The sequence below is a fragment of the Diabrotica undecimpunctata genome, chromosome 1 (genome assembly GCF_040954645.1).
Source record: "Diabrotica undecimpunctata isolate CICGRU chromosome 1, icDiaUnde3, whole genome shotgun sequence".
Taxonomy (NCBI): domain Eukaryota; kingdom Metazoa; phylum Arthropoda; class Insecta; order Coleoptera; family Chrysomelidae; genus Diabrotica; species Diabrotica undecimpunctata.
Window position 1 is genome coordinate 66,914,529 of NC_092803.1, and position 576,716 is coordinate 67,491,244.

Here is a 576,716-nt window from a genome sequence, read left to right on the forward strand (position 1 = left end):
CTCCTTTTTTAACAAACAGTTACACAATACCTACATCCTATTTCATTTATTAATATCTCTCAACTAAGAACTTCCCATTGTCAAAGACTAATTGTCAAATAGTTACAATAGAACCGATGATCACCCATCACCAGCAATTAAGGATAGTTTGATCTATGTTTTACAAGTCACTAATTAATAATTCTTGTACCAGCATGTAAGTAGTATTTTTAGTTTTTTACTATTTTATTTCAATTCATTAGATTATCTTATACCATTTTATTGGTTTTACTTTTTCTGCTTTAATCAATTTTTATTCATATTAATAATCACAGACATATAATATTGGTGGATTCGACCGTTACTTGATGGAAATTCATTTTATGTAACAATAAAACACTGAAAACTTTATTTTCAAAAACTTTTCCACAAAATTTATTATAAACTCTTACCACTACAACTGTTTCGGCTGATTGCCTTTCTCAAGTGATCTGTTTTTGGTATGCGTTTACACTTTATAGTTTTTAATGAAATAAGTTGAGGAGGGGAGAACTGTTTGTCTCGAGTTGGTCATTCAGAATTAGTTGTGTTTTTTAATTTATTAATTTCCATAGATTCTAACAAAGATATCTAGATGTCTTAAGGCCTTTATTTTGAATGTGAAGAATTTTAAATTCGTCATTAAAAGAATGATTAAGATCTAGAAGGTGAAGTGCGTATATAGAATCTGTTTTTCTATTATTGAAAGCCCTTTGATGTTCTGCTATTCGTTTATTAAAATTTCTACCAGCTTGACCGATGTAAGTTTTTGGGCAGTCGCCACATTTAAGTTTGTATACACCACTGTGTAAGTGCTTTTTATTTTTTCTCTTGTTGTTTTTCATATATTTGCCTAAGTTGTTATTTGTTCTGAAAGCTGATGTTATCCCTTTCTTTTTTATGTGTTTGGTTATTTTTGTTGATATTTATTTTGCCTGTATATGTAATTGAGCAGAAGGTACTGGGTTTTTTCTCTGGTGGTGGAAATACTAATTTCAGGGCTTTCTTGTGTAGTTTTTGATTTAAAATTTTATTAATTGTTTGTTCGTTGTATCCATTGTTTACTGCTATTTGCTTAATGATATTTAATTCTGTCTCGAAGTTGTATTTTGACATCGGAATTTCTGTTAATCTATGTACCATACTACGATAGGCTGCCAGTTTATGTTGTGTGGGATGGGGTGATAAATTGTGTATACTCGTGTCAGTATGGGTATGTTTATGAAATATGAAGAGTCATGTTTGTAACGAAACAGCTGTAGTGATAAGAACTTATAACAAATTTTGTGGAAGTTTTTGTTATTTTATTGTTACATATAATTGCTGTAATTGTTTTCTTTTCTTTATAAGACAACACCATAATGTGAGGTTTTTGTAATTTTAGCATTTAATTCACCAGGTACTGTTAGACCTGAAGATGCATAGCAAATTGTAGTATACGAAACCGGTCGTTGGTGGTATAATTAAATTGATTGTAAGTAAGTCTTATTTTATTTCTTTTTACCTATTTGAAATGGACTCACATAGGCAACACATTCATGATTTTAATTTTATACGGTTCTTAAAAATTTTCTATTTTTAAAAAAGTTCTACGGCTAGTTTTAGATTTCTCATTATAACTTTTTTCTGGTATATTTAGTTATATGCATTACTAAATAAAACAGAAAGCTTAATTTTTGTACTTTAAAATAGTCGATTGTAAAATATTCTAGGATTAACGGTAAATAACATAATATTATGGTTAGTTACCGTATGGTGTGGTATAATTGTGTTCTTTCGTTTTTGCCGTTGACTTGGGAATACTATCTTCATCTTCCAATAGAGGTGCATCTAAGTCTGAATCGTAATCTAAATTCGCTCTCAGAACTTGATTTAATTGTTTTCTTTTCCATCCCTATCGGATTTTTATTGGTTTTCTTTTAAATTATTGCAGTGCTTTCTAAACGAACTCTTTCCAAAACTTCTGCGCTAGTAAGACATTCAGCAAATTTTCTTTTAACTCTATTCCGTTTCAGTGTTTCTCGTCTTTTTTCTTGCCTCTTTAATGCTGATAGTGATACGAGTTCTAAAGTAATTTTGGTGTCACATCTTTCTGTATAGTGGCTAAACGTACTGGTAGAATTTACATCATCTGACTGAAAGTTGAGATTTACCTGAAGTTCTAACTTTTCTGGAAAAATTGGAATAGCTCCTTCTTGTAGATCTGGAGTGGACGTATATGCTGATGACACTTCACATTTTTGTAATATCTTATACTCATTTAAATAATAAATATCTGACCCTACAAATCTGATATTTGCATTTGCTTTAGAGAAACATCTTGTCTCGACCAATGTTTAAAGGAATGAAGGAAAAGTAATTTTGTCTACATTTTTTACATCCCGTAGCACAAAAATAATTTTTAATACATTGCGTCACGATTGCTTCACCCTTTTAGACACTCCCATATCTAAGGGTTGCAAAGCACGAAATGTGTAAGCTGGCAAACACAAAAGTTCAATATTATTGGCACAGGTTATTTCAATCAATGGCAGAGTCAAGTGTGAATTGTGACCATCAAATATTAGAAGCTTATGGCCTTCCAATTTTGCAGTAAGTTTAATGAAAACGTTTTCAAACCAATTGGCAAACTGAACTAATGCCATCCATCCCGATGGCGAACAGTTAAATACAATATCGTCAGGGCCGTTTTGGCACCACATAGAATACAAATGTAAGCCTTTATAATTAACAAACAAAGGTAAATACTCTTCTATTGCACTACAGCAAACCAGAACAGTGTACATTGATTTTGTTAGTGTACCTACAACTTTATGTGGATTTTCGGATCCTTTTCGACATAACATTTTTTGAAATCCAATGTCTGTTTGAAAAACAGTTGAATATATTTTGTGGATAATTTCGTAAACTATTCTTTTCAATTGTGATTTTAGCTGTCGATAAAAGTTGCCTAACACTTCCGCTGAACAGGCTTCAGCGCGGTTCTTGGAAAGATTTTGAGCAATTTTACAACTTAGTAGATCCTTCCAAAGTCTCCCTGTTTTTAAGTTGCTGTTGTTAAGTTCAACTTAGGTTCTAAACAAATATGTTACCAGCAATCAAATGTTTTCCCGGAGATCTGTTTTTAAAAGTATGTAGTTATTTAGTCACTTCGTATTAGGTCATCTTGTACACAAATTTATAACTGCATTCTATCAAATCCAAATCCTCAGTCTGCTAATTTTTTTAATGCATTAATCATTTGTCCTCTTTTTCTTAGGTAAGCACAGTAGGTTTTCCAACATCTTTACATTTAAAATCATGTAAATGTTTCAATAAAGTTGTCCTATTAATGACATACATTTTAGCATCTCGTTTTACGCTTATACCATCGTTCTTAACAGCACTCACGGCAGAATCCATCCTTTGTGTAGTGTATGTTTTGTAGGATCTCATGTAAGTAAAAGTAAGTAGGTATCTAGTATCAATACTTTTGAATTGACACTATACAGTAGTGTAACATTGACATATGGCAAAGTTAAGCTTAAAACAAGTTATAGATGTTTTCTTTTAATTGAAGCAAAATATAACACAATTCACCAGGATGACGTAGAATAATAAAATTTACTTATCAGGTAAGCAGTCAAATTCTTTTGTTCAATTTTAACAACCTTCTAAAATTTAAAATGCACTATTAACCAGCTTTTGCCTATTCTTACAAGAGGCTAACACTGCAAGTGAAATTTTAAAACCGTCAAACGTCCATTTTTCTTGGGCGTACAAAACCCAAGCGGGATATTTGAAAATGTGTCAGTGTTTACTTTTTGTCAATTTTACCCGCTTTTCCCTTATATGTATGAAATATGCATAGAATTCACCCAAATTGCACCCCTTTCAATAGTAGAACTCAGCGGTTTTTTTTATATTTGGGGATCCATTGACCATATGAAACAATAAAATCCCTTAAACATTGTAGTTCGTTTCTAAACTACATATTAATTGCATAGTTACAGAGTGCCACCGAATAGTTTGTCGTTTTTTATATCTTTCATTGTCCTGTCCAACGTTTTAAGCGAACGGTTGTGTGCATTTTTCGTTATTATTAATATGTGCTCATTAGTTTTGCACTCATATGAAATAATAATTGCAATGTTTTAGCATTGTGACCATGGCCAATTGTTTTTTTGTTACACGTTGCATCTAGTTAAGTTTGAATATTCAGTGGCAGGTTAAATGCTGAATGAGCTATTCTGCCTCCATCCAATGAAGTTGCAATAAAAAATGAGTAGATTTAGTAAACATTAAAATCAAAACAGTAGGCAGGTATAAATAGGGATTATATTTATTTACAATTTGTTTTTAATTACTTTTTATTTATATTTAATAAAAGTTTTATTCGACACAATTTTCTACCAGACATCTTGTGGCTATAACATTTTTATAAAACATTGCAGATGGCCTTGCTGTTCTTGTTCTGTTTGGAGAACTAAAATCTACTTCATAAAGTCCATATTTTGGGCTACAATAAAATATAGGTTATTTTCTTATGACACGAAATTCTTTTTTACTTACATATATCCTGATATCCATTCAAAATTGTCCATAACACTCCAAACGGTATAGCCCAAAATGCTGACGTGATCCTTTTCCATGGCATCCCTAAAAGCACTTAAGTAACCCTGAAAATAAGATAAAATGTATTTAGACAGTATTACTTTTTTCTTTCTAATTATAGTAATATATAGTAATTATTCTTTATTGATGATTTAACACTGTCACTGTAGTTTTTAATGCTTGCTTTGAATTTTTACATAGTTTACCGTTGTCAGGTTTCTGGTTTTTGCTTTAATTATGTAGTAATAAATCTACATCACCATCATTTTCATCTGTGGCTCGACAATCCTCTGTATATCCTGACCTGCACTAAGATTAGTCGCCATTCTTTTCGGTTTCTGGCAACGTGTTACTATCTTCTGATCTCTAGTATCCCTAAGTCGGCCTCAAGTCCATCTAACCACCTAATTGTTCCTATCGTTAGCATTTTAGCAATCATGTTGTCAGACATTCGTATATCTGCATTAGAGTCCATGTTTCCGCCCCGTATGTGAGGACCGGCCTCAGCAATTTTTTGTATATTATCATTTTAGTTCTTTTTTTTGATATTTCTTGAGTGAAATTGTTTTAGGAGTCCATAGTATGCTCTATTTCTAAGGTATATTCGTCTTTTATTCTCTTTGCTTGTTTTATTGGTAGTAGTCACTATCGAGCTAAGGTATGTGAAGTTGTCAACACGTTCAAAGATATGACTTCCAAATGCTGTTTTCCATTCCTTATTTGCTATAGGATCATTAGTAACCAACATGTACTTGGCTTTGTCTTCGTTGATGACTAGATCGACCTGTTTCGCTCCCGTTTCCAATTCTAGAAAATATTGCTCAAAAACTCGCTTGCTACGCCCTATTATGTCAATACCATCAGGATATGCTAAGATTTCTATCGATCTATTGTAAATAGTACCGCCGTCTCTAATTCGTGTTTTTCGGACTGCCTTTGCCAAATGAATGTTTAATAGGACGAAAGCCAGGGCATCCCCTTGTCTGAGTCCATCCTTCATCTCAAAGGATCGAGAATTTTCTCCCCGTATCCTAACGATGGCTTTTAAGATAAACATTGTTATTCTCGTTAATCGGATAAGTTTTTCTGGTATACCAAACTCACGCATTGATTGGTAGCGTACTGTTCCCTTGACACTGTTGCATTCGGCCTTGAAGCCGACGAATAGGCGATAGGTTTGAATGTTAAATTCTAATGTTTTCTCGAGGATCTGTCTTGAATGAATCTGGTCAATTGTTGATTTTTCTGGAGTAAATCAGGACTGGTATTTTCCAACTATGGCAGCTGTGTAAACTTATAGCCTTTCGTAGAGAAAATTTGCTAGTATTTTGTAAACAGCGTTATACCTCTGTAGTTGTCACACTGAAGCTGATCGCCTTTTTTGTTACGGGCATATCACGCCTTAAGATCATAGCCTGTAAGGGCATGGTCTCATTTTGCCAGACAAGAAGTAAAAGTTTAGGCAGAGATTGTTGCAGTGCGTTGCCACTATTATTGTAGAGCTCACTATAAATTTAATCAGTTCCTGATGCTTTATTATTTTAAAGCTTTTTAATGGATTGGGCAACGTGTTCAGTGGTAGGTGGTCTTTCGTTTGGGTTTAATAGATTTCAATCATTTCGATCTGCTACAGTGTTATCTGTTACTTTGATATAATGGCCATTCAATTTTGCGTCGAAAAATTCAACTTATCGGTTCAAGATTGAGACCGTATCACTTAGAATATTTCTTTCTTCATCCTTACAGCTCTTTAGTTTTGTCTTCAATCCTCTACTCATTTTGTTTACATTTCTGTAGAACTTTCGAGTTTCGTTTTGATTTCTTAGCCATTCTATGTTTTCTAACTGCTTTTCTTCAAATTGCCTTTTTTTCTTTTATGTTATCTTTTTTCTTCTCTTCTTAGGGTCCGGTATTCCTCCTTTGCACTTCTTGTTTATCTAGCTTAATTATATATGCTCTATTTTTGTTATCTGTTGTTTTTTGGCACTCCTTGTCAAAGCATTCATTCTGTTTAACTGGTTTGGTTTTCGCTAATATTTCCGATACCTTCTCAGTTATTATGTTTCTACATTTAGTCCACAATTCCTCCACATTTTCACCCGCTTCCAGGCTCTCTATTTCCTCATCCATTTGTCTCCTATACTCTCTTGCAACGGTTTCAATGCGCAGATTATCAACAATGATGTTTATCGTTCTCTGTGGTTTATATTCTTCTTCTGACTTTTGCCATTACAAGAAAGTGGTCAATATCTAATTTTGGACTTCGTTAGCTTCTGACATCCATGAGGTCAGAAGAATGCTTTGCATTTATTAGGATGTGATCTATCTTGTTAACGGTTTCGTTGTCAGGTGATTTCCAGGTTCCTCTGTGTATTATTTCATGGAGAAATCTTGTTCCTACTGCATAAATCTACATAGTATTCTCATAATATTTTAAAGATCTATTAATAAATTTTAATTTTTGACTTTTAAGAACATTTAAAAAATGCTAACATATTTACCATAAATATATAGATGTATGATGAAATAAATTAAATCGATCAAAAATAAGAAATTAAAAACTTCAGGAATCAAATGGTAAAAATAATAGAAATAGATAATTTTCAAATACAGACAAAAACATAAATACTAAATAAATCTCACGATGAAAATTAGCGTAGAAAATAAAATTGGACAGATAATTAATATTATTAAATAATATTTTTTTTATGAGATTCCACATCTCTAGAGTAAGAAATAGACGTGTGTAAATTCTGCTCCATAATAATTTCAATTTTTGGTTATTGTGAGTCGATAATTTTGCTGATTTTACGTGCAGTGTGTAATAGAAGAATTAAAGTGGTAATGATAATTATAGCAAAGACATTGGAAGAGAGGTGCACAACCTCTATAAATTTAGGAAGGCGAAGGAAATTGTATTTACTTTCAATACAAAAAAATTAAAAACAAAACCAACCCAGATAATTAACGCTAATATATTAGTTTTAAAAGCTAGATAGAGACGGGCGTTGCTACATCAGACCATTCCAAAATTACTGGCAATTATTTTAATTGAAAATTAATTTATCCAGGAAGAAAACGTAAAAATAAATTACTACAAGCTACTGCTTGACAGAACCATCTTCCTTCGACGCGTTGAGTGGGGAGATTGGCTCTATCGCGAGTAGTAGCAGTAGATATATGGATTCAGATGATAATACATCCGATGACAATCGGAAAAGAAATAGAGAAGAAGAGGAACTGTTATCTGGACTAAGTAAAAAAGTACAAAGGAGCCCAGTTAAAAGTAATAGAGATGAAAACAAAATAGATCAAATACTAAATATGATTAAAAATTTAACAATAGAGTTATAAGCATTAAAAACTGATATAAAAGAAGTAAAAACGGAACAAAAACAATACAGAGAAGAAATGATGAAACGAAAAACTAAACCAGCCGAAATAAAACCAGAGAATAGTAAAATCCGGAAAGAAAATGAACAAATCAAAAAGGATCTAAATGATACAAAAGGACGCGGACGCCTTGAAAGGCTGGATAGAATAAGAGAAGAAAATAATGTGATAATACAGGGAATGATAATAGAAACCGGAGATAGAACAACTCTAAAAGAAGTAATAGGAAATTTTATGACAAAAGAACTAAATATTACCGTAAATATAGAAGAAGCAGTGAAACTAGGAGATAAAACATGTTTAGTCAGACTGCCAAAAAAACAAAAATTATGGAAAACAAAAGTAAACTTAAAGAAGTAAACTGAATATGTATATATATATATATATATATATATATATATATATATATATATATATATATATATTGTTATGATGTATTTTTTGTTTGAATGATGAGCAATGAGTATTTTTAATAATATAATATATAGGGTTTTTATCGCGGTTCTCAAAGAATTAGCTTGTAAGTACTTTTTTAAATTATCTTTATTATAACTATTATGAAACACACATATATATCTAACCTAGCCAATGTAAATTTAAAATAAACTAATTTTAAATTGATAATCTTATAAAACTAATTAAATTCTATAGACAATGTAAAATTTAAACAAACTATCTTCAAAATTGAAACTGTTATGACACCAACTAAATTACATTAACAAAATTTTGTACCTTTCTTTCACTGAATGCCTAAATGAACTGTTTTCCACTATATATATTCTAATCACCACTGAATGTCTTCGTACTTCGGTTATCCTTGTTTTTGTGAAATTACTTTTTCCAATTATCAGCTTCTACCAATTTAAGATATATTTTTCTTCACCAGCATTTATACACCACCAAGCAAACCAGCAAACACCATTTATATTTATTCTTCTTTTCAATATACCAATATCCAATTATTATAAGTTGATTTATACTAATCTCCAATCATAATATAATTTTAATTCCTTCCAATGTCCATCCAATATTCTTCTAATATACTTTTATAATCTTCAATAATTATTTGTGTATAATTATAAATGTGCATTAAATATATGCATAATTTTTAATCTTCATTTAACTCACTATATTAAACAATTTGACTATTTGTAACTGATTCACTGACTCCAACTAACTTTCATATTTCTTACTAAACTTTTCTGACTGACTTCTTGAAAATTCTGAACAATTTACTTCACTAACTAAATGTGTCTACTAACTTTCATAATAAACTGGCCTGACTTCTGACTAAAAACTGCCATCTTGAATCCAAATCACGGGTATTTATATCTTTTTGGATATTCTAGAATCATCTGGTAAGAGATCATGTTCTATTTAGTTCTATTAAATACTTGTCTGAATTTTCTGGAACAAACCATTTCGCAAACATGGCCATCTCCGGTGATCCAGAGAATTCCATTCTTTTCTATTAATAATTTTGTTTACATTTAGGCTTTTCAGATCAGAATATATAATTAAATTAGTAACTTAACATTCTAATTTAATAAACTACACATTTTAAACAACTATAACCCCACTTATATTCGTAAAATTCTTAAAATGACACTTGGAATGGAGGGTATAGTGTGTTGCCTAGTCACATGGCTCACTTAAATATATCTACAAAATCATAACTACTAAAATACAACTTTTTACAACTATTATATGCTAATTTCTTAAAATGCCCTCACATAAATATATTTTTATTAAATTCTCTAGTATTTAACTTCCTAAAATAACCAAATACTTGTTATATCTAAAATTATCTAGTATATAACTTATAAATTTATTTTTTAAACAATATCATTTCAACACCCCAAAATTAAATTTAAAATAAATAATTTACTTATTATTTTTTTAAATATTAATTTTCTTATCCACATACCTTAGTAATTATAATAAATGAAATAATTTAATTTCGTATTTTAATTGTTCTATCAAATACATCCCTGTTCGCTGTCTATGTCAAAGCAGAGAACAACGGAGCACAGTTCGGCTATTCTATGGTCAAACTGTCATGTCAAATGGAGCAATGGATATTATATCAGAGAATAAAATATAACCTTAATTAAAAATATAATCTATATTGTGTTCTGTTTATTTATAGACAAAATCTAGGAATTATTTCCATTCAACAGGCTCTCATCCATATGAATTGGTAAGTTTTACACTTTTTATAAAGACATTTACACAATCAATTCTGTATCTAACCCCAAATTATGATTTTTAGGGTACCAAACAATTTCCATATGTACAAAATTCAACAAGTATGATGTCAAATTTATTCACAACAAAGAAATCTACCATCTATCTATGAAATGGATCTATCAGTAAGTTGTTAGTATTTTTATAATTAGTGTTAAGTTTATAGTATATTACTTCTTTTTGAAAAAATGTACATTTTTCTTGATTTATTTTTAGTCCAACTTTGTCTAATCTATTTATTATAATTTTTAGGTGTTTCTCATGATCTTCAGCCGTTTTAGAAAAATTTAATATATCGTCAATGTAGTGAATTACAAAATGTTCATATTGATCCAAAATATCATGAAGACATCTACAATCTACATAGAGCACTGCAAGATGATTGGAGAAGTCCAAATGGTACTACTTTGAATTGATATACTACTCCATCTATCTGAAATCCTGTATACTGTCTACTTTTTCTTTCTAAAGGTATTAACCAAAAACTATGCTGTAAATCGATTTTAGTGAAAAATGACATTCCTGTAATTCTTCCTAGTATTCCATCTATACTCATTGGTGCTTCAAATTGCTTTTCAGTGATCTTGTTAATATTCCTTGCATCCAAACATAACCTGCTTTCACCTGATCTTTTTTGTACTACTACTATGGGGTTAACAAAACGTGTGTCTGCCTTCTCAATGATTCCATCTTCTAACATATTATTAATTGTTTTGTTTACTTCTTCTCTGTATTTATATGGTATTGGGTATGATTTTGTTTTAAAATCTTTTTCTTCTTTAACTTTTATACTATGGATATAATTTTGTGCAATTCTATTTTCTTTATTGACAAGTCCCTTGTGTTGCTGCAATATGGAAACGACTATTGATTTATATTCTTCAGGGCAATTAACTTTAATCACATCTTCTTCTTTACAAATAAAATTATTCTTCATTATGTACTCATTATTCCTTTCTTCCAATTTTACGCACTCCACCTCGTAGGCATCCATCTGCTTAAAATTTCCATTCCTTAAATATTCACTACAATAAATATTCTTTACATTCTTTTGGGACATTTCCCTATCATCAAAATACATTTCTTCTTCATAAACATCATTATTTTCTTTTAATAATATCCTATCAACTCTTATTCCTTCTTCCACCTCATCTTTCTGCATAAATTTAATTATTTGCCCTTCCAAAGTTACCATTTTTTCTTCAAAATCTATCTTTACTTTATTCTTTTCCAATTCATCATTTCCGATTAATATATCAACACATAAATCCTTGACAATAAATCCTTGCATATTAATTTCTTTATTAAGAATATTAATTTTAAAATTGGCTAGTTTATCAATTTCACCCAACTTCGTATTATTTGCACCAACAATTTTAATTTTTGGAATCTTTATTATATCTGATAGTTTTAATGTATTAAAAATAAAATTCTCCGAGACTAAAGTACTTTCTGAACCAGTATCTATCATAATTTTAATCATTTTATTTTTGGCCAAAGCATTTATATAAATTAAATTAATAGATTCAATAATTTTCTCTTCATCTAAAGAAATAAATTCTGAAGGTTTTTCATAATAGCAACGGCCTAACTTGTAATTCAGAAAGTTTACTGCACAAAATTTTGATTATTAGAATTGTCAGATTGTATCTGACCACTTGGATCTGATGTCCTATGTCTTTCCCTACTATGACTTCTACTCACATTTTCTTGCCTTGTACTATTTCGTTCCCTGTCTTCGCAGCTCCTATTCCTTTGTACACAACTTACCTGTCTGTTATAGTTAGGTCGCTCTGTATTTCTTCTATTGTTAAAATCTTGTCTATTATTATTAGTACTGTTATTAAAATGTTGTCTATTATAACTAGTATTGTTATTAAAATTCTGTCTATTTTGATTACTGTTATTATTATTAAAATTTTGTAAATTATCACCATACCTAGTGTTATTGTTATATGATTGTCTATATTGTTGATTATCATTTTTATTATATTGAAAGTTATTATTGTTTTTTCTGTTGTTATTATTACTTGTCATATTGCCTCTTTGTATTCTTTGAATAAAATTAATAAAACTATCTATTGTTTGAATATTTTGTACAGTTATTGTTTGCACAACATCAACATCAAAATGTCTAGATACATTTAAGACTGTTTCATCCTCTCTAAGTGGTGGTTCTAAATATTTTGCAACTGTTATCAGTTTTAATGCATAATCTACCATATTTGATTTTAAATTTTGATTATACTTTCCAAAATATAGAATTTCTCTAAACTTGGCTTGCTCTAATTCACCCCAATAATAATTTAAAAATTTATTTTCAAATGTTTGAAAATTATCTAAATCATTCTCAATACTAGCAAACCAAGTTGCTGCATTGTCATTTAATGTCATTCTAATATAATCTTTAATATCATTAATATTATTCACAAATCTTAATTTATGTTTTAAACTATTTATGTATACTCTAGGATGCAAATTTTTTATATTACCAGAGAATTTAATCCCAGTCTCATTTGTTAAATTTAAGTAAGGTCTCCCTATGTCTCTCATTTGTGAAATATCATCTATTCTCTGTTCCACATTTCTTATTTGATTACAATTTATTTGGATATTTTGTTGTATATCGTCTAATTTTTCTTCTGTGTTTCTCCTGTCTTCGTTAATTTTTACTTCTAAGTTACATTTCTGTAACTCTATTTTCTGTTCTATATCTATCTTGAATAATCCTCTTTACTTCTGTCCTCTCATTTTCTATCCTTTTCTTGTAGTGATTTCGTATAATTTTTATTTCATTTGCTACTTTTTTCTCTGCAGCTTCAAGTTTTTTATCCATTTGTTTTTCTATTTGTTTTACAATTTTATTATTATTATCTTCTATTTTCTTTTCTAATTTTCTATAATTCTCTTCTAATTTCTGTTCCATTTTTTTCATGTCTTCTTTGACTTCTTTTGAATTCTCTTCCAATTTTTTTATGTCTTCTTTGACTTGTTTTGAATTCTCTTCCAATTTTTTTATGTCTTCTTTGATTTCTTTTGAATTCTCTTCCATTTTTTTTGTATTCTCTTCCATTGTCTTGTTCATCTGCATCATTAATGACATCAAAGCTGCCATATTGACATTTTCCTCTCTTTCTGGATTCATTTCTGCAGTATCTTGTGGAACTTGAACTAAACTCTCCTCTTGTATAGGTTGTGTTTCTACTTCCACATCTTCTTCATTCTTTTTGCTTCTTGTACCTTTCTTTCCTTGAGACATTTTGAGACTTTACTTGTTCAAATATAATTAAAAATAAAATCTATAATTTTTCCTTTCTACTGATAATTAATTTAATTATATGAGAGCACTTATCTTCCCGAACTAATTCTTTTAAATAGAGAGCCACCGCGTTGGGTGCCAAATTGTTATGATGTATTTTTTGTTTGAATGATGAGCAATGAGTATTTTTAATAATATAATATATAGGGTTTTTATCGCGGTTCTCAAAGAATTAGCTTGTAAGTACTTTTTTAAATTATCTTTATTATTACTACAGTAAAACCTCCGTTAACCGAAATAATTGGGGGGGAGGCCGTTTCGGATAACAAGAATTTCGGTTAAAAATAACATTGTTTTTTATAATATTCTTGATCAAAGTATTGGTATTAAAAAATACTATGAGTTGATTTCGTAATGTTTTCTAATAAGTAAATCCAAAATAAAGTAATAAAATTAAGGAAAATGAAAAAGTTTAACATGCTTTTTTAAAGAAATCTGCTATTTTTTTTGCGTTTTCGTTTGACAACTATGTTTCTCTCTCCCTCCATCGTTAATTTGCAGAACGTCATAAGTTTGCTTCATTCGATTGTTCGACGAAACGTAAAGCAATCTGAAAAGGACAAAACTTTATGTAATGACAACAAAAATTAAGAATCTAGTCGTGTTCCTAACTAATTAGGCCTACTGTATAAAATTCTTTCCTCTAAAGCATTGAAAATCTCGTCGACGGTCTTGTGCTACCTGTTGCCTCTTGGGTCGTCATCTTCGTCATCTGATATGCTCAGGTTGTCTTGATAAAGAACCATATCAATGATATCCGGGCCGATAAATTCACGTTGTGAGTCATCAGCTGCTAACCAGTCACGTATCTCTTCTTAGTTAATTTCGTCATGTCCCGGCAAATTTTTAATGAAAGGTTTAATTTCTTCTGTCGTTTTCTTACCATTTTCTTCTTCAGGATCGTCAATCAAAATCTTATCAAAAAGTTTGTTTCAGCATTTTTCCAAAGTTGAAGATTTGATCTTGGCCCACGACTCAGCTCACCAATAAAAATGTTTTATTGTTAAAGATTTGAGAATTTCGGGAACACTTTTGGATTAATTCGTCTCCTGTAATAACAAATGTCTTAAGAATGCTTCTCTATAATGTCTCTTGAATGTCTCTATGACTCCCTGGTCTAACGGCTGGATTAAGCTTGTGACATTCGGTGGCAAAAATCTAACAATTGTCACCATTTTGTAGATTTTGCTCTTCAAGCAACAATGCTTTGATGAGAAGATTTTTTGATTTTAAAAAGGATTTTACACTTAAGACGAATTCATTTTCAAACCATTCTAAAAATAAAGTGGTCGACATCCATGAACTTTTTTGGCTTCTATACCTTAAAATGCTATTTCGGAAATATCTTTTAGAGCTCTTGGTTTTTCCCAACACACATAGACATCAATTGGTGAGTGAAATTAACAGAATTGTTTACGTTTTGCGACAAACATTTACTTTTTATTGACGAAATTATTGAAACTGTCAGCCGTTTCGGTTAAACGATGTTTCGGTTAAAAAGGTTTCGGTTAAGGGAGGTTTTACTGTATTATGAAACACACATATATATCTAACCTAGCCAATGTAAATTTAAAATAAACTAATTTTAAATTGATATTCTTATAAAACTAATTAAATTCTATATGTAAAATTTAAACAAACTATCTTCAAAATTGAAACTGTTATGACACTAACTAAATTATATTAACAAAATTTTGTACCTTTCTTTCACTGAATGCCTAAATGAACTGTTTTCCACTATATATATTCTAATCACCACTGAATGTCTTCGTACTTCGGTTATCCTTGTTTTTGTGAAATTACTTTTTCCAATTATCAGCTTCTACCAATTTAAGATATATTTTTCTTCACCAGCATTTATACACCACCAAGCAAACCAGCAAACACCATTTATATTTATTCTTCTTTTCAATATACCAATATCCAATTATTATAAGTTGATTTATACTAATCTCCAATCATAATATAATTTTAATTCCTTCCAATGTCCATCCAATATTCTTCTAATATACTTTTATAATCTTTAATAATTATTTGTGTATAATTATAAATGTGCATTAAATATATGCATAATTTTTAATCTTCATTTAACTCACTATATTAAACAATTTGACTATTTGTAACTGATTCACTGACTCCAACTAACTTTCATATTTCTTACTAAACTTTTCTGACTGACTTCTTGAAAATTCTGAACAATTTACTTTACTAACTAAATGTGTCTACTAACTTTCATAATAAACTGGCCTGACTTCTGACTAAAAACTGCCATCTTGAATCTAAATCTCGGGTATTTATATCTTTTTGGATATTCTAGAATCATCTGGTAAGAGATCATGTTCTATTTAGTTCTATTAAATACTTGTCTGAATTTTCTGGAACAAACCATTTCGCAAACATGGCCATCTCCGGTGATCCAGAGAATTCCATTCTTTTCTATTAATAATTTTGTTTACATTTAGGCTTTTCAGATCAGAATATTTAATTAAATTAGTAACTTAACATTCTAATTTAATAAACTACACATTTTAAACAACTATAACCCCACTTATATTCGTAAAATTCTTAAAATGACACTTGGAATGGAGGGTATAGTGTGTTGCCTAGTCACATGGCTCACTTAAATATATCTACAAAATCATAACTACTAAAATACAACTTTTTACAACTATTATATGCTAATTTCTTAAAATGCCCTCACATAAATATATTTTTATTAAATTCTCTAGTATTTAACTTCTTAAAATAACCAAATACTTGTTATATCTAAAATTATCTAGTATATAACTTATAAATTTATTTTTTAAACAATATCATTTCAATATATATATATATATATATATATATATATATATATATATATATATATATATATATATATATATATATATAAACAATGATCTAACGACAGAGGAATTAGAAATACAGAAGGAAATACGAAGAAAAGCAACTGATGAAATATAGAAAGGTAAACGTGTCCAAATTAAAGCCAACAAACTGATAATAAATGGTCTAGAAAGGAGATGAAATAGAAACACCAACCAGCTGGAGGACCATCCTGGAGGTGGTTCAAAAAACTAGCAAGGGATGAGAGGATACATTATTCGTTGACTGACGAGGCAAAGAAACAGCAAATGGCTGCAGATAAACTCAGGTACAACAAAAGTGAAATAAAGAAAGATAGACAAGAAAACAAAAATAAAAGACGAAGACAACAGGACAAAAAAAAGGGAGTTACAAATGAGCACGTGGAACATAAGAACTATGCTAGTTCCAGGAAAAATGCTAAAAATAGGAAAATAACTCAAAAAGTATAAAATAGATATTGCAGCACTGCAAGACTTACGCTGAGAGGGACAATGACAGATTAATAAACAAGACGTTACAATGTTATATTCAGGAGGAAAGTAGCAATGGCAAAAAGTTTCTTTATTTTTATTTGTGTTACTTTTAATCGTAAAAAAGAAAATAAAAATATATAAAGAATATTAACTAAAAATTTTGGAACAGATAATGGTAATTTTACAATAAAATGATTTTAAAGCAATATCAAAGAGAGTTTTTCATAAAATAATTTTCACTGCAAATTTGTTTAATTTCATTAATTTTTCTGAGTACTTGAACACTCGTCATCTTGGAGTAAGGGGTGGAAATCGTTTTCACGCTGTATCTCGTAAACTAGCTACTCCACAGAAAATTTTATTAAACATTATTTGTAGCAACTGAAATTGTCTAAAAATTTATTCCTGTTACTTTTTATAGTTATAAAAAAATAACTACAAGTTTTTGAACAAATTTTCTATTCGGTCTTAATTTTTCTTTTAGTCATTTTACAATAAAATTATGTCAGAGCAGTATTATAAAGGGTTTTTAAACGTAATACACAACAAATTTGTATATTTTCATTAATTTGTTGTGTTTTACAGCGCTCCGAATTTAACCGGGTATACGATAAAAATAAAGCATTAGACTTTTCTATCATAAATTTTTTTATTCTTCTAATTTAAAATTACTTTTATATTTTCTTAACATTGCTGTTATTATTAATTAATTATCGACCCATTTTGCTACCACAAAACTTACCAAACTTCGTGCGCTTGCGTATAATATAATTCCAAGATAAATTTCTTGGTAATGAAAAGAAAAAAACAAACTTTAGACCTTTTTAAAACTGCTTAGATCAGAAGTGGATCAGAGGACACTAACATTCTTGTCTTGCTTACGGCATTAGGAAGAAAGCAGTCCAATGTTGTATGTCCATAGTGTCCAATTTTTTTAAACCTTCAAAATGGTGTAAGTCGCTTTAATTATACTCAAGTTTTATATAATATGTCGACGTCATTGCAGAGAATTTGCAAGTTTCTTACAAGCATGCATAAATTCATCAAAATTTTACAGAAACATCCTAAGTTAGCTAGCGGAAAAGCATTATTCCTTAGTGAGAAATATCTTTGCCCACTGTCGTTGGCAAACGTTTTTTTGTCTATTTATATGGTGGAAATAAAGATGATTCTTTAACAACATAAGATACCAAACGATTCGCCGAGACAGTGACCAAAATTACATTTAACTTACCATCGCTTCCGCCAACACAAAATGCAGCTCGTTTTCACAGTGTTAGGAGTTTATCACCCGGAAAAACTGCAGGAAACACTGCGGAATCCTGACGATTGGGAGTAGAAAAAGCATGGAACAATTTGGATACCAATCAAAACTTTCAAAACTCTAGCACCCCTGAACTTTTAAAATTAATTTTTTGTAGATAAAACGGACCCTGTGAAAGAGGGTGTTGTTGCCGAAAAGTAGGCCTTAAATGCTCTGCAGTGTGCCTCAGTTGTTCTGGTGAAACCTTCAGTGACATTATGGCAATATTAAAATTAATATACGAAAATAAAAAACAATATCTGGAAAACAACTTTTTAAATATAATAATGATACTAAATATTATCTCGCCTGGAAATTGTCAGTAAATTAGGTCTAATGGGTACACCGTTTAAAAAAGGCGCCCACTTCATATGTAGATAATATCATAGGAATGTTAACAAAATAATAAATTATATGAATAAAAAAATATATGAGTAATAAAAAACTAAGCCTAATGTAATTATTCTTTTAAAGAAAATAAGCCACAATAAAAGTTAAAAATAAGTTTATTTATCTTTTAATTTCCACTTCGGAAATAATTATTCTCAAAATATAAACATTAACAAATTAAATAAATTTTGTTTTTTGTTACTTGGTGAAAAAATCTTCTAATAATTTGATTTTATCTTACTTGTTTATATTGACAATTCAGACATATATTATACATTTTAAAGTAGACGATTTTATTGATATTGCCAATATTACTGAGTAGCGTTTCTGGGACGACTTTATTGTAAGATAGTCAGTAAGTATTGTAAGACAGAAAAAATCATAGCATGTGATTCGTATTTAAAAAGACAACCACATGCCATGATAACAGTAAAAATCCTCCTGTTGGTGATTCCATAGTAAATCATGAGAAAAAAACAGGAAAAAAACCTTATAATACTAGCCCGACATGGTACGTATTTAGTTTAACATTTAGTTTAGTCTCAATAAACACCAAATTCTGATTTTATATGATGATTATATTCTGGTCAGATAAGTGATGGAGTTTAAATATCTAGGCATCACATTATCTAGCTACGGAAAGCTCGAAACTGAAGTGGAAGATCAAGCTAATAGGGCAAACAGCACTGCAGGTTGCTTGAATAAAACAAGATGGAGAAACAAAAATATCGGGAAAGAAATGAAAGGCAGAATTTACAAACCAGTCATCAGATTAATTTTGAGATACGCGGCAAAAACAAGACCTGATACAGAGAGGTCAAAATATGTTGGAGAGGTAGAGGAGAGGTAGTATGTTAAAAACAGAAGAGAAGAAAACACTCAAAACAAAAATTGAATGTACGCCAGTTGATTGTACAGGGCAAGATTGAGGGAAAGAGAGGCCCTAGTCGTAGACGTACATCCTGGCTGGCCAATCTTAGAAAGTGGATTGGTCTAACGTCAGCAGATCTATTTCGAGCTGCTGTGAAAAGAATAAGATGGTCAATGTGGTTGCCAACATCTCTAAAAGATAGGCATATTTAGAAGAAGTTTCACTGCTTAGAAGGACAATATAATTTCAGCGACTTACACCATTTTGAAGGTATAAAAAATTTAACTCTATGGACACACAACATTGGACTGCTTCCTTCCTAATGCCATAAGCAAGACAAGGATGTTAATGTCCTCTTCTATGACAGTCACGGAACCATAAGCTTGGAATGCAGCAAGCGCAGAACAGATGATGGCGGTATCTGCATCAGATTCAGCTTGGTCGACACCACTTCTGATCTGAGCAGTTTTAAAAAGGTCCAAAGTTTATTTTTTTTTCATTACCAAGAAACTTATCTTGGAATTATATTATACACGAGCGCACGAAGTGTGGTAAGTTTTGTGGTGGCAAAATGGGTCGATAATTAATTAATAATAACAGCAATGTTAACAAGGAGTTTGGGTTTAGCAGCCAAAGCGAACACACCTAATAATACAACAAATAATAAATACAAGTGATTAAAGTAAAATATAGATAATAAGTGTTTATAAAAAAGAATTTTCAATTCGTCTACATTGAAAAAAAAACGTAATTTAATTAAAATAGTGAAAGTAGCATTGATAAATAAATTAGATTTCGGCAGTGACAAAAAGATAAGAAATATTTATCGGTTGGTTTTTAAGATCATTAGCCAGATAATTAAGTAAACAATACAACAGGATATCGTAAGTAAGCAGAATATTAGTTTTAATAGTAATAATTGTAGCTTTGATACAAACAATATAAACATATAGTCAGGGCCGGCTTCTGAGTTTTAGGAATAAAAGTGTTGGAGTATTGGACGCAGCCAGCGCGGGTGTGGGCGGAAATTTGAATTGAGTAGAGTTTTCGCACAACTGCACCCGTGACGCAGTGACTAATAACCCTAGCCCAGAAAATTACTATAAATAAAGAACAATGAATTCAGATGAGGAGTTAACTGATGAAGGAAAAAGGAGGAGAGAAGATGATGAATATTACTCCAGGAGATAAAAAACACCGAGAACCCCACAAAAAAGAGAAGAAGAAAACACAAGTGGAATCGACCAAATGATGAAAATGATGAAAGAATTGGCAATGGATGTAAAAGACATAAAAAAAGAACAATATAGATCACAAGACGAAATTACGCAACTAAAGAGGGAAATTACAGAACTAAAAGATCAACAAAGCGACTACAAAGATGAAATAAGACAGATGCGAGAAACAAACGAAAAAGCTATTAAAAAAATAAGCCAATTAGAGAAAGAAATTACCGCAGCAAACGAAAAAATAGAGAAACTGGAGAGAGAAAAAAAGAGGAAAAATGTAGTAATACAAGGACTAAACATTGATACAAATGATCAAAAACTAGTGCGAGAGGCCGTAGAGGACTTTCTAGAAAAAGAACTACAAGTGTCAGTAGATGTAAATGGAGCAAGAAAAATAGGAGAAAATACTACCTTAGTAGAACTTAACAGCGTGAAGAACAAAATTGAAGTAATGAAAAATAAAAATAAACTTAAAAACAAACCAGACAAGCGAATCTACATAAATGATGATATGTCAAAGGAGGAAAGAATTATACAGAAAGAAATTAGAAGTAAGGCTATGGCAGAGAGATATAATGGAAAAAATGTAAAAATAGGATTCCAGAAGCTAATTATAGATAGAGAAACATGGACATGGAATAACAGCCAACGAAAATTAGTAAAAGATAAAAATGTAAAACCAAAAAACTAACAGCAAAATTTAAACAGGCTAAAATAACGAAGACGACTTGGCAAGATAAAGGTAAAAGAGATGATCAAAATGTAGAGATCATTACTGGAAACAAAGTAATAAACGAATGCATATTAGTAGGGACATGGAATGTAAGAGGAACGTACGAGGAAGAAAAACTAAAACACATAATCGACGAATGCAAAAAATACAAGTTCGAAATAGTAGCACTACAAGAAACAAAACAATTAGGGCAAAACTCAATGGAAATAAACGACTATTTATTTTTCAACAGCGGGGGAGAAAATAGAATGTTAGGCACAGGCTTTGTGGTAAATAAAAAGCTGAAAGATCTAATCGTTGACTTCAAACCAATTTCAGAGAGAATATGTGTATTAAGAATAAGAGGAAAATACCAAAAAATAACATTTATAAATATACCTGCACCGACTGAAGACAAAAGTATAGAAATAAAAGAAGACTTTTATAATCAAATAGATACAGTATTCGAAAATATCCCCAAATACGATGTATAAATAGTGCTAGGTGATAGTAATGCAAAAATAGGAAAAGAAGAAATATATGTACCCACCATAGGAAAATACAGCTTGCATGAAACAACGAACGAAAATGGTCACTTCCTAATTTATTTCGCGAAAGAAAGAAATATGATCATTATGAGCACATACTTCCAACACAAAAGAATACACCAAGGAACGTGGAGATCGCCGGATGGGAAAACCATAAACCAAATTGATCATGTGCTTGTCGAAAAAGATATGCAAAAATGTATAAAGAACATAAGAACATACAGAGGTCCAGATGCAGATTCAGATCACTTTATAGTTGAAATACAAATGAAACAACTTATTCCAGTGCTTAGAAACCAGCGGAAGAAAAAGTATAAAGCAACTAAACCTGTGAGACTACTGACAGAAGAGGAACAAAATAAATATGAAAGAATAGTCAGTAGAGGATTAGATAATATTGCAGAAAGTGGGGATATTGAACAAACATAGATGCAAATAAAAGTATGTATGACCAAAGCAGCTCAGGCCAGTAATAGAAATATAAAACACGAATACAAAGAATGGTTCGACGATGAATGTAAAATGGAACTAGATGAATGAAATAAATTAAGAATGAAAATGATGCAAGAAAAAACAACAGAGATAGAGAGAAAATACAATGAACAAAGGAAAAGAGCCAAAAGAATAATAAGATCTAAGAAAAGAAAATACAATGAAGATAAATTAAAATGTATAGAACAGAGCTATAAAAATAGAGAAATTAGAAACTTATATAAAGGGGTGAAAAATGAGAAAAAGGGGTACCAAGGAAAACCTGTACACTACAAAAACAACAATAGAAGAAATTTAGTAAGTGACGAAGAAATATTGAGCAGATGGAAAGAAAACTTTGAAGAACTTTTAAATGAAATTCCCACAACAGAATATGAAGAGGAAGAAGAAGTGAAGGAAAATGTCGATCAAGAACGAATAGAGGAAAGACCGCCTAACGAAAAAGAAATAAAAGAAATAATAGAGAAACGAAAGAATAATAAGAGCCCAGGAAGAGATGAAGTAACAGCTGAAATGTTTAAATATGGAGGACCAGTACTAATTAAGCATTTGGAAAAGTTGCTAAAAGACATATGGGAACAAAAAAAATTACCGAAGGAATGGACCGAAGCGACACTGTGCCCTTTTCACAAAAAAGGTGACAAAAGTTTATGCCACAATTACAGGGGAATAGCCCTACTAAATGTGGCATATAAAATACTTGCAGTATATATAAAAGATAAGCTATCTCAAAATATAGATAATGACATAGGGGAATATCAATGTGGATTCAGAAGAGGGTGCAGCACAGTGGATCAAATTTTCCTACTGCGCGAAATACAAGCAGAAAGCTACGAATATGGGAAACCTACAATGGCCCTATTTATCGACTTTAAACAAGCGTTCGATAGGATAAAGTGCAAAGAAATATACAAAGCACTACGTGAAATGAGAATTAGTAAAAAACTGATAAGAATGGTAAAAGTGACACTCCGAAAAACAGAGAATAGGGTTAAAATAAATGGCGAAGAAACAGATAAGTTTGAGGTCAGTGAGCGGGTGCGACAAGGAGACCCACTGTCATCGCTGTTGTTCAGTATCGTCCTCGAAGTTACCATCAGAGAAGCTGGAATCAACAGGTCAGGACTTATATATCAAAGAAAACACCAATGCTTAGCATTCGCTGACGACATTGTACTGATAGCCAGAAGTAAGCAAGAATTAAAAGAAATAATAAAAAGATTAGAAATGAAAGCGAGAAAGAAAGGGATGTACATAAATGAAGAAAAGACCAAATATATGGAATGGACAGAAAGAGATTACCTACAAGAACAATATCTGACAGTAATAACAGATGAAAAAACATATAAATTCGAAGAAGTAGAAATATTCCAGTATTTAGGAGCGACATTCACGAGAAGGCCAAATATGAAGGAAGAAATCCAAGCGAGAATTATGGCCTGTAACCGTTGTATTTTTGCACTAAACAATTTATTAAGAAGCAAAAACATATCTAGAAGGGCTAAGATAAGAATATATAAGACAGTAATACGACCTATTGTATTATATGCCAGTGAAACATGGACAATGAAAAAATCCGAGCAAGTCTTGCTGCAAGTCTGGGAAAGAAAAGTCCTCAGGAAAATATTTGGAGGTAAATTATGGAATGGTTTATGGATAAAAAGACCAAATATGGAATTAGAGGAGATGTATGGAGAGCCGAATATCGTAGGGATCATAAAGTCACAAAGACTGAGATGGTTGGGACACATCCAAAGGATGGAAAACACGAGACTGCCAAAAAGAATGCTAATGGGAGGAATAGGAGGGAAAAGGAAGAAAGGCAGACCGAAAACCAGGTGGAAGAAGGATGTTGAAAAAGACATAGAAAAACTTAAAATACCAAACTGGAAAAATAAAGCAACAAACAGAAAAGAATGGAAAATAATAGTAACCCAAGCCATGGGCCTTCTAGGCCTGGGGAGCTAAATTATATATATAATGTTAACAAAATATTAAATTAATTTAAAATTAAAAGAATAAAAAAATTTATGATAGAAAAGTCCAATGCTTTATTTTTATCTTATTCAAGAACCCGGTTAAATTTGGAGCGCTGTAAAACACAAAAAATTAATGAAAATATACAAATTTGTGGTGTATTACGTTTAAAAACCCTTTATAATATTGCTCTGACATAATTTTATTGTACAATGACTAGAGGAAAAGTTAAGGCCAAAAAGAAAATTTGTTCAAAAACTTGTAGTTATTTTTTTTTAAACTATAAAAAGTAATAGGAATAAATTTGTAGACTATTTAATTTGCTACAAATAATGTTTAATAAAATTTTCTGTGGAGTAGCTAGGTTACGAGATACAGCGTGAAAACGCTTTCCATCCCTTACTCCAAGCTGACGAGTATTCAAGTACCCAGAAAAATTAATGAAATTAAACAAATTTTTGCAATAAAAATCATTCTATGAAAAACCCTCTTTGGTGTTGCTTTAATACCATTTTATTGTATAATTACCTTTATCTGTTCCAAAATTTTTAGTTATTTTCTTTATAACTTACTATTTTCTTTTTTAAGATTAAAAGTGACAGAAATAAAAATAAAGACAATTTAATTTGCTAGAAAAAATGTTCGATAATTTTTTTTTAGTGTTGCTAGTTTACGAGATAGAGCGTGGAGCGTGAAAATATCTTACCCACCCTTTTTTTCAAGATGGCGGCCGGAGAACAATGGTGACGACCTCACAAACTTGAACTTATTCCCTCCTTCCCGATGTCCCGATGTGAAAAGTGCACGCTAAGGCATAAAAAATGTAACATTTCAATGGACTAACTGGTTGTAAATGCAAGAGAGCAAGACGAACTAAAATTATGGAACGCTTTACTATTTTGTTTTGCCATTATTGGGAAGGGGCTGTGCTTACCTTTTCTCTATCGTTCCATGTTTAGTGTATATATAATACCAAATAAGATCTATCTTAAATAATTTGACTAATATAGTCGTATATAATAACTTACTTTAATATAGTAGATCCTTCTATCATCTTTGTCACCTTTAGATACATATCCGTTTTCTGTAATTAAAATTCCTGGATTGTTATAGTTGTCCTTGATCCAGTTTACTAAATGCCTTCCACTCCATGGCACTACCTATAAAAAATGGTGTTAGTGAAGAACATAATAACCGATTCTAAAATAACATATATTAATAAAAAAGATACGTGTTTAAACATAGTTCTTCTTCTTAAAGTGCCCTCTTCTTTCGAAGGTATGATTATTATTATTCTTTGTATTCTCAAATATTATTTATAATTACATTACTGCGTTAATTAGTTATTATTTTTTATTATTATTTTTTATTAATTTTTATTTACTGTTTCGTTAAAAGGTTAGTTAGACGAATAATTAAATCACTGTCTTAAATTGCAAAACCACGATATACGTCTTCCTTTAACGCTACGTTTTTCTAGATAGAATCTTTTCCTGCATAACTTGCAGAAGCTGATATCTAATTTATGTCATTCCAGTTATATAAATGCGGTCATTTTTAATACTTACTTTTTTGTAAAGTCACACCTTGAAAATGCTTACCTTCCTCATCATCGCATTAAAGAGTGACAGCTTCTACGCCCTACAGGTATTCTTAAGTTTAAGTTGATTTCATGTAATCGAATGAACTATCTTACAATAAAGTTATCCCAGGAACGCAACTCAACAATATTGGCAATATCAATTGCCAATATGAGTAAGCCAGATAAAATTATTAAAAGGATGATTTTTCACCAAGTAACAAAAAACAAAATTTGTATGTTTTTAATGTTTTATATTTTGAAAATGAAAAGTGTAAATAGGAACGTCAAAAATAAGCTTATTTTAAACTTAAATTGTGGCTTATTCTCAACAGAAATAGTAAATTCATGTTATATATTTCAATAAGTCGCTTTTTTGTTAATAGCGATTCAAATTTCATTTGCATAATAAATGCAATCCTGTGACCCAAAAACACTTACATAATTAATACATTAATCAAAATAATTGTGCCGCTTCATTTTTAACTTCAAATATAACCAAAAATAATTACTTTACCGTTACTAATAAAGAGTATATTATTTACATAGAAAGTATCGGAGAATTGAAAAATTGAGCTATAATGGCAATTCCGCCAGTGGCGTATAATTTGTGAAGAGTCAACCATTCACTTTCCCTTGCTGTACGACTCTGGTAGCAACCAAAAACGTTTATTTAGCATAATTTCGTAAAGTTTATAGTAACTACACTAGTTTTAAAGTACTAGATACAAATAATTTTTATATAAACACCCTGTACCTAGATAAGGGTCGAGATTTTATTTAAGTGATTTGGTTTAAATGTTAATATTTTGAATCCAGGAATCTACAGTTAAAATATTTAGAATTATTAATGAAACACCCTGCATAGTTATAGCTAAATTTTTTGATAGACCGGTTCACGTTGAAATAGTATTAAGATGGCAATTATTGCAAAAATAACAATTTTTAATAACCTATTATTGTTGGTATTTATGTTTGGAATAATATATTCAGATGGCTATGGTTAAATAAAATCGTTTAATTTAAATTAGGTTTAATCATTTGTATCCCATATTATAACAGAATACATATGAAATCGCATAACAAGGTCTACTCATCATCATCAATCTATATGCGTCCACTGCTAGACACATAGATCTCCCTGAGCTCTTTCCATCTGTCTTTGTCTTGTGCGGTTTGCATCCAGTTACTGCTAACACGCATCAAGTCGTCAGTCCATTTAGTTGGTAGGCGTCTTCTGCTCCGTATTGCTTCTTGTCTTGGTCTTCACTCTAAAATACGTTTTGTCCATCGGTTGTCTCATAATCTGGCGACGTGTCCTGCCCCATTTTCATCTTAACGACGCGATTTTTTCGATGGCGTATATTGTTTTTGTTCTACGACGTATTTCTTCGTTTGGGATTCGGTCTCTCAGAGAGACACCCAACATCTGGCGCTCCATAGCACTCTGAGTCACCTATCAATACAATAATACCTCGACTTACGCGAACCAGTAGTTACGCGATTTTCAAATCTTATTAATTTAAACTTAACACAGATTTTGATACAAAAATTAAGTTTTCTGAATTAGCAAACAAGTTTGATCTGTCGGAATCGGCGGTCAGAACAATTATAGGACAAAGTAAAAATTCTTAAAGCCGTAAAAAGTTCACAATAATCTTTGAATTCAACCATCGTTCTTAAACGTCACGCTATTATGGCCGAGATGAAAATAATGTTAAAGTTATGGTGTAATAATTAGAGAAATAGGAAAAATTGTCCTATTGATTAGAACACAGTGTGCTCCAAAGCTAAGCTGATTTTTTAGTCACTGAAAGAGGATCCTGGGGAGACCGCCAAAAATGAAGTATTTGAAGCTAAAAACGGCTGGTGAAGCCAATTTAAAAGTCACTACAGTTAGCATAGTTAGGCAGAGAAATTAAAAGTTATGATAAATGAATGTGGCTACACTAACCAAACTGTGATGTGGAAGTCTAATCGTAAAGCTTGGGTGACAGAATTACTTTGTGAGGACTGGTTTGATCATCATTTTATACTTGACGTCGAGCTTTGTTGTCAATCTTAATAAATTGCATTTAAAGTGATGCTACTCATCGACAACGCAGCAGGTCATCCTACTGCAATCTTAAATAGTTTTGACCCTCGTATGACAGTTTGAATTTTTACTGCTTAATACAACTAGCTTACTTCCACCGATGGATTGGGGAGTCATTAATACATTCAAACCTTATTACACCAGATGATCATTTGCACACCGGTATGAAGTTATAAGAAAAACAACGAGCTCTCTATTAAAGACTTTCGGAAACAATTGAACGTTATAGATGCAGTCAAAATTTTGAAATTAAATTTTATAAAAAATGTTAAATGGTGTCTGGAAAAACCTAAGTCCTTGTTCTTCACCACTGACACTAAGGTGGAATTGACGCCAGAGCTTGATGAAGTTAGTAATACGATTAAAGAAATGGTTAATATCGCCGTGCAAATCAATATAGAAGAAGATAGTGATAATTTCAAGAACTGTTGGATTCCTACAATTAAGAGATCTGCCAATTGATGAACTCATAGAAATGCATGAGGACGAGCAAGACATTGAATAGCCTGTTAGTTCAGATACTGTTCAAACAGAGGATCAAATGACGGTTGGAAACTTGACTGAAGGCCTCAGTTTAATTGAAAAGATATTACAAATTTTAGAAAATATAGAAAACAAAGAAAAAATCTTAAGTCGTCAAATTACTTTAATACATATTATGTAGCCTTTTACAGCAAAATATCTTCGATTGCTATTTTTTTTATTTTAAACATTTTTATTTTTATACACGCGTATAAGAAATTATACTTCAATTCACCCCCAATCATGGTGCAGAAAATCTGCACTTTCTAATAAATTTTTATATCAACTGTACTTTCTATTAGTGCTGTTTTTTTTTCCTAGCGACGTTGGTAAAATAAACCAATAAAGCTTACCTTAAATAAGTCATTAAGACCACTTTCCCATTCAGCTGGCTGATAAGCATTCACTGCTTCATCTTGAAACTTACTGGGATGGTTTTCAACTGGTGGATCATAGCCCAGGTCAGCTACTAAATACGCGGTGTAAACGTTTAAGCCAAAAAAATCGTGAGTTCCATTTATATATTTAATTTCTTCCGGTGTAAACGTTGGCAGACGAGATTCTGCACGTCCTTCTAACTTACTACGTTCAGCTATTCTAGTTTTTACGATTTCTGGATAGTCTCCAACGTAAATAGGATTGGCATAGATTCCTAGCTAAAAATAATATAAAAACGTAAAAATATAGATACTTAAAATACAAGACTATAATTATAAGAAAATAATTATGATAAAACTATTGTGATGAATATTTTAAATATGGAATGTCACGAATAGTGAATCTAGTTAAGGAAGAGGATCATCAGAAAAAAGAAACTATGCCATTTAGACAAAAGCTTCATGCAGATTATTTAGGTAAATTGTTATGATTTTCATTTTATAAATATAACGGCAAAATGATTTTTCGTAACTGCATAAATTTACATTCGTTAATAAAATGTTGTTTTATAAGATTTGAGGTTAATGTTCTCAGTACATAAACCTAAAAGAAACTTAAACGAATTAATTTTAGTTCGTCGAAAAAACAAACTAATTTTAGTAAAAGCAGTCGCCCCTAAGAAAGTTATAATTAAAAAACCCAAGGATAATACGTGTTTCTAGCACGTTGCGTACGGCGTGAGACAATACGTGTCTCACACTCGATTTGATCCTTGGACGGCGTGGCACAAATTGTGTACCACATGGTATACTTTCACTAAGACGGCGTGTATTATAAAACGGTTCATGTGACTGTGCTATTTAAGCAGGAATACAAAAAGAACCGTCCTAGCGAGAGGCTGATATGCGCCGGACGTTTGTTTTGATTTTATGAACCTATTTCTGGTAAGGTGAATAAAAAATGTAAATAGTAAAAATTCTGTTTTAGTGGAAAGCTATAATAAGCATATAAAACATCGGAATATTAGTAAATTATAACAAAACATGTGAAATTACGAAAAAAATACTATTTCTCGTTCATCTTATGTTCCTGAAAAAAAAACAAGGAATACAATAATTCTTTTTACACCCATTGCATTGCCAAACTGATCGGGAACAAGTATGCGCTGCAGTGTTCCTGTCATTTGATTCTTTTAAGGCCTTATAACACACAACACAACGGTTTCGTTTATGGTGTACCAAAACGTGTTCTAGTTGTTCTATGTCATCTGCTTTTTCGTTCTTCATGTGGTCCACACGATGTTTACCGAATAATAATCTTGCAGCTAACAGCTCTCTGTATTCCGTTATTTGAATTGTTTTCTGTATTGCCTCCTTATATATTAGAAAGGAATTTACTAATGCACAGCCAAAAATCAGTTTAACTGCTAATTTTCGGTACCACTTATTACCATGTCTAAGGCAATGAGAGTAAGACTTGAGTTGATCTGATAAATCAATGTAGCTCTTGCACCTGTTGTAACTAACGACAGCAGTTGGTTTCTCTATTTCACCGCGTCTGTTCTTTATTTTGGTGGTGTCTGCTTGATGTTTTGTCGTAAGCATCATCACGTCACGTTTGTCTTTCCACTTTAGCATTACTATACCAGTAGAACTTTCTTCAGCAACAATTTCATTTTTTTTAATTTAGTATTAACCACTTTGGGAGAATTGAGTTTACGATTAGCTCTTACAGTGCCAACTAGGTGTGTATTTCTTTCTAATAACTTGGTTGCAAGACTCATACTTGTGCAATAGTTGTCGGTGTATAAAGTCCGCCCACAGTCAAGTAGATTATCCATCAAATGCAACACAACTCCTGCGGAAGCACTACCATTATCAGTCTTATCATTACCAGAATACACTTTGAAATTGTATGTGTACCCACCTATAGTACATAATTTGTACAGTTTTAGGCCAAACTTGTGCCGTTTATTCTTTATTTTTATCTATCTACACAGCCCTTGCAGTCCAATTTTGGACATAGGCCTTCCCTTCCTTCTTCCACGTCTCCACGACCATCGCATTTGTGGTCTTCCTCTTTTCCGTTTGTAATTATATGGTCTCCAGTATATAATCATCTTATTCTATCTGAATATTCTCGACATAGATTCTCGAGAAGTCGAGTAATTTTTCTTAGTCGATGATTTACTACAGATCGGTCATTATTGTCGCTAAAGTGCCACATCTTTAATAGCTCTTCAAAAAGATCTCGAGACATTATACTTTTTATCGAATTTGTATACAAAATGTCGTTACTCCAGTATGCTTTCATTCAAGGATATTTGACTAATCCCATCCACATAATAATGCCAAAAAATTTTTCCATTTCAGAAGTATTTGTAGGAACCCACTTCTTTTTGTGTTTCCTCTTATTTGATAGTGTAGTCTAATTTTGTAAAACCTGCTGTGCATAAACGTTAGTTTGTTCAACTATATAATTTATTATGTAGTCAGTAAGGAAGATCTTGAAACAATCATATGGTTCTTGATCTATATAATTCTCGTAATACGAAGATTTTATTCCGTCGTTTTCTACACTGTAATCGAATGTTTTGAGTGATGTTCCATCAACTTCCCTCCACTGAAATTGCTCGCTATGACACACTTCTTCAGTAATTGTGGCCATATCAATTACTTCTTGTATAGTTACATCAATAATATTTGTTTGTTGTTAAACAGTCCTTGTTCCTTGGATTGAAATAGTTTCATGTTAACCAGATTCCAAATCCATCTACAAAAAGGTTACCTGTTTATTGTTGACAAAAGTTCAATAACTTACGGTTGCAGAAACCACATTAGAAGTACCTTCGCCAGATTTTTCATCATTTCTACTTTTTTAGGTAGAAATAATTGCAGCAACCCATATCTTTTTTCGCTCTTCTTATGATGTGGCCGAGGTATTCGATTTTGGCTGTTTTTATTGTAGTCAACAACTATTTTATTTTTTGTATTCTTAATAAAACGCCCTGGTTAATAACGTGGTCTGTATATTAGGGATATATCTTCAGGATTCAGAACAGTATAGAAAATATATAACATCGTAGTAACCTTTTTTTTATGGGTACTGATAAATCATGCCATTTAAATAGCTTTGCCATTTTTTTAAATGCAGATCTTGCATTTTCTATCCTACATTTGATTTCTAGGGAATTAGGTGTTTTTTCTAGGGAAGTAGGTGTTTGTATGGGTATGTTTGTACTTTTTCTATTAGTTGACCATTCACAATGATTCTTCCAATTTTCTGTTTTTTTATAGTGTTTCTTAATGATTAGTAAAAGTCCATATCTCCATATCTCTGACTTAGTTCTTTGATTCTATTTATTATCTCCTGGAGGGATTTATAACTATCAGCGAATACCACCATGCCATCTGATTTTCTAATGTTATTGATACATTCTTTGTTAATTCGAATTCGGGCATCAACATCCCCTATTTTTTGTTGAAAGATTTTCTCAGAGTATATGTTAAACAGCAGGGACGATAGTATACATCCCTGTTGGATCTCACGTTTGATTCCGACATCATCGATTTCTCCTACCTCCGTACGGATAGACAACGTTTGATTCCAGTAAAGATTGCATAATTTTTATATTCCAATAATTCCAATATTCCAATATTTGTTTATATCTCGATTATATTGTTGTACTTTACTGTATCGAACGCTTTATGGTAATCAATGAAGCATGCATAAATATCGCAATTCACATCTCTACGTCGTTGAAATAGCACTTGTATGCTAAATAAAGCCTTTCTCGTACCTACTGCGTTTCGAAAACAAAACTGTATACGACTGATTTTTTCTTCACATAGTCTATATATCCTTTGATTTATAATTTTTAAAAATAACTTTAAAATGTGGCTCATTAAGCTGATGGTCCGGAAATTATTGCTGGATACGGATTTTGTTTTCTTTGATAGAACAATAAACGTTGACTTTAACCATGATCTTGGTATTACTCCGCTTAAATATATGTCATTGAATATTTTTCTAATCGTTGAGTACCATCGGTTTTAAATAGCTTTACGAGTTTAGCATATGCAATGTCGTGTGATGTAGTTGTGATATTCGTTTTTCCACTTCATCTGATGTGATTGGTAAGTGGTCATTACATGTAGGATGGAGCTGTTCTGATTATCATCAAAGAGTTCTTGTATGTATTTGGTCCATATGCATATTTCTTGATTTTTATCTGTGATGATGTTTCCCTATTGATATTGCAGTTTGATAGCTGTGTTGGATTTTTAAAGACCAGCTTATGACCAGCTTATGACCTACTAAGGCATATTAAATGTGTCGTGTTTTTGTTCCAACAATTATATCTCTTTACACTGTATTTTTAACCAATTTTCTTAGGCCTTTCGTATTTCGGCCCTTATTAGCCTCTGAATATTTTTAAACATTCGTTGTTCTTTGATTTTCTTTTTTTTATGAGTTGAAGTATATTGTTACTCATACAACTTTTCCTCTTCTGTTTCTTTTCTATTAGATATTTTTTTCTGATCTTGATAAAGGTTTCACATATATTCTGAAGTGATTCTTCTGGATTATATGTTTTCTCCATGTTACTTGGCTTTTCTGAAAGAATCCGTGCGAATGTCTCTTTTGTTTCCTTTTTTTAGTCTTCTTATATTACCTTTTTTGTTACTATTCTTTTTTGTAACCTTTTAAATCCAAACCTAAATTTACCAAAAACAGGAACATGATCTGACGATCCGTCATTGTATTCGGTATACAAAAATATATCCTGAAGTGATTAGGTTTTGACCACAACCCTGTCGTAGTGTCTTTAAAGGTAGCTCTCGCAAATCTAATAAAGTAAGTTAAGATTATAGGTTCTTACCAAACACCAGTAAAGCAGAGAAGCAGTTAAAAAACTCTTTAATGAAAAACTACAAAAAAGCAATATAATCAAACAAAATATTTAAATAACATGAAATATATGTATGCGAGGCTCAACTCAGACCAGTAAAGAAAAACTAAAGTATTAAATGTGAACTATAAGAAAATACTGAATAGCAAACGAAATCTTCGACTCTTTAGAACAAACAAGGACTTTAAACAAACCAATGAACATTATTTTCAACTCCAAAGTGAAATTTGGAAGAACATCAGAAAAACAAAATAAGATTAGTTATCAATTCAGTATAGTAAAGTCAAAAATCTAGAACCTAAACAAAATTCATTTAACAAGCATTCAAAAAGTAAAAGAAGCTGCCGGATTAGTCAAACATAATTATACTAGTTACTAAGGATTAACAAAGAAAGTTAGCCTTAATAACGGAGCAAATTTAAAGAAACATAATTATAAATAAAATCTAAATGATACGAAGAATAATCGGTAGACTTGCCAGGAGACAAATTTAATATAATCAGAAAAACTTGGAACTTGCAATTAGCCTTTCAAAAAATTTGTCTTTACGAAATGACGAAATGCATTCCGAACTGCTAATTGAACAGAACTTTACACATACTTTTTACATATATTAGATAATATAAAATATTACGTGCTTCAGCTTATTGTGCAGGATAAGACTGATAGTACAAGTACTCCAGGTTGTCAAAAACCTTTTTGGTATAAAAGCAGCCCAACATCATTGTTCAGAAACGAGGTGACCAAACTAAATGAAGCACAACTACCATTGATGATTTTCAATATTTGATGTAAGGTCACAGTCTAAGAAGAAGAAGAAGATCGTTAAAACCAAAAATACCCATAATACTCAAAGATAAAAGTCTTTAATGAAGGTGTACTTTCGCTTCACAATAATGGGTCATACATATGAACTTATACAAGATATTACCTGTCTAAGGCAAATGCTTTATATAAAATTAAATAATTAATAAAGAACTAGAAATTGGGAAGCGAAATAATTAAGCTAAAGAAAATAACAGTAGCTGATGATGAAAGATGGACTAATCTAGCGCTACAATCCAAATTAAGCCTGGTCGTCCTCCAAACTATGCCTACAACCTTGCCGGTCCCGCGCCGGTCTTCTCCAGGTTCTCACGCCTAGCAAATTTTGCGCGTCCGCTGTCATCCTCCCACCTTTTCAGTGGCCTTTCTTTTTGGTCTTACGCCCTGTATTTTACTATGTAGGGTTTTTTTTGGCAATCTTCTGGTCTCCAATCTAACTACAAGTCTACGAAGTCTACAACTATTATCAGATCAAAAGTATGCTATGGATGCGAGACCTGGGTGATTAAAGAAGACACAAAACGAAAGCTGGAAGTCTTCGAACGACAGTCATAAGAAAGATGTTTGGACCTATTAACAAAAATTGAGTATAGAGATCCAGGTACAACCATAAACTCTACCAACTGTTCAAAGAGGCACCGATCACAGAATTTGTTAAACTTGTACAATACAAACGTCTGAAAAAGAGGAAACGACAAAAAAAAATAAAGCAAAAAACAAAGAAAAATGGATGAAATAAGGGGATGCTGATGCATAATATTGCGTTAACGGAGCTTACATAGAAAGATATTTTCCAATAAGAATACTTTGCAGATCTCACTAATGGGTTTAAAAATATTTTGCTGACAATAATTTTTTGATAATTATTCCTTTGTATGTATTTAACTATTTATGTACCTACCTCATTGAAATTAGTTTATCATTAAAAATGAGTTATTTAATATCTGAAATAAAACTACGATACTGCTTGTTTTTAAGAATAAAATTATCTACTTGGTAAGTACTTACTCTAAATTGCTGCATCCTTTCAGCGGCTTCTATATCTTCTGACTTGTTAGATGCTGGCATATATGCGGATGTGTCAAGAGTGATAGAAATAATACCTTAAATAATAAATCTCTGTTTAGTTTAATAACTGCTTAAGAACCGCTTAAACTAATTAAATAGACATGTAGTATTCAGATAACACATTGTCTTAATCGGGTTAATAGCCTCAGGGTCCAAACCACATGGTTGTGATATTTGTATTTTTTTAGTAAGATAAAAACTTTTTGGTGGCCACGTCTCTCAAATATGATCGACAATTATTTTCTCTCTGTTGTTGCAGATTTGTAATATCTGCAATTGCTAATGAGATTGACTCTGGAATCGCTAGCAAGATTAACTCTGCAATTGGTAACGAGAGTGACTTTGATTCCGATGACTTTATCAAGTATCCGGATTTTGACCCTAATCCTGGAGTTATACAAAACCGATTTCATTAATCTGATAAAGAGGATAACAAAGACGCCACATATATTGAAGACGCTCTTCTAGATTTCTTGAAGGAAGAGACTTAAAAAAAAAGAGAATGACCAAAATGAAGAAGATAACGAAACGCCAGCATCTTCCACTCTTTGGACGGAATATGTTGGCCGACACAAAGATATACAATTTACGTAATTACTATTTAAATGGGAATAACCCACAATTAAAGGTTAAAGTACGTTTATTGACGTTTCAATTTCCACTTCGGAAATCGTTCCCAAAATACAAACATTAGTAAATTAAACAAATTTTGTTTTTTGTTACTTGGTGAAAAAATTCTTCTAATAATTTAATTTTATCTGACTCATCTATATTGACAATTCAGACATACATTATACATTTTAAACTAGACGATCTTAAAATAATATTGCCAATATTGTTGAGTTGCGTTCCTGGGACGACTTTACTTATAAGATAGTTCATTCGATTACATGAAATTAACTTTAACAGAATATCCGTCAGAAAAGATCATAGCATGTATTCCTCGGCAGAAGGTAGTAGGATCTGGTTACCTATATTGAAAGAGGAAGTTATTAAAAGGAAAATACCAGTATTGGTAAGTCAGTAACATATAGAGGATACATCATTTATGTTTTTAAATAAGAAACATATAAAATCAGAATTTGGTGTTTATTGAAGGTAAATTAAATGCACGACCAAATACTTACTATGTCGGGATAGTATTATGAGGATTTTTTCCTGGTTTTTCCCACATAATTTACTATGGAATGACTAACAGGAGAATTTTACTGTCATCATGACATGTGTTTGTCTTTTTAAAGACGAATTACATGCTATGATCTTTTCTGACGGATATTCTCAAGTTAAAGTTGATTTCATATAATCAAATGAACTATCTTATAAGTAAAGTCGTCCCAGGAACGCAACTCAAGAATATTGGCAATATTATTTTAAAGTCGTCTACTTTAAAATGTATAATGTATGTCTGAATTGTCAATATAAATCGGTCAGATAAAATTAAATTATTAGAAGAAGTTTTCACCAACTAACAAAAAAACAAAATTTGTTTAATTTACTAATGTTTGTATTTTGAGAACGATTTCCGAAGTGGAAATTGAAACGTCAATAAACGTACTTTAACCTTTAATTGTGACTGATTCCCATTTAAATAGTAATTACTTTAAAATGCCACAAGAAAATAGCGTCAGAACAATATTACAATTTACGGGTCAATAAAATTTTTAGCCCGATATGACTCCGCTTTAATCATGTTTCCATATAATCGATGATGAAGTCATGGACCTTATAATCAGAGATACCAACTAATTCGCGGAACAAACTTTGGCTTCTAAGGAAACAAAAAAATGTGCACGAATAAAAAAATGGAAACCAACGAATCCGGAAGAAATGAAAAAGATTCTGGGGTTAACCCTTTGGATGGAGTTGTTACGACTAGGTTACCGAAATATTGGGAGACAAAGGGGACTTATCGTCAAAATATTCCCAGGGCAACTATATCCCGGAACAAATATCAAGTGCTGCTAAGTCACCTACATTTCAGCAATAATAAAACAATTCAACAAGATTAACGTATCGGAGAAATTTAACCTCTTTTTTGAGATTCTTCAAAATAAGTTTCAATCTGTAATGTATCCTAACGAAGACATAGGCATGGACTAAACTATTGTGCCATGGAGAGGGCGCCCGTTTTTAGGCAACATATACCAAATAAGGCCCACAAGTATATTATTAAGTTATTTAAGCTATGTTCAAGCAAAGGATACACGTGAGACCTTAAAGTATATGCGGGAAAGTCAGCGACAGGGCAACGGGAAGTCGGACTAGCAACTAGAGTGTCTTTGAGATTATGGGAAAAGCTTCTCTATCAAGAACGAATTTTAAATATAATGCTTGAAAACAAGCGCATGTTGTAGGAACCCTGAGAGCAAATAAGAGAAATGTTCCAAAAGATGTTATTCAAGAAAAAATTAAAATGGGAGAGATGGTTAGGTTGCTATTAACAAAGCATGCCCCAATTATGACGCTAGTTTGCTACAGGATTGCAAAGAAACCGTCAGGTGAAACCGAAGAACCAACGATACCACAGCTAGCATCTTCGGTACTACCAATATATAAACGTCAAAAAATGGTAGCGATTTGCCTTATTCCCTGGAAAACCAGATAGAATCCAAAAATTCCGAAGATCTCCCAGAAGCAAACACTGGCAGAGGAGCTAGTTCCAGTGAAGAAAAAAAGAAAATCGCGAAAGACAAAAGAGAAGCTACTTGCAATTCTGGCTTACAATAAAGAAAAATCTGGGATTTGTCAGATAAGATAAAATTCCCTATACCTAAGTACAAAGTGTTTTGAGTTATGTCTACTTTTTTGTAAAATGTAAAGATTTAAAAGGAAACTCATTCTTAACTTAATAAAGCAATTATACCTAAATAGTTGGACATTTATTAAACGTATTCCATGATTGAGCTTTAAACGTCTCTTTACAAGGTGTTCAAAATTAACAGATTCATTATTAGACTATTTAATGTGTGATATGTAGCTTATAATAAATAGAACGCCATGTATAGTAATAAATAAGAATATAAATTGGGGAATGTTTGGAAAATTATCTGTCCTTCTAAAGTTTACGCACAAAAGTATCCTGATAGAAAAAGCCCAAAAAGGAAGCTTTTAAGAAATTGCTAAATAGATTCCCTACTACTGGTAATATTGCATATGAAAAGTTAAATAAAAATAAACCAGTTAGTGGTGTCAATGAACTTGATGTCCTGTTTTCTGTTACGGAAAACCTAAATACTAATACTAGAAAGATTTCGGGTGAATTAGAATTCAGTCAAACGAGTATATGAAAAATAGTGAAAACAAACCACTATGATCCGTGTCACACTCAACTGCACCAGCATTTGACAGAACAAGATTATGATAACCGTTTAAATTTTTGCTTATGGACTTTAGATAAATTTGGAGAAGATCCTGATTTTTTTTAATGTATTCTTTACAGGCGAATCCACTTTTCACAATAATGATCTAGTAAATAGACATAATTTTCATTATTATGATACAGTAAACAAACATTTATTTCGAACTGTTGATCGCCAACACCGATGAAGTGTTAACGTTTGGGGCGGCATTATGGGCGGGTATGTTATTGGCCCTTATTTTTTTGACGGAAATCTCAATTGAATAAATTTTTTAAATTTCTTAAAACAAGATTTTTGGATCCTTCTTGAAAACCTTCCACTTAGTGGCCGAACAAAAATGTGGCTCCATTTGCTGCTGCTCATTTTTCCCGTGGTGTTAGGAACTAGGTTAACAGAAAATTTAGAAATAAATGGATAGGTCGAGGCGGTCCATAATTGGCTACCTAGGTCACCAGGATTGACCAAGATTGATTTATTTATATGGGGTTATAACAAAAATATTGTATATACCACACCCCCTACTACTCCAGGTGATATGAAATGACTTTTGAATGCTTCTTCGTCTATAATACCAAATTTGTTAAATAATGTTAGTAAATCATTTGAAGATAGAATCGCTTGTTGCATTGCACATGATGGCAAGCATTTTAAATAGATTTTACATAATTGATCATTTTTTACTAAAAGTTGTGGTTTATTTTGTATTATTTATGTATTTGTTGTATTGAATTTCTTTCCGTTTTGTGATGTATTTAATTATTTTTAATAACAAAAAACTTTGTTATACAAATCAGCAACTAAAAGTATACATATTTATTTACAACTACACTAGGTTTGTTAATAACAAATATGCCAAGATGATGAGTTTAAAAATCGTGGGTAACTATAAATATTTTAAATCGATTAACCGTTTTGAGAAAATTGTAAATAACGCAAAAACTATGGCATCGAGGTATAGTACAACCTTATACCATTCTAAAGAGAAAAATTTGTTTAATAAAATAATTTAATTATATACATAAGGATCTATTTATAATATGCCATATATCACATATTGAATAATCCAATAATGAATCTGTAAATTTTAAACACCCTGTAAAGAAATGTTTAATGTTCAATCATGAAATACATTTGACAAATGTCCAACTATTTTGCTTATATAATTGCTTATATAATTGCTTAAATAACTTTTAAAACTTTACAGTTTAAGAAAAGTCGACATAACTCAGAACACTCTCTACTTACGTGTAGGGAATTTTTATTAAACTATACCTTATTTTTTGCGGACAATTAGAAAATGCAATAAAATACTGGGTGTCCTATGAGAAAAAATATAACTTTGATACGCCGCAATTTATTGGGACACCCTGTATAATTCAAAATAATTTTAAAATGTAGTTTTTATCAACTTACAAACTATTTATGTAAATTTTTTTCTTTTTCTTTTTTACTTCGCTCCTTATTTTGTAAACCTTGTCTTCTACGATTAGTTTGTTATATTTAATAACTGCTTTTCATTTATTATTTTTAGCCTGTTTAAGCTGTGGATACAGTACTTTTCTTTCTTTTGTTACTTCTTTTGTGTAGTTTTCGCTAATCCATATATTTGGCCGCTTAATTTATTATCTACAAGTATATCAAGTATATCAAGTTTTCTGTTTAGTGATGTTAATTTTAATATTATATATCTTATTTGTCCAATTTTATGTTAACCCATTTTTCTATCCTCATCGATATCTATTTTATTAATTTTTGTTTGCAATGTGTTCATTACTTCTATTGTTTTTACTTGTGATTGTCTTCGTTGTCTTGGTCTTCATTGGTCTTTATCACAGCGTTTTAACCTATGGTTCATCTCTCCAATTAGCTATTCTTGGGTTTTGTTCTCCTAATACATTATTCTTTGTTCTCATGGACTTTTTACAGTGTTTTAGTTAGTTGAGTTAATCTTACTTAGTGTATTGAACAGTATATTTCTTTATACATTTTTTCTATATCAGTTGCTTCCATTTTTAATGTTATATAATGTAATGTTCGATGGAAAAGAAAAGGATATTTAGATACAGTAAATGGCAACCGTTTCTATTATGCAGGCAAAGATGATGATGCCCAGTCAGGTGTAGGCAGCGACAGATTAATGATTATCAAATTAAATGGACAATTATTCGACATCAATATAATACAAATATACTCACCGATACCAGACAGCCCAGACGAAGATCTTGAGATTTTCTATTCCGATATTGAAAAGATCAAAAAACACATACAATCAGACAACATCAACATATTTATGGGAGACTGGAATGCCAAAGTAGGAGCAGAAAAAGTCGAATCGATCATCGGTCCATATGGTTTAGGAACCAGAAACGAACGAGGCACACGCTTTGTTAAATTTTGCCAAGAGAACAACCTCGTGGTTATTAACACATGGTTTAAATTACCTAAAAGACGTCTGTATATATGGAGGTCCCTCAAGATTGCGAAGCAAATATTGTGAGAAACCAAATCCACTACATTACAATTAACAAAAGGTTCCATAATGGTATTCTAAATGTAAAAACGTACCCAAGCTGTGATATAAATTCAGACCACAATCCCGTAGTCGCAACTATCCGACAAAGAGTAGACAAGGCTAAACCCAGTCAGAGACTAGCATGGAGTAGTGCTGACCAAGGACAGCAACAAAAGTATGAAGACATGGTAGACACGCAGTTAGAGTCTAAGACAATAGCTCCCACTAAGGAGAAGACAATAAAAGAAAACATTGAAGACATGTGGGAGAAAATTAAAAATACTGTGTTGGATGCAGCAGACTAATGTATACGGAAAGAAAACCGTAAATATACAAAACCAGAAAAACCATGGATGACAAACAAAACATTACAAATTATGGAGAGGAGACAGATGGTAAAATACAAAAACCTAATAAAATATAAAGAACTCAACAGGAAAATTGAGAAAACAATAAATGTAGCTAAGGAAGAGTAGATGAAAGAAAAATGTAAAGTAGAAGATTTGCAAATGAAACATAAAGATAGAGAACTACACAGAAAGGTGCTGGAATATGGAAACCCAAACACTTATCGATTGTAACAAACAAGAAAAACCAAATGGAATTAGACCCTGAAAACAGAAAGAATTATGGGAGCAATATCTTAAAGATTTGTTTGGTAATCAAAGAACAGAATAGCCCCCACAAATAGATACAGATAAAAAATTAAACATTCTAACCGAAGAAGTTTTGCAGGAAATAAAAGACGCAAAGCACAACAAGGCATCCGCCGAAGACCTAATAACAGCCGAACATTTTAAACACCTAAGTGATAATGCTATCAAGAAATTAACATACCTCTGCAACATTACATATGAACATGGCATAATACCGCATGACTGGCTAACATTCACATATATAGCTCTTCCTAAAAAATAAAAAGCAAGTAAATGTGAAGACCATCGAACTGTATCCCTAATGAGTCATGATGCTAAGATTTTTATGCGAATAATTTATAACCGAATTCACAATAAGTGTAAAGAATGCCTGAGTCGTTCTCAATATGATTTTAGAAAGGGTACAGACACTAGAGAAGCAGTTATGGGATTGACACTGATGGCAGAAAGGTATATTGAGGTTAAAAAACGGCTGTATGTGTGCTTTGTCGATTATAGAAAGGCCTTCGACAGCATCAAACACGGAAAATTGATTGAGGTGCTAAAAGGAGTAGGGTTGGATGGACACGGCATAGCTATCATAAGTAATACATACTGAAACCACACATAATGCGTTCGAACAGATAACGGAAACACCAAGTACATCAACATAGAACGAGGAGTGCGTCGAGGGTGCATTTTATCCCACCTATTATTTAATGTATATGCCGAACATATAATTAGAGCTTCTCTTGAAGATCGCCCTGAAGGTGCCAGAGCCAATGGAATCATCATTAACAATATAAGAAGTGCCGATGACACCGTAGTATTAGCAGAAACAGAATACCAACTAAAAATATTGATGAACCTATTATCAGAAGAAAGTTACAGGCTGGACTTTTCCAAAACCAAAATTCTGGTATTCCACAAAAACCCCCATGAATAAGTTACACCTAACATACAAATAAATTGTATCACCCTTCAGAGTTCCCAAAGCTTCATATACCTAAACTAGAGGGTAGAGAACTAAATAGTCAACTAGACCACTCAAAAGAAATTATAAGACGCATTGAAATAGCAAGATCTGGTTTCATAAATATGAGTAAAATGCTCTGTAACTCCAAGCTATCGGTCTCAATAAGATTGAGAATACTAAAGTTTTATGTGTGGTCTCTATTACTATATCGCTGTGAGACCTGGACATTAAAACAGTATGACGTCAATAAATTAAATTCATTTTAAATGGATGTACCGCCGAATGCTAAAAATAAGCTGGACCAGCAGAACTACGAATGAAGAAGTACTGAGAGCAATGAACACACGCCCTCATCTGGTCAATACTATCAAAATTAGAAAGACGTCATATCTAGGACACATAATGCGCCATAGTGAATTTGAAAGTAAAAGGGGCATAGGACGAAAGAAAAAATATTGGCTACGAAACATCAGAGATTGGACCCACACAAGAGGAAATGAATTAATTCATTAAGCCCAGAACAGAGAGAAATTTGCCATATTGATCGCCAAACTCAACAGAGAAGGCACTTAGGAGGAGGAGGATAATGTAACAGTTTGGAGAAATTTACTTTTATCTATCATTGAACATATTTGTTTTAGCACCGACGTGGATTTCTGTTTTTGATGTGCTTTGCTGTTTGATCTTAACTGCGATTTCTCTTTTTATTTACTTAATTTTTCTATTTGAAATTTTGTTTTTACCACCCCCAATTTTAGTTTTAATTATTTTCTTGTGTCACAGTAAATTATTTTGTTCTACAACTCTGAATATTTGAGGTCTAGGGCGGCAACAAAACAAGATACGCATTTATCGTAATGATGCTACGTTGTTACTTTTCACGAAAATGAGATAATTAATTTAAATCAAAAATAAAAACTTATTTAATTATCATTTGGCAATGTAAATTAAGATACAAGTAAGTAAAAAAGAACAATATTGGTCATTATTTCCAACTTTATAGCTTACTCGTTTTCAGATGCCTAACAAATCAAATAATATGAGTTTATGAGAGTACAAACTACTTTAGATTATAAAACAAAAAGTATTCATTTCTATTAAAAAAAAAAAACAAAAAATGTGGTCTGTTACCCTTTTGTGTTGGTCTAAATTCCTCATCGTAGATATGCCATGCTTTAGCGTGAGCCCTAACGAGATTGTGCACGCATTGGTATTCAAGCAAATCTTGAGATTGTATATTTGGAGGAAAATATCCGATTCCGTATCCCGCACCACAGATCTGCTGAGGTTCGTTGAAAGTGATCCAGTGTTTGACGTCTTCTCCGAACAATCTGAAAGCAATTCTAGAGTAGTTAGAAAACCAATCGATGATGGAACTATTAAGAAAACCGCCATAATTCTGCAAGTTTTGTGGCAAGTCCCAGTGGTAAATGGTTATCAAAGGTATAATGTTGTTTGCTTTGAGTTCTTTGATCAGAGTTCTGTAGTATATTACTCCAGCTTCATTGATATTATCATCAAAACCTAAAAAGAAACGAAACAAAATTTATTGCTTATTTTCACAAAACTAATTAGCTAATTAATTTAATTTATACTTCTTTTGGCTATTTTTGTACATCTGGTAAGATTTCAAGTATCTTTTTTGTGTTCAACAATTATTATAACTTCTATTCCGAATATATCATTATGATTCGATTATAAAATTAATTCCATATCAGGGAATATAAAAATGACAGATTATATACTTTGTAGAAATAAAAAGCTCGAAAGTTGTTATTCATCAGATGACCTTTACGATTTTTACGATTTTGATCATCGTTACGAATCGTATCTGTTAGTGACAGATATTCTTTTAACTTTAATTTAAATATGCAGTTTTTTAATTTAAGCTTGCTTAGAGTAAATATATAATAACTATAAACGAATTGATCGAGAGTAGTGAATCGATGTCAAGAACTGCTATTCTATGACCCCGTGACGAATCCGTGGCACTTGTTCCGTGACTAGTGGATTTCGTGGCACTAGTTCCGTGACGCTCGCCTCACATATAATGGAGAAAGTATAATGAAGAAATTGGAAAAGAAAGAAGCAAGAGTAAAAACCTAGGCCAAAAGTTATATGTCAGCAGAAGGAAAAATAGTTAAACAAGGCAAATACTCACCGTTGTCAAACTCCAGGAACGACTGTAAAACATTTATAGCCCTTAAAAAGGACACAAACTTGTTGGAAGAGTACTAAAGGTACCTTTAATAGTAAAGTTACTTACATAGGTTCTTTCATTGAAATATTTGTTGAAAGTGAAAAGGAGTATTTTCTGAAATCAGTAATATCCAATAAAGTTGAAAGTACTACAGGAATAGTTACTGATGACTCCAGAGGACAACATCTTCTAGTGATTAAAACACCAAAAAGTAAACTACAACTATTATCCGTTTTCTTAAGTATGAAACCCATTACACCAGAAAATTCAATAACAAGCATTTTCTTCAACCTCACTTAAATATTTCGTTAATTCATTTACTATACATTGAAAAAGGAGAAAAACTGGTTTGCAAGACTGTTTGTAAACAGGTGTTCGATTCAATGAATTTACGATTCAAGCACCGACAAACAAATACATGCCAGAAATGTGGTTTTTAAACCAAAGATTCATCCATACTACGGCTCTGCAGCTCAACTCGCGCTTTGTCTTACCTCAGCAAACCTCTCAATTCGTTAAGGTCTGTAGTCATTCTCGACCACCATCGACTGTTAAGGAGATTTCTTGCGTCTTCATTCACATCAGCTTGTGCTTGTTTAATGCGTAAAGGAATTTGTTCTGAATATTGATTAGTCTCGTTGACAAAAATTCCAAAATATTTATATCAAGAAATCTGTTCAAAGTCCTGGCTTTTAAAAACTAATCGTCCACAAGTGTTGTTAACTTGTTTTTGAACCGACCATCATTTTGGTTTTTCTGATGTTAACATGTAAACCATTTATTGTACTAACCATAGATACTTTATCAAATAGTCTATAAGCTGGTCTCTCAAATTGTTGGCTGTTATAGCTTTTTCATATCTGATGTTGTTGACAATAATTCCATTTATTGTTATCTCAACTGACTAATCGTTATATATTCAAAGGATAAATGAAATAACATTGAGGAGAGAATCCATCGCTGTCTTACACCCTTCTAAATAAATATTTTCTGTAACAGAGAGCCTTCGACTTTTATTCTTGCTGTTTGAGCCCAGTATAATCTTGGTATTTGAACATCTTGATAATCAATGTTTAGTTTTACACGAGCTTCTCGTGCTTAACAGTTTCAAAAGCCTTAGCCAATAAAGTCAATAAAGCAAATATGCATATCTTGTTTGACATCTTTACATTTACGTGCCAATACATCAAAGGCAAACAGGACTTCTCTGGTTTCCAAATCATTGCAAACTGTGTATGTGATGGTTCACTTTCACATTTATTGTAATATCTGGTATGTATAATTAGTAGAAAAACCTTTACTACATGACTTATTAGGTTTCTAAACCAAAAAATGATTAAAGTGGGTAGGACGTGTTTCACAATACAACTACCTGGGAACTATAATCAATGAGTCGTGGGACAATACCCAAGAGATTAAAAGTCGCATCGGAAAGGCAAAAAGTGGATTCTTAACTATGAGTTCTGTATTTAAGAGCCATGACCTCAGAAGATCCTGAAGATACCATGGACAGACAAAGTCACCAATGAAGAAGTACTGCGGAGAATGAACACAACTGCGGATTTGGTCAACATCGTAAAGAGCCGTAAGCTGCAGTACTTGGGACATATATTAAGAAATCAAGGCAGATAGGAGCTACTCCAATGCATTTTGCAAGGTAAAATTGAAGGAAAAAGGGCCCCAGGACGAAGAAGAATATCCTGGATTCCTAACCTAAGAGCATGGTATAGAAAGACCTCAACACATCTATTTCGTATAGCAACCAACAAAGTCATCATAGCCAGAATGATAGCCAACGTTCGGAACGGACAGGCACCCTTAGAAGAAGAAGGACGGGACTTTTTTAGAATGGTAACACACGTGCAGATGAGTCATTCCTTTGGAATTATTCCAGTTCAATATACCAACCACATACCCTGAATATTTTGTTTTTTTGAAATGGATGAGACAAAGATAATATGTTAAAAGTATGTATTATATCTCGTCATTGATGAACATCAATAATACCTATTATTCATTTCGCCATATATGACTTAGGATATAAAAGATACTTGTAATAATTTTAATAAAGATCAGTTGCATCATTACGACACTATTGGAACTACACAAAATAATCACATGTAATTTTTATCGCTGGGGATTATTGTTAGGAATCGTGACTGCTAAGGAGACTCCACTATTTATCCTATTTTAGGTATCCTCTATAACCTATTGGCAATTTTTAAAAAATTTTATTGAGTTATTCTTATTTTTGTTTTCATGTACTTTTTATCATCAATTTTTTTAGGATCTCCTCTTCCTTTAACGGTGACTGTAGACATGGTCAGGACCACGAGGAAAATATTTTTCTTCCTTTGGATTGGCCGTAGGTTTTATAGTTTTTCAAGGTTTCCCGGATAGTTTAAAATTAAAAAACTGTCTGTTTTAGATATCCTGCTTCAATATTCACATCGCAGCATACTTACTTCCTCAAGACACAAATATCATCTGTTTTTTTTCCAATTCATTAGTTAGAGTAGCCTAATTGTTAATATATTTGCACGCAAATTGATCTATGATATACTTTAAAAATATATATCCGTAATTACATTCAGTAAATTTTAACAGTTTATTGAATTTTTTTCGAAATTTTACTTATCAATCTTTAAGCGTACCCTCATTCTGTATGTTTAAATATAAAAAAATTTGTAATTTCATTTTTTTTTTCATTTATTTTACATATAATAAATATATAATAAAATTATCAGGAATAATTAAATATTGTTAATAATAATGTTTATGCTTACCTGTAGGTAAAATCCTAGTCCAAGATAGAGAAAATCTATAGTGGTTGACACCAAGTTCCTTCAAAATGGCTATGTCATCTTTCATTTTATGATAAGAGTCGCATGTAATATCTGCAGTTGAATTATCTGCCACGTAGGTTGGATCTGTGTGGACTTTATGATCCCAAATACTTTCTCCCTTACCATCTTCATTCCAGGCTCCTAATAATAAAATAAAAGTCAGTTTTAAAAAACAAACAAAGAAGAGATACAGAAGACCAGAAAATAACTACAGTAGAACCCCTCTAATCCGTCACCCTCGGGACTAGCAGTATGGTCGGAACGCAAGAAAGGTCGGATTATCAGAAAAAGTCATTGTGTATGACGTATGTATGTGTTTTTAAAAAACGACTGTATTATTCTCTACAGTGATATAATAAATAATTATATTTCAATAAAATACAAGAAAGCTTTTGTTTGTACATTATTTATTAAATATGTATGTAAATATATAATGTCAAAAAAGGTAGCATAAAAATTAGTGCCTACCTATGTAGGCCTACTTAGTAAAAAAATCAGTAATAGATTTTTGTTTACAAGATGAAATTCTGGATTTAGCTGCAATGTTCCTTCATTTTTTCATCCACACGATGTCCATCGGTGTTGATGCTGAGTTCTGCTCAATGTACTGAAGGCCAATTTCAAAAGAATTCTTGGCATCGGTGTGTGAAATCCGGACAGGAGGCTCGTCATCATCATCACTGTCGGATTCTGAGTTCACGATTCCGTCACCGTCACGTTCCATAACAGCGGCAACAATTTCGTTATCGTTCAGCACTTCACTGGTTTCGCAGTTTTTGTCACATTGTTCAATCCACTCCTCAACTTCACTAGCAGGTATATTTGCATCCAGGGTCTGAAGATTGGTAACGATTTCCTGCACGTCGTTTTGCTCATCTTCGACCTGGTCAATTTCGATCATAACTTCTGGCCAAAGCTTACGCCAAGATTTTCTTAGCGTGTCAGGATTTAGTTCTGCCCAAGACTCAGCCATTGTATAGATAGCATCTTTAATGTTGAGTGATTTCATGGCTTGAAAAATATCACATCCTTCTTCGGATTTTTCTAAAATCGAGCTTATGTATTTTCGGCGATAACGCCTTTTAAAACATTCTATCACGCCCTGGTCCATAGGCTGGATAAGTGATGTGACATTTGGTGGGAGGAAGATAGCTTTTATATCCCCTTTTACTAAATCTTCCTCAGAAGGGTGCGATGGTGCGTTGTCTAATAGCAGTAGAGCTCGAACAGGAAGATTTTTTTTCGTCAAGTCCTTCTCAACACATGGCACAAACTCGTCAAAAAATCAAGATTTGAAAAGATTGCAGTCCATCCAAGCAGATTTTTGGTTGCGATAATAAACCGGCACGGATGATAAGTTTATGTTTTTGAAAGCCCTGGGCTTCTTAGATTTGCCTATGACAAACAGCGAAAGCTTGTGTGTTCCATCAGCATTGCTACAAGGAGCAACAGTTAGCCTATCTTTCATGAGTTTCGTTCCCGCTACGGTTTCATTTGACGCACTTAAGGTTTTGTTTGGAAGCATTTTATAGTTTAGGCCTGTCTCGTCTATGTTATAGACTTGGCAAGGTAACAGTTCATTTTCTTTTACAATTTGTTGAAACTTCACAGAAAACTCCTTAGCCGCCTCGACGTCAGCAGATAATTTTTCACCACAAATTGAGACAAACCGGATACCATGACGGGTTTTCCAACGATCAATCCAGCCTTCACTGGCTTTAAATTCACTTCCGACTTCTAGTTTTTTGTGCAAAATTATTGCCTTTTCTTTTATAATTGGGCCAGATATCGGAGTTCCCTTCCTTCTTTCTTGACTGAACCACATCCATAGAGCACTATCAAGCAGTTCAAGTTTAGGCTTTTTTAATGTTTTTCGCTTTTTAAGAGTGTTTTCTCCATCTACTATCGTCATTGTATGTGATTCAATTTCTTTTCGATTTTTTCTCCAATCCTTAATAGTCGTAACGCCTACATTCAGTTCCTTTGGCAATTTTTTGTAGTGATTCACCTTTGTCCAGCCTTTGAAGCAATGCAAGTTTTTCACTTAACGAACGCGTAACGTGTTTACGTTTTGCTCCTGACATGTTGAAAATAATGTACACACTTTAAATCACAAAGTTCGAAATAATACTGACAGAATGGATTGTGATTTTCGGAGAAATTTTCGTCGTAAACAAATCGACCGCCGGGGATTTCCGCGAAGCCAAGCAGGTCGGATTACCCGGAGCGTCGGACTATCGGAGGGCGGACGAGAGGGGTTCTACTGTAATAATCTTTTGTTTCACGAATTGTGCTTAGCATTATTTCTAAATCGATTGATGCGGAATTTAACCAATATGTAGTCAACATACCGAAGATTAAAAGTAAGGTAAAACCAATGTACGATTTTATCGAAGGAATACTAAAAATAACTCCGTCATTGTCGATTAATTTATTGAAATTTTTCATTTTTATACGTTATTTTTCTTTTCAGTTTAAATATTTTCATTAATTATAAACATCATAATTAAAAATCATTAATTATCAAATCGTAATTAATAAGGATCCACCACATTCTTACCGAAACTGAATCGTTGTCTATCTTGCGTACATCCGTCTGTATGATAAATATTGAAGGAAAAGTTCTAGACTCTTCAAACAGGTGAAATAGGTTTTTCTTGAGCCACAAAATCTTTTTATTAAGTCCTTTTGTCGTCACATATTTATATGTCTTTTCGTTTGCTTGAAAAAATAAACCTAGAGTGTAGAATAAAACTTGGTAGATAGGTTGCCCTTGGTTTAAGCAAGCATCCTATTGAATTTGGAGTAATAGGTATTCTTCTTCGTCTTATATTCTTATAAAAGGTATTCTTTTTTTTATCGTTGTAACTTTTCTTTTTTTTTTGAAAGCACATTGCTACAATAATTTTATTTTGACGTTTTAATGTAATAATAATAGTCTCCCGTTTTATACCGCTGTCGCGGCTTTGGGAGTATAGCAGGGTAGTCTGCTATATCTAGGGCCTACGGTATACAAGGAAGGTAACATGGCCAGTGCTACGCTTCAACCGTCTATTATTACCCCTGGTTTTACCCAAGGTACTCATTTTTATTCAGGCTGAGTCGACCTGGGGCCTATAGACATTTTTAAAATGTCTAGATGTTCTTGCCGGCGGTGGGATTCGAACCCCGGACCACCGGCTTGCGAGTCAAGCATCCTACCGCTTGCGCTACGCAGGCCCGTTTTAATGTACACTTCGGAAATCGTTCTTAATGAAAAATAATAAAATACATATTAAAATAATACAAGAAAATACATTCTGAAACACATTCATACAGTCTTAAAACTTAATACATTGTTGTTGATTGGTACAAAGAAAAACCCTACTGAACATAGAGTGAATAAGTCTTCTTTTTTTCCATAGTTTTATTCTTTTCAGACGTAGCACCAGATGGAGAGAAGTTAGTAGCGGCATAGCAACTTGCAGCTGATCTCTCACCTTTGTGTGAACTTAAATGTCACCTCTACAGGGCGCATGCTGTGGGCTGAAACAGCTTCACCCGACGTATTTAACCTTGTGATATATAGACCGGTCGCACTTCTTCAATATGGGTCGATCAGATACCAGCGTTGTCTAGTGTAAGTAGCAGATTCATTTAGAATTTTAAACTACTAGGTTAGACTTTTATTTTTCTGTACACCGGGCTAGAATCAGAACCCATTTCCAATAGAGTAATTTGCTTTAGCGAAATTCTCGTTAACCGTCTGTCCCGCTTAGCTATCTGACCTACTTTAATCTTATTAGCTTAGTTTAAACGCCATATGACATCGTCCAGGTACGAAATATATGGAAGTGCCTTAACCATAACAGAACGGGATAAGCAGTATGCGCACATACCAGCCTATCTTGAACTGCACCTGTGATGCTCTAGATTAATCCATTTAACACATAAAGGACACACGAAAATTAAGTGCATACCAAAGGATTTCAAAATGTTTCTTCACAGCTACAATCACACCTTCAATCCTTAAGTATATAGCTTAACTAAATTTAGGAAGTGGACTAAAGATATAACTTTGCATTTGTATTATCTTTTATTTTATATTATTTGTTTGTTTTTATATAATATGGTGTTTGTGTTTTAAATTATATAATTAGATTTTCTATAAACGGTTATACATATTCCATATTATAAAGTCATACGTTAAATACATAAGTTAGTTTTAATTTTTTTTTCTTGATTAAAATTAATAATGCCTATAGAGTAATACAAAAGTTATCTTTTTATTGAATTTCTTGTAAAGGAAATAAGAAATGGAAAAATAAGTGCCAACACACTTACTTTGACCAAACCTCACATCCAATCCCATTAATTTATTTCTGTTCTGTAATAATCTCTAGCACATGATCTAACTCTCTCTCCTTTCGCTCCTGGGTGGATTATATCATTTTCACAAACTCATCAATTGTTGTCTACCATCTCTCATCAGCGATCATATTTTTTACAATGCCTCTTACCGATTCGCACCTAAACTCAACCGTTCTCCTTAATACACTTCGCTCTCTGGCCCATCTTCCACACACCAACATTGTATGGGACACATTGTTCTCAATGTCCTCCAAGAAAACATGGGCAGACTACTTTTGATCCCTTTTGCTAAAGCTCAATAATAAATGAACCACCAACACCAGAGGTGACAATAAACGAAGAAATGAATATTGAGGAGGAATAGGTAAAGGAAGTATTAAAGACACTAAAAAATATATTAAGAATGTAGATCAAACATCCTTATACCTCTCTTTAAAAAAGGAGACAAATCGGACCCGGAAATTTACGCTAGAATTAATTTATTACACACAACACTAAAATTAACAACCAAAGTAATAACAAATAAATTAAATAAAATTATAATCCTAGCAGAAGAACAACAAGATCTTAGGTCGAGAAGATCATGCACCGACGCTATATTTGACCGAGGTCATGCCTACATAAAAACAAGAAGAAGAAGAAGAAAACATTGTCATTATTTTCACCTTAATACAGACATCTGATGATATCTGCCATGACCTGTGAGTACCTGCGTCAGATAATAATCCAGTTGTCGATGACCACATTTCAGCCACCTTCGCAGGTCGGTTAATATCGAATTCGTCCACTGTGCCACATATTCTATTCACTCCTATTCTGACTGCTCCATCGCAATTAATGTGGCTTTTCACACATCTCGCATTTTCTCCCTGAATGCCGTAGATTTTTGCCTGTAGAACCTCTATAGAACTTTTCATCAATAGAACTTTTTCTATATTTCACGCATATAAGTATATACAGAGGAACACAGTTGATAACCGTCCACAAGGCCGCAGTAAACACAGTCCTTTAGGCATTCGCTACCTGCAGTAGACTAATTATATCCAAGCGTATCAAGAGCCTGTGTACGCCAGTATTTACACCGTTGCTCTGGTACTACGTAGAAGTTGACAGACTATAGAACACAATGTAGCACCATCCTCCTTTTGCAATTTAGGGCGGTCGATGTAAAATATTATGTTCTTTAATATGGCAGCTTTCTCAGTGGACTTTTAGGCTACCTCCCTCACGTGTTTTTCCCAGCTACCATTTTTGTACAGGATCGACACCAGATACTTCACGTATCATTCGCACGTATGTCTACTTGCGAGGCCGAGTTCCTCTACCTGCGCTTACCTTTCCGCCCAGGGGGGATAACAAGGTATTCGTAACACAACACGTACTATGGGGAGGGTGGAACTCCGCGATGCTTCGTGCAACGCGCTGCCTTCAAATGGTATCAGACTCGTAGGGGTTAGTGACTAGCTAGAGGTCGTATGCAGAAATACTAGGTAGAGCTAGGTCCCGCTGATATATTATTATTAGAGGAACACGAACTTCTTTATTTCCGGGGACGCATCTAGCACCGCGAGGTCTTCATCGAACGCAAAGAAGTAACACTCGCTCCGAATTAGCAATCCATTACACCGTCGTATGCTAGGTTCCACAACACAAGCCCAAGGCCATACCCCTGGGGCACTGCACAAGCACACCTCATTCTACCTGGATTATTCCCTTGGATAGTTAGTCATAAGAGCGTGTAACACTTACGGATGGCCCACTTATTGTGGTTCTCCCTTCCTTTAGAGACTCATACTGTCTGGGGGACAACCCCTAGACTTCTTAACTACTTCCCTCGATCCTTTTGCGAATCAATTTCTCATATAGCTTACTAATTTTCGAAATAAGGCAAATGGGCCGATACTTTCGAATCCCTTTAGGAAGGATCGCATACCTGGAGACTGTAAGATCCTAAAATTACCTGTACCCCAAGCTGGGCGTTTATGTATATTAGAAGCTACTCCTTTAATATAGTCCAATTATAGTAATATTTGTTAAAAAGTTTACATGAAAAATACTTCTCGTCATTTTTCTGTCGACAAATATTCTCTAATCTGAGGTACATACACAAAATCTGGACATATTCTTGAAAAGAACATTACGTCAATCTTGAACATTTCAGTTCGCATGTCCTCTCGCAAATCTTAACGTAGCTACACGGTCTTCCTTTGTTGCCAGTTCAGGAGCCGCTTTAAAAAGTTCACACGGTTTGTAAAGTTACCCGTAGATTTCAAGCTTAGTAATGTTTTAAATTCGATTCAAAGGATACGGTTAACTGATTAACGTCCACTAAATTACCGATGTACCTTTGGCTTTGCACGTTTTCAAACGTGTGGTAAATATTCTTAAAATTCTGTTCCACAAATTGGACCTTGTTTGCTATATTTCGAATAATACTAACTACTACACATTATAAGTCAAATTTGTCTTTTACCTTCGATCTGATAAGCTGATGTCGCTACACCAAATAAGAAGTCACGGGGAAACTTTTTATTGTTAATTGTATCTTCAGCTGAGCTACAAAAAAGGTTTATTAATATTTTTACGTAAAAATAGTAATGATAATAAGAGTAATGATGTCTATTTTTAAATGTTCTTAAAATTAGAAAATTGGAATATCTGGGACATGTCACGAGGAGTGAGTGTTATAATTTGGTGCAATTAATAATATAAAAAAGAATACAGGGTAAAATAAGTTGTAGGCTATAATATATATATATATATATATATATATATATATATATATATATATATATATATATATATATATATATATATATATATATAAATATATATAAAGAGAGGCATCTCCTGCTTAAATAATTTGAGAGCTTGGTTTAACTGCATTTACGCTGATCTGCATCGAAACCATTTATGGAGATTGCGTAGCCACGAGATTTTACAACCTACTACGCTTCTTCTGCCTTTTGTCCTGCATTAAATTACTTAATAGTTTGAATTTTTTACATCTTATGATGTGCTCCAAGTGTTCCAACTTTCTTATTTTTATAGAAATTAAAACTTCACATTCACATTCACATTTTCCTAGTTGTTTGAGAACTTAAGCGTTTGTTTTGCGACCCATCAATGATATTTTCAGAATATGACGATAACACTACATTTCGAATGCTTCCAGGTTTTTAATGTTGGATTATTTCAGTAACCAGGCCTTAACCCCAACCAAAAGAATGGAAAAAATATAACATCGAAGCATTCTGATCCGGAATGTTATATTGATATTGCGATTACAGACAAGTTTTTCCATTCTATTAATAGTTGATTGTGCAATGTCAATGCAGCTTCTTATTAATTGTTTCTGATTAGTACCTTTTTTAATCAATACTCCAAGATATTTGTACAAAGATATTTGTTTAATTTCTGTGTAGTCTAGTACTAGCTTAACTTTGATGTTTTGTGCTTTTGTAAATAAAATGAACTTAGTTTTCTTTAAATTTATTTTTAGTCCATAATCGTTTAACCATATAATATGTGGCTTTTCACTTAATAATATATACTAGTATGCTGATATTTGGGTCGAAAATATTGACTATTCCTTTAAGAGATGCGAACTATGTGCTCATCTTTGAGTAAAAGATCTTAAGAAGAATATTTGGTGCCATTGCCATTATCTGTCCTGTTTAAGTGTAAAAACCACATTTGAAGCAGGCGAGATAACTTTTGAAATCTATAAAAAATGTAAAGAAATTGCAAAGTGCAGGGATTTAATATCGTTCATAAGAATAAGTAGGCTAATAAGGACAGATTACCTGTCAACAGTGAATGCATACTACACTCTAAGATTAATGAATGTATTGATAACATTTGGAACGAGGGATCCACTTCGATAGAAAATTATTTGTTATATTAAAAAATTAAAACTCAAATTCGACGTTGTAATACAGAAAGAAAATAGTTACCTTAAACCAAAAAGAAGCAAAATTACAATCGGCTTCATCTTGAAACAATAAATATACTTTTAGTAAAAAGGTAAACAAGGTGCTTTCTTATATACCTATATTTTCAATTACAAAATTTAAATTAAAGTAATTAATCCCTACTTAAACTTAAACAACTTGATTTCTGCTTAAGATTAGAGTAGTTTGTCGTTTATAGATTGCGATTTTTATGATTAAACTACCCAAACAGCTGGGCAAACATTGTATAACAATAAACATTTTTGTTTTTTTTATTTTGATATCTATTATGACTTATTATTTATGATTAATACAACATGCAATTTAAATTCATTTGCAAGATGAGAAGTACATTTCCTTCTTAACGTGCCTTATCAAGGCTTCTTGAAGTTGGCGATAAACAAAAATCAAAACATAATTAAAAAATCAAAAAATTCTTACTCTAAAAAAGCGGCAACACTCCACACGCTGAATTGTCAACAATTTGAAGTATTCCGATATCAGTTGCATACAATTGTCTAATATATTTAATTAAAATTATTTCATAAAATTTATATTAATAATGTTCTGAAGCTATTTTCTTGTGGCATTTTAAATTAATTACTATTTAACTGGGAATAAGCCACAATTAAAGGTTAAAATACGTTTATTGACGTTTCAATTTCCACTTCGGAAATCGTTCTCAAAATACAAACATTAGTAAATTAAACAAATTTTGTTTTTGTTACTTAGTGAAAAATTCTTCTATTAATTTAATTTTATCTGACTCATCTATATTGACAATTCAGACATACATTATACATTTTAAAGTAGACGACTTTAAAATGATATTGCCAATATTGTTGAGTTGCGTTCCTGGGACGACTTTACTTATAAGATAGTTCATTCGATTACATGAAATCAACTTTAACTTGAGAATATCCGTCAGAAAAGATCATAACATGTAATTCGTCTTTAAAAAGACAAATACATGCCATGATGACAGTAAAATTCTCCTGTTAGTGATTCCATAGTAAATTATGAGGGAAAAACCAGGAAAAAAAAAAAAAAAAAAAAAAAAAAAAAAAAACCTCATAATACTATCCCGACATGGTAAGTATTTGATCTTGCATTTATTTTACCTTCAATAAATACCAAATTCCGATTTTATATGTTTGTTATTTAAAAAATATAAATGATGTATTCTCTATATGTTACTGACTTACCAATACTGGTATTTTCTTTTTAATAACTTCCTCTTTCAATATGGGTAACCAAATCCTACTACATTCTGCCGAGGAATTCGCGACACAATTGGTCTCATTTAGCATAATTAGAGCCGCTTCTTTGATTTTTCTCTTTTTACCATCCGTTTCTTTTAGGACTATATTTGAATCATTCCATTGAACCCTATGTTCATTATCCCATGCATGTTTACATATTTGAGATCTATCAAATTCTCTATTTTTAATATAGGATTGATGTTCACTTATTCTAACATTTAATGGCCTTGATGTTTCACCTAAATAAAACTGATCGCATTCACAATTTTCAACAATAGATCGAATAGAACAAAACAACTTAGAACGAGATCCTACAACATATACAAGGGATAATACGAGGAAAATAACAATACCATATATAAAAGGATTATCGGAAAAGCTTAAAAGGATAGGAAATAAATTCAACATTTCAACAACATTCAAAACAACAAACACATTGAGATCTATTTTGTCCAAAACCAAACCTAACAATGAACAAGAAAGGACAAAGAATTGCATTTATAAAATACCTTGTGAATGCGATCAGTTTTATTTAGGTGAAACATCAAGGCCATTAAATGTTAGAATAAGTGAACATCAATCCTATATTAAAAATAGAGAATTTGATAGATCTCAAATATGTAAACATGCATGGGATAATGAACATAGGGTTCAATGGAATGATTCAAATATAGTCCTAAAAGAAACGGATGGTAAAAAGAGAAAAATCAAAGAAGCGGCTCTAATTATGCTAAATGAGACCAATTGTGTCGCGAATTCCTCGGCAGAATGTAGTAGGATTTGGTTACCCATATTGAAAGAGGAAGTTATTAAAAAGAAAATACCAGTATTGGTAAGTCAGTAACATATAGAGAATACATCATTTATATTTTTTAAATAACAAACATATAAAATCGGAATTTGGTATTTATTGAAGGTAAAATAAATGCAAGATCAAATACTTACCATGTCGGGATAGTATTATGAGGTTTTTTTTTTTTTTTTCCTGGTTTTTCCCTCATAATTTACTATGGAATCACTAACAGGAGAATTTTACTGTCATCATGGCATGTATTTGTCTTTTTAAAGACGAATTACATGTTATGATCTTTTCTGACGGATATTCTCAAGTTAAAGTTGATTTCATGTAATCGAATGAACTATCTTATAAGTAAAGTCGTCCCAGGAACGCAACTCAACAATATTGGCAATATCATTTTAAAGTCGTCTACTTTAAAATGTATAATGTATGTCTGAATTGTCAATATAGATAAGTCAGATAAAATTAAATTAATAGAAGAATTTTTCACTAAGTAACAAAAACAAAATTTGTTTAATTTACTAATGTTTGTATTTTGAGAACGATTTCCGAAGTGGAAATTGAAACGTCAATAAACGTATTTTAACCTTTAATTGTGGCTTATTCCCAGTTAAATAGTAATTAATTATATTAATAATAATAAATGTTTTTGGTTATTTAATCAATATAATTCTAAAATTCAAAATATAATGATTATTACAATTTTCTGATTAGCATACCATGGTGACGTCTATGAAAGATCGAGCAGTTCCGTATGGGTTTCGTATTATTAGCTGTGTTAGGAAAATTTGAACTCCAAGGTTGACGTTCTGGAAATTTTAAATATAAGTGACGTCACTTTATATAAATTGTGACGTGCACGCATTTTTATATGAAAAATACCATACCTAAGAATACAATTCACAACATTTACAACCTTCTACTTCTACTGGTGAACAGGAATCTCGTGAAACGGGTGGAGCTCTTAGTGCGCAGAGAGAGGAAGTATTCGGCCAGAAAAGGATGGAATTTACCAGAACATTACAATCATTCTATGGCTTGATAATCAATTGGTGAATATTAAAAATTTTATAATGTTGTCAATATGTGGATTATCAAAGTAATACTGGGTATTTTTAGTTTTATATCTAAAAAAATGAGTTTTAAATAATTTACACAACAATTTACTGACTAAAAGGATAAGGGAATGATTTTTGGTGAGGTATGATATACAGTGTGTCCCAAAAAATTGTATACAAATGAAGAAAAGTTTATCTTACATTTTCCAAAAAAAAAATTCTTGAGAAAAAGCTCAGCTTAGAAAAAAAACAAAAGTAATGATTTGATTAAAATATAATATTTACCAAACAATAGATAATTGTGACATGTTTTTATTATAACTTTTTTATTAGTTTTTATTACATCATATTTTAAATAACATTTATTTATTTATTTTATTAGTGACATTTTAAATATACTTAGTTTTAGTTTAGTATCCTATACTATATCTACTATGGCACCTATATAAAATAAATTAGATTTTTTTTACCCGTGGGGTTTAGAAATCCTCGGTATTTGACTCTTCATCATCAGAATCCCATTACGAATCACTGTCTCTTAAAGTTATGACAAATTTTCCATATTATTTTCCATTGTTACTAGTTAAACCAAAAATTCTTCCTCACAACTTTTTTGCATGATTGCATCGGCTTTGCCACTCAGTAGGAGTGAAAGTGGCAAAGAATTGTTCGCATAAGTCTTTTACATTATTGATATTAAATGTATTATTATTTAATTGCTACATACGATTTTAAGCTTGCCCAGACCAGCTCAATTGGATTAAGATGTCGCTGACATGGAGGTAATCTAAAAACTGTATGTCCATTTTTATTGCGATCTCGTCTATTGCAGAACGAACATATGCTGGTTTATGAATTTTTACTAAATCGTACAGTTCTGCCTTAAGCATACTATTGTTTATTGGAATATTTCTGACCTCTAACCATTTCATTATTAATTCTTTTGTTGATGTTGATGTTGGTGCCTTGTCAATTTGTTTATTGTGATAAGGCGCATTATCTATTACGACCACAGTTTGTGGAGGAAGATTGCGTATTAATTTGTTTTCGAACCAGTTACAATTATTTTCAAAAGACATCTCGTCGTGATAGTCGCCTATTCTAGTACCAGATTTAAAAATTAAGGCAGCTCGTTAAACGAAATATTAAAGACTCTCTACCATCTTGATAGCCTCTACAGCATCTCTGAATTTAGACAGAATATTTTTTAGCTGAGGTACTTCTATATCGCTTATATGCATATTATGAATAATACGCCTTAACCCCCCTTTGTCGACGTCGTCAATAGTTTTCTTTTTTTCTTTTATAATATTTTGTTGAAGTGGAGAACGAGGAGCATTCCCCTGCAATTAGATTTATTCCATTAGTGCGAGCATACATAATTTGTTATGGATACCATATAAAATAACTAAATAAGTACTTAGTCCAGTAGTCAGAGACGAAAATGCTATTGAACCTCTAAAAATCATACGAACAAACAAGCTGAATTTTGCTGAGAATGTCAATTTTGGGACCACAAAAAAGACGTTAAAAGTTCACCACTTTAAACCTCAGGCTTCTCCCTAAAATTTCTGATTTATTTTATAGAAAATGTGCTAATACAAATTTTTATTCAAAATTATCTTGGTTACATTTTTTATTCCAAACATTTTGGAATGGACATGGCTTATTCACTCCTGGCGAAGTGTTTACCGCCCTTTTGGGCTCTCTGATTCATTTATTGCGGAGAATCAGTCCGCTGTTGTTTTTTTTTATTATTATAGCAGCGTGTGTGACTTGGCCCTGTCTACAATTTTCCTCCATTCTTTCCGGTCCTTACAGCGCTCCTTCCAATTGTAGATTCTCAGCTTCTTTATGTCTCCTAAGACTTGATCTCTCCATCTTGTTTTGGGTCTCCCCTTTGGTCTCTTTGTTGCTGGTCTCCATTCAGTTATTCGCTTTAGCGTAGAGTCTGGGTTAGCTCTTTCTGTGTGTCCCAGCCACCTGAGCCTTTGCGTCTTCACGAACTTGATTATGTCTTCACCCTCGATGACTTCTTTAATTTCTTCATTGGTTAATCTTCTAAATTCGCCTACACTTATCCCCACCGGTCCCATTGTTCGTCGAATTATCTTTCTCTCTAAGATTTCCAACCTCATTTCATCTTTTTACAGTCTTGTAAATTTTTAATTTGGTTTTTTTACTAATGTGCTTTTCTTTTAGAAATTTTTGATAGTTCCAGTAGGTTTTATTACCCAGTAGGATGCGTTCATTTATTTCATCCGTTCTATCATTTCTGTTATTCACCATCACTCCCAGGTATTTGAAACGGTGCACTCTTTCAAATGTATATGCACCAAGCTTAATTTCTTTCTCTATGTTCGTATTCTCTCTTGAACACTTGAGGTATTTCGTTTTGCTTTGGTTTATTACTAGCCCTCACTTCTTTGCTTCTTTATCTAGTATTAATATTATGTTCTGCATGGTTTTTAAATCTCTAGTAACCAGTGCAATACCGTCTGCATACGCTATCAGTTGGGCTGAAGATTCGATAATCGTTCCCATAATTTTTTCCCCTATAAAGAGAGGTTTTAGGTGGAAGTCCAGGGGTAAAACTGGTAAATTTTTTTGCATCTTTTTTTGGGTCCCAAAATTGACATTCTTAGTATAATGCAGCTTGTTCTTATGATTTTAAGAGATCAAATCTCTGACTACTGGACTAGGCAGTTACGTAAAATTTAATTAGATTACTAGTGATGTAATAAAACGTCAGTTATAAAAACTGTGGCGTTTCAAAACTTAAAAATGCATTTAAAATTAAAGGTTAGATAAAGGTATTTTTTACTACTTTCTATAAGACATACCTTGTTGAATTTTCGTTTGTTCGAATGAGACTCTGTAAATTGTAGTTTCAGAAACACCTGTCGCTGCTGCCACATGCTTTTTTATGTAATGATGAGGTATTGTAACACCTTCTTCAGCTTTCTTTTTCATAAAGGCTAACACAGCAATTATTTCTCGACTTTGACTATTAACAACCCTTCGGATAATTTGTTCTTAAACTTCATGCTATAATATTAAATAACACTAATTTAGGTATATCTACTTTTTTATATTACAATTATTTCTTTGTCTTTACAGTTTTTAATTTTAACAGAGTTTTGAAAAGAACTTTTGCAGAAAATTGGTAAAACAAAATACATAAATAAAAAACGAAAAATCACAACAAAATTAAATTTAAATACCGCGAAAACAATGCAACAGTGTAAAAATATCCAGCTCCTCACTGCATAACGTTTACTACACGAATTGCTTTGCTCGACCACCACTTTCAAATTTGTTTCTGTGCGGTGACTTTTTAATTTCACGAGATATCTGTTTGACTGTACCCAAGGAAATAACTTTACTAAATATATATTTAATCTTTACGCAAACACCAGTAGGCCGAATAAAAGGTAAAACCCAAAAAATCCAGACCCAACTGATATATCTAGAAAAGAAATAGTATCTATAGTTTCCCCACGCCATATCTTGATGGATATGGCGGTTGTGCCATCCTTTTGAAGTGTAACATAAAATGTAAAAAAATTCATTTTTCAAAACGTTTACATATAAGTGTATTTCAATAAAAATTTCACATTTCAAGAAACCTTTATATCATATATAAAGGTCAAAAATCATATTTGGAAATATACCAAAAATTTATAATCGGAGGCGATTTTAACGCACACAATTTGGCATGGGACTGCGAAGTTGATGATAGATTAGGTAAAGATCTTCTAGATGCTATAAAATACTGTAATTTAGAATATTTAAACGACGGATATCCACTCTTGCTGTTTCCAATAAACCTTCTGCTGTAAACTCTGCTATTTCCAATAAACCATTTGTTACCGAGATATTACATCTCATTTTAGTTGGAATACTCTACAAGAACCTCATGGATCTAATCATGTGACAATTATTTTTTCTTCACAAATGTTTTTTTTTAGCAGAAGCCACATCCAGTAGAGAACATAGAATATGGAACATTAGCAGAGCCAATTGGATAATGTATACCAGTACTTTGGAAACAATGAAAATACTATTAATCTAGCAAGTCGTTATCCCAAAACATTCTTTTATTAAGACAAAAAAAAAGGTCATATTCCGAAACAATACGTTTATTAATTATAAACAGAAGCCAATGCTCCAAAACCTAATGGAGTATAAACCACTCGACGCTATTTCAAAGAAAATATTCAAACAGAAGAAAGAGAAGAATTGGATTGATTTTTACGAAAGCCTAAACTCAAGAACACCATTAAATATCTGGCGAAAAGTCAATTGTTTTAAAAACCTCAAACAAGTCAACAAAGTACCTATTGATCCAGAAGATACATGGTTGCAGAAATTTCACAGAAAAATTGTCCCGGCGTGGGTTCTAAATGAAAACACTGTAAAAAACACACCAAACAGTACCCAGACAAAACCACAATTTTGACGAAAATTTTCATCTATGGGAATTGCATCAAGCTCTTGAACAGAAAATAAAAAATTTGATTAAATAAAAGGCAGATATCGAGCACAGTTTACTAATTAAAACTTGCCCAAGAACTTTCGCTCTCAGAGCATCTTCAGAGGCATTTCGTCAATTTTGGCCTATCCAACAATCAAAGAATGTCATCAGCATAAAATTATTAAAGAATGTTCTTCTTCTTCAGATGCAAATCCACTAATGGATGTTAGCGTCATGTCATGTCATAAATAATGTTATAAACATAAAATTATTAACATAAAATTATAAACATAAAAGTATGCCATTTATTTGATCAAAGTTCATTTATTCGAGCATTCAACCTTATATCAATTTAAAAAAATAATACTTCTGCAGGTATAGATAATGTGTCATATTCGCTAGAATATAAAATTTCATTCGTAACCATTTTCAACAATATTTGAAATAAGATACTAGTACCAAATAGTTGGAAAGAGTACTTGGTAATTCCGATTTGAAAATCTGGCAGACCAGAACGTAATCCAAGTTCTTATCGACCTATGCCCCTATTTTCACGTCTTAAAAACATCCTAAATATTAATTGAAAATAGATTTGAACATTGGTTAGAACACGATGGTATACTTCCCAATTTCCCAATATGGTTTTCGCAAGTCTTGGTCCACTCAAGATGCAACTATAGTTCTAGTTACATCAATTCAGCTTAATTTTATATCAAATAAGTCTACAGCAGCTGCGTTCCTTGACATTTCCACTGCTTTTGACAATGTCCATTTGGACATTTTTCACAAAAAACTGTTGTATATTGGAATCCCTAGATCACGTGCTCTCTTTTTAAAATTTTTATATTACGACTAACTGTTTTAAAAATTAATAATGAAACATAGATCTTGAAGTTACTATACCCCACCATACAAAAATTCTTCAATATGCCTATGATGTTGTTTTATATACAGCATAAAAATTGTAAAGCACTTGTGAGGATAATTTAAAAGCCGTATTAGAAATTGTAAATCACTGCTATGAAGAAATAGGATTATCAATTTCTGACGCATAAACTGAGGTGTGCTACTTTTCACAAAAACACACAAGGCAATTTTAATGTGGGAAATATTAATTTCCCTTTTCAAAACTGTATTAAGTATCTAGGCAGGAAATTGTAATGGAAAGATCACATTCATTAATATGTTAAAAAATCAAAAAACTCTACTAAAATGAACATTTTAAGAGCTTTTTGTAAAACAAATTGGGGAGCAGGTCCAAATATTGCTTTAAGTTTTACCGTAACATGAACAGGCTAATTTTCGACTATTGCTGTCTTATATTTGGATCGACGGCCAATACACGTCTAAATAAACTTGAAGTTTAAAAAAATAAATGCCTGAGATTATACTTAGGTGATTTAAAATCTACTCCAGTCCAAATAATGGACATGAAGCAGTGGAACATCCATTGCATTTACGCCGCCAATTCCTTAGCGACAAATTTACAGCCCGAATGTCAAAAAATTGTTAACACTTTCAAGGTTTTCATGAGCTATCAGTTTTAGACCTTGTTCATAGGTACTGGACAACTAAAAATCTATACCTTTGGTAGAAAGGTATCGAAGTAAAGTAAAACATAATAAAGTTCTCTATACAAGCCAAATTTCGCCGTACTACGGTGAAATGACAAGGCCAAAAGATGCAAATGGAACTATGCTAGTGTAGAAATAATACAGTTATTTATTGCTGCTTTTGAAAATCGCCCAATTCCGGCAGAGATGATTCCAACAGTACGATTAATGATTAAAAATTTTGAAAATTTCTTTTTAAGATTATATAATACCTTTTTAAAAAATGTTCTGTTTTCCGATTAATCTTCATTTACAATCCATAAACATCATAATCTAAATGCTAATAAATGCTAAAATCAATATTATATCGGCATTAATTCGAACGAGCCACCAATTTAGCAGAGTGGTTTGTTCGAACAATAAATTGGTTAGAAATTTTTTAAAAATGCCTATAATTTTAATTTTAATATTTAAAATAATTTTTTTTTCTTTTTTTTTTATAAAAATAATATTTATGTTTTGTTAATGTTAAGGTTTTATTTCCAATATACTACAGCTATAAATCTACAAGAGTTGCATTTAAAACTTAAATATAAGTGTTCGAGTTTTTCTTAAAATTTACCGACGGAAAGTTGGCAACGAAATCATTTTATGCAAAGAACTACACACTTCCTGTCAGTATCTAATTATTATTAAATAGCGGATAGCCGGACGTATCTTGGCGTTTCGCACTGTGAAGCAAGGCGTTGCTTAAAACTTTACAACTCGTCAGGGCAATAATGCGTTGTTGCCACACATCAATTCCTTAACCCTGCTGTACCGTTCGAGTCAACTATGTAAATGTACTGTTCGGGTCAACATGACCCAGCTAATGGTGCTAAACAAAACTTTATTAACAAAAAATTATAGTTTATTAAACAAAAATTATGTTGCTAATGTAAATTTAACCTTATTAACAAAAATAAAAGGCATTTTTTTCTGTCCCAGAAAAGCCTAAGAACAAATACCTACAAAATTTAATTTAGTTTACAACTTTGACAGTATTAAAAAGAATGGGTTTTACAAATATGTTTGTGACATATACAACATAAAATATTAGTCTTGTTATCGTTTTTAGATCAAAATTTACAGCGTGCTCGTTTAGCAGGCGTAGTTGGATTATCCATAGGTTATCTTCTTCTTCTTAAAGTTCCATCTCCTATCGGAGGTTGGATATCATAACGGCTATGGTCACTTTGTTGGCTGCTGCTCTGAAAAGTTGTAGTGAACTACAGTTAAACCATTCTCTAAGGTTCCTCAGCCAGGAAATGCGTCTTCTTCCTATGCTTCTTCTTCCTTGGATCCTTCCTTGCATAATAATTCTCAGCAGCTCATATTTTTCTCCTCTGATTATGTGACCCAAATACTCTAGTTTTCTTCTTTTTATGCTGTTCATAATTTCTAACTCCTTATTTAGACATCGTAGTACCTCAGTATTGGTAATCCTTTAAACCCACTGAATTTTTAATATTCTTCTGTAACACCACTATTTTTCTTATGTGTTGTTTCTTCAATGTCCAAGCTTCCATTCCATACAGTAATAGTAAGATAGAAAATATGTAACATCTTAGAGCCCTCAATCTGAGATGCAACTGAAGGTCACTGTTGGTAAGCATTGTCTTCATTTGCACAAATACTTGCCTTACAGTTTCAATTCGGACTTTGATTTTTCTGCTTTGGTCATTTTTGTCATCAACCCAGGTTACCAGATATTTATATGTCTCTACTTTTTCTATTTGGGTTTGCTCTATCATTAATCTTTCATTTCCATGTTGCGTTTTTGAGACAAACATAAATTTAGTTTTTCTCTTATTTATTTTTAGTCCGTATCTAATGGAATAATCGTTAATTCTATTTACCAATTCTTGTAGCGATTCCAGGGTCTCTGCCATTATAACGGTGTCATCAGCAAATCTTATGTTATTTACTATTCTTCAGTTTACAGAGATTCCATCACCCAGATCCGCTATCGCTTCCTGGAATATGGCTTCACTGTACACGTTAAACAGTAATGGTGACAGAACACAGCCATGTCTTACTCCTCTCTTTATATCTATATTTTCGGACTTTTGTTCTTCGATCTTTATATTGGCCTTTTGATTCCAATACAGATTGATAATGATTCGTAAGTCTCGTCTGTCTATATCATTGTTTCTCAGTACTTCTATTAGTTTTTCATGTCGGACCCTGTCGAATGCCTTCTCGAAGTCGATGAAACAGGAATAAATATCTAGGTTCATATCTAAGCATCTTTAAGAGAGGATATTAAAAGCAAACAATGCCTCTCTCGTTCCCAGTCCCTTGCGGAACCCAAACTGAGTATCATCCATATCATCTTCTAGTTTTCTATATAATCTTCCATGAATCACCTTTAGAAATATTTTGAGGTTATGGCGTATTAGTGATATTGTCCTATAGTCTGAACAATCTTTGGCATATACTGTTTTTGGTATTGCTACAAAGGTTATTCATAGTTACTATTAATAGAGAAAATATGTCAATTGATACTTTAAGACTTTTTATTAGTTTTGAGTCTCCCCGTATATTTAGCCAATATTTAGCTTACAAAAACACTGACAATATCGATCAATTAAACGGTTGTTAATACAATATAGCAATAAATAGATTGTTCTTTCATACATTGTTGTTAACAAAAAAGCACAGAACAATTAATGTACTTCGTTAAAGTTGCAAATCGCTTGGGTAATTATACACCCATGCATTGCCTCAACTTGTAAATAACAACCAACTCTTAAACCAACTGCTGGTTCTAAGTGAAATGAGTTCCATCGGCCAAGCAAGACAGTCGTGTCTTAGTTAGGGGTAGAGTCCCAGCCCCCCAATCATCAATACTGTTGTGGTTGGTGTATGTCGAAGATGACATCGTTTTTCGATAGCGGGTGCTATCATTCTTTTAAAGTTAAGTACAACTTACACAATCTTGTGCCAGGATTTTAAAGCCAGGATTAAAGCATTTTAGCCTTTTTTTTGGAACATTTATCTTTAATTATTAACAGAACATTTTACGTTTATTTAAACACGTATTTACGGTATTGTATGATAATTGTAGTTTTGTGTTACCATTTGTATCTATTTATATATTTTTTATAATGTTAAATAGATATTTATGTGACAATCAGTTGTAAAAGTCATTGCGACTGGCCTTACCTCCCGTATCATGTTTTAGCATACTCCTTTTATCATTATGCAAACGAGCGGTTTGTGCGACATAGATATCCAAAGTTTGTCTCATAATATTTAGTTTTTAAAAAAGATGTGTTTTCACGCTAATTCGTTTACCTTTTGTAAAGCAATCTAGGTTATAAATAACTACTGGTTTGTGTATCATTATTACGTGTATTTTTAATTGGTACTTATATTCTTCTGTATGTATGTTATTTGTTTATTATGTTTACTTGCTTTGAATAAAGTTTATTTATAGTCCTCGTGCTATTATTTGTTTCTGATAATTGTTAAATCCAAAGCTAAAGGAAGCCACCAGAGAATTCAAGATTGAACATAGACATTCTCCTCCATTTCTGATGGCCTTAATTATTATATAGAGGTCATGGTATGTGCAAAAAGCAACAATTAGAACAAAAAATAAAGTATTACGCCAAGAAAAGAGGACAGTATTAAGAAAAACTAAAAGGAAATTAAAAATATATTAAAGACATTCAAGAAATAAAATTAAGTGCAGTAAACAAAAGGGTATATGGCAGGAGAGAAACTAAGATGGATCAAAGAAAGGAAGCCAGAAATAAAAATTATAACTAATATAAGAAGATTCACGTAATAAACAGAAAGAATGTAAAATCTGCGAAAATAACAATTTCATAGAAAAGAATATTATGAAAGTGAACACTATGAAAAGAAACACCCGTATTTCTGCCTGATTTACTTAAAGAAAGCATTTGACAGAGTAAGAGTAAAAGATGTAATACATCTTCTGTAAAATAAAGAAGTTCTCTTAAATATTATAAAAACTATCGAAAACATCTACCAAAACAACAAAATGGAATTCAGAATACATTGGAACTTACAAATCCTATAGAAATAGGCAGCGGAATAAGATAGGGGACTCAATGAGCCCTATGCTCTTTAATTTAATCATGGATGAAATAATCATCAAAAGCGTTAATAAAGAAAGAGGATACAGAATGAAAAACAAAGAAATAAAAATACACTGTTACGCAGACGATGCAATATTGATAGCCCAAGATGAAGAAAGTCTGTAAAGACTGATCCACAGATTTATTATAAGAGCAAAAGAATTTGATATGAAAATCTCATCTCAGAAAACTAAAACAATAGTAATTAGCGAAAACCCAACCAGATGTAAAATATAAATTGATGGCATCAGTATTGAACAAGTAATGGAAATATATACCTTGGAATTACACTGTCCTACTATAGAGACCTGAACAAAGAAATGAGAGATCAAGTACAAAAAGCAAATAGACTGGTAGGACTGAGAATAAGTCAAGAATTTATAAAGTCAGTGTAAGACCAATAATAACATATGCCTCAGAATCAAGATCTGATACAGCCACAACACAAAGGCTACTGGAAACATCAGAAATGAGAGTACTAAGAAGAATTACAGGAAATACTCTGAGAGATCGAAAAAAAAGTGTAGACGTTAGAACAAAATGTAACGTACAGTGAATAAATGAATGCAAACTAAATATAAAAAAGAATAGAATAACCATATAAGGTCGTCAAAATAGCAAGAGATAAGTCACCAATCGGCAGAAGAAGTGTCGGACGACAGCGCAAAATATGGGGTTACAACCTTCCACTGAGAAAATTTGATATTAGTAAACAGTGAAAAGAATGGAAAAACTACATTTCTGAATTATTTGAAGATGAAAGAGTGAAACACTATACACCAATTGCTATAAAGGTACATACAGACATGCAACGAGTCTTCGTGTCGTAACACTGTCGCATTTTAAGTGTGGACCGTATTGCGTAACAGCGTAACACCGTAACATAGTAACATCGAGGCGCCCCATCGGTTGCCGGAATTTTGCCGTTACATCAAAGAAATGTTGCGCATTGACATACAAAAAGTTGTAATTAGCAAACAGTAAGGCAAAAAAGTTGCATTGAATGTTGATTTGTAATCAAATCTCGCTTCCGCTATGTATTGGTGCTTGTAAAATAACATGTTTCCCATCTAGCGCACTCAGACAATTTACAGGTTTCCTCATACTGTTTTCCACTTCTATTCATTTTTATGGTGTTGTTGATATCTGTAAAATTTGATATAATATATAAATTTCATTTAAACATATTAAACGATCTGTAAATAATTAGGCCATATTTTCTAAATAAACATTTTTTAATAAATATTTATTTTAAGTAAAAGTTAGATGACACTTCTGTTTAATTTTAGATTTAAGATGAAGAAGAATGTAATTGTGAAAATGAAATACCGAGTAAAAAACCAACATTAGCAGATAGGGATAAAAATTCTGCTTTACAACAATATTAAGGGACTGTAGAAAACGGACCGAAAAGCAAACTTATGGAGGGACGCCGAGGAATTACCAAAAGAAGAGTGAAGATTCCGAAAAATTAGATACTTAAAGCTTTTCAAATATTATCGGAAGCATCAGCAAATGCCAGTAACCCACAGGAACAAAATAAATGTCAGAGAAGTGTAAATCTTTTGGCTAAAAAACTGTACAACAGTTTATTGCACTCAGGATATTACATATCAGGATATTACATATCCTGAATGTTTTATTTAAAGCAGATATGATCGATCCATCTGGATTATTTCCAATAATTTCGTAATTATTCTTTCAGTCCTCGATTTAGTCATGCTTCACGAACCAAACATCCAATTTTACTCGACAAAAATAACATTTACCATCTCCAGCATCTACTTGGTATGGAGGCCTGGACGCTGACGGAGACGCTCACGAGAAAACTAGAAGCATTCGAAATGTGGGGTTACCGACGCATTCTTCGTATATCCTGGACCGAACATGTCACCAACATAGAGGTAATCCAAAGAAACGGAAAGGAGAAAGACATCGTGAATACAATTAAACAAAGAAAGCTTGAATATCTAGGCCACATATTGAGACACGATAAGTACCGTCTACTGCAATTAATTGTCCAGGGAAAAATAGACAGTAAGCGAGGGGCAAGGCAGGAGAAGACACTCGTGAATCCAAAATCTGAGGAAGTGGTTCGGGCTCACATCGGTCGAACTATTCAGAAGCGCCGCAAACAAGATCAGAATTGCCATGTTAATAGCCAACGTTCGCAACGGACAGGGCACTTGAAGAAGAAGAACAAGTATCTACTTATGATACTTCGATATTTCGATTGATTTAACTCGCAGTACTCCAGTCACTTTCTCTGCACCAGACTAATTATTGGATATGCCCGATATTGAATTAGATAATTTATAGATAGATATTTTTAAATATTTAATATTTGTGTTTAATATACTTGTATAATAACTTGTTTCACAATCACAAGTATCCAAAAAAGAGTTGTTATTGTCAAACTTGACAGTTTGACAGTTTGGACAGAAATTGCCCTTATCCATTTAGCATATTTTCCTACTATGTTTAGGTCCAATTAAGTTAATCAAGTACTCGTAAGTCTCTTGGAGACATTCTGGTAAAATTTTCCTAAAGACCACTGATTGCCTGAAATTTTAAATCCAATAGTACTATCCGTTGCAAAATAATTCGGACGGAATTCCCCAGATTAAGAAACTGGACCGATATCAAGCACAAAATGACTGTACTCCCTTAAAGCTGTAACGAATAGTCACCCTTAGTCTTTCGTTACATTAGGTTTAATTTTAAATTCTATCCAAAGTTTAAACGTACTTTACTAAATGATACAAAGAAGGTGTAGCTAGGTACGTATTTCAATTTTGAGTTGTTAACAATTGGTAAATAAAACTTTAAACATAATTTTGTGTACTTACTTAAATTTAATCAGTTAGTTGCATTTGTACTTGGAATTTAGAATTACAAATTTCTAGTTACGTAAAACCAGTGTTTATAAGAGATTAGAAAATTTCTTGGAATTTTATTCGGGATAATGTTTACTTAATATCAAATTATCACTAAATGGGCTTCTGTAAGAAGAAAGTTTATTCGAAAAGAACTTTATTTTTCTGTTCTCGTTCACTTAGAACAGAAGTCAGTGTAATAACTATAAATATGAGTGATATAGAAATGATTAGTGACGACGTCCTGTACATTCATGTCACTATTTCAGGAAGTGAAGACGAGTCTGAACTTGAAAAACTTTCTGGTTATATTCATCTCGAGAGGAGGATGCCAGAATAGTCGCCAATATCCACTAATTGGATAGGGCACCATAAGAAGAAGATATTCATCTCGCACACGATGCAAAGCAAATCGTGCTTAACGTTTACAACGGTAAGTACTCATAAAAATACTCTTTAGTTCACCTTCCTAATATTAGGTGATTTTTAAAACGACCAGTACCAGGTGGGACAACTTCTTGCCCCAATAGTTTGGTTTACTTTTAAGCGCAAGGATTCTATGTATCTCATTAATCTTACCATTTATTTAACTTTTTATTGTGTGTATACTTTGTTAAGTACCAATTCGAGAGAATAAAAATCAAAGACAGAAGATAGTCACATTCAGAAACTCACCAAATAAACAGGTAATTTTAGCAGTTATCAGATATCAGACTTACTTAGTACTAATTGCACTTTACAAATTCTTAGAGAGACAATCCCAACCAGAAAGTGATGCTTCGAAGAATCTAGACAAAATATGCTAATAGGGGAATTGTAAAAGTTCCCACTATGTAATAGCAAGAATGGAATTTCAAAGATAAAGGAAACACATTACAATCAATTGCTAATATGTAAAGAATGCGACTGCACATCATGGCAAGTAATTGATACAGTCATTAGTAACCATTTTCTAAAACTTTCGTCCAAACTAATAAAATCAGATTTATAGAACGTGAAAACACTCGATACCACGTGGGGCGAATTCTCGCTCCACATACATTTCCGAGAAATCCGACGAGAATATTTAATTTCCTGTTCGCGGTATTTTGGATTTTACTACTTCTTTGTGCTCCTAATACATCAACTACCAATGTCCTAAACCGTCAAAGCGATTGATTAAACTTACTTACAGTTATTAATAAAATCGTTAGACCTGGAGCGAGAATTCGCTTCACCCGGTATTAGGACGGTTAATCATATTTACCGATTAATTAATTTATAAAAAACACAGAATTCCGAGCAGAATTCCTTAAAAAGTAAAATTACATATTTTTTCTCTTAGGTCTTCTTTCGACGATGGTTAAATTAGAAGCGATCAAAAGGACGGTTTTTTTGATACAAATGCCACGATCCACTGTGTACGAACTTACAAAAGATGGTCCAGTTTGCAAAAAAAAGAAAGAATTCTGGTGCCGTTTAATAAAGTTTGATTATTTGAAGAGTCTAGGGTCTTTTAGCAGTGAAGGAAAGAACTTGTATTATTTGGATGAAACTTGGTTCGACACCGACGATATAGTTAAAAAATGTTGGACCGATGGTAGTAAAAATTGCGTCAATTACTTACGACAAATACTTACCTAAGAGTGTAAGTATTTGTCGCTTAGATTATCATCAAGATGTGGACAGTTCTTTGTTTGAAAAGTGGTTTGAGCAGCAATTACTACCTAAATTAAAAATAGATAGCGTTATTATTTTGGATAATGCTCCGTATCATTGCAGACTAAAGAGTAAAATTCCAAACACTAATTCAAACAAAGCTGAAATTCAAGAATTTTTATCAAAACATGTAATATGTTTTATGAATTCTTATACAAAAAATTAACTTGTAAAACTATTAAAATCAGTTAAATGTGAAAAAAATTATGTTATCGACAGTCTAGCTGAGAATTATGTCCATATAGTATTAAGATTACCTCCTTACTATTGTGTACTGAATCCAATATAATTGTTGTGGTCTCAATTAAAAAGTAATGTAAGAAAAAATAATAATTCTCCTAAATGATTTTCAACTGTTATGTTGGTTTATGGAAAAAATGTATAGAGCATGTAAAAAACTAGAAGAACAATACTTACAGTTCCAAAACACAATAAATAGAGTAGTTATAGATTTAAACGATAGCGATGATAGTGATACCGATTTAAATGTAGACGATAGTTAAGTTTAGAATTATTTTTTTTGTGCTTTTTCACTATTTGAAATACATATTTTAATATGAAAGTATTACTTATATGTATTTTTCTTTTACTTTGTGGGATTGCCGTAATTTTGATAAAATGTATCAGTCCGACCTTGTATACAACTATACCTAGAAGATTAATGCCTGTATTTATAGTCGGTACTCAAGCTCGTGCTTGAGCACGTGCTTCGCCAAGTCGAACTTACGTCAAAGTCATGCTCAAGTATTTGTTGTGTTCTATAAACGATACTTCGGGTATTCTCGTACAAGATTGATCTCAAGCACGAAAATTATGGATTTTAAGTAAATTTGTTGTATGACATCCAATAAAAAGAAGATTCTGTCAATTATTATCATTTTCACTAAACTTTATTTAAAGATTTTTAGCGCCAAATTTAGCTTTATTGAAGAAGAGGCATGTTGTGTATTAAAAAAAATTAATTTTTAATAAATTATTTTAAGGTATGTAATTTATTATAAAAAATATGCATTCGAGGAAATAAATTTCAATTATGTGCATTTTTAAATGAGCGGAAATTGTACTAAATATGCAGTTTATTCAACAAAAGAAAAAGTGTTTATAATCCAGCTGGTAAAGAAAATATTACTGTAGAGAATAAAAGGATAGAGCCTGAGGTAGATATATTAAGGACTTCAGAACAGCTATGAAAATTGTAAAACAAATTAAAACAGAGGTAAAATACTTTTATTTATTTAAGCAAAGTTTTTATCGTAGAAAATGCAGAGAAACAGCATGCTGGCTACAGGTGATGGCCCTTTAAAAAAGCCAAACCCTGATGTAGTGCTGTAGTTTGTGAAAGTTGCTGTTCCCAACATATATGTAAGCATCGACTGTCCTTGGGACAGCACAGAAGTATTTGGAAGAGGTAAATTTACTATATTTTCATACTTAGTATAATTGCAGGACAAAAGGATGCCCACTAGCTAGGAGGACATGTAAGTTTAATTACTGTAACAGCAGAAGTATCTGACACCCTCCAGTGCTTTTCCAGTTTAAAATAAAGAGTTGTTATGTATGATAATTTTAAGAAATCTTACCTGTACATTTAATAATAATTTCAAGTAATACTTGTAATATGACACCTGTTGTTCCTAGAGAATGTCAATGTTCTTCAAATGGTAAGTAATCTTAAATGTACTTATAGCAATATGTAACAATAATAACAAACACTACTACTAATGGAGTAGTAGCTATTATAATTGCAAATAAAAAACATTCGCCAAAAAAAGGTTTGAATTATTCCAAAGGTTAATAGTAATCCATAGTTGAGGATTTTTAAAACAATCATTTATGTATATAATAACTATTCTTATGTTGTACTTAATGTATGTATTATATTGAAAACTAAAAATTCTACATGTAAATACTAGTTGTGTATATTTTTTTGGTCATTTTATTTTTAATGTATACTATGGTAGTTGTAAAGTGATTATTATATTATTTTATATTTAACAAGCATGATATTATTACATTTTTTAGTTTTATAAATTGTTACTTTCAAATTTACTTATTGTGAAAGTTTATAAATATATTTTTAAATAAAGAATATTACCATTTTAAATGTGTAATTAATTTTAATTTGATAAGGAAAGGTTTTATGAAAGGAATAAACACTTATTTAAAAGGTGGGAGACAACTTGAAATCAATAAAGATATACTTGCTTAAAAGATATACTTGAGTATAGTATAACCCTCATTTATTTTAAATTAAAATATAAAAAATACATTTTGACAAATAAAATAAAAAAGAATTACATTTAACATAATATAAGTATTCAATAATATATTCACATTCTCATGCATAACATTGTTGAATAAAAGTCTCCTAAAATTTAAACCTTATTCCACATCATTAACATTTCTATTTACTGGCACATCAGTATTTTCTAGAAAATCATCATCACTATCATTATTTTCCTGTAAACATATATTGCAGAGTACTGCTGTAGCACTTATTATTGCAAGATATGTATTTAATTTGATTTGTAGGCCTCATTGCAGACAGGGAAACCATATTTTCCAAATTCTAAATAGAATTTTGCTAACATTTCTTGCACTATTATATCTATTTTGTTGATCATTACCTAAAAATATATGTCTATCAAATAACTTATTTTTTGTTTAGCCTATTATCAATAAATACCTTGCTTTAATACTGGAGTACCTAAATAGATAGTGCCTATGCTGCATATTCACTATTCATAATAATTCACCTATTAATAATTTTATGGAATTTGTCCTCTTTCCATTTTAACTCTTAATCAATTTTGATCAAATATTAAGCTGCCTTGACTTAATCCTGGATGTTACACAACAATATCCGTATATCCATAATCTCATCAAAACAAATTGGAAGCGAATTGGAAAAAAATATATGTAAATATAAACAAACAAGTTAGGTTAGGATCCCGTGCTCAAGGCAAGTCGATCCGATTCTTGAGCACGAGCTGTCATTTTTGTGTACTCAAGGCTCGATTTCGTGCTTGAGATTCGTTTATAAAACACAAAAACGACTCAAGGTCGACCTCAAGCATCGATCGATACTTAAGTACCGACTATAAATATGGGCCTAAATCCGAAATATCTTGCAACAGTATGTATCAAATTAAGTTATACAGCATAGGTATTATTAGATTTAAAATCGGAAGTTTGTAAGAAATGTCGGAAATGTGCAACAACGCACCCTAATGTTATAGCTGAACAAGTGTTTGTTAGGAGTGATAAAATACGAAGAATCAAGAGACGCATACTGTTGAGCTCATTTAAATGTTGGTTTTATTTTTATAGTGTTTATTAGACTTATCAACTTAGGTTACACTAGATAGGTGGTTTAGTGTATCCATTCTATATGACTATGTTACAGCATCAACGAATTATTGCCACATTGGGTAGAGTTTAAAAAATATGTTTATCGCACATTTAATACCTATAATGTATTTTTATGTATAAGAGAGTAATAAAACAATAAATTATGTATGCAAATCCCTAAACTGTTGATACGGGTGACTCAATGAAAAACAGATATTTGTCAACAAGTTTACAGAAGTATATAGGAAAACAATTTTAAATTGAGTATGACCACCAGGTATAAAGGTTGGAGCAGAATAGAATACAATAGTTGTGAGGTTTACTAATCCCTAAATAAGGTTGCCAGTGTCGGAGTGATGGAGGTTAACAGGTACCAATGAATTTGCAAGAAATGTAAGATGTTTATTTTATTGGTTATATATAACCAATAAAAGTTTAATAAGTACCTCAAATTCAAACATTTAATTCTTTAATTCCAGGAATCTACGACAGTAATTGACTAGATAATTACCTTCTAAACTTATTCCACATAAAATGTGATAGTGGGTTTTTCCATTTTGTATATAGGAAGGTCCAAGTGGCGTATTCAAAATTCTTAACAGTTCACTAAAAGTAGGTACTTCAGTTGCAAGGTGCAGTTTATTGTGTATACTAGTGTTATGGAAAATTTGGAAGTGCCGTGTAAACGCCGAAAAATTGGTCCTCTAACAGTTAATGAAACAACATTAATATTTAATTGTTTTGAATCATTTACAGACAAACGTTTATGTGAAAGTGTTGATGAGACCGTTGAGTTAGTTAGCAGTACACTTGGTGTTGGGAAATCTACGATTTACAGAGTTATTAAAGAAGAGAAATGTGGTAGTTTTCAAATGCTACGTAATGCTCCAGGGAAACCAAAATTTCAAATAGAATATCATTTTAAAGAAGGACTTCGACCGAAAGTGCATGAATTCTTCTTTAGACAAGAATTTCCAACATTGGATAAAGTTCTTGTCTCAGTTCGAGATGATAAGGATTACCCAGAAATGAGTCGAAGTACGTTATGGAAACTTTTAAAAGAAATAGGCTTCCGCTGGAAAAAGAATCCCAGAAAGTCTATTTTATTAGAAAGAAGCGATATTGTCATATGGAGAAGACATTTTCTAAGAACCATAAAGGAAATGAGAAACCAAAAAAGAAAAATATTTTATCTTGATGAAACATGGATCAACGAGGGTCATACACCAAATAAATTTTGGCAGGATGAAACTGTTACAAGTCAAAGGCACGCTTTTGTAAATAACTTATCTACTAGTTTAAACCCACCATCAGGAAAGGGACGCAGGCTGATAATAGTACACATTGGCAGTTCAGACGGTTTTGTTGAAGGTGGTTTATTATCTTTTGAATCAACTCGTACCGGTGACTACCATGAAGACATGAACGCTGATGTCTTTCAAGAATGGTTCGAACAAATGATAGATCTTCTTCCTAAGAACTGTGTAATAGTAATGGATAATGCAAGTTATCACTCCAGACTTATAGAAGGACTGCCCACAACCAACTGGTTAAAAAAAGACTTGCAGAATTGGCTGAGTTCAAAAAATATTACGTACCATCCCGGATCTATAAGAAAGGAACTTTATTCGTTGTGTGCCCTTCATAAAGAAAAATTTAAAAAATACGAAATTGATGAAATTGCCAAAAATCGTGGAATGACAGTACTTAGATCCCCACCATATCATTGTGAATTAAACCCGATTGAACTGGTATGGGCACAGATAAAGAGTGAAGTTTCAAGAAAAAATACCACTTTTAAAATTCATGATGTTAAACAGTTGTTTTTGGAGGCCGTAAATAATGTAAAACCTGAAAACTGGGAAAAGGCAGTAAATCACACTATTAAAGAAGAGGAAAAAATGTGGAAGCTGGACAATATTACTGATAAAATGATCGAGCCAGTTATTATAAATCTTGGTTCTGAAAGTTCATCTTCTGAATCTGATTTGGATTTGTAACAAGTAGCTGTAAGTTTTATATTAATATTTTTATTCATCTATTTAACATACCTTAGACGGTTTTAAAAACTCTTTTTCTCTTTTGTAATTTTTAAAAATTAAAAAAAATGTGAATTTTTTAAAACCCTTTTTAATGTAGTCCAGTCAGTTGTAATATAGTGTGTGATAAAAGAGGTCACTTTTGTTTACATACACATAACACTTTATAACACTGAAATAATTCATTTATTTTTTACAATTATTCAAAGTAATTTTTCAATTAATCTTGAGCACGCCCATGGAGTGGTCGAAGCTACCAGTTAAAATTATGCTAATTACTCTCTCGTTCATAAAAATAAACTATAAATGATAATCGCCTAGTATAAAGAATAGTTTGAAAGCAATATGAAATGATTAAAATGAGTGCATTATAGTCAATATAATTGTATTATAATAGTTCAAGAACAAAAGAAAAGTGTACGTAAACTTTAATTAGAACTAGTGTACTAAATTCTTCTTACAGATAAGATTTATATTATGTACTTATATTTTGACAATTATAACGTAATGAGATGATAAGAATTATAATAAATACAGCTGTGTAGAACATTTGAGGGAGGTGAGAGCTATTTAGAGAATGGCTGCGCTAGGGAGGATAATGCCTAATATCGGTGGACCCAAATCCAAAAGGAGACGCTTCATGGTGTTGTGCGGTCTGTCGTCCTCTACGCGGCCCCAGTCTGGAGTGAGGCAGTATAAATAACAACTTACAAGAGGCTCATGGTACGCGTGGACAGAACGTAGCATGTGCCTACAGAACTGTGTCAGCTGCCGCTCTGTGGGTTATCACCGGCTGTGTTTCTTTACATGTGCTGGCAGGTGAAAGGGCCAGGATTCACAGTCGTAGGGGGCGGAACATTGTAGATTGAGAAGTGAATTAGATAAGACTGGCCGAGAGATTAGTTTCAATCGGTCAGTGGCAACAAGAGTGGGAGGCAACACGTGATGTGGTGGAGTGGACGAAGTCACTAATCCCGAACCTTTCGAAGCTGGATGGACTGTGGGCATAGGCAGCTGGATTATCATCTTATGCAAATGCTGTAACGTAAATGTGTAACGATAAGACCATCAAAGAGAATTGAAATACTATTATAAAAGTAATACCTCAATCAACCATGGGAGCTTATCGTCTATGCTTCGCCTAGCTCAGTATCTCAAGTGTGAGTTCGTCTTGTCTTAAACTAGGAATCAAACCTGAACCTCCAGCTGATAGCAAATAAAACAAATTTTAACTAATCATATTTATTAAAGTTATTAGAAATAATAGGAAAGATACTACTGAGTAGACACCTAATTTTAAGATTTCATTAGTAATTTAAGTTAGAAACAAATTGATAATTGGTCTTACTGACCAGATTTTAATGTAAGTACACTTCTGTGTCTTTAGTAAAAAAAAATATTTATTAAAAACAGGAAACAATCAACCCTGCCAATGCTTAACAATAAATATAGTGAGGGTGATACTTAGTGAGGGTCCTCCTATGAGCTGTAGTTATACCATGTGAGTGACTCCAAGTGGTTAAGTCCTCCAATGGTCAATAAATTTTCATTATACGGCTAATAAAGTCTGGAATACGGCCAATAAAGTCTGGAATACGGTTAATTAATTCAGCCAATAAAATTTGGAATACGGCCAATAAACTAAAATACAAAAAACAGCTCGTATTAGAGACACATCACAAAGGGTTTAATTTCCTTGTCATTTTACAAAATTACAATTAAACAAAAAGCGGATGGCAAGAATAAAATGAAATATAATTAGGTAAAAAGAAATAAAATAAGACTTAAAATAAATTTTTTTAAGTCTTATTTTATTTCTTTTTACCTATTTGAAATGGACTCACACAGGCAACACAATCATGATTTGAAATATAATTGTTATTATATATATATAAGCGGGGATCCTACAGCTTCTGCCGCTTCCCGCATTTCGATCGCCATCTTTTTCTATCTCTCCAGGTGTCTTCATCAATGGCTCTATCTTTCATGGTTTCCATAACACCTTGTATCCAAGACTTGGCTGGTCTTCCTCGTTTCCTTCTATTTCTTGGATTGTATTCCATAGCTCTTTTTGGCCATCTGTTGTCGTCCATCCTCTGTACGTGTCCATACCATATTAACTGTCTAGTTTCTATTCTTTCAGAAGTTGTATGTACTCTATCTGTTTTTCTTCTAATTTCAGAATTAGGTATACGTTCTACTCTTGATATACGGCAAGCTCTTCTTAGGTAGTCCATTTCAACCGTGTCAACTTTTTTCTTTCCTTTTACTGTCATTTGCCAACATTCTGCTCCATATGTAAGAATGGGCTCTACAATTACTTTGTAGATAGTCATTTTAGTTCTCATAGTGGCTTTGTTGGACCAAAGTATCGAATTCAGAATTTGAACACTCTTCCTGCCTTGTTGCACTCTATAGTCTATATCTCGTTCCGTTGTTCCTTTACTGCAGATAATACTTCCCAAATATTTGTATTCGTAGCACCTTTTCATTTGTCTAATTTCCAAATCCGGGTCTTCGTCTTCACTGCCTATTCGCATATATTCTGTTTTAGACATATTCATACTCATCCCCCATTTTTCGTATTCATCTTTGAGCTTTCTAAGCATATAATCTGCATCTTCTTCACAGCTTGCAATTAGTACTTGATCATCTGCAAAGAACAGCGTTGTCAGATAATGGTTGTTAAGCTTCAACCCCATTCCCGCACATTTTTGTCTCCACTGGTGCAGTGCTTCTTGGATATATATTTTGAATAGGGTGGGGGAAAGACAACATCCTTGTCTCAAGCCTTTCGTTACTGTAAATACCCTTGAGAAAGTATTTCCTGTTTTTACAGTGCTTTGAGGACATTTATAGATGTTCAGTATTGCTTTTAGATATGTTTTACTAAGGTCCGTTTTCGTCAAGACACTAAATAAGAGTTTTAAAGGAACTGTATCATAAGCCTTCTCCAGATCTATAAATACCAGATGCGTAGGGAGGTTTCGAGCTGTTCGTTTTTCAATTACTTGTTGAAGGGTAAATGTGTTGTCCACGCACGATCTTCCTGCTCTGAAGCCGCTTTGTTCTTCAATTTCTTTATACTCCTCTTCTATTCTTCTTTTCAATATACGACCATATAACCTTCCCAGCGAGCTAGTTACGCTAATGCCTCTATAATTTCCGCATTCTTTTCTGTCTCCCTTTTTATAAATGGGGCTAATGTGGGCCAAATTCCAATCGTCTGGAATCGTTTGGCCTTCAATTAAGCATTTATTAAAAATATTCACTATGCTTTCCAAAAGAGCATCCGGTCCATGTTTCACCAACTCGATGGGAATGTCTCCAGGCCCGGGTGCTTTTCCATTTTTCATTTGTTTCAATTCTTTTTTCAGTTCTTCTTTGTTTATCTTATGCACCTCTGAGTTTTCTATCATTGAAATATGGTCAGGTCTTTCCGTAAATTCGTGCCTACTTTCTGTTAATAGCGTTTCGTAATATTTTTCCCACTTTTTATTTTGAATCAGGTTTATATTTCCCTCATCTTTTCTTTCTTTTCTAATACTTTTTATGAATTTCCAAGCTTGTGTCACTTTGGTTCCTCCTAAGCATCGGTCCATCTCTTCGCATTTCTCTTCCCACATTTCGTTTTTTCTTTTAGTGACTTCCTTCTTTGCTTCCCTGTTGAGTCTGCTGTAAATTCTGCGGTCTTCTGAGTCTTTCGTGGATAGCCATGTTTGATAAGCTTTTTTTTGTCTTTAATTAATTTTCCTACTTCTTCGTTCCACCACTCAGGATTTTTTCTTTTGTCAGCTTCTTCGTACCCCAATGCCTCTTTGGCCGCCTGATGAATGCAATTTTTTATATCTTGATATTCTTTTTCGGCTGTTTCTCTTCGAGTTAAGTGAGTTAGTTTTGAGGCTAGTCTAAGTTTGTAGAGGAATTGTACTGATTCTTGTTTGAGGCTATCAATATTATATCTTATCTTTGTGGAAGCTGCTACCTTCTCCTGTTCAATTTTATTCTTGTTTACTTTCCTGTAGTGTATGGTTATTTTTGCGACCACCATATAGTGGTCAGATCCGCATTCGGCACCACGATACACCCTTACGTCATTTGTTTGGAGCCTTTTGTTTTCTGGTTGGATGAGATAGTCGATTATAGATTTTATCTTTTTCTTTGGTTGTTCCCAGGTAAATTTATGTATATCTTTGTGCTGATAAAATCCATTCATTATTTTAAGCTGTAATGTTTCACAAAGATCAATGAGTCGCTCTCCGTTGTTGTTTATTTTGTCTTCACCATATCTTCCTACCACATTGTCTTGTAATTTTTTGCCTACCCGAGCATTGAAATCTCCTAATAGGCATATTTCTTTGGATCGGTTTACATGGGTCAACACGTCAAGCAATTTGTCATTGTTATTACTTAGTTAAATTCTGTTCAGATCCCTATATGCATATAATCAAAAAATGTCCTTTCGACAGAAGTGAGGTTACGAATATTGAAAATGCTGTCAGACTTATAGAATAAAGATTACAATGAAAGTACTCACCCCAAGAGAATGTTGCAGACCATAAAATGCAGCTTATTATAATTCCTACCTTCTTTTATAAATTTCAATCATAAACAAAAAATAATCCCACCATTAAAAGGTGATTGACAGAAGTAGGAAGGAACTGCATGAAGTTAGCACAGATGTCATAGGATGTTCCTATATGATGGAATTAGCTTTTCTGTCAACATAGAACAGAAAATGTAGTCTACCGGACAGAAAGAGAGAAGGTAAATATTTATTCTACGGGACAAAAGAGAGAAACAAGAAAGACAGAGGGCGCCAACTACTTTTTGAAAAAAAAAAAATAGTAAAAACGAAGCTGAATGCAAAGGAATACATACATTAGAAATTAAAATAAAATAATTATTTAAATATAAATTAATGCTTTCACATATAAAATTACAATAGGAAAATTAGTCCCATCTATTGTCTCGTCTCAATAAATTTTTCTCTGCACTTTATGAAAATTATTCACTTTAATTAACTTTCTATCGAAAAACTCCTTCCCTGGTCCTGCTTATAAAAACAGTCCTGTCGATCAAAAGAACGTCCGGACTCACATTTCTATCTCCTTTTGGGATTGCCCCTATCTGCTTAACTACGAATCTCTCCGGGAATAATAATTTGTTTGTACTTACAAATTTTGCACCCTTTTCGTCCGGCAAATCAGCTTTTAAAACTTACTGACACTACTATTTTCACAAAATCTATACTTTTCTTTCAACGTTTAAAACAAAACACACACTTGTCTATTTGATCTTTCCTCACTTCCCGTCCAACAGCAGATGATCACATTTTCTTCTTTAAAAATTATTCTCGTCTCGTCTCGTCTCGTCTCTTACATAATTTTCTGTTGATCAATCAACATCCTTGACTCAATTCTCCAAACGCCAACACTCTCTAATTCCCTAATTGTGTACAAAAATATGAGACAAAGACTTTCTACTTTCTACTAATACTCTTAGTGACTTGTTTCACGGTAACCGAAATTAATACTTAAAAATGGAGGTAGATTTGAGTTTTGTTTACTTAAACTAATCTTAAATACCTATCCTAATTTGAAAATCCGAAATTTACTGTAAATCTAAATATGATATAACTATAACATGATTTTACAAATTTTTGTGTCTTCTTCATTTTCTCTATTAATAATATATTCACTTATCTTACTCATCTTACTCATCTTAAGCAAGTTTCCTGGTTTTCTTTAATTTGTGTTATCTATTTTATGTGTGGGTAAAGTAGGTAAAATAGTAAATAATAAATAAGATATATGGCAAAGACTTAATTAAAATTTAATTACAAAACTTAATAAGTAGTTAACAGTAGTTATCTTTTTCACAAGTTAATCATCAAAGCAGCCAACGATAGTAGCACATCTAGTTAAAATAACCTCCTTATAGTATTCAGCTGATGGTTTTGCGGTTCTTGTTAAATCTGGACTACTGAAGTCGACATCATATAAACCATACTTTATACTAAAAAACAATAAAAAAATATTGACTAATTATAATAAATATTGTATCTTCTACATCTTTGGACGTTGAAGAACTGTATATAGTCTTTTAATATGGAATTGAAGGTTATCTATGCTTACAGATAGGAAATACAGAGGGCATATAATTTATAATTTAGAAGAGAGTTGTCATCCGGTCGAGAGATAGAGAGATCGTAGACAACTTTGAATACTACGAGTATGAACACTTTTCTAATATTAAAATCATATTAAGGAATGTCTGAATGGAAGATCCGACAAAGGATTAAAATTTTATTAATCTTTCATATTTTGTTAGAAAAACATCTTTGAGAAAGTAGAAATTTTAATATTTTCAAGTTTATATGTAATAATCAAAATAAATATATGCCAGATAATTGAGTAAGTTGCAAGCTTGTATCATGGTAGGTGATAATGTGCTTTATTCATTTTCATTTTCTATTATTTTTTAGTACTCTATCCGACTCTTCAACCTCTTCATAGCGGTATTCTATTACACACACATGTTTTTTTTATTTTAAATTCATCATCTTTATCATCATCCAGTTTCTCGCGTCTACTGCTCCAGAAAATTCTATTTTGCGCAAGTTATACCCTATTCTCCGTATATCGTCTGTCCATCGCATAGGTGGCCTCTTCTGTCATTTCTTATGTTTATGGGGTGTACATTTCAATAATCTCTTCATTCGTGAATTATCACTGAGCCGTGGTGCTTGTCCTGCCAATCTCCATTTTAGCCTTGATATATTTTTTTAACGCAGTCTGTAGGTTTAATTCTTAATATTGATTTTTCATTTTGTGAGCGTTTTATTTAGCATAAGATTTTAAATTGGGTATTAAAAAAAATTTCAGAATTGACAAAGCGCCATTAGTCTGCAATCAGGTATTTGCGATCAGTATTTATGTTTCGACATTAATAAATTTGGTTTAAAAAGATTTTTAAAACATTAATCAGGTTTTGTTTATTTCTGGGACTCCATCTCTTTATATTTAAGTCAATGTATTTGTTTCTAGTTACTCTAATATTACCTTTGAATTATTTAAATATAAATGTAAATATAAAATCTAAAAATAATAAAAAATAAATTTAACAACAAAACAGACATTTAGACTACACAAGCCATTACTATTTTTACTGGGAATAAGCCACAATTTAAGTTTAAAATAAGTTTACTATTGACGTTTCAATTTCCACTGTTGTTGTTCTCAAACATTTTTTTTCGATTTCCGAAGTGGAAATCGAAAGGTCAAAAATAAACTTATTTTAAACTTATTGTGTCTTATTACCAACGAAAATAGTAACTGCATTAGGATGCCGCCAGAAAATAGATTCAGAACAATACACGAGTCAATCTACGTAGACTTAAAAAATAAATTATTGTAATACTTACGTATAGCCGAAGAGCCATTCCATATTATCCATCAGACTCCAAACTGTATATCCAAGTACAGAAACTTCATCATCTATCATTGATTCTCTTATATATTTCAAATAGGACTGGAAAACAAGTATCAACTATAATATACAACTATATTATTATATACAAGTATATAATCCAATACATGGAAATCACCACAAGATACTCCACGCCGCATAGTGAGAAATCAAATAGATTACATTCTGATTAATAAAAGATTTCGGAACAGCATAACATCAGTCAAGACATACCCAGGAGCTGATATCAAATCAGACCATAACCCACTGATTGGCAAAATTAGGCTCAGGCTAAAGAAGGTTAGAGGTAGTGTCAATCCAAAATTCGACATCAAGCTTTTAAAAGATCAACACACAGAACATAGTATAAAGTGGTATATACAGAACAATTTGAATACCGTTATTCAATCGGATGTAATGGACCAGGAGCTAGAAAAGTTACATACAGTTTCAAAAGACATATGAGAGAAATTTCTCAAACCGCCAAAAATAAAGAAGAAATCGTAGATGACAAATGAGATTCTAGATATGATGGAAGAGAGGCGAAAGTTCAAAGATCAAGACATGTCATTATATAAAAGAATCGATAAAAAGATCAAAAAAGCTATTAGAATAGCTAAGGATGCACATCTAAGAAAACAGTGTGAGGAAATACAGCAATTGCATCATAAACACGATTCATTTAATATGCACAAAAAAGTTAAAGAAGCCGCAGGCTTATACAAACCTAGAAGAGTTGGGTTAAGTTGAGCAGATCACCAAGGCAAACCACTGTTAACTGTGGAAGAAAAACTAGACACTTGGAAGAATTATGTGGAAGTAACTTTTGCAGATGAAAGGCAGAATACCATTGAAGACACTGAGTGCCAAACAGGACCCCCGATTACCATTGAAGAAGTCACGTCAGCTATTAAAAGAACTAAAGATGGTAAAGCGGTAGGGCCTGACGAGTTTTGTGCAGAATTCCTAAAACTTATGGATGAACAGGGAATAAAATGGATAACAACTGTATTCAACAACATATACGTAACTGGAAACCAGACAGCCAATATTAAAGTGGATGACCAATTGACAGAGACACTTTCCATAGATAGAGGAGTAAGGCAAGGATGCATTCTGTCCCCGGTGTTATTTAGTATATACTCTGAATATATCTTCGAGCAAGCGCTAGGCGAACTACAAGAAGGCGTATTAGTCAACGGAATACGTCTAAACAACATTAGATATGCCGACGACGCAGTAGTTTTTGCAGATAGTCTGGACGGTTTGCAAAGAATAATGTCGCGTATATCAGATATAAGTAGAGAACACGGACTTGATCTTAATACGAAGAAAGCAAAGTACATGGTAATCAGTAAGCGCGAAATATTAAATACACAGCTTTTGGTTAACCAACATCCAATTGAGAGAGTGGACAGCTACACATACCTTGGTACCAACATTAACAGCCAATGGGATCACTCCAGTAAAATAAAACAACGCATAGGAAAAGCGAGATCGGCGTTCATAATGATGAAGTCTCTTTTCAGAAGTCACGATTTGCCACTTGCTACCAAAATCTCTCATTAGATGCTATGTATGTTCTACGTTATTATACGGAGTAAAGGCCTGGACACTTTCCGAAGCTTCTTTAAGAAAACTCGAGGCATTCGAGATGTGGTGTTACAGACGTATTTTAAGAATTTCATGGGTGGATCGTGTGACTAATGTTAAGGTACTAAGTAGAATAGGCAAGGAATGCGAGATTATTAACACCATCAAGAGCGCAAACTAGAATATCTTGGCCATGTTATGAGGAATGAACAGAGATACGGCTTGTTGCAACTCATTCTTCAGGGTAAGGTATTTGGAAAAAGAGGACCAGGGAGAAGAAGAATATCTTGGCTTCAAAATCTGAGTAAGTGGTTTAATACATCGACAACCAGACTATTTAGAATAGCAGCAAGCAAATTTAGGATAGCCATGTTGATCGCCAACATCCGAAACGGATAGGCATCGTAAGAAGAAGAAGATATAGTCCAAGAGATTAAATCCCAACGTCTTGGATGGGCTGGCCATGTCCATAGACTCCCTAAAAACCGCCTTGCCAAATTAATATGGGAGGAAGCCCCCACAGAAAGAAGACCCTTAGGACGTCCACGAATGCGATAGATAGACAATATATGGTCAGATCTAAGAACGATGGGGCTGCCCACTGACCCAACTATTATGGACGACGGTTCAAGATGGAAGCAAGTTGTGCAGTCAGCCAAAACCCACCCCGGGTTGTAGTGCTACGAGAAGAAGAAGAAGATATATACAAGTAACACCTATATAGTAAGAAATAAGTAATTTGCAAACACAAACTTAAAAGCAGGTTTATTTAAAATGTTTTTGCTAACCCCTTGGATTGAACTTATACGCTGTGTCCATAAAGTACAGAATAAATTTATTATTTTTAATATAAATATTTTCAAGAAAAGCTAAAACACGTCAATTGCTAAAATTATTTTTTTACAAAATACAAAAGTTCTATATCAATGATCAGTCATCCCACATATGCCAACTGCGGAAAAGAGACACTGCAAACACATACTCGTACATAGAAAAGATAGAAAATAAGGAACAGAGATGTCAGTAATACATACACACACAGTTTCCGACTGTTAATCGTATAAGATCGTAAATGAATAAGAAGACCTGTAAATAAAACCAAAAAGGGAAATCAAAATCAAAAAAAGAAACGAATGGTTAATAGGTTAAACCAAGGGGTAAAACCAATAACTCTATACAGCTTAGATCAAAGTGGGACAGCTTGGCTCACTAAGAGCACATACCGCGGAACGGCGGATGGTGGAATGCTTGTTGGTTGGGGAAAACTGCCCTGAATCACGAGATCTTGGGAGTATGCTCTGGGTTCTAATCTATTAAGTAAGATCTCCTCTACTTTTAAACATATGAGATCGCAGCAACTCTAAGCTGTGACTCCATATGATTAAATGGTGCCAGAATTGTTAATTTTGTGTGTGTATTTGTATGTGTACGTGAACTTTAATTTTTGTTTATTTTATCTTCTTTGATACTGTTATACGCTATTTTAGATTTAACAAAATATTAATTTAAAATATCTTTACCTGGATGTAGTACATTCTTCTGTCATCATTCAAATACATATTTCCTGCTGCGGATGGGTATCCATTTTCTGTAATAAACACTCCCGGATTATTGTATTGGTCTTTAATCCACTTTAACAAAGGTTTTATACTCTTTGGAATAACCTGTGTGATTTAAATAATAAAGAATATAAGTTTTTATGAAAATTTAAATAAACTATTAGATAATGTTAAAACTAAATGTTTAATCTGAACAAAAGAAACTAAAAATTTCAACATTAAGATATAAATAAATATACATTTATACAAAATAGTAATGGTACAGTCGAAACAAAAATGACAAATCAAAGTTTAAATGACGTTAGAGTAAACAAAGGAGTTATTTGTGGCAGTCGTCAATACTTATTGAATACCAAGATCACATTTTTGTAGGAAACCCACGAGCAGTAAAAGTAGACCATGAAAAGTAGAAAGTACTGGAGAAGAAATAAAAAAACAAAGCAGCTGTGAAAAAGAAATTGAGAGAATTATATAGAAACGGACCGAACAAAATAATTAATGTAAAACTAATCAATTTAATAATAACTAAAGACCTAATATCATATGTCTGCACGAAGCAGCAACAGAAACCGGATACCAAGTCAAAATTCTCATATTGATGAAATAAAAACACTAATAAGATGGTAAATATCTTCTTCTTCTTCTTCTTTTTTATATAGGCATGACTCTGTCTGTTTTTGAATTTGCCTCCAGTAAGTTGTCGTTCCATCGTTTTCGTGGTCTTCCTACTGATCGTCTTCCTATTGGGGAACCATCTGTTGCCCTCTTTACTACCCTATTTGTTGCCATTCGGCTTATATGATCATTCCATTCTACTCATATTTCTTACCCAGTTCTTGATGCTCTCCACTTTGCATCTACGTCGTATATCTGTACTTCTAGCTTTGTCCCATAGTGTCTGACTATCAATTTCCAACATATTTTTTGTCCTCTCTATTGCATGTCTTGTTTCTGCCGCGTATGTCATTATTAGTCTGATGACTGTTTTGTAAATTCTGCCTTTCATTTCTTTCCCGATATTTTTATTTCTTCATATTGTTTCATACAGGCAGCCTGCGGTTCTGTTTGCTCTATTCACTTGATCTTTTGCTTTAGTTTCGAGCTTTTCGTAGCTAGATAATGTGATGCCTAGATGTTTAAACTCCATCACTTGTTCTAATATCTGACATTCCAGCTCCAATTTACATCTTAGTAAATTGGCTGTGGTAACCATGCTCACTTTGAGAGAGTAGTATTGCGTCATCTGCATAGCAGATTATTTTAAGTTGTTTTTCTCCCATTTGATATTCTTTTTAGTTCTAACTTTTTTATTATTTTATCCATAATCAGGTTAAACAATAGAGGACTCAGATAATCTCCCTGTCTTATCCCATTGCCAACTTCAAAAGGGTCGGTTTGTTCTTCTTCTACTTTTTCTTTTATTTTGTTGTTTTGGTAGAAATTTTGGATCGTTTTGATTATTCCTAAAGGTATATCTCTTGCGTACAGTAAGTGGATAACGTCTTTTAATTTTACCCGGTCAAATAACTCGTGGACTTCTTAAAGTCCACGAAACATAGATATGCCGATTTGTTATATTCTAACGATTTCTCTTGCACTTGCCTCATTATAAATATATCCTTGTTGTTCTTCTGCTACTGTCTAATTTCATCCCTTTTATTTGTTATCACTTTGGTTGTTAATTTTAGTGTTGTGTTTAATAAATTAATTCCTCTGTAATTTTACGAACATCGACAAAATTGGTCTGCTGTTCCGGCCAATCCAGATTTGAACATTTTAACAAAAAAAAAACACAACCTGGTAAAAGTTCTTCCGGGGTTGAAACTACCTGCAAAATGTGGTAATATCTCTGATCCGTTAAAAAAATGAAGCCTTCTTTTTACAGAGGATATGAAAAACGAAATAATTCTAAGGACAAATAAAAAGATATGGTTATTTCAAGATAAATTAAACAATTCTAATAGAATAGAACTAAGAGAAATAACAAAGGAAGAATTTAGAGCGTTTCTCGCTATTTTGTATTAGTCTGCAGTTTTCAAGTCACATGATAAGACTTGCAAGAAATATTTGCAACAAATGGAACGGGACGAGACGTATTCAGATCCATTATGTCTTTGAAAAGAGTATATGTGTTGCTCACATATCTAAGGTTTGTTGACTGAATAGTTAGTGTAAATATTTTATTGCTTTTGTTTGAGGTTTGATAATGCAGATAATCAAAAAGAACGTAAAATTAATGATCGAACTGCAGCAGTGTCGTGGTTATTTAAAAGTTTTGTAAAAAATTCTATGGGAAAAATGTGTTATATCGACGAAATGCTGATACAATTTCGCGGTAGATGTAGGTTCCACATGTCATACCTCACGTAATAAACCTAGGAAATATGGACTGTACATTATGGCCCTAACAGACGGAAGTACCCACTATTTCTATAATGGCTATATTTACTGTGGTAACGATAGTGATGGTGTTTCTCTAACACATGAGGAGATATGTTTTATAAAACCAATACAAGCAGTGTTGAGACTGTGACATCCAATTGCTAATTCACACCGAAATGTTACAGCAGACAATTGATTTTTATCCATAGAAGTCATGGATGCATAAAAAACCGAGCAATGACCTATATTGACACGCTCAAGCGAAACAAAAAGGAAGTACCTATGCAGTTCCTTCCAAGTCTGAGCAGAGCTGAAGGATCTTCCATTGTGTTAATATCATCAACGCACCATACAGAATGTAAGGACATAGAATCTGATAAACCCAAAATCATTTGCTTCTATAATCAAAGGCGGTGTAAATGCACTAGATTAAAAATGTACCACATATTCTACTAACCGGCGAACTAGGCGATGGCCAATGACTTTTTTTTACAATATTGAATATTGTAGGTGTCAATGCACATTTTACATGTATATTATAAAAACAATTAAGCCTTTTACAAAATTCTTACAAGACAACTTGCTGAACCATATCTCAATATAAGACTGTACCATTTTCGATTACATAGGGAGCTTGGCCTGAGTATCAGTAGAATACTAAAGAAAGCTTTACCTAAAGCAGAGAGGGGATAGTTTAATAATCAGAACCAGAAACGAAAGAGATTTGGTATCTGAGATCTAAAGAATAACAAAAAAAAAACAAAAATGTCATGCAGCAAATGTTCCCGACCCATGTGCGGCGACTGCAGGGCATATGTTTGCAAGAATTGCATTTAGAAAAATGGTACTTGTAAATTCGTTCGCAGTTTTTGTTGATAATAACATATTTTAGTTAGAGAGTTTGTATATTTTAGTTCCTTGTTCTTTATATAAAACGAAAAAATCAAGGAAGAAATAATGATTTTATTTTTTATATTTTGTAACGAGTTTATGTTCTGCTGTCAGAAAACCTTGAAAAATAAGTTATGTTACATTTTTTTAGCATTTGTCATTATTAATGAAAAGTAAATACAAAATGGTTTTATTACTGCATAAATGATTACAAATTATAACGAAATAATGAATTATGTCTTTATTAATTTCACAAAAAAACTCAACAAAAAATGGGGTCCGGTAGACCCCAGGACGGAGCTAAAGCTACAATAAACCCCGACGCCAGTTGAAGATTAAACCGTTTTTTTTTGTAGCATGTTTAAGTTAAATACATATTATATTTATATGGGGTTTCGCCACAATTAATTGTAATGAAAATTACGCTGTTAACAGCGTTGGACGTTATTTTAATTTTAGTATTAAATAATTATAGTAAGTAAAAATTTTGGTTGGAAAAAATAAAAATTTTAAAATTAATTTACTAGTTTTATTACCACATTAATCTATTTTATTTAATTTACTGCAATTTTAAATTAAGAAAAATAAATTTATGTATCTATATCTATGTTAATATAGGTACTTAAATTTTAAAGTAATTTTTTTTTAAATCACAACACATCCCACGGCAAAAAATGTTTCTCTAATTGTTTTAATATTGGTCATTTTCACCAATCAGGGGAACATTTTGAAAAATAAGAAGAAGCTAACACTATTTAATTCATGTTAAGTATTGTATACCATAGTTAAAAAAAAATAACCACATAGCAACGTCAAATAAAACACTTAGATTACATATTGATAATGTTAAAGTTTAAAAATCTTGTGACACATGGTCGATGTTAAAGGATTTCACAGTAAGGAAACATAAAGATCTCTGCTCGAAACTAGGACATTGAAGTCCTACGGAGTTTACCAGCCAACTCTACTTGAGTAGACTAAACAGAAGAAAAATGAGATAGTAGAATATAGTAGTAAAACTAAATTTTAATACCTATGATATTAGTAAGAAATAAGGTAATACATGCCTTTAGAACGGAAATAGTCGTATTCTCCCATTTATCAGATTGGAAAGTATTTATCAATGCATCATGTTCTCTGGTAGGATGATCCCCTATCGGAGGTTCTTCGCCTAAATCAAGCACCAACTCGGCAGTGTAAGTATTAAGTCCAAAGAAATCGGTAGTTCCATGAATGTATTCAATTTCTTCTGGTGTAAGTGCTGGAAGACGAGATTCATTTCTTCCTTCCAATTTACTACGGATGGCTATTCGGGTTTTTACTATTTCTGGCCAGTCTCCAATATAAATTGGATGAGCATACACTCCAAGCTATAACATAGAATCCAAGTTAAAAACAGAAGGTATTATTTATTTCTTATCTACCCTTTACTATATTATATAAAAACAACTTTAGGAAACTATAAATAGAAGAACATAAAAAAATCTGATTGTTTCAATATGATCGGATATCACGAAATTCTTCTGATATCATTAACAGACAAACGCAACAAGCATCTACTTTTTTTGTATTAAGAAACATTAGGGGTTTACATATCAGAGTCTACTCTAATCTTATTACTGTTTCCAGCTATTGTCATTCCTATTAGATTAATATTACAAACTTTTTTATTATTTATTTAAAAAAATGTTATTCCTTATAAAAATCTGTGCATGATCTAAAACCTAAAATGCAGCCATTAAGGTATAAAATTGTATCATTCCTATATCAGGTATGGCAAAAAATATTAATTTCGCTCAAGAGTAAAATACATTTATATTTATTATTAAAAGAAATTGACCGCAAATCCTGTGTCCGGATTTAAATTTTGTAAACGATAAAGTATTTAGGTTCCTCCAATAAGCCTTAGTCATAATATTCATTGAAATCTTTATTTATTGTATCGTTGTTTAGACAATAAACTGATTAGAATTAAGAATTTAGGTAGAAGATATTTAACACTTTGACTGCCATGTGTACACCTGAATATACACAGTGGCTGAGTTCAAACCGTAAAGATCGTTTGGCCATATGTATTCTACATGAGCACACTTTACGTGTATTTCTAATAGGATTTAACTTGGCGTGGCCTGGGGCACACTATTAGCAGTTGAATTATAGTAGATTTTTTATAACTTAAACTAATTAGTTTTGATGTAAAAGTGTTTATTGTTATTAATAATAGATACAATAGATACAATAATACAGTATAAAATAAAATAATAACACAAATTTTAAATTATACTCAAATGACTATTTTGGTAAAATTTTGTGCTTATCAAAAAAACATTCTAAGCAGAGAAATTTTTGGTCACAGACTTGGGATTTAGTGATTAATACTAGTATGTTTACTAGTATGACTATATGTTTACTGTTATACTTATTCTTTCTGGTACAGTTTTGTTCTCATTATATGAATAATGAGCATTTACTATGCTTGTTCCAGTAAGTAGTTCAACTGCCGCCTTCCTGTACCATATAATGTTCTGGCTAATAGAGGTAGAATAAGACGACAATTGGTCGGATACATCAATGCCACTTTTTGCATTATTATAAGCCACAATAGCTTTCGGCTTTTTTTTAAGCTCAATTCTACCTGGAACACCAATAAACTTCAGTTTAATTTTGGTGGTAAACATCCGGACATCGGGCTTATCTTTCCATTTAAAAATGACAATGCCATTTCTCTCTCTTTCTACAATTTCACCTTTCTTCAGTTTGCTTACCAGTGCTTCTTTCGGAATACCTTTCCGATTTTTTTGTAGTGTTCCTACTAGGTGCGTTTGTCTGCTTTGTAACTTTTCAGCTAGCTCTACGCTGGTGTACCAGTTCTCAGTGTACAATGTGATTCCTTTATCGAGACATTCGTCCATAAGTTTAAATACTACTTTAGTTGCCACAGACATGCCATCAATTTTGTCTGCACCACAATAAATTTTGCAGTTATACGTATACCCCCTATTGAGGCATAGCTTAAAGAGTTTGATTTCAAATTTATGTTTCTTTCCTTTCATATTGGCGAAATTTTAAACGCCCGCGAAAGGGTACCATCGTTTCATCTATGCAGATATTTTCGTCAGGTACTATAATCTTTTTAAATTTGGAATTTAGCAGGAACTGAACTTTGTACAGTCTATATTGTACTTGATATAATAATTATATCAAGTTATTTGCGAAGTGCCACATACGCAACAAAATTTTAAATCTATTTCGAGACATATATCCTGCCGCTTTTGTCCAGTATAAATCAGACTTTCTTCAATATTCAGCCAGTTTAGGTTTATGGTCCAGACCTATCCAAATCAGTACCCCCAAATAGCAATACATTTCAGTTACGTCTGTGTCTCTCCATTTATGCTGTCTTGAAGATGGACCGATGGTTTCTTCAATGACTTTATTCACAATCACCTGATTTGCGATGTTGGTTTGTTCGACAATATTGCTGATAATTTCTTCGTCTACAAAAAGTCTGAAGTAGGCGAATTCTTCTTCATTTTTCATGTTTAGGGCTTCTTCCGTTAATTCTATATTTTCTTCAAAATTAAAATTTCTCATATCGCCAAATACTAATCCCCAATTAGCCCCTGTATTTTCTTCTTTCCCCGAAGAATTTTGATTATCTGACTCGTCGCTATCTGAAACACAAAAAAACCAAATGTAACAGCATATCAATAGAATATATAAATTTGCATTTAAATGTATTCGTACATAACATCTTGTGTCATTCGTTCGCACATAAACATGACCTTATTGCCCTTGTAATGTTCTATCCTCTCTCGCAAGCTCACTGGGATATAATAAAATAATTACAACATAATATTATGTACTTATAACATAAATAACTATTATTTAATTGACAAATATGTATAAGTATATAAACTATCAGTTATAGCGCTACATTTATTTATTGATCTTTATTCAAACTTACCCTTAGGCCTTATCCGAGGTCTTTTAGTTGGTATGTCACTGATGTTCCGTAAACTCTCTGTTTCGTAGTCAGGATCTCCTTCAGACTCATTCTCAAATGGATCATCATTATTATTACTCATATCTTATATTTCATCCCATAATGCATGAAGTCGGACCTGTTCTCTCTCATATGATAACATTTATACACTTATACAATAAAAACTACCTTTAGGAATAAATGAACTGCACGATGCAACATTTAGAGTTGAACTAACAAATACAAGCCAACGTCACGCTACGGTTTTAGACAAGATACGACAAGTCTAGACCGTGTATCCGTACTTATACGTGGCGTAGAATAAAAAAAATACTTTTCCAGGCCACGTGTATATTTTTCGTACACTATTCAAACTACAAAAAATATAATTAAATTATTTAAGCAATGTATCTAAGGTATATTGATAAACAATTTAAATACATTTTTATAAAAAAATTAGTGTGGCACACAGGAACCTTACTTGGTGTGGCAGTCAAAGTGTTAAGAAATATAAATGTTTTGTTTGAAATCAAACAATTGACTTTTCTGTTAGTACTACGAAATTGGAGAAACATTGTTCGCGTACGATGGAATAAAATTTATCGGGAGAAAGCGAATATCTTAAAATTGACAAATGAATTGGATATAAAAAAAAATGAAAGGGGAAAGAAGTGATAGGTAGAAGGTGAAGAGCATCGAAAAATGGTTAATAGTTTTTTGAATACCGAAAAATTGCTGGTACACAGTTATAAAGTTCTTGACTAGAGAAAAAGTAGAGTGTCGGTATTTAATTTTTTTTTGTGTTGTTGAAGTTCATCATAAATAATTTGCCGGAGTGTAGTAGTAAGATTCGGAAGATAATTAGGAAGATAAAGAGTAGTAGATTTAGATCAATTATTTTTGAATAAATATTCCAAATATAGACAAATGGTTTTATTTTTTATTTGATAGATTTGGTATATTTTATTAGATTCGGTTTTTTAAGGTTATATTGTTATATAGTCTAGTTATCAGAGAAAAAAATGACACTGAACCTCTAAAATTTGTACCAACAAGCTCAATTTTGCTTAAAATGTCAACTATGGGGAACCAAAAAGATGCAAGTTTTCAGATGCAAACAACACTTGAAGTCACATACGATTTAAGATGTCAGTTATGCGCGAAATCAATTTGGTAAATAAAATTTATAAATAAATATTTGGTAAATAAATAAGATTTATTTGCCAAATAAATTTGGTAAATAAATAAGATTTATTTTAATCAGAGTGATCTGTCGACAAAAATAAAAAGTTGTTTTAAAGGTAAAAGGAACAGCTTCCGTATACAATTTTTGCATGTTTGCATGTTGTTGCAAATAAAGTCAGTTTTTATAAAAGTGTAATATAAATAATTTTTTACGATTCTCATAAGATTAATGAAATTTAACAATTTTATTGACCAATCACTATGAAATTTTTATTTTTAGAGCCTAATCTTCAAAATCTATAACATAAAATTTCGATTTTGAGTTGTGGCAACAAATATGAGACATTTGTAATATGCCTGAAAAACGCAGAATTTAAACTTTCATATTACAAACGACTGTCGTTAAACATGTTTAAAACTGCTTCTTTTCGATTATAAAGTACGGTTTTAAAAACTACACAACTTTAGCTATAAGTTTCGTCTAATTCGGTATTCGTGAAAGTATTTCTCGTGTTGCGAAATTGTTTGTAGATAATGAGAAAGTTTAAATTCAGCGTCTTTTAGGCAAATTTCAAATGCCTCATATTTATTACCAAAGCTCCAAATCAAAATATCTTAATAGGTTTTGAACATTAGTATCTAATCTAGAACATCTATTAATGTAAATTACTCAGTAATAGGTCAATGAAATTAATATATTTTATTGATCTCATGAGAATATTGGAAAAAAATAGCAAAAACCGTGCAACGTTTATTTATTTAACAGTTTTATACAAACTGACTTCATTTGGACCAAAATACAAAAAATGCATACGAAACCTGCACTATTCACCCTTAAAACGCATTCTAATTTTTGTCAATACTCTTATCAAAAGATATCGAATGTTTACCGTCGAATTAATACAAATTTTATTTAAAAAAAAATGAAAGTATGAAAGTATGGTGGTTATCGTGATACCCTTCTTACGTACTGTCCGTCTCCAAATATCTCTGTCTCTGGTTATGTCTTTAAACTCATGCATAGGTCTTTCTATATTCCTGTATTTATTTGATCTTCGGCTTCTACCTTTCCTTTAATAATAAGTCATTTCATGTTCTTATAACAATTATTTTTATAACAATTAGACTAAATTCTATGCTATTGTTTTTATTTTAAAGCTATTAAAGAATCCTTATATAGCCTAAGTCTAAGTTAGTTGAAGTCGATCCATGAGAGTTCACCAAACTGTGAAACCGTATATTTTGTCGTTATGCTCATTCGTCTGTCAAATAAATTCATTCGAGAATTTTTTTCAAATCGACTTAGGATTTTATAATATTACTTTTGAATAATTTCTGGCTGAAGTGTGATGCGATCCAAGTACACAACTAACTACTCACAGCGATGTATATCCACTATACACACAATTTGTCGATAGCTCACTACAAGTTTAACCCTAATTAGAGAGCTAAAATACAGAGAGGATAGGTAATACGATATACTAGTAAAAACCAACCTGAAACTGACGGTTTAAGATCTTTTCTACTAACCCACCTTGTATCTGAAGGAATACAATACCTTATAATCCTATTACAAGGGTATTTTGAATGGTTACAGATGTGTTACACCAGTGTCTTAGAGTATATGATTGAAACATTTTTTTGAACTAAATAAATATATTTTTTAAATTGTACTTATGTAAATTGTATTTTTTAATAAAACTTCTTTATTTTATTCAAAAATAAAAAGTTTCTTGCCATTTGTAAAAGATACATTTATTTAATTAAGGGGAAAGGCGCCAAATGTCGCCTGGCATAATTTCCAATGTGTTTTAAATGTATCCATTATTTTCGAATCCCGAGAAAACTAATAAATATTTTTAAAAAATTTAAACGCAGAATGAAAGATTACATTATTACTGAGGGTAGAAAGTCCCTGAAAACTTCTAGAATGTTTATTTTAATATGTTATGTAACAGGGGTGAAAATAAAAGAGAAAATATAGTATAATTTTTAATTAAAAATATTGCATGCAAAAAAACTTTTTATTTATTCTAATAAATATTTCATTCTGCCTTTAAATTTTTCAAAAATGCTGTTTAGTTTTCTCAGAATTTGAAAAAAAAAATGGATACATTTAAAACACATTGAACATTTTGACAGGCGACATTTTGCGCCTTTCCCCTTTAATACCTTACGATTACAACTATTATTACTTACCTTATATAATTACGATTAGAAAACTATTCAAATTCAAAATAAATAGGATCAACTTCGGAATCCGAGTCATCTTGAGGGTTAATAATTAGCGGTTGTGTCTCTACGGTCGCATCAGTTATCTTATCAAGATCCCACATTTTTTGTTCTTCTTCTATTACATGCCTTACTGCATCTTTCCAGTTTTGTTCTGCAATATGTTGTAAAGACTCGTATAACAATTCACGTACAGCTTGTATTTTATATAACGTATTTTTTCTAGCCACATAACTTTTCATTTGTGCCCAAATGAGTTCAATTGGATTTATTTCGTAGTGGTAGGGTGGAAGTCTAAGGACTGTAATGTTTCGCCTTTCCCCCATTTTGTCAACTACGTATTCCTTGAACTTAGATTTGTGTTGCCGGGCAATTTTTAGAAGTTCTGCTTTTACCATTCCATCTTCGTAAGGCAGATACTTATTCCGCAGCCAGTCAAGAATATCCCGTTTCTTCTACGCAGTCGTTGGAAGTCTTTCTACTAGTCGTGAATGATAAGGTGCATTATCTAATACTATAATTGAATTTGGTGGTATGTGTTCAATCATCTGCTCAAAATACTCTTCGAAAACATCAGCTGTCATCTCCTCGTGATAGTCGTTTGTGCTTTTGGACTGAAATTCCAACAAACCATGCTTAACAAATCCTTTTTCACGGCCAATGTGAGAAATTATTAATCTACTGCCTTTACCAGAAGGTAGGAATATACCAGTAGACCAACCTTCCATAAAGGCTTGCCTGGAGCTTAATATATTTTTATCTGACCAAATTTTTTTTAGAGTATGACCTGAGTTTACCCGCGTTTCATCCTGGTAGAAGATGGGCCTTTCTTCAGCCCGGAATTTTCGTATGGATCTTAGATAATTTCTTCTCCAACATATTATCTCCTCCCGGTCAATCAAAAGTGATTTTCGGTCTGATTTCTCCCACCGGAAATTTAATTCTTTTAAAACTTGCCACAATTGAGTTCGTCCGATATGAGGCAAATCCGGGTCGGCTCTAATTTCTTGTAAAATTTTGTTAAGGTTTGGTATTTCTTTTTTGAAAAAAAAAATCCATGAATTTTCCTTCGAATACCATTTTTGGCAAATTCATCAATTTCAATAGGCTTTTTCCCTCTCTTTAAGTGTTCGTTTGTGTTTGGGTTAGCTATACCGTGTTTTTTTCTTTCTGATAGGAACCTATATATAGTTGACTCTCCTACGCCAGTCATGTTGGCACAACTTTCGACTATGTTGTGAACAGTGTTTGTGGGATTCTGAGAAACCAGAGCATCGTGAACATTCAGGACAATAGTCTTCTCTCTTGGTGAATAGACAGACTTACTGACTGTACGCAACAGTACCGGTGTAAAACTTCATGATGTTGATGATGAAGCCATCACAAACAATCCAACAAAACGAGCACGAGCGAAAGGTACGTATATGTTCGTAGGTATATGGAATAAAAAATCACTCACGCACTGCATATAATTCGCAAAAGAAATATTCGAGACGCTAATTACTGCCGTAGACGCGGACACACCGACGAGCCGTAAATTACATGCGATCAAAAACGTACTAAACAAAAAATTGTTTTCGTTCGTAATAACTTCACCCTTTTAAGTTAAGTTTCGAATATAAACTGAACAAACGGGGCACGTGGCCAAAGCATACCCATTATATTATTAAAAATCTGGGGAATTCCATCCTAATTATCTTGCAACAAATAGTACCTTCGGATATGAATTCCAGGTTTTCTAGGAAAGTGATTAAATGCGAAGATTAGTATTGAAATATCCAAAGAGATAAGGTATTCTTATTTACAAAATTGTTAATGGTTAAATTCTTATTTTTATTAATATAATATAATTACATAACATTAGCCGTGAAAGTTTTAATTGTTTTTTTGCTAAATATATTAGTATTAAAATATTATTATTATATATATATATATATATATATATATATATATATATATAACAGTATTAAAAAATATTATATTATTATTTAATGAATAAACACCTCAGGAACGCCTATGGTTTACGACCTTTTTATGAGTTTGAGGCACATTTCGTGCTCTCAACAATTTATGAACAGAGAATAGCCCGCTGAACTCTCGAGCTGTCCATTTGTTCCAAACCTATCAAAAATAATAACCTGGAATCCTAACCTAACTTGTCAAAAATATTAAAAAATGTATTTTAAAATTACCGAAGCAAACAATTGTCTATATTAATTTTCAAGAATTAACAGTAATTAAATTTACTTACTTCAAATTGCTGTGCTCTATCAGCGGCTTCGATATCTTTCGTATTGTCACTTCCAGGTAGAAGGGCATTTGTGTTAAAGGACATAGATAGTTTTCCTGAAATACCGGTACAATATAAGTAACACCGGCTAAGAATGTCATTTGAAGTTTATGAAATAAAGTAAAAATTTAATTCATAAATTAGTTTAATGGTTACAATATTTATGTATTGTAATTAAACGCGGGTATTACCTTTTTGTTTATTTCTAAACTCTTCATCGTAGATATGGTAAGCTCTAGCATGAGCTTTAAGAAGATTGCGTACACACTGATACTCCAAAATTCCTTCTGACTTAATAAAAGGTGGCATATTCCCTGTACCATAACCATAATGACATACTTCCATAGGTTCATTTATCGTGATCCATAACTTTACATCATCTCCAAAAAGTCTATAGGCAACCCTTGCATAATTTCCAAACCAGTCGACTATAGATTCGTTTAGGAACCCTCCCATATCTTGAAGTTTCTGAGGAAGATCATTATGCAAGAGAGTCACCATAGGTTGGATACCTACTATTTTAAGTTCTTTGATTAAATTTTTATAATAGTTAACACCAGCTTCGTTGATGTTGTCATCAAAACCTACGAACAACATAAAAAGTAAATGTAGCAGAGTGGATTGGTTGCCAAATATCTCTAATTTAAACAACTTGGCATGAAGAGCTAAAAGTGTTAGTTCTTTAATCAATTAATAATTTCATTTTACCTGTGGGTAAAATTCTTGACCACGAAATAGAAAATCTGTAGTGATCCACATCTAAGTTGTTCAAAATATCCACGTCCTGTTTAATACGATTGTAAGAGTCACATGCCACATCGCCATTTGAATGATCCAAAATGATATTTGGATTTGTGTGAGTTAGATTATCCCAGACGTTTTCCCCTTTTCCATCTTGATTCCATCCTCCTGAAAACAGCACCAAAATATTTAACATTTTAAAGTGACTCAAAATAATTTTATAGAAAATTGAAAAATTCTAATGAAGTAAAATGAAAAATAAAACCAACTCCATATACGAAAGAACACAGAAAAATATTCTGTTTGTTAAATAAACTCTAAAAACTAAACAATCATTTGTTATAAAGAAAATAAACCATACGATATTCTATAGAAATATAAATATAGAAACAGAAAGAAACTTTAAGACCACTACATTAAAATTAGTCTTTGACAGATTCCAGTTATCCAAACGTACCTGACATGGAAAAATGCAATAACTGTCATTAAAAAAACAGACAGCAACACTGGGGAAAAAAAAGAAGCAGCCCTCATTTTACTTTGCGAAATAAGATAATTGTGACAGGTGTTTAGAGCGACCAGATAAAGTAAGTGTTTGTTTTCTGACTGCATATTGGATTTAAAGAGAGGTCAAACTTATTTATCATTTTTTTAATATCTCTCTAACGTCTTTATTTTTCCCTTTCCTTTTATACCAAATTCTATCTATTCTTATCGGTATGGTATATTTGAATCAATTTATGTTGTTATTCAAATATCCCCAATACTAGATTTATATAACCACGTCTCAAAGCCCACCGTTATGTCATTCAAAACACTTGAGCCGCTGGTTTGCAAGATGAACATACGTGCACCTGGATTTCTTCTTTTCGCTTTTACTTCCTCTCCTACCCTTCCAGGCGAAGTTATGTTACAAGAATGTACCAACACAACTAACTAGTTAATAGCAGGTCAGAGACACATCATCTTTAATTAACTCCAACAAGCCCAAAAAGATTAATATCAATGTGAGGGTACAACAACACCTTTAAGAATAACATATTAAAACATGACTAATACCTTTAAGACCGAGGCCAAATAACTTATCTGTCAAATTGTTATTACCACCCGCCGCCAATTATTATAAGCATAAATAGATTAGGATCATTCATAATTTTCATTTTAGAATTTTTTGAAAATGCAATTACTAAAAAGTTTTTGTTTGCCGGGATGATAATATAAATATTCAAAATATTCTTTATCGCCTCATTCATTCATCCCACAGTGGTAGAATTTTCTAGATAAACTTCTTATGTAAACAGGGGCATTACTCGACATTTATACAGCGTTTAAATTCGCGTTTTTACACTTAGTTACTGATAATGATCACCTTTTTATTACTTTGACTTTCTTCTTGTTCCTCTTTATAAGCAATTCTGCTTGTTCATTGGCGGATTAGTACCTCTATGGAAGGTTGTCACTCCATCTTTTGCGCGGTCGTCCCATACCTTTGCCGATTGGTGACTTATCTCTTGCTATTTTGACAACACTGGTCTCATTCATTCTGCTCATGTGGTTATTTCATTCTTTTTTTATATTTCGTATCCATTCATTTATACACTGTACGTTATATTTTTTTCTAATATTTTTACTTTTCTTTCGATCTCTCAGCCTATTTCCTGTAATTCTTCTCAGTACTCTCATCTCTGCCGTTTCCAGTAGCCTTTGGGTTGTGGCTGTGTCGGGTCTTGTTTTTGAGGCATATGTCATTATTGGTCTTACACTGGCTTTATAAATTCTTCATTTCTTCTCAGTGTTAATGTGTCTATTTCGCAATAGTGTTATTAAGGCACCCTGCCAGTCTATTTGCTTTTTGTACTTGATCTCTCACTTCTTTGTCTGGGTCTCCATAGTTAAACAGAGTAATTCCCAGGTATTTTATTTTTATTTACTTGTTCAATACTGATGCCATTAATTTTTTCTTTGCTGACTACTATTGTTTTAATTTTCTGAGATGAGATTGTCATATTAAATTCTTTTGCAGGCTATCTTTATCTTGGGCTATCAATATTGCATCGTCTGCGTAACAGAGTATTTTGATTTCTTTGTTTTCCATTATGTATCCTCCTTCTTTGTTAACGGTTTTGATAATTTCATCCATGATCAAATTAAAAAGAATAGGGTTCAATGAATCCCCCTAGTCTTAGTCCGCTGCCTATTTCTGTAGGTTCTGTAAGTTGTCCATCTATTCTGACTTTCATTTTGTTGTTTTGGTAGATGTTTTCAATAGTTTTTATAATATTTAGGGGAGGTTCTCTATTATACAGAAGATGGATTACATATTCTGTATAATACATTCTATATATAAGGTATCCGCATATCCGCCAAGAATATGCGTTCACTACTGTACATCAAGAAATTTACTACCAATTTCTTTGTCACTGAATATATCTCTAAGTTAAGAGGAATCTATCTAAAACTTATCCAAACAACTAAAAAAATGTACTATTAGAATCATCTGGGAAGCTCTAAAAATGTTCCAAGGGAAACTTGGTCCATAATAAACGGTCTTTGAAATAAAACTAACACAGCTCAAACATTTCCTCTCCCAAACCCTGAAAATGTTAATAAATACTTGGTGTATGTGAGTAAAAATATAACATCAGCAATTTTTTCACAACAAGATTCTATTTCCTCTCCCCAATTCAAAAAAGATCTTAATTAATTCTTAATGAGGCCAGTTGATAAATCTGAACTGATCCAAACAACCAGAAGTATGTTATAAATCTTCGTGTAGTACTGATGGACTATCCACAAAAATTTTCTAAAATCTCCCAAATAATGTGTTGGAAGTCCTGGTCTCACTAATTAACGATTTATTTGAAAAAGGTATATTTCCGGAGTGCTTAAATGCAGCGATTATAATTCATCTTCATAAGGGTGGTGATAAATCTAATCTCTGCAACTATAGACCTATTAACATACTACTCAAAATTATTGAGAGACTTATAAAAGCCCGACTTATGTCCTCGTTGAAAACAACATTTTATCACAAAATCAGTTCGGCTGTTTATCTAATAAATATACCAGCGATGCTATGTTTTCTGTACTACATAAGATCTATCAAGCACTAAACAATAATCCTTATACTGCCACTGTTTTTTGTGACTACGCTAAAGCTTTTGATTATGTAAATCACGACATTTTGATAAAAACTAAATTTCTATTCGGGGTCTTTCTCTTTCTCAAATGGTCCCTTCATATCGATTTGTTAAGTAAGAAATTAGCCTCAGCCTGCTAAGCAATAAGATCTGTTTCGAAGGATATGAATTAAGCATCTTTAAAAATAACATACTTTTCGTTGTTCGAGTCTTATCTTTGATATGGTCTTCCTTTTTGGGGTTCTAGTACAGCTGCCCAATCTGATGTGATTTTTAAATTACAAAAAAGAGCAATACGGTAACTTTTTGGCCTCAGTAGAATAACACATTGCAAAAGTTAATTAAAAAATCACGGGATTTTAACTCCTCTCTCTCTATATATTCTAGAAACTTAATTGCTTAATTCGTAAACACCTACATGTTTTTCCAGCAAGACCTAATCATGACTACTACACCAGAAATTCAAGCTTTGAGTGTATTTACCGATATCCTTTGAATTAGTAAAGAAATCTATATTATATTCGGCAAAAAAATATACAACCATCTACCTTTGCAATTTAAATCTACAACTTCTTTTCTTAAGTTCCGTAAATTGACAAAAGCCTATTTATCTGAAATACCTTATTATTCAGTGGAAGAGTTTCTTAACAAAGCTAAGAAGTTACAGTACGTTTAGGGACAAGAAACAAAGTATTTTTATATATATTATAAGTATATTGACGATTTATGTATATTTTTTTGACGTTTGTTTTTGACGTTTTAGTATATTTTTTTGATGTTTTGTAAGCTTTGTCCATAAAATTGTACAATTTTCAGTGACAATAAAGCATATTTCCATTCTATTTGAGTTTTACTCTGTCAAACGCTTTCTTTATGTCAATCAGACACAGAAATGTTGGTCTATTATACCCTAATGATTTCTTAGTAATTTGCTTTATAACGAATATTGCATCTGTACACAATCTTTCACTACGAAAACCCTGTTGTTCATCTGCTAAACTTACCCTCTGATTTATTTGCACTTGTAAAATTTTAGTTGTAAGTTTTAGCGTAGAATTTAACAAGTGTATACGTCTGTGGTTTTCTGGCTGTTTTTTATTCCCTTTTTTGAATAGTGAAATTATTTCGCTCCATTCATCCGGTATTTTATTGTGTTTTATGTTGTTAATTGTTCTGGATAATTGTTCTAATTAGAACAATTAATGTTGTTAATTGTTCTGTCATTTCAGCTTCACAATAGTTCAGTAACTCATTTGGTATCCCGTCTTTATCTGCTGCTTTTCTGTTCTTCAGGTTTTCAAGTATTTTCCGAACTTCCTGTACATTTATATTAAGTTCTTCATTTGTGGTAATTTCTGGTGTTTCCGATTCTAGCGTCGTTTGTTCTTCCTCTGCATATAGATAGTTAAACCACGTATCCTTTTCTATGTGTTTTGGTTCTATTAGTTCCTTTACCTTCGTTCTTTGACCTCTTATGAAGCGCCATATTTCCTTTTGCAGACCGTAAAAATCTTATTCCGTTTCTTTCGAAAAGTGTTCCCAGTTATCATTTTTTATTTTTCTTAGAAGTGCATACTTTGACTTTGTAAATTCAAAGATAATTGTGATTGGTACAATCATGTATTAATAAAACTTACCTTCTATTTGATATGCTGCAGTTGATACACCAAACAAAAACCCTTCTGGAAACGGTGTGGAATCTGGTGTAGAACATACACTACAACAAAAATATATTGGTAATGTTTAAAATAATTTATTTTAAATAAATACATGTCTAGTCGTGATATTGTTGAACGAGATTATTGCTTAAACGTTTCGGCTTCCTTTTTCCATTATCAGTAAGTACTTTAATTACATATAAACAATACGTATTACATTTTGTATGCACTGTTTATTTATTTGCAATGGAATGCAAAACGTAACATTCTACACTACCGCCATATGGCAGACGCTTTAAACTACGACTAGTTCAGTGTTTGTTTAAAATATTTGTGTACGATGCACTTATGATAACTCAATTTATTGTGAGTTGTGATATATATTGGAGAGATCTTTTTATCAGTCTTATTACTAATATAATTTTGATCATTTTGTATGTGAATCATCTCCAATAGACATCTTCTGTTATAGTTTTTTTGTTTTTCCAAAATCTGTACATTTTCAAAATTAAAAGAATATCAATTTTCTAGGGAATACTTGGCTAAGGATGTAGTGTTTGATTTGTTGGTTTGTAAGCTATATTTATGTTCAACAATCCTTTTATCCAAATATTGGTGTTGGCTTCAGATATCAAACTTAATTTAAGTTTGTCAAAAAATGTGATGTTTACTTAAGAGTAAACTGTCTTTATTTTTGACAGTATCGATAATTATTATAAAAAAACGTTCAGAATTAAAAATTCCAGTTTCCAATATGTTTCATTCAACATTTACTTTGCGATAAAGTTGGAAATTTATGTTTGGGCATTAACGCAATACTTTTAATAATCCAGTAAAATAAGGCAAAAATGGGGGCAAACCTCGGAATAAAAGATAATAAGCTGAAAATTTGCATACGTCTTTATTTTGATGGTATAAAACTTACCTCAAAAGTCTCATATAATCACGTGTCCGCGACTTAAGATAATAAAGGTCAAAGGTCACGAAAATGAGTTTTCTGCAAATATCTCGTTTCCCTTACACTTTATGACATTTAAGGTGGTAATAAAAATTGTAGAATGGAAAATTCTCTTCAATATTTGTCTCAAGTACTTTTATGTACCTTCAACCCTTCTTAAGATAGAGCGTAAAGAGTGGGGGACCGCTTACCTATGTATACGGTAACGCGAAGTCAGCCAGTAGGTTTCAATAAATAATAAGTTATATAGTTAATTATTCACTTAAAATACTATTATTATCATTAAATTTTTATTATTTATTATTTAATAAACTATATTTATAGATATTAATTATAAAATATATATTTTTTATATAATATTTATTTTATTTTTAACAAACATACAATATTAAATAAAATACTTTTCGTCCATATTACTACGAATATTATATCTCGAAATACAAATCTCTTGTAACGGCGGTTGCTGTTTCTGCGAAGCTGTAGCAGATGCTCCTTTGTTATATATGACCTAACCGGTTTTTTTTAATATGACTTTCTACACACCGTGGCGAATGAGTTTGGAACTTCTATGTATATACGCACAATAGCGGTGGATGGATATTTCACTTGATGATGGGAATGGTAGGGTAGAGCTATTTCTCTGCGTTAGTATTTCTTTACCGAAAAAAATTTATTTTATCGTTCAGTTGAAAACGACATCTTAGCATCGAGACGTATAATTTTGAGTAAATATTTTTAATTGCAATGGCTGATTTATGTTTTATTTGTAACAAGTTAATATCAGAAGGTGTCTCTGTGAGTGTTGTGCGTGGCTTACAAACATTAAAAACTGCAAGTATTGAAAAAAATGACGGTCATATAAATTATTTAAATACTACAACATATATTATCGATGGTGGATTTCTTTTGCACCGCGTTGTATGGAATAAAGATGATACTTTCTGTAATATTTTACATAAATACGTCAGATATTTACAAACACATTATGGCTCAAGTATCGTTGTTGTATTTGATGGTTACTCAGACTAAACTAAGAACATTAAAGCAATGGAACAACTAAGAAGAACTGCCGGTATTTCAAAATCTTACAAACTCCGTTTTGATGAAACAATAAATGTGCCTATCAACCAACAATTTTTATCGAACACATCTAATAAAAAAATCTTTATAGGCATGCTTATCGACAAATTAAAAGCTGTTAATATCACTACAAAACAAGCCAGAGATGATGCTGATGTTCTCATTGTAGAAACAGCTATTGCAGAGTCTGAACATGTAGGAAAAACTTCCGTCATTGTAGGAGAAGATATTGATTTGCTAGTTATCTTGATAGGACGAGCTCAATCACATCAACAAGAAAATTTTTTTTAAATTGGTAAGGGTAATGCCGAGACAAAATTATATTCATCGAAAAGTTTTGATAAATACCCTCATTCTAAGAAACACATCTTATTTTTACACGCGTTTAGTGGATGTGATATGACTTCTGCGATTTATAGGAAAGGTAAAATGTCGTTTATTAAAATGTTCGAAAAAAATCACCATTTACATCAGTCACCTCAACTATTTCAACAAAAAAACTGCTCTGTACAAGAATTATTTGAAAATGAAGTACGTATTTTCTTAGCAGCGTATAATGCTCCAACATCAGAAGACGATATAGACTCTTTTCGATACACCTAGTTCATCAAATCAACAAGACTCAACAAACCAGTGCAGTTATCAAGTCTTCCACGTTCAAGTGCAGCAGCTCGTCAGCATATCATTCGTGTCTATTATCAGACCCAAATTTGGTTGGGAAATGATTTAGAACCCCAATAATTCGGCTGGGTAATGCAAAATGAATTTCTGGAACCAATAACAACTGCTGAATACAATATTTTGCAATTGCAAGAAAGGTTGTGGTTCTAATTGTGGATGCAGGAAATCAGGATTGCAATGTACTTTAATTTGTGGGCAGTGTAATGGACAATCATGTCTAAACGCTTCATCAACTTCAGATGATTTCAATGAAGAAAGTGAATATGCACCTGATATTCTTGAATACTTTTATTCTGATACTTTAATAAACGAGAATGATGATGATGAATCCGATATTGAGCAGTCAGAGGAAGAAGAAGCAAAAGAAGAAGAAGAAGACGATGAAGAAGAAAATTAATACAAAAATATTAACCATACATAATAAAAGAATATACATTATATTTGTAACTTTAATAAATCGATTATTGGATTAATAAATAAATATATAATTTAAAAAAATAATAAATATGATTTTTTCAGTATTTAATTAAATATAAAAATGATTATTGTTGAATTCTGCACTTGATCTTAATTTATCGTATATTACAGCTATTAAAAATATCATTAAAGTTCATTTGAAATATTTCATTTAATATTGTATGTTTGTTAAAAATAAAATAAATATTATATAAAAAACATATATTTTATAATTAATATCTATAAATATAGTTTATTAAATAATAAATAATAAAAATTTAATGATAATAATAGTATTTTAAGTGAATAATTAACTATATAACTTATTATTTATTGAATCCTACTGGCTGACTTCGCGTTACCCTATACATAGGTAAGCGGTCCCCCACTCTTTGCGCTCTATCTTAAGAAGGGTTGAAGGTACATAAAAGTACTTGAAACAAAAATTAAAGAGAATTTTCCATTCTACAATTTTTCTTACTACCTTAAATGTCATAAAGTGTAAGGGAAACGAGATATTTGCAGAAAACTCATTTTCGTGACCTTTGACCTTAAATATCTTAAGCCGCGGACACGTGATTATATGAGACTTTTAAGGTAAGTTTTATACCATCAAAGTAAAGACGTATGCAGATTTTCAGCTTATTATCTTTCATTCCGAGGTTGCATCCTTATTTTACCGGACTATAATAATTAAAAATTTAATAAAACAATTCTGAATAAATATTTATGTAAAAATCTACTATCAAAACACTTTTGTTATCTCCCAATTTCTATTTTATACTGATAACTTTTAAATTACTTAGTCATCCGTTTTTAACGTAACGATATATTTAAATAAATAAAAAACTAATTTATTCTGTTAAAATAAATACAACTGAAAAATTATTATTATCCTTAATTTACTATCAGGCGTCCGTAATATATCTTCCATATCTGTTAATACATCTAATCTAACCCTCCTACTACAAAATTTTCTTAAAAAATTCCTAATCATAGGGAGGTATACTACGAACCTCTTCTTTAACATTCTCCTTTAATGGTCAACATCTTGGACGTTAAAAATATAGCTAATTTAAGTAACTTTAAAAGAATAACTCGAATGGGTTTAAATATGAAGGCCAAGGTATTCCAGAGAAACTACGAAAAACTCTTTGATTTAAAATAATTTCAATGCATTGATTGACACATCTAATCAGCTATGATATAGGGCACCAATTTGCTGGAACCATATCTGCCAAAGTTCAACAAGGAAACGATTGTCAAAAAAGTCACACTTATTTGATTATTTATAAAGTTCAAAAACGATCCGCATTCAAAATGTCTCGAATAAAGAAAGGTCGAATTATTAGATCATACCATATAAATTATTGTAAAATAAATATAAACATAAAAGAAAGTTATAACGAAAATATAAACATACAGGTGATATAAGTGACTTATAAACTCACAAAAACTCCGCAGTAAAACTAAAAAAGTATATCAATAAAGCCAGAATGGCATATGAATAATCTATTGTAAGTTGCAATAGGCTGGTTTTCGTGCAGGTCGATCTACAATAGACCATGTCTTCTCTATTACTCAGATAATTGAAAAGAAAGTTGCTCGTGGCCAAGAAGTCTATCTGACGTTCGTAGACCTTAGGAAAGCATATGATAGTATCCCGCTTGATAAATTATGGGAGGCACTGAAGAAAACAAATATAAATATAGAATTGATTCTTCTTCTTCTTAACATGCCATACACCAAAGTGCGTAGGCGACTATCTCATTACTAGAATTCTGTTCTTGGCGGCGCGGCGTGACACAGCTCGCCTGTATTGTGTATTCCTGTCCATTCTTTATTATTTCTTAACCAGGATAATTGTTTGCGACCGGCTCCTCTCCTACCTTCGATCTTCCCTTGTAGGATTAACTGAGGTATTTCATATTTTGCTCCTCTCAATATGTGCCCAAGGTAACCAATCTTGCGTTTTTTAATTAATTTAAAGAGTTGTTTTTCCACGCCGGCTCTCTTAAGGACGTCATCGTTTCGAACTCTATCCACCCAAGGTATGCGCATCATTCTTCTTAATGACCACATTTCAAATGCTTCAAGTTTGTTGATAGATGTTTTTTTCAAAGTCCACGTTTCCATGCCATAAAGCAAGATGGACCATATGTAGCACTTGACCATTCTATAGCGTATTTCGAAATGTAGGTTTTGATTACATAGAAGCGGTCTGAATTTCACAAAAGCTTGTCTTGCCATTTGTATTCGGGTTTTTATCTCTTGTTGTGGATCCGATTGGTCATTGATTGTGGTGCCAAGGTATTTAAAAGTTTTCACGCGTTTTATGCGATCGTCACCTATGCATATTATCGGGTTTTCTGGGGGGTTTCTGCTAATGACCATATATTTCGTTTTCAAAATGTTGATTTTGAGGCCATATTTTTTACCTATGCTATTCACCCTATCAAGTAATAACTGCTGATCTTCCAATTTATCAGTTATAATCACTGTGTCGTCTGCATAGCGTAGGTTGCTAATTGGTATGCCGTTCACCTTAATGCCTAATTCCGTGTCTTCTAATGCTTCCGCAAATATATTTTCAACATATAAATTAAAAAGCATCGGAGAGAGTATGCAGCCTTGGCGGACACCTTTCCGGATTTCAAATTCATCAGTATATTGGTCTTGATCAATCCTCACCTTTGCCATTTGGTTCCAGTATAGATTCTGAATAATTCTGATCTCCTTCTGGTCAATGTTGGCCCTATGTAGTAGTTCCATCATGATATCATGTTTAACATTGTCAAATGCTTTCTCGTAGTCGATGAAGGTGAGGTAGACATCTTTTCGTTGATCTAAACAGTTTTATATTAAAGTGTTCAAACATAAAATTGCCTCTCTTGTTCCTAGTCCTCCCTTAAAACCGAATTGTGTTGACCCGCTAAGTTCTTCTAGTATCTTATACATTCTTGAGTGTAATATCCTAAGGAAGAGTTTCAGCAAGTGACTCATTAAACTGATTAAGCGGTGTTCATTGCATTTTGTAGCATTAGCTGTTTTTGGGATCATCACAAAGGATGACTGCAGCCATTCTCGCGGAATGTAACCAGTATCATAAATTCTATTGAACAGCTTTACCAAGATTTCGATATTCTCCTCGTCTAGTAGTTTTATTGCTTCTATATTAATTTCATCTGGACCTGTTGCTTTATGCATCTTTGTGGTTCTAACTGCATATTCTATTTCACTTCGCATTATTGATGGCCCTGATAAGTTTTCGGAAGGAAGTTTGCGCGTTGGTTGTGTTGGTCTTTCGTCATTAAAAAGTCTTTCTGCGTATTCTTTCCACGCCATTGCTATCTCCTCTTCTGACTCTATGTATTCGTTTCTGTCGTTCCGTATTCTTGTTCTGTGGTGGCTTTTGTGTATATTCGATATTTCTTTGATCTTCTTATGTAGTCCAAAACTATCTCCTTTTTCCTGCAATTGTTCTATTTCGTTGCACCTTTCCACCATCCAACGTTCTTTTGCTTTCTTAATTTTCTGATAGAATTGATTGAAGCAGTAAAAACGTTGTACTACCAACAAACAACAAGAATTAAAACAGGAAATCTGATAACACCGGGATTCAAAGTGACTAAAGGACTAAGACAAGGATGCTGTATATCCCCAACATTATTCAAAATATACCTCGAAGCAGCACTCAACAAATGGAAGAAAAAATGTACGAATATGGGCATACCACTAATAGACTTAACTTTTTACACTCTGTGCTTTGCGGATGACCAGGTCATCATCGCACAGGACTCTGAAAACCTTAGTTACATGATGCGAAAACTATTAGAAGAGTTTACAGAGTGGGGTTTGGAAGTGAATATGGAAAAAACTGAGTACATGAGTATCGGAGGAGATCAACATAACCTTCTCGTAGAGGAAAATCAAGAAATCAAACTATGTGATAACTACAAATACCTAGGAGTAAAGATCACTCAAGACGGAAAATTAGATGCAGCCATTAAGGAACGAAATACACCGGGAAGGAAAGGCATAGCCTTACTAAACAGCGTACTGTGGGATAAAAACATCTCTAAAGACAATAAAAGAAGAATATACAACACCATAATAAAAAGTATCACAACATATGGATGCGAAGTGTGGCCCCTAAAAGACAGAACAGAGAAAATGCTTAGAGCAACAGAAATGGACTTCTGGCGCCGCTCGGCGGGAATCTCCAGACGCGACAGAATAACAAACGAGAGAGTCCGAGAAATCATGGGGGTTACACATAATATTGTTGATGACATCAAAACGACACAACTCAGATGGTACGGACACGTAAGGAGAATGCCGGAGAATAGAATACCAAAACAAATTCTTGAATGGCAACCAAGAGGTAGGCGAAGACCAGGAAGGCCTAGAAGAAGTTGGAGAGAAGGAGTTGATAAAGAAATCAGAGAAAGAGAACTGGAGGACGATCTATGGAACGATAGAATGAGATGGAGATTGGAAATCGGAAGACGTCGAAGAACGTTGTAAACCGACATTATATATAAGTTGCAATGACTCTAAAAAACTGTATAAATATGTTGAGTATTCTATGTCTTTGAAAGTGTCCATTCCATTATTTAAAACAACGATGAAACGATTAGTCAGAACACGTATGAGGTCGCTAACATTCTTTAGATACATTGTCTAGAGTTTTTGCTCTTTAACCGCCCTAAAACCAGTGTACCACAAAGATCTGTTTTTGGTCCACTAATATTTGTGTTGTATGCTAGTGAACTTGAATCTCATATCAAATCTAGGAAATCTTTCTATGCAGACGATGTAAAAATATTTGCTGCTGATCCGCTCTTGAATGATCAAGACTTACAAAGTGACTTAGATTCGATCTTTAAATGGTGTTTAGATTCGATGTTACCTCTGAAGGTAAGATAATTGTGCAGTTTAACATTTGGAAAAAAATAACCCGCGTTTGTCTTACTCGATAGACGGGCATTGACTAGATACTGTGGAATCATATAGTGTAACGATTACTGAAAATTTGAGTTGGTCAGAGTATATTTGAAACATTACAAAAAGAGTGAATAGTAAATTATACCTGACTAATAGGATGTTTACAAAAATATCCTTTTCGGGTTGTATAAAATTTATGTCCGACCACTACTGAAGTACTGTGAAAGAGTTTGGTGCCCAGAATTATTGCGTGATAGAACTTGTATCGATAATATTCAAATGAATGTCACAGGACCATTTTTTAAAAGAAAACGGGCAGATCACTAACAAAGACTTTCTTTAACAGGGTTACCAACTTCTAAAGCTCATCGACTCCATGGTAACCTAATTATCACCTTCCGAATTTTATAGTATGAATATGGAAATTTGCAACATTTGTTTATTTTCGATGATCACAATAGACTACGTGGACAGGACATAGGTTGAAAATGAAGAAGGAATCCTTTTTATCCATAAGGCGGTAAAATTTTCTGTGTAATGGTATTTTTAGTATATGGAATAGTCTCGTAACGAAAATTAAAAACTTTCTATCTATAAATCTATTTAAAAATTAACTAGACTGATATTTGTTTCTTAAACTGAACAGTATTAAGTATGTACAATCTATGAGTCTATAGTATATTTGCGCAAGTAAATATTTTGTAATTTAATATTTTATTTTTTTTTGTAAATGGGCTTATGGGTCCTAATGAACCCAGCCCTTATCGCTGTGTAATAATTACATTAATAAATTCTGGTCACTTATTTGCTTTGAACGTAAAATATGGATTCGTATCACTCCACTAACGACAGTTTTAGCTAAAAACTGTTCCATTTGATTAGAATGATGCATAATCCAAAAAAGTATTACATATTGACATAAATTTGTTATTATTCAAGTTTCCTTAGTAAGGTTAGGTTAGTTTCAATATCGGTAAGCGTTTAACCACCGTTCCAGTTGACCTAAAAGGTTTATTGTGGCTTACTCCTAGATTAGAATTATCCCTTCAACATAGGCTTTTTAACAAAGTTTATTATGGCCTTATGTGAAACTCCTACAAAGTCGTAGAGCTTGAGTTCATAATTCTCAAATGTATTGCCGATCCTGCCAGGATACTAATCTGGAATCTTCTCGTTCCCTTTAAGTTTCTTTGTACACATATCACAATATAATTCGCATCATCCATCATTATCTAATGGTCTTAAAGTTTGATTTTTTTGGGAAAGTCAGGATGTTCTATTACAAAGAACATTACTCGTGTTGTTATTTTCTACCATATTTTGGTATCTTTTGTAATATATAATGGAATAAAAATGAAATCGTAGGCTTCCACGGCCAGAGTCAGAATTATAGTTTATTCGTCTTCCGGGTTTGGACCGTGTCATTTGTGAGTGACCCAAAAGTGGGTTCATCTCGACGTTTCGCTACAATTGTATGTAGCTTCTTCAGGAGAACAAAAAAGAAAGAAAAAAAAGAAGAAGAAAAAGACAAGAAGATGGGTAGTTAGCAACGGTAACTCAGTTACTCAACGCAACCAGAGGCGAATACTAACTACCAAGATGGGCATTTGGTCACAGTAACTCAACTACTCAACGCAGCCAGAGGTGAAAACCAAATGCCAGGACAGGGATTCACGTCCAACAGCTCAGAACACTAACGCGTCGAGAGGCAGGGAGTGAATCCGACGGTTACTCCGCTACCGCTCTATTTATAGTCGCGGTGACCTGTCGTGTCGGGACGTATCGGCACACTCCGTGGCGCGAACGTCAAGAAGCGCGCGCTGGCCAATCATGTGGCTGCATCGTGGTAGCGGGACCGGACGGCGGCTCTAGACTGGGATTCCAGATGGGAGACAAGTAGTATCCTTCCTCTCGATTGATATTATGTGGATTTTTACGGATCTCTAGAGATTCGCGGATTTTCCTGGAATAAAAGAAGGGGCTCTTAGAAATGATATGAGTTTTTTCGAACAATATGGAATGACCGGTTTCTTGGCAGTGTTCTGCAACTGCAGAATGGGAGAAAAGACCTGATCGAATGCATCTTTGATGCTCTTGAATCCGAGTTTTGACGGAACGACCAGTTTCGCCAATATACACTTGTCCACATGAACAAGGAATAGAATAGACACCACAGGAAGATAGGGGCGGTAATGGGTCCTTAGGAGAGGGTAGATATTGTGAGATTTTCTTGGGTGGTCGAAAAGTAGTCCTGATACCTTCCTTGCGAAGAATTTTGCCAATCCTATCAGTGACACTTCGAATATACGGAAGAAAAGCCACAGGCGTATTACCCGAAGATTCTGAATTTGTCGTCCTAGGGTGTAAAGGGGGATGTAGATGTCGGTGTGTAATATTTTGAATTGTGGACTTGGAGTAACCGTTGGCGACAAGGGTTTTTTGCAGATGGCCAAGTTCTTCTCTAAGGTTGTCAGGTTCAGAAATCGAAATGGCCCGATGGATGAGAGAGTTGATCACAGAATTCTTTTGGGCAGGATGGTGGTGTGATGAAGCATGTAGGTAACGATTCGTGTGAGTCTTTTTTCTATAAACAGAGTGACCCAATCGGCCATTGGGCTTGGAGGTGACTAACACATCGAGAAAGGGAAGGGACCGATTATTTTCTACTTCCATTGTGAATTTTATACTCGGATGTTGTGAGTTAAGATGATCTAGGAAGGGAGAAAGGGTATGTTGACCATGGGGCCAGATGATAAATGTATCATCCACGTAGCGGAACCAGACTTTTGGTTTTAAGGGGTAAGATTCTAGGGCTAAAGACTCAAAGGCTTCCATGAAAATGTCAGCAATGACAGGGGAAAGGGGAGAACCCATTGGTGTTCCAGATATTTGTTTGTAGAAATTGCCTCTAAAAGAAAAATATGTTGAAAGGAGGCATTTTTCCGCAAGATCTGCCAAAACCAAAGACTTGTTATCATTGGTCAAGTGATCTCGCAGAACAACTAGAGAGTCATGTATGGGGATATTAGTAAATAGGGATGATACATCGAAACTGACGAGAATGTCTTGGGGATCGACCGTGAGGGAGGAGATTAAGGTGATGAAATGTGTGGAATTTCGGACATAAGAAGAGGTACGACCAGTATAGGTCTTAAACTGATTCGACAAGTACTTTGCGAGTTTGTAGGTAGGAGAGTTAATCGTAGTCACAATGGGACGAAGAGGTACGTTGTCTTTATGGATTTTGGGAAGACCGTAAATTCTGGGGCAGATGGAGTTTTTCGGAACTATGGACTTCTTAACATCATCGGAAAGATCGGATTGTTTGATGGCATGGGAAATTTCGCGTTCGACTCTAGGAGTGGGGTCTCGAGAAATTGTGTTATAACAGGATGTATCCCTAAGTAAGTCGTTTACTTTCTCTATGTAGGAAGGAGTATCCAGGATGACTGTGGCATTACCTGTTAGTTAATTGTTAGTTAATTGTGACTACGATTAACTCTCCTACCTACAAACTCGCAAAGTACTTGTCGAATCAGTTTAAGACCTATACTGGTCGTACCTCTTCTTATGTCCGAAATTCCACACATTTCATCACCTTAATCTCCTCCCTCACGGTCGATCCCCAAGACATTCTCGTCAGTTTCGATGTATCATCCCTATTTACTAATATCCCCATACATGACTCTCTAGTTGTTCTGCGAGATCACTTGACCAATGATAACAAGTCTTTGGTTTTGGCAGATCTTGCGGAAAAATGCCTCCTTTCAACATATTTTTCTTTTAGAGGCAATTTCTACAAACAAATATCTGGAACACCAATGGGTTCTCCCCTTTCCCCTGTCATTGCTGACATTTTCATGGAAGCCTTTGAGTCTTTAGCCCTAGAATCTTACCCCTTAAAACCAAAAGTCTGGTTCCGCTACGTGGATGATACATTTATCATCTGGCCCCATGGTCAACATACCCTTTCTCCCTTCCTAGATCATCTTAACTCACAACATCCGAGTATAAAATTCACAATGGAAGTAGAAAATAATCGGTCCCTTCCCTTTCTCGATGTGTTAGTCACCTCCAAGCCCAATGGCCGATTGGGTCACTCTGTTTATAGAAAAAAGACTCACACGAATCGTTACCTACATGCTTCATCACACCACCATCCTGCCCAAAAGAATTCTGTGATCAACTCTCTCATCCATCGGGCCATTTCGATTTCTGAACCTGACAACCTTAGAGAAGAACTTGGCCATCTGCAAAAAACCCTTGTCGCCAACGGTTACTCCAAGTCCACAATTCAAAATATTACACACCGACATCTACATCCCCCTTTACACCCTAGGACGACAAATTCAGAATCTTCGGGTAATACGCCTGTGGCTTTTCTTCCGTATATTCGAAGTGTCACTGATAGGATTGGCAAAATTCTTCGCAAGGAAGGTATCAGGACTACTTTTCGACCACCCAAGAAAATCTCACAATATCTACCCTCTCCTAAGGACCCATTACCGCCCCTATCTTCCTGTGGTGTCTATTCTATTCCTTGTTCATGTGGACAAGTGTATATTGGCGAAACTGGTCGTTCCGTCAAAACTCGGATTCAAGAGCATCAAAGATGCATTCGATCAGGTCTTTTCTCCCATTCTGCAGTTGCAGAACACTGCCAAGAAACCGGTCATTCCATATTGTTCGAAAAAACTCATATCATTTCTAAGAGCCCCTTCTTTTATTCCAGGAAAATCCGCGAATCTCTAGAGATCCGTAAAAATCCACATAATATCAATCGAGAGGAAGGATACTACTTGTCTCCCATCTGGAATCCCAGTCTAGAGCCGCCGTCCGGTCCCGCTACCACGATGCAGCCACATGATTGGCCAGCGCGCGCTTCTTGACGTTCGCGCCACGGAGTGTGCCGATACGTCCCGACACGACAGGTCACCGCGACTATAAATAGAGCGGTAGCGGAGTAACCGTCGGATTCACTCCCTGCCTCTCGACGCGTTAGTGTTCTGAGCTGTTGGACGTGAATCCCTGTCCTGGCATTTGGTTTTCACCTCTGGCTGCGTTGAGTAGTTGAGTTACTGTGACCAAATGCCCATCTTGGTAGTTAGTATTCGCCTCTGGTTGCGTTGAGTAACTGAGTTACCGTTGCTAACTACCCATCTTCTTGTCTTTTTCTTCTTCTTTTTTTTCTTTCTTTTTTGTTCTCCTGAAGAAGCTACATACAATTGTAGCGAAACGTCGAGATGAACCCACTTTTGGGTCACTCACAAATGACACGGTCCAAACCCGGAAGACGAATAAACTATAATGGAATAGCTGTATCTAAATGTAGGAAATTCAAAATGTCTGCAGCATCTGGAAATATTTATACTTACAACCTGTTATGATTAAAACCTACATATTCTTTTCAAGACTTAATGTTGCTGTCATTTCTACCTTTCCATAAACAAATACTCTGTATTACATAAAATTGTTTTGACAGTTCTCGAATTCTATATAACAGTGCATCCCAGGTTAACATTATACATTAATGTGCAAACTTAAATTTTTTGTTAAAAATCATCGCAAATAAAATGTTGAACAAGATAGTTTTGTTAATGAAAATAAACAATGTTTAATGTTTAAAAATTATTTTTAATTCTTAACATCTTTTCTTTATAATAATTTTCGTCGTTGTCGAAAATAAAGGGGCTTGACTGTTGTTCAAAAATTATATTTGTTGATAGACCTCATATACAACTTATAGACTTGTTTGTTTCAACTTAATCCACATTTATCAATGTGAAGATCGTCGCTTTACCTTTTTGGAGGTCGACCTATTTATATCACCTATAGGTACTTCTCCGACTGTTTTGCGATTATTCTGTCTTCTATTTTGATAATTCTACCTTTTTTTTTGGTTTAATACCCAATCTTTGATATTGTCCACCCTACATTTATTCCTTATATTTTCACTTATTTTCCTGTCTAGTAGAGTCTTTCTAGCTGTGTCACCGAAGTACTTTAATTTCTGTTGTTGCGAGCCAATTTTTTGGTTTATATTATTTCTTTTCTTGTTCCTGTAGTGTATGTTATTATAGGCCATACAGCAGTTTTGTACATTTTTCATTTAGTCCCAAGTCTTAAGTCAATGTTTTTATTACACCATATTGTATTGTGTAGATAGCCATATTTATTTGTTTTCTTACTTCTATTTCAATGTCGCCATAGTTTGATAGTTCTTTGCCTAAGAATTTAAACTTTATCTCTTGTATACTCGATCATTTCTTGTATATTTCTCATAATTTGAGTTTTCATCATAGAGGTGCCCTTGATATTGTCATATATTTTGTTGTAGCTGCTGATTTTAGCATGTTGAACTACCTAAGTGTAAACAACTTTATAGATACTATGTTTTTAATATAATTGTGACAATGAAATGCTAGTTAAAGGTAGATGATTCCGTTTTATATGAAGAAAATGAAAGGCAGTCGACTTCAAGGGTTAATGAACGTCGTACATTTTGTGACCAACACTAAGCTTTCGATTTTACATATATTAATTTAAACGACGAAAAAAGACCTCAGTGATTCATATGCTATGAAGTTTTGTCGAATGGGTCGATGAAGCCGGCCAAACTTGAACGTCATTTAGAAAAAACAAGATTGTGAGAAATCTCAATCATTTTTCCAAAGCAAATCCTCAGAATTAGAACGAAGCAAAAAACAATAATTAAGACTGCTACTGGGGGGAATATTGCAGTATTGGCGTCTTACCAAGTATCCTTATTAGTTGCAAAGAGTGGTAAGCCTCACATCATTGTCAAAAAAATAATAATATCGTGCGCTAAAATTCTAGTTGCCGGTATATTGGGAGACAAGGCTTCAAAAAAATTGGCCATACATAGTTATCCAACAGCACTTTTATCACTAGAATTTTTTATACGTCAGGAAATGTTAAAGAGTAATTAATTTTGAATATTACGGCGAGAATATTTTAGGCTTTGCAATTAGATGAGAGTACAGATATTAGCAATGACGCCAATTTTCTTGCATTTGTTCGTTACGAATACAACGAGGGCATAGTTGAGGATTTTTCTATTCTGTAGGTCTCTGTCTTCTCATACTACAGTCGGATAAATGTGTGGCAGTTAGTACAGATGCTGCTTAGGCCATGACTTGTACACGAACAGGATTTCAGGCATTAGAGAAGCATTAGCTACTAAAAATATGCCTGATAAAGTAAAAATAGTGTTAGACGAGATAGTGCAGGCCGTGAATATCATTAAAGCTAGGCTTCTAAATTCTTGTATTTTCGGTATTATTTGTGAAGACATTATTTGGAAGCATTCACAAGCAGTTATTATTGCATGCTGAGGTGCATTAGTCTAGTGGCAAAGTCGTGTCGCGTATTTTAGGTCTGAAAGATGGAATCAAAATATTTTTTGAAGAATTTAACAGGCAGTAGAAATAAACATGCTGATAATTTCAATAACTTTGAATAGCTTACAATGTGGCATATTTGGTTGATATATTTAATGTTCTTATCGAGATAAAATAAAGTCTACAAGAAAGATAACAACATCTTCAAAGTTAAAGATAAAACAGAATATATGGTAAACAATCTTAATTTTTGAACTAATACAACTAAAAAACTATAATTATTTTCTTACGCTGCCTAGTAGTATTTTTGAATCGTTTAGAAGAAGAAATGCTATGGTAAAATCAACTAATGGAAATATCATGTAAGTCATGATCCATTTCGCTGTAAAAGTAACATTTTTATATTGTTAATCACTTCCAAAAAAATACTACTTTTGTAACGTTTGAAATAAAAAATATTTTTGAAATCCAAAAATAATATTTTATAAGTAACGTAAGGCGAAAAAACATAAATATTAAATACCTTGAGACCACAACAAGGAGCAGTAATAACACCATTTTCTATATACCCACTATTATGATAATAAAACAAAATAAATTTTATATGAACAACATTTAAATTTTATACCTGATAATTGAAGTACTTTTTGCTACGTCGTCGTTATCTAAGTAATTCGTTACATGTCATATACATATTAATAAATTATCTTACTGACTTCCTATTTGCTGCATTATTAATCTTAGAAAGCAGGTGTTATAGAAGATGTATTATAATATAGCAAATTTTTGATTAAATATAGAAATATTTTCTTTTATTATTTCCCCATGCGAGCATTATGCGGACAGTATGCAAATCGCATTTTTGAAGGTAATTGTTTTTAGATTAGACGTATGTAGTTACAATTGCTTATTGTTCTTCGCTCTTTAAAGCGTATCCTCTTATTTACGTTTTTCCATCTTTATTTTTAATGAGACAAGCCTCTTTTTGGCGCTTAGTACTTTTGATTTCGTCAATAATAATTCATACTTACTGACTTTTTTGTTTTTTAAAATACGTCTGTCCTTGTTGCAGTCGATTGGCTTATTCTACATCTTAAAAAAATTAACATACAAATCATCGAGACATAGAACGCTCTCTATCAACAACCGATAATATACTCTTTATTTGGCTTTTTATAATCAGGGATCTTGTAACAAAGCTAGATCTAACTTTAAAATATATTACACTTTTTTAAAATACCGTTGTTACAATACTTTACAGAATAACAATTATTTTTAACTTCAAAATCTCAATTGAGGAGCATACATGTAAAAACCGATAAATCCACTTTTTCCAATTTCGAGATAAATGCCAAAAACTTATACAGCAAAATCCCATTTAATCAACAATCTATTTGTCATTTTTTTTAATTTATCGGGTTTTGTTTGAAAACCGAAATTTATCGGATTTTGCCTGAAAGATATTTGCAAGAGCACCATATTTTTGTTGGTAATAAAAGAAAATAAACGAACTTGAATGTAGAAAATTATTTTTATTATTTAACAAGTTGAAAAAAGTAAAAAAGTCAAGTTAAATCTGAAGTGTTGGTTCCTCTTCCAGGCAGTCACAGTCTTTATCGAACTGTTGATTTAGTAAGTGTTTAAGGGATTTTTTTTTCTTTTCGGGGATATCCCGAGTCAATTCTTTTTCTGAGATGGTTAACTCAATATCGGAAAATTTTGGTTTCAAAAGTTTTTCAAAATTTTCCAACCCACTGGTAAAATAATAGTTTTGGAATGAACGTATTTTTATGAATTTGCCATTGTTAAATTTTTTTATTACAATTTTCTTTGTATCGGCTAGCGCTTTTACTTTTTTCAAGCCAACTTGAAGCTCTTTCATATTAAACAATCTCCAATCAGTGCCTATCTTTTTAACAACTCCAATCTGTTTGTAAATTTCTTCATATTTCTCTCTAGAGAGAATTGTGGCTTTTTTTTCTTAGAAGCTTTTCTACTCTTCCAAATACCCTGTCTGCTGGCAAATACGAATGGCCCCTGACTGGAAATACAAGTAATATTTCTGTTACTTGAACTGGAGCTTTAAATCTAAGCCAGAAGTACAGCGAATGAATAATATGGGAGTTTTTGTTTTGTCCACCGCACCCGTCGCAAAAGAGGCGAAGTGTCGTAATATTATCGTACTCTAAAGAATTCAAGTAATTTACAAGTGCAGAACCTATTTCAATTGATCCTCTACCTGCCTGATCTTCAGTCCACGTAAAAAAAGTTGGATGTTTGGACTGGCTATCAACGCAGCAAAAAACATACATGCCAATCTGCTGTGCATAAAATGCATCATTAATAGGTGTTTTGGGCAAAGGCTGCACCTGCTGCATATCAAAGCAGAATGTAATGAAATTTTCAGGAGTTTCTTTTAGCAGACTATAAAATGCATTAGCCCTCTTTTGGTGGATACTTCACTCAGTTCGAAACTCTCTTTTCTTTACCTAGTTAATTGCCGTTCTAATTTTGAATTTAAGTCTGGTACATTGTGCGCGCACATCTGATGCTGGAGTAGAAAACTCAATGTTAAAATCATTAACGAATATCCTTCTAAACATCGAAAAGTTTACATTATGTTTAGGGTCGCATTGAGTGAGGTACATGCCATGTAATTTCTTTATGCTTAGATCAACGGCCAAATAAATTCGTCTTACTTTCTTTCTATTATAATTATTTTCTTTCTTGTAGTTTACCAATAAACTCTCTTATTTTATTCTTTTTGACAACAGATTTTGTGGACCCGTGATCTTCACCCCGATTTTCTTTTGGAATATTTCCATCTGACAATGTTTTAGCAGCGTAGTTTATGCGATCTTTTTTAATATTCACACATTTCAAGAAAAATGCCTGACATACCTGAACTTTTTTCTTGCTGACTCTTTTCGACAAGAAGTAGTGTACGGAAAAGTTACGCCCCTTGATTGCTCGTTCTGTTGTCGATCTTTCAATTGGAAGTACTGACATCTAATGACACAATTTGATATCCTATTCTGACTTCACATTATTTTCAAAAAATTTATTTCGAATGGCTCGAATGTCACTTTCAGCAATGCTATTGCAGTGATAAGTGCCATTATGTTTGCAAACTATTGTAAAGTTTTTCAAATGAGGATCGCTATCACGATATCTAAAACAAAAAATGGATTAGGTAACGAACGTCTTAATTTATTCTTTACCTGTTACCTTTGCTTTTGCAATTTCTGCCTCTTGGTCTCACTTTTCTGTTTTTTCCTATTTCCTATACTAATTTCCAACACACTTGCTTCCATTGTTAAAACTCAATAAAATTATGTTAAACAACTGCTTAATACGTAATTTATAAACAACATATCATAACCTCTTAATCCTTGCCCCCTTAATTCCGATAACGTGATTATGGTAACACAGTCCTCTCGTTTTTAATTTACAAACTACTACCATAGGAAAAAAAGTATACTTCTTTGTTTATGCTACTACTATAAAACGAAGCCCAAAACAGCATAAACAAACCTGCTATAAGTACGCACTATATTATGGATTTACGTCATAGATGGCGAATTAATTATTTAAAGATATATCGGGTTTTGCTTAAAATTTGGATTTATCGGCATTTGCTCGAACTGGTGAACTTTGTTCATTATTTTAAAGGAAAAATATCGGTTTTTGTTGGAATTTTATATTCTAGGAACATAGAGGGCTATTTAATTGGTATTAATCCATATTCAGGTTAAAAAATTCAAAAAATGGATTTATCGGTGTTTGCATGTATGCTCCTCAATTACAACTGTATCAAACTATCAACAACATATGTTTATATACATTTTTTGATGTTCCAGACTTCACTACACATTTCAGGATTTTTCGATGGCATTTTTTATATTCTAGAATTGTAATACTTCTTTTTCTTCTCTTACTTTTTCGTTAAGGAATTTCTCCTATGTGGGATAAACCTTACTGAACCTTCGTAACACTGCTCCCTTCTTCCAAGTTTAGTAGGGACCGATTGAAACCAACAGTGTGGATCAATTACATACTATGGAGTTAATTTTTCGTTATGCACTATGTTGGGTTTACTTCTTGATGAAAATTGGATGCGGTATATAAGATCGTTTATTTTCTGCAGGACGGCGTACGGGCATACCCAGTTTCCTTGAAATTTTAGACAGTCCTTTCGTACGTGTGCGATTGTATAATTATACTAGGTCACCTCTTTCAAATGTTGTACCTGTAGCATGCATGTTGACCCTGGCCTTGGCAAAAATAAGATCTTAAGAAAGCTTCAGTTCTCTTTCGGATGCTTGTTTTCGAAAGAGAATAACCGGTTGCTTCTTATTCGAAATTTCTATAGGCTGACAGGAATAGAGGACTTAAAGTATCCCAATCTTTTTAATTATCAGCGACTAATATTAAAAGGTATTGACAAACAGTTGTATTAAGTCTTTCAATCAGTCCGTCTGATTTAGAATGGAGAGGCGTAGTGCGAGTTTTCTTATTGACCAAGATTTTCATTATATTCCGATATTCCGATAAATTCCGATTCAAAGTTTCGTTCTTTATTCTAGTGTAACTTTAAAGGAACTCGGTATCTTGATTACGTGTTTAATGAATGCTTATGCTACTTCCTAATTGCAAAGACACATTTTAAAAAATAATCCATTGTAACCATTAAGTACTTATTTTCTCTCTCTGTCATCGAAAATGGACCGAAAATATCCACTGCCAGTCGTTTAAAAGGCTCTACGGAAAGATATTGTCCCATTTTACAACGACTTTATATTTTGGGGTCTTTTTTCCCACTACATAAATCACATTTCTTACACCAATCTTCTACATCTCACCGACAATTGATTCAGTAAAGTCACTTTTAATGTGTTATTTTGGCAATAATACTTGTTGAACTGTACGTAATCCATTGGGACTTTCGCACTTCCGATATAATAGACCACTGGAAAGATACAGACATTCTCATTGAGCCTAGCACGCTTTTATAGTTCCACTGTATTTGGTTATTTCCTGCCAAGTAGGTTTTACTTTATTATTGATATCAATATAATTTTTTAACTTTTTCTTCTTAAAAAACGTCCATTATCTTCTTTCCATATAACTCTGGTTCTCCGGAGAGCTACTTTTCAGATACATTTTTTTTTCTTTAAGCTAATACTGACTTTGAACCTGTAATTTGTTGAAAGCATCTTGGAATTCTTGTAATTGTTCATTTCACACATCTGAAAATTTGACACCTGTTCTTTTAACTGTTTCATTTAATTTTTATTAGTTGCTGGAGTATCTTTTCCCCTTATGTGCTCATTTTTGGAAAATAGATATTCACACTGTGGCTATTAATTAATGCTATTAGTGATGTATTCTTACCATTTTCTTTTTAATATGAGAGATTGAAAATGGCTGAACAATTAAAAAAAATTGCCTCATGGTGGTTGTATTTCAACATGTGAACAAAGTATATGAATTAATGCCAATGCTTTTTTGATCTGGCTAAAGATGTTTGTTGGTGCTGTCAGGAACGACAAAAGAAATTCAAGCTCTTTTGATTTTAGATGGAACCGGTTAAAACAATGAACTACTATGCAAGGAATAACGTACATATGGTAAGCCTCCTCCCTTATACTACGCACAAGCTTCAGCTACTCGATTGTGCAATAATGAGACCCTTTAAATTAGCACAAAATAAAGTTTGTGCTAAGTGAATGAACCACTATTGTCCTCTTAAATTAGCTCAAAGAGATATTGTGGGTTTGACTGAAACAGATTTAATGGTTATGTCGGCCTTTTCCTGCAATCGATTTTACTCATTAAAGAAAGACATCTTTACAAATTTAGACTGCATAGATACAAGACACTTTACTCAAAAAAACGAAGCTTATACAATACCCAAAGTTTTCAGTATTAAGAATCGTTCATCTAAAGAATTAGTGACTACAAAAGATACTAATGCAATTCCTTCTACATCTGTTGAGTTGAGTCTAAGACTGTTAAGTTTAATATTAATTTTTGTCATATCCTTCGCCCTCCTGGTCTTCGCTTTCCTTCTACTTTTCCTTGTAGAACTAATTGCAGCAACACATATCTTTCGATGTTCCTCATGATGTGACCGAGGTATTCGATTTTCTTCTTCTTCTTCTTCTTCTTTTAATATAGACATGACTCTGTCTTCGGCAATGTATTATCTGAAAGACTTAAACATTTTACAAAGGATATTGTTGGTCAATATCAATGCGGATTTACTGCTGGAAAGTCAACTACACATCAAATTCAAGCACATAGGCAGATTCTAGAAAAGTCACTAGAATATAACATAAAAACACACCATCTCTTCATTGACTTCAAAGCAGCCTATGACAGTGTGAAAAGAACTGCATTATATAATGCAATGATAGACTTTGGGATCCCACCTAAGTTAGTTAAGTTGACCCACCTAACAATGCAAAACGTAAGCTCATGCGTTAGAATTGAAGGAGAAAATTCTACGTTCTTTGACATTAATAATGGTCTAAGACAGGGAGACGCGTTGGCGTGTCTGCTTTTTAATATTGCCTTGGAAAAGGCAATCAGACAATTAAATATTAGAATGAATGGAACTATTTTTAATAGATCGACGCAAATTCTCGCATTCGCTGACGATATATTTATAGTGGGCAGAAGTATGAGAGACATGGTGCAGTGTTTTACAAGGCTTGCGGACGCAGCAAGTGAATTAGGACTTGTGGTAAACGAGGAAAAAACCAAATATATGTTGGTTTCTAAAAACCCTCGAAATATCCAACAAAGGATTCAAATTAACAACCATACCTTTGAGCAAGTCAAAGAATTTACATATCTTGGATCGCTAGTAAACGCAACAAACACGACAAGCGACGAAATAAAAAGACGCATAGCAATAGCAAACAGAACTGTTCACGGCCTCCAGAGACATTTAAACAATAAAAATATAAAACGTGCACTAAAGCTTAATATATACAGGACCTTAATAAGACCAGTTTTGATATATGGGGCTGAAACGTGGATCTTATCTCAAAATGATAAAAGACTTCTTGGTATTTTTGAGAGAAAAATTCTTAGAAAGATTTTTGGGGCCGTAAATGAAAATGGGCTATGGCGTCGAAGATACAACTTTGAACTGTATCAGTTATACACCGATCCAGATATTGTGAAATTCGTTAAAGTGCAGAGACTTAGATGGGCTGGACACATTGCTCGGATGTCAGATCACGAATACACGAAGAGATTAACATTTTCAAAACCAGAGGGCACAAGAAGCAGAGGACGACCACGAATGAGATGGATTGATGATGTGGAAGAAGACCTACAGATTTTAGGGGTTAGAAGATGGAGGGAAGTTGCCAGGAATCGACAGGAGTGGCGACTTCTTTGTAAGCAGGCCAAGATCCACAACGGATTGTCGAGCCACTTATGATGATGATGACTCTGTCTGTTTTTCAATGTGCCTCCAGTAAGTTTTCATTAAATCGTTTGCGTGGTCTTCCTACTGATCGTCTTCCTATTGTGGAACCGTCTCTTGCCGTCTTTACTACTCTATTTGTTGTCATTCGGCTTATATGATCGTTCCATTCTACTCTTCTATTTCTTACCCAGTTTTTGCTGTTCTCCACCTTGCATCTATGTCGTATATCTGTACTTCTAGCTCTGTCCCATAGTGTCTTACCATCAATTTTTCTAAGTGTTTTCATCTCTGCTGTTTCTAATATCCTTTTTGTTCTCTCTGTGTCATATCTTGTTTCTGCTATCATTATTGGTCTGATGACTGTTTTGTAAATTCTGCCTTTCAAACTAAATGGCTGAGTAACCCAGTCAGAAACAAATAAAAATCCCCCATGGCCGCATAAACATTCAAGGGTAGGAACTACAGAATATAGTCAGACAAAATGGTTCTAGGAGATGAACTAAGCAGTACCCAGTCGCAATCCATCAGAATTTCACATTGGCAATCATTAATTGCTACTGGATTCATGAAATAAATGGTGGTTATCGGACTCATGGATATATGAAAATATTGACGGTCCATTAGTAAACTATAAGCAGCCAAAGGGAGGAGTTCAAAGGGTGAACACCAAATATCTCTGACTTCCAGCCGAGAAGCATTAGACCAGAGACAAACTGGTCTTATTATAAATATTAAGTTGAAGAAAGACTTGCACTATTCAGGGAAAAGATTTAATAACATGTCAATGAGTGCCTTCTCTATTTTGTTGTTCGAGTTGGCAATATGTTTAGTATCAAAATATTAACCATATATTTGTAAAGGGCCTCGTGTCTTTAGTGGGATATTTGTTTCTAATAATATAATGTTTGTCCACGTTTGGCCTACTCTATGACATAGGAGTGTTTAGAAATTAGCGTTGCAATACATGTTGCAATATATATCAACGCTTGGAGGATGACCTTAATAAATTTTAGCAGCAGAACGTTGAGAAAGAGGGTAGTAAATAAATCATGTACTAGTAACTAACTTTAAACGTATTGTAATCCAAGTAGTGTTAATATATTGTAACGATGCGATCGTTAATAGTCTAACACTTCGAACGTTAGCAAAATTTTTCAAATAATGAAACCGAATCCCTACATAGCTACTAAATCGCCGCCGTAAAAGTAGACAATTTAATATATCGATTTACAATAGAATCGATTTCCTTGTCATTAAAGGGACAACGAATACTTGCCAGTGGCCATGTTCATTTTAGAACAGAACTTCAAGAAGGAAAGTAGTTAAGTTAAGTTATCACGGCATGCAAAACTTAGGAGCAGGGAAATGGAAAATTTTTTTAAGTTATTTATGGTTTTTTTGGGAAATATGAAATTTTAGTTGTGAAAAGAATTTAGTTTATGTATAATTTTATTTAGAAAGTTACGTTGTTTTATGGGAAAATCACTCCGAGGTTCTGGTAAGTACTTTCAATACACGTACATCTTCCATTTAAATTTGCCAGTTCTCAATCATTTAAATCTTCTCACCTTATTAGACCTATCCAAAAATCATTCTTATTTTTTATATACATATATAGGTAAATTCCAGTATGGAAATATTAAATATTTGAGTCAAGGTCACTTAATGACCAATATATTCCAGTTTTGTCATGTGAACAAAAACTATAAGTATAAAAAGACAGAATAAAAAGGTTTTTTTTCTGTTCTTTAGTAGCCTGCCGGCTCCAATCATTGGACCTTTCTTTTTGTTTTGGGAGAAGAAAATATTTTTATTTTGGATACTTGTATTTGGAAAGAAGTTTTTTATTTTGGGAAGAATCGGATACTTTAATTTGGGAAGAATTTTAGGTTTTATTTTATGGTTGGTCTGCCCGTCCGTGGCGGATACAAAGAACGTAGGCTGATCAATCCTAGAGCCCATCCACTACCTGGACACTCGACAGCGGATTAGGGAACTTCATTTTCAGCAAAAGGGTTACTAAGGACATTTATTTTCTGGTTAAAGCTATTAGTAATTCAAATTTTTATATTATATATTATATCCTCGGATACTTAGGCCTTCAGCCTAGGTGGGTTACGAAACAGATTTGTGCACAATCCCTGGTTAGTACCCTCAACTCTTTGAATCCTTTCACTTGCTTTAATTTTGTTATTCCTTATTTACTTTAAATTTATTTATTTATTAATATTTTATATTACACTTAATAAGTTGTCAGGATATATTATCCAATTTTATGATTATTTGTATGTACCCTCATATATCGAATTGATGTATGTATTGTTCTAGTGTCTTAACTGACTAGTCTTAGATTTGTAAACTGGCCTTTTTGTACTTGTATAAGTATTTAATTATTTTCTAATATTTCAATTACTATTTACTCCAAGTGAGTTATCCTAAACATCTGTTCAGAAGATTTCTCGATGTTGGAGCTGGAAGCGGCTCTCTCTGACACAAAAACGAAAAAAGCAGCAGGGATTGACGAGTTGTACCCAGAAATGCTTAAATATCTGGGAGCCGCAGCCAAAGGCACCATTCTGAATTTGATTAACCTAACATGGAATTCAAGAGTCCCAAGTCAGTGGAGGAAGAGTGAGGTCATACTCACCTTAAAGAAAGGAAAAGACCCGAGCCTGACTGATAGCTACCGGCCAATATCCCTCACAAGCTCCTTATGCAAAGTAGCCGAAAAAATGGTTCTGGGCAGACTAAACCGAGCCTTAACCCATCTTGAACTGATTGACGACGCTCAAGCTGGCTTCAGGAAACACAGGAACACCATGGACCATGTAGTCGATTTTGCCCAAAAAGTCAAGGATGCTTTCCACCGTAAGATGTCAACAGTAGCAGTGCTAGTAGACCTCAAAGCTGCATACGACACAGTATGGAGAGGTTTGCTGTTACACAAGATAGCGAAGTCCGGAGTTGACGGCAAACTATTCAATTGGATAAAATCCTTTCTCGGGGAAAGGTATCAGAGAGTCAAATTTCACAACCACTGTTCCAAATTCAGACTGCAAAGACAAGGGCTGCCACAAGGAGCTGTCATCAGCTGTCAATTGTTCAATTTAATGATAAACGATGTGCTCGAAATGATTAGAAAGGCACCTGGTGTGGAAGCCCTCCTGTATGCTGATGACCTCCTAATATGGGCATCAAGTAGCAGTCTGAGAGCGCTCGAGGGAATAATGAACCAGGCTCTAAAAAATCTAGAAAAATGGGCGGATAAAAACTGCCTAACAGTCAGTACAACCAAAACCGTATATCAAGTACTTAGCCTTTCAACAAAATAGACTGCTGTCAAGCTGACGTATAAAGGAGTTGATCTGGAAAGACAGGACGTTACAAAATACTTGGGGGTGTACATAGATAAGAAAATGACGTGGAAACCTCAAATCGACAACATTGCAGAGAAAGCCACAAAGAGATGTCGACTGCTCAAACGTCTCACAGCAACAAAGTGGGGCGCCACGCAAGATGTCCTGATAGCTACAATAACTGCGAGTACAAACACCACCTCCAAGCTTGAAGTCGCTCAGAACACTGCCCTTCGCGTCATCACCGGTGCTCCAAAATCAACACCGATTACATCAATGGAAGCCCAGACCGGTATTGAACCAATACAATGCCGCAGAGAGCAACACGCGTTAACCTTCTGGGAAAGGCAAAGACGAATACTTCCACAAAAATGGGACGAATATAGACAAGCAGCCTCACGTCTTAAAACACAAACCACTCCGCTTACAGTAGCAAACCAAATCATGGAAAAATACCACATTGTCCTGTCGGAAGCCGCCCCCTTCCCAGCGCAAACCACACTGGCCCGCTGTCTACCAAACACAGAATTACTGCTTGAAAACCATAACGACCCGAAGCACTTATCGTCAGACATTGACCTAGGGAAAGCCGCCCTAGAGACGATACACACCAAGTACCCAGCACATGAGTGGATCCACATATACTGCGATGGATCCTCGATGCCGGACTCGGGAAGAACAGGAGCAGGATACGTCTCAACGTTCTTCAAAGGCTCTATAGCTGTGGGTGCCCCTCTCACCAACTACGACGGCGAAATTGCTGCTATACACGAAGCTGCAAAAAATCTTGAGAATTTCCAACACCCCCAAAAAGTTGCCTTTTTCATCTACTGCCAAGCCGCAATCCTCGCCCTGTCGACAAATCGATACACCGACTGTGCCAAAACAATATCTTGCCGCGTCCAACTATCGAACTTGATGGAAAAAGGGTGGCTGATTACTCTACAATGGATCCCTAGTCATGTCGGTGTTGAAGGAAATGAAGCGGCGGATGAACTTGCAAAAGAAGGCACTACTCTTCCACAGCCCCCTAGCTTCCAATCGTACACATCAGCAAAGTCCACCATTAGAAGAGGAATCAAAGCGAAGATAAAAGAGCAGCAAATACAAGCCGGTGCTGGAAATCTTGGGCCCACCTAATAGTCACCAATCCCTCGCAACTTGCCGAGACCCATTAGTGTAGCCGTGTTCAGAACAACTACGGGGCATGACTACCTGGCCTCCCATCTACATCGCACCGGCGTCCGCGAAAATGACAACTGTCCACTATGTGATCAGCCCCAGATGGATGCTGCTCACCTTCCAGAGTGCCCAGCCCTGAAAACAGACCCACCCGAGGAGGATGAAGATCGCCTACGAGAAACGGCTCGTCTATACTGGTCAGCGCGCCACCAAATGGCTAACATGCCAAGGGTGGGCGTTGGCTAGTAAGTAAGTAAGTAAGTAGTTATCCTAAACAGTAATCCCAGATAATTTTATCTCATTGTTAAAGAACTGGGTAGATCAATTTTTGTATATAATTATATTTTGGTTCATATTTTTAGGTAACTGTTTTTTCTTGTAAATATATATTTTGGGGATATATTTTAATAATTGTTTAGTGTATATAAGTATAGGGTTGGGATAGTACATAAGATTAGAATATAGTGTATAAAGCATTTCTGATTTTTATTTGATTCCTATCATTTATTTTTCAGTTAGTATATAACTACATATATCCCAAATTGGAGTGATATTCAAAATTCACCCTGGCGCCCATCTCAAGATCAAGATCTTAGGATTGATCTAACCTTAGGTTACTACAGGCAAGCAAACGTGCCAACCTTCTCTCTGAGCAATACTCTCATTCTCTTGAGCTAAGCCTATTCTATTGTAGAACTTCAAGTAAATGTTGTATTTTCTTTTGTGTTGGTTACATTCCGTGTTATTTAATCTTATTAAAATATTAATTAATTAATTTTAAACTTTATTTAACCATAAATCTTACATAATTTCTAATATTGGCTTCACCATCTCAAGCTTTTCCCTTTTAATTTGCAACAATTAGATTTTCCCTTTTTTGATTCGTAACAATATGATCATTGGGATGTCGTGAGTTTTATTCAACAAACAATACTTAGAAACCCTTGAAGGTAAGCCAATAATACTATTGAGCCTGCAGTTACTTTTAACTAACCCTATGGAAGAAATAAACACGCATCATGCCTGATCTTATACAATAAGACAAATACGCAAATAATGTTTTTTTATTTTATTATTAATATTTTCCCCTACAAGTACTTAATTTTTAATTAAAGAAATAAAATTTGACTATAAATTAAAAATTTGGCAAAATAAACCATACATTAAAAAAACTTTTCTTGCAAAAATGGATTTTTTTTTAACAAACATTTAGTGCATAGAATATTACCACAGCTCGTGGTATACTTTCTTAATAATACAACTCTTAGTATAATAATAATAAATCGCCCTGTATAATATTTCTTTAGTGATTTATCAGTAATATCATTTTATTGAACACACATAAAATAAACATTTAAAATAACCTTCATTATAATAATATCTAAAAAAACAACATAAATAAAAGTAAATTATTAATCAAAAATAAACAAAAAATATTATCACTACCGTCTATCTATTTATTAATATGAAAATTTAAGTGAATCTTAGGAGGCTATGATAATTTGAGATTTTCGTTATTTAGGTACATAATTTGTCTTTTCGTTCGCCATCTTTATCATTTATTTGCTTTTCTTGTATTATTTTGGCGGGTTTTTATTAGTAATAGTTAGCAGTAATTAAAATAACTTCTTACTTCATATTATAGAGATTGCTACTAGCATACTCAGGCATGTTATGTTACTATAACGGCCACATAGATCAACAGCATGTCATTTCAATTCACCAAAGACATCCTCAAAAAAAAAACGGGTACCGAGGATGTATCGTGAAAAATATCGACTGAATAACCATTTAATCAAAGTATAGCCAGATGGTTGCCAGATGGTTTAGCCAAATGAACAGACAAGCAGAGAAATAGGTACTGTGCCAAAAATATTATCTACAGTACACGAAGAGGATGCTGTCCCACAAAGTAAGCGGTGCAGAAACAAAACATTGTCAGAATAAGAAAAAAATCTAAAATATTTTGTATATATTTCAATAAGTTGTAAATATTAATAGGCGATAAACATTTTATTTTTTATTTTTATTATTATTTCAATTCTTTCTACCAAAAGTCTTCCTGATAAAAGGTAAAACCTAGAAACACGTTGAGAATAATTGTGGAGCTCGAATTGAAAGGAAAAATGTCATTGATTTTAATGTCTTTTCTCTACGTAAACAGTGCAGAATATAGTGTTTGGTGAGGATAAACTGTGAATGTATTGTCGGAATAAAAGGTTATTTTTTATTCTTTTTATTCGCAATAAGACATAAAAAAAGAACAACAGTTCCATCTCATACCTAGAAAGAAATCGTCAAGAGCCAAGATGCCAAGAGCCAAGATGCAAAGAGCCAAGACTTTACGGCCTACCCAAGGCATTAAGAAGAATTACTATTGAGACCAATAAAATAAAGTCGTTTAGAATTAGAAATACTCAAATATTCAACTTTCTTTATTTATTATTATTATTATCCAGATTTAGCCATACGGCTCACACTCCCTCTAAGGGGAAAATTCACTCGTCCCAGATACCTACGGTATCAAAAGGATTGAGCTTTTGCTCAACAGATCTGGAAGTTGAAAGTAGTACAGCTTTCTGCATGGTCTTGTAGAGATGTTCATTCAGACCTAGCTTTTTTTATGTTTTCTAGGAGGTTCTTTGGAATGACTCCAGTAGTAAAGAGAATAATAGGTATTGTCTGGGTACTTTGAATTTTCCACTGTCTTCGTATTTGAATTTCCAGATCCCCGTACTTGGTGATTTTTCGTTCCGTTTAACACGAAGACTATTGTTCTTGGGTATCGCTACATCAATTAATGTTGTTTGTCTCTTTAGTTTATTAAGTAGTACGAGACCTGGTCTATTATTATTATTAATTAACAAATAAGGACAAAGGAACGAGCTCATATTATGCCAAAAAGCAAAAATTTCTTCTACATTTTTTGTATGATAACATTGAAAATTTAATGTTGCGCATACATGCAATTCATTTAATAAAGAAAAATTAAAAAAAACATCTAAATAAACTTTTATGTAAATATGTACTATTATCAAAACATTTATTGCCTAATTTCGATTATACTGACAATTTTTCATTGGCTTAGTCATCAGTTTTTAGCATTTAACGAAATATTTAAATAAATAACAAACTAATCTATTCTCTTAAAATAAATATAAAGGAACAATTATTATCCTCCATATATCCTCTATCTCTGTTCATACATTTCTCCGTTCTATTACAAAATTCTGTAAAGACTTTCCTAACCATGAGGGGAGCTATACTAGGAACCACTTCTGTTTTTATTCTTGGTCAACATCTTGAACTAGCCGTTGAATATATACCTTTTGGTTTAAGTACCCTTACAAGAAGAAATCGAGCTGGTTTAATTCCAAAGGCCAAGGAATTTTAGAGAAACTACGAAATTTTTTGGAATGTAAATATTTTCACTGTATTGACGTACATCCAATCTACTGTGGCATAGGACACCAATTTAATGGAACCGTATCTGTGAAAGCTGAAATAAGGGAAGGTTGTCAAGAAAAACATTTTTTGACAAACTTAATTTCTCATTCCACCTTTCCTGCTCCTCTCGAAATGTTTTATAATTATCGCCCATTATTAGTAAAACTCAATTGTCTCTTCCAGACTTAATGTTACTGGCAGTTATACCGTTTTATTCAAAAATACACTTTTGAATATGAACTGTTTTGACAGTTCTCAAATTCTATATGCAAGTGTATCCTGGGTTAATTATGCATTAATGTGCAAACTAAAAGTTTTAACGTTATCGCAAAGAAAATGTCGAACAAAATCATTTATAGAAATTATATTACAAAACGCACAGTTCTAAATATTAATTTACAAATATTTGATCTGGTAGGTTGGCTAAATTGTAAAACAGTAAAGGCAAAAACTCCTATTTCAAAAATATGGGTTTCTCATTTTCTTTGTAATAAATTCTTGCCTAATGAGCTTTTTTCTACAATAGAAAGAATTTATTTAAAATTATAAGCAATTAGCAAAGTTAAAAATTCCTCGATGTATATTTTTCAGTAAGATTCATATAGAACGTTATAGATTTTTTGATGTTAGCTTTCAATCATATAAGAGGTCATTATAGCCACAATAGTTCTGTATGTAGATCATACAGGATTAATGTTAGGGAAGTTAAAAAAACCATCTTTTTAAATGCACAAATATTTTGGGAAATAAATTAAGAAGAAAATACAGAAATAATAAATACCTTGATACCAGAACAAGGAGCAGTAATAACATCTTCATTTTCTATATAGTTACCCACTATATTGATAAAACAAAATTAATTTTATTCTGAACAAAATTTGAATTATATATAGATCATTAAAGTACTTTTTGTTATGTCATTATCTAAGTAATTAATTACATAAATATATCAATAAACTATCTTACTATTTTTTTATTTGTTGCATTAACTATCTTAAAAGGCAAGTGTTTTATAAGATGTAATATGATGCAGCAATTTTTGATTAAATATAGAAATAGTTTAATTTTTATATTATATTATTTATTTATATAAGGAATTTTTAGATATTATTGCTATAGATTAGGGGTAGTTAGAATTGTTTATTTTTATTCGGTCAGTAATAACATCTTATTTAACGTGCTTATTTAAATTTTTCCATTTTTAATTGTAAAAAAACTCTTACATTTGGAGAATCATCTTTTGGCACATTACTGATTGCTATTAAAGCCGTCTGTCCTACATTGTCCTTGATGCAGACAAATGGCTAATCGTACATCTTCAATTAATGTACAATTCATCAAGACATAAATCGCTCTCTATCAACATCCGATATACCCTTTATTTGGCAATGGTATATTCAACGCTCTTGTATCAAAGCTAGATCAAACCTTTTTATAGCAAGCGTAAGAGGGGTCATTAAGACCTATTTGATGCATAACAAAAGTTCGCGATAAGTTCCCTTTATATTTTTATTTATTCGTTGTGTGCAAGTACTTGGAGGGGATACGACAAACGATCGTGCGTGTGCATCGGTGTAATCTTGCAACTTTGTTAGCATATTTCAGAAGTAGTTATTGAAGAATTAGATCATCGTAAATGCTCTGTTATTAATATTAGAAATACAACAAAAAAAAGTGAATTTAAGTTCTATCGGTTTCCAAATTCTAATCACAAATAAATGCAACGAGAAAAGTGGATTTATATCATAATAAAGCAGAAGTAAGTAACATAACCCAAATTTTGCATTCTTACGCCCTATTTTGTAATAAGTTTGACTTGAACATTAAATTAAAGTTCACTAAGTGTAAATTTTAATAATATAAAGTTCTTTTAAAGTATAAATTTCAATAATAATCATGTTGATTCAAGTTTGTCCAATTTAGTCTAAAATGAACATTAATTAAAATGTGCTTAAGGGCCGATTGTTCGAATGCTAATTAAAACTTGATTGTAATAAAATATTTAATAAAAATTACATACGTCACATTTTGAGGTTATGTTGAATGATTTATTTCTTCAATTTTATTATTTTGCGTTTTAGTTTAAAATAAACCATAATTAAACTCTTTCTGATGTTAATTTAATGTTTTTATTAACAAGTCAATAATAATAATAATAACAATTTTTTATAATTTTGATAGCTGCTGTGTCGTATTTGATTGTAATTAAATATTTTATTACAATCAAGTTTTGATTAGCATTTGAACAATCGACCCTTAGGTTGTCATTATGAAATCGGGCGTTAATGTCGCTTCAAAATATTGATATGATATGCAATTATTATTTGTATTTTACAGTGCCTTTTTACTGCGCCTAATGAGATTAAAAGATCATGTAACTGGCTGTATGGCAAACTGCCGAAGCCATATAAAAAAAGTAACTTTATTTGCAGCTAATATAAAACTAAAATATTAATGGTGCTAACGCCTTCCCTGATTTATGCCACTAGATGTCGCTTTTTGGAACTTGCACATAGCGACTAGAGTACCAACTTGCGGGAATAAAATTCTGGCCAGCACGGAAGTAGAATAGACCAGACTATATTCCCTCAGAGTTCGACAACTCTCTGATGCATTGGCTAGTAAAGTACTGCTACATACGAAGCTGATCGAACTTGTCGAGGACTGTTACGACTTATCTACCAAAGCTAAGCTTATTAGATCGCCGGTGAGTAAGCACCGGTACGCGGCGATAGAAAACCTAAACTTCTACTAAGGCACATTCATAAAGAAAAAAGCGTAGTTCTGGAGGTAATTAAACCGAAGGCAATTAGTTTTTATTGAATTTTTCTCGTGGGTTGCCCCCTAGAGGTGCGCAAGTGAAGAAACAAACGGACTTTGCCCTCAGAAATACCTTAAGTGCTTCGTCTGACATGCCGTGATGTTGAATATTAGCATTTAGATCTGGCAGCAACGGCTCCATGGCGTGCAGGATAGGAACCGCAAGAGGATCCCTCTCTTTTCTTTCAGATAAGGTATCTGGGATGGCACCTAGAATTCGACTGATAGCGGACAGTCGAATGCAAGAAACAGATTCGTCAAAAAAGCAAATTTAAAAATGTACCTTAATTGCACCACGCGATCACCAAGCCGTCAGGCTAAATCGCATAACATAAACAAAAATCTATCGTTCTGACTACTGACGTTTCCACCAGTATCCATATCCTCGGCTGAGAGTGGCAGAGCGCAAGTACTTTCCTCGTTTTGTACATAGAATTGCACTTTGTTGGTAGAGATGGGACATCGTATTTGTTTTTCCTCGATAAAAGGGCCACTTTTGACTTTTGACCACTTTTCAGCCACTTTTCTTGACTTCTTATTGTGGGTTGATTTTTGGGTTGCTTCCGTTGGTATCTTTGGTGGAGGTGTGTCTGATTGCTCGGACTTGTTTACCCTGCTTTCCATAGATTTATGCTCGTGCTAGAAGCTTTTAGTTCTTAGAATTTTGCATTGATGTGGCCGATGTAGTTTCGGGTTGATTCCAGAATCGTGTCCTGCAATTCTGATACCTTTTGTCATAGTTGACTTATCAGTTTATTTTGGTTCGCTATCTCCTTGCCTTTCGAGCGCAGTTTTTTTTTATTTTCGCGAGCTTAGATTTATCATTTTCGCTGCTGACACTTTGTCGGAGTCTTTACCTTTTGTTCGTCTTTTTTGTCATTTCCTCGTCGGTGATACCCTTGACTTTATCAGTCGTTTTAACTTTCTTCCTATGTTTCTTCGTCCTAGTGGTTCTACAGTCTCCGTCCCTTTTGCAAATGGTATTTGCGTCAAAGTAGTCGGTATCCAAATATTTGAAAGTGAGGATATCGTACGTATTTCCGTCCATGCACTAACGCAAATATGTAAAATCAAAGAGAAGCTCTATTAACGTAAATACCTACAATCACTGTGTAGAAACAATAATAAAGATATTTTCTTCAGAAATCCTTAAAAAAACACAAAAACATAAAAAACGGCTTGGGCCAGCACAGAAATAAAGAAAATATTAATAAAAACTGGCAAAAGCCAACAAAAAAATTAATAAACACCAAAAACCCGGGCAAGGGCAAGAAGGGCCCAAATCCTCGAGCACCTAGTCGACGAACTGGATGTAGTCCTAAGCGGAGACTTAAGGCCCGAACAAGCAATCTCAGATTCGTGGATAAGTCACAAGAAGATAGCAGGAATAAAGCGGCTAACGCTAGCCTGAATTATATATATTCCCTATATAGCCCTGTAGGCGGGATAGGGATGGTCTGAAGCATTGGAGCGCAGTGGAGTGGTTTCTGTTTTTACAAGAATTAACACACCTCGCTCCAATGAATTATAATACCCGAACGTCATTTCAAGAGGTGTACAAAAGCATACTATGGCCCCAATGGTGTTATACCTCGAGAGTGGAGAACACAAGATTTGTTGCAATACAACGAAACACCGTCACGTAAAGGTTACTCTCCTGCGCACTAAACAAAATACGTTCCAACAAAAATTCGTTCATAGTTCCGACAGTTCCAACAAAAATTGTGATCACTCAGTGACGGTTTCGTGGCGATAATTTTAGTCATCTGCCAAAAGCATATACTGGTTAGGATGACTTGCGAACTAGGATTTTATTCTGCTTCTTTAAATTTGTTGAACATATTTTAACTTAGATTTTATATTAAAACAGCAAATTTGTTCAGAAAAAAGAAGAAGTTAGGTTAATGATTTTATCACCTGCTTATGATAGACATTATTTATTTATATATTTGTTTTTCGTTATTTATAACTTTATAAATAAGACTGACGACGAAGGAATAAGTGATTTTTGTGATTATTATAGCAGTGAGGATGATTTGGAGCTATTAGCCGAACCTAGAGTGAAAAACCAGAATTATTTAGGTAGATTGGTCTTTATTTTAAATTTGTGCAAACTACTGATTATTAATTGATCTTAGATGAAATTGTTCCGCAATACTCTTCAACACTTTCGTGTCTCAAAACAAATAGCTGAAAATTTAGGTAAACGATTTAAAAATAGTGGATACTTTAAGAAGAAAAGTGGTTAGTATGGGAATATTTCGTCTATACACCAAGTAAGTTTGTGTTGTATATAATTGTAATTAATAATGGCGTTTAATTAAAAATTAATTACATATTTGTTCAATTGGTCCAACTAAGGTTTGTATTGAACCAAATCAGGATACGATATTGGACCAGCGTATTCAAGAATAGGTCTTACGTAAAGAGTGTAAAGTTTACAGAACGACTGCCTGGAGTAATATGGTCGGACCACGTTAGGCTGCTGTTTGCGATAACAACCTTTGTTACGCTCTAACAAAGTACGGCACAAGTGGGTTATTTTAAACAATTCAAAGCACTACACATTTTTTCGTATATAAGTGTAGTAGCCACTTGGGATTTCAAGTTAAAATAAAATTCTAAGTTCATTTGGAGGTTTGGCTAGTTTATGACTAGATTGACACATATTTTTGTGTCTTACTTTACTTTTTCGTGTCTAGATCCGACTACAGTTTTTCTGCCCAATGTCGGGTTACGTCCACACCCTTTGTATTTTTGAGCCATAAATTATCGAGGGTGCACTGTGATGGGCAAAGTCTGCATACTCTCAGGTGCTCCACGTTCTGTATTTCCCCACATTCACAAAGTGCGTCGCTGTCTGTCTTGATGCCCCATTTAATGAGGTTCTGTTTTACAGGGGCAACACCTGTGCGTATGCGATTGAGTGTCCGCCAGGTTCTCCTGTCCAGGTTCATTCCATTAGGTCGTTCTGGATGTAGGGGGAACAGTTCGGGTAGTTCGACGTTGATATTTCTCATAAACCTTTTCCTTGATTTAAGTCGGCTGATTTCTAGAGGTTCGTCAAATCCGTATAATTGATGCCTTTCATCGAAAGTTTGCCTGAACTTCTCCACATATTGTGAGGCGTATCTACGACCGTCTGGTGATGCTAATCCAGCTACCCGGTACAGTAGGTGTAGAGAGGTGTAGGCTTCATAAAACCGGTAATTATTCTACATGTTTCATTTAGCGCCGTGGTGACTTGTTGGGCGTGTCTAGATCTACCCCAGAAGGGACAAGCATATTCCCCTGTTGAGAAATATAAGGCCTCAGCTGTTGTCTTCAAGACCTAGGGGTTTCCACCCCACTTGCTCCCTACAAGTTTCCGGAGAAGGTTTATTCTCGTAGAAACCTTTTGTCTTGTACTCTGACAGTGGAATTTATACGTTAGTTACCGGTCTAGTATTACTCCAAGATATTTGGAAACATTAGTATGTTTCAAGCGTTGTCCATCCCAAGAAACATTCAGTTTGACATGCGCCAGTTGGTTGTTGATATGGAATGCACATACTTGGGTTTTAGTAGGGTTTGGCTTTAATGAGTTTTGTTTCTAATAAGTTGACATCATGTTTAAAGCCTCTACCATTGTCGACTCTACTTGTGTGAGTGTCTTCCCCTTTACGGCTATACAAAGGTCGTTAGCGTAGACAAAACTCTCAGTCTAAGGGTGCATTGGCTGGTCGTTGGTGTAGATGTTAAAAAAGGACGGCGCCAGGACGCTTCCTTGAGGTAGGCCATTTTTTTGAGTTCTCCATCTGCTCTTTTTTCCATTTAGCACAACGTAGAAATGTCTATTACACAACAGTGATCTAGTGATATTTACTAGGTTATAGTCAAGCACAGTGTTATAGATCTTAGTTAGCAAGGTTCTGTGGTTTATCGTATCATAGGCCGCTGTGATGTCTATCGAGGCTACTCCCACTATTTTTTTCTGCACAAATCCCTCCTCTGTGTATTCTGTTAGGTATAGCACTTGGCCTGTGCATGATTTACCTGGTCTGAAGCCTGCTTGTTGTGGGATTAGTTGTGCATTTAATGTTTCCTGGATGCGGTTTAAAATGAGGCGTTCATACAATTTGTAGGAATGGCATAGCAGAGATATAGCTACTCGGTAGTTGAGGGTCTTTCCCAGGTTTCAGAAGGGCTACTACTTTTGATTTACGCCACAGTTTTGAAATCTGGTAGGTAAAGCGACAGATGTTAAATAGATCGAGCACCCATTGTCTCGCTTTTTGCCCGAGGTATTTTATCTGCTCTGTTTGGATTTCGTCCACCCCAGGTGATTTTATATTTTTCATATAGTCAATACCATTTTTGAGCTCTTCGATGGTAAATGGGTTTCGCAAGAGAGTTGTTTCCTGGTCTTGAGTTCTTATAATCTTTGGCGTTTTGCAACGATTGTTTGTTTTGCCATTCAGAAGTAGTTGGTAGGCTATCTGATTTGGCGTTATTGCGCATAGCTCTTTCATCTCTGTGGGATCACCATTAAGTTTTTTGATCATATTCCAAGCCTGCTTACTACTATGCGTCATATCCATTTTACTTAAAGTCTCGCTCCGCCATTGTTGTCTGGAGGCACTTAGTGTTTGCTGCAGTCTCTCCCCTATCTCTGCCGTAACTTGGCTAAATGGGTCTTTACTATATTCTTCGGTGTACTTTGTCATAATGTCTTTTGCTTCATCGTTCAGACCAGATGTGTAATGTTGTTGACATCCTCTGGGTATGTGTTTACATGAGATTCGTTTTACAAGTTTGATGAACGCGTCATAGTTTGCACATAAATCTTCGTTTGAAAGGGATTTTGGGAGCTTTTATAGCGCTGTATAGGGTTATTCCCACGGGCCTATGTTGCTTCTTTGGTATAGGCTTAAATACCTTCCTAACGCAACGATCATCTAAAGACATGCTGATGAAGGTGAGATCAGGGTTATACCATTTCTTCCATATTTTGCTTTGGAACGAATAGGGCAGTTTTGGGTCATGTAGAAGTGCCAGGTTGTTTTGTTCAGCCCACGATTCCACAAGATCTCCATTTTTATCAGTTGAAGCGTAGCCCCAATGAACATTATGACTATTAAAATCACCGAGAATGAATCTGGTTTTTTGAGAAGCGAAATTTTTTGGAGGGGAGAAAACAAAGTCTCTCCAGAATGGTTTATATACAGATGTCACTGTGCAGGTTCCTATTTCGACGGTCAGAATTTCAATGTCGTTGTAGCATGTTTTTTCAGCTGATGTTACATCAATATCTCTTCTCACGAAGATGGCGCTTCCATATTTTGCACTTGTATGTTCAATGATGCTGCATTTCCTTAACGCTAGGTCTATGTGCTGATATGTCATGGTATACATAATATATCACACTTGTGGATTTTACAGAGTTCAGACAAAATTTTCTGTTTATTACAAGTAATACCCTCAATGTTTATGGTCATCATTGGATTTTTGTGTCATCAGCATAGAACAATATTTTATTTGAAATATAATATAAAACATCGCTGGTATAAACCGTAAAAAACAGCAGTCCAAGGACAGAATCCTAAGGCACTCCACTTTCCTTTAACCTGTCTTGTGAAAAACATTCGCCAACTCTAACTTTGTAATGTCGATCTGTCAGGAAATCATCTATTCAACGAAGTAAAGTACCGCAAATGTTCTAGCATATGTAAAAATCTGCGATTAGGATCACGGTCGAAGGCTTTAGAGAAATCTATATAAACAACGTCGACCGGCTGCGAACTGTTATGACGTCCGGTCCTTAATGTCCAATGTAGGAGATTAGTTAGAGTAGAGCGACCAGAGACAAATCCAAATTGTTTTATTGAAATAACATGTTCCTGGTGTAAAGTGAAGTGTAAATATAACTTGCTGTAAGGATGCGCCGACACTATTACACTTAATAGCAGGTAGATTGCCATTATTCGATTCTTTAGTAAAAACCTGTGAAAATGCTAAAGAGAGTTTTTGAAGACTATTTTTCAGAAGAGCATAAATTCTGGTTGGGTTTTTGAAATATGGGCATGCAAACTTTAGACGTCAAGGAAGATAGTATATATTTGCAGACTTATTTAATGTTCTCACTTTCAATAACATTTGCATAAACATTTTATCTTAAAGTGTTTAGAGATGTTTCGTTTTCGCCAGAGATGTCATTTGTGATTAATATGTTTTATTGCTGTTCGATTTATCCAGGGTTTAAGGTTGTCTTTATAAATTTTACAGATGGTATTTGTATTTCGTATAAATGAGCTAATTAGTAGTTGGCTTTATATTAATAAATTGTAAAATGGTACTCACATTAATTGTTCGGTGCAACTGCACTTTTTACACCAAATTTTTACCAACTCTACTGGCTATTTGTATATAGAACAATCATGCAAAATTTCTTTGTAAAATAATTATTTTTTACAGAGTAATTTTCAAAATCCATAAAAGCACAAAATTTTACGTGTGTCATCATTTGTAGTTGCTTTGCTTGCTTTTTCTCCTCTCTCTCTCTCCTCCTTCTTTTTCTTCAAATAATTGCTGAGTTGATGATTCTCCTGTCGTCTCAAAGAATACATACTCGTTTCAGATTTTTCAAAAATAAAATTTGTCCGTCAGGGCATTCTTAAGTATATCGGCAATTTTCAGCTTGCTGTTTTTCTTTTACTTCTTAGGTTGCTGGACTGTATCCTAATAATTCATTTATTAATTGGAATTAACTACTATTCTAAAAACAATCTATCTGAGTATTGCAAATACTATTGAGTTGACTATTGTTTTATGTTTAGTAGGTATAATATTTTAAGATTACTTTAAACAAAAAATTCAGTTTTTTATTAAATATATATTTATTCATTTTTGTTACATTTAGTCAATACATTGATCTACAAGGCATCGGGTCTTAATAGTTTTCTTGTAAAAATCCACAGATGGTCTAGCAGTCCTTGTCCGATTGGGATCGTTGAAATTCACTTCATACAGTCCAAACTTTTGCCTATAAAACAATATATAATAGTTTCATAAAATTAAAAATCTGTAAAATTAGTGTTGTTATTTAGGAAAAAGAGTTTAATTCAGCTGATATACACGCGCAGCATAAGTTCGGGATATTGCCAATATAATGGTAATGGTACTTCAGTCTGCATCAATTATTTGTAAGTAAATAATTAAAAATTATTAAAGTTTTTAAAAAACATGAAAATTTGAAACCTCATAAAGAGAATCAGACTAAAAAACATGCTTACTTTCGGGTTTAATTTGCAATAACTTTTTGTTTATAAACAGTTTTTAATTTAGAAAACCCCATTTTAAAGAGCAAGTATTTTTAAGAAAGTCGTCACTTGAACATTTATATCTAGAATGTGCAGTTTTTTCATAATATTGAAAACAATAAAAAAAGTCGCTTTTTTTTACTTAAATGTCAAGACGCAGTAAAAGTTTCGATAATCACGAGATAATACGTTTTTTCTATTGACTACCCCCAGATATTCCAGTTAAAAAATAGCACTCAGTAATTTTTCGATTTTTAAAGTGATTTTTCGCCTTCGTTTCATAGGGTAAAAAGAAACAAAAAACTAGTGTTATTTTTTAATGTAGATAAGTGACTTAATTGATTTATACAAATGTATAATTGTTGTATTGTTGTTTATTTAATATTTAGCTATATCCCTAACTTATGCCTCGCAGTTTATATTCTCTGATAGCAGAATATCGCATCATTCATAAAAATTAATTCATTTTTTACAGTTTCAGTAACAATGGATTTAGATTGTTAATATTAATACCGCCAAAATAAGCTAAAAAAATAATAAAAAAAAAGAGATAAAATGAATAGTCTTATTTTCAGAAAAAATTGCACCAAAATTTATTTATGTACCTGGCCATATTATTAGGCCAAGTAAAGAAAAATTTACTATTTTACTATATCACTTATTTCTCTCATGATTATGAATATATTTGATAAAAAAATACTATTTTGTTCTTTTTTGTGAATATTAACTCTTAGGTAATTAAACTGTACTAAAAAAGTTAACGAAAAACTTTTATTTATTATAGAAGTATAATTTTTACAAAGTAGGAATAAATTTAATATTTTGTATGTCCGCCTTTGGCTGCTAAAAGATCTTGAACACGTCGAAGCATGCTCTCGATACAGGCTTGAATAGTTTTCCGGAGGTAAGGATTATGATTCTACTTATATGGGCGTTTCAAGTATCTCCCTTTTGTTAGTAATGTTTTTTTTTTTTGGGATAACCCTTTTCAGTAGTTCTCACCCATTCTCAATAGCGTTCATATCAGACGAGTTGCTGACGGGTCAAGATCTTAAATTTTTTTTGTTTTAAATAAGTTGAAATACTCTAAGGCTTGTGGCAAGGAGCACCATCGTGCATAAATATGGGTTTCTCTTCTCCAGGAAACCATTCCTGCATCTGTAGCAAAAGTCTCGTCTCGAGTACTTTCCGGTACTGGTCTTCTCTCATCGTCTTTTCTACCACGTTGAGACGGCCTGTACCTTTCCCGGATACCACAGACCAGACCATGAGTGACGGTGGGTGTTTGATGGTGGGCACAATCCAGTCGGGATTGTATTTCTCGTTGGGATGTCTCTGAACAAACTTCGTTTTATCAATACTTTCTGAAAAACGTATTCGTCCGAGAAGCAGACCTGAAATCAACAAAATTTTTAGAAATACTCATGTTTTTTAGTTTTTAGTATTGATATTTACGCAAAACAACACAAATATACCTTTTCCAGTCTTCCACTGTCCAGTTTTTGTATTTTTGGGACCGTTCGAAACGTTTCTTTATCAAAGCCGGAGTAAGCCTTGGCTTTCGAGCTAATATCCTAGCTACCAGTTTGTGTTCGAAGTCTTCGACGAACTGTTCTTTCTGAAATACCAATTTCTTCATTTCTTATCTCCTGGGTAATCATTCGCAGTGGTTTCTTTCTGTTTACTAGGCAAATATCTCTTATTTTGCGATCATTCCTAGGAGTAGTCACGACGTCTTCCGCTGTGACCCTTATGCTTTGCATCCAAACTGACTCGAGACGCAATTTATTGTTGTATATTCCTTACAAAACTTCTTAATACTCCCACCATTGCTGCTATTTCATTTTGAAACATTTAGGCTTTTAAACTTAGCAAAGCTTTTATGAGTCCAAATACCTTGCATACTCGTTTTGGTGACAGATCAGCTTTTCCTCATCTAAAAATATATATTACCCTTAATTATATCAATAACTTCACTGCATATGTTTATAATCTAAAAAATAATAAAAAAAAAGGATAAATCACTCACCTCTGCAAAAAATTTCAGGTCAAAACCGTTAAAAAATTCAAATGTTCACAGACAGTATTTGAGATTATAAAATGCACGTTTTGGCACTAGTTGACAGGACGCAATGCTGTCTAAAAATGACGGAAAGGGCGGTGTTGCCGACGTTAAAATAGTACAATAATGTTACCATATTATATTAAAAATGTTGCTATGCGAAAAAATAATAATATTCCTGTTGCTAAAAATTATTAATTTAAAAAAATGCAAATTTTTAATGCTTTGCCTAATAATTTGGCCAGGTACCGTGACTTCTATCAATTTCCGTTCTCGTTATGTTGAGAAAATGGGACGAGAAAAAACAAACCAAGGTTGTTAAACTTAAGATAAAAAGAGAAAAAGATTTGCACAATAAATTGGTTTGGTGCTGACAAACCTTAATGATCTGAAGTTTACAATAAAATACAAATTACAATAGAATAGTTTATTCTTAATATTAATATAATGTATAAAATATTTCTTAATAAAAAAAAAAAAGAAAATGATATAATAAATTGTTATAAAGATGTAACAATGGATATTCTAAAATGGCTGCATATACGGATTTTCAAATTAACCTACTGGGCCGAACTATGATGTATCCAATTTAGCAACCAAAACCATATTCCAAACAGAAACCCGATAATAAAATACTCCTAACTAAACTAAGATTCTTGAAAACAAACTATATTCTAAATATTTCACATCATTTGGGAGTCACCAGTGTTTTCTCACGTTTAATGCTCGCCCAAATTTAACGGTATAATTGATGTCAACTCACAAGTCGACGCTAAGACGTATTTCTGACAATATTCTAACATTAGGAGTGTACATCCATCTATTGCCTAACTCTTAGCGATTAAACAATAATCTTATTTATTTTTAATTTTAATTAAAATGTATAAATTGCTTAAGTCGCGAACTGTTACATTCTCCTTTTACTTGAAGAAAACAAAATTATCAACTAGAATTTTTTTTTAGTATACACACGGAAAACGATGAGGTTGATATGAAAGGATAAATATGTAGATAATAGATTAAAAAAGTATTTAACTCTTTGTTAACCACATTTTCACCAGCCATCGAGGTCATTGTGGATTGTTTTTAGGTTAGTACTATTGTGGCGCAAGGAAAAGATTAATAAAACAAACATTTAGATGATGCAGTTTGCTTCTCTCAGGTCATATTTTGCCTAGATCGAGAGTACGTAATTTGTCAAAAATAAGTAAGGCAAAATCAAAAGATACATCAAGGACGAAATTTATGTCATTGGTACGACATCAGGCAGGTCAGCACAATTATACGATTATCACAAGATAGACAAAGATTTCAGATAATGATCGCCAACCTTCCACGAGGAGAAGGCACATGAAGAATAAGAAAGTCAAAGATGCTTTGCCAATTAAATGCATGTTAATGGGTAAACTGTATTCCCTGTAATGAGATATCGAGATACCGGAGCGAATGCCATTGGACGCTTCAGCTTTGAGTAGAAGCCGCAAGACAGCTTTAACAAAACTCCGTTTTTCTAAAAATGTAAAAACGTTGGAAAATATTTTAAAGCATTCGAAATTAAAGCCATAGTAGTTGACATTAATGGCCAACTGACCAAGAAACGCTGTTAAGATCGTAGTAACTAGCTAGTATTTGATTCGCCGGAGAACATGCGAAATGAGTGGTGTTTTATCCGAATGGAGTTCAGATTTTGTTTATATGCTTGAGTCCCTCAAACGAGGAGGAGCATCTAGCATATTATGGGACGAAATATCTTTAAGGGATTTACGTAACATAGATTTTAGAATCATACTTTACTGTGTGTTTACTCTTGTGTCTTTTATTTAATTCGATCAACGGAAAATCCTTAACAGATTTAAAATACGAAGCACATAATAATTAACAAAAAAATGACATAACATACTAAATACATAGAAAGATATTAATTGCGCATTAAAAAATCATCGTCTGTTAGATATCTACTTACGTATAACCTGCAGTCCATTCAAAATTGTCCATTAGTGTCCAAACGGTATATCCAAGCACGGTCACGTTATCTTGTTCCATTGTGTCTCGGATATGACTTAAGTAGCCCTACATAATAATAAATTACAAGTAAATATAAATAATTTAAAGTTTTTAAATGTTCGATTTAAAAAATTTACTTATCAACAAGCAAACGTTTTTAAAATCATAATAAGAGTCAGTAACTATTATTGAAAATTTTTTATTATTCTTTTAACTATATACAAAAAGATCATTTTGAAATTCAACTAGTTTTTTTTTGATATTTTTCACGAATAATACCGATCGTTTTTATTATTATAAAATATGTTATGAATCTCCTCAAAATAAGAAAATTTTTATCGAGAAAGAGCTCCGAAAGAAAAAGATAATGGTTCATAAATTACCATCCTATTGTTGATACCTTCGTCGCAAATGCCGGTTAACTATGACTGGTTGTATCTCAGAAACCACTGCTTCTAATTTATTGAACTTTGTTTCTTTTAAAAGAAGCATCCTGTGGAGTCTATTTCAACGCCATTTTTTTAATTTAATTTAAACCAATAGATACCGAGATATTTGATTTGTTTATAGGCTAAAATATTGTTTATAATTTTAAAACATTGCTGAGGCCGCCCAAATAAAGTCTTTTAACTTAAACATTTAGTATTTTTAGTCAATTTATCATTACTGGATATTGATAAAAATGCGTTCTGCATAGCTTCATTCACTAAAAGTAGTGTTATTTTTTTTTAAGACAACTAAAGCATTTTTTTAAATTTTTATCCTGAATTGTTACTTTAAAGTAGTAAAACTATATCTGATAAATAAAGAAATAAATAAAAACCACTTTAATAATAATATATTTATTATAATAAATAATACAATTTATATTACTAACATTGATAATGTATAACCATATATACGATTTAATGACAAAATGTGCTCTATATTTTTTAGAAATGCAATCGATGTTCAACATCATACTCTTGGACGACTGAAACTATGCGCTCTTGTATTTGTTTATATTTCAAACGTTTGCATTATGTGTCTACTTTCATATTGCAAATAGTATTTGTGTTGTAAAGTAACTTCTGCAAAATGACCATTTTGACATTTTGAAGAAATTTCCACATTGTAGGATGGCATAAAGATGAAATAAAGATTGAACTCAATGGTGAAAGCCCAATATGAGTTTATGCGATTGGTTATACAAAGGAAAGTGGAAGGAAAAAGAGGACCGGGAAGACAACGCACGTCTTGGTTAAAAATTTTGAAACAGTGGAGTGAAAAAACAACAATAGAGCTTTTTAGAATTGCTGCAGACAGAGTAAAATGGAGGCAAAGGACCATGATGATCGCCGATCGTTAAAGGATAGTCACACGAAGAAGAAGTGAAAACCTTCTACGCTGTTGTTAGTCCTGGCTAAACCATATGCTGCATTTTGAAGATGATTCCATTAATTTCGAGGAAATGCTGAATCTCGCCTAGCCAATTATCAATTTGTGACTTCTAATATAGGTATTTTTAAAGTACTGCAAAAACTCTTCAGTTTTGACATCAAATTAAAAAAAAATTCCTGCGACTTATAAATATGCATCATATTATGCTTCTATAGGGAGTAATGATATTGAAGCATTTTAACGCAAAGTAAAAATTTTTAAGTTAGAATTAAATTCACTTTTAAACCAATTTCCACTAGTTTTATTTAAATTTCAGGAAATTCAGCTTGAAAAGCACTGACTGCTGAGTTTTCAAAATTGAGTAGGCAAAAATCGGGATTTAAATTTGGTAGTCGGGTTTTTAACATATATAATAATCTTCAATAAGTTTCTTCTAATTATTCGATAAATGTAATTGTAAATGTAAATTATTTGAAAGTAATACAGAAATACAAGAAATATGCCATCAAGTTCATCGCACGACAATAGTAAAAATATTTCAGGTACGAGTTTGAAAGTTCCATAAATTTTAATGTTAATACTAGAAGAACTCGTAACACTGAGATTTTCAACATTCCATTCCACACTACGAATTATGGCCAAAATGAACCCATTACAAGAATTTTACGAACTTCCAATGAGCACAGGAATAGTTTAGAGTTATTTGGAATATCTACAGCAACATTTAAGAAATCATTTGAGAGATTTTGAGCATTATTTAATAACTTAAGCTACTACTTTAATTGAATTTTGTTTGATTTTAATTTTGGTTTGTTTTTTATTAACGCAACCTATATATAAGCTTTGTAAAGGTTGACGTCATATTTCTGTAAAAATGGTATATCCGTTAATTAAATAAATAAATAAATATATATATATATATATATATATATATATATATATATATATTTAAATATGTTGTTAAGTCTCCCTTTAAGAAAAGGTAACATTTCAACGTTGTTGTCGGTTATCTCTCAGCTCTTTGCGTTGCGCTTTCTTTCATGAAATAAAGTCATTGTCCACTCAGCAGGTGAACAGCTAAATGAACTACATCGACATGACACTTGTTTATGAAAAATTAAGAGATTCTCCAAGCCGCCTCATTGACATATTTCCCATCCGATATATTACAACTTCATCGTTATTATTTGGTGGCAAAATACCAAATACTTACAGTTATGTCGTTATGTCAATCTATCAATACTGACATTTATTTTGTTATTCATAGCTTCCTTTGTTATTTATAGTATGGCGCCATCTATTAGTTATGTTGCCATTTATATTGACAGAAAACTGTACGGTCTTTCGTACAATTTTTTGAAAATTATCTTTTAAACAAACCTTTTGATAATAACTGACACAATAAAAAAGAATTACATAATTTGGTGCAGTCGTTCTGAAGTGATGCTTGTACAAACATTTCACCGATTCATTTTTATTAATAGACTCTTAAATGTCATCACTGAAATTCTTGTTTCCAAATGAATTAATATTCATCATCATCATTTTGGTTTTACAACCCTGTGTGGGTCCTAGCCTCCCCAAGAATTTTTCTCCAGTCGTCCCTATCCATCGCCTTCCTCCGCCAAGCACGTATTTCCATATTTCTCATATCTTGGTCTATGTTATCTAGGAATCTTGTTCTGGATCTTCCTCTTCTTCTTTGACCAATAGGTCTATCAAGGAGCGTTTTTCTAGCTGGGTCGGTTTGCTCCATCCGCATTACATGGCTTACCCACCTCAGACGTCCTATCTTTATGTGTTTTACGATATCTGGTTCCTGGTATATCCTATAGAGTTCGAAGTTGTATCGTCTTCTCCAGACACCATTTTCATTTACCGCTCCATATTATTGCACCGTATTATTGTTTTGTAGAGTTTTACTTTTGTATTTCTTGATATAACTGTAGATTTAAAAAGGATATTAAGCCCAAAATAGCATCTATTAGCCGTGCAAATTCTGCGGTTTATCTCTGCGGTAGTGTCATTTTCAGTATTGACGAGCGTTCCCAGGTATACAAATTCGTTAACTGCTTCGATGACGTCATTTTCTATAACAAGTGTCCGTAGTGTTTGTGGTTGCGTACCTATTTTCATGTATTTTGTTTTGTTGGTGTTTATTATTAAACCCATTTTTGTAGCCGCTTCCTTTAATGCTACGTACGCCTCTCGTGCTGCGTTTTCCGTTCTCCCAACAATATTGATATCATCAGCATATGCTAAGATTTGCACAGATTTGTTATATATTGAACCGGTAGTTGTGATTTGTTTGTGGGGTTCAAAGGAGTAGTGAGGCGCAATATAAGATGTTGCTTCCAGATAACATCTCTAGCCTCTCCTACTCAATTCCTATCCTCACCTCCAAGAAGTGTGATCTTGATCACACGGGTAAACCCCGGTAAACCTGAGCAACCCTATTGGAGATTGGGTAACCAACCCCAATGGAAGGTATGGTCAGGGCGGACGACGAAGGGAGAAAGCATAGCTTGTTCAGAAGCTATAGCCAGCAGCCCTGGCACTGGACTCGGGTGCAATAGGCCGATAACCTGTTCACCTTAAACTCAGCTATCACGAATGCTACGAACAATGAACTAACCGGACGGACCAACGGACAACGACCAAAGCTACGGAATAAGGACTTAATGATGGATTTGCGACTGGGAACCTGGAATGTCCAAACCATGCTGCAGGCAGGCAAAATGCAAAGTATTGCACAGGAACTATTGAAGTACGAAGTAGACATAGCAGCTCTCCAAGAAATCAGATTTAAAGGGCATGGTTGCATAAATAAAAAAGAATACAGTATGTACTACTGTGGAGCAGAAAGACAAGGAGACTTTGGAGTGGGTTTTATGGTAAACCATAAATGCCGCAGGTCAGTATTGGGTTTTACTCCAGTTAATGAAAGAATATGCAAAATACGTCTAAGGGGAAAATTTCATAATGTTACAATTATTAATATCCATGCCCCAACAGAAGCAGCAGATGAACTAGTAACCGACCAATTCTATGACCAACTACAAGTAGAATGTGAAAACGCACAGAAGAGAGATGCAGTTATAGTTCTGGGTGATATGAACGCGAAGCTGGGAAAAGAGAAAATATATGCAGAATCCTTTGGTAAGCATAGTTTACATGATATTACCAGCAACAACGGTATGAGAGTGGCACAGTTGGCAATGGCAAACAAACTAAGAGTTGTTAGTACGTGTTTTCCCCATAAAAATATTCATAAAGGAACCTGGATGATACCTGGTACTAATCAATTTAATCAAATTGATCACATATTAATATCTAAGCGGTGGGCAACCTCCGTAACAGATGTTAGAACATATAGAGGCGCAAATTGCGATTCGGACCATTTCTTGGTTATATCGAAGATAAAACAAAGAATATCAATGGTAAGAAAAGAGAAAGGCGCCAAACAAAGAAAATGGAATACATATATGTTTAAAAATCCTAAAAAGAAGAATGAGTACCAGCAGAAAATAAAAGTAATATTAAATGAAAGAGGAGAACAAAACAACATTGAAGAAGAATGGAATATCATCCAAACGACAATTACAAATATGGCAAAGGAAACATTAGGTGAAACCTCAAGCCAAAGAAACGAGGAATGGTTTGACCAAGATTGCCAACAAGTAATAAATAGCAAAAATATAGCTAGACAGAAATGTCTACAAAGGGATTCCCGATCGAATAGAAAGGCATATGAAGAACTCAGAAAAGATGCAAAGAAAATATGCAGAAGGAAAAAGAGAGAAATGTTGAATAGAAAAATACAACAAATTACAGATTATAATAACAGAAGAGAGGCTAGAAAATTTTACAAGGAAATCAAGCAATGCACCCAAGGATACATAACAAGATCAACAGTTTGCAAGGACAAAAATGGGGCAATTATCAGCGAGAAAGAGGAAATAATGGAAAGGTGGAAGGAGCATTTTCAAGAGCTGTTAAACCCAGAAAAAGAACAAAACGAAGATGAAGAGATAATTCACCGCACAGCAGAACAACTAGTTGAGCAACCAACATTGGAAGAAACGATAAACGTCATAAAACATCTAAAAAATATCAAAGCACCTGGCACAGATGGAATAACTGCAGAACTGATAAAGAATGGTGGACATGCGCTATGGAGGCGTATCCACAAACTAATCGACCGCATATGGACACTAGAAGTCATCCCAGAAGATTGGAAAGTGGGAATCATACTTCCTATGTACAAAGGGGGAGACAAACGACTCTGCAAAAATTATAGGGGCATAACAGTTTTAAATGTCATCTACAAGATATTATCAGGAATTATATATAGCCGCCTGGAATCGTTTTCGGAGGAGATTATTGGTGAATACCAATGTGGCTTCAGACCAAAGAGGTCAACTATAGACCAAATACATATGTTAAGAGGTATACATGAAAAATGTGTTGAATATAACATACCTATTTACAACTTGTATATCGATTTCAAACAGGCGTTTGATGGAGTAGATCGACAAAAGATGTTAAAGCAACTATCTATGTTAGGGATACCCAATAAGTTGGTTAAACTTATACGAATGACTCTGGAGGGTTCCAAAGCTATGGTGAGAATAGATGGAGATATGACGCAGGCCTTTGATATTGAAAATGGAGTTAGACAAGGGGATGCCTTATCAACAACACTTTTTAATCTAACTTTAGAAGCTGTTGTTAGAAAACTGGATGTAAACGGCTGTATTAATACAAGATCTATGCAAATATGCGCATATGCGGCTGATGTTGCCATAATAAGCCGCAACAAAAGGGTATTGAGCGAAAAAGTCATAGAACTGAAACGAGAAGCTGCTACGTTTGGTCTATATATAAATGAAAGCAAAACAAAATATATGGAGTGCACAAAATCGAATAAACATGAGAATCTGAAGGTAGACAACCATACCTACAAATATGCCTCCACTTTTCCCTACCTAGGCTCAATAATAAATGACAACAACAACATCAGTCAAGAAATACAAGCACGGATTCTTAGCGGTAATAAGTGTTTTTATGCATACAAAGACTTAATGAAAAGTAAGTTACTGAATCGTGAGTCTAAGCTGAGAATCTACAAAACAGTAATTAGACCAGTGGCGACATATGGATGTGAAACGTGGACCCTCTCAACCACTGATGAAAATCAACTGAGAATATTTGAGCGCAAAATACTAAGGAAGATATTTGGACCAACCCAATGCAGCGATAGTTCGTGGAGAATTAAAATGAACCACGAGCTGGATGAACTAATGCAGAGCGCAGATATTGTCAGATTTGTAAAATCACAAAGACTAAACTGGCTTGGTCACCTAGAAAGAATGCTAGATAATCGAGCTGTAAAAGTAGTCCAGAGATGGAAGCCCCAAGGAAACGGAACAAGAGGAAGGCCCCGTAAAAGATGGATAGACGACGTAGAGAGGGATCTTAAAACCATGAACATCAGGCAGTGGCGAAGGAAAGTATCCGACAGGGCAGAATGGAAGAACATTGTTAAGCAGGCCAAGACTCACAAAGGGTTGTAGCGCCATTAGAAGAAGAAGAAGAAGAGTTGTGATTTGTGACGTACGTATTACTTTTTCCAGAGCTAGATTGAATAGTATACAGGAGAGTGGGTCTCCCTGACGTAGCCCGTTATTTGTTTTAAAAGGTTCAGAGAGTTCCCCCTGGATTCGTACTTTGCATTCAACTTTTTCAAGGGTTAGTTTGGTTAAACTTACCAACTGATTTGGTACTCCTAGGTCTATCATTGCTCTAAACAATTCTCTTCTATTTACAGAGTCGTAGGCTGCCTTGTAGTCTATAAATATGTGGTGCGTGTCTACACCGTATTCCAGTGTTTTCTCTAGAATTTGTCTTAGGGTTGAAATCTGATGAATTGTTGATTTACCACCTCTGAAACCAGCCTGGTATTGTCCTATTATTCGCTCTGCATATGGTGCCATACGATGGCATAGTATATTGGGGAATATTTTATACGCTGCATTTAGGAGCGTAATTCCTCGATAGTTAGAGCATTCAAAGATATCACCCTTTTTGTGTATGGTGCAAAGTATTCCAATATTCCAATCATTGGGAAGGGACTTCTGTATCCATATTTCTTTTATAAGCTGCTGTAGGGCTATTATGATATCGTGGCCACCTTCTTTATATAATTCCGCTGGGAGATTATCTATTCCGGGTGATTCGTTTCTGGCTAGTTTGTTTACAGCGTCTTTAACTTCCAGGATCGTTGGTGGATCCTCCTCCCTCTCGTCTGCTCCGCTTACCTCGCAGCTTTCGTCTTCCGGGTTTTCTTCTTCCTCTATATTAAGTATCTGGTTAAAATATTCCGTCCATCGGTTTAGTACGTCTGTTCTTGTTGTCAAGAGATCGCCATTTAAACTTCTACATTGATTTGTGTTTGAATGAATTAATATTTAGTATTTCAATTTTGCAGGAATTCAATATGCTTCACAATTTTTAAAAATTACCATACAGTCAAATGAGATTTGAGTGAACCACCTTGTTTATGAATTTTACTACATGCCTGACAAATAAGTCTCATATAAATGTTATAAAAGTTATCCAAAGAGACTTTTACAATTTCTTACAATACAACTTGTACAATAATATGTTAAAACCATAACAGAACAAACAAACAAAGAACTGAATAAATATAGTTATGGCAAAATAAAAGACTAGGCAAACCGAAAGGACAGTTTGTAGAACCGGTTCTTACATTTAATTGTCAACCATTGATATTTACCAAGGACAATATAGGAAAGATAGCGAAAATATACCATTATATAAAAGGGTAAATGCTCAGTTCAAACTATCAGATAAAAAATACAGCCGGATTCGTATTAATACCACATAAAAAAATATGTTAAAAAATGATGTGAGAAAGAGCGGGAGATTTATTTTCAAAGATATATGTTCTTGCTATCTAAATAGATAGATAAGCTCAGATACTCATAATATACGGATGGAGGAAGAGTTGACAGAGATTAATGTGGATATGGAGAAGACCGATATTAAACAGAGAAGGATGGAATGATTTGTATTATAGCTATTATTGATAGTGCTATTATAGCACCATCAAATGTTGACGGTATTTGATTTATTATATGTGCTGTTAAATAGTAAGCAAAGAAGTAAATATTGAACAGACCTTGATGTAATATATTCTCCGGTCATCTTGGCTTCCATCATGGCTTGGGTATCCATTTTCAGTTATGAAAATTCCTGGGTTGTTGTAATGGTCTTTAAGCCAATTTAGCAATGGTCTTATTGTCCATGGAACAACCTAAATACAGTTGAAATTGTATTATAAACATATATTTTGTTGCTCAAACGTCAATAATCAAATTTTCAAAGTTCTGCTGAAAACCAAAATATCACGATATAATTCAAAATCTCGATCACTCGCTTCTCCGTTAATTGATAAATCAGATATATCAACTATTAATAAAAATAACATTTAAAACAAAAAGAAGAAAAACAAAAAATTCAGAAACTCTAGTAAAAAAAATTAAGACAAATAATTGTTTGGGAAAGTTTTTAGTATTTATTTATTTTAAATTTAATACTTTTTACTATATTATAATATGATCTTGTTTAATGATATATTCTAACTACTTATTTACTTTAAAAGATTACAGTATATTATTGTAATCTAATGGCTAACACATGGTAATCTGTTTTTAAGTTCAAAGAAATTCACTTGTCTTTGTTATTCCTCGCAAGCACAGAAAACGATACAAAATACGAAATTTCTGTGAACCATTTAGTTAAATTTATTGTCTTTTAAAAGCTCATTACAATAGCGCTACAACGCTTACAATAGTGCAATAGCTCATTACAAAGAGTTTCTGACTATTTTATACCAACAAAAGAGACTTTAAATCGAGACACCATACTGTCATCATCTATAGTTTATCGGAGACATGTCCTTTTTCGTGTCTCGGCACCGGCGTCGGTCCATACTAAGGGGCCCAGCTACTCTACTCCGGTTGCTACAATTAATACACATAGTTATAAAGGTAAGTGTTTTTTTCTTTCTACAGATAACATCAATGAATTAAGCCAGGTATTTTTTGTGATATTTAAATTAATTGCTAATTTATTCATAATCAAAATATTGCATTTTTTTGGTTAATATTCCACTCATTTTAAATTATAAAATTAAAAACAATAATTAATGAAAAATTAATTATAAAAATTACTAATGAAAGTGACAAAAATCAAATAAAAAATGTACTGCAAATACTGTACAGAGTAACATGGAACAAAATAAGCAAGAATATATATATTAAAAGGATTTAAGATAACTAATAATTAAAATAAACAAAGTCTAAGTATCCCCAGAAATTAGTAACTATTTAAGTTGATCACAGCTATATCAAAGAATATATTGCGGGTATTACCTTTGTGTGATCAGAAGATGTAGATTCCCAGTCAGCTGGCTGGAATATATTTACACCAGCATCACCCCAGTTTGTTGGCGGATCTGTGACTGGTGGATCTGGAATACTATTGACTAGATAAGCGCTGTAGACATTCAGACCAAAATAGTCGTGCGTCCCTTTAATATATTCAGCTTCTTCTTTGGAAAATGATGGCAGACGAGAGGCTTTCCTGCCTTCTGCAGTGCTACGGGCAGCAATTCTTTTCTTAACTATATCTGGAAAGTCCCCAACGAAGATCGGATTGGCGTATAGACCAAGCTAAAAAACAAAAATATATATGATAAATTACTACACAAAATATTAAGATATTAAGGGATTAACAAAGTCTTAAAATAAATGGATATTATCAGAATCATCTATGATAAGACAAAACTGTAATTGTGATAGCTAATACAAAAGCAGGTCTTAAGGTGTATCTCATTAACACAAAGACTGATAAGTATGAATCTGTAAAGGCTATATCATGCAAATTAAACATTGGACTTATCTCTGAATCTGTCTTATAAATCTGTCTGATGAGTAGGCTTTGAAATTTAAAGATTTACACTGCTGCTTAATTGTTTCTGATACAAACAAATCTTGTTCTTAAAGTGCTCTCTCCTGAATAAAGGTTGGCTACCTCAATTGTAAACTTTTCTCTGTTTTCAGTTGTTCTTATTGGCTGTTAAGAATTTAGCCCCCATTTATTGGGGACATATTTGTCTTTATGCATGATAATGCACGGTCGCAAGAATGCAAGAATCGTGACAAATTACTTGGGAGAAGTAGGAATTAATTCTCTAGAATAGCCAGTCTGCAGTCCCGATCTGAATATCATCAAACATCTTTAGGATGATCTTCATCGTAGGGTAAGAAGTCAACCAGGCTAGCCAGAACCATGCTTTTTAAAGAATATAAACGTATTCCTCAAGTTTTTATTTAAAATTTGTTCCTTTCCCTTCCAAATCGTATGCAAACGGTTATTGATATTTTAGGGCATAATACCCGATATTAGACCATTCTTTTTAAGTTCACTCGTAATTGTTATTGTTTGTAATTCGTTTCGATATTACACTATTTTCTTTTGTAGGATTCTAATCAAATAAATTTTGCTAAGGAACCAAGCAGTAATGGCAATTTTTTGTTTTAAAAATAAAAGATGTTGAGTATACAATATGAAACAGTGCATAAAGCTTCCAATGAACTTTTATTTTTTTAAAATTTATAGGGTAGCCCCTTTTTTGCCGGTCAGTGTATCAACTCGACGGTAAACATTTTGTGAATTTTGATTTTAAGATTTGTTTCTTAACCACGATAGTCTTTTTCTTTCTAGTCCTCTCTTTCCATCTACCTTTCCTTTAACTATTAATTAAGTGTATTGGAACTTATTATTTCTTAGTATGTGACCTAGGTATGATTTTTTATTGATATATGATATTGATATATATGAGAACTTTCACTGTGTTAAAAAGTTCTCTTTCTTTGCCTATTCTAGGCAGCGCTTTTCAAAGGCCTCCAATTTATTTACGGTTGATGTTTTAAGAAACCACATTTTGTGATCATGTTTTCAAGTTGTGTAAGTTGATCTTGTCACATGTGTCATTCTAATTTCTAGGGCACTGTTACCAGTTCAACGAAAATATTATATGGAATCAGCTAAAAGCAGGGCTGTGTGACAGACCGCCAGTTTTGTGTATTCTAAAAACTAAAACATCGAGCATTCTCGATCAGTCAGTCACATTAAATTTGTTTTAAACATGCATCCTAAAAAATTCTCATATTAATTTTGTAATTTTTCATTATCTCAATTAAGTACTCATACCTTGATTTGTGTTTTATTATAATTTATGAAAATATTTCAATTCAAATATAGTGATAGATAAAATCAATTTAGACATGACTTTAAATTATTATAATAAAACATTACAATGAGGTATTGGATCTGTCACTTTATAATCTACGTAGGATAAAGTATAATGTTAGTTTTTGTTAATGTTATCGTTTATATAATAAATAATAAATTAATTTTGGTAGTTGGCCTGTGACTAAACTTATTGATACAAAATACAGTTCGTGTTCGCTAGGTAATTGAAGAAAAAAATTAGATACAGTAGATGCGTTCCAATGTTCCCTGTGCCAATAATCTAGGTTTAAAGATCCTTCAAATATTTTGGATATTAGCTGAACCCTATCTCTGGTTATTAAATTTATTAAATACGGTTTTTTATTGTTAATGATAAAAATAATACCTATCTAATAATAACTTTATTTTTTTAATTAGATTTAGTGCAATTCCGTTATCTGTGATGGCAACAGCGAATTAATTCACGAACCACTGTATCCAGTCTGAACCCAGGTTTAAATTGGGAAAAAAAAGTGTACCAGTTTTATATGACGGGAAGTGTACCACTTCGATAAACGGAGTCGATTTTTAAATTTTATTCGAGAATTATATAGCAGGCATTACATTTTTTGGCCTTTTCGATTCTCGATCTTATTTCTAGATCACGATTTAGACTACTATCGATCCAACATCTCACGTACTTGAACTTATCGACCTATTCTAAAATGTGTCTGTCTATTGTACAAGGTTGAGGTATATTTGCGTTTTTGCAGATGGACTTGATGACTTTCTCTCTCTCTCTCCAATGGCGCTACAGCAAAAACCAAGCCTTGGCCTTCTCCATACTATGTCTCTAATCTTTTCGATCCCGCGCCGATCTTCTAGCAGTTCTCTTCATCTTCTTAACGTTGGCGATCATTCTGGCTATGATGACTTTGTTGGTTGCTATACGGAATTAGCTGTGTTGAGGTCTTTCTATACCATGCTTCCAGGTTAGCAATCTAGGATATTCTTCTTCCTCCTGGTGCCCTTTTTCCTTCAATTTTTCCAGTTCTCACGTCTAGCAAATTTTGCTCGTCGGCTGCCACTTCATCCTTCCACCTTTTTCGTGTCCTTCCTTTTGGTCTTGCAGACTGAGTTAGTCCCGGCCATGAGTCGTAGACCCAAGTCGAAAATAGAAATTAACTCTAAGAAGATTTCATCTGGCTTATGTTGTGTACTTATAAATGTTTTGCCAAATTATCTGGAAACAAATCATCATCATCATCATTAATCAGCCCTGAGTTGTCCATTGTTGAACATAGGCCTCCTCTAGACTTTTCCATCTGCTTCTGTTCTGCGCCTCTGCTATCCAATTGGTCACGATTCTTTTGAGGTCGTCGGTCCATCGCGTTAGGGGTCTTCCTCGGCTTCGCTTGTCAGCCCGTGGTCTCCACTCAAGCAATATTTTTGTAAAAAATATTGGAAACAAATATTAAAGCCTAATTGCGTTTTAATTTAAATAAGTTCCCACAAAAACTTGACGACACAGCGCATTAAGGTTCGAATCCAACGCATCGCAGAAGAGAGATCCGATTGGCTGTGGGTGAAATCTGGTACGAAAATGTACGAGTTTGACAACGAGAGAGTTGGAGGTAAAGGGGAAAAATTCAAAGTCTGGGAACGTAAACATCGTTTTTGTTAGAGAGTTTTAAAAACCGGCAAAATTTTCCCTTAATCCATGAGTTGTGGTGAGTTTTAGTGAGAAAAAGGTGATTTAAGCTCAAAATGCCATGTCATAATCTTTGTAATATGAGTTAATCATCGTTTGTTGGAGCTATGCCCTATGTCAAGAGATTTGATAACAGCATCGTGAGGGCTAAGTAGGCCGACATGGTTTTGTGTGGAGGACGAGCACGCGAGTTTAAGGAATCGCATATTGTTGTCATCCAGGATAGTCTGAAGTCCGGTTGTGGTGTTTAATTTGATTTCTCCCAGGATTTGTCCAGCATCTATTTTGTGTCTTCCATGGATCGGATCTAGATTTGTTTTGAAGTTAGTGGGACTAGTGGGTTAATAAATTTAAATATATTTTTGGTAATAACTGATGATGTACAATAATAATAAATATGTAACTTTTCTCTTAAACTAGGAGTTTAAAAATTATTTCTTTTAAAAAGATATTCACCCTTAAAATTTTTTAGGAAAAAAACATTACAGTCTAAGCAGCAAAGAGGATTTTTTTAAACTGCGTCCTAATTTTAAATAGTTTAGAAACCTTCTTGTTTAGTGTTGCCCAGGACATCTTTATAAGTATTTTTTTTATTTCTTTTTGTTAGTTGGTTCTCCCAGTCCTACACAAAAAAAGCAATCCTTATCCACAACTTAGCTCTCCAACTAAAACACGAGTGGCCGTTCGTAAACATTTTAATTTATTTGTTTACTCTGTCTCAAAGCCCAGTGATTATTCAGTCCCCTTTTTCAACCCCCTATAAGCAAATTATAAATTGTTACAACTTGAAATCCTCAAGTGTCTCTTTAATAAGAAACTCGTAATAAAAATTAAAGAGCAGAGATGACAAAACACATCTATATCTAACTTCTCTACCAAATTCTACTTCTGCGGACGAGGAACGTTAGATTTAAATTTTGGTGTTTCGGTTCCAGTACAAGTTTTTTAGCAGTTTGATGTCCTTCCCGTCTAAACCGACTTCTTGCAACCGTTTTATTACTAGGACGGGTCTTACTCTATCAAATTCTGTTTTGAACTCTATGAAGCATATAGATATGTTTTTGTGCTTCTTCGTCTTTATAAGCCATTCTGCTTGTTCATTGGTGGATTAATACCTATATGGAAGGTTGTCACTCCATTTTTTGAGCGGTCGTCCGATACTTCTTCTGCCGATTGGTAACTTATCTTTTGCTATTGTGACAACACGGGTCTCCTCCATTCTGCTTATGTGGTTATTTCATTCTTTTTTTCTATTTTGTGTCCATTCATTTATACACTGTACGTTACATTTTCTTCTAATGTCTTCACTTCTCTTTCGATCTCTCATCGTATTTTCTGTCATTCTTCTCAGTACGCTCATTTCTGCCGTTTCCAGTAGCCTTGTGTTGTGGCTATGTCGGATCTTGTTCCGGAGGCATATGTCATTATTGGTCTTACACTGGTTTTATAAATTCTTGACTTTATCTCAGTGTTAATGTTTCGCCATATAGTGTTATTAAGACATCCTGCCAGTCTATTTGCTTTTTGTACTTGATCCCTAACTTCTTTATCCAGGTCTCCATAGCTAGACAGTGTAATTCCCAGGTATTTTATTTCCATTACTTGTTCAATACTGATGCCATCAATTTATATTTTACATCTGGTTGGTTTTTTGCTGGCTACTAGTTTTCTAAGATAAGATTGTCATAATTCTTTTGCTCTTATGTTAAATATGTGGACCAGTCTTTGTAGACTATCTTTATCTTGGGCTATGAATATTGCGTCGTCTGCGTAACAGAGTATTTTTATTTTTTTGTTTCCCATTCTGTATCGCCTTCCTTTGTTAACGCTTTTGATGCTGACATCCATTTTATTGTTTTGGTAGATGTTTTCGATAGTTTTTACAATATATAGCGGATTTTCTCTATTATTCAGAAGATGGATTACATCTTAGAGTCTTAGTCTGTCAAACTGTTTTTCTTTAGGTCAATCAGACACGGAAATGCTGGTCTATTAATTCTTATTCCCTCTTTTCTTTCCCATAAGGATTTTCTGAATATGACCTGTGAGTACACGTTGAAAAGCGTCGGAGACAAGACGCATCCTTGCCTAACCCCTCTCGCAATTGGTATATTATTTGTTTCTATATCGTTCACCTTTACTACTACTGAAAGTAGTAGGTGAACTTCCTGTAGAAATACATTGTGGAAAATTTAGTCTATATAAAAACTAAGGAAGTACAGTGAAAATTAAAGACAAAAGAGAACATGATAGATCTGATTAGGCACCAGGAATAGAATGATATCCTACACCAATAAGAGTGACTAAAGCTGCTGCAGGTATAAACTTAAAACACTCTGTCTCTACAACTGTTAAGACTAAATAAAAACATCGAATCGAGGGAAATGAAAACGCTGATCGTTGGGCTTACACAACTGCGCAATTATCTTCATTGGCAAAAAAAGGACATCTACAAGAAAACTAAGAGAAATAACAGAAGATACTGGTCCATGAAACCAGCATTCAATCAACAGATATCACCAAGTTATCCTATCTCGTCTTCGGTTAGGATACTGCAAACTCACTCATGAACATCTCATTACGCATACCTAAGCACCAAAATGTAGCAAGTGTAATATATCAATTCAAACAGTATGAAAGACATTCTTAACCTTCATCCGGCTATAGACCTCTTTTCCAATTCCTTAATAAATGTAACGTGGCAAATAAGATATAATTTGCTTAAATTTATACTTTGTATTCTTATTTTCTTTTCTTTACCCCACTAATGACCTTCGTGGTTAATGCGGTTATATTTAAACAATATGAGAGACATTCTTATCCTTCAAACCGACTGTAAACCTCTTTTGCAATTCTTTAACAAATGTAACTTAGTGAGTAAGATATAATGTATTTAAATGTATACTTTGTACACCTATTGTATTTTTTTTACCTCAATAATCACCTTCGTTGTTAATGTGGTCATTTTCTAAATAAAAAAAGACATGAAAAAGAGAAAAGTCAAAGAAGCAGTCCACATCCTACTTAACGAATAAATATGTGTAACAAACCCATCCGCAAAATGTAGCTGGCTTTGGTTGCCAATACAAAAAGAAAAAGTCAACAACAAGAATATACCAACAATAGTGGAATAGCAGGATTTCGACAAACATCATCTACAATCTTACACACAATACATAATGCATGACGACATACATAGACATCTGCAGGTACTAAAATCTCTGAAGAGTGCAAAATAATTTCTAAAAAATCTTAAAACTTTTAATCAACCTGGCATACAATATTCTCAACAAAAAACCAGCAAAGCGATTGAAGGGATATGATTCCTTAAAAGTACCTAACCTATCCTGGCTGGCTAGAGTAGTGGAAGCTACACCTTCAACAGTGCTCGCTCAGCCAATGTAATTCGTGCCATTTTTAGTATTCGTGTTTGCGAATTTGTGTATGTGCGCATCTCATCGGTAAACAAACCAATATTTGTGTTCTATGCTTTGGTCACTGGATCTTACATCTCTATGACATTGTAAACGCAAACAGTTTTACTTGTTGTTTTTATTGTGAAACATATTGTAAAAAATCTTACATGTTATAACAATGCAACACACAATACACAAAACAAAAATTTACATTGCACAATTTACGTTACACAATCACATTTACGATACAGTTTACACAAACATATAATACAAAAAATCACACAAAACACTCAGAATTCAATACTCCTATTAAAAACATTGCTTTAGCCATTTACATGATGCTGCCTACAAGATCGAGGTCAAAAATGTCAATTTTGAAATGAGATAACCTAATAACAAATAACATTGGTTATACATTTTTCCAGAATTTTTTATAATAATCTTTTTAGAGAATGATTTCCGGTGTGGATGTCGAAACGTTAAACACTAGTTGGGTAAAAATGTGATTTTCATTCCAATTAATTGCAAGTTAACCTCGTATAAACATAACATATAAACTCAACAAGTTCTTATTTGTAATTTTTAAACTACTAACCATAAATTGGAACTTAGTTTCAGCTGCAACAATATCTGCTTCGCTATTTGTTGCAGGTAAAAATGAATGAGTATTTAATACTATGGATATTTTACCTAAAAAATAAAAACATATTTGTACTTAAGTTTTTTATTACTTTATTAGAATTAAAATATATATCTTGCTCCCTATCAGTTAATTAAGACATCCTTTTTAAAGATAAAAAATATAAAGATTTTTATTCAATTATTTTCTGTCAACTACGTGGCCTAAACTAGATGAAATGAATATGATGAAATCGTTTTTGGAATTTATAAGAACTCTCCCTTTTATTTTTCTTGTGTGGTATTCTCTCTGCTGAATACGTTGCCCATTATCGGTGTAATATTTATTTTGTTCATTGCACTATAGGAAGAGTTGCTGACGTTAAAATAAAATTAAAAAGAATTGAACTCAAAAAACAACAACCAAAAATTAATGTAAGAATGCTAAAAAACGAAGAAATACAAAACGAATTAAAAAATAACGTGAATGTTAATATGCAAAAAACACTAACTGACAACAAACAAATTTTGGATGTACATAAAAAGTGGTATAATATAAAAAACACATTACTGAAACCAGCTCAAGAAAGTTTGATACAACATAGGTCAGAGACTAAAAAACAGTGGATGACAGAAGAAATACTATTACAGATGGAAGAAAGAAGGAAATATAAAGGAAAAGATCAACAGAAGTATAAAGAAATACAACGAATATTTAAGGAAAAAATCAAAACAGCTAAGGAAATCTATTTGATGAAACACTGTAAAGAGATAAAAAAACTAGAAACAAAATATGATATGAGAAATATGAACAAAAAAAATAAGAGAAGTGACTGGAATGGGTCTAAATAGACAGCAAGGATACATAAAAGACAAAAAGGAGTACTACTAATAGATTTACCAGAGAAATTAAGACGATGGGAGGAGTACGTTAGAGAATTTTTCCAAGATGAAAGAGGTGAAATGCAGAAAATACAAGAATTAAATCCTTTAGAGAGACAAAAGATCACGATAGATGAAATCAAATATGCTATCAAAAACTCTAAAGACAATAAGGCAGCTGGATTAGACGAAATACCGGTAGAACTTTTAAAACTAGTGAAAGAGGATAACTTGGAAGTATTGGCAGATTTATTCAACACGGTGTACGATACGGGAATAATATCCCAAGAGTGGCTGAAGTCAGTATTTATAACCATTCCTAAAAAAACAAGCAGCAAAAGAGTGCTCTGATTATCAAACACTGAGCCTCATGAGTCATACTTTAAAAGTACTGCTGAAAGTAATAGATATACGAAAATATACGAAAATAATAGAGAATATACGAAAGGCTGGAGGAGGATATTAGCGAGACGCAGTTCGGGTTCCGAAATGGAATGGGTACTCGAGTAGGATTATTTGCCATCAACATATTGATGCAGCGATGTCGGGATGTTAACGTTGATCTACACTTGTGCTTTGTTGACTACGAAAAAGCTGTCGATAAAGTAAGACAAGAAAAAATAATATCAATACTTATGAACAAGTGCATTGACTGTAAAATCATAAATATAGTGCAAACATTATATTGGAACCATAGTTCAAATTGATGGGCAACACTCAGAAGAAATGAAGATCTGTAGAGGAGTTAGACAGGGATGTGTTTTATCGCTACTTTTGTTTAACTTATATTCTGAAAAAAATTTCCAAAGCACGCTCAATAATATCAAAGCGGGAGTTACCGTTAACGGAAAATTAATTAACAACTTACGATATGCAGACGACACTGTGATCATAGCAACGAGTATAGAAGATCTACAACATCTTGTCGAAAGAACAATTATGAATAATGCTGAGATGAGGATTACTATAAACGCTAAAAAAACGAAGTACATGCTAATTACAAAAAGACCACAAAATATACATCACCCATTGACAATCAATGGTAACGTGATAGAACAAGTAGAAAAATATCAGTACTTGGGAACTTTTATCAATGAAACCAATGATCATACTGCAGAAATAAACAGGCGAATAGAGATTGCCAGATCAGCATTTATACGAATGAAGCCACTCATGACATGTAAAAATCTAAATTAGGAGATCAGACTACGTACCATTCGCTGTTATATATTTTCAATATTATTATATGGAGCTGAGACTTGGACATTAAAAAAATGCAATTTAAAAAGAATCGAGGCTTTCGAACTCTGGTTATACTCCATAGTATTAAAAATATCATATTACAAATAAAGAAGTATTGGGGAGGGTTGGTTAAGAAACAGAACTCATCACCACTATACAAACCAGAAAACTGGAATACCTAGGCCACGTGATGAGGGGACCAAAATATGAAATTTTGAGACTAATAATACAGGGAAAGATTCAAGGAAGAAGATCTGTTGGCCGAAGGCAGAACTCATGGTACTCTAAGAAGAAGAAAGGAAGAGTTAATTTAAAGTTGTTCCAAATTATTTGCTAGACCAGTAGATTCTTCTTCCTTCTACTTCTAGTACCTTCTCTGCTCTTCTGCCGTCAATTTTTACTTGTGTAATAATCTGGAACAACTCATACGTTTATTCATGACAGAGATACTCCAGCCTTCGAATTTTAATTTTAAGCAATCGTTCGGGTTTACTATGTTTACTATTCATTTGTCTAAAAACTTCCCCGTTGGTAATTTAACTAGTTTAGGGGATTTTGATAATTGAGGGGTTAATAACAAAAATCATTAGTTATTTGATAAAGGAAAATGCTTGCTTGGATGTATAAAGTACAATCGTCTGCAGTTTGCCGATTTCTTCAAAAACACCACATGTCAGACTGTAGAAGCCGTTCAATATCACTAGATTCTGCAAATTACCAATAAGTCAAAGAGTTTCTGACAAGAACCTTATTTGTTAAGTTTAATTCATGAAACTGCCACAATTTTAGAGTTTTGACAAATAATCACTCAGTCCGTTTCTTTGTTCAATAACGTTGTGAAGTTAGTTTGCGCAATTAGTTATTATTTTTGTGATTGCAAAGTATGGGGTGAAGAACATTCTTTGTTAGGATTATACCTAATGGTTCAACTGGAAAAAGTTGTAGGTTAGATTTCATTATTATGATATATCTGTTATTGCTGGTTTTAGGCCTTTGTGACTGTTGGACATTATTAAAGCTGCGTATAATTATTAATAATAATGATTGTCAAAGTAAAACCATTCCAGTTAAGTAAGATAATTAGGCAAAATAGGGCTGTCATTTAGGTACTCTTTTTTAGGTGTAAACGATTCCATTGCTTGGAGAAATTAATGAAGATATTGAACGCCAAATATTAAAAAAGTTAGGCATTCATAATGTTTATCAGTTTTGACTAAGGGCAGATAATGTAAATCATCATAAACCCCATTCTGCAATATTCACCTACAAAGTTGGTGTGCTTGGTAACGATATTAGCCTTTATGGCATAACCTACTCAACCAAGAGATAAACGTGGACAACATTCAAATAGACCAAATCAAACTCCGATGGTAATCGTGATGTTAATGGAGACGAATATTCACTGCGAGATAATCCGGGAAGACGATATTTACCAACAGAACTTACTATTAAAAAGATATTCATATAACTGTCTTGGAAAATTACCAAATTAACGTTTCATAAAAATTTCTGGACTATATTTAAAAGGTAAAATGTACATTTTTGCTATCCCAGATCGGACACCTGCGCTGAATTCAATTCGCTTCTTCAAAAAATTAATGCTACAAGAATAACATTAACGCTAATGTTATTTTTGTAATGCGATTTTAAAGTGATCTTTTGGATAAAAGATGGTAAATTTGTGTAGGATCTTCAAGAAGAGAATGAATGTTGGTGGTAATATTATGAGCTTTTTTAAGAGGATCACTACTTCCAAATTAATTTTCCAGGAAGACAATTAGTTGTAATGCTGGCAACGAAAATTTTACTGGATTGGCACAAATGAATTTTTCAATACTTGACAAAGCAGAGGGATTCATTTTAACAATTTCTTTGTCATCAGTTTTTGATTTCTTTCTAAGAGTTGATTCAGGAGTTGCGGAAGCTGTTGTTGGAAGTGCATTATTAAAGTTTTAGTTTGGGGGACTAGCGGTCATCGATAAAGTAGATGATTTAAAACTTATATCAGTGGAATGAGTTCTTTTGATGCAAAGATCATATAATTTGTATATTTATATGAGGTTAGAATTCAGGTGTTTACCTGAAAGTTTTCTTTATCTGATATTACATAGAAGTTATTCGTCTTTCGGTGAACTACATCGGATAAACGAGATAGGGGAAGTATGTAAGTTGTAATCCAAGTTCATTTTTAAATACTTGCTCTATGAGTGCATTCCAGATCGAAGTATATACGTTAGATAGTAGTAGCCTCTTTGCAGGTGTAATAAGTCTGCGAATAGGTATTCTTTGATTTCTAACAAAAATAGAAGGATACTTTTTCAAAGATTATATAAACCACAGAAATACTATGGACACAGAAAGAAGGATAGATGCATATACGCTGGTTAGAAATACGTATAAGGTTATTTCTGTAGGAGTAACAATCTCGTCAATTGTCTTGCTGTAATCAAATAGCACTACGTCTGTGATGGCGCGCACAACAATGTATTGAGTTCTACTGAGATACGATGTTGCTGTTATAGATTTTTTATGTGTGATTTTGGTTACTGCAGCAAAGCTAGTTTGAAATGTTTGTGAAGATGATGTCATAATTTGATTTTATTATTTTGGATGCCAAAATATTAAGTATGGCCCGAAACGACTGGCCTAATTTTAGTTGTCGAAAGTGTTTAGGTGATATCGACTTACCAATATTTACTTGATAAAAAAATCGCATTAACTGACAAGTTTTTATTAAAGATAATAAGTACATATCAGAAGAATAGGTGTTCACTCGTTAGCTTTTCAAATAGGAATAAAAAAGTAGTCTAAAATAGGTTAACTAAGTTATGATTGCATAGAACGATAATAATTAGTTCCCATAATATAAAAATAAAAATGGAAATGAGGTGCCCTTTATAAGATATTTATAAAAGTTTAAATAATAAATCAGTTTTTTGTTAAAATCGTAAAAATTAACAGACACTTTATACTGCTTACCTCTTTGCTTCTGTCTAAATTCTTCATCGTATACATGCCATGCTCTGGCATGAGCTAATAATAAATGGTACACGCAAACGTACTCCTTGATTCCTTCTGATCGGATAAGCGGTGGAACCAATCCAGAAGCATATCCTCCATTGCAAACAGCAATGGGCTCGTTAAAGGTTGCCCAGTACTTCACGTCATCTCCAAAGAGCGAGAAACATACTCTTGCATACTCTTCAAACCATTGAACAACACTTATGTTTAAAAATCCGCCTAAAAATACAATAGTATAACAAAATTTCTGATATGGAAGACAGAAAATATAGAAACATAAAATTAACTTTTTTTACTTGTTTGAATCAACAGTTAGAATCTATGGAAATCAACAAATTAAAAAATACAGATATAATTCTGAATGACCAACTTGAGACAAACAGTTCTCCCCTCCTCAACGTATTTCATTAAAGACTATAAAGTGTAAACGCATGCCAAAAATAGATCACTTGAGAATGGCAATCAGCCGAAACAGCTGTAGTGTTAATAATTTTACAATAAATGTTGTACAAGTTTTAAAAACAAAGTTTTTAGTATTTTATTGTTACATAAAGTGAATTTCCATCAAGTAACGGTCAAATTCATCAATTATTTATAATTTTTGGACTTAGTACATTCTGCTTTAGTATCTTGAATAAATGATAGAACTACCTAAATATATACATACATATATAATCGTTCCTCTTCTACCGTAAGAAGTCGAGGGGAGTGATTCTAGCTTTTGATGAATTTTTTTCATTTTTTTCATATCTCTCAATATCTGTGCTATAATTACTGTTCTATTCTTGTATTAATTTGCCTCTTTGTTTTTTCCTATTGGTTTAGCTTGCCACATTCTTTTCACTTTTCTGTTATTAAAATCCGTAAACTTATTTGCGAAACCAAATTCAGATTTTTGCTTTAATCTGTGCCTTCTAAGAATTGCAAGGCAAAACAGACGTTGATAACGATGTTATTCGAGACATGGGGAATCTAAAAATTGCATTCCACAACATATCTCTTCAACTAAGCAAAAATCCTTAACGAATTGGTTTCTAGTACTCGTACAGAGTATATCGGAATAAAAGGAAAAATACAGTACACTTTAAACAATTTTACCACACGCTGAACTGTCAAAAGATTTGAAGTATTTCCGTATCAGTTGCGTACAATTGTCTAATATATTTAATTAAAATTATTATTTTGTGGAATATTAGACTTAAAGAGTTATTTCATAAAATTTATATTAGTAAAAATAACAAATGTTTTTGGTTATTTAGTCAATATAATTCTAAAATTCCCAATATAATGATGATTACATTTTTCTGATTATTAGACCATGTATGAAAGATCGAGCAGTTCCGTATGGGTTTCGTATTATTAGCTCTGTTAGGAAAATTTGAACTCTAAGGTTGACATTCTGGAAATTTTAAATATAAGTGATGTCACTTTATATAAATTGTGACGTGCACGCATTTTTATATGAAAAATACTATACATATACGTGAATTATAAATATACACATTTCCAACACTATTGAGTATTCCTACAACCGATTGTTCTGCAGTTTTATACCCATCATCTGTATAGTAGGTATAACCCTGAATCCTGCGTTGTGTGTTTCTTTCCCTATCCCTTTCATGGGCATGTGTTCCTTCCCCTTTTTCAATTTTCGCTCCTATCGGAGATTGGAAATCATTCTGGCAATTATAATTTTGTTGGTGAACAATTTACAATTTACTAATGTTTTGTATTTTGAGAACGATTTTCGAAGTGGAAATTGAAACGTCAATAAAAGTACTTCTACCTTTAATTGTGGCTTATTCCCATTTAAATAGTAATTATTTTAATTGAATTGCATTCAAATCATTCACGGAGATTACGTAGCCACGAGATTTCCACGTAGCCACGTCTTCCTACGCTTCTTCTGCCTTTGATTTTGTCCTGCAATGTGTTCCTTAACAGTTTGTATTTTGCACCTCTCATGATGTGCCCCAAGTATTTCAACTTCCTGATTTTTATGGAATTTAAAACTTTGCATTGCTTTTCTAGTTGTTCGAGAATTTGTGCGTTTGTTTTTGCGATCCATCTATGATATTTTCAAAATGTGCCGATAACACCACATTTCAAATACTTCCAGGTTATTAATATTGAACTATTTCAGTGTCCAGCCCTCAATCCCATACAAAAGGGTGAAAAAAATATAACATCGAAGCATTCTTATCTTATCGGTATATTGCTATTGCGTTTACAGAAAAGTTTCCTGATTCTGTTAAAAGTTAACCGTGAAATGTCAATGCGGCATCTAATTTTTTTTTGTTTGATCATTACCTACTATGATCAATGCTCCAAGGTATTTGTTTAAAGATATTTGTTCAATTTCTGTATTGTCTAGTACTAGCTTAACATTGATGCTTTGTGCATTTGTAAATACCACGAACTTGTTTTTTTTTCAAATTTATTATTAGTCCTTAATCGTTGCAATATATATTTAGTTGTTTAGCAAGGTGTTCCAGTTGTTCTAGTGCTCACGTCAGAAGGATAATATCGTCCCCGTTTATTATTAGGCCTTCATTGATTTCAGTCAACGCTAATTCTGATACGGCTTTACTGTATATCTGGATATCCTCAGTCAGTTCATTTTAAACTTTCACTTTCGCTGTTTGATTTCAATATAGGTTACATATAATTCAAATGTCTCTACTGTATACGTTTTTATTTACCAAAATTTCTTTGAGATGACTATCCTGCACTCTTTGGCCTATATCTGGGTACCATATGGTTAGAAGTCATCAGTCATATGGTATCTGTAGTTTTATTTATATTACTTTATCTGACCTTGATCTAACCAATACTCAAGTTTTTTGCAGTCTATAATATCTTTCTCATGTCTTCCTTATAACGATGATTAAAAGAGCGAAGTTCAGTAGGAACTCCATAATTGCTATTGGCGTCACCTTAGACCTCTTGTAACTTTAAGGCAAGTAACTCTTTCATCTTGCCTAATTTGAGAATGATAATTTTTTGCTGTACCTTTGGCCACTTTACCATTGATTTCATATGTTATTATTGGCTTTACCGTTATGTTATAAATCCGATATACACGTCTAGTTTTAAACTTCATATTTTTTTATTAAGGCAGTCACTGCTGACTTATTTATTTTTTCTATCTGCATACTTCAAGTAACCTTCGAGTCTAATATTGGCCCTATGTACTTTACTTTGCTTACAGGATTATACCTATGTGATTTAGCTTTAGATAACCTTATCACTCTAAATTCCTCTGCTTGATAAATTGTATGACTTCTGAGCACTCATGTTAAGCATGTTAAGCTTTACGTTGCATTCTATATCTAACTATATTATCAAATTTACTGCTGAGATGACTAAGATGACATGGTGATCCACATGGCCAAGGATATGATGGCTGTCACTGCTGCGTCTATCTGTTAACCCATCCATAATCAAATTCCATAAGAGAGGAGATAAGACTCTTGTAAGTCTCTGAGTACCTGTACTAACACTCTCCTTCAGTAATTCTTCAACAAGCAGTCTAGCTACCTGCAACCCGTTTTATTTTTTTCCTTTTACTAAAACTGTCGTTGTAATTGATTCGTATAAGGTCTTGTCGAAAGATCCCTTTCTATCTCCAGTGCCTTTTTCGTAAATAATCCTGCTTTAAGCGCATGTTGTAGCTGATAAATTGAACTTTCAACCAAAACACCAACCTTATATTACCTATAAAGCCGTTTTTGAAGTCTTCAATATACATGATAATAGCGGTTTCTTTTCCAGTTTTAAATCTTGGACAACGATATGAGTCTTGGATAACTTTCTCTGTCGATTATTATGCTAGTAAGATATAAGGCATACGTAGGCATAAGTCAGCCTCAGTGTCACGTTTGATATCTAAAATAATATCTGTCATCTCTCTGTTGTTCTGTACTTAACTTATACATTATTATCTAAAATCGTTCATAATTTGTACTAGAAAAGTATGATATATAATACAATATATCATGAAACCATGAATATTACAATGTCAAAATAAATAGATACTAGTTCATATTTATGTTCACTATAGTACTATGTTCATGTCATCAGTATCAATTTTCCATTCTTTGGTAATTAATTATAATAGCCATTATTTACTTAGTTTTTTTTTAAATTAATATTGTCCCCTTTAAGTTTTACTTTCCTGCTACTTCCTTAATTTGAGTTAGAATAAATCTTACCTTTTCCTGGTTGTTGAAGTGTATCTGGAAGGTCCCAGTGGTAAAGCGTTACGAACGGTTCAATATTGTTTGCTTTTAGTTCCTTAATAAGATTTTTGTAATATGCTACGCCAGCATCGTTAATTTTACCAATACCTGCAATTAAAATTAATTTTAATATAAACATAACACAAAGTATATACAGTTACAATAAATATACATAATACTAAAGCAAACAATTTTTATGGAATCGTAAATAAAAAACTTCCAAACATGCTCGCTTTAGTCCACTTATGTTACGACTAAGTTTAAAAAAGAGAATAATCTTACTCATCTCATAACTTAAATAAATCAGTACTACACTACCGAAATGTAAAGCTGGGTCCAGACTATGTAAAAAACATGTTAAATAACAAAGTTTTGTTAATTGTTACAGAATTTTAAATAAAAAAGTTTTAAAACACAGTGTTGTACTTATAACATTTTTCTGGTTATATAGCATGTTTTATGTTATCCAACAGTTGTCGGTAAACACCAAAGAAAGCTATAAAACATTGTTGTAAAACCGCATCGCGACTGATCTACACTTAAAAACATGTTATTGAAACATTTCTCTGGTATAGTACGCGAGCAGCAACCGTCGGAGTCATATCGCCGTGCTCATTCTTGAGTGATTTTGCTAAATTTTTATTTGCTCTGTTCGCGTGGGGTTATTTGTTATTTACGCGATGGAATGGCCGAAATAGCTGACTACTCATTTAATTGAGCTATTTCGTGAACAGCGAGCATTATGGGATCCTACATTTATGGATTTTAAAAACCGAAATAAAAAACACGATGAATGGACTATGGAAATAGCCGCAGAAGTGAAAGCATCTTCTGCGTATGACGCCATTTTATATACTGCCTTACCTACCAGACATCCAGCTAAAAGTTATGCGCATTTTGTTGATTTGTTTTTTGTTACATAGTCTGGATGCTATGTTATATTATAACAACAAGTTACAACAAAGTTGTACAACAAGTTTGTTGTACAACTTTGTTATTTAACATGTTACATGGTCTGGCTTTAAGATTACAGTGTTAAACAGTCTTATGCTAATTATATAGTAACGATATCCTATAATTAGTAGATATAGTGATGCTGCCGCGCTGACTTATAAGTGGACATAATAAATGCAACGAAAAATTACAAACCGTTGCTAACAACATTAACAACTGAACTGATTACTGGTGAATTGAAGAAAAAACGATATCAGTATATATTAATTTTAAAAATAAGAAGAATTGGCACAATCCGATTAGTGTAAATAATACTCACATACGCCAAAACGCTACGCTGGAGGATCAATGTTAAAAACCATCTACACGTTTTTCATGTCGACTATGTATCAAGCTTATGTGTTTAGAAGATTGAACATGGATTAGTTTAGATTGTTAGATTGTTACGCACACTCAAATTCAAGTATTGAAAATATTTTTGACTTAATGATAACTTTACATTTGCTGACTCTACTATTCAAAATACTACTGTTACATAAACTATCAACTTCTTGTATTTGTATACATTTTTTGACATTCCAGACATTACTAGACATTTCGGCATTTGTGATGACATCTCGAGCATTCTAGATTTGTTTAATACTTCTTTTGCGTCAAGGAACTTTTTCTATAGGTAATAAATCTCACGGAACTGCCGTAACGCTGCTCTTTCCTTTATAGTTATTTGACCCGAATAACTAGTCTATCAGAAACCTACTGAAGCCAACAGGGTGTACCAGTTCCATGGTATGGAACTAATCTCTCGATATGAACTATCTTGGGTTTACTTTTCTCTGAAAACTGTATATGGTAGATCAGATCGTTTATTTTCTGCAAGAAGGTATATGGGCCCTTCCAATTTCGTTGAAGTCATATCTTTCGAAACTTGTCTCAGTAGCATGCAAGTCGAGCCTGGCCTTGGCTTTATCACTTTGAAGCTTCGAACTGTTAGGAGCAAATTCGTAGTATTTTTCTTTCAAACTTTCGATGTACGTCATGGATGAAAATTCTTCTTCGCAGGGAGGCTCTTCCGACAATTAGATCTTTAGGAAGCTTTATTTCTTTGTGAGTGATCATCATTGATGGAAAATAACCGGTTGCTTCATGTACGGAAATTCCATAGGCTAACAGAAATAGAGGACTTAATATCATTATCAGTGACAAACATTGAAAGGTATTGACAAACAAACTAGATATTATGTTTTTCGCTATTCCCTCCGAATGAGTATGGAGACGCGTAGTGCCAGTGAATTTTTAACCCAATATTATTATTAATTCTTGCCAAAATTCTGATTTAAAATTTCATCCTTGATCGCAATGAAACTCTAAAGAAACTCCATTATCTTGATACGATGTATGTTATGAATGCTTTTGCTGCTCTAGTCACTTCTTGATTAGAAAGGGGTGCAATTTTAGGTCTTATTGAAAAATAATGCATTTCTACCATTAAGTACTTGTTTTCTCTCTCTGTCATGGGAAGTGGACCGAGAATATCCACTGCAAGTCGTTCAAAAGGTTCTAGAGCTTGTTCTACCGTGTCATAAATCGCATTTCTTATACCATTCTTCTACATTTCGGCGACAATGAATCCAGTGGCTAATATTCTTTTAACTCCAAAATGTCCTTAATAATGGCTGCTATGAAGTTCTTGCACACTTTTTTATTGTGTGGTTTTGGCAGTACCACTTGTTAAATTGTACCTACTCCATCAGAACTTTCTCACTTCCGATATAATAGGCCATTCGAAAAAAACAGAGATTTTCATGAAGCCCAGTATGGCTTTCTAGTTTTACTGTATTTAGTTATTTCCTGCCAAATAAGTTTTATCCATTTTTAAGACATTCTCGTATGACTTTTACGTCACTATCTGGCTTTTGATTCTTTTTAAGGTTTTCCAGAGAAGTCTGATCATTATCTTTTTCCTGTTTAACTGTGGTTATCTAACGACTTACTTCTTCAGTTACTTTTTTTTTCTTCAAGTGTTTTAAAGTACTGATATTGTTATTCCAAAAAGGGTTGTCAAGAAAGAATACCGGCATTGTTATGGAGACGCCATTTTCGATGTACTACGTCGAAGATGTCCAAAAGCTTTGATGAAAAACTTATGAACAGACCATTTTACAGATTCAGAAATATTAATTTAGCTAAAATAGGAGAAATAAAATGTCTTCCAGCCAAAAAAAATTCCACCGCTCTCACTAATGTTACACTTCGTTAAATTACTTTTTTCTAAAGTCGTCCCGAAAACTAAACTTTCTGTAGGATTTATTAAATCGATTTACACAAATCGTTCCGAAAGCAACTATTTTCAGGACGATTTTTTTCACTTTTAGAACGATTTTTTAAATCTTGGAACGATTTTTTTACTTTTAAAACGATTTTGAGTATCTATGTAGGGCTTTAACAATAATCAACTTTATTTTTATTATGACAGTGCTTGTCATATAAGATCTGAAAGTGTTTTCGCTTTTCCATTTCAAAAAATAAAAATCAGTAGTGAAAGTGGCGCCGAATTCATTCCACATGAGGCTAGTGAAGCTGCTAAAACGGCTACTTATGAACTATTGCCACTAAAATTAAGAGAGACTATAGTTAGCGATGCTAGAAATGGGATACCAAATAAATTAGTGGAGCTACCTCAAATGTGCGTGACAGACTCATATGCACGGGTAAAAATAGGAAACAGAACATGGATGCCATTTAGTATAACATCACGACACAGAAAAAGAGCCCCCTTATCATCGTGTCTACTCAATTTAGCCTTTGAATATGCAATAAGTAAAATATCGTCTGAACTAATAGGGGATGTACGAATCGAGGATTAAAACTATTGTTGGTCTTTGCTAATGATCTAGATGCAGTCTCTCATTCTCCAAGAGACGTGGGAGAGGTGTTTTCACAACTCATGGAAGAAGTAGTCTGAGTCTTCGAATAAATGAAGAGAAGTCGAAATATATGCTAGTAACCAAGACGAAGAGCTTGGCAGAACATAACTATTAATGTTCACAACTTGAAGTAAAAGAGTTTAAATATCTTGGGGTAGTAATCACAGGTGACAAGCACAAAGAAAAAGAGGTCCCATCAAGGATAGTTGCGGGAATAGAGCATTACACTCCTTATCATCAATATTAAGATCTAACCTGCTCAAAATAAAATCTAAATTAAGACTGTACATATCAATTATTCGCCCAATTGTTACATATGCAAATGAAACATGGACTCTACACCAGCGGAAAATAAATAAGCTGCTAGTATTTGAAAATAAGGTTCTTGGGGAGAAGGCGCCGCAATGCTGAATTGATGAGTGCTAAAGATATTGTTCGTTGAGAGACCAGACGGTAGAAGATCAGTAGACCGTCCCAGAAAAAGATGAAAGGATGATGTTGCAGCTAATTTATCTAGGATTGGCGTACAATAGGAAATGGAAGCGCAAGATCGTAGAAGATTGAGGGTTACAGTGAATGCGATGAAGACTCATCCCAAGTTGTAAAGCCAGTCAAGAAGAAAGTTAAGAGATAGGAATGAACTGATAGCTCATAAGTAACGTTGAGGCATGTTTAAAATTTCCTTAAATTATTCCCCTTAGAAAATTACTTTCACGCCTCCTATGTCTATGTATTTTGCTAGAAACCTTAAAAATAACCTATAAGCAAAGAGCGATTTGTCATGCCTTTTTCACAACAACTAAATAGTTCGCCATATGTTCCTCGTTCTTTTTATCTTTCATTTGTTAAATAGAATTTAACAAATCCCTTCCTCTTCCTCTTAACAAAGAAGTCAGTTTCTATCTTCATAATCTTTCCTGTCGCGAAAAAGTAGCAAGATTAGAAATACGACCACACTAGCCTTTTCAATTAAGTATCATTTTCGCATTGCACTTTTCGGCCAATACTCCCACCCTTTTTTATCCTTAGCTTGTCTAAGTATCAGAAATCGAGTTCATTTCCAAGTTGGTTCCTGTGGCAAGCAATTTATCTTCATTAAACGGCGGTAAATGTATTTTCAATTCACCATTATTCATATATGTTTCTACAGTGCTTTCTACATTAAATATTATCTCTTTTGTTATATAAACGTCTTCCAATTCGAGGACACGAAGTCACTTCTGTTTGCCGTTCTTCTCCACTTCTCTTCTCTTGTTATTCTGCATCTCTTTTCTTTCTTCCTGCATCCATGCAGTTCAGTCTAGTCTAGTGAGAGAATAGACTGATATGTTACCTGTGCCTACATCAATTTGAGAAATTGCGAAGTGAAGCCACCGTAATTCGTTCATCATCATCAGCCGTTTTGAGTCCACTGCTGGACATAAGCCTTCCGTAAATAATTCCAATGCATTATATCTTGAGCACCCTGAATTCTACCGGTAATTCGTTACCCTAACTTAGTCATCGACACTGCTTGAGAAGTCCCAATGTACCTGTTGCAAGGGCAACGCATCAAGTGCCTTTATTATTGAGACCGTTCTATGAAAGACGTCATTACCTGTGCCTACCTGCTGCCGACTAAGTACAATATAGACCATTCAATTGTGAGTACCGAAATTTTTACCTAAATCGTTAGGAATTGATTTATGACTCGAGTTCAGTGCCTTTACCTTACTTATTTATGGTTGTTTATTTTGAATCCAACCGAACGAACTATTATTACAGTAGACTCCCTCTATAACGAAAACTGAAATGACAGACTAATTACCTCGTTATAAGCCGATCTCGTTATATCAGACAATCATAATACTGTGCATACATATGAATCTGTAGTTTTCTAAACCATTAACTTCCTATAGTGAAGCCATTCGGAGCAATATAAGATGCTAATAAATATTGTTTGAATGGCGTTTTTGAAAAAAAGTTATTTACTTTTATTGTCAATGAAATATATTAAAACATAAAAGAGTTGTTTACTTTTATTATCAATGATATACGTTAAAACAAAAAAGCTGTACTTATATTTTTTTCCAACTACATAATGTATAAATCGTATTTTCAAGGATAACATAAACTATTGCTTCTGCAATTTTAAGAACTCTGTTATTTTTAACTGCTTTAAATGGTCCAGTATCATTCTATCATATATTTTCTAAAGATGTGAAACAGTTGTATTTATTCATTGTAAAGAAGTTTATTGCGGGCTGCAGTTAAGTTTATTGAGGGGATGTTTGAAAAGGTATTTATTTATAGCCACGACCGGACTAACAACGTAAAAAACACGTTTTTGGATCTTATTTTCTCTCGTTATACCCAAATTTGCCTAGCTATAGACGGTTATAGTTCAATAGAAATTTCACGGGACATCTAATGTATCTCGTTATAAGCGAAACCTCGTAATAACCGTGTTCGTTATAGAGGGAGTATACTGTATTATAAAACTACGGAATAATATATACGTATGAATTACGAACAATTTGTTTTATATGTATGTTATATTTATGATAGATTTCATACACATATTCATACACAATTTCATATTTACGTATCCTCTAAGCGTAAAAATCACTTATTTGTTTTATTTCAAGCTATCAAATATTGACGCAGATACAATTATAATATTCCTGGCCTTTTCCTTATTCTTGAGGATACTAAATTATTCATAATTATTTTTCAAAAAGATATTTTTTGTTGTATTTAATAATAAATTGTGCAATCACATATCTCGTGCCATTTAACTGTTCAGTAAAAATTGTTATAGTACATTTACTTTAACTATACATCAATATAACCTTGTTAATGAACTATTTGCCTTTTATTTTTTTATTATGTATATAAATTTATTTCATGTGCATGGTGTATCTTTTTCAGACATTGATTTATATTACTATTTGGTTTATCATATAAACAGTGTATATGTGTCAAAATATTAAGTGTGTACCGCATAATCATGATAACTTTTCTCTCACGGTTTATTTTATTCTCGCGTGATTATCTTAACCGTACCTTATCTTTCTCGTTATCTTATTTTATATGTCGTAGGTTTCCCTGTTTCTCTAAAAATAGGGCGGTGCCCAAATATTTCCCCTATCTTTATCTTCAAACTTCTCTTCCCTTTATCTTCAGTACTTCTCTAACTGATTCTTTGTATTTGAGCTGTAATAAGAGCCCCGACCAAGAAACTTCTACCAGACTGAAGCCCGAGCCTAGTTCAGTTCCCTGTGTAACCTCTACTCTGTCAAATAAAGAGGGTACAATGTATCCGTTCGAATTTTTTTTTAATATAATAAACACCTGCCAAAAAATATTGTACGTAGAACGATTTAAAAGTGATTTTACGGGATTAGCAGAATTCCAGGACTCGCCTTCGGCTCGTCAAGGAAACTTCCTAGTCATCAAGCAAAATACCACTTTCTTAACTTGTTACGTAAATTATTATAACTGAAACACTACCAACATTACAATAATTATTTTCAACTTTTCAAGACAATGACAACTATTCAAAATACTACTGTTATTAACTGTCAACTTTCTGTGTTTATATATGTTTTCTGACATTCAAGACATTACTAGACATTTTGGCATTTTTCGATGACATCTCGAACATTCTAGTTTTTATAATACGTTTTCTATTTCGTCAAGGGACTTTTCCTATTGGAATAAATCTCACTAAACTGTCGTAAAAATATTGTTGTGAATTCACTAAATAAAAATATTTTTTCTCTTCTTATGTGCTTATTTGCACGACCGCTAGTTGTGGAAGTTTTAATATATTATAATGGTTTATAACGTCAAAGATTTTTGTAAGGACAACATAAAGATAAAATAAAAAGTAATAAAATAGTTTGAAAAACAGCCTTAAAAAAACGTCTACGAAACAATATCTGGAGTTGTGACATACTTTGATGAAGTAATATAAAGCGTTCAGCAAAAAATGACCTTGAAATCACAGATACATTAATTATGTTAGTACTAAAGAATAAAGAAAAAATTGCCGTAAAATAAAATAAAAGTTCTTGTTTATAAAAATAAAATAAAATGGTGTCAAAAAATAGAAGAAGAACATCCTTATTTACTTACCATCGGGCAATATTCTAGTCCAAGCCAAAGAAAACCTATAATGCGACACTCCCAGTTCTTTAAGGATGGCTATATCTTCCTTGAATTTGTGATAAGAATCGCAAGTAATATCTGCGTTGTCACTATTGGCGATAATGCTAGAGTTGGCGTGTATTGCTGCATCCCAGATACTTGGCGATTTTCCATCCTCATTCCAAGCACCTGAAAAATTTAAATGGATAAATATTAATGTGGCATATTGTAAATATATGATTCGTCTAATTTCAATACCCGACAAATCCACTGAGGTCAAATGTTGGGAAATTCAAAAAAACTGTTTTTGTATGAAATTAAGCTTATGGGTATTTATATTTTTTTATTAGTTAAAAGATAGGTTTCTGAATTAAAAATCATTTGTAATTATTCTGAAATACGTAATTTTAAATAAAATTTAAAAAACAAAAATTGTCTTGTCGGGTTTTGACTTTTACTTACGGATTTGTCAGGTTTTGAAACTAACGCGTATGGAATTGTCGGAGTTTGAATTGAATTTGAATTTTGACAAAAAACATTAAATTAAACTATTAAATCCGGAACTTCGTTAACTGGTTCACACAAATGTTCATTGTTGATTATCTCTGGAATCTCATTGCTTTCAACATTATCATATTTCTTGAAAATATCATCATAATATTTTAGACTTTTAAGTTATTGCCAATTTTTTCCCCAATGTTTTTCCAATAAGCTCTTTAGGTCCTCAAGCTTTTCTTTTTTAGGACGTACACCACCTGTAACTGTAGATTGGAACATACTTTTAACGGATTTTCCTTTTTTAAATACAGACATATACTCCCCTAGATCACGTTTATAAGACTGTTCCCCTCTAATAGTTAAAACTTTGCTGTTTCGATGTCTTAATAGAAATCTTTTGCTCATATTAAATCGAAAGTGACACTGTGCAGGAGGTTTAAGTACAGTTGGACAATCCTTTTTCCGGTCGTACACCATCACATCCTAACCCAAGATATTGAGAGTTCCATGGTCTTTAAAAATTTCAATGAACTCTTCTGGAGAAACGATGGTGTCTTCTTTTAATAACTTTTTTGATCTTTGCAAATATCTGTCTGGGGGAATAAATGACTGTCCCACCACAGGGAATATAATCACCAAATGTTTTAAAAATTAAGGTGCATCTACAATAAGCCATTTAGTACACATAGTTATTAAGATAGAATTTTTATTTTGTCCTCCGCATCCATCTGCAAAAAGTCGTAAAGTGCGTATATCGTCTTCAAAGTTTACTTGTGATAAACGGCACTGGCATAAAAACCCATTTTCCTTAGTCAACAGGGAATGGGCTGAACCTGTTACAGCAGCAAAATTGTACGTATATAACTGCCGGCTGTAATAAATTGACTGATCAGGAATCATCGGCATAGCCTGATTCTTTTGACAATCAAAGTCTCTTGTTGTGCCCAAAGTGTCGTACCTTCAAAGAAGTGTAGTTGGAATAATTATACCGTTCTTTAAGTTTTATATATGGCGACGTTATTGCAGCGTATTTGTTGTTTCTTCATGCTTTTTCAGGATGTGACACGATATCAGTAGCTTACAAGATTGTCAAAATTAAATTCATCAAACTTTCAGCATTCTTTCTCAATGAGAAAGCCCAGCCATCTTTGCTCACTGTCTTTGGCTAACGTTTTTTTTTCTCTTTATATGGTGGAAATAAAGATGATTCTTTGATAGCATAAAATACAAACGATTAGCCAAGACAGTTAATAAAAGTAAATTTAATTTTTTATCGCTTCCGAAAACACAAGATGCAGCTCGTATTCACAATCTTAAAGTTTATCACCAGAAAACACTACGATCCTAAAGATTAGGGCTGTAAAAAGCATGGAAAAATTTTGATATCAATCAAAACTTTCAAAACTCCAGTACCACCCGAACTTCTGAAATTAATTTTCTGTAGACGTAAGGGAAACTCTGGAAGTATGTGTGGTTGCCTAAAAGCAGGTATTAATTACTCTGCTGTGTGTGTGAATAGTTCTGGAGAAACCTGTATTTTAACATCTTAGAAATATTAAAATTATTCGAAAAATTCGATGAATTCGAAAATAAAATATCCACACTGACGCCAATTTTAACTCCCGTTCTTCCACAAAAATTTTGATATTGAATTACATCCTGAAACGCAATCGTTACCATCAAATAAAATAAAAAAACAACAGCTGGAAACCAACTTTTTAAATAATATGTAATTATGCTTAATATTATCTCACCCGAAAATTTTCTGTGGATTAGGCCTAATGGGGATACCGCTTTAAAAAACGCGCTAAACTTTACCTTATAGGTGGTAGGGAAAAAGGTCAATAATAAAATTACAAATGAATATTAAAAAAAATTAATCAAATATATGAATAAAAAAATATATAATAGAAAACTAAGCCTATTTCGTTTTTATCATATTCTTATGAGTATCCAAGAACCCGGTCAACTTTATTGAAATTATTGAAATTAAACAAATTTGTAGTAAAAATTATTCGTCGAAAAACCATCAGTAATATTGCTTTGAAGAGTTTTAATTATAAAATGACCAGAAAAAAGTTTTAATACCAAAAAACAATTTGTTAAAAAATTAAAATTTTTAGTTATTTTTATTAATAACTTTTTTATTTTCCATTATACGATAAAAAGTAATGGAAATAAAGTGGTAGTATTGCTAGTTGCTAGGCTATACACTAAACTGCAGAGATTACGGTGGGCAGGGCATGTGGTCCGCATGCATGAGAATAGAATCCCCAGAAAATTACTAAATGCCAGAATGCAGGGAAAAAGACCTGTTTTAAGACCTAAAAAGAGATGGGAAGATGAAGTCGAGGAGGATGCCAGGAACTGCCTGGGAACGCGTTCATGGAAAAGAACAGCGGTAAATTGAAATGATTGGAGAAGCTTGTTGAAGGAGGCCAAGGCCCGATTTGGGCTGTGGTGCCATTGAATGGATGGATGGATTGCTAGTTTACGAGATACACTATAAAAGCCCTTTGCACCCATTTTTAGAATTATTTTAAGATGGTGAGTATTCAACAATCCGGTAAACTTCGGAGCACTGTAAAATCCAAAAAAATTAATGAAATTAACCAAATTTTTAATGACAATTATTCTTTAAAAAAACCCTGTATACCACAAAAAAGAAAATGTGTGAACATTTTTAGCTATTTTTGTTTACAACCGATTTATTTTCTTTTCTACGATAAAAAGTAATAAAAATAAAGTTGTAAATAATTTAATTTGCTATAAATAATGTCGGATTATATTTTCTGTAAAGCTGCTAGTTTATGAGATACAGCGCCAAAACCCATTGCACCCCTTTTTCCAAGATGGTGGCCAGGTGACAAAAGTAACGACCTAACAAACCTAGACTTAAACTTATTCTTCCCCACCTCCAACACATTAAAAAAAAAAAGATTACGTCCTCTTAGAAATGCAACCTTATGTAACTTTTCAATGGACTAATTCAAAACAAGCCCTTCGCGTAGGACAGGGGGAATAAAAAGAAGAAAAGAATGGTTCGATACAGAATGCGAAATCAAAATCAAACAGAAAAACAAAGCAAAAAATAAATGGATATCAAATGGAACATCATCGAAATGAATAAATCGTCATCGGCTACTTTAATACAAAGATTTAGAATGTTACTTACATCTTCAATATCAGAGTATTCATTATTGTTATACTAATTCATCTTTGCAAAAGGATAAGTGTTGTTATTTAATTATGCATCAATCGTATTCATCCAATTCCTCTTTCACTGTATATCACTTTTGCACTATTTACGTATAAAAAGGAAAATAATATTAGTCCGAAATTCAGATTTATAATTAAACCACAAGTGGAATATTTGCTGAGAAACACTGCACAATATCCAGTAGGCGAATTCGCTAAGCAATTACCGTAAAGACTAAACAAATAAAAAGCGACAAATTTCTGCTTCATTATAATAGGTAAACATTTTTTTCTATTTCATATAAAGCTACCTACGATGAATCGGCTAAATTTTAAAATATAATTAGCGTTTCTGTGAAACCTATTATATGTACATCTAGTTTAAGACATCAACAAAATATAGTTTTATTTTTAAATCAAACTTTTAAATCAAAATTAATTGCATTATATTTTTGCTACGTCACTCTCGTATGTAAAATTTTCAATCCGTTCTCATGAAGGTTAAAAATAAGTTTAGATACGATATGTCTTACTAGGTTGATTTATTCTCCACTTTTATTCTTGGTTCTAAATAATTTGTTTCATTGACGTTGTAGGCGCTGTACAATATTTTATGTAAAGGAACTATAGAACAGATTCTACTACTTATATCTAGGAATATTATTTATTTTTTTTTTCAATTCCATCTTAGTCTAGGTCGATCTTCTTCTTCTGATAGGTGATTTATCTCAGACTATTCTAGCTATTATATTTTCTGACAGTCTGCTAATGTGACTATTCCATTCTTCCTAGAAATTGCACCCATTCATTTATCTTCCATTTTATTTCTGTATTTCTGTGATGTCGTTGATCTGTCCAACAGCGTCATAATTTTTATTAAAATGTATTTTGCTTATATATACATATTATTGGAGGAACGAAGGTTTTTTTGATTCCATCCTTTAGTTACTCTTCGGGGAGTTATGTATCCTCTACTTACACTTAGCGAGAAGTTAACCGGGGGCTCTGTTGTCAGCAAGGTGCTACCAGCAGTGTAGAATACTTTAACAGTTTGAATTTTTTGCACTTGATTATATATATATATATATATATATATATATATATATATATATATATATATATATATATATATATATATATATATATATATATATATATATATACCTTTTTCTTCTTTTTATATAAATATATGACTCTCTGTTGTCGTTCCATCGTTTTCGTGATCTTCCTACTGATCGTCTTTCTATTGGGAAACTGTCTCTTGCCATCTTTACTACTGTATTTGTTGTCATTCGGCTTATATGATCGTTTCATTCTAGTCTTCTATTGCATCTACGTCGTATATCTGTACTTCTAGCTCTGTTCCATGGTGTCTTACCATCAATTTTTGTAAGTTTGTAAGTGTCTTTTTGTCCTCGCTGTGTCAGATCTTGTTTCTAATGCGTATGTCATTATTGGTCTGATGATTGTTTTGTAAATTCTGCCTTTCGTTTCTTTCACGATATTTTATATTTTTCCATATTGTTTCATTCAGGCAGCCTGCGGCTCTGTTTGCTCTATTCACTTGATCTTCCACTTCTGTTTCGAGCTTTCCGTAGCTAAATTATGTGATGCCTAGAGTTTTAAACTCCATCACTTGTTCTATTATCTGACCTTCAAGCTCCAATTTACGTCTTAGTAAATTTTCTGTTGTAACGATGCATTTTGTCTTTTTTTGGGGAAATTAACATGTTAAATTTTCTGGCGGTTATATTAAATTGGTGCAGCATACGTTGTAAATCATCAAGTTGTTTTTCTCCCATTTGGTATCCTTTTTTAGTTCTTACTTTTTTTATTATTTCATCTATAATTAGGTCAAACAATAGAGGACTCAGGGGATCTACCTGTCTTATCCCATTGCCAGCTTCAATTGGAACAGTTAGTTCTTCTTCTATTTTTACTTTTCTTGTATTGTTTCGGTAAATATTTTCGATCGTTTTAATTATTCCGTACATGAAATATTTGCCAGTAACCGAGTTAGGCTCTGAATGTAACCAAGTTTACACTCCTCGACGTATAGGACTGTCGCCAGAGTGTCGACTTTTCGGCTAGCCCTGGATTGCGAAATAATTGTCTCTTCGGGTCTTTTACGTGGTCTTTTATTTATTTTCGCAATCACGCTCGATAGTGAAGATCTCACTCCGTACCGCCACTTCTCGTGAAATAATTCATAAGTCCCGCTGGGACCTTTATTCATTTTCAATAACTGATTTGGCGGAAGTGCAGCTTTAGCTTGTCCACAGATTGAGGAGTAATTCTAAGTCCGCTCGGGGTTGTATTTAATCCTAACCGTCGGTGGTCTATCAGAACACTGTGGCAGTTCGACATGATCTAAAATAGCTTTAAGTCTATCTGACTTTATGTATTTTAAAGATCAATATCTCCTTGACCAGTGAGCGTTCTCTTCCAACTGTTTGATGGCTTTTGATAATACCGAAGTCGTGGGACCTCGTGTTTATCCCAACAATTTAAGAGATGTAGAGCTTTCGTCTTGTAGTTCGATGAGGTGTGATATAGGTAAAAAATAAAAACGAAGAGGTTTCTTGAAGTGAGCTACTCAGCGAAAATACGTCTTGACAGTATCAAGATTAAGACTAGACAAAGATCTTCCGTTCGGAAGACTAATACTATTGCAGTTAATAAGAACCCTTGTAATTGACCGACCAGGGTGACAGTCTTCACTGTGCTTCGTCCACTCTGGTGACAGTATCTGAATATTTTATTGTCGGTTCTACTGATATAGAAAAAATAAAAAAAATTTAAATTGTTAATAAAAGTTTTTGATTTATTGATTTTGTCTATTATTCGTTCCTTAAAGTAGTATATATCAAGAACTGTTATTTGCTTACTATCAGTATGCCAAAAAGACCTAAACCACATGTTGCTTTCTATATGAAAAAAGAAAGTGGGCTAACTTAAATTTTTGAAAAAAATTGTAAGATTTTCCATATTACAATAACTCCTGAAAAAAATATATCAGAATTCTGTATTGTTCTGCAAAAAATTACAATATAACTAAGCTCTAACATTAAGTACATTCGAGCAACTGCAAATTATGATGGGGGAACTAGCAGCCAGCTCCCAATACGTCGGCCTAAAAATGAATATGAAAAAAACAAAAATAACGACAAACACGGATGACCCCAGACGTATAACTATAAATAGCAGTGAGATAGAACAAATCCAGGAATATATCTACCTAGGCCAAATCCTGAGACTTGATAAAGAGAACCAAAGTGCGGAAATTACTAGAAGAGCAAGACTAGCATGGGCAGGATTTGGAAAACTTAGTTGGATACTTAAGAACCGTAAAATACCTCAATACTTGAGGAGCAAAGTGTTCAACCAATGCATCCTTCCTATCATGACATATGGATGTCAAACCTGGGCCCTAACCAAGGCAAACATGAATAAACTAGCCACAACAGAAAGAACAATGGAAGAAGCAATGTTAGGTATGCGATTGTCAGATAAAAAGTGGAACGACTGGGTAAGATCCAAAACAAAAGTCGAGGACATAGCAACAAAAATTGCCAAAATTAAATGGAGCTTCGCGGGCCACACTGCTAGACAAAAAGACCAACGTTGGAATACTACAATACAACATTGGAGACCTTACGAAAGTAAACGACCAAGAGGAAGACCACAGATGAGATGGGTTGATGATACTAAAAGAATAGCCGGAAGAAATTGGAAATATGTTGCTCAGGATAGAGACCGATGGAAGGAGTTGGGAGAGGCCTATGTCCAAACATGGACGACAGAAGCCTAAGAAGAAGAAGAAGAAGAAGAAGAACATTAAGTACGTATTTCCAATTTGAAAATATTTAAAATTTAAAAAACAGTTTTTCTCATTTTTTGCATTTTGAGCTTAGGTCACTTTGCATCTCATAGCTTCTTTTGTGTTGCTCTTTGTGACTAAAATACGTGTTTTTTATTCTATGTTCATTTTGTGCGGCGAAATTTATCAGAAGTCCTCCATTTTTAATATGTATATTTTGATTAAATTTTTGTTTTATACCTGTTATTATACAGTTGTTGCCAAGTTTTACATTAATGTCTCCCACCCAACTTTATTATTGCAGCCTTATTGGAAGGTCTTTATGAAATTTCGATTTTTCTTCTTGTGTTTTGCAATTTTCAGGTGCGTAAATGCTTACTAATTTTTATGTTTTGTTTTAGTGTTTTATTTATATAATCAATAACATTTCTGACACGTAGTTTAAACTCTCAATAATCTTAGTCTAGCTCTCGTGTACTAGTACAGTCACGCCTTTTTAACTCTGTTGTTTTAGGATTGTAATACACTAGAGGTTTTCTTCTAGGAATTTATATCCTCCACTATATTTTTGGATCTTCTAATTCAATCACTATCTTTTGGGCCCAATTTTTTAATGGTGTGATGCTTTATGTCGCTTTCTCATAATGTTCCTCTTTTGTTCTTTTTAAAGCTTAATATTTTTCTTGTTCTCGCTTGTATCATTAACATAGTATTCACGCTAATTCGCGGCAATTTGTTTTCACTGAGCAAATCGTCTTTTTGTGGCAAGTTGCCGGTTTTACCAGAAGTTCTTATTCCTTTATCCTGGCTTGCAATAGATAAACGTGTACTTATTTCACCCACTCGTCACACCAATCCCCTTAGCAGAGTTACAAAAAGATTTTAATTATATATAATTTTATGATATATAATATATGATATATGATATATGATATATGATATATGATATATGATATATGATATATGATATATGATATATGATATATGATATATAATTATAATTTTATGTATCTTACCTTCAATTTGAAAGGCTGCAGTTGCTACTCCGAAAAGAAAATCAGATGGAAATTTCTTATTGCTAACATCTTCAGCAAAACTAAAAGGAAATACATATAATTCCATAATAAAAAAAATAATTAGTGTTCTGGCGAAGAACAGAAATCATTTAAGAAAATCTAGAAATTCCACATACTTAATTTATTTATAGTAATATTAAAGCTAAAGGTTAAATTCTTGAGGTTTGTGTTTTTATCCTTAAAATATCAAATTCTATCTGTTTTAGCTTGTTTTTTGTGTTATATTTGTGTAGTGTAGATCGTAGTCGTTTTTGTGTACAGTAGGTTGCGTAACATAGATTATATGATGGTATATTTTGTGTTGCATATGACTACGATCCACAGTCCACAAACACGCAAAAATAGTCTGAATTTAATATTCCGAGGGTAAAAACGTCATCTTCAAACATTTATTTGACCATAAGCATGCTATTGCATATAAGATCGACGCCAAGTATGTAAATTTTGACGACATACATCATACATAGATTTAACAGCAGGATCTGTGGAAGCCAGTTTTAAAGTATTTTTGTCTATGGTTCTTCACCTGTCTTGGAATCTTTTGAAAAGACTTGTTTGGGGGTAGCTTATTATGCAAGACAAAATTCAAGGAAAGCAAAATGTGGGAAGACCAGGAATATCGTGGCTTAAGAACTTAAGGAAATGGTTTCAATATGGTCCACATAGCCATTATGATTTCCAACCTTCGATAAAAGATAGAACTTAAAGAAGAAAAAGAAGTGGGCCAGATGATGTACTACTACTCATTACATCATCACACTCAGATAAAACTATGACTTCCAAGATGTGGTGGCGACAGGCTAAAGAAAGCAAGACCTTTCTCAACTTATGTTTAAGAATTGTACATGTCTCAGACTTTGGCCTTGTATTGCATGTAGTAATATTAAAACATAGAGCAGTGACTTGATGAATAACACCCTATTTCTGCAAAAATTTCAAAATGGTATTTCTCTGGGCAATTTCTATTTCACTGTGTAATTTTGGAATAGCCAATAGCTTATCATATCCACCATTGACATTTGACACAAAAACAGTAAGGTGACCCACATGTTTTATGGATGTTAAATCCTACATTAGCTAACCGTCCCAGTGAACAATAACAGGACCAAAAATTAAGAAGTCGTTTTTTCATTTTGTTGCAATATTGGCTCAACTAATCTCTTTCTCGCGCTGAATAGAGCTGCGATTGATGACCAACGAGCTTACATCTTGATCAAGACTGGATGCTGCCTCACTAATAATAAATATGGCTTTCCCGGACGACACCTGGGTTCTATCGAGTGCAGACAAAAGTTCAGAAGTTATGATTTTGATTCGTGCTCTTTTCGGTACGGTTTTACCCTCAGAGGTCGCAGCCGCACTAACGTTAGCAGTATCATTGTTGTCCAAGTCCATTTCAGTTTCACTTGACGATGATGAAGTAGATAAGAGCTAAACTTGGGATGACATAATATCCATGTAACATTCGAACAGAAGGTTATCATTTCAACACGTTTCCCAATTCGACCGACGTTTTCGTTGCATTTCAACCACGCAATGTATACTGGACGGCCTTTCTGTCTCTTTAACAAATATCGCTTCCTTCTCTTTATGAGCCTCAGTTTTTCGATTCTTGTGCTTTAAGAGACCTTTTTATTCTTCTAAAACTTACTCTAATTTTGCAATACTATGTTGAGCAGGCCCAACGTGAGTACTAGCTTTACAACTAAATAATTCATTAAACGTACTAATAAATTTTAAAGTAATTGCTATTTAAATAAGAATAAGCCACAATTAAAGGTTAAGGTTAGTTTATTGACGTTTCAATTTCCACTTCGGAAATCGTTATCGATAACGAGGAAATGGGGATTAAAAGTCCTGCAGATGCTAATAAACACAATTTATGATACTGAGGAACAGTTTGGTTTAACAATACACACAAATAAAACAAAAACCACCACGGTTATCAGTAAGAGGGGCAAAGTCATAACAAGGATCCAAGTGGACAAAATAAAGTAATTAGGAGTCTAAACTGAAGATCTGAATCCGAAATCAGAAATTCGATCAAGACTAGAGCAATCTAGAGCAGCCCTTTTAAAGATGAGGAAATTTTTAAGTTACCAAATACTAAATCTGCAAATCCGATATCGGAGAGTAAACTTTCTTCTTTTATATGTTGCCGAAGCTTGGACCAAGTACTTGGACCTTGGAAAACCAGGGTAAGGGATCATATTTTATATATAAGAGTATATACCCGTATATGTGAATCGGCTTTACTGTCGTACTTAACTTACATATAATTAAAAGTTTATTCTACGTAATGGTTAGTAGGATTTCGTCGAATTTACCGCTTCCCTATTTTAGGCCACAACATTATAGAGCAATGCTAGTAAGTAAAATACGTAATTATGCAATATCACTAACTCTGTAGCCATTTTTTATTTTCTAGTCATATTTTACGGCTATTAACATAAAAATTTTAAAAATTACCTTGCACCAATAATCAACACTAGCACTAGAAACTTCATCATAATCTATCAAGTTCTAACAAAATTATTAAATACCAGCAAAAGCATTCAAACTTAAGTACAATTTTTTTTAATCTATCTAGTACTGATTATTGACGTATGAATAACATTTTACTGATAATAATAACAAAAAAAAATATTTTTGCTTATTTACCTTATTAAAATATTTTTGTTTTAGCTTAATTATAAAACAATTATTAGTAAATTAGAACATAGGATATAAAAACTTACAGATTAACGATATAGTATACCTTGTGTCAATTTGAAAAGGTACCACCCTAAATAATTGGGTCCCTATAGAAAAGGGCATCCCTAAAGCCCTCACAGCATTTTGAAAAAAATAGCATTCGATCCGTAAAGCTCCTGTACTTACTGTTAACATGACGACTTTATGAGGAGTTCATAGCTTCTAGATTGATGTTCGTATTAATATTAAAAATAATATCGTTTTTATCAAATACATATGCTACAAAAACCATCACATGACCAAAAATAATAAGGGCGTATCTTAGATTATTACCACCATCAGTATAGATTAGAACTGATGCAGCTACTAGTGTGACATTTTTGATATTAAATACTATGTAAAAAGTCACATTTTACATCAATTACCTAGTTGATGTGTAAATCACAGACCACTAATAACGATCTGTGGTGTAAATGTTACATTTCACAAATAAATATCGCGTCAAGTCAGACTTTTAGGAATAGGAAGGGAGTGGGCGTCAGTCAAATTTAAAATTTTGATGACATGATTCATGAAAATTAACGTTAATTAATTAATGGTTAGGCCTCGGAGTAAGGTTAATCATCTACTTCTATAGTCATCTTTTGTACGTTTTTTGTTGTTATTTCCTTTGTTTGTTATATTTTTTGTAGTTGAACTAATTTTTGCGTATCTACGATATTTTATTATTTATCCATTTATTATATTCTGTAGCATATTTTATATATTTTTTCTTATTTACGTATACGCTGCTTATATATCAATGTCAAATTTAAATAAATTGTTGCCATTTATAAAGTAATTTGCAATATTATCTGCATTATTTATGAATAATTTTCTCGATAAACTATCAATGTACTTTTAAGTAACCTCTTTTATTAATTCTTTTTTAGCACGCCCAGAAGTCTTTGAGGTAAGTCATTTTTATCTTTTTTATTAGTAGTTATTAAATATAGATTTATGTAAATCACTTAAACTAAGAGCATAAGATGGTTTTAAAATCTTAATTTACCATCTATAATCAAGCAAAAAATGAACTGTTGTTCTGAAACTATTTTCTTGCAAGGTTTTAATAATATTTATTAACTTTAATGGAAAAATCATAATTTCAGCTTAAAAAACCTTTATTTGTTGAACTAAAATTGTTGATAATTCGTATTAAGATAATGAATAAATGCATTGTTCTCGTGTTTGAGATGAAAGTTCTCGTTGATTCGACAATTCGACAATATCTAAAGATATTTGAAGTAACTGTCTTTTTAAATAATGTATGTTACTGTAAATATTATTACTTCATTTACCACATTTACAGATATATTTTGTCTAGCCATCTTGTATAGTGAGGGACAAGATCTATGTGAAATTTTAAAGATTAACCTCCTGATTCCAATCCGCTATTGATACCTATTGTAATACAGACCCCTAGCCCTAGACCCCTAACATTCAAATAAAATTACCGGAGCAGTGTTGAATTTTGAATTATTAGTTTGTTTAAATGGTTTTATAAATTGATCGGAACAATGGTTTTTAGCAGTAAAAAATCTCGCAATATACTATTAAAAAAAAGTACTTGCGATCATCTTTTTTTCTAAACTTAGGACTGGCAAAATAAAATATTTTTTACAGTTACGAAAATAAGTAGACATTTTGCTTTGTGGGTTCGTCAATGAACACTAATTGTTGATATACACAAAAAGAAGTAAAACTTATTCCAAATCATCGTCATTAAATATTTTTGTGAAATGTTATCAAAAATATGATGTGTTTATTTATAACATTTAAAAATAATTAAGATGGGCTGAACACATTGCTAGGATGTCAGATCACGAATACACGAAGAGATTAACATTTTCAAAACCAGAGGGCACAAGAAGCAGAGGACGACCACGAATGAGATGGATTGATGATGTGGAAGAAGACCTACATATTCTAGGGGTTAGAAGATGGAGGGAAGTTGCCAGGAATCGACAGGAGTGGCGACTTCTTTGTGAGCAGGCCAAGATCCACAACGGATTGTCGAGCCACTTATGATGATGATGAAAAATAATTAAGAGAAATTCCTGCGGTTGACCTAAATACAAATTTACAAACAATTTTATATTTCCGGTAATGGCTAAGTACTTAATAAGTACATTTTCGTAGAATAATTAAATAGGGCAGGATCATTGTCACAATATTTAAAATGACGGAATTAGTCATTCTTAAGCAGTATATTTTGTGGTTCTTACAGCCAAAATTTGTCGGAAAAAAATGGTTTGGATTTATTTAGTATTTATCAAAGAAAAATATGTGGCGGCCATGGGAATGTGATGTGCGATTACCTGACGAAAATGAACTTACGGATAATTTAGAAGATGAAGATGAAAGTGGGGGCCAAGTACTCAGCAAAGGAAGAATTGGTGTGTAGCTGAGCAAAATATGGTGTTAGATGTATTTGATTAACTTTCTAAAAAAATGACCAAATATGAAGCTTTTAAGCAATCGGCGGTTTTTGACAAAAATTTCTTGTGCAACAGTGTATCGTTTAATAAAGACAGATTTGAAAAATAGAACAACAAGAAAGGATTTGGAAAGCTCTAAAAAATTCAACCTCACCTCTTGGAACCTATTAGTATGAAAATATATAATATGTAGGCAGCTAAAGTTATGCCTAACCTAAACAATAGCATGGCAAAATTAAAAGAAAAACATTTTGTTGATGATTGTTCCACAAAGACTTTGGGAAGATTTTTGACCAAAAATGGTTTTAGATATAAAACTGTCAATAAGAGACAAACCATAACTGAAAGTAGCCGCCTAATAAAATGAAGAAATGAATATATCAAAAAAATTTTACAATACCGCAGTGAGTGTCGAGAAATTTCTGGACTAGACTTGTGTGATTCTCACCAAACGATAGATAAAGCCTGGACAAACGGTACAAGAAAATGCCAAATAGATGTACCCCATTCTAGAGGCAAGCGAATTTGCATATTACATTGCGGACGACAACATGAATGGGTGAACGATGCGTTATTGTTGAGTTCCAAAAGTATTAAAGACAGTTCTCTAGACTACCACCAAGACATCGAAGCTACGCTTTTTGAATCGTGGTTTGAGAATACATTACTCCCAAATTTAAAAGAAAATAGCGTGATTGTTATGGACAATGCATAATATCACTCCAGATGCATTAAAAAAATTCCAACCAAACAGAATAGGAAGGATGAAATTCAAGAATTTTTAATAGCCGAGGACCTATATTTTGAGGATCATTACACCAAAGGTTCTACTAATCAACTAATCCAGGTTCTTTATACAAAAGTCGTAACTAAAGAACATATTGTAGATAAATTAGCCACTATCAATGGACATATGGTTTTAAGATTACCTCCATATTACTGTGTATTGAATCCCATAGAATTGCTATGGCTCAGTTAAAAAACCATGTCCGAAGGAACAACGCATCTCCAAAAAAAAGCCCAAAGTGTTATCGAACTAATAAAAACAGAGTTCAAAAATATCAGTGCTCAAAACTGCCAAAATGCAATAGAACATGTAAAGAAGATTACATTAAAAATGTCCCAGCCTTGAAGAAAATTATTATTAATTTGGCTGAGAGTGATGAAGAGAATGATAATGACGATGAGTTGGAATAACTGTTAACTCTAACTGGAAAATCCCAAATGAATGTGAAGTAGCTAGTATACCATTTAATTTATAATAGTAAAAAAACCTATGGGTAACTTTTTGTGGCATCGCATGTGGCATTTAAGTAAATAGAAACTATTTTTGAAGTTATACTTCTTTAGGTGCGATTGGGAAAAATTGATAGAGAATTTTTATAAAATTCACAGTATGAAGTACGCGCATATTCACAGCATGAAGTTAGTTGCTACATCTAAATCTTTTAAGTTAGGTATTCATGCAAATAAAGTGTAAAAAAATATTGGTGGTTTTTGTTAATTCGATTATATTAGGACGGTGATAGATATTTAATGATGATTTGTATATTGTATATGTATATTTTTGTGTGTAAAAATCGACCTGGTTCAGTAGTTTTAATCTACTTTATAATTACGTAGAAATTACATTTATCCGTTACTTTAGGACCTCACTGTATAATATATTAATATTAAGTGTTCATTGACGAACTTAGCATGGTTAATAAAAAAACTTGTAAATCCACCAAAAGAAAATTTTTATTTTCATAACTTAAAAAAGTATTTTATTTTGCCAGTCTTAATTTTGAAAAAAGGTGAAGGTAAATTTTTCTAAAGACTATATTATGAGGTAGTTTACTTTAAAAATAATCAATATTTCGATCAATTGGTAAAAACATTTAAGTACACAAATTAATAATTCGAAATTCAACACTTTCTCCGATAATTTTATTTGAATGTTTGATGCAAATTAGTACAACTCTGTAAATGTCTCTCTGGGGGTCTGTGTTACAATAGGTATCAATATCGGATGACCAGTAGGCCGGTTTTTAAAATTTCGCATAGATCTTGTCCCTCACTATAATAATATTTTATTTCCTCGAATATAGTTTGTATTTGACATTGATAAAAAGTACCCTACTAGTATATTTGCTTTTATTGAGCAATTTTTTTATTCATACAGTACAACAGATAAAAGTAAAAAAAGTTTAATTTCAGCAACATATTTTGCATACTTACATTGAATAATCTCTGCAAATAAATGCATTTTACTTGGCACAAACGCGTTCACATTTTCGACTCTTTTAAGATGGACACAAAAAGCAACGATTTTTTTACAATTTTGTTGATAGTAGGGCCTCATTGTAGTTGCTAGTTTTTTAGTTTTCCGCTGTTCTTTTCATGTAGGTCCATTCTTTTGCATTGAGATCTACTTTCCCTACATCGATTATATTATTCCTGATAACCAATGGCCACCTTTTTGTTTGACTTTTACATATGTAATTTGCAATTCTCTGATCCATTATCTTAACACCTCCTTTTTTTTTATTATAGAAATGTATAATTTCTGATGTATTTTTCTCTGTTTAATCAATATATTTGTCAATATAGAGATTGATTAGCAGTATCACAGCTTTATTTTTGTTTTGGGTACGTAACTCACCAATGTAATATTATCGCGAAATCGAAAACAAGAAGAAGTTACAGATCTTTCCTTGTTTGCTTGCATTTCTTTTGGAATGTTCTTTTTATTTTTTTTTCTAATGGTACCAACTGCAGTAATTCCAAGTGACAATAATTTTTCAAACAAGTCAATACTTGTCAAAAAGTTGTCAACAACTAGATTTCTGGAACTATGGCGTATTGAATTTAGCAATTCATTCACTAGATTTGAGCCCAAATTTCTTTGAATTTCATTACCTGGCTATCTTCCAACATATATGTTTCCATTAATAGCATATCCACTTTCTGATTTACATACCCAGAAGAACTTAATGCCATACTTGGCTAGCTTACTGGGCATATTGGATAAATCTACATCTACCGCGAAAGCCAAGTAATTTTTTATTAACTGTTACATCAATTTTTGGTATCAATACAGTTTTACACTGATTTATAAACATATTCCACACATTAGATATTGGCGCCAACTTATCCGTATCTAACATGGGCCGAAAATACGCATGATATGCATCCTATGGTTAACTGCACATCATTCGTTTTCGTAATGAAAAAGTTTTCATTTTAAACAAAAAATTAATTGGTTTTTGGTGTATACTACTATTGTGAACATATCACATACATGTACATTAACGTACAACTTAACATGAGTCCATGTAGATGATCTGCCTTTGAAGAAAATTTTATCGATTTTACTCTGAAAATGTTTGTCAAATATGAAAAATGTTTTATATTAACTAAGTGAGATAATATTTTACAAGATGCTTTTTTTATTTTTTATTAGGTATCAAAATTAATATTCTAGTCTATGCAATTGTCAGTAAGACACCTGGTTTTGCAAACTTTGGTGTAGAATTCAGCTGAAGGTCTTGCTGTTCTAGGTCTATTGGGATCATTAAAATCTACTTCATAAAGCCCATATTTTTGCCTAAAATAAAAATACAATTTTTATTAAAGTTTGTTGTTTTTCTTAAAAATTTAACAAATGTAGCAAAACAAAGGAATACACCTTAGACAGCACTACAGTTTTTTTAGATTTTCTCTAAAAATGTTTTAGTGTGAACTTACGTGTATCCTAATTGCCATTCAAAATTATCCATTATACTCCACACGGTATATCCAATTACTTTAACTCCATCTTCTACCATGGCATCTCTAATGTAGCTAAGATAATCCTAAAAAACATTAATTCTGAGTAAAGGCATGTAGGTACGTATTATATTCGTTTTAGTGTGAATGTGTGCATGAATTAATTCCTTTAGACACTTGGAATGCAAGTCCGTGCGGGGATACTAGTCTCCCATAGAGCGCGTTCCTAGTAATGTCTTCCAGATATGGAAAATGAAAAATGAAAATATTCACCTCAGGTAATTAAGATTAGAGATCAAAAGTCTCACATTGATATTCAATGGGTCAGTTCCAAGAATTATGAAGGAAAAAAACTGACGAGCAGAAAACTATCAAATATCACAGTAGCGACTTACCATTGCCAATTGTTATTATAAAATTTAGCCATTAAAAACCATTTAGCAGATTTAGAAAATGAACGTGGGTATACTAAGCATATACAAAATAAGAAGGAAAAGCAATCACTTCATAAAACTACAATCTGGAAACATGTTATATTATAAACAAGTGCGAAGGAGAAATATGTAGATTTTCTTTTACATCCACAATTATTAGTACAGTCAATTCTTGTCTATGAAAGTAGATTAAAGAGAATTTGGCTTATCACACTAAAAAACTGCAAGGATCAAAAGCTCAAAATTTTCAAAATATGTACACCAATAACAGATTACGATGATAAAGAAATCGAATTATTTGATAAAGAATTTTTCAGATTCTTTAAAGAAAATAAATGCAGTTATACTCTAGGTTTTAACATAATATACCCACTCGAGCTGACAAAAATGGAAGAATAATTATAGAAAGAGGTGAATAAATTCAAGTATGACGTAATTTATCGCAATGTCATCCTTTGCAGATGACTTACCTGAAATTCAACAGACGTCAACATGGGAAATGAAAGGACCCCTAATCCTAGACATAGAGTTAAAGCATGCGATACAATGTGCAAATAGTTGGAAAGCTTACAGACCTAACGAAATAGAAATGTATGTAATAAAACTAATATATGATAACAACATAAAACTATCAACACATATTTTTAACAACATATATGAATGTGGCGTTGTACCAAAGGAATAGTTTAACTCAGAATTCATAGCTATACCAAAGAAATCTAGTTTCCGTATATGCGACGAATTTAGGCTCATTAACTTAATGGGTCACTTACTAAAGATATTTTTAGCGAGCATACAGAATCTATTTAATAAAAAAATGTGAAATAGACATAAGTGACTCTTAGTTCTTATTTAAAAAGGCCTTGGAAACAGGAGAGGCGCTGTTTGCGACTTAAACACTCATTTAAAAATACCTCGATCATAAAAAAAAAAAGTATATCTCGACATAGTTCTCAACCAATATTGAAACCCAAAACCATTTTTAAAGTATTTAAGTCACTCTACTAAAAGCATCCGTATTCAAAGAGGTGCCCGATAAGGCTGTGCCATGTCTCCATTGCTCTTTAGCGTGTACTCTGAATATGTTCAAACAAGCACCAGATAGTGCCGAAATTAATATAAAAATAAACGGTAAATATATTAACAATATCAGGTATGTAGACTATACCGTTCTGATAGCAACATAAATTAAAGACTTACAAAATATACTAAGCAGTGTTAATAATGCAAGTGAAGCAATGGGACTGACAATAAATCTTCAAAAAACTAAAGTAATGGTGATTAGTAAAACCGCTGAAAATGGTCGCATTGACCTAAATAACACTCAATTGGAACAAGTTCACAAACTCTGATACTTAGGAGTAGCACTTAATGATAAGTGAGATCCAGATATAGAAATACAAACGAATAGAACAGGTTTGGAACATGTACAATAATGGAAGCAAATTATCTATAATCGAAAACTAAGCTTAGACATCTGAATTAGAGTTATTAAATGATACATTTGGTGAGTCCTTCTGTATCAAAATGAAGCCTTTACATTAAAATTAAATACCATAAGACGGTTACAAGGCTTTAAAATATGGCTTTATTGTAGAGTGCTCAGAATATCATGGACACAGTACGAATCGAATTACGAATCGAACAGTATTAAACACTATAAATAGAGAGTTAGAGGAGTCATCATATAGTCAGTTATTTGTTACTACTCATATAATGGGCAGTAACAAATATAACCTGCTAGAAATAATAAAATTAAAGGAAAGATAGAGGGCCAAAGAGCTTAGACGGGCATGAACGTTCAACAATTACTAAGACTGGCGCATAAAAGAGAACATTTTGATGTAGTGATCGCAAACCTCCAGTAACGAAGTGCACCAGAGGAAGAAGAGACTTCAGGTATAGGGTAGTTCAACGCGATTATTGGAAAACCAAGTTGAAATGAAGAAAAGTTGATACTAAAATTTGGAATAGGTAACAGAAAATAATAAGGTATATTGATTTTAAATTTACAATTTATAAAAATTATCCAAAATGGATTTATAAATTTTCAGAACGTTTTCGATCCTATCAGATCATCATCAGTGGAAAACGTCCATAAAGTAATTAAAACTAGCCACATGATGAGGTCAGATGACCCTTATTACATAATTTGATTATCGAACATTTTAATTATTAAGACACTAGGTCGATGATAAAGAATTACATTTTTTAAGGGAACGTAGAATTTCCCAGCTCGAAAAAGAGAACTCTCTGAGAGTTGGTTGTTACCTCAATGTGTACCTCTTGTAAAGATCATTGGTATTTGTTGAAGCCGAGTTACTATCGAAAATGCTTCGAAAAATATTTATTTTGTAACCATTTACACTAATTTTACAATATCTCGAGTTCGAATTATTAGATTAAAGTTTAGTAAACGCCATTTTCTTAATTTTTTTTTCCGAATTTGTTTAAAAAAATTTTCTAGCTCTATTAATTTACGAGCTAGAACCTTATAAGTAATTAAATTGTTTATAGTAAGTTTTTAACCACTCGTATCGAAATCACCCTCGAAATTCGCTATGAGCAGCCAAAAATATATAAAAAAAACTTGAGGAACCCATTAGAATTGAACAAACCACGGTGGCCGCTTTATACCCTAGACCATATATATGTAAATAGGGAAATTCTGGAAAATATTTTCTAACCTTTTGGCATAGTATATAAGCAACAAATTTAGGCACAGAAATATAAATAGAAGAACAGAAAAAGTTCAGATGTGATTACATAAAAACTAATTATCAAAAATATGATTGGTCTGATGATCAAAATGACTAGGACTATTTACTCTAATATAGTTGATCCTTTTGTTGTCATCATCGGTACATAAACCATTTTCAGTAATAAGAATGTCAGGATTTTCGTAGTGGTCTTTTATCCAATTCAAAAGAATCCTCATTGTCCATGGAGCAATCTGAAATTGATAAATAGGAAATAATAGAAATAGTTTTTGTTATATCACTACTGAAATTTACTAAAATTAGTTTATGATTAAATTATGTTACATATCAGTTTTTAATCGTATTTTAATAATGACGTTAATGAAGTTAAATAATATAACAATATTAAAATACTTTAAACAATAAGTGGCCATGAAGGTATGAAACATAAAAGAATTAGCACAAAAAATATAAACAAATGTATGTATGGGTGGAGAGGTTTGACTTCGAACTATGTTCACTAGCCACAGATCTTAATGAAATATTACTGACTTAAAGTATTGTAATATACCTATTTTTTAATAGTATGTACTTGTGCGTATTAATTGTATTTTAGTGAGTATCTCAAAATTTTTTTAAGCTATTCATACTAAATATTTATTTTTGTTTTCCTGAGAAAATCAATTAAGAGATCTTACACTAATTTTTTGAATGAGGCAATTAAACATGATATATTAACTGGGCCCGCAATTTGTAGTTTGTACAATTTGAATAACAACTCTCTGGATGATCCCATAAGTCTGGTACATTGGAAAAATATGTGATTTAAGTCTCCCCCTGAAGTGTTGTTACACTCACAAAAGGGGCTTTAAACTACTTCTATTTTAAATAGATGGGCTGGAAAACAAACATGATGAATTTTAATTCGAGTAATAGTAGAAGCATATGATTTGGAAGGAGAAGCAATTAGGTGAGGAATGCTATTGGGTAGAGTTGGATGAATTGAATAATAGTGACTGTTATGAGCATTATTAGTACATTTATATACAGTTTCCCATTTATTCCTGGCATCTTCCTTTATTAGTGACAAGAAATCATTATTACTTTCAATCGTTGCTTCTATTCGAGTGTCACAAGCACTTTTGGCTGCCATATCTACTTCTTTATAGCCAGTAATACCTGCAGGTTCCTTAACCCAAAAAAATTTATATATTAACAAATAGTATTACAATTTCAATGTTAACATATGCAATATGAACCAGGTAGAAACAAATAATATACCGAGAGACAATCCGGTCAAGGATGCGTCTTGTTTCCGACGGTTTTCAACGTATTCTGACAGGTCAAATTTAAAAAAGCCTTATAAAAACAAAAGAAGAGAATAACAATTGGCAGCGAAATAATAAACAACATAAGATTTACAGAGGACACGGTAATTATGACTGAGTGTATGAAAGAGCTTCAAACTTTAAAGCATGTTTAAAATTTCCTCAAGTATTCCTCTCAGAAAGTTACTTTCACGCTGCCTATGTCCATATACTATACTAGATCCATTAGAAATAACCCATAAGTAAGTAGCAATTTGTCACGCTTGCTCGCAACAAAGAAATGTCTCACAGTGTGTATTCCTTTCTCTTATTATCTTTCTTTAGCTAAATAGAAACTCTTTCTCTTAACAAAGAACCTATTGTCGAACAACACAGCATATTTTCTAAGAAAAGCTGAGATGTAGCTCTTCTTTCAGGACAAAGTAGGGAAAGTATAGAAAATAAGACCGCATGGGACTTTTCAATTAAGTACCATTTTTGCTTGGCACTCTCCAGCAAATACTCCCCCTTTTTATATTCCAAGTTGGTCTAAATATCGAATATCAAATTCATTCTCGTTGTGGCTCCTGTTGTATGCGGTTGTGTTCATCAAACGGTGGTAAGTGTAATTTTAATTCACCATTATCCATCTATCTTCATAAAATGCTTCCCACAGCAAATTTTCTTTCTTGTCGTTGTAGACACGTAGTCAACTCTGTTTGCTGTTCCTTTTTGTTACCTGATTCACCGACGCTGTTTTAGACGTACTTTCTCTTTGCTGCCTACCTGACCGACGCCGCCTCTGACGTCCTTCCTCTTTATTGCCTGTTTGACGCTCTGCCTCACCGACGCTTTCTCTAACGTCCTTCCTCTTTGTCCATTCGACGCTCTGCCTGTATACCTCAATGATACACCAACCTGAAGTTCTTTTACGGTACCTTCACTCATCTGCCACGAGCCCTCATTGTGCTACTCGCTACGTTTATATATCAGTAAAACTAGCCTCCTGAGGACGACTCGTGTCCATTCTATTCCAAAAGACTTTATTGAGATAAATCTCAGATATTTAATTTAGGACTGATATTTACCTTGGCTGATATATATATATATATATATATATATATATATATATATATATATATATATATATATATATATATATATATATATATATATAAGAACAACTAGACATTTTTAAAAATGTCTATAGGCCCCAGGTCGACTCAGCCTGAATAAAATGAGTACCTTGGGTAAAACCAGGGGTAATAATAGGCGGTTGAAGCGTAGCACTAACCATGTTACCTTTCTTGTATACCGTAGGACCTAGATATAGCAGACTACCCTGCTATACTCCCAAAGCCGCGAAGCGGTATAAAACGGGAGACTATTATATATATATATATATATATATATATATATATATATATATATATATATATATATATATATATATTTCCTTACCTTTAACCAAGAAAGGGTAATGATCGTTATTTTTTTAGTATGTATTCCCAAGGTGAAATAATTAATTATTAGGTTCATTCACGTTAGTTTGACAATAAGTATTTCGGCACATTTAGACTTGAAGACCTTTAAAACAATTCCTTTTAACTCTCTTGAGAATATTACAGAATATTACTAATATCGTTTATTTTCGTTAGCTGTACATAATAAGGTTTATTAAATACACGATTATATTTTTTGTTTCCATAATAATTTAACTCTTATTGACATATAACTTTTTTTAGATCAGATATGATATAACTTTTTTTAGATCAGATACATTTTCAAATTATTCATTTCGATTTTAAGTAAAATTATTTCTTTCAGGTACCTATTTTATTATTTTATCCTTATGCATGTATAATGTGTTGTAATAATTGGTGATTACCGCGAGATATAAATACTCTTCTTTCTATATTTGTTTTGCTACAGTATACCTTATCTTTTTCGTATTATTCTCGATGTCTTTTCTTATCTCCCTCGTGTCTGTTAACTTTCTCTATTCCTATCCACATCTAGGGTGGCGACCAAAATTCTCTTTTCTTCCGTACCTGACTTTTTTATCTGTTGTATTTAAGCTGCAAAGAACGTCGACCAAGATACCTCTACTAGACTGCAAATACCAGGTGTGAAAAAATATAAATATTTGGAAGCCTACATCAACTGTGATTTTTTCATCTCTCATTTTTTTATGAAAGCCGTCTGCTTGTACAAGTCTAGTGGATGGGTACCATATGTTTTTGGAGTCACTTGGTGGTCTCCCAAAAGTGTTTGCCGCCTGCGATCTAATACGTTGGAGCAGTTATGCAAGGTATGGTTAAGTTTGCAGATTAAGTCTTCATGAAACAGTCCCATTGTATGCAGCTGTCCGTTTACTGACGCATATGCGCATATGCAGTAAGGATGCCTATTATGACTCAGCTTATTCCTACTTGTTTTCGCAATACTTCAGATCTATTAGTATATGTCTCCCTGATATAAATTTTGCCATGTGTTTGGCAGGGTATATTTTCCCAGTGCGTCAACTCTGAATGGGATTCAGACCATAAGATCAAAGTACGAATTAAAATGACGTTCTTCAAATTCAGGCTATTACTATGTGACAAAAATCTAAATACTGAGCTAAGACTGAGGATCTCAAATATTATACCAGTTCTATGGAGGGCCAGAGTCATCAATGGGAAGTGCTGAGAAGGATAAGTCACCACATCAACGTTTCACAAAGAATAAAGGTACTGAGGCATGAAAAATATAGTATATTGCAGGTTATTGTAGAGGGTAGAGTAGATGGTAAAAAGAAATAGATGGTAAAAAGCTACAAAGAAAAAGTCATGGTTGCGAAATATTCGGTATTGGACAAACATGGATATATATAGAAGAATTATTCCACGCTAATATAGTTGATCCTTTTGTTGTCATCATCGGTACATAAACCATTTTTAGTAATAAGAATATCAGGAGTTTCGTAGTGGACAGAGCAACTTTTTTATAAATGTGGTCGCCAACTTTTATTGATGAAGACGGCGTAGGAAGAAGAAGACATATCCAAGTAAAATCCGAAAATCCACTAGAAATATATAAACCATTGAAATTCTATAGAGGTAAGGTATCTAAAATAATGTGAAAAAATCTCAATGTAAGACAACAATAAAGAATACAGAATAACAAGTAAAAAGTATTAGTTAAAAAAATATCAAAAACAATTATTTTTATCATATAATTATTCATTGTATCTTTTTGGTTTAATTTCAGAAGAATTAAGAAAGGCAAATAAATCTCAGACCCAACAATCAAAAAACCTGTGCGGAATATTAAAAAGAATATATTAAAAACATATTTTCGTTTTAGTCCTCTGTTTAATAATGAAGGTTAACAATTACTATGACAAAACTTTCCTTATTCTCTACAGCTCGTATAAGTTCTGTAAATCACAGCGCGATATATTTTCTGATGTTTCTTATCCGAAGTAATTTGTCTTCCAGTGTCGTGTCTTTGTTTTATTTTTTTGTCGTGTCTTTGTTTGGAACAAATGTTCCATTATCGTTTTTTTTGTTTTTGGCACTTTAAGACTTCTTTTTCTTTATTTACTTGTTGTAGAACTTCCTCATTTAACATTCTTGCTGTCCAAGGTATATTTATAATGCTCAGATGCATATGCTCATACACGTTTTAGTCTTAGCTGTAGATTTATACGTAAATCATAAAGAAATCCTTTTAATACATTAATACTATTCCTAATTTGAGAAATTCTTACTTTCATTTCTTGTTTAAAATCAAGCGCATGTTATTAATACAAAAACCCAGTACTTGTAATGGGTTACTAGTTCTAGCATTATTCTGTTTATAAATATTATTCTCAAGCCATTTGCTTGTGACATCTTAATACAATTTACTATTTAAAAATATTTTAAAAAGTATACTACTGCTACCCTCTGGCTTGCCTTTAAAACCTCCCTGGTGGATAAGGTTAAAAAAAAATGATCTACCAAGATTCTGTACGCCGTAGAAAAAAAATTGTTTTAAATATTAAATGTAGCTGATATAATTTTAAACACAAATTATTACTAGTACTTTTTGTGTAGAATAAACCATTCTCTTAGAAACAACGCTTGAAGCGATCGGCGATTTGGAATGTCAGTTACATGCGCGAAATCAATTTTTAATAAAAATTCTCGATGGTAAAAATTCGATATCTTTTAATCCGAGTATTCTATAGGCAAATATCAAGATGAGTTTTAAACGTAGTAAAGTAAAGAAGTAAACAGTGCAGTTTTCGTATGACATTTCATATGTCATTTTGTCGCAAATGAAGTCAGTTATGATTAAGGTGTTAAATAAACGCACGCTACGCGATTTTTGCCATTTTTTACCATTCTAATGAGATCAATAAAATATATCACTTTCATTGACTGGCCGTAGTAGAATTTTCATTGTTAGAGTCTAATATTTAAAATATGTAACAAGAAATTTTGATATAGAGTTTTATTAACAAATATTAGGCATTTGAAATATGCATAAAAAACGAAGACTACATTGGGTGGACTATGTAGCTGATATTTTATGTAATTGGACCAAAGCAGTTTTAAATGTTTTAGATTCTAAATCGTTTGGAACAAGAAAGTTTAAATTGAGCGTTTTTTAAACATATTTCAAACGCCTTACATTTGCTACCAAAACTCAAAACCAAAATTGTATGCTATAGCTTTTAAATGCTAGGTTTTAACAATAAAAAATCTATACTGACCGGTCAATGAAAGTAATATATTATATTGCTCTTATTAGAATCATAAAAAATGGCAAAAATCACGCAACGTTTATTTATTTAACACCTGTATAAAAAACTGACTTAATTTGGGACAAAATACAAAAATTGCATATTAAAGCTGTACTCTTTACCTTTAAAACGCATTTTGATTTTTATCAATAGGACACTCTGATCAAAAGATATCGAATTTTTACCGTCGAGTTCATACAAATTTTAAATTGATATTGATATTTTAAATTGATTTCGCTTGCGTAACTGACATTCCAAATCCCCGATCGTTTTAAGTATTGTTTCTGAAAGACCGGTTCATTCTACATAAAAAGTGTTAATAATCATTTTTGTTTAAAATTTCTACGACTTCCTACGACTTATAATGGAAGGGAAAGTGGAAGGAAGAAGAGGTCCAGGAAGAAGCAAATGCTCCTGGTTGAAGAATGTAAGAGACTGGACTGGACAGGCATTCAATACTAAGAACAGCTAAAGATAGAGATCAATTTGCTGTAGTTATAGCCAACCTTCAGTAATGGAGAAGGCACCTTAAGAAGAAGTTTAAAATTATCTCGGCTACATTTTTTATTTAAAACATTTTTTTACAGCGTAGAGATTCTTGTTAAATCGGTTTTTTCCGTTTTCCCCCCTACGGGTGGGATTTTTGGGGAAAGCCCTAAAACTCTTCATTTTTGGAAGTCCCAAAATTGAGAATCTCAGCAAAATTCAGCTTGTGCGGATGATTTTTAAAGGTTCAGTGGCATTTTTGTCTCTCAAGACTGGAGTAATAGTGTTAGTTTTACCAAATACATGTTAGTCTTTGGTAAAAAACCAAAGTATTTGGTCTTAAATTTAGTTTACTTCCAATATAAATACCAAACTCTGATTTTATATTTTTGATATTTTAAAACTTAAATGATGTATCCTCAATATGTTTTTGACTTACATGTCAATGTACTATTAGTAATATTTACTTTTTATTGATTTTCTCTTTTAATATGGTTAACCAAAGCTAATTTAATATCAAAGAGAACTTTTTTGGAAACTAAAACAGATTGCACGCCGTACCTTAAACCAACTGGGTTGAGTACTGTTGGCCCATTCTGAAGGCTGAAAATCATTAACTCCAATGTCTTGCCATTTAGAAGGAGGATTATAGATTGGAGGATCATCCATGTGCTGAACCAAATTGGCAGAATAAGTGTTGAAAGCAAAGAAATCGGCTGTCCCTTTAAGCAAAGCTTTCTCTTCCTCAGTGAATTCTGGTAGTCGCGATTGGCTCCTTCCTTCGCCTCTGCTGCGTTCGGCTACTCTGCTCTTCATAATATCGGGGTAGTCTCCGAAGTGAACCGGATTGGCGTACCAACCCAACTACAAAAAATAAATATTAATACAAAAACTGTTAAATCACAATTCAATAGATGTGATGATAAAGTAATCTCAGAACTATTAGAAGGTGCTAAGAAAAGAGTAAAAAGTATTTTTATTTTACGAAGCTAAATGAAAGTCATAATTCACAAAAAATATGGTAGATACAAAGATTAAAAGCTTACATAGTGCATTTATATCGCAAAATTATCTCCTTGCTTCGTAAACTTCCTTATCCCTCTTACGAAAACTATATTCAAAGTCCTTATTTTGATTTCTTTTTCATCTATCTTCTTTATTTTTTTTTCTTATTTCTGTAATTGTAACATTCAGTGTCTCCTTTTTCTTTGTGCTATAAACAATTCTGTTTTTAATTGGCAGATTAACATCTCTATATAAGGTTGTCAACGCATCTTATCCGTGATAGGCCGAGACTTTTTCTACCATTTGATAATTTATTTATTGCTATTTTGACCACTCTGTCCTCCTTTACTTTACTTTCTTACCATTCTTAGGATCGGACCATGCAAACTACATTAGAATTTTCTTGTCAACTTTGCCGCTCTTTACAGCGGCAACCGTAAGAACAACATAAAATCAGAGATTCACAACAATTCCCTTACAAAATTAGATTTTTAGTGTATATTAGAAGAAATGAAATTTTAATAATTACATGGATGTTAATCAATTTCTTTTTAATAACATCCATAATAAATAATGGGATGTAAATATCCACCCATTATTACTTATTTTAAATAGAAAACATATTTAATAACGTTTCTCATAATGATCCGATTAGTGTTAAAATCTACAGAGCAGTAACTGAAAATTGCAATTATTTCTATAGTGTTGGTTGTGTTATTTTTACGAGTTTAGCTAAACTTAGTAATGGCGCACGTAATTGTTTCACCGAAATGCGGGCTATATTTTAGTGTTTTAGAAAAGAAGATAATCATTAAGCTTACGAACTATCATTTGGATTACTGTTGTAATGATTCATTATTAAATATAATAACGCTTGTGTCCGAAATGTGCGGTGTTTCTAAAAGGAGTTTCTACAGTGGTAAATAGATACAATTTTACTCGTGAAAATAAATATGATGCACCAATTTTTTAAATAAACCACCGACAATCCGCCCCGTTCTGGCTACTGTAAACGCTGCGGACTTGCAGAGCATTTAGCCAAATTTTTCAAGGAGCACACAATATCGTTTGTTGTGGAATATCGAGTTTAAGTTTAAAAACGAATTAGAAAGTGGATTTTAATCGAGAAACAGGTAATAACTGATATAGTATACTGTATCCATAAATTTAGTGTCTCATTATAAAAGTTATTTTAATAAGAGCTGTAAAACTGAATAATCCCTTGTAAATACTCTATTGTTGTACAATTATCACAGCTACCAAAGCTGCCAGGACCGGCATAATAGCCAAGCATAGCACAACTGTATATATGTAGGTATATATAATCAGATCAAATATTATCATTCAAATATAATGTCAAAAAACTCTTTTTATAAACATACAAATTTCCCATAATTATTGTTTGTTTTGTGTGTATTTTGTGTTTTATTGGCACTAGTTTTCACACTGGCCAGTCAATTTCATAATGATTTTTTTAGACTATAACTTATCACTAACTCAGGGGAGTACTGTGTAGTGTCTGTGTTAAGTAAATGTCTTGTTACTTTAGTAAAGTCGACTTCATTGTCTTTACAAAGAGACGCTAATTGTATCTGAACGTCTGAGGTCCCTTCGGTGAGTACCGATTTACTCGTTTTAAAAGGTTCATATTTATTCATGTTGACTTGTTATGTTTAAGTTTTCCGTTTCATGTCTGAAAAAGTTGGCAAAAAATGGGAAATATTCTTTATTAATAATTTTACGAAAAAAAATTATTCTTCATTAAAGGTTATGCATCACATAGAAATCATTAACAGATAATCTTATAAAATATTAAGTGGTAGATAGGAAAAATCAAAATTATTAATTAATACTGAAGAGGAAAGTGATTTTAAATTTAGATATGCAAGAAAATGTAATTTTAAAATAATTTATTTATTATTTATTATATGGTATACAGCCAAATACAGGAACGTAGATTCCTTGTGTATTTTAATTTGAAAATGTTTGTAGCTATTAAAAATTATGTCCAAGTTTAGATTCATGGCCTTCTAATAATTAAATAATACATTTAAAGTAAAAAGTAAATAAAAAAATACTTTTGCATTTGTTGATTTTGTATATTGAATAAGGTAAATTAGAAATAAAATTAAAAATTAATGCACCTACTGATACATCCTTAAACGGCCATGAATCTAAATTTAAAAATAATTTTTAAATCCTACAACCAAATTAAAATAATATTTTATGCTGCACCTAAATTTAAAAGCACTTCACTTTTAAGCATATATCTTTAATTTTCGGTGTATACCACTTAAACTTTTATAAATTTGATTATTGATTATTGATTTTTATGAAATGCAGAAATGTTTATGAAGAATAGTTTTTTTCATAAAATTAATAATAAAGAAATTTCCCATTTGTTGCCAACTTTTTCAGACATACTTTATACCTTACTAACAATTAAAACACTTCTTTCCTTACATGAAGTATAAAATATAATCATATTTAGCTATATGTATATATCTACATTAATTCATTTTAATTTTCAGTTCACCATTTTATTATTTCACTTGCAATTTTTTTAACAAAACAAAAATTGTTTATGACTTTCAAAATTTGGATATATTTAATAGAGAATCGAGACAGAAAATATAATAATTAATTAATTCTAATACTCCATCAGTTTATGTATTTTTTCCCTTAATTATCTAGATATTTATTTAAATTAAATATGTAATGTAAATGGCAAATAAAATATAAAATTCGTTAAGCCGGCCCTTTTTACTATTTACCTGAAGATTCAAATCCCTTTATGGCTTCGACTTTATCAGCGGGATACTTTTAAATTCTGCATAAGTCAGTTCTTATAATTGTGAATGAAGTATAACAGACTACAATATCGTCTATTTAGATGAGTCATGGATAAACGTAGGCCACAGCGAATCAAAAAATGGGTAGACACGTCCGTTAAATCGCATAGAGATGCATCTGTTCATCGCCTGACTACAGGCTTAAAAGCTCCTATAGCTCGTGGTCCTTGATTTGTCCTCCTATATGGAGGATATAAAAATGGCTTTGCTAATGGAGCAGAACTGACTTTTCCAGCAAAAAAAAAAATACCCAAGATTGCCATGAGGAAATGGATCCATTTTCGTCATGGCATGGCAAATGGTCCACTGTTTTAAATTCAGTTCAAATATAACCTAATTCCTAATTTGTCAGAAAAAACAGTTGTGGTGATAAATAATGCTCCTTATCATAGCAGAAACTTGGAAGTTCCTAAAACTGCTTTCAATAAAGAATAAATATAAACATAGCTTCTATCAAAATATAAATTTTTAGAAGAAACATATTTAAAAACAGAACTGTCGGAAGTTGTCAACAGTTATAGGGCAAATTACGAGCGATAATATATATAGTTAAAGATATTGCACAACACACAATTTAGAAATTCTTCGCCTTCCGCCCTATCACTGTGAGCTTAACCCGATAGAGTTAGTACGAAGCGAAAAGAAAAGATATGTTGCCGCACACAACAAAACTTTTAAAGAAGAAGTTAGGAATTTAATTACGGAAGCGAACTCACAATTTAACCAAAAAAAATGGAAAAATTATATAAATCACGTAATAGGAGAAGAAACGGGCAAATGGTGACACGACAACATAATGGGTGATGGTATTCAACCAATTATTATAAAAATTGGTAGGACTGACAGTGACAGTGATTTTATTTGTAGTGACACGAACGAAGTTCATGAACAGTAACGTAAGTTCTTATGTTTAATGTATAATTAAAAAATATCTTTTTTACCCTTTATTTTTATTTATTAAAAATAGTTCCTATTTCCCCATTATATTATAAAACAAATACATCAAAAAACTTCCGGACAGATTTTTATATTAGCTACGTATAAATAAAAAACATTTATAATATAGTGCTGGCATGTTTTGGGCTATTTTATTATTATTCAATTTTCAAAACAATAATTCAACCTCTTAAAGGGTTTAAAAAATATTTTTATATAGTTAATAAAATGGCATGACGTAAAATGGTTTGAAACTTAAACACTATACAATAGGAATACAAAAGGAGGATTTATTTATGATAATTCACAGAATGGGCAAAATATGGCAGACCCGCTTGCACTATACAACCACTTTAATTCTAACGTTTGAAACGCAAGATAGGTAGAGGTACTAAACAATGGCTTCGTAATTTTAGCTCCTTTAAATAAATCAGCTGCATAAATTTAGCTGCATTATGCTTTAGCAATCAGTACTGTAAATAATATAACCATATATCTTATGTAGGTACAAATAGAGGGTTGACGTAGCATGGAACAAACTTTTTATAATCTCTAATAATTAATATTCTCTTCTATTCAATCTATAATAATATTATTTTTCTTTACTTCAATTTACCTCGAACTGGAACTTTGTATCTGCAGCAATTTTATCTTCTTCGCTATCAGAAGCTGGCACGTAGGCGCTTGTATCAACAACAATGGATATTTTTCCTTAAAGAAATACATATTATACATAATTTAAAAGAATTGTTACAAAGAATAAATTTACGTACCTTTCTGAGTAGGTCTAAATTCTTTATCATATACATGCCAGGCTCTAGCGTGAGCTCTAAGCAAATTATGGGCACATGTATATTCAAGAAGTCCTTCCGAATGAACGGCGGGTGGATAGTACCCGTAACCGTATCCTCCCATACAAGTCTGCCTCGGTTCGTTAAAAGTGATCCAATACTTAACTTGTTCTCCAAAGTTCTGAAAGAGTACTCTGGCGTAATTAGGAAACCAATTTTGGATGTCTGGGTTTTGAAAACCTCCCAGCTTTTCAAGAGTTAGAGGTAGGTCCCAATGGGATATGGTTACTAAGGGTTCTATACCGTTGTCTCTGAGTTCGTTGATGAGGTTTCTATAGTAAGTTATTCCTGCTTCATTAATTTGGTCTGGGAAACCTAAAAAGTCATTGATAAATATTGTGCATAAACAGAAAAAAAGAGAAAAAAAAGTACTAGAAATTGCAACCATCTATGAATATCGATTGCAGAACAAATGCTTCTATTGAAAAAGGGTTTTTTACAAAGCTATGAACACGTTTATTATTTAAAACACTACAAGAGTGGATAACTATAGAAATGCCTTTGTCTAGGAGTGGATTAAATTAGGCTGAAGAAGAAGACACACGCATTTTGCATATTTTATTTGTAATTTAAATTATTTATTATATGTATTTTATTTAATTTCTTTATTATCTGTATCAAATTTACAAGAATATAAAGTGTTTAAACTAGTAAAAATATGTAGAGCAGCGGTTTTCCAAGTGTGCTCCGCGAAGCCTCGGTACTCCGCAAAGTATCTGGTAATGCTCCGATGTCAGCCACAATAAAATGAATACATGTATTGAAGTGAAACCTATACAAATAAAGTTACTGAAGAAGATAAAAATACCAAAACGAAATATACACTTATAGCATAAACGAGTACATTTACGTTATTGTATAAATTTAATATATTGTAAAGTACGATTCGATACTATCAAACATGACAAACTCATAGAAATATTACATCTTACATGACTTCACACTAAGGACATTCAGATTATAAAAAATCTATATTGGAATCAAACAGCCCACATGAAGAATGGACATATGGTAAGTGAAAACGTAACCATTTCGTGAGGGGTTAGACAGGGCTGTATTCTTTCGCCACTGCTTTTTAACCTGTACACGGAACAAATATTTCTAGAGGCATTGGAAGAGTACAACGATGGCATCAAGATTAATGGCGTACCAATAAGTAATTTTCGATATGCAGATGGTACTGTTATACTGGCCGATAACATCGAAGATTTACAGATGATGCTAAATAGAGTAAATACAACTGGAAACCAATTTGGACTGAAGATCAATAGAAAGAAAACTAAATTTATGGTGATCAGTAAAAAGAACATTCAACATATCGACCTGAATATTGAAGCCGAACGTGTTGAAAGAGTACACCGATTTAAATATCTGGGATATACAGTAAATGATAAGAGGGACCCATACGTAGAGATTAAGATCCGAATTGAAATAGCAAGATCCAAATTCATCAAAATGAGAAAGCTCTTAAGCAACCGCCACCTAAGCGTTAACCTCCGATGGCGCCCCACGAAATGCTACGTACTCTCTACGCTACTTTACGGAGTTGAAGGGTTGACGTTAACAGCAGCAACTATAAAGAAGTTAGGGATCTATAATGTGGCTGTATCGACGCATACTGAGAATACCTTGGACAGACAGAGTGGCCAACACAGCATTAAGACACGGTATTAAGACGAATGGGTAAAGAGGTGGAATTGTTAACAACTGTTAAAAGGAGGAAAGCTTCATACCTGGGCGATGTGTTCTGTAATGATAAGTACAGTCTGCTACAGCTTATCGTGGAAGGCAAGATTGAAGGTAGAAGAGGTTTGGGCAGAAAGAAGAAATCCTGGTGCAAAAACTTGAGAGAATGGTTTCACATACCAGAAGCTGCGAACATGATACATGCGGCACAAAACAGAGAAACCTATCGTTTGATGGTCGCCAACCTTCGGTAGAAGACGGCACATAAAGAAGAAGTAAAGTACGAGCCAGACCTATTTCACTGAAATTTAACATATACACCACTATTTGCTTTTGGACTGTAAGTAATCGAATGATCTCGTTTCGTCGCCCCGCTTCTCGTTCACGCGTAGTTCGGAGAAAATCGTCTGACCATGCGAAGTTTCTGGAGAATTCAATTTGATTCGTTGATCGTATAGTATAAAAGGAGGATTATTTGGTACAGAGAATTAGTTAATAAATCGTTTAATAAAATTTACACGCTCAGTATTTTACGTTCGCTTATGTTGCTTGTAGTGGTTGTAAAGTCTTGTATTTTTTCGGTAAAAAAATTATATTTCTCACCAAATTACCAAAATGACATTAGTGGTAAAGAAAACTAGAGCGTTGACTTTAAGGTGTTGCAATAAAAATCAAATCACCCAAATCAAGGTGATATGATGGCTTCAAGTTATACCTCTATGGTTTCAAGTTTCAAGTGTTGTAGATCTATACAAGATCTACAACATCTTATCGAAAGCTTAAGTATGAATAGTGCTGAGATGGGAATTACTATAAACGCTAAAAAAACGAAGTACATGCTAATTACAAAAAGACCACAAATATACATCTACATCACCTATTGACAATCAATGGTAACGTGATAAAACAAGTAGAAAAATATCAGTACTTGGTAACTTTGATCAATGAAGCCAATGATCATACTCCAGAAATAAATAGGCGAATAGAGATTGCCAGATCAGCATTTATACGAATGAAGCCACTCCTAACTTGCCAAAATCTAAATTTGGAGATCAGACTACGTACTATCCGCTGTTATATTTTTTCAATATTATTATATGGAGCTGAGACTTGGACATTAAAAAAATGCAATTTAAAAAGAATCAAGGCTTTCGAACTCTGGTTATACCGCAGAGTATTATAAATATCATGGAATGATATAATTACAAATAAAGAAGTACTGGACGGTAATGAAACAGAACTAATCACCACTATACAAACCAGAAAACTGGAATACCTAGGCCACGTAATGACGGGACCAAAATATGAAATTTTGAGAGTCATCATACAGGAAAAGATTCAAGGAAGAAGATCTGTTGGCCGAAGGCAGAACTCATGGTTGAAGAATCTACGTGATTGGTATCAATGCAGATCAATTGATTGGTTTAGAGCAGCAAGTTCAAAAATAAAAATAGCCATTATGATTGCCAATCTCCGTAGGGAGACGGCACTCTAAGAAGAAAAAGAAGGTTTCAAGTTCAAGTAGTAAAACCTCTGTTGGTAGAGTGGTAAAGGTAAAAACAATACTATGATGAATCACACATTAATCTCGAATTTGTTGGTTCCATAAGCTAACCTTTCTATATGTAATGCACCAAACTACTTTCTAATAGTTCGATGGTTTATGCTAAAATACGCTGATGTTTGGAAACTGTGCATCCTAATTTTAAAAAAAGGACAAAAGAGTTTTTGTACGTTTAAAATAACAATTATAAAGAAAACAAAAAATATGATGTCTGCAACTCGGACTGTAAGTGAAAGCGCCACAGAGACTGGAGAAGTGTACACTATAGCTAAAAAGGTAATAAAACCGTGTGGTAGATATAACAAAATTTATACTCAACGAAGACTCTGCAAAATGTCTTTCTACAGTACCGCTTTCTAACGATACAGTTTTGCGCCTGATTGGGATCTCGTAGGATATACAAAACAAAAACAGGTTGCACAGCTTCTATTCGTCTTGCAAATGGATAAGTAGATTGATCCTGCTGGACTAAACACCTTGCTCGTAATTGTTGGATATCCATATAAACATTTACTTGAAGAAAACTTATTTATGTGCTCATCGCTGCCTACTTGTAGAACCGGTAAAAAACATGATAACACAATTAGTATATTTTTTGAAGAAAATTAACTTGATTGGAATGATTGAATTAATATTTGTACCGATCAAGCGAAGGCAATGACGCATATAACAGCAGAAGCACTATCACGAATAAAAATGAAAACGCCAAATTTTAATTCTTGTCATTGCATCCTGTATAGACAATCACTCGCAGTTTAAAAAAGGCTTCCAAATCTAAAACTAATTCTTAAGTCACGTCCTCGTATCATCTACAATCCCAACAGTTCTTAATATTATGTGAAGATTATGGTAGCAATCATAACAGACTACTGCTCTCTACTGAAGTGGGATGGTTACCACGGAGTAAAATTTTGAACTTTTTAAACTAAGAACAGAACTAAAACTTTTCTTTTGCAGATATTCCTTTTAGTTTACATTTAAAAGACTGTTTGTCCGATAAAAGCTAGTTACATAGAATACCATTTTTAGCAGACATGTTTGGAAAACTTAACGAATTAAACTTCTCACTACAAGAATAGCAGATAACAGTTTTCAATGCTAACAAGAAAACCGCCTTTAAAAACAATAGATTTTTGGATTACTTGTTGGTAAGAAAGAAACCGCAAGCTTTTTATTGCTAATTAAGTCCCTGAATCACCTTAAATCACCTTAGTCTTAGGTGAAACATTTTAAAATAAAACATTTGTTGTTGAATTGTTGTTGAATCTCAATGATCTGAGAGCGACTTTTGAATATTACTTTTCTAAAAAAACAATTTGCAGAATCATGAAAATATCTCAAATCAGATATATGCACTAGAAATTTAGAAATGACATTTGTTACAAGCACTGAATGACAATTTCACTGAATAATTTTTGGATCAGAGTTCGTGATGAATATCCACAACTTACCACGGAGGCTTTGAACTTTCTGCCGTTCCCTGTGGACCACATTTTTAGCATATACAGTTATATAAATGAAAAAAAGTCACTTTATTCTATACATTTTTGAATGAATCCTTGGTTTACCAGATATTTCGCCATATTTTCGCCGGTTTATGTTTTTAGTTAAATTTTTACTCAACTAACTTTTGTCAAAAAGGAAATTCAAGACCTTAAGTTAAACCCTAGATTTATCCCTCTGAACTACTTAAGCTAAGCAATAAGTATGAATCAAAAATTGATAATTTAATAAATAAAAAGGTTTTCTAATAAAGGTAAAAGTTAAGGTTTCAATAATCACAATCTAAACATTTTCTGGTCGTACATATGGTCCTTTGAAATGGTAATAAAACAAAATTTAATTAACATAGAGTGTCGGAAGATGCCTGCTGCTTTTTACTTCTTAGCTATTTTTGCTACTTACATTCACATTTCACCTCTGAAGTCGAATTTGAATTAAATGAATATCTCGCGCAGCATTTTTTACATAACTAGCTATCTAGAGTACAGGCGACATTAAAAAAATAGAAATAATTTTTTAGCTTCGGATTATAATTCAACAATCTTATTACTTCCTGGCACATTATTGGAAAATTTTTTAAGTCTTTAATAAAACATGTTAACATATCAAATGCACTGAAAATCTAAAATTGGTATTAAAACAATTAAAAGTAAACCTTTATAAAATGGGTAAGACTAAAATATACTACACATTAATGAATAATAAATATAAAGTAAAAGGGGAAAATACCATTAGTTGGCTATGTTACCATAGTTACAAAAAACTTACATAGAAGTAAGAATTTCTTGTGTATAATATTATATTATTTATTAAAAATAATTTAAAAATTTATTCAAAACGATTACAAATCTTTCAATCAAAAAATTTTTTGTCATTATACTTTTAGGTTTTTTCACTGATGATGGTCGGACCTCAACGAAAACATTTTGAAGATTTGTAATCCTTTTGGATAAATTTTTAAATTACGTTTAATAAATAATATACCATTATACACAAGTAGTTCTTCTATGTAAGTTTTTTTTTAAATACAAGATATATTTTCGTACCCTAAAATATCTAGTTTTAATGTAAAAATGAAAAAAATGTATTAAAAAGAAGCATTTTATAAGTTCATCCTAGTCATTCATTAGATTTAAATATCTAGGCAAATTACTAGATTAACATCTTCGATGTGATTAAGAATTAAATTATAAAATAAAAAGGTTTAAATACACTGTACTTACTTTCGCTAAAATGATAAGAATATTGTCACCAAGTACCACTTAATCTATTGTTGAGGTGTGGAGTAAAACGATAAAACTTCTATTTATTTACAATAATAAAGAGGTATCTATAATATTAGCATCTTCGATGGGAATATAAATTAAATCATAAAGTAAAAAGGTTTAAATACACTGTACTTATTTTCGCTAAAATGATAAGAATATTTTCACCAAGTAATACTTTATCTATTGTTGAGGTATGGAATAAAGTGAGAAGACTTTCATTATACATAATTACACGCAACGGTGCGGTGCTACTCTTAGGCTAGGCGCACATACGTCGAATTTCGACGGTCGACAAAAGTTCGATCGAACGTTGCACGCACACCACTCGATATTTATTCGATGACGTTTGTTGATCTACAGAGGTTTGTTAGGTGGAGTTCAAAAAATCACAATGAATAATAACTACGTAGCAACAAAGAGCGACGTAGCTTGAGAAGTGTTTAAAAAGGCAACTGGTCCTCTGGTCAGTAGACAAAGATCGATGTGTGTGCTTGCTTTCATTTGATACCGTTCGCTTTAAACGATCACGGCAGTCGTTCATGCAGTGAAAGTGATCGAATGTCACACGGCATCGATGCCGTGCCGCCTGAAGATCGCTTTGTATTTCGGTCAACGTGACGCTCACATTGTTTCTTCGGGCCACCAAAGGAATTTGTTCGATTAAACTTTTATCGACCGTTCAAATTCGATGTGTGTGCACCTATGCCCTAGAGTTATGGAGGATCACAAATCTCTGATGCTCCACGCCCTGGAAAAGCCTACTCGGTCTTGTCTCGCACAAGCACTTACTTATACTTACAGTATCACACATAAACATTGAACGCTCATGCGCATTACACCTATATCAATACTTACGCTACACACAATATAAATGTATTACATTTCTCAACATCTGTAATGTACGGGATTTACTATAACATTCCTACATATGGAAATATTGCTTCAGACTGAAGTTACTAATATGAAAGGTCTTAACTGTTTCTTTTTTTTAACATTGATATTTCTCACTTTAACATTGCTTAAAAATATTATTAAATATGCCTAAAATAAAGGTCTTGAAATTACCTTTAGGAATATGCACTGAATGTGTTTATTTCCATTATATGCAATTAAAAAAACTTTTTATGCAATATACTAGTTAACAAGATTTTAAAAAATTTAATTGTCGCATCTAAAAAAACATATTGGAAAAAAAAACTGTTGGTATAATATAATGTTTTATTGTAATTTATTAAATAATGAAGACAAAGTAGTTACACCAAAAAATTTAAATCAATCAATGTTAACTCGAAACATAAATCAAAAATTGCTGAAATAAAGGGTGATATAGCCTTACGACGAACTGAATTTATTTTCTTATTTTATTTATAGATTATAGTACAGTATAGTATAATTTTAGTTGTTGATTTTAGTTTTAAAAGTCTTTAGACAGATTCCGGTCTGTAGGAAATCTTTATTTTAAATTGCTGGTAAAAATAAATACAAATAAATGAAGTATTTACAATTTTCTTCTTCTTGGCAGCGTGGTCATTAGTACTAATAATTTATTGTGCTACTGTTTGCATTTGTTTTAAATTATCAATTCATTTAAGAACATCGTATAAGATTAAAAATATAGAAAATATAAAAACGAGTACTTTTATTTGATCATATTCTGATTACAAATTATTATAATTCTAAAACATTTTGAAGTGTACATAAGAAAGTTTTCACTTATTTGCAATAAGTATTATTTTTAATACACTCAAAAAGTTGCTTGTATAATGAAATAAGAGTAAAACGTTGTTATCGATAACGCACTGACATCGAAAAGTAGAAAAATTAAAAGTAATAAAAAATGTATCAACTCTTATAAATAACTATATTGTTATTGAACATTTTAATTATTTTGTTTATTAAGATAAATAATTAAGATAAACTTAACTGTAGTTTTTAATTCATTAGTTTAAATAACTGTCAGCTACTTCATTAACGCAAAAAAAATATAACTTAATTTTTGAGTTATTTTGAGTAGTGAATACTGCTGCTTCGGAAGTAAAAGACATTATATAGAAAATATTGTATTTTTTCTCAAATTGATTTCTGAAATTCATCATGTGTGAAAACGATAATCTGCATAAGATAAAATATATTTCAGACTTTAAATGTCATTAAAAAAGAGATAAAATAACTTATCAATTTTTGATTCATATTGCTTAGCTTAAGTGGTCTACATTGTCAAATCTAGAGTTCAACTTAAGGTATTGATTTCAGTTTTTAAAAAAAGGTAAATGAATAATAATTTAACTAGAAATTTAACACAAACTGGCGAAAAAATGTCGAAATATCCAAAAAACCAAAGATTTTAACAAGATTTTCGTCTTTTAAATAATCATAACTCCTGTTTTTAGGATCCGAAAAGGTTCATTTGTCCAGAGTCCAAATTAAAGTGATTAATATAACTGATGGCTCAAATGATTTTTAAAAAGTAGCGATTCTTCAGATTTTCGTCTTATAAATCTTGATAACTCTGGTTCTGAGGGTCCCAAATAATTAATCTGGGGTCCAAAATAAAGGTATTGATATCAGCTATTTACTCAAATGACTTTTAAAAGAGTAAACGCATCTCTAACGAAAAACGTAACTCAATAAACGACGAAAAAACAGCAAAGAACCGGTGTTCTCGATTTTTAGCTGCTTTATTTTTTTGAGCGATCCATTTTCTTATAGGCGTTAAAAATTTTCAAACGCTCAGATCAATTTAAATTTCCAGCCAACTCCCATTTTCGGTAAAATAGGTTTGTGGAGCACAAAAAATATCTTTAATTAAAGAAAAATATGTTGGTAAAAATTTAGTGGTAGTGAAGGTGGTAATTCCACTTTCCATTTTTCTTATTCATAGGTACATTTACTTTTTATTTTATTTTTACATCCATATGATTTTATTAATATTTACCTTCGTAAATGAACATACTTTTTAAACAGAAATAAAACTGGTTAAATACTATCGTAAAGATATTTTGAGTATCTTTTGTTTTTCAATCAGTAGCTTAATTTCATTTTCAAGCATTCATTTTATTTAGTCTAATTCGTGTTTTAATTTTGTTTAATATTTTTTGGATATATTTTATAATAACCATTACACTTTCACCAGTATACGCAATTGATTTAGGTGTTATCTATTTAATTTATTTTATTGTTCTTTCATTTAATATGTAATTTGTTAATAGATAAATCTAACAATTACAAGATACTATTTGGTAAACAAACAGCGAATCATTTAATTAGCCTTATATTTTAACTTACCGGTAGGAAGAATTCTGGTCCACGAAATGGAAAATCTATAATGCTTAACACCCATAGCTTTCAGAATCTGAACATCTTCCTTGTATTTGTAGTAAGATAGACAAGCAACATCACCATTGCTTCTGTCCGGAGTAAACGCGGGATTTTCGTGTGTCATGTTATCCCAAATGCTTGGAGTCCTTCCGTCTACATTCCAAGCACCTATAAAATTTTATGTGTAACTATTATACAAAATTAAAAACCACGATTCAGAAATATATTTTTAGATTTAATATAGACAAGCATATACGAGTACAACGAGAAAAATCACTATATGATAAATATATATATATATATATATATATATATATATATATATATATATATATATATATATATATATGGTATAGAATAAAATATAAATTGACGCTCTTTTTTAATGTAGACGAAATGGGGGAGGTATTAGATCTACGGAATTAATTATAATAATAATAATATAAAAATATCCACATTTTAACACGTGTAATTTTTGTTAGATCAGTGACATGAAAATATTTAAGTTTGACGAAAACCTAAAATGATTTAAAGAACAAAATCATAAATCTATCCATTATTGAATGTTACAAAATGCATAATAAGAGTCTTTCGTAATGTAAAAAACGCACTATGATTAAAGAGCTGAAAATGGTAAAAAAAACTTATTATTTTTCTTTTTCTTTTATTTAGCATACTGTCTGTTTTCCTTCAACATTGCCGTTTATGCTTTTATAATCTGATCAATTATAATTGCGTCTTCTTCTTGGTTCACTTGTACTTCTTTTTCCTATTAGTGACTTATCTCAATCGATTTATTCAAAGCTAGTCTGCTTTCTGCGACAAAATAAACCAATTTTTTGGAGCAAAAAAGTGGATACAGGGAAAAGGAACAGAGAGCCTTCTTGTTGAATCTGTGGATAAATGAAGATAGTGCTTCGGAAGTGATGCCGAACTTGCAAGGACATTTCGCTTCCAGATCGCTGGATGACAGAGGATGCTCTGGTTTCGCAGGTAGACGTTCGGCGTAGACTCGGCGACGAGAGGACATTTTAAAGTACCTCGAGAACTATCGCAGGAAGTACAAAGAATGAATCCAGCACAAAGGTCTAAGATATTTTTTAAAGAGTCCAGATCCCCTCCTCTATAAAGACGAAAAAAAAGTCTGTTTTCTGCCATTCTATTAATGTGTCGATTCTTCACTTTTGTCTTGCATCCACTTATTTCTATTGTCTATCATGCAGACATTTTCATCTTATTATTCCTTGATTTTTTCAACACCTTTTCCAATTAGATTCTTTAGATTCTAATTAAAATTAGAATCTTAAGAATCTCTTCTTAAGATTCTAATTTTATTAGTTTCCAAGTATGTTTGTGTTGAGCCAGTTTCAGGTCGTGTTTCTAGGGGTTTTTATGCGCATCTTTTTTTGTATTCAGGTGCTTGTTTCTACATATTGCGTCGTTGAAGCATTAGGTTATTCTGCTTGATTATGTCAGTTTTTGCCACATTACTTGCTCAATATTGTTACCACCGATAACTTGATTGTAAGGTATTTAAATTTGATTACTTATATTACCATCTGGTTTACATCTATTTCTTTTTGTTTTGGGAACGATATTTTTATGTTGAATTTCTTAGCCTTAGTATTAACCTAATATATTAGATCGTCTTCATTTCTTATTATTAGAACTGCATCATCTGCATTCAATCTTTATTTGCTTGTTTCCCATTGGATATATTTTTTTACTTTTTACTTGTTTTATCACGTTGATCAATTGTAGAACAAATGTGCCAATACTATAACAACAGAATATCACGGAAATGCTAAGACCACATAAAACAGAGCAAATAATTGCCTATTTTGGACACATCTTTCTACTATTAGAATGTGCAAGTTTGGCAGAAGATCGAGAAAAATGGAAAAATATCGGCAAGATAATAACTCATAATAACAAGATATTTATATTAGGTTAATAAATAAGATAACCTCATCTAATAAATGATTAAATATTGGTATAGTTAATGACCCTCCCTCTTTAATCCCAGTTGTTATTTTACGTTACGAAAAGTTCTCTTTCCTTTCCGTCAGTAATTTTTCTTCAGTTTGGTTTCTTGCATACATATTTATTATTAGCTTTATTTTATTTAGTAATACTTGTCTGTTAAGGGGTGGTTGTAGTTTATCTAATAGTGATACCCTATTAAAGACTTTCTCCAAGTTTTCGAAAGTCGTACAAATTTAAAGTTGGTTACATTATTTAAAAACTAATACCTTATATTACAATTCTGTGGCTAAAGGACTAGTTTCCAAGCCAACTTATTAAACGCACACAGACACAAGTTTACGAAATGTAGGTAGGCTAGTTTGTTGTATTGCATTGCTTTCTCAGATATTTGTCAAATTTTAAATACGGTAGCGTAACAAAATATTTTGCTTCGGAATCTTTATTGTTAGTCTAAAATATTAAGTAATTTAGTCAAATTGTGTATTATATTTTTCATTGGGAATTTCAGAATATACCTTATATTATTCGATCATTTCTTCCGTCTTTCATAAAGAGCAGATCATAAAGCTTAATGAAAAACTAGCTTTAAAACATATATGATACAAATGTTTTGTTTAGTTGAGACATGCCTGTAATAAAAATTAATATTGGCGTGGCCTAAGATAGAAGCACTTGGAGGGTTGTAATAAGCGGAATAAACGTATAAAGTAAATTGAAATATAATTATACTAAGGAAGTATTCGAAGAAATTTTCAATATTTTTTTCTATATATACTTATGTGTTGAAAATTATGGAGAAATGTAATAAGGAAAACCGACCTTAGATAGAGATAATGGCAAAGGGTTTGAAAGTGGTGTTGGTGATGATGTAATAATATTTGATAAAAATAAGAATTTTTAAAATAAATTGGGAAGAAGGGATATTTAGTAGAAAAAATTTTTGCGTAAAAAAATTAAATTACTTACCTTCTACTTGATATGCCGAAGTCGCCACACCAAACATGAAGTTTTCAGGAAAACGTTTGTTGTTAGTTTCATACTCGTTGCCTAAACTAGATTAAAACAAAAGATATATACAAAATAATAATAGAAGAAATTCATCTAGTATTACTACAATGAAATGCTGTAGATACGGTTTTATTGTAGTCATAAAATTACAGCTTTGTTTAAAGTTACAGTTGCAGAATAATTACAATTCACAACATTTTTATTATCATTCCAACAAAAATCAATATCATGAACTATAGCGATTATTATTGATGATTCCGCCTACCATTAAGGAATTTTTACCCTATTCATTTCTCTTTATCGAGTGTGTTTTTATCATTCATGGGTACTTATTACTGGGGAATACCCAGTAACTGGGGGGTATTACTGGGAAGGGGTACTTATTACTTATACAGAAGAGTCATTAAGTCTACTTAAATTGAATCATTAACCGAGAATCTTAATTTTGGCATTCAAGAAATAATTAACAATGAAGACAGTGATTTAAATAGTGAGAATGATGTGGAAGAATCTGAAACTTGTCCGTCAAATATTAAAAACATCGGCAAATTGTGTGAATCCCTAAGAAATATACAGTTTTTTTTTATTTTCTCATGAGAACAGCTGTATAAGTCCTCCAAATTGTAGTAAAATATGAATATATTGTTTTACGAACTAAAACTAAAAATTTAAAACAAGCCTGAATTGAAATTATTTTAACAAAAAATATAATTATGTTTGTATTACTGTCATCGAGTGCGATAGTTTGAGGACTAGTACGCACTCCGATGCGCATCGCGCCGCCTTTCTACCTTATACGAAATTTATGATTGGCCGATGGACTTAGAAAATGCACATATCGATATAAAATATAGTGTATAAAAAGGGTGCTGTTTCCAAGCTTTACTCTGGTCCCCATGTAGGATGTCTTACACCTGGGGGCCTTCTTCACGGGGCTCTGCTCCATGCTTGTCCTGAGATTCTTTTGCTAGTACCTTTTTCGACTCCAAAACCGAGTTTTATTTATCCATCCTGCCTAATTAAGATGGAAAAGTAGAGGCAACTTCAGATTGACTAACCGAAGCCCTCTGTAGAGCACCTAGAGAGCTGATATGGAGTTATTTTCTGTGAAGACACTAACCTCCCTATGTTGATATCACATACCACAGAAAGCGAAGTTTAACATAATATGTAATATGTACATATTTTTTAAATCTTTTTTCTCAATAACATTCACCCCCACATATCGTCCATATTTAACAAATTTTCTTATATTAATAGTGTAGTAAAACCTTTGTACCTGACCACCTGCGTAAAGCGATTCTGAATTCCCGATTATTAGAAATGGAAATCCCTGTTCTTTTATACCGACCTTCCTCGCGGACACCCATCATTAGAATTTCCTTCTTCTTCTTCTTCAAGTTCCGCTCCTATCGGAGATTGGAAATCATTCTGGCAATTATAATTTTGTTGGTTACGCGCTTGAATAGTTCAATTGAACTGCATCCAAACCATTAACGGAGATTGCGTACCCACGAGATTTTACGTCTTCCTACGCTTCTTCTGCCTTTGATTTTTCCCTGCATTATATTCCTTAGAAGTTCGTATTTTTCACCTCTCATGTGCACCAAGTATTCCAATTTCCTGATTTTTATGGAATTTAAAACTTCGCATTCTGTTCCTTGTTGTTCGAGAACTTATTCGTTTGTTTTGCGATCCATCCATGATATTTTCAAAATACGTCGGTAACACCACATTTCGAATGCTTCTAGGTTTTTAATGTTGGATTTTTTACGTGTCCAAGCTTCAACCCCATACAAAAGGGTAGAGAAAAGGGTAGAATTTCCTAGTACCCTTAATGATAAAAACCCACTCGATAAAGAGATATAAATAGGGTAAAAATTCCTTAATGGTAGGCGGATCCATCAATTTTATTTCTCTACTTGAAAATTTACTCAAGCTTTTAAGATCTGGATTTATTATTCAGTTTAATTTTAAACTTTTATGTATTTACTACTGTTGCCTGCGGCTTATTGATTTTTCCCTAACTGGCAACCATTTGTACCCAGGAAATTCTTATCATCGATCTGTATATATACATCTCAAAGGCATCTATTGTTTTGTCTATTGCAGAGTCCATTGTCCAGCTTTCGCAGCCATACAGAAAAACAGAAAAGCCGTAAAATCCGATCATTAAAAAATGTTTTTATGTTCATGAGTGTTTTCCTCGTTTGTTCGTTTCTTGATAGGATTTCTTTTTTTGGGTTACACTGACTGTTGATATTTGCTCCCAAATATTTTATGGAAGTTACCTGTCTACTATTTTTGCCTTGTCATATAAATCTACGTTAGTTGTTATCTTTGCTAGTTGGTATCTGTTGCTTGCTATTAGGATGGTATCATCAGCGTACGTGGTGTAGTATATGTTGGTTCCGTTAATCTTCATTCCCTCGTCCTTAAACCTCGTCCAATGTCTCTCTGAATATAGATTCCGAATACAGTTAAACAATATCGGTGATAAGACGCAACAAATATTTTACTGTATAATAAGTTTATTTTCACGTTTTGATGTCTACTTCGAAAATAAAAAAAATGTATTAACATGTCACAAGAAAATATCTTTAGAAGAAAATAATAAAATTTTTGCTAATCTGGTTTTTGATGTGATTGACAAAAATTACACATTAGCTAAACATAGGCATTCTGTTTAATTTTTAATACGTGTAATACTAACCAATTAACTTGTCACAAAAATTGAGTTTAAATGGTAAAAAACATCATGGAATACCAAATACTTAAGTAACACTTGATTTGATGTAATCAAATGAACGATCTATAAATAAACACGTCCGAGGAATGCAAGTTGAAAATAAAATGTTTAATACCTACTTGAAAATAGTATCGATAGACGATATCATATCTCCAAATTGTCAGTATACTATGTGAGATAGATAAGATTAAATTAAAATAAGGCTTAAATGCTTTAATGCCAAAGTTTATTTTAAATTCTGCTCTGCCACACTGAAAGGAGAAACGTCAGATAGGAGTTTTCTTGTTCGGCATTTTTTCATTATGAGTTTACCGTTTTAACCCTCCACAGCTTTCTATCCTCTGACTTTCTCCGAGAAGGTGACTGAAAGTATCTTCATCATCTAATTCCTTATATATAAATATGTGCTTCATCTCATAGCTGATCTTTCTCTCCGTCTTTTTCCTGGACGTTCCAATTCCATTACTCCCTTTGGCCACCTATAACCAGAAATTCTTTAATCATGACGGTAGCATTGTAGTACCCTGTGTTCCAATTTTTGTATTATTGAGCATTCTACTTCCATTCCGTATAATATTTGCTCAGTCCTCATTCTGCCCTTTTGTTAATTTGAAGATATATTCTCATAAAGTCGAATTTTCGTCTATTCTTGTAACATTGTGTAATCTTTCGTCCATTACTTTGGTCTAATTATTTGTTGTAAAATTTACTTTTTATAAATATTTATCTCTTCTCCTTGTTTATTTCGTCTAATTTTTTTACTTTTTTTTCAGCTTTTATTGATCTATTATAGTCAATAGTGTTATCTATGTCTCTACACATTCTCCACCAATATTCGTTCTCCTACAGTCGTACTGCTTGCTTTACTTCCTGCCCGTATGTAACTTGTTCATCTCGTGTTATTGAAGTTTTTATCCTTCAGTCACTTAAAGAATGCATCTTTTGTTTTCTTTTAGTCATCTTTTCTTATGTCTTAGTTGTATTTCTCCAGATATTAATTCTTACGTTATTCCATACGAAATGCTTCTTTTGCCGCTTTAGTTATTGTTTCTTTTAATATTGATACATTTTTATTTAAGTCCATGCTTCGTTTTTACATAGTAAACTCTGCAACCTATTTCGATATAAGTATCGAACACAAAGTTGTAAAGTTTAGCTTTAAATCTCGTATTTGTGAAGCTTTACAATTCCTCATAACTATTTCTTCTTCTTGGTACTTTGGCATTTATCTTAATTTTTTCCATACTAAACAATGATTACTTGTATATTTTATTTCTCTACCTATTTTTATATCTTTTGTTATAGGTTTGTTAGTTCACTACTAAGGCAATCCGATAATTACTTAGCCTACAAAAGAAAAACATAAATTTTGGAGAAGTAGCGATTTATTCATCAACGTAATCTCCTTTTAGCTCGATACACTGAACCCAGCGATGCTCCAACTTCTTTAACCCGTCTGAAAAATACGTTTTCTCGAGTTCTGTAAAGTAGGCTTCCGTGGAGGCGATGACCGCCTCATGCGACTTAACTTTCTGCCCAGCGAGTGTTTTTTTAAGTTTGGAAACAAAAATACATCGCACGTGGCCAAATATGGAGAATACGGTGGATAGAACAACAGTTAGTAGAGCAATTCGGCCAATTTCACGATGGCGACGACAAAGGTATGAGCCAGTGCGTTGTCGTGGTGGAAGAGCACTTTTTTTTCTCCAAATGTAGTCGTTTTTTCTGCAATTTAATTTGTAGTAGAGCTCTGTTACCGCTTTGCCCTTATCTAGATAGTTGATGTAGATTACTCCTTGTGAATCCAAGAAAATGGTGACCATTACCTGTGCGGCCGATAGGACAATCTTCGCCTTCTTCGGAGTACGTTCGCCGGGTGCTGTCCACTGTTTTGACTGTTCCTTGGTCTCTGGTGTATACCCGTGGATCCATGTTTAGTCGTAGGCTAAGAAACGACGTAGAAAATCCTTCGGATTACGCTTAAACAGCGTCAAATACTGCTCTGAAGTGGTCTCACGGTTAAGCTTGTTGTCCGGACTGAGCAAACGCGGCAACCATCGCTCCGACGGCTTTCTCATGCACAATATTTTATGCAATTTTATAAGCGGCCATTTGAGATGCCTACTGTCTCAGCTATCACGCGCACATTTAGTTGCAGTCTGCCAATACGAGATCAGACATTGTTGTCACGTTATCCTCCGTAGTAGCCATTTTAGGGGCACCGATGTGTGGCTCATCAAAAACCGACGTGCGATTACATTGAAACTTGTTAAACCAATGCTTGACAGTTTCCATCGAAGCAGAAGAGGCACCGTACACAGCGTCAAAACGCTCTTTATTTTCTCTGCACGATTTCACTTCCAAAAATAAGAATCTAATTACCGATCGAAATCGCTTTTTCTATTTTTTTTTTAAATCAGCGACACCCCTCTTTTCACACGCGGTCAAAACAAAATAACTAGTCTGAAGTTCGACTCGAGCAGTCGAACAGTACGGACGTGGTCAAGAGAGAAGCGTGCTTAGGTGGGGGCGACTGACCTATTGTCAACGGAGCTTTTCAGCTCCCGGTGGGTAAGACACCGAGTGTGGCATAGGCACTTGTCCTACATTCCAGTCCTCAATTTGGGTTCAGAAGCGAACACTCCTGTGAATTACAGCTACTACGACTTACAGAATTCATCACCAAAGGATTTAATGAAAAAATGTACACAGCTACAGCTTTTCTGGACGTCAGCAAAGCCTTCGACAGAGTCTGGCACCATGGACTCATCTATAAAATGAATGAATTTGGTTACAGTGAGGCGATGACATGCCTCCTTGCGTCATATCTTGCCAACAGAAGGTTCAGAGTTCGAATAGGGGCAACCCTATCCGAAGTCGGGACCCTGGAGGCGGGTGTGCCTCAGGGAGCGGTGCTGTCGCCGTACCTGTACACCATCTATACGGCCGACACGCCAAAAGAGCCAGGCTCTCTGTTGAGTCTTTACGCTGACGACACAGCAATAGCTGTTAGCTGGAGAAACCCGGATCATGCAGCTAATCATCTGCAAAGAGCACTAAACAGATTCCAAAGATGGTGCATAAAATGGAAAATAGCCCTAAATCCAGACAAAACACAGGCTGTAATGCTTAGTCACAGAAGAAGTGTACCAAATCGCAAAATTACAATCGAAAACACCGCAGTAGACTGGACCAACCAGGCTAAATACCTAGGGGTACATCTAGATAAGAAGCTAACGTTCACTGATCACATCAATCAGCAAATACGCAAAGCCAAAGTCAGCTCTCAACACTTATTGGAAGGAAAAGTAAACTACGATTTAAAACCAAAATCAGGGTTGCGAATAGTATTATCCTGCCAGTCCTAACATATGCATCCGCTGCGTGGGGACACACATGTAAAACAAACAGGAAAAATATACAGACTACTCAAAATCAAATAGTCAGAGATGCCCTTAAGATACCAAGGTACGTACCCTTGAGATATGTATATAGAGACTCAGGACAAACAAGAATCCTACGCACGCTAGACGAGAGAGCATATGAAATTTTCAACGGACTAAGAAACCACCCCAGTAGAATGTTAAGAGAGCTGACTAACTACAATGAAAGCACAAGGACGGTACACAGAAGACCAAAACAACAGATAGCTCGATATAGGGAGAACTCGAACGAATAAATAAAGAATAAGATGGTTGCAAGAAGAACGAACAAAGGCCCTTAAGGCAGATCGAAATGAAAGATCTACTCGCGAAATCCGAGCACTGAGGTCATGTGCGGCATACATGGGCTTGGTGGCCGGACCCCTCTCGGGTGCTCAGCCGGCGAGGAGAACAAAATTTATTTTGCCAAATCGGCGGCTGAGTGACCGAGCACACACTCTTTTCCGGACATAGAGTCATCAGGTCAGGCTGATGGCTCTATGGTCGGAACACACGCTCTTTTTTCTTTTTTTAGGGACTCAAGTCCCGACGTAAAGCTAGAGTAAAATCAATAGAGTCATTAAAGTAAATAGGGAGAAAAGCCTAGATGTGGCTACCCCTACAGTTAGGTGGCATAACCACATTCACTAAAAACCGAGGATGTCCTATTACCCAGGGCATCTTAGGTAAATTTCAGATCATAAGCCTCCTCACGTAATTCACACGATGAGGAGAGGTGGTGGAAAAGCCTGGGGGTCAGATAGGTACCAATTCGACTAGCGAAGTTTGACCGGTTTGATCTTCGGACATGTGGATCCCATTCTTACATTGGTATACACATGTTCCTAGGGGCAGGGTTGATCACTGCGTGTGTGTGTGTGTGTGTATATAACTAGTCTGATCCGGCTAAAATTTTGACATTAACCGTCTACGTCTACGAGAATCTATTACACTATAATAGATTTCTTTTGAGATGTTGGCGGCATCGGGCGGTGAGTTTAATCGGGATTGTTAAGCACGATAACGGGTAACCGGTAACTTTCACAAGATTTCTCAGGTTACCGAGTAGCATAACTAGCAGGTGTGAATCGAAAAATTGAATGTGAGAGGCTAAGAGATGCTAACAGCAATCAGCATCATATGTTCGCTTCAACACACCATTTGCTACCCAAATGAGGAAATTATATGATAATTTGTATATATATATATATATATATATATATATATATATATATATATATATATATATATATATATATTTGTATATATTTGTATATAATATTTTTAACCAGATATTAAAATAAATTTAAAGTAAATATAAAACTTTAAATTGACACTAACGATAATATTTTGTGTGAATAAAAAAAAAGCTTAAAGAAAACTCGACAGCAAGTATACAACTGAAGCAAACTATTAACTAAAACGTAAACAATTTAACTTACTGATAGCCAGTGACTGTGGCTGCAAACAATAATAACATCAACATATTTTTGCTGTTGGAAAATAATTAATTTTTGAAATTTATATAGGTACTCTTTATCTATATCTTCTATAGATATAAGTATCCACTCAAGTTCACGTGTCAAGATACAAATACTTTCAGTTGCAGAAAGTATTAAAAATTGTCTTTTTAACTTATAATATTATCGATATTATCATAAATATTATTTGCAAGCTACTATCAAGTAAATTCACAAATACCGAACTAACAAAATAAATCGGACTCTGCGTAATAGACACTTTTATAAATACACTACAATATAATTATGTCAAATCGCGAATTTTTATACAGTGTGGAAACCACTTATGGAATAAAATTGTTTGTGTCCTTATTATAGAAAATAATAAAAAACTCTGGGACACACGTTAACTTTTAAATTTAAGTATGCGCTTTTTAAACATAAATTTAAATGTACAGGGTGATCCACGCAAGTCTGGCATAGTACATAATCCCTATTTTTATAGAAACACCCTGTATATTTTTATCTTTTTAAAAGATTCCTAACATAAGAATCTACAGTGCACAGATTCTAAATGTGCCGGTGGGAGATGGCTTCTATGCGCTGTATTATAGTCGATGTATGAGAGAAAGTTTTCAAAATAATGAAATAACAAATAATAATATAACATTTGTTATTTCATTATTTCGAAAACTTTTTCTCTCATACACCAACTATAATACAACTCATAGAAGCCATCTCCCACCGGCATATTTAGAATCTGTGCACTGTATATATTCTTATAAGAGTCTAACATAAGAGTCTATAATTCATAATACAAGGTGAAATTTTGAAATTAATAATTTATCACGTGTTATGGTATTATTTTAAATTAGCTAAATACAGACAATAAACTTCTACTTTAAGTGTCAGTATATTGGGGAAAATTTCTGTTTAGTAACCGTGTTAACATTTTTGAATAGGTAAAAACCGTCTAAATAGTCTGCTAACTAAACTAAATCGGTAAATAATGCGGATTGTTATCAATCAGTTGTTGGTGTATTGACATTTTACATTAAAATTATAAATTCCTAATTAACAACTAATTTCTTGCGGAAATAAAAATGAAATATTTAACTGAGATCCAACGAATTGAGATTCTAATGATGACCGGTTACGGGGAGAATTGTAGAAGTCAAGTTGAAGTAGCCAACGTCTTTAATCAGAGGTATCCTCAGTTGCCTAATATTGCACAAGGTACTGTGTCTAAAATTTATGCACAATTCAAAGAACTTAGACATGTCAAACCATTAAAAAGAAAACCGAACTTCATTAAGATGAGGTGAAAGTGGATATTTTGTTAAGTGTCGCAGAGAATCCAACGTCAAGTTCACGTCAAATTGCACGTCAAAATAATGTGAGTCATACAACTGTCCTAAGGTGTCTCCATGAAGAAAAACTTCATCCATATAAATAGACTTTTGTGCAGGAGCTAACAGCAGACGATCCAGATCGTAGAATAGATTTCTGCGAAAGAATGGATAAAATTAATACAAATGAAAAGCTCTTGGCACAATTCGTTTTTTTTTTGATGAATCAACATTTACATTGAACGGAGAGGTAAACCTACAAAACTGTAGATATTGGTCAGCGGAGAATCCTCATTGGATGCGTAAGACACACACTCAATATCCTCAAAAGTTGAATGTTTGGGCAGGTATTATAGGAGATCATATTATTGATCCTATATTATTTGTAGATGGTAATTTGACAGCAAAAAAATATTTAAGCATGCTAAGAGACGATGTTCTTCCTCAGTTGGCTAACTTATATCCCAATTCAATAGATCCGATCCTACCACAAGATTTCAATCAAATTTCTTGATTGAAATCTTCTTCAATAAATAGATTGGAGGAAGGAGTACTATTGTGTGGCCAGCTAGATTGCCAGATCTTGCGCCTTTGGATTTTTCTGTGGGGTTATCTCAAGAACAAAGTATATGCAAAACAACCAACTAGCATTGAAGACCTCAAAGAAAGGATAACTACAGAAATACTGAATATTTCACCTCAAACTTTAAACAAAGTTCGGGAGGAGTTTTATAGGAGACTGTGTTATTGCCAACAACAAGGTGGAGAGCATTTTGAGCATTTATTTTAATATAATCCAATCAATTACCTCGGGTATTCTATGAATTAATTGTCTTGAAGAAAATTATACTAAATTTCAAAATTTCACCTTGTATTATTCATAATAGACCCTACATGATATAGTTCGTTGAGATCCGGTTCTTAAGGAGCTTTTAAAAACATAAAAATATACTGGGTGTTTCATTTAAAATACAGATTATGGACTAGGTATATCAGACTTGCTTGGATCACCCTGTACATTCAAATTTATGTTTATAAAGCGCACATTTAAATTTAATAGTTAAAGTATCTCAACATTTTTTATTATTTTCTAAAATAAGGACACAAACAATTTTATTCCTTAAGTGGTTTCCACACTGTATACATGTACGTCATAAATACCTAATTAAATACAATACATACTTTTAATTAAGCATTACTGTCCCCAATATGTGTTTTTGGTTTTTTTTATTGACAAACTACTGTTTTACAACAATTTACGAGAATTTCAAAGTTTTTTGTATGATTTCAAAGTTTTTTAAATACTTTTATCTTAACGTTCAATTACATGAATTAATTTTAATCTCAAACTTAAACTGAAAAACCACGTATATGTGTATACGAATATGTATATGAATACCTCTATGGAAGGTTGTCGCTCCATCTTTCTTTTGCGCGGTATTTACATTTTCTTTTAATGTCCTCACTTCTCTTTCGATCTCTCAGCGTATTTCTTGTAATTCTTCTCAGTACTCTCATCTCTGCCATTTGTAGTAGCCTTTGCGTTGTGGCTGTGTTGGGTCTTGTTTCTGAGGCATATGTCATTATTGGTCTTACACTGGCTTTATAAATTCTTGACTTCATCATAGTGTTAATGTGTCTGTTTCGCCATATAGTATTATTAAGGCATCCTGTCAGTCTATTTGATTTTTGTACTTGATCTCTCACTTCTTTGTCCAGGTCTCCATAGCTGGACAGTGTGATTAACAAGTATTTTATTTCCAGTACTTGTTCAATACTGATGCCATCAATTTCTATTTTACATCTGGTTGGTTCTTTGCTGACTACTATTGTTTTAGATTTCTAAGATTAGATTGTCGTATTAAATTCTTTTGCTATTATGTTAAATCTGTGGACCGGTCTTTGCAAACTATCTTTATTTTGGGCTATCAAAATTGCGTCGTCTGCGTAACAGAGCATTTTTATTTTTTTGTTTACTATTCTGTATTCTCTTTCTTTGTTAACGCTTTTAATGATTTCATACATGATTAAATTGAAGAGCATGGAGCTCAATGAATTTCCTTGTCTGTTATTAAGCTGCCTATATCTATGGATTCTGTAAATTGTTCTGAAAGTTATTCTGACTTCCATTTTGTTGTTTTGGTAGATATTTTCGATACTTTTTATAGTATTTAGCGGAACTATTAATATATAAATATAAATATATATATATATATATATATATATATATATATATATATATATATATATATATATATATGTATATATCAAATAGCAGTGAAAAACAATAAAAAGGGGTGGAATCCCTTTTACACTGTAACCCTTGAGGGTCTCAGTCAGATATGAGGAGAAAAGAAACAAACTAGATGTTAACTATTTCATATATTACGTAAATAACATCTAAGCTCACCCTGTCTGTAGCAGCCAAGTTGGTTTACTTAATCTCAACTGTCAATTGTGTTGGGACTTAATACTACCTAGCATCTTATGTTAAGTCATATTATCATTCCTTTCTTATTAGAAAGCTTTTAATGAGCGCTTCGAATTTCATCTTATGGCGTATTTATACCGAGCTATTTCATCGAACTTCTTAAATAATATCCTATTTCATTATCAGACATTCTAGTAAGTTTCGATATCGTTTCATTTTTTACAAATATTCCTATAGATAAAACATTCTAAAAACTAAATACAGTATCCAGCAAGACCACCTATCTCTCATTAAACATTGTATATCCAACACTTATTTTATCTTCTAAAATCAATTCTACAGACAATTAAATGGTACCTCAATGGGGTCTCCACTATCTCCAGTAATTGCCAATATCTTTATGGAAGTCATCGAGACTCGAGCACTATCCACAATAATGTTTAAACCCATATGTTGGCTACGATATGTTGCCGATACATTCGTCGTTTAACCCCATGGCAGGGATGCTTTGGAATCTTTTCAAACCCATCTAAACAGTATACATCTTAGTAACCAGTTCACGATGGAGGTGGAAACTAATTAATCCCTACCGTTTCTCGACGTTATCATAGAGAAAAACAATCCCAAGGTTTTCATCACTCTATTTATCAAAAACCACCTATACCAATCGTTACATGCCAACTCTCATCATTCCCCTTCACAAATTAATTAAGTTATTAATTAAATTGATTTTGCAAAATCCAGAACCATAGCTCATATTCGGTTCTATAAACCAAAATTATCCGAGAAGCCATAGACATTTCAGAAAATGTTTATAGTGAATTGTGTTATACAAACTATGTTACAGCAAAGTATGTCCATAATGGATTCATCGCCATTTGTCAAAGGACCAAAAAAGCTTGCGAATTGGTTCATCTTTGCAGCATCTCACGGAAAACAAGCAAAATGATAATGACTTTATTGCGTCAATAAGTGCTAGCGACGAATCTCGGTGTCATTGTTTTAAACCATCTAGTAAGCTCACATCGATGCAATAAAAACACGCAAATTCTACGCCATCAAAAAAGTTTAAAGTTCAATCTTTTGCAGGTTAAAGGCTATTTTTCGGTCATAAAAGACCCTCGCTCATAGATATAACATAACCTAAAGTGCATGCATATAAACACAAAGCTGTATAATGAAACTTTGAAAAAGCTCCATCAAGCAATAAGACGCAAACGTCCGAGGAAGCTCTCACGTGGTGTTACTTTTTCTACGCAATAATGCTCGGCTTATCGATGCCAAAGTAGTAAAAGAAAATTTAGAACGAAAAAAAATGGAGGATACAAGAGCATCCACTCTTTGATCCCTATTTATAGCCTAGCAATTTTTACATATTTGTACCACTGAAAAAGGCGAAAAAGTACAAAAGGCCGTAAAAGAATCCTTGGAGCAACCGCCATAAAAAGTGCTACAGTATGCGATTCCAATTTGATTCCGATTCCGATTTGAGTAATGTTTGTAAATAAGGACACCACATCTAAAGAAATTAAAACATAATCATTTGGTAACTGCATTCCCCTAACAGCATTGTCAAAGGTAAATGTAAAGGACACTGGACAGTTAAAAATAACATATGTTTTAATATATTGAACAAAATTTATAAATATTCAAAATAGCCAACATTCACCTTAATAACAGCTAACCTTAATAATTCATCAAAGAAATATCATTCTTCTAATGTTTCTTTTATTGATATTTTTATTTTTACATTTGAAGTAATTTTAATTTTTTATCGTATTGCTGTAACAAACGTGCTTAAAACAATTTAATCTTGACATTCAATATTTTAAATACTTCAATGTCAGTTGTTATTTGTGAAATCTTTTAATTTCTATGAGTTTTTTTTTATATGTATTTGTACGCCATTTTTCATAATGCTCAAATTGTTTTACAGTTTACTCCTGATGAAGCTATCAAATAAATAGCGAAATACTGAGTATCTTAGAAAAAAGAAACATTTTTAATAGATATATATATATATATATATATATATATATATATATATATATATATATATATATATATATATATATTTCAAATATAAACATAACAGAAATCGGAGAACGATTTCCGAAGTGGAAATTGAAACGTCAATAAACGTATTTTAACCTTTAATTGTGGCTTATTCCCATTTAAATAGTAATTAATTTAAAATGCCACAAGAAAATAGCTTCAGAACAATATCTTTATCTTGGGCTATCAATATTGCGTCGTCTGCGTAACAGAGTATTTTTACTTCTTTGTTCTCCATTCTGAATCTTCTTTCTTTATTCCGCTGCTTATGTCTATAGGTTCTGAACTTGCCCATCTATTCTGACTTCCATTTTGTTGTTTTGGTAGATGTTTTCAATAGTTTTTATGTTATTTATGGAAACTTCCCTATTATACAGAAGATGGATTACATTTTGAGTCTTACTCTGTCAAATACTTTCTTTAAATCACTTAGACACAGAAATACTAGTCTATTATGCTCTAGTAATTTCTCAGTAATTTGCTTTATGACCAATATTGCATCTGTACACGATCTTCCAGTACGAAATTCCTGTTGTTCATTTGCTAAACTTATCCTTTAATTCATTAGTAGTATTTAACAAGTTTATACTTCTGTAGTCTTTTGGCTCTTCTTTATCACCTTTTTTGAATAGTAGAATTAGTTCGCTCGTTGTCAATTCCTCCAGTATTTTATTGTATTTTATAATTTTATTGGTTAATGCTGTTAATTTTCTGTCATTGCTGCTCTACAATATTTCAGTAATTCGTTTAGTATTCCGTCTTTACCTGCTGCTTTTTTGTTATTCATCTTTTCAAGTATTTTACGAACTCCTTGTATATTTATATTAAGTTCTTCAATTGTGGTAATTTTTGATATTTCCGGTTCTAGCGTAGTTTCTTATTCCTCTGCATATAGCTTGTTTAGGTAGCCAATGGATGTACCCTTTTCCTGTGTTTTGGTTATATTAGTTCCATTACCTCCGTTCTTTGATCTCTTATAAAGCGCCATATTGTTTTTTGCAAATCATAAAAATCATGTTCAACTTCTGTCGAAAAGCGTTCCCAGCGATCATTTTTTATTTTTCTTATGAGTGCATGTCTTTCGTTTCTTATTATTTTGTAATTATGGTATGCCTCTTTTTGTGTTGGTTGACATGTATTTCAGGTAAACTTTTTGAAGTTATACTTTTATACGCGCTTTCGACGTTGGAAATTTGTAAGGAAGTAAATCGGCAAAATCATTATATATGTAAGATATAGGTAAGAGAGAGACAAAAGATATAGTTTCCCTCTTTTTCTTTCTCGACAATATAAATGTTTCTTTTGTAAATATATTTAATATTAATTAATATTATAATTATTTTTTTATTAATATTATTATCATGGTAAATTAAACATATGCGTAAATAAGTTATGTATATTCCCATTTCTAAATACTTATGAATATTGCATTTTAATTTGTATTGTATTATTATATTGAATTATGTTGCAGTGTATTGTATTGTGTTTTTATATTAATAACAAAATAAACAATGAATTTTACTGAAGAGTATGTCTAAAAAAATTTTTTTGCATTGAACTTCTTTCATACATATATGAAAATAAACATATACATTTTCATCAAAATATTGATTCAATCCTTCATTTACTATACTCCTATTACAGGTTAAATGTTGTTTATATACAGCAAACGATGCACCATATATGTACATATATACCTAATTCTATTTCTCTTTTTGCTCTCTCTTACCTATAGCATTACATATGTAATGATTGTGCAGATTGACTCCCATATAAATTTGTAACGGCGAAGGCGTGTATAGAAGTATAACTTCTACGACCCGTTTTTTTATTTATTTCAATGCGTCATTTCCTTGATTTCCCCGCTGAATTTAAGAATATACTTTTTTAATTTTACTTGGTAATTATCTCCGTATGTATCTTTTTCTTTGATATAATTTTTTATACTATTCGTGTATCTATTGATGTCATTTTCGCCTGTTTGTAATACTGATTTTTTACTCATTCATTATATATTCTGTGATAAATATTTTACCAATTTTTTCCTTATATAAAGGCTAAATTTAAATAAATTGTTCTCATTTATTAAGTAATCTGAAATTTTATCTAAAATAATTATAAATAATTTTTCTCCATTAACTTTCAATGCTTTTTAAATAATCACTTCTAATTCTATTTCAGTGCGTGCAGAAGATTTTAGGGTAAGTGACTTTAATTTTTATCTATTATAATACCGATTTTCAACGAGACATCTAATTATATAAAAACTAAAAGAGTAAAATAGACTTTAAAGTATGAATTTTATCTATCACTCAAAAATATAACCCTTAAATTTCAGTTATATGGAATATTTGTTTTTCTTAACATAATCGTTTTTTTTTTGTTTTCATTCCTATATGATATTCGGCTCCATAATATTATTTCTAAATATATTTTTACTTGGGGTCGTACCAGTATTAATCCGCTTTATTATTATATGTCTCGTTTAACCGTCTTTCAATATGCTTTCTTTGGTCTTTCTCTCTTATTATTTTCAGACACATCAGAAACAGGAAACGTTTTGCAACTTGCACATAATTTCTGGTCTTAACCCATATTTAACCAGCAACTCTAATAATGAGAAAAATATTTTAAAAAACGTGTTTTGGATAAATCATTATTATTTTGGATCAACATTTGCATTGCGAATACAGCATCTCTGGTACTTATACCATTTCTGAAACCATACTGGCTTTCCCTTATGTTTTCATTGATCTTTCTCCATAGCCTATAGTGTATTTTTATGTATGAGAGAGTAATAAAACAATAAATTATGTATGCAAATCCCTAAACTGTTGATACGGGTGACTCAATGAAAAACAGATATTTGTCAACAAGTTTACAGAAGTATATAGGAAAACAATTTTAAATTGAGTATGACCACCAGGTATAAAGGTTGGAGCAGAATAGAATACAATAGTTGTGAGCGTTACTAATCCCTAAATAAGGTTGCCAGTGTCGGAGTGATGGAGGTTAACAGGTACTAATGAATTTGCAAGAAATGTAAGATGTTTATTTTATTGGTTATATATAACCAATAAAAGTTTAATAAGTACCTACTTATTTGCAAAATTAAGTTTAATTCTTTAGATAAAATGAAACGTTCTATTTTATCTATTTGCAAAATAAAGTTTAATTCTTTGCCTATTTGCAAAATAAAGTTTAATTCTTTAGATAAAATAAAACGTTTTATTTTATCTGAAATAAGTGCATTCCACGAAGTAAGGGTTTCAACAATCAAACATTTAATTCTTTTTTTCCAGGAATCTACGACAGTAATTGACTAGATAATTACCTTCTAAACTTATTCCACAGAAAATGTGATAGTGGGTTTTTCCATTTTGTATATAGGAAGGTCCAAGTGGCGTATTCAAAATTCTTAATACTTCACTAAAAGTAGGTACTTCAGTTGCAAGGTGCAGTTTATTGTGTATACTAGTGTTATGGAAAATTTGGAAGTGCCGTGTAAACGCCGAAAAATTGGTCCTCTAACAGTTAATGAAAAAACATTAATATTTAATTGTTTTAAATCATTTACAGAAAAACGTTTATGTGAAAGTGTTGATGAGACCGTTGAGTTAGTTAGCAGTACACTTGGTGTTGGGAAATCTACGATTTACAGAGTTATTAAAAAAGAGAAATGTGGTAGTTTCCAAATGCCACGTAATGCTCCAGGGAAACCAAAATTTCAAATAGAATATCATTTTAAAGAAGGACTTCGACGGAAAGTGCATGAATTCTTCTTTAGACAAGAATTTTCAACATTGGATAAAGTTCTTGTCTCAGTTCGAGATGATAAGGATTACCCAGAAATGAGTCTAAGAACGTTATGGAAACTTTTAAAAGAAATAGGCTTCCGCTGGAAAAAGAATCCCAGAAAGTCTATTTTATTAGAAAGAAGCGATATTGTCATATGGAGAAGACATTTTCTAAGAACCATAAAGGAAATGAGAAACCAAAAAAGAAAAATATTTTATCTTGATGAAACATGGATCAACGAGGGTCATATACCAAATAAATTTTGGCAGGATGAAACTGTTACAAGTCAAAGGCACGCTTTTGTAAATAACTTATCTACTGGTTTAAACCCACCATCAGGAAAGGGACGCAGGCTGATAATAGTACACATTGGCAGTTCAGACGGTTTTGTTGAAGGTGGTTTATTAACTTTTGAATCAACTCGTACCGGTGACTACCATGAAGACATAAACGCTGATGTCTTTCAAGAATGGTTCAAACAAATGATAGATCTTCCTAGGAACTGTGTAATAGTAATGGATAATGCAAGTTATCACTCCAGACTTATAGAAGGACTGCCCACAACCAAGTGGTTAAAAAAAGACTTGCAGAATTGGCTGAGTTCAAAAAATATTACGTACCATCACGGATCTATAAGAAAGGAACTTTATTCGTTGTGTGCCCTTCATAAAGAAAAATTTAAAAAATACGAAATTGATGAAATTGCCAAAAATCGTGGAATGACAGTACTTAGATCCCCACCATATCATTGTGAATTAAACCCGATTGAACTGGTATGGGCACAGATAAAGAGTGAAGTTTCAAGAAAAAATACCACTTTTAAAATTCATGATGTTAAACAGTTGTTTTTGGAGGCCGTAAATAATGTAAAACCTGAAAACTGGGAAAAGGCAGTAAATCACACTATTAAAGAAGAGGAAAAAATGTGGAAGCTGGACAATATTACTGATAAAATGATCGAGCCAGTTATTATAAATCTTGGTTCTGAAAGTTCATCTTCTGAATCTGATTTGGATTTGTAACAAGTAGCTGTAAGTTTTATATTAATATTTTTATTCATCTATTTAACATACCTTAGACGGTTTTAAAAACTCTTTTTCTCTTTTGTAATTTTTAAAAATTAAAAAAAATGTGAATTTTTTAAAACGCTTTTTAATGTAGGCCAGTCAGTTCTAATATAGTGTGTGATAAAAGAGGTCACTTTTGTTTACATACACATAACACTTTATAACACTGAAATAATTCATTTATTTTTTACAATTATTCAAAGTAATTTTTCAATTAATCTTGAGCACGCCCATGGAGTGGTCGGAGCTACCAGTTAAAATTATGCTAATTACTTTCTCGTTCATAAAAATAAACTATAGAGCAGGGGTGCTCAGACTTCTAGTGTCTACGATCTACCGCAAAATATTTAGAAGACAAACGATCTACTGCCAACTACCCTAAAATACGTAGATGTATGCAAATGCTTTTATTGTAATTGTTTATAAATACAAAATATAATTAAGACATCTTTCGATGTTGATCCATTGCCATTGCACTCCCACAAACTTTTCGTAGGACAGTAATTAATTACTAAGTGCCAAACGCAAGCACGATTTGAGATGTTCGTCTGTTAGCCGATTGTGATATTCTGACTTAACAATTTTCATTTCTTAAAATCCAGATTCGCTCAAGTATATTGATCCGAACATTCCTGTTAACAGCAGAGGTATTTGTTTTAAACATGGATATTTGTTTTCGGATATAAAAGACCAAACATTTGTTATCAGATGCTCTACATTGAGGTGGAATATATCTAAAATTATCTGTAATACTTGAAAAAGAAGGGAAGTCATCGTTGGCTCAACACAATCCAATAACTTCATTTTTGTTGCCAGTCATAATAAGTACTTCATCTGTTGTAATGTACACGAGTTTCTAACTCGGTTTCTAAATTTAGAAAATCGTCTGTGTAAATATTTTCTTCGCGACTTTTTGCTTTTAGAGGTAGCACTCTTAATAATTCTTCTTTATCCGGCATATTATGAAATACCATCTGGATGAAAATACATAATTGGCAGTATCTATTATATAGGAGGACTCATTAAACTCCATAATATCACTTTTCAGTTGGAATTTTAAATCTTTGGTCATGATCTCGATTCGTCTGGTTATAGTTGGACGGTATAACTCATTATGTCATCAAATAATCCTATTACGCACTTCAATAAATCCTTTTTTCACTACAGTTTCATCCTCGAAAAGTTTCTAGTGTTTTGTCAATATGTGGGATTTTAAATTTTAAATTTTACAAATTTTAAAAAGTGGTATTGATGCAGCTACTGATTGTTTCGCTGGTCTAGGGAAGATGGATTCCTCTCTTCAAAGTACTTTACAAATCTTGCAATTTTCGACTTCTTAACTCTTAACTCTTTTCCTAGATCTTGTTCTTCTATTATATTTTCGAACCTGCCTTTTTCTATTTTGACGTTAAAATACGTTAAAGTTACTTAATTTATGTCTCGGTTTTTTGTACCATGCATTATTTCTTCTATTTGTTAGTAGAACTCTATTGTTTTCTCTTCACTTTGATCTGCAGTTGATGCGTAAACTTGTATGAGATTAACGGTAATCGGATGACATCCTAACATTATTTCTGCTATTTGTTGTTAGAACTCTACTGTTTCCTCTTCACTTTGATCTGCAGTTGATGCTTAAACTTGTATGAGATTAACGTTAAACGGATGACATTCTAACTGCAAATAAATAATTACAAAATGTTTTAGGAGATAGTTATTTTATTATTAAGTAAAAAAATATTATTCTAGTCTATGCAGTTGTCAGTAAGACACCTGGTTTTACAAACTTTGGTGAAGAAATCTGCTGAAGGTTTTGGTGTTCTAGGCCTGTCGGGATCATTAAAGTCGACTTCATAGAGACCATATTTTTGCCTAAAATAAAATGACAGTAATAAATACGAAGTAATTACTGTAGATACTCATGTTTCTGAATAACTGAACCGATCAAACTAAACATTTTTGTATAATTGATCAAATATAGTCTGTACTTACGTATATCCCAGCTGCCATTCAAAATTATCCATTATACTCCACAGGGTATATCCAAACACTTTAACTCCGTCTACTACCATAGCATCTCTAATGTAGCTGAGATAGTCCTAAAAAATTAAAACTAAGAAAGACGCACAGGTATACATATTTTATAAAATTTTGTGTAAATATGTGATATGAATTCCATGATACTCTTGAAAAATCTACTACTATTAATACATAGTTGGATAATATCGATGGATAAATATAATTCGAATGCTTTTATGTCCAACTTCTCGTTCGACGATGCAAAATAATTTCTGAAGTCGTAGAGTAAATGATTCATTGGTAGCTAATAAGTACATTCGACGGAACTTTAAACAATGATTTCTGTATGATGTGAATATTCTAATTAGACTACGTGCTAAAAAGCGTTCAACCCTAATAATCTCACAAATAACGCGCCAATCACAAGTCCATTGCCTTGTACCTTGTAATTTGCAAATTTGTACTTTGTACAAAAATATTTTCGAACTAGGAAGTTTTGCCATAATTTAGCAAGTTATCAAATTCTACCAGAAGGTGAATATCCTCGTAATTAAAGTATATTATAGATTCTGTTACAATTATATACTGGGAAATTAGGAAGTTAAGATTACTGTTAGATTACAAATTAAGGTATATTAACACTGTGTAATTTATATTGTAATAAAAATATCCTAAAGACTTAAGATACGACATACATAATCTCAGTTAAGTTATTAATTTAATTAACGTCATTATTGATTATTTATTTAAATTCCGCCTTTCAACATTGATATGACAGATAATGGCATCTTGACTTAAGAGGTGGTTACAGCATGTAAAATACGTATTTATTATTTTTAACAGCGAAAATAGTATAGTTAAAATAATTACTCTTAATGAGACATACAGATTAAGATTATTACTGTCAAAATAAACCATTGCGCGCCACAGTTCGTTATGAAATGTCACAGATGCGTAACATGGCGTACCGTATGTATCAGATTCAATGTTTTTTGTACTTTTTTAACGAATTAAAGCACAGTATCCATTAGTCTTTTGGAGAAATAATCTACTTACATTACTTGATTAAGAGAATCACAAATAAGCACTTATTGAAAAAAGAACTGGGGACCATATATATAGGTTGAAAAAATTTCACCACGATCGTGTGACTATTGATATTCTATAAAAAAGGTTAATCTTCCTGGGGTCAAGTGAAATTTGAAAAAAAAAATATCCGAGTGAGGTCCGAGCAGATTCCAATTTCTTTCAGCATTTTATAAAACTATTTTATTGTGTATGTTGTACACTTTTTGGATGAGAAAAAAGCATTAAATATGCGACATATTTTTGCGAGTGGCAACGCTACGCAAATTGGTCGCAAAGTTGCACAGCTCAAGAAGGACTCGACGTATGAGGTCTCGTTGAAAAGGGAACAGGGTAAATGGTACAATGAGGGAAAAACAAACATAGCGGCATTGCCAAAAGGGAATTACATCATATCTCCGTTGGTATTTGTCCGATTGGAACGTGTGATGCGTTAAATGAAAGGAAATTGGATAATAATTATACTAAGATAAAAATAATCAAACAAGGCGACTAATAACAGGGCACTAAACAGCATCTTCAATATTTATAAACGTACAGTTACATACAAGATATCAGATGCCACTATGGATGAAAATAAATTTACAATAAGACACATTTTGATTTATTGACTTAAAGAAGGCCTCTGGGTAAGTACAAAATTAACAACTGATCGAATCCCAACATGCTACATAGCAAATGAAAGGAGAGGATATAACTAATATATTAAGATAAATGAAAACAAACAAGGCGACTACCAAAAGGGTACTACACAGTATCCTGATTATTAATGAACTATGGATATGCACTATGAATGAAAATAGATTTACTATAAGACAAATCTTAATTTATTGACTTAAAGAAGACCTCTGGCTGAGTACAAAATAAACAATTGACCGATTCCTCGCATGCGACATAGCAAATGAAAGAGGAGGATTATTTTGATAGAACGAATTATTTTGATTTTATTAAAATATATGTTATTATGTATTTTATTAAAATATTATGAAATATATTAAAATAATTTTAATTTTATTTATCTCAAATTAATATTATAATTTCAACGTAATTTAAAAAGTCTTCCCGTCTGCACTCCCCAGAGTGCAATAATTTCTTGTTTTTTCTTCTTTTTCCTATTATTTTTTCTAACTGTTGGTCAGGTTAAAAAGGGTTTTAGGTAGTAGTTATAAATATATATATATATATATATATATATATATATATATATATATATATATATATATATATATACATTGCTTTAAATTTATTTATTTAAAAAAAAATAAATTATGATTCACATATGACACATATAATTTTCTTTTCGGAATTTTTGTTTCATGTAAATTTTTAAGCAGATAGAACACTTGTAACCGTTTCAAAAGATAAAAGAAAATCATTATAAATTTCAATAATTTTTTTTTAAATAAAACTTCTAACCCCATCTATCTGTCAAGTACCTACCTGTAGCCGACTCAAGGATTCTTCTGTAATTCCCAAATATATCCGGTAGATGAGCATATTTTTCAACTTGTCACTCACGCCCAATTTCCAGATTCAGGCGCCATGATAGCGCTTCGCTCTTTTCTGTTAAGACCGTCCAACCGTTAAGACGTGTTTCCAAAGTGGGTCTCAATTCAGAGGTGAGCAAATAAATCCTTTTCTTGTCCATATTTCAGATAGATATTTATTTTTTTAGACCCTTATTGGAGAGGCTATAATGCTGATATTATATTTCTAATACTCGTCGCAAGATAGTATTGCTATGGAGTTATTCCAGATCATGGCCCAGTAGCAGTATCTTTTTATGGAATCCCTAACCCCTCTTATCTAGGATGGTGGTGATTTTATATAGTACGTAGCTGAATCAATGGTTTATTTGGTGACTTATTAAACAAGAAGAGAAACAGAGCAGATTAAGGTTGTACCAATTTTTATTATACCTACTTTCAAGACAACAGAAATGATTATGAACTCAAAAAAAATGAAAATATAGTGAAGTGTTCTAATTTAATTTAAAGGTTTATTTTCTTCATTGTTGCTAGTTGATAAATAACTATATTATTTTCAATGTAAACAAATTTCGAAATTTGGGGTTAATATATATATATATATACATTCATTTTCTTTATAACCAATTCTTAATTTAATACGATACAAAGATTTTTTGTTTATGATAATGTTAACATAAAATAATATTTTGGGATAACGTAACTTTTAATGTTTTCTTTTTGTTCAATACTAAGAAATAATAAAGAATAGTTTTCTTGTAAACTTTCAATAAATCTTAATTTTTTTTTGCTCGTCCCCTTCGAGGATAAACCAGGGGTGGCGTCCAATAATAAATAATAATTTCATATTATCTAATTGTGCTTGAATTTAAGATACGATATAGCTTCTATATGTTTCTAACCCCGCCCAATTCTCTTCGACAACGAGCGATTCTGGCCTTGTAATATTATTGTAGCACGCCAGTGTTACAAAATGGCGCCCTCCAACGTAGGGCATGTATTAGATTTGCTCCATTTGTACCTTCGTTACATAAATGGCGCGCCAATCGTGGAGCGTGTATCTTCATTATAAAAACAACGTAATATGTTTATGATTTCTGTCTACATTTCGTATTTTAGACTCAAGTTGTTTGTGTATTTGCTTTTACCCAATTTTTGTTTAATCAGTTTTACTGGTACGATTTTCGTTTTCCTTTAATTTAATCTTCGTAAAATTGCGTAGAAATATTCTCGTCGTATTTTTAATTTTGTGAAATACATAATACGTATTTGGAATGTTTATTACGTGTGCATTTTAATTGTCGTATTTTGAATGGTAAGATAATCGTCTGTTTATTCCCCGTTTGCCTAAGGTAAACATTCCATAAGTGAAAAATGAACTTTGTTTATTTCTTTATAAGTGTTTGGTATGGATTGAAACCTTGAATTTATTCCGGCTAATATGTTCAAGCATTTTATATTCTAGTCCTCAATTCACTTTCTTTGCAGTTCAGTCTTATTTTGTTTATAAGAACCATAATAATTATATTCCTCAATGTGTTTATTTTAAATAAACGAAATGGCTATTAGCGTTTGTTATTTGAAAAATCAATTAAGTGAATTTTATTTCTTAACCTTGATTCATGGTTTTTATTTGCGGCACACAGCTGGGAATTATACCTATATACAGGCTGTCCCGACCTACGTAATTTTAAAATGTGTTATCTGGATTTTTGCAGAATACTTTTTTGGGTGTTTTTGATATAATATCTGTTATCTGTTAAATTTTCTTTTTAATTTGTTTTTCGTTTATTTTAAAAATGTATTTTTTCATAGTTTAACTTTTTCGTACTTTGAAAAGAAAATTTTATTTCCTGAAAAGGAAAATGCTTTCTATATTTTACAGTCCATTGTTCTTTTGTTTTGCATATATAAGGAAGTAATGATATGACTTCGTTTCTCTCTGCCTAAGGCGTCTTTGTTGAGAATATAGAGCGGAAATATTGTTATTCTCCTTCTGTTATGTTAATTTTATGTCTTTGTGTGGTCAGATGTAGTAGAAGTATGTTTTTGGTACTGGAACTTATTGTTATTTGTGGTTTTACTTTTTTTTCTCGAGATGTCCTGTAGGACGTACAGGCACGTGACCTGTATTATTGTATCTTGAGTTATTTGTGTGATGTCAGACTGTTGTATAAGCAGCAGCTTTCTTTTTTTGTCGTTGACATTTTTGCGGTCTTCTAATAGTTTATTAGACCACATATATCTTTTTGCTTTGAGACTTTTGGCTAAGGCTCAAAAGCTTTCATTTATTATTTTGTGTTCATGATATGGCACAAGTGAGGTTGAAGTAGTTTGCTGTTGTCTATTGTGACTCTTTGTATAAACAGAGGTGAAACAACCCGCTGCCGCCTATTGTGAATTTATCTTTTATCTTTATGTCGACGTTAAGACCACGTTTGTTTAACAATTGAAATAGTTCTGGTACTACCGTTAAATGACCCACTGAGAATTAAAAGTTTATATTATTTTGACTCTGTTAGAGTTCTGCTAAAGAATGGTAAACATTTCTTTGTGATTTGTATGACGACCATATTGGATTCAATTAGGTGTCAAAAATGTTTTACTGTTCAACTTTTTTATTGTTGTGGTGTGTTACATCCAACATCATGATTTTTTTTATTATTGACGATGGACTGTAATATTTTTCTATTTCTTTGGAAAACGGTAATGATTCTTCCGTTCCTTTTAAGTCTTATCGTAAGTCTTTGTTTCGTGAAAGACTCTTACGATTCTTTTTTTGTTTCTTTTGGAAACATCAGTCTTAGACTGAACTGTTTGTGTAGCGATTGTGGCTTGTATGCCATATACCCATTTTTCTTTCTTCTTCTCCAAGATTGTGTATTAACGGTTTGGATTTATTTTCTTCTTTTGTCCTTTTGCCAGCCTTCTTGCTTGGAAATTTTCCACTGTGATCAATCCCAGAGGATATTCTTATGGAACTATTGGCCATCCTGCCTTTCTTCTAAAATGTTCAGTCCATTCTTAATTTTTAATTTTTTAGTTGATTCCCTTTACGCCTTTGCGTACTTAATCTTTGCTACCTTCTCCAGCGACTATTCAATCCCTCCGTGGCCCGTGTACAGGAAGAGTTGCGCTAACGCGAACTTTATCCTGGAGAGGATTCGTTTCCTTTCCAAATTTTTTTGGCGTGGGGTCAGTACAGCACTGATACCCTAGTACTTAGTACATTGAATACCACTTTGCTTCGGCAAATCTGTCCCTTAGTGCTTCTTTCCCTTCAGGAAGTTGACACGTTTCAATTTTTTTTTGAGCTGTCTCGACAACCCTTGTTTTATGTCGGTGGTGTTGACTATTAGTCAGGGAGCATCCTGCTATAGTCAAGTGGATTAGTGGACCTATCCCTATTCCAATTAATAATTTTGTGTATCTCAGATGTTGTCGCAAAGAGACGAGCCTCTGGAAGTAGTGTAGGAGACTCCGCACGTCGATCTCCAGAGCAACTCAGTTTGGCTCGCACCCCAGTTCGTTGAACTGTTTTACTTTTTATTATTATAATATTGATCATTTATTGTGTTCAATATGTCTATATATATATATATGTATATATGTCGTATTTCTTTTCGACATAAATTTTATTTTTATCTTATCTTATTCTACTTCGGTATTATTCTCTCTCTAGTTTGTATTGATCGAGATCTTGAGTTTGTGCTACCCCGACCAAGAACCTATATTGATTTTAAGGGTGTTTGCAAAATTTAATCTCATTTTATTTTTAGAATGCCTTGGTAGAATGTGATATTTTTATGCTTATGTTAGTTTATATTACAATAAATTGTACATACCTTTAGTTGTCTTCAAGTGGATACAAAATTCAATTTATCTTATTTTACGGATTTATAAATCCAAGTAATTTTTTTGGTATCTATACCAAAGATATCAAGATTCCTCTGTCTAGTTACCAATGATAGTTCATTATAGTATCTGTTCATTTGCCTAAGTTTTACTCTTAGTGTGAAGACCTTCGAATTTCGACTCTCTATTCGAAACCCCCCAAAATAATGTTTGAAAAGATTATTGCTGTCTAACATCCTATATTCTGAATGGCCAGACACTGAGGAAGGCTAGGGATGAAGTAAGCGGATTCCCGCTAGTTGACTCGTCGGAATGATAAGCCATTCATAATTGTATTTCAGTAATAAATCTAGAATAACAGCCTCCCGCGTCAGGAAACTTTTTTTAGTTCTCCAATACCTGTTTAGTTATGTAATCTAGAATTATTTAGACCCTACCCGAAGTTGACCCTACCCGAAGTTGACCCTACCCGAAGTTGACCTACCAATGTTGTCCCTATTATAGGCGGATGATACACGTTAGTTATCACAAATTCTAGTTGTCATACTAATAACTAAACATCAGCCTTTTTTTGTTTCTAAATATAGATGTGTCTTACAGAAATTCTGATGTCTACCTCTCCCAGTGAACTTATTAAGGCTTGTCTTTGTAGAACTTTAATGTACCCAATTTTGAACTATTAGTAACTCTTTCCTTTTATTTGTGTATTTCTAAATGTGTCTATAATGACGCGCTGCGTTATTACCTTATGTTATTCGTGGATTAAGTCATAGATGAAAGACTCTATGCTTCCGAACAAACGATGACACATTTGTATTTTGTATTTTATGGCGTTAATGATACGATTGTATTATTATTCTTATGTTATTCGTGGATTAAGTCATAGATGAAAGACTCTACGCTTCCGAACAAACGATAACATTATTTTTTTTTGTGTTTTATTGTGTTAGGTCTCATAACGACTACGCAGTAAATTATCTGTTTTGTATCTTGGTGACAACACTAGTATGTTTTGCTTTATATTACTTATGAAATTTCAAATAATAATATCTTAATTATATTGTTTCGATTGAATGCGAGCATTTGGTCTCAAATAATGATTTGTAGATATGTTTTGTTTTATTCCGCTTTGTTCATGATATTGGTTATAGGTGAAATACCCTATGCATTTTGAGAGTGAGCATGCAATTTTTTTTTGTTTACATTTTTATAGTTGAGTCATAAATATTCTATGCGTTCTGTTTCGCTTTGTTCTGAAATCTTTGAGTTGTTCCCACGTGAGTTGTGAAAGAAGGATTCTGTGAGTCCAGATTGTAGCTATATTTGTCCATTCTGTTTGTCTTACCTCTCCGTATATCTATTTCCACTTTTGAAAAGGTTAGTATGGTGTGCCACCATGCCTAGTCCGATTCCACGCTGGTACCCAGTTGAAATCGTGGGGAGGGCTGTGTAACCGTTTCAAAAGATAAAAGAAAATCATTATAAATTTCAATAATTTTTTTTTAAATAAAACTTCTAACCCCATCTATCTGTCAAGTACCTACCTGTAGCCGACTCAAGGATTCTTCTGTAATTCCCAAATATATCCGGTAGATGAGCATATTTTTCAACTTGTCACTCACGCCCAATTTCCAGATTCAGGCGCCATGATAGCGCTTCGCTCTTTTCTGTTAAGACCGTCCAACCGTTAAGACGTGTTTCCAAAGTGGGTCTCAATTCAGAGGTGAGCAAATAAATCCTTTTCTTGTCCATATTTCAGATAGATATTTATTTTTTTAGACCCTTATTGGAGAGGCTATAATGCTGATATTATATTTCTAATACTCGTCGCAAGATAGTATTGCTATGGAGTTATTCCAGATCATGGCCCAGTAGCAGTATCTTTTTATGGAATCCCTAACCCCTCTTATCTAGGATGGTGGTGATTTTATATAGTACGTAGCTGAATCAATGGTTTATTTGGTGACTTATTAAACAAGAAGAGAAACAGAGCAGATTAAGGTTGTACCAATTTTTATTATACCTACTTTCAAGACAACAGAAATGATTATGAACTCAAAAAAAATGAAAATATAGTGAAGTGTTCTAATTTAATTTAAAGGTTTATTTTCTTCATTGTTGCTAGTTGATAAATAACTATATTATTTTCAATGTAAACAAATTTCGAAATTTGGGGTTAATATATATATATATATACATTCATTTTCTTTATAACCAATTCTTAATTTAATACGATACAAAGATTTTTTGTTTATGATAATGTTAACATAAAATAATATTTTGGGATAACGTAACTTTTAATGTTTTCTTTTTGTTCAATACTAAGAAATAATAAAGAATAGTTTTCTTGTAAACTTTCAATAAATCTTAATTTTTTTTTGCTCGTCCCCTTCGAGGATAAACCAGGGGTGGCGTCCAATAATAAATAATAATTTCATATTATCTAATTGTGCTTGAATTTAAGATACGATATAGCTTCTATATGTTTCTAACCCCGCCCAATTCTCTTCGACAACGAGCGATTCTGGCCTTGTAATATTATTGTAGCACGCCAGTGTTACACACTTGGATCATTTTGCTAACTTTAGCCCTAGGACACAAATTATAACAGCTACCTTTTGATAAGGTTGGTTAATTTACGGCCCCTAACACACATTTTCATCATAATCATGGTAGTTTCCGAAATATAGCTACACACATTTTGATTATCATGACGACTTATAATAAGTTAAAAGATGTCCCAATTAAAGCAAGAATAAGCGTCTTATGTCTATCTTTTTTTATTTCAGTCAGAATTCATTTTGGTAAATATTACGAACACCATTATCATTATTCTGGATTTAAAAATCTGCGTCGGTCCTAACTTCCTCAAGAATCTCTGTCTAGTCGTCCCTATCCATCGCCTTCCTTCGCCAAGCACGTATTTCTTTTTTATGTTTCTCATTTCTTCATTACGAACGCAGTAACACAGATCATATTATGTATGTATATATATATATATATATATATATATATATATATATATATATATATATATATATATATATATATATATATATATATATATATATATATATATATATATATCATACTTTAATGTTGTTCTTCCATTTGTTCCTATCTTGTGCTAGGTTTTTCCAGTTTTGTTTTCCTAACAATCTCAAATCTTCTTTTGCTAATTCCTTCCAATTTCTTCGTGGTTGCCATCTTTTTCTTTTTGTGCCAGCTTCAGTATTTATTGATTCTAGCTACTTATCTGAGCCATTTTAGTCTTTGAACTTTAGTAATGTTTGAAATTTTTTGTTGTCCATATATTTGCATTATTTTATTATTTGTTCTTCTTCTCCAGATATGCCCATCTTTTATACCTCTGTATATTGATTTAAGTCTCTTCAACTCTATCTAGCCTAAGTTCCATAGTTTGGTCTAAGATCCAGTTCTCGTTGGCTTAAAGCACCGTTGTTCGGATAACAGTTGTATATATTCTTATTTTTGCTGAATACATATTTTCTTTGATTTTAGCATCTTATTTAGACTTCCAGCACTTTTACTACGTTTAGCTATTCTTTTTTCGATTTTTTAAGTCTCCTATTTCTATTTGTTAACTTTACTCCAAATTAATGGAACTGTCCAACTAATTTAAAGTTATATTCTTTGTCTTGGTCAGATACTTGCTAAAACAGTCCTAACTATTTATTATTTCCCCTCATCACCATATACTTTGTGTTCTTCTCATTTACTTGCAGGTCATAGACTCTGGCTTTTTTAACAAGTCTTTTAAAAATTTCTCTTAAATAATTCTGTTGAGCTTCTTATTATGTTATGATTACATCTGATTGAAAACCAAAAAGTGCTGATAACGGTGGTAGCTCAGAGGGATAGTAAGAACTGTGGTGGATTGAATGTTCTGCGTTTCCGTACAGTACCGCAAAGGCTTAGTTTCCAGTCAATTAGGTCTTCAGCGAAGCAAATTGTCATTGAGCACTTTTTCTTTTTCTAGTGCCATCTCCACTAATGAAGGTTGGCTATAACCATTGCAAATTTGTCTCTATCTTCTGATTTTCTTAAGAGCGTCTGTGTGTTTAACCCGGTCCAGTCGCGAATGTTTTTCAGCCAGGATATTTGTCGTCTACCAGGATCCCTTTTTCCTTCGATTTTACCCTTTATAATTAGCTGAAACAACTCGTACTTATCATTTCTAAGTATGTGCCCCAAATATGTTGTCTTTCGCCTTTTAATGGTGGTCAAAAATTCTCTGTCTCTTCCCATTCTGTGCAACACTATTTCGTTCGTGATATGATCGGTCCATGGTATCTTCAAAATTCTCCTAAAAAGTTACTCAAAAGCTTCCAGTTTTCTCATTAAGTCAACATTAACAGTCTAGGCTTCCATACTATAAAGACGAATAGAGTGGATATAACATTTTACCATTCGATATGGGATTTGCAGATTGGGTCTTTGGTTACTCAGAAACTTCCTCATTTTCAAAAAGGCTGCTTTTGACTGCTCTATTTTTGAGCGAATTTCTGATTTTGGATTCAGATCTTAAGTAATCCAGACTCCTAAGTATTTCATTTTGTTCACTTGCTCAATATCTTCATTTTTTATCTGGATCCTTGTAATGACTTTGCCCCTCTTACTGATAACTATGGTTTTTGTTTTTTTTATGTTTATTGTTAAACCAAACTGTTCTCCAGTATCACAAATTGTGTTTAGTAACGTCTGCAGATCTGTTTCACTTTCAGCGATAATGACTGTATCGTCAGCATAACGGATGTTATTTATATTTTCACCATTTATCTTGATCCCTTATGTACAGTTTTCAAGTGCTTGCGTAAATAACTCTTTGGAATATATATTAAATATTAATGGTGAAAGTACACAGCCCTGTCTCACTCCTCTACTTATCTATTGAGCATCCGTGATATTTCCAAATAATGTTACCACAGCCTGTTGGTTCCAATAGAGATTTCTCACTGTGTTAATGTCATTTTTGTCGAGTCCTTTTCTCTTTAGACATTCCATGAGAATGTTATGTTTAACTTTGTCGAAAGCTTTCTCCTCATAGTCTATAAACGCAACGAAGAAATCTTTTTGTTGGTCTCGAAATTTTTGGGCAAGAGTTGTGAAACTATACAGAGCTTTTACTATTCCGAAGCCGTTACGAAAGCCAAACTGTCTATTACTCATATCCGCTTCGCACTTTCTGAAGTCCCACTCTCTTTCTGTTACTGAAATCTCTCTTTCGTCATACAACCAATTTTTCTTCTTATTGCGCCGTCACTCTTCGAAGGTTGGCGATCAAAATGGCAATTATCTTGATCCCTTATGTACAGTTTTCAAGTGCTTGAGTTAATAACTCTTTGGAATATATATTAAATATTAATGGTGAAAGTACACAGCCCTGTCTCACTCCTCTACTTATCTATTGAGCATCCGTGATATTTCCATATAATGTTACCACAGCCTGTTGGTTCCAATATAGATTTCTCACTGTGTTAATGTCACTTTTGTCGAGTCCTTTTCTCTTTAGACATTCCATGAGAATGTTATGTTTAACTTTGTCGAAAGCTTTCTCCTCATAGTCTATAAACGCAACGAAGAAATCTTTTTGTTGGTCTCGACATTTTTGGGCAAGAGTTGTGAAACTATACAGAGCTTTTACTATTCCGAAGCCGTTACGAAAGCCAAACTGTCTATTACTCATATCCGCTTCGCACTTTCTGAAGTCCCACTCTCTTTCTGTTACTGAAATCTCTCTTTCGTCATACAAAAAATTTTTCTTCTTATTGCGCCGTCACTCTTCGAAGGTTGGCGATCAAAATGGCAATTGTAGCTTTGTAAACTGCTGCGCGTAAGATTTCTGTGGATGAGCGGTCAAAAAATCTCCTCAGGTCTTTCAGCCACGAGTTTTGGCGTCTTTCAACTAGTATTTTGCCATGCTTTTTACCTTCCAATATGATTTGGAGTAATTCATATCTTTCACCTCTCAACACATGACCGAAGTATTGTGTTTTCCTCTCTTTGATTATGCTGGGTATTACATTTTGTTTACTCATGCGCCGAAGTACTTCACCGTAAGTTACTTTTTGCACTTATGGAATTCTCAGCATCCCTCTGTATATATACAGTTCAACGGCATCTAGTCTTTTTCTGTTTCAGAGTTCATTGTCCAACTTTCACAGGCATACAAAAAAAACAGAGAAACGTAACATCTGATCATTCAAAACATACAACCAATAACATCACATTATTATAGGCTAAACGGACCCAACTTAACTTGTACCGAAACAAAGGCCATGCGGGGTCCATCCAAGTTTTTTTTGTATTCAAATATAAATAAATCAGCTAATGTCTGTTTTTCTGACTTTTTGTCACTGTTATTTTTTATTTTTTAAAAGAGAAAAATATTCTTTAATGGATTTAATTAAAGAATAACTGTAACTTAAAACACAAATAAAAATGTAATGACAGGGGTCTTTTTTTGACCCCACTTGGTCCTTGGAAGATTAATGCATAAATACTAATTATAAAAAATATTTATCTCACTTGGAACGATGTGGGTTTAAACATCAGTGAAGAGAAAGTCAACTCTTCATTATATTGCCCATCACATACAGTTTATATAGGGTGATTTTTAGGCAGTTCTAATTTTAGTTCTAAATATTTTAGAATAGTTGGATATATCCAAAAACCCTGTATCCTAAATTTTCAGATATTAATTATGTCAAGTTTCTCTAAAACGTCCAATTAGAATTCCCAAAGAATCACCCTGTATGTGTAAAGTAAATGCCTTATTACTAAGTAAAGTCGGCTTAATTGTCTTTACTGAGAACCACTTATTATATTCGAATGACTGTAGCACTTCGCGCTTCAACAAAGCAGAGATTTTTTTAATAAAAATTTCTTTCTACCGAATTCGAACTTACGACCACTGACACTCTTACATCCTTTTAATTTTGTAATATTTACCCTAATATAGTTGATCCGTTTGTTGTCGTCATCAGTACATAAACCATTTTCAGTAATAATAATTTCAGGATTTTCGTAGTGATCTTTTATCCAATTCAAAAGATTCCTTATTGTCCACGGAGCAATCTGAAATTAATAGGTAGAGAATAATGAAAAAAACTATAATCCATGATAACTGAAATTCACTAAAGTTGTTAAATTAATATTAACTTTACAAATAAAAGGCAGATATCCAACATAGTTTTTTACTAAATCTTGCCCAAGTACTTTCGCTCTCAGAGCATCTTCACGAGCATATGAAATAAGCCAAGAAACGTTTCGTTACAATTTTTAAGTGGAAGAACATAAGTTAACTTTGAAAAAAATTAAAGTTGATAGTTGATAAAAATCTTTTATATAACGTTTTAGAATTACTTGTCAAAAATGTTGGCTATTCAGCTAGTCAATGAATGTTATACATAAAATACATTTACACAAAAACTAACACTAGACAAAGGACAAACAGTGTAAAAATTATTTCGAAGCTACATTGTGGGCAACGGCAGGAGAAAGGATGGCTTGTGGTCTTAACGGAAATGTAAAAGTGATGTCTTACATATGACAACTTAGATGACCAATATTGACCAAAAGTCTAACTGACCACTAATGTAGGAAAAGCCAACTGATGAAATATGAAATTATATTAAATATTATAATGTAGACTGCTTAATCCACATCTTACACTCAAACATATCAGTGATACTTTAGGTGTTAGTTTGGGGGCAAATATAGTGTAGGAAACAGTCAAAAAGAATCCCCTACGAGGTGAAGCTGCAATCAGATTTTTAAAAATTGGTTAAAATTAAGTACAATGTAAATTAACTTAAGCATTCATTTCTACTCTAGCATTCAACGGCAGATATCGAGCACAGTTTAATAATTAAATCTTGCCCAAGTACTTTCGCTTCCTAGAGCATCTTCAGAGGCATCTGAAATAAGCCAAGAAACCTTTTTTTAACTGAAGAAAAAGTTAAAATAAAAGTTTTTATGTGAGAAACGTTTTAGACTTACTTCGTCAATTTTGGCCTATCCAAAAATCAAAGTATGTCATAAACATAAAATTATACATTACACTACACTACACAAGGACAAACACTTTAAAATTTTAAAAAATAGGTGAAGCTACATTGTGGTTGGTATCAGGAGAGAGAATGGCTACTTTTCTTAACGGAAATGTTAAGCTGACATTTGACAGCTTGGATGGGCAGTCAGAATCATGGGGATGTAATCTGCACATTTTAAAATTCTATGAAACTAAGCATTGACCAAAGGTCCAACTGACATCATTATAGGAAATCAACTGATGAAATATAAAATTATACAGAATATTTTAAGTAGATTGCATAATCCAAATCTCACACTCAAACCTGTCTATAATAATTAATAATACATATAAACTCTGATAATATAGAAACTGGAGTGTTGCAAAACCTTACAATAGGCCATTTAACCCTGTTTTAGGTAACTTGGGTCGATTCGCACTAGCCCAGGGGTATAAGTTTTATGAGTCCTCCGTAACACGGTGATGGCTCATAGAATTTTTATAAATTAAAAATTTTATTTTCGATGCCGAGAATTGAACTCGGCTTGATATGTATATTTTTATTTGGTAATTGGTCAAGGTGGACGTAAGAGCGTTTAATCAAAAATTACGTTTTCACTTACTTAATTTTAAAACAAACTGACCTATCTTTGATTTTTAGCAGCTTAAATATAACCATATCACAAATAATAAATAATAATAAATTATTTAAAATCTTTTATCTGTTGAAAAACAGATATCAAAAAGATGATTCTTTTTCGCTCCTTGGAATATACTGCGTGAAACAATAGATTTAAATTGATGTTTTACTTGATATTTAAAATAATTTTACAAAATGGAACCGTATGACAAAACATCAAAAATTTATGAAAACGTAAAATTGCCCAATATAAATTTAAAGGTATACAGTTCAGAAAATCGTTTGTTGTACCATATCTTATCCAGAACAAGAAACTCAAGCAGAAAAAATATTATTTTTTTCTCTCCTGTAAAACTAAATTAGTATTTGCGTACCTTAAACCAACTAGGTTGAGTACTGTTGTCCCATTCGGAAGGCTGGAAGTCGTTAACACCAATGTCTTGCCGTTTAGAAGGAGGATTAGAGATTGGAGGATCATCTATGTGGTTGATCAAATTGGCAGTATAAACATTGACAGCAAAGAAATCAGCAGTTCCTTTAAGCAAGGATTTCTCTTCCTCAGTAAATTCTGGTAGCCGTGATTGGTTTCTTCCTTCGCCTCTACTGCGTTCGGCTACTCTGGTCTTCATAATATCTGGGTAGTCTCCAAAGTGGACGGGGTTAGCATACCAACCCAACTAAATAAACATTAATGATATAACCTACAGATTTAGTAATAAATTCAAACATGTAATAAATTTTTAAAAATTGATAAAATGCAAGTCCAACTTGTATTTTGAAGAATTTGATTTATTCGTATTCTTTAAATTTATTCTTTTAGTATTTTATTTATAAGCGACTGGGTGAATTAAGCAGCTTAATGTTAATATTTGCTAATCTCGAGACTAGATAAAGAGGAATTCTCATACGAATCTAGTAACATACCTTTGGTATAGAAGGAAACGTACCACAGATCCAGATATTGCATCGGAATTGAGTGGATTTAAAGATGACAAACAATGCAAAGAAAGACTAACCAGTTACAAGACGAAAAACATCAGGAACACAACAAAAAGAAATGTAAAATCACTCAAAAATAGGGAACAATAAATCATTGCGAGAGTAAATTGTTATATCTGTACTACAATATACAAGGAAAAATAAAAAAACTATAAAAACGTTACAATGATTACATTTTCATTTACGTCAGTATTGATACAGAAGAAAGAGTCTATAGCAGCAATAGATGTACTCCTACATAAAACAATCAAAACATTAAAAAACAGTGAAAACTTTTGTTTTCAACACTTCCAAAAAATTTATTATAAATTATTATCACTCCAGCTATTTCGGCAGAGTGCCTTTCTCAATTGATCTATTTTTGGTATGCGTTTACACTTTATAGTCTTTAACTGAATAAGTTGAGGAGGGGAGAACTGTTTGTCTCAGGTTGGTCGTTCAGAATTATGTCTGAGTTTTTTAATTTATTAATTTCCATAGATTCTAATAAAGATAGCTTAAGGCCTTTAAATTTTATTTTCCATGTAAAGAATTTGAAATTCATAATTAAAGGAATGATCGTGGTCAAGAAGGTGAAGTAGGTACGTAGAATCTGTTTTTTTTTTATTATTGAAAGGCCTTTTATGTTCTGTTATACGTTTGTTAAAAGTTCGACCAGTTTGACCGATGTAAGTTTTTGGGCAGTTGCCACATTTAAGTTTGTATACACCACTGTGAAAGTACTTTTTCGTTTGGCTCTTGGTGTTCTTAATAGATTTGTCTAAGTTGTTGTTTGTTTTAAAAGCTGGTGTTATTCATTTCCTTTTTATGTGCATGGCTATTTTTGTTAATATCTTGTCTGTATATGTATACGAGCAGAAGGTACTGAGTTTTTTCTCTGGTATTAAAAATACTATACTAATTTTAAGGCTTTCTTATGTAGTTTTTAATTTATTTATTGTTTGTTCGTTATACCCATTGTTTACTGCTATTTGCTTAGTAATATTCAATTTTATCTTGAAGTTGTTTTCTAAAATAATAGTTTCTATTAATCTATGCAACATGCTATGGTAGGCTGCTAATTTATGTTTTGTAGAATGGAATAATGAATTATTGTGTATAGTCGTGCCAGTATGGGTTTATGAAATAGAAAAACTGATGTATAAGAGAGATCATAAATGACTTAATACTATACAGAAAAAAGAAAAGGAATAAATGCATATAAGTAGAACGGGAGAGCAAACAAATTGATAAACAAAGCTCGAAGTAAATCAACAAACTGCCAAAGAAGTACCACAAGAACAAACAAATTAAGAGGAAAACTAAACATTCAATAAAAATCCATTCGAAGATAAAACAGGGCGAGGCTTATCGGGGAGGTAGAAAGAAAAAGAAAAACGTAACTTTAACCTAAAGGTAAATATATTAGAATTCATATGGGTTTAAATAAATGAAGAAGTGACGAAACACAGAATTACAAAACTCGAAGCAACCATACTTTTTTACATAATTTATACAGAATTTACCTCGAAATGGAATTTTGTATCTGCAGCAATTTTATCTTCTTCGCTGTCTGAAGCTGGTACATAGGCCGCCGTATCAAGAACAATTGATATATTTCCTTAAAAAAATACAGTAAAATAATATGTATAAAATTTTTGCAAAAAATATTTCTATATACCTTTCTGTGTAGGCCTAAATTCTTTATCATACACATGCCAGGCTCTAGCGTGAGCTCTAAGCAAATTATGAGCACACGTATATTCAAGAAGTCCCTCAGAATGAACGGCGGGTGGAAAGTATCCGAAGGCGTATCCACCCATACAAGTCTGTCTCGGTTCATTGAAAGTGATCCAGTATTTAACTTCATCTCCGAAATTCTGAAAGAGTACTCTGGCATAATTAGGGAACCAAGTTTGGATGTCTGGATTCTGGAAGCCTCCCAGCTCTTCGAGGGTTAGAGGTAAATCCCAATGGGAGATAGTTACTAAGGGTTCTATATCGTTATCTCTAAGTTCTTTGATGAGGTTTCGGTAGTATGTTATTCCTGCTTCATTGATCTGGTCTGGGTAACCTAAAAATTTTATTTTAAAATTTAAAATTTTAAACCTTAAAAATTAAGGTTGGTACTGGGTCTTTGATTTTTGAAAATAGTTGTATGTTGTTCATGGTATTATATTTAGCTATACTAATATTAGGAACATTTTTGAATATGGATATGACAGAATGAGTTGGACCATTAATAAAGGGAAGTTTTTTATATTTGATTGATTTGTTGTTAGAATCATGGACGGGACCGTCATAGAAATTAGTGCTGATTGCTAATAATCCTGCAAAACTACAAGAACTTACATATAAGCGACTTAAATGCAGCTAGCAATGAAGTTGGCCTGAAAATGAACTTAACAAAAACAAAATCCATGTACAACAAGCTACAACGAGCAGCAGAAAGATGAAACTAGCTTGAACATCTTTTGGTAGAAATGCAGTTATATTCAAATAGAAGATGCCAATCCACTTGAAGAAAACAGCATTCTATCAGTGTATACTACCAATCATGACATACGGCTGCGAAACTTGGACACTAAAGATAAATATAATATCGAAACTCAAAGTCTAAGAAATAATTTAAGAGCAAAGCATCTAAGCAAAATTTAAGATAAGACTATGATATAAGGAAACAAGCCTTGCAACACGGCACAGAAAGCGAATTTTAGACAATCGTGTGCAGATATGAAGAATGAATATGTAAGGGAGGCTACACCATAATCGGTAGAATATGCTGAGAATAATGATGATGATAATATATATATATATATAAATACGTTCGAATTATCGGGTAAAGTGGTCTGTAATGAAAATCTTTCTTTTTTCTGAGATACTCAATATTTCGCTATTTATTTAATAGCTTCCTCAGGAGTAAACTATATATATATATATATATATATATATATATATATATATATATATATATATATATATATATATATATATATATATATATATATATGTATATATATATATATATGTATATATATATATACTGGTCACCGCACTACAAAGAGTAGGATTGGATGAGAAGGACATTCGGATCATCATGAATTTATACTGGAACCAGCGTGCTCAAGTCAAGGTCGAAGACCAACTGACCGACCAAGTGAAGATCATGCGAGGAGTAAGGCAAGGATGTGTGCTATCGCCGACTCTTTTCAATATATACTCTGAGGAGATTTTTAATGAAGCCCTCACAAACCTAGACATGGGAATCCGAGTGAACGGTAAATACATCAATAATATCCGCTACGCCGATGACACTGTGTTACTAGCAACCAGCCTAAACGATCTGCAGGCCTTACTAGACCGAGTGCGAACTGTGAGCGTATCATACGGACTGAACCTTAATATTAAGAAAACTAAATTCATGGTTGTCAGCCGTACAAATTTAGATCCCGGGGCACTAATAGCAGGTAGCGAAGAGATCCAGAGAGTCGACAGATTCACTTACCTCGGAACTACCCTCAACGTACAATGGGACTACGCTCAAGAGATTAGATCCAGAATTGAAATGGCACGGTCTACATTTATTAAGTTGAGATCCTTGCTGTGCTGCAGTGATCTCAGTTTGGGAACCAAGGAAAAACGAATCGAAGCCTTCGAGATGTGGATATACAGAAGGATACTCAAAATATCTTATGTGGACCATGTCACCAACGTTGAGGTCTTACAGCGCATGACAAAAGAAAAAGAAGTGCTTAATTTAATTAAACAACGTAAGCTTGAGTACCTCGGCCACGTGATGCGGAACGAAGAAAAATATCGAATTCCTAAACTTGTTATGCAGGGTAAAGTATTTGGCAGAAGAGGACCGGGACGCCGTCGTATCTCGTGGTTGAAAAATCTCCGACAATGGTTTGGGATGACCTCAGCGGAGCTGTTTCGCAGAGCAGTCAACAAAACCATGATAGCCTTGATGATCGCCAACATCCGGACCGGATAAGGCACTGAAGAAGAAGAAGATATATATATATATATATATATATATATATATATATATATATATATATATATTTGCAAGTTGTTTGTGACCGACTAATACAGTAAAACTTCCAAAGATTTGTGAGGTTGCGGTCAAAAGGCCTAGTGATTAAAACACTTATATATGTTGACTTTTTTATTGAAAGTCGAGCTTTCGAAACAGTTTAGTTTCTTGTTCAAAACAACTAAAATATATTATATCTAATTAGTTTTATGACATTCTATTCGTAAAAAGTACTAACTATATATTAAGATTGTAATAGTTCGCCAGCCATATTAACATGGAAAACACTAATACACTAATACATACAGTCGGTCCGCCGGATCTTTGCACAAGTATGACATTATTCACGAATTATTTTTTATGTTACGTCTCTTTCCTACTCACAGAAACTAAAACTATTAACTTGAACCGCCTGTCCATACACAACACCATGCATTGAACAAAGACAGCCATAGATTCGTCTACTGACAATTGACATGACAATTGGAAATTTTGTTTTGACAGAGTGTAATATTTTTATAAATTATTTTCGTTTGATTTAAATAATCAATCCTTTTTCATACTTTAAATATACATATTTTTAACAAACAGTTGTTATAACGACTGACCCTTACCTTCGTGTTCAATTTATTAAGGTAAGAATTCATGTATTAGCTAATAACGAATAATAAATTTTTTTAACCTCTAAATTGACATTAATTATTTAAATATAGCTAAAACTACGTCAACGGACAATATGAAATATTTTTAAAGGTTTTTATTTTTAGAGTATGCCTGGCAACCCTTTAACTTCTCAAGCTTAGCAACTTGTGTTGAATGTGTTGGAGTATTTCGAATTAGAAAAAGTAAATGGAGGGCCTTTGGAGCCATTTTCGTCTGTTCAACAGGTAATATATTGAAATGTATGTTCGTTTATGAAAATCATTAAACAATTCTTTATTTAAGAGATTAGCTGCTGCATTAAAAATATAACGACGAACAGTATGTACAATTATTAAAAGGAAAGAAAATAATCACATTCTTTCAAAGCCAGGCAAAAGTAGACCTCGTCCGAAAAACAAAACAACTGATCTGTCTGAGGGATCAAAAATGGCAGTGCGTAATACAGTATACGACATGTACCAACAAAGTAAGTAGTTAAAAATTTCTTCAATCTGAATTTGATATACCATAAGATAATGGTATCATGTACCATGATAACCAGAAGGTACTTTTTAATCAATACTTTATATAAATGTATGTTGTAAAAAAGATTGTTGAGAGTAGTTTAAGAAAATTTCTGCTGAATACATTAATGGATATTAAGTCAATTTTCTTGTGAGTTTTTTAATTTGAAATAATTTATAGTTTTATAAAATCAAAGTATTACTTCTTTTTCATTGAACTAGTTATAACAGTGTGGTTTATTCTGTACTTATCTGTTCTTTTTTTTTTAGAGAAACATGTTACTCTGCAAAGTATAGTAATGAATTAAGGGATAAAGAAGTTGCATTTATTGGCAAAACATCTGTTAGCATGAACTACTAAAAGAACACGGCCATGAAGTGTTGAGACTACCTCCTTATCACTGTGAATTCAACGCTATTGAATTAATTTGGGCAAACTGCAAGTCATATTACAATAAGAATCTTGGTAGAGATGGACATTCTGATAATGCTGTTATAAATATGTGGAAAGAGGCACTAAACCAATGTAACACAGAAATTTGGGAAAAATGTGTGAAACATACTCATGAAATTATTACAAAGTGGTATATCCGAGAAAAAAATATGGTTGACACTAACATTAAACCAATCATAATAGACACTGGTAATATGAGTGGCTCAGATTCTGACAGTGAAGAATTCTTAAATTTATGATTGACTACATGGCTGTATAGTGTATGAGGCTTCAATAAATATTTAAATTATATTATTGTTATAATAAATTCTTTTTTACCCAGCTCAAGTTTTCTATTTTTTAATTTATTATGCATAGATTTCTTTATTTGAAGTTCGTTGTGTTAATTTTTGTATGACCATTTTTTAAAACAAAGTGATTACTTAAGTCTGAAACCATATTTAACACTGAATAAACAAAATTATCAAGATGATGGAGCACTGGAGTAGATTTATATTCAGTTTTTTAGATCTTCTTGTAGTGTCTACCCGTTTCGGATATTGGCGACTATCATGACAATTTGTACTTTGCACACTGCTGGTCTGAAAATATTTGTTGTGTTGAACCACATACATAGATTCTTCAGCCAGGAAATCCTTCGCCTTCCTGAGCCTCGTTTTCCATCTACTTTTTCCTGTAAAATTAGTTGCAGCAATTAATATATTTCGTTGTTGCTAATGATGTGACCAAGGTATTCTATTTTGGCTGTTTTTATTGTGGTTATCAGCTGTTTTTCTTTTTCCATTCTTAATAAAACGTCCTGATTAGTAACGTGACCGGTATAAGATATCTTCAGGATTCGACGATAAAGCCACATTTCGAAAGCCTCAATGTTCCTGCAGGTAGTGTCTGTGAAAGTCCACGACTCAACTCCGTACAATAGTATACGAAAGATATAACATGGTAGTAACCTGATTTTTATGGGTGTGAATAAATCATGACATTTGAATAGCTTAGCCATTTTTGAAATGTAGATTTGGCTTTCTCTATCCTACATTTAATTTCTAAGGAATGGTCCCAATTTTTACTCTTTCTGTTCATTAACCTGAATGCTTTATGGTCATCAATGAAGCATGCATATGTATTGCAGTTCACATCTCTACATCGTTGAAATAGCCGTTTTATGCTAAAGAGAGCCTCTCTCGTACCCACTGCATTCCGAAAACTAAACTTTTTACTACGGCTGAATTTTTCTTCGCACAGTCTATATATTCTTTGATGTATGATTTTTAGAAATAACTTTAAAAGATGGTTCATTAAGCTGATGGTCGGCAAATCACTGCAGGATACGGATTTTGTTTTCTTTGGTACAGCAATAAACGTCGGCGTGACTTCAGCCATGTTCTTGGTTCATTAAATATTTTTATTAGGAGTTGAGTACCGTTGGTTTTAAATAGTTTTATGATCAGCATGTGCATTGTCAGGTCCAGGAGCTTTGGCATCTTTTGGTTGTAATATTGCCTTTTCCACTTCATTTGATGTGATTTGTAAGTGGTCATTACATATGTGGGATGGAGGTTGTTGGGATCTACTATCATCAGAGTTCTTTGATAAACTTGGTCCATATGCAAATTTCTTGATTTTTATCTGTGATGATGTTTCTCTGTTGATCTCGCAGTTTGTTAGCTGTATTTAATTTCTAAAGACCAGCTGCTTGTTTATGCATTTTAAACGTATCGTTCTTTCAATAAATATATTTCTTCACACTGTGATTTTAACCAATTTTCTTGGGCCTTTCGTATTTGTGTTCTTATTTGTCTGTGAATATTGTTGTACATTCTTGTGTTGTTCTTTGATTTTTTTCTTTTTTCCATGAGTTGCAGTATCTTGTCATTCATCTGACTGTTCTTTTTCTCTTTTTTCTATTAGATGTTCTTATCTAATCTTTAAAAACGTCTCTTTTGTTTACTCACATTTTAGTCTTCTCATATCACATTTTTGTTACTATTCTTTTTTGTAACCTTCTTAAATCTAAACCGATATTTACCAACAACAGGAACATCATCTGACGATATGTCAGTAGCATATATTTGCTTATATTCAATAAAAATACTTTAATTTCTTATTACTATGGTTTAAATATTTATTTACTGTAGATGTTATTGGACAACCTATAGGTTTCCAAAAATTGAAAAATCACGTTCATAAATGTATACGTATCCAGTTTTCTAAATGCAATAAATGAAATAAAAGTGAAGTATAAAAACGTCAATTGTAATATTAGCCATTTTCTAATTTTTATAATAATTCTTATAGCCGACATACGTTTGACTCACATGTTTTGATTTATTTCCTATAATAAGAATGATGACGATGTGCAAAGATCCGGCGGATCGACTGTATAATACATAATTATAAAATACAAAAATTCAAAAATACAATATAACATAATTTGACATAAAACGTCAAATTATCAGTCAGTAATTTTTTTTAAAAATTCAATTTAAAGTTTATTTTGAGAGCAAAAGTTTTAAACTTGATTGATTTGCCTTTCAAGAAGAAAAGCAATTTCAACATAAATATCCTGCTTTTTATGCAAATGCAATTAATATAACATAGCCGGGGCAAAGAACTGGATTTACTGGATAATACGATATTGAATAGAGCATTATTAAATGACGTTGTCCCTAAAATTAGTATTCATAATAGTATAATTTGAAAAAATTTACAAAAAGAAAAATAAAAATAAAAAATTAATAATTATTATCTTAAAAATTTAATATACTGTGAGATTTGTATGTCACCTTAGAGGAAAATATTTAAAGTATGAGACTGGTGATTGCAAATCTGCCAAACGTGATGACTGTAATGAGGTACCAATGTAAAGTTGATATACAGTTCATCCCAAACCCTTCTTTCAGTGCGTCATAGTTGATCGAATTCTCTCTAACGCATTAAGCTAGAAGTGACAGAAAAAAACGTAAGTCTGTGGTTATTATACATAGAACTTAAAAAATTATATATCGTTCACAGGTATTTGCATATTAAAGCGAATTCTACTTTGGATATATAATTGGTTGGAGTTTAGAATGCGCTAAATAGATATCCAATCAATAATGCGCATAAATATAATTTGACGCAGATGGTCTCAATAGTGACAGTACTATGATAATGTCAACTGATAAAATGATAATTGTCATTCCAGGTTAGTATTTTCAGACATTTTACAGTGAAAATTTAATTTTGTATTTATTGTCATAAAAATATTTTAAATATGCCGAGATATACCGAGAAAGAACAAAGCCTAATATTAAAATTATTAAATTATTTTCAATTAGAAGATATTCATATGTATTAAAACGGTTCTTTTTAGAACCACATTTTATTAAAATATAAGATATAATTGATGCCAGCCACATATCCCCTGTAATCATTGATTTTAATGAATTAGGTTCTGAATCGGATTGTGGATTGTTTGAAATATAATATTCATTTTACATTCGGTATCTTGTTTTTTAACTAAACTCCATTGACACTATTTCATCTGCATACCGAAACTGGTAGATTAACTCAAAAATCAACTGCTTTACTATTTAAACTGTCCATTGTTTTTTTACCTAAACTTCATAACACTCTTTCATTTGCACACCCAATCTAGTAGAATAACTCACTATTTAAACTATTTTCACGATTTTATGATAAATCTTCACAAAATGAAACTAATGGCTGCCACAGAAACTTTCCGAAAATTACTTATCCGAATATGACTGATTTCAATCGACGCTATTTTATCACAGGAATGTTTGCTTTGATGCCTTGCAATTGCCAGTAAATTTTTTTATCTCGCAGTCAACTCTTAAAAGATTCTATAGGAGGAAACATTATTTTAAATAAACAAACATTCCAATTCCATAGTGTTTATAATAAATAATAATATATCCATAAATAAATCTTAGCTAATTAAGCACTTTCTTTGGAATGTATAGAATAGCAATTATGACAAAATGCCGTTCCAATATAATGCGCAATAAAAAATTTTATACAGGACGGGACCTCTAATATGTAAAGTAAAAAAATTTGAATTCTTAAAGTTTTTACTTCACATTTTAAAAAAAATAATCTTTTCACATTTAGCCGATTACAATCCTGCAACTGTCAGATTTAACTAAAATGTCATGCAATAATTCTCGACATTCTTAAAATCCTATATGACGTCAAAATTAGTGACGCACTGAAAGAAGGGTTTGGGACAGACTGTATAAGGTTTTCTTAATAATTTCGCGGTCAAAACTTTAGCAAAGAAACTATTGAATATATAACTCTTGCATTATTTTACTCTTCATTATTAAATTCATGGATAGCAAACTGATAGAAAAAAGGCAACTGATTCGATCTTGGTACTTGACCTCTATTGCACATTACTCTGCGTCGTACTCGTAACCTTTCACGTACGACGTAAAACATTATAATTTTGTTTATGAAGAAATTTTGCAATGTAATTAGCCAGTGGATTGTAGAGTGGTCTTATTGCAATTTTGACCTTAACATTGGACTGTATAATCAATAAAAATATAATATATTATAAATACATTACATACAATAAACTTGAAGATGTCAGAAGAGGTAGTCAAACAAGATAATTAAATTAAATTGATAATGCTATCAGTATTTATTGTTTTTAAAACATTAGAAAAATAAGCAAAATACTTTAAAAATAAAGAACTTGATTTAACTATTTAGAACTTAAAGAATCGATAAAAATGAGAGCAATAATAAGCTTGGGAGCTTATTTATGCTTTCTGAGAGCTTGGGAGATTGAGAGTTATTTTGGATTTAAGCTAACTGCAATTGCAAACATTAATATATCTTTCAAAAGAAGTGACACAGTCTGAGTGGAATAAAGCTATTATAGAAGTCATGCACAAAAATGAAAATATAACGGAGCTAAAGAACTATAGACCTATTATCTTGTTATCTCACATTTATAGTTGTTTGTCACGATAACAACTAAAACTAGACTTCTATCAAGCCTTCGAGCAAGCAGGAAACCGAGATGAATATTGAACAAATGATCATTTGTAAACAATCAAGTCATTAATTAAAAAAAACATTGAATATAAGTTAAAAGTTTTACCCTGATACTTCAGGGGTCGGCTTTATGTTCTAACGCAATGTAGGATAGATCACCGATAAATATCCCTTATCAAATACATATATGAGCAAGCTACAATTTGTGTAAGACTTAATGAGGCTATTGGGACCTTTCGTATTAAAAGTGACTTCCAGCAATAGGACAAAATGTCTCCTAAATTGTTAACAACTTTGCGAGAATACGCGTGTAAAGCAATAGATATGAAAACGTTTAAGTAATCTTACGTTTGCTGATATATATACTATAGCTCCATACCGCCACAAAAAGAGTCGATCTTAAAAAAAATTTCAAAAACACAATTAATGACCAATTTAGTCCATAGTAAAAATATCTCTGATTGATGTAAGGGATATCGAGTCATTTGACTCCTACAAATAATTGGGTCATGAGATCAGAATAAATCGAGACAACCAAATAAGGTCAGACTCTAAAAAGAAAAATATTTAGTCAGTGCATTGTACTAATAATGAGCTATGGTGCCAAAATCTTAACACGAATAAAAACAGCACTGAAACTACAAGTTGAGGAAAGAGAAATGAAGAGAATTATGTTGGGGTTTCTCCACGTGATAGAGAATACCTAATCGTAGTACGCAAAAGAACAGGAGTAGCAAACATTATTGAAATAATAACAACACTAAAATGAAATTACAGAGATTATGTAACAAAATCAATTGATATTCGCTAGACGAAAAAAATTTTGGAATAGAGACCCCGAATACAAGCTAAAAACAAATTCGACTCCCAACGAGATGGACCGATGACAGAGAAAATGTCTACCAATTAGAATAAGATGGAGCAAAATCGGACTAATTTGAAAAGCATTCAAGAGGCCTATGTTCAGCAATGAACGTTGGAGGCTAGATGATGATTATTTTGTGAAATGGTATAATCTGCAAATTTCCATGAAGTTATTTTATTGCGTTTTTGCCACGTATCTCTCTAATCCATTTAATTATTTTACGATCTTTTAGTTTTAAATGGAAAACTTAACTTTCCGTTGATATTTGCGTAATCGAAAATATACCAAGTTTAGCTTTGTGAGTGCACATACTTGCGAAGGTTAAATGAACATATATGATTTAGTAAACGTTGGTTAAATATTCCCGTTTTAAAATATTGTATGTATGTTTTTTTTTTCAATATGTCGTTTCGTTTTATGAGCACGTATAAAATCTTTTGACTTCTGTTTGCTACTTACTAAACTATAAGTTGTTTCAAATATATTTTTGGGTTTTTAATTATTCAAAAATTCGAAAAAGTTACTATAAGCTTCGACAGGATCTAACTTGTCATTATAGATGAGTTAACGTGGTGTGACTTTGTTTTACTGTGTTTAGTTCTAAGGTACATTACATCTATGACAATATATTATAAAATATTTTAAGAAATTATTCGACCTTATCGTACAAACAATAATAAAAAACAGAACTTCGTCTTATCCATTAACTTACCGGTAGGAAGAATTCTAGACCAAGAAATGGAAAATCTATAATGCTTTACACCCATAGCTTTCATAATCTGGACATCTTCCTTGTATTTGTAGTAAGATAGACAAGCATCATCACCATTGCTCCTATCCGGTGTAAAATCAGGGTTTTCGTGGGTCATGTTGTCCCAAATGCTTGGGCTCCTACCGTCTACGTTCCAAGCACCTGTAAAACATTGACTTTATTAATATATCTTACTAATAAAATAATCAAATTTACATATTAAATTAATACTATCTTTTTTGTAATCCACAGATACCAAAAGAAATTTTATAGTGTATTCCTGATTACCGCAGGTGTACCTCCATCAATTAACAGGACAGTAGTGAATAATCTCAGATATGCAGATGATACAATACTCCTTGCGGACAGAAGAAAACAGCAAATTTTTGTTGATCGCACTACGCAGTACTGCGAGAGGTATGGAATAGCTCTAAGAAAAAGATTGAAGACGAAACAATCTACGTTAAAAGAAAAGCTATAAAGAAAATACCTAAACACAATTACTTGGGATGTAAGCTAAATGACCGCAGCCTTGAAATAAAACGACGCATTGAGATGAATAAAAGTGCTTTCAATAAGATAATAGCTTTATTATGCAATGTAAAACTGGGAACAAAAATTAGAACTAGATTATTGAGAATACTGCATTCTATAAGAGGTCTTAACATGGAACTATGCTGGACTGAGTCAAAAAGTCTACAAATATTAATGTCAGTGGCTTGTTGTATTCTATACCTTTGTCTATCAAGGATTTTATTACTTGTAGATGGTGATTAGTTACAAAGCCACTCCTGAATCCGTTTTACTCTAGTGATTGGTGAAAATCAAGTTTAGGTCTTAGTCTGTTAGTAATTTCTTCAAAGAGGCAGGCATTATAAAGAATTTGTAACGCTTTTAAGGTGCATTCTCCTCCTAGTTTTATCATTTCACTTACAATGCCATTGTTGTTCTTCATACCTTTTAACACTGATTTAATTTCCTCTTCGTTTATATCTGGTAAATTCTCTGATTATTGATTTTGTAGGCTTGGGATTTCTACCTCTAAAATATAAGCATCTTGAATATATAATATTCGGTAGTACTTTTTGATGATTTTCAGGATCTCTTGTTTATCATATATGGAATGTCATTATTTATTTTTTAACTTACAAATATTCTATTTAAATGGGAATAAGCCACAATTAAAGGTTAAAGTACGTTTATTGACGTTTCAATTTCCACTTCGGAAATCATTCTTGAAATACAAACTAATGATTTTGCTTAAATTTTGCTTATCACAAGTTTTCGTTTCTTTTAACGATGCCATTTATAGACAAGTACAAGGTCTAGCTATGGGTAATCCCTTATCGCTCTTGTTAGCAGATTTATTCTTGAAAAACAGAAAATAATAATATCTTCAATAATCAATCAATTATTCTTTATACAATAGTCTCTTTCAAAACATTTTACATTGATTTATATAATGTAGATGATATATTAGCCCCTATAGATAGAAATTTTTCAGATGCTGAAATTATTCTAAATGCACTTAACAACTTGCACTTACATCCTGCTTTTTGATTTACTTTAGAAACAGAGTCTAATATTTCTAATAATATCCTAGATTTAACTTTAACCAGAATAAGTGACAAATTAAGTTTTTCAGAGTTAAAAAACCTACTCAGACTGACCACACTATCCCTAGATCTTCTGATCATCCTTTTCAACAGAAGATGGCTTCTTTTTATTGTTATTTCCATAGATTACTTAACTTACCACCATCAGACACTAATTTTAAATCAGAAATTATTAAACATCTTGCACTCAGTAATGGTTACTCTGCTACATTGGTGAATTTCATATTGAACAAACTAATAATAAAAGGAACATATCCCTAGCTTACAACTCTGCCCCTAATAACCCAACTCTAACTTAGAAGTTTTGTTTGGATCAATATCTTATATAGGATATCCTTCAGATAATATAATCAAAATCTAAAAGAGTATTCCAAAAATAAAGCTAGCCTTTAACTGTAAAAAAAAATGTTAAATCTATTCTCTCACACACTAAAGATAAAATTGACAACTTAAAGAACACTTCATGACAAAGATTAATAAATCTAGTTTTGATTATCATTTGTACGAGACGAATCACACTTTTTGCCTTCAAAGGTATCGTAGGTAACGATAAAATTGACAAAATAAAGAACACTTCTTGATAAAGTTTGACAAATCTAATCAAATCAATAGAAAACTAAAAAGAAATCCTCAAAGCTGTGTTAATAATTAGATTATTAAATTGCACATTTGATCCTATTTTTAAGTAATTAATTTTGTTTAAACATTTGTTATAGGTGTTTAGACCATTATCCTTTAATTTAACTGATCGTGTTCGTGATTTTCATTCACTAGTTACTCTGGGGTATTTTTTGCTGTTTGGTCAAGTCGATACGAATCTATCTAACAATGACGTATTTAAATTTATCATCACTGTTGATAAAGTATAGTTGCTTGCACTGTTGATAAAGTATATTGAGCTCTGAAATTAATGGATAAGATATCCTCTTGTTTTTGGTTTTTACAATTTTTATTCTAGACGGTCAAACTTTAATAGGTTTTGATTGGTTTTTGATAATTTTGGATATTTAAATCTTCACTTTTAAAAAGAAATTTGAAAATTAACTTAATAAATTTTAATTTTTTGACAGAGGTGTCGCTTAGGTTTGCTTCTGCCTTCCTGACATTCTAATGTACAGCTGTTCCTTTGGTTTAACAAGGCAGCCATTGGTTTAATAAGCAATCTCAAATGCGATTTTTCAAATCTTAAAAGGGTTTAATTCCTAAAGGCTTTTGCCTTGAATGTGTCATTTAATGCGTTTTGTGTTAAAATTACTTTTTTATGAGGTAGGTATGTATAACCTCCTATAAGACGTAATTTATTTTTATCTTTGTATTTAATACAAACAATTCTCTTAAAGTATTGTTCTTTATAGGAAGCTCTGAAGATGGCATGTGACATGTTGAAAGTAAATAAAAAATTTTACACACTATCAAGTTTTTGAAAACATACACCTGTTGCCAGTTTGATCTACATTTTATTTCTTAACTGTCTTTTCTTTTTAATCCGGTCTTTCTGATTATCCATTTAAAGACAGCATAGATCGCTCTATCTGAACGGCCTGGGTTAATATTTGTTATGAATTTCAATGACATATGGAAAGATTTTCAGATTTATAAAAAGGCATTACATTTTATCTTAATTATTGAAATCTAAGAGCCATCTAAAACTAAAAAAAGGTATTATTACAAAACACAGAGAATGATAAAATAGCCAGAATTGACAGAAGTAAGAACTAGCTTTAAGATAATGAAATAATAAAATTAAAAATACTACAACCTAGCACTATAAAAAGTTTTGATTTCAGAAAATCACATGGTGGTAGACAATTAGACGAGAAATATCTATAAAAGGTATTATTATCGATAGGTACCAAAATAAAAATTCATGGAATAATGTAAATATGAATCTATGAAATCAAACTGGAATGACAAGAATTTTTTTAATTCTGAGTGCTTTTTTATGTGGTTTTTGAAAATTAGGGGAAAATGTCATTACAACTGCTGATACCACACAGAAATAAACACCAAAGAGAATTATGATAAAGATTGGCTATACACAGCATATTATGTTTGCAGTTTACCACATTCCAATCGCCATTTCTTTTTTTCCTTTTTTAGTAATCCCTTTTCCATTGCTGTTTTTATTTGTTTGTTTCACTGTAATTTAGGACTATAATAGTGTCTCTTACACATTCATTTGTTCTCTAATTCGTTGGTTAATCTGCAGCTTTCTCTCCAAACCATCATTTTCATGGCATTTATTCTATTTTGCGTTTTTTTATAATTATTTCCCAATCCCAGCTCAAAAGTCCTGCTTCCAGATTTTTATTAGGTACACGATGTCGTCGTTGACTTCTGCTAAAAGTATTTGATCATCGACAAACAAAATGATACAGATTTGATAAACAAAAACAATTTTATATTCTCCAAAGAGTCCACATTTGGGATAAGTTTTCAAGGAAATCTTAAATATGTAACAAAAATAAAGTACTCACCTTCCACTTGGTATGCAGAAGTCGCCACACCAAACATAAAACCTTCTGGGAAACGTTTATTATTAGTCTCATATTGGTCACTCAAGCTGGAAATAAAAATAAAAAGGAGTAATAAAGAACAAAAACTTAAAACAAAAATAAAGCATTTATATATTAAAGAGACAGTTGGTATATTACGTATGAAATTAAATATATTTGACGTTTATATCTATAATATAAAAATGAATCGCAAAATGTGTTGGTAAGCGCATAACTCAACAACGCATGGACCAATCATAACAATTCTTTTTTTAAAATGTTCCTTTAAAAGTCTAAGGATGGTTTTTACGGCAAGAAAAATTCGAATAATTTCCGGGAAAACCCTAAAAAAGCCCTTTATTTTTCCCATACAAAAATTTTCTAACTAAATGTAGAGTCAATTTAAACTTTATTGCTATTCAATGAAGTTTATATTAAATTACTAGCGGACCCCACAGACTTCGTTCTGTCAAATAGATTTGGAATGTGGCAGTTTATTTCTTTAATTTTCCTGAACAGAACCATCACCATGATGATAGGGCGGTGTGTGAGGGTCAGCTCGGGCGACCTAAGTATCTTCGCTTCCACGAATTTTGGCCACCCTTTTGGACCCACTAAAAACCCCGACTGGGCTGTCTGCCTGAGGGTTTCAAACTAAGATGGGAACTTAAGGTTCAAATCTGATTGAAAAATAATCTAAAGGGATAGTGGGAACCTAAAGGTGACAAATAGTTATAAAGTGGGTGCTTCAATGACAAAACATAGAGATAATTAATTATGTATTATTAACATAGGGTTAATAACCGATGTAATAAAAACTAATAAAATAAAACGTATGTAAGTATTTACAGTAATCGCTTTATTATCAAGTGAATCATAATTATTAACACAAATATGTTTTATTTTTATTGAAGTGCTTTATGATATACAATGTTTTTTGTTTGATTACCTGGTGAATATACAAACAAATCTGATGGTTTTCCAACACGGGAACAGGTAAGATCTACGGAGCAATCATAACCTATTTGGTGGTGCAATGATTTTATTAGCAGGAGATTAACGTCAAATATTGCCAGTAATTTCACGGTCAACGCTAGCTGATGAAATCAATGCATGTTTAAGTCCTCCAATTTGTGGAAACATGTCAAGGTATTACACTTAAACAAGAATATGCGTGTCAAGTTGCAAAATGACCAATCTGGAGACATGACTGGTGGCATTAACTTTTTTCAAAGTTTTTGTCAGTTAACTCGATTAAAAGATGAACTTATTCAAAAAGTGTTTCCAGATGTAGCTCAAAATTACAGAAACCATGATTAATGAAACCAAAATTATATTGGCTGCTAAAAACAAAGATGTAAATAAATTAAATTTCAAAATTCAAGCACAAATTACAGGCGAATTAATGATATATAAATCAGTTGATTCGGCTACTAACCAAGATGATGTCGTTAACTATCTGCCTGAATTTTTAAACTCGCTGGATTTACCAGGATTGCCACCTCACAATCTTCAATTAAAGGTTGGATCGGTAGTTATAATGTTGAGATATATACCAACCGCATCTTTGTAACGGCACACAGTTAGCGATAAAAAAATTATTTAACAACGTGATAGAAGCAACTAAAGGAAAGCATAAAAGAGAAGACGTTTTGATACCACGCATCCCAATGATTTCGGCTGATGTACCACTTGAATTTAAACGACTACAGTTTCCAGTGCGGCTTGCTTTGCTATGACCATAAATAAGTGTCAGGGGCAATCATTAGGTGTTTGTGGTATTAATCTAGAAAACCCATGTTTCTCACGTGGTCAATTGTATGTTGCCTGTTCCCGTATTGGAAAACCATCAGATTTGTTTGTATATTCACCAGTTAATCAAACAAAAAACATTGTATATCGTAAAGCACTACAATAAAAATAAAACAGATATTTGTTAATAATTATGATTCACTTGATTTACAATAAAGCGATTACTGAAAATACCTATATACGTCTTATTTCATTATTCTTTATTACATTGGTTATTAACCCTACGTTAATAATAATAATAATAATAAATAATTAGGTATCTCTATGTTTGGTCATTGAAGCACCCACTTTATAAATATTTGTCACCTTTAGGTTCCCACTATCCCTTTAGATTATTTTTCAATCAGGTTTGAACCTTAAGTTATCCTCTTAGTGTGAAGTCCTCTGGCAGATATCCCAGTCCGGGTTTTTAGTGGGTCCAAAAGGGTGACCATAGTTCTGGAAGCGAAGATACTTAGTTCACCCGAGCTGACCCTCACACACCGCACTATCCTCATGGAGACGGTTCTGTTCAGGAGAATTAAAGAAATTAACTGCCTTATTCCAAATCTATTTGACAGAACGAAGTCTGTCGGGTCTGCTAGTTAAATATTAAAAGTTGTAACAAATCATAATTCCTATGATGACGCCTATATGGGTCTTAGTGATGAACTAGCCATGTGTATCAGCAGATGTCAAATGGTCTATTATGTTAATGTGATCCAAGAAGTGAAGTGAAGTTGAATTCATGTGATTCGGTAATTAGTTATATGCGGACACTAATGCTTCAATATTTAATTACGGGACATCGCCTTTGGTTACTAAAACGAACAGTGTTTCGGAATTTAAATCCGGACTGTTTGTGGTGTATTCTATTAAACAATAAAGTAGCTTCGGTCTAACTACTGGACTACATACTCTTAATAGCTTCGGTATTAGTTACTGGACTATACGTGTTTAAACCATCTGTTTTATTGAAAATCCGAAAGTGATCTAGAGTCAAATTGTCCAAGGTTATATTTAATACGGTGTCTGCCAAACCTAAGATCCTGGAGGTATTTTGCTCAAATTTGGACATACGAGCTATTTGGCAATTACTTTTTAATTTTATACATGAAAAACCATTTGTATAATGTGCGTTCGACGCAAAATAGAGACCGTCACGAACATTTTAAGCCGAGTAATTTCGACCCGATTTCTGAAGACGTTTCGAATAAATACGTGGACATAAACAGTAGAGACATACGAGTCAAAATGTAGTGTAAACCGATGTAAATGCTATATATATATATATATATATATATATATATATATATATATATAGTGTCATACAAATGTTTAAGGATTGCGCTTTAGTGTCGGACGAAAACGCGTACCGAGAAATCGCAATGATGTTTAATGATTTTGCTGCTAAATGGTATTAAGGCGTTAAAGATACTGTACCTACATGGGACAAACTTGTTGAGCTTTTAAGAATTACGTTTGGTTGGAGAAAACCAGCATACCGTATTGTTCGTGAACCATTTTCTGAGGAACAAGATAGAAAAACAACAGTTGACGTTTTCGTTTGTAAATGTAGGGTGCACAATTAGAACCAGGTAGTCCTACGGAATCGGATCGAATTAGACATGGTTTACGGATCATTGTACATAACTATTATAGAAAAGATTTCTTGAGAATCAGGCGCAACGTTTAATAATGATTTGCTTACAGAAGCACGGAAAGTTGATAATATCTTTGACCAACCTAGTTTTAAGGAGGAGAAAGCCTCTTAAAATCGTGAATCGTATCAAAACAGTCACGCTGTACTTATTGTCGTGTTCCTTGTCATTCTAAGAAAGATTGTCACAAATTACTTGCTCAACAATCTAAAGAATGAGCTGCACCTACGACTTTGTTAGTAATTTTAGGTTCCTCGCGTACAGTTAGTACTACCGTTGTAGAAACTATTTCGAAATCATACATTAGTTAAAATAACCCTTTAACTTGTTACGGTTGTGGTAAACCAGGTTTCATCAGAGCAAACTGTCCAGTAACCATATGGAAGCATACTCTTTAGATTTCTCTTTCGTAGATATATTTGTTCATCAATTACGTCACGATGGTCAAGGTTTAATCGATACAGATGCCAAAAAAAGTATAGCGGGTATGACTTTATACAACTATTTGGAAAATAAAGGTCAAACGTTCAAGTCAGAACAAATTTCTGTAAAATTTGCTGATAGTGTTCCAACGAGTGTTGCCAACGTTAGTTGATGTACAAGTAAGAGATAAAATAGTGCCTACTAAGTTGATAGTTTAGTCTGCTCTTCTCGCAGTAGTAAAAAGCAAACTACAGATCATCTCTATTTAAACTACAAAAGCTTACAACAACTACCAAAACATAAGGAATAATACTAAAGCATTATTTTAAAAATATTATTGACAACTTTTTGGACAGTATAAGCAGATATGAAGATTTATTATTACAGAAAAAATAACGTCAACTAATAGGGAATAAATAAAATAGACATCAGTACCTTATCTACGTACCTTACTAAATTGCGTAACACCAATAAAGGTTGAATCTTATATTCGATCAGAAAATACAGAGAAAATTACCGAGATGATAATATTTACCATATAAAAGATCGACGAAACATTAGAGAAAATAAAAAAAAACGAAAGTCTGTACTGTCGGACAAAATTCGTAATATAATTAATAACAACTAAAAATACTCTAGACTACAAGAAGGATTCGTTTGTTTTGTTTGTAAAGTAATAACACAAGTAGATTTATTTTTAATTAAAAAATTATAGAAAATTCAATAAATATCTTATGTAAACTAAATAAGAAAGTATATTAAATCACATAAATCAAGTACCAGTAAAAATGTAAGTGAAGCAGGGCGTTATCCAAAAAGTAAAATCAAACTTACTGGTAACCAGTTACTGTAGCTGCAAACAATAATAATATCAACATATTTTCGTCGTTTGGAAAAACCCATGAAAAAATTTTTTTTTAGGTTTATATACTCTTTATCTATATCTTCAATCGATCTATCTACTCAAGTCCACACGTTTACGTACAAACATTTTCAATTGTATAGAAGTCAAGAGCTTATCTTCTTTTGAACTTTAATTATATATCTATTGTGGAGAATATTTCCAAGATATTATCTACTAAAGCAATACCAATATTTTGTATAGAAAATTATATACTAAACTAAGCATTCATCCAGAAAAGTATTAAAGAAAGGCCAGGTAGAATATACCAGACCATATTGATCTTCAATACCTGACAATATTCAATACATTACTTTTCTGCATTGCTACATTTACATCTGAGATCATTTTTTCACATATATAAACATAAAGATAAAATGGTTATCGTATGTTTTTTAAAAAATTAGTCTGTTATTTAACCATAATCATGTACGCTCAATATTGTGTATTGTGAGAGATTTGAATGCTAATATTGGCAAAGGAGAACCAGAAGATATCATAGGAAAATATGGTCTGGGAATACGAAATAAAAGAGGAGATATATTGGCATCTTTTTATGTAGAACAGCAACTAGTAATAACAAACACAATATTCAAACTTTCAAAGCGCCATCTTTACACCTGGAGATCACCAGCAGATACACCTGATCGAGTGGTTCGTAACCAAATAGACTTCATATGTATAAATAAAAGATACAGACATTGAGTGTTAGCAGTCAAAACATATCCATCTGCAGATGGAAAGTACTGAGGGAAACTGGACGAGAATTAATGATATAGGTATTAAAGACCATTCAAGACACAAAATTAAGTGCAATAAAAAAAGAGGATTCACGCAATAATCAGGCAGAAGATACGATTATCGAAAATAAAATTTCATAGTAAAGGATATAATAAAATTAAAAACTATAAAAATAAACACGCTACATTTCATCTACACAAGAAATTAAAAGAGATCGCCGGAAACAAACGGAAAAAACTATCCAAAAGCTTAAAAAACAAAAATGGTCACAGAATATTAGATATTAATGAACAGTTGTTAAAAGAATGGAAAAACTACATTTCTGAATTATCTAAAGATAAAATAGTATAATACTATACACCGATTGCTAGGTTCCATTGATTGCAAACATCGTGCAAAGACATGCAGTGATTATCGGAAAATAAGTCTGGTGAGTTAGGTTTTAAAGATCTTCCTGTAAGTAATACATAGCAGAATATACACGATATTAGAGAAAATAATTAGTAATACTCAATTCGAATTTAGGAGTGGCTTGAGTACGAGAGAAGCCTTATTTAATATCCAAGTTCTGATCTATAGATGCATAGATATAAATTAAAATGTATGGATCTGTACACTCAATTTTGAAAAAGTTTTTGATAAGGTCGGACATAACAAAATGCTAAAAATATTGAAAACAGCAGCAGTATTGGACGATAAAGATATACGAACAATTAAAAATCCATACTGGCACCAAGTAGAAAGAATAAAAGTTGAACAAGAACTGTCAGATAAAATAAGTATAAAGATAGAAGTGAGACAAGGCTGTATACTAGGGTCTTTACTCTTTACCTTATTCTTATACCATGATAGCAATAAGTCCAATATTCTTCATTTTGGACAAAATTATAGCAATTAAAAAGGCAGGGCGACCCAATCCTGATCTGAGATAGTAAATATCACCTACAGCGAATGGTACAACAATGAAAAATAGTGTACTGGGACATACAATATGAAAATGTTTACATCTTTAGTGGCAAAACGATACAAAACGATGTAATTAACAAGTCTTGATATTCGAGTATTTTGGAGTAAAAATATATCGTAATGAAAATGTAGTCATGGTTGTATATATTTTAAACTTTACTTCCTAAGGATGTCTTTGGATCCAAACACCTGCGACAGAGAGGAATATGTTCTGGTAGCAAGTATTATCTCGCATTTGCTTCTCCTCGCGCTTGTCCTTAGCTATTTGTACTCCTAGGTATGTGAGCTTTTTTACAACTTTAATATTGGCGTTGTCTATTGTCAAATTTTGCAAGGTTTGTTGTTTCCTTGTTTGTATTAGGGCTTTAGTTTTACGTTGAGAACTAGATCGTAGATTTTTTTGCAGTTTTTTTCAAGTTCCACTTAAAGTTCTGTGGTGTCTATTAGTTCACTTACTGTGATATTTTCAATTAATTGATTTCATTAAATCATTTTTCATTATTTGACTTGGTTTTAATCATAGTTATTGAAAAATCATATACAATAATTTTTTTACTGTGTTTATTGCTTTTTTGGAGGCAATCACTTTTGTTAAATTATCAATTTCTGTATTAGCTTATTTCGACAATCCAGCATATAATTTCCTTCCCCGGTAAAACAAAGAGCTTGTGGTTTCTTGCTACGGTAAATGGTAACCAGTTAAAACATGTTACATTATAAGAAATAAACTTTTTTAGGAACTCCAAATAAATGCCTTATTTGAACGACCAAGTGAAGATTCATATCAACGTTCCACTGTACGTATTGTATGTAGCTTCTTCAATATCAAATCAGCAACTTTGAGATAAATACACACCTGGTTCGTCCAAACAAGCCACAGAACAAATCCGTCTCTACTTTACAAGCCGTGCTATTAGATTTGCAATTGCAATTGTCTAACTAGGTAATCCTTACAGTAGGGATTGTGCAGAAAAATGTAATGGGTGCGGGGTCATATAGTACTTAAGATGCATTGGTTGTATATTAGCCAAATCGTGCAGGACATGATGCTCAAAGAAAAGGCATTTAGGCATTAAATGTCCGAAAAAAATATTCAGGCAATAATAATGTAAAGACCTCCAACATATCAGAAATTATACATTGGTCGTTCAGAAAGTAAAAAACCTGTTGAGATAAAAAATTTAAAACAAAAGATATCAACACAAAACTTTATCTAGTTATGTAGTTGCCTTGATTGTCAAAGCATTTATTGTATCGTGATATCAGTTTTTCGATACCTGTGTTGTAATCTTCCACCGCCAAACGTCTGAGGCACTTCACCTTTGAGCTTTTTATCATTTTTTAAATGATGAAGCTTTTAAGTTAGGCTTTGTTAATTGAATTTTTTGTACTAAGATACGACTTAATCTTTTCTACATTATTATTGTCCATAGTTATATCCTCAGTTATATCTAGAGATTCGTTTGTTAGATATTTAGTTTTTGGTAGATTTATTTCTTTTGATTTTGTATTTAGGTCTTACAGCATTTCCTGCAATTCTTCTCTGTCTTTTGCTACTAACGCAACGTTATCGGCAAATCTCAGGTGATTCAGGTTTTTGCCGTCTATCGTCACTTCTTTATTTCCCATTTCTAAAGTTATATATCTTCTAGAGCTAAAGTAAATAGCTTAGGTGCGATAGAATCTCCTTGTCTAACCTCTTTCTGTAGTTTTATTTTTTCTGTTATTTTTTTCTGTTTTTACTTTCGATGTCATATATTATATTCTTAATGGTTTTTGTATATCGGTCATCAATTCTAGCGTTGCTTAAGGCGTTAAGGATGACTTAATGGCTCAATTTTCTATGTAAGCAAATGCCCTCTCATAATCTACCATAGCAATCCAGTGTTTTATTGTATTCGTTTTATTTTTCAATTAGTGTTATTATTACTTGTATATGATCTATGGTGCTATAACCTCTTCTAAATCCTGCCTACTGCCGAGGCTGATAAATATCCAGTTTGTTTGTTAGTCGCAATATGATTTTCTGCACAAACAGCTTATATAAGACTGATAACAGGCTAATAGGTCTATAGTTTTATAATTTAAGCCTAGGAGAGGACTAGGCTAAGATAAAAATTAAGGTATGTAAGGAAAAGATCGAAGAAGACCTGGTAAGAAACGCTTGGGCCGTACTGATCATATGTATATTTTATGTAGCAATATCAAATTTACCTTATTTTCAAGGAGATTTATTCGAAGGAGATTTACATGAGACATCAATTATTGTTTAACCACATTTTCTTCCTGAAACCATCTTTCAGCAAAAATGATTTCTACATATTTAGAGAATAAATGTAAATAAATGACATAAACATAACTTATTGTGATCTTAGTAATTTACCTAGTCAACGTTACCAGCAATCACCAAAAATACTTACCTACCCTTGCTAATTGTTTTAGTTTATGAGGCCAATATAGAGTATAATATAATATCAACAAAACTTAAAATACAATTAAGCTGTAATTAACGTTGGCCCTATACTACGAAACCCAGAAGAAGAATAATCGACAGACATTAAGCCTTTTATTATTTATGCTACTCCCAAGCCCATATCCTTTTTGTACGGTATAACAATCGGCGCTATAAAAATTCACTGAACGGCATATTCAATGCAACACTAATTGGACATGTCATAATAATAAAATGCTTAAACTAACTGATAATAAAGGAAAAGGAAATCAATAAATAGTTTTTAAAAAGGCTATTCTACAACCTAAAATCTAATTTTATATTTTTACTTAGACTAATAATATCCTTATCAGCCCAAGTATCTCAGTAAGCATAGTTATTATTACAGAATATATATCCCTATATGTCAGAATTTATCTTGATTGATTGATACTTCAATAGAACATTTTAACCTTGCAATTAACCTTAAGGTTAAATTTAAAAATTTATTAAAATATTTATACATTTGTTTTTTTTTTCTTAAAATAAAACTTTTTTTTATTTACATAAAGCCGCATCAACCATAAAACGTTATTAGTTTGAGAAAGAAGTTGCAGAAATTGATAAAGTAAAAAATTATTTTATTTTATGAAATAAATTTACATCCCGAAGATATTTAATTATATTGAATTAGTAAATTTGCCCGTCGCATACGACGGGGATCCAATCAATTGTCATCATGTTTTTTACTGTACCCTGTATATATATATATATATATATATATATATATATATATATATATATATATATATATATATATGTATATATATATATATATATACATTATACGTGCCAACGTATATATATTATACGTATATAGCGTGCCAACAATATACATTTATATATATATATATATATATATATATATATATATATATATATATATATATATATATATATATATATATATTGTTGGCACGCTATATACATTATACGTCTCACGTCGTTTTATTTGATGTGTCATATGCTAGTATTAGACTAGTTGTTTATTTTGTAATCAGTTAGAGGCCTTTTTCAGGTGAATAAAGCAAATTTACCTTATGCTTTATATATAAAGCGAATATGTCTATTATTACGCACAGTGTCATGCGATATGTTGTATGTCGCTATACGTTTGTTAATAACGAAGACGATGTGTAGTGTGCTTTTGGTAGTCGCCTTGTTTGTTTTTTCTATCCGAATATATTCTTTATATCCTCCTCTTCCATTTGTTAAGTCTCATGTTAGGATTCTATCAGCTGTTTATTTTGTATTCAGCCAGAGGCCTTCTTTAAGCCAATAAATCAAAATTTATCTTATAGTAAATCTATTTTTGTCCCTAGTGCCCTATGATATATCGTATGTCGCTATACGTTCAATAATAATGAAGATACTGTGTAGTGCCCTTTTGGTAGTCGCCTTGTTGGTTTTTTCTATCTAAATATATTCGTTATATAGGCCCCTTTTATTTGATATGTCGCATATTAGGATTTGTTTAGTTGTTTATTTTGTACTAAGCTAGAGGTCTTCTTTGTCAATATATCAAAATTTGCCTTTTAATTAAACTATTTTTATCCATAGTGTCGTCGTATGACATCTCGTATGTAACTATAGGTTCATTAAATAATTTAGGTGAGAGAGTGTCGTACTGTCTCACACCTCGCTTGATATTAATTTCTCTGGTGATATCATGTAGTTTTACACGCATTGTGGCGTTTTGGTATAATGTTTGTACTAGCCTTTGTGAGCCCGTAATCTGTTCTACTATTGTTCAGAGCAGTTATAATGCTGTCTAATTCCACAGTGTTGAAGACCTTTGAAAGTATACGAGGAGGTATACCAGTGGTCTGTTATATTCTAGCGACTTTTCTGTTAAGGTTTTTACTGTTTGTGGGTGATCGTTTGTTCCGAATTTTGAGCGGAAGCCAGCTTGTTCTCGGGGCTGGTAGAAATCTAACTTTTTCTCTAGTCTTGTCGTCATTATTCTGGTAAATATTTGTTTACCCGTAATTCTGTTTAACTTGATTTAATTTTGTTTAATTCTAAAGTTCGACTCGAGCAGTCGAACAGTACGGAAGTGCTCAAGAGAGAAGCGTGCTTAGGTAGGGGCGACTGACCTATTGTCAACGGAGCTTTTCAGCTCCCGGTGGGTAAGACACCGAGTGTGGCATAGGCACTTGTCCTACATATTAGCGAAAAGCGGATGCGAGGTTGTTACTAGTTAAACCGTCGAGGAGCTGTTTTTATAGGCTCCTCGCGGAGGCTATAATAGCTTTGCATTTGCAAAGAATTCGGGATCACCTCAGTGTGTCGTCAGGGATGACACTGTAAGGCCTTGACATTTGATAAGGTCGGACAGAAACGGCCCCTGCTCCCGAGGTGTAAGAAACTGGAAGAGGATCTCTCACTGTGAATACAGGGAGTGAACTACCGCGAGGTACCTGGGACGGCACCCAGTAAGCCGTACTGACAGCGGTCAGACGGTGGAAAAAAAACAGAGTCGTCTAAGTAGAATTTTCTTATATCTTATGAACTATTTGTTCACTGCCTTACGGCAATATGAGTGATATCCCCCCCCCCCCCAGAGAAGAAGAAGAGAATGATTTAGCCAAATCATCAAACCCCTCTATTGACAGCTCGATCGAGCTATATAATAAATTTATTAAATCGACTAATCCCGCGATCAATGACATAGAAATCGTGATATCTTCTGACGATGACTCCTATCTGCCCGAGTCGGAGGAAGAAAAAAGCGAAATCGACACCGATAACGATGTTAATACGATGGACGCCATCGACGAAGAGCCGAACTAAGCCGCAGAATCGCGCGAAGCCCCGCCCCCAACTGTAGTAGAGACACCACCCGTCGTGGACAACGTCTCCAAAAATAAAGCCGAGCCCGAAATCGGCAAGAAAATGAAAAGGCTAAGGCCCAAAGAAGACTCTCCGGAAGACGAAGAAGTAAAGAAAAAGGCCAGAGAAATGGCGGAAAGGGAAAAGGCCAATGAGCTTTTAAGGTCGGTCAATGTACTGACGGAACAGATCAAATCCCTAAAAGAAGAAAGCCGTATCCGCGAGGAAAAGGCGAATAAACAAATCCAAGACCTCGCTCAGATGACTGAGCTGAGAAACGAAAATAAGGAAAAGGACAAGGAATGTCCTAGTTGAACTAGGAATCGGTTCACCTCCCCCGCAAAGCCATCCGGTAGCAAGGGCAAGCCTAAAGAGCCAGAAAGAATCATAACAACAAAAGAACCTGCAGGTTGGACACAAGTCCAAAACAAAAAAGGAAAAAAGACAGGCACCACTACTGAGAAATCAGACAGTAGTGTGAAAACAAAAATAAGCGTCGCCGAAAAGCAGACGCAGATAATAAATCAGCAGAAAGAAATCGAATTTAACAAGGCTGCGAAAGAGGCTCATGAAAGAAGCCAGAAAAAGAAAACTGCCCAAAACAACTTGATCAAAAATAGCCAAGTTGAAAAAGAAAACGACGTACCAAAAAACTCACCGCAAACAAGCGAGGAGCCTAGAGTAAAAGAGCCAATAGTAAAAGAGCCGAAACCACCGGCGATAATCCTAAAAACTGTAGGAGAACACTAAAAAATCTTGCAGAGATCAGCCAACCAAGGCATAATATCAGTCAATAAGTTTGCACGATCAGGCAGATCGATTGTTATTAACACAAAAACTAGAAACGATTACCTAGGAATGGTACACATCCTAGAAGAACACACTCCAAAAGTAGAATTCATCGCATATCCCATAGATAGCGATAAACTAAAAAGAGTCATTATAAAAGGGCTATCTGCTACTACTAGCACAGTAGCAATTAAAGACGAACTATATAATAAAGGAATAGAAGCAACAAGGGTGATCAATATGATCTCCAAAAAAGCTGATAAAAAAGTACTGCCACATTTCATCGTCACCCTCAAAGAGGAAGACGTTGCAAAAATCAAAAAAATATCTGATATATGCTACATGCGCATCTATGTGGAGGATGAATTCAAAATCACAAAAGATACAGTGTTATAACTGTCAAGGGTTCTATCACAGCTCAAAGGCTTGCCATTGCGGATCCAGATGTGTAAAATGCGGAGAAAACCACATCAGTAACGACTGTGAGAAAAGCCGGGAAACCGACCCCAAATGTGCAAACTGTGGTGAAGCGCACACAGCAAATTATAGAGGATGCTCTAAGGCCCCCAAAAAGAAAACACCTGCCCCAACAAGACCGGTAGGAAGACCCATAAACAGCGCTCCAATCAACAAAGGAGTCAGCTACGCACAGGCAGCGAAAAAATCCGCTGAAACCACCACAGAATCTCCAGCACAACCACAAGAAGTGTCGTTACAGGACACAGCTACCCTTATCGCAAACTTCCATACAGAGTATAATAACAAAATGATGAAAATGATTTCCATAATGGACAAAGCAACAAAAATGATGACTGCATTTGGAGAAGCCGTCCGTAAATGTTAGCAAACCAAAACGAAGATCTACGCATTGGGTCATGGAATTCCGGCGGAATATTCAAAAAGATTAACCTTCTGGATAAAATAATAAACAGATTAGAGCTCGATATCGTAGCCCTTCAAGAAACCAAACTAGTGGAAAGAAAAAAAAAACAAAATTTCCAGGCTACGATATCTATAGAACGGATCATAGAGCATTATCAGGAGGAACAGCTATATAAGTCAAAAAGGGACTCGAACACGAGCACATCCCAACACCAGATGGACTGGTGACAATGAAAGCCACAATTATTCGACGTAAGGCCAACAACGAAACACTAAAAATAGTGTCAGCTTACGTCAGACCACATGATCCGATTTTCAACGAAGATTTGAGCCTAATACTGAACTCAGAAGAGCCAACTGTAATTATTGGAGACCTAAATGCTAGATCTCCCAATTGGTTTGACAGGACGACCAACCGAAACGGAAGATATCTCTGCAACCATCTCGAGAACAGACCGAACACATATGTCATCGGACCAACAGAACCGACATGTTTCCACGGAGAACTCCCTACGTATCTTGACATTGCAATCCTACACAACGCGGGTCAACAATACGAGATACACTCTCTAAATGAAGGCGATTCGACACATAACCTAATCGTCCTGACCTTGGGCGCAATAGAATTGAACTATTTGCAGCCCCACAACAGAAAGAAGACAAGTTGGCCAAACTTCAGAAGAATTGTGAGCGAGAACAACAATTAATAATATTACAGAACTAGAAGATAGTGTAATAAAACTAGAACAAGCAATAAACAATGCTATCGATGCCAGCTCCAAAACCGAAACAATCACAAGACAAAAAGGAGGAAGATTCAGGGATATAAGTATAGAACTTCAAAACCTAATCAAAGAGAAAAACCGGAAAAGAAGAAGAGCCTACCGCACAAGAACGGTAGAAGACAAAAGGATTGCAAATGAGCTAGACAGGGAAGTGAAAAAACAACTTCAAAATCATAGAAATGAAAGCTGGGACTCCTATATCGATGAGCTAAATCCTAACAAATCTGCCTTCTGGAAGTTATCTAAAATCCTCCGAAAGGACAAGAAACCCATACCTCCCCTACACGGAGTAAACGGGATTGTCCATACGGAAATCGACAAAGCCGAAGTCATGAAGGACGAATTAGAAAGGGCGTGTAGAAACAACGAACACCCCGAGACGATGACATAGACTTTGAGGAAGAGGTAGAAAGAGCAGCGAGAAGACTTAGAAGGAAAAAGGGCAGAATAGGTATTACACATACATCTCCCGAAGAAATAAAGGAACTTATAAAAATGACAAATGCCAAAAAAGCCCCAGGACCCGACAACATCACAAATAGGGCGCTGAAAAATCTACCAACAAAAGCTGTTGTTTATATCACTAACATAATAAACAGCATGCTAAAACTACGATATTTCCCAGATAGGTGGAAAGAGGCACACGTAATATGATTGCAAAATCTGGTAAAAACGGCACATTTCCGCAAAATTACAGACCAATCAGCTTATTATCATCTATAAGCAAGATAGCGGAAAGAGTCATACTAAAAAGACTCAATGAAGAATCACAAATGCTAGGAACCATACCAGAGGCTCAATTCGGGTTCAGAAGCGAACACTCCTGTGAATTACAGGTACTACGACTTACAGAATTTATCACCAAAGGATTTAATGAAAAAATGTACACAGCTACAGCTTTTCTGGACGTCAGCAAAGCCTTCGACAGAGTCTGGCACCATGGACTCATCTATAAAATGAATGAATTTGGTTACAGTGAGGCGATGACATGCCTCCTTGCGTCATATCTTGCCAACAGAAGGTTCAGAGTTCGAATAGGGGCAACCCTATCCGAAGTCGGGACCCTGGAGGCGGGTGTGCCTTAGGGAGCGGTGCTGTCGCCTTACCTGTACACCATCTATACGGCCGACATGCCAAAGGAGCCAGGCTCTCTGTTGAGTCTTTACGCTGACGACACAGCAATAGCTGTTAGCTGGAGAAACCCGGATCATGCAGCTAATCATCTGCAAAGAGCACTAAACAGATTCCGAAGATGGTGCATGAAATGGAAAATAGCCCTAAATCCAGACAAAACACAGGCTGTAATGTTTAGTCACAGAAGAAGTGTACCAAATCGCGAAATTACAATCGAAAACAACCCAGTAGACTGGACCAACGAGGCTAAATACCTAGGGGTACATCTAGACAAGAAGCTAACGTTCACTGAGCACATCAATCAGCAAGTACTCAAAGCCAAAGCGTTGAAAAGTCAGCTCTCAACACTTATAGGAAGGAAAAGTAAACTACGATTTAAAACCAAAATCAGGGTTCGAATAGTATTATCCTGCCAGTCCTAACATATGCATCCGCAGCGTGGGGACACACCTGTAAAACAAACAGGAAAAAGATACAGAGCACTCAGAATCAAATAGTCAGAAATGCCCTCAAGATACCAAGGTACGTACCCTTGAGATACGTATATAGAGACTCAGGACAAACAAGAATCCTACGCACGCTAGACGAGAGAGCATATGAAATTTTCAACGGACTAAGAAACCACCCAAGCAGAATGTTAAGAGAGCTGACTAACTACAATGAAAACATAAGGACGGTACATAGAAGACCAAAACAACAGATAGCTCGATATAGGGAGAACCCGAACGAATAAATAAAGAATGAGATGGTTGCAAGAACAACGAACAATAAAATGCAGTCATTCAGAAAACACACCAAAAAAACTCTGGCGAGAGGGTACGCTTTTCTTTTTAGGTTTTTAGGTAATTATAAGTCCAATATACACCGGGGTGTGTGAGAGCATTATACACTTGGGAATGCACACCCCAATACACGCAAACAAATAGGATTAAGGAAAAAAGGAAAGAATTGTTGCCCAGGCATTTTATAGTCCCGAAGCCACAAGGAAGTCCACAAAAAAAAAAAAATTGTGTTTTCTGATTAAATAACGTAAATTCATATTGATATATTCATACTTTTCATTAAACCGTTTCACGTAAATTTACCTTATATAGCAAACATAGAAGGGGCCCATCAGGCCTTCTATATACCGCTCCGCGGACTAGGCCCTTAAGGCAGATCGAATGAAAGATCTACTCGCGAAATCCGAGCACTAAGGTCATGTGCGGCATACATGGGCTTAGTATCCGGACCCCTCTCGGGTGCTCAGCCGGCGAGGAGAACAAAATTTATTTTGCCAAATCGGCGGCTGAGTGACCGAGCACACACTCTTTTCCGGACATAGAGTTATCAGCTCAGGCTGATGGCTCTATGGTCGGAACACACGCTCTTTTTTTTTTTTTTTAGGGACCCAAGTCCCGACGTAAAGCTAGAGTAAAATCAATAGAGTCAGTAAAGTAAATAGGGAGAAAAGCCTAGATGTGGCTACCCCTACAGTTAGGTGGCATACCCACATTCACTAAAAACCGAGGATGTCCTATTACCCAGGGCATCTTAAGTAAATTTTAGATCATAAGCCTCCTCACGTAAGTCACACGATGAGGAGGGGTGGTGGAAAAGCCTGGGGGTCAGATAGGTACCACTTCGACTAGCGAAGTGTGACCGGTTTGATCTTCGGACATGTGGATCCCATTCTTACATTGGTATACACATGTTCCTAGGGGCAGGGTTGATCACTGCGTGTGTATGTGTGTTGTTTAATTCTATTTACCTTTATTTAATTTTATTTTATTTTGGTAAAGCGTTGATGTTTAGTAAAGTCATTTTATTTTTATAGTAAGTGCATGTTTATCTTTTTATATTATGGGTATATTATACCCAATGAAATATAATATATATTACGTCATTGAACTTACCTTACAATTCGAGTAACCTATATTCTGAACAATTTTGCGAAAAAATGAATTACAGTGAAGTAGTAAAATTCAGATTTCTTACTTCACAGAGCTACTACGTTGAAGAAAATAGTTCAGATTCATTTTCAAGGTGGCGTCGTTACCTTACTGGACCAACAATGTGACTTGTCATCATAGTCTTTTATATAGATAGAAAATAAGGGACAGTACAATATACTTTTAAGCTGAATTGATTCGTCGTATACACTATTGATGCTTCTTTTTTAAAATAATATACTTTTTTTTTTTTTTACTAAAGACACAGAAGTGTACTTACATTAAAATCTGGTCAGTAAGACCAATTATCAATTTGTTTCTAACTTAAATTACTAATGAGATTAAAATTAGGTGTCTACTCACTAGTATCTTTCCTATTATCTCTAATAACTAGCATTAAATTTAGCATGCATACTCGCACAACACTTTACTCGGCTTTTCACTCACTCATACCAATTCAAAAGGCTTTGTTCTTTTGAGCCTTCTCTAATAATATACTTGAAATTTTGTTTACTTTTGTATGTACTATGTACTTTTCCTAAATGGATTAAAATTTTTTGTTGAACATTTGTAAACAAAATGTGTCTAAAGCGATATTTGATTGACTTACCTCTTTTTTCCCAAATGCTCACATGACTTATCTCCTTTGTAATGCAACATAGGAATGATAACACTGGATAATAGAAGATTTTATTACGTTAATACAAGCTTGCATAAATGTAACATATATTTAAGTACTAAAAAACATTAAGCATTAATGATATACACCTACTAATTACTATAAAACTAGTTAGAAGATACTTCAAACTTTTAATTATATTATTCAATTATGATATTCCAAGTATCAGTTTTGCCGATATTAACCTATCCTATAAAAATAAAAGCAGACACAAATATCAAAGGAAATCTTAAGAACAATAGAGATGAAAACACTACCGGCTATAGCAGGTAAAACTTTAAGAGACAGAATCCCTAATACACAAATCAGACAGATGTGTAAAGTACATGATATCGACAGATGGAGTAGCCAAAGAAACGAGAATGGAACCAACACATTAACAGAATTTAAAGAGAGAGCCTTTTCCGTATAGTAAGAAATAGAAAAGAAGGTGAAAGACCACAAGGCACACCCTCTAAACGATGGAGATATAGCTGACAGTCAACATCACAAATACTGCTAAATCAAATCGAAAACAACAGGCCTCAAGACGTAACATACAAAGAAAAAGAAGAATCTCAGATACACAGACAACACGGTACTGATTACATCTAATAAAAAAGAGTTGTAACGACTTATAAATAGGGTGACCGAATTTGTTAAATATGGGCAGAAGCTTAATACTTCGAAGACAAAACTTATGGTTGTTAGTAAAACAGAGTTGCAACCAATGAACATCAGAGCGTATGGAATAGAGTTAGAAAGAATCCACAATATCACCTATTTGGGCGCCAATATTAACGATAACTGGGATATAATAATACGCGTTGAAAGAGCCAGAGCCGATTTCTATAAACCAGATTAATACGCTACGCTGCTACATATTCTCCCGATCGCTGTATGGCATGGAGAGCTGGATATTTACAGTAACACTAACGAAAAAACTTAAGGCCTTTGAGAAGTGGATTTACCGACGAATATTACGGATAAGTTAAATTGATTGAATAATAAATAAAATAGTTTTACCCCGAATTAAAAAGAGCACAGAAATAGCAAAAACTCGAATAAAACTTCGAAAGCTACAATATTTCGGCCATGTAATGAAACTTTTAGAGAGGTATAACCTTTTGCACCTCATAAGTTAGGGCAAAATCGCCGGAAGAAGACATCCAGGCCGAAGAAGAACATCCTGGCTCCGAAATCTCCGAGAGTGGTATTAACAGACATCCGCTTATCTGTTTCGAGTTGCGTAGACAAAGTTATTATTGCCAATATAATCGCCAACGTTTATAAAATCAGACAGGGTACTAAAAGAAGAAGAACAATATTAGAAGTTGAAATTTTTTTCTTAAAATTATATCTGGTAAAATGTTTTTATATAACACTTTTTACATCACTAATAAACGCTGAACGTAGGATGCAAGGGATAGTGATGCGCAACGTATAGCCTCTCCTATCCAAATGTTAATCTCATCTACACGCGTGATGATCTTGATTCTGGTTATCCGGTGCATCCTGCTAGATAACAAACGAGGCTCTGAGGTTCATGGGGTCTGGGTGAGCGAAATGAGAGAGGAGAACGCCTACTCACATTTGCTACGGAAGAAGAGTTGGTAATCACCAATACATTCTTCAAATTACCACACAGAAGGTTGTACACATGGCGCTCTGCCGGTGACATGCCAGAAAATCTCATAAGAAACCAGATTGACTATATTTTAATAAGTAAAAGATTCAAAAACTCAATAACATCAGTGAAAACCTACCCTGGTGCAGATATTAAGTCAGACCATAACCCACTTATCACTAAGTTTCGTCTGAAATTTAAAAAAAATGCACAAACCTACTAGATACGATCTCAAACAACTAAGAGATGATGATATAAAGCAAGAAGTACGGGAATATCTGAAGAAAAACATATCTAAGTCAGAAGTAGTTAATGATGTTGACACAGAAATAAACCAATTATAAAACATTGGTAAGGAAATATTAGATCAATACCTGCAACCGAAAAATACAGAAAAAAAAAACCATGGATGATCGACGGTATATTACAGATGATGGACAGAAGAAGAGAATTCAAGCATAAAGACTACGTTGCATAACAATTTATGGGCAAAGAGATAAAAAAAGCTGTCAGAGAAGCTAAAAATAGAAATCTGGAAGAACAGTGTGAAGAAATCGAGATATTGGAACGTAAACACGATTCCTTCAACCTCCACAAAAAGATCAAAGAAGCAGCAGGCATCTATAAATAAAAAAGACCAGGACACTTAATAGACGCTCAAGGAAATCCAATAGTTGATATTGAAGAAACAAAAACAACATGGATAAACTATGTGACAACAACATTTGAAGACAATAGGAATGTCACCATCACACAAAATAAAAATGACGATACCGGACCACCTATTCTCGAAGCGGAAGTAAAAGCTGCTATAAACAACATTAAGGAGGGACAAGCCGCAGGACCAGACGAGTTCTACTCAGAATTTTTGAAAATTATGGATAAAGACGAAATAAAAAGACTTACCTTGATCTTCAACAATATATAACAAAGTAAAAAAATACCTCAACAGTGGCTAAGATCAACTTTTATAACAATCTCTAAAAAATCCAATGCCAAAAAATGTGAAGATTATCGAACAATAAGCCTTATGAGCCATCTACTGGAAACTTTTTTAAAAATTGTATATAAAAGAATATATAAACAGTGTGAAGAACATATGACAAACACACAATTCAGCTTCAGGGATGCATTGGGTATTCGAGAGGCACTTTTTGCAGTACAAGTTCTCTTTCAAAGATGTAGAGACGTGAATTGTGATGTATATGTGTGTTTTGTTTATTACCAGAAAGCGTTCGATAGAATAGAACATGACGAACTGATGAAAATATTAAATTCAATTGGTCTAGACAGCAGAGATCGCCGTATAATAAACAATATGTATTACGAACAAACTGCAGCTGTTAGAGTTGGGGATCAGTTAACAGACGACATAAAGATCAGGGATGTATATTGTCCCCATTATTGTTCAAAACATATTCAGAGCACATTATGAACCTAGCGCTAACGGACATAGACGAGGGAATCCTTATAAATGGAGAACGATTGAACAACATGAGATATGCTGATGATACTGTCATGTTTGCAGACAGTCTTGAAGGTCTGCAGACACTTGTCTCCAGGGTGGCAGAAGTAAGTAGCAGGTTTGGGCTTGATTTTAACATCAAGAAAGCCAAATACATGGTTATAAGCAAAAATAGGATACCACCTGGTCAATTACTAGTTAACCAACAACCTATAACACAATTCACCAACTTTTGTTATCTAAGTGCAAACTTAAATGAACAGTGGGACCAATCGACGGAAATTAAGATAAGAATCGAGAAGGCAAGATCAGCTTTCGTCAAAATGAAAAAATCTTTAACAGCCACGATATAAATTTGGAAATAAAAGTTTGTTTACTAAAATACTAGGTATTCTCCGTTATTTTATATGGCGTGGAGTCATGGACCTTAACTGAAGCATCACTAAAGAGACTCGCATCGCGAAAGCATTTGAGATGTGGTGCTATAGACGCATGTTGAGGATTTCCTGGATAGACAGAGTTACCAACGAAGAAGTACTAATTAGAATGGGTAAAGAGGAACTAGTTGTAACCATAAAACGTCGCAAACATGGACCATATAATGCGCAATGAACAACGATATGACCTACTTCGGACTATACTTCAAGGTACAGTGCATGGGAAAAGTGGTCCAGGACGAAGAAGAATATCCTGGCTGCATAACCTGCGAAAATGGTTTAACTTAAACACTACCGGATAGACACCAACGGATAGGCACCATAAGAAGAAGAATACACGCTGAGGCTAGTATCAAAAGAAAAAGAAGGCGCCTTTGAAGAAAATTAATAGAATCGGTAAAAGGAGATCTTAAAGATAAATCGAAGAAACCGTTTGAAGCTTTGAGCCTCTAAGGACTGTTGAGCTGAACTTCATATTAATTCTAGGTATTTTCTATTTCTTTATTTTATCGCATATATACAATAGCAGTTCTCTCTTTGTCCTCACCTCTACAACACTACCCATATCAGAAATGAGCCGAATATTTGAAATTCGTTTGAAAATAATTACTTTTAAATTATTTGACGATTAGCACATTATTGTTTTGTAATTATATATTTTTGAATAATTACCATAATGGTTCCACAATTGATTAATGACTTTCCTTAAACTAGCTGGTTATTGGAAATATTTTTTTCTTACGTAAAGCACAACGTTTGGTAAATGGTTTACAGGAATAGGAGACAGCGTTTAAATGGGATGTTTATTGAATTAAATTTAGGTGTGACGTGGAGTACAAAAGGATCACTAACTAGATCACTTGCTGACAAACCTACCCTCTAAAAATGTCTTCCATTTTTTATACGATTTTCTTATTTTTCCATTAAGTTCAAATTTATCAAATATGTATTATTTGTATGTCGAATGTATTATATATAAAATTGTAACTCTAAACAAAATCGTCGGGTTCTGACACGTGTACCATAACCAAAAATTTCTTTTAGTATTTTTTTTTTGGAATCCAGTGTACAATCCTTTGTATTTTTTCAATAATTAAAGAAAGAAAAGAAAAATAAAAAATAGTACCAGCATTTTCCTGCTTACCACATGATCTCTTCTAGTGGGATACTTAATATTTTACATAAGTGAATCATTGTTAAATTAACATTAGTTATTTAAATCATCTTGTAGCATAGCTCCGAAGATGGCTTTGTAAGCCGAAAGGGCTCAGCTATAAATTAAAATCTTTGACACACTTCAGAAATACTTTCTTTTTCTATATTTTGATTTATAAACAATATGTCATTCGTAAAGCGAAGGTTTTACACCTTGACTAAACCTACTGAAACGTCTACTTCTCATTTATTTTTTGTCGCAACGCCCAGGAGAGTCAGTCAACTTCAAGCATCGGCGAGAAGCGCTACTACCTGACTTGACAATAGCAAGTGCGACCTTGTCGAAACGTCGTCAAAATAATGGTTTTTATCAAAACCAAAATTATTCAACGCGGAGTCGAACCAGGAAAACTACCGAGAGCAAATATAACTATCTCGGAAAATTTCAAATTTATATATATATATATATATATATATATATATATATATATATATATATATATATATATATTGCTATGATATTTTGTTTGTGTGTAGTTTTATGAGCAATGCGTGTTTTTAAATAACATATATATATATATATATATATATATATATATATATATATATATATATATATATATATATATACAGATATATATATATATACAGATTGAACGAATTTAAAACGGAACATACAATTTAATATATGTCTGTTTGAACTGCATTTGAAATAGTGGACCAATATAAAACTTGGACAAAAATAAATCCATACCCGGTGATAGACATTGTATAAAATATCGTTCAACTATCTGTCTCCTTTAAAGGAAAGAGGAGCTTGCCTAATAGTCGGAGAGATAGAGCCGAAATTTTGAACTGATCAGTAATAAGACATTTCTCTATTGAAATATATTCATTGTAACTGGGTTAAGACTTTGCCTTACAGGCGGACGCCCCTCGTGGTACAGGGGGTGGCTATACAGGGATGAAGTTGTCATTTTTTTCGGAAAAATTAACGATCGATAATATGGCTGAAAATTTGCTCAGAGTAAGATCTTGGTATAACTAGACGAAATCCCAAAGGGCGGACGCGAGAGTGGATACATAAGGAGTGGCGGACAGGGGTGAAATTGCAATTTTTTGGGGAAAAATTAACGATAAGTAATATGTCCGCCATTTTCATGGCTCATTATTTAGCCCCTAAAAACTCTAAATCGAAAAGAGCGGACAGCTGGGTTGTTACAGGGAGCCATAAAACGGGATCAAATGTACCACTTGCCTGCGCATTTTAGGTCTCGGTAACAATTTTCAAACTGATTTTATTATGATATTTTTATACCGATTGATTTGAAAATTTGTATGCTCACTTCTGTTACTATTCTGAAATGCGTCAAGTAGAGTTTTCCTCAAAATTTTCCAAAAAAATTTCCGTAAATGAAAATTTTCGTAATTTTTTGAGGTAAAATCTAATTTGTAGAATCCTTTCGATTTTCTGTCAGTTATACCATGAATTTTTCCAAAAATTTTCAAACGATTTTTCCGATAAGAAAAAAAAATTTAGAAATACTTTAAAAATTTCGTCATTTTTCTCACTCTCACTGATGTCATCACATTCATCATCTTCGTCACTTTCACTTTCAATAATATCACCTTCATTATCTGCTTCATTTTCAATCACTACTTCTCGAACTGATTCTGGCATCTGAGGTCCACTAAACCATTTGAATTTATATGTTTCATCTTCAAACTCCCAACCATGTTCTTCAACAATCAATTCTGTTGGTACTTTTTTATGAGCATTTGTCCAAATATTTGAAACATAATGGGCTCGCAGTAGATGTTGGTGTAATTCATCTTGACATGGTGGTAAGCTTGAAGCATCGAAGTTTTTTTTTTAAAAAAGGCTCGTTCATATCATGCAACTTATACTGCCGGTTAAATAGTGAAAATCTGACATCGTTTACTTTTCTTTTTGGAATTGTTCTCGTCAGTCCAGTTCCATATAAGTGACATATGAAAGTTTCTAAGGTTTCAAAAACTTCATTACAATCGAAGTCAGTTTCACCAAGTTGGATAAAAGCATCTTGATACTTATTACATTTAGCGCATGCGTCTAGAATTACTGATCTAAATGGAACGCGCTTCATTATTATTTTAATATTTTAAAATAATAATGATGCAAAATTAATGTCCAAACAGAATTTGTAAAATTATAATTAACTAATGAAAAAAAAAATCAATCAATTTGAAAGTTAAAAAAAATATTGAAAATATCTAAGTACAAAGTAAATTTCAATACTTAAAAAATGGATAATTCCACTATTAAATTGATTTTTATTATATGTTTTAGGAATTCTACAAATTGAATTTTACCTATTGATAAATAGAAATAATATATTTTGTATTTGATTATTAATGTAATAATAAATAAAATTTTTCTTATATCTGAACAACCATTATTTATGCAATATAAATTTAAAAACCTTTTTATTGTAATAAAAAATAAGTAAAATTACTATTTGTTATACCAAAAATATTTAATAGTTAACATTATAAAATTACTTTAATTTAATAAAATATCAAATATCAAACATTTATTCAATTAAAAATTAATTCGTAAAATATTTCTATTTAAGAAAAAAATGTGATTTGTAAAGTAAATCTAAATAAATAGTTTGAAAAAAAAAACATTATCATAATATCATTTTAAAACTACAAAATATTCTATAAAAGATTCAGACGATGACGTAGAGTTTTATCAAATGTTTTAGAAAAGTTTTTCTAATTTTTTTTTCTTATCGGAAAAATCGTTTGAAAATTTTTGGAAAAAAATCATGGTATAACTTACAGAAAATCGAAAGGATTCTATAAATTAGATTTTACCTCAAAAAATTACGAAAATTTTCATTTACGGAAATTTTTTTGGAAAATTTTGAGGAAAACTCTACTTGACGCTTCTCAGAATATTAACAGAAGTGAGCATACAAATTTTCAAATCAATCGGTATGAAAAATATCATAATAAAATCAGTTTGAAAATTGTTACCGAGACCTAAAATGCGCAGGCAAGTGGTACATTTGACCCCGTTTTATGGCTCTCTGTACCAACCCAGCTGTCCGCCCTTTTGGATTTAGAGTTTTTAGGGGCTAAATAATGAGCCATGAAAATGGCGGAAATATTACTTATCGTTAATTTTTCCCCAAAAAATTGCAATTTCACCCCTGTCCGCCACCCCTTATGTATCCACTCTCGTGTCCGCCCTTTGGGATTTCGTCTGGTTATACCAAGATCTTACTCTGGGCAAATTTTCAGCCATATTATCGATCGTTAATTTTTCTGAAAAAAATTACAACTTCATCCCTGTATAGCCACCCCCTGTACCACGAGGGGTGTCCGCCTGTAAGGCAAAGTCTTAACCCAGTTACAATGAATATATTCCAATAGAGAAATGTCATATTACTGATCAGTTCAAAATTTCGGCTCTATCTCTTGCACTATAAGGAAGCGATAAGTGGTTTGACAGCATAATAACTGCTTGTGTAGTCTAGTTTTCACAGGCAACCTATTTGGGTGGAGTTTCGACGTGTTCTTGAATGAATTCAGAATCCAGCAGCCCGATGAAGTATTGGATTTTTATAATATAATTATTTGACAACCTTTTGTTGGCCAACCACCTAGAGCGGAGTTGAGCCGAAATACATTGATTTCGTATGTTCCGTTTTAAATTCGTTCAATCTGTATATATATATATATATATATATATATATATATATATATATATATATATATATATATATATATATATATATATATATATATAGGGTTATCGCGGTTCTCAAAGAATTAGTTTGTAAGCACTTTTTTAAATTATCTTGATTATAATTATTATGAAACACACACACACATATATATATATATATATATATATATATGCATTTACAAAAATACCTACAATCTTTTATTAATATGGGCGAATCAAAATTCAAAAATTAATTCAGTCACTCCTTTTTGCAAGAACTTACATCATCAATAATTCCATCAATATTCTTTTCCATCCTGTATCGGTTCAACTTCCTAATTATCAATCTCATCCCAATTCCCCCAAGTTTCTTGAGTGCATTCGATACATAAAGTTCTGCAATGGAAGCCAAGTTTCTTGCACCCACCCGTTAAATTTTTGCAGCCTATTTTGACAGAACATTTGTTTTAACGAAAAGCCTGGGACAAGAAGTCTGCTGATCATATTGGTACCAACTGCTTTGCTGAATTTCCAACCCCAATAAATTACTTTCTTATTTAATAAAGTTTAACTTTGTTGAATTTTTCATAAAGATCAACTCTGTATTTTCTGCAATTGATTTTGTAACTTCAGTTTTTCATATATACACTACTCAACAATTGAAGTAGATAATTTTAAAATTCCTAATTATTTTAAAAAAACTATTTTTAAAATAATTACCTGTACTATACTCTATATGCTATCTTTATTGCCAATATTTTTTACATGTGGTTTTTTTCTCCCTATTCTTATCGGCCCTTATCTCGTACAAAGAGAAACATGTTGTTCCAAACATCAATATATCATTCGTATAAAAGTGCTTGTATTGGCTTTACCAGTTGTCAATAAGTCAAGAAATCTATTTATCACAAAAACATTATGCCGCAACGTCTGTTTAGAACTAGTGCAGCTCGAGCAATTAGTTCGTTGGATCCAACAAGGCATAACTCAACAAGAGGTGGCTATGAGGCTAAATGTGTCGCAAAGTGTGATAAGTAGTGCATGGAATCGGTATGTAGTAACTGGATCTGCAACATACAGGCATGGAGGAGGAAGAGAACGATCTACAACTTGTCGGCAAGACCGTTTTGTAGTTCTGACGGCAAGAGAAAACCCAACATTCACGGCTTCCAGAATTAACAGTATCTTCAGGCATGCTACTGGACGAGCGATTTCCAGTCAAACTGTCAGCAGACGGTTATATGCATCCAATTTAAGGGCTAGGCGGCGCGCTACCCATCCACGACTAACTAGGGAGCAGCGTGCAAGCAGATATCGCTGGGCGATGGAACACTATCAGTGGAATTGCGAAAATTTAAGGAATTGTCTCTTTACTGTCGATTCCAGATTTCGTTTGTATACGAATAATAGCCGAATATTGGTGTGGAGGGAAAGAGGACAGCGTTACAATGAAAATCTGAGGGTCCCAACCACTCTTTTTGGAGGTGGATCCGTTTGCGTGTGGGGAGGCATATGTTTTGACAGTCGCACGGACTTAGTCATCTTAATTAATGAGACAATGACTGCTACACGATATAGAGACAGAGTCATAGTACCAATAGTTGTTCCATTTTTTGGTGCAATAGGCGAACAATTTGTTCGGATTGATGATAATGCTCGATCTCACCGTGCGAGAATTTTCAACGAGTGTATAGAAGCTCATGGCATTACAAGAATGGAGTAGCCACCGTGTTCACCTGATATGAATTGCATTGAACATGTTTAAGCCGAAATGTCTAGGCAACAAAACAGGCTCCTTCAACCGCCCCAAAACTTAGATCAGTTGGCCAATACATTACGCGCGATTTGGGAACGTATACCACAGCAGTTCATAAATAATTTAATAAGAGGTCTTACAAATAGAGTTAGAGCACTAAGGCGACACAGAGGTGGACCCACACACTATTAATTTTTCTTTTCGGGATATTAGAAATTGAGCAGGAATAGAAATTTTAGGTTGTTAATTTTACAATTTTTGTTTATTTTCTATTTTTTTTTTCTTAAAGAATTTCTTTCTTTCGGTTCATCTGTATGAAAATACGAATAAAAAATAAATATTTATTTATATCACTCCATTTTTCTATTTGACCTTATGAACAAAAAATAAAATACACATTTTCATAATATCCACTTCAATTGTTGAGAAGTGTATATAATAGAATTTTTACCAAAGAAATAAAACCTTTAATTAAAATTAATTTTTACCAAAAAAAATTTCCAAAGCAATACATAAACCAATACTATTTTTTGAAACAATTAAATAGGTTTTTTTTTCATAAAACATATTCTAAATAAATTATTTACAAAGTTTATTTAAGAACTATATATTAATCATAAATAATTATGCTTTACGATTAAAATTATTTAAAATATTATTAAAAAAAAATAAAAAAAAAATAGTTTATTATTATAGTTAAAAAAGGCAATCATTTTCGAATGACCATAAAACTTTAAAGTGTTAATGTTATTTCAAGTAATGTTATTTTAAATGACGCCAATTAGATCTCTTAATTGTTATCAACAAAGCTGCTGTAAACTAAACGAAGGGACTAACTTCATCTCAAATTGTAGCATTTATACAATGAATCTTCTTCTTTTATATGATATACGGAGAATTACTGTAACTTTATTATTTTTTGTTTTATATTGTTGCAAAAAAATTTAATTTGGGTTAAACAAACAAAAATAAATTTTAAAATATTTGACTTATATTATTTGAAATTTTGACCATATTTTAAGCACCTGAAGTCCAAACATTTCTGATAATATGAAGTTTCTAAGTTAATTTTTAAGTTATTAACATTTATAAAAAATGGAAACTTCTGACCTATTTTGCAACTTTCTACGCAATAAATAAGGATAAAAACATTTAAAAACTTTATTTTCAAGGTTTTTAATTAACTTTTAGGTTTGTTACTCCCAAATTTGTTTCAATTGCTTTACTTTTCACTGAGACGTAAAAAGTGAAAATTTACCGTTTTTGACCTTAATTTGTTAATAATTAATTAAGTACAAAAAATCGACTGCAGGAGAAATATATAGTTATTACTGATATAAAAATTAGGTCTCTTTTACCTTGGAATCAAACTACTAGAGTAAATGTGAACGTCGGCAATACGGGAGACACCAAAATAAAGAGCAGTCCTCCAGGATACCTTAACATCCCCGTTTGTTCTTTATTGAACTTAATGAATGCCATAATTAATGCTGTCATGAATACGGACTTAAAGAAAATCCAATGCATTGTTAGGACTAAATCAACAGTTGAAAACTTCCAGCTGATCATTGTAAATATTATTGTTGAGTAGCTCAGAAGCCGTGCTCATGCCCACAGCCGGTCCTAAGCCCGGATAAAAGAGGAGAGTTGATGGACCTAGAGAGTTGTAGTTAGCATCCTACCCATTTTAAAAGAAAACAAGGCTCAAAGAATCGATATAAAGCCTCGGAACCAGACGAAACCTAAGATGACAAACCACGCAAGGAAAATGAAAACGAGAAGGAAAAATAAACCCACAATCAGATTAGCAACATGGAATATTACTTCTTTCAACGACAAAGACCAAGAGATAATAGAAGAACCGATAAATAAAAACATAGACTTTTGTGCAATCCAAGAAACCAAGAAGAAAGTCAAAGGCCAAAGAGACTATAACCAATACTTTTTAGCATACAGTGGAGTGAAGAAAGAAGAACGAGCACGAGCAGGCGTAGGTATACTTGTCCATAAAAAATTTAAAGACAACATAAATAACTGCCGTTATATCTCCGAAAGACTAATACTTATGAACATCACAATGAACTATTAAAAATTAAATGTCATATCTATCTATAGCCACGAGGACTGCAAACCTAAGGGGGAACGAGAGGCATTCTACGAACATTTGCAAACCATCCTGGATGAAATACCTCATGAAGCTTAATTCTTATGGGTGACTTTAATGCACGAATCGGAAATGAAATAGTTCCAGGAGTAAAACAAAGATTTAATGAAAACCATGTCAACGCAAATGGAGAACTCATGGCTAATCTCTGTGCTTTTAACGAACTGAGAATCAATAGTACATTTTTCGACCATAAGCTTTAGTATAAATATACATTAAAAAACTCCCAAAGCAAATTCTAGATATCCGAACTTTAAACTCAGCAGACGCAGAGAGTGAACACAAACTAGTACTAGCAAAGATAACAATAAAAATAACACCGAAACATTTTCTACAGGAAATCACCGAGGAAAAATTTAATGTAAAATGACTGTGGAATGACTCTACAAGAGAAATGTATTAAAGGAGGCTAGCACAGAAGATATAGCTGCAACAAATAGACGACATCGAAGATATAAACGCGAGCTGGGAGAAAATTAAAAACAACATTGAAGAAGCAGCAACAGAAGCTCTAAGAAAACGCAAAGTCATACTGAACAAAAAAAAACAACAACAATACACCATAGTTCAGAAAAGAAATAAAAGAGAAATGTAAAGAGAAACGAGAGGCCTACACGAAGTACAAAACATCAAATACTCCAGAATCCCGAGACACCTATAGAAGAATACGAAATGAAACAAAGCAGTTGGTAAGAAGAACAAAAAATGAACACTGGGAACAGTTTATAAAAAAGATGGAAAGCAACTTCTACGGTACACAAAAACAAATATGGAGATTCATCAGAAACCAACGGAAAGAAATGGCACAATTGAAGGAATACAAAAAAAAAACCAGCAAACGAATGGGAAAGATACCTGACGGAACTGTTTAAAGTAAAGGAAAATAATAATCAACACAATAACGTACCTAAATTCAGACACGAAATAGAAATCAGTTTTCAGGAAGTAGAAATAACCATAATTTCACTCAAAAATAGAAAGTTACCAGGACCAGACGGAATAACGAACGAGCTTCTAAAACACGGAGGCGAAAGTATAACCCTAGAGATGAAAAAACCTATACAAAAACTAATATTGCACTGCAAGATACCACAGGCATGGAGAAACAGTATAATAATACGAATGTTCAAGAAAGAAGATAAAGGACACCCTAACAATTATAGAGGTATAAATCTACCTAACACCGCACTTAAGCTTACCACAAAAGTCCTAACCAACAAAATAATAAACTAACAATTTTATCAGATGAACAACAAGGATTCAGATCCGGAAGATCCTGCGTAGACGCTGTATTTGTACTAAGACAAATCACAGAAAAGGCCATCGAATACAGGCAAAGGTAAATAAACAACTAACACAGTATATACCAGTCCAAAGCGGAGAGAGAGTCAGACAGGGTGACTCGTTAAGCCCACTTCTCTTTAATAAAATGATGGACGAAATAATACAAACAGTACGTAAAAGTCATGGCTACAGCATGGGGAGAAGAAATCCAAATATTATGTTATGCGGACGACGCCGCATTAATCGCCGAGACAGAAGACGAACTCCAAAGATTAATACACATCTTCAATACAATAGCCAAGAAATACAATATGATATCAGCAGAAAAAGCCAAATGTATGGCTTTTAAATGAAAGATAATAAAGCAGGAAGCAAGGTTTAGATATCTGGGAATAGATATAACTAGTTTCGGAGATGTTGAAGAAGAAGTACGACAACAAAGCTTAAAAGCAAGTAAAGCGGCAGGATTTCTTAATGACACAATCTGGAAGAACAAACACCTAAGACAAGACACAAGAATAAGAATATATAAAGCAGCAATTAGACCTATATTAACATGCACGGCGGAGACAAGACCTGACACATCTAAAACGAGACGACCTTTAGAAACAACAGAGATGAAAATACTCCGACGAATATCAGGGAAAAGTCTGTTGGATAGGGAGAGAAGCGAAAATATAAGAAGAGCATGCAATATAGAAGACATAAATGGATGGGTGAAAAAAACGGAAACAGGAGTGGAACGAACACGTTAGTAGAATGTAGAATATTTACAATTATTGAGAATGTAAATCAAATACACATGAATCCAAAGAAGTCAAGATTAGTATTAAGGTAACTCATACATCGTGTATTAAACGCAGGAGATTCCTATTTTGTCAAATTATAAAACTACACCTAAAGATTGTTTGGTTCCATGCATTTTCCTTTGTGGAATAGGGGTGTGAATATTAAATCAAGTACATCTAAATAAATTGTTTGACTTCTATCACCCAAAGAAGAAATCTTGTGCAGTTGCTCAAAGCTAAATAAATGATGATAATAGTTTTCAACCTTCGAAAGATAAGATTTGAACAACAAGAAGAGGAACCTTAATTTTCCCTACATTAATTTTTTCAAGCCAATCTATTCCACCTATTTATATCTATTTTATGACTTTCCTTGTGAATGAATTAGATATTCGAAAATAAGAAATAAATATGCTGATCAGATTGACTTGAGTAACACTAGGTAAATAAAAAATTTGCCTTAAAAATAAATCTTGAAATTATGCCTTATATTTAAATACCCAGATTACCTTGACTTTTTTGTAACCACAGGATTCTCCAACAAATACCTAACTATCGAATTTAATTATGATATTGCCTCAGATCATAACCAGCAATAGCTACTATTCATACAAATATCCAACAAAAACCAAAACCACTGATACTCTACAATCAAGCTACCAACTGGAATATGTTTAAAGAAATATTAGACAATGAAATAATTTCAACATATTTTTAAAAACACACTAAGAATTGAAAAAAGTACAAACATTTACAGAATTAATACAATATGCTACGTGGGAATCAACTCCATCATTGGTTAGAACCCAAAACAGAAGTCGCTGCCCTCCTAGTATAAGAGATAAGATGAAAGAAAAACACCACCCACGAAAGATCTGGCAAAACACAAGACACCCTGCAGATAAAATAAACTATAACAGGGCAGCCAAACGCTTAAAACACTACCTATTAAGCATTAAAAACGAGAGCTAAAAAACATATCCCACCTTAAAGGAAACCTGATGAAAGTTGAGCAAAACCAAATAAAGAGAAAGATACAGATGACGAAATAATATCCTTTGTTGATTTAAAAATATCATCAGATGAACAAATACAGCATATTACATCAAATAAGGTACAGTAAATTATAAAAACAGAGCTAAACCCTAAAAAAGTTCTAGGCCACGACTTATCACTGGAAAAATTATGAAAGAACTACCGCGAAAACGGATACTTATGTTAACCTACCTTACAAACGCTTTCATAAGGCTTAAATATTTTCCAGCAGAATGGAAGGTAGCGCAAATATTCCTAATCTCAAAACCTGGTAAACCTCAACCCGAGACAACTTCTTACGGACCAATAAGTCTCATCACTGTCATGCTCATACTGCCTGTCATGTCAAAAATTGTGGAAAAATTACTAGATAAGAGGCTAATAAAAATTATTGCAGAAAACGAACTTCTAGTGACATACCAATTTGGATTTAGAGCCAAACATTCAACAATTAAACAGATTTATCGACTGGTAGAATTAATCCAAAACTCTTTTGAAAATAAACAATATTGCTCAACTTTATAAACTAAAAAAGGACCTACACCAGAACATGAATGACATACTATACTTGTACCTAAAAGAAAGATATTTCCAGGAAAAATATGAAGATGAAATAACCGGTCTACATCTAAGGTAGCGTTCTTGGGACAATCCTTTATTTACTATTTATCTCCGATTTGCCTACTGACAATAAAGTACATATAGCCAGATTTGCGGACAATACCGGAGTAATGGCGGTACATTCAGATCCCGTTGTTGCAGCAGAACAACTCCACGAAAAGTCCAGAAATAGACTAAGAAGTGAAAGATAAAACTCAATGAATCTAAATTAAGTCACATAATTAAATGACATAGCGATTAACCTCAAATATTACTCAACAATGCTCCCCTTCCAAACGGCAGATACTGGAAAGTACATAGGTTTACATATGGACAAGAGACTCACCTGAAAAACTCATATATGGAAAAAAGAAAAAAGAGAACATTTTGAACATATATAGAAAATATTATTGTTACTAGGAAGAAAGTCCCAGTTGCCGTTGTGAAACAAAGCCAATTTGGACGTACGAAATAGAAGTGTGGAGCACTGCCTCTAAATCCAACCTAGCAATCATGGACCGATCATACAAGACCTAAAAATACCAACTGTGAGTAAAGTAATAGTGTCACATAGTGATAAATATTTACAACGATTAGAGAACCACCCAAATATGTTAGCGTTAAATTTATTGGACAATAGTCAATAAACGAGACGCCTGAAGCAAAAATTACCATTAGATTTACCATTCTTGAGTAAAGAATCGATAGTTGTAATATTCATGTAGAGTAAATATTTATTGAAATATTTCTCTTCGCGCCAATGATGTAAAGTCAACAAATGTGTTTATGGTTTCTTTTTCATTAATTGTAACTGAAATATCAAAGGCAAATTGATGAAAAACAAAATGTTACATGTAACTAAGATCGAAAAGGAAATGAATTAATTATATAAGTGGCAGAAGTGGAAGTCGATACGAGTATATGCCAAAATTTATATTGAGATTTTAATGTCACATTATTCGACAAGGCGATGGGAAATGGAATAATCATTTAATATATCGGTAACCATGTTAATGCAAAGAAATATGAGCAAGAACTTAAATGAGAAGAGACAATTTTTATAAATATACTTGAAAAAATAAATAATTACAGAAATAGATAGTCAGCGAAAATTCAAGTAGTAGAGCAAAAAATATCTAGAATGAGAAACATCATACACATAGCTATGTTAGTGTCCTCTGTTATTTTTTTTTCTTATTCTGTTGCTGTCACTGCACTGCACTGTACTCTACTTTTAACCACTACCACTAAAATTATAAATGTATGAAGACTTAATTATCTTCAATTTTATGGTTATATTGTGTTGATCACGAATTTGGCATGATTAGATTTGTTGGTAAGCGATTAGATGTATTTCTTGCTAAACCGATACCATTCTCAGGTCTTTACAAATATCATAATTTAGAACAAATAAGAATGCATGAATTATGGAGCCTGTTTAAAACATAAAACGCAAAACAACATTTTGTTTTTCATCTAATTAATATATTTTCTAGTTTTATTTGGCGTTTTAGCTAGTTCCTTATCAAATATTTAATTATATGCACCGCTAGATTATTTACGACTCTGTATATTTTTATTTGACATTTGAATTCGTAAATATACTATTTATTATTAAGTTTTTACTAATAAACTAACAAAAAATGTATATCAATCAAAACTAGTTATATACTTTATAAAGAATAAATTTCCCCATCTCTAAAACCAATGTATACTAAAAATAACTAAAAATAAAGGGGGGATTCGAGCTATCAACTTCCAAACTCGTTGTTATATGATTAGTTTTTAATATTAACTATAATTAAAGAATGTGCTACATTGAAGCATCTAAACTGCAACATTTTCGTCAATCTATAATGATTGAGTATTAAAAATCCATTTTCTTAATGGATTTAGAGTGTTATTTTGACTATTTTTTTATTAGTCCTTGTTTATTGGGGAAATTTCATAAAGTATTGACCTTGTGAACCAATTTTAACCAATTGTAAAATCATTTAAATTCACTTAATTTCTTTAGGTAGGGATTTTACCTACGATTTATTCGAAACCATCAACTATTCTTTTTGAAAACGTAAATGGACAGAAAAAAACTTCATTGTTTAGTTCTTAATGTTAATGCAATTTTAAGAGTGATTCAGCTTTATATAATGCAGAGTCTTAGACTGCTTCGTAGTCTATAAATATGTGATGGGTATCAATGCCATATTCCAGTGTTTTTTCTAAAATTTTTTTCAGGGTTGCAATCTGATAAATTGTCGATTTACCACCTCTGAAACTAGCCTGGTATTTTTCTACTGTCCGTTCTGCATATGGTACCATACGATGACGTAGTACTGTAGAAAATGTTTTATTCCTCTGTGGTGAGAGCATTCAAAGATATCTAAAGATATTTTGGGTATGGTGCAAAGTATTCCATAATTCCAATTATTGAGGAGGGATTTCTGTGTCCATATTTCTTTTATAAACTACTATAATGCCATTATGGTATCGTGGCCACCTTCTTTATATAGTTTAGCTGGGAGATTATCTATTCCGGGTGATTTGTTTTTGGCTAGTTTTTTAACTGCATCTTTAACTTCAAGAATCGTTGGGGGTTCCTCTTCCCTCTCGTTTGTTCCCCTTACCTTATCATTTTCGTCTTTCAGGTTTTCTTCTTCCTCTATATTAAGTGCCTGGTTAAAATATTCCACCCATCTGTTCAATACATATTTCCTTGTTGTTAATAGGTCGCCATTTATAACTTCTGCATTACCTTAAATTCTTTTCTGTTGATGTTAACTTTCTTATAGAATGTTTTGAATTTTTTATCTCTGTTGAGGTTTTCTATATTTAAGTTCCTCATTTAAGTGCTTTCGTTTTTTATTTTGTGTTTCCTTTTCTTTTTGTCGTCTCGTAATTCTCTACAGTTGTTTTTGTTCGGTGGGTAAGTATCTTTCTGTAGGCTTCAATTTTGTCTGTTGTTGCATTCTTTCATTCATCGTCAAACCAATAATTTTTACGGGCACAAATTTTCGATCCTAATTCATCTTTCACTACTACTTCAATGTCTTTCTTTATTCTGGTCCAGTAGTAGTCTATATCTGTCTGGCCTTCTTTATTTACATTTTGATTCCTTAGCCTGTTGGTGATGTTTTCCGAGTACTATTCTGCAATTGTCGTATCTCTCAGCTTTTGCACATTCCATTTGTTACTATCCATTTTATTTTCTTTAAGCCAGCCCTTAATGCTGAGATCACAATGATCTTAGTCTATGTTTGCGCCTCCATAACTTTTGCAGTTTATTACGTCTGTTCCATGCCTTGAATCTATTCTCACCCCTGTGCCATCCAATATGTACGGCACTGCAAAAACAGTAATCTAAATCTTGATACGAAACTATATGTATGAATACCGTACTGTAAGAAATTACCTAAAACAGGATCAAAATTTTCCGAAAAACAAAGATTGCCCTTGCTACTGGTATCAATATTGTACTCGTATATTGTACCTACCTAAGTTATAAATGATGTACAAAAATGATTGACCAAAAATTAGCCCCCCCCCCCTTAAGTGGTAAATTTACCTTACCTGAGTAACGCCACCTGTATTGATAAAAATTGACAGCATAGTTTCTAGAGTTGTTGTTACATATTGTAGTATTGATTTATATATGACTCATGTTAAGTGACCCTTAAAAATGTCCCATGGGCTTGTAGACCATTAGAGCAATCACTTAAAATAATTAATTTAATCGATAGCGAGTAGTTATATTAAAGCTTCTTTGAATATGTCTGTAAGGAACGGATAAATTACTTTACAGCTTGGATTCTGCTAGAAGGCAAAAGTTGATAGAAACGTGGAAAACTGAATTTCTAAACATCCAGCAGCAAATATGGTCATTGGTAAGAAAGTTATGGACATCCTTCCTAACTATAATCAAAAATGAATGTAAGACTAGATGCCATAGAGTGTCAATCCAGCAAACGCTGCGGGATCCGACAGTCTTAAATGTGACTAAATGCCTGTTATAACGTGGTACGTGGTACAAAAGTATGACTGGTTCGAGTTTTCACGAACTCAAATGTCATGCAAACTGACAAATTTTCCACACGCAATATGGGAATAACATGACATAAGAGATTCACAATTACGACCGCATCAGAAGAGTCTAAGGGAGCCGATGAGACCCTAGTATACAAAGTTTAAATGTCTTTTTTTAGGAGACGATGAGATTTATTCGAGTACTTTTAACTTGCTGGCAAATCCGCCATTTCGCCCCAACTGGTTACACCATTTCCCGAGGCAGTTGACAACGGCGCAGGCATTAGAAAGCGGTATCACTACTTGGATTATATGTCCAGGAGCAACTAACCCTCTTAAATACTACGCTCTATTCCGGCCTAGGCACGAACCCACCGCATGAATCTCGTGTTCGTAAGACGCATCTGCGCGGAAAAAAGTACTTGAAGCCTGGAAAACTCAAGTAAATCCCAGCCTCATACCGATCAAGCAATCCGTGTCAATATAAATAAATTTTAAAAAAGATTCCCCCTTCTTCAGGGGGTAAAGACCGGGAACCCTGAACACTGATTACCCATCAGGTCCCGATTTAAGTTGAGCAGGGCGCATATGAGTTCTATTGAACGTACAAAAGGAAGTTTATACTTTTCTGAAAGAACCAATGCCCCTAGAGTTCATCTTCACATAAGGGTGACTCTGTAGATATATTGTGAGGCTTTTCCCACACCATAGTACCTGTTTTGCTATACGAACACTTGCCCGTTATCCCTGTGAGGGCGGACCAGTAAACGTAGGTAGGAATAAGTTCTCAACCTCTCACGTTGGACAGGTCACCGCCGAGGATTCTAGTCCTTTGCCACTCGTCTCCAAAGTGGGCACGTCCCAAAAGCCCAGGTCTAGCTTGGGACTAGACCGACCTATGAGATCTTGCAGTCCTCCGCACAGGGGTTATGTAGAATGAGAGTAGACTGAGAAGCAGCCTGTTATAGTGCGACTAATGGACTCGTCTCGACTAATGTGACTAATTTTTCTAGCAGCCCCCATACCGAATACCGACACCTCAAACGACGGCCACGTTACTGTGTTTACATACTAGACAGATCGTACCCTGCGTTCGTTGCTGTGGTCTCAATATCTCAGGCGACGCGATGGCTAAATCCCCTCTCATTCGATCCCATTAATCGCCTTTTACGACATGCAGGAACCAGGGCCCTAGCAATTAAATTAATTTGTTCTGTGTAATCCGCTCTATATGTTGTAGCAAAGTGGTTTCATCGTAGTGTTGTATTTGTTTCTCAACTGGATCATCAGATCGAGTGTTAGTCTCAACAATATGATTGCTACAACTTGCTAGTTAACGTATTTTTAATTTTGCGTAATATATATATATATATATATATATATATATATATATATATATATATATATATATATATACAGATTGAACCAATTTAAAACGGAACATACAATTTAATATATGTCTGTTTGAACTGCATTTGAAATAGTGGACCAATATAAAACTAGGACAAAAATAAATCCATACCCGGTGATAGACATTGTATAAAATATCGTTCAACTATCTGTCTCCTTTAAAGGAAAGAGGAGCTTGCCTAATAGTCGGAGAGATCGAGCCGAAATTTTGAACTGATCAGTAATATGACATTTCTCTATTGGAATATATTCATTGTAACTGGGTTAAGACTTTGCCTTACAGGCGGACGCCCCTCGTGGTACAGGTGGTGGCTATATAGGGATGAAGTTGTCATTTTTTTCGGAAAAATTAACGATCGATTATATGGCTGAACATTTGCCCAGAGTAAGATCTTGGTATAACTAGACGAAATCCCAAAGGGCAGACGCGAGAGTGGATACATAAGGTGTGGCGGACAGGGGTGAAATTGCAATTAATCACATTCATTATCTGCTTCATTTTCAATCACTACTTCTCGAACTGATTCTGGCATCTGAGGTCCACTAAATCATTTGAATTTATATGTTTCATCTTCAAACTCCCAACCATGTTCTTCAACAATCAATTCTGTTGGTACTTTTTTATGAGCATTTGTCCAAATATTTGAAATATAATGAGCTCGCAGTAGATGTTGGTGTAATTCATCTTTACGTGGTGGTAAGCTTGAAGCATCGAAACTTTTAGTTTTTTTTAAGGCTCGTTCACATCATGCAACTTATATTGCCGGTTAAATAGTGAAACTCTGACATCGTTTACTTTTCTTTTTGGAATTGTTCTCGTCAGTCCTGTTCCATATAAGTGACATATGAAAGTTTCTAAGGTTTCAAAAACTTCATTACAATCGAAGTCAGTTTTACCAAGTTGAATAAAAGCATCTTGATACTTATTACATTTAGCGCATGCGTCTAGAATTACTGATCTAAATGAACGCGCATCATTATTATTTTAATATTTTTATATAATAATGATGCAAAATTAATGTCCAAACAGAATTTGTAAAATTATAATTAACTAATGAAAAAAAATTCAATAAATTTGAAAGTTAAAAAAAATATTGAAAATATCTACAAAGTAAATTTCAAAACTTAAAAAATTGATAATTCTAATAATAAATTGATTTTTATTAATAATTATTTGTAAAATGTTAAAGGAATTCTACAAATTGAATTTTACCTATTGATAAATAGAAATAATATATTTTGTAATTGATTATTAATGTAATAATAAATCAAATTTTTCTTATATCTGAACAATCATTATTGATGCAATATAAATTTAAAAACCTTTTTATTGTAATAAAAAATAAGTAAAATTACTATTTGTTATACCAAAAATATTTAATAGTTAACATTATAAAATTACTTTAATTTAATAAAATATCAAATATCAAACATTTATTCAATTAAAAATTAATTCGTAAAATATTTATATTTAAGAAAAAAATGTGATTTGTAAAGTAAATATGACTTTAGTTTGAAAAAAAAAACATTATCATAATATCATTTTAAAACTACAAAATATTCTATAAAAGATTCAGACGATGACGTAGAGTTTTATCAAATGTTTTAGAAAATTTTTCTAAATTTTTTTTCTCATCGGAAAAATCATTTGAATATTTTTGGAAAACAAATCATGGTATAACTTACAGAAAATCGAAAGGATTCTACAAATTAGATTTTACCTCAAAAAATTACGAAAATTTTCATTTACGGAAATTTTTTTGGAAAATTTTGAGGAAAACTCTACTTGACGCTTCTCAGAATAGTAACAGAAGTGAGCATACAAATTTTCAAATCAATCGGTATAAAAATATAAAAATATCATAATAAAATCAGTTTGAAAATTGTTACCGAGACCTAAAATGCGCAGGCAAGTGGTACATTTGACCCCGTTTTATGGCTCTCTGTACCAACCCAGCTATCCGCCCTTTTGGATTTAAAGTTTTTAGGGTCTAAATAATGAGCCATGAAAATGGAGGACATATTACTTATCGTTAATTTTTCCCCAAAAAATTGCAATTTCACCCCTGTCCGCCACACCTTATGTATCCACTCTCGCGTCCGCCCTTTGGGATTTCGTCTAGTTATACCAAGATCTTACTCTGGGCAAATTTTCAGCCATATTATTGATCGTTAATTTTTCCGAAAAAAATGACAACTTCATCCCTGTATAGCCACCCCCTGTACCACGAGGGACGTCCGCCTGTAAGGCAAAGTCTTAACCCAGTTACAATGAATATATTCCAATAGAGAAATGTCATATTACTGATCAGTTCAAAATTTCGGCTCTATCTCTTGGACTATAAGGAAGCGATAAGTGGTTTGACAGCATAATAACTGCTTGTTTAGTCTAGTTTTTTCAGTGATTCTAGGCAACCTATTTGGGTGGAGTTTTGACTTGTTCTTGAATGAGTTCCGAATCCAGCAGCCCGCTGAAGTATTGGATTTTTATAATATAATTATTTGACAACCTTTTGTTGGCCAACCACCTAGAGCGGAGTTGAGCCGAAATACATTGATTTCGTATGTTCCGTTTTAAATTCGTTCAATCTGTATATATATATATATATATATATATATATATATATATATATACAATCAGTTTTTAATGTTCTCCGCCGTTTTCTGATTTCCAATTTCTATTGGCCTAGGTAATTCTTAAGGTATTCGTCTATTCCTCTCGCTTTTATATCCTTGTCGACTCCTTCCCTCCAACTTAATCTCGGTCTGCCATTATTTCGTCTTCCCTGTGGTGTCCAGTTTATTATTTTTATTATTTTTTTGGGATTCTACTGTCAATCATTCTTTGTACGTGCCCGTAGTATATACATTAGTTTATTCTGATGTCCTCTGTTATTCTATGTTTAACGCCCATGGTTGCTTAAATTCTCCCATTTCTTACTCTGTCTAATCCTGATTTACCGACCGCTCTCCTCCAATAATCCATTTCTGTTGCTTCCAAAGTCCTTATGGTTTTCTCCTGTAGTAGTCATATTTCACGTCCATATCTAACAATGCTATTATAGATTCTGTGTTTTTCTCTCAAAATTGTTTACACATTAAAAACAACAATAAAACAGACATACAGATGACTATAGTCTGACAAATATTATCATCCATGCTTAGTCAGAAATTACGAACCGTAAGTGGTGAAATGTAGCTGAAATCACGTGCTCATCATGAATTCTAGGAAATTTAGAATTCGATCATTGGAGGCGCGTAAGCAAATATGTTTCCTTGCTGTCACTTTACTTTGTAACAAAAGAATATTTATATTTCTGCTTATAATAACAAAATAATACATTAGATCTAGATTATAATATAATTTTTTATTCAGACTAATAATGTATCGACTAAGCAGAGGAGCGGAAGTCGACTGTATACCTAAAGATATAAAATACTCAGATTGGTATATTATTTTTATTTTAGAAGGATATTCAACTATTTAGTCTGTCAATAGAAAGCGTACTAGCAACCGCAGATGCTTGTTTGGTGTGTATGTACATAATGTTTTCTAAAAATATAACAAATCCTATTTATTTGGAAGAAGTTATACATCGAGTCATACATTGTTCGAATCATATTGTTACAAGAAAATACTCCCTGCAATTGATCCTACGTATTGCGTTTAATACAGTAGATAAAGCGAAACGAAATTATAAGATTTCAAGTTGTTTTTTTAAATTTAATTCTCTTGAGTGTCAAATAACCGAGAAGTCTATTTAATAACGGAATTAATTAATGTCCTGATATTATGTCGAAATGCATTTACACGGCAAACGGATTACTTACTGTAACTACAGTAATTCTGGCAAAGGAAGAACTAGAATACAAAGTAAACGTTTAACTTGCATGATATGCAAGAATTATAGCATAGCTCAACAAAATGTAAAAATTTGGTACCTGAGAAATAAGGAATTTTCAATATTTTTGATGCTCTGATTTCAAAAATGACTTCATGTTTTCATAGTAGCTTTTTTTTAAATCGTTTGTATAATTTTAACTTCGCACGAACAGATAGATATAATAATAGATCATGCTATATAACAAACGTCCGCACCAGAAGAGAAACAAATGTGAATTCTGATCACTACTGGGTCGAAAGTAGGGTAAGGGCCAGAATTTTAAACATTTAAAAAAGAAATAGGTTCTAACCACAAACGCCACAATGTAGAAGGATACAAAAATACAAAACAAAATAGAGAATAGAAACAAAATCTAAACATCAAATTAGAAAATAGATTAAAAGGTAAAAAAGTAAGTGAATAGTGGGAAGAGTGCAGAAACATTATGAAAGAAGCAGCTGAACAATTACTAGTCATGAAAGATAAACAAACAAGAACAAGAACGAATAACTGTTTTGACGAAGAATGTCAGATTTGAACAGAAAAAACAACAGAGAATATTTACTGATGCAACAACAGGGGTACAGAACCCAACAAGCAGAGGAAAAATATAAATAATTATGTAAGAGAGTAAAGAAAATCCTCCGCAGAAAGAAGAGAGAAAATATTAACAAAAAACTTTAAGAACTACAAGCTCTAAATAAGAGATGAGAATATTTTACCACAAACTGAACAAAAACAAAAAAAATTCAAACAAAAGAAGTGAAGAGATATCATCATCATCATTTTGGCTTTACAACCCTGTGTGGGTCCTAGCCTCCCCAAGAATTTTTCTCCAGTCGTCCCTATCCGTCGCCTTCCTCCGCCAAGCACGTATTTCCATATTTCTCATGTCTTCATCGATGTTATCTAGGAATCTTGTTCTGGGTCTTCCTCTTCTTCTTTGACCAATAGGTCTATCAAGGAGCGTTTTTCTAGCTGGGTCGGTTTGCTCCATCCGCATTACATGGCCTACCCACCTCAGACGTCCTATCTTTATGTATTTTACGATATCTGGTTCCTGGTATATCCTATAGAGTTCTAAGTTGTATCGTCTTCTCCAGACACCATTTTCATTTACCGCTCCATAGATGCGCCTTAGTATTTTTCTTTCGAAACATCCTAACATGTTTTCATTGCTTTTTGTTAAAGTCCAGGTTTCTGAACCATATGTTAGGACTGGGCGTATTATTGTTTTGTAGAGTTTTACTTTTGTATTTCTTGATATAACTGTAGATTTAAAAAGGAGATTAAGCCCAAAATAGCATCTATTAGCCGTGCAAATTCTGCGGTTTATTTCTGCGGTAGTGTCATTTTCAGTATTGACGAGCGTTCCCAGGTATACAAATTCGTTAACTGCTTCGATGACGTCATTTTCTATAACAAGTGGCCGTAGTGTTTGTGGTTGCGTACCTATTTTCATGTATTTTGTTTTATTGGTGTTTATTATTAAACCCATTTTTGTAGCCGCTTCCTTTAATGCTACGTACGCCTCTCGTGCTGCGTTTTCCGTTCTCCCAATAATATTTATATCATCAGCATATGCTAAGATTTGCACAGATTTGTTATATATTGAACCGGTAGTTGTGATTTGTGACGTACGTATTACTTTTTCCAGAGCTAGATTGAATAGTATACAGGAGAGTGGGTCTCCCTGGCGTAGCCCGTTACCACCAACTGATTTGGTACTCCTAGGTCTATCATTGCTCTAAACAATTCTCTTCTATTTACAGAGTCGTAGGCTGCCTTGTAGTCTATAAATATGTGGTGCGTGTCTACACCGTATTCCAGTGTTTTCTCTAGAATTTATCTTAGGGTTGAAATCTGATGAATTGTTGATTTACCACCTCTGAAACCAGCCTGGTATTGTCCTATTATTCGCTCTGCATATGGTGCCATACGATGGCATAGTATATTGGAGAATATTTTATACGCTGCATTTAGGAGCGTAATTCCTCGATGGTTAGAACATTCAAAGATATCACCCTTTTTGTGTATGGTGCAAAGTATTCCAATATTCCAATCATTGGGAAGGGACTTGTGTATCCATATTTCTTTTATAAGCTGCTGTAGCGCTATTATGATATCGTGGCCACCTTCTTTATATAATTCCGCTGGGAGATTATCTATTCCGGGTGATTTGTTTCTGGCTAGTTTGTTTACAGCGTCTTTAACTTCCAGGATCGTTGGTGGATCCTCCTCCCTCTCGTCTGCTCCGCTTACCTCGCAGCTTTCGTCTTCCGGGTTTTCTTCTTCCTCTATATTAAGTATCTGGTTAAAATATTCCGTCCATCGGTTTAGTACGTCTGTTCTTGTTGTTAAGAGATCGCCATTTAAACTTCTACATTGATTTGTGTTTGCCTTAAATTCTTTTCTGTTGATGTTAACTTTCTTATAGAATGTTCTGAATTCTTTCTCCCTGTTGAGGTTTTCTATATATTGAAGTTCCTTTTTAAAGTGGTTTCGTTTCTTTATTCTGTGTATTTTCTTTTCTTCTCTTCTCTTTGTCTGGTAATTCTCTGTACTTGTTCTAGTTCGGCGGGTAAGCATTTTTGCATAGGCTTCATTTTTTTTCTGTGTTGCGTCTTTGCATTCATCGTCAAACCAGTGATTTTTTCGGGTACAAGTTTCTGTTCCTATTTCATCTTGTGCTGCTGACTCAATATCTTCCCTTATCCTGTTCCAGAATGAGTCTATTTCTCTCTGGTCTTCTTCGCCCCCTCTTTGATTCCTTAACCTATTGGTAACATTTTCCCAGTACTGTTTTGCAACAGTTACATCTCTCAGCTTCTGTACATTCCATTTCTTTCTATTTATTTCTTTTTCTTTGTTGGAGTTTGAAATTCTAGCCCTTAGTGTTGAGATCACTAAACAATGGCCTTAGTCTATGTTTGCGCCTCTATAACTTCTGCAGTGTATTATGTCCGTTCCGTGTCTTGAATCTATTAAGATGTGATCAATCTGGCTAGTTGTTCTTAAATCAGGGGAGGTCCAGGTTACCTTGTGTATATTCTTGTGTTCAAAATAGGTGCTAGCGACGGTCATGTTCAGTGCTGCTGCTAAGTTTATCAGTCGTAATCCATTATCGCTACTGATGTTGCGTAGGCTATGCCTTCCTATAGTCGGCATAAAAACATGCTCTCGTCCTATTCTTGCATTCATGTCACCTAGCACTATTTTATTGTCATTTTTGGGGCATCTTCTGTAGGCTTGTTCTAGGTCTTCGAAAAACTGTTCTTTAATGTCTTCTAGTTTGTCGTCGGTCGGGGCATGTACATTAATTAAACTGTAATTAAAGAATTTACCTTTTAAGCGTAAACAGCACATTCTTTGACTGTAGGCTTTAAAATCAATAACTAGGCCTTTTGTTCTTTGGTTTACTATAAATCCCACTCCATCTATGTGTTGGTTTTCATTGCAGCTGTAATATATGGGGTGGGTTCTCTTATCAAGAATGCCTGTTCCCGTCCATCGCATTTCCTGCAGTGCCAAAACATCTACTCTGTACATGTTCACTATGTCTAGTAGAGATGCGAGTGCTCCAGCTCGGTACAGGGTTCGGGTGTTCCATGTTCCTAATCTTAATTCCATTTTTCGTTTGCAGTGTCGTCCTCGTAAGTTCCGTCCGGCTAATAGTCCTTGAGGTTCCGTAACATATGATTTTTACAGGAAGAGGTTGTTAGCCTCTAGCCTAACCCACAACCTGGAGGGCCAGGGACTCTGTTGGGTTGCCATGCCAGTCTGTTTTGGTTCACGGGTGGTATTTTATTTCCCACCTACCCGCCAGTCCCAGGACTGGTTAGGGCGTTCCCCTGTCCACCACCTGGGGACGCGTCCGATGGGCGACAGACAACATCCACACGGAAGTGAAGAGATAAGGAGGGTAATATATTGACTGAACAGCAAGAAAAACTAAGAAGATGGAATTCCTGAATGCGACCGAAAATATTTTAGAGTATAGTAATATGTTAGATGTTCGTTTGTAATACTCCATTTAACGATTTTTATAAAAATATTGCTTTAAGTTATGTGTTCTTAATATGCCATACTCTTAGTAAAAAATAATTTGTCCGCTACGAATACGCTTCTTGGTAAAACTCATAGGGACAGCTAAATTTTCTGATAACTTAAGAGATCACGCGTATGACGCATTTCAATATTTCTTTTCCTAAGCGGCCACTATACTACTAGCGTAGTTGATCGAAGTTCAGCGTCTCGAGTACGAGAGTGTAACAGGTACTTCATGCGACTTCGCTTCGCCTCGTTCTACTTCCGTGCTGTGTCGATTTTCAGCGTTGGAGTCAAAGGGCCCGAAGTTCAAATACGAAGTATCACACTACATTACCCGACTTCACAAGTATGTAGAGAGTCACCTTGCCTCGATTAACTTCACTTCGACACTTCGTCCAAAGAAGTTTGATCGAGAGTGTAGACGGCGTTCTAGAGTATAAACATTTCTATTATTTCTATAACGAGACATAGGTGACTCACTAGATTGCGCCTTCCCAGTTGGCATTGGTACACCTTTGTACCAATGCCAACAGTATCTGACTCTCTTGTTGAAGCGACCGACGACCCAAGAGTTAACCGCCCTGACTTATTACCCGACGACGGCGTGGTACACCGGTGGGGTAGGCCGCTGTATTTTTTAAGGTTTTATGGTTGCTTTTTATTCTAAACCGTTTTTGGGATATTTCTATAATTCTACACTTCACCTCAAAAAAAAATCTATTCGCCCTGGGGGCAAGCAACATCGTAAATTGCAATGTTTTATTGGTAATTACTTGTAAAAAACCGTCCTGAACGTGTTAATAATTCTATCGAATCCTTCTATAATGCCTTGTATCAGTATAATATTAATAAATTAGGTTTTCTACTTTAGTTTTGAACTTTTTTATTTATAAATCCCGCTTAAACCGAATAAGGTTATTAGTGAATCGTTGTTTGGTTCTTTTATGTTGTCTAATGGTTTACTCCAAACACTATAGATTCTCTTTCGACTATCCAGATTATATTCTTCTTTTAAAACTCATAAAGTTTTTTATATCATTTTGAGAGGTAGGTTATTATGTCATTAAAATTTCATTAAAAATACAACCGCAATAATTATTATACATTACAAGTGTTAAAAGCAATATTAAAATCACTAATTACAGTTTTGTACCACTATAAAAGTGCTAGATGCTGTCAGTGTCATGTTTTGGTATCTTAGTACTAAATCAGTGTTTTAAATAGAATATTTTTATTTATACCTGCTAACAAATTAATTATTATAGGTACTTTAAAATTCATGCTATTTTGGTGCCAATGAATAGGTCAACGGCTGCCCGATATTTTTTTTCTATTAGCTAATTTATTATGTAAGAATATATTCATATTTGAGAAGGTTACGTTTATTTCAACTGTAACATTTTGTTTAAATTAAGAAATTTTAATTTACATACGGTACTACGGTCGGTGTAAGATTTCAATTTTGATTAATATTTTCAAACGCAAGGCCGACGAGAATGGAATTAGCTGAAACTGTTAGTCAGCATTTGCGTTGAGTTTGTTTACAATGCAGCTAAAAAGAATTTTATGTTTACTAAACTAAATTAAAAAAATATAAAAATGACAATGAAAGAGGAAATAATCTAAATAAAAAAATGATTTTTTACATTATACATTAAAATGAATGGCATACCGTCTCTAGAACATCGAAAGCGTGACACGAGAAAAATACTACATTGAAGAAGTCCAAAAAAAAAAAGAAGTCGTCACTTCTTCTTTAGGTGTATTCTTCTTTACTAAAATTTGTCCATCATTACAGCAGATCGGTCTGCGCGTTGTGAGATTCTCTATTAATTCTCATGATTTGTAACATACATATTTATCTTCATTCGTTTCGCCTTCTCTGTAATTAATACATTTTAACAAATGGCATTTCGCAATATTATTTCGATTTGAGTAGCATTTCCTGCAGTATTTTTGGATAGAATCGTTTGAATTTGTGTTTTGTGGTAATTCCACTTAATGTTCAAGGCTATCTATAATCATGTTGGAGCTTAATCATTTAGTATATTTTTGTTCTTAAAGTTCGTGAGGACTTTGCTGTATTTGGTAATTTCACCGGACTTTTGCAATTTTACTCGCCAAAGATTGTTAACAGGGATGCCCTAGGAAGTTATGAGTTCAATTAGTTCGTCTTCAGAATAGCCATTTTTTATTTCTGATGGAAGATGTGCCAATCGGGTTTCTTAAGTGCTGTTGAATATCCCCAGTACTCCTGTAGTGGAGGGTACGGAGGTGAGCAATTCCGTAAGGTAAGATTTTAATCAAGTCAGTAGATTGATTGCATTTACGCTTGGAGTAACGAAGATGTGGATCATCCTAACCTGGTAGATTCAGGCATGACTGGGTTCATTTAACGATCGATATATCTGATTACATATTATTAAATACCAGAAAATCCAGTAGACTCACTAAAGTGGAGAGAAATAAACCGCCTCAAATATTTATGTCTTCTTACACAACTAGGGTGTATAGATCTCTCGGCTTTATTTATCCGTTTTTTGCTGTTTATTCTACTGGTGGAGGTCATTCGTTAACCACCCTCTAGAACGGTAGTAGTTTTGTTAACCATTGTTTATCAAGGAATTATATAAATGCTAACAGCCAATCCAGCAAATAGGTTAAAAATATCTTTAACAATCTGCGTTTGTGGTTTGAACACTTTGATTATTTTGTCTTTAGTCTTCGCTCTTCGCTCTTCTACTAGGTTCAGTGTCTCTTTAATCAACCAATAATTTTTTTTATCTTGTTTTTCTTTGGGGTTTGTAGTGTTTATTACATTTATAACTTATATCTTTATATTTTTTCATGTTTGATTAAGATCCCTACAAGTTTGAGATATATTGCTATGTCATGCTTCTTTGAACTTTTCACTCTTTAGGAATATATTTGATTCGTCCATCTGTTTCTATTTTATTATATAATTTGACATGGAATTCGACTTGTAACAGTTTATGGTCTTACTTCCAATAAGTCATTAGTTTCGTCTTAATATTGACCACTAAACTTTTTCATCGTTTGCTAACAAGTATTTTTTATATCTTGTATATTTTTATATTGTATACTAGCGAAACCGACAGACTTCGTTGTTCTGTCAAATAGATTTGGAATATGGCAGTTTATTTCTTTAATTACCCTGAACAGAACCGTCACCATGATGATAGGGCGGTGTGTGAGGGTCAGCTCGGGTCACCTAAGTATCTTCGCTTCCAGAACTTTGGCCACCCTTTTGGACCCACTAAAAACCCGGACTACATTATCTGCAAGAGGGCTTCAAACGAAGAGGGGAACTTAAAGTTCTAAGTTGATTAAAAAAATAATCTAAAGGGATAGTGGGAACCTAAAGGTGACAAATATTTATAAAGTGGGTGCTTCAATAACAAAACAGAGATAATTAATTATTTATTATTATTAACATAGGGTTAATAACCGATGTAATAGAGAATAATGAAATAAGACGTATATAAGTATTTTCAGTAATTGCTTTATTGTAAATCAAGTAAATCATAATTATTAACAAAAATCTGTTTTAATTTTATTGTAGTGTTGGATTACCTGGTGAATATAAAAAACAAATCTGATGGTTTTCCAACACGGGAACTGGCAACATACAACTGACCATGTGAGAAATATGGGTTTTCTAGATTAATACCACAAACACCTAATGATTGCTCCTGAGACTTATTTATGATCATAGCAAAATCAAGTCGCACTGGAAACTGTAGTAGTTTAAATTCAAATGGTACATTAGTCGGAATCATTGAGATGCGTGGTATCAAAACGTCTTCTCCTTTATACTTTTGTTTCAGTATAGTTGCTTTATCACGTTGTTCAATAATTTTTTTATCGCTAATCGTGTGCCTTTGCAAAGATGTGGTTGGTATATTTCTCAACATTAAAACTACCGATCCAACCTTTAATTGAAGATTTTGAGGTGGCAATCGTCGTAAATCCCTCGAGTTTAAAAATTCAGGCGGATAGTTAACGACATCATCTTGGTTAGTAGCCGAATCAACTGATTTATATATCCTCAATTCGCCTGTAATTGAATTTTGAAATTTAATTCAATAACATCTATGTTTTTAGCAGCCAATATAGCCCGTTCGCTCGATCAATCATGGTTTCTGTAATTTTGAGCAACATCTGGAAACATCTTTTGAATAAGTTCGTCTATTGATCGAGTTAACTGACAAAAACTTTGAGGAAAGTTAATGCAACCAGTCAAGGTGTCTATAGGAAATTTGCCATTACCAATGTTAATGAGTTGATTAGAGAATATGTCTCCAGATTGGTCATTTTGCAACTCGACACGCATATTCTTGCTTAAGTGTAATACCTTACACTTAAGCATATTATTCCACAATATTGTTCTGAAGCTATTTTCTTGTGGCATTTTAAATTAATTACTATTTAAATGGGAATAAGCCACAATTAAAGGTTAAAATACGTTATATTGACATAAAATACAAACATTAGTGATAATGTTTGTATTTTGAGAACGATTTCCGAAGTGGAAATTGAAACGTCAATAAACGTATTTTAACCTTTAATTGTGGCTTATTCCCATTTAAATAGTAAATATGTTTCCACAAATTGGAGGGATTTAAACATGCATTGAGTTCATCAGCTGGCGTTGATCGTGGAATCACTGGCAATGATTGACGATAATCTCCTGCTAATAAAATCATTGCACCACCAAATGGGTTATGATTGCTCCGTAGATCTTACCTGTTCCCGTGTTGGAAAACTATTAGATTTGTTTGTATATTCACCAGCTAAACAAACAAAAAACATTGTATATAATAAAGCACTATAATAAAAATAAAACAGATTTTTGTTAATAATTATGATTGACTTGATTTACAATAAAGCAATTACTGAAAATACTTATATACGTCTTATTTCAATATTCTTTATTACATCGGTTATTAACCCTATGTTAATAATAATAATAAATAATTAATTATCTCTATGTTTTGTCATTGAAGCACCCGCTTTATAAATATTTGTTACCTTTAGGTTCCCAATATTCCTTTAGATTATTTTTCAATCAGATTTGAACCTTATGTAAGTTCCCCTCTTAGTTTGAAGCCCTCTGGCAGACATCCCAATCGAGGTTTTTAGTGGGTCCAAAAGGGTGGCCAAAATTCGTGGAAGCGAAGATACTTAGGTCACCCGAGCTGACCCTCACACACCGCACTATCATCGTGGTGACGGTTCTATTTAGGAGAATTAAAGAAATAACCTGCCACATTCCAAATTTATTTGACAGAACGAAGTCTGTCGGGTCCGCTAGTAATTTAATATAAACTTTATTGAATAGCAATAAAGTTCAAATTGACTCTACATTAAGTTAGAAAATATTGGCATGGGAAAAAGAAAAGGGCTGTTTTAAGGTTTTCCCGGATATCATTCGAATTTTTCTTGCCATAAAACCCATCCTTAGACTTCAAGGAACATTTTAAAAAAGAATTGTTAAGATTGGTCCATGCGTTGTTGAGTTATGCGCTTACCAACACATTTTGCGATTCATTTTTTTATTATAGATATTGGTACAAGGCAAGAACCATGTCATGTCTAAATTCTTTTGAAATGTGGTTGTACCGACGGTTATTGAAAATACCATGTATCGATAATATATCAAATGATCGAGTGTTGGGAAATGTGCATAAAGATTAGAAACTCGTGATAATAGTTAAGCGAAAGAAAATAGCTTATTTTGGCCATATCTTTAGAAACTATAAGTATAGTTTTCTTTAGTTGATCGGTAAAGAAGAGATCGAAGGAAGACGAGGAATCGGAATCAACATGTTGTCTTGACTGCGAAACTCACACCAATGGCTCGACCTCAGCGAGGTCAGCACAATTATACGATTACATACCAAAAGTAAGGGAATATTCTAGTTGATGGTTACCCAATCCAACCCCATTTGAGGAGAAGCCACATGAATAAGAATGACTACAGTCAGAAATCTGTATTTTGGTTCTTAAGCTAATAAAAACTTATTAAATTGTGTATATGATACAATTAAATTACTAGAAGAATTTTTTGTATTGCCAACCAAGTAACAAAATAAAACAATTTATTTCATTTTTTATTTTGATAACAATTTCCGAAGTGGAAATCGAACGTCAAAATAAACAAATTTTCAACTGAAATTGTAAACACAGTAAATAATACTAAATAGAAAATTCATCAATGATCATACAAATCGTTTCTATGAAAAGGTCATGGAAATACTATTTTTCTAGAAGTATTGTATTTGATTTTGTTTTCAAAAGTGGTTGATTGGTTTTAGATAAATAAAATTTATCTTATATTCCTTTCTTATATTATTTTTCCCTTTTTTTCTTACATTTTGGTTTTCGTGTTTTTGTTTAATATTTTTTCACTCAAAAATTAAATCGCTAAGAAATTTTAGTTGAATTGCGTAAAATTTGCAAGACAAAAACTGTAAAAACTTTTATATTAGTAACCCAAGCGAAGTCTAAACCATCATGTTTCGTCCGCATTCTTTTTATATGCGGTTTTTGATATTGCTGATTCAGATTGTAGTACATTACTCTTTACACTAATTAACCTAAAATGTAAGCATTTGCTGACTTAGTTTTTATAGGAATAAATATCAACTTCAAATAATCATAATCAAGGTAATAATTTTATGTTCATTTTGTAATGCTAACATTTTGAATCGTTCTCGTTAATCTATTTAGCATTTGTAAGTGTAAAATATCGAATCTGTCCTGAAACTTTTTCTATATCTATAATTATATAATCAATCACTATTTGTAGTTCTGTTTATACAGCAGACGTTAACCATTGTTATATAGCCCAATATTTCGTTAAAATTATTTAATGTAAAATGCATTCAAAAAACAATTAAATAAGTAATTTAAAAAAGAATTTAAATTTATAACGCATTGTTTTACGTGGAAAATGGATTCTGTTTTATTAATCTATTGAATAATAAAATAGAATCCAGTCAACATGAATTTATTTATTACTTAAATATAAATTTTAATTACTAAAAACATGGGAGGTATTTAATTTTTTTTTCTGTTTCGATAATGAAAAAGATCAAAAAAGAAAAATATAATTATCCAGCGAATAGAAGCTATAGAAAATAATGACACAAATTAGATAGTTTTTCTTTTTTTTTTTATTTAGATTAAGTGCCTCGACAACTAAGGCCATTGCTACAGCACACTTGATTTATTCTAAGAAATTGCACAATATCTATTAAGTTTTAATAAAAAGATTAGGTCTTTTGTTGTCTGGAACAACAGAGAGAGATGGAAACGGTTGAGCGAGGGAAGGCAGTGAATACTGTAGAATCCCTAAATATATATATATATATATATATATATATATATATATATATATATATATATATATATATATATATATATATAAAATGTGCACTCGTAAGTGAATGGGATGTTTTCGGTCAATTTGGAGATAAAAAAGACAAGAGTTGTGCTACTTTATCTTTATTGAAGACGTTTCGCCTATTGTTCAATAAGCATCATCAGTTCATCTAAAAGAGTGTTATTAGCGATACATCTAATATGAAAAAACAATTAAGTAAATGATCTTACCTTTAAAAGATCTGTAGCATTACAATGTTGTTATTGCAAAGAAACATCAAAAAATTAATATAATAAATATAACAGCAAAAAATATAGAAACACAGAACGCTGGAAGATTCCCAATTTAACTAATTTGTTTTAAATTTCACTTTTGAAAACATTGATTGATTAAATCTATCAAAAAATATAATTGTCAATTTTGAATTGTTATATAAACAACGGCACAGCTAGGGTTCTTGACTGTTATGATCATATCATGAAAATGAAGTATTTGAAAGCTCGACTGTCAGAAATGACAATCAGCTGGTGAGATTGAAGGAAAAGTTTTATAGATGTCAACATAAATGTTATGATATAATAAAAGAAGTTGAAGAAGAAAACAATAATTAAAAGTAGAATACGGAAGAATCAATTTTGTAGTATTAGTGCATGGTAAATTTGGCTTAAGTTGCTGATATCAGTTCTCTTATTTAATGCATTAGGTTGTTTCAAAATATGACACATCTCCATAAATTGTCTCTTATTAAGGTTACGTTCTCTACAGAGAATTCTAACATCATCAAAATTAACAGTATGTTTGGTGTTGATTGCATGTTCTGCAAGGGCACAAGTATGTTTAGAAAGTTTAATGTCACTACGATGTGAAGTAAGGCGTCCTTTAAGGGAACGGCCAGTCTGACCAATATAACATGCATCACATTCAGAACAGGGTATGTGATAGACTACATTCACTTGTTCCAAAAAGGAAAGAGGTGTTTTAATTTTAGAAAACAAGTTCCTGACAGTCTTAGCATTATTGATAGCAATCTTAACCGGGATATTGTTCTGTTTGTACAATTTAATAAGCTTTTCAGTAACATATGGGAAATAGGGTAGTGAAGAGTAATGGGTGGTGGAAGTTGCAATGTTAGGAGAAAGTAGAGTACTGTTGTTCATAATATTATTAGAAATCATTCTTAGTTGATCACCATCAGGTAAATCATCAATAGAAGACCCAAAACTTGTTGAAAAAAGGTATTTATTTATGAGAGATGTAGGGTAAGAATTGTCAGATAGTATATTTCTGAGTAACAAAAGAGAATCCCTTTTGTTATCAGGATGTGTTAACCTATGTAGCCTACAGCTGAGTGCTTTTATGAGATTTATTTTGTATTTGAACGGATGGCAAGAATGATAGTTAAGAAACCTATTACTAGCCATGGGTTTCCTGTACCAACTTGTAGTTAGTGTATTGTCATTATTTCTAAAGACACGCATGTTTAAGAAAGGAATACTATTGTTAGAAGGATCCTCAAGTTTATAAGTAAACTGTAAGTGAGGATCAAAACCATTAAAAATCGATAAGGTAGACTCTACTTTGTCAGGGGGTAAGGCTAACAAAAGGTCATCAACGTACCGTTTAACAAAAGGGATATGGAAATCTATAAGACCCAAACATTCAGATATCAAGTCATCAAGGACAAAGTTAACAAGGATGGGAGATATGGATGAACCCATTGGTGTACCAAAAATTTGTAAGTAATATTTATCATTGAAAACCAAAAAATTAGTGTCAAACACCAATTGCAAAAGCTCTGCAAACACGTCCCAGGAAACGGGGGAGTTTAGTTGGATAGTGTTCTTAGACATGCGTGTCTTTAGAAATAGTGACAATACACTAACTACAAGTTGGTACAGGAAACCTATGGCTAGTAATAAGTTTCTTAACTATCATTCTTGCCATCCGTTCAAATACAAAATAAATCTCATAAAAGCACTCAGCTGTAGGCTACATAGGTTAACACATCCTGATAACAAAAGGGATTCTCTTTTGTTACTCAGAAATATACTATCTGACAATTCTTACCCTACATCTCTCATAAATAAATACCTTTTTTCAACAAGTTTTGGGTCTTCTATTGATGATTTACCTGATGGTGATCAACTAAGAATGATTTCTAATAATATTATGAACAACAGTACTCTACTTTCTCCTAACATTGCAACTTCCACCACCCATTACTCTTCACTACCCTATTTCCCATATGTTACTGAAAAGCTTATTAAATTGTACAAACAGAACAATATCCCGGTTAAGATTGCTATCAATAATGCTAAGACTGTCAGGAACTTGTTTTCTAAAATTAAAACACCTCTTTCCTTTTTGGAACAAGTGAATGTAGTCTATCACATACCCTGTTCTGAATGTGATGCATGTTATATTGGTCAGACTGGCCGTTCCCTTAAAGGACGCCTTACTTCACATCGTAGTGACATTAAACTTTCTAAACATACTTGTGCCCTTGCAGAACATGCAATCAACACCAAACATACTGTTAATTTTGATGATGTTAGAATTCTCTGTAGAGAACGTAACCTTAATAAGAGACAATTTATGGAGATGTGTCATATTTTGAAACAACCTAATGCATTAAATAAGAGAACTGATATCAGCAACTTAAGCCAAATTTACCATGCACTAATACTACAAAATTGATTCTTCCGTATTCTACTTTTAATTATTGTTTTCTTCTTCAACTTCTTTTATTATATCATAACATTTATGTTGACATCTATAAAACTTTTCCTTCAATCTCACCAGCTGATTGTCATTTCTGACAGTCGAGCTTTCAAATACTTCATTTTCATGATATGATCATAACAGTCAAGAACCCTAGCTGTGCCGTTGTTTATATAACAATTCAAAATTGACAATTATATTTTTTGATAGATTTAATCAATCAATGTTTTCAAAAGTGAAATTTAAAACAAATTAGTTAAATTGGGAATCTTCCAGCGTTCTGTGTTTCTATATTTTTTGCTGTTATATTTATTACATTAATTTTTTGATGTTTCTTTGCAATAACAACATTGTAATGCTACAGATCTTTTAAAGGTAAGATCATTTACTTAATTGTTTTTTCATATTAGATGTATCGCTAATAACACTCTTTTAGATGAACTGATGATGCTTATTGAACAATAGGCGAAACGTCTTCAATAAAGATAAAGTAGCACAACTCTTGTCTTTTTTATCTCCAAATTGACCGAAAACATCCCATTCACTTACGAGTGCACATTTTTTTATACTAAATTAAACGGTCATATACCTTAAAGATATATATATATATATATATATATATATATATATATATATATATATATATATATATATATATATATATGTATATATATATATATATATATATATGTATATATATAATATATATATATATATATATATATATATATATATATATATATATATATATATATATATATATATATATTAGGTCTTTGAGAAACTGTGGCACTTTGGTGTATCTGTTACGGTGAATGTGATAAGTCGGGTCTGTATTAATATTAACCGGTAAATATTAATAATAACCTTAGCAGTTGGTCAATGTGATTAATAATGCCTTTATAATTAGATTAACTGGTTATTATTAATACTATCCTAACAGCTCTGGTAAATGGAATAAAAAAGCATTTTGGGCTTCGCTACTGTTTATTTATGAAACTTGGTAATAAAGTTAAACACTTAAACAGAACTTATTAATCAGAAAACCTAACTAGACATGTAATAAGTAAAAACAGACCCGAATTTGGTAACAAAGTTAAACACATAAACATAATTTATCAATCAAAAAAACCTAACTAGACTTGTATTTGGTAACAAATAAATAAAAATAGACTTGTATTTGGTAACAAAGTTAAAACACCTAAATAACATTTATCAACCAAAAAAACCTATTTAACTAGACTTGTATTTGGTAACAAAGTTAAAACACCTAAACAACATTTATCAATAAAAAACCTAACTAGACATGTAATAAGTAAAAACATTTAAAACACTTAAGGGAAAAGGCGCAAAATGTCTTGTGTCAAAATTTTAAATGTGTTTTAAATGTATTCATTTTCTTGGAATCCTGAGAAAACTAATAAGTATTTTTTAAAAATTTAAACGCAGAATGAAAGATTACGTTATTACCGAGGGCCTTAAGTCCATCAGAATAAATAAAAAGTTTCTTTTGAATGAAATATTTGCAATTAAAAATAACTGTAACTTATTAAAATAAACATTATAGAAGTTTTCAGGGATTTTCGGCCCTCGGTAATCATGTAGTCTTTCATTTTGCCTTTAAATTTTTTAAAAATATTTATTAGTTTTATTATGTCTGGTTGCACCAACAAATCTTCAGCTCCAACATAGCCCAGATCAGCTTATAGATAGAGCCGTCTGGTGTGGTATTATGAGTGGTATACGGACTCCACTGCTGGTTCTGGAGAGAAGAGTCACTGGTGCTGTGTACATCGAGGAAGTTTTAAATCCTGTCGTACGTCTATTCCGAGGGGCAGTAGGTGATGAATTTGTGTTTATGCATGACAACCCACCTCCTCATCGAACAGCAGCAGTACAAAATTTTTTGGAAGAAGAGGGAATATCTATATTACATTGGCCTTCGAATTCCCCCGACATGAACGTTATTGAACATGCTTGGGACATTCTCAAAACACGCATCAAGAAGCGAAACAATCCCCCTATTACACTTCGAGAACTAAAAGATGCTGCTCGTAAAGAATGGGAGACAATTCCGCAAACCCAGCTCGACCAGTTAATGGGCAGCATGCCAAATCGCCTACAGACATGCATACAGGCCAATGGAGGAAATACTTGTTATTAGTTTTATTAAAAATTATTTTTTTCTATGCTAGTTTATTTTTAAATGTAAGTTGTATATTGTACGTTTTTCACTACAAGAGAATAAATAATTTTTTTGCTTATCGTTTATCGGTTTTGAGATTTATTTAGTATTGTTGAGAATTAAAACAAAATAATGTTTAACTATTAAGAAAATTTTATATATAAAAATCAATAAAAAGATGAAATATTTCAATATTCCAAACTTTTGGACATTATTAACTAATTATTAATGATAGATCATTGTCCCTGTTGTCATAAACAGGTAGTTATATCCTGTTGATATCCTGAAGCATTTTTACGGCGGTTTTCTGTTACATTATGTACTTTAATGCTATTTAACAATTATTTATTTTAACCTCTTTGTAGTATAAATTTGCTAACCCGCGACATAAGTGTTCTTACACTAGTACACGAGAGCTTATATAGTCGAAGAAATCAAACGCCTTTGCTTATTCGTCCGCCATATGCATGTTGTGTATTTATTATTATTATTATTGTTATACACCAATTGTGTATTGTATCCAAAACTTTACTATTTTTAAAGGACCAAACATTGTGGTGAAAAAATCAATGGAATTGCCAAAAAATGATAATTTAGTGTGTTATTTTAAAGTAATAACTTGCGTTTTGACATTATTTTCCCTTTGAAGGATGCAGTATTTTTAAAAGTTTGAGTTGTTGCAACTAAAAGAAAACACTTCAGGTCGACCAATTGTTTTAGATTATGTAGTGATCATTTTAATGAAGTTAATTACTTGAGCAGGTAAGCATAAAAAATTAAATATTTTGAATGTTTTAGAACATAATTTTGGTACCTATTAATGTAACACCAAGTTAACAAAATGCTTATCTGACTACCTATATGTAAAATATAAATATTGCTTTATTTATCTTATACACAGCTAGTTACTTAATATAAATATATGCATAATATGTAAAAAGTAAAAGATAGCAGTATTAGTCATCCCTAGATAGCAATATAAAAACAAACCTTACAAACAGCAATATATTATTTTAAATTATAATAAAAGGTTGCACAACTTAACTATGTGTCAGTTGTATGTATTTTATTATTTTAGATCTAGATCCTGTCGGAAGCAATTGAAGAATCCATCCGTTTAATACTTTAGTGGAAAGTAAAGCTGTTGATATTGCATTAAGTAGTTCGGAGGTCTTTGTTGATAAAACAATGAGTATGTTTCCTAGCTTATGGTTCTTCAGTTCATGAGTAGTAATTCATTCACTTTAACCAGATATCTAACTCGTTGTTAATCACATTAATTTAATTTTTATTTAATTGTCAGAATATCAATCAACTTGTTAGAAGACTGGTCAATAAACAAGTGATAGAAAGGCAACTGAAGAAAAACTGGTCAGAAGATATAATTAAATGAATACTGGTGAGTTACCACTGGGAAGCTTCGTCGCAAGATATCACCATTCCAGTGTTTGTAGAGTAGATTGTAAATATGCAATTATTAAACTGAAAAATAAAACGTAGAGATTCGTAAACAGATATTTTTTAATTGTTTTTTTCATTTCTTTGCAGTGTGTCTACTTCCTACGTATGTACCTTTCTAAACTTGTATAAAGAACAGAGATGTAGAAGGTCAGCCTGATTGTTTGATCTCTGATTTCCAGGTTCCATTCCTCCCTATTTTCCCACAAGTGGACGTATGTAATATGTACACTGTTGTATTATATAGAGGTATACTATTGGTATACCTCTGAGAGGTATAATTCGGTCAACAATGCAAATGGCGGACTTATGTGGGACGCCACAAACTAGTACATAATTTAATATGTTCTTTTTCGGGAGGCGTTGTTTTACTATTGGTTTAATATCTCTGACTGACAAGAGACTTTCTAAGAGAATAATATGACATTTATTAACGATAGTTCTTTACTACTTTACATAATTAGTTCAAGATTGAGTCGAAATCACAGAACCAAACGTTTTAAGCCATATGTTGCATATTTCACCTATTTATACATAATCTTTATTAGCAAACATAAAATTACATTGACACAGCTTTTAAGAAAATGATAATAACTAATATTTCCTTCAATTCTCAATTTTTAATAGAAATTAGAAATGGACAATAAATTTAAACCGGTCCTGGAACTTTCTCAATATTATTATTCTTTTCTTGAAGGATTGTTGATGCGTTGGATGTGTTTAATTTTTACATATAACAATAATATTGCTAAATAAATGTCAACAACATTAAAAGTTTTGTTCAAGGCGATTAATAGACGAATCTCTTGTAAGTGCATCTGCAGTGGTGTTACAAGTGGTGACAAAATTTAAAAAATTCGCAAGTAAGTACATTTGATTGGTGTTACAACATTTATAACTAGGCACTTTTAATTTGCTGTGTACGTATTTATTGCAAAGAAATATTATTTATTATTGAAGAGAGACAGCATTTATTTATGGATATTTTATAATATATCATGAATATTCATATGATATTGGCTATTGTGGATACATCTGTAGATCTTAGTTAAGCATTCGACTGTACTAATCATATGAGTTTTTTTGGTGAAATTAATAATAGTGAAATTTGTTAATCTTTTTCATTTTAATATTATTCTGAAGCAATTTTCTTTCGGCATCTGAATGCAATTTACTATTTTTATTGGGAATAAGCCACAAACTACAAAATTAGTTTATTATAACGTTTTGATTTCCACTTCCGAAATCGTTATATGGGGCTTTTAATATTGTCACAAGGTGCGATATAAGACCTTTTGACAGTAAAAATTATTGCTCATTTCCAATAAAAATAGTAAATTTCTTTAACAATAAAACACTGAAAACTTTTGTTTTCGATACTTTCTCAAAATGTATATATATATATATATATATATATATATATATATATATATATATATATTCAGGGATTCTCCGTTCTTCCAGGATTATTCTCTTTATCAATCTGCTGTCGCTAGTTCTTCTTACACATATCCATACCACTTTAGTCTTTTTTGTTCTATATGTTAATATGTCTGTTTCTATTGATGTTCTTTGCTTTATTTCGTCATTACTTCTCCTATCCATTCTTGTTACTCTGCAGCATCTTCGCAGGCATTCCATCACTATTGCTACTATCTTACTGCTGTTTTTCTTGTTTGTGATCCAATTTTCAGCCCCATATGTCATAATACTTCGCACTAATGTTTTATAAATCTGTGTTTTTGTCTTCATATTTAGGTGTCTATCCCGCCATACTGAGTTAAGTTGTCGGATTGCTGTTCTTGTTTGTCCTAATCTTTGTGTATTTTCTTCCTCTGTTGTTGCCGTTTTCGTGATTATAAACCCAAAGTATTTGAATTTATCCTTCCCTTTGATTGTTACGTTGTCATCAATCTGTAGATCTTCTATGTCTTCTTCACTTGTAGATAGGTACTCTGTTTTCGCGAAGTTAATATCTAGGCCAGCCTTGGTATATTCTTCTTGTAGTTTCTTCATTATGTAGCTGAGGTCGTCTTGGTCTTGTGCAATCACTACTTGATTGTTTGCAAAGCTTAACGTATATAGGTATTCGTTCCGTACCGGTACTTCCATGCCTTCACATTTTCTTTTCCATGTAGTCAAGGCTTTCTCTAAGTATATTTTGAATAGGGTTGGAGATGTGGAACAACCCTGCAGGAGCCTTTTGTTGTGGTGAAGTCTCCTATGATTCTTGTTTCCATTTTAATGGGCACTTTATTTTCTCTATACAGAGCTTTTATAGCTTCTATGAGTTCCGTCTGTATTTCTAATTTGTACATTGCCTCCCATAGTTCTGACCTTGGCACAAAGTCATACGCCTTTCTTAGGTCCACAAATGTCAAATGTATATCTCTATTTTTTGCTTTATTCTTTTCCAACAGTTGTTCCAGTGTGTATATGTGGTCTATGCATGATCTTCCTGCCGTGAAGCCTGCCTGATCCTCCCCGATTTTGCCTTTTATCGCTTGCTCTATCTTTTCTCGCAGTATCTTCCCATATAATCTTCCTATTGATGGGATTACGCTTATTCCTCTGTAGTTTTTGCATCGTTTTCTATCTCCTTTCTTAAATATAGATGTCATATATGCTTCCGTCCATTCCTTTGGGAGCTGTTCTTTATTTATGATTTTCTGAAATATCCATTGTATTATCCGGTGTAATTTTTTTGATCTATATTTTATAAGCTCAGGTGAGATGCCTCCAGGTCTCGGTGCTTTCTTATTTTTGATTGCTTTTATGGCCGTTCTTATTTCCCTATCTGTTATTTCTATTTCTTGTTGTGGGGATCTGCTTCGTCTTCGCCTGTTTTATTTTCCAATGAATTGTTGTCTTTGTTCTGTTAACAGTTCCTTGTGATAGTTCTTCCATTCTTTGTCCTGTGTATTTCCCAATTTAATTTTTTCTTTTGAGTTTTGTTTCAATCCTCTCAGTATTTTCCATGTCTCCGAAGTTCTTGTATCTCCAATGTATGTTTCAATATTTAAGCAGGTTCTTTCCCATTCTTCATTCTTTTGTTGTGTTATTTGTTTTTTAACTTCTCTATCTTTTTTCTATATTCTTTATAAACTTCATCGTTGTTTGTAGTCAGCCATTTTCTGTATAGTTGCTTTTTTCTTCAATTATTTTTTTTGTTGGTTCATTTATTTCATAATAGTGCTGTTGATTTGTTATATGTTCTTTTTCTCCAAGGGCTTCGAAAGCTGCTTGTTTTATACTCGCATTTATATGCTGGTATATTTCTTCGATGTTGCCGTATCTAAATTTTATTAATTTTGTGTCTAGACGTTGTTGGTATAGTTCTCTTATTGATTGTTCTTGGAGTAGTTCTATATGGTATTGTTTTTCTCGTGTAGTATTCAAGGGTTCTTCTGTAAAGGGGGTGTTGTTATGTTTCCAATTAATGCCCATTTTTGCAGTCAGTAGTTTATGGTCCGTTCCTCTGTTCCTCTTCTGACTCGCACATCTTTGGTCTTTATTGTGAATACTAAATTATTATCACTACAGATGTTTTGGACAGAGAGCTTTTCTCAAGGGATCTATTTTTGGTATGTGTTTACATTTTATAGTCTTTAACTGAATAAGTTGAGGAGGGGAGAACTGTTTTTCTTAAGTTGGTCATCCAGAATTATGTCTGTATTTCTTAACCCATTAGCGTCTGAATTATTTTTTTGTTAAATATTTGTATAAAGTCTCTTTTATTTTAAAGTTATATAAAATGTATATATAATGTAATGTATGTATAAAATGTATGTATGTATAAAATCTCTTTTATGTTAAAGGACCCCGTGTTCATATGATCACGCTAGGCGTACATGAGGTACAAAAATACTCTTCTTGATAAAAATTTATTTTTGATTACATTTTATGAAAAGTTCCGAAACAGTAGATACAGAGCCCGACATTACACTTTCCACATTGCGTTCGAACAGTTTTTTTGCAGTCCAATCCACAGCACCGTCTTCTGTTACAAGGCTCCACCAATTGATTTCTTCCATCAAGTCTTATCTCTCTGCAAACTTTGCTATTTTGTTCAGATTTAACAGCACGCGGATGTGCTGGTCATCTGGAAGCAACACCACATTTCTGCAAAATAACCTGAACGATGCTTCTTCTAAAATCTAGTTGAGGCATAGCACAACCAGATTTTCTTTTTAAGACCCAGACTTTATGAATGGATGCAACCAAAATCCATGTAAATATTGGCCACCACCACTTTTTACCACGAATAGATATTCGATAATATGAAATATTTTGGACCATTTTATCTGTACCGCCCATATGCTTGTTGTAGTAAGTAAATAGAGATGGACGCATGACTGAAATTTTTTTTTCTGTTCTTGAGAATAACCTTGGACATATGTAATTAGTTGAACACCATAAGCAGTAGATGCAACGGCCACAACTGAATCGTCCATCCATTTTATGACAATTATTCCATATTTTGGATCTAATTGAAAACCATATTCTCCGCGGTTTTACTTTTTCATTAGTTTATTGCTTTTTATGTTATAGGTTTTTGAAATCCTATTTTCACGGTTAGTTCCCGTTCCGTGGTACCCTCTGTCCCTAAGTTCTTTTAACAACACCATACCAGTAAATAAATTATCGAAATAAATATGCATAGGTAAACTTTTAAATTGATTTGAAAAAGTGTCGAGCATTTGTACCATGGGTGCAACACACTTTCCAAATGGTTTATTTTTAGGTTTTACATCTTCTTCTTCTTCTTCTAATGGCGCTACAACCCTTTGTGAGGCCACTGCCTGATGTTCATGGTTTTAAGATCCCTCTCTACGTCGTCTATCCATCTTTTACGGGGCCTTCCTCTTGTTCTGTTTCCTTGGGGCTTCCATCTCTGGACTACTTTTACAGCTCAATTATCTGGCATTCTTTCTAGGTGACCAAGCCAGTTTAGTCTTTGTGACTTTACAAATCTGACAATATCTGCGCTCTGCATTAGTTCATCCAGCTCGTGGTTCATTTTAATTCTCCACAAACTATCGCTGCATTGGGTTGGTCCAAATATCTTCCTTAGTATTTTGCGCTCAAATATTCTCAGTTGATTTTCATCAGTGGTTGAGAGGGTCCACGTTTCACATCCATATGTGACCACTGGTCTAATTACTGTTTCGTAGATTCTCAGCTTAGACTCACGATTCAGTAACTTACTTTTCATTAAGTCTTTGTATGCATAAAAGCACTTATTACCGCTAAGAATCCGTGCTTGTATTTCTTGACTAATGTTGTTGTTGTCATTTATTATTGAGCCTAGGTAGGGAAAAGTGAAGGCATATTTGTAGGTATGGTTGTATACCTTCAGATTCTCATGTTCATTCGATTTTGTGCACTCCAAATATTTTGTTTTGTTTTCATTTATATATAGACCAAACGTAGCAGCTTCTCGTTTCAGTTCTATAACTTTTTCGCTTAATACCCTTTTTGTTGCGGCTTATTATGGCAACATCATCCGCATATGCGCATATTTGCATAGATCTTGTATTATTACAGCCGTTTATATCCAGTTTTCTAACAACAGCTTCTAAAGTTAGATTAAAAAGTGTTGTTGATAAGGCATCACCACTTTTTACCACGAATAGATATTCGATAATATGAAATATTTTGGACCATTTTATCTGTACCGCCCATATGCTTGTTGTAGTAAGTAAATAGAGATGGACGCATGAATGAAATTTTTTTTTCTGTTCTTGAGAATAACGTTGGACATATGTAATTAGTTGAACACCATAAGCAGTAGATGCAACGGCCACAACTGAATCGTCCATCCATTTTATGACAATTATTCCATATTTTGGATCTAATTGAAAACCATATTCTCCGCGGTTTTCCTTTTTCATTAGTTTATTGCTTTTTATGTTACAGATTTTTGAAATCCTATTTTCACGGTTAGTTCCCGTTCCGTGGTACCCTCTGTCCCTAAGTTCTTTTAACGACACTATACCAGTAAATAGATTATCGAAATAAATATGCATAGGTAAACTTTTAAATTGATTTGGAAAAGTGTCAAGCATTTGTACCATGGGTGCAACACACTTTCCAAATGGTTTATTTTTAGGTTTTACATATTGGGTTTATTTCGAATGCACTGCTTGCACTGTGCTTACCAAAATATTCTATTATTGACTCATTAAAACTAATATGTTCTTTGGGCTCATACAGTGTTGCAAATTTATTTTGTAATATATTTGCCAATGGTTTTAGTTTCCACATTTTATCCACCGTTGACGGAAAATTATTATCTGTAAGGTGTAAATATCGTGAAATTGCAATAATACTGTATTGTAACCAGACAAAATTAGTATGGCTAAGAAGACTTGAATCTCTTCAGGGATCACATTAAAATATGAATAATTTTTTGAAGCAGCATACTTATTACTTTCTTCACAAAAAATATCACAAAAACTATAATCAAGCGAAATATATCATCTGGACCTAAATCTTTGCATTTTGTATAAGAAGGAGAAGGAAAATCGAACAAGGGTGGTACTATATCACCTACTATCCATTCAGTCTCTAGATAAGCTTTCTTGGCAGATTTTATGATATCATTCTCTATGGTTTCAGCTACTTCATGAACCGAGTCATTTATTTGCTGTTTATCACCCTCATATTCTAACTGATCCTGACTCTCATTATATGAATTTATCACAACCTCTGCACGTAATTGTCTACCGGTTAGGTTATCAATTAGTTCTTCTTCCCCATCACCAAAGTCCTCGTCAGTTAGTGCATTTGGATCTAAAGGTTCTATAAATATTTCATTTAAATCTTAATCATCGTCGTTTTCAACAATAGCTAATGCTTCTTCCAAAGAAATACCACTAAAACAATAAAAATATGTTTAGTACCACATCCCTAATAAATGTGTAATTATGGAATACTAAAGTACTATTTCGAAGTGTAAATTATTTTAAGATAAAGTTTAACTTATTTGTATAACATATTACACTACAAACCAAATTTTAAAAAGTTTTTTTATATAATTGCAATACTTAAACAAATCGGATGTACGGATTTGTCATTTTTTTAAACTGCTAACCAGCAAATTCACCACTACAAATAATACTTCCGAAAATTCAATGCACCTCGCACTGTTTATTATTTTAAACTAAGGCATAAGGAACGCATTGGCCTTGAGCCGAGTTTAATGACTCGAGTGACTGAGTCACAATGTTGCCAGAAAAAAAAAAACAAAATCTTGAGTCGTGTTATGTGTGATCATATGATCACGCTAGGTGCTAGTGGGTTAATTTGTTGATTTCCATATATTCTAATAAAGATAGCTTAAGGCCTTTATTTTGAATGTGAAGAACTTGAAATTCGTTATTAAAAGAATGATTATGGTCTAGAAGTTGAAATACGTAGAGTCTGTTTTTATATTACTGCAAGCCCTTTTGTGTTCTGCTATACGTTTGATAAAAGTTCTACCAGCTTGACCGATGTAAGTTTTTAGCTAATCGCTACACACCGCTGTGTGATTGCTTTTTATTTTGGCTCTTGTTGTTCTTAATATATTTGCTGTTTGTTGTTGTTTGTTGTAAATTTCTTTCATTTTATGTGTTAGGTATTTCCTACTACTTAATTACTGAAAATAAATATAGAGTTTATGTTATTACTACTGATTTAATTTTCCAAAATCAACAAGCAATTTTTGTTTCAAGCAGCCGACAATGTGCCTCTAAAGAAGCTGTAAAGGCGCTACCAAAAACTAATATTAGGATTCCATTAATAAAAAATATTAAAATGCTATGCGGTGATACAAAGACTAGGATAAAGTAGTGAAAATTAATTAGTAACATGTTCAAGCCTACTAAAGGACTTGGCAAAGGATATTTTTTTTGCTAACACTTATTAAAAATGAAGGAGTAAAGGATTTAGCTAAAAATGTTTTCACTTGTCATAGGCCGTCCTCGAGAATTCTTTTTGACATTCTCAGGTTAAAAAATATTTGATAAGATCAAATTTAATTGTATACAAATCGTGATACACAAAAAAATTTAGACGGACTTCCCTCTTCTTCTTCGGGTGCCTCATCCTTTAAGGACATTGGCGATCATCATGGCCCATTTTACTCCGTCTGCAGTCGTTCTTAAGAGTTATATTGTTATTTAATCACTCCACTGCTTTAAATTTTTCAACCAAGACCTTAAGACCTCTTTTTTTACTTTCCTCTGTATAACCAATCTCATCAACTCATGTTTTTCATTTCTTAGTATGTGACCAAGGTAGCTTATTTTTCTTTCCTTCATAGCGTGGATTATTTCTTTTTTCATATTTGTTTCCGTGTTTGTTACGTGTTGTATGATATTTTCCACATTCTTCAATAGCACCCTATCTCAATGCTGGCAAGTTTTTTTTAATTGCGTCGGTAATTGTCCAGGTTTCAACTCCATATAAAAATCTAGAGAATGATTAGTATTTTAATACTCTAGTTTTAATTTATATTCAAATTTCCTATTGCATAATACTACTTTCATCTTACTGAAAGCGCTTTTGGCCATCTTAATACGTAGTTTTATTTTGAGGCTGTGGTCTTATTGTTTATTAACTCCACATCCCAAGTAATTGTATCCAGGTACTTTCTCTAAAGTTTTTTCTTTAACGTAGATTGTTTTGTCTTCAATCGTGTTCCATACCATACCTCTCGCAGTACTGCGTAGTACGATAAACCAAAATTTACATCCCTTATCTGCTGTCCGCAAGGAGTATTGTATCGTTGCATATCGTAGATTATTCATTGGTGTTCCGTTAATTGATATACCATAATTGATGTCTTCTAATTCCTCTTTAAACATCTATTTGAGCATATATTAAAAGTAGAGGGGATAGTACACATGCTTGTCGTACTCCTCTTCTTATAGGTATCTCTTTAGGTTTTTGTTGGTCTACTCGTATTATAGCTTTGTGATATTGGTATAGATTTGTAACGATTACCACATCCTGATCATCTATTTCTGTATTTCGTAATATATTTGCAAGGCTTATGTATTGTATTTTGTCGAAGGCTTTCTTAAAGCCAACTAGACATATGAATACGTCACAGTTGACATCTCAACACCTCTCTAGTGCCAAAGCCTGTTGGTTTCCTGATGTTTGTCGTCTAGATTTGTAGGTACGTTCATGTATCACTAGCAAGAAGACTTTTAAATCATGATTAATCAAGCTGCTCGTTTTATATTCTTCATATTTTATTGCGTTGGATTTTTTAAATATTAATATGATTTCAGACATTAGTCATTCTTCAGACTTTCCATGGTACAGTAAATTTCACTGAATAATATTCTACTGGTACATTTATGTGACTCTCTGTTAGTTGTCGGCCTTTAAACAACAAAAACAACGTACCATTAGTATACAAAATATTCTAACAAGAAGCAATGAATGGAAAGAAAATTGTAGTACACTGGTATTACTGCTCGAAGAAAATACTCTCTTAAAACAGAAATACCATTTACTAATGCTTAGGAATGAAACAATCTAAACAAAGGTGTAACCATTGGAATGACCCATCAGAAATGGTGATGTTCCACGATTTGTGAAAAAGTTCTTCCCAACAAAGGGGAACAAGAAAAATTTATTCAGGCCACAAAACAAAATAATAAACCATGTTTTAAATCTCCACATCTGGCCACAGAAAAAACAATTTTTCGAAACAACATAATTGATGGCAAAGATAAATAAATATAATTAATAATAAAACGAATTAGCTAAAATGATTTAAATAAAGATCCTACATGCACATCCGGTTATTGGAGGTTATGTAAAAAATAGAAGTCAAAACAAGGTTATAAAAAGACACATGTGTAAAAAAATGATCAACTACAAATATGAAATGTACTTACTCCAAGAAAAGATTTTATATTATATCTGCATACGTCATAAAACAGACTGAAGCCGAATACAGGAAATATAACTGAAATAAATAAAAATTTAAAATAAAGAATAAAAATTATGATAGAATATTTAGTAAATAGTTGATCGTAGAGTTGAGCGACAACTATTTTAAAAATAAAAATATTAAAAAAAAAAAGAGAAAGTTAATAAATGAATAAAATCGAAAAAAATTGAAATAAAGTAATTATTTAAAGAAGTATAGTAAACATGTGAAGTCTATAACGTTACAAAGTAATTCAAAACTGATTTTTTATATTAACTACAATTGAAATTACAATATATACAAAAATAAAGAATAATAAACAATTTGTTTGTTTAAATAGCGTGTAGGAGCCTCTTCCAGTAGAGAGTTCCTTTTTCTATTAAGCAACCTTAAATATTACTAATTTATTATGAACTAGCGGACCCGACAGACTTCGTTCTGTCAGATAGATTTGGAATGTGGCAGTTTATTTCTTTAATTCTGCTGAACAAAACCGTCACCATGATGATAGGGCGGTGTGTGAGGGTCAGCTCGGGTGACCTAAGTATCTTCGCTTCCACGAACTTTTGCCTTTTAAGGTTCAAACCTGATTGAAAAATAATCTAAAGGGATAGTGGGAACCTAAAGGTGACAAATATTTATAAAGTGGGTGCTTCAATGACAAAACATAGAGATATTTAATTATTTATTATTATTATTATTAAAATAGGGTTAATAACCGATATAATAAAGAATAATGAAATAAAACGTATATAAGTATTTTCGGTAATCGCTTTATTGTAAATCAAGTGAATCATAATTATTAACAAAAATCTGTTTTATTTTTATTGTAGTGCTTTATGATGTACAATGTTTTTTTATTACCTGGTGAATATACAAACAAATCTGATGGTTTTGGAACACGGGAACAGGCAACATACAATTGACCATGTGAGAAACATGGGTTTTCTAGATTGATACCACAAACAACTAATGATTGCCCCTGGGACTTATTTATGGTCATACCAAAAGCAAGCCGCATTGGAAACTGTAGTTGTTTAAATTCAAATGGTACATCAGTCGGAATCATTGGTATGCGTGGTATCAAAACGTCTTCTCCTTTATACTTTCCTTTCAGTATAGTTGCTTCTATCACGTTGTTCAATAATTTTTTTATCGCTAACCGTGTGCCGTTACAAAGACGCGGTTGGTTGATATTTCTCAACATTATAACTACCGATCCAACCTTTAATTAAAGATTGTGAGGTGACAATCCTGGTAAATCCAGCGAGTTTAAAAATTCAGGCGGATAGTTGACGACATCGTCTTGGTTAGTAGCCGAATCAACTGATTTATATATTCTCAATTCGCCTATAATTTGTTCTTGAATTTTGAAATTTAATTCATGTACATCTATGTTTTTGCAGCCAATATAGCCCGTTCGCTAAACCAATCATGGTTTCTGTAATTTTGAGCAACATCTGGAAACACCTTTTGAATGATTAACTGCTATAATACATACCTTAAAAGTTGGCACGAAATTGTTGGATATTTGAGAAAAAGTGTATGGAATCTGATCCTATTCCTGAAACCAATGAGTACAATGGCTCTGGTGGTGGATCCAATGGTATCAATTTTACTTTCCCATTTGCGCAACACAATTATCAATTGGCTTAATTTTTGTATTTCAATGACTTACAATGAGAGCAAACCAAGTTCATAGATTCAATAGTAACACATTGGTAGTTACTGTAGTCAATTGACAAATCGTAATTAAAATTAGCGCGATTATTAGTCGAATCTCTCACTATCGCTTCCCGCGTTCGTGATATACGAATTCTTTCACGTTCATTTCGGTCGTCAAGTTCTTGTTCAGTATGACTAGATCGATAATTAGTTTGATTTGTAGCATTTCGGGTTCTTATACCTAAATTACTTCGTCTTATAGGAGGCACATCGAATATATTTATCACTTTGCACAAAACACGATATAAAACAATGAATCAAAAATAAATCAAAGAAAACTGGAGAATTTGTTTCGTTTATCAAGTTGACAATAGAAAACTGAGTAGATAAGGCAACAGAAAATTCAAGTAAAACAACACGTGTGTTTACACCAATATACACCGGTAAATTAACAGGTTGTTGTTGTCTGTGAAATATCTACTTTGTCTGTTAAAGGGAATATAATCAAAGAGGATATAACACTACGTTTTAGTTTTTTTTTAACTTTTTTTTAATTTGATATGACTTGGACTCCTTGAAGTCCTTTAAGCCAAAACAATGTTGTATGTATAGAGTATATAAAATTAATAATAAATTAATTATTAAAGATAATAAACGCTTTTTAACGCGGTTTGTTTGACAGATGCAACGACGTGAAAACTGATGCAATTTATGTCGCGTTCCGAAACTAAAACAAAAGAAAGAATATTGTGAGGCCAATCAAATTTATAGCTCTTACATTTTTTATTTTTCAGTTTGGTCGGGTTCACGATATTACCACTTTTGTGTGAACTCATTAGATCCCCCAACGCGAACACGCACACACACGATCGCGCAACACACGAACGAGCACACACATACATTTGATTAAATTTGAACTTTGTTTTAGGGTTTTCCCGGTAATTATTCGAATTTTTCCCGCCGTAAAAACCATCCTTAGACTTCAAGGAACATTTTAAAAAAAGAATTGTTAAGATTGATCCATGCGTTGTTGAGTTATGCGCTTACCAACACATTTTGCGATTCATTTTTATATTATAGATAGTTGAATTAAAAAGCATGTAAGTTAAAAGCTACTACTACTATTAAGGATTTCCACAGTTTTCACTGTCTTCCTTCACTCAACCGTTTTCTCCAATTTTCCCTGTCATTCCAGTCTCCATCTTGCAGGGTTCTTTTCTCCATAGCCTCGTCGATTTCATCTCTGAATGACCTTCGGGGTCTTCCTCTCTTTCTTCTTACAATCGGGCTCCATTCTGTGATTTTGTTTATCCAGCGTCCTTTGTCCGCTCTTCTGACGTGGCCGTACCAGGATAGTCTCTTCTCCTCTATATAGTCGATTATGTCTGATTGCACTCCCATTCTCCGCTTAATCTCTGCGTTTTCAATTCTGTCCCTTTTTGTAAGTCTACAGCTTCTCCTCAGGAACTCCATTTCTACTGCTCTTATTCTACCTCTATTTCTCTTGTTTATTGTCCAGTTTTCGGACCCATATGTCATTATACTTCTTGTCAGGGTATTATATATTCTCTTTTTTGTCTTTATCGTAATGTTCTTATCCCACAACACTGAGTTTAGTTGTCTTATACAGTTTCTTGTTTGTCTCAGTCTGTTGTTTATATCTTCTTCTGTTGTTCCCTGGTTCGATATTATGGTTCCTAAATACTTGAATTTATCTGTTCCATTTATTTGTCTTCCCTCGTCTATCTCTAGGTTTCTCATATTCTTGTTTTCTGTTGTTAGGTATTCGGTTTTCTCTAAGTTTATTTCCATTCCGTTGTTTTTATATTCTTCTTCTAGTTTTCTGAGCATAAAGCTGAGATCTTCTTCATCTTGTGTGATGACTACTTGATCGTCGGCAAAACTTAAGGTGTATAGGTATTCGTCTCTTACTGGTATGCCCATTCCTTCGCACTTTCTCCTCCATGGTTTGAGTGTCTTTTCCAAGAATATTTTAAACAGAGTAGGGGACTTAGCACAGCCTTGTAGAAGTCCTTTTGTCGTCTTAAATGGATTGTAGGCTTTATTTCCACATTTAATAGCTACTTTTTTTTTTCTTTGTATAGTGCTTTAACTGCTTTTATTAGTGTTTGTCGGATTCCGAGATCATTCATTGCTTCCCATAATTTGACTGTAGGTATTGAGTCATATGCTTTCTTTAGATCAACAAAGGCCAGATGGACCGGTCTACCTTAAAAGCAATAAAATAATAAAACACAATCGCAACCACATATGACATAATTAAGGTAGAATTTAAAATACAGTTGGTTCTGCTTAAACATTAAATTTGTTTGGTAGATCATTTGGTTTAAAACGTTTCAGCCTACTCACTTCATTATTGTCGTCGAATAACCGAATCGCGGGTACATTGAGATGCACTTTTATCCGTTCACTATATTTGTCACTGTAACTTGTTACAACTTCTTTTGCCAAAGCCAGTTCCCGATATTTTTCTATAGAGGAGGATGTAATATACAATGGAGCATTAACTATAGACCTTAACAGTACATTCTGGAAGCGTTGGAGGATTGCAAAATTAGAATTGCTACCGGTGCTCCATAGCTAAATAGCATAATATGTCCATATGGTCTTAAAGATAGCCTTATATGTAAACAGTTTGTTATCCAATGTTTTTTTTTTTTTTTTATCCAATGTTAATTTAGAGTTTCGACTAATCGACCAGTACATAAGTCTAAATATAATGCTCAGCTGTTTTCTTTTGGTAAAGAAGTGCTTCTGCCATGACAAGATGTATACATGGTATTTTATGCCACTTGCCTTACTTAATTGCTTACCATTAAGTGTGACTGGAGGGTATTTACCTCGTTTTATCGTGAAGGTTGCATGTGTTGACTTGGTCTTATTTATTTTAATTTACCATTTTTTTAGCCAAGTTTTCATTTTATTTAGGTTTTTTTGTAAATTTTTAATGCTTTTGTGGGACCAGAGTCGATGGCCTGTATTGCAGTGTCATCTGCAAAAGTAGCAACATATGTGTTACTACTGGATGGGAGGTCTACAGTGAACATTAGGAATAAAATAGGTCCTAGTACGCATTCTCGGGGAACACCTGTTTTGATAGGGTGGATGCGTGGAAGCTTATTCATCGTTCTGCTTTACCAGGAAGTGTCTATCTGATAGGCAGGATTTTAAAAGTTGAAAAAAAGGTTATTACAATTACTTCTTTATCTTATAAACTAGAGCTTCATTCCAAACCTTATATCAACCGTGACTGATGTCTAGAAAGGCTGTTGATAGGTAGGATTTATTTTCCAGCGCGTAGAAGATTTCCTTTACTATTCTGCGGACCTTTTGCTTTAATCCATGCTTTAACCTACAGCCGAATTGGTGGTCGAATACCTTTGATAGAATCGGCAGCAAACTTATAGATCTATAAGAGTTTAGGTCTTCTGGTTCTTTTTTTTTTCAGGTTGGGTGTATGTGAGATAATCTGCGAAATTTTCCAATAACTCAGAAAGTAGCCTGTTCTGATGATGGCGTTGAAAATACGCTTCAGATATTTGTAACCCTTATATTTTTGCATTAACTTGCCTGTTATCAGATCAAACCCTAGCGGTTTTTGTGGTTTTATATTTTTCATAATTATATTTCTCATTTCAGTAAGCATGAAGTTTTTAATCGGTAATTCCAGTTGAAGCGGGGCTTCTAAGAAATGTAATGAGTCTCGCTATAATTGTCGTTATCTGGTTTGTTTGGTTCAATAACTTTTACTAGGTGTTCAGCAAAGGCTGCGGCTTTTTCTTTGTTATCTCTGACCCCTTTACCCTGCATGTCTCTTATTGGAGACAATATTGTTATGATTATTTTAGCTTTTTTGTTGTACAAATACTCCATAATGACTGCTTATTAATAAAATAGTACATATAGATTATATGTATAAAATATTTAAACAATATTATGTTTCTTGATCTTTCAGAATTAAAAATCGTTTAGGTTTTTAATATTATGAAATACATAATATTATTAATACAATGGTCCAGTGGCTGGTAAACAGCTACAAACTAAAAAAATTTGGTTTTTTTAAAACGAATGCCAAATAGGGAATTAAAAATCCTATAAAATGAGCTACCACGCCCTACATCTTTCAGCTTAAAATTTTAGTTGAAGTACTTCCTCCTAAAATATTAAATCTTATTCAGAAAGTATAATTTTATAAAACGACTCGTTTAAAAGACATATCTTAAAACCTAATAATAAAGCCAATAAATTCTATAATTGATAAATATGTATCTTAAAACAGAAGATTGGTTATTTACAAATCCTAAGATCGAGAAGGATGGACGAGTCCAAGTCTTTTCGATCGACGAGATTCCTTAAAAACATTATAAGCCGCTTATTATAAGGCATATTACAGACTTAACAAGTTAGAAGAGCTTATATGTAGCCGATCTATATACTTGTAGAAGTCCTGAGGGTCTGTATAATATTGGACATACCAAAATACTGAGTTTGATAAATTTCTGTTCCAATGATATACCGACAGCTGGAGATGAAAATTGCAGAGAAAGGGAGTACGAAGAAAATAATTCTCGGATTGACATACTTTTCATATGATAACCTCGAACAACCACCACCAAGAGTGATGGAACAGCTAGTGAGAGATTACATGATAAATGTACTAAAACTGATCAATGGCTGTGATGACATGCACACCACCTGACCTGAGGCAGATAAGACATCAATCAAAGATGAGAGTCATTTCTATTCTTTATTATGGAATATGATTTGGACATACAAAATGAAGGGAAAAACAAACATATCTAGCTTAAGACTAATGCCAAAAGAATGAATTCGTATAGCGGCCCAGATCTAATCGTCGGAGTGCCAATAAGCACCATTCGTGGTAAAATATATCCAGTTAAGCACATAGCAAAATGTAAATGGGATTGGCATACGGTAATAAGGTTGAAGTGATGCAAGAAATAAGCCAAAATCAGCTCGGAGTCATAGTAAACTTCCTTAATAAACATGCGCAAGTCTATGTATATCTGCACACAATGGGGCTATTTCATACAGACTTAAGCTCTAGACTCTTTAGTAGAGAATATGTAACTCTCAACTATATCTTGCATAACTGCGAGGCACTAAAGAGCACACACTAAGACACTTTTTGGAGACTACCAAGTGGCTCTAAAAACATATGTTAGCCATCAACTAGCTGGTACAGGTTCCAGAATTCTGAAATGCATATCATAAGTTGATGGAAGATGTAGAATATACCAATTAGCTCAGTACGACCTGTTTATAACAGACAATTTCTGAAAAGAAAAAGAGTATATATTGTGCTATACAAGCTTCAATACTAAGGTTCTAAGCAGTATATGGTACAGTTTTTAAAATCAAAAAATGGAAACATATACCAGTCTTTTCATTAGTTTTTAAAATGTTTGAGTATACGGATTTACTACTTTACTCCTACTTTTAAATATATGTACAAACAAAATTTAGGATTCTGTGCTTAAACGTTGTTGTGATAACATTTTTTTTGCAGAAAAACTCAAGGTACTAATAGATAATAAGGCTATTACTAACAATCCTTGGTTTATAATCCGATCCTATTGCATACAAACTTAATAGTAACAAGTAATAAAGTACGCGGTTCCTCCAACCGAAAATGGAGACAATTAACTTCGATCCCGATAAACCTCCTGACCCCCGCCAGATTTAAGTGGGAAAAAAATTAACAACCAATATAATATATATGATTCCAGTCAATTCGAAGTCTATGTACAGAGAAAAGACAAAAATATAGGAAATTTTCATATTTTAAGTATTGCTAAAACAATTTTTAACTTAAAGTTACAGCAAATTATTAAATTTAATCTTCAAGGAAAAAAACGGTTAGGTGTTGTTCTTAAAGATTTCAAATCAGCAAATCTATTTGTGAATGATAAAAAATGGAAAAGTTTACTATATAATGTTTTTATTCCAAATCACGTCTCCTGCAAGGGTATAATAAGAAACGTATGCAAAGAAATATCTGAAGTGGAAATTAAAATTGCAACTGAAACAAAATTGGCCTCCTGTAAAGTAATTGACATAAAAAGACTAAATAGGAGAATTATTTTTGGAATATTTATGTACCAACAACTATCATATGCGTGACATTTACAGGAAAAGCACTGCCTAATGAGGTTCGTGTATATGGATTGCCCATGAGGGTTATTCGATATATCAGCCCAGTTCTGTGTGAAAATTGCCTTTGATATGGTCACAGTAATAATCAATGCTGAGGGAACCTAAAGTGTCAGAAATGTGGGAAAAACCAACACGGAGAGGCCTCGAGTTGTGAAACGTACTGCATTCGTTGCAAAAATCATGATCATATCTCTAAAAATAAAAAATATAAAGAATTCCAACGACAAAAAGAAAAAAAAACCTAATATCTTTCTCTAGTATCTCATATTACGAAGCAAACATGCAAATACCGAAAAACGAAAACAGGGAATATTCTTTGAACGAAGAGAATTTCCTATTTTGCAAAAAAATCCAAGCCTAATAATATAATAGATATCACAGAAAGAAGAATAGAAACCATAAAGAATGATACAAATATACCAAAATCGTCAACGCAAATCGTCAAATCTCAACCCACCAAAAGAAGAAAACAAGACATAACAGAATATGATAAAAAACAACACAGTGCTCAACTAATCAATCCGGAGGGAATCTTAAACTGAACAACAAACTTTCAATCAATACCATCAACATCAAAAGGTTACTATACAAATAAGGAAACTGAACATGGAATCTCCCATGCAATGTCATTACTACCACCACAACATAAAGAGATGGTACTATCTTTTGTTAACAACTTGCTAAGAAACTTATACCCTAACTCATCTAATGTATCACAATATAAAACAATTACAATAACTCAACAAATAACATAACCTATGATTTAATGGAAGATGGGACAGTATCTGATGCTTCAGAATACTAAGGCCAAACTAAAAAATAAAGCTTTCACTTCTTTCACTATAATACAATGGAATATAAGATCATATAATGCTAACGAGGATTACTTTCGACGAGGAATAATTACTAAAGAATACAATCCTGACATATTATTGCTAAATGAAACATGGTTAGATAATAACCAAATAATTAGATGCAAGGGCTATCAAGTAATTAGAAATTATAGAGATGATTCGTATAGTGGTATAGCCATCCTTACTAGGAATGAAGTAGAATTGTATGAAATATCTTGATGTAATAAATTTAATAACAACTCTTAATTCCAAGCAATCTTCCTACCTAAAATCCAAATTAATCTACTTAATGCCTATGTCCCTAATGCAAATACCATATCGAAACAAAAATGGATAGAACTGATCCAGGAAATCAACAAACCAGTAATAATAATGGGAGACCTGAACGCCAACCATGAGGCTTGGGGTAGCCCCTATAATAATTTTAATGGGAGAAACAGCTTCCAAACATTAGATGATCTTGAACTAGTTTTTTAAAATGATAAGTCATATACCTACCAGAATAGCACCACCACCAAAAAGATCATCAGCGGTGGACCTAACAATAACATCTAAGGATATTGCCACCAGATTATCATGGCAAATAATTCCCGACTTAGGATTTAGTGATGATCTACCCACAATGTTCAAAATTGGTGTCCAAAATATTACCGTCCATATGCCTCCAAGGAATAAAAGAAACTTTAAAAAAGCTAATTGGGATCAATATACCTTAGTATTAGAGTCATCAGTTACATCATTTCCAGGTGAGAACTACCGATCATTTGCAGATTTAATAAATGAAGCTGCACAGTTGTCCATCCCATTGTACAAAGCAAATGTCAATAAACAGTATCATATCCTATGGTGGGACGAATCTTGCGGTGAAGTCATTAAAAACAGAATTAAGGAAATAAAGCAATTCCAATCAACACCCAACTTACAAAATTATTTAATAGTAAAAAATAAATGTGCTATAGCTAGAAGATTCCTTAAAGAAAAAAGAAAGAATAATTTTAGGAAATTCGTAGAAGGCCTTAATAGAAACTCGCCAATAGCTAGATATGGTAATAGCCTAATTAACTTCCTTCCTGATCCTAATATGGCACAAGAAATACTGAATTCCTTGGCTCACCCCAGAATCCATTTATATCAACGAAGTATACACACTAGCAATACAAGTTCCCCTTTTACCTTTAATGAATACAAATACATAATTAATTCTAAAAAAGAATCTGCTAGGAGACTTAATTTCATACTCTATGATTAAAAATGTACCTCATTCATTATGATTACTAGTGTTACAAATTTTTAACAAATGCTTAAGTACAGGGACCATCCCGATTGAATGGAAACAATCATTGATTACTCCAATTCTTAAGCCTATGAAAGATAAACTCACTGCAACTAACTATCGGCCTATTGTTGTCATCCCTTGTGTAGGTAAAGTTTAATAATCAATGATCAAAAATAGGTTGGAATGGCTTATAGAAAATAAGGTTATCCTCAGACCATTGCAGCTACGTTTTAGGAGGGATAAAGTATGTTTAGAATGTCTATATTTTTGACATCTGAAATCCAAAAATTATTTAGTAATAATAAATGTACAAGAGGAATTTTCTTAGATATTCATTCAGCATATGATAATCTTAGTATTGACAAACTGTACTCTACATTAATACATTTGGATATACCACATGAATAAGTTAACCTCATGACTTTTTAAAATGCAGAAAACTATTTGTCAAATATAACACTGGGTTAGTACATGGCCCAAATACCAGTAGCACTGGACTCACACAAAGATCACCATTAAGTCCAATGCTATTCAACATACCAACCACCAACTGTTAAAAACAACCCTGTCATTCAATCAATCGCTGAATTAGAAGCACTTTGTAATATGAACAATAAATACTGAATAAACTCCTAGAAAAATTGAACCTTATTGGCAGAACCTATATTCCAGTAAACTTCTTCCTTGCCATGAATATAAACTGGAACTACAACTTTAACCAATAGGATTTCTGAATAAAAACATTACAAAAAATGAATTCAACCTTATAAATTTTGTGAATTTAGTTAAAAAATTCCATTCATACAAAAAATTCTTTACATATGGCTCAACAGACACAATGGGAAATGCGGGATTTGGAGTTTTTCCCCAGATATAAACTATTTATTTTCATCTAAACTACGCGATCAATCATGCAGTCTAAATTATACTGGAACAAAATATCACAGAAGCCATTATCTTTTCTGACTCCAAAAGTGCACTACAAAAAATCAAGAAAACAGGGTTTTCTAAAGACACAGAACATATGTCGTATTTACCGAAAAGAGGAAATATCCTAGCAAGGAACAATAATATCAAAATCTTACTAGTATGGATCCCAGGACACACTGGTACTACTGGAAATTGCAAGGCTGACCAACTTGCCAATATAGGTCGTTCCCTGAATATTTCCATGAATATGAAACGACAGTTTTCAAATTTTACACCCTACTTAAAAAAAGAGATTTGGTCTAACTCGACAGCTAAATGGTACAAAGGATATGGCACAAGTAATTCATTCTATTTCAAAATTAATAAACGAATCCACACTCTACCATGGTTCAATAAATTCGCATATACAGGGTGAGTCATGAGGAACTTTACATACTTCTACCATATGTAGAGTCCCTCAGGGAGCATATCATGTGGCCACTAAAAAATGTCAACTCCTCTTCCTTATTAATTAACAGGGTCATTTGTGTAATTGACCATTTATTTCATTTTACTGTAGTGTTTATACGGCTTATTTGATTTTTTTAATTTTTGCATGATACAGTACACTACTATCAAGCATTCGACTGGTATTAGCTAAACTAAAAAATTTCAGGACTGGCTTTGGAAAAATTAATTTAGGGATTTGTATTAAATATTACACCCTGTATATATTTTTTTTTTAAATGCAATAAGTGATTTTCAAACTACATAAATAGCCAATGAAAAGCCATAATGAAGTATCAAATTATAAGGTAATTAATTTAAACAAATGTTATAAATTTCAAACATTTGAATTGAAATGATAAACTGAGTCACTGCACAACAAAAAACAGTAACTACTAACAATAACGAAGAGCAATTTAAAAAAAAAAACTAAAAATATGTACATAGTTATGATAAACCCATAAATTAGAACTGGAAAAGATACAATAATGGTAACAAAATAAAAATAATTCAAAATAGATTTTCGAAATGGAACCCTGCAGCCTGTATACATTTTTGTTGCCGAATTGTTAATTGACGTATTGAATTACGGATACTCTGGGGATCGTTTCTAATAGTATTACAACAATGTATAATTCTATCAATTAATTGTTGTCGGTTATTAATATTCACTGCGTAAACTAGTTGCTTCAATCGTCCCCAAATATGGTAATCAACGGGATTGAAATCAGGGGATCTTCAAGGCCATGAAATAGTACCTGCACGTCCTATCCACCTGTTGCCATAAACATTATTGAGATGTTGTCTCACTGCCAGTAAAAAGTGTGGGGGTGCCCCATCATGCTGAAAATACATCCCTCGGATAGCAACGTTCGCGTTGGCAAGCAAATTCGGCAAAATATTTTGTAGAAAGTTCAAATAGACCTGCCCTGTTAAAGGACCATCAAAAAAGTGAGGACCTACTAATTGGTTATTTATGACACCAATCCACACGTTAACCGAAAACCTTAACTGAGAACGACGTTCTCGAATAGCATGGGGATTTTCTTCTGCCCACACATGTGAATTTCTTGAATTATTTATCCCGTCTCTGGTAAATTGGGCTTCATCTGTAAATAGTGTCCTGTATAGCGTTGGTCGATTATTGTTAATCCATCTACAAAATTACAACCTATCGATCTCATCTCTAGCATGTAGTCGCTGAACCATGTGAATGTGATATGGGTATAGATTATTTTTTTGTAAGACTCTACTTACTTTTGATTGAATAACATTGAGTTCTCGACTTACTTGTCTAGTGCTTATTGTAGGGTTCATAGTAACGGCGTCCATAATGTCATCTTCCAGCGCTTCATCTACATGTCGCTCTGTTGTTTCACTAGAAAAAGTGCCATTTTCTCGCAAATAATTAAAAACTGACCCATATGTTGGATGACTAGGAGTTCGACGATTAGGAAATCTCCTGCGATATTCTCTACTAGCAGCCCTACCATTCCCATTACAGAATCCATAAACAAATATTATGTCTGCATATTCTGTGGTCGAAAACTGATGTGGCATTTTGAACGAAAGTAACAAAAGCTCTTAACGTAGATATGACAGAAGAAATATGTATTCTTGTACACATAAATAACAATTGATAATGACAATAATGACAATGCGTATAAAATATCAAGAAACGTCAAACGGTCAACGCCAACCTTCATTTTAAACTTTTTTAGGTTTATTTTTATTTAGTACAGTGTATGCAATGTATTATTATTTGACATAAAATTTTAATCATTTACAATCAACAAAAACTAACACATACAAGAGGTTTGACTTTTTAATCAATTTAATTTATTATTTATCGAAAATAATGCCCCAATACGATCTATGAGTAAAAATTTAAAATTGAAAAACAATTGATTCTATCGTAGAGATAATACAAAGTGACAGTAAAGATGTTAATTTTCTACGTATTAGATTATGTTGTAGGAACTCATTTTAAATAAAATGTTTGAAATTTATAACATTTGTTTAAATTAATACCTTATAATTTGATACTTCATTATGGTTGTTCTATTTTTGGTAAGATTTGATCGCTCACTAAAAATTTAATAAAAGTGCGACAACATTGTCGCATATGTCGTTTTCATTGGCTATTTATGTAGTTTGAAAATCACTTATTGCATTTTAAAAAAAATATATACAGGGTGTAATATTTAATACGAATCCCTAAATTAATTTTTCCAAAGCCAGTCCTGGAATTTTTTAGTTTAGCTAATACCAGTCGAATGCTTGATAGTAGTGTACTGTATCATGCAAAAATTAAAAAAATCAAATGAGCCGTATAAACACTACAGTAAAATGAAATAAATGGTCAATTACACAAATCACCCTGTTAACTAATAAAGAAGAAGAGTTGACATTTTTTAGTGGCCACATGATATGCTCCCTGAGGGACTCTACATATGGTAGAAGTATGTAAAGTTCCTCATGACTCACCCTGTATATCAGTAGGACACATTTAACTACGATCATCCGTATGAGAACGGGTCATTGCTCATCCCCTCTTCATCTATTTAAAATTGGAGTCAAAGATGATCCTTAGTGCGAATGTGGCCAAGTGGGAGGCTTAAACCATATTTTATTAGAATGTCGCTTAAATCAAAACCCACATTTTGACTTGTATGCCGAATTAGCTAAAACTAAACTTCCCACTCCCATAAATATTTGCACAATCCTTACAAATATTAATGAAAATACAATAAACACCTTATGCAACTTTATTTCTACCTTCAATCCTTTAATATTAAATTACCAACTATGAGCTTCCTTCTTTCAGTCCTGGGTGCTGCTACTTTATCCGTCGGTAGCATTTCTGGTGGGTGCAAAGCTTGGAGGCTACCCCCGAGAGAGAAAAGTTAATACCTTTGTTGTGTGGTCTTACTAAAATTTAAGCCTGAGAAGAAAATAAGAAAAATACCAACATAAGAATACATGTAGAATAGAATAGCCCAAATCAAACAAAAGATGAATATAAGTGTAGGTAGACACTGATTGCTGAAGCAAGACAAAAAGTGTCTACCCTCGAAGTAAACTGGGTAAATTGTCAAGGATATAGCCCAAAAAAAGAATAGGAAGAAGAAGAAAAACAAAATCTAACCTAACCTAATATCAGCTTTTCTTTTTAATACATTTGTACTCTAAATATTCATAATTTGCTTTAATCTTTACCCACTAACAGAAATAGAATTACGTGATGTACCTACAAAAAAAAAGAAAAATGAAAAATATGTTAATGTTATTATTAACTGAAATTCTAAATAAATAAATATTTATCTATAATAAATTATAAATAACAGCCTTAACCTACAAGTAGCAATATACATCCTTAACCTTTAACAAACGCTTTCTTGAAATAGCTAAATTTGGATTCAGACCAGTTTCGTCGAATTTATACAATACTATCTATACACTTTTGGTAATATTTAATTTTATATTAATTATGATTGCATTACTCAATAAATGTTTGTGCAACTGTCACGACTAGACATTGAAAGTTAAAAAATTTATTTTTTATCCTTTCCGCCAAAGGCTGTCTGTCCCACATTCGATATTTGAAGAAATATTTGAAGAAAAATAGACTTTTAATTATATGCTGCATGTTAGCAAAACAGGTCAATCAAAAAATTTAAGTCATGAACATTTATATATTCCTAATTATAAGACATATTTTTTCATCCCCACTTTTTAATTATTATTGTAGGTATATAATTTAATTTTGTATCTCTGCTTTTGTATTTTACTTATTTTACTTTTATTTATTTTCATATATTATGAGATTAGTTTTTTTCAAATTTTCATCCTTGATATATTTTTTTGTGTCATAATGTTATTTGATCTGGCTATTTCCCAACCAATCATCGTATAGACATAATTTTACGGTTTGACAAGCTTGTATGAATGAAACCATTTTGTCTTGAATTCTGGCTCACTATCTTCTGCTGATTTTTATCAAAAAACGAATTGTTTTAATTGAACTGTTAAATATTTTATTATGGTTGTTTCAGTAATAGCGATGTTATGCTAATTAATTAAATCAGTATAATCCTAAGCAAAAAAATTTATTGCTGGAATAACAAATTACCTTACTTTAAATAATTAGAGTTTTTGTATTTCGTAAAGCAATTACACAATAAGTAGGATGTTTACATAGAAACAAATTTATTATTTTTTTGTTCAACAGTTCTTTGACAAAATGTATAACACTTACTTCAATGCTAATGTGATGTTAAAAAATTTTAATCAAAACATTTGAACATGATGATGGACTAATTAATAAAATTTATTTTCCGTTTTAATAATAGCTTTTATTATTATCGTTCTGTTTAGGACATGTCTGTAACTTGTTTGCAAAAGACACCAAATCCAAAAAAATATTAAAAATGTGATGTTTTACCACCTATTGCGTATTGCTTACATCTTAGGGTTCATTAAGTCATTTTGTGTCAGAACCCACCTATTTGACATAAAATAAACGGTAGAAATTAATTTTTATATCAGTCATCCAAGTCCGTACACTAAATGGTGCCAAAAGGTACCAAATTCATATTAGTGAATAAAACGCAATATAAGTGATCACATGACTTTTGTCAGCTTCAACTAACCTCTAATCTAACATAAAATACTTATCTGGCTAGACTTATAAACAGTCTGACTGTTTCTCAAAAAATACTTATCATATCTAAATAAAAGTAAGATGAACGTTAAAATGAAGTTTCTTCTAAATGTAGAACAAACGTTAAAATGAAGTTTCTTGTAAATGTAGAACAAACTAGGCAATCAAGAAAAAGAAAATCTGACAAATCAGCTCGTAAGAAAAATGTTTACTATATTTTTGTCGTAAATACATACAAAAAGTTTCTGGGATCGCTAAACTCTCTTATAAATAAGTAAAATTAAGATATTTCATGATTGTTTTTGAGATCATAAAAGAGCAGTTTTAAAGAAATATTTTATAAATTACTAATACAGAAGCAAAAAACTTCAAAATCTGTATATTGGTATAAAAACTTTTTTATTAAAACTTGTTAAAAGTGTCGTCTAAAAATTAGAGATGCATAACGTTTTCGATCTAACGTAGATCATTCTCAGTCCATTCTTTTAGTACTTAACATAACAAGGTAGTAGTCGATTTTTGGGTATGATCGGTAACTAACGTAATTTTTAAATATGAAATTTGTAATTCTGTGTAATACTCTGAAAGAATATTTATCGAAACTTTGCACGAAACTGAAAAAAGTATTCTACTAAATGGTTGCCGGTTACACCACAGTCAACAATATGGACTCAATATAAACGTTAAGAATACAAAGCTTATGATAATTAGCAAGAAAAGAATAACAGAAGTCAACTCTACGTCAACCAATCCCATGTAGAAAGAGTGACGCACTACAACTACCTCGGCACCATAATAAATGAAGAATGGACCAACAACCAGGAGATTAGAGCACGCATCGGAAAAGCTAGATCCACCTTCAATCAGATGGAGGCCTTCTTCAAGAGTCACAACCTCTCTCTTGATACAAAAGTAAGAATGCTGCGATGCTACGTCTTCTCTGTCCTTTTTTATGGAGTTGAATCGTGGACCTTGAACGAAGATATGTGCAGAAAACTGGAAGCATTTGAGATGTGGCTATATCGGAGAATGCTTAAGATCCCGTGGACTGACCGAGTCACAAATGAGGAGGTCCTCAGAAGAATGAATAAGAATCGAGAAGTACTAACCACCATCAAATCTCGAAAGTTACAGTTCTTCGAACATATTATGCGAAATGAATCCAGATATATACTCTCCTTCAAGCCATCCTGCAAGGAAAAATATTTGGAAAATTAGGTCCAGGAAGAAGAAGAACATCTTGGTTAAAGAACCTCAGAATCTGGTTCAATACATCATTTGTGCAGCTTTTCCGCGCTGCTGCAGATACTTGATGCATGATGATCGCCAACATTCGTAACGGATAGGCACATCAAGAAGAAGAAGAAAATTTGTAGTAGTATCTAATATATTATTAATAAATGTCTTCATATAAAATTAATTTTATTGCGCAATGCTTAATGTGCAAAGCTCCATTATTGAAGAAGTAAGTCATTAATAGAGATTTGCACATAAAGACAATAAATACTATTATTAAAATAAAATTAATTTTATATAAAGACATTTATTAATAATATCTTAGGTACTATTACCCCAAAACCCAAAACCCAAAACCCAAAATAATGGTGAAAGCCTGACAATTAACGGTAGTGCTTTAGAACAAGTTGAAAACTACCACTATCTTGGCACAATAATTAATCACACAAACGATTACTCCAAAGAAATCAAAGTTCGAATAGAGAAAGCACGTACAAACTTCAATAAAATGAGAAAGGTACTTTGTGCAAGAGAACTTAAATTGGACTTAAGAGTTAGGCTGGCAAGGTGCTATATTTTCTCTACTCTGCTTTATGGGATAGAAGCATGGACACTTAACGCGTCGACTGCTAAAAAGTTGGAAGCATTTGAAATGTGGGTGTATAGAAGAATCCTGAAGATATCATGGACCGAGCATGTAACAAACAACGAAGTCATGAGAAGAATCAACAAAAGAATGGAAGTATTGGAAACCATCAAGACACGAAAGCTGCAATACCTGGGGCATGTTATGCGTAATGAGAGATACAACCTACTTCAATTGATTATACAAGGGAAAATCCAGGGCAAGAGAAGTGTGGGAAGAAGAAGAATCTCATGATTGCGTAACTTGAGGGAATGATACGGATGCACATCAATTGAACTATTCAGAGCAGCAGCATCTAAGATCAGAATAGCCATGATGATTGCCAACCTCCGTCGCGGAGATGGCACGTGAAGAAGAAGACTATTACAAATTTTATATTTAAAAATTACATTAGTTTCCGATCATACCCAAAAATCGACTACTACCTCGTCATGTTAATGCTGTCATCCTGAATTTTACTTCCTGTAACCTCAGTCAGTTGGTATGTGTCGTTTGAACTGACAAGAACCACGTGTTCCAGTCGAGCAAGGAAGCATGTTGCTCTTTAAGTATTAACATTTACAACCATTGTTATATTTTAAATTTTAATATATAAACCATATATTGATGTCTCTACTGCAATTTAAGTGTTAGCTACTAAGTACTAAATGCTAATAGAATGCACTGAGGATGATCTGAGTTATATCGAAAACGTTATGTATCTTTAATTTTTGGATGACACTTTTAACATGTTTTAATATAAAAGGTTTTATACCTGTTTGGGAAAGTATGTACTATTTCTTTTCATATTTTTATTATTAATATTTTTCTTTTAGTGTACCTAAATGTGATCTAATTCAATCCTCTATTCTAACGACTCTGTTAAAATATATTGCTTCCTGTTATTTCGTAAAATTGTGAAACTGGCTATCTCATCTCTTATGTTTTAAGTATCGAGAATTTGGCTTCTCTTTTGTATTTTGGGTCACAAATATAGAAACAAGTGTACGGTTTCGTATTACCAGGACAATTAACTGAAATTGTCGCCACTCAAAATCACAACACAATAGAGTGATTTATTGGTGTACCCTCTTGGTATACAGACCACACGCAAACGGTTAGAAGGTTGTTTTCTGACAGCCAAACTACAGGAACTTAGATTCCTTGTGGATTTTAATCTCATTACATTGATCTCCTAAAATTAGTTTACGAACAAAAATAACAATATATAAGTCGGCTGTATTACCAAATTTGACGTACGGTTCTGAGTGTTGACAAATGACGATAAAAGACAAAAAACTAGAAGTGGTAGAAATGGACTATCTAAAAAGAGCGTGTCAGATATCCAAACTTGATCACATTCCAAATGAAGAAATAAGAAAAAAAAACAGGAAGAATTTACAATATTATGGGTACAAAAGAATCCAAACAACTTTTATGGTATGGACATGTAATGCAAACAGAAGACAAACGATGGCCAAAATAGGCCTTAAACTATGTTCCATGGAATAAAAAAAGAAGACTAGCATTAGAATGGAGAAAAAAAGTCAGACAAATAATGAGATATAGAGGCTTAAATGAGGCGGAATAGACCAACCGAAAAAGGTGGAGATCAAAATGCGGGATGCGGCAGAGGCTGTAGGACCCCGTAGAAGTCAGGAGATCTTAGTGGTCAATCTGTATGTCCCATGGACTATTTATCTTATTGGACAAAAAGTGTCCAATAATTAAATATAAATTGACGTTAAAAAGAAAAATGATCATGCAGAAGAAAATGAAAAATAATTAAAACATTTACACTTAACAAAATTAAAATTACGTACAGAAAAGACGTACGTCTCTTAATCGTATTGTATTGAAATCATAATTATCCATTGCTTACTAACTATTATATTTTAATAAAATCATTATTTTTGTTTTTCATCTATGCTCAGCTTTTAATCAATAATAGTTTTTTTAAATGTAAGATAAACTTTTCCTTGATTTGTATAAATTTTTGGGACACACTGTATATCATATGCCTCACCAAAAATCATTCCCTTATCCTTTTAGTCATTATATTGTTGTGTAAATTATTTGAAACTCATTTTTTTAGGTATCATACTTAAAATACTCAATATTACTGTCATCCACATATTGACAAAATTGTAAAATTTTTAATATCTAGCGAGTGTCTATCAAGCGGTACAAGGTTTGTAATGTTCGGATAAATTCCATCCATTTCTAGCCTAATACTTTCTCTCTCTCTCTCTCTCTCTCTCTCTCTCTCTCTCTCTCTCTCTCTGTTCACTGGAAGCTCCGCCTTGTCACGAGATTCCTGTTCTACAGTAGACAGATTAACAATAAACTTACTTATCACATCTGTTTATTTTCGAAAAGAATTTTTCTTTTTTCTGTTTGTTTTGAATAAGGATAGTCTCAAAAATGATACTAATAGCCGATTTTCAAAAATTTTGTCTTTCTATTAAAAGGGGCTCATAACTTTCAAGACATTTTTCTTGAAACATATGAAGTGGCAGAGTTTTTAAAAATCAAAACAATTAAACAAATTTCTTTTGAAACATTAAACAAACTAAAGTTACTGTTATTATTTCGGTGCTTTGGAACAGAACTATGTCCGAAATCACAACTTTTTAGGAAAGCAATTTGACGTTTTTCAGAAGTTTAGTTTTCCATATTATTTTGTTTTTCAAATATTAACATTTAATTTGTGCATACTTTTCAATTCATTCAGAAACTTTTACATTACTATAAAACTAATTTTTTGTGTTTCATTGTTTTAATAAAAAATTAGATGGACATAGACTAGTGCTGCATTAGAATTATTAGTGCAAAAGTAGTTTATCTGGACTTATGCTAGTTCTAAACTAACAATATTCTTCATTTTTACACAAACACGCAGTTGCTATTTAAGTAAAGCCGAATAAAGACATGATTAAATAAATTACTATTGTTGTTTTACTATTAGTACTATAGTATAAATTACTATTGTATTACTAAAAATGTTTTCTGAATTTAACAAAATCGTACAATTCATTAATTTCGGTAACATTATATGGAATCTTTCTAAATGCTGTTCGTGCAATAAGGTACCACTGACTTGGCACGTATATATCAACATTTTTTGAAGCCCTCTCAATATTACTATGTATATTATCTATCACCTTTTGGATATGTCCCTTTTCCAAGGAAAAGTGGAAAATTGTAATCTTATATTTAGCAGCTACATCTTTATACATTACGACAATATTTCTATTCTATTTACAAAACCTAGAATCCATACCGGAATTAATTGATGGTGATATAGAACAACAGTGGCAATTCTTTAAAAATGTAATTATAGAACCAAGTCCCAGAGAACTCACAACAATCAGATGCAAGAAAGGAGATTGGATGACAGAAATCTTAGAAATGATGGAGGATAGAAGAAGGCAGAAGAATATCAACATAACTCAGTATCAATAGCTGCATAATCAAATAAGAAGGAAAATAAGAGAAGCTAAAGAGACTTTTTTCGCTGGAAAATGCCAAGAAATAGAAGACTTACAAAACAAATATGATAACTTTAATCTCCATAAGAAAGTTAAAGAATTAGCTGGGGTAACAAAACAAAAAACCTTGAGCATACTGTTGGACAAACAAGGAAACATTTTAGTGGAGACAGAACAAAAATTAGGAAGATGAAAAGAATATATAGAGGAATTGGCAGAAATGACCAGAGACAGGAAAATATATATGAAGATAATCAGAGTAAAGACGAAGGACCTGAAATAACAAAGTCAGAGAAGTTACGCATGCAGTAAAGTCCATGAAAAATAATAAAGCTGCTGGTCCAGATAAAATACAAAGTGAATTGCTAAAACTGTTCAATGAAAAAAACATAGATCTTTTAGTCCAACTACCGAACACAATCTATTCCACAGGAATCATTCCACGTGAAATGCTGACATCAACATTTATTTGTCTACCAAAGAAAGTAAATGCCAAAAAATGTAGTGATTATCGAACGATTAGTCTAATGTCACATACCTTAAAAACCCTGCTAAAAATCATCCATAATAGAATACACGCTAAGCTGGAGATGGATATTAGTGATTCCCAATTTGGATTTCGGAATGGATTGGGCACAAAAGAGGCACTATTTTCTTTTAACGTGCTGACCCAAAGATGTTTGGATGTTAATCGAGATCTTTATGTATGCTTTATAGACTACAACAAGACATTCGATAAGGTAAAATATGACCGACTTATAGAAGTAATCAAAAACAAGAATCTGGATGTGATGGATGTAACATTGATATCAAATTTATACTACAGCCAACGATCAAATGTGAAAATTGGAAGAGAAGTGTCAGAAGAAGTGGAGATAAAGAGAGGGATCAAACAAGGTTGCATACTGTCGCCATTATTGTTTAATGCTTATTCTGAAGAAATCATACAAGAAGCTTTGGTAAACGAGACAGTCGGGATAAAAGTGAACGGAAGTTTAATTAACAACAGTAGGTATGCCGACGATACAGTCATAATAGCCGACAACTTGGAAGACTTAGAAAGAATATTAAACAGAATATTAAGATATAGTGGAGAATACGGACTCTCTCTTAACATCAAAAAAACCAAATTCATGAAAATTAGCAAGAACAACAATACAAACGAAATATTAACGGTAGGCGGCCAGCAGATTGAGAGAGTAAAAAGATATACTTACTTGGGAACAATAATCACAGAAAATAACGATTATACTACAGAAATAAGAGTCAGAATTGAAAAAGCACGTGCCAACTTCGTGAAAATGAAAAAGATTTTATGCAGCAAAGATCTGACATTGGCCCTTAGAATAAGTCTAATTAAATGCTATGTACACAGTGTACTCTAGTATGGAGCTGAATCATGGTCATTAAACTGAAATACAATAAATCGACTTAACGCGTTTGAAATGTGGACATTAAGAAGATTGTTAAGGATTCCATGGGTAGATAGAGTCACGAATACAGAAGTGTTAAGGAGAATAGGCAGAGAGAGGAAAATGAAAAATACAATAAAAGAAAGGAAATTGCAATATCTCGGACATGTAATGAGAGGCGAAAGATACAACATCTTGAGACTCATAATTCAAGGAAAAGTAGAGGGTAGGAGAAGCGTAGGAAGAAGACGCGTTTCCTGGTTGAAGAACCTGAGAGAGTGGTTTGATTGCAGCTCAAGGCAATTGTTCAGAGCAGCTGCCTCGAAGGTCAGAATAGCCAGGATGATTGCAAACCTTCGTCGCGGAAATGGCACTTAAAGAAGAAGAATATTTCTGTTGAAATTTTGTCCCCTACAGTTGTCAGAAAAAAGAACACATTTCTTGTTCTCCTTTCAGAGCCTTTTCTTCTATTAATTTTTTAACACAGGAAGCTACATCATTGGATTCTCTCTATCCTTCTGACTTATCCCACATGTGGCAATAACCTTTTTTATTGAAGAACATAAATACTTAGATTGTAAACAGAAAGCTTTCTACGATAATACAACTGAAACATCTAAATGTAGCGTTTGAAGAACTTGTTGCATATCAAAAGCTGCTACAAAATAGTTATCATCATTTTCACATCTCTTCTTTGATTTTTCTTTTGTTTCTCTTGCAAGAATCTTGTTCTTTAATTGGTCTTCAATTAAATCTTTCATTTCATCTCTCTGTTCTTCATTGCTGTTTTTATGTTTTTTGCATAGGTTAGAAGGTTTGAAGAATCCAAGGTTAAAATTTGTGTTGAATAAAGATCTATACATTGACAACTTAGCGAATTATTGAATATTTTTATTCACATAGTCTTATTTATATAAATCATACATTTTTTTATATTTAGATTTGAATCTAAATATTGCCTCTGTGTATATTTTCGGCAATAATGGCTTTCTACCCTATGATACATATTGATATAATCCATCACTGACTGTTTTATTTTGTCAGATAATTTTGTAGCACAGACATTTTTTCCTCTTTTATCTTCGCCAACTGTATTCGGTATTTTATCTCTTTTGGAAAATGCAGTTTTTACCATTTGATATGAAAGACAAAATGTATTCATTGTCAAAAACATTTTACAAACTCTTTCCTTCTTTTCAGAAGTACAAAGATAATAGAAATAAGACATAGACCTACGTGATTGTTTTCTATTACTACCTGTCGACGTTTCTTTATCATCCTTATCGTCAACATCATTAGTGCAGTCATCAGTTTTATTATTCCTTGCTCTCGAGCGCATAATAGGCTTCTTATTTACATTATTTATAATAAAATTCCTCTGACGGTTAATGTTGCCTAGGTTCCAGAAAGTATCCAATGTCATAGTACGTTCTTTTTCTGTAAATTTTGAAACAAAATTAAACCTACAATTATTACACGGGGCTTTCTTTGCCCTTGTACTTGCACTCTATTGTCTCTCCTGTTTATATACTCTTTTCGCCTATTTCTCCTTCTTTTAATCTCATTCCAACGCCATAATTCTTCTGACCTTCTTTTCTTTCTGTACTTTATGTTTTAAGAATTAGATGTAGTTGGCAAGTTATGAACCATCTACAAATTCAGTTTTAGTCACAGTCTGTGGTCTGGAAATAGTAATTATAGAACCATTGTTGGCAATATATTTATAAAAACCAGACTAGCTCTGCCACGATCTGGTGAGTGCAGAACTAGTCTATCTCCAGAGAGGCTAGTTCTGCACTCAGTATATTTGATTTAAATCAACTCAGATGAGAAGAGGACTAATAAATGTTGACATACACTACTTTTGCACCAACAAAATTAAGATAATGGACATATACTACTTCAGTATTATTTGAAAAGCTTAAATAAAATCTGGACTCATAATATTTCTGCAGTAAGTACCTACTGTAACAACGAAAGTTTTGGTCAAAAAAACAGCAAACAGTCAATTTTGGACATAGACTAGTTCTGTTTTAAGGCAGTTATTGTTGACTGCCGCTAAAAACCATCAACTATCATTAAAAACCATCAATTTTCTACACAACGAAAAATATAATTAACTCTTTTAACTAGATTACTGATATCAATTACTTAAGCTCTTTCTCGAATAATTTAGAATCTGTAAATTTTTTAATCAACGTATTATACATTTTTGAAATCAGTATTTTAAAATGAAGTATCACATGAGTTGGTTTCTCATTTGAAAAATCGAAGTTATGACTGTCACCGTAAAAAGAATAGTTAAACTTTAAAAGTAGGATAACATGGCATATTTTGTGATTTATCTATTGTTCGTGGTTTATTGTTAACTACGCAACTGAAATAAATTTAGATGTCATATATAGTTACAAAGTATTATTAATTTGTTACCTTGAAGTTTATAGTAAACTTTAAAGTATATTTTGTTGTTTATTGTTTGCACATAAAATGTATTTTTTATAGATTTTAATTTAGTTCTTACCGAATTCTATGCGTTTAACAATTGCACAAAGATATTAACACAAATAGTTAATTTGTATTTATCCTTCATTGGATTCCTTAAAAGTACCGTTTCTTCTTCGTTTTTTTCTGTTTACACAATAAATTAACGGTAACTTATTAAATGTTCAATTGATTTTTACTAATTATTAGATGTAATATATTTTACAGTTAAAGGCTGTTACAAAAAATATTTTAATTTTAATAATAAACATATTAAACAAGGAAACTCAAGGAAAGAATTCACCCTGATATTTGGCAATATTCATTGAATTTTGGAAAATTCTGATAACTATCAATCGATTTTTTTCTCAAGGGGTCATCTTTTAACGCTATAGACATCTTTCATTTGTCACAGCCCTCCATTCCAGTACTACAAGCACTTAATTTTAAGTAGGGAATATACCATATGAGAAAATTGCCCACAGAATTCTGGTTGGTTGAACTAGAAGCGAATAAACAGATTACTCTAGATGGTCTAAAATCGGTGAAGAGATAAAAAGACAAATATATAAGAGTGTGGTGAGACCTACGTCCCTACATCGATTTACTCGCAGTAGACCCACTTCAGGAAAATAACACCACCAGTGCAATCTCTTACCATAGTCATCCAAACCTCCTACTCTCTGAACCTCTGATTAAGTACTTTTCCAGACTTAACAGAGCAATTCTAATAGTTTTAAAGTCTATTGCTAGAGTTGGGTGCTAACCTGGCTGTAGACTCCCTTCTCCTTTATCCGGGCTTGAGACCGGCAACAGTTCTCTCGAGCTACTCGATTCACCCAACAAAACTCCGACTGGAGTTTTGTTGGGTGAATCGAGTAGATAGTAGAAAAAAAAATGATTACAGGGAACGTTTTTCGAAAGAAGTGGAACATGATTTTTCTGGTATGCAAAAGAAAATATGGCGCTTTATAAGAGGACAAAAAACGGAGGTAAAAGAACTAATAGAACCCAAACAGTCTAAAAGTATTTTGCTATACACTGACGACACGGCCTTGCTCTCTGAGGCCAACCGTAGAGAACGCTCTATATTCGAAAAAACACACGCATAACTTGACATAATAGTCGAACGGTGAAAAAAATGGGGAGTAACTTTAAATCCAACAAAAACGCAATTAATTCTATTCAGAAATCTCAAAGCTTCACGCAACTTGCTACAATAGCAAAACCACAAACTGCTTAATGGAGAATCGATTTCAGACTGTTAGTGTCCTATTTAGGTGTCCAACTTTCTAAGTAACTCATCGGGAACGCTGCTCTACAAAACATTCCAAATAAGGTAAGAAACAGAGCCAGGCTGCTATCAGCACTAAGTGGTAAATTTGGAACAGCCTATCGTATTACTCTCCTACATACTTATTAAACGTTTATAAAACCAATCATCGAATACAGAACGAAAATCTACACCCTACTAAACAAAAGACAACATAATCAAGTTATGGCCACTGAAAGAAAAATTTCAAAAAGAATCATGTTGAAAAAGCGTGATTATCCGTCAGCGTTATATCACCAACTAGCAACTATCGAATCAATCGACGATTAGCCTGAGCAAGAGATACGTTCTTCAACACTATAAACAACAGAGCAAAGGAGGTTCTCAAAAAGACATACCACCGATGAGGACAAGTACTCACCACACTTCCTAAAACTAAAGTTCCATTCCCGCCACCTGCTTCTAAAAACTTACAAAAACAATGAACTTCCTGAAGAGTACTGGAATAACCTATTACCCACTAAAATATCGCAGGTCCTTATCTGCCAAAAATGCTTATCTAAGAGCCGTTCCTAACAACATAAACTGTGGGACTTGTATGACTAGCAACTGCATGGAATTCATCTAAGAGCCGTTCCTAACAACATAAACTGTGAGACTTGTATGACTAGCAACTGCATGGAATTATAATATAAATGGTAAACAGTAACCAACGTGACAAATAAAAGCACCAAAAATCAGAACTCAACAACATCCACCTGAGCGAGTAGTGTGAACTAATAAAAATTCAAACCACATGTCTTCCACAACTTTTAGATACAAACACGTATTCTTGATCCCCCTATCCAGACCTTGTAACAAAAAAAGGTTAGGCATCCTTCCTGGAAGAGGCAAAAGCCTAAATCGAGGTTATCATAACGCTCGTCATTTATTTCTGATTCTTTACATAGATTTAGTGCAAGTATCTACTTGTTTGTTATATGCAAATCTGCTCCACCGAAGCACGCATACTTAGAAGGTGAAAAACAGTGTCGGTGCCGTTGTTCTTAAGAGTCAGGACATGCACCCAATTTACTTCCCATTAGCTTCCTGAGTGTGTTGTTGCTAGTTGTTACTTTCCTTCTCATTTTTATGCAGTGTTGTCTGTAGGTAACGACCGGTCCAGAGTTATTCCAAGATATATAGGTTGGTCTGCGTGTTCTAATATATTGTCATTTAACGTAATTTGGAGTTTTCACTTAGCTTCTTTTATGAGAAGGTAAAAGGCATAGACTTGAGTATTAGAAGGGTTGAGTCTCAGGTAATTCTGCAGATAGTATGCAGTCATTGTCTTTAAAACAGTTGCGATTTTCTCTTCTACGTCTTCAAAACTTTTCCTTAAGCACATATTGCGAGATCGTTAGCACAAAGAAAGTGCTTGGTTTTAGTCGGCGTGAGTTGGTGGTTTGTATATACTAGTTGTTTTACGACGAGCATACACTATCTTTATGTTGGAAACTACTTACACGATATTTACAAAAATTGGTTTATGTGGTTTAAAAATGGCTTCGATGAGTTTAGTTTAAGATGGGTTTAACAAAATCATTTAAAAATCATTTAAATATGTATAATTATAGTTCGAACTAAGTCACAAATGACACTCATCATTCAGAGACAAAAAACTGATGCGACATACCTGATCAATAAAATACTAAAGAGAGTAAAAGAAGGATCCTTACGCATAATCCAACCAGCATGAACGTCTACACGCTGCATAGCGTACGGCACCAGAAGAAGATTTATGGAGATAATAAGTTATGACAAACTTAAAGAAATTATTTTGACAAACATGTCCATAGATAAATAATATAGTATATAGAAACAGATAGGCAACTAAATGTATAAATTTCGTTCATTAGCACCACTTGCGAGTGGGGTGATAACTCCTCATCATTTGGCGGAAAATTCAAATGGACAATTAATAATTTCATCCATTTAGCGCCTCTTGCGGTCCAGTTCGTTACTAATTAAAGTTTACTGGAAAATATCTTATTATTTTCCGATGAAATAATCTCACATGTATTATTAAAAAATAAAAGGATATATAAAAATTGCACAATTTTTTCAAAATATACGTATATTTATTTGTTGTTTATAAGATAAAACAGTTATAAAATAATTACATAATATTTATTGCACTTATATTTTCAGAAACAAATATTAAATACTATTATTGTTTGCTTCCTGACAACTTACTATTTGACAACTTACTATCATCATCCTATTTGTAATTTTTCCATAATTTCCACATAACGGAGCAATACAATAATTCACCATGTTTAGGTTTTTTACTAGCACAACACAAAAATTCTTTGCTACAATAGGTAACTAAAACTAAACTTTAAAAACTAAGTAACCAACTTAAATTAAAATTACTAAGAATAAATGCAAACGAAAGTTAAAGATAACAAAATAAAATTGAAAGCTTGTAAACGAACAATTCTGTCGTTACTTTCGACAGAACTGATATTGCGGAATTAAGCTTCGTTTGATTATTTTATTTGTGATACCCCGAGATTGTGTTAAAATAAATGATTGATTTAAGTCTTCGTGAGAGAGATAGGCTGTCATTTCACTTTATTGACTGGCTGGGGGGTCAAAGTGATGGGGGAATGTTCCAAGGTCATGCATATAAGTTTCCGGGCATGGACATGTCACTTCCATTTATAACGGATTATATAGTAGCCGTGTATGCTTATTTTGGAAACAATTGTCATTATTTAGTCCAGTCGTCTGACATTGGACCTCTAAAAATCATACGAATAAGCTGAATTTTGCTAAAAATGTCAATTTTGGGCTCCAAAAAATATTCAAAAATGTTTACCATTGATATTCCCGGTTTTTGCATGAAACCCTCCCTCGTAGAGGAAAAAATCGATTTACCAAGAATGTATACCTAAGTCGTAAAAAAAACTGTTTAAAAAAAATGTAGCTGAGATAACTTTGAACAACCATAGTTATTAGCACTTTTTAAGTAAAATGAACCGTTCTCCCAGAAACAAAGCTTAAAGTGGTCGGCGATGTTGAATGTCATATCTTTTGATCATTGTGTTGTATAGACAAAAATCAAAATGCGTTTTAAAAGCGAAAGTAAATTTCTTTAAATCTGATCAAAAAATTAATCTTGTGCGATGTTTGTCATTTTTTACAATTCTTATGAGATCAATTCAATTTATCAATTCCATTGACCGGTCGTAGCGGAATTTTCCTTGCTATATCTTAATCTCTAAATCTCAACATAAAATTTAAATTTTACGTTTGAGCAACAAATATGAGGCATTTGAAATATGCCTTAAAAACGCAGATTTTATACTTTCACAATATAAATAATCGCAAATTTTAGAAAATTCCACCACAAAGACGGTATTGGGTGGAATTTGTAGCTGAAGTTGTGTAGTTCTGAAAAACGTACTTAAGATATCGAAAAAAAAAGCAGCTTTAAATGTTTTTGATCGCTTGTAATGTAAAAGTTAAAATTCAGGTTCAAAGCTGTTCTCTTTGCCTTTAAAACGCATTTTGGTTTTTGCCTATAGGACACTCTGATCAAAAGGTGTCGAATTTTTATCGTTGAGTTGATACAAATTTTATTTAAAATTGGTTACGCACCTAACTGAAATTCAAAACCGCCGGTCTCTCAAGTTTTGTTTTTGAGAGAACGGCTCATTCAACAGGAAAAGTTCTACTACATATTTTTGTTCAAAATTATCTTAGCTACATTTTTTACTTAAAACTTTTTTTTCTACAGCGTACCTATTTTTGATAAATTGATTCCCCCCTCTTCCCCAAGAGGTGGGTTTTAGGGGAAAGCCCAGAAGTACAAGTGGTAAACTAACTTTTTTGCATCTTTTTTATCGTCATTCTGGCTTTACAACCCTGCCTCGGTCCTAGCCTACTCAAGGTCTCCCCAGTCGTCCCTATACATCGCCATCCTCTGCCAAGCACGTATTCCCATATTTCTCATATCTTCATCGATGTTATCAACGAAACTTGTTCTGAGTCTTTCTCTTTTTCTCTAACCAATGGGTCTATCAAGGAGCGTTTTTCTAGCCTGGATCATTTTGTTCCATTCGTATTACATGCCCTATCCCCTCAGACGTCGTATCTTAATATGTTTTACGATATCTGGTTCCTGTTTTATTCTATATAGTTCGAAGTTATATCGTTTTTTTTTTCACACTCCATTGTCATTCACTGTCCCATAGATTTGCCTTAGCTTTTTTCTTTCGGAACATGAAAACATATTTTCACTACTTTTTGTTAGAGTCAAGGTCTCTGAACCATATGTTAGGACAGATACACAACTTCCTTCACTGCTTCGATGACGTCGTTTTCTATAACAAGTTGTCGTAGGATTTGTGGTTGCGTGCTTATTTCCATATAGTTCGTTTTGTTGGTGTTTATTATTATACCTTATTTTGTTGGTGTTTATTATTATTATTGCAGCTGATTCTGTTAATGCTACATACCCCTTTCGTATAGCGTTTTCCATTCTCCCAACAATATTGATATCATCAGCATAGGCAAGTATTTGCACTGATTTATTATATATTAAACCAATGGTTGTTATTTGTGACATATATTAAACCAATGGTTGTTATTTGTGACATACGTATTACTTTTTTCAGAGCCCGATTAAACAGTATACAGGAGAGAGGGTCTCCCTGGCGTAGCCCGTTAATTGTTTTAAAAGGTTCAGACAGTTTCCCCTGAATTCGTACTCTACATTCAACTTTTTTAAGAGTTAGTTTTATGAAGTTTACCAACTGGTTTGGTATTCCTAGATCTTTTATTGCCTTATACATTTCTCTTTTATTCACAAAGTGGTAGGCTGCTTTGTAGTATATAAATATGTGATGACTATCTATGCCATATTCCAGTATCTTTTCTAAAATTTGTTTCAGGATTGCAACCTGATGAATTGTCGATTTACTAGCTCTAAAACCAGTCTGGTATTTTCCTACTATCCGTTTTACATAATGGTGCCATACGGTGACATAGTACTGTGAAACATATTTTATACGCTGCATTTAGAAGCAACATTCGTCTATGGTTAGAGCATTTAAAGGTATCTCCTTTTTTGTGTGTGGTGCAAAGTATTCCAATATTCCAATCATTGGGGAGGGATTTCTGTGTCCATATTTTTTTATAAGCTGCTATAAGGCCATTATGGTATCGTGGACAACTTTTTTATATAGTTCAGTTAGAAGATTATCTATTCCGGATGCTTTGTTTTGGCTAGTTTTTAACTGTATCTTTATCTTCAAGAATAGTTGGTGGTGCATCTTTTTTAGAGTCTCAAATTCGACATTCTCAGCAAAATTCAGCTTGTTCGTATAATTTTTAGAGGTTCAATGGCATTTTTATCTCTAGCGACTGTAGTAATTTGGTATTTTTACAAAGGGATAAAAATACATAAAGAATGTAAATGTAAGTTATTACTAGAACATGTGTTTTATTAGTTACAAGATATCCAGATCAACCACGACCTACAGATCACACCGTGAAGAGATTACTTAAAAATGTTATACATTTTGATTGTTTTGAACAAAAAGTTAACAAAGTAAAACCTATTGTTAATAATAATGATCATATAATTAATGTTCTTAGGAACAATGCTGCTTATCTCGAAGCGTCATAACGTTGTGGTGAAAGAGATTTAGATATATCAATGCCATCTATGCAGAGAATTTGTAACAACATAAATATCATCCCTATTTTTATAGACGAGTTCAAAGTTTAAAGAAACAGACTATAAGAAAAGAATTATATAGAATTTGCAAAATTTTTAACGATAAAATGTAATGAATTTTTGAAGAATATTGTTGTGACGAATAAAAGTTTACAAAAAATTAAATGTTGAATAGGCACAATTCGCTGGAGAGAAATAAATCAACAGTTAAAAAAAGTACGTGGTTTAAGGAGCAAAATAGCTTTAAGATGGCGAGTTTAATGTTTTTTATCCAACCAGAGACAACCAGATTGTACCTCTCCACTGTTATGATGGTAACTTAAACGGTTAGAAATTGCTGTTAAATAATGTTATGATTTTGTATGTTCTGGTAACCAAACTTGCCCGGATGGGATATTGGGGATAAAAAGTGAAATAAGAATTCCAGGTGAAAGTATGTTCACCTTGCAAACCATCGCTGAAGTGTTTTAAAGGACACAACGGTGAGCTTTGGAATGTGGACTGTAGATCTAGGATGGGGTATATTTAGATAAAAATGTGGAAATTGAAAGGTACCAATGGAAATGACAGAATTTGGTACTAAAATAAAGGGCGCCACCTAGTTCTTTTTAGAGGGAGGAGGAAAACTCGACACTTGACTTATGAGAAAATTGATTGAAGAATGATTCTAAAAGAATGACTAATATGCTAAACTTCTCTAAAAAAACTAAAATGAACACATAGTGAAAGAGAAACAAACACACTTACCTTATGTGGTCGTTCTACATTTCTCTCAGAATTATTTTAATATTACCCAAAAGTAAGGAAGATTATAATAGAGTAATAAACAAATCATTGTTACTAATTATCAATTTTTATTTCTTAAAAAATCATCCAAATAAACTTATTATATAAATACCAACAAATCAAATAACAAAATAAAACATGTAAATTAAATCAAATTAGGTTTTAAACAAATATTTCTAGAATTATATGGAATACCTTTTATAACCGAGTGAAGTTGAAATCTGAAGTTAAATTGTAAAAATAAACAAAAATATTATGCCATTACATCAGTTAATAGCATATCATGATATATAGGTACGATAATTTATAATCCAATAAAATATACATACAAATATAGCTGAACAAAAATTATAGTGATTATCCTTTGATTACTAGAGCAAATTTTCGGGTGGTAGGCTGTAGAAAATTTTGAAATACAAATAAACTTGTGGGACATACCCTATACAAAAAACCTGTCACTGTACTGCACTACATTCAGCAACTGTATCCCCAACCTTTTTAACAGGTTTTAAACGAATTTAAAAAAACTTACAAAGAACTCTGTTTACTTTCCATATAATCGGCATTGCACTCACTTTAAACACAATTTAATTTCTGCTTGACTGGTATTATATCTCTTTAAATGAGACCATGTGTACCTTAATGCTTGTAGTACTTAACTCTGATATTATTGTTCTTGTTTTTTACGGGCAACGTACTCAATGATAGTGAATTACTAACCAATCTTTTTGGTTCGGACCCCAACGACCTACCTTTTCTGTCGCCAAAATGGAAGTGACACGATAACAAACTTCCTTCTCTTACCAAAATAAGTTAAAATTTTTAAAGCGGCTTTCTATATTCACCAATTATATTAAGTATATATTAAGTCACCTATCTCAGAAACAGCATTTATTTTAAAATCTCTATACGCTAAACAGAGATAAAAGGAATTAAGGAGTGAGACTTTAATATTTCTTCTCGAAAGCGCACTTGGCTAATTATAAACAGACTCCAAAGTAATTTAGACTACTAATTTTAGAACACAAAAGGATACTTTTTTTGATTACTAATTGATCATTTTCGGTTCTTATGGTTTAAAGAATAAAATTAAAATGTTGCATTTTAATAATTAATTTTTAGGTGAAAAATATCTCAATATTCTAGAAGAATTAAAAATCAATTATTTAAATCGTTTACCACCTCAGAATTCAGAAAACTTTTTTTCCTCACGATGGAGCTCCTCCTCATTGTTCCAAAATGCCAAACCAATTTTTAAATAAGACATTTGAAGATAGGTAGACAGCCAACAATGGTCCTTTTCGATGGCCCCCTTGATCACCAGACATAACACCTCTAGATTTTTTTATAGGGGGCTTCATAAAAAATTAAGTATATTTTCATCTCCTTGCCCTTATAACACAGGATCATTGTGAAGTAAAAGTTGACACTTTGTTGTAAGGTAAGATTTATTTATTGATAAATGTGCTCTCTAAATTCTTGGGTACAGTGCTCCACTTTTTTTACTTTTGTTGAAAACAACAAAATTTGTTAAATTTGTAAGCATTCTCTTCATGAAGTTACTAGTAGGTCGTGGCGATCTGGATATCCGGTGGCAAATAAAATACATGTTCGAGTATATTAAAAGTAAATTTACGTAATCTTCATTGTTTAATTCTAAACAATTAATAAGCATTATGACGTCTTGATACATGACCTGTTAAAATAAAAGAATAAATACCTTACCTTTAACATTAAAGCACAATATCTCCAAAAGTATTATTTTTAGATGTAGGGAACCTTAACACTATTTATGACATACAATTGATTTCTATTATCATAAAAATTATAAAATACAGGAAGTTTTATTTAAAATTATTGACTGAAAAACCTTGAAGTTTAAAGAAATGGGGTATTATTTGTGAATATCCTGTATTTATAAATTCGATTTCGATATAAATTTTTGAAAAAATATTACCTACCCTTTGTGTGCAAACATTTTCAAGACATTATGTTTTTAAATGGATGAGATATTTACTTTAAAGATTTTTTCTGTGACAAATTTTTTTAAGCAAACTGAATAACTCAAAAAATATAAAGTTTTGGCCTGTGGTACTTTATACAAACTGTAAGTTTCATGCAGAATTTAAAAATACAGTAATATATAGGGTGTTTTATTTAAAGTATCAAAGGTTTTATTCACTTCGGATATTACCATAAGTGGCATGTCTGTCAAAACATTTTCTTTAAGTTTCTCATAACTTGTAATCCCAATAAACTAATTTTTAAAAATATTATGTAAGTAGTTTCCGATATATAGATAGTGTAATCTGGTTATGAAATATCTTGTAATATTGAAAAGCATTGGTACTGAAACATTTCCCTGAGGAAGGCCGTTCTTTTCATCTACTTACTTCATCCTCCAACAAATCGAAAAAAACGTCTGTTTTGTAGTAATAAATAAACAATCTTAACTAGATGGTAGTCATTGAGATTGTCGTACAATTTGTGGAGCAATGGATCTGTGGCTACTGGAATTGTCTGGGTCCTTTCCTGGTTTTAACAAGGCTATCATTTTAGATTTTCTCCATGAATTCGGAAATTTCTTAATATTTGGAGATAAAAAAACACAGTAATAATAGAAAACTTAATCGCTTGAAGTACCGCTATTATCGTTTACTTCAGAACACGTTGAGCATGTGAAGGTGGTATTCTCTGTGCAAATAGCAATAGAATCATCATCAGTGGCATTACAGCTCATTATGAGCCAAAGCGTTCTTGAGAATAATTTTCCATACGCCACTGTCTATGGCAACTCTTCTCCATGCTTTCACTCCGATAGATTTTAGATCATCCTCTATGTTATCTTGATAAATAAGTTTTGGTCTTCCTCTGACTCGTCTTCCGCTGGTCCTCTTTGGTCGAAATTTTTTCTGATCGTTGCATCTTCATCTCGCCTCTATAAATCGATTATATCATAACAAAAAAAAATAATCAAAGAAATCGAAGTACTCAACAAATTTTCAATAGGAAGCGACCACCGATTAATTCGAGGTAAAATACTGTTAAATGTCAAACTGGAAAGAACAAAGATGATCCTAAAAACAAGAAAAAAGAAATGGAGATTCAAGATTTCCCTCAGAAAACAACGACCTGTATAAAGATACACTAACCAGACATATACAAGACTTGCAAGATGAAATGGAAGATTTAGATCAACAAATTATGGCATAACGAAAGCTCTAAAAGAAACGGAAAGGGAGTGCTGCTCGACCGTTTTGACCCATAAAGGAAAACTAAGCCAAAATACCAAAGCTAATAGGTAAAAGAAGATAGCTGACGGAAAAATACGAGTCCAACTACACAACAATGAAAAAATTAAATAAAGATATCCACCGATCAATCAGAAAAGACGTAAGAGAAAACAATTAAAGAGAAATAACTAAAATAATTCAAGAAAACAAAAGTTTAAAAGTTTTGAGGTGAAATACGAACAACAAGGCAACAAAAATATGTACAAAATAAAAAACAAAAATTGAAGCATTACTACGGATAGAACCAAAATCCTTAAGGTTGTCGAATCCTTTTATCGCGGAATGTATTACTGCACCGACGAAACCGACGAAAGGCAAATTGCAATAGAATAAAAATTTAAAATCGTTATTAAATTTCACTATAAAACATGCGTCAAACTATATTATTTTAAAAAATTCTAAAAGTAAACCCTTAACAGAGGACAATACCTCGCTTAATCTTTCCACTTTATATGTTTAGATGCTTCTAGACCGCTATTTCAAATTTTCTCAACAATTTTCTTTTTTAAGTTCTTATATACTTTTACAGGCCTTTCAACTACTTCGATGTATTTTACTCATTAATAGACTGATTTGATTTCCTAATTTGGAACTTTTCTCTATATATACATAATATATTTTCTTTTTATATTTCTTTGTATGTAGGTATATTGATTTATCCTAGTGTTCCTTGAAATATCGTCTTTAGTGATTTATATATTATTTTTAATATTTCCTTATTTAACTTTAAAAGTGTTAGAATTTAAATTTATATATTAAAACAAACGATAAATACTCTTTTTTTGGAATAATTTAAGAAATATTTTGGGATCCACGGGAAAATATATGATTAATCAAATATGGTTCCGAAGAAAATGACTAACACTTTCGACAGCACTATCGTCAATATGTTTATCAGCAGTAATTGGACTTTTTCATTTTCTAAATGATAAGGTAATAGCTTTTTCTAATAACCCTCATTAGAAATACACGTAGCATATTTACAGCACGATTAGCTTTTTAATTAGTATGAAAACAATTTATTATTTTGTTTTTAAATACAGTGATGAGTGCCTTAAGAACAGGCAAAATAACGCAATAGATACAAAACATAATACGTTGTGAAATAATAAGAGATGAAAGTAGTAGAGGTGGGAAATTATAGATAGAAACCTTTAATTTACATTACATTACATTGTAATTCCCTCCTTTAGACGTTAGCTTATGAACTAGTTGACTTCAGTCATAATATTACAAGTATGACGTCGAACATTAACATTTTTTAAATTTCGCACAAAGTAAAAACTGATTGAAGGCAATAAAGCAAATGTAAGTAAACAGTTTAATTAGTAGTAATTTGATAAATACAGAATAACAAGCTATGATAATTCTGTATTAAGAAGAGTGTATGCGACGTCTCAAATCACAGTTTATTATTGATCAATACTTTAATTTTGGATAAAAACATACTCGTACTTCTGTTTTTACTTACATTACTTGATACGTATTACTATGACTGAAGTCAACCAGCTCATAAGCTAACGTCTAAAGGTGGGAAATTTTCGACAGATCTAATGTAATGTAAAGTAAATTATAGGTTTATATCAATAATTTCTCACCTCTACTACTTTCATCTCTTTTTATTTCACAACGTATTATGTTTTCTATCTTTTGCGTTATTTTGTCGGTTCTTAAGGCACTCATCCCTGTAATTAGAATTTATATATTTTTTGTAAATAAGTAACTATAAAAAATGTATAAAGATTAAAAACGACTTATTTATTTTTTAATTTATTTAATTATTGCCTATTCCAGTTTTATGTAAAAATAAACAGAGTATTTAGTAAAATGATTGTTAAAAATAAGACCTAAAGCAGATACCATCATCCAACTGTTGCAATTCGATGTGTACAGTTAAAATATGCCAAAGGACATTAGCTATTATTCTTAAGATTGTGGTCTAGCACAGCTATTTCGAAAAGTTGTCATGAGGAACCCTAGGGTTCCACGACTTAGAACAAAGAGGTAATAGAAAATCCCGAAACATACTTATGTTAATAATAATAGTAATTATAATATTTAGCATTCTGTGGCAGTTTTTTCCCTGAGAGCAGGGATACCTGCCGTGGAACAAAAACTGACATCCGGAAGTAGGTATAAAATGCACATCCATGAAAATGGTGAATTATAATTTATGTTTAGGGTCGCTGCCTAGGGATCGCAAGGACACGTCTGGAACCGGCGCTGGACGTGAAAGCATGCGGGACGTTGGTGGCAGGGTATTATACAATCAGCAACCACAAAAGAGCCAAACATCAACAAGAGTTCCACTCGCTAAAGGTGTTGCGATTGAACTCAAGCCGCCACTCACTCAAGCGGGACGACCGAGGCAGCGCATGAAATGAACTATGCCCATAAATGGAAATATTCTGCGCTTTTATTATAAGGTGATAAACCTCGGCCAAAAACGATCGGCTATCGACAACAGCTGTATGCCGAATTTTGCAGCGAGTACCCAGAAATCGAAGTAAGTATCTGAACAACGAGTCGCAGACCAATACCGAGTACATCTAAGAAATAATCTCATCCCACAGACTAGACGCGATATGATCAGAAGCGAAGTCGAATCAGGGATTCATAACCAAGAGCTAGTTGTGGACCAAGTCTCCAATAAAATCCCTAATGAACAGATTCCTGAGCTTTTCATACAAGGAACTTAAACGGATAACAGGGTAACAACGAGCTGCGTGATAGCCACTTATCAGACAACCGCTACCAAGAGTAAACTCTTGGAAGAAACTAGGTGCACTGTAACAAATTGTGAACACTGAAGTAATACCCAATTACCTATATTGTAGAAGCACATACATTAGAATATTTACAGATGCTGATTTACTGTGCTGCAACAGCAATTGCTAACAGGCATTTAGATCATAACACGACCGGGCACTAATATTGGAAAATTTAATAACAGAATTGCACCTTGGGAAAAAGGCTGCTAGGGAAAATTGAATCATTGCATAGGGACATTGGAGAATTAACGGAATATGTATATCCGAGGAATAAAAAGTAAAAAAATCGTCAAAAGAACCGAAGTCACTCACAAGCATGATCCAGAAAACAACCTCAACAATGCCTGGACACATTAAAACAAAAACGTTTCATTTATTCAGGCCACCTAATGAGGTACAAAGTAAGCAACAACTGAAAATACCACAATAAACTTTTTAAGCATGTAGAGAAGGCGTTTTACAGGAAACTTAATTCCACTATAGAAAATGAAAATAAATCATACCGAAGCCAAGAAGAAATTCATGAGTTTTCGGGAAATCAACTTTCAACGTCAGCTACTTATAACACCAAAGCTGGATGGATTGAAGACACAACGAACAACTGTCAATATTACGATGATATTCCTTACGAACCATTCACCGCTAAAGAAATTTCAAATATTATCAAAAAGCTTTATAACTGGAAATCTCCTGAACCAGGCGGAGTTCAAAACTTCTGGTTAAAGAAGATTAGGAGTGTTCATAAGACATTTTAAGTATTGATTAATCATGTTATCACTAATTCGCAGGAAATATCATCATTTCTTACACAAGGAACTACTGCGATTTTGATCGAAGGATCAAAATAAAAGCCAAGATCTAGCAAAGTACAGTTCAATTACTTCGAACTTTGTACAAATTGGTCACATTCTGTGTAGCCCGGCGTATCTACCGACACTGTGCTCTAAACAATATCATAGAGCACCAACAGAAAGGATGTATTAGAGGCTACATGGGCTCCAAAGAGCAACTTATGAATGACCCCGTCATTTCTAACCAGGCACACATCAAAAAAGGAACTTTTTTACTGCCTTAATTGAGTACAAGAAGGTCTTTGATTCAGAGCCGCATGAGCGGCTTATAGATATACTGAAATTATGGAAAGTCGATGATAATCTAATGACCTTTTTGAAGCATATAATAGCAGAGTGGAAGACTAAAAGTTACCTTCAAATACTTGGTGAAACCAATATCGAAATATTTTATATTCTTCATGGGAGTAGAAATAGCAAAACTTCTGAGAAGTTTTATATGTAATTTCTGATGTTTTAGCAATAAAATACTTTTTTTTTTAAATTAAAATTAAAGACAGTCAAGATTTCCTTTCACGCAAAAATAGTCTATGTATCTGTTGATACGTATTTCGCTTTAATAAAGCTCATCAGAACAGTTATTCATAGGCTTTCTCAACGTGAAAATTAATCTTTTCCTGTCTTTGTGAAGCAACGATAAAATGGCTTCGAAACGGACGCAATAGCGACATCTGATATTAAATCCGTAAAATAGTTTCGAAACACAATTCAGATAACTGCCTTAATCTGAACCTTCTATAAATGCAAGGTATAACAGACGCTGATAAAGATGTTAATAGAGACATGGGGAATCTAAAATTTGCATTCCACGACATGTCTCCTCAGCTAAGCAGAAATCGTTAGCGAATTGGTTTCTTGTACTCATACAGAGTAGATAAGAATAAAAATAAAATTAAAGACAGTCAAGATTTCCTTTCACGCAAAAACAGTCTATGTATCTGTTGATACGTATTTCGCTTTAATAAAGCTCATCAGAACAGTTATTCATAGGCTTTCTCAACGTGAAAATTAATCTTTTCCTGTCTTTGTGAAGCAACGATAAAATGGCTTCGAAACGGACGCAATAGCGACATCTGATATTAAATCCGTAAAATAGTTTCGAAACACAATTCAGATAACTGCCTTAATCTGAACCTTCTATAAATGCAAGGTATAACAGACGCTGATAAAGATGTTAATAGAGACATGGGGAATCTAAAATTTGCATTCCACGACATGTCTCCTCAGCTAAGCAGAAATCGTTAGCGAATTGGTTTCTTGTACTCATACTTTTTTTTTTCTTTGGGTACCGTACGCTATGCAGCGTGTAGGCGTTCATGCTGGTTGTCAAATGTACAGAGATCCTGTTTCCACTCTTCTTATCATCGTACTGACATCAGGTATGCCACACCAGTTTTTTATGTCTCCGAACCATGAATATTGCTTTCACCCATCGCCTCTTCGACCTTTAACTTTACATATTAAGATAACATATTTGTTATTTTGTAGAACGTGGCCCAAGTATGAAACATTTCGCTACTTTACGAGATCTTACAATTCTCTTTAGACTTTAGGTCTTCTTAGGACCTCATTATTTTTTACATGGTCGCCCCATGAAATTCTAAGCAGCCTTCTGAGGCACCACATTTGAAACAACTCCACACTATTTAAAGATCTTACTTTAAGTCTTTAAGATCTCACTTTCTTAGATCAGGATGGGCCATATATATCATTTCAAGGCCTGACTTCTTAAGTTAACGAAGACGTTTCTATTCATTATCTTCACTTATCTTCACTTTCAGACCAGAGTCCCACTGGGGACGCTGTTTAATGTAAGTTGTTTAAATTTTTCAATCCGTTCAATGGCTCTATTATTTATATTAAACTGAGCTTCCATACGGGGTTGTGTACTGATTATCATATATTTGGTTTTTGCTTTATTGATTTTAAGTCCGTACTCCTCTCCCACTTCATTTATGATATTCACTAAATCTTACAACTCCTTTATATTTTCTGCTATCATAGCCGTATAGTTAACATATTGTAAGTAACTAATAGGAAGACTGAAATATCTTTTCTACATAAATGTTGAACAGTAGTGGGAAAATGATACAACCCTGTCTTACATCTTTCCTTATCTCCATTCATTTTGTGTATAGGCCGTTAATGATTCTTGGTTTCGCTTTAGCTATTGCAATGTTTTTAATGACACTTAGAGAAAGATGGATATATAGGCGACTTACTTCTCTTTTTCGTTTTAAACTATGTAACTTAAGCCATTATCATATTTAGAGGCGTTTGCTATTGGTTAGGTGTTCTCTGCAAAATTATTTAATTAAATCATTATTTGTTAGTGGGGCATTACTACTAACTGTCAGGTCAATGTCAGGTCGAGCATATAACTCTGTTACTATACATGTGTAGACATGACTTTATCTGTTTTTTAATGTGCCTGTAGTAAGTAATCATTCCATCGTTTTCGTGGTCTTCCTACTGGTCCTCTTCCTATTGGGAAACCGTGGCTCGCCGTCTTTACTACTCAATTTGTTATCATTTGGCTTATCTGATCATTTCAATCCACCCTTCTATTTTTTACCCAGTCCTTAATATTATCCACCTTGGATCTCCGTCGTTTATATGTATTTTTAGTTTTGTTCCATAGTGTCTTACTATCGATGTGTCTAAGGATTTTCATCTTTGCTGTTTCTAGCATTGTTTTTTGTTTTCTCTGTGCCAGGTCGTGTTTCTGCAGCGTATGTGATTATTGGTCTGGATATTGGATGATTGTATTGTAAATTTCTTTTACGATATATTTATTTCTCCATATTGTTTCATTTAGGCAACCTATTGATCTGTTTGCTCTGTTCATTTGATCTTCTACTTCTGTTTCGAGCTTGCCTTAGCTAGATAGTGTAATGCCTAGATAGTTAAACTCCATCACTTATTCTATTATCAAACCCTCCAGCTCTAATTTACATCTCGATAGATTTGTTGTTATAACTATGCCTTTTGTCTTTTTTTTGGGAAATGAACGTGTTAAATTTCCTGATGGCTATATTAAATTGGTGCAGCATACGTGGTAAATCAATGTCACTTTGAGAGATTACTGTTGATTCTTACTTTACTATTTCATCCATGATTAGGCTAAACAATAGAGGACTCAGGAGAATCACTCTGTTTTATTCCATTGCCACCTTCAATTGGGTTAGTTAGCTCTCCTTCTACTTTCCGTTTTGATTATTCCTAGAAGTATATCTCTTTCGTCCTTTAATTTGACTTTGTCAAATACCTTCTTAAGGTATATCGTCGCTGCACGATCATTCCAACCTAACACCTTATTGTTCTGTGTTGAAATTACATTCACTTTATTTGTTATTACTTTGTTATATGAATTTTCATATACTATGTAAACTAAAAATAATTTGACCAAAATCAGAATTTGATATTACATCGAAAAGCCAATCTTCAATACTTACAATATCTTGTTCAACAAAAAATAAATTAGATCTATGAAATTGTAACCTTTCGCATATCATGGACAAACTGGCTCTATGTAGAATGTTGTCCAATCTTCTACTTGAATATGCTTGACGTAACTTCAAGCCATTTGGTATTAGGTTGTTGTCTCTACATCCCCGTAAAAATTTGATGGAATTTTGATAATGTTTCTTGTAAAAAATTTCTAATCTCCGAAAATTTTGAATAACGCTGGGCCCATAACAGTTTCTTAATATTGTTCTGAAGCTATTTTCTTGTGGCATGTTAGAGTAATTACTGTTTAAATGGGAATAAGCCACAATTAAAGATTAAAGTACGTTTATTGACGTTTCAATTTCCACTTCGGAAATTGTTCTCAAAATACAAACACTGTTTATTAGTACTTTGGTTGCTAATTTTAGTGTTGTGTTTAATAAATTAATTTCTGTGTAGTTCTTCGGATACGATTTCTCTCGCTTTTTGAAGAGATGAATTAGGATGCTTGGTCTTTATTTTTATGATATTCTGTGTTGTTCTATTATTTTTTAGTTTAGTTTACGGTGGGCAGGGCACGTGGACGGCATGCATGAGAATAGAATCCCCAGAAAATTACTAAATGCAAGAATGCTGGGAAAAAGACCTGTTGGAAGACCTAAAAAGAGATGGGAAGACGAAGTCGATGAGGATGCCAGGAACTGCCTGGGAACGCGTTCATGGAAAAGAACAGCGGTAAATCGAAATGATTGGAGAAGCCTGTTGAAGGAGGCCAAGGCCCGATTTGGGCTAAAGTGCCATTAAATGAATGGATGGTTTAATACATTAATTCCTGTGTAGTTCTTCGGATACGATTTCTCTAGGTTTTTAAAGAAATGAATTAGGATGCTTGGTCTTTATTTTTATGATATTCTGTTTTGTTCTATTATTTTTTAGATTAGTTTTAATATTTGTTTAATTAGATCTGGTCCTCCGTACTTTAGGAGCATATAAGATATTCCAGAAATGTTAAATGAAGAAATGCAGGCTGCTCTTAAACAAATGAATAGTAAAAATAAATACAGGAGAAAAACGAATTATATGTGAAATGTTAAAAATGAGATCAGTTATCCAGAAATCTGTGCAAACTCTTTTTAATAAATATTTGCAGGAAGGCAGCAAACCGGATGTATGGAAAACAATTATACAAACTCCTCACGAACATTATCAGCAATAGATTTACTAGTAAATGCGGCAAATATCAACCAGTAGAGCAGCAGAATGTAGAAAAGGGTTTAGCACCATTGATCATCTACAGACTATAAAAACATCAATAGAAAAGACCACCGAATACAATATTTGTTTTCACTTGGTCTTCAATGATTTTCACAATGTTATTTCATTCAGTTAAAACGTGGGCCTTCATACTAGAATAGATATACAAACCTACTAAACAATATACATTAAGGTTTCTTTTTATGCTGATTATTTTTATGCGATTTTAAAGTTAAGCGGTTTGTATTTCATCCAAAAATGTACCCAAAAGTTTCTATTATTAACTATTATAAATAAATATTAACTATTCACATCTAGATGTCAGTTAAGTGAGAGTTCGCAATTCGGGGATTCTCTTGTTACATGACGTCCCTATTACATCATTGCGAGTTTCGCATTGAGAGGTATAACCTGTCATTGTTTTAAAATCATTTTTCTCTTTGTGGTGCTTAGTTTTATAATAAGTTATTTGAAATTTTGCTGATTACAAGTTTTAATATAATATAATAAGCAACACGGTTTTTGGATTGAAACGTTTCAAGTGAGTGTCGTAAAGTTTTTGCCATCCTAAAGAGGTTTTTGCCATCTCAATATCATAAGTCTAATTTTACTTAATTCTTTTTTTAAGATTTTAATTGGCCCAATGGAGAAAAAAACATCAAAGACAATCAATTTTGTTGAAATCGAAAATTGCAATTTTAGATCGCTTAGGAAAAGGAGAAGGATCTACAGCAATTGGAAAACATTTTAATTTAGGCGAATCAACTGTCGAATCAAGAGCAATTAAAAAGAATTAAGTTGCTATAAGAAAGTCTATAATTTCTGGTACAAAATTACGCGCCAAATTTACATCTTACTCAAGGGATGTATTATTACAAAGAACAGAAAAAGCCATCGCAATTTGGATTAACGAACAAATTCAAAGAAGAAGTGTTTATTTATTCCAGAAAAAATCTCTTCAGTTTTATGAGTTAATGAAACAGTCAGATCCACCAACTTCCACTTTCCAAGCTAGTAAAGAATTTTCAGCTAGCAAAGAACGGCTAAGCAAGTTTATAAAAAGAAATGCACTTCATAATATCAAGATAACATGAGAAAATGCTACAGAAAATGAAGCGGTAGCAAAAATATTTCCACAGGAGGTAGCGAAAATTATTAAAGATGGGGACTATTATGCCGATCAAGTATTTAAGGCTAATGAAACGAGACTGTATTAAAAAAATTGCCTAACAGTACTTACATCGCAAAGGATAAAAAAACTGCAAGTGAACATAAAGCAAGTAAAGATCAAGTAACATTATTACATATTTTGTAGCAATGCATCAGGAGATCGGACGTTGAAACCGCTCTTAATAAATAAATCTCTTAGATTTAAAACAACTGCCAGTGCATTGGATGGCTAACAAGAAAGTCTGGGTGACAACAGCTGTTTTACAGAATCGTTCAATAATTACTTCGTGCCAGAATTAGAAGCCTAGTTGAAGGAAAAATTTCTCGATTTTAAAGTTTTATGTATTATTGACAATATAGCATGTCATCCAGACTTAAAACATCCAAAGGTTCAAATAGTATTTTTTCCGCCCGATACAACAAGCCTTATTCAGCCATTAGATCAAGGCATAATTGCAACGTTTAAAAAATATTATGTAAAAGCAACTTACAAATCCATTGTGAGTGAACTAGAAAATGAGCCCTTAACAGTAAAAGATGTGTGGAAGCAATTTTCTATTTTTGATTGTTTGATTTATGTTGCATCTGCTTCCGCTCAAATAAGACCAAGAACTTTAAATGTCTGCAATTATATTAAGAGTTGCACACATTTGCAGACAAAAAGTCTGTAAATATATTAAGAGTTATACAAAGAGCATTGGAACGAAAAATAATGTTTTACACACAGGAAAATAAATGAAATATATAGATAAAGAAATCGGTCAAAGAACCAAATTTGCAGATGTATGAGGACATATTGCAGAGCTGCAATGACAACAGTTGGTACATGTAGCTCGGAGAGATCAAATCAGATGGTCAAGTTACTGGCATACTGGAAAACCAAACAGATACAACAAACAATGTCAGAAGATCCTCGAAGAGTTTTTTTAACTCCAATTGAAATTACAATCTATCCAAAAATAAATAATAATAAGTATATAATAATAGTAATAGTCTCCCGTTTTATACCGCTGTCGCGGCTTTGGGAGTATAGCAGGGTAGTCTGCTATATCTAGGGCCTACGGTATACAAGGAAGGTAACATGGCCAGTGCTACGCTTCAACCGTCTATTATTACCCCTGGTTTTACCCAAGGTACTCATTTTTATTCAGGCTGGGTCGACCTGGGGCCTATAGACATTTTTAAAATGTTAAGATGTTCTTGCCGGCGGTAGGATTCGAACTCCGGACCACCGGCTTGCGAGGCAAGCATCCTACCGCTTGCGCTACGCAGGCCCATAATAATAAGTAATTTGTTTATTTACATAGCGTGTAGGAGCCTCTTCTAGTGTAGAGTCCTTTTTTATTTAGCAAGTGTAAATGTTACTTATTTATTGTGAATAGTTTAATTAAACAATATGTTAAGTAATAAAATATTAAAACACAATCACAACTACATATCACATAAATAAGGTAAAATTTAAAATACAAAGGTTTTGGTTAAACATTAAATATGTTTGGTAGATCATTTCGTTTAAAAAGGTTCAACCTAGGCACGTCATTATCGTCATCGAATAACCGCTTCGCGAGTAAATAATTCATGATACAGTACATGAGTAGATGGATGGATAATTTTAAAAAGTATGAAGGAAGTAGCTGGTTTTAAATAGTACAAGAAAGAGAGCATGGAGAAATATGAAAAAGGTATATGTTCAGCAGTAGACAGACAGTGGCTAAAAAAGAAGAAGGACTTACATGACCCAATTAAAAGTCGTGAGAATGAGGAAGGAGAAAAGACCTAAGCAAAGCCGGTCTGGAAACCAAAAGCATATAAAAAAACAGACAGATGGACTTGAAATAGTTGCACTAGATGAAGAGAGAACAGTGCCGATTACATATTTAGAGTCCCAACAGGCTTTCTTACCGCACATGCACCACTCAAGAGATACTTGCATATAATGTGACTGTTTCATGAAGACTGTAGCAGCAGACTCTGTAATAGAGGACCTGAATCTATCAGCCATATCTTACATGACTGAAAGGCATTAGATCTCAAACGGCTTGGCTAGGCGGCAAACACTTGGAGATTATTAAGTGACAACATATATCCAAAAATATATGGTACCCATTTCCTAGACCTGTACAAGCTGGTATATAAAGTATTTTCGGAGTCCTAGAATGTTGGTTTATACGACGGCTTATAAAAAAAAGATAATTTTACTACAGAGCAAAAAGTTGAACTCCTTCAAATGCAAAAAAATTAAATTATAATACGTAATCTTTGATTTATTGTAACAAATATCTCTTTTTACCTTTTTGTTTATTCTTTTAAGTATGTCATTCACTAATAAGTTTCTCAGTAACAAGATTCTATCTCAATAAAAAATTATAGGAAGTTATCGGAGATTTTATCACTAATATCCCTTCTGTCTATTTTATTATTTATCCTAATAGCAAGTGAATCGGTTCCAAAATTACATGTGTTGGAGTTTCATATCTAACAGCTAAAGCCTAACACAACGTATTAATAACAACAATTTCACGGTATTGCGAAGAGTTAATGATGTGTCATTACTACATTCTTTCCTTTTGTTAATACCTACTTTCTAAAATGTTAAAAATCAATTGGTTATTAATTTGTTTTGCTGGTTAATTAGCCATTTTTAAATAGGTGCTTATGCTAAAACTTTGTACGATTCCTATGTCTAACGGAAAACTTCTAAATAGGTTTAGGAAATTTTACGAAATGGAGATTTTTATTTAAATCAGTCTTATAATAAAGAGTTATTCGTTCATGAGGTAAAATAGCTACAGGTAACAGTTTGTTTAAAAACAATAATACTGAAAATAAAACCTTTGGTGGGATTTGTAAATATTTTTTAAAGGTTTGTATGTATTATCTGTATATGGATTCTAAGATAATCCATTATTAATACCCGTACATATCAATAATAGAAGATTGGAATGCACCAATAGGTACAGAACAATTAAATGGGCTATACAGGAAACTATGGGAAAATGAAAAGAATGGAAATGGACAGACAATGTTGGAATTTTATGAATAATTCCAAAATAGATAACACTTTCTGGAAACTAGCTGTAGAAGAAAGATATACTTAATAACAAATTATGGTAGAAATATGTAGATGATATATGGTCTATTGTATCAAAGTTGTTGGACACATTACTGATGAATATAAACGATAAAAAAAGTCGATAACATTTGCCATAAAAGACATATAATAAATCACCTTTGCTGAATGTTTAAATCTTAGTAAAGGATACTGGATATAAAACTCATGTTTACAGAAAAGCAACGGACACTAACAGATATCTGACCCACAAATCAAACTACAACATAAAGATTAAAAACGGAATCATTAAATTATTATATTCTATTATTAAAGAGACAAAATTCCTTATCCTAACAGAAATTTGGCTGTGAAAGTTGGACAATGGACTCTGAAATAGAAAAAAGAATAGATGCCTTTGAGATGTATATATACAGACGAATGTTGAGGATTCCATGGGTACAAAGAGTTACTAATGTTGAGGTACTTCGTCGCATGTGTAAACAAAAAGAATTACTAAGAATAATCAAAGAGAGGAAAATGCAATACTTGGGTCATGTGCTGAGAGGCGAAAGATATGAATTACTTCAAGTTATACTAGAAGGAAAAGTACAGGGCAAAAGATCAGTAGGAAGACGCCAGAACTCGTGGCTGAAAGACCTAAGGAGATGGTCCGACCGCTCATCCGCAGAGATCTTTCGCGCAGCAGTTTCCAAAACTACAATTGCCATTTGGATCGCCAACCTTCGAAAGGAGACGGCGCAATGAGAAGAAGAAGAACAGAAATTTACATAGACCATAGGGCGGGATTCTATAACATATGTAAGATATAATAGGAGGAAAATAATAATACCATACACCAATACCAAAAGAAAAGCATAAAAGAAGAGCAAATAATTACAATAGCAGACAATTAATACCCAGGTTTCTTTATCTAATATTATTTCAGTAACTAATATCAAATCTAAATTAAGAGCTTCATCATCTCCCATAGTTAACCCAGGTTCAATGAGAACTAGCAAAATTTTAAAACCACCCACGTTCAATGGCTAAACAGAATGAAAAACTTATTGTTTTCAATTAAAAGCTGCAGCTAGAGCAGATGGCTAGAGTAAGAAGGAAGTGGTAGCTTTCTTAGTAGGTTAGCTTCGATCACAGGCAGTAACCGTCTTACATTTTCTTACCCAAAATCCATCTAAATCAGGTCTTCCTGCTGACAGTTCGATATCAAAAGCATATTGAAACCCTGCAAGAATTTGACGCAGATATTAAAAGATAATTGCATTTGGCGTACTATCAGGCACCTAAAGGTTTTCTGGAACAAATTGGTATACAGGCATTTATAGATGGACTACATAATGTCAAAATGCAACAAGCTCTCCAATTACAATACCACAAAACGCTTGATGAAGCACTAATATCAGCCTAGGTGTATGAAGCCTGGACAAAAAATATTTCTACGTTGAGCCCAAAATTTAAAAGAAATAAGATTTCGAGAAAATTAAGAAGTCAAAATCGCAGATAAACAATCTATTTTTTTCCAGACATCGAGCATACTGCGGAATTTTCGGATCTTGGATCTTTTCAATTGCGAAAGAATAGAGCATTCCAGAGAATCTTCTGGAATCTGAAGTTGCACATTTGAAGGAGCAACTATCGATTAGTAAAAATGATATAAAAAGTGACAACGACAGGTGTTTATTTTGCAAAATGATTATTTGAAGACCTATTTGGCAGGAAATGACCAAATACAGTGGAACTGTAAAAGTCTACTGGACTCAATGGGAATTTCTGTATCTTTCCAATGATTTATTATATCGGAAATAAGTCCCCATGGAGTACGTACAGTTTAACAAGTGGTACTGCCAAAATCACACATTAAAAGTGAGTTGCAAGAACTTTATAGCAGCCTTTCTGTGGCTCATTTTGGTGTCAAAAGACATTGGCCAGGGTTCCAGACAGATTTTTATGGCACAATATCTTTCCGCAGAGGCCCTTGAACGACTTGAAACAAGTACTTAAGAGTTGCAATTAATTCTTTTTCAAAATGGCCCGAAATCGCACTCCTTCCTAATCAAAAAGTAACTACAGTAGCAGAAACATTCATAACACACGACATATCAAGACATAAAGTTCCTTTAAAGTTGTTATATTCTGATTAAGGGCGATATTTTGGATCAGAATTATATCAAAAATTAATAAAAATTTTGGATACCAAAAAAACTTGCACTACTCCTCTTCATCCTTAATCAGACATAATGGTCGAAAGACATAATAGAACTGTTTGTCAATACCTTTTAATATTTGTCGCTGATAATAAAAAAGATTGAAATACTTTCATTCCTCTATTTCTGTCAGCCTATAGAGGTTCCAAGCTTCAAATAAATTTAAGGCAAGGCTCGGCATGCATGTTACAAGTATAACTTTATTATATAAATTATAATTATATAAAAAGAAATACTAAACATGTCGGGAGAGTGTCATGAGTTTTTTCCTGTTTTTTTTTTGGACATAATTTACAATAGAGTTACTAACGAAAGAATTTTACAGTGATAATTAAGTGTGCTTCTCTGTTAAAAGATAAATGACGTGCTACGATTTTTCTGACGGATAATCTTAATTAAAGTTAATTTCATGTAATCGAATAAACTATCTTTCATAAAAGTTGTCCTAGGAACGTACCTCAAAAATATTGAAAATATCAGCTTAATCTCATCTGCTTTAAAAAGCAGAAAAATTTAAATTTATCTAGATAATCGTGGATGCTACAGAAAAAATGTCAAAGTAAACTAACATCAATAAAGATTCAAATTCCTTAAAAAAAATACGTGAAAAACAATGTGGGGTATATAGTAAAAAGGAGACTATATGCAGATTAGATAAATGAACAAAAAAATAGAATAACAAAAATAGGAATTTTTAGGAATAGGAAAAGAAGTTACTGAAGAAAGTAGTATAAGCTAAAAAAACGTAAAAGAAGAACTGTAGAACCAGAAAAAAGCTACGATAATAGAATCAAAGAGCTCCGAATAAAAAGTTGTAAAAGTTAAGAAGAAATGGAACTTTGGTCGAAGTATGGTAAAGCGTGGACATTATAGTAGATTGGCAAATACATTAGCAAATTAAGAAACTAATTTGAACGACACTACACTACCTAGATTTTTCTAAAAGTCGAACTCCTAGAATTATTAATATCTTGCGATGCTATATTTTGAATATGTTCAATTTTGTTTTTTGTTCAAGTATTTGAACAAAAAACAAACATAACTTTAAATATCCTTTGTATTTTGTTATGTAAATGTTATGTTACGTAAATAAAAAGCTCCAAGCAATTAGGGAATATCATATAAAAAAGATTATCACAAATTTCTTAACAAAACACTGTATGAAGATAAAAAAAATATGAACCACCATAAAAGTGCAGGAGCCAAAGACATCCCTGTAAAAGTTATTAACCATGGGAGAAGCACTTAAAGTCTCGGTATGTAACCTTTTCCTAAAAATATGAGAACGGGAAAAAATAGAGAGGAAAACGAGGTCAAAATATGGAAAGACGCAATAGTATGTCCAATAAAAGAATTACTCATCTATATGTAAACCATAAGCTTTGGCAAAAATCATAAGAAACAGGTTGGACAAATATCTAAATGAACAGATTGGGGAATACCACAAAAGATTCAAATAAAGAGATCGAGCTTTGATAAAATTTTGTTTCATTGATGTAGAATATCACGTATGAATAACAATTAAAGTTTAATCTCATAGTTATCGTTTTCAAACTTAGGATTAGGTAGTAATCCTTATTAAGCATAATAATGCTTATTGCGCTTTTAATTCTAGAAACGATAATGAGAATATTATTATCTATATATTATTATATATTTATCGTTCTCAAAATACTTAATTCATTTTTATATTTTCGGTATTTCGAGAACATTCCCGAAGTGGAAATCAAAACGTCAAAGAAACGTATTTTCAACTGAAATTGTAGTTAATTCTCAATAAAGATATTAAACATTAAAATGGTACAAGAAAGTAGCTTCCGAACAATATTAAGGTAATTAGATTGAGAAGAATGGCATTAATAAAGTAGACCGACAGTAGAGAAGGGAGTAGATAGACAAATGTATGATACAAAATTAAAAAGGTAAAAATGATCCGTTGTCAATAGTACTTTCAATTCCTTGTTAGATAATACAAATCCAAGAAATTATCTACGACAATATAAGCCAGGTTCAAACATTAAACGACTTAATAGCAAGAGAAAATTTGTATTTGCATAATGACCAAGTAGTTAAATTCTAATCTAATAGGAAAACCGATAACGAAGTTCTTACTATCCCCTCGTATACTTTACACTAATCTACTTAGAGCTCGCCACAATCGAGGGAATTACATTTTTGTCAATAGACGGCTATTAAAAACGCATATTGCCCCACCGAGAACTTGTCAATTACCATTAAGACAAAAACGTTAGATACTAGGAAAACATCCCCACTACCACCATATCTTAAGAAAGTGGCAAACAGAACTCTCATTCTCACCTAAGGGCTGCCGATAGAATATAGCATTTATTTACTGTCTAGGTTTAGTGAAAGTGTTTCGTCGACTGCCGGCCAAAAATTGATGGGTTTTCGATATAATTGTACGTTATTTTCGTGATTGGTTGGTGGTTTTCCTTTATTAGAGAATAGTGGTACTTTTAAAATAGTGAAGATTTTATTATTAGGTTCGTACATTTTTTTATTACTAAAACAATTAAATTTTAATTTATATTGTTTTTATTTGAACTTTCAAGGAATTAAAAATATTCTTTAAATATTTTTTTTATTTAATTTGAATTGCTAAGGGCGTTCATATATTTTTTAATAAAAAGATATAGAATTTAATAAAAATAATAGAAAATAACTTTAGCGTTTTTATACATATCTTGTAAGGTACTTTATTACCACAATTTTTCATAAAATTCAGGAAGCTGAAAAATTTATAGACTGTACCAAAATATAAAATATAAACATAAAATATCTTAAACTTTTTTTTAAATATAAAATAAAATAAATATATTTATATGATATATGAAATGTGTCATAGTTATATGATTTTTTCTGGATTTCTTTAAGATTTAAAATGGCGTTACTGTCATGATTGGATAGATGGGATGTGTGGCATTACTGAAGGCCAATCACATTTTATTATTATTATTCCGATAGAGTTTCTCAAATTATAATTTAGTTCACGCTATCAAATGAAATATTCTTAAATAAAGTCGTCCCATTAACGCATCTTACAAATAATAAATTTTTGAATTTTTGAAGAATCTTAATGATAAGAAATGAGAATAAATTGTTTAAAAATCGGAAGATTTACTAATAATTAAAATTATGGACTAACAAACTAAATATATCGTAAATTTTTAGTTTCTATTTAATAGAGTACTATCTATTATATTTGATGTGAATAATCCACACTTTTAATTAAAGATATGCTATATTTGACGTTTCAATTTTCATTTCGTATTTTGTATCAATATTGGGAACGATTTCCGAGGTAGAAATAAATATGTCAAATAGTCCTATTAAATATATTAGATAATATAGAAATGCTTAAAGAAAATTAGATTAGTTTGAGAACCATCGTAGAGTACTATTTGAAAAATATAGATTTAATAATATAATAATTATTAACAATATTAACTTTATTCTTTAATAATAATATGTTATTATAAATAGTACTTAGTTTTGTAAACTAATGTTAAAGGTATTTTCTCGCTGGAGACTTTTCTTACATGTTTTAATATATATTCGTCAAAAAAATTATACAATCTATATATTTGCACGACAAAAACTAGACCATATAGAAGTTAGCCAAATTTTACTCATAAAAAAGCACTTTACCTATCTAATGTACTTTATAGAATTAAACCCGGATTATTTGGGCTGCCCAGAAATGTTTTAAGATTATAAATAATGTTTTGACTTATAATTAAATAGAATATCTTAGTAACTATTAGCTTAAAATAAATTCAGAAAATTGCCTTGTAAAAGACTTGGCAAGACGCTATTTTTAAGAATAAACGTTAAATTACTAGCGGTGATTTCTGAGATAAAATCGATCAAATTTGATCGGCGACGAAGTTATAAAAAATAGGATGATAATCTTTAAACCATTACCTTTTTCTTTTGGAGCTCTTTCTCGGTAATTTTTTTATATCTTCAAGATATTTATAATATATATTGTAACAATAAAACCATCGGTATTCCGTATGAAAAATAGCAAAAAAATTAGGCTGAAGAAAATTTAATTTTAAAGTCGGTATACGTAAAAAATGTATTTTCTCGGCTTCCAATGAAGCAATTTTCATCATTTTTTTTAATCTGATGTAACTCGAATAGATGCGCCTAAAAAATGCATTATCAAATCCCAAAGATTCTTTAGTTTTGTTATAAATAAAGTCAGAGACGAAAATGCCACTCAACCTCTAAAAATCATACAAAGAAGCTAAATTCAGCTGGGAGTGTTATTTAATAAAATTAATAAATTCGTAAAAGTTCCATATCTTGTAATCAGAGAGTCTTATTGGCAGAAATGAAAAATCGTTTTTAGGGCGAACATTGCAGCTTTCTTATGAATCCAAATGTAGTCGTCTTTTTACGGATCCACCCTGGTCTATCATTATTGTTTAAATAACCACAATATTTTTTACTTCAAAAAAGAGAAAATGGGATTGTGATTTGCTTTGAAACAGATAAAGCGAGTACTGATAAACTGAAAAGTACTACAACCAGTTTCATAGTACAGTCCCTTTCAACCTTTTTGGTCGATTTGATATTGGAAACCATTGACGAAAGGTGATACTGTCAACTTTCAATCAAATTACCAACTAGTTATAACATCAATAATCTGAAAAACAGAAAAAATGGAAAAACAAATTACCTACACATATTATTTAGATAAAAGTTTAAATTTTAATCGTCACCGTCATCAAATTTAGAACCTTCATCGTTAAAACTCCATAATTAGTTGTCTTCTTCAACGTACCAGGCTTTTTCGTCTGAATTATCCGCTAGATCTATTAGTGTTTTCTCTTTGTCGTACACACAATTAGATCAAACTTCAGGTGTTGCTTCAATTGGAGTATCGTTCCATAATTTTGTATCTCCACGTTAATTTTTTGCAATGTAACGAACATAGTACTACTTAAAAAATTAACCAGACCGACTCTATGGGTCTGTTTTCATATAGTGTCCTTAAAAGTAAAACCGATTAGAAACAGTATTTGTCTTGTACAAAGTACTCTCCTATTATTTTCAAGCTTGTATGAAAATTCAGTGTTTTAAAAATCGCCCCAAACTTTTATCAGTATCATTCTGTACTTGATTATTTTTCAGTTATATATTAAGCGATGGAATTGCAACAATATTGCCCTTTTACTTTTATATCATATAAAACGTTTAGAATTACTCCTTTTACAGCATCCTTGACGTCTCGAGTTTCTATTTTTGGTACAGTATGTGATAATTTGGGCGTTGTAATAATTGTTGAAAGATTTCTTCTTCTTTTCAATTTTTATTTGCGTCACACTATCAATACTGATTTTTTTAAGAATCTTAAAATACTCGATTTATCTAAGATTGCCGATTATTTTCTCCAGAAATAGTATTTCCAGACTTTTTTATTATTGCCCTAAATCAAAAGTTTCTAAAACTGCCAATGTACTTTTACGTCTAAAAAAAATACTTTATAACTATAATTGACCTCACGAGTACTGATAAACAAATCGAACGACAATATTAGACAACATACAATACCGCTATTTAATTTAAAATGAAATCCTTTAAAAACGAGCTGTATTATACATGACCGCTATCAAAAATGTGAGATGCAGTTGCCGAAGTGCTGAATTAAGACACATGCGTCTGCGTAACAGAGTTGTATACTGTATCCAGAAATTTAGTGTCTCATTATAAAAGTTATTATAATAACAGCTGTAAAACTGAATAATCCCTTGTAAATACTCTATTGTTGTATAATTATCACAGCTACCAAAGCTGCCAGGACCGGCATAATAGCCAAGCATAGCACGACTGTATATAGGTATATATAATCAGATTAAATATTATCAATAAAGCATAATGTCAAAAAAATTTTTTTTATAAACATACAAATTTCCCATAATTATTGTTATTAATCATTATTTTAAGTCTCAACGAAGAAAATGTTTTGTGTGTGTTTTGTGTTTTATAGGCACTAGTTTTCACACTGGCCAGTCAATTTCATAATGATTTTTTTAGACTATAACTTATCACTAACTCAGGGGAGTACTGAGTAGTGTCTGTGTTAAGTAAATGTCTTGTTACTTAAGTAAAGTCGACTTCATTGTCTTTACAAAGAGACGCTAATTGTATCTGAACGTCTGAGGTCCCTTCGGTGAGTACCGATTTACTCGTTTTAAAAGGTTCATATTTATTCATGTTGACTTGTTATGTTTAAGTTTTCCGTTTCATATCTGAAAAAGTTGGCAAAAAATGGGAAATATTCTTTATTAATAATTTTACGAAAAAAAATTATCCTTCATTAAAGGTTATGCATCACATAGAAATCATTAACATATAATTTTATAAAATATTAAGTGGTAGATAGGAAAAATCAAAATTATTAATTAATACTGAAGAAATAAGTGATTTTAAATTGAGATATGCAAGAAAATGTAATTTTAAAATGTTTGTAGCTATTAAAAATTATGTCCAAGTTTAGATTCATGGCCTTCTAATAATTAAATAATACATTTAAAGTAAAAAGTAAATAAAAAAATACTTTTGCATTTGTTGATTTTGTATATTGAATAAGGTAAATTAGAAATAAAATTAAAAATTAATGCACCTACTGATACATCATTAAAAGGCCATGAATCTAAATTTAAAAATAATTTTTAAATCCTACAACCAAATTAAAATAACATTTTATGCTGCACCTAAATTTAAAAGCACTTCACTTTTAAGCATAAATCAATATTTTTGATTTTCGGTGTATACCACTTAAACTTTTGTAAATTTGATTATTGATTATTGATTTCTATGAAATGCAGAAATGTTTATGAAGAATAGTTTTTTTCATGAAATTAATAATAAAGAAATTTCCCATTTGTTGCCAACTTTTTCAGACATACTTTATACCTTACTAACAATTAAAACACTTCTTTCCTTACATGAAGTATAAAATATAATCATATTTAGCTATATGTATATATCTACATTAATTCATTTTAATTTTCACTTCACCATTTTATTATTTCACTTGCAATTTTTTTAACAAAACAAAAATTGTTTATGACTTTCAAAATTTGGATATATTTAATAAAGAATCGAGACAGAAAATATAATAATTAATTCTAATACTACATCAGTTTATGTATTTTTCCCTTAATTATCTAGATATTTATTTAAATTAAATATGTAATGTAAATGACAAATAAAATATAAAATTCGTTAAGCCGGCCCTTTTTACTATTTACCTGAAGAGGCAAATCCCTTTATGGCTTTGACTTTATCAGCGGGATACTTTTAAATTCTGCATAAGTCAGTTCTTATAATTGTGAATGAAGTATAACTCTAAATGTGCCCCGAGTATGATATCACTTATTGGATAAAATCCATGAAATAAATTATAGAAGATTTAGAAATGCAGGTGCAATGTTAAGATAGTAAGAAAGGTAAATGACAGGACCTATGAGATAGACAATACAGAATGAAAAGAACTGTACTATTAACTAAATAAAAGTTTAAAAATTATAAAAGTTTTTTTTTGACTGTTCTTACCTCTTCCGTAACTTTTCTTATCCGCTCCAAAACAAATTTGTTATGAATTAAACGTACCCAGCTTATTCGTATAATTCTCTGATACACCCAGATTTTACAGGCTTTAAATTTTCTTGGAAGTGTATCTGTTAAAGTCAAAACACATAAGATCTTACTAATCTAATTTTCAGTCACAAAGTAATATTGTTTTCACATAAGATTTTCTTTAACTTCAAAAATGCAGTTCTAGCCTTCTCTATACATATTTTAATTTCTTTGCTTATGTCCGAGTTCTCATTAAGATTACAACCAAGATCCTTAAGCTGTTATTACTTCTGGTTGTATTGGCGTTTTACTAACAGCCATTACCGTTGTCTTTGTGGTGTTTAGCTTCAGTCCATATCACACGTTATGGTAGTCCTCTTAATCAGATGTTGAAGATTTTCGTAACTATTTACAGTTAACACCGTGTCATCCGCATACCTCAAATTATCATTATTGATGCCATTAATTTTGATACCATATTGAACACGATTTAATGCTTTATTGAAAACGAATTCCTAATAGATGTTAAATATTAGTGGGGACAAAATGCAGTCCTGTCTTACTCCTCTTCGTATTTGAAGCTCTTTACAATTATTATCCTGGCCAATCCCGATGTTTGCACGCTGACGACTGTAAAGATTTTTAATGATACGTAGGTCCTTATCATCAATTCCTACCTGCTGAAGAATAGCTATTAAGTGAATATAAGTCTTTTCGTGACTCTATACTTTATATTTTGCCTAACATCTTAATTTTTGTACATGAGATACTGCTTCTCAATCCACCTGAAATTTACCCTTATATATTTACTATTCCAACTGCTTCATTTTTTGTTTGTTTTTTATTATTATTTTGGTTAATGTTGCTCTTGCTCTCTCTGCTAATTGTTCTGATTTTCGGTTGTTTAATGAGCTATCAAAATAGTTTTTCTAGTCCAATTTACACATTCTCTATATAGTAATTTTTTTGTGTCTACGCTCTCAAATATTATCTGATCGAATCTATCTGGCCAATTTCTGTTTTCTTTGATACGTATTTAGCTATTTTTTACAACTTTTTTTCACTCTCTTTTATGTGCATTATATCTGTTTTTATACTCTTCTACTTTAGCTTTTGTTATGGAGAGTTTCTATCTATTGGCTTTATTCTCCAAATTATATTTGGACTGGCTTCCGTGACTCAACTTATTCCTTCTTCTATTCTTTCTCATATTTTAAAATCCAACATTGATCTTTAGTGCTATCTTCCATAATAGTTTAGCTTCGTTTTGCATAAATATATATTTTAAAGTCCAATACCAGCAACAGTCTTGGCTTACAATTTGAATAATTACTACCAGGGAAATGTTCCTTAAGGCAGATTCCTCTTTTTCTAGTATATTGGTGACTCTAAAACCGTATAGGAATGATGTAAGAAAAAATGTGCAGATTTTTTCAAGAAGAAACCACAGTACATATTTTGTTATTTGTGAAGGTTATTTTAGGTAAAATTCTCTGCAAATAACTTGATTTTTAACCTTGTATCTAACTGTTACTCTTATATTTACCTATAGATATCACTCTTTTTCTACTTTCCTCATAAAAAAGTTACCTAGTTGCAATTGATACTATTCTCATTTTTAGATGTAATATGTTTCCCTCCTCCATCTCGTGACACCACCTTTAATTTTCAGAACAGAAACATTAAAAATATATGCTTATTTTTCTCTATAAGATCAGTCAAAAAAACTTTTTTGATTTCCAAATAACATCCACAAATAAATATAATATGATAATTGCAAGTTTTAATTTCGACCGTATATAGAAATAATTTCTAAACGAATAATATTGCAAAACAGTTAAACATAGGTATATTCAAGAAATTTAATCTAAAAATGTATATTTGGCAACAGATTTAATTTTAACGAATTATCTTTTTAGTTATGTATATAATATCTGGGTTGTATGTAATACAAGGTAGGCCAAATTTGAATAATGCGTTTAATAAATTCGTGAAGTTGATGATGTAATAGCAACATTTTAATAGTCTAAATTTAAGAAGAGTAATTATAATAACAGTAATCGAATAGCTCAAACAGTATAGTGTTCAAATATTACGTTGGATATCTTGGCTAATTACCTGGCACCTTTGAAAATATGGGGATATTTTTAAAAAATTCCTGGGGCACTAGGTCGACTCAGCCTTGGGTAACCCTAAAAAATATCAAATTCTTGTATATTGCTCTAGTAGCGTAAAGGACGTATATGGTATCAAGGGCACCCTTGTAAAGCACCCTTGCACTACCTTTTGTAAAGATTTATGGATCGAAACAAAATCATGGATTTCCACAAAAATAACGATGAATCTGTAACTATCAAAATTGTAGTTATCATTAATCAGTGCTTACGAGTTTACTGTAATGTTCTAATCAGAAAATAAAAACTTATGTATCATTTTCCCTGAGGGGGAGCCTTATAACTGGCTACCCACATTCGAGGGTTGGAAATCTTTTGATTCCAAGCCTTACTTCAAAGGACTTTTGTATGGATGTATCTCCATAGGTTTGGTTCTTCCGTGACCGTTGAAGGATAAGGATTGTTAATGTGAGCAAATATAGCTCCAGAGAAATAAAATTACTTTAAGTTTATCGACTTATAATTAAATATTTTTAAAGTAGAGAGGCCCAACACGGCCGTAGTGTACTATACAATGTCAAAAAATTCTTTCTTTATAACACGTGAAAGAGAAAACCGTATGTATAAAAAACCGATTTCGGCGTAGAGAAATATTTTATACATGAATTGAGAGTGTTTTAAAATTGCACATGCCTCAAGGGCGATGTGTGAGAATGAACTGAACTGATAATACTACTTGATGCGTAAAAGTTAAGATTACTCCCCTTTTATTTAGGTGTGAAAACTATTTAAGAGGTTGAGGCGCCAATGAGTCAGGTGTCCCGAGGAAACTAGATAAAGTGACCATTTTACTTATTCTACACTAAGAAAAGTCTAAAAAATTACATTTTTATTTTATATTTTCAAAACAATTTGTTCATTTCTGGAACATTCCCATTACACCTTTTACTACTGAATCATAGTTCGTTAATAGTTTTTCTGTGTGCATCGCAGTTTTTGTTGGACACAGATAAAAGTACCTGCCGCACACAAAACTAAATTTTGTTTTTATTGTATCGTATTGTATTGTATGTATGTATTTTATTGTATTGTATTATCAAATATTTATCGCTAATCTTTAAGTGAAGATCAATAATCTTTACCATACATCTGTTATATCATCTAATCTGCCATAAGTATATATATTTGAATATTCTTTCTTTTCTGGTGTCACTCTTACCCTCCTGTTACTAAATAATTTTAATAAAATAAGATGCTGCTTTTTAGATAAGGAAATAGACTATGATGTTAATTATCTTCTGGGTAATTACTTGCTGTTTTATATCTTATTTCGTGATTTATTTAAATCTTTTTTAAAATCTTAATGGAGTATTTGGTTTACTTCTGCCTGGATTTAATTTGGACCTGAAGCTCTTCCTTTGATAAATGCCTCAATATTTTTTAACAGAATGTACAGGATTATTGGGCTGATCACCAATTGTCCTACTTTCTCATAGATAGATTCCCTTGGTCATTATTTATTCTTCTTCTTGTAAAAGAAATTCAAATTTCCTATAGTGACGATGAGGTCCTTGGAGTTCCATAACAAACTGTTTTGTAACTCTGCTTAACTCAATTGTTCCATTTCTATAGACTGTCAAATATATTTCCAAGTGGATCTTAAGAGGTCAGAGATATCTCAATTTTCTGAAAAATGGTTTATGTTTAAAAGGAGTTATGGTATGGCAACAAGATGGTACACCACCACGAAATAGCGGTGAGAATATACGAAAGCCTAGAGGAGGATATTAGCGAGACGCAGTTCGGGTTCCGAAATGGAATGGATACTCGATAAGGACTATTTACCATCAACATATTGATTCAGCGATGTCGGGATGTAAACGTTGATCTACACTTGATTATGAAAAAGCTTTCGATAAAGTGAGACATGAAAAACTAATATCAATACTTATGAACAAGCGCATTGACAGTAAAATTACAAATATAGTGCAAACATTATATTGGAACCAAAGTGCCATAATTCAAATTGATGAACAACACTCAGAAGAAATGAACATCTGTAGAGGAGTTAGACAGGGATGTGTTTTATCGCCACTTTTGTTTAACTTATATTCTGAAGAAATTTTCCAAAACACGCACAATAATATCTAAGCGGGAGTTACCGTTAACGGAAAATTAATTAACAACTTACCATATGCAGACGACACTGTGATCATAGCAACGAGTATAGAAGATCTACAATATCTTATCGAAAGCTTAAGTATGAATAGTGCTGAGATTTGGAATTACTATAAACGCTAAAAAAACGAAGTACATGCTAATTACAAAAAGACCACAAAATATACATCACCTATTGACAATCATTGGTAACGTGATAGAACAAGTAGAAAAATATCAGTACTTGGGAACTTTGATCAATGAAACCAATGATCATAATGCAGAAATAAACAGGCAAATAGAGATTGTCAGATCAGCATTTATACGAATGAAGCCACTCCTAACGTGCAAAAATCTAAATTTGGAGATCAGACTACGTACCATTTGCTGTTATATATTTTCAATATATTATAATATGGAGCTGAGACTTGGACATTAAAAAAATGCAATTTAAAAAGAATCGATGCTTTCGAACTCTGGTTGTACCGCAGAGTATTAAAAATATCATGGACTGATAGAATTACAAATAAAGAAGTACTGGAGAGGTTGGTAAAGAAACAGAACTAATCACCACTATACAAACCAGAAAACTGGAGTACCTAGACCACGTGATGAGGGGACCAAAATATGAAATTTTGAGAATCATCATACAGAGCAAGATTCAAGGCAGAAGATCTGTTGGCCGAAGGCAGAACTCATGGTTGAAGAATCTACGTGATTGGTATCAATGCAGATCGATTGATTTGTTTAGAGCAGCAAGCTTAAAAATAAAAATAGCCATTATGATTGCCAACCTCCGTAGGCAGACAGCACTTTAAGAAGAAGAATAAATTACCTTGTAAAAATCTACGGATGTAGAAGATTTAAAAACTAAAATTAAACAAGTGTGAACCCTTTCATCTGGCCTAACTGTCAACCCATTGATTTAATTTTTCTCTATCGTAATGACGTTACAGCGCTCGTAATAACCTCGTCACAGATCTCATGTATATATCAATTGATAGTATTGCAGGTCCAATTGACAATTCCCAGTTTTCAAATTAAAATGTTTATTATTTCCTGAATTGTAATATGTTAAAAACATCTTGGAACACCCTGTATATCTGTCCAAAAATGAACACAATAAGTCACTATGTATTAGTCAAATAAATAAACAAAAGATAATTTAGGACTCACAATTTAACATTTGATCATAGTTTCTTTAACCCAAAATGAATGGAGAATTAACTGTTTATGGTGACACAAATCAACTTGCAGAATTCACTTTTTCAAAAAAACTTTTACAACTGCTTAATGACCCAATGTTACGACAGCTGTAACGTATCTTAAATAAAAATATAAAAATATACTTTATGGTGTCCATCATCGCTCATAAAATCTAATAGGTTTATTGCACTTCTACTACGCCCATGGCTATTCAAATTTGTATACATAAAAAATAAGAGCTGTTGTACTAGACCAAAATGTGGTAACTTTTATATCATAATCTCTCTAATCTTTAAATGATTAACAACGATTTCTTCATGGCCTACTTACTGAAAAACTATGTTGTTTCAAGGCCGCAGAAATATTAATAATGCTGTAGGTGAAGTCAAAATTTGAATAATATAATATTGTTTTGACGTTTTTCTGTGGACCATAAATTAGTCTCTATTAAAAAATTTATTCATGTATTCCTTTTCTTAATAAAAATACAAGGTTTTTATATCAGTAAGAGAAAGGAGTATAAGAAAACTTCATATTATGGATTTTTAGACTTATCTTATAACACATAAGTCAATTTGTATTCTAGAGTTTATTAAATTATTCTCCTTCTTAATGAAAAGCAAGGTTTTCTTATCAAACGAGAAAAAAATAAAAAGAATACAGAAAGTTTTCATAATGCAGAGAACCTTTCCTTTTCATTTATGCCATATCTAAATTTCCCCTAATAACTTTATTCATTTATCCCCTAATAACTATATTCATACCTCCCCTTCTAATGGTACCCTATTCAATTATTGAATGATGGCGAATACTTTGACATTTGTTTTTCTGTTGTTCTTATTAGTTCTTCATAATTTAAGCCCATCTAATGTTGTATATTTAGAATCCAAGAGAGCTTTTCCCCCCCTACTCCGCGTTTTGCTTTAATTTTGCTTGTTATTACGAGTTGGGGGAGGAAATAACTCTGATTTCTTAATGGGTGTCCCAAAGTATGACGTTTTGTGGATTTTAATGGTGTGGAGTAGCCATTTTTCTTTTAATAAACGATCACGAACCTGTCTATTGCTGATAAGGTCAGTCCAGGGAATTTTCAATATTCTTCTGTAAGTCCAAATCTCAAATAGACCAGGCGGTATATATTTTAGGTTGGGTAAATCGTATAATATGATCCTATTTTTTAGCTTTAATCGTTTCGAAATATTATTAGAAACAATAATTTCACTATGTGGACACTTTAAAAGAGGGGCTAAATTTTTCGAAGCACACTAGCTCGCTCGTGAGGTCAAAAAACCCTTTTTACTCCAGTCGTCAGAGACAAAAATGAAATTGAACCTCTAAAAATAAAACGAACAAGCTGAATTTTGCCGAGAATATTAATTTTGGACCCCAAAACAGATGCAATAAAGTTTACCACTTTCACCCCCGGGCTTCCTCCTTAAACCCCTCTTGTAAGGGGGTAAAACGCAAAAAAATCGATTTACCAATAATCTGTACGCCGTAGAAAAAAATGTTTTAAATAAAAAATGTAGCTGAGATAATTTCAAACATTTATTATTATTATTATTTCAAATGTTTATTAGCACTTTTTGTGTAAAATGAACCGTTCCCTCACAAACAACGCTTGAAGCGAATTTTGAACTTCAATTTTCAATAAAATAAACCTTGCGTGAGTTTTGCCATTTTTTATTATTCTCGTGAGATCAATTCATTATATTCCTATCATTGACTGGCTATTATGAAGTTTCGATTACTAGAGCCTAACCTTTAAAACTTATAGCATGAAATTTTGGTTTTGAGTTTTGACAACAAATGTGAGGATTTAAAATATGCTTAAAAAATGCTGAATTTAAACTTTCACATAACAAAAGATCTAAAACGTTTAAAACTTTTATTTTCAATTATACTGGTGTATTTTTCAAAAAAACATTCTATAAACTAAACTCAAAACCGTTTTTTTTTTGGAGGCATTTCCCGTGACGTGCGATTGTTTGTAATGTAAAACATCAAATTCTACGTTTTTTTACATTTCAAATGCCTCTTATTTGTTGCCACAACTTAAAATTGAAATTTCATGTTATAGGTTGTAAAGATTGATCTCTAAAAATAGAAATTTTACTACGAATGGTCAATTAAAGTGATCAATTTTACTGATCTCACGAAAATCGTATAAATGGCAAAAGTCACGTCACGTTTATTTTTTTGACACCTTTATAAAAACTGAGTTTATTCTCAGCAAAATAAGGAAACTGATACGAAAGCTGCACCCTTACCTTTCGCATCTTGATTTTTGTCGATAGGACACTTGGATCAAAAGATCGAATTTTTACCGTCGAGCTGATACAAATTTTATTGAACATTGATTTCGCGCGCGTGACTGACATTTAAAATCGACGGTCGCTTCAAGTGTTACTTCTGAGAGAACGGTTCCTTCTACATAAAAAGTGCTTACTAACATTTTTGTTTAAAATTATCTCAGCTACAGTTTTTATTTAAAACATTTTTTTCTGCGACGTACAGATTCTTGGTAAATCGATTTTTTGCGTTTTTACCCCCATAAAGGGGGGTTTTAGGGGGAAGCCTGGCGGTAAACTTTTTTGCATCTTTGCTAGAGTAGCAAAATTAATATTCACGGCAACATTCAGCTTGGTTGTGTGATTTTTAGGGGTTAACTATCTGACGACTGGACCATTTATATACTAGTTCGATCTGAAGACCGTATACTAGTTCCCTCCAATGGTTAAGCGAATTAAGTATTTATCTAATAAACCCAAGGAACATTATTGGCAAAATTGATACTGTCACTTTTGTATTTTGTATAAAAATTATATAAAATATTTATTCTTTCAAATTATTATCCTAGATAGTAACATTACATTATTTTGATTATAATCACCTCATTTTTGTCCCTATTTTGGAATTTTGTTAGGTATTTAGATATTAATTTTGTTTTTAAAAATTACTACAATAATTTGTGCTAATTCGAAAATATATCAAAGCAATACAAGTATAAAAACATCCGGGATCTCCCCTACCTTCAAAAATAAACAATGCTTTGACAAACATTTGACAAAATCAAATCTACTACTTTTCTTTTGCTTTAATTGCACTATTTTGTGATCAACACGTTTTGATGCTCTGGAAGTATTGGTTGCACGCTCAATTGATGAACTGTTTTCCGCCCACATCTCAGGAGAGAAGTCTGCCTGTTTAGAAATTGTACTTATCAAATTGTTGTACAAGTACTCAGCAAATTGTTGTACGGCTTGGTGTTATGCTGGTAATATGTCTAAATACTCAGTACCTAGTGCAACTTTTTGAATTTTTTCCCACCATGATTGTCCGAGATGAAATCTACATCCTTTTATTTTCGCATAAGGAAACACTTCACTTACAGCTGCATGGATCACTTTTTCGAAATCGGCATACATAATGTTGTGAATTTATTAAAAGGTTCAATATTTATAACACTTATGGATTTAATTTATTTTTTATTTATATTAACTTATCTGACAATAATTTATATCTATCCGTACGTAACAATCAAATTCGCGAGCGCGTCTTCTGAATTAACTGTTTTCTATTCTCCAAAAAGTCCTGTTATATATTCACTACTGTTAGACTAGAAACGTCTAAAACCTTCGGCGGCGAAACGGTAAAGGCAAACTGGATTTCCCGCATCGGTTCGACCTTGTTCTGGAAATTCCATTCAGGTAAATAGACGCCTCTCGTAAAATCTAAAACATAAGCATGTGAATAAAAACATGTTTACAGGTTAAAACTATGACTCATATTTTTACGTAACAATAATCTTTAGTCACATATGAATTTTCTAACTTATTTTAAAGCAAAAAGAATGCTAACGGTACATAGTCTCCATTTTAGAGTCAGTCAACTGTAAATAGTTGAGTAAAAAATTTTGTGCTGTATTTAAAAGTTCCATCAACATAAATTGCTTATAATTTACTTAAAAATGTTAAGTTGTATACAGGATCATTTTTTAATAAAAATGGTTCTTTGTAATTGGTTGTCACTTTCACGGAGTTCAATGAGTCATGTACTTCCTGCACGCACTTCGAAATTTTGGGAATAACTTGTTTTCCCAAACATTAACATATTAACCTGTTTTTACCTGCCCAAAATTCAGTGCCGTAGGACGTAGATAATATCTGCTCATACAAACGTCTCATAAAATTTGCCTTTACCGTTCATTTAAATTTTTATGTCACACAAAATACCACTCGCTTTCTTCCAATTCATCCTTCATGCTATAACTTATGCTTTTGTCTTGGGATGTGTAGATTTCTATAATTTTTTAATTACTCAAGGCGGCAGATAATATTATTTATAAGTAGTTTAACTTCATTTTTTATCGGATAGAAATCATAATGAATATTCACCGCGCCAGGACTTGTTTCAGAAATATTTAAGTGTTTCACCATGTTATATATGTTATATATTCACTACTGTTAGTGAATTTTTAGACTTTAGACTAGAAACGTCTAAAACCTTCGGCGGCGAAACGGTAAAGGCAAACTGGATTTCCCGCATCGGTTCGACCTTGTTCTGGAAATTCCATTCAGGTAAATAGACGCCTCTCGTAAAATCTAAAACATAAGCATGTGAATAAAAACATATTTACAGGTTAAAACTATGACTCATATTTTTACGTAACATTGCCCCCCTCTCAAAAGATGGTTCCTCCTGGAACCTTGTTGGGACTAGAACTGGAGCGGTATGCTGGTATCGGCAACTGGACCCTCTTTTACAACTTCCAGTTGTATAAAAATGACAAGGGACGGTTTTCTCTCCGCACCAGTAACTATGCGGATTGCAACAGACTAACACCTGGACTTCGGTGTCTTTAAAGATCTCCTCCACCATATTTCGGATAACCCTCCAATCTAATTGGCGGCACTCCAACTTTGGCATGGCTAACTTTTGCACGTCGGACTCTAGTACGTGCTCTCTCAATTGAAGTAAGGCTTCCTATACATCTCGGTAGGTAGGTTGGTCACGGGCAGTGTCTTTTGTTACCAGGTAGAAAAGGTAACGTGATGCATCTTGGAGTTTCAAGGTTTTACCTGGAGCTGGCACTTGGCATTGAAGTTCTGAAACTCGACCAAACTTCCTTCGAAAGACGGATGCCAACCCTGGTGCGTCTTTGATACTGGCCGGGATGGTAAGGGCCAGCGAGTGGTCATCGGGGAGCGCGAGTAGATCTTGCTTTTCTTCAGTGGTAACACCATGTCTTGCTTTACCGGTACCTCCATAGGCACCCATGAATTCCTCAAACGTGAGGTCAGACACATCTTGGACTTGGTTTACTTCCACTTCTTCATCTACGTCGTGGTCACCTTCGAAAGACGCCAGCCGGTTATGGTGTACTATCATCGGCTTTCCCCTCGGAATCTTGCTTATTCGGTAGATGACATCGTTAATTTTCTCCATAATGAGGTATGGACCTTCCCAAAACTGCTGCAATTTGGGAGAACAACCTTTTCGCTTCTTGGGATTATACAGCCATACTTTGTCGTTCTTCTTAAAGCAACCCTTTTCGGCTTGTGTATCGTACCGTTTCTTCATTCGGTCGCTAGCGATCTGAAGGTGGGAACGGACCAACTCATGTACATCGTCCATTCTTCTTCGTAATTCGATCACATAATCTTCACCTGCTACATCTTCTCCAGGTCGACACCCAAACTCTAGATCACAAGGTAGTCGCATTTCGCGTCCGAATAGGACTTTGGCTGGTGTCTGGCCTGTTGATTCGTTAACAGCAGATCTGTAGGCCATTGTGAAGAACGGAAGGTATTGGTCCCAGTCTCGCTGATGATCGGACACCATCTTTGTCAAATATTTGCCAACTGTCCTATTCATCCGTTCTACCATACCATCAGATTGCGGATGATATGCTGTAGTTCTTGTTTTCTTCATGCCTAGTCTATCACATATTCCTTGGAATAGATCGCTTTCGAAGTTCCTGCCTTGGTCACTATGTATCTCCAAAGGCACTCCAAATCGGCTGATATATTCTTGGATCAACTTATCTGCAACGGTGGCGGCCTTCTGGTCTGGAAGTGCGCAAATCTCGACCCACTTAGTAAAGTAATCCATTACTACCAACATGTACTTGCCTCCATTTTCACTTTCTGGAAATGGCCCAGCGATATCCAAAGCTATTCTTTCAAACGGGCTTCCAACATTATATTGTCTCATAGGAGCTCTCCTTTTTCGGTAAGGCCCGTTACTCGTAGCACAAATAGTACATTTCTTACACCAGTCTTTTACGTCGTCGGAACTGTTCATCCAATAAAACCGTTTCCGAATTCGCTGAAGGGTTTTCTTTACACCAAAATGCCCTCCCGATGGACTGTCGTGTAACTGACGAAGTACTTCGGCTATTCTGCTCTTTGGGATCACCAACTGTCTTCTCTTCTCTGAACCGTCATCATTTTCCAGGATTCGTTTAAGCAAGCCATCTTCCATGATAAATGAGTCCCACTGGGCCCAATACGTCTTAACTACTGAGCATAGGTTTGATATTTCTTGCCAAGGTGGTCGACGGTTTTCCTCTTTCCATTTTCGAATTTTCTGTATAACTGGATCTCTTTCTTGTTCTTCTCCGATCTTAGTAGGCGTCCAGTCGTCGTTGACAATCGTCGTTCTTAGCACTGCTGCTTCCTTGGATTCCGTTTTGTTGCAGTGGGAACACTCTGCTGGGCATGGCCTTCTGGAAAGAGAATCAGCGTTTCTATGGCTAACTCCGGCCCGGTGCTCAATCTTAAAATCGTATTCTTGGAGTCGTTCGATCCACCTGGCTATCTGACCCTCTGGATTCTTAAACTGCATCAACCACTTAAGGGCGGCATGGTCGGTTCGGATTAGAAACTTTCTGCCATAGAGGTATTGATAGAAGTGCTCTACTGATTTCACTACTGCCAGCAGTTCTCTTCTCGTGACGCAATAATTCCGTTCAGGTTTTGAAAGAACTTTACTAAAATATCCGAGGACTCGTTCCTGTCCTCCTTGAATCTGAGACAGCACTCCTCCAATTCCCACATTACTTGCATCCGTATCTAAGATGAACTCTCCTTCTGGCAGTGGATACCCTAAAATTGGTGCTGTTATTAAATGCTTTTTCAAGGTCTCAAAGGCATTTTGGCAGTCTGTATCCCAGCGGTAATCTCTTGCTTCCTCCGTAAGTCGCGTTAATGGCTTAGCGATATCTGCAAACTTCTTAATAAACCTCCGGTAGTAAGTACATAGTCCAAGAAAACTTCTCACTTGATGTTTGTCAGTTGGTTTTGGCCATTCCTTAATGGAATCGATTTTCCCCTTATCCACGGCCACTCCTTCTTTACTGACTATATGACCCAGATAATTGACTTTCCCTTGAAATAGCTGGCACTTCTTGGGGTTTAGCATCAATTGGGCAGCTTTAAGTCGATTAAAAACGTTTTCTAAATTCCTCAAATGATCTTCGAATGTCTCCCCCAAGACGATTATGTCATCTAAATAAACCAGGCATGTTTTCCAAGATAACCCTCTCAACACATTTTCCATAAGCCTCTCAAATGTCGCAGGAGCATTACAGAGTCCAAATGGCATAACGTTGAATTGCCACAATCCAGATCCTGTGGTGAAGGCTGTCTTTTCTTTATCTACTGGGTCCATTTCTACCTGCCAGTATCCAGACTTCAAATCCAAAGTAGAAAACAATTTACTTCCAGCCAATGTGTCCAATGTGTCATCGATCCGAGGCAGAGGATAACTATCTTTCTTGGTAACGTTGTTCAGCAAACGGTAATCCACACAGAACCTCGTCGTTCCGTCTTTCTTCTTAACCAGGACCACCGGAGAGACCCATAGGCTCGTAGAAGGTTCTATCACCCCGTCTTTCTTCATTTCCTGAACAATCGTTTCAGCTTCCTCTCTTTTCGCCTGTGGTAATCGTCGAGCTGTTTGACGAATTGGCTTAGCATTACCAGTATCAATTTTATGCTTAACAACCGTAGCTCTTCCCGTCTTTTCTCCTTTCGGTACGAAAATATCACGATACTGCCGAAGAAATTCCCTTAATTTCCTTTTCTCCATCTGATTTAGAGACTGTCCTGCAACTGCAACCATTTGGTCGAATTTGTCGTTGGAATTATCAGATGTTGTCGCCTGACGGATTATGGATGTCACAGGTACACAAGTTCCTACTTTTGTCTCTTTCTTTATGGTCACTGGGTAGTCGTTGACATTGATAAGTCTCACAGGAATTTCTTTAGCCGAAGTCACCAATTCCTTTCCAATTATGATTCCACGGCCAACCTCATCGTCGTGGTTCCAAGGCTCCATCATAACAGGTCTCCCTTCGTCTACAATTCCCTGTAGTCGCGGTACTATGATCGTTTCGCTTCTCGCAGGCACGACTGTATCTTCTGTAATGGCTGCTTGCACAGTTTTGTCATTATGTGGATGAAGAAATACCTCCTCGTTGCCAACTTTGATTACCTTATTCTTAAAATCCAATTGGAATCCATGCATATTCATTACGTCCATTCCTAATATAACATCCTCTTCGATGTCGGCAACTATAACAGTATGGACGAACTTTTCTGCTCCAATTCCCAATTGTACCTGGATTTCTCCATGAATGTTGGCATTTTCACCTGTAGCGGTCCGAAGTCGCAACCTCGTTGGTAACAGTTTCTTACGGCTGTTTATAACTGTTGGACGTATAATGGTTCTGGTCGCTCCGGTATCCACCAACAACGTATGTCTTTTACCATTTATTTCTCCATCTACATATACACTATCTTCACGACATTTCAAAGAAGCTATTAGTATGAGAGGGTCTTTGGAAAAGTTCCGGGTCGAAGCTGCTCCCCTAAAGCCGACTCGTTCTGGTTTTTCCGATGGTGAGTTTCTTGATTTTATGGTCTTCGTTTTCTTGCATGTCATGCTTTTTATCATATTAACGAGCTGGTCAAGTTTATCTTCATCTCCTTCCTCTTTTACAGTTCTAACTTTACTGTACCCGCCAGAGGCCTGCGTAGCTGACTCGTACTCGAGGGCGGCGGATAAGACATCAACCAGCGTCTTGTGACGAGCTAATCGCAGTGTTCTCTGCATTTCATGATCACGAAGACCATCAATAAACGTTTGAACGGCCAATTTTTTCATCATGTCTTCGGGAGCTGTTGGATAAGCATATCGTACTAATCTGGCAATATCTACCTCATATTCTTGAAGAGCCTCATCTTTCTTCTGTCTACGATTTTTAAGCTGTGACTGATATACATGCTCCAAATGTTCGTGGCCATATCGCATATTTAACCTCTTCTTCAGTTGTTCGAAATCATCGGTCTCCTCTACGGCTATGGTCTGAAGCACATCTAAGGCATCTCCTCGAAGAGCGATAGTCAGGTTTACAGCCTTTTCTTTTTCAGACCATCCATTTGCTCTTGCGGCTGATTCGAACTGTTTCATGTAGTTGTTCCATGATGATTTTCCGTCGAAAGTTGGGACTTTCACATGGACAGTACCTCCACTTCCTTCAAATTTCGGTCGTGTTTCCAACTTACATTTCATCTCGTCTTCTTTTGTCTCCACTGTAATTGGATTGTTTCCTCTCTCTGCTGTCCCGGTTTCCTCCATCTTCCTTTCTATCTCTTTAATCTTTTCTTCGAAGGCCGACATATCGGCAGCAACTTGGTTTTTTAGCGAAGACATTCTATTGTCGAGGGCAGACATCTCAGAAGTTAATTTAGAGATTTCCAAAGAGATATTAGCAGAGACTTTGCTTTCCAGCGAAGAAATCTCGTTAGAAACTTTGTCTTCCAAAGAAGCGATGTCGCCGGAAACTTTGCTCTCTAATTTCGAAATCGACGAGATGACAGCATCTTCAAATATATAAGTCTCTGGATCTAGTCCTTCTTCTAGCAAAGCGTTCTTTAGTCGTTGGACTAACTCAGCCTTTTTTCCGGTAGAAGCTAATTCTCTGTCTTCAAGATGTCTTCTTAAATTAGTCACTGTCAGCTCATAAATCGTCGTCATTTTCACAATTTACAAATATTCACTTGTATTATTATTATAAGTCTAATTTATGTTCGATCTCACTTCTGCCACCATTTGTTGTGAATTTATTAAAAGGTTCAATATTTATAACACTTATGGATTTAATTTATTTTTTATTTATATTAACTTATCTGACAATAATTTATATCTATCCGTACGTAACAATCAAATTCGCGAGCGCGTCTTCTGAATTAACTGTTTTCTATTCTCCAAAAAGTCCTGTTATATATTCACTACTGTTAGACTAGAAACGTCTAAAACCTTCGGCGGCGAAACGGTAAAGGCAAACTGGATTTCCCGCATCGGTTCGACCTTGTTCTGGAAATTCCATTCAGGTAAATAGACGCCTCTCGTAAAATCTAAAACATAAGCATGTGAATAAAAACATGTTTACAGGTTAAAACTATGACTCATATTTTTACGTAACAATAATCTTTAGTCACATATGAATTTTCTAACTTATTTTAAAGCAAAAAGAATGCTAACGGTACATAGTCTCCATTTTAGAGTCCGTCAACTGTAAATAGTTGAGTAAAAAATTTTGTGCTGTATTTAAAAGTTCCATCAACATAAATTGCTTATAATTTACTTAAAAATGTTAAGTTGTATACAGGATCATTTTTTAATAAAAATGGTTCTTTGTAATTGGTTGTCACTTTCACGGAGTTCAATGAGTCATGTACTTCCTGCACGCACTTCGAAATTTTGGAAATAACTTGTTTTCCCAAACATTAACAGATTAACCTGTTTTTACCTGCCCAAAATTCAGTGCCGTAGGACGTAGATAATAGCTGCTCATACAAACGTCTCATAAAATTTGCCTTTACCGTTCATTGAAATTTTTATGTCACACAAAATACCACTCGCTTTCTTCCTATTCATCCTTCATGCTATAACTTATGCTTTTGTCTTGGGATGTGTAGATTTCTATAATTTTTTAATTACTCAAGGCGGCAGATAATATTATTTATAACTAGTTTAACTTCATTTTTTATCTGATAGAAATCATAATGAATATTCACCGCGCCAGAACTTGTTTCCGAAATATTAAAGTGTTTCACCATGGTCCAGACATTCAGTTTCTTCAATTATGTACCAATGTGGAAATGTTATCTAAATTTTGTAAAATCAAATATTATCTTTATGCAATTCAGTTAGCAAATACGGTTTACCTGTTGTTTATGCACATCTTACTAAGCTCATTAATTGATCAGGAATAAAAACTGTTTGGTTCTTTTTACATCGATCTATTAGGATGTGTATGAAATCTCGGTCTTTTTGGGAATAACGTACCTAAAAATAATTGTGCGTTATGTTAAAAATAAATTTCAGTTGCAAAAGCTTTGCATTTTTTTATTGACCCCACTTTTATTACAATCTGTCTATGAAATCTCAACCTAAATATTTAGGACAATAATAAGTAACAGGACTGATAATTAAAGTATTATGACATGCAGGGAAATGCACCCGTTTTTTAAACTTCAGTATTAACTATCTTTGACATCTCTTAGTACATAATACTTAATACTTAGTACTGGAATACTGAAAAGGACAAGAGAACAGGTAAATAACAATCTTAGAAACATCGCAGCAAAAAATAGGAATACAGGCAATGTAGAGAATAAATGGATGGAGATAGAACAGGCCCTTATGACAGCTGGTGAAGCCTTGTTAGCTCCAAGCAAAATTAAGAAAAAGGAATGGATGACAAACGAAATTTTGCATCTCATGGAGGAAAGGCGAAGAAATAAAACCAACAAGACAAAATACAAAGAAGTGAACCGTGAAATTAAGAGAAAAATTGGAGAAGCCAATGGGAACTGGGTTATGGACAACTGCAAGGAAATAGAAGAATATGATAGAAAGTACGATAGCTTAAACATGCATAAAAAGATCAAGGAAATAACAGGTAAAAAAGTGAAACAATTATCCATAGTAAAGGACAAAAAAGGTAAAATAATTACAGATTTAAATGAAAAACTGGCAAGATGGACAGAATACATTGAATTTTGCAGACGCAAGACCAGAAATAGCAGTGGCAGAACCTACAGACGACACAACAGGGCCCGAAATCCTAAAACGCGAGGTAGAATATGCTATAAGGAACACAAAAGGGGGTAAAGCTGCAGGACCAGATGAAATTCCTGTAGAATTGTTGAAACTAATAGATGACGACGCACTTGAAATAATGGTGAACCTCTTTAACACAATTTATAGAACAGGCATCATACCAAAGAAATGTCTCTCCTCTACTTTTGTCACAATCCCGAAGACGAATAACGCCAGAGAGTGCTCAGACCACAGAACTATAGCATTGATGAGCCACAAACTAAAAGTATTTTTAAAAATAATTCACAAAAGAATATTTAATAAATTAGAAGAGGACATAAGCGCCACACAGTTTGGATTCAGAGGTGGACTGAGAACACGGGAAGCTTTGTTTGGTCTGAGTGTGTTAATGCAAAGATGTTTGGATGTAAACCAAGACCTCTACGTAGGTTTCATAGATTTTGAGAAGGCCTTTGATAAAGTCAGACACCAAAAGCTGTATGAAATCCTAAGAAGCAAAAACATCGACAGTCGCGACATTAACATCATATCCAGGTTGTACTGGGGACAAACAGCAAAAATCAAAGTTGATAATGAGTTAACCGAAGAAATTGAGATTCGTCGAGGTGTGCGTCAGGGTTGTGTGTTTTCTCCACTATTATTCAATATATATATATATATATATATATATATATATATATATATATAGCGAAACAATATGTCAGGAAGCGCTCCTAGAGCAAAACATTGGTATGAACATTAACGGAGAGTTAATTAACAATATACGATACGCTGATGACACGCTAATAGTAACAGATAACCTAGCAAATTTACAGTTTTTGATAGAAAACATAAACACCCATACCAATAAGTATGGTCTAAAACTGAACATCAAAAAGACTAAATTCATGATTGTAACAAAGAAGCTATTTTGAACGAAAAATCCTTAGACACATATATAAGGGGGTAAAGGAAAATGACATATGGCGCAGAAGATATAACTTTGAACTATACACAGCATACAATGAACCCGAGATCATAACATCCATAAAGATCGGACGTCTGCGCTGGATGTGCCATGTTGAACGAATGTTGGAGACTGAAACACCAAAACATATTATGAGACAAACACCAGTAGGAAGAAGGTCAAAGGGAAGACCCAAACTTAGATACATGGAACAAGTGGAACAAAATCTAAAAACACTTAAGATTACCAACTGGAAAAACAAAGCAAGGAACAGAACAGAATGGCGGAAAATCCTAGAACAAGCCAGGACCCAGAAAGGGTTGTCGAGCTTTTGATGATGATGAACAAAGAAGCTATATACCAATGTGAATTTAACCATAAATAATCAGCCAGTTGAAAGAGTTACGTCCTACAAATATTTAGGGGTTTGCTTCACTCATACTAATGACCAGACAAGAGAAATCAAGAGGAGAATAGAGATAGCGACACAATCGTTTGTCAAAATGAAAAAGTTCCTATGCAGCCGGGACATAAATATAAACTTAAGAACGAGAATGTTAAGGTGAAAGATAAACATCAAAAACATTGAGGCATTCGAGATGTGGTGTTACAGGAGAATGTGGAAAATACCACGGACAGAAAGAGTACCTGCTATGTGGAAAATACCACCTGCTTAGACTCATAATCCAAGGAAAAATCTCGGGAAAGAGAAATGTAGGACGTAGGAGGATTTCCTGGTTGCGAAATTTAAGGGAGTGGTATGGGTGCAGTTCAATACAGTTTTTACATAATACATTTAGTATTAATTAATTAGCAGCGAACTGTATAATAGTTTATTCACTAAAATTTTTGCGAATACATTCGGATGCACATTAAGTTTCTTTTGTATTTGTTTTTTCGCGCCCTTTTTAATATTATCTTTGATGTATATTAGTACAGCGTCTTGATGGATGGCTTTATTGCACGGAACTCCAAGTACTATTTTTAATATTTTGGATGGAAATCTTTGTATTATTTCAATATTGGAATGTGCAGCGGTTCTCCATAATTCTAGTCCATAAGTCCATATTGGTTTCAGGATGAATTTGTAGATTAATATTCCGTATCTTTGGCATCTATTGCATTATACTAACTCTTTTTTTAGTCTTAGAGCTTCGACATCATTTTTTGCGTTTAGTAAATATTCCATCTTATAAATTTCTTTATTATTTTCTTACGATATGTCCTTGGCTCTCTATTCCTTTTTTAATTTCTTGTATATCCACGATGGGATGAATATGACGAATCACTACTCTACTCGTCGCGGTTTGTCTTGCTTTTTGCGATATGTATGATATTCAGTTTATTTTTTCTCACCAAGTGCTTTTACTATACTGTTGTGTATCTTAATTGTTTGGGCCTGTACCTTGACTTGTTGTTCATTCGGTACTCTGATTAAATTTTTGTCTTTGGCTATAGTGTTTAATAGTTGGATATTTTTAACACCATCAATAAATATCGGTAGGGGTTTCTTTTCCTTTTTTTGCCTGTGCTTCTTCATTAATTATTATATTGAGTCTTTGCATATGAGTTCATTTTGGTTATACAATGCCACTATATTCGCTTTAATTATCCGTATATATTACTGCTCACTGCTCAATATATGGTTATATTTAATTTCGTTTTTATGATGACATAATCAACTTCTGATATGCATGTCACAGTAATTAAAAGAATATATCATTATACACTTTATAAAAAGTTCAAAAATAATAGAGGACTAAAGATAATAGAATCGTCCATTTTATAATCTTAAAATTACCTTAAAGTCCTAATAGAAAATGTTAACCACAATTTTTTTTTTCAGATTTAGTAATGATCCAAACGGTATAAGATTGAATATTACACGTCTCCATCTCCAAAGATTTTGACCTCAAGACTACAAAATGATTACTACATTAACTCAACTCTCAGAAGAATCCCAACCATTAGTGCCTGATCCTGTAAGCAAAACAGTTTTGATGCTCCCGAAATGTAACGACAATGAACCACCATTCGACACAAATGGTAATATCAGTAAATCAGAACCCACAGTAGAGAAGATAGAAGAAACCAAGGAAATTAGTGATATTAGCGATAATAGCGATGTAGAAGATAATGTAGAAAATAATAATAATGTAGAAAATATCAAAGATAATGCAGAAAATATTAAAAACGAGAAACCGCTACCTCACTATGAGAAGTACAAATTTCTTTTTTGGGAGTTCGAAACGCCAGTCATTTGGGTTAGCGTGTTTTTCATTGCTTTGTGGCATTTATTGTCTGTTTACATGGTATGCACTTTTCCATTATTCGATAAGATACCTCTGGTAATATATGGTAAGTAATAATTTTATTTTATTATTGATTAACTGTAATCTTACTTTCTACTGTTAAATAATGAATGTAGAAATAATTATTTAAAAATATTAAATGAAGACGTTGATTTACGTTCAGTAACACGTCAACTTTAGAACTTAATGCTACGTTATTATATATATATATATATATATATATATATATATATATATATATATATATATATATATCATTATCATAATTCTTAGCATATTCTACCGTTTTTTAGTTGCAGCCTAAATTTAGTGCTTATATATTCATCCTTCATTTCTGCCCACGATTGTCTAAAATTCGTTTTTCTGTGCCATGTTGTACTGGCTTGTTTCCTTATGTTATAGTCCCATCTTAAATTGGTCTCTTGACGCCACTTGAATACCACAGTGTAATTCTAGTGGACCACCTATTGTCAGTTCTTCTTACTAAATGTTTCGCCCACTGTCATTTTAAAGATTTAATTCTATGGATTACATCAGTAACAACAATAGTAGTCAGCAAAGAACCAACCAGATGTAAAATAGAAAGTGATGGCAACAGTATTGAACAAGTAATGGAAATAAAATACCTGGAATTACACTGTCTAGCTATGGAGACCTGGACAAAGAAGTGAGAGATCAAGTACAAAAAGCAAATAGACTGGCAGGATACCTTAATAACACTATATGCTGAAACAGACATATTGACACTGAGATGCAGTCAAGAATTTATAAAGCTAGTGTAAAAGCTAGTAAAAACCCAGCAACAAGACCCGACACAGACACAACGCAAAGGCTACTGGAAACGGCAGAGATGGGAGTACCGAGAAGAATTACAGGAAATACGCTGAGAGATCGAAAGAGAAGTGAAGACATTAGAAGAAAATGTAACGTACAGTGTATAAATGAATGCACGCAAAATAGAAAAAGAGAATGGAATAACTACATAAGCAGAATGGAGGAGACCCGTGTCGTCAAAATAGCAAGAGAAGAGTCACCAATCGGCAGAAGAAATATCGGACGACCGGGCAAAAGATGGATTGACAACCTTCCATTCAGGTATTAATCTGTCAATGAACAAGCAGAATTGCTTATATAAAGAAAGAAGACATCAGTAACCTTGCATCGCTCGATTGACCTTTGAGTGACTTTCGATATTATCTCTTTCTTAAGTTTTCAAATTTCGCAGCCGTATGTCATGATTGGTAGTATACACTGATCGAATCCTTTTTTCTTAAGGTGGATTGGCATCTTCGATTTAAATATAACTGCAGTTTTACCAAAAGATGCCCAAGCCAGTTTTATTCTTCTGTTGATTTCTGAAAGTAAGGAGCCAGGTTTATGTATTAATTGTCACAGGTAAACATACTCGTCTACTGTCTCAAGTGCAGTGTTGTTTATTATTGCATCTTGGACATTCACTAGCTCGTTGTATATGGTTTTTTTTGTCAAGTTCATTTTTAGGTCAACCTTCACTGCTAACTGCATTTAGGTTGCTTATAAGTTATTGTAGTTCTACAGGATTATTAGCAATCAGAACGATGTCGTCTGCAAATCTTAGATGGCTGAGGTATTCTCCATTCATGAAGATTCCTTTGTTCTCTCAGTTCATTTTTCTGAATATATTTTCTAGAGTTACAGTGAATAGCTTTGATGATATTGCGTCTCCTTGTCGAACGCCTCTGGTAGTGGGAAATTCTGGAGTGTTTTCATAAATTTTTGCCTTAGCTGTTGCTTGTCTGTATATATTTGCTTAAGTTTATATGTATGGTTTTTCAATGCCTTGGTTGATCAAAGCTTTTATTACTGCCTTGAAATATATAGAATCGAAAGCCTTCTCGAAATCTATGAAGGTTAATGCTAGCGGTATTTTATATTCTTTAGATCTACTTATTAGTTCTCGAAGTGTATGACTTTAATTCATGGTACTTAATCCACTTTTGACGCCAGCTTACTCCCTCCGCTGTGCAGCATCTAATGCGTTTGTTAATCTGTTGCTGATAATCTTTGCGAATATCTTGTATATGATTGGTAGTAGACTTATGGGTCTGAAGTTTTTGATATCCTCTTTGCTACCTTTCTTATGGATAAGAATTATGTTTGCTGTATTCCGGTGGTCTGGTATGCATCTCGATCTTAGGGAGTTCGTAAATATGCCTGCTAAAATTTTTCAGGTTTTATTGCAACGTATTTAAGTAGTTCCACGGTTATACTATCTTACTAATATAATAATATTTAGGATTACTTTAAATATGATTAGTAAGGTATATGGGCTTGTGGGCATCATTCTTTTTGGGTATAGGAATAAAATAAAAATTTCTAAAAACATGAGAGTGGATAGAAAACACGTATACTAGAATAATTATTAGTACGAAATCATATGATTTTTTTTCTACAGACAGGGTTATATATCTTCGCCGCTGCTATTGAATACCTCCAAACTTATTTTATAGTGAAATCGCGATGCAATTTGATATGAGTGTGATTATTAATATAGAATACTAATATGAATAAAAAATGAGCTCACTGCCTCTCAACCTATCTCTCAAATATGTAATAAGATGGTTAAATATAAGAAGAGCTAATCTCCTAAAAAATATATCAATACAGATTGCCGCCTATGCTGATGACATGACAGAACGAAAGAGGGGACATAAATATATTAACAATTAAAACACGGGCAAAAGAGACCGGACTAAAAATAAATATTCAAAAGACAAAAGTTGAAGTTGAATTAGAGGATGATATTCAAACAGTAGAAAGTTTCACATATTTGGGATTAACATTAAACACGGATTGATCAGAAGAACTAAAAATTCAAAGAATAGTAAAGAGAATTAAAGCTTATATATTACTCGCTTATGTGTTCGGCACCAAAATCACTCGGCACTCCAGGTACTGGAGATCTAAAGTCATGGTGTAAAAGCTATTATCAGACCAATAGTATGTTATGGATGCGACACATGGGTGATGACAGAAAACATAAAGAAAGCTAAAAAGCTTTGAAGGAAAGGTTCTAAGGAAGATATTTATACCTATTAACGAAAACGGATTATGGAGATCCAGGAACAACAATGAACAGTACCAACTGTTCAGAAAAGCACCGATCTTAGAATTCGTTAAACTTCAGAGACTTTGATGGGCTGGTAATGTAGTTAGAATGGTGGCCGACAGATTGCCAAAAAGAGTCCTAGATAGTAAAATGCTGAAAAGGTGGGAGAATTAAGTAGCAGGGGACACGCACAATATGCTAGAGGTGAGAACTTAGAGAAGATCGACGTCGAACCGGCAACGCTGGAGCAATAGTTTAAAGGCTCGATTTGCGCTGAAGTACCATTAGAGAGTGAGAGAGAGAGAAAGAGAAAGAGAAAGAAAAAGAGAAAGAGAAAGAGAAAGAGAAAGAGAAAGAGAAAGAGAAAGAGAAAGAGAAAGAGAAAGAGAAAGAGAAAGAGAAAGAGAAAAAGAGAAAAAGAGAAAAAGAGAAAAAGAGAAAGAGAGAAAGAGCAAGAGAGAACGGGGGGTAGGAGAGAGGGAGGGAGAGAAAGATTATTAATGGAGTTGTACTTACCAAGTTAAAATAAGCTGTTTTTTACCATTAATATGAAGATTTTAGGTATAGTGGCAATCTAGAATACCGAATTTGCTTTTAAATTAAATAACAAGAAAACAAATTGAATGGTAGTTCATACTTCTAATTAGCCTCAAGATAGAATCACAATGGCATTGATATTATGCAGAAAATACCAACTTATAAATACCTTGGTTCCTGCTTAAATGTGTACTGGAAGAAAACAAAAAATGTGATGTAGAATTGAGCAGGCGACATGATTCTCGCTTGCTCAATTTAAGAAGACATAATATAAAAATATCTTATAGTATGCTCATATTCTAATGCTGTATTCGTTGCATTTTTCTAATGTGGCATTGAAGCGTAACTTGACTGATGCCTTGTATAAGACCCTGGAACGTTTTAGGACGTAGAATTATAAAAGAATATTAAAAATTATATAGAGTGCCATAATAAACTACAAGCCCATGGTAGATTTTTAATGGGTCATGTAACCCAGCATGAATCACATATAAAACAATACTACAATATATAATAACAACTGTAAAAAGGGAATACTGGCAGAGCTTCTCAACACAGATGAAACACGACTTCTACGAAACATAAAAAAATATGGAGAAGGATCAGAAAGCATAGAAAAGATACGAACGAACTAATAAAAACGAAACACATTCAGAAGAAAACATGGGCAGAATACTTTCGATCTATATTTGCTAAAGTTGACGATAATGAACCAACAGTACCAGAGGTAACGACAAATAACAAAAATAAATATTGAGAAGGAAGAGGTAAAGAAAGCATTAAGAAAATTAAAAAATAGAAAATCGCAAAGAGAAGGTGAGGACAGAATACCGAACGAACCCCTAAAGTACGGAGTACCAGATCTGGCCAAACAACTATTTAAACTAATCTAAAACATAATAGAACATAAGAGAGTTCCTTAAGAATGGAAATCAAGCTTCCTAATACCTATCTTCAAAAAAGTGGGACACATCGGACACTGAAAATTACAGAGAAAATAATTTATTTAACACTGAAATTAACAACCACAGTGATAACAAATAAATTGAATGCAATTATAGTACTAGCAGAAGAAAAACAAGGTTTTAGATCGAGAAGATTATGCACCAATGCTATATTTACAATAAGGCAAGTGCAAAAGAAGTTACTAGAATACAACAAACCGGCATCTATGTTTTGTAGACCTTAAGAAGGCATTCAACGGGGTCAAATTAAAGGGCGTTATCCACTTATTGTACGCAAATGAGATACCTCTAGGAATAATCAAAATGATCGAAACTATCAAACTACCAAAATAACACCATAAAAGTAAAAGTAGAAGAAGAACTAACTGATTCTATTAAAGCTGGCATTGTGACGGGAAGTCCTCCCTGGGTCCTCTATTGTTTAATCGGATTATGAATAAAATAGTAAAAAAATAAGAACTAAAAAATGGAAGAAAACAACAAAATAATCTGCTATGGAGCCGACGCAATACTACTCTCTCAAATTAAAGATTGTTTACAACGTATGCTGCACCAATTTAATACAACCGTCAGAAAATTTAACATGTTAATTTCTCTAAAAACGCATGATTAGAACAGCAAATTTACTAAGATGTAAATTGGAGCTGGAAGGTCAGATAATAGAACAAGTGATGGAGTTTAAATATCTAGGCATCATATTATCTAGCTACGGAAAGCTCGAAAAGGAAGTGGAAGATCAACTGAATAGAGCAAACAGAGCTGCAGGCTGCCTGAATGAAACAATATGGAGAAATAAAAATATCGGGAAATAAATAAAAGGCAGAATTTACAAAACAGTCATCAGACTGAGTTTTTCATTTCTTGTATTTTTTCCCTTGCACAAAAAACCTAAGTAATTAATATTTTCCCCCTCACGAGATTGACCAAAATATTGAAGTATTCTAATTTAAAAAGATTTTATTATCTCACATTATTTGCTCATTCTGCGTAACACCTCTACTTTCGTTACTCTACATTTCCATGATAATGTGTGTGCATTCTGTCATAGCAGCATTAACGGAATTATTAATTTTCTAGATTGTTCTATTTTCCTTGTTTCCTACTATATAGCAGTGTGGAGACGACATAATATCGTAGTAATCTTATTCAAATTTCTATATTAAGGTTACAGTTGCAAAGTAAGTTTTTGAAGCGAAGCTTCGCTAGTGTCGTTATATTACTTTTTCTCCATTGTAAAAGGCCGAGGCGAGCGTCACAAAAGTAGCACCACGACACAGCGTCACGGAAATAGCGCCAAGAAATATCGTTTTTTTGGCACTACTTAGAGTGGAATAGTCCATTTTCACGACAAGGGGAGTCCATTATAAAAACTTTTTCAATTTTATTAAAATCTATAACAAAGATATTAACTAATAGCGGTTTTATGTAATTATTAAATATTATTTTTGTTTGTTTATTTAAATCATCTATAGATTCACGACGCGACGTGTTTATTAAAATTTAAAAATACAGAAATCATAGTTTGAAGCTTTGTGCTAGTCTACACTAAATGCCTACTGTATCACTTTTTTATTAGTTCTTTAAATGCATTTTTTGCAATTTAAATTCTAGATCTAATTTATTTTGTCTCATCTCCATCTTCCGTTAAACATGTTACTAAGTATTTATATGTTTTTACTTTTTCTATAGTTTTGTTGCTTGTGTTAATATTATTATCTACATCTCTTGGTTGTTTTGACGATGTAATAATTTTTCTTTTATTAGGGTATATAATTTTTGCACGTATTTTATGTATATATTGTATATGTTTTTGGTATAGATTCTAATATACCTTCACTAATACCTTCGTAGCGCTACAAGGGAGTTCAAGTCATTGAGTAAGTCAAGCTGCATAAGTCTCTGATTCGAATCTGACCACGTGTGAAAATTTTTCTGCTAAATAAAAAATAAGATACTTATGTATAGAACACAATCTTAAGTAGTTTTTTATTGTTGTAGAATTATAGGCTACCGGTTTCGAGTCTTATAATATATGCCCTATCATCAGGCCACAGTACGAAGATCTTTGTTTTTACAAAGTTCTAACAGCATTTAAAAAAAAAGTATATTTTAACCAATTGTGATTGTGAGTTTAATATTTATGATGTCCTTATATTTTAACAATTAAACATTTTACTTATAACTACAACTGATAAAGACAACCATAACTAAATTTATAAGAAAAAACTCATTACTACATAGAAATAGGATAGAAATATGCTTTGTCACTGAAAATTTTACAATTTTATGGACAAAGTTTATATATGGTAAAAAAAAAGCAATAATAACAATAACAATTAAAATTTACTAAAATTACATAAATCGTCAATATCATTGAATAAAACATAAAATATACAATCAATCCATTGCAAAATTTCACTATATTGCAAATTGCATAATAAAACCTCACGAACTAGTTTACGAATAAGTTTAAGCTGCGGCATGTGATACCCAAATATATATAAAAAATACTTTGTTGCTTGTACCTAAACGAACTGTACTTTCTTAATTATTCGTTGCGAAACTCTTCCACTGAATAATAAGGTCTTTTAGATAGATAGGCTTTTGTCAATTTACGGAACTTAAAGAAAGAAGTTGTAGATTTAAGTTGCAAAGGGAGATGGTTGTATAATTTTTTTGCTGAATATAATATAGATTTCTTTACTAACTCAGTGACTTGGTAGCCACTCTTACATATGGCTTGGTGGCTTGGTCATATACTGGGTAGAAATAAATATTCCCTAATTAGGTAACTGTCCCTTGAGGGTGGTGGTGAGCTATAGAATTATCCATACTAGAGGAGCTTTTTTGTGTCTGATATGTAAGTCGTAACTCTTTCATATTACAAGATTTATCTTTGAACTTTTCTGGTTATAGCCAATGCCATTGATGTCTAAATATATTGTATATTGTGTAAATATATAGTATTAGCTCTCTTACTTAATTAAGGTTACGGTTATTGGCTCAATTTAATTTAATTTTGATTTTAACTTTTGTTTTGTATTAGGTGTTTATTGTTTGTTTCATCTTGTTTTTGGCTTATAGTTTTTGTTAAAATAAAGACCTTTGTAATGTGGCCTGATGATGTTGCATATATTGTAAGCTTCGAAAACGGTAGCCTTATTCTACAACAATAAAAAACTACTTAAAATTGTGAGTATTGACTAATTTCCTATATATTAGTATTAGGGAATCACATTGCCAACCTTTTCATCATTTTAAAACAACAAGAATTTTCATCTTAGCGGTACACGCCCAATGTACAGCGGTCGTTTGCATATAAGCAACTCTTTGTAATGACGATGAGGCTGACTATACTTAGTAACAAGGCATTTATTCCAAACAAGCACTACACAAAATAACTTTCCGGGGTTAATGGCAATAATATCAAATAATAAAAATTCTTTTCCAGCTACGGTTATAGGAGGAATTTCAGGATTTGGCGTAACAGGTGGTGCCCACAGATATTTCACACACAAATCCTACAAGGCGAGGTTACCATTAAAGATCATTTTACTGATTTGCTACAGCGTTGCTGGTCAAGTAAGTAATGTTTATTTAATACTCTTGGTTTTTATTTTGAACTATATAAATTATTTGTATAAAACAGGCAGTCAACAGATTTAAAATTTATAATAAAAAGATTCTAAGCTGTATGTACATTCCAGGTGGCGACATCATTGGAAAAGTTTGGAATCATCATCTAGTCTGCTCCTTACAGTGTTTAATAAAAACATTTCTTCAAAGTGCTTACTCTATTCAGTTGTAAGCTGCTTGGATCCAGTTTATTCTTATTTTTTAGGTATCATCTTTCAGCGAGTTATTTGTCTACCTTGTTCTTGATTTCTATTACAATATCCTCTTAGTTCACGTGTCATAATTTCTTCTTGCTTTTCATGTTAAGCCTAGGTCCTCTTTAGTTTGATAATTCATTTAATGATGCCGTATATATGAGTTTTTCTTGTTTTAAATGTCAAATTGACAACCCTCAAATTTATTTGTTGATTTTTTAATGAGTGTAACAGTTTCGGTAACGTATTATAACTGGCAACACACACTAATTAAATTTCTGTCCAACCAAGGAATAATATATATATATATATATATATATATATATATATATATATATATATATATATATATATATATATATATATATATCTACGGTTTTGATGAATTGAAATGACAAATATGGCATTTCAATTCATCAAAGCCGTAGCAAAGCTCTTGTAGAAATCTGTAAATCTTTTACAAATTTTGTACAACTCAAAAACACAGAAAGCGATAGTGGTAAATGGTTTTTGATTAATGGTATTTAAAATAAATGACGCTTTTTATAGCTTAACACTCGAGAAGTGGGAAATAGCAGGACAATTCGCTGCCTAAAAACATACTTATACTAGCGAAAATAAGAATAGGTAGTACCGGGGCCAGATATCCCAGAAGGTCGTAACAGGTAACCAATGGGAAGGAATGAGAGGTGGAGAGCCGTCGTTTGAGGTGTCGGGTTTGTAGAAACGCATGCAGGATACTTCGAAGTTACGGTCACCGGTCTACACTCCTAGTATCCGAGACAAGTCTCTCGTGGTACCACTCTACTTTCATTCCACGTAACCAAAGTGAGATTTAACGAGCTGCACCCATATATGCTTTTCTTCATTAAGTGCGTAGGATTATGGCACGTACCCACTATTGGAGATTAGTAGTGGTAGAGGAGAGCTCCTCGACGGCTACGTGCTAGATCAAGTTGTCAAGTTCCTCTACATCATGCGCTCGCCTTTTAGCCTGGGGGGGGGGGGGTGTTCGTAAGACACAGGTATTATGGTGGGGGTCGGGTGGTCGGACTCGTAGGGCTTAGTGGCTAACTAAAGGACATATGAAAGGCCAGGTGGACCTGGATTCCGCTGATGTTTTATACATCAGAGGTACATGAATTACTTCATGTTCGAAGACTAGGGACTATAGAAATAACGTCTGTTGATACCAATTCATAAACAGAAGGTTTCTCTAATGGTGCTACTTTCGTCGCTTATTTATATATTGAGCATTTCAGACACACACACACTCATATATATATATATATATATATATATATATATATATATATATATATATATATATATATATATATGTGTGTGTGTGTGTGTGTGTGTGTGTGTGTGTGTGTGTATGTATGTATGTATATCAAAAAGAAGGACCACCGTCAAATTTCAATACAAAATGTAGCTCACTGTAATAGTTGAGGGTTATCGGTCAAAAGGTGGAGAATAAAAAAAAATCTAAAAACGATTAGGTGCATTAGGCAAGTGATAAAATAAGAAAACACTTCCAAAGAAACTGGTAAGATAAATGAAAATTTGCCTGTCAGATCATTGGCGGTACTGGTAATAAAAGAGGGACAGCGTAACTAAATAAATATCTAATGAGATGTACTAACGATCTTAAGAAATATTTTGAAACAAGACGGATGGAAGATAAAACTATTGTAACAATTGGAAGGTACAAAGATATATTTAGTCACAGAAATTGTTCTCGAGCCTCTGTTTCATTATATATTGCGTCAAAAATAATATATTTCAAACTTTGATCTTTTATCTCACTAGGTTAAAAACCATTTTCAGTATATAAATAAACATAACGTGAAACATCCCGTTCTTTACATCACTTACATAACCGGAATTAATGTACACAAATATTAATATAGTAATTAGGAAAATATTGCTTTCTATTCTAAAAAACCAAAACCTTTTAATGTGAACTGCAATAGTTTTAGAAACGATAAATATATTTTTCATAAGCAACCAAACACCTACTTTATTATTATGCAAAAATATATTTATCTTAAAAGATCCAGTGACATAACAAATTAATTTATGGAACTTTATAATAAATATAAATAAATATCGTATATGTGTGTTGTTTTAAATGAGATATTTAAAATCAAATTCTATTACGTATATATAGTCCAGGAAATGAAGCATTTCACCTCGCAATTTTTTCGTCCTGCGTGGATTGACTTGAAATTTTAACAGAAGGTAGGTAATAGCCTAAGGATAAAAATCTATATCGAACCAAAGTGCACCAAAGCCGTGGGGGTGGTGGCCACCCCATCTCGGGGGTGAAAAATTTTTTTACGTTTTAACCACAGGTTTCGATTAAAAAAGTGATTCTAAACAAAAAATGTTCTATACATTTTTTTTGTAAAACGTTTTTTAATCGATTTTTGGCGAATAACTCGAAAATGGTACATTTCATCAAAAAAATTGTAGAGAACAAATTTGTAGCTTTTAAAAAGACAAATACTTTTTTAAAATGTTTTTGCGATATAATAGGAACCGAAATACGGCCTATCAATGTTCAGCGGTTTTCTTCAAATGCCAAATTTGAAAGATTCAAAGTCAAATATCGGGAAAATGATGCATTTTTGAAAGAAAACTCATAGAACCTTTTTTAAAGAGCATAAAAAAAAGACTCTAGCTTAAAAATTGAGTGAGTTATGATAAAAATAAGGTCAATGCCTCATTTTTTACGAAAAAATCGATGAAAACAACCCCCTAACTACCTCCATAATTAAAATCGATCTTCACCCTTCTTCAATTCTCTTTGTACATGTATTGTTAATACGTCCAAGAAGTTTGACCCATTTAAAATGCTTAGTTTTAGAAAAAGTGCAGCTTAAAGCGAGAAACGATTTACAATTTCATATTTTTTACCCTTTATTTTTTAAATATCCCCGAAAATACTGAATATATGAAAAAAATAAAAATGTACTAAATTGTAGCTTTTTTAATGACTAAAATTTTTATTTATTTAGATTTGTTGTACAATGAATATTTGACGAGATATAGCCGTTTAAATCATCGATTTACGATCAAGCACCATCTTTTTCGAGCCCTTTAAACTCACCCCATTTAAAAAACAAGGGTTCCAAAAAGATTAATTTCACAGATCCTTGTAGCTCTTAAAAACCTCTACAAAATCGTTTCTGAAGAAACAGTCTATCGTTAAAAATGAAGGAAATACGTTAAAAACCAATTAATTTTTTGAAATAGGGTACCCAGATAGTTCAAAATAAATAGCTTTTTCCCATGCTTTTACTGGCTGCAAGCAAGCAAGCAATTTAATTAAACCCAGCCTGTGAGAAATGTTCACCCCTAAGAATTACGTTCGGGTGTAACAATTCATTGGAGCGAGGTGTATTAACTCGAGTAAAAACAGGAGTCACTCCACCGCGCTCGAATGCTCCAGACCATCCCTTTCCCCCCTATAGCACTCTGATGCGCGATAGGGGCACAACTATCAGCCAAATGCTCTTCATGTGGAGATCCTGGGTAATAGAACCCCAACATGGTTTCCTAACCGAATTCAAAACTCAGGACAGCGCATTGTCGCTATATTCCTGTTATCTTAATGTGGCTTATCCGCGAACTAAAATTGCTTACTTGGGCCTCAAGTCTCCGCTCTGAGCTAGGCTCAGTTCGGCGACTTGGTGCTCAAGGGGTTGGGCCCTACATGCCCGAGTTTTTTGTGGTTTTTGTTAATATTTTTTTGTGGCTTGCGCCGGTTTTTGTTAGTAGTTTTTTGATTTTTTTGGTGGCCGAAGCCGTTTTTTTTTTGTTGTTTTTTGGATTTTTTTTTGTAGGATGCCTGAAACATAAAATCAGAATTAGTGCATATTTATATAATAAATTATCTACATAAAATTTACTGGGTCCACGCTGTACGTTGCGATTGTCCACAAGGGTTATGAGCTACGAACTATCTTCATTGTGCGTTGTTGTTGTTTTTTGAAGTGTTTTCTCTCTGGTGTTTTGTTTTCTCTCTGGTGTGATTGTTGATTTTCTCTCTAGTATTATGATTTTATTCTACTATTTGTTGTTTGGGTCTTTTGTGCTTCCATCTGTGGAAAGCGTCATACCTCAATATCTCTCGCAATATGTGGTTGGGGTGGTTCTCTATCTCCGCGAACTTTGTCCTAGCTTTTTCTTTTATTGTGTCGGTCACTCTGATTTGTTGTAGTTCTCTAAAGAGAAATCTTTCTGCTACGTATCTCGGTACGTTGACTGCTTCTCTTAGGCTGTTGTTATGTGCAGCTTGTATTTTCTTTTTTGATGTATTGCATATGTGTCCCCATGCGAGAGATGCATATGTTAGTATAGGAAGAATTATACAATTTATTAATCTTATTTTTGTTTTCAATCTAAGTTTGCTTTTTCTTCCTGCTTTCTCCTTTACTGGCTGTGATACTGTATCTGCTTTTTACAATAAAGGTACTGGTTACAGTAGTACTACTAAGCTTGAAGATATTTTAGATGCTGGCAGATACTGTGCAATAATGTGCCTGTTAAAGACACGCAGCTTACCAAGTTAAAAAAAATAAAAGATTTGGAAGCTTTTCTCGAGCAGATGCGGTACGAACAGTTCATCAAAGCTACAACGAAAAACTGTGCGGTTAAGCTATCATCCCTTCTGCCCACTGTTGATGCCTTAGATGAGCATTCAAAAAGATGCTATTACCAAATTCAACAGTGGCTTGGCAATGACAATATCAGAGCAACAGATTGGGGATGGTATTCCAAAGATGGTTTGTTATTACCGTACGCATGAACAAACAACCTGCACCCGATGAACTTTTGAAAATTATTTTTTGCCAATGCAAAGAATGATGCGGCGTTTCATGTGGGTGCAGAAAAGTTGGTTTATACTGTAACTTTACTTGTTCTGGGTGCTCAGGTGAAGGGTGCAATAATAGTCCACCAATAATTGAAGAAGATGAGGATGACATAGATCACGATGAAGATGTAATTGATGACGAATAAAATTAATATTATAATTGTTTTACCTATAAATGTAAATATTTTCAACTATTTATGTAAATGTATAAGAATATATGGTGCCTTTTTATGTTGTTAAATTTTTTTGTATTTAATTCTACTTTTTTTAATTTATATCTATTAAATTAGTTTATAAAAACTGCAATGTTGTAAAGGGTGATTTTCAAAAGTTGAAAAGTTGCAAAATTTTGGCAAAAAATTGTTTTTACCTATAGCACTCATAACAATTGATTTTTAAGGGTTGAAAATGTATGAAATTGTATTTTAAAGTATAAAAAAATCACTATTTAACTAATGCAAACCAAATTTCACTCATCTTAAGATTTGTAATGTTATTTTACAATTTTTGAAAATTAGGGGTAGTTTTCACCCGTAAAAACAATCAGGGTTCATCGGCATGACTTAAACTATAAAGCAGAGTGTGAGTTGAGCTTAAATCCAAATTTTTATCCAAATCGATCCAAGGCGAAATCATTTTTTTAGAATTAGTAATTTTTTTACATTAATCTCTAACAAAGGTTGCTTTTTAAGGGTTGAAATATGATGGAACTCTATTCAAAAGTATAAAATAATCATTATTTAATTAATTCAAACCAAATCTTACTTATATTCAGGTTTAATATGTTATTTTATAATTTTTGACAATTAGGGGTAGTTTTCACCCCTAAAACCCTTCAGCGCACTTCGGTTCGATATAGATTTTGATCCTTGGGCAATCACCTACCTTTTGCTAAAATTTCAACTCAATCCATGCAGGACGAAAAAATTGCGAGGTTTTAACTTTTTTCGAGCTTCATTTCCTGAACTAATAATAATAAAAGTGGTATAGAACAGAAAAATTTGTTAAAAACATAATCTGTTTTATTAAATGAATGGGCCTTACTCTCGTCAGTTTTGCACATATAATAGGCTGCCATTCCTTGCGCTAGTTTCCACACAGTGCTGTTATTGTTTATCTAGTTACAGGATGTTTCCTAAAATGACTAAATCACTGCCCTTAACTGACTATTTCTTCATATCTTATTATTTTTTCGAGTAGTACCTGCGAATTTCCATCTCATTGATATTTTCGCGTTTGCGATTTTATCATTGAACCAGTGAACAATTGTGAGAAATTCAAGCAGAAAGCTACGAATATGGGAAACCCGCAGTAGTATTCATTAAATTTAACAAAGCTTTTGACATAATTAAAGAAAATAAATTTAAAAAGCAATAAAGAAAATACTTGTCAGTTATAAGATAATATGAATGAAAAAACTAACACTCAGAAAAATGGTAAACTGAGTCAATATAAGTGGTAAAGAAAGTGAAAATATGAAGTCAGTGAAAGGTTATAAAATCAAATGCACTGTCACTACTGTTATTTAGTATTATTCTTGAAGAGATCATACTCACTTGACTTTTTCGTATCCCAGCGTGATCATTTCAGGTGTTCGTCCCAGAATCTGGCGCAGTTTATTGCTTTTGTGTTGGCCTTCCTTGTCCATCGTGCATAGGAAAGGCTATTAGTTCCGCTGGAGCAGGTGGACCTTGTTCTGACGTTGGTCGCACGTATATACATCCTGTTGTTATGCGGCATGCTTAGTTTAGAGTCACGTCCACTTTTTTAACGTCTGATAATTTACCTCAGTCAGGGTTTGTATACTCGCTCATAGAAAAGCTGAGACCCTTGGCTGTAGTAAGGAGGACGTTTAGCATTTAGATAAGCGGAGTTTGCGAAGTAGGTTGTTACGGTATGGTACCTTCAGAGCGGTCTTTTAGCAGTGTGCTTTATATGTTCTTTCTAGCTTTTCTATGAGGTATATTGGATGCTTCGCGTGTTTCTGATCTGATCCTCAGCTTTCTTTTTGCCTTTTTTGATCTTAGCTGGAAAGAGCAGTTAGATTTTGGTGCGAATAGGTTTAAGCGAAGTCCTGTCCTGGTAAATTGAAAGGTCTCGAAGTATTTCCTCGAGCCTGGTTTCGACCCCTTTGAAGGTTTTGTCTTGTACTGCCAAAGTAAGGTCGTCAGCATTTAATCATTGTTTGATCGTTAATGCACATATTAAACAGCATTGCTGATAGCGCCTCACCCTGCGTCAAGCTATTGTTCTGGTTCCGTCAGTGACTTTTCTTCCCCTCGACATATAATATACATATATAACTCTTGCCACTACTATTCATTGGCGTGCCTCTAGATATTTCATCCTAACTACATATATATTGTTGTATGGCTCGCTAAGCCATTTTCTTTTACATGTCTTTTTAATAATTGTCTTACAAAATAATTTTATACTTGTTTGAATCTTCTAGTATTATTCATGATTTCTAACTTTATGTGCATGTGAAATCCACATATTTTAGAATCCCTTTTGTTTGGTAGATGATTATCATTGTATTTATTTATGTATTTCCATTTACTGTAGTTTTATATTCCTCAATATGTTTCAATTTATAAGAAATTGACGAGCCTACACTGGTAATGACTAGTATGTTCTCGTTAATGCTGGCCATTCTTTTTAACATTCACTCATTCACTGCCAAGACCATTATTATATAACTAGATTCGACACATAAACGTTTCTCTTCAGACTTTAGACACACGGATTATGTAACTGGGCTATGCATTTGGAGCTGAAAATTTAGAACTTGGAACTTTGTTCTTACCTGTGTTGAATTTATTTGAGAAATAATTAGTTATTATATATTTTATTTATGTAGCTGATATAAAATTACGCATATTTTATTTACAGTAAACATTAGTAGTTATAAAGTAGTATGAGTAGTAGTTATAAATGAGAAATATGAGTAAACTCATATTTCTCAATTCAATAATTATAGTATATAACCACAGAATACACCATCCAACAAGAAGCGAAAGCTTTGTCGGTACCTTTGGTGTTCGAAGGACAAAAATGTTGGAGGGAGAATAAAAGTCGTTCAAAACAGTAGTTAAGTTATTGTTACACTGAGAAACAAAGTAATTTTTATGTATTGTAGGTAAACTAATGTCTTTTTAGTAGATCTGTTTTGTATGAATTGTATTTTTTTTCTGTAAAATTTAACATAACCCATGTATATATACATATATATATATATATATATATATATATATATATATATATATATATATATATATATATATCAATTCTGTACTGATCAGTAAAAAAGGTCTTAAGTCAAAAATTCCGATTTGATTTTTTTTTAACAAACAAATTAACGTACTAAAAGTATTTTAGTACGTTAAAAAACCGATAACAAGTGATTGAATTTGAGAGTTAATTTCAAAATAGAGATGAAAATCAGTCGATTTCTATTACTTTTAATCGATTTTTTTAATGTATTAAAATATGTATATGTATTTACAAAATATGTATAACAGTATTATTCTTTTTTTACTATTAAACAGCACACACGAAACAACACTTCCCAATACGTAGATAATCAAACTTCATTTTTGATAGGTTGACAGATAAACTATTTAGAACATGGCGGAGTCTCACAGAAATTTGGATTGCGAAAAAGCCCTTCGTTTCGCTTCTTTTTGGGTGGTGTATTCGGTGATATAACTAAAAAATGTGACATCTGTGTCAAATATTTTAGTTCTACTGTCAAAGTAAATTTGTTTCTTCACTGGCTAAGCGTGTTTCAACTCTTGGTCCTTTTCTGAGATCTTCGGCGCTTATATGTATTTCTGTGGTATCTACGATCAATAACAACTAAATGTTCGGAAAACGAAAATTTATTGAAAACGTTCATATTCACAACTTTGCTTATTAAACCAAAGAACGAGATCAACAATACATTAAACTCTATTATTAATAACAACTTAATGTTCGGACAATTTAAGAAATTACTTCTTTAATATAGAGTTACATCGTACTAAGGATTTATACAAGTCAGGGTCGAAACTATCCCATAATTCACCTAACTTACTCTTTAAATCGGCGACCGTTCTCTGGGGATGATTACGCAATTTCTCTTTTATCGTATGCCATGATGTCTTAATAAAATTAAGGTCTGAACTGTTCGAAGGCCATAAGAGCACTATATTGTTATTGTCTTCAAACCATTTTTAGTTGTTTAAGCTGTATGGCATGCAGCACTGTCCTGCGGGAATATACAATTTAAGTCCGGTTAGAGGTGGTGAGCACTTGATAAAAGACTACTTTTCAAAATTTTTTGATATTTTAATTGCTGCATTAATTATTTCTTCCACCACCTCATATCTTTCTAGATTAGCTGATGACACGCACCTCCAAATCATAATTCCTTTGGGAAAATTCACAGTTCTTTTGAGTCAATCTTTATGGAATGCTTCATTTTTACTTCTGACAACTCGTTTTCGAAAGTCTCCCACGCTAACATAAAATTTCTTTTCGTCACCGGATGTGACTGTGGGCCAGTCATCAACGGTCCATGAAATCTTCGATCTTGCCCAATTGAAGCGGTTACTTAAGGTTTTTATGGATCTTTGATGACTGGTTCAGAGTGATATTTAGTGACGAATCCAAATTTGATGTTTGCGTGGAATATTTTCGAAAACGGGTTATCAGAAGTCAAAATGAAATATTCTATAAAGATTGCCTCAAAAAAAAACTGTCAAGTTTCTCAAAGGAATAAGGGTTGGGGCTCCATATCGTCAGTGGGTCTAGGAAGATATAAGGTAGTAAAAGGCACAATTAACGCAGCAAAGGATCAAGAAATTTAAAAAAATAGTCTTATACCAAGTGCTCACGATCTCTACCAGGGCTTGAATTTTATATTCCAGTAGGACGGTACTGCTAAACACTGCCGTATACAGCTAAAACAACTAAAAAATGGTTTGGAGATAATAACATTAAAGCCCTTTCATTGCTTTCGAACAGGCCAAACCTTAATGTTATCGAGATATTGTCACATAAGTGACCAGTAATGAACCAGAAATTGCATACTGATTCTCAGAGAACCATCGTCGATTTAAAAAGTTAATTAGGTGAATTATGGGATATTTTTGACCCTGACTTGCGTAAATTCTTATTACGAACAATACCAGACAGGATTGCTGCGTTTGTAAATTGCAACTCAAACTTGCTGCAATTCTGCGATGCAAAGTTTGTAGAGACCCAGCCATTTCAATATTTTGTTATTAATGATAAAGTTTACTGTAATAATGATCTCGTTCTTTGGTAAAATAATAAAGATCGTAAAGATGAACGTTTTCAATAAATTTTCCTTTGTCCGAACATTTAGTTGGTGGGGCTCGTATTTTGTAATATAATGTAGAACAAAAAACTATTTTTAAATCACACAGATTATGTTGGTGGGCTTGCAATTTTTCACAGAATTTATTAGCTTTAATTTTGAAGATAATAATGTTTAGATAACAGAGCTTTATTTTATGTTCTTTTGATTGTTATACCGTTTTCTATCTTTTGCAACGTGAAATATCTATTCAACACGGAGGTTAGTCCTATCTCTGATTTTTGTGTTATGTTGTTAGAACTATTTGTTGACGACCATAATACTTATCGATCTTGATTTGCTCCATTATTTTCCGCCATTCTGATTTGTTTATTGTTTTATTTTTCAGTGGGTATTTTGGAAGTTTTCAAATCTTGTATGTATTATGAAGTTTGTATTTCGTTTTTACCTTCTTCCTAGTGCTATTTGCCTTATTATTTTCTTTGGTATTTCACTCTTCCAGACTCTCTCTCTCTCTCTTTCTCTTGGCGTTTCTCCATTACTGAAGATATCGATTTTCTCCAATACTAATAAAAAATGTTCTCCATTGCAGAGCATATAACGAGCAATGGCGATCAGCTTTTGTGTAAGGCTGTATTCATTATAATTGAATTGGAATTATTTTTAAGACAAAATTACGAAGAATAAGTATCCACTTCAATTTTTGAATAGTGTAGTATAAGACTGGGCCCTAAGCAATTCTACTTTGATATGTTATCAATCGTTTTTCTATATTTTAATAATCAATGTCTCTATTAAAGATAGTACAACATCATATTTTTATATTTCAGAACACGCTATACGACTGGGTACGCGACCATAGAGTCCATCACAAATTTAGCGAAACCGACGCAGATCCACACAACGCCAAGCGAGGCTTCTTTTTCTCACACGTAGGATGGCTCATGATGAGAAAACATCCAGAAGTTATTAGAAAAGGGCGCACGATAAATCTAACTGACATTACTGGAGATCCCTTGGTCGCTTTTCACGTGAAGTAAGTAATGACTAACTGTTAATTAATTAATTAATTAATTAATTGATAAAATAGTTATATGAAATTTGAAGTAACTTTGCAATATATAAATTATTTACGATACTTCTACATTTTTTAGATTCGCAATTTTTTTTAATCAATACACATAATCTCATCGTAGTTTAAAATTGAATTAATATGCACATTCAACACCTAAAGTATTTACTTATTTTCTTAGCCCAACGCGTATAAACTTCCTTACGATGTATAAATGTTTTAATTATTATTATAATTATATTATAATAATAGTATAAAGAAAAATTTCATATTTATCTGTTTTCTGAGCACAATAATTAAACAACAAAATTATATTATTAGACCGATTTAATATTTACTTCAGTTTCTACAAGTGGCGCCTTTTCCTGTACAATGTATTGTGTAAAAATTTCTATTTGCTCCGAGTTTCTCCCGTTTAAATTATTTCAGACGCTATATATAATAATATACAGGCGCAGTCACACAAGAATTTAATTAGAAGGATTCAATGTTTTCTTCTTCTTCTTCCTTTGCCCTATCCGTTTCGGACGTTGGCTATTAACAAGGCTATTTTGACTTACTTTACGGCACCTCTGAACAGTTCGGTCGATGTCAGTCCGAACCATTGTCGCAGGTTATGCATCCATGAGTGTCGTCTTCTTCCCGGTCCCCTCCTACTGTCGATTCTTCCTTGGACTATTAACTGTAGCAGACGGTACTTAGTATGCCTCATGACATGTCCGAAGTACTCAAGCTTCCGTTTCTTTACGGTGAAGATTATTTCTTTGCTTTTGCCTATTCTCTGCATTACTTCCACGTTAGTAATGTGGTCTGTCCAGGATATCCGAAGAATACGGCGATATATCCACAGCTCAAAGGATTCTAGTTTCTTCAGGGTGGCTTCCGTTGTGGTCCATGCCTCTGCTCCATTGAACAAGACCGGGAAGACATAACACTTGACCAGTCTTAATTTTAGTTCCATTGAGATTTTGCTTGTGAACCACTTTTTCATATTGTTGAACGCGTTTCGCGCTTTTCAATTCGTGATTTTATTTCTGTTGACTGGTCCCATTTTGTGTTGACGTGGTTCCAAGGTATGTGTATGTCTCCACTTGTTCTATTTTTCGGTTGTTTAATGTCAATTGCATCGGAGGTTGTTGTGTTCTGCTGATGAGCATGCATTTAGTTTTGGTTGTATTGAGTTCTAAACCATATTCTTGACTTGCTGTGTGTATGCTTTGCATGAGTCTTTGAAGCTCGTTGCAGTCATTTGCGATAATAACTGTGTCGTCAGCATATCTAATATTATTGATTACCTGTCATTGATCATTGATCAATGTTTTACTGTCGTCTATTTCGTCGTCAATGCGCACCCTTTTCTTGTACAGTGATAAATTTTTGATCTATAGTTGCTTGCTTAATTTGCTATTATTTATTATCATTTTATTGTGTTTCACTTGTTCATTGTCTCTTTTATGTTGTTGTAGCTTGTAGTTTTTAATATAAATAAGATTAACGTACTGGGGCCTGATATTAGGGCAAATATTGCTAGCCTTGAAACCAGTAACTAAAAATTTATCATCAGTAAATAATAAAAACTACTTAAGATTATGAGTATTGATTCATTTCCCATATACTGGTATTACGCACTCACATTAGCAATATTTTTATCATACTATTAATTATATTTCATCAATATAAATTTTTAAAATAGAAAACCTTTTATAACTTTAATAACCAAATCATTTAGATAATAATAAAAGTGCAGTTTTTGCGGGACATGCGGGAATCCCGCAGGACAACGCGTCAATCCCATCCCGAGTCCTGTCTTGCTGAAAAATCGCTGTCCCGTTACGCAGTAAAAATCGATGTCCCGTCCCATCCCGCGGGACAAAGTGTAGGACGGGACGCCCCGCGTGCTTCCCTATACGGGATAAATAAAAATTTAAACTCATAAACTGCTACCGGCCCATCAGAATTAACTGGCGGATAATGCAATTTAATAATATGATAATGTTTAGTAGAACGTAATTGAAGACGTAATCGCTAACTTGAGGGAAATCGATATGGTAATTGGGAATATGTAAAGTCATCCAGCCATCTTCTTCTGCTCCATCTTTTAGATCTGCGTCCATTCTAAGCGGGCAGTTTTTATTCCTCTTTCACCTTGTTTTGCAGCCAATAGAATCGCCATATGACGTTCATTACATGGACTGGGAGGATCATCATGTGATGTTGAGCTATCTTATTCCAACACCGGAAAGAAAAACAGAAATAACTTAAAATTTATTTGCAATTGCAAGGATTTAACACTTTATTCTTTAAATCTACTAAAATTTATCAAGGCGCTTTAAACTGAACAACATAACATTGAAATGTGAACAATTGAAAGATCGAATAATAATAACTAATGTGTATTTCTGCTGAGCCTAAATTTATATCATAAGTTGACATTGATTTATTGGCTTGGTTTGTGCCACGCATAATTTTATAGTATAAATAATTATTTACAACAATTCGACCCCGATTGTTTTAAGTTCTATTAAATATATTTCCTTACTGACCAAAATTGTTTGTATCTTTCCTATATTACAAATTTAGAAAGACTTACAAAGTACAAAAGTCACACTGAATACGTTAATTCTCCTTCCTTTTATTAACTTACATTATTTTTTCTGTTTTAGGTACTGGTTTTGGTTCAAAATGTTCTTCTGTTTTGTCCTTCCCTCGTCTATTCCTCCACTGCTATGGGGAGAAAGTTGGTACCACAGTATATGTGCAATATGTTTTGTGAGATATGTCGTATCTCTAAATTCTACATGGGCAGTCAACAGTTTTGCTCATTTCTTTGGGAACAAACCGTACGACAAGTAAGTATTTAGTAAAAAACCAAAAGATATTACTCCTAAAATAAAACCATTTGCATATTTCAAACCTTCTAATTAGTTTAAAAGAAAAATATTAACATTATCTTTAACAAAAGTACGTTTGTGGCTGTTTAAGTTTTTTAAACAAAAATGGATATAATAATATAACATATTTTTGTCAGTAATACCTTTAATTTGTTGTAAAATATTTAACAATGTTAAGAAAAATCTCAATATTTACATGTATATGCGTTTTAATACAAACAAATATTTGCCAACAAGAACTATAAATATATGTTCAATAAGTTTATTTAGTTATAGTGTGTTTACTTATTGAGAAAGGTCACTTGTGCAAACTATTATCAATATTAAAGTAAATATTAGTTATGCAGAATGAAATAGAGGCAAAATAGTTAACACCTTTAGTGCCAAGACTATTCACCGGATAGCTATAAATATCTCTGGCCTTGTCGTTATCTGGGATTTTTCCGCTTAGTAATCTTTTTTAGTGGCAATCAATCTGTTTTGCATATTCCTTTATATTTTTTGGGATTATTTTGCTATTGTATCTAATATTTCCGATCTTACACTTTCTTGCACATTTTCCATATAGGTACGCGAGGAAACGAAGCAATAAACCGACCGATTTTCCGCAGCAAGAATAATCGCTGTGAAACTTTTTACATTCGATTCGAAAAAGTGTCAGGAAAGTTTGTGAACAAAATTCATGGTGGTAAAATAAAAATTTCATTTTGCGCATAAGGAAAATGCATTTCTAAAGGGCATAGATAATGAAAAATTTTCAACCAAGAAAATATCGACCGAAATGAGTTTAATTTTGTTACTCGGGGGTTTTTGAGGTCGCTGAACACGAATATGATAACGACAATCGTCCTCAAGCTACCTGATGCCCAAGGTGGGCCTCGTCTCCTGGGGTATTTTAATTTCATTCTAAAAGTTGACAGTCATAACTCGTGGGCTTTTAAGGTCGTTGAATACAAATATGATAACGAAGATGGTCCTCGAGCTAGCTGGTGCCCAGGGTGGACCCCGTTTCGTGGATTTTTATGTTAATTTCATTCGAACGCTACATACGCTTTCTTAAGATCTACGAGAATCGTATAAGAGTTTGTTGTTGGATAACCGTATATTTCATTTTCTTTATATCGGTTGCTAATCTTCATGGCACAAATCAACTGATTTTTGGATAATATTTCAGTTTCCCAAGGTATTCGTCTTTCACTTACGCATAGGGACAAATTCACCCCTTTCTCCAAAACTCACCCCTTTAAATAGTAGAACTCCGCAGTTTTTTCATCTTTGGAGTTCATTGGTCATATAAAATAATAAAACCCCTTTAACGTTGTAGTTCTTTTTAGTCCTATTTTTTTTAACATAATTAATAGCCTACTAATACCATATTTTAATCTAATATTTGCGTTAGTATTCATTTGAAATGCAAATAACGGGTAAAAACTTAAAAAACAATAAACCAATATTCTATACAATGTTGAGGAAGTTTACACAAAAAACGTTATTTTTATGACCTGTTTAATTTTTTTTTACTTTTAGCTACATCCGCCCAGCAGAAAACCTCACCGTATCATTTTTCGCTATGGGCGAAGGATACCACAATTACCACCACACATTCCCTTGGGACTATCGGGCAGCAGAAGTAGGTCAGATGTTAAATGTTACCACCTTATGGTTAAACTTCTTCGAAAAAATTGGCTGGGCATATGAGCTCAGAGCTCCATCCAGTGATCTAATCCAGAGAATAACCAGGAACCGAGGAGATGGTTCCCACGAAAAGTGGGGTCACGAAGTTCCAGAGACTTACAGCTGTCCAGTTACCCCAGAGGTTCGAAAGGAGCAATAAATTAATATTCAATATTGTTGGGTATATTTTTGTATGGTTAGTTCGTTAGTTTTAAAAATAAAGGTTAAGAAAACTATTTTAATAAATCAGTTATGTCCATTACACTACCTAAAGTTCTAACCTATAAGTACATTTATGTAAATATTTTTAATTATTGTGTACAAAATATATTTTTTGTCATGTTCAAAGGTCAACAAATTGACAGTCATTTTTTTAATAGTTTGGTCCTTTGATCCGTTTTCCCTATACTGTGTACTACACAGTTGAGTCCATGATACTTTACCCGTGCGTCATCATTTAAATCATACGAAATAAGTCGTAAATGTACTCCACGCAACAGAAAGTGACAAAAAGTGGCTACTGCTTCGATCCCAGATTATATTATAAAATTTGACGTTATCGAATAAATGGAATGTAAAATGTTAGTTTTGCTTTAAATTTTGGTACAGAATTACGGCTATTTGAAATAGCTTAATAAATTCTTTTATTATCATTAGTAGTTAATAAATAAGTAAACAATTTATAAAAAAAAATATAACTAAATATACAATTATATTTACAGTGTGTTGATGTAATAGGTAACAGTAAAATTATTTAAAGAATGGAACATTATTAGGCTCAAATAATATTTTTTTTATTTAAATTAACGTGCATGTGACATCTATGGTCATTAGCCCGAGTTACGATTTACATGGTAATATATAAATTACTAAATATTGTAGTTAACATTTAACATGAGGAGAAAATAATAAAAACATGTAACATAACATTTATATTTTGTTGAGCAGTTGACTTTTTTTGAGGAATTTGGTAACCTTGTTGATTTGGTCTGTGTTGTTTAGGACGTCTCTAAAGATAGTACTGATATCGAGCTGTTGGCGTATTCTGGTTGTGGAGATGATTTTATAAGGTAGCCATGAGTTAGACGGGTATGTCCTATAAGCAATCTCCGTATGATTGCTATATTTTTTCAAAGTAAACTGGGTAGGTAAATAGGTTCACTGAGGGTTTAATTTCATGCAGCGCTGAAGTAACTTTATTCCAGTAAATCTGCCAGGTGGATGGATTAAGCTTCTTCAGTCTAGCTTTGAGATCGTTGCAAATTTGAATATTGATAACGGTGTCCGTGAATAATGCGGCTTTTTTGGGAAGGCAATCAGCTTTTTCGTTATCATTAATACCAACATGTGATGGTAACCATATCAGAGTGACAGTTGTATTATAGTTTATAAGAAGCTGATATGTGTCATGAATATTTTGGACGATAGGATGGTTGGTGGATATAGCATTAATGGAGTGTATAGAGAAAAGTAAATTAGAGTATATGGCTATGTGTGTATGTGAATATTGTTGGGCATATCTGAAAACGTGTGAGATAGTACTTCACCAGTGTGGATACTACATCATTATCATCATTATCCAGCCTTCATCTATCACGTCCACTGCTGGACTAGGCCTCCCTTAAACTCCTTCATTCTTTGCGATGTTGTGCTCTTTGTTTGCCAATTTTTCGTGATACGCCTGATGTCATCAGCCCAACGTGTAGGTGGTCTTCCTCTACTACGTTTGTCTGCTCTTGGTCTCCAATGTGTAATTTTACTCGTACATCGTGAGTCATGCATTCTCGCTACATGGCCTGCCCAATTCCATTTAAGTTCCGCTATGCATCCCACCACATCAGCAATACTCGTCCTTCTTCGCAGATCTTCGTTTCTTGTTCGATCCAGCAACGTCACTCCCAGTATAGATCGTTCCATTCGTCTCTGTGCCACTCTCAATTTCGAAGCCGTAGTCTTGGTTAGAGTCATAGTTTCCGCCCCATATGTCATGACCGGTAATACGCATTGGTCAAATACTTTTATTTTGAGGCTAATTGGTATGTTGGTCCTAAATGTGTCTCGTAGTTTTCCAAAGGCTGCCCACGCTAAAGTAATTCGTCTTTGGATTTCGCATGTTTGGTTATCCCTGCTAATTCTTATTTCGTGACCCAAATACGTATATTTCTCCACCAGTTCTACCACTTTGTTTTGAATAGTTAACTGATTATTGGGGACCATATTTGTCATAAACATTCATTCTGATGCCCACTTTCGAACATGCAAAGTCCAATTCATTTAACATATCTGTGGCTTCTCCTAAATCATCTGTGATAAGGACAATGTCATCTGCGAAACGAAGATGGTTAAGTTTTTCGCCTTCTATTGTTACTCCTCTGTGGTCCCAATTGACCATCTTAAAGGCATACTCTAATGTCGTTATGAATATTTTCGATGACAATGTATCTCCTTGCCTTATCCCACGTTTTAGTTTTATTGGTCGGGTTTTATCGTGTATCTTAACAGTCATAGTGGCATTTTTGTAAATATTGTAAATACATTCACTATACCTATGGTCGATTATGCTGTCATTCATTGCTTCTATAAGGCTGTATATTTCGATCGTGTCGAACGCTTTATGAAAATCTATGAAAGTGAGGACAAGAGGTTTGTTGTATTCTATTTCAATGATACCACACCAAGGAGAAATTTTAGAGAGTTCGATAGGCTGTTGTATAGTGATTACAAAATATCCAACACCACTTTCAGTCTTTGACGCGTCAATGTAAAGAACTATGTTATATTTAGTTTTGTTTATAAGTTCTAGAAAGAGAATTCTTAATGTACTAATACTGGTATCTTCCTTGTTAAATTTGGTGAGGGAAATATCATGATGTGGGAATATGTTGGTCCAATAGGGATTATTTTAGATTGGTAGAGTTCTTGTTTCAGACAAATTTATATCTTTTAGTAACGGTTTTAGAAGACTAGGAATAGGATGTATAATTAAGTTACGTGAAGGGTTGTTATGGGGTTGGTGTAATGATGTAATTAAATGATATACCGGACTGGATGGATGGGAAGAAATTGCAGCAGCATAGGAGAGAAGAAGGTGTTCTCGCCTAAATCATAGAGGAGATTTATTAGCTTCACAGTAAATACTTTCTGCCAAACTAGAACGGAATGCTCCAAGGCATAGACGAATAGCCGTGTTGTGTACTGTATTTAGTGAATTTAAGATTGATTTAGTTCAAGACGTATAGACGAAACATCTGTAGTCAAGCTTGGAGCGGATTAGTGATCAGAACTTTCAGTAATGTAGTTTCTCCTGTAGCCCAATGATAATGTGAGAGAGTTTTGATTATATTTAACCTTTTTAGGCAAACTTTTTTAGTTTCTGTATGTATGTGTTTTTTCCAGGTTAAACTTGAATCAAATATCAGCTATAATATTTTGCAATTATCAACAACCGGTAATTTGAAGTTGTTGATAGTGATTGCAGGATTAAAAGAACTCATTTTTCTTCTAAATTTAACAACTTTGGATATAGAGTGGGAGAGGGTAAGTCCTAGAGAAGCTACTTTATTTTGTAGGTCATTTGCTCCTAATTGTAGAATTTTACTAGTAGTTGCGTTGATTTTACCATGACAGTACATTATTAGGTCATCGGCATATAATACGCATTTGATTGGTGGAGCTATATTTTTACTTAACTTGCTAATCGAAAGAATGAATAAAGATGTGCTTAAAACTGAACCTTGAGGAACTCCATCATGTTGGATGTGTGGAGAAGAAAGAAAGTTATTGACAGAAACCCTGAACGATCTAGATTTTAGAAAGTTTTTTATAAATGCGTATATTGTCTCTATTCTATATCAAAGGTAGTTGCTATCAAATCTTGCTTGCAATTAATTGCGTTGGAGATATGGGTTTGGAGTAGTACCAGATTATCTCTTGTAAAGCGCTGTTTTTGGTAGCCAGATTGTTTCTTTGGAATAATCTTGTGTTTTTTAAAATACCATAAAACACGTTTGTTGATCATTTTCTTCATTAGCTTACACATAGTGCATGTGAGGGAGATGGGCCTATAAGATTGTGAAAAGATAGTTGGCTGAATAAGTTCATGTGAAGTGATCTATATACCATTTGAAATTAAACGAGTAATTTTATTATTAGTTTTGTGACTTTGAATTTATCGTATTTGTTTCCAAAGTTAGCTAGGATTTGAGTTACCGTTAATGGATGATACGTAATCTTGCCAGAATGTTTTTTTACTTTTTTTAACTAGGTGTTTCGCTTTGGCTTTAAATTTTTTGTAATTTATTAGATTTTCAAGGTTTCTAGTTTTTTGGTACTTACTTAAAGCTTTTTTGTCAGAGAGAGAATGTTGTTTTGTCAATGTGAGTCTTAGCAGCTGAAAGAATAGTGTCTGTTATTGACGTTAACAAATAGTCTACATCATTGATTATTAGATGATCATGACCGAGCAAGAGAGTGTCAATAGCTTTTAAAAACTCTGGCCAGTTAGCTTTATTTGGGCGCCAATAGCTTTTGGCAGAGGCGGTCTCACTACAATTGTTGGAAATTACTATAGGATAATGATTGCTATCAAAGAGATCGCCAGGCTAAAAAAGGTGCAGATTGGGGGTCACTAATACTAAGATTTATAGCAGAGAAAGATCCAGAAGAAATATTTAAATGAGTATTAGATCCTGTGTTAAGAAGATATGAGTTTTTGCAGTTAATAATATTTTCAACTACTTTTTCCCGTCCAAATGTTGATTGAGAACCTTCAATACACATACTGCTAGGTATGTGTATTGAAGTCTTCTGTGAGTATAAATGGCTGTGGAAGTTGGAATATAAAATCTAGGAGCTCTTCTTCTTGTAGAGAATGGTTTGGAGAAATATATATAGAGCAGACGGTAAGTTTATTAGGTCAATATGTAGTTATGGCAGTTGTATCAATTCGGTATTAAAGGTAGCATTGTTGAGAAGATTTCGCTGGACGCAAATATTGATGCACCTCCACTAGCTCTGAAGCAGTTAGTCATATTAAAGTCGTATCCTTTAAAGGATTTAGGATGAGGAATATTAGTTGTATTAAAATTAGTCTCTTGGAGAGAAATAAAATCTGGATGTTAACTGGATATGAGATATTGTATGTGTTCAAAGCTCGGATAGTATCCGTCGCAGTTCCATTATAAAATAGTGATTTAAAAACTAATTTAGTTAGTAGAAAGAATATTCTTCTTCCTCTTGATGTGCCTATCCGTTACGAATGTTGGCGATCATCATGGCAATACTTATCTTATCTGCAGCAGCGCGGACAAGCTGCACATATGTTGTATTGAACCAGATTCTGAGGTTCTTTAACTAAGATGTTCTTCTTCTTCCTGGACCTCGTTTTCCAAATATTTTTACTTGCAGGATGGCTTGAAGGAAAGCATATCTGGATTCATTTCGCATAATATGTCTGAAGAACTGTAACTTTCGAGATTTGATGGTGGTCAGTACCTCTCGGTTCTTATTCATTCTTCTGAGGACCTCCTCATTTGTAACCCGGTCAGTCAACGGGATCTTAAGCATTCTCCGATATAGCCACATCTCAAATGCTTCCAGTTTTCCGCACATATCTTCGTTCAAGGTCCACGATTCAACACCATAAAAAAGAACAGAGAAGACGTAGCATCGCAGCATTCTTACCTTTGTATCAAGAGAGAGGTTGTGACTCTTGAGGAAGGCCCCCATCCGATTGAAGGTGGATCTAGCTTTTCCGATGGGTGCTCTAATCTCCTGGTTGTTGGTCCATTCTTTATTTATTATGGTGCCGAGTTAGTTGTAGTGCGTTACTCTTTCTACAGGGGATTGGTTGACGTAGAGAATATACCTATACGTAGAAAGAATATACCTTGTACTAATTACGTAATTTTTAGAAAAGATCGATATCATTGCCGTTAGAGTCACATGAATTATTGGACGTAAGGCTGGTAAGCTCGTCTATAGAATTGAATGTGCGTTTTAGCTTTTTCGTTATGTTTGTAATGCTATTTTTAAGTGATCTGTAAGATCTTCGAAGAGAGAATGAATATTCGTGGTGAAATTATGAGCTTCTTTGAGAGGATCACTACTGCCAAAGGAATTTTCTAGAAAGGCAATTATTTGATATGCTGATAACGAAAATTTTTCTGGATTAGACCAAATTAATTTTTTAATACTTGAATCAGCAGATAGATTAATTTTACCAATTTCTTTGTCATCATTTTTTGATTTCATTTTAGGAGCTGATTTAGGAGTTGCGAAGGTTGTTGTATTTGGTGTGTTATTAGAGTTTAACTTTAGGGGGCTAGCGGTAATCTGTAAAGAAGGTGATTTAAGACGTATGTCAGTGGAGTGAGTTCTTTTTATGCCAGAGTTAAAAGGGGCAGATACTAGTGTTAGAGACTCTTCATGTGGGATTGTCGGTAGGTTGGTTATTTGAATAGATTTCTTCTTTTGAGGAGGGTGAAAGAGGAGATATACTAGAAGGAGGATGAAGTGTGATTTGGCTAGAAGTTGTATTTGGAGAGGGATTGCTAGATATTTCTTGAGGATTATGACAGGAGTCTGCAATGTGTCCAGATTGCTTACATAAACAGCATTCAAGTTTGCCCGAAGTTATTAAGATCCTATAATTTGTATTTTCATATGAAATTAGAATTAAAGTATTTAACTCATAATATTCTTTATCTGGTACATCACAGTAAACAATCACATCAAACTGACCAATTTTTGTTAAAAATACTATTAGTAGAAGCCAGATGTTCACTCGTTGGCTTCTGAAATAGGAATGAGAAATAATATTGTAGGAAGCTTCTGAACGTATGTTTTTTGTTTCTTTTATTTCATTTTCATCGCCGCCAGAATCTGAACTATTATCTCCAATGTTAATTATTACAGGTTCGATGTTAATATTACACATTTTCTTCTCTAATTTAAAACGAGTTCCTATGCTTGTGATATAAAAGTTTTTCTAGGTATAATGTACAAAAAATTAATTAAATATTTTCTTTTTGTCATGTTTTTCACTTTTGCGGAAACTTAAACAAAACCATTCCTTAACTGTGTGAATAAGGTTAACTTTATATGTAAATTAATGTCAAAATAAAATTTACTTACCATAAAATTTCAAACACCAATATAAAATTAGTTATGAAGACAACTGTTTCTGGAATATAAATAACTTCTTAATGCAAAAACAGGACAAAAAAACATCAAAACGTCCAACAAACTCACAAGTAAACAAACCAGAAACGTCAAAAATTGTACTTAAAATCTGAAAACGTCCCCAAGCGTCTTTATTGTAGGTACCTATCTCTTGCCGATGTACTGAGTCTAGAGCGGTTATAAAAAAAACATGCGCTTTTACTTACTAACATTTGGTAGCTGGTTTGTCTTTAGTTTCGTGCGGGGGAGACAATGATGCTATATAAAAAGTATCTGTTTTATCTCGTCAAGTATTAATGACGCACAAGTAAAGAACCATAGACCCAAATGTACCTGAAAAAACCTATTTTTGCTGATAAGAGCATTGTGAATACATACAGTAGATCCGCTGGATCTCTACACATCGTCATCGTTCATATTATAGGAAATTAACCAAAACATGTGAGCGAAACTTAGGTCGATTATAAGAATTCAAAAATGGCTAATATTGCAACATTTTTATACTTCTCTTTTATTTAATTTGAAAACGGGATAATTTTCCTATTTTTGGAAACTGACAGGTTATCCAATAACATCTACAGTAAATAAATATTTAAACTTAAATATTTTTTAGGTTAGTATAAGTTATAATCTAAGAAACTGGATAGAAATCTACCTTAGGGCTCCATCATCTTGATCATTTTGTTTATTCAGTACTAAATATGGTTTCCAGAATTAATTAATGATTTTGTTTTTATTACTGTTGAGGAGATTGATGAATTCAAGATAAAGAGCTTGGAGCCTCGTATCGGGTATTATTTATACAAAATGACTAAAACTGTAATAAACATAATACGACTAGATGCAGATTATAGCATTTTTCATATAAAAATGCTTGCACGTCACAATTTATATAAAGTGACGTCACTTATATTTAAAATTTCTAGAACGTCAACTTTAGAGTTCAAATTTTCCTAACACAGCTAATAATACGAAACTCATACGGAACTGCTCGATATTTCATAGGCTCCAACATGGTGTAATAATCAGAAAAATTTAATCATCATTATATTCGAAATTTTACAATTATATTGATTAAATAACCAAAAACATTTGTTATTATTAATAATATAAATTTTATGAAATAACTCTGTAAGTCTAATAGTCCACAAAATAATAATTTTAATTAAATAGATTAGACAATTGTACGCAACTGATACGGGAATAATTCAAATTTTATTCACAGTTCAGCGTGTGACAAAAGTGTATAAAGTGTTGCTGCTTTTTTAGAGTAAGAATTTTGTTTATGTTTTGATTTCTTGCACAATTTGATCATAATATAATATATATATATATATATATATATATATATATATATATATATATATATATATATATGTATATATACATATATTAATAAATTGTATTTATTAATACATATTAAATTTAGATTAATAGCTTTAAAAACTAATTATTGTTGTGTATTGTGATTGTGCTATGCCAAAACAAATAGTCTGTGGAAATCTGATAAGCTTTCATATAAGATAAATTATTTTGAACAAGAAATAATGGCGGGACGTTTTTACTATTAAAGCCCTAAAAGAGGAAACTTTAAAATTTAGAATATATCATTTTGTATTAAAATGTTTTCTTATGTATTGTAGTGTGTTGCAGTAGTCTTAAAACTAAGTGTATTTAGGTATTATAATAGTTTGACAAATAGTTGACATTTTAAAAATTCCTCACTTACTAACTATTCTGATGTTTTGGCAACGCTGTGGGGTTCTGACGTCGTAAATCTTGAATGACGTGCAAGCATTTTTATATGTAAAATGCTATACATATGTTATCAAACTAAATTGAAAAAAAAAATGTACAAACAAAAATTATCACAACAAAATTCAAATAAAGGAACTTATGTATAATAAAGTGAAAAATAGAAAACTTTTGAGCTGGGTGGAAAGACAATTTATTTTAAATATTTATTTAAGCATCGTATACTTTACACTCATAAATTTAAGATTTCTTTATAGTCATAATATGAACTACTCAGTATCTATTATAATTGGTTGAATGTTAATATCAACCATATTTATTTCTCGGATATACCACTTTTTAATATGTCTCACACATGTTTCCCAAATTTCTGTGCCACTTTGGTTTAGTGCCTCTTTTCACATATTTATAACAGCACAATAAGAATGTCCATCTCTACCAATACACTTGTAATATGACTTGCAGTTTGCCCAAATTAATTCAATGATCAATAGCGTTGAATTCGCAGTGATAGGGAGGTAGTTTCAACACCGCATGGCCGTAGTAGCTCATCAAATATATACACATTCTCTTTTTTTTATACACAACAAACACAACAGGCATACAACCACTATAAACGAATCAGAAATGAAACGAATACTTTAGTTAGATAAACAAAAAAGGAACACTGGCAAAGTTCTTCAAAACAGATGGAACAGGACTTCTACGGAACACAAAAAGAAGTATAGAGAATGATCAGAGGAGAAAGAAAAGAGACGAGCGAACTAATAAAAACGAACCACACTCAGAAGAAAACATAAGTAGACTACTTTCGATCTCTATTTGCTAAAGGTGACGATAATGAACCACCAACACCAGAGGTGACGACAAACGAAGAATTAAATATTGAGGAGGAAAAAGTAAAGGAAACATTACGGAAATTCAAAAATAGAAAATTACCAGAAGAGGATAGAATACCTAACGAACTCCTAAAGTACGGAGGACCAGATCTGAACGAACAACTATTAAGACTAATCCAAACAATAATAGAACTAAACAGAATTCCTCATGAATGGAGATCAAGCGTTCTAATACCTCTCTTCAAAAAGGGAGACAAATCGGAGCCGGAAAATTACAGAGGAATTAATTTATTAAACGCAACAATGAAATTAACAACCAAAGTGATAACAAATAAACTTAATGAAATTATAACACTGAAGAACAACAAGGTTTTAGGTCGAGAAGATCATGCACCAAAGCTATATTTATAATGAGGCAAGTGCAAGAGAAATCATTAGGATACAACAAACTGGCATATCTATGTTTCGTGGACCATAAAAAGGCTTTTGACAGGGTCAAATTAAAAGACGTTACCCACTTACTGTACACAAGAGAGATACCTCTAGGAATAATTAAAACGATCGAAAATATCTACTAAAACAACACAATAAAAGTAAAAGTAGAAGAAGAACTAACCGACTCTATTAAAGCTATCAATGGGATAAGACAGAGAGATTCCCTGAGTCCTCTATTGTTCAACCTGATTGTGGATGAAATAATAAAAAAAGTAGGAACTAAAAAAAGATACCAATTGGGAGAAAAACAACTTAAAATAATCTGCTATGTAGACGACGCAATACTACTCTCTCAAAGTGAAGATGATTTACCAAAATTTAACATGTTAATTTCCCCAAAAAAAGACAAAATGCACGGTTACAACAGCAAATTTACTAAGATGTAAATTGGAGCTGGAAGGTCAGGTAATAGAACAAGTGACGGAGTTTAAATATCTAGGCATCACATTCTCCAGCTACAGAAAGCTCGAAACTGAGGTGGAAGATCAAGTGAATAGAGCAAACAGAGCCGTAGGCTGCATAAATGAAACAATATGGATAAATAAAAATATCGGGAAAGAAACGAAAGGCAGAATTTACAAAACAGTCGTCAGACCAATAATGACATACGCGGCAGAAACAAGATCTAACACAGAGAGGGCAAAAAGGGTGTTAGAAATAGCAGAGATGAAAACACTTAGAAAAATTGATGGTAAGACACTATGGGACAGATCTAGTCGTACAGATATACGACGTAGATGCAAGGTGGAGAACATCAAGAACTTGGTAAGAAATAGAAGAGTAGAATGGAACGATCATATAAGCTGAATGACAGCAAATAGAGTAGTAAAGACGGCAAGATTCTCTTTTCTGTTCATTTTTGAAATTTGTAATAAATTAGGTTTTGTGAATTTTGATCATACTTGATCTTGCTTGTTGTCAACCAGGTAATAACTTTCATTCTAGTTGAAACAGTGGAAGGTTGATTTTCTAAATAAACAAAAATATGAAGCATTATCCATCACAATTAATGATGTCTCTTCTAAATTTGGAATTAGTTGTTCACTTATCCATTTAGTGAAATTTTCATGGTTCATTTCCTCATAATAATCAGCTACTTTAGATTTTGTGCAAAATAATAAACTTGCTTCAGTATGAAATCCTTTCTATTCGAAGAACCAGCGTGAACAATTATAAAACGTTTACCATCATACGCTTCTGGTTTACGTAACTTTCAACACTGTTGTCTTGCCAGGAAATTGTTTTATTTTCCTTCGAATAAATAATAATCGAATAATATTCGTTTCGTTCAAAAAAAACAACGTCTCTGGAATGCTCACTAGTGAGATTTTTCATATATTTACGAAAGAACTTGGCTCTTATCACTGCAATACTGGTGCGCTTAATTCATGATCTTTGATTATTGACCTTTTCTTATTTAAACTCCCATTTTTTTAACAAAATGCTAACAAATGTTTTGCTAATAAATTTTTTATTCCTTCATTCATTATTTATACCTTGCCTAAAAAAAAAACAGATAAGTACAGAATAAATCGCAGTATTCTAAGTAGTTCAATATAAACAAAATAAATACTTTTTTTTTTATAAAAATATCAATTATTTCAACTAAAAAAAAAACTGGCAAAAAAATTTGCTTATATCAATCAATGTTTTTAGCACAAATTTCCTTAAACTACTTTCATCAATCTTTTTTTACAACATACATTTATATAAAGTATTGATAGAAAAGTACCTTCTAGTTTATTATCAAACTCAGATTGAAAAAATCGGTACTAACTTTGTTGCTACATGTTGTATACTGTATTTGTTCCACCCTGCCATTTTTGATCCATCAGATAGGTCGGTTGTCTTGTTTTTCGGATGAGGTCGGCTTTTGCCTGTCTTTGAAAGAATATGATTATTTTCTTTCCTTTTTGTAATTGTACATACTGTCCTTCGATATATTTTCAATGTAGCAGCTACTCTCTTAAATATAGAATTGTTTAATGATATGTATTTTGATAAACGAACATACATCTCAATATGTTACCTGCTGAACAGATGAAAATGGCAACGCAGTAATTTACCAGTCATACTCTGAAACTAAAACTCCCTAAAAAATATTTCATATCAGTCCGTTGACGTGGTTCTAGCCATATTTAAATAACTAAATGTCAAGTTAGAGGTTAGAATAAATATTATATTATTCGCTAATAAATAAATTTTTACCCTAATATATCGAATAAGAAGGTAACGGTTAGTCGTTATAAAAACTGTTTGTTAAAAAATATATATATTCAAAGTACGAAAAACGATTGAATATTTAAATGTCATGAAAATATTTTATTTAACAGACATATTAACACTGAGATCACGAATTTATAAAGCCAGTATAAGACCAATAGTGACATATGCCTCAGAAACAAGACCCGACGCAGCTACAACGCAAAGGCTACTGGAAACGGCAGAGATGAGAGTACTGAGAAGAATTACAGGAAATACGCTAAGAGATCGAAAGAAAAGTGAAGAGATTAGAAGAAAATGCAACGTACAGTGTAGAGTAGAGTAGAGTATTTATTACAACTACATAACAGATACAAATATTGTTTGTAACAAGTCAAAAAAACATACATAGTATTAAAAAAGGAATATAAAACGTAACTTAAATATATACAAACAAGAGCACATATTAAACAGAAAAACATTTATGGCAAAGTTACGGTAAGCAGTTCAGTGGATGTTCTGCAATGAATCATATATTCTTCTGAGCAGTAAAAACAATGTTTTGGAAGATATTTTTTTATAACTCTATCGAAATTATTACAAGTTAGCTGTTTAATACTTTTTGGTAAAATATTGTAATAGTTATAATATAAGATAATTTTTTTCTGATAGACGTAATCTACAGCGATTTGTTCGTAGGTAGTGACAGTTTCACGTATTGTGAACATGGACATCAGACTTCTTTATTAAATGGGCACGTTTTCTGTGAGTTTCAGATAGAACTTGAAATATCAACAGAGTAGATGGCGGAATAATTTTGAATTTGATAAAGAAAGGTCGGCAGTGTTGTAGATAACTAACCCCTGATAAAATCCTGACAGCTTTCTTTTGCATTCTAAAAGTTTTAAGTGCATTTGTTGAGTTGCCCCGTATGATTAAACCATAGTTTAGGTGAAAGTGGAATAAAGAAAAATATATCATTTTTAATGTTTCAAAGTTGGCAACACTTACTAGTTGGCGAATAACAAATAATGAACTTGATAGCTTTTTCTTAATTTGTGAGATATAAGTCGACCAGTTGAGTTGATTATCTATGGTTATTCCCAATAGTTTAACAGTATCTTTGTTAACTAGAGCATTGTGTAAATTACTTGCCGATGAACCAAATTTTGCGTTTCATCAGAGTTAAGTTTTAGTTTGTTTGCAGCAAACCATGAGCTAGATTTAGTAGAAACTTCCTCATGAGACATTTTTAAATCATCATTATTTTTTCCTGATATAACCTATGTCGTATCATCTGCGAATTGTATGATTTGGTACGGAGATATGAATTTAGGCAGATCGTTGACATAAATAATAAACAAAAGAGGTCCTAAGGCCGAACCTTGTGGGACTTCATGTTTTACGGATAGAAAATCGGAGAGATGACCTTTAGACACTACCGCCTAGTATCTGCCACATAGATAAGAAGTTATAAGCTTAAGAGGGATATCTCTGATTCCATAATAATTGAATTTGTGGAGCAAAATCTCATGAGAAACGCAATCAAAAGCCTTTGACTTTTGAGAGTCGCAAAGAGAAATTGCTATGCGATTGCCGCGTTCAAGCCCCTCAATCACATCGCTCACAACATTAAATACGACGTTCGTAGTAGAACGAGCACTTCTCAATCCATTGTGAATTGCTAAAGTAATTATTTGACTCAAAATAGGAATTCAATTGTTGTTTGATAACCTTTTCAATCACTTTCCCAAAAGTAGAAACAATACTTATGGGTCTGTAATTGTCAGTTTTTAAGGAATCACCTTTTTTGTAGATTGGTGGTACTTTTGAGTATTTTAGTACTTATGGAAATATTCCAGTTAATAGAATTAAATTAATAAGGTGAGTGAAAGGTGTTAAAACTATTTGGTAAGTTTCTTTTAAAATTTTTCTATTAATTTCGTGAACGTCCCTACAATTAGAATTACTAAGAGACTTTATTATTTGAGAGACCTCTTCTTCCATAATGGGACGAAAAAAAAAGGACTTGCTCGGAGAAGGATAATGTCTATAATTGAGGACATCGACGTTAATAGTTGGAAGAGATGTAATTATATTCTCTGCAATTGTAGTAAAAAATTGATTCATTTCGTCTGGAGGTAGATCAGGTTGTACCGAACTTGATCTTGTGTAGTTTCTTTCGAAATTTACTATTTTTCCAGCAGTCTCTAGGTTTATTATTGGAATTAGTAATAAAATTACAGTTAGCTGACTTTTTAGCAATTTTTAATTGCCGATTATATTCATTTGCCTTTTTATTGTTTATATACTTTGAACAAATCGAGATCCTTAGTGGCATCTGCAATGTGTTTAATAAAAGAAAGATTAGATCTGTAAGACCTTAATTCATGATTACACCATTACACAGGTGTTTTTCCAGCCATTTGTCGTAGTTTTTTTTAGTGAAAAATGCTTTAATATTAAATTGTTATAAGTTTCGGTAAGAAAGTCTGTTAAAAAGTCAGGATCATTATTAATATCGTAGAAAAAGTCCATGTTTGTATTAGCTAGCGGACGTTTAAGCTTCTGTAAACCAGAAGAAGTAATAAACCGTTGAAATTTTTGATTAGTGTCAACAACTTTATGCTCAGAGTCAATAAATAAAAATTAAGCTCGATGGTCAGAAAAACAAGGTTCAAATACTCCCACTCGGTAGATATTTTCAGAAAAATTTGTCATAAGGTTGTCGATGCAACTACTGGACTGGGATGTGGTGCTAGTATAATCGTTTATAGTTATGTTCAGACCAGAAGATGTTAATAGATTTTGAATATCAAAAAAAGGGTCAGATTCAATTTTAAAATTTATATTAAAATCTCCAAGTATGATAAGTTTGTCTGCTTTACTAAGTAAGGATGTCATGACATTTTCAAAATTCACCAAAAATAAGTCAAAGTCACCCTTATCCGATCTTTATACAGTTAAAATATTGGTTTTTACTGAAGGTACATAAATTGCACAAAACTTAGAACTTTGCTCTACATTATATTCATTTAGATTAAGAGAAGACTACATAAGATTTTCTTTTACATTAATTTCAACGTCGCCTTGTTTCTTTTTTACCCTACAAAAGAAATTAGCTAAAGAAAAGCCGGAGATGTTAATTAATTTTAAATTTTGTTCACTTTGCCAGTGCTCCGAAACACATATGACGTCATATAATTTTTGATTCGCAAGAAAAGGATTGATCATATCGACTTTATTTGAGATACACTGCAAATTAACATGAAACATGCTTACCGTACCTTTTCGAATTAGTTTATTTTGATAAAAGTTTGTAGAAGCTTCTAGGTTTCTTCGTCCGTCTTCTTTTTGTGCTGAAAATTTCTGTTGAATTTAAATCTCCTAACAGCAGCTCCTTTCTGCCAAATATTAGGAGTGTAGACTTCGACAATTTTATCGTATCGAAAGGGAAAGATACCTTATATGTGGAGTATTTGTCAGTTCTATGCCATTCAACGCAGTTAAAAGTAATATCGGGTACCGTCTCACCCAAAAATTTTAGAAGATCATCGGCTTTCATATCAACACCAATGCGGGACACATGTACATGACCTTGTCTAGGAATGGTGTTTACAGTAAACAATTCGTTGCTTCCAATAATCGGTTTGTATTTGTTTTCTTATTTCAGTTGGGTATTCCAATGAGTGTCCTGTTTTTAGATTGTTTTTATTTTTTTTCGTTGATTGTTTCTGAGTTGGTCGGGCCTGCTTTATTTACAGTTTTTTTCGCTAGATGACGTTGGAATCAGCATGGCTGAATTTTTCATATATTTATCTTTTAATAAAGAAATTAAATCTTGTTGCAGTATATAAATGAATGGACACAAAATAGAAAAAAAGAATGGAATTATCACATAAGCAGAATTCGGCAGAAGAAGTATACGACGACCGCGCAAAAGATGGAGTGACAACCTTTGATAGAGGTATTAATCCGCCAATTAACAAGCAGAATTGTTTATAAAGAGGAAGAAGAAGAAAAAGAAAATAATTTATAACACTACAAACGCTATCAAAACAAAGGTGACTGAATGTAGGTGAATTAATCACCAACCGTCGTCCTATGGCTATCTTTGTTGGATGTACGCTGTTGTGCATGGAGAAGCAGCTTAAGTTCGTCGTTTTAGTTGTGAGTAGAAAAGACACACGTAATATAAAAAATAATTCGTAAATAATGTCATACCTACTTGTGCAAAGTTCCAGCAGATAGACTTGTAAGAAATTTTAATACGAATTGCTATGAGCATAGCATACGCAAGTTGATTTTATTTTATTGCAACACCTTTATGTAAACTCTAAGCTTTGGCTGTAAAAGTTAAGAAATCTGATATAGTTTTGATATAGTACTGCCATCTCTTTAAGAGACTTATTAATATTCAGCTCAGTGGGGTGCTATTGTTCGAGGTGTGAAATTACATAAACAAAGAATTATTTCATAAAATAGGTAAGTAGATCCCTTGTTTATAGAATTTCACACCTTCGACAGTAGCACTCCGTCAAAATTAGTTTCTTAGAAAGATGGTATTACTATAGTTGTCCTATATGAGGTATGAAGTGAGGTCCTCCTTTTTCGTGAAGCAGTTGTTTCCTAAAAATAAAATTCACCTGATTTACAAAATTTTCACTCAAACTAGGAGCCGAATATATGTATCCACTATAAACGAAGATTTGTTGTGAAGAAAAAGTTTCTAGTGATTGAAAAATTGGGTCATTGGCCCAATTTTTAAAAAGGAGAAAACCTGAAGTATATGTCGGTTGTTTCAAGTAACCTTTTGGCTTTTGATGTTTCTGGTCTATTTTTTGCATTATACTTATGCCACAGAGGGTCATATAGCTACCATGATCTATATAAAAATAATTAGATATACATTTATATAATACATAGTATATTTTTGAAGATCATGAAAATTTTGAACCGTAATAAATAAGTAGGTACATATAATACTGTATTAGTATTGTAATATGGGCAAAGAATTTAGACGCATATTCGTCTATATTCTTTGATATGGGCTATGGGAATATTTTTAATACAACTGTCGCCATCTATTAAGTATTACGATATTTTTATGAATGTTAGCATGTATATAAAACTTATAAAACCACTAACTACAGATTCCTTCTTCTGACAAGCACAGTTTTGTATAGAATGAGTTAGTGTTTTACGGTTTTGAGGAATTTTGCAGTGATGTGTTTTCATCTCGAACTTAATATTGTATAATACGTAAATATTTTTACTAAAAGTGATTTTTAACTTTATTTTAACGAAAATAAGAAAAAGGATTGTTTTTTTATATTGTGGTATAAATATTTTAAAACTTAAAATCTTAAAATATTTAGGTTTTAAAAATTTTTCAGGTTATTTGCAATATGGGCTAGTGGTATGTTACAAATACGAATATAGCGCATATTTGGAGCTTTTACAATAACATTGAGTGTTTTGATGTAGAATGCCGCGTAAAAATATGATAGTGACGAAAGACGTGGGATACAGACGATATGAAAAAGCTGTTTAATCAATTAAAGAAAAAAGAATGGGTAGGGTAGACCGGAGTCGAAAGTATCTAAAAATTTTAATTCAAACACCAATTTCGGGAAAACTATAACAGATATAAACAAATTTTCTCGTTCATGTCTTAATTGCATGTTTAAGCAATATTAAAATAGGTTATTCAGGTTTTTAAATAGTTATGGTTTTTAATTATTTGTGAAAAATTGTCGTAGCGGCAAATGCTACAACTGCCCCCAACCCCGGGGCGGTTGTAACATCACGTGGGGTCGATAGTAACAGTGATCAAAAGCTTAAACAAATGATGTTCATTCAATGTAAGTACAAAAGGTATACAAAAGTACAAAAGAAGTTATATTCTTATGTAAAATAAAACAAAAACTTATGCTACGAAGTATAATCCTTACTATAAAATTGGCAGAGACACTAGTTAAATATATTCTTGAAATGGAAGCTAAGTTTTACTGCTTAATACGTAAATACATTAATCGCGGTATTTCAATTGGCAGAATAATATGGCATAAGGCATCCTTTTGGAAAATCAAAAGAGGCAGGTAGAAGCTAGTTAGATTTATTTTTACAAAGATATAGAAATATTTTGTCAATAAGAAAACCAACTGGAACCTCTTTAGCTCGGGTCTTTATTAAACCCTATAAAGAGAATGTTAACAAAATTTTTGAGAAAGCGTATGAAGAGTTGAATTTTTCAGCTATCGTGTATTTAATTGTGGTTGAGACTGATCTAACTATTGTACAAAACAAAGTAGCTGACGTCATCGGACGTAAAGGAAAGCGACAAATTGCTTTCTCAACTTCATTTGATTTAATTGCCTTAATAGCATTACAGGGAGAGATTTTGTACCGCTGATGCTCATATTTTCTAGAAAATATATGAATGTTCAATTAATGACGGGCACTCCAGCTGGATCAATATCAGCTGTCCATTCAAGTGGATGGGTTCAGAAAACCTCATTTGCCCAATAGTTTAGACACTTTATAGCCACAGTAAAACCATCTATCTTCACCTGTTCTTTTAAGATGGGCAATATGGCTGTACCCGCAATTTAGAGGTTATTAATTTGGCGAGAAAAAATCATGTGGTAATCTCATTACCGACGCACTCAATACACAAATTGCAGCCGTTTGATAAAACGTTTACGGGAATGTTAAAAACTTACTATAGTGAGATTCGACAATGGATATGGCCTTTGGAAAGGCCTAGTTAAAATCACAGACTGAGAAAGTTTCAGTGAATGAATTTTGCGCTACTGCAATTTTTCCTCTCGACAAAAACATCTTTTCAAAAGCGGATTTTCTTGTTACGGAATTAGAAAAAGATAATAAAAACCTCACCCTTGATGAAAGTGATATCTTTGCTACCAGGAATAATTTGGCCACTTTAATTCCAATCAAAACATCAAACACGTTTTAATTTAATATAGAACCACAATGTCTAGATGTTCAACCATTTGGAATGCAAAGAAAATTGATGACGCCTTATTACATTTCTCCAATCCGGATTTCTAAAAAGAAAACCACTAACAGACGAAGAAAAGCATTGGAAGCAGAAATATGTTTGTAAGTCTTGAAGAACTATAACGAACCTAAAATTATGAAGAATTTCTCTGTGAATTACATTAACATTCTTAGAAGGAATGGTTGGAAATATGGGTTCAAAATGGTTTGTAAGATTATACCAAAATATTTTTTCATCCCTTTCCCTTCTTTTTTTGGTACTTCGTTCTACATTTTCACCTTTATTATCTGGCTATTCATTACTATTTTCAATCGCTGTATCTATCATATTTTCATTGTTTTCCTTAACTTCATGTTCAAGGATGCATGATTATTTATCTCATTTTCAGATTCAATGATTTGAAATCTGATTCTTAATAATCGCTGCCAGAAGGATATTGATCAATAGAAACTTCACTATCTGTATAGTCAGCGGATGACATCGCTTTATGCTGAAAAAACTATTGGAATGATTAGTACCACCGAAAACAGCATTGGGATTATATATCCCGAACACTGAAATTGTGATTTTTTTTGTAATACTCAGATTTGTTTTTCATAATATGATTAATTTTAATCATTCTACAGAGGTTTAGTTACAAATACAAATCAACATCAACTCATCTTTTAGCGTAATTTTGTTTGAAATCACACAAATACCACCAAATACTTTAGAGTAAACAGACACGCCTTCGTTTTATTAATGAAAAATATAGGTTAAATCAATGGTGGGTTGCCTATGAATTAGGCACATGGTCGTACGATTATAAAATACCTACATACCACTATGTTTAATTTTTATGTAAAATTGGGCTTCATTTTCAATAGAATTTTTTGAATTCCTGATATGGCGTATTGTCCCAAGGGGGTCGAAAGGGTTAAGAGGATTACATTTAAACCGACGGTGATCTATATTCTGAGAATATATTGTATATATTTGTTTACAAAAGTAGATATTCTACCTTTATTTCTTCACTTACTTTAGCCGTTCAATGTTTTTATCATCTTGATAATTAAAAAAAAGTTTAAATAGACATAATAGAAATGGGTTGTTACTTGAAGATTCTAATCATACAATGAAGCCATTTTTAAAGAGCATACTAAAAAAACCATAAGCAAAATTTCTATAATGAATTCCATATGAAAACCAGATATGTAAAGGAACTTTTCATATATGGAAGAGAATGTTTAGGTACTATTTTATCCTATGGAAGTGGCTGTAGTAGATCAAAATGAAGACAATTTTTAAGATGAATTGATAAATGAAGACATTATTGAACTTTCTGAAGTTGAAGATGTATGAGCTAACCTTATATAATATTTTAGTGTTATCGAGAAACCTCAGAAGAACCATTACTATACATGTACCATTTTTTTATTCGTTAATAATTTTTGAAGTTATATGTGTATAAGTTATAAGTTGTATGTGAGTAAATCGGCAAAATCATTACATAATATGTAAGATATAGGTAAGAGAGAGACAGAAGATATATTTTCTCTCTCTGACAATGAACTGTCAATTTTGAAATAAATTACTGTTATGTCTAATTGGCAAATTTTTTGCGTGTTTTGTTCATACACTGGTATATGTGAGTTCGAATCCCAATACGAATTTCCTTTTTTATTTTTGAAATATTTAAAAACCCCATGTTAATCTTATTAAATATATGTAATATACGCAAAAATGCGAAATTTTAAAATAAAATGAAAATTTACAACATAATCCGTGTTGTTAGTTTTTTATTTTTATCTTCCACAAACATTTTTTTTAAGTTATATTCTATACGCGCATTCGACGTTATAAATTTATACGGGAGTGAATCTGCAAAATCATTTCATATGTAAGATATAGGTAAGAGAGTGACAGAAGATATATTTTCTCTCTCGAGAATAAAAATGTTCCTTTTGTAAATATATTTAATATTTATTAATATTATTATTATTTTTTTATTTTTTATACTTTTATTTTATTTTATTTTACACCCGTTTTTTTAACATAATCTAATTTATGCCTGCCACCACAAATTGTATAATCAAAAGAAATAATAAAATATTAGTGTCATTTCTTTGACAATTAATTAAATATTGATGTGTTCTGCAAAAAAATTTTACTTTTATCTTACAGATAAGAAACCGCAACATAATTTGACGTGAAAAGGCGAGACATTTTATTCTATGAATAAATGTCTATCCTTCAGATAGCTATCCGTAGATAGGACAATAGCAGGTGAAAAGACCCTTTCATGCAAGATGTTTATTGAAACTCCTTATACCATATAGTCTTTTAAAAGTTTGTTGATCCTAAAAAATTGGCTGCGAATTTGGTGATCGGTAAAAAATATAATTGGCGGAAAACTCAAGCTTTTCCAATAATTGAATGGCCAAACTAGAATTACGCTGGTTTTGGTACGTACACCGATTTCATAACACGATTTGAGCAAAAGTTCAGCGATTCTCCAAAAGTGAGTTATGTGTTATGAAAGTTGTACAACAGACTAAAATACCATTTTGTTTACGTCCTAGCTTTAAACAGGAGGAAGAAAATTGAGCGCAGTGACTTTAGATGGCAATTATTGATTCCGTTGCATGTTGACGGGCAAAAGCACTAGAAAGTATATAATTCGTTAACTGTACATATATAATACTAAAAGCAATAACAGGATATATGCAAGAAATAACTAAAATTTAAAATATCGCAAGTAAATAAATTTAAATTTTTTTATTGCGATTTATTAGAGAGTTTTTGTGCAAGCAAATACGGATACGTAACGTATCTTTTTGACATAAGCATGCGCATTAATGGTTGAACTAACGTATCTAGATACGTATTACCTAACGTATCGGGCTGGTACGTTGCGTTCACACGCATCCCTATCGAGCCGAAGGTAACTGAATGCACAAGGGGATGTTACCCGATTACCAAAATTTCAACATCCACATTTCATAAGCACACGTGGTATAACACGTATAGTATTATACCACGTGTGCTTATGAAATGTGGATGTTGAAATTTTGGTAATCGGGTAACATCCCCTTGTGCATTCAGTTACCTTCGGCTCGATAGGGATGCGTGTGAACGTAACGTACCAGCCCGATACGTTAGGTAATACGTATCTAGATACGTTAGTTCAACCATTAATGCGCATGCTTATGTCAAAAAGATACGTTACGTATCCGTATTTGCTTGCACAAAAACTCTCTAATAAATCGCAATAAAAAAATTTAAATTTATTTACTTGCGATATTTTAAATTTTAGTTATTTCTTGCATATATCCTGTTATTGCTTTTAGTATTATATATGTACAGTTAACGAATTATATACTTTCTAGTGCTTTTGCCCGTCAACATGCAACGGAATCAATAATTGCCATCTAAAGTCACTCCGCTCAATTTTCTTCCTCCTGTTTAAAGCTAGGACGTAAACAAAATGGTATTTTAGTCTGTTGTACAACTTTCATAACACATAACTCACTTTTGGAGAATCGCTGAACTTTTGCTCAAATCGTGTTATGAAATCGGTGTACGTACCAAAACCAGCGTAATTCTAGTTTGGCCATTCAATTATTGGAAAAGCTTGAGTTTTCCGCCAATTATATTTTTTACCGATCACCAAATTCGCAGCCAATTTTTTAGGATCAACAAACTTTTAAAAGACTATATGGTATAAGGAGTTTCAATAAACATCTTGCATGAAAGGGTCTTTTCACCTGCTATTGTCCTATCTACGGATAGCTATCTGAAGGATAGACATTTATTCATAGAATAAAATGTCTCGCCTTTTCACGTCAAATTATGTTGCGGTTTCTTATCTGTAAGATAAAAGTAAAATTTTTTTGCAGAACACATCAATATTTAATTAATTGTCAAAGAAATGACACTAATATTTTATTATTTCTTTTGATTATACAATTTGTGGTGGCAGGCATAAATTAGATTATGTTAAAAAAACGGGTGTAAAATAAAATAAAATAAAAGTATAAAAAATAAAAAAATAATAATAATATTAATAAATATTAAATATATTTACAAAAGGAACATTTTTATTCTCGAGAGAGAAAATATATCTTCTGTCACTCTCTTACCTATATCTTACATATGAAATGATTTTGCAGATTCACTCCCGTATAAATTTATAACGTCGAATGCGCGTATAGAATATAACTTAAAAAAAATGTTTGTGGAAGATAAAAATAAAAAACTAACAACACGGATTATGTTGTAAATTTTCATTTTATTTTAAAATTTCGCATTTTTGCGTATATTACATAGATTCTCTCTGTACCTACTTAAAAAACTTCACAGCCCAAGTGTAATGTTGAGTGCATAACCATTGGAAAAAATTCTAAAATTTAATCAAAATATGTTAGCGTTTGTTTCAACTTCATATAAATTATTAAATAAACTAAAACAATAATCTTGAAAAATGTTCACATATACACATTTACATATGACATGTTTCATATCACGGTGACTGAGTTGTACGATTCACTCACTGAAAAGTGATAAAATGTTATCTACATAATAACTATCGTGCCTAAATAAATACATACAGATTTTTTTTAAATTGACTTTGAATTTATACCTGGTGCTGATACAAATTGCACTAAAAAGCATCACATTTAAAAACATCTATTTTGGGTCACAATATTGAAAAAAACTTTCTCTATCAACAAATCTATACTAAAATGATGGTCTTTCCTGAAGTAAAATATTTCGGAAACATAAAGTTCCCTTAGAATGTGGTTTTAGAGAGATTTTGATTTCAAAATGAGAGTGTTTTAGTGAGAGCAATTACCATTAACCATTTTCTTACAATTACACGTTAAGCTTGAACAAAGATTAACAGGTAATACCTACTGTGAACTTGATAGATCCGATGGAAGAAAAAAAAAAGTAAGAACTGCTCCCATTCAATAGGGGAGAGGAGGGATAGTTGATTCCGGTGGGATACTTGATCCCCATTTAAATTTGGAGCCCAATGATATCCTATTACTGTTCTGTTGACCCACTTGGGTAGAGGCCATACAGTTTACTTTGTTTTGACATATGGCTGCTACTTCAGAACACGCTTGACATTTTAATCAAGATTATTCTATTTTGCTACATTAAAAGTTTATTTTACGCGTGCGAGGTAAGTTATAAACACTTTATTTCGTTTAGTTTATAATTATACTGCCGAAATAGGTAAAAAAATTGTACTTTTATCCACTAAATACTAAAACATTGATATTTAAATTGTAACTGTTTTAACCTAACACTTGCACTTGTTAGAAAAATGTCATTGCAGGGATAGTTGATCCTATTAAATGGGGGATACTTGATCCCAGGATCAAGTATCCCACTTTGTGTTTCTTTTAATCTCGTGTTTAATGTAATTAATTTTATCCATGTTTATTTTTTCAGATGCCACGTAAGTACTCAACAAAAAGAGTTCCACCTGATGCAGAAAATGTTTAAGCAACTGTAAATGCAGTAAAAAATGAAGGAAGCTACAAGCATCTGCTAGGCTGTTCGGAATAAATGTCATGACATTGAAGAGGTTGCGCAGAAAAAATATGATATCTCTCCCAGACCACAAGGTGTGCCAGGTTTTTTCACTTTACCAGGAAAAAGAACTTGGTATGTTTTCGAAAGATATGTCCAAGATATATAACTGTCTTACTGTGGTGCAATTGCGCAAATTGGCATACTCCTCTGCTGCAACAAATAGGATATCATATCCCCCTGCCTGAGATAAAACAAAGCAAGCTTGACCCGACTGGTACCGAAGTTTTCTTGATAGAAACTCTACGCTGTCATTAAGGACACCAGAAGCCACAAGCTTGGAACGAAGCTCAGCTTTTAATCTTCACACAGTTGGTACATTCTTTAATCAATTAACAAATGTCTATACACGGTACCAGTTTCCTACTGAACGTATATGGAATATTGACAAAACTGGCCTCACTACAGTACACAAACCTGCTAAAATAATTTCTGTGAAAGGGTCGAAGCAGGTGGGCAAAATTACATCTGCAGAACGAGGCGAACTGGTTACGGTGTGTGCTGGCATCAATTCTGCAGGAGGTCAGATGCCTCCTTACATGATATTTCCCAGAAAAAACTGGCAGGACAGGTTTTTAAGCCATGCACCTCCTGGCAGCAATGCAACAACATATCCCAGTGGATGGATGACTTGATCTGGTTTTCTGAAGTTTTTGGAACACTTTGTTCGTTTCGCTCAGCCAAGCCTAGATAGGAAACATTTAATTGTTATGGACAATCATGAGAGCCATTGCTCATTGGAGGCTGGAAATTATGCGAGAGACAACGGCATCGTATTTCTTACAATTTCGCCGCACACCTCTCATAAGTTGCGCGGTTTTTGGTCCATTTAAGACTTACTACACCCAAACAACTTCCAATTTTATGCTCAAATTTCCCGGGAGAGCTATTACTATTTACGACATTGCAGAACTGCTTGGAGATGCGTTCCCCCGAGCCATGGCTCCTTCAAATATCATAAGTGGGTTCAAAGTATCTGGAATATGACCGATAAATCCAAATATATTTACTGACGACGAATTTATGACCAGTGCTGTCACGGACCGTCCAGACCCAACTTTGATTCAGGAATCAGTTCTGGATTCAATACAGCCAACACCTAGTGCTAGTACATCAATTTCTATAGAACCAACGTTGTCCGGGGCCCTAAAACCTTGCACTCCAACAACGGATACGGATGTCTGTGAAACATTTTTCTAAACAAGACATCATGCCCTATCCCAAGGCAGCACCTCGTGTCCAATCTTCTCGAGGTAGAAAACGGGGGCGCTCTCGCATCCTAACTGATACCCCTGAAAAAGCGGAAATTGAAGAAGTTGTTCTTAAGAAAGTCGAAATCAATAAGAAAAGAGCAGAAAAGCTTCCAACACTTAGAAACACTAAACTTTTCGATTCGACTGATGAAGAGGAGCCCAGCCTTCCAGATAGCAGTGGTGGCTCTGATTTCCATTTAGATAATGAGCTTATTGATGACACGGATCCTGAGTCCGACGACTTCGTTTTAGTCAAGTTTTGTACTAAAAAACAATGAAGTTTTATGTTGGAAAAGTTTTGCCTGAAAGAAAATACATTGGAAGTTAAATTCTTAAGACGGAAGGGACTAGAAGGAAGCTGTTTCACTTTTTCAACAGTAGAGGACGTCAGCGAAGTGGACCGGACAGACGTACAAATTCTGCCGCAGCCGTCCGTCATCAGAACGGCCAGGACTACTGACATTATAAAATTTAACCATAGATTTGATGCTAATGTTTTCTAAATAATTGTTCTTTTTTGGATCGATTTATTTTTGTATTTTATGTTTTTATTTAATAAAAGTAGGTAGTTTAATTTGTTTCATTGTTTAATTTAATTACCTTTTATAATTGGCAATAATTACTTATGCTATGCATCATAGGTGGAATACTTTATCCCAGGGATCAAGTAGCCCCCTCACGGTTATCAAGTATCCCTCATGCACAGGGGTTCTTGAACCGCACTCGTGTTTTACAAGAACTGATCTACCTTATACTTGTTCTACAAGAAAGAGATTCTAGGTGAACACCCAGTGGAAGGAGATAACCACATTATGAACCTGTTTAATGAAATTAAGAAAATAACTAATATGGTATGAAATAATCTTTAAACACTAAAACAGGGATCAACCATCCCACCTCTCCCCTAGGGAACGTATAAAGACAAAACGAACACAAAAACATTTACTTGAGTGACTGTCATTAAGGTTAATTATTGTTGTTGTTTTGTTGTATTGATGGCTTTGCTGCAAGGCAATTGCCAGCCCGATTTGTGTGATACCCCACTTTGTCTGGCTCTGGGCCATGCAGGAATCTCTGAAAACTTCACTGAACTACAGCTTTTCTCGTGTTAGCGCTTTTCTTGTTTCTATATAGCTTATAACTTCGCTATTATTGTATCGGCTTTCTGATCTATGACAATAATACTGGAGGACAAATTAATATTACAACAAATGGAATAAGAGGACAACACCAAAGCACTAAAACAGGCAGGATTATAGGATACATCAGGGAAATTGGATAGTTGAGCTTCAGAGTTTGATTTTATTAATGTTAATGAAACGCATGATTATCTCTATAGTTTCGTCTTCCGGAGAGGATAGAATGTCAGTCATGGATAACGGTGATATTTTCTTTTTTGATACAAAGTAGTTATATAAGTCCAAATTAGGAATATGGTTAATAGGGCACTCGAAAAATATGTGATTCAGGTTTTCTATCATACCGCATTCACAGGCAGGGTCATCTTTTATATTAATTTTGAAAAGATTGGCATTAGTCAGGCAATGACCTGTACGCATTCTAGTTATAGTTGTGATGTGTCTCCTATCTTTATAATTCAAATTGCCATACCATGTCTTATTGGTGAATGTTGATTGAACTCTAGCATACCCACGATGTCTGGTTGAGACTAAGATTCTCCATTTATCTTTAAAAATGTTTAAAATATCCTGTTTTAAGAAATTTAAAATATCTTTTATGTCATATACCATTTTTCTGGGAATATTAAGATCTGTTCCAATTTTGGCCAAAGTATCTGCCTCTGAATTCCCAGGTATACCTGAGTGACCCGGTATCCAGGATAATTGGATATTACAACCATTCATGTTAGATGAAGCAATTAGCCTTTTTGTCGTAAGAACCCAATATTCAGAATTTGTTGCAAAAGAAGGATTACAGAGTTTTGTTATAGCCCCCTGTGAATCTGAGAAAATTATCACATTTTTTATTTTTTTTATTAATGGCAGTTTTTACTGCATCATTTATGGCAATTATTTCTGCTTTGTAAATACTTAAATGATTGGGAAGGCGTGACGAAAATTTATAATTTAGGGATGGAATGAATATACCAAAACCAACTCTGTTGTCCCTCTTTGACGCATCAGAAAAAATGAAAGTATACTGAGATTTTAGACTATTAGTTTCGGCCTCAAAATTAAATCTTGACATAATGTCTCTTTTTTTACAATTACAGTTAAAAGATTTTAAAGGTTTATTGAGTATATGAAAATCAATTTCGTAACATGGAAAATTTGAACGTCTATATATTAACTTTAAATAAGACCTATACTGTTGAAGTGCTTTCACTAGGTATGGTATTTTGTCTTTATTCCAAAAAAATCCACAAGGAAAATAATTCCTGTAGCTGGCTGTATACCAGGTATAACAAAAGAGGTTAGTCTTTGTATGTGGGTATATTTTATTTTATAAAAACCCTTAAAAGGGCAACATTACAAGCACAAACGTTTTCGGAACAACTGTTCCATCATCAGGTTAAAATACAGGTTACCATGCCTGAGCCACCAAAATATTTGGGTAAAAACCCTTTAAAATGTAATGTGTTACCAAAGATTGTACATGTTGTTGATAATATTATATGATGTTTAATATTTTTAATATGTTTAATATTTAAACATCATATAATATTATCAACAACATGTACAATCTTTGGTAACACATTACATTTTAAAGGGTTTTTACCCAAATATTTTGGTGGCTCAGGCATGGTAACCTGTATTTTAACCTGATGATGGAACAGTTGTTCCGAAAACGTTCGTGCTTGTAATGTTGCCCTTTTAAGGGTTTTTATAAAATAAAATATACCCACATACAAAGACTAACCTCTTTTATTCAAAAACTCCGGTCTATGGATTATTTTTAATAGAAAGTTGTTGATAAATTGAATAGTAGGACGATTTGTTACAACTAAGAATTTTGAAATTAATTTAAGGGCTATTAGTTTTCTTCTATGATCCAGATCTATTATAGATGCTTCGGCCAAAAGTGCAACCTTGGGTGTGAAACGCATACATCCCATACATATACGCAATCCATCATAAAACACCACATCCAATTTACTGAGAGCGGCCTTAGAACACGATCTAAGAAACATTTATCCAAAATCAAGATGTGATTGGACTAGAGCAGAAAAGCCGATCAAAAGTGTGTTTGGATCTGCACCCCACCATACCCTACACAGTGCTCTTAATACATTTAGTGATTTTTTTGCTTTATTTGTAATGTTAGTAATGTGTGGTGACCATTTCATGTTTTCTTGCAGTATAATACCCAAATATTTAACCTCTTTTTTAAAGGCAATGATTGCATTATTAATATGTACGGGGGGTGGGATGGTATGATTCCTCCCTCTAGTGAACCATACTGCCTCACATTTATCTATGGATAAGTGACAGGTTGTGTTCATGAAGGTGTGCATTTATGTGCTTTACAGCATTATTGATATTATTTACCATGGCTGCTACACTTTTTCCTCTGATCATAACTGCCAAATCATCAACCTACCCTATAATAGATGCTTCTCCCAAATTTAAATCAAAAATATCCCTTAAGTAAATATTGAATAAAATAGTACTCAGAGGGGAGCCCTGTGGTATACCCGAGGTTGTTGGTACAGGACCCAGGAAGGAGCCGTCATTACCCCTACAATATAGTGATCGTTCTGTTAAAAGATTGAGAATTACGTTACACATTCGGATAGGCACTTCTAAGTTTTTGAGTTTACTATAGAGTTTATATATGTCAACATTATCGTATGCAGCTTTTATGTCTAAAAAAATTACAATGACTGACTCAGAGGATTGAAATGCAAGGTTAATGTAAGATGTGATGAATGTTATGTTGTCATATATACCTCTTCCTTTACGAAATCCAGTCTGATTATTTGAAAATTTTAAATTATGTTCCAATTGCCAGTCTAATCGATTCTTGATCATTATTTCTAGAATTTTGGCTCCACATGAAGACAGGACAATTGGTCTATAATTTTCTGGATTTGTCGGATCCCTATTTGCTTTTAAAAAACTAATAATATTAAATGTTTTCAATACGGCTGGTATTTCTCCACTCAATAAAATTTTATTATAACTATTAATAAGAATTTGTTTAGCTTTAAAAGGTAAAAATTAAAACATTTCATAAGATATATCATCCATACCAGAGGCAGATGATTTCTTTTTATCTAAAGCCAGGTTTAATTCATTTATGGAAAAGTACTTTAAATTTTCATCTACATTGTCAAGAGCAAAATTTGGATCTATAATTATGGTTGACATTTTATTTAAAACAGATATTTTAAGATTATCTGGTATAGTAAGATCTTCCTGTTTTGAAGTTATTATTATTGAATTTCTTAGTTTCTCCTGTTTCTCTAGTTCACTGTAGTGAACTGGTGAGTGTAGTGATATATATATATATATATATATATATATATATATATATATATATATATATATATATATATATATATATATATATATAACTTTTTTTATATATATAAACTCCTTTTCTAACTTGGCTGCACCGTACTGGAGACGACCAATAGTCAGAAATACGTATATACGGTTGTCTTCCATCTTATACACATATTTTATTATATTTTTTTCATTTGTTGCGAGCTATGCCGACACCGTTTACCTTTATTATATATATATATATATATATATATATATATATATATATATATATATATATATATATTATGACTCATTTCAGCATAGCTGCTTCATCAAACACTCAGACTGATACAAATTCAAACTCGGAAAGTCCAACGAATGCCTCCTAAAACTTAACCACTGCACTACTTTGGTGGCCATAAACGATTTATATAAAACGATTTATTAATATCGTTTTCTGTCCTCTGGGCTATACGAAATGTGTAAAAGATTAAATCTTCCAGCAAAAGCTGCTATCCCTTTGTTGATTTAAATGTTCAAGTATATGGCCTAGTAGGACAAATTCGGTAAACTTCCCGTACTCTATTCGGTATCAATAGAGTGACTCATTTCAGCATGCCTACTTCATCAGACACTCAGGATGATACAAGTTCAAACTCGGAAAGTCCAAAGAATTTGTCCTCCTAGGATATATACTTGGCCACTTAATTCAACAAAGTGATATCAGCTTTTGCTAGAAGATTTAATCTTTTACACGTTTTGTATAGTCCAGGGAACAGAAAACGATAGAATTCTGTTCCCTGGGCTATACAAAACGTGTATACGGCTGGATGACCACCAAAATGGGTGCTACCTCTGCACGCTAACCCCTACAGTGGCGAGTTTCAATTTGTATTAGCAGACACCAATGCTATGGCGTCTTTTCATATTCAAACCCATCTTACTGGTATACATTCTAGTATCCAGTTCACGATGGAGGTGGAAACTGATTCATCCCTACCGTTTCTCGACGTTAACATAAAGAAAAACCGATTCCAAGGTTTTCATCTCTCTGTTTATCGAAAACCCACCCATACCTATCATTAGTTGCATGCCAATGCTCATAATTCACCTTCACCAATTTTTTCGTCCACAAAGAAAACAGGCGATTACCATACGGAAACATGGATGCCAATATTTTTGAAGAATAATTTAAACAAAATTTGTTAAAAAATTACAGAGACCTATTAAAGCTGGTATTGTTCTGAAGCTATTTTCTTGTGGCATTTTAAATTAATTACTATTTAAATGGGAATAAGCCACAATTAAAGGTTAAAATACGTTTATTTACGTTTCAATTTCCACTTCGAAAATTTTGAGAACGATTTCCGAAGTGGAAATTGAAACGTCAATAAACGTGTTTTAACCTTTAATTGTGGCTTATTCCCATTTAAATAGTAATTAATTAAAGCTGGTATCCTGCTATCCTGGATAATGCTTCCTATTACTTAAAAATAGAAAAAAAGATTCCTTCAAGCAGCTGGACAAAAAAAGAACTAAAGGCATGACTAACAGAGAAAAAATTCCAGTATATGGGAAATGAGAAAATACTCACGATCTCAAGTAGTTTTTAATATTTAACGATGGTAAATTTTGGGCTACCGATTTCAAGGCTTACGATATATATCCGATCATCAGGTCCCAGTACGATAGTTTTATAACATCCCTAAAATGAGGTTTCCTAAATTGAGATTCCTTGAGGGGGAAGGTGGTGTTCAGGATTACCTTAGCTTATTGAGCTTTCCTGTATCTGATAACTTGTAGTTTTTAATATAAATAAGACTAATGCACTGGAGCCTGACGATGGGGCATTTACCATCATTACATAATAAAAACTACTTAAGATTGTGAGTATTGACTCATTTCCCATATACTGGTATTATGGACTCACATTGGTAACCTTGTCATCGTTAGAACAAAAATTGATCACACTGATATATTTTTATTTATTATCATATATATATATATATATATATATATATATATATATATATATATAAAGTAAACTCTTAAATATTGGGGAAATCTTCAAGAAAGACTCTAATGAGTCTTTCTATATATATATATATATATATATATATATATATATATATATATATATATATATATAAATTTGTTATCTATCAATTGGCTCTTAAATATGGTCTTGAAATTATTTTACTTACTAATGACTTTGATAGTGTAGTATGAGATACTAAAAAAAAAGAATTTTTATTGGGTATAATAATTAATAATAGCTATTATTATTCACTTTTCACCAATGTTCAAATGCAAACATCACCATAAATATTAATAAATAAAATTGATTAGTTTATGTTTAGTTTAAATTTATTTATTATTTAATTAGTATTTAATATAGTATAGTAAACTAAATTATTACTTTTATTTAAAATGTCATTAAGAAAATAAATTTTATTGTGTGCAATAAATGATATTAAGTGTAGAAACCACTTACATAATAAAATTGTTTCTGTCCTCATGTTAAAAAATTATAAAAAACGCTGAGACACGTCAACTTTTTTTAATATAAATGCGGTTTTTAAACATAGATTTAAATGTACATGGTGATTCATCTAAGTTTAACATAGTCCATAATTTTTATTTTTAATGCAACACCCTGTATATTTTCATATTATTAAAAGCTGCTTAACAACTTGATCTCAACGATCTAAATGATGAAGTGTCCACTGCTGGGCATAGGTCTCCCTCAGTTCTTTCCATCTGTCTCTGTCTTGTGCGGCTTACATTTAGTTATTGCTAACAAGCTTCAGGTGATCAGTTTATCTAATTGGTGGGTATCCTCTGCTCCGTAGTGCTTATTGTCTTGGTCTCCACTCGACAATACGTTTTGTCCATTGGTTGTCTGATAATTTGACGACGTGTCCTGTCCAATTCCAATTTAGGAGTGCGATTTTTTCGATGACGTCTGTTTTTTTTTACGGCGTATTTCTTCGTTTGTAATTCGGTCCCTCAGAGAGATACCCAACATCCGGCGCTAGTTACAGTACAATGACCGCTACCATCCAGTGAATTCTACCACGTGGATTTCAACACGGGGCTACCGCTTGAACATTCTGGACTGAATTGCGGCGTATCGGACAGCAAGATCAGCAATTATAAAAACACCATGCAAAAAAAAATATTTTCAGTCTGATTTAATTTATTGTTGTTGTTACTAAAATTTTTGTAAATCGAAAATAAAAGTTTTAATTGTGAGTTCAGTTTTTAAAAAAGTGTTTTTCCCAAGAACATTCATAATTCTCAGAGCCAGTACGGAAGTGGAAGAGTCTTTATAGATCCTCGTCACTTTTAAGGTTTTGTCCACTGTTCCAAGAACCTGCCCCAGGGAAACCTGGTCTTTAGGGGGTAAAGGGGTCTTTATCCTGTAAGCGATTTTTATCATTACTAGAATTAAGAAGATTAAATTTTAAAAGAATTTTTAATAAATCAGACTCCTCTGAGTCCTTAGATTAAATCAGAGCTAGATTAGAAGATAAATTAAACAAAGATTTGAATAGATTGAAAATAAGTAGATAAAGATTGATATATTTATATATTGACTATTGAAAATTTACTATACTGATTTGACTATTAACTAATATATATATATATATATATATATATATATATATATATATATATATATATATATATATATTATATATATATATATATATATATATATATATATATATATATATTTAAAATTTTTAAAATATGGCAGTTCCACAATTTGACGTTAAAAATTTATGCATTCTTCCAAATGTTAACGGAAATCCAAATGAATTACATGAATTTATTAAAGTTTCTACAATACTTCTAAACCATTATTATGACAAACTTAATGCAGCTAGTATAAAAAACAAATTTTTGCTTGATGGTATTATCAGTAAATTAACAGGTAGAGCCAAAGTGGTTTAAGTCGTTTCTGAACAGACATCCCAATATATCGTTGAAAACGTCAGAGAAACTTACCGGTTATCGTGGCCAATTAACAGAAATAGATATACGCAATTGGTTTCAAGAAGTTTCAAATTATTTTAAAGATAATGGCTATTGTGAAATTTTAGAACATGCACATCGAATTTTTAATGCTGATGAAACAGCTATTTCATTGTGCCCTAAAACTGGGAAAGTTTTGGCACCTAAAGGAGTTAAAAATATCTACAGTGTATCAAAAACATCAGAAAAAGAAAATCTCACTGTTTTACTTACGGTATCAGCATCTGGAAAAATTTGTCCTCCTATGGTAGTATATCTATATAAGAGGGTACCTTCAGATATTGTTACCAAATTTCCGAAATCTTGGGGACTGAGCAAACCGGCCAATGGGTGGATGATGGGAGAGTTATTTTTTGAATACATGGCAAATATATTTGAGCCATGGTTAACAAAAAACGATATAAAACGACCTGTTATATTTTTTGTGGATGGGCACAAATCTCATTTGACATTACATCTCAGTATTTTTTTGCGTGAAAAACAAATAATTTTAGTCCCATTTTATCCAAATGCAACGCATGTATTGCAACCTCTGGATGTTTCTGTTTTTTACCCATTGAAATGTCAATGGAAATCGCATGTCAGAAAATAGTTGACAGAAAACGACAACCAGCAGTTAATGAGACATCACGTGTCTGCACTCCTAGAAAATATTGTTAATGAATATATTTCTCCAGATATTATTAAAAATTGATTTCCCGTTTGTGGCCTTTTTCCTTTTAATCCCAATAACGTGGATTATTCAAAGATAATTTCTATACAGAGGGTTAATGAAGAGGAACATCTTCCTGAAAACAATCAAAATTCAGCTAATGATATAAAAATATGTTTAAACATTTTAGAAAGTAACATTAGTCCTGAAATACTGAATAGTATGAAAGCACAAAACTCCAAAGAGGCATGGAATGGGCAAGACCAACATTGGATTTATACAGTGTTTGGATAAAGATACGGGACATGGTTTCAATTCATGAGCCAAGTGAGAACAAGAATCTGTTACTTGAGAATTTAAATGAAAACAATGAAACACCGCAAGATGAAAACAATGAAACACCGCAAGATGAAAACGATATTCCAGAAATGCTTCTAACAACTCATGAACACGAATTTTCTGAAATTGTAGTGGAAGTTGCCGAAAGATCAAATACTGAACGTTTTGACATCAACGCAGTGAATATTCAACGGACTCCAGATATGACTCAGACATTATCAAAAGCTAGTGGTTCAGATGAAATAAGAATGTACTACCAACCACCTCATCAAGAGGGGGATAATCAACAGTTTAAAGAGATATTTGTTAAAATAAATAGTCCAACTGGTGATTTCCTATTTAAAAAATATCTCTTTTGGCCTAAAGACGAAGTAAAACCAAAGCGACAATTTAAAAAAAGATCACGCTCTGTCGTTACATCAGACTATTGGTTAAATGAGCAACAACAAAAAAACCTGCGAAAAGAAAAAAAACAACTGAAAGAAAGCAGAAAGCGAGCTCGAGAAGAAAAACAAAGGCAAAAAATTGAAAAAGAAAAGATTTTAAAAAATGCAGAAAAGGAAAAAATCCGGCCTGGAATTAAAAAAGAAGAGTCAAAAAAAATTAGATGGAAGTGCTTCAAATGTAATACAGCCTAGAAGGACCAACATTTCTTCGAAAAAAAGGCAAAGTGGCTTAGTTGTTTGCGTGAAAATAAGGTACACAAAATTTGTGTCCCTTCCAAGTACATTGACAGTTTAGGACTTGCGTTAGACTCCGAAGATGAAGATGACTTTGTCTATGAAAAGTGTAACATTACTGTGGATAGTAGTGATACAGCTGAGAGTTCAGAAGGAGAAGAGGACTAGTTAATTATACTTGATATTTAGATTCACTTAGTTACTTATATCAGATCAGTTAAAATAAAATTGCAGATAAATTTTGGAGTATATTATGTTATTTCTTTAAATTATGTTGCTGACAATTTAATTAAAGCTATATATATATATATATATATATATATATATATATATATATATATATATATATATATATATATGATATATATATATATATATATATATATATATATATGATATATATATATATATATATATATGATATATATATATATATATATATATATATATATATATATATATATATATATGATATATATATATATATATATATATATATATATATATATATATATATATATATATATATACTGTGTCCTTAAAGTATGGAACAAATTATTTTTTAGCTAAACAGACCATTTTAAGAAATTATCCTAAAACACGTCAATTTACCGTATTTTAAAATAATATTCTAATATACAGGGTGAATTACTTTCGAGTAATGACGTCACCTTCATTTTTTTTTAATGGAACACCCCCATTTTGTCTCAATTTTCGGATTACTCTAGCTGAGCTGATTCCAAAAATATATCACATGTTGATTCAAATTGGTACAGGGTGGACAAAAATACAATAGTTTTGTGTGTGCTCATAAAGTAACGCGTTAGTTAAATTAAAAATATCAAAAATACTTATTGTCTAGCGAACAGAATATGAAAGAAATTATTTCTTATCAATTTAAAAGAAACATAGTAGGCTATGTTTTTGTTAAATGTCATTATTTGTTTAGCAATTTATTGATGTTCAGTGACAGTTTAGTACTACAATATTTTTGGTATTTGTGAATGTTTTAATTATTGCTTAGATTTAATTTGAAGTAGAAATGGAGTTAAGTGTAAAGCAAAGAATTGAAATACTTATGATGATTGGGTATGGAGACAGATCGCGAACTCAGATGGAAGTGTGCAGTTAATTTAATGATAAATATCCAGAAAGACTTATAACGCGTTCAACAGTCAGTAAGATTGAAAAGAAATTTCGAAGAACTGGTACGGTTGAAAATGCACGGAAATCAGGTCGTCCCTCTGCAAATGCTGATACAGCATTAGATGTTTTAATTAGTTTTGAAGAAGAAGATGCGCATACTTCTGTGCGAAAAGTTAGTCGCGATATCGGTGTTAGCAAAACAACGGTACACAAACTATTAAAGCTTGAGAAATGGCATCCCTATAAAATAAAACTTGTGCAGCAATTAAACGAAGATGATCCCGATAGAAGAATGCAATTTTGCGAAGCAATGATGGATAACTGTCACCGAGACCCTCCCTATCTTGGTACAAAACATTATTTTTTCTGATGAGGCCACTTTCACGTTAAATGGCGAGGTTAATTGTCAGAATTGTAGATACTGGGCAAAAAAAACCCCACTGGATGCGTGAGCATCATACACAATACTCGCAAAAGGTAAATGTATGGGCTGCAATTGTAAGAAATCGAATCATCGGACCCTACTTTTTCGAATGTAATTTAAACATGGCATCGTACCTTGAGTTTTTAAGGGGGTATCTCGTACCTACTTTAAGTAATTTGTTTCCCAGCAGACGTAATCCTGGAGGTTTTGATGAAAGTTTATGGTTTTAACAGGATGGTGCACCTTCACATTATGCTGTAGATGTTAGAAGGTACCTAGATGAAATTTTTCCGAACAGGTGGATTGGTAGACGTGGACCTATTGAATGGCCAGCGAGGTCACTAGATTTCAATCCTTTGGATTATTTTATGTGGGGCCATATAAAGAATGTTGTTTATCAAATGAAACCAGCAAACATTCAAGAATTACAACAGGGAATTCGGACAGCAATAAACAATAATTCTCAAGACACAATGAACAAGGTTCAACAAGAATTTGTACAACGTTTGGGTTACTGTCAAATACAGCAAGGGCTGCAGTTCGAACATTTATAAAGTCATGTATTTCATCATATTCTGTCCGCTAGACAATAAGTATTTTTGATAATATTGTTAATTTAACTAACGCGTTACTTTATTAACACACACAAAACTATTGTATTTTTGTGCACCCTGTACCAATTTGAATCAACATGTGATACATTTTTAGAATCAGCTCAGCTAGAGTAATCCGAAAATTGAGACAAAATGGGGGTGTTCAATTTAAAAAAAAAATGACGGTGACGTCATTTACCCGAAAGTAATTCACCCTGTATATTAGAATATTATTTTAAAATACGGTAAATTAAAATCAAAAATCGACGTGTTTCAGGATTATTTCTTAAAATGATCTGTTTAGCTAAAAAAGAATTTTTTGCATACTTTACGGACACAGTGTATATACTCGTATATATACATATATGAAAATGGTGTCCATAACTGGGTACGCATCAGTCCAAATTAGGATCGATTGAAAATATCGATGTATAATACTGGAGAAAAAATATCAGTTAATAACAAATACATTTTCATATGTTGTTGTTTTTTATTTTGGTAAAATGAACTGCTGTAATTATTAAAGGCAGTTTGGGAAACAAGCAGGTATCTAAAGTTTATACAATTTATTTATTACTAACTTCCAGTAGAAAAAGAAAACTTATGGTGCTTAAAGTGTCCAAGATTCGTTCCATTACCCTAAGTAGTGAAGTTAATTGAGCTGATGATGGAGAGAAGAGGAATACGTGCTTGACGGAGAATAAGGACAACTGGAGAGAAAATATTGAGGAGGCTACGACCCACGCAGGGTTGTAAAGCTAGAATAATGATGATAGGGGTATAGTCGGTCCATATATATATATTTTTTTAATATCTTCATCTTTCGTTGTACCTAATCTAGCATCCTTATAACATTCTCCAACAATTATTTAATTATTAAAGATTGTGTCTGTCTAACCCATCTTGATTTAAATAGCTTATTTTCTTTTTTATTATTTACTTATTTGTTAATTTGTTCAAATGTGAGATGATATCTACGCATTTCCGCAAATTACATCTGGTAATAGCCCACGCATCCGAAAGTTTTATGTTTATCGAGATTGTTATCAGCCACTAGATATCCTGGCACAATGCTACGATCGATTAATCAATGAAAGTGTAAAGTCCAATTCGGTAAAATAAATATTTAACATGTTGATACACACAACGATGAAAATACTAAATTTGTGTGTTTTACACGTCTCATTGACAAACTTTTTACTATTGTGCTATATTAGTATACGCTTAACTTTTTATAATAGTCAGTAAACTAGTAATTTAATGGCTCAGTAATTTTTAAATCTTTAGTAATCATAGGATGCTAAAAATAGACGTTAATATAAATACTCTATAAAGAGCCAGTGGGGTTGAGTATGCACCTTATATGTCCCCATGACGTTTTTTTTATGTTTTTGGTGGCTAGATACGATTTTTCTAGGGTACCAGGCTGAAATGTTATTACCCTCCCAAACTATTAGAGAAATCAAAATGAAAATTGTTCCTGGTGGTTAAAAGTTGGTTATGGATAACATTTGTTATTATTAATAAAATAAATTTTATGAAATAACTCTTTAAGTCTAATATTCCACAAAATAATAATTTTAATTAAATAGATTAGACAATTGTACGCAAGTGATACGAAAATACTTCAAAGTTTAATGACAGTTCAGCGTGTGGTAAAATTGTTTAGAGTAAGAATTTTGTTTGTTTTGATTTCTTACACTTACAATTTGATCATATTATATTACATATTAATAAATTGTATTTATAAATACATATTAAAGTTAGATTAAAAGCTTTACAAACTAATTATTGTTGTGTATTGTGATTATGCTATGCCAAAACAACTAAATAGTCTGCAGAAAGCTGATAAACTTTCATATAAGATAGATTATTACAAATAATGGCGGTACGTTTTTACTCTTAAGGCTCTAAAAGAGGTAAGTTTAAAATTTAGAATGTATAATTTTGTATTAAAATGTTTTCTTATGTATTTTTGTGTGTTGTAGTAGTCTTAAAACTAAGTGTATTTACACTTAACATACCTAACAGTTTGACAAATAGCTGACATTTTAAAAATTCCTCACTTCGTCGTAAATTTTGAATGACGTGCAATCATTTTTATATGAAAAATTCTATATCTATTTAAATTCATCCATAATTTATCCCGTGTACGATAACTTTTTTGCACTTTTTTAAACCCCAATTTTGGATGAGTCAATGAGTTAATTACTTCACCCGTTTTAAATATATTAGGTACTAATTGTATAGAAATATGAAACTAGTTTAAATATGTCAAAATAATTTATTTTGATTTATTTTTCACATTACCAATGTCATTACCAAGGAAACGAAGCGTTTCGTTCAAAAGTTTATCATTCCATTTCAATAAGATTTCTTAAATTACAATTCGTCTTAAAATTTAAGTCTCTATGGCATTTGCTGATAGTAGCCTTTGTCTTGCTTCAAATTTGTTTAATGTTATTATTTTAAATTTAAAATGACGCGTAGCTAAAACGGAATTGGTTGAGACACATCGCCAGATTATCTGACAATCGATGGATAAAACGTATGGAGAAGAGGATATCCATCAACCAGATAAACTGACGACCGGAAGGGTGTTAGAAGTAACTGGATGCAAGCCACGCAAGACAGAGACAGACGAAAAGAGCTAAGGGAGACCTAGCAATGTCCAGCAATGGACGCATCTTAACATAATTTTAATGTTTTTTATATTGAAATTATCCCATTATTCTGACTATACTTGAGGGGGAAAAATTAACATATTGGTGGACAAAATAAAAAATCAATTAAAAGAGCAGAAGAAAATTTACCAAACGTGGCTGACCACAGGAAATCAATACGACAAAAAAAAATACAAAAAGTAATCTTAAGAAACAACAAAAACTAAAAGGAAAAGGCAAATTTTGGCAAAAAAAATGTAAAGATGGCAACCAAGGGAGTCGTGGAAAACTATTAGGAGCTTGAGACAGAACCCGCATGAAAGAGTAAAGGTAGAATCAATACAAATGGACTACGCTATAAAATTTGATTGTTATTTCTGAGTCACCTTCTTCAATTGATTGTTGGACTATAACACAGAAAATTTCTGGTCAAAATTAAATTTTTGGCAAATGATGAACGGCAATAATGTTATATTTTTTGAAGAAGATTTTTTTCCAAAATCAAAATAACTGCAGAAGAATAAACATAAATTAAAAACAAACATTAGTAAAATAACGTTACAAGAAGAGCATTAAGGATTCAGAACGCACCGAACTTGCACATATGTATGATTCATTGTAAGACAAATAAAAGGAAAAGACGTAGAATATAACAAGTCTTTATGTGCCTAACAGATCTAAGAAAAGCGATTAATCTAGTGAAATTAAAAGTTGTGTTTCAGTTACTATAATTATTTCAGAAGTATATTAATAGTTATGATAAAACAAGAGAAAAACACATGCAAGAAAAATAAAGGCGTACACAAGACAGACTGGTCCTTCTTTAAGCCTTTAGGATGAAATTATTATTCAAATAAAAACAAAGAAAGAATGAAGCGAATAGTAGATAGTAGACTGATACCGAACTAATAGTAGAATATGAAATGATCTCCAGAGAATTTTTTTGTTCGTTTACTGTGCAATCAGTCAAAAAGAAACCATAAACACATTTGTTGACTTTACATGATTGGCGCGAAGAGAAATATTTACTCTATATGAGTATTACAACTATCGATTATTAACTTCTTCTTCTTATGGTGCCCTATCAAATTAGTGGATGTTGGCGACAATTCTAGCATACTCCTCTCGGTCTTGTGTGGCTCTAAAGAGTGCATGGGCATCGAGGTTTGTCCAATCCCTTATGTTTTTAAGCCATGAGTATTTCTTTCTTCCGATGCCCGTTTTCCTTCTATCTTCCCTTCCATAATAAGCATTAAGAACTGGTACTTGTAATTTCAAAATATATGACCCAGATAAGCAGTTTTTCTTCTTTTTATTATTGGTAGCAATTCTCGTTCTCTGCCCATTCGATTTAATACTTCGGCATTTGTTGTGTGATCTGTCCAGGGAATTTTAAGTAGCCTTCTAAATACCCACATTTTAAAGGCCTCCAATCGGTTCATCACATTGGCATTTATGGTCCAGGTTTCTACACCATATAGCAGTATAGAGCAAATGTAACATTCTACAAAGCGATATCGAAGCGTTAAGTTAAGGCTGCTGTTGCTTAGCAAGGTTCTCATATTAGTAAATGCTGTTCGGGCTTGCTCAATCCTGCTACGTATCTCTATGTCTGGATCTAGATCTTCAGTTATCCAACTGCCGAGATATCTGAACTTGGGGACCTTTTGGATGTTCTTATTATTTATAATTATATTTAATTGCATATTTCGTGTTCTGCTAACCACTATTATCTTCGTCTTGTCTATATTAATCTTCAAGCCCAGTCGTTCTCCTTCAGTGTTTATTCTATCTATTAGTCGTTGTAGCGCTTCTTGGCTATCAGCTATTATGACTGTATTATCAGCATAGCAAAGATTACTAATAGTCTTAACTTAAGAATGGTAAATCTTGCACATCCAGAAAATGCTGCACTAAATTTACATCACTGTTAAACGAAGGCTGTTAGGCACTGTGCTTTTTTAACTGGATTGTGAGTGACTACAGTTCAACGTATTGTGCACGAAAAAAAAAACTGACAAATGTATTAAAATCTTAAAATACAAATCAGTGCGAACAAAAACTTATTAAGGAAACCCAAAAGAAATCCTCTGCAAAACTGTTCATTCGTTTTTATTTGAAAGTCTAGATCAGATCTAACTTTCAAATATGTATTAAGTAAATTGGACGAAATCGATAATATTTCTAAAATGAACTGTGAATCACAAAAAATATTATATGTTCTAAACTATCGGTATATAAAACGAAAAATATCATACCGATATAATTGTAGACTACAAGCTCATGGGATATTTTTTAAGGGGTCATTTGACCCAGCATAAAAAATCACATAGAAATCAATATTACAATATGTAATAACAACTTTAGAAAATATGCCGTCAAGCTGAGTCCTCGGGTAAGATGGTACATTTACCACTTAAGGGGGAGGGGGGGTTATTTTGGTCAAACATTTGTGTACGGCATTTATAAACGTAGGTCCCTCCTCCTAAGTGCCTTCTCTGTTGAAGTTGGCGATCAATATGGCAAATTTCTCTCTGTTCTGGGTTTGATAAATTTTCTCTTGTGTGGGTCCAATCTCTGATGTTTCGTAGCCAAGATTTTTTCTTTCGTCCTATGCCCCTTTTACCTTCAATCTGGCCTTCTAATATTACCTGGAGCTGCGCAAATTCTCTATGGCGCATTATGTGTCCTAGATATGACGTCTTTATAATTTTGATAGTATTGACCAGATGAGGGCGTGTGTTCATTGCTCTCAGTACTTCTTCATTCGTAGTTTTGCTGGTCCAGCTTATTCTTAGCATTCGGCGGTACATCGACATTTTAAATAAATTTAATTTGTTGATGTCATACTGTTTTAATGTCCAGGTCTCACAGCCACATAGTAATAGAGACCACACATAACACTTTAGTGTTCTCAATCTTATTGAGACTGATAGCTTGGGGTTACAGAGCATTTTACGCATATTGATGAAACCAGATCTTGCTATTTCAATGCGTCTTCTAATTTCTTTTGAGTGGTCTAGTTGGCTATTTAGTTCTCTGCCCAGGTATATGAAGCTTTGAGAACTCTGAAGGGTGATACCATTTATTTGTATGTTAGGTGTAACTTGTTCATGGGGGTTTTTGTGGAATACCAGAATTTTGGTTTTGGAAAAGTTAATGTCTAAGCCCCGCCTGTGACTTTCTTCTGATAATATGTTCATCAATATTTTTAGTTGGTCTTCTGTTTCTGCTAATACTACGGTGTCATCGGAATATATTATATTGTTAATGATGATTTCATTGGCTCTGGCACCTTCAAGGCGATCTTCAAGAGAAGCTCTAATTATATGTTCGGCATATACATTAAATAATAGGGGGGATAAAATGCACCCTTGACGCACTCCTCGTTATATGTTGACGTACTTGGTGTTTCCGTTCTCTGTTCGAACGTATCCTGTGTGGTTCCAGTATGTATTACTTATGATAGCTATGTCGTGTCCGTCCAACCCTACTTCTTTTAGCACCTCAATCAATTTTCCGTATTTGATGCGGTCGAAGGCCTTTCTATAATCGACAAAGTACACATACAGCCGTTTTTGAACCTCAAAATACCTTTCTGCCATCAGTGTTAATCCCATAATTGCTTCTCTAGTGTCTGTACCCTTTCTAAAACCATATTGAGAACGACTCAGGTATCCTTCACACTTATTGTGAATTCGGTTATAAATTATTCGCATAAAAATCTTAGCGGCATAACTCATTAGGGATACAGTTCGATGGTCTCTACATTTCCTTGCTTTTTGTTTTTTAGGAACAGCTATATATGTGGATGTTAGCCAGTCATGCGGTATTATTCCATGTTCATATATAATGTTGCAGAGGTATGTTAATTTCCTGAGAGCATTATCACTTACGTGTTTAAAATCTTCGGCTGTTATTAGGTCTTCGTCGGGTGCCTTGGTGTTCTTTGCGTCTTTTATTGCCTGCAAAACTTCTTCGGTGAAAATGTTTAATTTTTCATCTGTATCTATTTGTGGGGGCTCTTCTGTTCTGTGATCACCAAACAAATCTTTAAGATATTGCTCCCATATTTCTTTCTGTTTTTCAGGGTCTAATTCCATTTGGTTTTTCTTGTTAGTTACAATCGATAAGTGTTTTGTTTCCATATTCCAGCTACTTCTTTAACCTTCCTGTGTAGTTCTCTATCTTTATGCTTCATTTGCAAATCTTCCTCTTTACATTGTTCTGTCATCCACTTTTCCTTAGCTACAATTATTTTTAACGTAGGTAGGTAATACAAAAATAATGACCTGCGACCTAATGCCGTACAAAAGTATTGGTACCAAGAGCGGGGAAATTTTTTTATTTTCGGAAAATTTTGACCCACTTTTATCGGATTTGATACAGTATCACATTCATACACATAGTTTAGGATCGTTATTTAGATTACTTTTTTGCAATGCCGTACATATCTGCTGGTGCAGGGGTGAGCAATCTAGGGCGCAACCCTTGATTTTTATCCCCATTGGCAACTATGCCGTCTAAAAGTTATGGTTCTTGCAAATGTTTATTAGTTATCTGTATTTGGTAATAGTTTTTTTTTTCGATAAGATAATTATTTTTTGTACAGTAGTCACTTTTTTGACAAAATATAACTAAAAACTATGAAATTAATTCATAGCCGGTTATAATAAATGGTACCTACACAAAAATAAAAATTTAAAAAAAAAAGCAAAAACAAAATTTAAAAGTTGAACATATTTTTAAAATACCCTGTGGCGTATGTTATGTTATATTTTAAAAAGTGTGGCTGTTATTATTTATTTAAAAGTAGAAAAATGAAAAAAAAAACAATGCCAAAAAAAACAGTACATTTTTAACTGATGGATTTTGCACAAGTGATATTTACTACTCTCCAAAATTAACGCACTACCTAAAATGGACCATGATTTTGAAACTATATTTCTTTTGAACCCTTAATTGGATTTCGATGATTTATTTTTCACATTATAGGTATATTTCTAATTAATTACTATAATAATGTTTTTTGAGAAATGTCAACGTTTTACCTATATACGGGGTGTAAAAATAAATGTGTGTTTTTTCTCCACGTTTTCGTAAAAAAATCATATAAATAAAAAATCTGATCTACCCCAAACCTAACAAAATTATACAGACATATCTCTCTAACCTGTTAATTATGTAAACTGTTTGAGAAAATGATTAATTCAAGATTAACATGGCTTCTCGAAAAATATGCAATATTTGACGCAGCGCAATCCGGTTTCAGACGTCACCGTTCAACCCTTGACAATTTAGTGCTACTACAAACACAAATAGCTTCCGCTATTTCAAACAAACAAGATCTGATCGCTACTGCCTTTGATATAGAAGGAGCTTTCGATACTATCTCGCGCCAAGCCATTCTTGAAAAGCTTTATCAATACAAGATAACAGGAAATATTTACTCCTTCATAAAAAACTTTTTACAACAAAGAACGTTCAAAGTAAAAACAAATGGGGAAATTTCGGCCACATTCCGGCAAAATAATGGAGTCCCACAAGGCTCAGTACTCAGTACAACACTATTTATTCTTGCAATAAATGATATTTGTTTCAGTATTTGTCCACCTGTCAAGCACTTAATATATGCAGATGACCTTATTTTATATTGTCAAGGAAAAAGTACAGTTGCCACATGCAACGTGCTCCAAACCGCTGTAAATCAACTTAGCGAATGGTCCAAAAAAACCGGATTAGCTCTTTCAACGACTAAATCAAAATTAATACGGTTTAGCAGAAGACCCTGCAGCCAAAGTCCAATTATCGCCATTAATGAAACTCCATTGCAACTAGTTACTCACCCACAAAATACTTGGTTTAACGTTTGACAGTAGGCTAACTTGGAAACAGCATATTAGTGTATTAAAGGGCAATGCAATGAAGAGACTCAATATTATGAAGGCACTATCAAAGTACACATGGGGTGCGGACGAAACCATTTTGCTTAATATATATACAGCATTATTTCGCTCAAAACTGGACTACGGCAGCTTCATATACATGTCTGCATCAAAATCTGACTTAAAACTATTGAACTCTGTGCATAAAACTTCTATTCGTCTTTGCCTAGGCGCTTTCAAATCTAGTCCCATAGATAGCCTTTACTGCGAGGCTAATGAACCACCTATCTGGATTCGACGAGAGTATCTTCTTCAATCGCACTTTGCTTCCGTATCCGCAAACCCATCCAATCCAGTCTACCATTTAATTACTTCAACATCACCTCCGGAGACCCCGCAAAGGATCCAATTAATAATAGACATCCAGAAATTAACTCTAAGAAAAACCATCGACCTTACTAAAACACATCCCTTCCCAATCCCGGATACTCCGCCTTAGAATAGACCAATTCTACATTCAATCACTTCTCTATTAGAATACAGTAAACATGAAACCTCAAGCCTTCTCATAAGACAACACTTCAAAGAAATCATAAGCAAGAACCAATTTCAAAAAATTCTGTATACAGATGCCTCCAAAAGCGAAGCAGGAGTTGGATGTGCCGTTACCACATATGATGAAATAATAAAATCATCTTTTTTACCAAATTTATGCAACGTATACACTGGAGAACTTTATGCGATACTAGAAGCTTTTAAAAGACTAAAAACAGATAATGAAACCAAGCAATATGCACAGACTCCTTGTCGTCACTACAATCGATAAAAAGTCTATACTCTCAGCATCCCTTAGTTCAAGAAATCCATAGGACTTACAGTGCACTCGCTTTTCAAGGTGTAAATGTCACGATCATCTGGCTAGCATCCCATATCGGCATCCCCGGCAATGAAAAAGCAGACGAAACAGCCAAGCAAGCTTCTTGTGTAAACAGTCAATCCTCAAAAGCCCAACATATTCAAATTCATAATGACCTAAACGTGCGTTACATGAGATCCGGCAGACTGTTGAAAAATTTGAACTTCCAACTATCTCTAGAAACGAAAAAGCTGTCATCCGAAGATTAAGAATAGGACATACCCGATTCACACATAAATACTTAATGAAGTCCGAGCCGAAGCCCAATTGCCAAATCTGCTCAAGTGTATTAACTGTGAAACACATCCTGATCGAGTGTCACCGGTACGCAAAACACAGAGTGCAACATAAACTTAAGTCTAATATCAAAGACATTTTAAACTCACCCGATCAAGTCTTTAACCTAATTGGTTTCTTGAAAAACATTCAGTTGTTCCACAGAATATGACCCCTTGTTTTCTATGTACTTTACTTATATTATATTATTTAGTCATAGGTTTTAAGCTTATAGATTAACTGTAGCAATTAGTTACATGTGCTTATTGTAATTATTGTACTTACACAATATTGTTTGTGTCAATGGTCATTGCAGCCGAGACACATTAATTTAAATAAAAAAAAATCATTAATTTTTCTGGGTTTTACAGCGCTCTGAAATTGACCGGGTTCTTGATTACTCGTAAGAATACGATAAAAATACGATAGCATCATGGAAATATTAAAATTAATCGAAACATTCGAAAAATTCGAAGATGAATTACCCACAATGACGCCAATTCTAACCCTTGTTCTTCCGCAAACATTCACTTTCGATACTGAATTAGATCCTGAACCGCAGTCTGGATCATCAAAGAAAATGAAAAAACAATGGTAGCTGGAAAACAACCTTTACATATATAATTATACTCAATATTATCTCGCCTGGAAATTGTCCGTGAATTAGGCCTAATGGGGATACTAGCTGCAGACTCTACCTCATACGTGATCGGAATAAAGGTCGATAATAAACTAATAAAATATGAATGTTAACAATGAATAAAAAAATATATATTATAAAAATAAGCTTGAAAATGTAAACTAACTAAGCTGTAATACCCAGAGAAATTAATTAAATTAAACAAATTTGTAGTAAGAATTATTAGTTGAAAAATAACCTATAATATTGCCTTATGGTCTTTTTATTGCAAAATGACCAGAAAAAAAGTTACGGACCAATAAAAAATTTGTTAAAAAATTTTTTGTCTGGTACCCTTCTGATTTGTTTAAAATGGACATTTTTGAAGATAAATCCCCAAAGAATCCGAATCAGAAAAATTTTCCTACGGGAGCGGCCTCACAACCTGGACTATAATACTTTTAAAGCCATTCAGAACCATTTTTTGTACGCATTTTGATTTTCTTGATAATTGATGCCAATATTAACAAAATATATCAATGCCGTACAGAAATCTTCCATCGTAATCCCACTTATTAGAAGGAAATTAATTTTCCTCTCGTAAGCACATGTACAGTGAAAGATGTACGGCATGTCCAAAAATATTATCATATTATGCAAATAAATTGAAATTAGTGAGTTTTCCTTAAATGACTTCCCTGTAATACTTAAAAATTGAGGGATGTGCCCTAGATTTTTCACCCCTGTACCAGCCGATATAGACAGTATTGCAAAAAAAGTAAGCTAAATAAGAATCTGAAACTGTGTGTATGAATGCCGTACTGTATCAAATCGCTAAAATGGGGTCAACATTTTGAGAAAATAAAATTTTTTTCTGTTATTAGTACCAATATTTTTGTACGGCATTAGGTCGCAGATCATTATTTTTGTATTACCTACCTCAGTTTATAAATGCCGTACAAAAATGTTTGTCCAAAATATTCTCCTATATGGGGAAAATCCATCTAACGCAGAATCTACAGCTGATGATAATGACGACCAACAATATAATTTTTACTAACTATGTAAGCTATTATTCATATTTTCAATGGCAAGATATAAAATATTGATATACTGCAGGTGGAAAAATATACTTTAAGCCACAAACACAAAGAACAGGTAGCCAACCACAACAAAATGTTTTGCATCAAAAAGTAGAACCTACAAGACATGCTAAACAAAACTTTGACACAATTTTCAGTAGTTTTCGCCCTTTTTAGATATAATATTGTTAACCACGTATTTGAATTTACTAATGCAGAAGGTCAACTAAAGCATAGAGATTTATGTTTGTTTAAGACGTTTTGTTGGTTTGTTAATATTAACAGGAGTTTACAAATCTCATAACGAAGGAACTACGAATTTGTAGAATATGAAAGATGGACGCCCAATAGTCAATAAAACTATGAGCAGGAACAGATTCACCACAATTGCTCAATGTCTGCGGTTTGATAATGCTGAAGCCAGAAGAAAAAATCCAGATTTAGATAAATTATCACCGATTACATTTTTTTTAATTATGGTTATTCACATTACAAGATTCATACATACCTTATGAAAATTTGACCGTGGATGAACAGCTGCTTATTTTCCGTGGTAGGTGCCCGTTCAAGCAATACATACCTTTAAATCCAGGGAATTACGAGATAAAGATCTGGACAATATGCGACAGTCAAACTTCATATGTGTATAATTGCCAAATATATAGTGGAAAACCAAAGACCAACGTTAACGCAACCAATGCAAGCGAGTTGTTTTAGAGATGGCAAATGGACTGGAAAGATCAGCAAGAAATGTGACTACCGACAATATTTTACAAGCCTTGATCTTGCAAGAAAACTGGACAAGCAAAATTTAACACTGCTTGGAACAATTGGAAAAAATAAATCAGAAATTTATACTTTAAAAGTATAAATGAAAGGAAGCATTTAATCAAGTTGCCATTGGAAACCAAAAGTAGTAAACAACTTATACGATATAAACAATGTCAGTTTTGACAAATGCGGTTCGTTAGGATGTACAAACTTAATGTTCGTCAAAGTATTTATCGTTTAGTTGGACTGTGCTCAAAATACTTCTGTGTCAAAGATTTACCAGACAATTAAAGAGTGCGAATGTTGTGTAATATGGTTGAATGTTGGAAAAACGTGTAATAGTTCATGTCGGCACCAATGAGTCACAAGACTCGGTAAATTTCCAATATTCCGTTGATTGATAAAATAAGTTGTAAGTAAAAAGTTTAATGTGTTAAATATCTTTATCGTTGCAATTCAAATTTTTTATGAAAAACGGTTAAGAATGAATTTACTATATTTGTGTTTAAGGTGCAAGGTACGATAACGATAATTTTAAATTACAGTAATTTAAATCACAAAGTAGTTTTCCTTGTTAGATTATTTATTCACCTATTTATTATTCTTTCCAAAATACTGAATACATTTATGACTAGAATAAAAATTATTTTTACGTTGTTATCTACTTCATCAAACGCCACTGGTAGAGAGTAAAAATTGCATCCCTGACTAAAATGGTATAAGATAAGTGGTATAAGATCTGGAGATCTTGAGGGGAGGATCCGCTATCTGGAGTTTTGCCGATTTACTGTTCCATGTAAACAGAAGTATGTTCCATATAAAACGGATGGCTACGAACAGCGTCTGACCCAGAGTGGGCGGCTGATATAAAACTCACCAACCCATCTAGCCAGCGTGGTGTTTTAAGACTACTCATCCTTCCAACTATATAGACATGGCGAATACTAAAACGAACGAAAACAGTCCCCAGGCATGTTATGCCAAATCCCACACCCAGAAAAAGGTCTGTCTTGTGGAATCTGGGGGAGGTAAGAATTCGCTTAGTACACACAGAATGCACATTGGAACATATAACATCAGAACGATGAGGACAGAAGATAATCTAGAAGAGTTGCAAGAAGAACTTAAAACCATAAAATGGGACATAGTAGACTTATCAGAGACAAGGCTTAAAGATGAATAAATGACTAAACTAAAATCAGGGTACACTTTGTACCAATACAATTCAGAAAATAACCAAGGTATAGGAGACGTAGGCTTTTGGTACATAAGAGAATTGAAAACTTGGTAACTAAATTCCAAGCGATTTCTAATCGAGTTATCTATCTGGTAATAAAACTAAATCGTAGATACAGCATTTAAATAATCCACTGTTATGCACCAACTTCTTCTGCAGCTGACGAACAGCTAGAACAACTTTATGAAGACATTACAAGAGCCAGAAACTTAGAGAAAACATACTACGTAATAATTACGGGAGATTTCAACACTAAAATAGGAAAGAACGAAAATAACAACGACAACGAGTATATTGGAAATTTTGGACTGGGAAGTAGAAATCACAGGGGAGATATGCTCGCAAATTTCCTCAGCAAAGAAAAACTATTCTGCTTAAACACATTTTACAAGAAAAAGATGCAGAGAAAATGGACGCGGCACAGCCCAGACGGCAAAGTAAAAAATAAAATTGACTTTATACTCTCTAACTTCAAAAATATTGCTAAAGATGTTACTGTATTAAATTCTGTCAACACTGGTAGTGATCATCGATTAGTTAGGGTGCGAATAGAAGTAAATACGAAATTCGATAGAAAAAAAATATTAACACAGGATAAATTACCAAACATAGAGCACTCGAAATGTCGGCTCGGAAACTCTCCCTAAAATAACTTCTTCGGAAATTAGACATGCCTTACAGCAAATGAAAAATAAAAAAGCTCCTGGTGAGGATCATATCACATCTGCAATATTAAAAATGAGCGGCAACATCGTTGTAGAGGTTGTGGAAGTTTTGTTGAATAAGTGTCTAACAGAAAAAAGAATAGCCAGTCTGTGGGAAAACGCCGAAATAATACTTTTACACAAGAAAGGGGACACTACTAATATTGAAAACTACAGACCTACAGACTAAGTTTGTTGTGACACTTATATGAATTGCTAACAAGAATAATAACCAACGGCATAACACAAAAACTTGATTTATATGAACCGGTTGAACATGCGGGATTTAGAAAAGGGTTTGGTACTAACGATCACTTAAAAAACATCAGAGCACTGGTAGAAAAAACCACAGTATATAATGTACATCTACATATGGCATTTATTGACTTTCACAAGGCTTTCTTGAATGTTTCGTCTGGTCCCAACTATTGTACAGGGTAGAAACATGGACGTTAAAAGCGCAAATAGTTAAGAAGCTTAAAGCCTTTGAACTTTGGATATACCGGAGAATGTTGAGAACTCCATGGACTGCCAGGGTCACCAATGAGGAAGTGCTGAGAAGGATGGGTCGAGACAAAAAATTGTTGAGAACAATAAAAGTACGCAAGACTGCATACCTTGGACACATACTGAGATATGATCAATATAGTCTTCTGCTGGTCGTCATGCAGGGTAGAGTCGATGGCAAAAATGGAATAGGTAGAAAGAGGAAGTAATGGCTACGAAATATTCGAGACTGAACAAACATGACTGTAGACAAATTATTCCACGTTGCAAAAGACAGAGAAAGTTTTAGAAATGTGGTCGCTATCCTCCATTAATGGAGACAGCATAGGAAGAAGAAGAAGACAAGGCTTTCGATAGTGTTGAAACTTGGTCCTTTTTGTCAGCCCTGAGGGATGCTCGAACAGACTCACGGTACACTACACTTAATAAAAACATTTATGAACAAGCCACATTCTACATCAAAATCGATGAAGACGAAAAAACTGAAAAATGCGTCTTGGTAAAGGTATTAGACAAGGTGATACTATTTCACCAAAGCTTTCTACCTTAGCATTGAACAATGTATTCAAGCAGCTCGACTGGGAGCAAAAAGGTCTAAACATTGATGGTGTACGTTTGAGTCATTTGAGGTTTGCGGTTACGCATACAATTGTCTTGGGTAGCTTTTGGAAAGTTAAGCTTTATCTTTATGACAAATGTATCTTGCCTGTAACTACATATGGACTGGAGACCATGGCCTTTACAAAGAAAGCCTTAGAGCAGCTCAGTACAACCCAAAGAGCGATGGAGAGGGCCATGCTCTAGGGCTTGAGAAACAAGATTCGGAATATCGACATTCGTGAAAGAACAAAGATTACTGATGTCGCAGAACGTATCAAGTGGCAATGGGTCGGACATGTTGCACGAGATAATCCCGAAAAATGGACACAGAGATGAACAAACTAGAGACAAAGAGAGAACAGGCGTGGAGTAAGCAGACCACAGACGAGGTGGGCAGATAATATCAAACAAGTCGCGAGCAAGCAGTGGATGAGAATTGCCAAGAGTAGAAATCAGTCGAAGCAAATGGAAAAGGCCTATGTCCAGCAGTGGATGAATACAGGCTGAAGAAGAAGAAGAAGTAAACAGAAGGTTGCTTTATTAGAATAAAGACTTTAACGAATGATGTGTGGATTTTGATTATATAAATCTTGAATTATTTCACAAAACTGCTTTCGGCGATCTGGATCATCCTCATTGATATCCTGGGCATTCTGAATGCCCTGGACATTTGTCCTGAATAATGACATTTCCCTTTTTTTATTAGATGTAAAACAGACTTTTCAGAAATGATAGTATCTGCTACAATTGGCTTAAATAAATTACATAATTACTTCTTGTTTCAATTATATATATATATATATATATATATATATATATATATATATATATATATATATATATATATATATATATATATATATTCTGAAAGATTTCCGCGGTTAGTACATTTAAACCTAGATCTAAGATTAATACTATTACACGAATTAATATTAAAGTCAACAGTCTTCCGGATTGAACCGCGTCGATTATCGTTGTGCCGTGCTTTCGATATTCTCCCTAATGTCTTCTTCAGGACTTCTGAGGTCTGAGTCTCCCGAGCCCCCAGACACTACTGTAATACACTGATCACTAACTTATGCACACTGATCACTAACTTATGCACACTGATCACTAACTAATGCATTACTGCTACTGGGAACAGAGGACGGTTCATTTATACCGTCGCGTCGGTGGTGACGTAGTTTGGTTGGAGGTTGGCTGGGGTTTAGCGTAGTGATTGGAGCGGGAGTTGAAGCGATCATTTCTAACAGTAGGATTTTGATTGACGGGTGGAGCGGACGATATTTTTTTATGAGAAGTCTCCATGCCAAAGGTAACCGTATCCCGTCATCTGTTTTATTGAGACAATTTGGCCCGTTTTCAATTTCTATGGCTTCTCGGATAATTCTTGGTCTATAAAAGCAGATGGAGGCTATGGTTCTGAAGTTTTTAAAATCAATTTTGTGATCTGTATGAAGATTGTATTGTAGAGCTGAAATTTAATCGAAATTCCGAAGAGAAATGGAATGTTCATAAATCGTATTTTTTAATCTACGATTTGTTTGGCCTATATAGGATCGGGATCAATAAAGACAATATTTACCCTCCAACAAAATCTTTAATCTCTTGTACGATCAATAAAAGACAACATTCTAAATGAGCCACACGAAGTTTATGAAAATTCTTGTACATACTGCCACCGATTCTATATTATTATATGGAGAGTTATTAAAAGAAAATAAATCACTACACCTAATATTTACTAACAGAATACACCTAACGAAATATTTGGGTAGTTTCATTTCGACATATGATAGTTATCACATCTTTTTCTGCCATTTGGAACATAACCATAGTTTTTAATTTTGTCTTGTTGTTAGAAGGTGCAATGTCATGTTTTTTAATAGATTTAAATATTTTTTTTGTAATAACTGTTTATATTCAATAAAAATAAAAATTTAATGAGTTTAAAAAAAATTAAGTATTTTTTTTTAAATATTCACCCTTAAAATTTTTTAGGTAAGAAAAAACCTAAACCTTTCTTTCTTTCCAAGCAGCAAAAATCGTTTTTAAACGGCGTCCTAATTTTAAATATTTTAAAAATCTTGTTTAGTATTTGCTCAGGACATTTCTGTAAGTATTCTTTGATTTCGATTTCGTAGTTATTTCTCCCAGTCCCCCCCAAAAAATAATCCATATCCACGATCTTGCTCTCCAACCAAAATACGAATAGCCGTTCGCAGACGTTTCAATTTATTTGCTTACAATATGCTTAATTTATCTCCAAGCCCAGTGATTGTTCAGTCCCCCCTTTTAACCCCCTATAAGCAAATAATAATGTTACACATGTTGAAATAAGAACGATACCAAGCTGAATGGAGACAAATGAAGGAAATAAGGGAAGTCAATCTACAAAAATGGATAGTATGGTAGACGAAAGATAAGTTTTACTTGGCCTATATTATATATTAATCTTGTATTTTCCAAACCCTCGTCTCAATCTATGGCAAATTATTTATTTTTATGACAAATTAACAGCATCATCCGTGCAAAACCTTCTCAATATCGCTGCTTATTAATAATATTTACCGTTTTTTCCTTAGTTTCTATTAATTACGTAAAAAACATATTTTTCATATTTCAATAACCATCAAGCTACAGCAAAAACACATGGCCGTAGATGACAGCAATTACATACATGCTAAAAAATTTGTTTTGTGTGCATTGCTATCGACAATAAAAAATTGCACCTTTGGAAAACATCCTCATTAAAAATATTATTAACTAACCAATTAAAATTAAATGAAAAGAATAGAACAATATCTGCAAATTTAAATATTTTATACTATTAATAAAAGTTGATTTCACTATTATGTACTTGGAGCCAGATAATAATTAAAGACTGTATCTATTCTACTGAAGATGCTGCCATCTACGTGACGAAATTTAATTACTGATTTATTAGTCATTCTGCAACATTTTTTTTTGTATTACTGTCAAAAGCAAACTATATTTGCTTGTTTAAAACGAATATCTCTTATTCGATAAATTTGTATAAATATATGATTTTCCACAAATTTAGGGTGCCTTACCCTGACTGCAACCTGTCAACTATATAATGTCATTTTTATGAAATTAATACATTCGGTAGATATATCCAAGATTCGCATATCCTATAGCATTTTATTTCTTCTCACTATCAGAAACTTGCTTAAAGTATATGGAGTACATATAAAGGAGTGTAACGGTTTTGTAATACTTCTTCTTCTTACGGTGTCTATCCGTTTCGGATATTGGCGGGGCCAAGGGAAGTGGTCATTTTCTAATCAGCGTAAAGCCTAGTGGGGAAGGAATTAATCCCAGGGAATAAGTTTTGCACGGAGAGTCCAAGGACCTTTATCTTCTTAAACCCTCACTAGATTGCTGGGTACTAATAACAATTATTGGACCATCTAATCTCAACAATACAATCTTTAGTTTCGCCCTTCACGAGGTGGCCCTGTTGAAATTGAATCCAGTGGATCTAGACTGAAGATAGTCGATAAACACTCTCCAAGTCAAGCCGTGAGAAAACGCAGAGAAGGCTGCAAGGCACTAGGGTGAAGTTGTGACAAACGGTTCCTTTGGGGCAAGAGGTCGCACACCATCGTATGTAGATCTTACCCGGCACCCGGGGCTCTGCAAGAGGTGGCCTGTATTTCCCTACCGACTCTTGGAACCAATATGAATAAACGAAGTAAAAAAGGAAAAAACTCATGGCCAACGGGTTCCGAGGCCGAAAGGGTAGGAAACTCTAAAGTCAAAACCACGGTTCCTTAAGCCCAAAAACAGGGAACTTTAAAAGAAAATTCAAACGTCGAAACGTCAGAAAGTAAAAAAAAACATCCCATGCTAAGAGGCAGGGAACCACAAAGTCTGTCAGAATAACAGCGATGAAAGACGTTGATCTCATGACGGACGAAGAGATTAAGGCTGCAAAACCATCTGGCATTTACAAAATCAGTAATCTGGTGAAAAAATGCCAAGATTCCATACAAGCCAAAAGGGCTGTAATCAAGGCCTATTTCACTAAGACTGTTACAAGAAAAATAGTTAAAAAATTAAAATCCCAGTACTTGGCTGTATACCATCGTTTAAAAAAAACATACAGAAGTTAAAACACTTCACAATTGTATTTAGGTATATAAAAACATATAGTTAAAACTTTTACAAGTGTCGTCAAAATTTATACAGTAGCATAACGTTTTCGATCTAATCAGATCATCCTCAGTGCCTTATCTCCTTAAACATCCATATATGGGTTTAAATCTTTCCAAAATTAAATTATATGGTGACTCTAGGTCGACGACATTGGATACAATTTAATACTTGAGGAGCTACATGTCTCCCTGCTCGGTTTTTAACACGTCTTGACCTCTCTCGTGGTCATCGACCTAGAGTCACCATATAATTTAATTTTGGAAATATGTAAACCCATATATGGATGTAATAATAATAGTCTCCCGTTTTATACTGCTTCGCGGCTTTGGGAGTATAGCAGGGTAGTCTGCTATATCTAGGGCCTACGGTATACAAGGAAGGTAACATGGCCAGTGCTACGCTTCAACCGCCTATTATTACCCCTGGTTTTACCCAAGGTACTCATTTTATTCACTGAGTCGACCTGGGGCCTATAGACATTTTTAAAAATATCTAGTTGTTCTTTGTCTTATCTTATCTTGTGCGAGGCAAGCATCCTACCGCTTGCGCTACGCAGGCCCTTATATGGATGTTATAGCCACAAACTCATTGTTAGCTTTAACTACATAAGGCACTTGTAACAGTTTTAACTATATGTTTTTAAATACCTAAATACAATTGTGAAGTGTTTTAACTTCTGTATGTTTTTTTTTTAGAAAAATAGTTGTTTAAGGCAATTCAAAAAGACATCTTGGTGGCTTATGAAGAAATTCCTGAATTATGATTTCATGTTCGCTTTCTGAATAGTACCCACAGGCCGGATCTTGGGTAGCTTGGCTTTCCTAGAACCCAAGCTACCCAAGATATACCCCAGCCGCACGTATGCCCTGTCTTCTGACAGGATGAAGATGGGGAACGTCTTGAGCCCAAAATGATCCTTAGACTAAGGATAAGTAACCATAAGCTTAGCACACATCTATGGACTCTCTGGGAAAGCAAACCTTCAAATACAGGGATTTTAGGGACCTTCTCAATAGATTCTGAATCTCTTCAAGAGCCCATAAACTCAAAATGTTATCCTTTTTCGAAGTGGGATAGTCATTCCTGCACAATAAAGTCAGGTCAATTGCGTTATTAGCTTAAAAACTTTACATTCTTTTATCTGCTCTATTATCATGTAATGTCTACTAATGCCAATTGCACTAATTGCAAATGCCACCTTCTTCTAGCTATGAAGGCGGGTAATAAATGCTTCGGAAATAAGACTTGCAGCCATTTCAAGGCAAATGCCTTGGTTATAAGGTATATAAAACAAACGAAGCCTTAAACATTTCCCCGTTATCCTCGATCATCCTTCTGATCCATTAGTAGAAAGGGCGAAATGTAGGCTAAACCGGTTAAATGAAAAGGAAATGTTGAAGTAACCCATTCATGGGTAGATTTCTCATTATAGATGTTTAAAAAGATGTTTTTGCCGTGAAACATATTATGTAATTACATATGCACTATCTTTCGAGCAATACTGCTGCCTGAAATTGGTCAAAGCCTGTCCCTGATAGACGAAAGTAAATGGTTGGGACCAGAATGAAGAAACTTCCTATGTTCACGTATAAAAAATAATTTAGTAAAATGAGAATCCTTTGAGATGAAATGAGAAGAAGAATAGGATGGCCTTTTTGAAATCACCATGGGGAATGTTTGAGTCTAACTCTAACTCTCAATATGCTCTTGTCATCCAAAAATGGGGAAATAAACTTAATTGTACCTTTCCTTACTTGGCAAGATTTACTCAACATTTTTATCCCTGAGATAAAATGCTCAATTTGAGTTATGTTTGAAATAATGTTAAACGGACTTGAGAATACTTCGCTACTCAATGGTCCATGGATTTTATCTTTATTAGGTTTGAGGTTATGAATAAAACGTAGCAATATGCCATAGAGCGATGAAGTGGAGTGGCACCACGCGACAATAAATCTGCAGGGTTCGAAGATAAATTCATATGGTGCAAATTTGCAACCCAAGACTATTTTGGAATTTATCCAATGCAATATGCTACCGACTTTATAGGCTTAGGTTTTGTAAATGACAAGGAAAAGAGCTTGTAAAAGAACAGGTTTATAGGAGATCCACTCACTATCCAATTGAACTTAGTTTTTTGTTTTATGCATAATGTTTCCCAAAACAAACCAGCACCTATGTGAAAATCAGGATCTGCAAATTTATGAGTCGTGGACATAGAACGCGATATTAGGTCAATAGAAGCTTCAAGTACAAGATCGCGTATTTTTGGAGTCACTAACAGACTATAAGAAATGGAGCGTTTTAGACACAATTTGAATTTTACAGATGGACTGAATTTCAGATTCCACCTTAAATTCTCTTGAGATTATAATATTGGTAGGCTTTCTTGAAGATCCAAATTCATGGCATAAAGAAAGTAAGACTGGCTATCTGGATTTAAAAGTACTTTGCAATTATGACGATTTCCCTTTTTATCAATTACGCCTAACAAAACAGTAGATAGAAGCAGCTATTTCAAACTTCGAACTAAATGTGAAGAGATACAGTGATGCATGTGTCTTAGATCAAGTAGGTTCTGTAGCATGTAACAGATAGGCGTGCTCATAACCACTTATGGAATAAAATTGTTTGTGTCCTTGTTATAGAAAATAAAAAAAAACTCTGGGACACGTTAAGTTTTAAATTTAAATGTGAGCTTTTTAAACATAAATTTGAATGTACAGGGTGATCCACGCAAGTCTGGCATAGTCCATAATCTGTATTTTAAATGAAACACCCTGTATATTTTTATATTTTTAAAAGCTCCTTAACAACCTAATCTTAAAGAACTATATCATGTAGGGTCTATTATGAATAATACAAGGTGAAATTTTGAAATAAAGTATAATTTTCTTCAAGACAATTAATTCATAGAATACCCGAGGTAATTAATTGGATTACATTAAAATAAATGCTCAAAATGTTCTCCACCTTGTTGTTGGCAATAACACAGTCTCCTATAAAACTCGTCCCGAACTTTGTTTAGTTTGAGGTGAAATATTCCGTATTTCTGTAGTTATCCTTTCTTTGAGGTCTTTAATGCTAGTTGGTTGTGTTGCATATACTTTGTTCTTGCCAAGCTGGCCACTCAATAGTACACCTTCGTCCAATCCATTTATTGAAGAAGATTTCATTCAAGTAATTTCTCACCATTAAAGCATAATGGGGTGTTGCACCGTTTTGCTGGAACCAGACAGTTTCATGCGGTAGGGTCGGATCTATTGGATTGGGATATAAGTTAGCCAACTGAGGAAGAACATCGTCTCTTAGCATGATTAAATATTTTTCCGCTGTCAAAATACCGTCTACAAATATAGGAACAATAATATGATCTTTTATAATACCTGCCGAAACATTCAACTTTTAAGGATACTGTGTCTCACGCATCCAATGAGGATTCTCCGCTGACCAATATCTACAGTTTTGTCGGTTTACCTCTTCGTTTAATGTAAATGTTGATTCGTCGGAAAAAAGAATTGTGCCAAGAGCTATTTCATCTGTGTTAATTGTATCCATCATTCTTTCGCAGAAATCCATTCTACGATCTGGATCGTCTTCTGTTAGCTCCTGCACAAAAGTCAATTTATATGGATGAAGTTTTTCTTCAGAGACACCTTAGAACACTAGAGACACCTTAGAACAGTTGTGTGACTCACGTTATTTTGACGTGCAATTTGACGTGAACCTGACGTTGGATTCTTTCCAACGTCAGGTTCACGTTGGAAATTATGTTAAAATTTTTGCAAAATTATGTTAAAAATTTTTATCTTGGTAGTTTCTAAAGGTAATAAAAATACATTAAAAAAAATTATTTTATTCAACTTAACTTGTTAATTAAAAAAAAAAAACATGAACAAAATATATTTAATATCAAATAGGTACTATAATAAAACTAATTTACTTAATTATTATACAAATTTATATAATTTAGGATTCTTGTATAATAAAAACAACAGCTAACTTAACTAGAAATTAATATAATATGAATATTTGTAAAAAAAACAAACTTTTTTATATTTCAACAGGCCATTTTGTGCCTTCTTAAGTATACAGTTGAGTCCACGGATCTTTAGCCGTGCGTCATTAATACCTGGCGAGATAAAACACATACTTTTTATCTAGCATCATTGTCTTCCACGCATGAAACTAAGGATAAACCAGCTACCGCCTGTTATTAAGTAAAAATACATGTTATTTTTACGAACGCTCTACGGTCAGTACATCGAACAGAGATAGGTACAAAAAAGACGCTTGGACGTTTTCAGATTGTAAGTACAATTTTTGACGTTTCTGGTTTGTTTACGTTTGTGGCTGTCAGTTTGTTGACTACTTTCTGACACTTTCTGTCACTTGCTGTTGCGTTGAGTAAATTTCCGACTGATTTCGTATGCTTTAAATCATGACACACGGGTAAAGATAAATTGACTCAATTGAAATATGTCGTTATTGAATTCGTTATTGATCGAATTTCATGGCATGTGATTTCTCTCATCAAACGTGACAAAAATAAATAAATAACGAACATTTTCGTCCGGTTGGCAACACTGCTGAAATAAAGACAATAGTAGCTTTCAATTTTTATACGTGATGGGCGGGGCAACCTATTTGGGTGGAGTTTTGACTTGTTCTTGAATGAATTCAGAATCCAGCAGCCCGCTGAAGTATTGGATTTTTATAATATAATTATTTGACAACCTCTTGTTGGCCAACCACCTAGAGCGGAGTTGAGCCAAAATACATTGATTTCCTATGTTCCGTTTTAAATTCGTTCAATCTGTATATACAGGGTGGTCCTTAAGTAATTGTACAAATGGAAACCGTAGATTCTGCACTTTCAAATATTACGATTTAAGCCAACTTGCTTTAATAAAATATTGATATTAAGAAAGATACAGGGTGTTAAAGTGGAAATTTAAAATTTTATTTTTGGCTATAGCTTTTATGTTTGTAAATGTTTTTGGACAAAAATTTACAGTTGAATGCTTTTAAGTAGGATAAATTAAAATTTTATACTTACTTTACTGTAACTAATAGAGGGCGCCACATATGCCACATGTGTGGCATAGATTTGCTCTTAACTTTTTTGCTCTTTAAGTTAGCTCTATTTATCTTAAAAAATATCAAAGATACATTATTTTTACAAAGAAAAGGTATACTTGTTAGTAACCTGAAAATTCAACCGTTTTCGAGATAAATGCATTTTATAAGTCAGCTGCACAATAATTCTTAGTTTGATATTTGTGCGGTAAAGAACTGAATACCTGTAGATAAGCATAATTTATAGTTTATTCTTATTAAAACAACTCAAAGATGATAATGTGATATCACAAATGCTTTGTTATGGGTGGTAAATGTCTTATTGGAGAAAATATATTTCATCTTCTTTAGGTGCCGTATTCAGACGTTCGCCGTCATCATGTTTACAATTTCCCTTTGCTATCGCTTCTTAAGTTTCTATTATGGAGTTGTATACTTTTTCTATATTGTAAAATGCTAAAAACCCAAAATATGTGGTTTATGCAAGATGGTACATCACCACATTCTAGAGAGAAGGCAGTTAGAACATACTTAAATACAACTTATCTGAACGTTGGATTGGTAGTGCTAGTCATATTCCTTGACACTGTGGTGAGATATTGATATATTTATTTAATTCATAAAAAATCCGAAAAGAATACTTATTATTCACTACGTAAATTGTTCACCCATTTTTATTAGGATAAATAGAAACTAGAGCACAGGTATTGAATAACACATATGTGTCCTGTTTCATAATACTTTTGCTACAAATCTAACCTGAAAGACCCAAAATTTTTACAAAAACGCGTTGTCCTAATAACCAATATTGTTATATAGTAAACACACAGGCAATTTAGTTCAGCATAATATTAGTTCGTTAGTAAATCATAATAGTTCATTTGTTCGAGATGCAATTATAGTTACTCGTAAGCTGTAACGTAATCATATAAATAAGTAATGTCATCGATAGGTTATTCCGTCTGTATATAAGTAACCAATGAATGAGATACATCACAGTTTAATACATTATTTAACTTCTGCGACAAATAAGATGTAGTTCCATAATATACCTTAAGATTTAGATATGTATCCAAAATAATATATTCATCCATTATACATTATAGCCACCACGTGGCCCCGAATTTAATCCGCTTGATTTTGGTGTATGGGGCGCATTAAAATGTTTATAAGAATGCCATAAATATTCGCAACCAACTATGGGAAGAAATAAATACTGCAGCAGTTTCTTCAGAACCAATGATGCTATTTAATATGAGACGATCTTTTATGGAATATGTTGACAAATGAATTAAAGAAAATGGAGGACATATCGAACACTTATTTTGGCAAATAGTTATGTTATTTAGTTTAACTATTTCTTAATTTGGTTTGTAAACAAAATGTTTTGATTATGACTCTAATTTAACATAAAACGTAAAATGTTTGATGTAAAATCCTATTATTCTGTTATTTTGTCAAATCCTATTATTAATTATCCTGCTGATATATTTATTTTATTTAATATTTCGTTAACTATTAACTTTAGTTTAAGGTATTTTATACCAAAATTCAGAAGTATTAATGTTTTTGTCTATTTTTTCTTCGTTGCCTGGAGTAATTGCCTGAGATCAGAATTATGCAGCTGATTTTTAAAATGCGATTATCTCAAAAACTGTTGAGTTTTAAAGTTATTAACAAGTATACCTTTTTTTTGTTAAAATAATGTATCTTTAATATTTTTTATCTCAAATACAGGTAACTTAAAGAGCAAAAAAGTTAAGTGCAAATTTATACAACATATGTGGCATAAGTGGCGCCCTCTATCAGTTACATTAAAGTGTGCATCAAATTATAATTTCTCATATTTAAAAGTACCCAGTTGTAAATTTTTATACATAAATGTTTAGAAACATGAAAGTTATAGCGAAAAATAAAATTTTAATTTTGCACTTTAACACCCTGTATCTTTCTTAATATCAACATTTTGTTAAAACAATTTGGCTTAAATCGTAATATTTTAAAGTGTAGAATCTACTGTTTCTTTTTGTACAATTACTTAAGGACCACCCTGTATATATATATATATATATATATATATATATATATATATATATATATATATATATATATATATATATATATATATATATATATATATATATTTATACATATATATATACATATATGTATATATATATATATACATATATATATATATATATATATATATATATATATATATATATATATATATATATATATATATATATTACATAAGTAATTCTATTATTTATTTAATATTTTCTTATTTTACGATTTTTTTACGATCATCGATTTACAAAGTTTATTTATTTTAGTAATTTTTTGTACATTTGGAAGAACTTAAAACCACTGTTACTTAATATACTTGTAATATATTTTAATTAAAATCTAAAAAAGTTTACATGTTGTATAACTGACTGTCCTTGTCGCGTAAATGAACTCTCCCAACTATTATGTGTCGCTATTTCGTGAAGATCGCCTTAGCATTTTACTATAGAGAAAAATTAATACAACACCAGTATAGAAGCTTCTCTTTAAAAATTTAGATTCCTTAAAGAAACTAATTGATATAATTATAGTTTTAGTAAAAGCTGGAAAACCTCATCGCGATCATGATGAAACGAAAGAAAGCAATAAACAAGGATTGTTCTTCGAAATTTTACAGCTTCTTAAAAAATATGACCTTACACTTAAAGCATACTTGGAATCAACACCAAAAAACTGCACTTTTCTTAGCAACTACATTAACTCCGAGACGAGACTTCTGATGTCACTCGCTAAGGGCAAGTGGCTATTATTAGTTTTAGATATATCTCTAAAGGTAGTACGTTAGAGAAGTCATTTTTGTCATTTTTGAAACAATAAATTCTACTTTGCATGATATAAATGTTTTGTGGAATGATGTTGTACTTAAAAGGTATAAAGAAAAATATACTAAAATTTTGTATATTTAGTGCTATACTCAGTTCCTTAGTTTAGCACTTTTAGCCACTTGCGCTAATCATATTGAAAATCCAAAGATTTTCGATTTTTTTATGTGATGGCACGCTGTTTTTGAAGATATTGTGAAAGTCATAAATATTAAGTAAAAACTTTAAAATTTTTATCTGATAATATACTTTATTCTTATTGTCCCGAGGTACTTGCTGTGATTAAAGACCAGCTAAAAGCAGTTATAGCAACCATTGAAGAGACAGTTAATGACGCAACTAATGCAAAAGGTAAAGCAAATGCTAGACAGTAACTACATCAAATAAAATTCTTTAATGTTTATTATGTGTTTGGAAATAATGCATCCAATTATGCAAATGGTTAGAAAATTACTTCAATCACCAGATATAGATATTTATTGAGCTATAGAAGAAGTTTAAGAGCTTATAGAAGAATAATTAAGGATCGAACCGTCTTTATTTGATAGTATTTATTCCAAAATAAAAGACACTTGTGATAAGCTTTAAATCGACATTCCTACTCCGAGAAAATCTAAATTTTCTTCTAGATTAGATAATAATGCTGGAAATGTATTTACAGTCACCGATAAAAAAAGTGAAAATCTAGTGAAACTAGATGAGCTAGAAAATCAAGATTTAAAATACACCTTAGGACATTTTGAGTTGAATTCATCACTAATATAAGTTAAAGTAAGACTTTTAAAAACAATAAAAAATAAAAATGTTCTACCTACGAAAGCTCTCGACTGGTTCGATTAGATGTTTCAGCATAATAGAAAATCGATGTTTCCAGTGTTAACCAACCAATGGTAAAATTTGCCAAAATTCCTGTTCTACTTGTGAGAGAACTTTTTCTAAGCTGAGCATAATAAAATTGATACTTTAATCGACAATGCTGAAAGACTGTTTGGAACAGGAAGAACTTGCTCTAAATATAGAAAAAGATAGTGAAGTTGACGAATTTAAAAAAAAAATCGTAGCATTTCAGCGACGAATGGTATTATAATGTGTTATAATAAATTTTTAATGTCAATCTGAATGTTTAATGTATTTTTATATATGCGACTATGGCCACCCATATTTTTTTTAGAATCACGCAATAATTTAATATAAAACAAACGTAACTCTGCATAACAATGCAATTGAAATCTTTCCAATGTTTAGTTCTTAAAATCGGAAGCTGATTCCCAGAGTTATATACTACAGCACCAGGTTTTGATGATCCTTGTATATTAAGATTTTGTTTGGCAAAGTTATTTTGCGTCCCATGAACCAATATATTCGGGTTAAAATAAGTTCCAGCTGCTTTATTTTAGCAAAACTTTCTTTTATTAATCTAGGTCTCCTATCTAACTGCTTTCCCATGATTTGGTATCTTTTTGTTGAGGTAATTGTTGATTATGGAGAGATATCCATATTTTGAGATATAGCTGATAAATAATATAATAATCTTACTTATTGTTAGGTAGTACTTAAAGTGGCCGTGCCTAGTTACCTGAAAATCAATCCTCAAAGCTGTTTAAAAAACGAAATTTTTCCTCTTCAAACTTACAGTTCAAACAAAGTACAGCTGTTTTCGTATTTCAAAAAAAGAGAAATTTGTAGGAAGAAATATTCATGGCTCCGAAACCTTCGTCAATGGAATGGCTTATCAACAGATGAATTGTGTGCAACAGATGCCGGGCAAGATCGAGAACAATATCAGAAAATATTTATGGAAGCTACCCACGCCTAATTTGGGCACGACACTTAAAGAATAAGTTTTCGTTTCTCGCATCGTAATTTCTATCGTTTTCTGTCGAAGCAATCTTCAGTTTTTAAATCTCTGGCGGTCATTGCATCTTGGGTATCTTCTCTACTGGACCGTTTTGATCTACCTCGTTTTCTTCTACTGAGCAGAGTTCATTTTTCTAACTTTTTTGGCCATCTAGATATTTTCAAGCCTTCTTTGCAGGTGTCTAAACCAGTTTTTGCAGGTGTCTAAACCAGCTGTTTTTATTAAAAAATGTTTCAGACTTAACTGAAGGAACTGCTTGTATTGTCTCATACTTGGAACGTTAACTAGCTAAAAGTACCTTTTGTTTTCTTCTTCTTTAAACATCATAACTTCCTAGAAAGTCGACAGCTAATTGAATATCTTTTACTTTACCTTCTGCAAATTAGATTGTCTCAGGTTTCAGACAATATAAGCAGTTTTTGCAGTTAAAACTGGAAAAGAAGATGATTCTTTCTTTTTTTTTTTTAACGAAATTAGATTTAAGAATTATGGGTCGAATATTATGAACAAATGCTGACAGAAGATCGAACAGAATTCCAAGATATTGGCTACCAAAAATATGATATTTCCTACCGCGAAGAAACTGAAATAACATCAGAAGAAATTAAAAAACACGCCAACGCTATGAAAAATGGAAAGGCTCCAGGACCGGGGGGAGTACCTATTGAACTGATTAAATATGGCTCTGACAAACTATTTCAGCTATTGGCTTATACTTTTAATTTATTCTTGAGAGGAGAAGAGCTACTCCCAGAATGGAAAACTGCATATAAGAGCAATCTATACAAAAATAAAGGTGACATAAAAGATTGTAAGAACTACCGAGGGCTTAGTGTAACTAACTCAATCTGTAGAGTCTACGGGAAGATAATTAAAAGCCGAATTGAAGATTGCTGGGAAGACGCTGAAGATCAGAGTGACTTTCGTACTGGTCGTTCTTGTATAGACAATGTGTTCTGCCTAAAACAAACAATAGAAAAGCGTTTGGAATATAATATGGAGACACACATGGTATTTATTGATCTTCAAAAAGCGTATGATAGTGTCCCATTAGCCAAGCTATGGCAGGTGCTAGAAGACAAGAATATTCCACCGATTTACATTAATGCTGTAAGGGAAATGTACGATGATATGACGAGTGTAATAAAGATTGGACAAAAAGTGAAAAAAAAGATAAAAGTGACCAAAGGACTTCGCCAAGGCTGCTGCATTGCACATACAGTCTTTAAGATTTATTTGGAGGGGGTTTTGGATATTTGGAAAAGAAAATGTGAACCTATGGGTGTTAAAATTGGAGACCATACACTGTACAGCTTGCATTTTGCTGATGACCAAGTAATACTTGCAGAAGATCAAGACGATATCCACTACATGTTACGAAAAATAGATGAAGAATATACTAAGTGGGGCTTATCAATTAATCCGTCAAAAACAGAGTACGTAGTAGTGGGATGTGAAGGAAAGCACTTACCACTAGGAAGCAAACAAATTCAAAATACTGATAGCTATAAATATCTCGGTGTAAACATTACAAACAATGGTCGGAATACAAAAGAAATAGCTACTAGAATTGGTCAAGGAAATTCAGCAATACGTCAACTGAATAGTATACTTTGGAATAACCACATCACCCGAAACACAAAAATTAGGATATACAAAAGTATCATAGAAAGCATTGCTACATATGGTTCAGAGCTTTGGGTAATAAATAAAAATGACGCATCCAAAATAAAAGCAATGGAAATGAATTATTGGAGAAGATGTTGCCAACTCACTAGAAGAGATAGAGTAAGGAATACTGAAATCAGAGAGCGTATGGGCATAGACATTGACGTCCTGGAAACTATAGAATGCAAAAGGCTGAAATGGTATGGCCATGTAGAAAGGATGAATGATCAACGATGGCCAAAGAGAATGTTACAGTGGATTTCCACCAACCGCAGGAAAAAGGGAAGACCAAGAAGATCGTGGAGACAAGAAGTAAAAGGTGCAATGGAAGATAGGGATCTACAAGTAGATGACTGGAACGATCGCAAGCGTTGGAAGCGAGGTTGCGAGAAACGGCAGCAGCTGTAATAAACTCGTTATATATATATATATATATATATATATATATATATATATATATATATATATATATATAATATATATATATATATATATATATATATATATATATATATATAAATATATATATATATATATATAAATATATATATATATATAATATATATATATATATAAATATATATATATATATATATATATATATATATATATAGATTTAAGGATTGACTTTAAGATAATTATTCACGAGTCCTTTGAGTACTACCTAAGAGTAAGTTAGATTATTAAGTTATTTAGTAAACTACGCCTTATGGATTGATTAGTAATTACTAGATCAAACGTATATAGCTCAACTGAATTTTTTAGAAATATGTATATTAGTATGTTATCATTTAAATGTTATTGTAAATATACTGGATTTACTTTTTCAACGTGTTAAAGATATTAAACTTGCCATTTGGTCGATGTTATTATTATTCGCAAAAACATTACACAAATTTTTGATAACCCATTGATCCATAATGACATGCCACAGTATTTTTCCACGGTAATCAAGCTAGTTTGCAAATGTTATAAAATTTATTATTACAAAACATTTTTGCTATCACCAAATAATATTATCAATATCTTCGTTTTTTAATTTTAAATGCAGTAATATTTCTGCCAACTTAAAGTTACCTACGTCCATATTAATTCGATATATCAGTTATTTCTTTACTTTTTTTTACAGTTGCTATTTTATTTCGTTGTTTCATCAATTATGTAACTAATTATGGAGCACCATTGAAGGTAACTTGATTTACTGTTATTCATTATCACGACAAGATAGTTGTCTAATGGCAAGTCTAAGTAATCAAAAATTCCTGATACCGATCTAAGTAATACTGTTGTGTTATTGCTATTATTTCATTTGTCATTTATTTCTTCTACATAGATGTATTTAATGGAATTTATTTGTATTTTCCCAGTTTTAGTCGTAAACTGTTCATATTTTTGTTTTGTTGAATTATTATTTTTGCTTGATCAGAGACATCTGTAAAGTACATGATATCGTCAGGTGGGGACGCCAAAGAAGACGATAATGGAACCAACACATTAACGACATGGGAAAAGGGAGACTTGCCCGAATAATAAGAGATGGAAAACCAGAAGGTAAGTCCATAAGGCAGACCCCCTATAGGAGGAGCGATATCTGGCAGTAAACAACGCAAATACTGCTACATCAGACCAGAAACAACAAGCCTTAAGCCCTAACATACCAAGAAGAAGCGAAGAATATTTCTGCTAGTTCTTCTTATTTACTTATTTTCTCCTCTTTTATTTTTTTCTTGATAGTTTTGTTTATCTTTGAATAATCTATTGTCAGTATCTTGTTTTGTTAAACAATTGTTCTTCTTCCGTTAATGTTCTTTTTTCTTGTGAGAGTCATTTTAGTCTTTTGTTTCTCATTAGTGTCACTTCTGTTCCGGCTATTTGTAGTGTTTCTGTGAAAATATCATTGATATCACTAGTAACTTAGTGGTATAATAACTCAAACCAGTAAACGCAGGTAGGAATAGGGTCCCGACTTGTTGCACAATAATCACGTTGGACCGGCCACCGTCGAGGACCCTACTTCTCTACCACTTAAGCTGGATTTATAGTTTGACGGACTACGGACTGTAGATGTAGATGCACTGGAGACGTAACAAACGGACTGTAAATATTAGGTTTGTCCGTACAGGCATCAGCAACTCTCAGCAACTGCACGAAGCATGCATGTCTCATTATTAGCATTCGCAGACAACTGTTAGACAACAGACAACAACAAGGAACTGTTAGTGATTTAAAATCATTTGTTCGTAGAGCAAACAATATTGAAATAATAAAACCACGTTCGTCATTTTTGGTCTATGTTCTTAACAATTTTCTTGTGAATAATTCAAACAATCTTTAAAACTAACAAGGCTGTAAATGTAAAATAATAAATTTGTAATTTTTTTAGATATTCGAGCAGAACGAACTTAGTTCTTCAAGTGATGAAGAATTGTAAATATTATTTAATCATCGCATTAAGCACAAAAATGAAAACTATTTAGACGGAATCATTCCTCAGTCTCGAAAGGAAGAATTTATTGAGCATTTCAGGCTTAGCAGACATATTGCTCAAGAAATTTCAGAGAGGTTTGCTAGGTCAGAATATTTTTTTCAACAAAGTGGAGTTTACTATACATTGATTTTTTTGTGGTTTACTGGTCATGAAGCAACATCATACAGGGATGTGTCTGATAGATTTTATAATAATAATAGCGTTTATTGTCCAACAGAATCCATTTATAGGACAAAATACAATACCTAGGTAGATCTCAGCCATCCTAGTAAGCTGCTTTAAACTGCAGTGAAATATATCGCAGTAAGCACTTAAGGAATTATAATAGTTGCACATGAGAAATAGAGGAGAATTTAACATAAGATTAGTTCTAGCTTGTGTATTTCTGAACGTAATCGAATTTCTCACTGGATAAGATGGAATGTTAAAATTTAATTGTCGAAGAATATCAGGGCAGTCAATGAGATTATGTAGTAGCCTGTACAGGAATATTAGGGAGGCATTAATTCGTCTAGATTCTAATGATACTACGTCCAAACCGCTACACAACTCACTATTGCTGATGCCCCTCTTGGGATATTTTTGGGAATCTATTGTCGTCCGTCAGTGTTCGAATATTGTAGGAGCATAACAAAATTGTCATCTTGTGGCAGCCGGGTCTTACCCAGGGATTCTTAGCACCCCCCCTTCCGTTAGTTGTTTGATCGCTGCCGTGATCAAGTCTCTGGGAAGTGCTGGGTACTGGGGGCCTTTTCTTTTTATGCCGTTAATTTTGAAAGACAAAAATTTTAAAAATTTACGCTGCACCTGCTCTATAGATTGGATATGTACATCATAAAAAGGTGACCAAATGACAGAGGCATATTCCAGTTTACAGCGTACAAAAGTGTAATAAAGTAATTTAATTGCCTTAGTATTAGTGAGATTTCGACTATTTCTAATTATGAATCCATAAGATTTAAGTGCTTCTTTAACCTTTAAATTTACATGTTCAACAAAGGTGAATTTATAATCAAATGTAACTCCAAGGTCTTTAATTTTATTTAAACGTTCAAGTTCATTGCCGTTGATAATATAAGGATGGTATAAATTAGACTGTTTCCTAGAATAACTAACTACTTTGCACTTATTGGCATTAAGATTCAAATGATTTACATTACACCATTCATGTACACGATTCAGTTCACTCTGCAAAAAATGACAATCATTAAGGTCGCTTATCAATGAATAAATCTTTAAATCATCGGCATAACATAAACATGGTGCAAAAATTGATTCACACAGATCGTTAATAAATAACAAGAACAATAATGGACCTAGATTAGAACCTTGTGGAACCCCTGAAGAAGCTAGGTACTTTTCCGATTTGTAACCATTATAAGCAACAAACTGCGTTCTATTTGACAAGTAAGACCTCATAAAAGTCACGGCATCCTCAGAAAGATCAAAGAGACACAATTTAGAAAGTAATACGCCGTGGTGAATTCTGTCGAACGCCTTCGTAAAGTCAGTATATATGACGTCAACTTGACTTCTATTATCTAGGGCCGCTGAGATATATTGTGTGACCATTAATAAGTTTGTCACAGGGGACCGGTTGGAGACAAAACCATGTTGATATTGAGACAGCTGATTACGAGTGCGTGAGTAAATACGATTATACAAAACTATTTCAAAGACTTTCTATAAATTGCAAATAATGGAAATTGGTCTGTAGTTTTCTACCTGACCCTTTTCACCAGTTTTGAATATTGGGCACACTTTTGACTCCTTCCAGAGACTCGGATATTCCTTGTTAAGAAGACATAAATTAAAATTTTTTTAAAGTGGCACAGTTAAGGCACCTATGCAATCCTTAACCAAAAAGGATGGAATATTATCAGGTCCACACGTCATTTTGTCTTTCAATTTCTTACTAGCCAAAATTATCTCAGATTCTAAAATAGGATAAAAATTTAAGTAATCTGCGTTAATTGAGGAAGAGTTAACCTTAAAATTAATATCTGATGACAGAAAAACACTCTTGAAAAATTCTGCAAACATATTCACAATATTTTGTGGGTCGGAGGTAGTAATATCGTTATATTTCATCACACCAGGAATTCTGGAACTATTATTTTTCGAATTTACGTACGATCAAAACTTCTTGGGGTTGATGGATAAAGCAATTTGGATATTCTCGACATATACATTGTAGGCCAAACTAATTTTTGATTTGACAAGGTTTCTTAACCGTTGAAACTCAAGCAAATCACACTGATTTTTGAATCGTTTAAACTTTTTTCTAAACTTTGCTTTTAATTTGATGTTGTGAATGATATCAGCATCGAACCAGGGTGGGTATTTATGGCTAAAGTTTTTGTAAACTGGAATATACTTATTAAACACAGAAAAAATCTTATCATAAAAGTTATTTAAATTTTGATTAACGTCATTAGAAGTATCCAGAGAGTTCCAATCCGTTTCATACAGTTCTCGATATAAAGCAGGAAAATTTGGTTTTTTAAAGTTGTAAGTTAATTGCTCCAAACCATACCTAAATTTAGGCTCTTTTACAAATATATCCGTAAATTTTATTAGAAGAGCTGGGTGATGAGAGTCTTCATAAACCAAAGGTGAGTCATCATGCTTCACTTCACAACTGAAATGCGATAAGACCAAATCTAGCAGTCTACCCAAGTGATTAACAATATTGTTAAATTGTCTAAGGCCAGTAGAGCACGCAAAACTTAAAACTATAGAAGTTTTGAAATCAGACATATCATTATCTATAAACCTTGAAACATTGAAATCGCCTAGTACTATGCAGTCATTATTTAAGTAATCAAATTGCCCTAAGCAATCGAGAAAATATTCAAAGTCTACCAAACTTAACCTATCAGGTAAATAAACAACAACTATATAAAAATATTTGTAACCAATCCGGCACTTGACAATAATAAGATCAGTAAGTGGAAATTGTGCGTCGAGAGCCGTAATGTCCAACATTTCAGATGTTATGAAATCTTTTAACGCGAGCACTACACCACCACCCTTCACCTTGTCCACCTCATGGAATTTTCGGATATTTTGTATATCAATCAGCACATTAAGAAAAGTAATTCAGGGGATGGCATATTTTCTCAGTAACTTAAGCCCTGAAATAATATTGTGGCCAACTCAAGAGGAACAGTTACATATATTGGAACAATTTTCAACCAATAGTTTTCCTACTGTTATAGGAGTTATTGATGAAAGTCACATACGCATTATGTTAATATTATCTATATAAATAAATTATTTATAAATAGATTATAGTTTCAGATCGTTTGTGACTATACAAGAAAAATCACAGATGTTATGGTTGGATTTCCTGGATCAGTGCATGACAGTAGAGTTTTTAATGCTTCTCCTTTTGGCCAAAATCTACTTCAAAAATGTGGCGATAATTATATTTTAGGAGACAGTAGTTATCCTTGTAAAAAGAATTTACTGACTCCATTTAAAGATTTAGCTAATCTAACAGCAACATAACACAATTATTACAACTATCGTTTATCAAAAACTCGTATTGTTTTTGAACACTGCTTGGAAGTAATGAAACAAAAATTTCGCCAGTTGTGTCTTTTAAAATTAAGGGATGATAACGGTATTGCTAATTTTATTAGAGTTTGCTATGTATTACACAATCTGGGGCTAGAAGATGATTTTCCAGACAGAAATCAAGATGCTCCAGATGATGTAGCTGTTGTTGACGATTATGTGGAAGGCATGGATAACATCAGACTAGCAGAAGGTGTTGAACGTAGAGAAGACTTTGAAAGGAGAAATGTAATTGTAAACATTCTGTCATTTAACTAATATTACTTTATCTTGTTCTATTAATTTAATAAAAATGTATACCATATACAAATTTGTTTTCATTCTGAACAAATTACACCTGAAACATTGTATTTGTTATACTGAAATGTCACAATTTGCATCTTTAATCAATATTTGATTTGCTCTGCCTCAATAAATATTTGAAATAATGAATTACTAGTTTCTTAACAAGAAAATAGAACCAAAACATGTTAAAGTAAAGCAAGTACACTAGAGTGAAAAATCATTCTATTTTATATTAAAAATAACATTCCCGCTTTCCAAACAAAACTTAATAATAATAATAAACTTATATATATATATATATATATATATATATATATATATATATATATATATATATATATATATATAAGAAAAAAGAAGTACTTGTGACTCGTTTGGAACAAATATATAACTGTTTTGGATGGGTTGGAGTCAATAATAGGGCTATTGGTTAACTATTTTTTTATTCTCGAGCTTTCAATTGTGTTTACAATTATTATCAAGAGCTAAAAAAGACAAAATACTTACAAGGTTGAACTAAAAAGAAAAAACAATTTTTGTTAACTTACCAAATAAAAATTAGTTTGGTAAGTAAAAATCACTGTTTACATGTTCAAAATATTTAATACAAAAATGTTTTTATCTAACAAATGTTTCTCTGAAAAATTTTTATAATTTTGAAAACATTTTTTTTAATATAAGAATAATTGAATTTATAAATAAGTCCACTTTAGTCTTTTTTGTTCTATATATGTTAATATATATGTTTCTATTGATGTTCTTTGCTTTATTTCGTCATTACTTCTCCTATCCATTCTTGTTACTCTGGAGTATCTTCGCAGGCATTCCATCTCTGTTGCTACTATCTTACTGCTGTTTTTCTTGTTTATGATCCAATTTTCAGCCCCATATGTCATAATACTTCGCACTAATGTTTTATAAATCTGTGTTTTTGTCTTTATATTTAGGTGTCTATCTCACCATACTGAGTTTAGTTGTTCGATTGCTGTTCTTGTAGGTCCTAATCTTTGTGGTATCTCTTCCTCTGTTGTTGCCTTTTTCGTGATTATAAACCCCAAGTATTTGAATTTATCCTTTCCTTTGATTGTTACGTTGTCATCAATCTGTAGATCTTCTATGTCTTCTTCACTTGTAGATAGGTACTCTGTTTTCGCGAGGTTCATATCTAGGCCAGCCTTGGTATATTCTTCTTGTAGTTTCTTCATCATGCAGCTGAGGTCGTCTTGGTCTTCACTACTTGGTGCAATCACTACTTGATCGTGTGCAAAGCTTAACGTATATAGGTATTCGTTCCGTACCGGTACTCCCATGCCTTCACATTTTCTTTTCCATATAGTCAAAGCTTTCTCTAAGTATATTTTGAATCGGGTTGGAGATGTGGAACAACTCTGCAGGAGCCCTTTTGTAGTGAAGTCTCCTATGATTCTTGTTCCCATTTTAATGGACACTTTATATTCTTTATACAAAGCTTTTGTAGCTTCTATGAGTTCCGTCTGTATTTTTAATTTGTACATTGCCTCCCATAGTTCTGACCTTGGTACAGAGTCATACGCCTTTCTCAGGTCCACAAATGCCAGATTTATATCTCTATTTTTTGCTTTTTTCTTTTCCAACAGTTGTTTCAGTGTGTATATGTGGTCTATGCATGATCTTCCTGCCATGAAGCCTGCCTGATCCTCTCCGATTTTGCCTTTTACCGCTTGCTCTATCTTTTCTCGCAGTATCTTCCCATATAATCTTCCTATTGATGATATTACGCTTATTCCTCTGTAGTTTTTGCATCGTTTTCTATCTCCTTTCTTAAATATAGATGTCATATATGCTTCCGTCCATTCCTTTGGGAGCTGTTCTCCATTTATGGCTTTCTTAAATATCCATTGTATCATCCGGTGTAATTTTTTTGATCCGTATTTTATAAGCTCAGATAAGATGCCTCCAGGTCCCGGTGCTTTTTTATTTTTGATTGCTTTTATGACCGTTCTCATTTCCCTATCTGTTATTTCTATTTCTTGTTGTGGGGATCTGCTTCGTCTTCGCCTGTTTTCTTTTCCAATGAATTGTGGTCTTTGTTCTGTTAACAGTTCCTTGTAATAGTCCTTCCATTCTTTGTCCTGTATATTTCCCAATTTACTCTCAGTACTTTCCATGACTCCGAAGTTCTTGTACCTCTTATGTATGTTTCAATATTTAAGCAGGTTCTTTCCAATTCTTTATTCTTTTGTTGTGTTATTTGTTTTTTCACTTCTCTATCTTTTTCTCTATATCTTTATAAACTTCATCGTTGTTTGTAGTCAGCCATTTTCTGTATAGTTGCTTTTTTTCTTCAATTATTCTTTTTGTTGGTTCATATATTTCATAATAGTGCTGTTTATTTGTTATATGTTCTTTTTCTCCAAAGGCTTCGAATGCTGCTTGTTTTATACTTGCCTTTATATGCTCGGATATTTCTTCGATGTTGCCGTATCTAAATTCTATTAATTTTTGGTCTAGACGTTGTTGGTATAGTTCTCTTATTGATTGTTCTTGGAGTAGTTCTATATTGTATTGTTTTTCTCTTATAGCATGCAACGGTTTGTCTGTAGAGGGGGTCTTGTTATGTTTCCAATTAATGCCCATTTTTGCTGTCAGTAGTTTATGGTCCGTTCCACATTCTGCTCCTCTTCTAACTCGCACATCTTTGATAAACTTTCATAGACAGTACAAAGATAACTAATTATAAATAACCATAAATAATATTCTATTACACTGGTCTTTTTTTTTTTAATTTTAATCAAAAGCTGATTTGTCTCTTTTTGCACTTCTATTTGTTCTTTTATTAAAATATTTCTCTTTTCTTTCGAGTCTTGTTTCTCAATTTCTAATTGATACAATTTTTCAGATTTTTCTTTTTCAACATTTAATTTTTCTTTGTGCCTTTGTTGTTTTTCTTTCCTAATCATGTCTAATATTTCGCTATTTTTCCCAGCAAGTTTCCTGTTTCTGCTAACGACTTTCAATTTTTTAGATCTTAGAAGGACCAGCATTTTCCATTTCTACTGTCATGGGTTCTTCTATTTCAGGCACCGTTGATTGAATTTCATCAACAGGATTTAAAATATTTGATATTGTTGATGTTGACAATAAAACTGTTGATGAGATATTTTTTTAACCCAAAATCTCTTCCATTGGTCCCAAATATTCAAACTCTCTTCGACCTGCTCTTGTCTGGTTCTTATTGTCTGCAAACTTCTTGTAGTTGCGTTCAAGGGCTCTCCACCTATTCTCACATTGAGAAAGAGAAGTGGATATTCAAAAATTTTTATTTAATTTTGCTGCAATCAACCCCCACAATTTTTTTACAGTTTTTACATTCACTGTACCTACTAAATTTCGAGTCGAGTCGACTTTGTTGTACACATAAAATTTTTAGCGTCTTCATTCTCAAATAAATTGCCTTCAATGGACCGTGGGTAATCGTGGTCTGTAGAAAGAAACTGTTGGATTTCGTCCATTTTTCAAAATATATAAGTAAAAAATACTTTATTTAATATGCCTTAAATACCTATAACCTTCTTATATTGACATTTGCCGAACGCCGTTTGGCTTCTGTCTTCTGTCAATTTTGATAAGAATTGACAGACCAAATTATCCGTTCGCAGAGCATCAAAATTTGCAACTAGTTTCTTACAGTTTTCAATCATACCTTCGCAATATGTAATTGCCAACGGGTTGGAAATTTGTCTTTACGAACAAACCTATTATCCCAATTTATAAATCGACGGAGTGGAATTTTTGCGCATGAGTAGAAATAATGGCTAGAGTTAGTGACCATGATACTATGATATCCTTTTATTATTTATTATTAATATTTTATAAATTATTAACTTACCGTCCATTGTAACAAATAATCAACAAAATTCGAATATGTTGATAAACAACTTTACACAATGGAGGGCGGACCACTTTGGTTGACAGCACAAAATTCTTTCTTGTGATTGGCCAGACGCAAGTAACGCACTGTAAGAGATGAAAGTTGGCCAACTCTTCCGTTCCAGTCCGTCTCACTTACGTTCCGTCATGAGTTTACGTTTATTTATAAATAAGGGTACACAAAATTTGATATTGATCTTTTTCCAGTGCGTCTACGTTTACAGTCCGTCGAACTATAAATCCAGCTTTATGTCCAAAGTGCGGCACGTACTGCTTGTAGTGGGCTTGTAGTTTAAAGCTGCTATCTGACAGAACATGGAGTGGCGTTCGAAGAGAGATAGAAAATACATAAAAGAAAAAGATAAAATATAAAAACATGAACCAATCCAATGTGGAATACTGTCTTTATCCTGAATATTTGTGGTTTATAATCTCTGGGATAGGGCAAAACTGTCTATTTATAACTAGCGTGATTCGTTCCGCTGTTTGTAGGTATTTTAACACAGGGCAATGAAAATTGGAAGCTGATTTCTAGCAAATACTTACTACATCAAACTTTTCGACGTCACTAGAGAGAGGTACGGTCAACCTCGAGGTAATTTTACTATGAAGTGGTCTAACGAAGATGTGTTGTAGTTTTTATTATTGTTACTAAAATTTTGACCGGCAACTCTGGTGGACAAAACATACCTAAACTCTGAACTCGAGGGGACACGTTTCATAAGGATAGTTATCAAAAAGTGAATATTTATCAATGTCACACTAACATAGGGTGCCATCCATGGTCTCTCTCCTATTCACTGTATATACTGTCTGTTCCTTGTTGCAGACGTGAACCAGCGAAGAGCGCCATTCCACGAGCTGTCTGATGCCAACTTAATATACAGAGTCAGATAAGTTAGCAGATAGTAAAATAGCTAAACCAATTTTCTAAAATAGGTCAATATGACTCTTTAATTTTCTGGTCAAACAACTATAATGTCTTATTGATTCATGTCAAGTCGTTTTGTTTGAATAATTAATAAGAAAACATAAAAATATTCATTTAAACTTTATTGTAAGTAAGAAAAAGGTATCATTATAGAAAAACTATAACAACCTTGACACTGGCGAGTTTCTCATAAAAAGGATAAATAATTCATAAGCAAATAAAAATCGTCATGCATAATACAGTCCAAACTATAAGAGGTTCGTTGTAAAGGACATCTTAAACATTAAATATTCATTGTAATTACTGACAGCATGGTGAAATAAATGACTAGAATACTAAGTGAATTACATTTTATATTAACGGGTTATTGATATTTAAGCTAAATGGAATTATTACCTGTACTGTTGTAATAAATACGAACTGATTTTAACAACTTGTATCCACAAACTTATATTTTATTTATATTTTAAATAAATTATCATCTACTAAACTACACTCGTCACCGCAATTTGTAGAAAATATCGCGAATGAAGCCAATGAATCTACAGGCGATATTCAAACTAAAAAAGATCAAGACAAAAAATTTTTGGAAGAAATTTTAGAGACTGTAGAATGTAACGCGACCCTGTTACTTTCTTTAGGGTAGGCAAAGTTGGTAATAAATATCCTAAAATAATCAAAATAGTAATGAATAGTGAGTATGATGCTAAATAAATTCTTCGAAATAGAAGGAAATTCTTAGAAAAAGCAAGAACAAAAAATGTATCGATTGTTCATGATAAGACACCTATGCAAGTTAATTTTTTAAAAGAATTGCGATCTGAGTAAGAGACTAGAAAGGAAAACGGAGAGCAAAATTTAACAATAAAATATATACGTGGTATACCAAAAATTACTAATTTTCGACAAAAATATTAAAAAACTGGCTTTTGCGACTGGGTCTGCTTTTATACCAATTTAGCGACACTACATTCTAAATTTATTGAACTTTTATGTTATATTCAGAATTTAAAGTCTAAAATAGTACTAATACTCTAAACTTGGCTAACACAAAAAGATTTTGACAATTTATATACTATAGATGGATACTCTCTTTACAGATTTTCTCGCAGCAATCGCAGAGGGGGAGGAGTGTGCATATACCTGTTTTTAGAAATTACTGAAACTTTTTCTGTTGCTCATCAGAATGTTGTTGTCCCTAATATTGTACTTTTATGTCTAAAAATTTCTCTAAATTTATATGTAATTCACTTGGCGTGGCTATATCGTCCAGGTAGTACTCTCATAGAAGTTGACAATCTTGATTGAAAAAATGGAACTTCCTTCAAGCCTTGAAAACCTTGTCTTATTTGGTGACTTCTATTTTGCCAATATCTCTTTCCCATTGCCTGTTTTAAGCAGTGAACTAACATATTCAGAAACATATTTATAAACTTTATTCAAAGTTCTAATCTACACCTATTGATTAGAAATCCAACTCGTTTCAGAATAAACAATTTGACTTCAATATTAGATTTGTTTTTTACAAATGATGACAAACTGCTTACAGAACCGGCGATACGCACTCCTGTGGGCAATTCTGATCATGTAGTTATCACAAAAAACATACAGTTGATTACGGAATATAATCACCTTTATCAAAATACATTTATACGTATAATAACAAATTTTGAAAACCTCAATTTTTAATTACGATGTTGATTGGCCGTTATTACTGGGAAGTCTAGAAAATCCGTAAGAAACGTGGAATAATTTCATAAGCATCATTGACAACTATAAAAGACTCAATACCACAAAAAAATTACCATAGGAATAAACTTAAGCCGTGGATTAACGGCAAATTATTATCACTTGTAAGACACAAGAAAAAGTTATGGCCAAAATATAAACGTACAGGTGATATACGTGACTTACAACCTCACAAAAGCTATACAGTAATACTAAAGAAGTATATCAATGAAGCCAGAATGGCATATGAAGAATCTATTGCAAGTTGCAACGAGTCTAAAAAATTGTATAAATATGTTAGGTCTTCTATGTCTTCTAAAATGTCCATTCCATTATTAAAAAAGATTGATGAAACGATTTTTCAGAACACGTATGAGGTCGCTAACAATCTTGCAGATATATTTTCTAAACTTTTTGATATTGAACCGTTTCAAAATCAGTTTCCTAAAATCAGTCACTCACTGATTTATTTTTAAAATTAATTATATCGATTGTTTACCTGAAATCATTAAGCGCCATATTGACAAATTAAAAAACAACTCATCTCCAGGGCTAGATAAAATTTCTACATTATTTTTGAAAAAATGTTCAAATGTTCTCGCTCTTCCACTACCACTAATAATGTTTTTATCTTTTAATGCACACTCTTTGCCTCAAATTTGGAAAAGTGCTTCGGTAAGACCTATATTTAAAAAAGGAAATAAGTTAGATCCCAATAATTACAGACCAATAAGCCTTACATCTGTTATTTGTAATGTCATGGAATCAATTATCACAGAGTGTCTTTCAGAATTTTTGCTTCAAAAACAGATTATTCCCCTACAACAACATGGATTTGTAAAAAGTCGATCAACCATGACTAATTTACTACGGTGTGTTAATGAATGGAGAGCAGCATTGGATAAAACCGATCTGTGGATGTTAATGCAATCCAATGATGTTGATCAAATGCAAAAGCATTTGATCGAGTACCAAGAACAAAATTGATGTATAAACTAGCACACTTTGACACTCGCGAACACGTTGGTGTGGAGTGGATTATTGATTTTTTAACAAATCGGGAGTTTTATGTTAGAGTTGGCAAACCGCTTAAAAAATCAGTTTTAAGTGGTGTACTACAAGAATCTGTTTTGGGCCCACTACTATTTGTGTTGTATGCTAGTAATCTTGATTTTCATATTAAATCTAGGAAAGCTTTCTACGCAGACGATACAACAATATTTACTGATCTCCTCTTAAATGGACAAGACTTACAAAGTGCCTTGGATTCAATCTTCAAATAGTGTTCGGATTGGACGTTACCCCTGAATAGAGAATGTGTAGTTTTATATTTGAGAAAAAATATTTCGCGTTTGTGTGACTCAATAGACGGGCATTTATTTACTAGATACTTCGGGATCATATAGTAACCTTGGTGGAAAAATTACTGAAAATTTGAGTTGGTTGGAGCATATTTCAAACATTACTAAAAGATCGAATAATAAGTTATACCTACTTAATAAGACTTTTACGAAAATAACTTTATGTCCGACCTCTACTGGAGTACTGTGAAACATTTTGGTGACCAGAATTAGTGCATAACAGAACTCTTATCTAAAATTTTTAAGCTTAGGAAGTTCTCAGCAAAACAAACAAAAAATATTGTTACGGCTATTAGAGCTACAGGTTCTAATGGCATCGAGAAAATTCTACAGAGTTTTGGGAGCTTCCGAAGAGCGAGACGAGTATATAATATAAGAAAAATTTTAAATCTAAGTGAGTTATTCGAAAATATAAATTTGTTCGGTTAAGTAAATAATTGTAACAAATTAATTGTGTTTTAGTGTTATAAAACTGTAAATAAATTAAAAGATGCCTGAATTACATGTTAAACAATATAGTTAGGATAAGGTCTTTTTTATGGTCTATAATAAGACGTGTGGTACTTTATGTGATGAACGAATCAAGGTGAAAAAACAAATAGACCAGAAACACATAAAAATTTAATTAATTAACTTAAACTTAAACTTAATTTAGTTGTTGCGGTTGGGATCATTGCTTGCGCTTGATTTCTGAGGAGCAATCGCCATTGTTGGTTATCAGGGAGCCCAAGTATACAAACTGTCTATACTGCTTCGAAATTCGCCACTTGCTGTATGTGCGGTAGGTTATTATTTGTCCTGTTTATGATCATTATTTTTTGTTTTTTCGGAGTTGATCTGAAACCCTATTAAAAAAAATTATCAAGGCCGAACTAATGGAGCTCAAGAGAACTCCAGAAGAATTAACTTCCTGTGAATACCATCACATATAGGCATCGAAAAGAATGAACAATCAGATACTAGTGAGCTTAATACTATCACCAATGATGCATCAGAAACAAAGTTTCGGAGTCTCGCTAGTGATTTAAAAGTTTCTTTTAAAAATAACATTTTTAGTGCGTGGAATCGAAAATGAAAGGTGAATGTCAGTTTCAAATTTAAAAACATCAAACACTGCCAGAAGTAGAAGATCACAAATTATTATCACACTTCTGCGACTTAGATATTGTAGGTATATAGGTCAATTAGGTTAGTTTTTTATTCGACACAAAATATACGGATTTGACGATTCAGATGTGTAGGATGACATATTACAAAAGGACTCTCATCTAGGGATTCATAAATTTTTTTAGTGGAATTATTTTTAAATAAACAATCCTAACGTTAAACTCAATATGTTGCTCATAACTTAAAAACTTGTCTGTTTAGAGATTTCTTGTCAACAGACAAGATTTTGAATATTGTCAATAATTTTTTTATTATTTATTAAAATTTGGTTCCTGAAACTGAGGGTCTTATAGTGTTTGAATCGTGTGCAAACGATGGGCCAGATCGGTTGAATAGATTTTGCAAAATCTAATTTCTTTATAGGAATTTTTTAAAATTGAGCTTATTTCTAAGGCTGCTCCAGATAATTTGACTAAATGGATCTTAATAATTTGGAACTTATTTTCTTCTTTAAGATATAGTACTAACAACCTATGGAAAAAAAGGTAAATTTATACCCACAAAATGATTTAATATTAAATAGCACTTTTTTAGCTTATAAACATTTACAATAACTTTCTAAGTAAAAAAAAACTATTCTTAGGGCCCCTAGAAGTCAAGATAGCACTTTTTTAATCAGTGTTACGGTAACTAACAACATTAAGGGCTAAAATTATCAATCTTTTATTTTCAAAAGTCAAAGTTTTTAACAAAACTTTAAGCAAACAAAATTATTAAAATTTTTTTAAACGGGAGTATTTTAAACAAAGAGTACTTTATGTTCTTACTAGAGTAAAAGGGGTGAGGGTAACCGACTGAAGTGTCAGCCGCGATCTTCAAAAAATCCAATAGTTTTTAAATAGAGCGGTTGGAAAAAATTACATATCTCGGGTTATACTGGACCAAATTTGCTTTTTTTTACTGGGGTACAAACATTTGTCATATTTTTATTGCAAAATTATCCAAAATAAAGCAGCTAATAACTACGGGATGTACAAATCTTTTCTTATGCCACCCTTTTATTATTTTTTTAAGCATAGCTTTTTTATCGCGGGCTACCGACAGAGTGGTGGATCGCGCAGAGATGTGAAAAAATTAAACTGGCACTAAAAACTGTAACGACTGTAACGACACGTCGCGTAACCACACACTTCGCGTGTTCACATACTACATAGAACATACTACATGGAATAGTAAACGCAGTTTCCTGCGTGTTTATTAAGAAAATAAAATAGAATCAAGTAAAATAAAATAAAATTTACTATTTTTGATGAGAATAAGCCACAATTTAAGTTTAAAATAAATTTTTATATATTTTATAAAATAAAATGCAATATAATCGAATCGAATCGAATAGAATCAAATTGAATCAAATCCAATATCAAATCGAATCGTTTATCAAATCAAATATTAAATCGAATCAAATATCGAATCAAATCTATCATCAAATCGAATCGATTATCGAATCAAATAGATTATCGGATCGAATTAATTATCCAATCGAATCGATTATCAAATCGTATAGAAATAAAATAAAAAAGATTAGAATAAATTAAAATAAATAAATAAATTAAAGTAAATTAAGACCAGCGCTCCTTGCTGAGACAATATGAAAGCTATGCTTCCCTCCTCGGTCACTTTCAGAATGCCACATCCCGTTTTTATTTATTTATTTAAAATATAATTATGATAAATAAATGTTACACAGACCAGCGATGAAAAAAGTTTTTGGATAAAATTACCTCTATCTTATGTATTTTAGAGTCCGAAAATCATATAAAAAATGCTGTATCACCCACCATTATTTCACAATTTAACATTTAATATTGCATAATTACATTTTATTTTGTTTAACGAGCAGAGACATCTAATAATACTTGGTTGGTAGTACAGCTAATGAATTGTAAAACATTATTTGTTCTTCTTCCTCTGTATTAACAGCTGTATAGTTCCTTTATTCTAATAAACATAACCTCACTTTTCAGTGTTTGACTTATATGCTTTTAAGTATGACAAGTCGTGGTTGTAAAAACTGTCGAAATACATTTTGTTATATATGTGGTGATTTTGTTATTAAAAAACCGAGAAACAACACTGTCTTTGTAAAAAAGGTATATTTTGCATAGTTTGGTGTGATAATTAGTGACCAAGACAAAGGTTGGGCTTTGCGTTGAGGATTTAAGGAAGTGGTCGAAGAAAGAAAAAAGGTTTCAGATTTGCAGTGCCTGTGGTATGGAGAGAGCAAAAAAATCATTCAAATGATTGTTATTTTTGTACTGTCAATGTTTCTGGATATAACTCCAAAAATAAGAAAGTAATTTTTTATCGTAACATCCCGTCTGCTATCTGTCTGGTAAAGCATAGACCTGAACTGCCAGTAATTGAGCCTCCTCTACGTATTGGTGACATTTAAAATACTAGTGAATCAGACTCTGATGAAAGTGGTCCAGAAAATGATGATAAATTTAAGTGTCTTTCAGAAAATTTACGACCACAGTTGTTTACACAAGCTAAGTTAGATGACTTAATAAGAGATTTGGGTTTAACAAAGGAAAAATCAGAATTGCTTGGCTCAAGAATAAAAGAAAAGAATTGGTTGTCGCCTGGTACATCTATTTACAAGTACAGAGATGAACAGTTTGCTCAGTTTTTTTAGGCAGGAAGGGTATTTGGTCTACTGTCATGATATTGGTGGTATAATGAATGAGTTTGTTATTAAATATAATAAGGATGATTATAGGCCTTTTATAGATTCTTCAAAAACAAGTATAAAAGCTGTATTCTTACACAATGAGAACACTTATGCTTCACTTCTTATTGCTTATTAAGTCCATATGAAAGAGACATATGAAAATCTTGACACAATTCTACAGAAAATCAGCTATTCATTTCACAATTGAATGATCTATGAAGATTTAAAAGTTGTTTGCATGCTACTTGGTCAACAAAAGCGATTAACAAAGTTTCCATGTTTTATTTGTGAATGGGACAGTAGTGCAAGAGATAAAAACTGGTCCACAAACAATAGCCCAAAGAAATGTTTTAACACCTGGCGAGAAGAACATTTTATATAAAACTTTGGTAGATCCAAAAAAGATCATCCTTCCACATCTACACATAAAGTTCGGCTTAACGAAACAATTTGTCAAAGCCCTGCCTAAAGATGGAGATTGTTTCAAGTACTTGAGTGGAAAGTTTTCCCATCTATTAGAAGTCAAAGTAAAAGAAGGTGTTTTTGTTAAACCAGATATTCGTAAAACGATGTTCGACCCCACCTTTGAAACCAAAATGACTACTACGGCAAAAGAAGCTTGGATTTTATTAAAAAAAATTGTAACCGAGGTTTTAGGTAATGTGGGAGACCCCCCAAGGGAGAGCTTATAGTAGCTAATTTATTCTTCTTCTTTAAGTGCCATCTCCGCGACGAAGGTTGGCAATCATCATGGCTATTCTGACCTTCGAGGCAGCTGCTCTGAACAATTGCCTTGAGCTGCAACCAAACCACTCTCTCAGGTTCTTCAACCAGGAAACGCGTCTTCTTCCTACGCTTCTCCTACCCTCTACTTTTCCTTGAATTATGAGTCTCAAGATGTTGTTCCTTTCTTTCATTTTATTTTCCATTTCCGTCTCTCTGTCTATTCTCCTTAACACTTCGGTATTAGTGACTCTATCTACACATGGAATCCTTAACAATATTCTAAATGTCCACATTTCAAACGCGTTAAGTCGATTTATTGTATTCCGGTTTAATGTCCATGATTCAGCTCCATAGTAGAGTACACTTGTACATAGCATTTAACTAGCCTTATTCTGAGGGCCAATGTCAGATCTTTGCTGCATAAACTCTTTTTTATTTTCACGAAGTTGGCACGTGCTTTTTCAATTCTGACTCTTATTTCTGCAGTATAATCGTTATTTTCTGTGATTATTGTTCCCTAGTAAGTATATCTTTTTACTCTCTCAATCTGCTGGACGCCTACCGTTAATATTTCGTTTGTATTGTTGTTCTTGCTAATTTTCATGAATTTGGTTTTTTTGATGTTAAGAGAGAGTCCGTAGCTAATTTATTAGATAAGTTTAAAAATTTGAGATGTCTAATGAGCCTCAAAATCTACTTTTTGCAGAACCATCTTGATTTTTTTCCTGAAAATCTGGGTGATGTCAGTGAAGAACAAGGCGAACGGTTCCACCAGGATATCAAGGTGATGGAGGAAAAAAATAGGAAAAACATTCTCATTTCATATTTTTGCACAATCTCAGTTGAAATAGTCCTCTTATAACAAAAATGCATGTTGCCAAGAGAAAATTATGGTCAAAAATGGTTTGAACAATTTTTTTTAAACAAATTGTAATTTTTTTAAACAAATTTTTTTCACTTCAGTCGGTTACCCTCACTCCTTTCACTCTATTCATAATTTTGTTTATTTAAAGTTTTGTTAAAAACTTTACTTTTCTTATAAAATATTGGTTAGTTTCGGCCCTTATTGTGGTTACAGTGATTTAAAAAATGGGCTATCCTGGCTCCTAAGGCTACTTGAACATTTTTTTGTTTTAAAAGTTGTGTTTTTAACCATCTTTACAAATATTATTTAGATATATAATTTGAACTAAATTTTACGGAGTTATTGTAAATGTTTATAAGATTAAAAAGTACTATTTATTATTGTACATAAATGTAATTTTTTTAAACCTATTTTCCATAGTTTTATGTATGTCTTAAAAAAAATAAGCCCCGGATTATTGAGATCTGGACCAGTCTTAGAAATTTAACCGATCTGACCCATCTTTTGTACACAATTTAAAGACGATAAGACCCTCAAGTTTAGGTACATTTAAACAAATTGTATTAAATAATAAAAAAAATTTTAACAATATTCAAAAACAGCGATTTTTTTGTTCATTTTGCAATAACTTTTTTGTTTATCATCCAATTTAAATTTAGCGTATCTCATTTTATGTATCTTTTTTTTTTCTGAAAAAGTTATCTGTTGACGTCAGTTGAGGCCAAATCTGTAAATAGACAAGTTTTTTACACGTTGCGGACGGCGTGTCACACATACGTGTCTCACACTCGATTTGATCCTTGGACGGCGTGACACAAATGGTGTACCACATGGTATACTTTCACTTAGACGGCGTGTATTACAAAACGGTTCATGCGACTGTGCTATTTAAGCAGGAATACAAAAAGAGCTGTCCTAGCGAGAGACTGATATGCGCCGGACGTTTGTTTTGATTTTATGAACCTATGTTTGTTAAGGTGAATAAAAAAATGTAAATAGTAAAAATTCTGTTTTAGTGGAAAGCTATAATAAGCATATGAAACATCGGAATATTAGTAAATTATAACAAAACATGTAAAATTACTAAAAAAATATTATTTCTTGTTCATCTTATGTTCCTGAAAAAAACAAGGAATACAATAATTCTTTTTACATCCATTGCATTGCCAAACTGGTCGGTAACAAGTATTCGCTGCAGTGTTCCTGTCATTTAATTCTTTTAAGGCCTTATAACACACAACACAATGGTTTCGTTTATGGTGTACCAAAACGTGTTCTAGTTGTTCTATATCTTCTGCTTTTTCGTTCTCCATGTGGTCCACACGATATTTACCGAATATTAACCTTGCAGCTAACAGCCCTCTGTATTCCGTTATTTGAATTGTTTTCTGTGTTACCTCCTTATATATTAGAAAGGAATTTACTAATGCACAGCCAAAAATCGGTTCAAATGCTAATTTTTCGGTACCATTTGTTACCTCGTCTAAGGCAATGAGAGTAAGACTTGAGTTGATTTGATAAATCAATGTAGCTCTTGCACCTGTTGTAACTAACGACAGCAGTTGGTTTCTCTATTTCACCGCGTCTGTTCTTTATTTTAGCGGTGTCTGCTTGATGTTTTGTCGTAAGCATCATCACATCACGTTTGTCTTTCCACTTTAGCATTGCTATACCACTAGAACTTTCTTCAGCAACAATTTCATTTTTTTTTAATTTAGTATTAACCACTTTGGGAGAATTGAGTTTACTATTAGCTCTTACAGTGCCAACTAGGTGTGTATTTCTTTCTAATAACTTGGTTGCAAGACTCACACTTGTGTAATAGTTGTCGGTGTATAAAGTACGCCCACAGTCAAGTAGATTATCCATCAAATGCAACACAACTCCTGCGGAAGCACTACCATCATCAGTTTTAACATTACCAGAATACACTTTGAAATTGTATGTGTATCCACCTATAGTACATAATTTGTACAGTTTTAGGCCAAACTTGTTCCGTTTGTTCTTTATATATTGCCTAACTTTTAGGCGTCCTCTAATCGGCACAAGTGTCTCATCTATGCATACTTCTTCACATAGCACCATTACTGCTTGAAACTGTTCAATTAGTTTCTCGAGAAGTGGAGTAATTTTTCTTAGCCGATCATTTACTACAGATCGCACATTATTGTCGCTAAAGTGCCATATCTTTAATACCTCTTCAAAACGATCTCGAGACATTATACTTTTTATCGAATTTGTATACAAAATGTCGTTACTCCAGTATGCTTTTATTCGAGGATATTTGACTAATCCCATCCACATAATAATGCCAAAAAATGTTTCCATTTCAGAAGTATTTGTGGGAACCCACTTCTTTTTGTGTTTCCTCTTATTTGACGGTGTAGTATAATTTTGTAAAACCTGCTGTGCATATAAGTTGGTTTGTTCAACTATATAATTTATTATGTCGTCAGTAAGGAAGATCTTGAAACAATCATATGGTTATTGATCTATATAATTCTCTTAATACGAAGATTTTATTCCGTCGTTTTCTACACTGTAATCGAATGTTCCATCAACTTCCACCCACTGAAATTGCCCGCTATGACACACTTCTTCAGTAGTTGTAGCCATATCAATTACTTCTTGTATAGTTACATCAATAATATTTGTTTGTTGTTCAACAGTCCTTGTTCCTTGGATTGAAATAGTTTCATTTAAACCAGATTCCCAATCCATCTACAAAAAGTTTACCTGTTTGTTGTTTTTTACCAGATTTTTCATCATTTTTCTTGACACGTTTTTTGGGAACTGGCTCGTCGCAACCATCAGAAAAATACTCATTGGAAGATTCAGGTTCATATTCTTCTGACAAATAAACATCGGCAAATTCGCTTTCATTGTCCACATCAGACATAATCTCATCCCAAATAGCTTGCAGACGGCTCTGTTCTTTTTCATAATCGCCCATATTGCAATAAATGGCACGATAACAACACTCCGTCAGCAACAACTAATAACAACTAAGACTACTTCTAACTAGACACAGAATACAAACGATCTGAAAATTCAGTCACCCCACTACTGTTCCAAGAACCATGAATATGGTGGTATGGAAATATAGCGTGTGGTACGCGTAACAAACCACGCCGGCTGGAATAAACAAATTAATCCTTGGCCGGCGTGAAACAAACGTTGTGCCACAAAGTAGGTATATTCTAAAATAACTTATGATATATCGAAAATCAAACAAGAAAAATTACTGTGGCATGTTAATTAGATAAAAATGAATCTAGATACATAAAAAAAACGCCGGCTGGGGGTATATTTTTTTGTACAGCCGTACGCAACGTGTTAAGTTATGAGGAAAATAATGTAATATCTTATACTAGAAATTTCAACTGTCAAACCGATCTATACAGTTGTGACGAAAAGAGGTGTATTTTTTACTAACTTGATTGGTCTAATACTAACGTCTATCTCTTCTCAAATAGCCAAACTTTAAAATAAACAACTTATGAAAACGTAAGTGTAGATGTATACAGGTGTTGATTAGAGCTACGAAGTTATTTACACATTACTGAAGACTTTTTTATGTAGCTTAATAAAACCCCCAGTAATTCTCCAATAGTGCGTAATAGGAACTCTTTACGCATAATATAACATCTTATATAAAAAAGAAAATAACAAGCTGAAAACACGGAAATTAAAGTTCTAGGTACTCATTTATTCAGTTATCCAGTTCGTTAAAATAACGAGCTATTCATAAAAATTTAAAGAAACTAATTTTACCTAAAGTGAAGCAGCAATATGATTATTGTATCATTTGTTCAATTTCTTATACCTAATTGACCATAAAATTATTTTCCATTGTTGTAATGACAAATAATCAAGATATAAGAAAGTATTTTTAACATGCAACATATTCCGATTTAAGTGTATTTAATTTCAATAATAACTTCCTACTTATAACAGATTAGAATAATGATGAAAAGCCTTGCCATATTGGAAGGCTAGCAGATAAGACAAACGAGTTGGTCGATGTTTTTAAAAAAAGATTAGTACAAATTGCTTACATTCAAGAGACTAAGTGAAAAGGACAAATGACAAATAACTAGAAGAAAAATACAAATTGTACTATGTAGAGAAAAGTAACAATAAAAATGAAATTGGTGATAGAGAAATAAAAAAGAACATAATAGAAATTATAAGAAAGAATGGTAGGATAATGCCAGAAAAATTTGCACTTGATCAAGAAGTGCTGCATGTCTATACATTACAAAAATATATAAATCTATAGGTACGTTGAAGTTGAGACCAAAATACCGACGAGGAAGTTTCTCAAATGCTATAACAAATAAAGAAACGTAAAGCAGTTGGACCAGATGATATTCATAGAGAAGAGATAGGATAATATCCGGAGACGCAGATCTTAGTACCTGTTTAAAAAAGATTAGTTTACAAGAAAATTTAAGGCAGAACTAACAAAAGTAGACATTAATCCTACTCAAGACACAAACAAAAAAGGTGAGATTTTAAAAGAAGCACCCACACACAAATGAAAAACGAGTTTTAAGGGCGGGCCAACAGTAACTAAAAAATAACTGAAACTCTAGAACTCATGAAATAAAGAAGAACAAACAAAAATATACATAGAAATAAAATATAAAGTTATACAGACGGAAATAAGAAAAAATATAAGAAAAGTAAGTGAGAAATGTTACGAAGAAAAATGGCAAAGAGAATACTAGAAAAAAATCGCAATTTTGGTCTTCATAAAATAATTAATACATCAAGGGTACCAAAATCACATCAAAGAGTGTCAATACATATCAGAAAGGATTGTAACAGCAAAGATAAGAATTGAGAAGGAAGACCTGAACATCATCGAAGTATACGGTCCAGAAGATAACAAGCCTCAAACAATAAAGGAAACGTTTTATGGCCAATTACAACAAGTATTAGATCAAGTCAGAGGGAAGATGATGATATTGGGGGGTTTTAACGCTCGAATAGGTAATTAAGTAATGCCCGGAATTAAGCAAAAACATAAGGAGGAACTTAAAAACAAAAATGGAGAACTGATGATAAACTTCTGCACGAATAACGAACTTAAAATAATAGTATTTTGAGAACGATTTCCGAAGTGGAAATTGAAACGTGAATAAACTTACTTTAACCTTTAATTGTGGCTTATTCCCATTTAAATAGTAATTACTTTAAAATGCCACAAAAAAATAGCTTCAGAACAATATGTTAAGCTCTGAATGAAACAAATTATTTCTTCTGTCAAATTGATTTCGATCGAATTTCTGTTGATTTCTATTAGATGACCCTGTAGTGTCTGGTATAGTTTATTTCACGAAAAATGGTTGAGTGCTTAATGATTGCAATAAAACCCGACCGCAAGTACCCCAGCTTAGTCAACATTAGTTGAGCAGGTAAGTATTCAGGTAAAATTGAAGCTACTGTGGAGTGTCGTTATCTTGTTTGTATAATAAATTCCTGGTAATATAAAACGATTAAAAAATCGTATATAATTATAAAAACGATTAGAATACATTTTATTTCATAAAGTTGTAAACATTTTAACAGTGAGTTTCACTATCAATGGTTGATCTTTTAATGACCACAATAAATTTGTTGATCGTTAAATATTTCCTAGAATAATTATACAGGTTCCCTCTATTCTGTATAATTTGTAAAAGTATATAAAACCGATGAGAAATTTAAAAATATACATTTTGTTTCATTTAGTTGAAAGTGTTACAAGTGTTACCAGTATTATACCTATTTGTACCTATAAAACAGCATTATGTGGCGTCCGTGGAAAAACATTGATGGTGCTTCTTTCAGTATTCCAGCAAAGAAAAAGCATTTATCTGCTGACGCTAGAGAAATCGTAAAAACAATATATAGTTCTTTACTTACAAGAGGACTTACTGCTAATACTGCTGCCAGTGAAATATCTGATTTAACGAAAATACCTTTAACCACAGTGGAAAGAATTACATCAAATCCCATTAAGTCAAGAAGGAAGCGTAAGGATGCCGGTTCTACCAAATGTATTGACGAAAGTGATAAGGACTTAATAAGACGAAAAATTTACACAATGTACGAAGAGTAACAGATACCTACATTAGATGCTTTAAAACAACGGCTTACTAATGATGATACACAAATAAACTGTAGCTGCTTATGGAGTCCCATCGTTTACAAAAGTGGGGTACTGAATATATAACTTCCATAAGAAAGTACCGTACAGAAGATCGACCAATAATTTATCTGGACGAGACATGGTTTGGCACTCATGAAACACCATCCAAAGGATGGTCCGATTCTTCCAACAGGTGTCAAACAAAAGCTCCATCAAACAAAGGGAAAAGAATAACAATTTTACATGCAGGATCAGAAAATGGTTGGGTCCCAAATGCCTTATGGCTTTCTGCAAAAAACATTAAAGACTCCTGCGTGGACTACCATGAGGATACAACGGCAGAGCTTTTTGAGTAATAGTTTAAGAAATTTCTTATACCTAACCTTCCTCAAAATAGTGTGATAGTAATGGACAATGCAAGTTACCACAGTCGTCAGTTACATAAGTCTCCCCAGTATGTCATGATATCTCCCCAGAAAGTTGGAAAAATTCAGTACGCCATGTAATGAACGTAGAAAATTCATATGTTACTTTGAATCACATTATTAAACCAATTGTTATTAATGTTGAAGAGGATAGCGACAGCAAAACAGAATTAGGTATTTAGGAATTCATAAATATATTTTGGTTATTGTGGGTATTTTTTTTTGTAAATATTAACTTGTATATATTTTTCTATTTTTTTTTTTCAATTCATCTATTTTTGTACATTATGTATTCGTTTGTATGTATATACTGTAAATAGAACTATTATTACTGTACATTTTTAACGACATCCGATTAGGAAGAGCAAAAACTTTTAAACACGCCAGTTTTTTGCTGACAGTCCTAAGCCTGTAAAAAGTGTGAAGGAAAGTACCTTTCTGAATTTAGATCCATATACTACAATTATTCACCTATAACAAAAAAACTACTTTCTTCATGTTCAAAATTGTTCAATTATCAAGTATATTTACTTGAACAACCTGAAAATACCATATAAAATAATTTAATAAATTTTTATAATCGTGTATTACACAGCTACCAATGAAATATATTAAATAACAAACTTTCTGAAGTGCGACCCTGTGTACTTCGGTAGTTTATTGAGAGACTCTTGTATACACAATAGGATCAACTCAGGTAACCATTAAGCACTCAACCATTTTTCGTGAAACAAACTATACACATTATTTTTATTGCTAATATGACGAAAATATTTTGTTTCATTCTTTCAGCTTACCACAAGTTCGCTTTGAAGAGTCCAAAAGGACATATTTATATGCGAATGGTGGTGATCTGCATTGGAATTAAATTTTAAGTGCCTTTCGTATTTTTCATTTACTCACGCAATATGAGTACTAGAAATCAGTTCGCAATGAGTTTTTGCCTCGATAAGTTAAAGTGTTATGGAATAAAAATTTTAGATTCCTCATGTCAACTCATTTATCGTCAGTTTGCTTTATAAATTATAGGAATCACGGATTTGGTAATTTCTTGAATTGGTTTCGAACGAAGTTCTATTGGTTTCTAATAGATGTCACTATAGCATCTGTTGCACATTATTTTTAAACCATTTGCTAATATGACAAAAAGATTTTTTTTCATTTAGTGCTACTCTGTATTGAAATTTAATATTAATTGTCTTTCGGAACTATCTTTCGAATAATATTTTAATCAAACCAAATAACCAACTGATAAATAAAGTATCGGGGGCGAAAATATAGGTCTCATCAGTTTCAATAAAATAGATGGCATGATCTCGATCTGATTGAAACAGATAAATCAGACAAAACGCAATAGAAGTTACTGAATATACCGGCTGAGCCAAAAGAAGCGGGACAGTAGAGTATTTGGCGAAATTTACATCGGATATGAAAAACGCATATTTAATATTTTTTTTAAATCTATTGAATAATAACAGATACGACCACTTATTCCCACCCTCTGGAGATGAGTCTGGGAACAACTTTGGAATCTTAAATAGGAACCGCCTTTTTTTATTGCAGATTTGGGTTCGTTACGCAAAATTAAGTAACTTCTCTTTATTTCTGGGGTAGCGAGTAGGAACTCTTTTGGATATCCTATCAAGGAAAATGAATCAATCCCTGCCCTCCGCATATTCCAGGTGTTTCCTGACCCAGGAAACTAGTACCTGCTTAGACTTTATCCGTGACCCTTGTCCAGGGTCACGGATGAAGTCCACAACGGCAGCCACGGCGAACAAGAATACCTTCGGTACGGTGTAGATGGCGGGAGTGGCAATCTCTTGATTTTAGGGATTGCATAAAATCACTCACCAACTCGTCTAGCCAGCGTGGTGTTTTAAGGCTAAAAAACCTACTAACAGGAATATGGCGGTATCTAAAATAAAAGGAATGGGTCCCCAGGTGGGTAGACCATACAGTAATGGCAAATTCCAATCCTTTGAAAAAAAAAGGACAGCTTTATGGAATCTGGGGGAAGCAAGAAATTGCTAAAAACCACACGATTGAACATCGCAACTCTAAATATAAGGTTCTTAAACAAAGATGAAAAAGTCTACGAACTCAATGAAGACATCAAGGACTTAAAATGGGACATAATTAGTCTAGCAGAGGTAAAAAGAAAAGAAAAAGAGTGCATAACACTAGAGTCCGGTAACGTCCTATATTACAAAGGGTGAGAAAAACAAAGCCTAGATTTCGTAGGATTTCTAATTTCCAAGAAATATGCACATCAAGTAGAGCAATCCGTAGGAATATCTGAAAAAAATTGCAATGATTAGACTAAATGTAAACGAGAACATATTGCTGAAAATTATTCAAGTATACGCTAAAACTGCAGCACATCCCGATGAAGAGATAGACGAATTTTATGAGAAAATTGCAGAAACTAGCACGAATTATCACAGCACGTATACGATGATAATAGAAGACTTCAACGCTAAGATCGGACAACGACTTGAAAAAACCAAAACTATATAGGACAATTCGGCTCTGGAGTTAAAAATCAGAGAGGAAAAACCTTGGCTAACTTTCTACAAACCCACAAATACTATGCAATGAACACATTCTATAAGAAAAAAACCTCAAAGAAAGTGGACGTGGCTATCCCCAGATGGAAAAACTCGGAACGAAATAGATTACATACTATGTAACAAAACAGATATCATACAGGACGTAACAATAATAAATACGGCGTCAGTAAGTAGCGATCACCGAATGGTTAGAGCCAAATTAGAGATAAAACATAATAAAAATAAAAATAAATTTAGAGAAACTTGGAATATAGACACAGATAAACTAAAATCTAATACAGAACAATATAAAAGCAAGTTAAAACCAGCGAAAGTATTAAATCTAGATAAACTTAGCTTAAATGAAATCAATGAAGTCATAACAAAAGAACTATTATATGCAAGCTTAGAAGTGCCAACCGCTAACAGAAAACAAAAATCCAAAATAAGTGTAGAATCGCAAAACATGCTGAAACAAAGAAAAGATCTTGTGAGACAAAACAAAAGAGACACTGCAGAATTTAAGGAATTTAATCGAGTAATAAGAAAACAGATAAACGAGGACATTAGAAAACATCAAGAAGACCGTTTAAATCAAGTCATAGAGAAAAACCGAAGTCTCAAATGCACCAAACCCAAACTAGGAAAGAAAAACATAATAACCATTAAAAATGAACAAACAACTAGAAAAAAGTATATCTAATATAGCAAACTCAATTGACTCATTGACAAGTTCAACGCCGATCTGCATCGTTTCAGAAACGATCCCCCTAACTCCTCAAAGCAGATCTTGAAAAGGCAGATAACAAATATCAACTCAGAAGTGATTCCCGAAATAAGCTCGAAGAAATAGAAAGAGCAGTAAAAGAAATAAAAAGGAATATAGCTCCTGGAAGCGATGGAATCCTAGCAGAAATGCTGAAGGAAGGCGAAGAAGAAGCCATCACATATCTAAAAATACTATTTAATAAATGTCTTTCACTTCTTTTACAACTTTACAAAACCTTTACAAAAATTATTACAAACAGGTTAACAATTAAATTTGACGGATATCAACCAGTAGAAAAATCCGGATTTAGAAAAGGGTACAGCACCTATGACCATTTATATACTTTGAAAATCCTAATAGAAAAGACTAACGAATACAATCTCCCATTATGTCTGGCTTTTATAGATTATGAAAAAACTTTTGATAGCGTAGAACTGTGGGCAATAAAATAAGCATTAGTCAACAACCAGATCGACTCCAGGTACAGAATATTTACTAACAAGCTGAAATGATAGTGACGTTGGGTAATGGAATCGAAACAAGACCAGTAAAAATCAACCGAGGCGTAAGACAAGGAGACACAATATCTCCAAAATTATTTACATCTGCCCTACAAAATATTTTTTCTAGTCAATAGACTGGGAAAATATGGGCATCCCTATTAACGGAAGATACTTGAACCATCTTAGATACGCAGATGATGTAGTACTAATAGCCGACACGTGTAATGCACTGAATACGAGGATTGAGGAGCTACACACAGAATCACTAAAAAAAGGACTGAAAATGAATTTTAGCAAAACTAAACTAATGTCAAACAAAGATGACAAACCTATGATAAATATCCAAGGGACAGAGATAGAACACATAGATGAATATACATACATGGGTCATAATGTCAAGGTAAGCAAAGAAAATCAGATTACCAAAATAACCAGACGTGACAAAAAATGGGATGGGCAGCATTCGGAAGACTCTCATACATACTTAAAAATAAAAATATACCTCAAAGACTGCGAATTAAAGTGTTTAATTCCTGTATCCTACCTATACTTACATATGGAGCTCAAACCTGGACATTCACTAAAATAAACATGGTGAAGATCAGAAAAACTCAGAGCAATAGAACAAAAGTAAAAGATGCTGTCGAACAGGCAGCTAAACTGAAATGGAAATGGGCTGGACATAACGAACGTCTTAAGGATGGCCGATGGAACAAAGAAATCGGGAATTGGCGGCCATATGAAGCCAAAAGACCACAAGGAAGACCGCAAATGCGCTAGAGCGACGATATTAAAAGAAATGCAGGACCAATGTGGATACGTCTTACAAACAACAGAGGTGAATGGCGAGAATTAAGAGAGGCCTATATTCGGCAATCCGAATAGAGAGAAGGGAAAGTTATATTTCATTCATTTTTTCGAATTATTGATAGAAGGCGCTATAATTTGAAAACAAAAACGATTATCTTAATATATATACATCGGTTTAGAACGTCTTTCGACGTTGTCCGATACCTAAACACCATCTCTTCCTATCTTCGCAGTCGTTTGTTGTTAAATTTCTTTCGCTCATGGACTTGTTTACGCCGTGTTGCCATTCTAATCTGGGTCTTCCTCTTTTCCGTCGACCTATCGGTTGCCATTCTATTACTTTTTTGGGGAGTCTTGATGCTGGTATCCGTTGAACATGCCCATACCACCTTAATTGCTTCTTCTCTATATCTTGAGTTATATTTCCTTCTATTCCCATACGATTATCTTAATACCCTAGTTAAATTATGGAAACGGTCTAATATCTCGAGAAATATATGAACTGCTTAGTGAAAAACCAAAAAACACGTTTTTAATATTTGTCAAAAATCTATCGAATGACACCAAACACAACCTACACCCCCACCCCTGGAGGTATGGCGGAAGGCAACTATGAAATCTTAAATAGAAATTCCTATTTTTTATTACAGATTCGGGTGCTGGAAAAAAATTGTAAAAAACTGTATTCACTATCATAAAAATTAGATTGAGATGCTGCAAAAAAATCGTAAAAAACTGTATTCATTACCATAAAAATTAGTTTGCAGTCTTCTCATCTGTACTTGTTTTTCTGCAATTACATCGCCATGTATCGCGAATCTAAAAGAAATTCACATAACTGTTGTTTATATTTTCACGCAAAATCAGAATCTGTAATAAAAAAAGTCCGTTTCTATAATTTTTATAGGGTAATAGTGTTCAATCACAAATTAGTTCATTAATTTGTAATCTCACATTTTAATCTTAATTTCCTGAATTTGTATAGTTTCACCTTGTATAATTGTGAAACATATCGCTTAGTAGCTTAATTACAGTTTGTTCAACATCCTGCAAACTATAGATTGACTAATATTATTGAAGAAATGCCTGCAATCATTTCCTCGGTTCAAATTATATTTACCAGCTTTCAACATTCAAAGTTTTTTTTCTATGCAGAGAGCAATACACTTATTTGATGAATCGTAGCATATTAGTGAGATTATAAATATAGCTTCGGGACTAGGTTGGGACACAGTCTATTATAAAGTTTTACCTCAACAACAACTATAGTGTTATAATTCAGTAACTGTCAATAAAACTATATTTTACTCCACGACTTCAACATTTTATTTTATCATCATCGATTGAGAAGAATCGGACACAGAGAAATCGAAATAATTCGAACTTATAATTACATTCGAATTTGTCCAATAGGAGAAATCGTCTTTTTTTGATTCTAGCGGCATCTACCTCTAATTCGAAAAACATTTATTTTTATTTTATTTAAGATTTCTTCTTCTTCTTAAGATTCTTATTTAAGATTTCAATGATCTCCCAGCACCACACCCAGGGTCTGGATTTGGAGGTCGTGTTTCCAGTGTTTTGATCCAATGTAAATTTTGCGAGATATTCGACCGTCCTGCTTCTTTTGGCATACCCTATATATTTGGGTCTGATATGTTTGGATCTATTTGGATCTATAGCGGACAAAACATGTTAATAAGATCACCCATATAAGTTTATTTAGATATTTAACTGCGAAATAATATGATTCTCTAAGAAGAAGGTGTTTTAATTATTATTGTTAAGTTTCATGTGGTATCATACGTTCAAATATAACTAATGTTAAAAGTGTTGACCTACTTTATACATAGATTAAATATGGAATAATTGCTACCTCGTTAAACATATGCTTTATTTAAAAATGATATTGTATCGTTTTATTGCATAATGAATTTCTGTCAACAATGCTTACATTTAATCGCATAATTTTTATTTCACAAATTGGATTGAAAAATCCAGAACTGTTCATTTTGTTTTGCAATTTTGATTAGAGTTTGTTTATAGCCATTGTTGCTATTTTTATTAACTTGAATAATAGTGTTATTTTTTATTTGTATTTTAAGTTCACAGACCTATTCAATTAAAACTAGTTTATACAACTAACGATTCATTTTGACCTGTCTTAATATAGTAAAAGATAACTTAATAGTAAGGTTTTTTCCACTAAATCCTTAGTGTTCGATCGTCTAGCTTTTCTCGCGTTAAGAAGCTGCACACTTCAATGATCACGTGGTTTTGTAATCTATTTTAATGGGATTTTGCGATGATGTTTGCTATTACCATATCGATATTTAGGTCAAAATAAAGGTCAAAATGTTCTACACGTAATACCAACGTGCATTTTCTATACAATTGGCGGGTGTTGGAGAAAAGTGGTATAAGTCCAAATTTTAAGTTTCGAGAAAAACGCAATTATAGTTTTTTCAAATTTAATATTGTTGTTACGGATACAAATAAGATATTTTCTTTAAACAATTTTTGGAAATGGCTTTGAATTTGTTGGATTAAAATAGATCTACTAGTAAAAAGGACCTAGTTGTACAATTTTTTTAAAAAAATATGACTTATATCACTTTTCACAATTATTTATTAAAGAACAAAAGCCCTTCCGGAAGATATAGTAACAAATCTAATTATTAATTATAAATAAAAAAATGTGAAAGTGAAAAGTTTTATGTTTACTTAAGGGGGTACATTTATAGTCAAATACAACGTAAAAGTTTGTTTAATTTTTAAAAATTTCAATTTCTGTGTGTACACTCTCCTCGTCACTACTATTTTCATCCTCGGGTAACGTATTTGGTATATCCTCCTTCGTAGTTAAATTTCTATAAAAATCATGAAATGTTTCTGAAATATAAGGCAATAGCTCTATCAAGTTCTTTTTTTTATCGATGTTTATTGGATTGGGACCTTTATATGACAGAGGAATTTTTATGGTTTTAGGCCACGTATTACCTTTTCTTAAAAAACATACGCTTTTAAATGGTTCGTCTACATTTAAGCTACTTTTGTATTCAAAGACACCAGGATTCTATGAAAATCTCAACCATTTCATTTGTTTCCACATGACTTTTTCTCCTAAGTTGTTAATTTTTCTTTGTTGAAGGACATTCTTATACAAAGAAGAAAACTCAAGAAAATCCGATCTGCACATTTCAGTAACTAAAAAAGTTCGCTTATTTCCACATAGTCTTACCAAATTCATCCAGTCTCGTGGGTGTTCTATCGAACATGGATATCTTTTCTTTTTTTTTTTTCTCTCTATAATTGCGTGATCTGAATCACACTCCATGTGGGTGTGACCAGGAACAAGTAATTTGTGGTTAATGTATGATAGATTGGGATTCTCTTTTAAAACCATCATGAACATTGCAGGTAGAAAAAATTCTTGTTTTGTCCTGCACACGTATCAGAATATAAGGTGATCTCTTTTATTTCAGGTGAAATATGTGAAATCTGCTTGTATAAGCATGACGCAATCTGATTTTCACCCCGTCCAGCTACGCCCTCATGCCACATAAAACACATTGCTTGATTATCATTAAATCTATGTAATGTTAAATTAAAGGTCCACAACTGCCTTTTATAGAATGCTACTGAAGTCTGAAGATCAGGTGTGGGGAGACACTGTTGCAAATCAAACGTATAAATGATTTTTGATTCATTTTCTAACGCAGCATTTTTATCTATACGCTTAGCCTCATAAGCGTTTGATGCTTCTTGTTGGTGATTATCAAGAAGATTTTGAATTTCTTGCATTTTTTGTGCATCTTTAGTTGCTTTTAGGAGAATATGATATTTATCGCATGTAGCGCAGGTATCCTTTTTAGGCTGTTTTTTATTTCCATGGAATGGAATACTTCTTGATATTTGAATTTCGATACTGGGGTTTTCTCGTGAGGTAGCCATTTTTTGTATTCTTCATACATTCTTGTTAAGGTATAGTAATAAGGAAGATATATCTTTGATGAGTCACGACGACAATAGTGACTCTCATACGTTGGGATTGATCCAATGTGAACTCTTACTAATTGAATATCTTGTTCGGGAGTTTTGTTAGATGGTGAGGCAAGCGTTTGATGCTTCTTGTTGGTGATTATCAAGAAGATTTTGAGTTTCTTGCATTTTTTGTGCATCTTTAGTTGCTTTCAGGAGAATATGATATTTATCGCATGTAGTGCAGGTATCCTTTTTAGGCTGTTTTTTATTTCCATGGAATGGAATACTTCTTGATATTTGAATTTCGATACTGGGGTTTTCTCGTGAGGTAGCCATTTTTTGTATTCTTCATACATTCTTGTTAAGGTATAGTAATGAGGAAGATATATCTTTGATGAGTCACGACGACAATAGTGACTCTCATACGTTGGGATTGATCCAATGTGAACTCTTACTAATTGAATATCTTGTTCGGGAGTTTTGTTAGATGGTGAGGCAAGACCTCGCAAATCATCATGTGACATTGCAGAAGCTGAAAAAATCTTGTTTTTTGTCACATCGGTTAGAAACCGTTTTGTTTCGTTAAAAGTTTTTAGGAAACAACTTTGACAAACGTTAACTAGTAGTTGACCATTTAGTGGTAAAAAATATTTGTGTGACAGAAGCCTATTTTTATGTTTTTTGTTTTCTAATTTACGTTTTGTGGTTTTCTTTCCGTCTGTTGTTATAAGCCTAGCTATAAAAGACACGCGTTTGTTAAAGCTCGCTAAAGACCAATATTCTTTGAAAATTTCCTGTGGTTTTTCTTCAGTTATCCTGTCTTTGCATTTTAAGCGGCAACCTAATAGCTCCTGACAAGTCCGTGCTTTTATAACCTTCCCACTTTTCGTGGTGTACGATAACCCAAGGTTTCTGTTCTGCTTTCGTTCCTCACGAATTAGCCTAGTTTTATTTTTTAGCGATTTTCGTCCAGGTTTATTTTTTAAGATTTCTCGGAGATTATCGGAGTCGGTATCACTTTCTTGTATATAATCTGGGTCCGCGTCACTATCATCAAACGCCTCCTCATTACCTGGATATTCCAGATAACCTTTGTCGTCGTCATCAATCCCACATACTTGATCAATAACTTCTTCCAAAGTCTTTCGAACATTCGGTTCACAGAAGGACAGTGAAGGTGCAGGACTTGATCTATTATCTTCATCTGCTAAGACAGGTTCTTCAAGGAAAACACCCGCATTGCCCATCATGGAATTTTTATCTAAAAACCCAGATTAATATCAAATTTTTGAAAAACTAATAAATTTTGTCAATTTTTTTTCCAGAAAAATGAAATTGTCATGCCAAAATTGGTTTTTACTTTTTATGGAAATTCGGTCCCCTCTAGAGAAAACCGAAAATATATTATTTTATGTATAAAATGATAAGAAATCTGAAATTGGAATTGAGTATGTAAGTTAAGCATCAACTTTTACATACATTAATTTTTAAAATTTTTAGAGATACAAATTAAAGTAACGCCACTGGTTAAAGTTAACCAAAAACAATAGGCATATTCACCAAGTTATAGTTGAGTTGCATCTAGAAAACTTTTACACAAAAATAAATGTTGTTAATCTAGTATGTCGTATAAAAAATAATGATATTACTGTTTTAATTATTATTGTACAGATAAATAAACAATTATTACCTTGGAGGTCTCCAGTATTTACATTATCTTCTTCCAACAGTTTGAAAATCAATTTGCTTCTTTGAGATGCCATAACCTCGAATTTTTATTTTTTACGGCTATTACTAAATAATCTCGAACAGGAATTGATGTTATATTACAACTAGGTGAGGTATACTATCACTACACTACTTATTACATTTCTCTCGAATACTTAAAGCTCATTTAAAAGGTCAAAACAAAAGTGGATAAAACCAACAGTAACACACGTGTCACACGTGTAGTACATACTAAACCACAAATGACAGACAAGTCGATTGAGCGGGAACAAAGCGGTCATTATTTTAATAGGGAAAAGCGAGGTAAGTCGACCTAAAACTGCAGTTTGAATTTCTATTGCCGTAACTACTAGTATATCTCAACATATATCATCAGTTTTCAATTTTGGAGTTAAAACATTTGTGATATGTCAACATATAATGTTTTCCCTATATTTTTTAATGAGAATAGTGATATATTTTTACATATACCTTTATTCACAATCATATTTTACCAATAACTTTTGATATATTTGCAGTTGTATCACTATTCAGAAATATTAATCATAAAATTATATAGGGAAGACTATTATAACTAGACTTATTTCAGTTTTCTCTATAATTTTTTTTCCTGTCTGGCAGATGGAGGCAAAACAAATAGTACTAGAATATTTATAACATTTTTCACTATATTAAATGATATTAAAAATACTTATATCATGTAACGCAAACAAATAACACCTGCTTGCCTATTAAATTGATTTATATCACTTCACCCTATCAAAGATACATGCATTTGAAAGTGGTATCTATGTTTAACTCATTTTTTACATTTTTCGACTTTTCCCCAACACCCGCCAATTAGGCACTTCGTTCTGAAAACGTTGCGTTGCTGGATATTGGACTTGCTAACATAGCCCCATAATTGTACACCTAAAATATTTTAGTCGTTAGTACCAGTCTTCATATTTTTTAAAAATGTTGGTTAATCAAGTAAGATTTCAAAAGATCATAGAAATGCACAGGAAAGAAAGATCTTAATTTATGGAAAAGGTTTTTATGCTATGCTCGGTCAAATACCTGTTCGACAACAAGAAGGATCTCGACCTGTTTTTAATATTTTTTAAATAACATCTGTAAGCAGATGCACCTAGTCAATGGACGAATGGTTATCTCTGAATCCAAATTGATGGGATGATATGAGGTTTCTTTGATTAAAGCTTATCTTTGAGACCTTTTGACAAAACTAAGTCGAATTCTGGCGCTATTTCGGATTCTGATTGTTTTTAGTATATAGGAGAGGAATAAAAATGAGTCCAAAAATGAATTTTTGCTAGAATAAAGTTTATGATATTCAGCCGCTAACCTTATGACAAGGCTTCACTACAGATCGATCAAGAAAACATTAAGGGAGTTACCCATTGGGATGCTACATTACAGAATAGCTAGATCTTGAGTTTAAAGGCTAATATACGATCAAGCGATATATATATATATATATATATATATATATATATATATATATATATATATATATATATATATATATATATATATATATAAAATAAATTTTTATTTTAAAAATCATATGAGATGATAAATATTCAAGACCCTGTATAGGTTAAAAATTTATAAATGAGGCTATGAGAGCAAGAGTGGGCTAACACCAAATATTGAATAATGTGGATTTACATGAACCAAGAATATATGCGTTTTTTTGAAATTTTATAAAATTAAAATATGATGCCAAAATGTAGTCATTGTTTACAAATCATTAACTAATAGAAAAAAAAACGAAGATCTTGCAGTATATTTAACAAAAATATAAAAATTTAAGCTTTTTTTGTGGATTAGAATTCTTTTGCATCAGTGCGCCTTAAAATTTTTAATAAGAATGTGGATTAGACCTAGAGTACAATACAATTAAACAATATCAAGGTTGAAAATATGCTTTATTAAAAAACAAAGATTGATCTTGATCTTCATCGTTAATGAACTCTTCTTCTTGCTGTATAGTGGATCTTATTGTTCTGGTGCTTGTGTAAAATCCATGATTAATGGCGCTATAAATGAAAGTAGTTCCAAAAGATCTTTTTTTTTGCTTTGGTTATTGGACGTCCATCGGGTTAAAGATAATCTAGCTGAAGTATTTCCCTGCATGTCCTCTTTTTGACATCTAGTGAGTAAAAAAAAACAGCTGCATTATTGCTGTATTTGTAGTAAATTGTAAATGGATTTGTTTTCTTGTATTGTAACCGCTGAATCTGTAACCATTGAACTTTTGATTTTTGTGTATCAAGTTTGAGATTTGTTATATTTCTTTCTAACTTCTTAGTAGAATAAAAATCGTTTTCTGTCAACTTTATTACCCTAAAATGTGCTTTCTTTCATGCATGTGCTATTACCTTTATCCAGTCGTCAGGTACGTAGATATCTTTAAAAAAAAATTTTGCTTACTTATTACTCCGAAATCTTGGTCACAGGCAAGGTAAGAATGTCCGCTAACTAAAAACTTATAATCAATATTTTCCACCACGATGTCAGGATGTGACACAATAAAATCGCAAAGGACAGCCATTTTAATGTTGCGTTTCTGCCCTCCGCATTGATCGGAATATAGTATTACATTTTTTGTTGTAACAACATTTTTAAAATATTGCAGTAAACAGGATCCTATTTCTTGAGGTCCTCGTGATGCTTGTGTCTCGCTCCATACATATGAGCATTATTAGTAGCCAAATTATGGACTCCTAAGACGTAAGTTTACAACCGGCGTTTATAGTAAGAAATTCCAGTGCTGGTAACTGGTGTGGGCAACGTTCGCGTCAAGTCAAATTCAATCACTGTAATTTCTTCAGGATTTTGTTTTGCATACTCTGCATCTTGTTTCATACCACATCTAGCACGGTCTGCTTTTCGTTGGTGAACCTCTAGTGTTACTTCAAATTCACGTTTTTCTGCTTGAACTGTTGACAACATTATTTTATTGTTATACAAATCGGGTATTAAATATTTTTCGAAATATGTAGAATGAGACAGGATTACTAGTATGTTCTCCTTTGTAAAAGTTACAAAGGATTCCTAAACTCAAATCTGGTGCAAAATAACGTCTATGTTTACTTTTATGCCTCGTATAATGTTATTCGTATGTGGGAAATTTGCTAATGAATTCTTTTACTTCAGTAGTTTTGTCGTCACCTGTTTTATTTGCTGACGTACTTTGTCCTCTTTTATCCCGGGGTGGAAATCTAGTTTGTGATTTTTTTTTGTAAAAGTATATCTACTCTACCATAAGAAATCTGCAAGGTTTTTAGAAAAAAATGTGTACCATAGCGCATCTCCAAGCGCAAAGAGAGGATACGATTAAAAAGAAAGGGACTGCACTACACAGTCTAATTTCCACCTTAACACAAACATCTATTCACTGGAAGGTTAGATTGTGTGATACGTACCCTTGATTAGCAGTTAAAACCGGTCTATCCTACAAAGAGGATGGTTAGCCCACTCTTGCATTCTTTTACGCATTTATATATTGAACAATTTTGGTCTATTCCACAACTTCGTGGGTTAGCCCATTCGTGTTTTCAAATTTTTGTTATTTTCTATAATGCAAAATCACCTTACTGGAGAGATTTATGTTACAATATACGGAAATGTTGGTTGGACCGGTTTTGCTTTAAAACTTTAGGTCGTTAGAAGTGATTGCAATCTATAACTCAATTATCAACAAAATGTTGGTTAGCCCACTCTTGCTCTCATAGCCTCAAATATAATGTTTTATTTGTAATAAGTGTTTTCAGAGAATAGTGGATTTAAAACAGTGAATAGTTTCTATACTAACATACATAGAACAAAAAAGACTAAAGTGGTATGGACATGTAAGAAGAACTAGCGACAGCAGATGGACAAAGAGAATAACCGAATGAAGCCTCATAGGAAGGAGGAAAAGAGGACGACCCCGAAAATTCTGGAGGAACGAAGTAGACAACGCCATGAGTAAGAGAGACCTAAACGATGGAGAATGGAACAACAGAGAGAGATGGAAACGGTTGAGCGAGGGAAGGCAGTGAATTCTGTAGAATCCCTAAATATATATAATAGTTTCTAGGAATATTTGTGTAGAAAAACAATTCGGGATTATTTAGAAAGTAAGAAAGTATTGTTTAAAATTTTACTAATAATTATATATGGTTTTGTAGCAGATAAGAATTCAAAATTTATGTTAGATATATAATGGGTTGTATATTATTTTCTTCGAAGGTAATGCTATGAACAGATGTTATCTTTTGCAAGGAGGCATTTGCCTGTAGCAAAACAAGAGAAAGCTTGGTCGATATCATATCCTGTTAATTGGGGAAAAACCAATTACAGTAAACACGCTTGATTTCTTGAAATTTAAAATTAGGAAAATTTGAAGTTTGGTAGGGGGATGAATTTGTATGAATGCATATTGATTGGCTAGAAAGTACTAGGGGAGGAGAATAGGACAGTCGACTTGAAAATTGAACGAGGAGATTTGAATCATTGTGTTTTTAAGATCGAGAACGAGAAGTAACTTTAAGAACAGTGTGTGGAATCATTATTGTGTTTTTAACAGCCAGAACAAGAAGTCCAGTTTAAGAACTGTGTGTGAAAAAGAAGTATAAGTTTTTGTGTATGAGTTTAAGTTGGTGAGCAGAATAGTTGTCGATGAATCGATACCCAGGTCGGGAATCTCAAACTCCTTGTGCGAAGAGACTTCTAAATCTGTAAGAAAAGGAAAAAGGTTATATAAAGTTTGTACAAGATAACCATTAGAGGCAGGAGACGCAATTTGCGGAAAGTGTTCCATTATTATTATGGTGAAACGAATCGGAGGTGATTTTTGTTTTAATTTGGAGAGAAACTGAACGAGTGCTGTTTTTTGTGTAACAGTTTTTGGAGGGAGGAAGCAGAGCCACACGTGTTTTGGAAAATTGGACAGTATTTCGGTAACACTATCCGAAGACTAAGTCAGTATCTGTTGGGAGACATCGCAGAAAGAAGATAAAAAAGGTCAGTCAATTTGTTTGTGAAATAAGCGTTGTATGTACACCATATATTTTATTTAAACTCATATCATAAAGTAATTGATAAAAATAATTGAATTCATAAGTTAGAAAGTTATGAAGTTATTCAGAAAATTTACATATAATAAAATTTGTTTGTTTTTAAGAAAGTTAATGAGAACAATTTTGCAATAAATTAAATAAATTGGTTTTAAAAGGGAAATAACAGAATTAAGTTTTCTTTTGCTCTGAGGAATAGATAATTCTGTGTATACAATATTTATGTTGATAGTTATAATATCGTATTGAATTAAATGGTGATTGTTTTAAAAGGTTATAAATTGTGCTATATTATTTATTCCCTTTGTCTATCCTAAAGGAAGCCAGCATCCAGGAAATACTAAAAGCCACGAATTGAAAGTAAAATAAATTTTATTGTTGTAAAGAACTCTGAGAAATTAAATATTATTTGATCTAGTTTAATTCAATGTATAATGTATAATATAATGTATATGTATATATATATATATATATATATATATATATATATATAAACATTAAATATTTATTATATTAATATTGGGTTTGCAGCAATAAAAAATGAAACGTGTACTCTTGTAAATTTTTATTCCAAGCTTTCGGATATTGGTTATGCCCTTCATCAGGGAGAAACTTAATGAGGTTGTATCATCAATGATGTTAGGTGATGTTGATAAAATTTATCACAGTCTGTCATCTTTGTTCAATATAAAAAACCTATTTCTATGTCCTAGAAACGGTTTCAAGCATTTTTCGATATCATCTTTTGTTCGTAAGATATAACCCATGCTAAGTTTTAAAATTGGCACACTGAATGACAACATATTATGTGCAAGATAGACAATATAAATAAGTGGATTCAAAATAGAAATGAGCAGAGATATGGCTTGTGACTACTCGTTCTTCAGGGAAAGGTGTATAGAAAGATTTCTTGGATTCAAAAACCTGAAAATGGTTAAAATCGTCTACAACAGGAATATTCCGAATAGTGGTTAGCAAAACAAGAATAGTCAGGTTGATCGCCAACATCTGCATTGGATAGAGATCGTAAGAAGACGGCGAAAATAAAAATAAACAATTAAACTGGCACATTAATAGACTCACCGAAAGTAGAATTGTTAGAATAGCCCAAAATAGGAAATAAGAACATGTCACCCTAGAAACAGAGGGGCTGATATTATTCCATCAGCATAAAAGGCAAGGTATTTACACATATTGCCTGCAAAACATGCAGGCAATATGTCTAACTAAACGAAGAAGAAGAAGACAAATTGTTCACATACAAAAATGATTACTTGAAAATTATTATTGTTCTCGGGGAAATGATGGGCGCGATTTGCGACTCGATCACATTCGACCCGAGTGATAATAGACCCGATTCCTAATAATTTCAAGAATCTGTCTTACAGGTCACTGTTAAAATCCGTATCAAGGATCAGGATCGTTAACGACACATGGCCAGCTAAGGCTTAACAACCCTATCTTGAAAAGCATAATTGTTACAAATGCGATAGCTAGTGAAGCAACCAAACGAACGTCTCAAAAACAAATCCAGCAAGTGAAAAAGGATATAATAATCATAAACTGTTATTTGGGACTTGGAAAGAGCGAAAACTCTTCAAGGTCCTAGTCCAGTCGCATAGGGAAATAAGAGGAAAATAAGATGGAAGAACAGTGGAAAAATATTTATATAAAATTAATTTTCATACTATTTTTCATAAATTTAAACTAGATATAACAGAAAAGCTAGAGTTTATAATAAGTAAACAGTCAATCTTCTAAGCTTTTTATCAAACATTTTTTTGAAAATAAACCAGAATTCTAAATAAATGATTAATTTATTGTTTCGTCTTCCAGATAGGAAGCCGTTAACAACATTACATAACAAAAAGTAATTGCCAGCTCATGCAATTTTATCATATAAAGCCGTATTAAAAAGGTTAAGAGGCTATTATGTTTGTACTTATAGCTTTCCAATTGGAGGTTCTTAAAGTCAAAACACGATCACCAGTTTCATATACGTGTAATAACAAATGTATGCGTCATTTGTTTTTCTGGATTAAGTAGCGTAAAGGTTACATTGTATTTTTATTTCAATAATTATCTAATTTTTTGCAAATAATTTAATATTGGAGATATATAAAAATACTAAATGTTTTACTACAATAATCGTTGGGAAAATTCGGGAAATGTCTTTCTGAATAAGATAAAATAAGTTAGGGGAAAGGCACCAAATTTGAGACACTTTTTTTGAAAAACAAATATAATACAGAATATTCAAAAGTTTTTAAAACATTTATTTCAAAAACTTAAATATAATGTTTCTAGAACACAACAAAAAAAAAAATTAAGCGAATCAAACATATATTTTTGCAAAAAAATACATTTCATTTTTTTGCGACATTTAACATTAAAAATAAAAGGTGCCCTAATTTGGGATAGCCAGGTATCTAAACTTGATACAGGTACCCTAATTTGAGATACTATTCAAAAAAGCCCTTTCCTTCGCAGAAAAGGCAAATAAATGTGCTGGACTTTATTTCTCCACAGCCTTCATGTGCGCACCTGCCACATTGGTAACACTTTGCCCATCGTTCGCCATATCTATCGTCGGAAAATTTGCCGGTGCAAAATAAACATTCCGCGTCGTCTTCTCCACTTTCGTTGGACGATGAATCAGCTAATGGAAAGTCTTCACTGCTATCTGAGCTTGAACTCGAAGAAACTTTCCGCTTCCTTCTTGATGTTTTGCCTTTTGATGTAGAAGGTTGACCTACGTCTTCATCTGCTCTTTCTTCTTCGGGCGTTGCTGTTTTTTTTTTTTATCTAACACCTTTTGTTGAAATGTTTTTTTCTGGAGCAAATACACAATCCAAGTTTAGCTGGGGTACTAGTTTTTTTGCTTTTTTCTTCTGCAAACTTTGCTCTAATTCTTCTTTGTAGGGTGTTAGAGTAATTACTGAAGCCTTTCCTGATCTGGCATGTGGTTTTTTAGTGGTATCTCTCTTATATGTAGGGATTGGACAGATGTCTTTCGGAGAAACAAGTTGTTGATGAGGTAGTGGTGGACTAGGAGTTCTATGTTCTCGCATTGGATGATTTGGTTGTTCATGGTTTGGTTCTATTATTTGTTCGTCCCTTTCGTTTTGTGTTTCTAAGTGCTCTTGAATTCTAAATTCAAAGTCCCTAAAAATATGGCGACAAATAGGGACCAGTCCAGTTTTTCGGAAACCATTGCAAGATATTTCCATCGTCGCAGCTTTGTTATACGCTCTACAAAAAATACTGGCAACGGCATAAGACGACACAACACTTAACTGATTTTCTCTAAGCCAGTTTTCTATTTGTGAATTTTATGAAGTGTTAAAGCCATCTAGTGAAAATATCAGCCTGTACCCAACATGACACATGGCATTCTGCGACTGCTCCCGTGGGAGCTCCTAGCAT

At 32.8% G+C, this 576,716-nt stretch overlaps 7 protein-coding genes and 1 non-coding gene across 11 annotated transcripts; 1 reads left to right on the top strand and 7 right to left on the bottom strand.

The window, feature by feature from the left end:
• Positions 1–4,347: 4,347 nt before the first annotated feature.
• Positions 4,348–56,745, bottom strand: LOC140450340 (myrosinase 1-like). Its single transcript, XM_072543933.1, has 9 exons — positions 56,647–56,745; positions 55,164–55,246; positions 48,281–48,481; positions 44,426–44,818; positions 35,753–35,847; positions 28,983–29,285; positions 25,462–25,593; positions 4,570–4,676; positions 4,348–4,516 (listed from the first exon to the last, which is right to left on the bottom strand). Exons 1-9 carry the CDS (start codon positions 56,682–56,684, stop codon positions 4,390–4,392), a joined length of 1,479 nt encoding a protein of 492 aa, XP_072400034.1. The 5' UTR covers positions 56,685–56,745; the 3' UTR covers positions 4,348–4,389.
• LOC140432961 (U6 spliceosomal RNA) lies at positions 25,309–25,413 on the bottom strand. The gene has a single exon (XR_011949864.1). It is a non-coding gene; the product is annotated as a U6 spliceosomal RNA (small nuclear RNA).
• Positions 56,746–85,726: 28,981 nt separating the features above from the next.
• LOC140450348 (myrosinase 1-like) lies at positions 85,727–140,798 on the bottom strand. 2 transcript variants are annotated; one of them, XM_072543941.1, is made up of 9 exons: positions 140,727–140,798; positions 109,013–109,092; positions 104,203–104,403; positions 103,686–104,078; positions 103,456–103,550; positions 94,870–95,172; positions 90,491–90,634; positions 87,334–87,440; positions 85,727–85,925 (listed from the first exon to the last, which is right to left on the bottom strand). In XM_072543941.1, the coding sequence occupies exons 1-9, from the start codon at positions 140,762–140,764 to the stop codon at positions 85,793–85,795; spliced, it is 1,494 nt and encodes a 497-aa protein (XP_072400042.1). In that variant the 5' UTR covers positions 140,765–140,798; the 3' UTR covers positions 85,727–85,792. The 2 variants fall into 2 exon arrangements, with proteins under 2 accessions (XP_072400042.1, XP_072400050.1); XM_072543949.1 differs by lacking the exon at positions 140,727–140,798 and adding an exon at positions 125,040–125,174.
• An 8,829-nt stretch (positions 140,799–149,627) lies between these two features.
• On the bottom strand, positions 149,628–200,143 carry LOC140450365 (myrosinase 1-like). The gene is made up of 10 exons (XM_072543960.1): positions 200,034–200,143; positions 197,505–197,584; positions 188,961–189,161; positions 180,937–181,071; positions 176,681–176,941; positions 171,555–171,649; positions 163,969–164,268; positions 162,714–162,848; positions 154,089–154,195; positions 149,628–149,786 (listed from the first exon to the last, which is right to left on the bottom strand). Exons 1-10 carry the CDS (start codon positions 200,072–200,074, stop codon positions 149,660–149,662), a joined length of 1,482 nt encoding a protein of 493 aa, XP_072400061.1. The 5' UTR covers positions 200,075–200,143; the 3' UTR covers positions 149,628–149,659.
• Positions 200,144–206,114: 5,971 nt separating this feature from the next.
• On the bottom strand, positions 206,115–241,933 carry LOC140450371 (myrosinase 1-like). Its single transcript, XM_072543971.1, has 9 exons — positions 241,779–241,933; positions 234,124–234,209; positions 231,139–231,339; positions 221,755–222,147; positions 221,598–221,692; positions 216,750–217,052; positions 209,750–209,875; positions 206,468–206,574; positions 206,115–206,327 (listed from the first exon to the last, which is right to left on the bottom strand). Exons 1-9 carry the CDS (start codon positions 241,820–241,822, stop codon positions 206,201–206,203), a joined length of 1,482 nt encoding a protein of 493 aa, XP_072400072.1. The 5' UTR covers positions 241,823–241,933; the 3' UTR covers positions 206,115–206,200.
• A 7,880-nt stretch (positions 241,934–249,813) lies between these two features.
• LOC140450391 (acyl-CoA Delta-9 desaturase-like) lies at positions 249,814–462,247 on the top strand. Of its 3 annotated transcripts, none has more exons than XM_072544011.1 (6): positions 249,814–249,832; positions 437,274–437,785; positions 445,781–445,911; positions 457,195–457,400; positions 460,100–460,285; positions 461,855–462,247. In XM_072544011.1, exons 2-6 carry the CDS (start codon positions 437,353–437,355, stop codon positions 462,159–462,161), a joined length of 1,263 nt encoding a protein of 420 aa, XP_072400112.1. In that variant the 5' UTR covers positions 249,814–249,832; positions 437,274–437,352; the 3' UTR covers positions 462,162–462,247. The 3 variants fall into 3 exon arrangements, with proteins under 3 accessions (XP_072400112.1, XP_072400103.1, XP_072400093.1); XM_072544002.1 differs by lacking the exon at positions 249,814–249,832 and adding an exon at positions 348,868–349,017; XM_072543992.1 differs by lacking the exon at positions 249,814–249,832 and adding an exon at positions 411,511–411,759.
• LOC140450382 (myrosinase 1-like) lies at positions 254,193–291,862 on the bottom strand. The gene is made up of 9 exons (XM_072543981.1): positions 291,714–291,862; positions 286,987–287,072; positions 282,855–283,055; positions 272,293–272,685; positions 272,138–272,232; positions 270,008–270,310; positions 267,913–268,038; positions 254,486–254,592; positions 254,193–254,365 (listed from the first exon to the last, which is right to left on the bottom strand). Exons 1-9 carry the CDS (start codon positions 291,755–291,757, stop codon positions 254,239–254,241), a joined length of 1,482 nt encoding a protein of 493 aa, XP_072400082.1. The 5' UTR covers positions 291,758–291,862; the 3' UTR covers positions 254,193–254,238.
• A 103,032-nt stretch (positions 462,248–565,279) lies between the features above and the next one.
• LOC140451658 (uncharacterized) lies at positions 565,280–568,078 on the bottom strand. The gene is given in 3 exon segments (XM_072545520.1): positions 565,280–565,941; positions 565,944–566,397; positions 566,760–568,078. Coding segments are annotated over 3 exon segments (2,103 nt in total). The 5' UTR covers positions 567,747–568,078.
• Positions 568,079–576,716: the final 8,638 nt, after the last annotated feature.

Excerpts from the sequence above, each read along its gene's own strand:
- LOC140450340 (XM_072543933.1), bottom strand. The coding sequence starts at position 56,684 with ATGAAGCCGATTGTAATTTTGCTTCTTTTTGGTTTAAG. Across the intron at positions 48,482-55,163 it reads ATCAGCTTATCAGATCGAAG|GAGCCTGGAATGAAGATGGT; the intron begins GTAAAAGACAAA and ends TTTTATTATTAG. Across the intron at positions 4,517-4,569 it reads GAATGGATATCAGGATATAT|CCCAAAATATGGACTTTATG; the intron begins GTAAGTAAAAAA and ends ATTTTATTGTAG.
- LOC140450348 (XM_072543941.1), bottom strand. The coding sequence starts at position 140,764 with ATGAAGATGTTATTACTGCTCCTTGTTCTGGTATCAAG. Across the intron at positions 109,093-140,726 it reads CTCCTTGTTCTGGTATCAAG|TGTATGTTCTACACCAGATT; the intron begins GTATTTATTATT and ends TTTTTGTTGTAG. Across the intron at positions 90,635-94,869 it reads CGACTATTTCCGTTCTAAAG|GTTATTCCAAAGAGTATAAA; the intron begins GCATGTATTACC and ends TAAATCACACAG.
- LOC140450365 (XM_072543960.1), bottom strand. The coding sequence starts at position 200,074 with ATGATGAAGTTTCTAGTGCTAGTGTTGATTATTGGTGCAAG. Across the intron at positions 181,072-188,960 it reads GACTAGAATATTGCCCGATG|GTATTGGTAAAATTAACGAT; the intron begins GTAAGTAAATAA and ends TTTTAATTGCAG. Across the intron at positions 171,650-176,680 it reads ATTTAGACAGAAGCAAAGAG|GTAAAATATCCATAGTATTA; the intron begins GTAAGCAGTATA and ends TTTATTTTTTAG.
- LOC140450371 (XM_072543971.1), bottom strand. The coding sequence starts at position 241,822 with ATGTTGATGTTATTATTGTTTGCAGCCACAGTCACTGGCTATCA. Across the intron at positions 209,876-216,749 it reads CTCAACCCAGTTGGTTTAAG|ATTGCTCCATGGACAATGAG; the intron begins GTACGGCGTGCA and ends TATCAATTTCAG. Across the intron at positions 206,575-209,749 it reads AAAGGATCAACTATATTAGA|GATTATCTTAGCTACATTAG; the intron begins GTAAATAGTCCT and ends AATGTTTTTTAG.
- LOC140450382 (XM_072543981.1), bottom strand. The coding sequence starts at position 291,757 with ATGTTGATATTATTATTGTTTGCAGCTACAGTAACTGGTTACCA. Across the intron at positions 287,073-291,713 it reads GCTACAGTAACTGGTTACCA|CTTGAGTGACCAATATGAGA; the intron begins GTAAGTTTGATT and ends TTTTATTTCCAG. Across the intron at positions 283,056-286,986 it reads TTCTGCATACCAAGTGGAAG|GTGCTTGGAACGTAGACGGT; the intron begins GTGAGTACTTTA and ends AATGTTTTACAG.
- LOC140450391 (XM_072544011.1), top strand. The coding sequence starts at position 437,353 with ATGATTACTACATTAACTCAACTCTCAGAAGAATCCCAACCATTAGTG. Across the intron at positions 437,786-445,780 it reads GATACCTCTGGTAATATATG|CTACGGTTATAGGAGGAATT; the intron begins GTAAGTAATAAT and ends ATTCTTTTCCAG. Across the intron at positions 460,286-461,854 it reads GGGAACAAACCGTACGACAA|CTACATCCGCCCAGCAGAAA; the intron begins GTAAGTATTTAG and ends TTTTACTTTTAG.